At 45.9% G+C, this 557,664-nt stretch overlaps 9 protein-coding genes, 2 long non-coding RNA genes, 1 other non-coding gene and 6 pseudogenes across 49 annotated transcripts; 14 read left to right on the top strand and 4 right to left on the bottom strand.

Annotated features, from left to right (window-relative positions):
• The first annotated feature begins 49,978 nt into the window (after positions 1-49,978).
• Positions 49,979-59,147, top strand: PURB (purine rich element binding protein B). The gene has a single exon (XM_009002143.5). It carries the CDS (start codon positions 50,142-50,144, stop codon positions 51,078-51,080), a length of 939 nt encoding a protein of 312 aa, XP_009000391.1. The 5' UTR covers positions 49,979-50,141; the 3' UTR covers positions 51,081-59,147.
• Positions 59,148-68,566: 9,419 nt separating this feature from the next.
• Positions 68,567-70,517, top strand: LOC100392087 (elongation factor 1-alpha 1 pseudogene; annotated as a pseudogene).
• A 14,194-nt stretch (positions 70,518-84,711) lies between these two features.
• Positions 84,712-127,718, top strand: H2AZ2 (H2A.Z variant histone 2). 6 transcript variants are annotated; one of them, XR_013523859.1, is made up of 6 exons: positions 84,712-84,830; positions 89,018-89,095; positions 92,958-93,071; positions 98,619-98,748; positions 126,829-126,987; positions 127,319-127,718. XR_013523859.1 is itself a non-coding variant. In XM_009002140.5 (5 exons), the coding sequence occupies exons 1-5, from the start codon at positions 84,828-84,830 to the stop codon at positions 126,882-126,884; spliced, it is 381 nt and encodes a 126-aa protein (XP_009000388.1). In that variant the 5' UTR covers positions 84,712-84,827; the 3' UTR covers positions 126,885-127,718. The 6 variants fall into 6 exon arrangements, 5 of the variants coding, with proteins under 5 accessions (XP_009000388.1, XP_009000387.1, XP_054093025.1 ...); XM_009002140.5 differs by having other exon boundaries at positions 126,829-127,718; XM_009002139.4 differs by lacking the exons at positions 126,829-126,987; positions 127,319-127,718 and adding an exon at positions 99,718-107,740.
• A 2,966-nt stretch (positions 127,719-130,684) lies between these two features.
• PPIA (peptidylprolyl isomerase A) lies at positions 130,685-136,128 on the bottom strand. Its single transcript, XM_035253326.3, has 5 exons — positions 136,013-136,128; positions 133,491-133,521; positions 133,290-133,378; positions 132,920-133,092; positions 130,685-132,280 (listed from the first exon to the last, which is right to left on the bottom strand). Exons 1-5 carry the CDS (start codon positions 136,079-136,081, stop codon positions 132,148-132,150), a joined length of 495 nt encoding a protein of 164 aa, XP_035109217.1. The 5' UTR covers positions 136,082-136,128; the 3' UTR covers positions 130,685-132,147.
• Positions 136,129-161,094: 24,966 nt separating this feature from the next.
• ZMIZ2 (zinc finger MIZ-type containing 2) lies at positions 161,095-180,655 on the bottom strand. 11 transcript variants are annotated; one of them, XM_078342352.1, is made up of 20 exons: positions 180,224-180,377; positions 174,541-174,598; positions 172,987-173,098; positions 172,748-172,862; positions 172,150-172,352; positions 171,729-171,912; positions 171,186-171,446; positions 170,209-170,388; positions 169,447-169,524; positions 169,073-169,241; positions 168,114-168,258; positions 167,802-168,012; positions 166,765-166,870; positions 166,344-166,501; positions 165,272-165,339; positions 164,751-164,819; positions 164,178-164,422; positions 163,431-163,600; positions 163,104-163,346; positions 161,095-162,272 (listed from the first exon to the last, which is right to left on the bottom strand). In XM_078342352.1, the coding sequence occupies exons 3-20, from the start codon at positions 173,034-173,036 to the stop codon at positions 162,165-162,167; spliced, it is 2,763 nt and encodes a 920-aa protein (XP_078198478.1). In that variant the 5' UTR covers positions 173,037-173,098; positions 174,541-174,598; positions 180,224-180,377; the 3' UTR covers positions 161,095-162,164. The 11 variants fall into 11 exon arrangements, with proteins under 11 accessions (XP_078198478.1, XP_035109209.1, XP_078198480.1 ...); XM_035253318.3 differs by lacking the exons at positions 174,541-174,598; positions 180,224-180,377 and adding an exon at positions 180,584-180,655; XM_078342354.1 differs by lacking the exons at positions 174,541-174,598; positions 180,224-180,377 and adding an exon at positions 180,584-180,655 and having other exon boundaries at positions 172,150-172,256.
• A 93-nt stretch (positions 180,656-180,748) lies between these two features.
• Positions 180,749-183,923, top strand: LOC128928382 (uncharacterized). The gene is made up of 2 exons (XR_008473292.2): positions 180,749-180,898; positions 182,295-183,923. It is a non-coding gene; the product is annotated as an uncharacterized LOC128928382 (long non-coding RNA).
• A 7,244-nt stretch (positions 183,924-191,167) lies between these two features.
• LOC128928381 (large ribosomal subunit protein eL29 pseudogene) lies at positions 191,168-191,737 on the top strand (annotated as a pseudogene).
• A 15,046-nt stretch (positions 191,738-206,783) lies between these two features.
• Positions 206,784-207,941, top strand: LOC100387505 (heterogeneous nuclear ribonucleoprotein A3 pseudogene; annotated as a pseudogene).
• On the top strand, positions 207,891-208,282 carry LOC118143845 (small ribosomal subunit protein eS27 pseudogene; annotated as a pseudogene).
• An 8,756-nt stretch (positions 208,283-217,038) lies between these two features.
• OGDH (oxoglutarate dehydrogenase) lies at positions 217,039-334,371 on the bottom strand. 17 transcript variants are annotated; one of them, XM_078342349.1, is made up of 24 exons: positions 333,824-334,371; positions 297,169-297,417; positions 275,956-276,147; positions 273,979-274,069; positions 265,944-265,988; positions 255,426-255,541; positions 249,596-249,750; positions 248,971-249,117; positions 248,264-248,354; positions 247,376-247,555; positions 240,013-240,141; positions 229,113-229,292; positions 228,549-228,701; positions 226,619-226,721; positions 226,191-226,319; positions 225,705-225,855; positions 225,279-225,406; positions 224,997-225,175; positions 224,510-224,581; positions 222,804-222,932; positions 221,724-221,796; positions 218,724-218,887; positions 218,376-218,530; positions 217,039-218,235 (listed from the first exon to the last, which is right to left on the bottom strand). In XM_078342349.1, exons 2-24 carry the CDS (start codon positions 297,388-297,390, stop codon positions 218,115-218,117), a joined length of 3,105 nt encoding a protein of 1,034 aa, XP_078198475.1. In that variant the 5' UTR covers positions 297,391-297,417; positions 333,824-334,371; the 3' UTR covers positions 217,039-218,114. The 17 variants fall into 17 exon arrangements, 15 of the variants coding, with proteins under 15 accessions (XP_078198475.1, XP_009000378.1, XP_009000376.1 ...); XM_009002130.5 differs by lacking the exon at positions 333,824-334,371 and adding an exon at positions 313,553-313,579; XM_009002128.5 differs by lacking the exons at positions 273,979-274,069; positions 333,824-334,371 and adding exons at positions 273,753-273,855; positions 313,553-313,579.
• Positions 334,372-334,707: 336 nt separating this feature from the next.
• On the top strand, positions 334,708-341,930 carry TMED4 (transmembrane p24 trafficking protein 4). Of its 3 annotated transcripts, none has more exons than XM_054237047.2 (5): positions 334,708-334,900; positions 335,097-335,197; positions 335,347-335,472; positions 335,683-335,829; positions 341,840-341,930. In XM_054237047.2, exons 1-5 carry the CDS (start codon positions 334,741-334,743, stop codon positions 341,897-341,899), a joined length of 594 nt encoding a protein of 197 aa, XP_054093022.1. In that variant the 5' UTR covers positions 334,708-334,740; the 3' UTR covers positions 341,900-341,930. The 3 variants fall into 3 exon arrangements, with proteins under 3 accessions (XP_054093022.1, XP_002807072.3, XP_035109201.1); XM_002807026.7 differs by lacking the exon at positions 341,840-341,930 and adding an exon at positions 337,606-339,301; XM_035253310.3 differs by lacking the exon at positions 341,840-341,930 and adding an exon at positions 337,606-339,301 and having other exon boundaries at positions 334,708-334,916.
• Positions 334,708-349,492, top strand: DDX56 (DEAD-box helicase 56). The gene is made up of 18 exons (XM_002751387.7): positions 334,708-334,900; positions 335,097-335,197; positions 335,347-335,472; positions 335,683-335,829; positions 341,840-341,930; positions 342,024-342,185; positions 342,669-342,829; positions 342,974-343,144; positions 343,279-343,369; positions 343,960-344,204; positions 344,520-344,639; positions 345,227-345,340; positions 345,460-345,554; positions 346,157-346,230; positions 346,367-346,456; positions 347,096-347,201; positions 348,787-348,863; positions 349,219-349,492. The coding sequence occupies exons 5-18, from the start codon at positions 341,871-341,873 to the stop codon at positions 349,294-349,296; spliced, it is 1,644 nt and encodes a 547-aa protein (XP_002751433.1). The 5' UTR covers positions 334,708-334,900; positions 335,097-335,197; positions 335,347-335,472; positions 335,683-335,829; positions 341,840-341,870; the 3' UTR covers positions 349,297-349,492.
• Positions 349,493-349,542: 50 nt separating this feature from the next.
• Positions 349,543-350,841, top strand: LOC144578325 (uncharacterized). Of its 2 annotated transcripts, none has more exons than XR_013523858.1 (2): positions 349,543-349,669; positions 350,644-350,841. It is a non-coding gene; the product is annotated as an uncharacterized LOC144578325 (long non-coding RNA). The 2 variants fall into 2 exon arrangements; XR_013523857.1 differs by lacking the exon at positions 349,543-349,669 and adding an exon at positions 349,750-349,883.
• Positions 350,842-365,462: 14,621 nt separating this feature from the next.
• On the top strand, positions 365,463-366,493 carry LOC100391360 (transmembrane protein 230 pseudogene; annotated as a pseudogene).
• A 3,041-nt stretch (positions 366,494-369,534) lies between these two features.
• Positions 369,535-369,698, bottom strand: LOC118144029 (U1 spliceosomal RNA). Its single transcript, XR_004728496.1, has one exon. It is a non-coding gene; the product is annotated as a U1 spliceosomal RNA (small nuclear RNA).
• A 2,135-nt stretch (positions 369,699-371,833) lies between these two features.
• Positions 371,834-403,395, top strand: NPC1L1 (NPC1 like intracellular cholesterol transporter 1). Of its 3 annotated transcripts, XM_054237042.2 has the most exons (21): positions 371,834-371,978; positions 372,844-374,366; positions 376,196-376,296; positions 376,711-376,883; positions 377,145-377,273; positions 378,129-378,311; positions 378,878-378,992; positions 379,174-379,301; positions 380,636-380,773; positions 381,009-381,098; positions 392,098-392,288; positions 392,494-392,618; positions 393,209-393,335; positions 393,506-393,561; positions 394,330-394,401; positions 397,374-397,379; positions 397,654-397,804; positions 398,075-398,306; positions 399,283-399,396; positions 399,494-399,656; positions 402,212-403,395. In XM_054237042.2, the coding sequence occupies exons 1-21, from the start codon at positions 371,925-371,927 to the stop codon at positions 402,409-402,411; spliced, it is 4,071 nt and encodes a 1,356-aa protein (XP_054093017.1). In that variant the 5' UTR covers positions 371,834-371,924; the 3' UTR covers positions 402,412-403,395. The 3 variants fall into 3 exon arrangements, with proteins under 3 accessions (XP_054093017.1, XP_035109200.1, XP_054093016.1); XM_035253309.3 differs by lacking the exons at positions 394,330-394,401; positions 397,374-397,379; XM_054237041.2 differs by lacking the exons at positions 378,129-378,311; positions 394,330-394,401; positions 397,374-397,379.
• A 9,607-nt stretch (positions 403,396-413,002) lies between these two features.
• Positions 413,003-414,299, top strand: LOC100385601 (replication protein A 14 kDa subunit pseudogene; annotated as a pseudogene).
• A 13,661-nt stretch (positions 414,300-427,960) lies between these two features.
• Positions 427,961-543,712, top strand: NUDCD3 (NudC domain containing 3). 2 transcript variants are annotated; one of them, XM_035253308.3, is made up of 6 exons: positions 427,961-428,210; positions 433,047-433,372; positions 494,449-494,581; positions 522,931-523,074; positions 534,673-534,861; positions 543,548-543,712. In XM_035253308.3, exons 1-6 carry the CDS (start codon positions 428,019-428,021, stop codon positions 543,590-543,592), a joined length of 1,029 nt encoding a protein of 342 aa, XP_035109199.1. In that variant the 5' UTR covers positions 427,961-428,018; the 3' UTR covers positions 543,593-543,712. The 2 variants fall into 2 exon arrangements, with proteins under 2 accessions (XP_035109199.1, XP_009000368.2); XM_009002120.5 differs by having other exon boundaries at positions 541,178-543,712.
• Positions 543,713-557,664: the final 13,952 nt, after the last annotated feature.

Raw genomic sequence — 557,664 nt, 5'->3', positions numbered from 1 at the left:
AACGTACATACTTTGGTAACCTAACCCATAGCAAGATTTAGAATATCACTCAGAACATGCCCAAGCCAGATGTTCCTGCCCCTTCACCAGGCAACTGCTGTTTTATTTTGTTTCCACCTCAGATTTATTATTTTTGCCCATTCTAGATGTCACACATATGGAATCACAGTAAGTACTCTTTTCTGAGGTTTCTTTCATTCAGCACATTTCTGAGGTTAATTCATGTTACATGTTATAAGTTGTTTATTCCTATTTCATGCTGAGTGATATTTCACTCTAGGGATATAACGCAGAGGGTTTATCTATTCTTTGGATGCACAGATTCCTTCCAGTGTTTGGTGACTATGAATTAAGACCTGCTATGAAAATGCTCATTTTGACCAAGCGCAGTGGCTCATGACTGTAATCCCAGCACTTTGGGAGGCTGAGGCGGGCAGGTCAGGAGGTCAGAAGTTTGAGACTAGCCTGACCAACATGGTGAAGCCCTGTCTCTACCAAAAATATAAAAATTAGCCGGTGTGGTGGCACATACCTGTAATCCCAGCTACTTGGGAGGTTGAGGCAGGAGAATTGCTTGAACCTGGGAGGCAGAAGTTGCAGTGAGCCAAGATTGCACCGTTGCACTCCAGCCTGGGCAACAAGAGTGAAACTCCATTTAAAAAAAAAAAGAAATAAAAGATTCTCCTTTTAATTAAACTTTCTATTTTGTGATAAAAGGAGATTTCCAATCAGTTGTAAGAAATAATATAGCAAGCTCCTGTACTCTTTGTCCAGTTGCCCCCAAGGGTAACATTTTGCAAAACTATTATATAACATCATGACCAGAATATGCTCATGGATAGAATCCATTGATTGTATTCAGATTTTCCCCATCTTACTTCTACTTTGTGTAGAAGTGTGTGTGTGTGTGTGTGTGTGTGTGTAAGTTCTACACAATTTTATCACCTGTATAAGTCCGTATATTCATCACCATGATCAAGATACTGAAAAGTTCCATCACCACAAAGATCCCTCGTGTTGCCCATTTATATGCACACCCACTTCCCTCCCATCCGCATTCCTCCCCCCAGTCCCTATTCCCAGGGAACCACTAATCTGTATCCCGCATCCTGTAGGGGCTATAATTGCCTGGAGAGAGCAATTGTAATTGTCCTTGTGGAAATGGACATTCTGTACCGTGACTGCATCACTGTAGTGTCCTAGTGTGATGCTGTACTTTCACTCTGCACAGTGGCTGATGCCTGTAACCCCAGCGCTTTGGAAGGCTGAGATGGGCGGATCACTTGAGGTCAGGAGTTTGAGACCAGCCTGGCCAACATGATAAAACCCCATCTCTACCAAAAATACAAAAATTAGCTGGCTGTGGTGATACACACCTGTAATCTTAGCTACTCGAGAGGATGAGGCACAAGAATAGCTTAAACCTGGGAGGTGGAGGTTGCAGTGAGCCGAGATCACACTACTGCACTCCAGCCTGGGCAACAGAGTGAGACTCCATCTCAAAAATAAATAAGCAAATAAAGATATTACCATTGGCAGAAATAGAGTAAAGGGGACATAGGATCTCTCTGGGTTATTTATTTTCTTTTTTCTTTTTTTTTTTGAGACAGAGTTTCGCTCTTGTGGCCCAGGCTGGAGTGCAATGGTGCAATCTCAGCTCACCAAAACCTTCGCCTCCCGGGTTCAAGTGATTCTCCTGTCTCAACCTCCCAAGTAGCTGGGATTACAGGTATGCACCACCATGCCTGGCTAATTTTGTATTTTTAGTAGAGATGGGGTTTCTCCATGTTGGTCAGGCTGGTCTTGAACTCCCGACCTCAGGTGATCCATCCGCCTCAGATTCCCAAAGTGCTGGGATTATAGCGTGAGCCACCATGCCCAGCTATTTCTTATAATTACATGTGAATCTATAATTATTTCAAAATAAAAAGTTGAATTTAAAAATGCTTTTTTGAGACAGGGTCTTGCTCCATCACCCAGGCTAGAGTGCAGTGACATGACCACCTAGGCTCAAGAATCCTTCCACTCCTGCCTCTCAAGTAGCTGGGACTCGGACTGCAGGTGCAAGTCCTTGTGCCTGGCTAATTTTTAAATTTTTTTGTAGAGGTGGGGTCTTCCTATGTTGCCCAGGCTGGTCTCAACCTTCTGGGCTCAAATAGTTCTCCCACATTGGCCTCCTAAATTGCTGGATTTACAGACATGAGCCAATATGCCCATCCTTAATTTAAAATTTTATATTTAAAAGGCATGGTAGCTCAGACCTGTAATCTGAGTACTTTGGGAGGCCTAGGAGGGAGGATAGCTTGAGCCCAGGAGTTCAAGATCAGCTTGGGCAACACAGGGAGATCTTGCCTCTACAAAAAATTAAAAATTAGCCAAGTGTGGTGGTGCATGCCTGTGGTCCAAGCTACTCAGGAGGCTGAAGTGGGAGGATTGGTTGAGCCCAGGAGGTTGAGGCTGCAGCAAGTTGTGATCCCACCACTGCACTTCAGCCTGGGCAACAGAGTGAGACCCCGTCTCAAAAGAAAAAAAAATTTAAGAAAAAAGAAGACCAACAATCTGATAGAAAAATGGGCAGAAGCTGTAAACAGACAATTCACAGATACATAAAAAGCCATAAATATGTGAAAAGATGTTCAATGTCACTCAAGATTAAAGAACTGCAAATGAAAACTACCTTCACACATCAGATTAAAAACTGTAAAAGTATGACAGTGTATTCTCTCGGTGAGGGAGTTGGGAAAGAAGCACTCTCCTATGTTGGTGGTGGAAATACAACAATTTTTTTTTTTTTTGAGATAAAGTCTTGCTCTGTCACCCAGGCTGGAGTGCAGTGGTGTCACCATAGGTCACGGCAGCCTCGAACACCTGGACTCAAGCAATCTTCTGGCCTCAGCCTTGGAAAATACTGGGATTACAGGAATGAGCTACAGTGGCAAGCTGATATCTTGTTAATAGATTTTATATTTCAGGTTTATAGAAAAATTGAGCAGGTAGTACAGATTTCCCGTGTATTTCCTCTCCCTTCTGCACACGTGGCTTCCTGTTGTTAACATCTAGCATTAGTGTGCTACATTTGTTACAACTGATAAGCCAGTATTGATACATTATTGACTAAGTTCACAATTTACATTAGGGCTCACTCTGTTGTATGGTTCTATGGGTTTTAACAAACAGGTAATGTCATGTACCTACCATTATGTGGCATACAGAATAGTTTGACTCCCTCAAAATCCCCTGTACTCCAACTATTCATCCCGCCCCTCTTCTTTCCAAATTCCTAGCCATCACTGACTGATCTTTTTACTATGTCTATAATTTTGCCTTTTCCAGAATGCCATATAGTTGGAATCAAACAGTATATAGCCTTTTCAGACTAGTTTCTTTCAATTACCAAAATGCATTTAAGTTCCTCCATGTCTCTTCATGGCTTTGTGGTTTTTGTGTGTGTGTTATTTCTTATAATTACGTGTGAATCTACAATTATTTCAAAATAAAAACAATTTTTTTTTCTTTTGAGATGGAGTCTCACTCTGTCATCAGGCTGGAGTGCAGTGGCGCAATCTTAGCTCACTGCAACCTCTGCCTATCCACCACGTCCAGCTAATTTTTTTGTATTTTTAGTAGAGACGGGATTTTACCATGTTTGCCAGGATAATCTCGATTTCTTGACCTTGTGATCCACCCGTCTCAGCCTCCCAAAGTGCTGGGATTACAGGTGTGAGCACCATGCCTGGCCTTAAATTTTTTTTTTTTTTTTTTTTTTTGAGACAGCATCTGGCTCTGTCACCCAGACTGGAGTGTAGTGGCATAATCAGCCAAGCTCTTGGGTGATCAAGAGCTTCATCACAGATCTTGATTAAGAGCCATTTTGATGGCTCTTTTTTTCCCCCTCCAAGACAGAGTCTTGCTCTCGCTCCCTGGCTGGAGAGCAGTGGCACGATCTCAGCTAACAGCAACCTCTGCCTCCTGGGTTCAAGCAATTCTCCTGTCTTAGCCTCCCGAGTAGCTGGGATTACAGGCCCATGCCTGGCTAATTTTTGTATTTTTAGTAGAGACGGGTTTCATCATGTTGGCCAGGCTGGTCTCAAACTCCTGACCTGGTGATCTGGCTGCCTCTGCCTCCCAAAGTGCTGGGATTACAGGCGTGAGCCACTGTGCCTGGCCTGCTTCTTTTGGTTGTTGTTGTTGAATAATGTTTCATTTTATGGATGTATCACAGTTTGTTTATTCATTTACCTACTGGAGAATAGCTTGGTTACTTGCAGGCTTTGGCAACTATGAATAAAGCTGCCATAAACATTTTTGTGCAGGTTTTTTGAGTCTGTACATAGTTTTCAATTCATTTGGGTAAATACTGAGGAATGCAATTGCTGGAACATATGGTAAAAGTATGTTTCGTTTTTAAAGAAACTGCCAAATTATCTTCCCTGTGGCTGTCCCATTTCACATTCCCACTAGCAATGAATGAGAGTTATTGATGCTACACATCCTCACCATCATTTGATATTGTCAGTGTTTTGGATTTTGGCCATTCTAAAAGGGACATAGTGGTATATCATTGCTGTTTCAATTTGCGTTCTCCCTAATGATATATGATGTGCATCTTTTCATATACTTATTTGGCATCTGTATATCTTCTTGGTGAGGGATCTTTTGCCCCTCCTTTTTTTTTCTGAGACGGAGTTTTGCTCTTGTTGACCAGGCTAGAGTGCAATGGCGCGATCTCAGCTCACCACAACCTCCGCCTCCCAGGTTCAAGTGATTCTCCTGCCTCAGGCTCCTGAGTAGCTGGTATTATAGACATGCACCATCACGCCCGGCTAATTCTGGATTTTTATTTTTTATTTTATTTTATTTTTAAAGACAGGGTTGCACCATATTGGTCAGGCTGGTCTCAAACTCCTAACCTCAGGTGATCCGCTGCCTCAGCCTCCCAAACTGCTGGGATTACAGGTGTGAGCCACCGCACCCGGCTAATTTTGTATTTTTAATAGAGACGGGGTTTCTCCAAGTTGGTCAGGCTGCTCTCGAACTCCTGACCTCAGGTAATCTGTCTGCCTCAGCCTCTCAAAGAGGTGGGATTACAGGCTCAAGCCACAGCGCAGCGAAGGTTGTTTTCTGAATTAGTGTTTCTTCCTTTTCATTGTCCAAAACTAGTTCATCGTATGGATGGATCACAATTCACCTGCTGATGGAAATTTATTTGAGTTGTTACCTGTTTCTGACTACTGTGAATAAAGCCGTGATGAACTCTGAGCTCATCACAGTTGTGTAGCTGAGTTTTCATTTTTCTCAGGAGAGAAATTGTTTGATAAGAAGCTGCCAGACATCTTCCCACGGTGGTCTCCACTGGTCCCACAGCTAGAGTCGGTGGCCCCACTCCCTTGCCACTACTGGTCTCTTGGTTACCCATGTCTTTGTTGTTATTTTTCTGACAGGCTGTGATCAAATCTTTTGCTCAGTTTTCAGTTGGCCTGCTTGGCTTTTTATTATTTAAATGTAGGATTATTTATATACCCTCGATAACAGTCCTTTGTCAGACACATATTCTGCAAATATTTTCCTTTAAGCTGTGGTTCCGTGGAAAGTTTTATTTATTTATTTATTTTTGAGACAGAGTCTCGCTCTGTCACCAGGCTGGAGTGCAGTGGTGTGATCTCAGCCCACTGCAACCTATGCTTCCTGGGTTCAGGCGATTCTCCTGCCTCAGCCTCCTGAGTAGTTAGGACTACAGTTACGCACCACTATGCCCAGCTAACTTTTGTATTTTTAGTAGAGACGATTTTTCACCATGTTGGCCAGAATGGTCTTGGTCTCTTGACCTCGAGATTCACCTGCCTTGGCCTCCCAAAGTGCTGGGATTATAGGCGTGAGCCACGGCGCCCGGCCTAGAGGTTTTAATTTATTATTATTTTGGCAGTGCTGGACTCAGCCCCATGAGGCAGGGGGTTTCTTTTTGGCATCCAAGAGTTTTAAATTTTTTAGTGGGCTCTAATTCATCCCTTTTTTTTTTTGTTTTGAGACAGAGTCCTGCTCACCAGGCTGGAATGCAGGGGCAGGATCTTGACTCACTACAACTTTTGCCTTCCAGGTTCAAGCGATTCTCCTGCCTCAGTCCCCCAGGTAGCTGGGATTACAGATGTGAGCCACCGCACCAGCTAATTTTTGTATTTTTAGTAGAGACAGGGTTTTACCATGTTGGCTAGGCTGGTCTCGAACTCCTGACCTCAGGTGATCCACCCACCTCGACCTCCCAAAGTGCTAGGATTGCAGGCATGAGCTACTGCACGTAGCCTAGCCTAATTCATCACCGTTTATTATTTCATGGGTATTGCTTTCTAAGATCTATCTAGGAAAATTTTGCCACCCTCAACTCATAAAAACACTCTGTTATATTCTAAAAGCATTATGGTTTTAGATTTTATATTTAGATCTATCATCGATCTGAAATTAGTTTTTGCAAATGGTGTGAGGTGAGTATAAATGTCCAATTTTTCCCACGTAAACTTCTAATTATTTCAGCATGATTTGTTTAAAATATCTTCTTTCCTCTATAAATCGCATTCTATTGTTATCTATAGTGTTTTAAGTGTAACTATATCTGTGTATCTATAGATATATGTTTCGTGGTTGGTCTGTATATTAAAACATATGCATGTAACTTCCCACCATTTACTTTTTACAATACTTTGATTAAGATACTAGTGAACTTCTGGTTGATTCTCTTAGGTTTTTCTGGTATAAAGTCTTATCTGATGTAAATAGTTATATTTATCTTCTCCTTCATGATTTTAATACCTCTCGTTTGTTTCTCTCCTGTGTTTTTACACTCAAGATTTTTAGAATACTTCCAGAAGGAAAAACGTAATAACCTGGACAGTGGGAACCATTAATTTCTTCTTGAATTTAAGGGGTTAATGTATAATAGTATTCTAAAACCGTCTGGAGGAAATGAACATATAGTAATCGCCAGGGAACTGCAAAGTCAAAAGACAAATTAGAGGAAAAGCCCTATTGATGTTAACACATCGCTGTATTTGAGGTAGCTTGATACTGAATATGAAGAACAAATCCAAATATGAAGAGCAGATTAATGAAACATGTCTGGAAGCCAACAGGCAGAATTCCATCATAACATCTGACATGATAAATACGGCTACATATGATTGCTGCTTTCTCAGTAAACATTATCGAGCTGAATTGCTAGCCATCTGAGAAAAGGTTTCCGCTTCACACCACATACCAACACTAATCTAGGTAGATTAACATTTTTTATTTAAAAGAAACCAGTTAATAAATTTTAACATCTTTATAAAGGGAAGTCTTTTTAAGCATTAGAGTAGGGCATAAAATAGAAAAATGTGTGTGTGTGTTGTGTGTATATGCATAAACATAAATTAACACAACTACATAAAAAGTCAAACTCTCCTCGGGTGCAGTGGCTCACACTTGTAATCCCAGCACTTTGGGAGGCCAAGACAGGTGGATCACCTGAGGTCAGGAGTTTGAGATCAGCCTGACCAACATGGCAGAACCCTGTCTCTACTAAAAATACAAAAATTAGCTGGGTGTGGTGGCGCAGGCCTGTAATCCCAGCTACTTGGGAGTCTGAGGCAGGAGAATCACTGAACCCAGGAAAAGGAGGTTGCAGTGAGCTGGGATGGCGCTACTCCAGCCTGGGCAATAGAGTGAGACACTGTCTCAAAAAAAAAAAAAAAAAAAAAAATAGAAAAAGTAAAATTCTCTCATTCAAAAAAAAAAAACCACAAATGAAATTATATAGCAAATGACAATATGAAAAATTATAATATATATAGGAAGTTTTAATATTTATAGATAGTGTTGTCACAAATTGTTATCATTGGCAGACCTCTAGAAAACTGAATAAAGAACACATATAGTACATTCACAAAGAAGAAATACGAATGGTCAATAAATTCATAAAAAAATAGTAAATATGTAATAAGACATGAAAATGAAAATGTGAAACACCACTTTAACATGACTTACAGTAAGCACTGACAGTTCCTAGCACATTTAAGTCAGGTGCAGTGGCTCACGCCTGTAATCCCAACACTTTGAGGCCGAGGTAACAGTATCTCTTGAGGCCAGGAGTCCAAGACCTGAGCAACATCATAAGACGCCGTCTCTATAAAAATACATTGAAAAAATTAGCCAGGTGCAATGACACACACACCTGCAGTCCCAGCCACTCAGGAGGCTAAGGTGGAAGGATTGCTTGAGCCCCGGAGGTCAAGGCCAATGACACACACACCTGCAGTCCCAGCCACTCAGGAGGCTAAGGTGGAAGGATTGCTTGAGCCCCGGAGGTCAAGGCGGCAGTGACCTTTGATCCCACCACTGCGCTCCAGCCTGAGCAACGAAGTGAGAACTTGTCTCAAAAAAAGAAAGAAAGAAAAATAATAATAACACATTTATATCAGTATTGACCTAGCAGAAATATCAAGTGCTGTGGTCTAAATGTTCACGTTCCCCTTAAATTCATATGCTGAAGTCTTCGCCCCCAGCATGATAGTATTAGGAGGTGGGTCCTTTGGGAGGTGATTAGGTCATGAGGGTGGAGCCTGCATGAATCAGATTAGTGCTCTTATATGAGAGACCCCAGCGAGACTCCTGGCCCCTTCCACCACATGAGGACACAGTGAGCTGCCATCTATGAAGCAAAGAGCGAGCTCTCACCAGACACCAAATCTGCCAGTGCTTTGATCATGATCTTCCAGCCTCCAGAACTATGAGAGACAGATTTCTACTGTTTGTATGTCACCCAGTTTATGGTCTTATGTTATAGCAGACCAAATAAACCAAGACATCAAAACAATATTGTACAGATGATCCCTGACTTCTAATGGTTTGACTTAATGATTTTTCAACTTTACAATGATACAAACACAGGGTTTCAGATTTTAAGCACCAGTGATTTTCTGACCAAAGACTCTCTTCCTCCCTCCCTTCCTTCCTTTCTAATTTAAGAGATGGGGTCTCATTCTGTCACCCAGAGTCATTCCAGGCTGGAATGCAGTGGCATGATCATAGGTCACTGCAGCCTCAAACTCCTGGGCTCAAGTGATCGTCCCCTGTCAGCTTCCCAAGTAGCTGGGACTACGGGTGCAGACCATCAAACCCTGCTGGGTTGCACTTTCAATTTAATGATATTTCTTTCTTTCTTTCTTTCTTTGAGATAGAGTCTCATAATGTCGCCTGGGCTGGAGTGCAGTGGTGCAATCTTGGCTCACTGCAACCTCCACCTTCTGGGTTCAAGCGATTCTCCTGCTTCAGTCTCTCAAGTAGCTGGGATTACAGGTGCCCACCACCATGCCCAGCTAATTTTTTGTATTTTTAGTAGAGATGGGGTTTCACTATATTGGCCAGGCTGGTCTCGAACTCCTAATGACATGATCCGCCCACCATTGTAAGTTGAGGAGCCATTGTAAGTTGTAAGTATTTAAATTTAAGACCTTGGAAAATTTCAAAATGTTTAAAAATGAATTCAATAAATTATGGTTGATCATGCAAAGCAATATATGCTATCATTAAGACTTGAAATAGGCTGGGCGCAGTGGCTCAAGTCTGTAATCCCAGCACTTTGGGAGGCTGAGGGGGGTGGATCACGAGGTCAAGAGATCGAGACCATTCTGGTCAACATGGTGAAACCCCGTTTCTACTAAAAATACAAAAAAATTAGCTGGGTGTGGTGGCGTGTGCCTGTAATCCCAGCTACTCAAGAGGCTGAGGCAGGAGAATTGCCTGAACCCAGGAGGCGGAGGTTGCGGTGAGCCGAGATCGCGCCATTGCACTCCAGCCTGGGTAACAAGAGCGAAACTCCGTCTCAAAAAAAAAAAAAAGACTTGAAATAATATTTAATGACAGAAATATGTTCACTCAAGCAAAATGAAATGAGTAATTGTTTTAAAATTATAGCTTAATAACAGTCTTGAAAAATGTAAATGTAGATATGTGTATGAGAAAGGAAAGGACGGGGTAGAGATGCTTTCAACTGCAGATAGTGGCTGTCTTTCTGCGTGATGTTATTTGTGTTTATTTCTTTTTCTCTCCTCTATCTTCTGAAGGTTCTACTCTGGAACACACTGTATGTTGCAATAAGAAAAAATCAGTTTGGCTGGGCATGGTGGCTCACACCTGTAATCCCAGCACTTTGGGAGGCCAAGGTGGGCAGATCACAAGGTCAAGAGATGGAGATCAGCCCGGCCAACATGGTGAAACCCCGCCTCTACTACAAAATACAAAAATTAGCTGGGCATGGTGGCACCCACCTGTAGTTCAAGCTACTTGGGAGGCTGAGGCAGAATAGCTTGAACCTGGGAGGCAGAGGTTGCAGTGAGCCGAGATCGTACCACTGCACTCCAGCCTGGCAACAGAGTGAGACTCTGTTTCAAAAAAAAAATTTTTTTTTGTACTCACATGATATCCTTGCTATGAACTACTTGACTGAGGCTGTGGGTCTCTGTGTGGAAAAGCAATCTTCCCTAGCACATGTCTCTGTCACTAAGGAGAGAAGACCGTGTGCTGCAGAGAGTAAGGACAACGTTGGGGTTCCACAGCCCGAGCCAGAATCTGCTCCTTCTGCTGGGGATCCCCCTGTCCAAGTCTCTGCTCTCTGTTGCACAGCTAGCACTTGCTCACAGGGCAACTCTAAGGTTGGTGGGACATCCATAGACAAGGGTCAGCCATGTGTCTTTTACTACTATGCATACAGTGAATATTTTATTATTGTTGTTCCTTTAGTTTCTCAATGTCTTTTCCTCACGGTATCTTCAAATAGCTACCCTCTGTGTTAAGCTCTCTCTGGGAAACTCTTTTTTTTTCTTTTTTTCTGAGACAGAGTCTCGTTCCATAGCCCAGGCTGGAGTGCAGTGGCACCATCTCAGCTCACTGCAATCTCTGCCTCTCAGGTCCCAGTTCAAGAAATTTGCCTGCCTCAGCCTCCTGAGTAGCTGGGATTACAGGCATGCGCCACCATGCCCAGCTAATTTTTTTTTTTTTATTTGTATTTTTAGTAGAGACAGGGTTTCACCATGTTGACCAGGCTGGTCTTGAACTCCTGACCTCGTGATCTGCCCACCTCGGCCTCCCAAAGTGCTAGGATTACAGGGGTGAGCCACAGTGCCCGGCCTCTCTGGAAAACTCTTAACACTGTAGAAAAGCTTCAAATATTATGAGAAAGGAGGAGCACTTGGCCCTCCGTGGTCTATCTGGTTTGATGCCCTTCATGGGAAAGCTGTTTTTTCAAGATCTGCCTTTTCACAGTCCATGGCACAAACGCTAGTCCAGCCTGTCTCAATCTCCCCAGATTTTTGTCCTTTTTTTTCTTTTTCCTTTTTTTAATATTAGGTTTAACAAATAGAATATAGAATTCTTTTTCGGCTTTGTAGTTCTTCCGATCACGCTATTTATATCCTGCCTTTTTGTTACATTGCTTCTTTCTTTTTTTATTTTTGTAAACAGCGTCATCCTTCCAAAAATACCCAAAGAAAGCACTTCTAAAATGTTCATCATTTCAGGCTTGGCATGGTGGCTCATGCCTGTAATCCCAGCACTTTGGGAGGCTGAGGTAGGTGGCTCACCTGAGGTCAGGAGTTTGTGATCAGTTTGACCAATATGGTGAAACCCCATCTCTACCAAAAATACAAAAATTAGCCGGACATGGTGGCATGCACCTGTAGTCCCAGCTACTCGGGAGACTGAGACAGGAGAATCGCTTGAACCTGGGAGGTGGAGGTTGCAGCAAGCTGAGATCGTGCCACTGCACTCCAGCCTAGATCATGCCACTACACTCCAGATCGAGACTTCGTCTCAAAAAAATAAAATAAAGTATTCATCATTTCAGTGGTGAGCCAGAGTACAGAGCCATCTTTACCTTTGGTTATTAAAAAATTAACGTTTCTATGACTAGCAAGGGCTATCTTGCCATGGAGAGAATATAACTGCATCAGATCAATCTGGTTCAACTTTTTTTTTTTTTTTGAGACAAAGTTTCACTCTTGTTGCCCAGGCTGGAGTGCAATGACGTGATCTCGGCTCACCACAACCTCGGCTCACCACAACCTCCACATTCCAGGTTCAAGCAATTCTCCTGCCTCAGCCTCCTAAGTAGCTGGGGTTACAGGTATGTGCAACCACACCTGACTAATTTTGTATTTTTAATTTAATGATGGGGTTTCTCCATGTTGGTCAGGCTGGTCTCAAACTCCCGACCTCAGGTGATCTACCCGCCTCAACCTCCCAAAGTGCTGGGATTACAAGTGTGAGCCACCTCACCCAGCCTGGCTCAACTTTTATGTAACAAAGTTGGAGTTGATTTTTAGCTGCCATGGATCCCCAGGTTGAAGGTCATGTAACCAGAGCACACCTAGAAGAACCAAGTGTGCAACCACAAGGGGAACCTAAATGCTCAGACCGAGAAATAGGGACTAAATGAAGAGCAGACACCACATGACAGGATCCAGGATCCAATCAGATGGAGTGGTGACATCCAGTCAGACCATGTCTTCTGGCATCAGTCTCCAACTTCTGGGCTCAAGCAATCCTTTCACCTCATCCTCCGAAGTATCTGGAACTACAGGTGTGTGCCCCCATGTCCAGCTAATTTTACAATATTTTTAGAGATGGGGTCTCACTATTTAGCCCAAGCTGGTCTTGAACTCCTGGGCTCAAGCTACCTTCCTGCCTTGGTCTCCCAAAGTGCTGGGGTTACAAGTGTGAGCCACTGCACCTGGCCTTGTGTTTTTATTTGCTTCTTCCTGATTGCTGATGAGGTTGAGCACCTTTTCAGGCTTGTTGGCCATCTGGATATTCTCTTCGAGTTTTTTGTTTTGTTTTGTTTGAGATGGAGTTTCACTCTTGTTGCCCAGGCTGGAGTGCAATGGTTCAATCTCAGCTCATTGCAACCTCTGCCTCCCAGGTCCAAACAATTCTCCTGCCTCAGCCTCCCAAGTAGCTGGGATTACAGGCATGTGCCACCACGCCTGGCTAATTTTTTTGTATTTTTAGTAGAGACAGGCTTTCACCATGTCTCTACTGGTTGGCCAGGCTGGTTTCGAATTCCTGACCTCAAGTGATTCGCTCATCTCAGCCTCTGAAAGTGCTGGGACTAAAGGCATGAGCCACTGCCCCTGGCGCTTCTTAATGTTTATATGACCATAACGCTTAATTAAGTTCCCTCCACTAGGCCACACGAGTAACAACATTTGTGTGAGAAAATTAAGTTAACGAGTGCATAAAGGCACCAGAAAGGGGCCAGCTCCAGTCCTCGACAATACGGCATCCCTCACCCCCTTGCCTTTCCCACGTCCACAGTTCTCAGCTTGGTACCTGGCAAGCAGCAGCACACAGCCTGTGTCCACACGGGGCTATCCTGTGGATGATCGCAGGCCATGAAGGGAGAAGCCATCGATGTGGATGCACTCCCAAGAGGCTCCTTAGGGCACTCGAACTTGGGCCTTCTCAAACACTCAATGATTTGTGGAAAATAATCAAAGAGCAACGGGCGAGTTTTTTCATTAAGCTCTACATTCTGACCGTGGTGTCCTGCATTTCTGGTATTAAGATGACCATCCCTTTCATCCTTTCCTGATGTGAGTGTTACTTTCTTTTTTTTTTTTCTTTTTTTTTTTTTGAGATGAAGTCTCACTCTGTCACCCTGGCTGGAGTGCAGTGGCACGATCTCGGCTCCCTGCAACCTCCACCTCACAGGTTCAAGTGATTCTCCTGTCTCAGCCTCCCGAGTAGCTGGGATTACAGGCGTGCGCCACTGTAACCAACTTATTTTTTGTATTTTTAGTAAAGACAGGGTTTCACCATGTTGGCCAGGCTGGTCTTGAACTCTTGACCTCAGGTAATCTGTCCACCTCGGCCTCCCAAAGTGCTAGGATTATAGGCATGAGCCACCGTTCCTGGCCGAGAGTGTTACTTTTTTAAAACAGCATTACTTTATGCAATTATACAGGCAGTAGGAAGAAATACAGGCCAGGCATGGTGGCTGATGTCTGTAATCCCAACACTTTGGGAGGTTGAGGCAGGTGGATCACCTGAGGCCAGGAGTTCAAGACCAGCTTGGCCAACACGGTGAACCCATCTCTACTAAAAATACAAAAACAATTGCTGGGTGACGTAGTGGGTGCCTGTAATCCCAGCTACTCAGGAGGCTGAGGCAGGAGAATCGCTTGAATCCAGGAGGCGGAGGTTCCAGTGAGCCAAGATCATGCCACTGCACTGGAACCTGGGCGACAAGAGCAAAACTCTGTCTCAAAAAAAAAAAGAAGAAGAAGAAATAAATAAATAAATAAATAAATAAGCAATAAATAGACATCACTATTTAAGAAAATAGAAAGTTGGTGGTAAAAATATAGGGGACTTTTACTTGTCCTTGAAATCCCAAAGGATTGGTCTAGAATAGCACTATCCAATAGAAATTGAAATTGACCCACATAAAGAAGTTTAAGCTTTCTTTTTTTTTTAAAGAAGTTTACACTTTCTAGAAGCCACATTATAATAAAAGCAAAAAGAAACAGGTGAAATCGATTTTAATCATATTTTATTTAAGATGGTTGATCCAAAACATTATAATTTCAATGTATTGTCAATATGAAAATGATCAATACCACATTTTACATCGTGTGCACTATTTCTTTAACAGCTAGTGTATGCTTTACACTCACTGTACATCTCCAGGGGACTCGCTGCACTTCAACTGCTCAGAGCCTACGTGGGTGCCAGAGTGGACAGCACAGCTCTAGAGCCTCGGGCCTGCAAGTGCTCCCCAAATATTTCAAGAATGAGTGAATGAATGAACGTAGGCATGAACTAACTGCTGGATTGCCGCAAGTTCTGACTGGGCGGATGTCCTGTGTGTGCCTCATCAGGGGCCGCCACCAGGGGGTGCGAGAGTGCTGGTTGACGGACTCCACGTGGCATCCTTGCTGAGAGTCCAGGGCTGGGGTGGGGTGTCCCTGGGCCACAGGTCTCACAGGACTCAGCAACCGAGGGCATTGAGTCCCCATGGCCTCCATCTGCTGTGAGCCACTTTTCCATGCTTCCCTGCTGAGTAGTGGGAGGAGGACTGGCACTGGCTTACAAGGAGCAGGTCTGAGGATCTCAGAAACGGATCCCTCTGGCTGCTCAAGAAGGCACAGGCCCTCGACTCACCAAGTTTGAGGGCTGATCCCTGCAGAGCCGACATAATAGCTGGGAAGGAAGGACACTCTATGGCTGAGTCAACCCTCCTCGTGGCTCTGGCTCGAAGAGTGGAGAGATACCCTCCTCCCTTTTCTTTTTTTTTTTTTGAGACGGAGTTTCGCTCCTTACCCAGGCTGGAGTGCAATGGCCGATCTCGGCTCACCGCAACCTCTGCCCCCTGGGTTCAGGCAATTCTCCTGCCTCAGCCTCCTGAGTAGCTGGGATTACAGGCACACGCCACCGTGCCCAGCTAATTTTTTGTAATTTTTAGTAGAGACAGGGTTTCACCATGTTGACCAGGATGGTCTCGATCTGCCGACCTCATGATCCACCCGCCTCGGCCTCCCCCTCCTCCCTTGTCAAGGCGGCTCTCCTGCTGGGGCCCCTCGCTCACTGATGCTGTCTCCTCAACAACCACTGGCTCACAGCCAGCCTGTGTCTAGACCCATTCCTCTTCCAGGTTGTCACCTCTTGATCTTCCAGCCCACCCACTCAGTAGGTAAGAACACTGAACCCCCACCAGTCTCTCCCCACACATGCCTTCTGGGCTTCCCAGAGGCTCCTGCAAGTGCCCCTTGAGTTGCTCCTCCAGGTGCTCCTACCAGATGCTCCCCCCATGTGCTCCCCCTAGATGTTACATGCACCTCTTTTTTTTCAGCATCTAGGGAATTATTATTTATTTATTTATTTTTGAGACGGAGTTTCGCTCTTCTTACCCAGGCTGGAGTGCAATGGCGTGATCTCGGCTCACTGCAACCTCCGCCTCCTGGGTTCAGGCAATTCTCCTGCCTCAGCCTCCTGAGTAGCTGGGATTACAGGCACCCGCCACCATGCCCTGCTAATTTTTTGTATTTTTAGTAGAGACGGGGTTTCACCATGTTGACCAGGATGGTCTCGATCTCTTCACCTCGTGATCCACCCGACTCGGCCTCCCAAAGTGCTGGGATTACAGGCTTGAGCCACCACGCCCGGCCTATTTTTTATTTTTTTAGATGGAGTCTTGCTCTGCTGCCCAGGCTGGAGTGCAGTGGCTCAATCTTGTCTGACTGCAACCTCTGTTTCCCAGGTTCAAGTGATTCTCTTGCCTCAGTCTCCCAAGTAGCTGGGATTACAGGTGCGCACTACCATGCGCAGCTAATTGTCTAATATTTTTTTTCCTTTTTAGACAGAGTCTCACACTGTCACCCAGGCAGTAGTGCAGTGGCACAACCTCAGCTCACTGCAATCTCCGCCCCTGGGTTCAAGCAATTCTTCTGCCTCAACCTCTCAAGTAGCTGGGACTACAGGCATGGGCCACCACACCCAGCTATTTTTTTTTTTTTTTTGTATTTTTAGTAGAGACAGGGTTTCACTATGTTGGCAAGGATGGTCTTGATCTCCTGACCTCATGATCCGCCCACCTCAGCCTCCCAAAGTGCTGGGATTACAGGCGTGAGTCACTGCGCCGGGCCCTAATCGGCTAAGTTTTTTGAGAGAGAACTTGAAATGGTCCCAACACATAGAAATGACAAATGCTTTTTAAAAAAGGGGACATGCAATATGTGTATTTTTTATAAAGATGGGGTTTCACCATCTTGGCTGGGCTGGTTTTGAAACTCCTGACCTCAAGTTATCGGCCTGCCTTGGCCCCCCAAAGTGCTGGGATTACAGGTATGAGCCACCACACTCAGCCAGAGTTCTTTATTTAATAATGTCCTAACATGGAAGTTCACATAACTCCTTTTTTTCAGTTCTTCTTATTCTTTTATATAAATCCTCTGGATCATAACTGCTTTTGTCAAAGCATGATACCGAGCTTTGTGACAACTCAGAAGTAAGGACTAAGAGAAGGCAAATATAATGCCTTCTATGCAGTTCAACTGTTAGAAACAGCTCAACATTCACTAGTAGGTAGAATGTGTGTGTCAGTATGCACAGCATACAAGTCCTTCTCAGAGCTGGGAGACATTTTGACTGTCCTTCAAGTGCCTCCAAATGCTGGTCCCATGGAACTTTTTTCTTTCTGAAGCTGGTTTTCTTTCAATGCAGTTTGGGGTCTGACACTCATGTGTTCAGATTTCCAGGAAACGTGACTATCTCCCTGTTGAGTCCTTGCTTCTCCTACTCATCTTAAAATGACACCTTCTGCAATAAAGCCTTCCCTGTTTCTACAAATAACTTGTCTTCATCTGTTTCTTTAAGTTTCTGCAGCTCAATATACTTCACAAAGCATTGACAGGTAGACTTGAAGCTTGGATTGAACAGATCAAAAGCTTTTGACCAGCTCTGTAGGCTGAATAGCATTTTACTCCAATGGGCTGGGCGCAGTGGCTCGTGCCTGTAGTCCCATCACTTTGGGAGGCCGAGGCAGGCGGATCACCTGAGGAGTTCGAGACCAGCAGGGCCAAATGGTGAAATCCTGTCTCTACTAAAAACACAAAAATTAGCCAAGCATGGTGGTGCATGCCTGTAATCCCAGCTCCACGGGAGGCTGATGCAGGAGAATCACTTGAACCCAGAAGATGAAGGTTGCAGTGGGCTGAGATCATGCCTTGCACTCCAGCCTGGACAAAAAGAGCAAAGCCAAAGCTCTCATGGAGGACATCTGGTATCATGAGGATCCCATTGGAGCAAAATTCTAGGTTCTCCTGGGGACGCACCTCCCGTAAAAGGCATCTAGGTGATTTTCCACTCCGGGAATTCTTAGGATGCTTTCCTAACTTCTGGTTTTTCTGTTTTCTACTTAACTTTGCAAGTTCCTGTTAGATCCATCCTTCTAAAGCGGTGGGGGATGCTTCTGCGCAAATGCCTGAAATACCTCCAGTGGCACCTCCATCAGAATAAAACCCAGACATCTGCATAGAACATGAATGATCAAGTCGGAGTATTTAGGATATCCGCTGCCCCAAGCATTTACCATTTCTACGTGTTGGGAACATTTCAAGTTCATTTCAAGTTCGCTCTTCTAACTATGTTGAAATATACAAAATATTGTTAACTATAGTCACCCTACTGTGACTAGAGCTTTTTCCTTCTAACTGTATGTTTGTACCCATTAACCAACCTGTTCTTCCCTCCTCCCACCCACATCCCTTTCCCAGCCTCTAGTATCTATCATTCTACTCTTCCATGAGATGAACTTTTTTTTTTTTCCTTGAGCCAGTCTCACTCTGTCACCCAGGCTACAGTGCAGTGGTGCAATCTCAGCTCACTGCAACCTCCGCCTACCAGGTTCCAGCGATTCATATGCCTCAGCCTCCCAAGTAGCTAGGATTACAGGCATGTGCCACCATGCCTGGCTAATTTTTGTATTTTTAGTAGAAATAGGGTTTCACCATGTTGGCCAGGTTGGTCTCATACTCCCAACCTCGAGTGATCTGCCCACCTCGTCCTCCCAAAGTGCTAGGATTCCAGGCGCGAGCCACTGTGTTTAGCCTGAGACCAACTTTTCTAGCTCCCACCTATGAATAAGAACATGTGATATGTTCAATAATGAGAGGATGAAAAAAAGGCCATGCAATATGTGTCTTTCCATGCCCAGCATATTTCACTTAACATAATGATGTCTAGGGATAGGCGCGGTGGCTCACGCCTGTAATCCCAGCACTTTGGGAGGCCAAGGCAGGTGGATCACAAGGTCAGAGATCGAGACCATCCTGGTCAACATGGTGAAACCCTGTCTCTACTAAAAATACAAAAAATTAACGTGCCTGTAATCCCAGCTACCCAGGAGGCTGAGGCAGGAGAACTGCCTGAACCCAGGAGACGGAGGTTACGGTGAGCCGAGATTGCGCCATTGCACTCAGTCTGGGTAACAAGAGCGAAACTCCGTCTCAAACAAACAAACAAAAAAAAAGAATGATCTTCAGTTCCAACCATGCTGCAAAGGACAGGATTTCATTCTTTTTTATGGCTAAATAATATTCCATTCTATACAGGTAACAAAATATCACATGGACCCTATAAATATGTACAAATATCAATTAAACAAAAGAAATGTTTCCGATAAAGAATGAAGACGCTAGTAACCAGAATTTGGCATATCCTGTTTTTTAGAAACTAGGGCTTACCAGCTTTCTGGAAGATAAATATTCAGCTAGTTATTCTGTATGTGATGGTCTATGTGGGCTGAACCCTTTCCTTACTATTCTTACAGGTATTCTGTAAATATGAAGCCACACAAATTCTATGTTTTCCCCAAGGAAAATACAACCAATTATGTATCAGTGACTATAAATATGGTCTTTTTTTCTTCTGAAACACATCAATACAGTTTAAAAATAAATAGTTTACATAGCTTTAAAAAAAAAAACAGAAATTTGGAAGTGGCCTGCCCACTGAACCCTCAGAATGTTTGTGAATGTGCCTCTGGCCTGGTACAGTCGCTGGTCCCTGTAATCCCAACACATGGGGAGGCTGAGGCAGGAGGATCACTTGAGGCCAGGAGTTAGAGATCAGCCTGGTCAGCATAGCCAGACCCTGTCTCGACAGAAAAAAAAATTTTTTTTTTTTTAATTAGCTGGGCCTGGTGGCCTGTGGCTGTAGTTCCAGCTACTTGGGAGGCTGAGGCAGGAGGATTGCTTGAGACGAGGAGTTCAAGGGTGCAGTGAGCTACAATCATGCCGCTGCACTCCAGCCTAGGTGACAGAGCAAGAGCCCATCTTAAATAATAATAATAATATGATAAATAAATAATTAAAATTAGCTGGATGTGGTGGCACATGCCTATAGTCTCAGCTACTTGGGAGGCTGAGGTGGGAGGATCTCTTGAGCCTAGGAGTTTGAGGCTGCTGTGAGCTGTGAGCTGTGATAGTGTCACTGCACTTCAGCCTGGGCAACACAGTAAGACCCTGTCTCTAAAAAAAAAGGATAGCCTGGATACTTGTTTCTTATCCCCTACCAGAATGCCACACTTAGCAGGAGGGTAATAAATATTGATGAGCTAACAGAATGCCTTACTCAGTGGGAGGCCAAATAAATAATTCTCATGTTGTTCTTTTTCCTGCATGTGGCCCAGTCTTTGTATTTGAACCCAAGGGTAGAACTTGCCCAACACCATACTTAGGAATGACTTCAGACATTTACAATGCACTTTCACACACCCCTCATTTCATCTCACAGCTAACCTTCAAGGTAGGTGTTCATACCTTCATGTCTGAACTGAGGAAACGTAGGCTCAGAGATGTGTAGGGATGGGGCTCTGGTTTTTTCTGTCCAATTTAGTACCCACCTCCACACCTAGGTCCTGAGACCCTGGGGACCCCTGAGATCTTTCTGTTTTTTTGTTTTTGTTTCTTTGGAGATGGATCTCACTCTGTCCCCCAGGCTGGCGTGCAGTGGTGCAATCTCAGCTCACCACAACCTCTGCTTCCTGGGTTCAAGCAGTTCTCCTGCCTCAGCCTCCTGAGTAGCTGGGATTACAGGCATGCATCATGACAGCCAGCAAATTCTTTCTGTATTTTTAGTAGAGACAGGGTTTCACCATATTGACAAGGCTGGTCTCAAACTCCTGACCTCGTGATCCACCCACCTCAGCCTCCCAAAGTGCTGGGATTACAGGTGTGAGCCACCACGTCAGCCGGGACTGTTCTTATTTAGATATTGCTTAGCTGCTACATGAGTGAATTACATTTTTCCAATGGAGTCTTTAAGATTATATGCATTAACTATTGCCAAAAGTATATGAAGCACTAAAATTCCTACTATGAATATAGGTAATTAGCAAATAATTTTTATGATTTTTCAAAAGATATATTAATCATTGAGGTGTTTATATTGCTTGATATTTAAAAAGTCAAACCACTCTTGTAGATATATCCACATCCATTTACTGGTAAAACTTCCCATCTGGAACAGTATGTGTTTATGACAGCCGCAAGCAGCAGTGAGCCTGTGGGGGGCTGGAGAAGGTGCAGACTGCAGCATCGCACAAGGCTGCTTTTCTGTGATTCCGAGAAAAAGAAAGACTACTTGTCTAAACTGCATAATGGCCATAAAAGCCTCAGCTCCGTGTTACTTCCCCAAACCAAATCACTATGACAACACGAGCTACACACACACATGCATGTTCGTGCACACACATGAGCATGCTTCCTGGGAGAGCCCCACATGGGCGCCTGTGTGTCTGGGCTGAAATGTGGGCCAGAAGCCATTTCAATAGCACCGAGATCATCAACTGCGGCATTTCTAAGCAGAAACGTTTTCACTCAGCCTTAAACCCATAAGCTTTCAAAATGTGGACTATTAATTCACTCTACTATTTTTTTATTTTTTTGAAAGGGAGTCTCACTCTGTCACCCAGGCTGGAGTGCAGTGGCGAAATCTTGGCTCACTATAACCTCTGCTTCCCAGGTTCAAGTAATTCTCCTGTCTCAGCTTCACGAATAGCTGGGGCTACAAGTACATGCCACTGTGCCCGGCTAGTTTTCGTATTTTTAATAGAGAAGACAAGGTTTCACCATATTTTGGTCAGGCTGGTCTCGAACTCCTAACCTCAGGTGATCCACCCACCTCAGCCTCCCAAAGTGCTGGGATTACAGGCATGAGCCACCATGCTCAGCCCACTCTACTATTTTTATCAAATAATTAAAAATGGGTACCAGGATTGGCAGGATTGGAGATCTGAAAAAAAAAGAAAAAATTAAAAAATTAAATAAGTAAAAATAAATAAAAATCGTACCAGGAAAGATGAGTGGGCAAAATATGGGATCTCCAGATCCCATGGTTTGAAGCTATTGCATTAGGTGACGTACGTGGAAGTAAAAGGAAATTAGAATTATGTTTTATTTTCTGTCCTTTTAAAGTACAGAAGTCATGCATGCTCACTAGAAGAAACTGAAAGGATGTAAAGAAGGAGGCCCTTTTGTGGCCTACGGTCTGAGCCAGCCTAGTGTGTAGCTAAGGACTATATGGAGATGGAGGCAGCCAGCCGGCAAGTGAGTCAGATGTCAGATGTCCAGCCCCAGCCTTGAGCTGTCCCCTCTGAGTCTTGCCAAACTATAGATTTGTGAGCAAAATCAGTGTGATATTGCTTTTAGCCACCAAGTTTTCAGGCAGATCAGGGGTCCTGGAGTAGGAGTCATTGAAACTGGGTACTGAAGACACCCAGAGGGGAGGGAGGGCAAGGGTTTAGGGAGACCACACAGGTGAAGGCCTGGGGCAGGCACACTGCCAGGAGTGGGAAGAGATAACTCCAGGTGAGAAGGCAGAGCCAGGGCAGGAGTGTGTGGAGGCTGGAAGGCCAGGAGAAGGGGCCAAGCCATCTCACTCGGGGCTTGGGAGCTATGCCTGGGAGAGTTGAAACGGTGATCTACAGGCCGGGCACGGTGGCTCACCACTGTAGTTCCAGCACTTTGGGAGGCCAAGGGGAGCGGATCACCTGAGGTTAAGAGTTCGAGACCAGCCCGGCCAACATGGTGAAACCCTGTGTCTTCTAAAACTACAAAAAAAAAAAATTGGCTGGGCTCAGTGGTGCACCTTGTAATCTCAGCCACTCCACTCACTGGAACCCAGGAAGCGGAGGTTGCAGTGAGCCGAAGGTTGCAGTGAGCCAAGATTGTGTCACTGCACTCCAGTCTGGATGACAAGAGCAAAACTCTGTCTCAAAAAAAAAAAAAGGAAAAGAAAATCTCATCTATACAGTCACTATTTGGAACTCAGAGTGCACTTGGCCAGAGAAGCAATATTTCAATTACAAACTGAGTTACCACCCTGCCCACAGCCCAGTTAGATGGCTGGACACAGGGACTACGGGATTCTGTCAGCCACCCTACTCTCTCTGCCTGTCTACCTCCATCCTGTACGGGTTTTACCGACCCAGAATTCATCAAAAAGTAGGTGCTCAGTGACTGTGGATGATTTTTGAGTGGTTCTAAATCTGAGCGCTCCCATGCTGTCTGAACAGATGACAGCTTGTGTCTGTGTCCCAAAGCGTGCCATCAGGAGCAGGCTCTCGAATGGACCACGTGTATGAAGCAGGCTGCGTAAAGAGAGACACGTGGTGAGCTTGGTGGTGGCCAGAAGTCAGTGACCAGCCAGGGGGAAAGGGATTTCAGGTGGACAGGTGATCTGAGGGTGGGGCTGGGCCTGGGGTTGGGGTGGGAGGGCAGGTAGGAAAGAGGCCTGAGCAGATCCAGGACCTGCCTTCCCTCAGCCTGACCATTCATGGGGCCCATTTCCCACTTTCCTTCCTGAAAGCCCATGGAGGTCCTCCACAGGCCAGGGCCTACATCCTCCAAGGCTGACCGGAGGGCAGCAGGATTCCTGGAACCTCTTTTGCTGAATCTAGCAAAGCCACTTGGAAAAACACACAACTGGTGAGGAGCAGAGACTGAGGCTTCTGGAAATGGGATGGGAGTCGGCCCTTCCCCAGTATCCCTCATTGTCCAGAGCTCAGAAAGTAGAAGACGGCAGAGAAAGCTGACCTTAAGCACAGAACCCCACCTTGTAGGCCTGTACCTCATCAGCATCGGGAATGTGATGAGCCCCTGGCTCTCAATTTTGTTTTGCCATTGAGATATTTTTTAAATTAAAAGAACTGATGTTCCTATGCCTCCCTTTAAACAGTTTCCCAGATATGGCTCAGTCCACAATGCAGTTGGAGAGTTGTTGCCCTGTCCTGAGCAGAGTTGAAACTGCTTTCCCCGGGGTGGGCAGTGAGCATGAGAACCCCAGCTGTTAGAACCCCTGGCTTTTCTATCTCACTCTGCCCCCTGGGACAAGTTATGCCATCTCTCTGGGTGTCAGTCTCTCCCTGTAGTTCCAGAGAGCTGAGTTAGCCTATCTCTGAGACCAACAAAGTCATCATAAAAAGTTCCCATTATTGGGAATGAAGCCATTTCCCAGGTTCATGGGCAGACTCTGGAATTGGGTCACAAGTCACAGATGGAAAGGGACTGGTCACCATGGGGGACTGGGTCCCTTCTTGGCAAGAACCCACCAGGACAGAGTCCCTGCCTGTCCTCATTCTGCCTTGCTGGCTGCAGGCCCAGGACCACCGGCCAGAAGCCATGGGAGATCAGGGCAGGATACGGCAGCTTCCACTGTCACCCCAGACTGAGACACCACACGGATCCGGGCCTCAGCCCCACTCTGTCCCGCTGGAGAGGCCATCTGCCTCCTGGCCTGGTGACTTCCTGCTGGGACTGAGCCCAGCACCCAGCCCTGGCTGTATGCGCTGCAGCCTGGACCCTCTTCCCCCCTGACCGCTGACCCCTGAGCCCTGAACCTCCCTGGGCTTCTGCCAACATCTTTCGTCCAAGGCCAGGCCTGACATTTGGCAATCAAGCCACATGGATTTCTAGGATCCAGAAATTTGGTCAGGCAAATCATTACCATCTAAATTACCTCCCAGGACCCCCATAATACATTTTTAAACTTTTTAATGAAGTATAACTTATCCTAAGTATTCAGTCGTGACTTATGCAGAGTGAGCACTTGATTTGTCTTTTCATGTGCTGTAGGCCATTTCTGTGTCTTTAGAGAAATGCTTTGTCCGGTCCTTTGGCATTTCTGAATTGGGTTATGTGGGGTTTTTATTGTTGAGTTTTTGTTCCTTTTTTTTTTTTTAGAGACAGTATCTTGCTCTGTCACCCAGGCTGGAGTGCAGTGGTGCAATTTTAGCTCACCGTGGCCTCCAACTTCTGGGCTTAAGCGATCGTCCCATCTCAGCCTCTCAAGTAGCTAGGACTATAGGTGTGTGCCACTATGCCCGGCTAATTTCTATTTTTTATTTTTATTTATTTATTTATTTTTGAGACAGAGTCTCACTGTGTCACCCAGGCTGAAGTACAATGGTGAGATCTTGCTCACTGCAACCTCTGCCTCCCGGGTTCAAGCAATTCTCATGCCTAGACTCCCAAGTAGCTGGGACTAGAGGTGGGTGTCACCATGCCTGGCTAACGTTCATATTTTTAGTAGAGATGAGGTTTCTTCATGTTGGCCAAGCTCTTCTCAAACTCATCTGCCCACCTCGGCCTCCCAAAGTCCTGAGATTACAGGTAGAAGTCACCATGCATGGCCTTATTTTTATTTTTATCTTTTGTAGAAAAAGGGTTTCACTATGTTGCTCAGCCTGCTCTTGAACTCCTGACCTCAAGTGATCCTCTCACCTGGGCTGTCTAAAGCACTGACATTACAGGCACAAGCCACCATGCCCAGACTCGGTTTTAATTCTTTTTTTTTTTTTTGAGATGGAGTCTCGCACTTTAACCCAGGCTGGAGTGCAGTGGCGCAATCTCAGCTCACTGCATTATCTGCCTCCTGGGTTCAAGCAATTCTCCTGCCTCAGCCTCCCAAGTAGCTGGGACTACAGGTGTGCGCCACCACATCCAGCTATTTTTTTCTGTATTTTTAGTTTTACTATGTTGGCCAGGATGGTCTTGGTCTCCCAACCTCGTGATCCACCCGCCTCGGCCTCCCAATTTGCTGGTATTACAGGCATGAGCCAATGAGCCCAGCCTAATTCTTTATATAATAGTCTGCATATTAATTCCTTATCAGATGTCTGATTTGAAATTATTTTGTCCCATTCTGTGGTCTTCCTTTTTTTCTCATATTGCCAAGTCTGGACTCATCTTCCTGAGCAGCTCTGCGGGTCCCACCCACAGTGACAAGCCTGAGGTCAGGCCTTTCTGAGCCTCCTTCTCTTGACCTTTTGTCAAGCTGGCTTCTCCAAACTTGTCTTTCGTAGAGGATGTCTTTATTAGTAGTATTTTCACAGTAGTTATACTGGGAAACATGGGAATTTTAAGTAAAAGGAAAAAGTTACCCACAATTCTACCATGCCTATGAATAAAATTATTTTCTGTGCTGCCTTTGAAACCTTGTCTATGTCCATAGATGAACTTTAGTAAACATTGTGGGGGTGCAGCTAAACCACTGAAGTCCTCTGTCTTGCACAAAGATCTTTGCCAGGGTATCTTGTGGGTTTGTTTTGTTTTGTTTTGTTTGAGACAGGGTCTTGCTCTGTCACCCAGGCTGGAGTGCAGTGACACAATCACAGCTCACTGCAGCCTCAAATTTCTAGGCTCAAGTGATCTACCCACCTCAGCCTCCCAAGTAGCTGAGACCACAAGCACACACCACATGCTCAGCCTATTTTTTTGTTTTTAATTTTCATAGAATCAGCATCTCATCACCATGCCCAGGCTGGTCTTGAACTCCTGGGCTCAAGAGATCCTCCTGCCTCAGCCTTCCAAAGTGCTGGGATTGCAGGTGTGAGCCACCTCACCCAGCCTCCCGTGTTTTTTCAAATCTTGATTCATTTTCTCTCTTATTACCCATTCCTGCTGGTTTTAGCTTGTCTGCATATTTTTTTATTTATTTTCTTATTTTATGCTGAGGTTTTTTTTAAGGGGGACAGGTCTCACTCTGTTGTCCAAGCTGATGTACAGTGTTATGGTCATTGCATACTGTAACATCAAACTCCTGGGCTCTAGCCATCCTCCTGCTTCAGCCTCCCAAGTAGTTCAGACTATAGGTGCACGCCATCACTCCTGGATAATTTTTTGTTTTTTGTAGAGATGTGGTCTCACCATATTGTCCAGGCTGGTCTTGAACTCCTGGCCTCAAGTGATCCTCCTGCCTTGGCCTCTCAAAGCGTTTGTATAACAGGCAAAAACTGGGCAGGTGCGGTGGCTCACACCTGTAATCCCAGCACTTTGGGAGGCCTAGGTGGGTGGATCGCCTGAGGTCAAGAGTTCAAGAGCAGCCTGGCCAACATGGTGAAACCCTGTCTCTACTGAAAATACAAAAATTAGCTGGGTATGATGGCATATACCTGTAATCCCAGCTACTCAGGAGGCTGAGGCAAGAGAATTGCTTGAATCCGGGAGGCAGAGGTTGCAGTGAGCCAAGATCTCGCCACTGCACTCCAGCCTGGACAAGTGGGAAATTCTATCTCAAAAGAAAAAAAAAAACCAGGCACAAGCCTCAGCACTCAGCATGTATACTGAGTATTTTATTGTACGCTATAGCCAGTATATGTAAAACAATTACCCTTGTGAAATAGAAATTCATGAAAATTCAGAGAGGTAGATGTTAAGGACTGACAAAAGTAGAAGTTTGTGTATTACGGCACATGTGTGACCGGGATACACTTCTGTACAGGATTGAAATTTAGCTCTCTTTTGAATATTCAATGGTTCGTGAGAAGTGATTTTGGGAAACCTCTGAAAGATTTATTTTACTATGGAAAAGAACACACTTTCTGGATCTGAGGCATTTGTACCTGAAGAAACTCCAGGGAGCAGAAGGTGATGTTGAACATTCTGCGGGCAGTTGCTTTAAGACAGCAGCTGCCTTGGAAACTACACACAGTTGAGCCCGGCCTCCAGCCAGAGTGGTTCAGCTACTTTGGTCATAGATGTGATACTGGAAGAACCAGACATGGAGCAAGCAAGAGCTGGGGCAATTTGTGGATGCACTCCCTTTATATTCGTGTTTTATCCAAGTCTTAACTAGAGATGCTAAGTGGGTTTATACAGGGAGACAAAATGCTGAGGATAAGCCTGCACACTGCAGCAGGACCACTGCGGATGCTGGGCCCAGGTCCCACAGGAGGCAATTCCAGCTTGATCTGGAGAGAATAAGAGAAGTCAGACAGGGAGCCAGGCAGGCAGGAAAGGATGTGTCCACGGCACAGCGTGTGCAGGGACATGGGAGAGCCAATATGGGCTGAGCATCCCTAACCCAAAAACCCAAAATCTGAAATGCTCCAAAATCTGAAGTTTGGGGTCTTTTTTGTTTGTTTTTGAGACTGAGTTTTGCTCTTGTCACCCAGGCTGGAGTGCAATGGCACAATCTCAGCTCATTGCAACCTCTGCCTTCTGGGTTCAAGCGATTCTCCAGCCTCAGCCTCCCGAGTAGCTAGGATGACAGGTGCCTGCCACCATGCCCAGCTAATTTTGATATTTTAGTAGAGATGAGGTTTCACTATGTTGGTCAGGCTGGTCTCGAACCCCTGACCTCAGGTGATCCACCCACCTCGGCCTCCCAAAGTCCTGGGATTACAGGCATGAGCCACTGCACCCAGCCAAATCTGAAGCATTTTGAGCACTGACATGTCACACATGGTGGCTGAGATAATGGTTCAATTTACAGAAACTTTGTTTCAGGCACAAAATTATGAAAAATACTATATAAAATTATCTTCAGGCTATGTGTATAAGGTATACATGAAACATAAATGAATTTGGTGTTTAGACCTTAGTCTCATTCCCAAGGTATCTCATTACGTACATGCAAATCTTCCAAAATCCACAAAAATCTGAAATCCAAAACACTGCTGGCCCTAAGCATCTCAAATAAGGGATATTCAACCTGCAGTACAGATTCTTCTTCCTGCATGTTTCTATTTTCTCCTCAAGTTTCCCATGTAGTTATTCGTTGCTGATCTCTTAAAATCTATATTTGGAGGGAAATGTTGCTGTAGGGGTGGAATCTACAGTTGTGGGAAAACGGATTCAGAGATCAACACTGTTTGCCAGAGGAGGTGGACGACACCATTGTGGAAAGGCTGACTTCCAACGCCTCTGAGCTGGTGGTCAGCCCTGCAGATTGACTGAGTGAAAACAGCTGCCCATATGAGTATTACTTGTAACAAACAAAAACCTGGAAACAACCTAAATTTCCAACCACAGAGCATGCAAATAGATCACATCAGCTCATTTAAATTGGAAATCACTAAGACATTAAACATGGCACCATTTTTTTTCTCAATAGTGTAAAGCAGGGAAAAAAACCAAAAAACAATTTTGTTTTCATTATATTATATATAGCTACATACTATAATTACAATGTAAAAACAGACGTACATGTTAGTAGAAAGCAAAAGGAAACCAGAAAAAACAAAAATGAAAACAACAGGTGTGCTAGGATGGTAGGGTTATGTGTGAAATTTTGTTAACTTAAAATTTTCTGGCCAAGCGCAGTGGCTCACTCCTATAATCTCAGCACTTTGGAATACCAAGGCAGGTGGATCATTTGAGGTCAGGAGTTTGAGACAAGCCTCACCAACATGGTGAAACCCAATCTCTACTAAAAATACAAAAATTAGCCAGGCGTGGTGGTGGGCACCTGTATTCTCAGCTACTTGGGAGGCTGAGGCAGGAGAATCACTTGAACCTGGGAGGTGGAGGTTGCAGTGAGCCGAGATTGCATAGCTGCAATCCAGCCTGGACAAAAGAGTCAGACTCTGCCTCAAAAAAAAAAAAAAAAAAAGGAAAATTTCCATAATATTTTAGTAAGGTTTTAATAAAATATACCTTAAAAATATTTGGCCGAGTGCAGTGGCTCATGCCTGTAAGCCTGTAATCCTAGCACTTTGGGAAGCCAAGGCGGGAGGATTGCTTGAGTCCAGGACTTTGAAACCAGCCTGGGCAACTCCGTCTCTACAAAACAAAAAATAAAAACCTTAGCCAAGCATGGTAGTGTGTGCCTCTAGTCTTAGCACTCAGAATGCTGAGGTGTGAGGATCACTTGAGCCCGGGAGGTAGAAGCCCAGTGAATTGTAGTCATGCCACTGCACTCCAGCCTGGGTGACAAAATGAGACTTTGCCTCAAAAAAAAAATGTTCTACTGCCTAAATTAAAACTTGAATTAAACAAAGAAACAATTCAACCAGAGGAGAACAAAAAGGTGATAGATCTCAGTACTTATCTAACCTGGCAAGCAAGAAAATACTACGCTGCTAATTTATCAAAAACAGAAAAAGTAGAATCCTTGCCTGCAAGGAGTTTACCTTTTTGTACTCTGAAGACAGAAGAGCACCCTGGAAATCATGACATACTCAAGGCTTTTGTCAAGGGACTCTGCCCCTGACTGTTGCACTCCATTTCTGATCAGCCACAGCCTGCAGCTCTGCAGCAGATGGTGTGGCCAGGTCCCTGATGGTGGGGACACCCGGGGTCTGTGGCTGGAGGGAGTCCAGGGGGTTGGTCTCAGACACATGGAGTCTGAGACGGAGGCAGGATGTGCAGCTAGAGCCACTCTGCATCACAAAGTGAGTGGAAGATTCCAATAGTGACAGAAATAGTGACAGAGCTGTCAATATGGAAATGGCCCCATTGCAGAAACAGTGAAAGCCCAAAGAGGTCATCAGATGCTCAAGGGCAAGCATGAAGGGGACATTGGGAAGCCCAGGGGGTGGCAGGACAGAAGCTGCAGTGGGAGGTGATGAAAGCAGGTGCACAGGCTGGCACTGGGGTACGGGAACAGCTCTGCCAGGAACTGAGGCAACGAAAACCCAGGTTGTTGTCAGCCAAGAAGGACCACACTGTCAAGTAGGTGCCTCCTGGGAGGGGCGGGAGTGTGGTGACGTGAGGTGGGCATCCAGGACTAGCCAAGGCGTGACATCCAGAGTGCGTCACATTCTCGTGCTCCTTTGGGTCTTTCCTGTGAGAAAGTCTCCATACACTGCTCATTTAACTGAAAAGATGGCACTCACACCTCAGAGTCTTGCAGGATGAGTGGGAGAAGCACATGAGAGATGCATAAGGGACCTTTGTTGAGAAGCAGGCAGGAGCTGCTCAACTGTAAACTACACCAAAGAGTCACTGCGATCCAGGGCCCACCTCCCCGCTCCCACCTGCAGACCAGTGCTCCTCAGCTTCTACACAGTTGATTCCACGCTGGAAGGTTCCCCACGCTCATGCTCCACTCCCCCTCTGAAACTGACAGCCTGAGTGCTGTCTTAATACATACATGTTTTCTGGGCCGGGCGCAGTGGCTCACGCCTGTAATCCCAGGACTTTGGGAGGCCGAGACGGGTGGATCACGAGATCAAGAGATCGAGACCATCCTGGTCAACATGTTGAAACCCCGTCACTACTAAAAAATACAAAAAATGAGCTGGGCATGGTAGTGCGTGCCTGTAATCCCAGCTACTCAGGAGACTGAGGCAGGAGAATTGCCTGAACCCAGGAGGCGGAGGTTGCGGTGAGCCAAGATCGTGCCATTGCATTCCTGCCTGGGTAACAAGAGTGAAACTCCGTCTCAAAATAAATAAATGAATAAATAAATACATGTTTTATTTATTTCTTATTCAAATTGAGGAGGCTCTCAACAGCTAGAAGTGGTTCATGGTTCTCCACTCCAGCTGCACATTAGACTCAATGGGGCAGCTGTTGCAACATAGCAATGCCCAGGCCTCATCCCAGGTAATTAAATCAGAATGTGTCAGATGCACTGGGTGATTCTGATATGAGAACCAGGAATTCAGTGGTACACTGTACATTCTTTGTGATACACTGGTAAATTAATAGATTAATAGGCTGTCATTAAGAATATCCTGAAGAGCCTCATGCAGTTTCTATACAAACAGTATGGAGATTTGGTTCCTCAAAATAAGAACTTTTTTTTTTTTTTGAAGCAGAGTCTGGCTCTGTCGCCCAGGCTGGAGGGCAATAGCATGATCTCTGCTCACTGCAACCTCTGCTTCCTGGGCTCAAGTGATCCTCCCCCCTCAGCCCCCCAAGTAGCTGGGAATACAAGTGGGCATTTATTTATTTGGACACAAAGTCTTGCTCTGTTGCAAGGCTGGAGTGCAGTGGAGCAAATCTCAGCTCATGGCAACTTCTGCCTCCCAGGTTCAAGTGATTCCCCTGTCTCAGCCTCCTGAGTAGCTAGGACTACAGGCACGCCACCATGCCCGGCTAATTTTTTGTATTTTTAGTAGAGACAGGGTTTCACCATGTTAGCCAGGATGGTCTCGAACTCCTGACCTCGTGATCCACTCGTCTTGCCTTCCCAAAGTGCTGGGATTACAGGTGTAAGTCACTGCACCCGGCCGGAGGGCATGTATTTTTTGTAGAATCATAGTTTTACCATGTTGCCCAGGCTGGTCTTGAACTCCTAGGCTCAACAGATCCACCCTCTTTGACCTCTTTTCACAAAAATTTAAAAAAGAACTACCATATGATCTGGCAATCCCACTGCCGGGTATTTATCCAAAAGAATTGAAATTAGGATCCTGAAGAGATGTCAGCACTCACCATTGAGAGCAATACTATTCACAATCACTACGCTGTGGAAATAACCTGAATGCCCATTGAAGGATGAAAGTAAAAAGGAAATGTGGTGTGTAAATCCAATGAAATGTTAAAAAGAAAGGAAATTCTACAATATGCAGCAACCCGGTTGAACCTGGAGAACGTTATGCTAATTGAAATAACCCATTACAATGGTGGTTACCAGGGGCTGGGGACAGGGGAAAATGGGGAATTGCTCATCAATGCATGTAAAGTCCTAGAGATCTTCTGTACAACGTTTTCCAACACGGTATTATGCACTTAAAAATCTGTTAAGAGGGTAGATATGTTGTGTTCTTACTACAATTAAAAATGTTTAAAGAATTTTTTTAAAGAATAGTCTAAAGGAAATAAAAGATAAGCTACAAATAAGAGAAGACATAATGAACTAATGATTGTACTAATAACAGCTACAGACCCACACCTATAATCCTAGCAGTTTGGGAGGCCAAGGCAGGAGGATTACTTGAGCCCAGGAGTTCAAGACCAGCCTGGGCAATATACCAAGACCCTGTCTCTACAAAAATTTAAAATATAAAAATAAGGCTGGTCATATGGCTCACACCTGTAATCATAGCACTTTGGGAGCCAAGGTGGGTAGATCACCTGAGGTTAGGAATTCCAGACCAGGCTGACTAACATGGTGAAACCCCGTCTCTACTAAAAATTAGCCCGGTATGGTGGTGGGTGCCTGTAATCCAGCTTGGGAGGCTGAGGCAGGAGAATCACTTGAATCGAGGAGGCAGAGGTTACAGTGAACTGAGATCATACCGTTGCACTCCAGCCTGGGCGACAGAGCAAGATTCTGTCTCAAAATAAAATTAAATCTAGTTTAATTTAAAAATAAAAATAAAAATTAGCCAGGCATGTTGACACATACATGTAGTCCCAACTACTCAGGAGACTAAGGCAGGAAGATCATTTGAGCCCAGGAGTGCAAAGCTGCGGTGCTGTAATTATATGAACTCTAGCCTTGGTGACAGAGTGAAACTCTGTCCTTAAAAAATGAAAAATTAGAGGCAGGTGGATCACTTGAGGCCAAGAGTTTGAGACCAGCCTGGTCAACACAGTGGGACCTCATCTCTACTAAAACTACAAAAATTGGCCAGGCACAGTGGCACACGCCTATAACCCCAAATACTTGGGAGGCTGAGGCAAGAGAATCACTTGAACCCAGGAGGCGGAGGTTGCAGTGAGCTGAGATCATACTACTACACTCCAGCCTGAGTGATACAGTGAGACTCTGTCTCAAAAACTAACAAAAAAATTTTGTTTTTTTTCTGAGACAAAGTTTCACTCTTGTTACCCAGGCTGGAGTGCAATGGCGCGATCTCGGCTCACAGCAACCTCCACCTCCTGGGTTCAGGCAATTCTCCTGCCTCAGCCTCCCGAGAAGCTGGGATTACAGGTGTGTGCCACCACGCCCAGCTAATTTTTTGTATTTTTAGTAGAGACGGGGTTTCACCATGTTAACCAGGATGGTCTCGATCTCTTGACCTCATGATCCACCCATCTCAGCCTCCCAAAGTGCTGGGATTACAAGCATGAGCCACCTCACCCAGCCAAAAAAATTTTTAGTTAAAAACATTTTTAAAGAACGTGTACAGAATTCCTAGCCCTATATTTTTTAATGGGCAAAAGACATGAAGAGGCATTTCACCAAAGGGTAAACACATACAGCCAACAGGTGCTCAGAGGGATGCTTGGCCTCTTCAGTAATGAGGGAAATGTGAACCAAGACAACAAGAGACAGTACTTTTCATTCATTCCACTGGCAATAATTAACAATCTGAGAATGTCAAGAGCTGAAGAGGTCTGGATTAAAGACATCTTTTATATACATATATGAGGGGAGTGAACAGATATAATGATATGGGAAAACCAATGGGCATTTTCTCATAAACTCTGAAATTCACTTGCCTGAAAACTCAGGAAACCACTCTCAGGTGAATACCTATGACAAGTCCCACACATCTGCCTCAGGAGACAAGTTCCAGTGAGTGAGAACATCTGTAACCCTAATCCCCATGGGCAGATGATATGGTGGTGATATTTGCTCATGATGAAACAATATACAACCCAGGAGGTGAGGGTTGCAGTGAGCGGAGATCATGCCACTGTACTCAGCCTGAGTAACAGAGTGAGACTGCCTCGGAAAAACAAAGAGGCCAGGCTCTGTGACTCACACCTGTAATCCCAGCACTTTGGGAGGTAAGACGGGCAGATCAAAAGGTCAGGAGATCGAAACCATCCTAACACAGTGAAATCCCGTCACTACTAAAACACAAAAGAAATTAGCCAGGCATGGTGGCATGAATCTGTAGTCCCAGCTACTCAGGAGGCTGAGGCAGGAGAATTGCTTGAACCTGGGAGGCGGAGGTTGCAGTGAGCCAAGATTGTGCCACTGCACTCCAGCCTGGGTGACAGAGCGAGACTCTGTCTCAAAAAAGAAAAGAAGAGAAAAGAAATACTATACAGTGGAGAAAATTAATTAACTCTACCTAAACACAAAAGCATGGGTAAATTTTTATACCATAATGTGGAGCGAAAACATCAAGCCCATCAAGCATAGGTAATGGTTAATTTCATGCATCACCTTGCCTGGGCCATGACACCCACTTTTTGGTCAGACACCAGTCCTGTTATTGTGAAGGTGTTTTTAAGATGAGATTAACATTAAAGTCTAAGGCTTTGAGTAAAACAAATGAGCCTCCATACTGTGGGTGGGCCTCATTCAGTCAATTGTAGGCCTTAAAAAAATAGACTGAAGTCTGCAAAAAGGGAATCCTGCCTCCAGACAGCGTTCAGACTCAAGCTGCAACATCTAATATCAACTTTTCCCTGCATCTCCTGCCTCCCAGTCTGTCCTGCACATTGGATCTGGTCAGCCCATATAATCGTGTGAGCCAATTCTTTTTTTTTTTTTTTTGAGATGGAGTTTGGCTCTTCTTGCCCAGGCTAGTACAATAGTGTGATTGATCTTCGCTCACTGCAACCTCTGCCTCCAGAGTTCAAGCAGTTCCCCTGACTCAGCCTCTCAAGTAGCTGGGATAACCACCACACCCAGCTAATTTTGTATTTTTAATAGAGTTGGGGGTTTCAGTATATTGGTCAGGCTGGTCTCAAACTCCTGACCTCAGGTGATCCACCCACCTTGGCCTCCTAAAATGCTGGGATTACAGGCGTGAGCCACCGGGTCTGGCCTGTGAGCCAATTCTTTACTGAAATCTCTTAGATAGCTAGAGAGATATATAGATAGACAGGCAGATGAAAGCCCAGCTCGGTGGCTCACGCTTGTAATCCCAGCACTTTGGCAGGCCAAGGCTGGAGGTCACCTGACATCAGAAGTTTGAGACCAGCCTGGCCAACATGGTAAAAGCTTGTCTCTACTAAAAATACAAAAATTAGCCAGGCGTGGTGGTACATGCCTGTAATCCCAGCTACTCAGGAGGCTAAGGCAGGAGGATCACTTGAGCCCAGGAGGCAGAGGTTGCCGTGGGCTGAGATCCCACCACTGCACTCCAGCCTGGGTGACAAAGTGAGACTCCGTCTCAAAAAAAAAAAAAAAGGGCAGATGGATAGATATCCTATTGGTTCTTCTTCTCTTGAGAACACTGACTAATACAATATATAATATGATTCTCTTTTTATCACGTTTAAAAATAAAACTAAATGATTTTTAAAAATAATTTAGGATTTTGGCCAACTGAGAGGTGAGGCGAGGATAAAATATGGAAGGAACACATATAGTAGATTTAAATTATTGTCAGTGTTCTAGTTCTTAATTTGGTTGGTAATTCAAGAAGTTTTATTAAAACATTATTAGCAAATGAATGAATGAATAAATGAACTAACAATGAGAGTGCATCAGCGGGGCATGGTGGTTTATGCCTGTAATCCCAGCACTTTGGGAGGCCAAGGCAGGTGGGTGAATCATAAGGTCAGGAGTTCAAGTCCAGGCTGGCCAACTTGGTGAAACCCCGTCTCTATTAAAAATACAACTAGTTGGGGGTGGTGGTGGGTGCCTGTAATCCCAGCTACTCGGGAGGCTGAGACAGGAGAATCGCTTGAACCTAGGAGGCGGAGCTAAGATCGAGCCATAGCACTCTAGCCCAGGCAATAGGGCAAGACTCCATCTCAAAAAAAATAAAATTAAAATAAACAATAAATAACTAAAATGAGAGTGCATCATGAGCCAAAGATTTTGATCAGTCTAATCCTGTGCATAAAATAAAAATTTCATGTTACACATCAGTATGCATGGTTGGATATTAGTTATATAATAAAAATATATATTTATACACGTGTGTAAATTTGCATTTAAAATTTTGCATAGGAAACTCAGAAGAATAGACACTAATATCTCTGTGTAGCAGGCAGCATTCTGAATCATTTACATGTTCTTATTTTGTTTCTTTTCTGAAATTTCAAAATTTTCTACTATAATAGCATATTTTTCAAAGGAGAACACATTTTTAAATAGGAGAAGAAACACAGTGACATCATCAGGATGTTCCGTTGAAACTCAGGTGTGATTGTCTAATGTGGTTCGGTTTTCATGTTTAATGAATGGAAAGTTGAAAGCTGTGTACTTCTTTTCCAGTTAATTCCTTTAAATATTTAGTGAGTGTTTACAACAAAGATAAGAGGTAGTCCCTGCCCCTGAGGAGTAAGTATGTGGAAATGAAGACTTCAGAAATAGCTGCATCCTAAGGCAGAACATGGTAAATGCTTAAGAATATACCAGTGGGCTGTGTGTCTAGAGAGCTCACCACTGTTCAGAGGCCCTCAGAAGATCTTCACAGAGATTCTAGATGGGCAAAGGACCAGTTACAAGGATTTCATGCTAAACTAGATAGTGAAATTGAAAAGGATACACTGAGAAAAAGAGCACTAACAAAATTTTTTTTATTTTTTTATTTTTAGGGAAAACAGGGTTTCACCATGTTGGCCAAGCTGGTCTTGAACTCCTGACCTCATCCGCCTGCCTCAGCCTCCCAAAGTGCTGGGATTATAGGCGTGAGCCACTGTGCCTGGCCCAAAATATTTTAAATCATTTTAAAAACATTTCAAGAAGTTGAAGGTTTTTTTCTTTTTTTTATTTTTACATAATTTCAGACTTTAAGAAAAGTTACAAGAATAGTACAAATAATTTCTGTATATGGACGGGCTCAGTGGCTTATGTCTGTAATCCTAGCACTTTGGGAGGCCGAGGCAAGTGGATCACCTGAGGTCAGGGGTACAAGACCAGCCTGGCCAACATGGCAAAACTCTGTCTCTCCTAAAAATACAAATATTAGCCAGACATGGTGGCACATGCCTGTAATCCCAGCTACTCAGGAGGCTGAGGCAGGAGAATCACTTGAACCTGGGAGACGGCGGTTGCTGTGAGCTGAGATCACACCACTGCACTCCAGCCTGGGTGACAGAGAAAGACTCCATCTTAAAACAAAATTAAAAATATAAAATAAATAAAAGACAAATTTTAAAAAATCAAAAATAAATAAAAAAGAAAAGTAAAAAGAATTTCTGTATGTCTTTGTCAAAATAAAAACTTTGGAAACAATAAGTTTAACAGAGTTTATCTGAGTAAAGAACAATTCATGAATCAATTAGCACTCAGAATCAGAAGAGGTTCAGGGAGCTCTGCCTAGCAGTGAACAGTGAGCTCTGACAGGCTGAACACAAAAGTAAAGAAATCACTTGATTGACTACAGCCAGGCATCTGCCTTATTTGGGCACGTTGATGAGCTGGCAGCCTGTAATTTGCCGAAGCTTGGCTGTTGTGATTGGCTGAAATCTGGCTATTTGTTACAAAAACATACTCTTAAGTTTTGGTTTCTTTATATATTGTTAGGTCGCATTTTATTATGCAGGAATTAAAAAAACAGAGATAGCCTCAGGCTAATGGCCTCCTGCTTATTTAAACTTTCTTTGGAGATGAGGTCTCACTCTGTTACCCAGGCTGGCCTGAGCTCAGGTGATTCTCCTGCCTCAGCCTCCCAAAGTGCTGGGAATTCAGTGAGCCACCACACACAGCCAGCTTATTTAATTAAACACCCTTTACCGTTCTCCAACTGTTAATACTTTCCCACATTTGCTTAATCATTCTCTGCATGTGCATGGCTTTTCCTGAATGAGTGCAAATTGCAGCGCTGATGTCTCTCATTTCTAAATACTTCAGTGTGTATTTCCTGAAAACAAAGGCATTACCTTATATAACCAAAGTACAATTATCAAAATCAGCAAATTAAGATTAACACAGTGTTATTATCTGATTTATAGACCTTAATGTTGGTTACGGCAAAGAAAAGCCCAAACACACACTATCATTACTTCTCTTAATTTTCCTTCAATCTGAAACTATTCTTCAGTTTTGGTCTTTCATGACACTGACATTTTTGTAGTTACTTCGTAGCCTGTGGTTTCTCTGTGTGTGTTTGTCTGCTATTTCCTCCTGATTAGACTCAGGTTTTGCATTTTGTGTGGGAATACGACAGAATGATGATACGATCACCAGGAGGTTCACGATGCCCATGTGTCCCATTCCTGTTGCTGTTAACTGTGGTCACCGGGATAAGGCAGTGAATGCCAGGTTTACCACTGTAGAGTTGCTATGTTTCCTTCTATAATTAGTAAGTACTTCTGGGAAGACTATGTAAATATTCACATTACTCAGCAAACTTTAACCCACTGGTTTCAAATTCCATCATTTTTCCCATATTTATCATTTGGCATTCTATTATAAGGAAGAGCCACTCTTGCTCTCATTTATTTATGTATATATCAGCATGTGTACATGAATCTTCAATTTATTCAGTGGCTGACATTCTGTTGCTGTCATTATTTCATGATTAAATTGTCCCAGATTTAGCCAGCAGGAGTGTCCCTTTGACATGTCCCCTCGTTTTTGTTTTTTGTTTCTTTTTTTGAGACAGAGTGTCACTCTGTTGCCCAGGCTGGAGTACAGTGGCACAATCTTGGCTCACTGCAACCTCCTCCTCCCGGGTTCAAGCAATTCTCCTGCCTCAGCCTCCTGAGTAGCTGGGATTACAGGCGTCAGCCACCATGCCGAGCTAATTTTTTGTATTTTAGTAGAGAGTAGAGACAAGGTTTCACCATATTGCCCAGGCTAGTCTTGAACTCCTGACCTCATGATCTGCCCGCCTCGGCCTCCCAAAGTGCTGGGATTACAGGCATGAGTCACCACACCTGGCCATGTCACCTCATTTTTTAAGGACTTACTTTCTGTTACAAGATATTCCAGACTCAACTTATGTTTCTCTTCTCCAGCCCTGAAATCAGTCATTTCTCGAAGGAGCTCTGGTTCCTTTTAGGGAATGGTATTAACAAACTACGGCCAGGTGTGGTGGCTCACGCCTGTAATCCAAGCACTTTGGGAGGCCGAGGCAGGTGGATCACCTGCGGTCAGGAGTCCGAGACCAGCCTAAAGAACATGGAGAAACTCTGTCTCTACCAAGAATTAAAAATTAGCACCAGGCGTGGTGGCACCTGCCTGTAATCCCAGCTACTCAAGAGACTGAGGCATGAGAATCTCTTGAACCTGGAGGCAGAGGTCGTGGTGAGCCGAGATTGCGCCATTGCACTCCAGCCTGGCAACAAGAGCGAAACTTCGTCTCAAAAAATAGAAATTATAAAACAAAACAAACCTAAGATCTGGATGTCAGGTGTGCTTGTTCCCACTGGGACATCATTGCTTCTAGCAAACATGAATATGTTTAAATATATACAAACCCATACCTATGTGGCTATGTGTATTTCTATATTTGTGTGCATATGAATGTGCATATGTGCGTATTTCTATATTTATCTGCATGTGTGAATTTGCATATGTGTATTTCTATATCTGTGTGTAAATATGCATATGTGTATTTCTTTCTTTCTTTCTTTTTTGAGACAGATCACTCTGTTGCCCAGGCTGGAGTGCAATGACGTGATCTCAGCTCACCACAACCTCTGCTTCCTGGGTTCAAGCAATTCTCCTGCCTCAGCCTCCCAAGTAGCTGGGATTACAGGCATGCACCGTGACACCCAGCATATTCTTTTTGTATTTTTAGTAGAGAAAGGGTTTCACCATGTTGGCCAGGCTGGTCTCTAACTCCTGACCTCAAGTGATCCACTCACCTCGTTCTCCCAAAGTGCTGGGATTACAGGCATAAGTCACCACCCCCGGCCAAATTTCCATATCAGTCTGTGAATGTGTGTGTGCATGTAATGAAATCATGAGCTCCTACCAATATCTCTAAATCTAATCCAACCATAAGGTTTGTCCTAATCTTCCCCCTTTCTGTATTTGTAACTTCCTTCAGTTTAAAATGTCTTTAGAGGTCGTGGCTATAGTTCGGGCCATCATCATTAATGACAGCATTTAGAAAACCTACCCCTCCCTCACACGATCTTGTTTTGTGCTCAGCACAGACTTGGGCATTGTCCAGCCTGTTCGAGACCCTTGCTCTAATCAAGCAGAAAGGCAGACGGAGTAACCAGGCAGGGGTCTGGTTCTGAGCCAGGAGGCCCTTCTGGAAGGTTCAGGAGAGGCAGAAATAGAATCCCCAGGAAATGAGGGGTTCCAGTGGAGCAGGGGGAGCGCTGGGATTTTCTGAGTGAGATGAGAAGCCAGAACAGATGGGCTGTTGGCTGTCTCTACAGAAAGACCACAAGTGACTTATGGGGCACTTGGAAAGGTCAAACCTGTTCCCCACAGCAGCTGGGACCAGAGCCCCTGACTGGAGGCTTTGTCGGCACAACAGCTGGCCCTGGCTAGGGGTCGGGGGCAGCTGGGAGTCTGGGAGGAGGCTTCTCATACTCAGCTGTTGGCTGAAAGACAGTGCATGAGAGGCAGAAGTCGCCCCACAGAAGGCCATGTGTGTATGTCCTTCCCCTGTTGTTTCAGGATATAAATGAGTGGGTTCAAACACCAGCGACCCTAGGTATGACCACCCCATACCTGCTTATTCATCACCAGCTGACATGCTTTCCCTAGGCTTCTTGTTCCCCTGAAGATCACTGCATCTGCAACTCTCTCATCCAAAAAATGTACTTCCCATAGAATGACAAAGTACATCTGTGTTTTATTTGTAGGTTCTCTCCACTGAACATTAGCTGAAACCAGTAGAACCTTATAGAATATGGAGCCAGCCAAAAGATTTATGGAGGAAGCTTAACCACATTCATGAATAACATCAATAACAGCACAACATATGTAAGCATGGATGTACCAAACATGTTCAAAAGTGGCCTGCACACAATACCTTCCCTACTGCTCAGGGCAGCTCTGTGAGGTGCAAGTGCCTGCCTCCATTTTATAGATGGGAAGGAAGGCATGACCCACAGAAGTGAAGTAACTTGTCCCAGGAATGCTAGGCAGTGAAGGTTTGGAATGTTTCAAAGTTCCAGTTCTTTTTTTTCTGCGATGGAGTCTTGCTCTGTCACCCAAGCAGGAGTGCAACGTGCAATCTCTGCTCACTGCAAAACAGCCTCCCGAGCTCAAGCGATTCTCCTGCCTCCGCCTCCCAAATAGCTGAGATTACAGGAGCCCACCATCATGCCTGGCTAATTTTTGTATTTTTAGTAGAGATAGGGTTTCCCCATGTTGGCTAGGCTGGTTTTGAACCCCTGACCTAAAATGATTTGCCTGCCTCTGCCTCCCAAAGTGCTGGGATTACAGGTGTGAGCCACCAAGCACGGTCTCTAGGCTCCAGATATTTAACATATCAATCTTCCAGGGGCTCATGAGGCCCCCAGTCTGAGTACAGACTCCACAGGACATGGCAACTGTGCCTAAAGCAACTTTCCAACTTCTGGGTGTGCCAGGAGAACTACAAATCCTGGAGGGCAGTTGATTTGACTGATAAGCCCTGAGGCTGAGAATTGTGCTACCTGGAACCCAATACTAATGCAAGGAACTGATTTTCTACTTTAGAGAAGACAAAAATCCCCAGAATAATGGCAGGTGTGGGCCTTCTGCCCAGAGCCAGAATTAGGCAATCTCTTCAGATTGTGCAAGAAGCACAAACTTGCTTTCAGCCACAAAAATCCAAAAAAGACATCACTGGAGGCTTCAAAGCAAGCCAGCTGGATACTTGGCCCAGAGTGTCAAGCTGCAATGAATTTGCAGCACGGGATGGCTGGCCTGGGAATCTCAGTGTCAGCACCTGCTAGGATGGTATATCCTGGACACCAGTTTCTCCTAACTGTATCTTGCCTTGTTCCCTCCAGTCCAGTTTCATGCCTGATAGGAAAGGGGGCAGGAAAGGCAAGGAAGACTACAGCTTCTTAGCAGCTCAAAGCAGGGGGTACCCAGGAAGCACACATGCAGTTTCCACCCATTGCAACCTCCTTTTGACCATCCCCAAGCTCTCCTGCCAGCCCGTCCCTGACCTTGGGACTGTCAACGATCTCCTCCTCCTCTCAGCTTCAGGCACAGGCTGGGTCAGGCGCAACAGGCAGCATCTTGCTCACTATAGGGAGATGAGCCAGCCAAGACATAAGGAGTTTTCAGATTGTGGTCAAGAAGCAACCCCCTCCCCCCACCACAAACACAAATGGGACAATCTACAAAATAATCGGCCTTCATATTTCAAAATGTCATTCATGTGAAAGACAAAGAGAGACCTAGGGATGGCTCCAGATTAAAGAGAGCAGGGGGTAGCTGGGCGAGGTGGCTCACATCTGCAATCCCAATACTTTGCAAGGCCGAGGTAGGTGGATCCCCTGAGGTCAGGAGTTTGAGACCAGCCCGGCCAACATACTAAATGCAAAAATTACCCAGGCATGGTGGCACACGCCTGTAATACCCTACTCGGGAGGCTGAAGCAAGAGGGTCACTTGAACCTGGGAGGCGGAGGTTGCAGTGAGCCAAGGTCGTCATTGCACTCCAGCCTGGGTGACAGATTAAGACTCTGTCTCCAAAAAAAAGAAGGTTGGGATATGGCAGCTAAATACTGCAAAATTCTCCATCACATCTTGGAGGAGCTGGGAGGATCAAGACACTCGGTGAAATCTGAATAACAAAGTCTGCAGATTAGATTACAGTGTCAGATCTGTGCTAGTTAGGTGAGAGAATGCCCTTGAATAGACACTGAAGTGTTTAAAAGTAAATGGTCATCATGTCTTCAGTTTATTCTCAAATGGTTCAGGAGAAAAAAAAAGTCAAATAGCATATAGGGGTGCATGTGTGTGTGTCTGTCTGTCTGTCTGCATGTATATAGAGACAGAGATAGAGAGATGAAGAAACAGAAAGATGAAAAGAGTGATGACACAAGCACCATGATGTTAACATTTTGGGGGATCCATGTGAAGAATACTGTTCTTGCAGCTGTTCTGTAAGTTTATATTTTAAGTTTAAAAGGAGGGCTGGGCTCATGCCTGTAATCCCAATTTTGGGAGGCCAAAGCAGGTGGATTGCTGGAGCTCAGGAGTTCAACACCAGCCTGGACAACATGGTGAAACCCCATCTCTACAAAAAAAATATTTTAAAAATTAACTGGGTGTGTTGACACATGTCTGTAGTCCCAGCTACTCCAGAAGCTGAGGTGGGAGGATCACTTGAGTCAGGGAGGCAGAGGCTGCAGTGAGCAGAGATTATGCCATTGTACTATAGCCTGGACAACCAAGTGAGACCATGTCTCATAAACAAATAAATAAATAAAAAGTTTAAAAGGAAAAGTAATGAGGGAAAAAAAGGCATGCCCACCCTACAATGTGCAAACCCTTCCTAATTCTGGCCCGGTTCTCTTGAATGCCCAGCCTTGTCTGCCCAAGGCTGGCCATCTGAGGCTATTGTCCCCAGGACCTGGCACCCCCACAACCAACTCCCAGCCCTGGCAAGGCCCACTTCCATCTGCTGCCTCCAGCCCAGACTCCCAGCTCCTCCAAGATGCAGATCTAGCCCACCCTGCTTCTGCCGTAGACTTGGCCAGGCCGTGGAGCTGCTCAGCAGGCTTAGTCCAGCCCAGGCCTTCACAGGTCTTTGCAGCCTCCTCCTTAGCGCGGCCTCACTCTTAGGCCCTTTCAGCAAGAACTGCTCCAACTTCCCTCCTCTCCACTGGAAGCTCCAATATCTCCTTTTTCCTCCTTAATCTCAGAAGAAAAAAGATGCCTTCTCACGTTCTAGGGCCAATTACTTTCCCGAGTGCCCAACTTCTGTGCCTACTCCAGGCCTCAGTGAGAGGCTTCTGCATGACTCCTCAGCACCCCTCTCCTTTCCTCAGCCTCAGAGCTGGCTCAGGTCTCTCTCAGGTAAAACAGCCTTCATCCTGCCTTCCTTTGCCAGTACCCATCCTTTGTCACCCTCTGCCACAAGAAATACCTCCTTGATCCACACTTCCTGCCCCTGCATTTACTTGTGAGCACTTTGACTTCTGGCTTTCATCCCCTGAGGCCCTAAACTGGCAGTGTCAAAGACACACAATTTAGAACCAGAAGACTTGAGTTCCAGTCTCTGCTCCATCTCCTAAGAGCTGTGATTTGTGATGTGTTTCCAAAACATGTGGGAACCCAAGTACACAGTTCATATACAACTCAGTATGAACTATCATCATCAAAGTCTTCTGACCCCTTGGCCTTCCTCTCTCCTCATCCTCTTCATCTGTCCCTGATTTCCCCCACACAACCCTCTCTGAGCCTGATGTTCACTCCGCCTGTCTGCTGGTGGCTCCCAAACCTGCATCTCTGTTACTTGCCTCTTTCCTGCACTCTGATTCTCTGGGTTCCACAGCCACTTGGAAATATCCTCTCAGGCATTCAGCCAGCTCCTCAAATTTAACACGCCAACAGTGAGATCCGTTCTCACTCATGCGCAAATTGCCAAAAAACAGCAAAGCAGGCACTTAAAGGCCACGAGGAAGTAAAAAACTTCTGGGGGAAGAATTTGATATTCCAAAAATGCATCAAAGCAGCTCATCCTGTTATGTGGCATGTATTGTGAATTACATAGGGGAGAAGTATAACATCTGCAGCAAGGGGGACTGTGAAAGTCTCACTTCAGTGTTGGGTATCATCTTCATCTAAAGAGCTCATCCTCTTAAACAGTGCCATTTTGCCAAGGTTAGCCTCTGTCTCTCATCATCCGAGCAACTACTTCAAAATAATCCTCGTCTGGGCATGGTGGCTCATGCCTATAATCCAGCACTTTGGAAGGCCAAGGCAGGTGGATCACAAGGTCAGAGACCAGTCTGGCCAACATAGTGAAACCCCGTCTCTACTAAAAATACAAAAATTAGCCAGGTGCGGTGGCACATGCCAGTAGTCCCAGTACTTGGGAGGCTGAAGCAGGAGAATCGCTTGAACCCGGAAGGTGAAGTTTGCAGTGAGCCCAGATCACGCCATTGTACTCCAGCCTGGGCAACACAGCAAGACTTCATCTCAAAAATAAATAAATAAATAAATAAATAATCCTCCAACTGGGTGCAGTGGTGAGTGCCTGTAATCCCAGCTACTTGGGAGGCTGAAGTGGGAGGATTACTTGAGCCCAAAAGTTCAAGAAAGCCTGGGCAACATAAAAAGACCTTGTCTCCAAAAAATAAAATAAAATAAAAAATCATCCTCTACTCCTTCTCTCATGTCCCCACATTCAGTTTTCAAATCCTGAGCCAAAGACCCCACATGCTCCCTCCTCTCCCAACAGCACTGCCACCAGCTGCACCCCATCCTTGCTGGCACTTGTCTGCAACACAGTCATTGCCTCCAAACTGAAGGCCCATCCTAGGTCCCACCCTAGCCCACTCATGCTGTCATCTATGGGCCACTTCCTTGAAGCACAAAGCTTGAGGTGTTACACTTCTGTTCACTCCCCCTTGACTCTTAAATCTAGCCCAAGCTCCCTGCCTACAGGTCAAAGGCCTGCCCAGTGGGACCCAGTCTAGCTGCCTCCCAGACCCATTGTTCACCACCCACCCCTCACAGATGCTGGGCTCTGTCCAAACTGAACTTCTCACCATCTGGGGACATATGTTCCCTCTGCCCAAAATAACCTACCCCTGTCTCCACCTGTTGAGATCTATCCCTAAAGGATTATTCAATAAATAGTCCTGGAACAACTGGTTAGTCATTTGAAGGAAATTTTTAAAATTCTTCTCCCATACTATCCACCAAAACATATTCCAGATAGAGTTAAATAGAAAACATAACTATATAGTAAAACCACATATACAAAAACAAAACCACAAAAAGTCTCTAAAAGTGTTCAAAAAACGTGACTACTGAGTATCTGAAATGGGAAAAGACCCTAAGCTTCAAGTAAAGAATGAAATTTCAAAAGAATCAAGCAATGTATGTGACTCATTAAACAGAAGTTGACTTGTTAAAATCACACTGATAAGAAATGAACACAGGAGCACGGTGGCTCCTGCCTGTAATCCCAGCACTTTGGGAGGCCAAGGCAGACGAATCACCTGAGGTTGGTAGTTTGAGACCAGCCTCACCAACATGAAGAAACCCTGTCTCTACTAAAAATACAAAATTAGCTGGGCATGGTAGCACATGCCTGTAATCTCAGCTACTCAGGAGGCTGAGGCTGGAGAATTGCTTGAACCTGGGAGGCAGAGGTTGTGGTGAGCCAAGATTGCACCATTGTCCTCCAGCCCAGGCAACAGGAGCAAAACTCCATCTCAGAGAAAGAAAAAAACAAAAACAAAAAAACGAAATGAACAAAGGGGGCCAGGCGCAGTGGCTCATGCCTGTTATTCCTATAATCCCAGCATTTTGGGAGGTCAAGGCAGGCAGATCACAAGGTCAAGAGATCCAGACCATCCTGGCCAACATGGTAAAACGCTGTTTCTACTAAAAATACAAAAATTAGCTGGGCATGGTGGCATGCACCTGTAATCCCAGCTACTCTGGAGGCCGAGGCAGGAGAATCACTTGAACCTGGGAAGCAAAGGTTGCAGTGAGGCAAGGTCCAGCCACTGCTCTCCAACCTGGTGACAGAGCAAGACTCTGTCTCAAAAAAAAAGAAAGAAATGAACAGAGGGATAGAGAGTCCTTTTCATGAACAGAATGTTGGGGTCCTCCATGTAGGGAAGGTGCATTAGAGAGGAGAAATTAGAAAGTTGTTTGGTTAGGAAGACACTAGAGAAGGACTTGGGTGGACATCTTTCACAAAGATCAAATGATGCCTAACATTGCTTTCCTTCATTAGGGATTTTAAATGTCTCAATTCTCTCCAAGAATTGAATTGTTCAAAGCCAAAAATTTGATATCTTCCTCTGAACCCTCCTTGTCCTAGGAACCTGATGTCAAATCCACCCTACCTGCTGGCAGCTCCCACACCTAATCACTACTGACCCATATGGATGTACCCCATTCACATTTATTGAGCACTCGCTGTAATTTAGGCATTATTGTAAACATTTTTCAAGGATTATTGCCCAAAAACCCTACAAGGTATTCTTTTTAGTGCAGTTGTCTCCTCTTTGTTTAGTGCAAACATCCTCTTTGATTCCTCTTTTCCAAATAATAACTACTTTATTGGGGTCTAATTTCTCTATAATAAACTACATTTCAATGAATTTTGGCAGATCTGTGAAATCACTACCACAAACAAGATACAGAATACATCACCCTTAAAAAGTTTCCTTGTATTACTCTTTCCAGTCTTTCCCTACATGTTCAGGCCCACCAACTACTGATTTGCTCTGTGACACATATACACATACACACACACACACACACTCCTCCTTCATATACATTTATATAAATAGGGTCATACAAACTGTGTGAACATACTTTCACTTCCCTTGGGTAAATACCTAGAAGTGGAGGCTGGGCATGGTGGCTCACGCCTGTACTCCTAACACTTTGGGAGGCCAAGGTGGGTAGACTGCCTGAGCTCAGGATTTTGAGGCCAGCCTAGGCAACATGGTGAAATCCCATCTCTACTAAAATACAAAAAACTAGCCGGGCGTGGTAGCGTATGCCTATAGTCCCAGCCACTGGGGAGGGTGAAGCAGGAGAACCCGGGAGGCAGAGGTTGCAGTGAGCCAAGATCGTGCCACTGCACTCCACTCCAGCCTGGGCGACAGAGTGAGACTGTCTTAAAAAAAAAAAAAGAAGTGGAACTGTTGGGCCTTATGATAGGTATGTTTATAAGAAGTTGCCAAACTGTTTTCCAAAGCATTTATACCATTATATATTCCTACTCAACAGTGTATTAGAGCTTGTTTCTCCCTATCCTTCTCAACACTTGATGTTACAATTTTAATTTTAGCCATTCTAGTTGGTATTTCATTGTGAGTTTTATTTACAATTTCCTAATGATGAATAATGTTGAGCATTGTTTCATGTGCTTACTGGCTTTTTTGGGGAAGTGTCTGTTAACATCTTTTGCCTGACTTTTATATTGGGTTACCTTATTACTGAGTTCTTTACAAGTCCATTGTTGGACTCACTATGTATTAACTCCATTTAGGCTGGGTGTGGCGGTTTATGCCTGTAATCCCACCACTTTGGGAGGCCGAGGTGGGCAGATCACCTAAGGCCAAGAGTTCAAGACCAGCCTGGCCAACATAGCGAAGTGTCATCTCTACTAAAAATACATAAATTAGCCAGGTGTGGTGGCGGATACCTGTAATCCGCAGAACTGCTTGAACCTGGGAGGTGGAGGGTGCAGTGAGCCAAGATCGCGCCACTGCACTCCATAGCCTGGGCGACAGAGCAAGACTAAAAAAAAAAAAAGAAAGAAAGAAGAAAAAAAAAACATTTAAGGATAAGAACATTTTGGCTTGAAAAATTAGTAACTGGTCAAGGTCACAGATTCAAACCTAGTGCAACTGCAGAGCCTACACTTTTTAGCACTATTGCAATACTGCCTCTTGTTACACTTCAATGCTTACAACAAAAAGACCTCATAGGAATTACTCACATTTTATTGATAAAGAAACTAAAGATTGGCAGTCAATTCCCTTAACCACTTTAACATGGCTCATGCGGGGACAGCAAGAGCGTGTTAACTGATCTCTGGCTCCTGAATTTCACCTCATTCTAAACCATCTTCTATATTGTTCCCACAGTGATCTTTCCAAAATGTGAATGCCATCTCATATGGTGGCTCCAGGCTCTGGGGTAGGCACTAACTCTCCCGCATTGCGGATGGCTTTCCTTGATCTAATCCACCTTCCCGTGTCATCTACAACCATTCTTCAGGCATACACACCCTCAGCTGCTCTGAGTTCCCAGTGTCAGGCCCTGGGTGCCTCTGCACTGCCGTCTCCTATGTTGGGAGGCTCTTCAGAGTTGCCAGGCCAACTGCAGCTTGCCCTTCAGAGTCAGCTCATGCCTTCTCTGGTGAACCCCACAGGCCGGTCAGAACCTACAGAACCTACTTCCGAATGCTCCAAAGGATCTCCCTCACACCATACTGTGTAGACTGGAACTCTGTTCCCAGCACACAACCAGGGCTGGGGCCAAAGTATACTCGGCTAACGCCACGAAAACAAGGAGGAGGGACGTGAAAGACACTGAAGTCTAAAATAAAAGTGTCATGAGAAGAGGCGCGTAGACAGATGCAGCGGGAGCTTGAGTCACGCTAACGCTGGCAAGTGCCCAGGAATGGCCAGCGAGCAGCAGCACTACCCGACTCCCAGCTTGCCTCCCGCCCTGCGCGGTCCCTGACGTCATCCCTCTGCGCCACGCCGCCGCGGCGCTTCCGGCCGCGAGGCCGCGGTGGGCAGGGAGGAGTGACTTCACGGGAAGTCGCGCACCGGAAGTGGCTAGGACTGCAAGGAAGTCGCGGGGGCGGGGCGCGGAGGCGATGGGGGGCGGCGGCGGCCGGCGATGAGCGGCGGGAGCGCGTGAGCGAGCCGGGCGGGCGAGGCTGGGGGGCCCCGGAGCGCGAGCCGCAGGGCGGAGGGCGGGGGCGCGAGCGCGGCGGGCGGTGGCGGCGAGGCGGCGGCCTAGAAGATGGCGGACGGCGACAGCGGCAGCGAGCGCGGCGGCGGCGGTGGGCCGGGCGGCTTCCAGCCCGCGTCCCGCGGCGGCGGCGAGCAGGAGACGCAGGAGCTGGCCTCAAAGCGGCTGGACATCCAGAACAAGCGCTTCTACTTAGATGTGAAGCAGAATGCCAAGGGCCGCTTCCTCAAGATCGCCGAGGTGGGCGCGGGCGGTTCCAAGAGCCGCCTCACGCTGTCCATGGCGGTGGCTGCCGAGTTCCGCGACTCTCTGGGCGACTTCATCGAGCACTACGCGCAGCTGGGCCCTAGCAGCCCTGAGCAGCTGGCGGCTGGCGCCGAGGAGGGCGGCGGGCCGCGGCGCGCGCTCAAGAGCGAGTTCCTGGTGCGTGAGAACCGCAAGTACTACCTGGACCTCAAGGAGAACCAGCGCGGCCGCTTCCTGCGCATCCGCCAGACGGTCAACCGCGGCGGTGGCGGCTTCGGCGCGGGTCCCGGGCCCGGCGGCCTGCAGAGCGGCCAGACCATCGCGCTGCCTGCGCAGGGCCTCATCGAGTTCCGCGACGCGCTGGCCAAGCTCATCGACGACTACGGAGGCGAGGACGACGAGCTGGCAGGCGGCCCGGGAGGCGGCGCCGGAGGCCCAGGGGGCGGCCTATATGGAGAGCTCCCGGAGGGCACTTCCATCACGGTGGACTCCAAGCGCTTCTTCTTCGATGTGGGCTGCAACAAATACGGGGTGTTTCTGCGAGTGAGCGAGGTGAAGCCGTCCTACCGCAATGCCATCACCGTGCCCTTCAAAGCCTGGGGCAAGTTCGGAGGCGCCTTTTGCCGGTATGCGGATGAGATGAAAGAAATCCAGGAACGACAGAGGGATAAGCTTTATGAGCGCCGTGGTGGGGGCAGCGGCGGCGGTGAAGAGTCAGAGGGCGAGGAGGTGGATGAGGATTGAAACAGGCAGCTTCCCCTACAGGCCTCCTCCACCCCACCACCATCTCCTTGGCTAGAGAATTCCCCTTCCTGCTCATCCCCAGTGAGCTAGTGGAGAGGGAGCAAGGGAGGCCGCAGAGGGAAAAAAACAAAACATAATATAGTTAAGAGAAATAATCATAAGAGAAAAGTGACGGACAACTTGAGAAAAGCAGTCAAGTTCCAAGGAACTGACAGCAACCTACAAAGAGAGGACAACAGCATCTCTTCACCTGCATAAAATAGTCTCAGCTTCTGTTGTTTCTCAACTGAGGTTCCTAAACCCATCGGGATAATCCCCGGAAGGAATAGATCCTTGCGCATCTGGGGCAAGAAACACGTCCAAGTTACCCAGACCATTGATAACAGTTGCATTTTTTAGGTTGTACCTGGGTAATCTGGCATAAAAGATCTCTGTAGGCCTCATTGTTGCAGTGTCTATCCCTTCACATCCATTGAAATCAGCATTTTTGGATCTAGGTCTTCATGGAATCCTTGAGAGGCCTTTACAGTTACCCAGTTCTGAGGGTTCAGGTTCATGAAAAGAAATGCAACTTGGGATAATCATGAACAGGTTAAAGATAAGAATTCAAGAAGCCATCTAAGAATACAGAACCAAATTGGATCCATTTAAAAAAAAAAAATGGTTTTGCATGGAACCTGGACCAAGGCAAATGTCTTTTCTTTGAAGAATTGTTTTCCGGGATGCCAGTGGATTCAGATACCAGTGCTTGAAGTAGAATCCATTACTAAAATAGTTTCAAAGTTGACAAATTTTCGAAGATAAAAGCAGTTTCACATTGGGGGTTGCTGAGGTAGGCACAAGAAAAAGTCAGGCATAAAGCACAAGGCAGACTGTTTGAGTGGATTGGTTGCTGCTCACTAAAGTTCTTCCCCTGATCTCTTAATACGGAGGTCATTACCAAGAAATGGCTTTGGTATGAATGAGAGCCAGATCTCCACTGTGTGAGCCAGTGCATTATGGCTAATTCGGCTGTTACAGCCACTGGTTGGCTGGATTTTAAACCATAAAACTTGAAGATTACCTACAAAAGGAACAGTGTGGCTATAAGCCTGAGCTTTAATGGAATATACATCCTCATGGAAAAGTTAGGAATAACCAAAACTGAAGTCTTAATTTACCTTCAGTTTATCTGTGGATTTGTTCAAATACTAAAGATCCTCAGGTCCAGAATTCCAGCATCGTTTATTCTTTTGAAATTTTTAAGAACTTGATCCATTGTATCAGTACCTCACAATCAGAGTTGGCAAATGATGGATGAGTGATTCAAGCAGTGCACCCGGTGGAAGCTGAAATCCATCTGTGAATGGAACTGAAGTGAATGTGAATATGCTGACTATATCCTGGAAGCATTTTTATACCATCTTGAAATTTCAACAAACTGGCTTTTGCCAGTTTATCCAGCTGTCTTTCAAGAATAAAAGTTGGGGTTTTCAAGGATCGCCTCTTCTATATTTTAAATGGATTTTCAATAGAAATGATTTTTACTAATCAAGTTAATCCCACCCCATCAAAAGGTATTCCTAGAAATGTCATAGACCTAGGTAACTTTGAATTGAATGGGAGCTAACGTTCTTTCCAAAGTTTTCAGGTATTTGTGTGACACCTTCTCAACCAGGAGGCAAGTAACCCCACCTCCACAATCTTGGTATTTTTTTAACTGCATGCCTGCCCCTTATTTGAGCTGCCTTTTTAATTTATTGCATATCCCTTTTATTATCTTATTTTGGTATTACTCAATCTATACAATCTTTTTGTATTTATTGGGAAATGAGTAATATACAAAAAGGTTTTCATGTATTTGTGGCTGAGAGGGCGGGAAATAATTGTGTACATAAAATTAGGCTTTTTTAAAAAAATAGACTGATGCAGAATATTGTTGATCTTAGATTTAAAAAAAAAGTGGAAGAGCCACAAACATTGGTGCCCTTTTCAGACTATTTCTCTACTCTCATCATCCACAGTAGAATTTTTAAACAGATTTTTTTAAAGCTTTTCTTTTAAATTTTTCTCCGTTGCAAAGAATGTTTCCTAAATTGTATGGGAGCAATAGTATTTTTGATGTTTTAATGACATCCGTATACTTGTACTGTATTTTGTACTACAAGGCAGCTGTTTTCAATAATGTCCTGCTGTATTTACCTATGTGTTTTGAGTGTTTATTTCTTTGCTGCGGAGAACAAATTCCTAAATAGTTTTAGTAAAGGAGCTGAGAAGCTAGCATTAGGTTTGCAGAAACTGTTTAAGTTTCAAACTCCGAGGCAGCAATGAAAATTAAGGTTGCAGCTATTAGTTGATTGCTGTAACTTTTTCATTTTCAAACCATGTACAATTCCTGTATAGACCAACTTGTTTTCTTGCTTCAGTGGTGGTTCTGTTGCTCAGCTGCAGTGAGCCAGTTCAATTTTGCAAAGGTGCAGTACCTCTCCTTTTCAAGGGGTTGGTTTATTCTTTTTCTTTTCTTTTCGTTTGGCTGAATTGCAGTAACTAGCCTTGCCTTTCTATTCTGTAGAAATGACAGGGTCTTCACAATCCTTCACCAGTGGCTACTAAGCTATAATGAGCTGAATAGAAAGAATGTGGAAGTGGTCTGAGGCATATAGAGTATATGCCAAGAACACTACCATATATGGCATCAGCTTTGGTTACCAGAGAAATTTTCTTAGTCATTAGACCATATAACAGTAATATATCATATGTAAATCTTTAGATATCAATTTGAGAATCCTCCAAACAAGGAGCAAAGAATGCATAAGCTATGTGTTGGCAAAAGTAATTTATATTAAAATTTTGACCTGCCTATGTAAGATTAAGTGGTAATGTCATAGTGGTGGGTTTTTAAGTCTTAACCAATCTCTAAGGTTTGTTTCTCCTGCAAGGGATGGTCCATGGCCTCTCTTCCCACTGCAGGAAGATTGCAGAGGCTGTGGACTAATTGTAGCATTTCACTGATCTTCATTCCGGTCACTAGGGACAATAGAAACCTGTACAACACAGAAATTCATTTGTAAATATTATTAATAGCTTATGAAAGGAAATGGTCTTTGTTAATTCCAGTTGGAGAATGGCATTGTACAGACATGGGTAACAACCATTTTTTGTTGGTTTGTTTTTCAGTTGTTGCATAATGATTTTTGAGCCTCTTTTTTAATTTTGGCAGATATCCCAGCTAATCAAAATAATCATATTCCTGAGAAGTAGGAAACTAAAACTTCTCCACATAATTGGTGGAAGGTTCATTTCTCAAAACTACTGTAGTTACAAAGATGAAAAGCCAAATTTAGGAACAGAATCAAAAGAACAAAAATCTGGGAAGAGAATCCTACTACTCTTAACTACTACTCTGTTTTGGTTTCTATTGTCCCTACCTGTCATTTCAGCAAGCGGAACAGCAGCAAGTTTTTCAGTGCATATGCTGCACAGAACAAAATATAAATCTATGGCACCAAAAATCAAAGTGAAAACCAAACCAAAAACCCAGATACCCTATGTAACTATCGGAGGCATGTAGGTGGTATAAATGACTGTAGCTGTGATACACACATGGCTACTTGTCACATCACTTTCCATAATTATTTACTGCAAAATGATTGAGAGGCTTTTGGTGCAGGCAGCCATTAACCTCCTGCTTCCTTTGTTTCCTCTGGATTACTTTGCAGTAAATTGCAGGTCTTTTAAGAGATTCAAGCTTCAGTTTTCTCAAAACAAAACAATTATCCTGTCTTATCTGAAAATGCAGGGTTGTGGGCAAAAGAGGCTGGTTATAATAATGCCCTCATATTGAGTGGTCTGTAAATGGCTGCACACTTCAGGCACTGTAGTTGCTGAAGATGCTTTGTGTTAAATGTGACCTTGACTGGCTTTACAGGAGTGTAGAATGTAATCTACACAAGGTGACTTTGCATCTATCTTGCTCTTGAGGTGGATGAAATTGAGAAGCTGGAGTGTGTAAGCCATGCACATAAGTATTCTTCACTGTAAATTTTGTTTTCATTTTTAACCCAATTATGGTACTTCGTCCAATGCACAACTGATCTCTCAGTAGATATTCATTTGAAAATAGTGTGGCCTTGATCAGTGAGAAAGGGAAGGAGAAAAGTGACTTTTTTGCTTATGTAGAAATGACTCATTTGCGGAGAGTGTGTCTTTCTGCAGCACTCTTGGTATAATGTTAGTGATCGGTCTCCTTTTTGATTGGGGAAAATTAATGTTTTTGACCCTGGAGTTAATTCAATTGAGTTGTCTTCTATTTTTAGGAAGTATCAGAATTGCTCTGATGAATAACAAAGTTGACTGTTTTGATGTCCAATCTCAGGTTTTAGAATATAGTGGTGTAAAGTCCCACTATTTTTAATTCTAAACAGTTTTTAATTTCGTATACCCTAAAAGTCACATGCATAAGGCCTGTTCAGAGAGCAGAGCCTCCATCTTTTTGCTCCTTTTCTACTTTGTACTTCACTTGAAAAAAATGTCAAGTGACTTTACATTGTATATTTCCATTTTAAACCTGACATATTTCTCAAAGATAAAGCACTTTTTGATCATGAAATACATGAAATCTTTGTGTGATGTGGATCATAGTTTCTCAGGCTCCCTTAGATAATTGCTTATGAATATTGTTCTAACTCTGTGTAAGAAGAGTAGAAATCTTTGCTAATGTTAGGTTTGTATTATTGATCCAGAATGCATTTTGCTAGTTTCCAATGTATGGGAGAGTAAACAATGCTGCATTCACAATTTAATAAGTTACTTTCCCTTGAGCCTTAAGGTAACTTTTTCTTTTTTGTCAACAACAGCACTGAAGTTATAGTAAGTGAATGAGATTATCAGTTTTCAGGGTTGGTTTTAGAGTACTGTAAATCAATTAGCTGTCTTCCTAAAGAGTTACAACTCCCATTCAATATACTGGATAATGGGTGTGTGGGTGGGGCACGGGAGGGCGGGAGAGAGTTTGTAGAAAAGAAAAAAGAAAAAAAAAAACCACATTTACCTTAAGAAAATATAAACAAAAAAAGAACAAAGTCTGTGTCATATGCCCCATTTGAAATTCCAAATGTGGCCGGGTGTGGTGGCTCACACCTATAATTCCAGCACTGGGAGGCCAAGGCCGGTGGATCACTTGAGGTCAGGAGTTCAAGACCACTCTGGACAACATGGTGAAACCCCGTCTCTACTAAAAATACAAAAATTAGCTGGGTATGGTGGCGTGTGCCTGTAGTCCTAGCTACTTGAGAGGCTGAGGCAGGAGACTGGCTTGAACCTGGGAGGCATAGGTTGCAGTGAGTGAAGATCACCCCATTGCATTCCAGCCTGGATGGCAAAACAAGACTGTCTCAAAAAAAAGAAAGAAGTTCCAAATGTAAGGTGGAAATGGCAAATTATAACTTCATTTCCCCTATTTTTAACTTAGAAAAAACAAAGTCATTAATTTTCAAGTATTAGCTCCCCAGAAGTTTAAGCAGATAGCTGGACTCTTGAATAACAAGTTCTTTTGATATGTCTGACTTTGCTGTTTAAAGTCACCTTTCCCAGCCCTCAGACTTAAAACTCAGTTTTATTACTGACAGATTTAACAAACTCTTACTTGAACAACTGTGGTCCAATTATCAGTACTGAAAATTAGATTTGGAAAATGAAAAAATAATAAAATTTCATCATGAAAACTTGTTACCCTAGAGATGCCCAATTGTTATCTGTACCCTGATCCAAGTAAGGCCTTCATGAATGTATTTTAGAGTTCCTAAAGAAGTAGTGACTATGCCATCAGTGTAATCACCTGTGTTCACAATCATTTGAAAACCTAACTCAGGCCTCTTGAATTAGACATTCCCACTGCGACAGGTAGAGCCATGTTAAAACAGTAACAACTGCCATATTGGCAGTTTCACTGCTCAATAGGATTTCTAATATAGTAAGAGCAGACCTTTATTGGGAGCTAAAACTCATTTTTCTCCCATAGGTGATTCTAACAGTTTAAAAAGTACAATTTTACTTTTAGGTGTCATCAGATTTTGAGTCGAAGCAAATTTCATTTTCCTTGTGTTATATCTAATATCCATTGACATGGGCAAAAGAACTAATTATATCTTTTTAGTATGATGAAATGTGGGCCCAGAGTATTGGAAAGAAAGCAATAGCCCTATTCAGTGTCTACTAGAATATTGCAGAAGGCATGAGTTTGTCCTTTTCCCCCGTTCCCTTCAATAACTTCAATAGCTTAACTTTTTCCAAAATATCAATTTAGGTTGTCTCTTACTTCTTAAAGCCAAATATTTTGTCCCTAGTCTTAACTCTGAGTTGCAAGATCAGGCTGGTTGGAAAAATCTTTATGTTTGGAAATAGGATGGTGAGTGGTTTCTTTATTCTCTTGTTAAATTCCTTTTTGAGAGACATAACTGCAGGGAGAGTCCCAAGAAAATTGAAGAACTGGATTATATCATTAAACACATTTGTGTTGTAGGAATTTGGGAGTTTCATTTTGAACTGATAAGATACTGGATTTTTTTTTTTTTTAATTGAGATGGAGTTTCGCTCACCCAGGCTGGAGTGAGTGCAGTGGCTCAATCTTAGCTCACTGCAACCTTCGCCTCCCAGGTTCAAGTGATTCTCCTGCCTCAGCTTCCCAAGTAGCTGGAATTAAAAGCATGCAGCACCATACCCAGCTAATTTTTTGTATTTTTAGTACAGACAGGGTTTCACCATGTTGGCCAGGCTGGTCTTGAACTCCTAACCTCAGGTGATCTGCCTGCCTCAGCCTCCCAAAGTGCTGAGATTACGGGTATGAGCCATCATGCCCAGCCCACTCTGAATTTCTTAAAAGTCAATAGGTTGAGCAAAAAGTCTAGAGACTGGCTTGAAGTCAGTATGGGACATACTGATTTTGCATGTTTCGGTAGCAGACAAGTATATTTGAGTTATTTTTTAATGACATCGATATTTGAGTTGTAACTAAGATCGTCAGTGTATTTGGACTTCTTTTTTCTGAAGTTCTAGAACAATTATATTAGGGATTTATTCCTTTTGGGCCTCCATGCAGATGTTTTTCCGAGACCTTTTTTAAAAAATTCATTTGTCTTCGGATATATTTCCAGATAACATACTTTTTGTTCTCTAGGAATCTTCACTGCCAATCATAAATCTACCAGTGGCTTCCTTAGACTAGATTATCACTCCAAAGCTGGGACCGATGTCCTGCCAGTAGAGAATCTACAGAAATAATTTGAATGAATTAAAACCAAATCTTGATAGCAGGAGACAGCTTCCTGATCTAGATGTACAATTAAAGTTTAGGTTGGAAATTACTTTGAAATGTGTTTTTGGGGGATGTCTTCAATCTCTGTGTAAATACCCACATGCTTATGCATTGTAAACCAAGTGTGTGTTCCTATGTATGAATTTGTAGAACTGATTTCTGCTTCAAGAGAAGCTGCACCTTTAATTTTATAAGGTCCCCTCCACCTGTAACCCTATAAATGTTTGTAAATAGAACACTAAAATTTGTAGTGATAGGATCAATTTGGGAATATCTGCTGAGAGACCAAAAAGTTCATTTTTTAAGTACCTTGGTTAAAGAGTAAAGATTATTCCTCTTGCTTATTTTTTAAAGAAGAATGCACTTTAACAAACATAGAGCTGCATGGGCAATTCAAACAAATCTGTGAAGTGCAGTACCCATTCAAAAATCACACTTCCTGAAAACCGTTCAAAAGCAGAATCCAGACGGGCTGTTGATCTCACTGCCTGTAGGTTGAAGCTCAGATTTGATCAATTTTGAGAGGAGCAGGGCTGCTTCAAAAGAGCAATGTGAATACAGTCAGAAGCTTCAGACAGGTCTGTAAAAATGGCGGGTCCCGTATTTACCACTAACTAGCAAAACTGACAGAAAAACTCACAGAGAAAAAAGTTTAAGAATCCTTCCTGCTGGTGTGCACTCCTTACAATAGACTTTTGCAAATGGAGTTTTACAGTCTATATTTAAAAAAATTGTATGTTTGTAACAAATAAAGTATGCAGAAAAGTGAATGACAATCTTGTGCTTGTGTCTCTTAAGTAATTGTGTGGTGATGGGGAGGGAAATACTATCTGTTGGGGCTCATGAATGGATATGGAATCAGAGGAGTTCCCACTTGAAATGACTTAAGTCATTGCACATTTCATTTGAACTATAGCCTGTTCTAGTACTTCTGGGTTCCCATAACCCTTTTCTAGTAAGCAGTTTGTGGAGTAAATCAAAAGTGCAAATTAATTTTATGCTTTGGTTCATAACCTAGACAGGCACTTGCTTCCCTTAATCTCTCCCATTTACAGTATTTGAAAGAAACTGCTAAGTCTTCCTTCATTGTTTATCAACTTTGTAACTGCTTAGGAGGTAAATTAGGCCAGCCTTTTCTTACCCTAAAGTCTAAGAAAACAAAATGAATTGTGTCCATTGATCCTGGCCATAGATCGTCAAACATTTTCGTCTCAGGAACCCCTTTACACTTAAATTAACTGAATATCCCCAAGAAGGTTTTAATCGTTCTAGGCTAAAATCTGTAGATACCTATCATTTTAGAAGCTGGAACATTTTCAAAACAAAAATAACAAGCACATATTCCGTCAGCTATCAGAGCAATTACATCATGTCATTTAGTCTCTGAAAAACTCCACTGTAATCTTGTGAGGGAATGAAAGTGAAAAAAGCTAATGTTCCTTTTTTTTTTGAGATGGAGTCTTGCACTGTTGCCCAGGCTGGAGTGCAATGACGTGATACCAGTTCAATGCAACCTCCGCCTCCCGGGTTCACTCGATTCTCCTCCATCATCCTCTAGAGTAGCTGGAATTACAGGCGCACACCACCATTCCTGGCTATTTTTTGTATTTTTAGTAAAGATGAGGTTTCACTATATTGGCCAGAATAGTCTTGAACTCCTGACCTCGTGATTCACCTGTCTCAGCCTCCCAAAGTGCTGGGATTACAGGCATGAGCCACCGCACCCGGCCAAAAAGCAAATGTCCTTATGAACATAGCTTTGACCTCTTGGACTCCTGAAAGAGTCACAGGTGTCCCTAGGGAATTCTGGATCACACTTTTGAGAACCACTAACTAGACTGATATGTAAATAATGACTTTCTGAAAATTTTTTTATAGAGATAAAGCGTAATCCTTTAGTTCTTGCATGTTTTCTTTACATTAGAAGCTCCTGCTATGAAATGCTCACCCTTCCCCGGTCCCCCGACACACAACATAATTTGCCTGTGATTGTCCACTTCTACAGTCCCTGTAAGTGGTTCTCAATGCTGACTGCAGAGCCACCTGGAAAGCATTGAATGTTGATGCCCAGGCACCACCCCAGACCAACTGAATCAATCTTTGAGACACAGGTACAGAGTTTTTTTTTTTTAGTGCTTTGCCTTTTTGAGCTCCCCCAGTGATTCTAGTCTACAGTCGGGGTGAAACCAGTGGCCTGTGGGATTTTAAGCTACAAAGAAGGGAAAAGGGTTGGGAATTTCTGCCAGAGGAAAACAAGAGTTTAGCAGAACATTCCTTGAATTTCTGGCGTTCTCCTCGCAACCACTATGCCTAAATTACTACTTAAACCTCTAAAATAACTAATCTTGAGAAAAGTTTGCAAATTGAATTATTAAGCATTGATAGTCCCTCACTGGGAAAATCTGGGGTTTTGCTAGCACAGAGAATCACTTAGCATGCATCAGAGTTACCTAGAGGGCTGGCTAAAACATGGATTACTGAGTTTCTGATTTAGCAGTTCTAGAGGGAACTTAAGTTGCATTTCTAACCAGTTCCCAGGTAATGCTGATCCTGCTGATTTAAGGACCATGCTTGGAGACTAACTGCAGAAATCACAAAAGTTAGGGGAAGAATTAGCTTAGTTGCCAACTGACAGAGGTCTCAGGAAGTATTTACCCTGATGAGTTAATGTGCTATGGTGCTGCTGAGGGGGGTTCGGTTCTCTAGAAAGCCTATAGGTGGTTTGAATATTTTAGATTCATATGAAGTTTGTTACCGTACAAGTTTAAAGAATAGATGCAGCCAGGTTACAGTTTGAAGAGCTGCATTAGAGTCAATGCCTGGAGGAATAGGAATATTACCTTCATAGTTTTCATATTTGTTCATGTTGTGAGCTAGGTTCTATCCCTGACTCTGTCGTAAACTAATACTGTGATTCTGGGCAAGTACCTTCTACACTTCAAAATCCTTAAGGTCGTCAAAGAATGTCTAGCTTCCAGAAGCTATTGCGATTTGGGAAAATGAGAGCCGCCTGGTGGTCAGTACCAAAATCTTATAATAACCATTCTTAGCTCAGATCATTTGTAAATTCATTCATTCAGCTAATTATTGGGTAGCTGCTATATATTCCAGGTATTGTACTAGGGTAGAGGATATGGTTGTCATTCATATGGAACTTACAGTTTAGTGGGTCAGGAGAAAGAAGAGAGAAAGCTTTTAGGAAGAGCTCATCTCCCTAGCTAACCAGGCCTCCAAGCAATAGATAATTTGATTTGCAACGTCATTCCTGACCCAGGCCTTTGCTACTTACAAGAGACAGGCCGTTGAAATTTAAAAGAAAATATTCCCTACACAAGACAGATATTTAACTTCTCTTAGATATCCATAGTACCTTATGTAGACACCCTCAGTGGCCCTAATTAAGGTCTCCAAACTAGTTAATGACAAGAGCAAGCATACATCTAAATTAGCTCTCTTATCTAACACCATGCTGTTACAGAAAGGACAGACTTCTTACTCACTCCTATGCTATGTGCCCGAGATGACGCAACAAATCCACTGGTAGTTTGCAGAACAGAGATTGGAGAAAATTGACTTAAGTCTCTCAAGCCTATGGGTAACACAGAGGTTTCCCTAGACTCCACCCTCACACACATTTCCCCATCTTCTCGCATGCAGGACTGTACCAGGAATTCCTCCATGCCCCCCCAAACTGTCCTCCCACCCTCAAATCATCCTATCCTTTTCCTCATTTATTCAGTAGCCCTTATAATTGGTGGCCATTTCTTTTCTTTTTTAGAGTTACAGTCTCCAAACTTTCTTTTATTACAAAATTAATGCAACTCAATTTTACAAAGATGAACAGTATGGAGTCTCTGTAAAAAAAATAAATGAATATGCCTGCTTTCCCCAAACCTACTCCTTAAATATAATTGCTGTTAAACAATTTAGTATGCATCCTTTTGTAATTTTTGATGAAGTATTTTTTAAATCTCAACACAGTTTTAAGTGGCCATCACGTTTATGTATGTATTAATATCTATTGAAAAAAATTGTATTAGCTCAGTAAATTAAATGATGATGAATTTACACTGATGGCTTTTTCCTGAGGTATTTTCTTCTTTCTTTTTTTTTTTTTTTTTTTTTTGAGATGTAGTCTTGCTCTGTCACCCAGGCTGGAGTGCAGTGGTGCAATCTTGGCTCACTGCAAATTCCACCTCCGGGGTTCAAGCAATTCTCCTGCCTCAGCCTCCTGAGTAACTGGGACTATAGGCACCCACCACCATGCCTGGCTAATTTTTGTATTTTTAATAGAGACAGCATTTCACTATGTTGGCCAGGCTGCTCTCGAACTCGTGACCTCGTGACCTCGTGATCTGCCCACCTCGGCCTTCCAAAGTGCTGGGATTACAGGTGTGAGCCACCTCAACCGGCCTCCTGAGATATTTTCTAGCATATGTGTCTTATACTGTGCACAAGGCCCACAAATCTTAGGCAGAAATAAAATTTGGGGGGGCACTATACCATGCCGAGAATTTTTTCTTTTGCAGAAATAAATTGAAAAGTAATTTCATTTTTTCTTCTAGATCCCATTCAATCAGGCTCAGAATAAGTACATCTCATGTAATGGCAAAATGAAAATCCTTACTTTAGGCCAGGCATGCTGGCTCATGCCTGTAATCCCAGCATTTTGGGAGGCTGAGGCAGGTGGATTACGAGGTCAGAAGTTCGAGACCAGCCTGGCCAATATAGTGAAACCCCATCTCTACTAAAAAAAAGAAAAAGAAAAAATTAGCCTGGTGCGCCTGTAGTCCCAGCTACTCTGGAGACTGAGGCAGAAGAATCACTTGAACCCAGGAGGTAGAGGTTGCAGTGAGCCAAGATCATGCCGCTTTATTCCAGCCTGGGCAACAGAGCAAGACTCCATCTCAAAAAAAAGAAAGAAAAAGAAAATTCTTGGTCTTCTGGATTTCAGAAGAAAATGTTATTTCATGAGTTTTTAATAAGTAGAGCATTTGCTAGTTGCATTTCTTAGATCTGTTCTACTCTGTAAAGGTGCATAAAATTAGCCATGGGGGCACACACCTGTAGTCCCAGCTACTCAGGAGGCTAAGATGGGAGAATCACTTCAATCCTGGAGGTGGGGTTGAAGTGAGCCGAGATCACGCCACTGCACTCCAGTCTGGGCGACGGAGCGAGACTCCATTTCAAAGAAAGAAAGGAAAAAAAAAAGGTTAATGTTTCCCTTTGAGGAAAACAACTTATATTTAAAATGAACAAGTTGGCAGGGTGTGGTGACTCACACCTGCAATTCCAACATTTTGGGAGGCTGAGGCAGGAGAATTGCCTGAACCCAGGGGGCGGAGGTTGCGGTGAGCCGAGATGGCGCCATTGCACTCCAGCCTGGGTAAAAAGAGAGAAACTCTGTCTCAAAAAAAAAAAAAAGAAAATGTATTGACTGGGCGCTGTGACTCATGTCTGTAATCCCATCACTTTGGGAGGCTGAGGCATGAGGTCAGGAGATGGAGACCATCCCGGCCAACATGGTAAAACCCTGTCTTTACTAAAAATAAAAATAATTAGCTGGGTGCGGTGACGCGCACCCGTAATCCCAGCTACTTGGGAGGCTGAAGCAGGAGAATAGCTTGAACTCAGGAGGTAGAGATTGCAGTGAGCTGAGATTGCACCACTCCACTCCAGACTGGGTGACAGAGTGAGACTCCATCTCAGGGGGAAAAAAAATGTATTTATTGGTTTGTTTTAAGACTTTAGGTGAGTTGTTTCTCTGCATAAAAAATCACTGCCCTTATTTACATCTAGCTGCTTCTGGCCTTGAAGGTTTGGCTTGGAATTCTGAAAGAGTCTTTTATTTTCATTTGTATTGGCTCCTCTATCACGCATAGTTCACAACATAAAGGCAGGTTCCTCACCTTCTGTATAAATATCATAGAGAAAGCAGGTTAGGTGTTCTGGCAGAATGGCAGAAAACAAACTTCTGAAGGAAGAAGAGCTGTGGTCAGCGATGTGGAATGTTCTACTCCAGCAGCTGCTGATTTTCTGGCAGTGAAAACCCAACTGGTGACATCACTCAGGCAAGTGACTCATCAGGGCAGTGCTCTCATTTGCCTGCCCCTTATCTGGTGGGGACTGCAGACTCTCGTTTGATTACAACTGCTGGACTCTCCCAAACCTTTGTCAACTACAGGTTATGCATCTTGTGGGTAAGACTTAGGGTAGAAGCAAGCATGTGGAATTACTGGGTTCGTTGCAGTGTTTTATACTGTACCTACCATTTTGCCTTCAAAGGTCACATTTTAAGGGAGCCAGGGCCAGGCAGGTGGCTCGTGATCCGATCACTTTGGGAGGTTGAAGTAGGTGGATCACTTGAGCCCAGGAGTTCAAGACCAGCCTGGACAACATGGTAAGATCTCACCTCTATTTAAAAATATAAAAAATTAGCCAGGCATGGTGTCACATGCCTGTAGTCCCAGCTACTTGGAAGGCTGAAGTGGCAGGATCACCCAACCCTGGGAGGTCAAGGCTGCAGTGAGCCATGATGATACCACTGCCCTCCAGCCTCATCAACAGAATGAGACCTTGTCTCAGAAGAAGCAGGGCTCAGGGAGGGGAGCCAGCTCTCTCATTTTCCCTGCAAGCTCCTCCTGTCCACCCTCTGAGGCCAGGCCTGACACCATTGCTAGGGTGTGTTCTAGAGCACCTTCTCTGAATGTCTGTGTGGGTTTCCTCTGGGTGCTCTGGTCTCCTCCCACACCCCAGAGATGCACAGGTTAGGTTCGTTGGTGTGTCTAAAGTGTCCCAGTCTGAGTTCACATGCCCTGTTTGGAATGGCTTCCATCTTGCAACCTCAACTGCCAGGATAGGCTCCAGCCACCCATGACCCTGAGCTGGACTAAATGAATCAGAAAATAAATGAATGGATAAATGAACACAAATTATTATAAAATAAATATTGATAAAGAATATAATTATATATTAAAATTATACACACTTGTACATTATAATGTGAGCTATATATACATTGATTTCAATGTTAAATGTTAGATGTTAGAATAAATTGACATTTATTTCAATGTTAAATGTTAGAAGTTTTTTGGGTCTTTGGAAGTTCGGTGATGTTTTTGTGACCATTTCTGGTCACAAAAATGCTGTAGGAATTTGTTTATATCAATTACCCTGTCAGCCTGAAAAAAAAATGCTAGAAAAAAATTATCTCTAAATGTGTTGGGTGTTGGGTTTACTCTAAAATAGAAATAAGGATTATAATCTGGAGTGCGGCTGGGCATAGTGGCTCATGCCTGTAATCCCACCACTTTAGGAGGCTGAGGTGGGCAGATCACCTGAGGTCAGGAGTTCAAGGCCAGCATGGTCAACACAGTGAAATCTTGTCTCTACTAAAAATACAAAAAAAAAAAAAAATAGCTGGGCATGGTGGCATGCACCTTTATCCCAGCTACTCGGGAGGCTGAAGCATGAGAATCGCTTGAACGTGGGAGGTGGAGGTTGCAGTGAGCCGAGATTGCACCACTGCACTCCAGCCTGAGCAACAGAGTGAAACTCTGTCTCAAAAAAAATCTGGAGTGCATGAAATGGCAAGCTACCAGTGCATTTGGTGAGGGAAGGGTAAGGGGAGCTTTTATTAGCAAAAAGACATTTACATAAGCTGCTTGGAAACAGAGCTCATCAATTCCAGAGGTTCAAAGCCATAGTTGTCAGTTCCTTGGTGGAGATGCAAGTGTTCTTTCTTTCTTTTTTTTGCAAGTGTTCTTTCAAGAACAGCTTTTTTTTTTTGGTGGGGGGGGCAAGTAGCCACTTTCAAGAACATCTTAACTGAATTTCTAAAGTCCTGAAGAATGTCTAGTGATAAACCTTATCAAAGCAGGAGATTTTGTAAAGGATGTGAAAGGATTTTTAGAAAGTCCTTGGAAACAGTTCTTATTTCAGATACGCAAGCATGAGCCTCTTCTCCTTTGGGCCTTTCTGGCCCTATTTTGTCTGGGTCTGAGAAAAGTGATTTCTTCCTGTTATCTCTAACTTTCACAAGCCTGTGGTAAAATTGGTTTTGTTAAAAACTAATTTAATTTAACATTCAGTTTCCAAGAACCTATCAATGACATTAAGTCAGACTTATATTCTAACCCTCTTCATTTATGGCAAGCTAAGAAATTTTTTACATGGAATGACAAAGGCATTTCCTTATTTTTAGATCTTCTCCTCACTGACCACAAGTAAAATATGAAGAGCCTCAGATTGTTGTTTAAAACAGGGCTCCTGGCTAGGCACAGTGGCTCATGCCTGTAATCCCAGCACTTTGGGAGACCAAGGCAGGCAGATCATGAGGTCAAGAGATCAAGACTATCCTGGCCAACACAGTGAAACTCTGTCCCTACTAAAAATACAAAAATTAGCTGGGCGTGGTGATGCATGCCTGTAGTCCCAGCTACTCAGGAGGCTGAGGCAGGAGAATTTTTTGAACCTGGGGGATGGAGGTTACAGCCTCCAAGATCCCACCACTACACTGCAACCTGGTGACAGAGTGAGACTCGTCTCAAAAAACAAAAAACAGGGCTCTCCAATTCTTGGGCCACAGACTGGTACTGGTCCTTGGCCTGTTAGGAACTGGGGCACACAACAGGAGGTAAGCAGCCAACGAGTGACCATTACTGCCTGAGCTCCCACTGGTTCCACCTCCTGTCAGATCAACAGTGGCATCAGATTCTCATAGGAGCAGAAACCCTATTGTGAACGGTGCATTCAATGGATCTAGGTTGTGTGTTCCTTCTGAGAATCTAAGGCCTGATGATCTGTCACTGTCTTCCATCCCCCTGAGATGGGACTGTCTAATTGCAGGAAAGCAAGCTCAGGGCTCCCACTGATTCTATATTATGATGAATTGTATAATTATTTCATTATATATTACAATGTAATACAATAAAGTATACAATAAATATAATGTGCTTGAATCATCCCAAAACCATATTGCCGCCGCACCACTGCCCAGGCTATGGAAAATTTGTCTTCAAATAAATATCGGTCCCTGGTGCCAAGACTATTGGAAACTACTGGTTTAAAAAGAGTGAATTACATCTGTAATCCCAGCACTCTGGGAGGCCGAGGTGGGTGGATCACTTGAGGCCAGGAGTTTGAGACCAACCTGGCCAACATGGTGAGAGCCCATCTCTACTAAAAAAAATTTGTAAGTAGCCAGGCATGGTGGTGGGTGCCTATAATCCCAGCTATTCAGGAGACTGAGGTGGGAGAATTACTTGAACCCAGGAGGTGGAAGTTGCAGTGAGCAGAGATTGCACCACTGCACTCCAACCTGGGCAACAAAGTGAAACTCCATCTCAAAAAAAACAAATAAAATAAAAAATATAAATAAAAGAATAAAAAATAATTAAAATAACATAAAATGGAGATTGAGAAGTTTTGATCCTAAATATGTCTCTATCCACCCTCTTCTTTACCATGAGTAGCACTCACCTTGGACAGCCCCATTTTGTCTGTCTCAGTATGTCATCCAGTTTAGCATTTGTCCCAGATTTTTTACTCTTTACAAGGTAATATGATTTTTACTTTTACTAGAATAAGCAGGGACTAGCTTACTAGACCTCTACTTTATATTCCTAGCTTGTCATGGTCTAGTATTGTGCTCAATGAACAGAGTTCTCACTTGAACACCTGGTTAAATTTGAAAAAAGACCAGCAATGAAAATCCCTGTGCCTGACCATCCCAAACTCAATGTAACACTTTCCTCTCAAGTCAGCATGGACAGTACTTACTGACAAAACAGTGCACTTGGAGTGGCTGGGAACAGCTAACTCCTTCTGTAGTTGCGGTTGGAGAAGTTTTTCAGGCTGATATCTGGGGTCAGTGATAAATGATAGGCTAGTGATCCATGAACCATGTACAGAGAGAACTCTAAATGTTCTTGCTACCACTGTTTTACCACCTACCGTGTGGTAGAAATCTCTATTTGGTATTTGATCATTTTTTATTTTGTAATAAGCCCTTTCTTCCATAATGAACTTGAAAGGTGTCTAAAAAAAACCCTAAGTGAATATTGAATTTCCATTTCTGTGTTTAATCTGCACAAAATTTGTGTTGACATTTACTATCAGTGCCATATCAAGATCAATAACCAGGCCGGGCGTGGTGGCTCACACCTGTAATCTCAGCACGTTAGGAGGCCAACGCTGGTGGATCACTTGAGGTCAAAAGTTTAACAACAGCCTCGCCAACATGGTAAAAAACCATCTCTACTAAAAATAAAAAAAATAGCCAGATGTGGGGCAGGTGCCTGTAATCCCAGCTACTCAGGAGGCTCAGACTGGAGAATTGCTTGAATCCGGGAGGCAGAGGTTGCCGTGAGCTGAGTGCACCATTGCACTCCAGCCTGGACAACAGAGCGAGATTCCATGTCAAAAAATAAAAAGAACAGTTTTTTTGCAACAGATTTGCCACCAGAACATAGGTGTCAGGAAAACTACCCCTAAAAGCCAAAATGGGAAAGGAAAAGATTTGTATCAACATTGTCATCATTGGACACATAGATTTGGGCAAGTCCACCACTACTCACCATCTAATCTACAAATGCAGTGGCATCGACAAACGAACCATTCAAAAATTGGAGAAGGAGCCAGCTGAGATGGGAAAGGGCTCCTTCAAGTATGCCTGGGTCTTTAGATAAACTGAAAGCTGAGCATGAACATGGTATCCCCATTGATATCTCCTTCTGGAAATTCAAGACCAGCAAGTACTACGTGACTATCATTGATGACCCAGGATACAGAGACTTCATCAAAAACATGATTAGAGAGACATCTCAGGCTGACTACGCTGTCCTGATTGTTGCTGCTGGTGTTGGTGAATTTGAAGCTGCTATCTCCAAGAATGGGCAGACCCGAGAGCACGCCCTTCTGGCTTACACACTGGGTGTGAAACAACTAATTGTTGGTGTTAACAAAATGGATTCCACTGAGTCACCCAACAGCCAGAAGAGATATGAGGAACTCGTTAAGGAAGTCAGCACTTACATTAAGAAAATTGGCTACAACCCCAACACAATAGCATTTTGCCAACTTGTGGTTGGAATGGTGACAGCATGCTGGAGCTAAGTGCTAATGTGCCTCGGTTCAAGGGTTGGGAGGTCACCCATAAGGATGGCACTGCCAGTGGAACCCGCTGCTTGAGGCTCTGGACTGCACCCTACCACCAACTCGCCCAACTGACAAGCCCTTGCGCCTGCCTCTCCAGGAGGTCTATAAAATTGGTGGTATTGGTACTGTTCCTGTTGGTCGAGTGGAGACTGGTGTTCTCAAACCTGGTATGGTGGTCACCTTTGCTCCAGTCAACATTATAACTGAAGTAAAATATGTTGAAATGCACAATGAAGCTTTGAGTGAAGCTCTTCCTGGGGACAATGTGGGCGTCAAGGTTAAGAATGTGTCTGTCAAGGATGTTCGTTGTGGCAACGTTGCTGGTGACAGCAAGAACGACCCACCAATGGAAGCAGCTGGCTTCACTGCTCAGGTGATTATCCCGAACCATCCAGGCCAGATCAGCGCTGGCTATGCCCCTGTACTGGATTGTCACACGGCTCACGTTGCATGCAAGTTTGCTGAGCTGAGGGAAAAGACTGATCACTGATCTGGCAAAAAGCTGGAAGATGGCCCTAACTTCTTGAAGGCTGGTGATGCTGCCGTCGTTGATGTGGTTCCTGGCAAGCCCATGTGTGTTGAGAGCTTCTCAGACTATCTACCTCTGGGTCGCTTTGCTGTTTGTGATATGAGACAGACAGTTGCAGTGGGGGTCATCAAAGCAGTGGACAAGAAGGCTGCTGGAGCTGGCAAGATCACCAAGTCTGCCCAGAAAGCTCAGAAGGCTAAGAATATTATCCCTAACAACTGCCACCCCGGTCTTCATCAGTGGTGGAGGAAGAACGATCTCAGAACTCTTTGTTTCAATCGGCCATTTAAGTTTAGTAGTAAAAGACTGGTTAATGATAACAATGCATCATAAAACCCTCAGACAGAAAGGAGAATGTTGTGTGGACCACTTTGGTGTTCTCTTTTGCATGTGGCAGTTTTAAGTTATTAGTTTTTAAAATCAGTATTTTTTAATGGAAACAGCTTGACCAAAAATTTGTCAAGAATTTTGAGACCCATTTAAAAAGTTTAATGAGAAAAAAATAATAATAAAATAAAAATAAAAATATCAGGCTGGACACAGTTTACACCTGTAATCCCAGCACTTTGGGAGGCTGAGGTGGGCGGATCACTTGAGGTCAGGAGTTTGAGACCAGCCTGGCCAACATGGTGAAACCCCGTCTGTACTGAAAACACAAAATTAGCTGGGCATGGTGGGGCATGCCTGTAATTCCAGCTACTCAGGAGACTGAGGCAGGAGAATCACTTGAACCCGGGAGCCAGAGGTTGCAGTGAGCCGAGATCGCACCACTGTACTCCAGGAGCAAGACTCTGTTTAAAAAAAAAAAAAACATTACCCAGAGACAATGATTTAATTAATACAATTAATACAGAAGGTGTACTTACAAATCACTCTGTGAAGCAAGACTTTTCACTTAAATAAATTGACTGTTTTTAATTAATTTCACTCATCTTCTCATCCTCAATTCAGAGTTTTCTTATGCCCATGCAAAAAGTGAACCCATGGCTGTTAATATGTAGACTAGACTAGATATATGTTAACATATAGAACTTCCAGTTATGTGATGCTGATTTTATCAGCAACATCTTCAGATTCAAATAAAAAACTGACTTCACTCATTCTGGTAAGGTTCAAATTGTTCACTCAATTCTTTTTATCAATGTTGAAGTAAAACAATCTGATATTTTAATGTTACTATGAAATTAGCTTAAAAGTTCAACAATTCTATGGCCTGTCGGGGAAGAGTGGGGAGGATGGAAAACATTAGGAAAAAGAGCTAATGCATGCTGGGCTTAATACTTAGGTGATAGGTTGATCTGTGCAGCAAACCAGCATGGCACTCATTTGCCTATGTAACAAACCTGCACATCCTGCAATGTGCTGGGGAACGTAAAATTTGTAAGTTCAACAATTAAGATTAAATTGTTTCTGTGTTAATATAAAGCTGGGTGGAGCATAGCATTGTGGTACACATTTAAAAAATAAAAATTAGGCTGGTCATGGTAGCTCACACCTGTAATCACAGCACTTTGGGAGGTAGATCACCTGAGGTTAGGAATTCCAGACCAGCCTGACCAACATGGTGAAACCCCATCTCTACTAAAAATACAAAAATTAGCCAGGTATGGTGGCGGGCGCCTCTAATCCCAGCTACTGGGGAGGCTGAGGTAGGAGAATTGCTTGAACTCAGGTGGCAGAGGTTGCAGTGAACCGAGATCACACCATTGAACTCCAGCCTGGGAAACAGAGAAAGACTTCGACAAAAGAAACAAAGAGGTGGAGGGAGGGAAGAAGGAAGGGAAGGAAGGAAGGAAGGAAGGGAGGGAGGGAGGGAGGGAAGGAAGGAAGGAGAGAAAGAGGAAGGAAGGAGAAAGAGAATGAGAGGAAGGAAGGAAGACAGGCAGGAAGGAAAGAAAGCAAGAAAAGGAAAAAAGAAAGAAAAGAAAGGAAGAAAGAGAAAGAAAGAAAGAAAGAAAGAAAGAAAGAAAGAAAGAAAGAAAGAAAGAAAGAAAGAAAGAAAGAAAGAAACTAACTAACTTCAGGCTGGGCACAGTGGCTCAGGCTTATAATCCCAGCACTTCAGGAGGCCAAGGGGGGCCGATCACTTGAGATCAGGAGCCCATGACTAGCCTGGCCAACAGAGTGAAATCCCGTCTCTACTAAAAATATAAAAAATTAGCCCGCCACAGTCGCAGGAGCCTGTCATCCCAGATACTTGGGAGGTTGAGGCAGGAGAATGGCTTGAACCCGGGAGGCAGAGGTTACAGTGAGCTGAGACCGTGCCACTGCACTCCAGCCTGGGCAACAGAGTGAGACTCCATTTCAAAAAAGGAAAGAAAGAAGGCCGGGAGCGGTGGCTCAAGCCTATAATCCCAGCATTTTGGAAGGCCGAGGTGGGTGGATCATGAGGTCAAGAGATCAAGACCATCCTGGTCAACATGGTGAAACCCCGCCTCTACTAAAAATACAAAAAATTAGCTGGGCATGGTGGCACGTGCCTGTAATCCCAGCTACTCAGGAGGCTGAGGCAGGAGAATTGCCTGAACCCAGGAGGCGGAGGTTGCAGTGAGCCGAGATCGCGCCATTGCACTCCAGCCTGGGTAACAAGAGCAAAATTCCGTCTCAAAAAAAAAGAAAGAGAGAGAGAGAGAGAGAGAAAAGGAAGGAAGGAAGGAAGGAAGGAAGGAAGGAAGGAAGGAAGGAAGGAAGGAAGATAGATCAGTTTATGAAGTCCTCATTGAGGTGCAAAGTGTTGATAGCAATACTTGCAAACAGGAAAATATTAGACTTGATCCCTACAAAAGGTAGGGAAAGATTGAAAAAAATTAAATAATGATAAATCACCCTGAAATACCTTGGCTTATGAAAAAAATCTTGTAACCGGGCGCGGTGGCTCACGCCTGTAATCCCAGCACTTTGGGAGGCCGAGGCAGGTGGATCACGAGGTCAAGAGATCGAGACCATCCTGGTCAACATGGTGAAACCCCGTCTCTACTAAAAATACAAAAAATTAGCTGGGCATGGTGGCGTGTGCCTGTAATCCCAGCTACTCAGGAGGCTGAGGCAGGAGAATTGCCCGAACCCAGGAGATGGAGGTTGCAGTAAGTCTGCCTCAAAAAAAAAAAAAAAAAGAAAAGAAAAGAAAAAAAATCTTGTAATGAAACTTTTTTTTTTTGAGACAAGTCTCACTCTGTCACCAGGCAAGGGTGCAGTAGCATGATCTCAGCTCACTGCAGCCTCGACCTCCCTGGCTCACGTGATTCTCCCACCTCAGCCTCCAGGATTGCTGAAACTACAGACGGGCACCACCATACCCAGCTAACCTTTTGTATATATGGTAGTGATGGAGTTTCACTATGTCGCCCAGGCTGCTCTTGAACTCTTGGGTTCAAGCAGTCTTCCTACCTCAGCCTCCCAAAGTGCTGAACTTCTGTTTTTAACCAGATAAATGTATATTCTGGCCAGTCATGGTGGCTCATGCCTGTAATCCCAGCACTTTGGGAGGCTGAGGCTGACAGATCACCTGAGTTCAGGAGTTTGAGACTGGCCTGGCCAACATGTTGAAACCCCGTCTCTCCTAAAAGTACAAAAATCAGCTGGATGTGGTGTGCATGCCTGTAATCCCAGCTACTCTGGAGGCTGAGGCAGGAGAATCGCTTGAACCTGAGAGGCAGAGGTGGCAGTGAGCTGAGATGGCAGCTACTGCACTCCAGCCTGGGCAACAGAGTAAGACTCTGTCTAAAAAAAAAGAAAAAGAAAAAGGGGACAGGCTAGCCAGCGCCTTCCAAAAAGGTAGCGCCAGTCCCGGCCCTCATAAATAAATAAATAAAGAGAGCGGAAACACACACACACACACACACACACACACACACACACACACTGTGCTCTATACTGGAATGGAGTGAAATTGAGAGGGTTTACTGTTTTGTAGCATTTAAATTTAATGAAACAGGCCAGGTGTGGTGGCTCATGCCTATAATCCCAGCACTGTGGGAGGCCAAGGCAGGCGGATCACTTGAGGTCAGGAGTTTGAGACCAGCCTGGCCAACATGGCAAAACCCCATCTCTACTAAAAATACAAAAAAAGTAGCTGGGCTTGGTGGCTGGCGCCTGTAGCTCCAGTTAATTGGGAGACTGAGGCAGGAGAATCGCTTGAATGCGGCAGATGGAGGTTGCAGTGAGCCAAGATCTGCCACTGCACTCCAGCCTGGGCGACACAGAGAGACTCTGGCTCAAAAAAAAAAAGGAAAAAAGACCACATACAAGTTACATATCTGCAAGAGAAAAAAATACTTTTATTTCCATTTGTGCACTGCTAGTAGATAAAATAGGTAATGCATGCACATTGTACAAATTCAAGTGACCCAAGGTTTTTTTTAAAGAAACAATTTTCTTGTAAAAACATTTGTTGCCAATTTACTTTGAATTTATTTTAACATACCCAGTTGAAGGTGGGGCAAACGTGAATGAGAATTTAAAATAAAATAAAAGCAGCCGTGAGATGATGATTGTGGCTGTGTGATGCGTGTGCCAGGTTCATTGCACTATCTGCTCTACTTTCATATAAGCTTACAGTTTTTGATAAGAGAAAGTTTAAAAACAAAAACCAAAAAATAATCATATGCTCTATCTGTCAATGTTCATTCAGGTTCCAGAAAATACAACTGTTTTTGTTTCGATACCAGGTCTCATTCTATTGATCAGGCTGGTCTCAAAATCCTGAGCTCAAAGGATCCTCCCACCACCATCTCCACCTCCTTAAGTGCTGGAATTACATGCATGAGCCACCTTCCCTGGACCACCACTTATTTGAACAGACACAACATAAAATTTTATTTTATTTTATTTTATTTTACTTTTGAGACAGAGTCTCTCTCTGTAGCCCAGGCTCGAGTGCAGTGACATGATCTCGGCTCACTGCAACCTCCGCCTCCCAGGTCCCAGTTCAAACAATTCTCCTGCCTCTGCCTCCCAAGTAGCTGGGATTATAGGCACACGCCATCATACCCAGCTAATTTTTGTATTTTTAGTAGAGATGGGGTTTTACTATGTTGGCCAGGCTGGTGTTGAACTCCTGACCTCATGATCCACCTGCCTCGGCCTCCCAAAGTGCTGGGATTACAAGCGTGAGCCATATAAAATATTATTAACTGGGTGTAATATTGTTAACTACTAGGGTGGGTGCAGTGGCTCACACCTGTAATCCCAGCACTTTGGGAAACCGAGGCAGGTGGATCACAAGATCAGGAGTTTGAGACCAGCCTAACCAACATGGTGAAACCTTGTCTCTACTAAAAATACAAAAATTAGCTGGGCTTGGTGGTGGACACCTGTAATCCCAGTTACTCAGGAGGCTGAGGCAGGAGAATCGTTTGAACCTGGGAGGTGGAGGTTACAGTGAGCTAAGATTGCACCACTGCACTCCAGCCTGGGCGACAGGGCAAAACTCCATCTCAAAGAAAGAAAAAACTCTATATATATATATATATATGTGTGTGTGTGTGTGTGTGTGTGTGTGTGTGTGTATACACATATATATCTTTTGTGGACAGACAGATACATAGAGAGAGTTAACTACTAAAGAGTAAAAAGAGAACTCTAAGGTGTCATGGAGGTAGCAGCTACTTTGAAAAAAAATCAAAGCAAAAATCTTAGAAATCTAGAGAAAGGCTCCTCTAGAGCTGCAACTCAAAGCTCTAAGGAAGGAGCTGGCTGATGCTGGTGAGGGGGTTGGAGACACTTAGGCTGGTTTTTCAAGTGTTGTAAAAACTGAGTCAGCTGCTGCTCCTGTTAGAGTGAAATCCTGCATAAGCCATGCTCAGAGAAACAGCAGACTGAAGGGTGCCTGCAATCTTGCCATTTCCCTCTAGTTCCCCCTATTGGCAAAGCCTAGCAGGGAAGCAAAGGAAAAGCAGAAGTGTGTTTTGCAGAGTCCCAGGCATCACAACTGAGTATAGCAGGATGGGTGCATCCTGATTGACCTTATTTAGAATTGGGCAGTTTCTGGTTCATGTGAATAGCTGCCATGCCACTGCAATCTGCCCTAAACCTTTCCAGGAATGTTTACAAAATAATAATAACAATAATAGTCATGTGCCACATAGAACATTTATTTGTGGCCCCATAAGATTACAATGAAATTGAAAAATTCTTAATGCCTAGTGACGTTATCACCATTCAAGCCATCGTAAGCTCTTAGTTTCAGACATTACCCATGTGTTTCTGGTGATGCTGATGTAAGCAAACCTACTGGCTGCCAGTTGTATAAAAGTATAGCACATGCAATTATGCACAAGATGTAATTGCTAATGATAATAAAAAACTATGTTACTAGTTTTTTTTGTTTGTTTTTTTTTTTGAGATGGAGTCTTGCTCTGTCACCCAGGCTGGAGTGCAGTGGCATGATCTTGGCTCACTGCAACCTCTGCCTCCCAGGTTCAAGAGATTCTTCTGCCTCAGCCTCCTGAGTAGCTGGGATTACAGGCACACACCACCAGGCCCGGCTAATATTTGTATTTTTAGTAGAAATAAGGTTTTACCACGTTGGCTAGACTGGTCTCGAACTGGCCTCAAGTGATTTGCTAGCCTTGGCCTTCCAAAGTGTTGGGATTACAGGCATGAGCCAACATGGCTGGCCGTTACTGGTACTTTTTATCATTATTTAATTAATTTATTTATTTAGAGATGGAGTCTCACTCTGTCGTCCAGCCTGGAGTGCAGTGGCTCAATCTTGGCTCACTGCAACCTCCACCCCAGGTTCAAGCGATTCTCCTGTCTCAGCCTCCCAAGTAGCTTGGATTACAGGTGTCTGCCACCACACCCAGCTAATTTTTGTATTTTTAGTAGAAGCAAGGTTTCACCATGTTGGCTAGGCTGAAATCCAGCTCCTGACCTCAAGTGATCCACCCACCTTGGCCTCCCAAAGTGCTGGGATTACAGGCATGAGCCACCGTGCCTGGCCCTTTATCATTAGAGTGTACTCCTTCTACTCATTAGAAAAAAAAAAAAGAACTGTAAAACAGTCTCAGGCAGGTCCTCTGGGAGGTATCCACAAGAAGGCATTGTTATCACAGGATATGACAGCTCCATATGTGTTAATGCCCTTGAAGACATTCCAGTGTGACAAGATGTGGAGGTGGAAGACAGTGATATTGATGACCCTCACCCTGTATAGACCAAGGCTAATAAATGTGTTTGTTTCTTCATTTTTAACATAAAATTTTAAAAAGTGAAAAAACAATTTTTTTAAATTAAAAATAGTCCAGTTGCCATGGTTCATGGGTCTGTAATTCCAGCACTCTGGAGGTTGAGGCAGGAGGATCATTTTAAGTCCAGGAGTTGGAGACCAGCCTGGACAGTATGGTGAACCCTGTCTCTACAAAAAATACAAAAATTTGTTGGGCCTGGTACTATGTGCCCATAGTCCCATCTACACAGGTGTCTGAGGTGGGAGAATCACTTGAGCCCAGGAGACGAAGGTTGCAGTGAGCTGAGATCACAGCATTGCACTACAGCCTGGGTGGCAGAGTAAAATCCTTTCTTGATAAAATAAATAGCAAAAAGCTTACAGAATATGGATATGAAGAAAGAAACATTTTTGTACAGCCATACAAGGTATTTGTTTTAAGCTAAGTGTTTGACAAAAAGTCAAAAAAATTTTTATTGTAAAGGTTTATAAAGTTAAAAAGTTACAGTAAACTAAGGTTAACTTATCACTGAAGAAAAACTTTTTTTTTTTTTTAAATTTTTTTTAGAGATAGGGTTTCTCCATGTTCGTCAGGTTGTTCTTGAACTCCCGACCTCAGGCCTCCTGAAGTGCTGGGATTACAGGTGTGAGCCACCACGCCCAGCCAGAAAAATATTTGAATTAAATGTAGTGGAGCCTATGTACAGTGTTCATAGTCTCCAGTCGTGTACGGTATAAAGTCCTAGGCCTTCACATTCACTCACCACCCACTCACTGAATCATTCAAAGCCACTTCCAGTCCTGCAAGCTCTATTTATAGTAAGTGCCCTATACAGGTGTACTATTTTGTATCTTTTTTTTTTTTTGAGACAGAGTTTCCCTCTTGTTGCCCAGGCTGGAGTGCAATAGCATGATATCGACTCACTGCAATCTCCACCTCCCGGGTTCAAGCAATTCTCCTGCCTCAGCCTCACCAGTAGCTAGGATTACAGGTGTGCCATATGCTCAGATAATTTTTGTATTTTTAGTAGATACGGGGTTTCACCATGTTGGCCAGGCTGGTCTCGAACTCCTGACCTCAGGTGATCTGCCCACCCCAGCCTCCCAAAGTGCTGGGATTACAGGCGTGAGCCACCACATGTAGCCTTGTATCATTTGTACTGTATTTTTATGTTTCTTTTCTATGTTAGCTATACAAATATTTACCATTATGTTACAGTAGTATTCAGCACTATTAACATGCTTAGCAGTAACAGGCTATGCCATAGAGCCAGGTGTCTAGTAGGCTATATGTACAATCTAAGTTTGTGTAAGCAACACTATAATGTGAGCACACTGATCAAATTTCTTATGACACATTTCTCAATGTATCCCCATCAGTAAGCAATGCATGACTATACTTTAAAAAGGAGAATTTGGCTATCCTTTACGAGAGTAGGAAAAAAAATTCTGTCGCTTAAAGGCTTTATGATACATTGAAGAGCACTGCAGCATTAAAATGGAATTTAAAAGTGAAGACAGGGATTAGAAAAAAACTGCAATCGATGTATAGTAATCTTTAAGGCTTGATTCTCTAAAGGCTAACACACTTCACTGTATCAGCTACAGTGGGTGCCTCTGCAGAGGTGAAACTGATGGCTAAGGGCAAGGATGGGAGTTTTTTGTGTGTAAGAGAGTCTTGCTCTCACTCAGGCGAATGCAATGGCACAATCACAGCTTACTGCATCCTTAAACTCCCAGGCTCAAGTGATCCTCCTGCCTCAGCCTACTGAGTAGCTCAGACTACATGCACACACCCCATGCCTGGCTTATTTTTCTTATTTTTCGTGGAGATATGGGTCTCACTATGTCACCCAGGCGGGTCTCGAACTCCTGGACTCAAGCAATCCTCCTGCCTTAACCTCCCAAAGTGCTGGGATTATAGGAACGAGCCACTGCACCCAGAGGAGTCTTTTCACTGTGTACCCTTTGTACCTTTTGGAATTTTGGATGTGTGAATATCTTGCTCACTCAAAAATTGATTACATTTTTGCAGAGAAAAGTCATTGTCTTAGTTCAGGTTTCCCAGGAAACAAATGGGATTTGCTTTCCACAGATAATAGTATGGAATGCTCTTGAGGACATAACTATGAGAAAATGGATGAAGCAAGATTAAGCAGAAGTTGAACTTCAACGCAGTTAGATGAAGTCCATAGTAATCCCACCGGAAACTCTGAAGCTGGAATGGCCCTTCAGAATTGTCTCAGATTAAGGCAAAAGGGCTAGGCACTATATCCTATATCCACCAGTCATTGGAGGTAGGCCCCCTGAAAAGGAGTGTAAACTTGGGCGATACAGCTTCCTTTTGCTAAGTAGAGATCCCTGAGTAATGATCAGTCAACACTTCCAGGAGCTAAATGAATAAGTGCTCCAGCTTTTTGTTTTTTTGTGTGTGCATTTTTTTTTTAAGACAGTCTTGCTTTGTTGCCCAGGCTGGAGTGCAGTGGCACCATCTGGGCTCACTGCAAACTCCACCTCCTGACTTCAAGCAATTCTCCTGCCTCAACCTCCCCAAGTAGCTGGGACTACAAGCCTGCATCACCACAGCTGGCTAATTTTTATTTTAGTAGAGACAGGGTTTTACCATGTTGACCAGGCTGGTCTGGAACTTCTTACCTCAGGTGATCTGCCCACCTCGGCCTCCCAAAGTTCTGGGATTACAGGTGTGAGCTACCACACCTGGCCAAGTGCTCCAGTTTTATAAGGAATATGTAGACTCTGGACTGTGCACCACCGCATATACTATACCAGTGGTTCTTAAATTTCAGTATGCACCAGAATCACCTGCACTTGGGGGCTCCACCCTGTCTGATTCCACAGGTCTGGGGTGGGGATAAGAATGCACTTCTAGGCCGGGCACAGTGGCTCACGCCTGTAATCCCAGCACTTTGGGAGGCCGAGGCAGGTGGATCACGGGGTCAAAAGATCGAGACCATTCTGGTCAACATTGTGAAACCCCATCTCTATTAAAAACACAAAAAAATTAGCTGGGCATGGTGGCACGTGCCTGTAATCCCAGCTACTCAGGAGGCTGAGGCAGGAGAATTGCCTGAACCCAGGAGGCGAAGGTTGTGGTGAGCTGAGATCGAACCATTGCTCTCTCCAGCCTGGGTAACAAGAGCGAAACTCTGACTCAAAAAAAAAAAGAATGCATTTCTAACAAGTTCTAAGTGATGCTGCTGATGATGGTCTAAGGATCACACTTTGAGAACAGTTATACTACATATAACTAGGTTAAATCCAGCAATGTTGAATAATTTTGTTTTAAGAGATATGGTCTGGTTCTGTTGCCTGGTTGGTGAGCAATGACACAATCATAGCACACTGCAGCCTTGAACTCACGGGCTCAAGTTCTCGGCCCACCTCAGCTTCTCAAGTAGCTAGGACCACAGGCATGCACCACACACTCAGCTAATTTGTTTCATTTAATTTTTGGGGTTTTTTTTGTTTTTTTGAGACGGCGTTTCGCTCGTTACCCAGGCTGGAGTGCAATGGTGCGATCTCAGCTCACCGCAACCTCCACCTCCTGGATTCAGTCAATTCTGCTTCCTCAGCCTCCCAAATAGCTGGGACTACAGGCACACGCCACCATGCCCAGCTAATTTTTGTATTTTTAGTAGAGACTGGGTTTCACCATGTTGACCAGGATGGTCTTGATCTCTTGATCTTGTGATCCATCCTCCTCGGCCTCCCAAAGTGCTGGGATTATAGGCATGAGCCACCGCGCCCGGTCAGCATTTAATTTTTGTAGAAGTGGAGTATTGCCACGTTGCCCAGGCTGGTCTCAAACTCCTGCCCTAGTGGCTCATGGCTTGGCCTCCCAAAGCTTTAGGATTACAGGCATGAGCCACCATGTCCAGTCCAAAGTTGAATAATTCATCAATGTTTAGTTTATCATTTATAGACGGTAATACATAAAATTCTCTGGTTAGACTGATGTTCATGAGCTCATCTTTGCCTTTTTTTATTTTTATTATTATTATTTAAGATGAGGTTTCACCATGTTGGTCAGGCTGATCTTGAACTCCTGACTTCAGGTTATCCGCCCACCTCGGCCTCCAAAGTGCATGGATTACAGGCGTGAGCCACCACGCCCAGCCTTCCCCTTTGCCTTTTTTATAACCCTAGTTCACTAGAAACTAGACTACTACCATACTTGCTTTATAAAACTGTTAGTAGTTTGACTTTGCATCTATTTTCTTCAATCTGTATGCCTCAATATATTTCTCTCCTCCCTAAACAAAATATATAAATCAGTAAAAGGATTACTATTGTCTATGATGAAAACCATTTTTCTTCAACCTAATTTCACTTTCATCAAAATCAGAATCAGTGACACGAAGGCTGAGGGGTAGAGAGGTAAGAAAATGATTTTCTTGTTAAAGAAGGAAGTTAACATTTACTGGATACTTATTATGTGCTAGGTAGTTTCTCATACATTATGAACACTTCTTTCAGTCCCTTCACAGGGGCAAGTTTTTTTTTTTTTTTTTTTTGAGATGGAGTCTTGCTCTGTCGCCCAGGCTGAAGTGCAATGGCATGATCTCAGCTCACTGTAGCCTCTGCCTCCCGGGCTCTCCCAGGGTCAGGCAATTCTCCTGTCAGGCTTTAAGTAGCTGGGAATTACAGGCATGCACCACCATGCCCAGCTAATTTTGTATTTTTAGTAGAGACAGGGTTTCATCATGTTGGCCAGGCTGGTCTCAAACTCCTGACCTCAGGTGATCCTCGGCCTCCCAAAGTGCTAGGATTACAGGCATGATCCATCACACCTAGCAAAGGGACAAGTCTTTCTTACTTCAGAAGACTTTATGCATACTCTTTCTTTGTTGTGGAACACTACCCATGCCATCTAAACTACATTCCGTTTCTCTCTTAAAGCACCCTGTTCTTTTTCTTCAGCACACTTGCACTTATTATAATTCACATATGGTATTTGTAGGTTTATTTCTTTAACACCTGACTGCTGCTGCAGAAGACCAGGAGGCCAAGGACAATGTCTATATTGCTAATCACTAAATCCTCAGTACCGAGCACAGTGCCTGCAAACAGGCACTCAGTGATTTGTTAAAGGAATAACAACAGGCTTATGCCTTGATAGACTGGTAATGCCATCCACTGAGGCCAGAAACAGAGGAGCAGGAATTAACAATGGCTATTGCTTACAGAAGTAACTCCAAACTCTTCTACCTAGTTTTGAAGCTTCTATTAATCTGGGCACACAGCTCACTCTCATACTCCTCTTCTTGAATTCAAGTTACTTTTTTTTTTTTTTGAGACGAAGTCTCATTCTGTCCCCCAGGCTGGAGTGCAGTGGTGTTATCTTGGCTCACTGCCACCTCTGCCACCTGGGTTCAAGTGATTCTCCTGCCTCCGGAGTATTTGGGACTACATGCGTGTGCCACCATGCCCAGCTTATTTTTGTATTTTTAGTAGAGACGGGTTTCACCATATTAACCAGGATGGTCTCAAACTCCTAATCTCAGGCAATCCACCAACCTCCGCCTCCCAAAGTGCTGTGATTACAGGCGTGAGCCACCGTGCCCAGCCTAAATTACCTTTTTTTAAAGACTCACTTCCCGGCCAGGCGCGGTGGCTCACGCCTGTAATCACAGCACTTTGGAAGAGAGAGGCCGGTGGATCACGAGGTTAAGACATCAAGACCATTCTGGCCAACATGGTGAAACCCCGTCTCTACTAAAACTACAAAAATTAGCTGGGCATAGTGGTATGCGCCTAGTCCCACTAGGGAGGCTGATGCAGGAGAATCGCTTGAACCAGGGAGGCAGAGGTTGCAGTGAGCCAAAGTCGCGCCACTGCCCCCCATCCAGCCTAGGTAACAGAGCGAGACTTCATCTCAAAAAGTAAATTAATAAATACACAAATAAATAAATTGTGGAAACACTGTGGAAGAAAAACGATCGCTGGAGAGCCTGTGCGCTCACACACATCCTTTAATTTTTACAACAGCTGGGGGAAGGCGATTCCACGTTAGAGCTTTTCCTCCTTTCTAGCTAGGAGTTACCCCCCCAAATTTTAACCTAATGAGTAAGCAAAATAAGCACACTGAAGAGGCTGAGAAAAGAAAAACTGCTCACACCAGTCTGAGCTCTGAGAGGTCTGCAAAATGTATTAGGCCTAAAGGGACATGAGTCCGGGACTTCGGTTATGCCACCCCGTGGCCCCCGCATACACACATACCCAATCCCATGCATACCCAATTGTTTAAAGTCCTTTCATTTCTGACTATCGGCTTCATCCATTAGCTTCTGTTTTTATTTTTTAGACAGGGTATACTCTGTTCCCCAAGCTGGAGTGCAGTGGTGCGATCATGGCTTACTGTAGCCTCGACCTCCAGAGCTCAAGAGATCCTCCTGTCTGTCTTGCCAGTGGCTGAGGCTACAGGTCCGCGCCACCCCGCCGGCCCCATTATCTTCGTGTTCTTAAAATCTGTAATACACGCCAGGCGCAGTGGCTCACGCCTGTAATCCCAGCACGTTGGGAGGCCAAGGCGGGCGGATCACCTGAGGTCAGGAGTTCGAGACCAGACTGGCCAACATGGAGAAACCCCGTCTCTATTAAAAATACAAAAATTAGCTGGGTGTGGGGGCACTTGCCTGCAGTCCCAGGACTCCGTCTCTAAAAATGGAAAAAGAATTTGTAACACAAAGAACAATATGTAGCCAATTGATAGCTTATGGTTTTTTGTCTTTTTTTTTTTGAGACGGAGTCTCCCGGTGTCGCCCAGCTGCAGTGCAGTGGCGCGATCTCAGCTCCTTGCAACCTCCGCCTTCCGGGTTCAAGCGATTCTCCCGCCTCAGCCGGCCGAGGAGCTGGCAGTTTCTTTTTAGAGCGACAAGGACCCCTTGCCAGGGTCCGCGCTTAGAGGACGTCAGGGGAGTCAGTTCGCCGGAATAATGGCTGAGCTAGAGGGCTGCCTAACCTTGAAACCCAGCGCCCTTCTGATTCACACGTCCTAAGACGAATAAATTCTCACAGTCTGTGAAAACCCATTAGAAGAAACAAGTGAAACAGTCTTCACCTCCCCAAACAAGTCTCAGAAGCGGGAAAATCAAGGCCGCCAATGGGCGGGAAAGCCACAGCCGCCTGCCACGGCTTCACCTCATTAGCTAATTTTGCTGTCCTTCCCAGTGACCCGCCTCTCTGCTCGCGGGCAATATTTTCATTGGCTTTCGTCTGCCAGGCCTCCGATATCATTGGTTTGCTTTTCTGTTCGTCAGGCTTGGGGGCCTGGAGAAAAGCAGAGGGCGCGTCCGTTTTGGGGCTGGAGGCCCCGCCTCCGCGTGCCGTGTGCAAAAACAAACAGCCGTTAGGAAGGCGGTGCCGGGGGGCGGGGTCTGGCTAGAAGGAGGCGCGCGATTGAACAGCCGCCGGGGTTCGAAGTAGCAAAGCGAGCGGGTATTGGCCGCGGCGGCGAGAGGCGGGCACAGGGTATTGTCCGGCTCCGGCGGCGGCGGTCGGTGCTGCGAGAGCGGCGGCGGCGGCGCGGGTCGGCAGCGGGAGGGCGCGCGGCCGAGCGGAGGCAGAGTCGGCGCCGAGACCATGGTAAGGGCGGCCGAGTGGGCCGGAGGCGCGGAGCCTGAGGCAGGGCCAGGGGAGCAGAGCGCGGAGGCCCCGGCGTCGGCGCCGCTACCTGTGGAGTCGGGAGTTCGCGGGCGTTAGGGCTGCGTCCAGCCGAGCCCCTCGCCGCCCGCCGGGGGGCGCCACGCCCGGCTGCGGAGCCCCACACGGGTACCCGGGTGAGAGCTGGGCCTGGCCGGATAGAGCGCGAAGTGTGTCCCGAGCCGGACAGGTCTGTCCCGACGCTGGTGACGCTGCACCGCCAGTCCGAGAGGAGGATGCCGCCAGAATCCGGCTTGAAAAATGTAGAAACCAGTGCTGGATCTTAATGTGATCGCTCCTCTGTACGAATGAGGTTAAACAGGCTGCCGCCGTACAAGTTAGAAGTCTTTGGCGATGTTCGGTTACGTAATCTCCCTGGTAGTCAATTTGAGGGTGTCTGCGAAAGGATGCTTGTATTTGTGGTCTTTTGAACTACAAAGAATGGTTTTCTAGACCAGAACCACAGGATTTGTTCTAGGTGATTGCAGAGGTTTGAAATGAACGCCCTTTCTCTTCTGACTCCTTGCAGTTTGTGTTTTTCATTATACAGCAGTGCTTTCCTTTGCCCTTGCTATGTATTTTCAGCCTTAAAAGTATCCACCTTTTAATTCTGAAATTCACATCTAGATAAGAAAAGTGTGGCTTTTAAAAAATGAAAGTGAATAAATCTTCAGCCCCATTTTAAAGTTGAGGGAAAGGAGAAAGTGCTAAAGGATAAGCTCCGAGTTGCATCAAAGATTGTGTAAAAATTAAGACTTATCATGGAATCTTATTTTTACCGGTATTCGTGCTTTTTAAGTCTTCTGTCGAAAGGTTACTTCGACGGGAGCTGCCTGCTTAAAAGTTAACCCCAGGCTGTCATTTCTCATACTGCAGGTAGTATTAGATGATTTGTCTTGTGCTTGATATGACAGGTATGATATTTACTAGACACAACACCTAACTATAAACAGATTGGCCACTCGAGAGGACAAAATGTTATTGTAGAAGTCCCAAATCTTAGAGCTCGAATAGACCTTAGGGATAATTTCATCCAACATGTAATACATATAGTTCATTGTTATTTTAAAGTACTTTATAATACTTTAACAAACTGGGGTACAGCCTACATCTAATCTGTAAAAGGATTTGCTCAGATGATTTTCATGATTCTAGTTTTTAAGATGTTTTCAGTCTCTAGTGATAAGCCATGTATTTTATATTCACTTGCCAGTAGCTAAAAATACGTAAGCATTAACATAAGCTAAAAGCGATATTGAGTTGTCGTTCTTGTTAGATTTTAAACCTGAGAGGAAGTAAGCGGGTGTCTGTTAAAACTAATATGAAAATTTCTTAGTATCCAGTTTGCAAGTTTATCCAAGTGAAATGAACTCCCTGTTCCTCCTCTCCTCTCCCCTCTCCCTCCTCTCTCTTCCCTCCCCCCCTTGTGTGTGTCGGGGTGCGTGTGTGTGTAATTTTTTTTTTAAACTAACGGCCTTAACTCAGGTTAATATGAAGTTAATTCTTGAAATAATAAATTTTATATCTTAATTGGTTTCTCAATCACCAGTTATATTAAAATGAATTTTCAAAGTAGGGAGGCTATGTAAAGTTTGAGGGGATATTGAAAAGAAAATAATTATTCATTTATTGTACAATTTTATATTCAGATAAGTTTGATACCATAAAAGGTTTTTTTTGTTAACTATGATAAATGTATTAGGAGTCTCTAAATGTCGGAAATAGTCATGTAATGTATTGAGGCTTTTAAAACCCGATTGTGTGTCTGCTTCCTTAAAAAGCAAATAGAACAGCAAATATGACATATCCGAAACAGTGAGGATAAAATTGCTTAACAGAGTAGTTACTACATGACCTGGGGAGCCTGGGGAGTTTTGCAGTTGTTGGCTTTTTGTTAATAACTAGTTCTTATTTTTTCCAATGCCGTCATAAGAAGACAGTGATTCTAATTTTAGATGCCGGTTGAAAGGTTTTTAAGTGTTATAATTTAGGGCAAATAGAGATCAAAAAGGTTTTTTAATTTGAGAATTAAGTAATACTATCTTATTAATGGAGCTGACCTGAGAAATCCAAAAGTTATACAATGTCTTTTTCTTATATAACAACATAGTCAAAAAGTATTAAAATATATGAGGCATTCTAGTAGAAATCAAGAGTTCTTCTGGTACACTTAAATCAGTCTCTTGCTGAATTGCCTAATGTCAGAGAGTGAATATGAATTAATTCTTTGATTTTAATTTTTCCTATTTCTAATACCTGCCAAGATTTTACTGTTTTTCTTCCACATTATCTTGGGTGACACGCACTTAATCCACTTAGACATGCAATTAGAGGAAGTATACAGTTTTAATTTTTAGCTTTAAAAAATTTTTAAGGATTCTCTGCACATCTCTTTGGGGAAAAAAAGAAAAAAATGTTTTAAGGAAAGGGTTAGTTACAGAGGGGATATGCCATTTCAAAGCTTACCATCTATGTTGAAAGTATAGCCTTTCAGACAGCCAATTTTATAAACTGATTTCTTTTTTTTTAACAGTAAAGAAATAATCTGTTTAAATGGTAAAAGCAAAATATATGAGAGAAAATTAGTTTTATTCTTAAGTCAGACCCTTTGTATTTCCTCCCTAGAGGCAAATAACATTTCTAATTTATTGTGTGTGTACACACATACTCTATAATGCCCCATATTTACTTAAAAGCTCATTACATTTGCACATACTTAGCCTTTTTCATGCAGAAATAGGTTTTGTTTTTCAAGTGTACAGTTCAGTGGCATTAGGTACATTCATAGTGTGCAACCATCACTGCCATCTGTCTCTAGAACTTTTTCATCTTCCCAAATGGAAACTCTTCCCATTCAACAATAACTCCACCAGGTGCGTTGGCTCACGGCTGTAATTCCAGCACTTTGGGAGGTCGAGGCAGATGGACCACTTGAAGTCAGGAGTTCAAGACCAGCCTGGCTAACATGCTGAAACCCCTTTTCTACTAAAAATACAAAAATTAGCAGGGCTTGGTGGCACCTGTAGTACCAGCTACTTAGGAGGCTGAGGCAGCTACCCTGGCAACCGTAAATCTACTTTCTGACTATGAGCCTTACTACTTTAGGGACCTCATAAGTGGAATTATACAGTATTTGTCCTTTTTGTAACTGGCTTATTTTGCTTAGCATAATGTCTTCAAGGCTCATTCATGTTGTAGCTTGTGACAGAATTTCCTTTTTAAAGCTGAATACTTACTATTCCATTATATGTATACCATGTTGTTCATCCATCAATGGACACTCAGATCGTTTCCACCTTTTGGCCATTCTAAATAATGCTGCTATGAATATGGGTGAACAAGTATTTGTTTGAATACTTGCTTTCAATTTTTGAGTGTATACCTAGAAGTGGAATTGCTAGACTATTTGACAATTCTGTGTTTACTTTTTTGAGGTTTATTTTTCTTGGAACATGCTTTATTTTTCTGAGAGCTAATTCTAAATATTTCTGCGAAAGTAATATATATTACATTGACATTTATAAGAATTGTGAAATATTTCATAAATGCATATAAGTTACACTGACTTGCAAGATTCTTCAGTCTGGAAATTGATAAATATGTTCCTTTTTAGAAATCTCATATTTTTTGGCTGGGCACAGTGGCTCATGCCTGTAATCCCAGCACTTTGGGAGGCAGAGGCGGACAGATCACTTGAGGTCAGGAGTTCAAGACCAGCTTGGCGAACATGGTGAAACCCCGTCGCTACTAAAGACACAAAAATTAGCCAGGTGTGGTAGCACACACCTGTAATCCCAGCTACTTGGGAAGCTGAGGCAGGAGAATCACTTGAGCCTGGCAGGCAGAGTTTACAGTGAGCCAAGATCATGCCACTGCATGCCAGCCTAGGCGACAGAGCGAGACTTCGTCTTGAAAAAAAAAAAAGAAATCTCTTATTTTAAATAAGTGTTTAAGGTTTGACTTATTTAATAGAAATTATAAAAGGTGATGGAATCCCATGTATATTTATAAATGAGGAAGGGGATCACCTAGATATTTTTAACTACCTAAAGTAAAACTAGAAGAAATTTCTTTTGAAGTAGTATTTTTGACTCTTTTCATTGAATTTTTTTTTTTTTTTTTGCATTCAGGCTGGAGGCAAAGCTGGAAAGGACAGTGGGAAGGCCAAGGCTAAGGCAGTATCTCGCTCACAGAGAGCTGGGCTACAGGTAATGAATCCATGATGTTGTTACCTTATTATTTTCTTTACTGTTGTAATTTAATTATTTTATTTACTGTTGTCCCATATAACCTATAAATGTTTTATCAGTCACAAAAATCTGCTTCTATTACTGCAGACTTTTTTAAATTTTTGAGACAGAGTCTCGCTTTGTTGCCAGGCTAGAGTGCAGTGGCACAATCTCGGCTCATTGCAACCTCCACCTCCCGGGTTCTCCTGCCTCAGCCTCCCGAGTAGCTGGGATTACAGGTGCCCACCACCACGCCCAGCCAATTTTTGTATTTTTAGTAGAGATTGGGTTTCACCATGTTGGCCAGGGTGATCTCAATCTCTTGACCTCATGGTCCGACGGCCTTGGCCTCCCAAAGTGCTGGGATTACAGATGTGAGCCATCACACCCAAACAACTACAGACTTTTAGTAATGAGATTGCTTGGTCAATACCTAAGTCATAAAGTTATAAATTTTATTATACTGAAGTAAGTAAGCTGTGGTTTTTCTTTTGAAGATGTTTGTAATGGTTTATTAACTGTCAGGATGAGATACAATTTGAGGGTTCAGTGATGAACTATCTATTCATCCTCTGAATATTTCCCTTAATACCCTCAGTTTTAAACTGAGTAATATACTCAAAGCCACTAAATATTTTCACACTTCATATATTTGAATTATTCTGTCTTTACCCCACAAGTCAAAATGTCCTAGGTGAATTAGGATTACCTATAAGTGGCACCAGGCACAGTGGCTTACACCTGTAATCCCAGCAAGCATTTTGGGAGGCCGAGGGGGGCAGATCACAAGGTCAAGAGTTCAACAATAGCCTAGCCAACATGATGAAACCCCTCTCTCTACTAAAAATACAAAAATTAGCCATGCCTGGTGGCACACACCTCTAATCCCAGCTACTTAGGAGGCTGAGGCAGGAGAATTGCTTGAACCCGGGAGGCGGAGGTTGCAGTGAGCCAAGATCACACCACTGTACTCCAGCCTGGCAACAAGAGGGATACTCCATCTTGAAAAAAAAAATTACCTATAAGAAACTCTTCTTTCTTTTTTGTTGTTGTTGTTGTTTTTAAGACAGAGTCTTGCTTTGTTCAGGCTGGAGTGCAGTGGCTTGATCTCAGCTCACTGCAAACTCCACCTCCCAGGTTCAAGCGATTCTCTTGCCTCAGCCTCCTGAGTAGCTGGGATTACAGGTGTGTGCCACCACGCCTGGTAATTTTTATATTTTTACTAGAGATGAGGTTACAGACGTGAGCCACCACGCCTGGTTGAGAAACACTTTTAATCAGGAAACTTGGAAGGCCAAACTGTAAACTCTTAACCTCTTGGCAGTGGTAAGCCATTGAGAGTTTGAGCAAGAGTAAAACATGATCCAAATGATACCTAAAGAAATGTTGATGGGCACATTATGTATTTTAAGTCACCGTATATATTCCCAATTAGAATTTATTTTGAGACCTACTTAATTTGAAGTAGAAAATGGAAGACCAAGCGAGGTTATTGCAGTGGCTTAGGAATAAAGTAATGTACTTGAATGGGAAAGAGTAGAAAGCATGTGTGTGCAGAAAATAGGTGAAGAGGTATAAAGTTGAGAGGAAGTCAAAGGTTTCTTCAAGGCTTAGAACCTAAGGAACAGAGGAGTTTGTAGTAGGGACAAGTTATAAGGTAAATTTAAATGGAGTCATTTTGAAGTTCACTAAAACATCCATATGAAAATGTCCAGAGATTGGAAACATGAGTTCTTTTTTTTTTTTTTTTTTTTGAGACGGATTTTCGCTGTTGTTACCCAGGCTGGAGTGCAATGGCGCAATCTCGGCTCACCGCAACCTCTGCCTCCTGGGTTCAAGCAATTCTCTTGCCTCAGCCTCCCGAGTAGCTGGGACTTCAGGTGCGCACCACCATGCCCAGCTAATTTTTGTATTTTTAGTAGAGACGGGGTTTCACCTTGTTGACCAGGATGGTCTCGATCTCGACCTGAAGTGATCCACCTGCCTAGTGTGTGAGCAGGAAAGTGCTGGGATTACAGTGTGTGAGCCACCGCGCCCGGCCTTTTTTTTTATTTAGACAGAGTCTCACTCTGTCGCCAGGATGGAGTGCAGTGGCACCATCTTAGCTCACTGCAGCCTTCACATCCTGGGTTCAAGCAGTTCCCTGCTTCAGCCTCCCAAGTAGCTGGGACTACAGACACATGCCACCACACCCAGCTAATTTTTTGTATTTTAGTAGAGAGGGGATTTCACCATGTTGGCCAGGATGGTCTCAATCCCCTGACCTTGTGATCCACCTGCTTTGGCCTCACAAAATATTGGCATTACAGGTGTGAGCCACTGTGCCTGACAAGTTCAGCTTTCTAAGAGAGGTGATAGAATTAGGAATTTGAAATTATTTATGTAAAATTGATGGTTTATGTTACGGATGAGTTTCCTAACCTAAGAGAATGAGAATGGAGCACAAGGACATTGGTGGACCCCTCAAAAACTTTGAGAAAGAAAAGGCTGAGGAGTAGTCAGAGTTGGTATGAGAACTCTGAATTCTAAGAAGAAATGTTTTTGAGGTCCTATTGCGTGCCAGACAACATACTGGTTACTAAGGACGCAAAAGAAAAGAAGACATAAATTTTGCTCTTAAGAAGCTTTTGGTCACTTAGAGACAAAATATAAATCCAAAAAAAAAATTGCTCGTTTTTCTTAAGAAAGTAAAATGTCACTGCTGGCCCTCAGGGTAGTGTTTAACAGAAGCCAGGTTTGGGTTGGAGAAATGGGTGACAAGAAAGTAAGGGTTTCAGGATTTGCTTTTTAAATTCTGTCTTTGGAAAGAAGATATCTAGACTGTAACTATAAACTGTTTTCATAGATTGTGAAGTTTTCAGTAAAGTCTGTAAAAGGAAAGAAACCAGTGAAAAGGACGTGATTGTAGCTGTTGAAATAATGGAGCAGTGAAGGGATGAGGGAGGCCTGTCAGAAAGGGCACAGACAGGTACTGTCTCACATACAGCGGTGGCTCACACACTGTAATCCCAGCACTTTCCTGCTCACACACTAGGCAGGTGGATCACTTCAGGTCGGGAGTTCAAGACCAGCCTGGCCAACATGGAGAAAACCCGTCTCTACTAAAAATACAAAACGGCCGGGCGTCCTGGCGCGTACTCGTAATCCCACCTACTCAGGAGGCCAAGGTAGGAGAATCGCTTAAACCCAGGAGGTGGAGGTTGCAGTGACCCAAGATCACGCCACTGCATTCCAGCCTGGGCGACAGTGAGACTCTGTCTCAATAAAATAATAATAATGATAACAATAAAGTTTTCTTTGTTCTCTAGTGGAAAAAGAAAAATAAGTTATTTAAAAAAAGAAGAAAGGGCACAAATGGGATTAGGATACTTTGAAATGAGAAAGTACCCTCTTTTTCAGAAAGAAGAAAGAATCACAATGAGAATAGTATTGGTTTTTCTTAACTACCAGATTACCTCTTCAAACTGAAGAAAGAACAGTTAAGAGCTGAGGAAGGAAGTGGAGGTTCAAAGTTGCATGTGGCTATGATGTGAAGAAATTAACTAGATAGGAATTTGATCAGTGGGTCATGTTGAATGTATAGTTGATGACAGCACAGCATGGTTTTTCTTTATTTTAGAGTGATAGTCTCCATATTATGCAGAGGTTGAAGATTTGGGACTGATTACCAGAACATAGACACAGGCCCTGGGAATTGTTAATTGCCTAATAGGTTTGGCTTCTGATATCTCTCATCAGGTTTTTTATTATTTCATGCTTACTCATATTGTTCAGCCTTTGATTACACTCAGTGCAATGTTAAGACTCTGCAGTGCTTCCCACTAAGACATCTCTCTTTTAGTTTCCTGTGGGCCGCATCCACAGACACTTGAAGACTCGCACCACAAGCCATGGAAGGGTGGGTGCCACTGCTGCCGTGTACAGTGCTGCGATTCTGGAGTACCTCACTGCTGAGGTTTGTAATAGTAATGTCTTGTATATGGCAGTCCAGAAGGTTCACTAGCCTAAGTGACAGAAACCCATGGAATATATTTGAAAACAGACGTATATGCTCATTGGGGTTTGTTTTGTTTGTTTGTTTATTTTGAGGTGGAGCTTCACTCTTGTTGCCCAGGCTAGAGTGCAGGCCAGTCTCAGCTCACTGCAACCTCTGCCTCCTGGGTTCAAGCAATTCTCCCACCTCAGTGAGGCTCCTGAGGCTAAGTAGCTGGGAATACAGGTGTGCACCACCATGCCCAGCTAATTTTTGTATTTATAATAGAGATGGCATTTCACCATGTTGGCCAGACTGGTCTCAAAAGCCTGACCTCAGGTGATCCACCTGCCTTGGCCTCTCAGTGCTGAGAGGATTATAAGCTTGAGCCACCATGCCCAGCCTCATTGGTTTTTTTTTTAATAGCAGTCTGAGATGAATCTTGTCAGCTATTACCCAGTGCCAATGTAAAAGAACTTTCGTGTACTTGTTTTTAAAGCTGAGCAAGGGGCTGGGTGTGGTGATTCACAACTGTAATGCCAGCACTTTGGGAGGCTGAGGTGGGTAGATCGCACACTTGAGTTCTGGAGTTCCAGACCAGGCTGAGTGACAGAGCGAGACCCTGTCTCAAAATAAAGATTTTTTAAATGTTAAGCAAGGGCCAGCAATCTCTCTTTTATTTTTATTTATTTATTTTGACACTTGGTCTCACTCTGTCATCCAGGCTGGAGAACAGTGGCATGATCATAGCTCACTGTAACCTCAAACCTCCAGGGTTCAAGGGATCCTCCTGCCTTAACCTCCCTAGTACCTGTGACTACCCACCACACCTGGCTAAATTTTTTTTTTTTTTTCCCGGAGACAGAGTCTTGCCCTGTCATGCAGGCTGAAGTGCAGTGGCATAATCTTGGCTCACTGCAGCCTCCACCTCTTGAGTTCAAGCAATTCTCCTGCCTCAGCCTCCTGAGTAGCTGAGATTACAGGCTACTGCCTGGCTAATTTTTGTATTTTTAGTGGAGGTTTCACTGTGTTGGTCAGGTTGGTCTGGAACTCTTGACCTCAGGTGATCCACCCACCTCAGCCTCCCAAGGTGCTGGGATTACAGGCGTGAGCCATCTCGGCCAGTGCTTATTATTTTTTTTTTGTGTGGAGACGGGCTCCCTATGTTGCCCAGGCTGGTCTCCAACTCCTGGCCTCAAGTGGTCCTCCCAAGGTGCTGGGATTACAGGCAAAGCTACCATACCCCGGTGAACTCCGAAGTATGTATATAATCAGTAGACAGTATTTATGAAGTTATAGCATAGTTTTTAATTTATGAAGATTTGGGTCGAGGTAAAGTTTTGCCAGTGTGATGATATATAAAAATCACAAATAAGACATTAGAAGTGAACGACTTCATCTCTCCTCTGGGTTCTCTGCAGGGTTATACATACAAAATTGCTCTGTCTTACACAGTTTGAAATTTCAGGAAGATAAGTTAATTGGGCAAGAGTTTTTAATTCTTGAGTCATACATAGACCACCATTTTCCCCATCCTTACTCCTCTTAAAAAAAAAAAAAAAACACTGAGAAGTTATGAAACTTCAACTACATTCCAGGCTGGGGAAGTAATCTGAGTTAACACGTAGGTCAAGTGGTAGACACATTCATGATTCTGGTAGAAATGGAGGGGTCTTCACTTGGGGAAGATGTGATTGGGAGCTAGACTGGGGAATTTAGCTTTAATCTGTATGTCAGCTATCATTGCTGTCATTTATTTCATGAATCTGACCAAGTCGTCTGTGTCCCATTGGAGATTTAACATTGAATTACGATAGTTTCCGCTTTGCTGTGTCATGATCAAGGGGTGTTTTGGGTTTTTGGGGGTTTTTTTTGTTTTGTTTTGAGACAAGGTCTCTGTCTCCCAGGCTGGAATGCAGTGGCATGATCTCAGCCCATTGCAACCTCCACCTTCTGGGTTCCAGGATTCTCCCACCTCAGCCTCCAGAGTAGCTGGGGCTACCTGTGTGCACTACCACATCTGGCTAATTTTTGCTATTTTCTTTTTTTTTTTTTTCCAAGACAGAGTCTTTCTCTGTCTCCCAGGCTGGGGTGCAAGTGACGCAATCTCAGCTCACTACAGCCTCTGCCTCCTGGTTTCAGGCAGTTCTCCTTTCTCAGCCTCCCGAGTAGCTGGGATTACAGGGGTGCACCACCATGCCTGGCTAATTTTTGTATTTTTTGTAGAGACGGGGTTTCACCATGTTGGCCAGGCTGGTCTCAAACTCCTGACCTTATCCTGATCTGCCCACCTCTGTCCCGCAACGTGCTGGGATTACAGGTATGAGCTACTGTGCCCAGCAATTTTTGTTGTTTTCTTGCAAAGATGGGGTTTTGCAATGTTGGCCAGGCTGGTCTCAAACTCCTGACCTGAAGTGATCTGCCATCCCAGCCTCCCAAAGTGCTGGGATTACAGGCATGAGCCACTGTGCCTGGCCTCTTTTTATTTTTGAAAAATAAAAAAAAAATTTTAAATACATTTAAAAACTTTTGTAAAAGCATTAATAGATTTCAGCTATTAAGGGTTGTACAGAAATAGACTACATGGATATATTAAAATATATGACTTTGGCTGGGTGTGGTGGCTTACATTTAGCATTCAGGTTCACAATGTTCAAGTCCCATCTAAGCTCCCCTGCCTTTTTTTAAATATTTGGGAACTTTGGTTAAAATTTTAAAAGTTGGCTGGGCGTGGTGGCTCAAGCTTGTAATCCCAGCACTTTGGGAGGCCAAGGCGGGTGGATCGCAAGGTCAGGAGTTCAAGACCAACCTAGCCAAGATGGTGAAACCCTGTCTCAATTAAAAAAAAGTTTTTTTGTTAAGTTAATGCAGTGGCTCATGCCTGAATCCCAGCACTGTGGGAGGTTAAGGCAGGCAGATAGTTTGAGTTCAGGAGTTCTAGACCAGTGTGGACAACATGGCAAAACCCCATCTCTCCAAAAAAATTAACCAAATGTGATAGTTTGCACCTGTAGTCCCAACTACTCGGGAGGCTGAGGTGGGAGGATCACCTGAGCCCAGGAGCTTGAGGCCGCAGTGAGCCATGATTGCACCACTGTACTCCAGCCTGCATGACAGTGAGACCATTGTCTAAAAAAAATTTTTTTTTAATTAGGTTAAGATTAGACAGTGAATGTGTGTGTGTGTGTGTGTGTGTGTGTGCAGTCAACTTTTTTTGTTTTTGTTTGTTTTGAGATGGAGTCTTGCTCTGTCACCCAGGCTGGAGTGCAGTGGCGCAATCTCAGCCGAGTAGCTGGGATTACAGGTATGTGCCACCATACCCAGCTGATTTTTGTATTTTTAGTAGAGAAAGGGTTTCATCGTAATGGCAGGCTGGTCTCAAACTCTTGACCTCAGGTGATCCACCCTCCTCGGCCTCCCAAAGTGCTGGGATTGCAGGCATGAGCCACCGAGCTCAACCAATGTATTTTTTCAGATACTTAAATTTGGACTTTTAACCTTTAGTAGAGGTAAAATACTGAAATCTAAGCCAGGACCCTTTAGGTCATGGGTAATCACTTTTCAACCTTTGCTTTGCACTAAAATCCCTTGGGGAAAGCTCTTTAAAAAACGCTGCTGCAGAGCCTTATGCCAGACAATCAGAGACCTAGGAGAGAAGGGGGTAGGATACTGGTGGTTTTAAAATTCAGCAGTTGATTCTGATGTATACCCAGGTTTATCACTGCTCTATTTAAAATGAGGAGGCTACTTGGGAGGCTGAGGCAGGAGGATTGCTTAAGCCCAGGAGGTCAGAGGCTGCAGCAGTGAGATATGATCTTACCACTGCACTCCAGCCTGGGTGGCAGCGCAGGACCCTGTCTCAGTCAATCGAAAATACAAAAATTAAACAAACAAAACAAAAAAACTCTCGAGTTATTTTTGTATTACTTTCATCAAAATTTTAATAGCCAGCCAGGACTTTGAAATTTCTGTAGTTGAAAATCCCTGCTATAGATTAAAAGGCTGCTTCTAACTTGTAAATAGTAAAAATTGTAGTTGTTTTGTTTTGTTTTTGTTTTAAGACCGTCTTGCTCTGTTGCCCAGGCTGGAGTACAGTAGCACAAACACAGCTCACTGCAACCTCCACCTCCTGGGTTCAAGTAATCCTCCCACCTCAGCCCCTCAAATAGCTAGAGACTATAGGCATGTACCCCCATGCATTTTTTTTTTTTTTATAGACTTGGTTTTCCTACGTTACCCAGGCTGGTGTCAAACTCCTGGACTCAAGCAGTCCTCCTGTTTCAGCCCCTCAAAGCGCTGGGATTACAGGTGTGAGCCACTGGGCTCAGCAGAAGTTATTTTAAATTACATTTTAGGCTGGGCTCAGTGGCTCATGCCTGTAATCCCAGCACTTTGGGAGCCCAAAGTGGGCAGATCACTTGAGCTGAAGAGTTCAAGACCAGCCTGGCCAATATCGTGAGACCCCGTCTTTACTAAAAATACAAAAAAAATTAGTCTGGCTATTAGCATGCCCCTGTAGTTCCAGCTACTTGGGAGGCTGAAGCAGGAGAATCGCTTGAACCCAGGAGGTGGAAGTTACAGTGAGCTGAGATCGCAGTACTATAGTCCAGCCTGGGCCACACAGCGAGACTCTGACTAAAAAAAAGAAAACAAGAAATTATTTCAAATTACATTTTAGGCAGAGTGTGATGGTCCACACCTGTAACCCCAGCACTTTGAGAGGCTGAAGTAGGAGTATCACTTGAAGCCAGGGGTTTGACACCAACCCTGGCAATGTAGTGAGATCCTATCTTTTTTACTTTAAAAAAATTTTAAATATATATTTTATAACTTCTTAAAGTATTCAGAAATACATTTCAGCTATTAAGAGTTGTACAAAAATAGACTACAACTATATATTAAAATATGTGACTTTAGCTGGATGTGATGGCTTACACTTGTAATCCCAGCACTTTGGGAGGCCCAGGTGGGCAGATCGTTTCAGCCCAGGAGTCTGAGACCAGCCTGGGCAACGTGGGGGAACCTCGTCTCTAAAAAAAAATTTTTTAAGTTAACCAGGTACACTTGTGGTCCCAGTAACGCAGGAGGTTGAGGCAGGAGAATAACCTTGAACCTGGGAGATCGAGGCTGCAGTAAGCCAAGATCACACCACTGTACTCCAGCCTAGGCAATGGAGTAAGATTTTTGTCTCAAAAAAAAAAAAAAAAGACTTTTCTAAATGTTCACATCTAGCATCTTGACTAAGGGATAATATCTCTTGTCCTTATCCTTATTTCTATATATATATTTCTTGTCTGCTTCTACATAGAAGTAGGTTTTTCCTCAAGTTTCTGTCTCTGTTACAGAGAATGAATAAAAAGAGGTTAAATGAATTAAGAGTTTTATAAAAGCATTGTAGAAATATAAGAAAGAAAAATATATTAACAGTTTATGTATTGTGTGTGTGTTTTCTATGTACAAATGCTAAGTGATCCTTCATTTAGGATACTTGGTCCTTCATTTGATGTGCTAATCATGGATGCTTTGTAGGTACTGGAGCTGGCAGGTAATGCTTCTAAGGATCTCAAAGTAAAGCGTATCACTCCGCGTCACTTGCAGCTTGCAATCCGTGGTGATGAAGAGTTGGATTCTCTTATCAAGGCTACCATAGCTGGGGGTGGTAGGTATTACTACTTAAGCCTTAATTCTTATTGGTCTTTCTGACTAATATATCGTTCAGATCAATGGCACAGCATATTTGATTAGTTAAATAGAAAGCATATAAACTTTAATTTCATAAGTATTAAATCTATAACAATTTTAGGCTTCTTTTTGTAATGATCTGAATGAATATTTCTCCTTATAGCCATATGTAATGCTATTTTTATTTTAGCCAGTTCTTTGTCTAAATTTCATATGATACTTAAAACCTGATGTTTAACATATTTCCCATACCTTTTTAACTGTGTTTGAAAAATGACTTGGAGAAATTGTGTAACATACACTGAAAAGGGTTGAAATAAATACACTTGAAAAGTGGGTCAGGATCAGTGAAAGTGAGAGGTAAGTTGGTGGTTTTTAATCTTTGGATAAACTTCAAAGAACCTCATGAAAGCTGTGGTTATAGCTGGGTATGGTGGCTCACACCTGTAATCTGAGCACTTTGGGAGACTAAGAGGCGGGCGGATGGATCACTTGAGGTAAGGAGTTCAAGACCAGCCTGGCCAACGTGGTGAAACCCCGTCTCTACTAAAAATACAAAAATTACCTGGACATGGTGGCACATGCCTGTAATCTCAGCTACTCAGGAGGCTCAGCCATGAGGATCGTTTGAACCGAGGAGACAGAGGTTGTAGTGAGCCGAGATTGCACCGCTGCACCCCAGCATGGGCAACAGAGCAAGACTTTGTCTCAAAAAAAAAAAAAATGCTGTAGTTACTCTTCTTGAAAAATGCACAGAAAGTCACATAATTTTACATACAGTTTTAAAGGGTTCACAGACCCCTGGGGGGGTAGCCATTTGTATAGTTTAACAGTATCAGAATATGAAAAGGGGCTTAAGTAAATTTCATTTTTTGTATAATTACACTTTTTTACTTGAGGCAAAAACTAAAAATTTTTAATATAACTTTTTTAAATTTCATTCTAGGTGTGATCCCTCACATCCACAAATCTCTGATTGGAAAGAAGGGACAGCAGAAAACTGCTTAGAGGGTTGCTTTAACCACCCCTCTTCCTCCCCGTCATTGTACTGTAACTGGGACAGAAGAAATAATATGTGGAATTTTTAACAACAGTTAAATGAAAAGCATAGACAATTACTGTAGACATGATAAAAGCAACATTTGTATGTTCTTAGACTCGAAGTTTGATAAAAGTACCTTTTCATGTGGTGACAGTGTGTGCGTTGATTGGCTAGGTTTCTCCCATGTGTTTTATACAAAAATGGAATTGATAAACCATTTTTTACAAAATTAATTTGTCTCAAAACTGTTCTGTTCATGATTTATTGGAAATATTTTGCTCAGACTTTAAAATATTTTAAATATCAGATTGGTTATTCGAGTAATCTTAGAGCAGAAATTGGGAATATAGACTCAATTGGGAATATGGTATATTGACTCTTAGATGCTATTGATCTGTAGCACCATTTTTTACAAACCACTAAGAAAAAAACTTGCTGATTAAGTCATGATACACCATCAATTATGAGAGCCCAATTTGAGAGATGTTAGAGTATGGAAAAGTATACATTTATAACTGAAATGGTAGAGGAATTATTTGAATTCTATACCAAGCACTCACCATGTGCCAGGCCCTTTGCTGAGTGCGCTACTGACCAATAAATTTTATTCTCCCCGACATTATAGATGTGGAGCCTAAGGCTCACAGAAATTGTATGACATGCCAAAAAACATTCAACTAGTAGATAAAAAATAACAAGGCTAGGATTCAAACCCAGATCTGGCTGACTCCAGAACCTACCGTTTTACCTGGAATTGATGTTCAGTTTATCAAAGGTTTCTCCTTTTGGTTTAAAATCCCAATTTTTGGCTGAGCACAGTGGCTTACGCCTGTATAATCCCAGCATTTTGGGAGACTGAGGTGGGTGGATCACTTAAGGTCAGGAGTTGAAGACCAGCCTGACCAACATGGTAAGACCCCGCCTCTACTAAAAATACAAAACTTAGCCAGGCGTGGTGGTACACACATGTAGTCCCAGCTACTTGGGATTCAGAGGCACAAGAATCACTTGAACCCAGGAGGTGGAGGTTGCAATAAGCAAAGATCATGTCATTGCACTCCAGCCTGGGTGACAGAGTAAGACTGTTTCAAAAAAAAATAAAATTCCGACTTTTAGTGAGTGGTCTTTTATTGACGATAACATTCAGCAATTTGTATAATCTTTTAAAAATTATTTTTCTCCCAGCACTTTGGGAGGCCGAGGCGGGCGGATCACGAGGTCAAGAGATTGAGACCATCCTCGCCATGATGAAACCCTGTCTCTACTAAAAATACAAAAATTAGCCGGGTGTGGTGGCACGCACCTGTAATCCCAGCTACTCGGGAGGCTGAGGCGGAAGAATCGCTTGAACCCAGGAAGCGGAGGTTGCAGTGAGCCGAGATTGCACCACTGCACTCTAGCCTGGCAACAGAGCAAGACTCCGTTTCAAAAAAAAAAAAAAAAAATTATTTTTCTTTGTCAGTTTCTAAGAAACTGATTTTGTTTTGAGACAGGGTCTTGCCCTGTTGCCCAGGCTTGAGTGCAGTGGCATGATCCTGGCTGACTGTACCCTCCACCTCTCAGACCCAAGCAATCCTCTCATCTCAGCCCTGCAAGTAGCTGGGACCACAGGCACACACTGTGATACCTGGCTAATTTTTTTTATTTATGTAGAAGCGGGTCTCCCTGTGTTGCCCAGGTTGGTATTGAACTCCTGGCTCAAGCCATCCTGCCACCTTGCTGGGATTTCATGTGTGAGCCACTGTGCCCTGCCCTAAGTACTGTTACTTGAGTTAATGTACTAGTTAATTGGCCCTTAGAAAATTATATTTTTCTGCTTGTAAGTCTTCATTAAATAAGGAAATTTTAAAATGTTTTATAATGCTGTCCAAACTAATTTTTTAAAACATTTTATTATGGAAATTTTCACAAATATACAAAAAGAATAGCAGAATGAAGCCCTGTGTACCCATCCAACTTCTGCAGCTGTCCTGTGGTCAGCTGTTTACCTGCATCCCCACCTCTCCCCTGCCCCAACCCACAGGGATCAGTTTAAGTCCTATTACAGGCATAGTATTTTCATGTCTATGTGATCAGAGACATGTACAAATATAACTCTGAAGATAGGGTACTTTTTAGAACATAACCACAATTGCATTATATAAGTCTGCTAGAACTTTTTTTGATGCCAAGTTACCAGTCAATATTCATACTTCTGATTGTCACGTAAGTTTTTTTTATAGTTGGTTTGTTTGAATCAAGATCCAGACAAGATCTAGATCTTGTATTTTGTTATTATAATCTATAGTTTTAACTTTCTTTTTCTTGCAATTTAATTTTTGAAGAAACAAGTTGTTGTCCTATAGAATTGTCCCTCTGGATTTTACTGAATGCATTTTAATGGGAGCATTTACACCTTTTCTGTCCCCTATATGTTCTATAAACTAGCCGGTCAAGAGGGCTTTTGTTGGTCTGTTTTGCTTTTTCACAAAAATAATTCATAGGTGATATCTGCACCCTGTTGTATGACATCACAGCACATAACGTCTCTCATCTTGTAACATTAAGATTGATAGTGGGTTTGGATGCAGCCAGCCCACTCCATTTATTATCAAAATTAGCTATCAGCTTTTCCCCTGATGAATTTAGCCACCATTAATGATATTTGCCCAGATCTGGGATTCCATTAGGTGTCGCCAGCTGGTGATATCTTGTAATTCCTTCTGCATCTATTAGCGAGAATCCCATAAAGAACTTTTGCTCATTAATTCACAAGGCAGGATAAAATAGAAATTTCAAATTTTAATTGAATTAACTAGGCACCCATTTTAAAGTTTCTGTATTGGGAGTCAGGCCTACAGTAAAAGCAGTAGGAAGCTGATTTTTTTTTTTTAAGTTGGGGGTGCACAAAATAGAACATCCTTTGGCTGAATCACTTGTTTCAGGGCCATTTTTACTAGAGTTTTATGCATTATTGCTTCAAACGTTTAATTCATCTTGGTAGTATAGTTACTTGACTACATAATTTCTTCCCAGGGTTATATTTTTGTTTTGTTTTCTAACAACGCAGAAATAGAACGACTAGGCCATTTACCCTGGGCCCAGCTCTCGCAGTTATGATCAATCTTGCTTCATTTGTACCAAACCCCATGAGTTATTTTAAAGTATGTTCCGGCTATCATATCCCTTCATGTATAATACCTTAATACATATCTAAAATACAGCTTTTATTTTAAAGTTGTTTTTTTTTCCAGAGTCTTGCTGTTGCCCAGGCTGGCGCGCAGGGCACAATTTCATCTCACTGCAGCCTCCACCTCCTAGGTTCAAATGATTCTTCTGCCTCAGCCTCCTGAGTAGCTGGGGTTGCAGGCACCTGCCACCATGCCTGCTGGCTAATATTTGTTTGTTTTTGTTTTTGAAACAGGATATTACTCTGTTGCCCAGGCTGGAGTGCGATAGCTTACTGCAGCCTCCTCCTCTCCTGCCTCAGCCTCCCAGGCAGCTGGGACTACAGACATATGCCACCATGCCCAACTAATTTTTTTTTTTTTTTTTTTTGGAGACAGAGTCTTACTCTGTCACCAGGCTGGAGTGCAGTGGTGCAATCTCAGCTCACCGCAACCTCTGCCTCCTGGGTTCAAGCGATTCCCCTGCCTCAGCCTCCCGAATAGCTGAGACTACCGGTGTGCACCACCACGCCTGGCTGATTTTTTTGTATTTTTATTAGAGACGGGGTTTCACCATGTTAGCCAGGCTGGTCTCGAACTCCTCATGTCAGGTGATCCACCCACCTCAGCCTCCCAGAGTGTAGGGTTTACAGGTATGACTCACCACGCCCAGCTTGCCCAGCTAATTTTTGTGGAGTTTTTGTTTGTTTGTTTGTTTGTAGCAATGGGGTTTCACCATGTTGGCCAGGCTGGTCTCAAACTCCTGACCTCAAGTTTTCCACCCACTTCGGCCTCCCAAAGTGCTGGGATTACAGGCATGAGCCACCATGCCCAGCCTAAAAAGTATTTCTTATAATTAAAAACAACCAGTCTAACTAGTGTAGCACCTAAAAATTTTTTCTAAATTATTTCAGATCTTATTTTAGATAGTACAACACAGAGAAGTGCAATGGCACTTAAACAGAGAGAAGTTTTTTGTTTTTTGGTTCTTTTTTTTTTTTTTGATAGAAGGTGTTAGAACCTGAACTAGACCTAGTTTTCATTTGGGAAGAGTCCAGTGGGGAAACAACACAAATAAGATCTTGAGAATGAAGAATGGTGTTTATATTTATATAGGGAGTTGTAACAAATGGCCTGGAGAGTATCTGACTCTTCATGAAATATTGAATGAGAAATGTGACTTGGTGCCTATGGTTGAATTTATTGTGATGCTTCTGACATTTTATTATGAAAATTTTCAAACATGCAAAAAAGTTAAGGAGTTATCCAGTGAATAATTCTGACACTCACCACCTAGATCTACAATTAACATTTTACTTCTGTTTATCACGTAGCTCATCTGTGAGATGGCCCTTAATTGCCTGCTGTTTTTATTCTCAATTTGTCCTGTTATTTCTTGTGAGAGAAAGAGGTGTTCTTAGAGGATGTCATTGTATTAAGTGATGGCAAGGTTTTGGTGATCCTAGTGAAACGATTCTACTGGGATATGCGCTGAGCTGAACCAAGGAACTGCTCAAATGTGCTGAACAAGGACTTTTGCTTCTCAGATACGTGAATTCAGTTTTAAGCAAGATTCTTCATTTGCTTCAGAGCAGCTTTGATTTAAAGTAATTTCTGAGCACTCTTCCGTGCATATGAGTGATTTCTGAATGTGTAAAATGTTTTGTTTATTTTTGGCCCTTTGGATAAACCATGTTGCTACAGTATTGATCCACACTACCACCCCGAGTGAGGACTTAGTGATGTCTGGGTATCTCCATGCAGTGGGAAGGATGAGAACCTGGGAATGGAAGGGTTACAGTTAGTGTCAGCTTCTCGATTTCTGTTTCATAGGGAGTCCTGAGTGGGGTAACCCGAAATGTGTAACAGTTGAAGACCATCCCATTCCTATCCTGAATAAAAATAGGCTTTGCCACAATTTTCTACCAGTTAACTAGCTTTTTTTTTTTTAATGAGACAGAGTCTCACTCTTGTCACCCAGGCTGGAGTGCAATGGCACGAACTTGGCTCACTATAACCTCTGCCTCCCAGGTTCAAGTGATTCTCCTGCCTCAGCCTCCCAAGTAGCTGGGATTACAGGTACATGCCACCACGTCTGGCTAAATTTTGTCTTTTTAATAGTGACGGGTTTTCACCATGTTGGTCAGGCTGGTCTAAAACTCCTGCAGGTGATCCAAAGTGCTAAGCCTCCCAAAGTGCTGGGATTACAGGAATGAGCCACCAGGCCCAGCCAACTAGCGTTTCTTAAGGTGCAAATACATGGTGTTAATTTATATTTTGAGTGGGGCCCAGTCCAGCTGCTATAACTGCTTGGACACTTGGCAGAGAACAGAGTACTGCAAAACTTTTTTTGAAGGGAGAGGGCATTTTGCTGTAGATGTACAAGAGAGGTTCCAGGAGGAGGTGATAGGCAGAATTTTGGTCCTCATCACCTTCCCTGCCCAGTGTTATGCCTGTGCATGTGTTACATTATGTGGCAAAATAGACTTTGCAGATGTAATTAAAATTTCTAAAATAGAGATACTATCCTGGATTACCTGAGGGAGCCCAATGTAATTACATGAACCCTTAAAAATGGAAGAGGATACAGGAGTCAGATTCAAAGGAAGGCCCAAAGTGCCACTGCTGACTTGAAGATAGGGGGCCATGTGGAAATCAAGAGAAGGAAGTGAATCCTGCCAACAGCCAGTGAACTTGGAAGAGCACCTTGAGGCACAGATGGGAATCTTAGCCTTACCTGGTGCCTTGATTTTAGCCTGATAAGACCATGAGCATAGACATTTGTCGTGCTCTGCCACACTTCTCACCTACAGAAGCTTGGTTTAAAGCCACTAAGTTTGTGATGATTTGTTACAGCAGCAATAAACCAATAGAGGAGTACATGCAGGATTTGTGGGCTTTAGGCCTCTGAGGATAGAGATGTTTGACTTGTTAACAAGTAGAGAGCAGTGGAGAGTTGGGCTTTGTAACTCTCAAGGGTGATTATAGTTCTGGAGTCTGATCCACCTGGGTTCAGATCTTTTTTGGCCAGTTCCTGGCTGTGTGACTTCACTGCTTTAAGCCTCTGTCTTCATCCCTAAAGTAGAGATGATAGATAGTACCTACCTCACTCTGATCTCTGAATGAGAACACATGTAAGACACTTAGCACAGTTCCTGGTGCCCAGAGAGCTCCAAGACCTAAAAGTACCATGGCCCCTTTTGTTTTTCAGTCAAGATTTCTAAGAGTCATTATTACCAGAGGTTCAGTGAGAACGTGGACCGGGTAAACTCAAAATGGAGAACATGCAAACTCCAAGGCCAGTCGCTGGGGAAGACCAAGGTCGTTAAGAATCAGTAGTGACAATAATGTGTGAATCCGTTAGAGTGTTGAGAAGTAGACCTGTGACATTTCAGAAAAATGCATATCTCAGACACAGCTGTATATATCCATATTCCCAAGTTGGAAGAGCATCACAGGGCATAGTTTCATGAAAGCTTCAAAAAACATACTAATTGCTGGTAATAGGTAAACAGAAAAAATAGCCATGTTAAAATAAGAGTGCCTGACAATTAGCTCTGTTCACCTTGTCTCCTAGCTAACAGCACCCTAGATTGAAATGATGCACCTAGAAAACTAAATTACTATGTATGTTACAGACTTCTGAAATGGATACATGAAAATTAGTGAAATCAGAATGGGAGCTTTTCACCTGCCAAAGATCTGTCTTTTACAGGTGATACAGGGGCCCCATGAGCTTCATGGCTACATCTGTACAGAGCAGGCCCTCCTTTCAGGAGCTGGTCTCGAGAGAGCAAAGGGGTCAGCTCCCTAAATGGTAGCTGAGACAGTCCTCCCTGGTGGCATGGCCCTGTTTCCTCTTGACGTGGTGACAGTTGGAGAGTCCATTTTTTTTTCTCGCCCACCTGCAACTGTCTTGATCGAGTTACAGGAGAGTCAAATTTTTACCAGAATTTGTGAATATCATCTCTGATTAATGATTACACAAAAGCTTTTAAATTTTTAAAAAATATTTCTAATTCTATAAACAAACTCTGCGGTTGCATATTCTTCAAGGAAGCCCAGTTAAGACAAACAACCAATCCTTACATCGCTGAGAAGATACAGGCCTGCCCACTCGCTTCCATGTACTCTTTATGAGGAGTCCTTTAATCCTGGGTGTTTCCTGTTCTTTGGGCCTTTAGGAGCTGGCCTCCACAGATGCTGATAGTCTACAGAGTCATGAATACTGTGTAACATGTTAAAGTAGACTCCAAAGGTTAGCTCTTGGGCAGTAGCTCGGTCTGAACTTAGTATGTACTTTAGAAAATAAAACTCCTTTTTAAACTCTTTCTGTAATTAGGATCTTCTGCTATTTGAGTTATATTCCTAACTTCAAATGTCTGCATTCATATATAATAGCCAATTTATGCACAGATGAGGTTAGGGTTGATTGCTGATGGTGGTTCCCATACTTTTTTTCACAGATGTTTTGTTACCTGGATGAGTGTATTACATAATAAATCTGAGTAACGGTAGTCTTCTTCCAAATGGCAAAAAGCAAACTAGTTGATTTGTCAATTTTGAGTTTAAATGTTTTGACTGCTTTTCAACAAAAAATTGAAAGAGTAGCATACTAATATTAATGACAATATGGAGTATATTTAATTGGCATGATTTTTTCATGGATATGTGTGCTTCATTTGATCTTCTATTATATGTAGCTTGTGATCATCACATTTTCTGTTGGTTAAAGTTGTTCCTAGCTTATGTGATAGAATTAAATATATTCTGTGTAAAAAGAGGTATGGACTAAATATTTCTGGATGATGGCTTTCAGCTTTAGAAACTCTGAGAAAGGGCTGGGCATGGTGGCACACACCTGTAGTCCTAGCTACTTGGGAGGCTGAGTAGGATTGCTTGAACCTGGGAGGTCAAGGCTGCAGTGAGCCATGACCACACAGTGAAATCCTGTCTTAAAACAGAAAGAAAGTGGGAAAGTGAGTCTTCCCATCTCTGAAGGTGTTGGAGAGGGTGAACCTAACCAAGCCTGGTCACTCGCAGGCCACACTCTGCTGGAGAGCCTCAGGCTCCTCTCAGTTTTCCATCTCCACAGCAAGAAGACAATTCCACTTCATTTTACAGATGAGGAAATTCAGGCAGAGGAAGATGATTCAGCATCCCAGGGCCACATAATCTGAAATGACAGAGTGCTGAGAATCTGGTCTGTTGAGCTCCAAAGCTTAAGTTTTTTCCATGGAAGGAGAAGGTCACTAAATATTTCTTTGAAAACCTACCAGTCTGCCTTATGGGGATTTATCTCATTTAATCCCCTGAACAAATCTGGGAAATAAATACCAGCCCCCCCCCCCCTTTTTTTTGAGATAGAGTCTCGCTCTATTGCCTAGGCTGGAGTGCAGTGATGCGATCTCGGCTCACTGCAACCTCCGTTCAAGTGATTCTCCTGCCTCAGCCTCCCAAGTAGCTGGGACTACAGCCGCCAACCACCATGCCTGGCTAGTTTTTGTATTTTTAATAGAGACGGGATTTCACTATGTTGGCCAGGCTGGTCTCGAACTCCTGACCTCGTGAGCCATCACAACTGGCAATACCAACCTCATTTCACAAGCAAAGAAATTCAGATTCAGAGATGTTTGATAGAGCCAGCGCGGTAGCTCATGCCTGTAATCCCAACACTTAGGGAGGCAGGTGGATCCCTTGAGGTCAGGAGTTCGAGACCAGCCTGGCCAACAAGGTGAAACCCTGTCTCTAGCAAAAAATACAAAAATTAGCCAGGCATGGTGACACGCACCTGTAGTCTCAGCTACTTAGGAGGATGAGGTGGGAGAATTGCTTGAACCTGGGAGGTAGAGGTTACAGTAAGCCAAGACTGTGCCACTGTACTACAGCCTGGGTAGTAGTACAGAGTGAGACCGTCTCAAAAAAAAGATGTTAGCCCAAGCCCAGGGTCATATTGCTCCAGTTGGTGACACAGGAATCCGAACCCAGGTCAATCTGACCACAAATCCAGGTCAATGCAAAGAGCCTCACAAGTCTGCTCAAGGGGTCTGCAGCTGGCCGGTGGACATGCAATAACACAATTCTGGTTTGCTTGAGGTCACATACAGAAAAGTATCTACAAAGCCCTCATGTTAATGTCTCACATGTAGAGCCAGGTGGCCTTTTGAGCTTAGGTACCTTTGTGCCTATTTATCACCTGGGCTTTCAAAAAGAGTTTATGCAATAGGTATACATGAGGTGTACAAGTATTTCCCGGATGGACAGAAGCCATGACTCCCTATTTAGTATGGAGCTAGGCAAGCCTGGCATTCAGTATTCAGTTTAGCACTTCCTGCACACAGGCAGACTCATCTAGTCTCCAGCCGAGCCCTACAAGCCCCTCACGTGCCCAGAATGCCAGTGGGGAACTAACACTCCATAGCCTCTCGCCACGGCTGAATGTGGGACCTTAGTAGCTGAGGAAATCGCCTTCAAGGCTTTGCTTGGTGGAGTTCAGCGGCAAAACTATGTGACAGTCTGTCCTGGCAAAAACTTGCTCCTACTCCCACACATGCTGCAACACAAGCTGCCTTTTTTTCTCACTTCTCATCAGGGGCATCAATTCCTCAATCCCCATTCCACTTTTGCTGCCTCTGCCCACTTCCTGCTATCTTCTTCAGCTCTGAGTACAGCCACGTACTTCTGGAAATTCTCATGAGAGTCTGTTTCAGATACTCTTTCTGGAGCACCTGCGTACTGTAGTCACACATTGCAGAGCGCACATTCTGACCTTCAGTTCTGACCATTCCTTCAGATTTATACACATGCTTTCATTTTCCACTCACTCCCTATGCTCTTGTAGTCACCTCCGAATCACCCAGTTTTTATTTGTTGTTTTTTAGAGACAAAATCTCATTGTGTTGTCCAGGCTGGTCTCGAACTCTTGGGCTCAAGCAATCCTCCTGCCTCATCCCCCCAAAGTACTGGGATTACAGGTATCCACCACCATCCTCAGCCCAGTCGTCCAGTTTTTTTTGTTGTTGTTTTGTTTTGTTTTTGAGACGGAGTTTCGCTCTTGTTACCCAGGCTGGAGTGCAATGGCGCGATCTCGGCTCACCACAACCTCCACCTCCTGGGTTCAGGCAGTTCTCCTGCCTCAGCCTCCTGAGTAGCTGGGATTACAGGCACGCGCCATCATGCCCAGCTAATTTTTTGTATTTTTAGTAGAGACGGGGTTTCACCATGTTGACCAGGATGGTCTCGATCTCTTGACCTTGTGATCCACCCACCTCGGCCTCCCAAAGTGCTGGGATTACAGGCGTGAGCCACCGCGCCCAGCCTTAGTTTTAACCCATTCTGCATATCACTGCCAGACTGTCCACGTACCACATTTTAGACTGCCCATAAAATGTGTCCCTTTGAGTCTGGCAAACCCTGCTCCAGTCGGTGCCTGTCTCATCCAGGAAGGCAAGGCCTTGTGTCTGCATCAGGGGACACATACTGAAGCTGCTTCCTCTACTGGTCCTCTGTCACCAAGTTTGGTTTTCTCCCACCAGTGGGTGTGATTTCCTTTCCTACTCATCCTCTGGTCCTGATGTATTGAAAGTCTGCCATATGCCACTGCAGGGCCTTGTTAGTGATACGCAAGCTGCCACTGACTGGCTGCCACCCTCAAGAAGCTTATAACCTGAGTGAAGGGAGGAGACATGGGCGTATAGACAGATTCCAGGCACAAGGCTGCATATCGTTGTATGACAGGGCGCCAGATATGTGGTACTGGCCCCTTCCCATTGTCCACAGATTTTTTTCTTTTCTTTTTCAGACAGAGGTTTCACTCTTGTTGCCCAGGCTGGAGTGCAGTGGTACAATCCAGCTCACTACAACCTCAGCCTCCCATGTTTGGGCGATTCTCCTGCCTCAGCTTCCCGAGTAGCTGGGATTACAGGCACATGCCGCCATGCCCAGCTAATTTTTTTTGTATTTTTAGTAGAGACAGGGTTTCACCATGTTGGCCAGGCTGGTCTCGTGCTCCTGACCTCAGGTGATCTGCCCACCTTGGCATCCCAAAATACTAGGATTACAGGTGTGAGCCACCCTGCCCTGCCACAGATTGTTTTTTCAGGTAACAACTATTAAGATTTTTTTAAAAGCTCGATGAGGTGGTTCATGCCTATAGTCCTAGCTACTTAGGAAGCTGAAGTGGGAGGAACCCTTGAGCCCAGGAGATTGACAGCAGCCTAGGCAACATAGCAAGACCCTCCCCTACAAAAACTTGTTTTTTTAATTTTAAGGTTCTTTTACAAGGTGTTCTTTTTTTTTTTTGAGATGGAGTCTCACTGTCTCACCAGGCTAGCGTGCAGTGTTGCGGTCTCGACTCACTGCAATCTCTGCCTCCTGGGTTCAAGCGATTCTCCTGCCTCAGCCTCCCAAGTAGCTGGGACTACGGCCTCACACCACCACACCCAGCTAATTTTTGTATTTTTAGTATCAGGGTTTCACCATGTTGGCCAGGATGGTCCCAATCTCTTGATCTCATGATCCTCCTGCCTTGGCCTCCCAAAGTGCTGGGATTACAGGCGTGAGCCACCACACCTGGCCGACAAGGTGTTCTAAGGGAAAAAAAAATGTTTTTAAGTGATCCTAAGTACCCAAATATAAACACCTCAAAGTTCAAAGGAGGAGGTTTCCACTCAGGCGCTGGGAGTGCCCTGGGCATGTGAAAGAGAGGGCCTTGGAGATAGAGAACACCCAGCTAAGGGAAGGGAGGGAAGGAGAGAAGGGAGGGAGATGGAGGAGGGAGGGAGGAAAGGAAAAGGAGAGGAGGGAGGAGATGCAGGGGAAGAAAACTGGAGGGAAGGAGAGATTGAGAGAGGGAGGGAGGGCAGACAGGCAGGCATTTCAGAAGAGAACGAGAGCTGAGGCATGTCAAATTGCAGAGGCAAACTCCCTCCTGGGATCAGTAGGGAGTAGAGACTGACTGAAAGGGAATGCGCTATACGGGGTTAGGGTTTGTAGGGTGATGCTTACTCTGCTTCACGCTGTTCACATGTCCACACCACAGGCTAATGGATCCCCTCACACTGCTTTGAGAGTACAAAGATAAGTCCAGTAGTAGAGTCGAGGATGAGTTTGGGGAGGAAGAGAACTTGGGGTAGACAGTCTGAAAATGAAGATCACTGGATCTTGATGAGATGGGGCTGAGTCTGGATTGGCACATCTTTTTTTTTTTTCTTTGAGACAGAGTTTCTCTGTTGTTACCCAGACTGGAGTGCAATGGCACGATCTCGGCTCACCGCAACCTCCACCTTCTGGGTTCAAGCAATTCTCCTGCCTCAGCCTCAGCTGGGACTACAGGCACGCACCACCATGCCCAGCTAATTTTTGTATTTTTAGTAGAGACGGGGTTTCACCTCATTGGCCAGGATGGTCTCGATCTCTGGACCTCATGATCCACCCGCCTCGGCCTCCCAAAGTGCTGGGATTATAGGCGTGAGCCACCGCGCCCGGCCTTGGCACATCTTATTCTACTCCAAAAATGAGACAGTCCTGCCCCAACATAGCTGAGGAGAAAGAAAAAGAACCTCTCGAAAGCAACAGCATTAGAACCGTTTTTCCAAACTAGGGAGAGTGACAACCAGGACGGGTCAAGGCTTTGAGAGGACCCTGACCCAAGAGTAGGTCCCCAGAATTGTGGCATAATCTAAATTGGTGCTTGCCAGAGGGGAATGGGAGTTCTTTAAAATTCACAAGTAAGTTGTTCTTGGGATAATTCCCAGTTTGTTCCTGTCTTCTGATAACTTCATCCGTCCTTCATAAGGAAGAAAAGAAAACTTCCTGTTTCTCCAGTGCAGTCCAGAGATGAGCAATCACATTTACCCCCACCCCACTTTTTTTTTTAAGACAGCGCCTCAGTCTGTTGCCCAGGCTGGAGTACAGTGGCACTATCTTGGCTCATTGCAACCTCCACCTCCCAGGTTCAAGTGATTCTTGTTTCTCAGCCTCCCAAATGGCTGGGTCTACAAGCACATGCCACTGCCAGACTGTCCACATATCACATTTTAGACTGTCTATAAAATGTGGCCTGGCTAGTTTGTGTATTTTTAGTAGAGATGGGGTTTCACCATGTTAGCCAGGCTGGTCTTGAACTCCTGGGCTCAAGTGATCTGCCCGCCTCGGCCTCCCAAAGTACTGGGATTACAGGTGTGAGCCACCAGCCCGCCCTATCCACTTTTCTACAAAGTCATTGCTGCATCATTATGAGGTCATTAGTCCACCCTTTCTGCATTGCAGCTGGCTACTCCAACCCGGTGGTCAGTCTTCTCACCCATCTGTGCTGGATATGGTGCTACTGTGTGATGGTTCCTTTCCTACTCCATGCATAAAGACACAGTGGGGAAAAAAATCACAAAATTATTGCTGGAATAAGAAAGGAAAAAGCCTCAGGGGTGAATGGTACTAAGGAATCAGCCAGAGGGGTACAGTAGGAACTGAGGAGGACTCAAGGCCCATGAGGAAAGGGAGCTGGCTGGACCCAACTCCCTGACTATGGGACTAGAAAAGACTTTGTAATTCCAACACTTTGGGAGGCCAAGGCAGGAGGATCACTTGTGTCCAGGAGTTCAAGACCAGCCTGGGCAACATAATGAGGCCCTGTCTCTTACAAAAACTCAAATATTAATCAAGTGTGGTGGCATGTGCCCGTAGTCCCAGCTACTCAGGAGGATGAGGTAGGAGGTTCACTTGAGCCTGGGAGGTCGAGGCTTCAGTAAGCCATGATGACACCACTGCACTCCAACCTGGACAACAGAGTGAGATCCTGTCTCCAAAAATAAAGAAGACCTGTGTCTTTGAAATTGACCTAGATAAATGACATAAACACTATCACAGGAAATCGAGGAAGTTTCCATTTGCCCAGTGTCACAGATGCAAAAATAGAGCCCCCATTCTGAGAACCGTGTCCCTACCCGGCAGATTAATGAACACACAATCTGCTTAGCAGACCTGCAGGAAGTGAACTACGCAGACTCAGAACCACGCTGTAAGGATGTTTATATGTCCCAGGACTCACGGGACTTTAATGGAAAACCTCTTTTAAAAAATTACAGGCTGGGCGTGGTGGCTCACACATGTAATCCCAGCACTTTGGGAGGCCTAGGCGGGTGGATCACCTAAAGGTCAGGAGTTCGAGACCAGCCTGGCCAATATGGCGAAACCCTGTCTCTACTAAAAATATAAAAATAACCAGGCCTGGTGGCGGGTGCCTGTAGTCCCAGCTACTCAGGAGGCTGAGGCAGGAGAATCACTTGAACCCAGGAGGCAGAGGTTACAGTGAACCAAGATCATGCCACTGCACTCCAGCCTGGGTGACAGAGCAAGCAAGACTCTGTCTCAAAAATAAATAAATAAAAATAAAATTACAGGTTGAGTATCCCTTCTCTGAAATTCTTGGGACTATCTTATTAAATTTGTGATTTTTTTTTTTTATTTTTTAATATTTGCATATACATTATGAGCTATCTTAGGGATGCAACCCCAGTCTAAACACAGAATTCATTTATGTTTCATATACAACTTATACATGTATCCTGAAGATAATTTTATACAATCTTTTTAAAATGTGCATAAAACAAAGCTTTCGTTACATTTTGACTACAGCCCTCACAGGAGGTCAGGTTGGAATTCTCCACTTGGGGCATCTTAGCAGCAGTCTAAACGTTTTGGATTTTGGAGCATTTTGAATTTTGGATTTTTGATGAGGCCAAAATTAGGCACTACCAGAGGAAGTAGGTACTGTAATTATACCCCTTTTCTAGGTAAGGAAACAGACTTAGCATAAATCACCCCGAGGCTCCCCAGGGGGTGATGATGAAAGAGGACTCAAATCCAGTCTGACGGGAGCTCATTGCAGAGTGGAGAACGGCCTGGAGGCAGCACAACAACCCAGAGGGTGTCAGAATCTCCAGGGAGGCCACTGACTGTGCACCTAAAACCAGGCCCCTGGAGCACAAGTTGGGCCCAAAGTGCTCACCGTCTCCCACCCCTGATGCCACCTGCCTCTGTGGCCTCAGCTAGTGCTCAGGGGTTGACTGGTTAGGGTTAGAAATTTTGAAAGAGTTTTTTTTTTTTTTTTTTTTGAGACAGAGTCTCACTCTGTCATCCAGGCTGGAGTGCAGTGGCTTGATGTCGGCTCAGTGCAACCTCCATCTCTCGGTTTCAAGCCATTCTCCTGCCTCAGTCTCCACAGTAGCTGGGATTACAGGCATGCACCACCACACCCAGCTAATTTTTGTATTTTTAGTAGAGACAGGGTTTCACCATATTGGCCAGGCTGGTCTCAAACTCCTGACCTCGTGATCCACTCTTGGCCTCCCAAAGTGCTGGCATTACAAGCATGAGCCACAGTGCCTAGCCTGAAAATGTTAAAATATTTGCAATGTTTAGGGATATATATTAGTTACTGTTTGCCTAAAGTATTCCCCCAAAATACTGAAATTTAGGAAATGAAGCATGTGGCTGAATAACAGTCATTTTTTTTTTGCGGGGGTTGGGGGTTGTTTTGAGATGGAGTTTTGCTCTTGTCATCCAGGCTGGAGTGCAATGGCACAGTCTCAGCTCACTGCAACCTCCACCTCCTGGGTTCAAGCGATTCTCCCGCCTCAGTCTCCCAAGTTGCTGGGACCACAGGCACCCGCCACCACCACACCCAGCTAATTTTTGTATTTTTAGTAGATATGGGGTTTCACTATGTTGGCCAGACTGGTCTCAAACTGGTGATCCTCCTGCCTCGGCCTCCCAAAGTGCTGTGATTACAGCCATGAGCCACTGCGCCAGCCTGTTTGTTTTCTGAGACAGGGTCTCACTCTGTCACCCAGGCTGGAGTGCAATAACATGATCTTGGTTCACTGCAACCTCCACCTTCTGGGTTCAAGTGATTCTCATGCCTCAGCCTCCTGAGTAGTTGGGATTAGAGTCATGTGCCACCACACCAAGCTAATTTTTGAATTTTTAGTAGAGATAGGGTTTTACTATATTGGTCAGGCTGGTCTTGAACTCCTGGCCTCATGTGATCTGCCTGTCTCAGTCTCCCAAAGTGCTGAGATTATGGGCATGAGCCACCACACCCAGCCTGATATTCATGTTTTTGATGGAAGGCTACAGATTGTAAAATTTCAGACAGATAGAAAAAATATAGTCACCTCAAAGCTGATTGGTCATGACGCAGGCCATGGCCTGAACTGTAAAATCAATTAGTGAGTCCCAACCAGGTGCAATTAGGAGTCACTACCAGTCTCCCTGTCACCTAGGCTGGAGTGCAGTGGGATGATCATGGCTCACTGCAACCTCCATCTCCTGGGCTCAAGCCATCCTTCTGCCTCAGCCTCCGGTGTAGATGGACCGACCACAGGTGTGTGCCGCCACACTCAGCTCATTTTTTGACTTTTTTGTAGAGACAGGGTCTCACTGTGTTGCTCAGGTTGGTCTTGGGCGCAAGCCATGCACCTGCTGTGGCCTCTGAAAGTGCTGGGCTTACAGGCGTGAGTTACCACACCTGGCCCACCAACAGCATTTAGGTGTTTTGTTCTTGGGGTTTGTTGGAAAGAATTGGAATATAAAAAATCACAGTGCGGGGTACAGTGTATTTGGTTAAGAGTCATGATGTCTGTCTCCATTCTTATATGTGTGTGTAGTAGATAACAGTGTATAGAATATATTCCTCTCTAGAGGTCACAGTCAAAAAAATAGTGCCAGCCAGGTGCGGTGGCCCACGCCTGTAATCCCAGCACTTTGGGAGGCCAAGGCGGGTAGATCACCTGAGGTCAGGAGTTCGAGACCAGCCTGGCCAACATGGTGAAACCCCATCACTACTAAAATACAAAAATTAGCTGGGTGTGGTGGTGGGTGCCTGTAATCCCAGGTACTCAGGAGCCTGAGGCAGGAGAATCGCTTGAACCCAGGAGGGGGAGGTCGCAGTGAGCTGACATCACACCATTGCACTCCAGCCTGGGTGACAGAGAGAGACTCCATCTCAAAACAAACTAACAAAACTAGTGCCTACTTCCACAGCATTGTGTGTTCACCAAGAATCCATTTTATTTCTTCCCAGATCTGCATATGTGAATCATATCTATTTTAAATACACAATTCAGTTAGGAATTATGTAAATCTATTATGAAATAAATATGAGAAAAGGGTTTTTTCTATGAAAAGAAGATTTTAAAAGAGTGGATTAACACAAATTGCTTTTTGTGTTTTTAGACAGAATCTCACTCTGGTTGTCCCCTAGGTTGAAGCGCAGTGGAGCAGTCTTGGGTCACTGCAACCTCTACCTCCTGGGCTAGCTTCCTGAATAGCTGGGACTACAGGCACATGCCACCACATCTGGCTAATTTTTGTATTTTAGTAGAGATGGGTTTTCCCTGTGTTGGCCAGGCTAGTCTCGAACTCCTGGCCTCAAGTGACCCACTTACCTTGGCTTCCTAAAGTGCTGAGATTACAGCCTGAGCCACCACACCTGGCCACAAATTGCTTCTTAAAAACTGAGTTGGCCAGGTGTGGCTCATGCCTGTAATCCCAGCACTTTGGGAGGCCGAGGCAGGTGGATCACCTGAGGTCGGGAGTTTAAGACCAGCCTGACCAACATGGTGAAACCCCATCTCTACTAAATACAAAATTAGCCAGGTGTGGCCGTGTGTGCTGGTAATCAGAGCCACTTGGAGAATGGCTTGAATCCAGGAGGCAGAGATTGTGGTGAGCCAAGATGATGCCACTGCACTTTGAAGATTTGTAGGCCTCCAACAGTGGATGGGGAGAGTTTGCACATCTCCAGCCTGGGCCACAAGAGCAAAACTCTGTCTCAAAAAAGAATAATAATAAAAAACAAAAACTGAGTTACGGAGGCTAGACATGCTGGGTCACATCATGGTAGTCCTAGCACTTTGGGAGGTTGAGGTAGGCGGATTACTTGAGTCTACGACAAAAACCAGATACATCTTATTGTAAACATATTATTAGAAATGATTTTTTTTTTTTTTTTTGAGATAGAGTCTTGCTCTGTTGCCAGGCTGGAGTACAATGGCGCAATTTCAGCCTACTACTGCAATTTCTGCCTCCCAGGTTCAAGTGATTCTCCCAGCTCAGCCTCCCAAGTAGCTGGGATTACAGGCACATACCGCCATGCCTGGCTAATTTTTATATTTTTGTAGAGACGGGGTTTTGCCATATTGGCCAGGCTGGTCATGAACTCCTGACCTCGTGATCCGCCCACCTTGGCCTCCACAGTGCTGGGATTACAGGTATGAGCCATCTCGCCTGGACTTACATTGGTCTTTTAACAGTTACTCCTACCTCATCATGTTGGGGTTTCAGCAGGACAGCAATGCCTTCAGGAGGCACTTTGAAGATTTGTAGGCCTCCAACAGTGGATGGGGAGAGTTTGCACATCTTGTAGTGCATGTGACTGTTCACAGGACTTTGAAATGTCCAGCCAGACATTCATGTACATGAAAAATTCATCTATCATTGCCCAAGTCTAGAACTCTATTTTACATGTAAACACAAAGGGGTTTGGTTGTAGTTTTGCTTGTTAAAAGTTTTAACATCCCTGACATTCCCCAAGCCTGCAACTGCAGTGTATCAGAGAGAAGCATGAACTTTATTTACTATCTTACTTATTTATTTTTATAAACTTTTTCTTTAAAGATGGGGTCTCACCATGTTGACCAGGCTGGTCTTGAACTCCTGGCCTCAAGTGATCCTTCCATCTTGGCCTCCCAGAGTGTTGGGACTACAGGCAGGAGCCACCATGCCTGGCCAAAGCATGAACTTCTTTGTTCGGAATTTTGTTGAGTTGTTCATCATTTCTGAAAGTCAGGTGGTGTTACCTGAGATACTGAAAGGCACATAAACTGCATTCCTTGCTACAAACAGTTACAGCACTGTACCCTCTCCAGTGATTTAGAGACCCAGGCATTGATAGAGTGCAACGCATATTATTACAACATCAGGATTTCTCTTTCCTTTCTCCTTATTATCTAGTTAGACATTACTGCCCTTTAAAAATGATGTAAGAAAGTCACACCCATAATTTTAGTTCAGGGCGGTAAAAGGGAGCATTGGATCCATTAAGGCTATTATAAATGAACAGGCCAGGAGCACTGGCTCACGCCTATAATCCTAGCACTGTGGGTGGCTGAGGTGGGCAGAACACCCGAGGTCAGGAGTTCGACACCAGCCTGGTCAAGATGGTGAAACACCGTCCCTACTAAAATGACAAAAATTAGCTGGGCATGGTGGCTCGTGCCTATAATCCCAGCTACCCAGGAGGCTGAGGTAGGAGAATCACTTGAACCCAGGAGGTGGAGATTGCGGTGAGCCGAGATCGTGCCACTGTACTCCAGCCTGGGAAACAGAGCAAGACTCCATCTCGAAAAATAAAATAAAATAAAACAAAACAAAATAAAATAATAAATTAATAGAGAACTGTAATTTGTTTAACCAGTCTCCTATGATGAATATTTATAATATTTCCTAAAATTGCATTCATACACACCATTGATTCAAACAAACCAAGAACATTTTAAACATGAAGTAGAAAAAAGAACTTTCAGAGTTCAAGGTTCTAAAGGTAACTAATCTCATTTCCTTTTGCATTTATTTATATTATATATATGTTATTATTATATGGGGTGTTTTTTTGAGACAGAGTCTTGTTCTCTTGTCCAGTTTGGAGTGCAGTCATGGCTCACTCGACCTCCTGGACTCAACTGATCCTCCTGCCTCAGCTTCCCCAGGAGCTAGGACGACAGGCATGAGCCAGCACATCCAGCCTCTTCTTTCGTTTAAAGTAATCCTGTCATTAACGCGAATTTCCTTTTCACTGGCATTTCTACCCAGCGCCAGCCCTTTCCTCACTCCTGGATGATGCAGTGGTCTACAGATTTCACTTTGCCATGTAGTCGTAGACTTTGCTTAGTCAAATGACCCTTCTAAGAAAGATGGCTTAGGCTGGGCATGGTGGCTCATGCCTATATTCCCCAGCACTTTGGGAGGCCGAGGTGGGCAGATCACCTGAGGTCAGGAGTTCAAGACCAGCCTGGCCAACATAGTGAAACCCCACATCTGAAAAAAAAACACACGCAGACAGACACACACAAATTAGACAGGTGTGGTTGATGGTGGGCACCTGTAATCTCAGCTACTTGGGAGGCCGAGGCAGGGAGAATTGCTTGAACCTGGGAGGCGGAAGTTACAGTGAGCCAAGATGGAGCTCCTGCACTCCAGCCTGGGTTATACAGTGAATCTCTGTCTCGAAAAAAAAAAAATAGAATGGTGATTCTGTTGGGCACTGTGGCTCATACCTGTAATCCCAGCACTTTGGGAGGCCAAGGCAGGTAGATCACCTAAGGTCAGGAGTTCAAGACCAGCATGGCCAACATGGGAAAACCCTATCTCTGCTAAAGATACAAAAATTAGCTGGGTGTGGTGGTGCTCACCTATAATCCCAGCTACTCGGGAGACTAAGATAGGAGAATCACTTGGACCCGGATCACACCATTGCACTCCAGCCTGGGAGACAGAATGAGACTCTGTCTCAAAAAAAAAAAAAATGGTGGCTCATGCCCATAATCCCAGCACTTCGGGAGGTCGAGGCAGGCAGATCGCTTAAGCCCAGGAGTTTGAGACCACCCTGGGTAACATGATGAAAGCTTATCTCTACAAAAAATTTGAAAAGAATTTTTAGGCCAGGAGCGGTGGCACACGCCTGTAATCCCAGCACTTCAGGAGGCCATGGCAAGCAGATCACTTGCGGTCAGGAGTGAGACCTGTATGGCGCACGTGGTGAAGCCTCATCTCTACTAAAAATACACAAATTAGTTAGGCATGGTGGTGCACACCTGTAGTCCCAGCTACTTGGGAGGCTGAGGCACGACAGTCTCTTGAACCTGGGAAGCAGATGTTGCCGTGAGCCGAGATCATGCCAGTACACTCCAGACCGGGCAACCGAGCAAGATTGTCTCAAAGAAAATAAGATTTTTTTTTTTTTCTGAGATGGAGTTTCGCTCTTGCTGCCTAGGCTGGAGTGCAATGGTGCAGTCTTGGCCCACTGCAACCTCCACCTCTTGGGTTCAAGTGATTCTCCTGCCTCAGCCTTCTGAGTAGCTGGGATTACAAGCACATGCCACCGTGCCAGGCTAATTTTTTGTATTTTTTTTTTTTGAGACAGAGTTTCGCTGTTGTTACCCAGACTGGAGTGCAATGGCACAATCTCAGCTCACCACAACCTCCGCCTTCTGGGTTCAAGCAATTCTCCTGCCTCAGCCTCTCAAGTAGCTGGGATTACAGGCACGTGCCACCGTACCCAGGTAATATTTTGTATTTTTCATAGAGACGGGGTTTCACCATGTTGACCAGGATGGTCTTGATCTCTTGACCTCGTGATCCACCCGCCTCGGCCTCCCAAAGTACTGGGATTAGAGGCATGAGCCACTGCGCCCCGCCTTTTTTGTATTTTTAATAGAGATGGGGTTTCACTATGTTGGCCAGGCTGGTCTCAAACTCTTGACCTCAGGCAATCCACCCGCCCTGGCCTCCCAAAGTACTGTGCTTACAGGTGTGAGCCACCTCGCCTGGCCTCAAATGATAATTTTTTTTTTTTTTTTTTTTTTTTTTGAGACGGAGTTTCGCTCTTGTTACCCAGGCTGGAGTGCAATGGCGCGATCTCGGCTCACCGCAACCTCCGCCTCCTGGGTTCAGGCAATTCTCCTGCCTCAGCCTCCCGAGTAGCTGGGATTACAGGCACGCGCCACCATGCCCAGCTAATTTTTTGTATTTTTAGTAGAGACGGGGTTTCACCACGTTGACCAGGATGGTCTCGATCTCTCGACCTCGTGATCCACCCGCCTCGGCCTCCCAAAGTGCTGGGATTACAGGCTTGAGCCACCGCGCCCGGCCAATTTTTTTTTAATTAGCCATGTGTGGTGGGTGGCACGTGCCTGTTGTTCCAACTTCCAGGAGGCTGAGGTAGGAGAATCACCTGAGGCCAGGAAGTCGAGTCTGCACTGAGCTGAGATCACTTCACTCCAGCCTTGGCAACAGAGCAAGACCCTATCTTAAAAAAAAAAAAAAAAAGCAAGGCAAATGCTGTCACTCCTCTGCTCAAACTTCTATAGATATATGGATCCTATTTAGATCCAAATTCAAATAAGACAACTGGGAAAACAATTATTTAACATATTGAATAAAAATACATAAGTCCATAGTGACAGGAGGAGGGAGGGATCAGAATGGTACTTTACAACTACAAAACGGAATAATTGATTCAGACAAATGTAATTAACGCCAAAACACAACAATCAGGTGCAAAGGCTCTTTTCTTTTTTTTATAGAGACAGAGTTTCACCATATTGGTCAGACTGGTCTCCAACTCCTGATCTCAGGTGATCTACCCACCTCAGCCTCCCAAAGTGCTGGGATTACAGGCGTGAGCCACCGCGTCTGGCTAAAAAGGCTCTTTTCTTAGAAGAAGGTCTTTATGCTGTGGTGAAATACACCCCTCAGATTACCTAATTTTCAGAAAAGGTAAAAGATTGCTTTCCAGTGGAGCAGTCTGGCAGGCATTACCTTAACTGCAAGTTCAAATACAGTCTCCCTGATGAGTCAGCCTGAGATTTTGTGCCATCTGATGTGAGGCAAGATTAAGTACGCAAAGCATCACCTATGAAATTTTCCTGCTTCATATGTTGAATTTGAATCCAATTAAGATTTTAGGCCTATTGTGATTTCTAGTTTACAGAAAATACAGGAGCTAAGAGAGAAAAACCGGAAACAATTAGCTCCAGAATAAGGGACATTTCACGAAGTCAATGTCCTGAATTCTTTGTTTCATTTCTTTTATTTTCTTTTTTTTTTGAGATGGAGTTTTGCTCTTGGCCAGGCTGGAGTCTCGGCTCGCTACAACCTCCACCTCTTGGGTTGAAGCAATTTTCCTGTCTCAGCCTCCTGAGTAGCTGGGATTACAGGCATCTGCCTGGCTAATCTTTGTATTTTTCAGTAGAGATAGGGTTTCACCACGTTGGCCAGGCTGGTCCTGAACTCCTGGCCTCAGGTAATCCATCTGCCTCGGCCTCCCAAAGTGCTGGTGTTATAGGCGGGAGCCACGACGCCCAGCTGTTTTCTTTTGGAGACAAGGTCTGGCTCTATCATCCAGGCTAGAGTACAGTGGCACCATCACGGCTTACTGCAAACTCTGCCTCCCAGGCTCAAGCAATTCTCCCACCTCAGCCTCCTGCGTAGCTAACACCACATGCTCACACCAGCACGCTCAGCTAATTTTTATATTTTTTGTAAAGACAGGGTTTTGCCATGTTGTCCAGGCTGGTCTCCAACTCATAAACTCAAGCGATCTGCCCGCCTTGGCCTCACAAAGTGCTGAGATTACAGGCATGAGCCACCGTGCCAGGCTGTCTTGAACTTTTAAAAAATCAACATAAAAGCCAGGCGCGGTGGCTCACGCCTGTAATCCCAGCACTTTGGGAGGCTGAAGTGGGTGGATCACGAGGTCAGGAGTTCGAGACCAGCCTGACCAATATGATGAAACCTCGTCTCAAAAAAAAAAAAGTCAATATCGAGGCCGAGGCAGGAGGATCACCTGAGCTCAAGAGTTCAACACTGGGCCGGATGCGGTGGCTCACGCCTGTATTCCCAGCACTTTGGGAGGCTGAGGAGGGTGGATCACGAGGTCAAGAGATCAAGACCATCCTGGTCAACATGGTGAAACGCCGTCTCTACTAAAAATACAAAAAATTACCTGGGTACGGTGGCGCGTGCCTGTAATCCCAGCTACTCAGGAGGCTGAGGCAGGAGAATTGCCTGAACCCAGGAGGCGGAGGTTGCGGTGAGCCGAGATCGCGCCATTGCACTCCAGCCTGGGTAACAAGAGCGAAACTCCGTCTCAAAAAAAAAAAAAGTGTCCAACACTGGCCTGGACAACATGTCGGAACCCTCTCTCTACTAAAATTACAAAAATTAGCTGGGCGTGGTGTCGGGCGCCTCTAATCCCAGCTACTTGGGAGGCTTCAAAAGGAGAATCGCTACCTGGGAGGCAGGGGTTGCAGTGAGTGAAGATCCTGCCACTGCACTCCAGCCTGGGTAACAGAGTGAGACTCCGTCTTAAAAAAAAAAAAAAGGGTTGGGCACGGTGGCTCACGCCTGTAGTCCCAACACTTTGGGAGGCCGAGGCAGGTGGATGACGAGGTCAGGAGATCGAGACCATCCTGGCCAACATGGTAAAACCTGTCTCTACTAAAAATACAAAAATTAGCTGGGGTGGTGGTGCGTGTCTGTAGTCCTAGCTACCCGAAAGGCTGAGGCAGGAGAATCACTTGAACTGGGGAGACAGAGGTTGCAGTGAGCTGAGATCGCACCACTGGCACTCCAGCCTGGCTATAGAGAGACACTCTCTCAGCAACAACAAAAACAATGTCAATATCACTTAAGGAAAACAATAAAGGGGTTGCCATGCACCTGTAATCCCACCTACTTAAGAGGCTGCAATGTAGCCAGTCTCCTGTGATGAATATTTATATTTCCTAAAGTTGTATTCATACAGAACCATTGATTCAAACAAAGCAAGAACAACGTGGAGTCGAAAAAAATAAGAGTCCAGGAGCCCAGTCCTGCACTTGAGTCCAGGAGTTTGAGGCTGCAGTGAGTTATGATTGCGCCACCGCACTCCAGGTTGAGTGACACAGCAAGACGCCATCTCTAAACAAACAAAAAAAGGGGGAAGTCGCAAAGACCACACTGTATGATTCCAGCCAGGCCCAGTGGCTCACACCTGTAATCCCAGCACTTTGAAAGGCAGCTGTAGGAGGATTGGTTGAGCTCAGAGATCAAGAACAGCCTGGGCAACGTGGCAAGACCTCTTCTCTACAAAAAACTTAAAAAGTACCTGGACATGGTGGCACATACCTGTGGTCCCAGCTATTTGAGAGGCTGAGGCAAGAGGATTGCTTGAGCCCAGGAGGTTGAGGTGGTAGTGAGCCATATTTGTGCCATTGCACATTAGCGTGGGTAACAGAGCAAGACCCTGTCTCAAAACAAAACAAAAAAGAGAAAAGTCTAGAAACAACAAATCTATAGAGACAGAAGGCATTTTTTGCAGTTGCCAGGTGGTGGGGGAACTGCAGTTGAAGCAAGATTGATCACGTGGGAAAAAGGCCTTGTACTGGGGTGATGGTATGTTCCAAAACTAACTAAAAATTACTGAATTGTACTCTTAAAAAGGGTAATTTTGGCCAGGTGCAGTGGCTCCCGCCTGTAATCCCAACACTTTGGGAGGCCAAGGTGGGTGGATCACCTGAGATCATGAGTTCGAGGCCAGCCTGGCCAACATAGCGAAACCCCGTCTCTACTAAAAATGCAAAAATTAACTGGGTGGCAAATGCCCATAATCCCAGCTACTCGAGAGGCTGCGACAGGAGGATCACTTGAACCCAGGAGGTGGAGGTTGCAGTGAGCTGAGATCACGGCCACTGTACTCCAGAGTGGGCACCAGAGCCAGACTTTGTCTCACAAAAAAAAGGGTAATTTTATGTTATATGAGTTATAATCTCAATAAATTTTTGAAAGCTAATAAGCAGAAATTAGTTGTTTTTTTTTTTTTTAAGGTGGAAAGACTGCTCTGGAGCAAAAGAAACTAAAGACACCTAACAGTCAAATGTAATGTGTGAAACTAAATTAGATCCTGGGAGTGGTGGGGAGAGGAGGAACAGCTATAAAAGACATTCTAATTGTATGTAAATTATACTTTAATAAGGATGATTTTAAAAATACATTGTTCCAGAAGGACCAGGATTGAAACAGAATTTTTTTCTTTATTTCTTCTAAAGGGATACATGTGTAGAACATGTAGATTTGTTACATAGGTATACGTGTGCCATGATGGTTTGCTGCACCTACTGACCCTGAAATAGAATTTTATTTTATTTTATTTTATTTTTTGAGACAGTTTCGCTCTTGTTACCCAGGCTGGAGTGCAATGGTGCGATCTCAGCTCACCGCCACCTCCACCTCCCGGGTTCAGGCAATTCTTCTGCCTCAGCCTCCTGAGTAGCTGGGATTACAGGCATGCGCCACCATGCCCAGCTAATTTTTTGTATTTTTAGTAGAGACGGGGTTTCACCATGTTGACTAGGATGGTCTCGATCCGTTGACCTCGTGATCCACCCACCGTGGCCTCCCAAAGTGCTGGGATTACAGGCTTGACCCACCGCGCCCAGCCTAGAATTTTATTTTTTGAGGCGGAGTGTCACTTTGTCACCTAGGCTGGGGTATAGTGGGGCGTCTCGGCTCATTGCAGCTTCCACCTCCCAGGTTCATCCACCTCCCAGGTTCAAGCAATTCTCCTGCCTCAGCCTCCCAAGTAGCTGGGATTACAGGCATGCACCACCACGCCTGGCTAATTTTTGTATTTTTAGTAGAGATGGGGTTTCACCATGTTGGCCAGGCAGGTCTTGAACTCCTAACCTCAAGTGATCTGCCCACCTCGGCCTACCAAAGTGCTGAGATTACAGGCGTGAGCCGCCGTGCCTGGCCTGAAAAATAATTTTAAAAAGCAATAAACATAAAAATTCATTCTAAGAACAAAGGGGGAAATCTGAATATGAACCAGATATTATAGATTTTACAGATTTTCCAAAGTGGAGAAAGGCATTGGCTGACCTTCCCAGAAATGGTTCTTGTCCTCTCAAGACCCTGACACCACACTGTCACCCAGCCTGCTCAACTTACCTTCTCCTGGGGGCCTGCCTCGTAATAGTGGCAATTTTACCCTTTCTTTGCACAATTAGGTTTGTGCTTGCTTCTTACTTCTTCTCAATTATGTTTTTAGGGACACAGATGCTAGAGATTGATGAACACAAAAATTGGAATCATGGTTCCCTCTGAAGAGGAATGAGAGCGTGCAACTGAAGAGGACTCGCAAAGGGCATACTAGTAGACGTGCTGGGCTTCTGATTTCTGGTCTTTACACGGATTTTATAGACTTGTGGTAGGCAACTTTTAAAGATGGTCCCTTGTCCCCACTTCTAGTTATACTATACGTGCCCTTGTGTAACCCCTCCCAACCCCCCACTCCAGCTTAAGTGAGGGCTAAACCTAGTGACTTGCTTCTAACAGATTACAGGAAAAGTGATGGTTTGTAGCCAAGCATGTGGGTGCGCCCTATAGTCACAGCTACTTAGGAGGTTGACGTGAAAGGATCGATTGCGCCCAGGAAGTTGAGGCTGCAATGAGCTACGACCATGCCACTGCACTCCAGCCTGAGTGACATCGAGACCCTGTCTCAAAAAGAAAGTGATGGGTTGTTATTTTTTGACTAGGTTAGAAGACTGTGACTGCCATCTGGCTGACTCTACTGCCTTCCTGTGTGCATACTTCCACAAAGCAAGGTGCCATGTTGGCAGGGCCTTTGTGACAAGGATCTGAGGGTGGCCTCCCATCAGTAGGTCACAAGGAACAGTCTCGTGCCAACAGCCATGAGACTGGCCTAGGAAGTATATCCTTTCCCACCTGAGTCTTGAGACAACTATGGAAACCTTGACTGAGGACCGTGGGAGACCTTGAAGCAGAGGACTCAGTTGAGCCATGCCTGAATTCACAATCCACAGACATTAAGTTGGTTAGTCACTACATTTGGGGGTAATTTGTCACACAGAAATAGAGAGCCAATATAACATACTCTGTACATAAAATTCACAATAAAAAATTTTAAGTTTGTAACTCTAGAAGTACATATATATATTTTTAGCGGTCTTACTCCACGTCCCAGGCTGGAGAGCAGTGTGGTGCAATCTCGGCTCACAGCAACCTCCGCACCAGAGCTCACGTGATCCTCCCACCTCAGCCTCCCAAGTAGCTGGGACTACAGGCACACACCACCAAGACTGGCTAATTTTTCTTTTTTTTTTGAGATGGAGTCGCTCACTGTCGCCCTGGCTGGAGAGCAGTGGTGCCATCTCAGCTCACTGCGACCTCCGCCTCCCGGGTTCAAGAGATTCTCCTGTCTCAGCCTCCCAAGTAGCTGGGATTACAGGCGTGAGCCACTGCACCTGGTCCCCCTGGCTAATTTTTCTATTTTTAATATAGACAGGGTTTCATCATGTTGCCCAGGCTGGTCTTGAACACCTGGGTTCAAGCAGTCTGCCTGCATTGGCTTCCCGGGTGTTGGAATTATAGGCGTGAGCCACCATGCCCAGCCTAGAATATTTGTAAAGGTCTCAGAAAGGGGTCTATCACCAATTACTGTGATATTTCTTCTGAACCTTTTCTGGACTCTGGCCTAGGTACTGGGATATATTGGTGAAAAGCTAGACAAATCCCTGCTGGGATTTTACACATTAACACCCAGTTAACAGAACTGTTCGTGCATGTGCAGAGTATCATTTTTTTTTTTTTTTTTTTTTTTTTTTTTTTGAGACAGAGTCTTGCTGTCGCCCAGTCTGGAGTGCAGTGGTGAAATCTCAGCTCACTACAACCTCCGCCTCTGGGGTTCAAGCAATTCTCGTGTTTCAGCCTCCCAAGTAGCCGGGATTACAGGGGCAGGCCACTATGCTTGGCTAATTTTTGTGTTTTTAGTAGAGGCAGGGTTTCCCCATGTTGGCCAGGGTGGTCTCAACCTCCTGACCTCAGGTGATCCACCCATGGCAAGCCTTTCAAAGTGCTGGGATTACAGGCATGAACCACTGCACCCAGCTGAGTATCTTCTTAATTCATTGTGTAAGGCATGGATATATACAGCAAACCCAGTTCTCAGTGTGGGCTAGGCAAACCCCCCTCAGCTTATAAATTGTTTCCTAAGGGTTTCCATGAGCACCTCCAACCAGCAGAAAAATGATAGGTTTTCCTGGTTACCTTTCATTTCAAGCACTTCTTTCTCAGGGTAGCCATTTGAGACCTTTCCGACCAGTTCCATTCTACACATGCTGATGATGTCACCAACTTGGCATCTGACCTGCCTTCCCTTCAAAGGTCTGTGGAGGGAGGAAATTGTCTACTTTGGCACTTAATTATCTTATCTTCCCAATTGTTGGGCATGGTGGGAAAGAAGAGGGGGAAGGATTGCTTGAGGCCAGTTTTTTTTTTTTTTTGAAACGGAGTTTCGCTCCTTACCCAGGCTGGAGTGCAATGGCGCAATCTCGGCTCACCGCAACCTCCGCCTCCTGGGTTCAGGCAGTTCTCCTGCCTCAGCCTCCTGAGTAGCTGGGATTACAGGCACGTGCCACCATGCCCTAATTTTTTGTATTTTTAGTAGACAGGGTTTCACCATGTAATTTTTTGCATTTTATTAGAGACGGGGTCTCACCATCTTAACCAGGATGGTTTCAATCTCTTGACCTCGTAATTCACCCGCCTCCACCTCCCAAAGTGCTGGGATTACAGGCGTGAGCCACCGCGCCCAGCCCGAGGCGTTTTTAAAACTAACCTGGACAGGGTCTTGCTGTCACCCAGCTCGAGTGTGATCATGGCTCACTGCAGCCTTGACCTCTGGGCTCAAGGGATCCTCCCACCTCAGACACCTGAGTAGCTGGGACCACAGGCACATGCCTCCATACCCAGTTTATTTCTTATTTGCAGAGTCAGGGTACCCTCATAGTACCCAGGCTGGTCTCAAAGTCCTCAGGACATGGCATCCCAAAGTGCTGGGATTAACAGTATGAGCCACCACATCCAGACTTACCTTTTTTGAGACAATCTCTCACTCTACTCTCCCAGGCTAGAGTGCAGTGGCATGATCTTGGCTCACTGCAATCTGTCTCCTGGGTTCAAGCGATTCTCCTGCCTCAGCCTCCCAAGTGGGTGGGATTACAGGCATGCACCACCATGCCCATCTAATTTTTATGTTTTTAGTAGAGGTGGGGTTTCCCTATGTTGGCCAGGCGGGTCTTCCGATCTCAGGTAATCCGCCCACCTTGGTCTCTCAATGCTGGGATTACAAATCACCATAGCCCAGCCCAAGTATTGAACTCTAATACCAGCTGTCAGGGACTATGCTGGGCACTGAAGATGTTTTAAAAATAGAGATGGGACTGGGTGTGGGGCTCACATTTGAAATCTAGCGTGGACAGATTGCCTCAGTCAGGAGTTTGAGACCTGCCTGGTAATTCTGATCAGACCAGCGTAAAATGGTAGACCCCACTCCACTAAACATTCAACAAATTAGCCGGTGTGGTGGCACATGCCTATAATCCCAGCTACTCCAGTTGCTGAGGCAGGAAAATTGGTATAAACCCAAGGCAGAGGTTGCATCACTGCACTCCAGCCTTGGTCAACAAAAGCAAAATTCCATCTCAAAAAATAGTTCAGTATGTGGACAAAAAGCAGTTAATGACTAGATATGGGCTGGGGCGCAGTGGCTCACGCCTGTAATCCCAGCACTTTGGGAGGCCGAGGCGGGTGGATCACAAGGTCAAGAGATCAAGACCATCCTGGTCAACATGGTGAAACCTCATCGCTACTAAAAATACAAAAAATTAGCTGGGCATGGTGGCACGTGCCTGTAATCCCAGCTACTCAGGAGACTGAGACAGGAGAACTGCCTGAACCCAGGAGGCGGAGGTTGCGGTGAGCTGAGATTGCACCATTGCACTCCAGCCTCGGTAACAAGAGCGAAACAGTCTCAAAAAAAAAAAACTAGATATGGTGAGATGACTATTCTGTCACCTAGTGAAATGAGGAAATACTAGGGATAATGAAAAGTTTGATGTTTATTTCCACCTTGCGCTCAGGACTGAGCTTAAAGTACTGACATTGAATGATTTCACTCAGGGAATATGTAACCAGACTATAGGACGGAGACACACAAGTGCTGATGGCGGTAACTGACACAGAAGGAACCAGCCAGACCAATAAAAATTGCAGAATACACCAAGTCATTAAATCTGACACCCTTAGGATAGGCAAATTTGATTGCTGTGTTAAAAACCCGAAGTCAGTTAAGGTGGGCATTCAGGTTTTCTAAGCTTGTCCGGACATACTGTTTACCCTACACATCTAATTGCCAGCACTGTGTATTTAATTTCACGGAGTCAAGTCCTCAATCAAGGAAAGGCTATCCCTTTGACCAGATCACCAGCACTTGAAGCTGAAGCTGTTACAGAAAAAGCCTGGGCACAGTGGCTCAACAACAGTTTGGGAGCTGAGGCAGGAGGATCAGCTGAGGTCAGGAATTTGAAACTAGCCTTGCCAAGATGAAACCCCATCTCTGCTAAAAACACAAAAATCAGCTGGGCATAGTGGTGCATGCCTGTATTCCCAGCTACTCGGGAGGCTAAGAAAAAAGAATCACTTGAACCTGGAGGCAGAGGTTGCAGTGAGCCAAGATAGTGCTACTGCACTCCAGGCTGAGTGACAGAGCTTATCTCCAAAAAAAAAAAAAAAAAAAAAAAAAAGCTATTAACATTTCTCAGTCTGTCACACTAGTCACTTTTCAGATCTCTAAATGCATGAACTCATTGAACACCTGTCCAACCTTCTGGCTCCTTGCTTTTCCTGCCTCTGCCAACTTAAAATTTTGAGATGGGGTCTCACTCTGACACCCAGGCTGGAGTGCAGTGGCATGGTAATAGCTCACCACAGGCTTAACTCTGGGCTCAAGCAATCCTCTCACATCAGCTAGGACTACAGGCATGTACCACCAGGACAGGCTAATTATTTTTTGTAGAGACAGGGTGTCACTATGTTGTGACAGGCTGATCTTGACTCCTGCCCTTCACCGATCTTCTGTCTCAGGTAATACATTACAGGCTGTGAGCCACCACACCCAGCTGCTGCCTACATTTTCAGTATTCCACTCAACAGACATTGAGACTTCCTGGGTCTGGAAAAGTAAAAAAACAAAAACTAAGTACTATGTAGAATTAAGCAAACAAATGATGTTTCAGAAGTAGCCTATTACTGCTTAAAATAAGGCCTACATCAACACCCTAACTCAAACAAGGACAGACAATTGTTATTTCGTCTTTATTTCATAATCATAAACTTAACTCTGCAATCCAGCTAGGCATGGAAGAGAACAAGGAAAACATGGAACCCAAAGGGAACTGCAGCGAGAGCAGATTTTAGGATACTGCGAGCACATGGGGTGGAGGGTGCTCTCCTGAGCTACAGAAGGAATGGTCTGGTGGTTAAGATAAAACACAAGTCAAACTTATTAAAGTTGTCCACAGTCAGCAATGGTGATCTTCTTGCTGGTCTTGCCATTCCTGGACCCAAAGCGCTCCATGGCCTCCACAATATTCATGCCTTCTTTCACCTTGCCAAAGACCACATGCTTGCCATCCAACCTGGAAGGAGAACAATCACTGTGACTGGCAACCACAAACAAGCTGTCTCCATGTGTCATGAATCAAGACAAGGTAGCTTAAAAAGAAAAAAAAAAAGACACCCAGTCACATGCTGTTAATACTGACATGAAAGTAGTACTTACTTGGCCAGAACAGTGCCTCACGCCTGTAATCCCACCACTTTGGGAGGCCAAGGCAGGCACATCTCGAGGTCAGATCGAGACCATCCTAGCAAACATAGTAAAACCCCATATCGCTACAAAATTACAAAAAATTAGCCAGGCACTGTGGCACTAATCTGTATTCTCAGCTTCTCGGGAGGCCAAGGCAGGAGAATCGCTTGAACCCAGCAAGTGGAGGTTGCAGTGTGCTCAGACTGTGCCACTCACTCCAACCTGAGCAACAGAGCAAAACTCTCAAAAAATTAGCACTTAACCACCCAGCTAAGCACCCAGTTTCTATTACAGTATCTGACATTCTGTATCACATTGGCTACATTTGTAGCTATGTATGCTCTTCTGGTACCTTAGAGATGAAAACATCTATGGAAAGAAAGGTTGAAGAAAACTAGTGTTTGCTCCCCCAGGGTTAACTCTTCATTTGGTCAGGTGGTTTGTGAGTGCCTTGTTCTACCCTTACCACTCAGTCTTGACAGTGCAGATGAAAAACTGGGAACCGTTTGTGTTGGGTCCAGCATTTGCCATGGACAAGATGCCAGGACCTGTATGCTTTAGGATGAAGTTCTCATCATCAAATTTCTCCCCGTAGATGGACTTGCCACCAGTGCCATTATGGCGTGTGAAGTCACCACCCTGTGAACATAGAGAAAGCCATCACTTTAAAGTATGCCAAGTCTGCAAGGTTCAAACTTTAAACCCAAGTTCAAACTAAATAGGATTAAATAGAACCAAAATGGCAGAGTAACAGCTCAGATATGTGTATCCTGAGATATTCTGGCTCATTCCCAAATTAAAGGAGAAATGCAAATAAAATTCAGTAAATTTCATACCTGACACATAAACCCTGGAATAATTCTGTGAAAGCAGGAACCCTTATAACCAAATCCTTTCTCTCCAGTGCTCAGAGCACGGAAGTTTTCTGTTAAAAAAAATTAAACATATATATATACACACACACACACACACACACACACACACAAAGCACTGTCAAAAGTTGGAACACCTTTGTTAAACTTAGAAAATGGACCAACCTGCTGTCTTTGGAACCTTGTCTGCAAACAGCTGTAAGAGAAAATTACAGTTAATTAACATCTGCTTAGATATTTTGTTGCTTAGTACCCATGTCTTTAGGGGCTTCTGAGTCATAAATTCATTTTCTCACTACCAGAATACTTCTTCAGTAATTACTTTAAATCCCAAGTAAGAACTGCTCGACAGCCATAAGGCCCTGCTGGCGGTTGGGTTAAGAAACACGAAACCCAAACACATGCCAAAAATCCAGAACGAATCATGACTCAAATAGTGAGACCTCTATAAAGTGTCTCACACTTAGTACATCACACCTGCTAATGAACAGATAAATGGATTCTTAAATGTGCATCACCAACCCCCCAACTTCACCTAGAACCTAAAGGTCAAGTACTGCTGCACGACCAGGGGTAAATAGCTGCTGTTTTAGTCACTGGTAATGAAAATGCTACTACCTCCAATCTGTTAACATAGCTTTATGGATTAGATGAGCAGTCACTTCTTGGTTTCCAGGCCCCTTACCTAGTAGTGAGGTAAAAAATAAAAGATTGGTTTCTAGTACATCTGGCTTTGAACCTTTCTTCACTGTATAATACATTATGGCTAGGCAGGTAGCTTAAATACCTTAAACACTGACAAGCACTTTCATAAAAACAGCTCGTTTAAAAGTACCATTTTTTAAAGATGCAGTCTCCCTGTCTCCCAGGCTGGAGTGCAGTGCCATGATGTTGGTTCACTGCAACCTCTGCCTCCTGGGTTCAAGCAATTCTCTGCCTCAACCTCCGAGGAGGAGCTGGTGAAAGGTAGCATTTTATAAGCTATTAAAGAGATGTGACTCAATTAACTATTAGTATCCGTGTACATTTCTTTTACAGCAATGTACTTTTTTTTAAGATGCTCTGTCGCCAGGCCGGAGTGCAGTGGCAGGATCTTGGTTCACTGCAACCTCCGACTCCCTGGCTCAAGCGATTCTCCTGTCTCAGCCTCCCGAGTAGCTGGGACTACAGGCATGTGCCACTACGCTGACCTCGTTTTTGTACTTTTAGCAGAGACGGGGTTTCACCGTGTTGGCCAGGATGGTCTCGACCTCCTGACCTCGTGATCCACTGCACCGGTCTTTTTTAAACATCAGCTTTTCTCAGAGCTTTGAAGTCAGTATATTTAAGTTACTAAGGTGACTTTCGCTAAAGCCCTCATTGGCACTTCCCCCTCGATTCTCACCAAGACCTACAGAAGTCCTTTCTCATTTTCCTTAAGCTCTCTGGCTAACCTGATGCCCAGCATGATGTCAGGCCAAGTTTCCAAGACAGCCTTTGTCACTTACCAGCTCTGACTACAGCGGTAGGTGGGGTGTGAATTAAGATGTAGTGTTTCAGCTCCTATTATGTGCCAGCCACTGTGGACAGGGCAGGCAACAAGAAAACCTGTCCTCACTGAATGATCAATCTACTTTCAGAATCAGATCCCAAACTAACCACTGGTGGCCTTTTGAGAAATGGTTTAAAAGAATAAAACCACTAACACCCTATTTCACTACTCCTTAAGACCTAACCATGGTAACTGGAATGGAATCGCACTCAATATTTAACTTAAAAAGAAACGCTCCAAGTTTAGATGTTACGCTGTAATTACAACTGATCTGTAAGAACTCATTTAACACTCTCAAAACTAATTAGGTAATCACTAGTAATCCACCTTGGTTGGAAGAGGCCTGCCTAGTGGCCAGTCGCAACTTGCCTGCTAGGCAGAGGGACAATCGGGAGGGGCTCAAGAGCGCCTCCCCCGCCGGCGCCGTCACTGCAGAGGAAGGCGGTCCTTGGGCACCAGGCAAAGGCAAGGCCCATTTTCACATTTCCGCTTAGGGGTGGGGGACAAGAAGGGATGTTTGCAGCTCATTTATAAATATTCCTATTTTATCCAAATGGAAGTTATTTCAAGTGACAATCCATCACATCCTTTTTTATAACATGGCCTCCCAGGATCTACAGGAGGACTGAGTATGGATGGTCTCACACCCCGCCTAGGTCCTTGAGACAAACCCTCAAGCAAGCCGCTTCCCAGGTCAGGATGTAGAGCACCCTAGTGACTGCCGGGGAGCAGCTTCCCAGGAAGGCGGATGGAAGCGCTCGCGAGCGCGCTTCTGGCTCGGGTCAGCGGCGCCCAGGCCGAGCCAGGGCGGAGCCCAACGGCTCTCTAGGCGCGGGCCGGAGCGCGGCCGCCGAGCACGTGCGTCGGGCAGGACAGGGCGCGGCCACACGGGGCGGCGGGCGGACGCGGCCACGGGCCCCCTCCCCCAACGGCCGTGCAGCCGCCCCGCCTGCCTTTGTCCGCCGCCGCCCCGGCCTCCACCCCGCGCCTCGCGGACCTCCCAAAATGGCCCCTCGTCAGGAAATGGCGCCGCCGCCCGCCCGCGCTCGCCCCTCGAGAAAGGTCGGCCAGCGCCCGGGCCCTCAGGGCGCCACCACCCTCCCCGACCCCCGTCCGCTTTCTGGACCCCACTCCCGCACGCCGCCGCCCGCCCGACCTCGAAGGAGACGCGGCCCAAGGGCTCGCCGTCGACGGCAATGTCGAAGAACACGGTGGGGTTGACCATGGCTGCTACGACAAGGCTCCAGGCGGCGGCGGCGGCGTCTGCAAAGCAGCACGAGCCTGGACTCCCGCCCCTTTTATACCAGGTTCGGCCCCGCCCACAACCCTGTCTCGTGCCTCGGCTCTGGCCAATCGCGTCTGCGACTTGGCCAGAGTGACAGCCAGATGGCCCATGGACGGAAGCCGGAGCTGGTGGGGATGGCACTGGAGGCGCGCGTGCGCGCTAACGCGCGGAGGCAGGTTCCCGCCCGCGGGCTCCGTCGCGATGGCTGCGGCATGGGACTCAGGGCGGGGCGGCAGCGCCCGGCGCGGGGCACGGGGGCTGGGTCAGTGCAGAACGGGGGTGGGCAGCATGGCGCGCGCGCGCGCGAGCACGCGGGAGACCGGAGCGCAACGGCTCATCGGCAGTTGTCAAGCGACGAGCCGCGTCTCCCCATTGCACAGAGCGGGCAACTGAGGCGAACGAAGAAGGCCTCAAGGTCGCGCCGCCAGTCAAGGTCGACTGGGGTCCTGTGCCCAGTCCCTGCGGCTCCACAAGCGGAAATGGGAATGGCGCATACCCGAGACCGAGGATAAGCCTTGCGTCCGCATTCCGCTCGGGCGACCACCGCGTCGCGTCCGTCCTGGCCATGTCAGGAAGGAGGTTGCCTTTGAGCATCGCTGTTTCCTCCAACGAGGTGGGACAGGAACAGTCCCCGGTTTTGAGAGATTATGAAATACTTTCAAAATGCCCTACTTTCCGAAAATATCTTACACTCTGCTTGAATCTTTAAGAGGAAGCCATTAAAACAGGAGTCTGCCCAGGATCTTATCTGTGAAGATGCACTGAGCACATTTTGCCCTTTCGTACTCTTTTAAAATCTCTGCTCTTGGTCCTTTCTTACCCCCCGCCTAGCTCCCACCGCCCCCGCCTCCGGCGGCTGAATTGTGCTTTGATTTCTGGGTGAGAGATAAGCTACAATTTAAAAAGCGAATTTCGTCAGGCAAAGACATTAATAATACTTGCATTAAAATGCACTTATAGGCCAGGCGTGGTGGCTCATGCCTGGCGCTTTAGGAGACGGGGAGGCGAAGGCTGGGGAGGATCGTTTCAGCCCAGGAGTTTGACACCAGCCTGGGCATCTTAGAGAGACTCCCGCCTGTACAAAAAAAAAAAAAGTAAAATTAGCTGGTCATGGTGGCGCTTGCTATTCAGGAGAGTAGGCGGAGAGGATTGCTTGAGCCAGGAGATGGAGGCTGCAGTGGGCCGTGATTGCATCACTGCACTCCAGCAGGGAAAACAGAGTGTGAACCTGTCTCAAAAAACAAAATAGGCCAGGCACGGTGGCTCACACCTGTAATCCCAGCACTTTGGGAGGCTGAGGCGGGCGAATCACCTGAGGTCAGGGGTTCAAGACCAGCCTGTCCAACATGGTGAAGCCACATCTCTACTGAAAATAGAAAATTAGCAGGGAAGGGTGGCTCCTGTCTGTAGTCCCAGCTACCCAGGAGGCTGAGGCAGGAGAATCGCTGGAACCCAGGAGGCAGAGGTTGCAGTGAGCCAAAATCTCACCACTGTACTCCAATCTGGGCGACAGAGTGAGATTCCGTCTCAAAATAAATAAATAAATGAATAAACGCACTTGATGTGACTGGTGTTTTGTTCAGAAAGCCTTACAAGGGAATTGATGCATCCTGGGCTGTCACTTAAGTTGCAATATTAAGGATATTATTTAATGTTTCTTTTTGTTTTTTAGAGACAAGGTCTCGCTCTGTCACTTAGGCTGGAGTATAGTGGTATGTTATCAGCTCACGGCAACCTCCACCTCCTGGGCTCAAGTGAGCCTCCCACCTTAGCCTCCTGAGTAGCTGGGACTACTGGGACTACAGGTGTGCACCACCACACCCAGCTGATTTTTTTTTTCCTTGTATTTTTTGTAAAGATGGGGTTTCCGCCACTTTGCCCAGGCTGGTCTCTTACTCCCAGATTCAAGCGATCTGCCTGCCTTAGCCTCCCAAAAGTGCTGAGATTACAGGCATGAGCTGCTGTGCCCAGAGGTTATTTAATGTTTCTAAAACTCAGTTTTTTCGTCTGCACAATTGGGATAGGGTTATGGTGAGACAAAAATGAGAATTCATCGAACAGATGATGTCCAGTTTCTGGCCTCTTGCCATTATTATTAATAACCATGAGCCAATGTGTGTTAGGAATTTATTTGTTTGAGATAGGGTCTCCCTCTGTTGGTTAGTCTGGAGTGCAGTGGTGCCACCCTAGCTCACTGTAGCCTCCAACTCTTGGACTCAAGCAATCCTCCCTCCTCAGCCTCCCAAATGGCTAGGACTACAGTCACAAGACACTGTACCGGATAATTTTAAAATTTTTTACAGAAACTAGATCTTGTTAGGGCTGGTCTCAAACTCCAGGGCTTAAAGAATCCTCACACCTTGGCCTCCCAAAGTGCTGGCATTACAGGCATGAATTGCCATGCCCAGCCTGTGTTAGAAATTTAGAGTATGCTGTTTTGGCCTCACAACCAGCCTGTTATCCCCATTTTACAGATATGTAAAGTACCTGGCTCCTTGTTCAGAGTAATCGCTTGTGAGTATTAGCAAAGCCAAACTGGAAACTGCTTTTTTTTCCCCCCACTCCACATCACTTGATGCTTTGTGATCTTTTTAATTTATTTATTCATTTTTAAGATGAAGTTTCACTCTTGTTTACCCAAGCAGGAGTGCAATGGCGCAAACTCGGCTCACCACAGCCTCTGCCTCCCAGGTTCAAGCTATTCTCCTGCCTCAGCCTGCTGAGTAGCTGGGATTATAGGCACGCACCACCAAGCCTGGCTAATTGCCCATCTAGTTTTGTATTTTTAGTAGAGATGGTGGTCAGGCTGATGAACTCCCAAACTCAGGTGATCTACCCGCCTTGGCTTCCCAAAGTGCCGGGATTCCAGGCATGAGCCACCATGCCCAGCCAGTGCTTTCTGATCTTAAGGAAGCCACTTGTCCTCATCTGACACTGAAAACAATTGCCCAAGGCCTTCAGGCATAAATTCTTCAAATTTCTCTCTCCTCCATCCTAAAACCTAGAGCAGTTAGAAGCTCCTCCTAAGAAGTAAATGAATGAGGCCAGGTGAGGTAGCTCACACCTGTAATCGCAGCACTTTAGGAGGCCGAGGCGGGTGGATCGTTTGAGGTCAGGAGTTCAAAACCCACTTGGCCAACACGATGAAACCCCATCTCTACTAAAAATACAAAAATTAGCCGGGTGGTAGTGGCACGCACCTGTTATCCCGACTACTCAGGAGGCTGAGGCAGGAGAATAGCTTAAGCCTGGGAGGAGGTTGCATGAGTCGAGATCGTACCACCGCACTCCAGCCTAGGGGACAGAGTGAGATGCCATCTGAAAAAAAAAAAAAGTAAATGAATGTATGAATGAATAATAAAATAAATAGTCTGGGCACTGTGGCTCACACCTATAATGCCGGCACTTTGGAATGCTAAGGCAGAAGGATCACTTGAGCCCAGGAGTTCAGCACCAGCCTGGGCAACAGAAGGAAATCCTGCTTCTACCAAAAAAAAAAAAAAAAAAAAAAAAAAAATATATATATATATATATATATATATATATATATATATAGAGAGAGAGAGAGAGAGAGAGAGAGAGATAGATACATAGATATAGGTATAATATTTTATTTTATTATTTATTATTTATTTGAGACGAAGTTTCATTCTTGTTGCCCGGGCTGGAGTGCAATGGCGAGATCTGGGCTCACTGCGACCTCCACCTCCTGGGTTCAAGCAATTCTCCTGCCTCAGCCTCCCAAGTAGTTGGGATTACAGGCATGAGCCACCACACCCGGCTGATTTTGTATTTTTAGTAGAGATGGGGATTCATCATGTTGATCAGGCTGGTTTTGAACTCCTGACCTCAGGGGATCTACCCACCTCAGCCTCCCAAGGTTATGGGATTACATTTGTGAGCCACCACACCCAACCAAAAAAGTTTTATAAATAAAAATTAGCCAAGTACGGTGGTGCACACCTGTAATACAAGCTACTCGGGAGGCTGAGGTGGGAAGATCACTTGAGCCCAGGAGGTTGAGGCTGCAGTGAGCCATGATGGTGCCACTACACTCCAGCCCCAGGTAACAGAGCAAGACCCTGTCTCAAAAATAAAAATAAATACATCCAACCAGGTGTAGTGGCTCAGGCTTATAATCCCACAACTTTGGGATGTTGAGTTGGGTAGATCACTTGAGGTCAGGAGTTCAAGACCAGCCTGGTCAACATGGTGAAACCCCATCTCTACTAAAAATACAAGTGTGGTGGTACACACCTGTAGTCTCAGCTACTCAGGAGGCTGAGCCAGGAGAGTCAGAGAAGGCAGAGGTTGCAGTGAGCTGAGATCACACCACTACACTCTAGCCTGGGTGACAGACTCAGACTTCATCTCAAAATAAATAAACAAATACATCCTTGTGACTTGTCCTCCCTCTTGCTACTGTTTGAAGTCCTGCCTTTTTGTCACCATCAACATTGTCACAGCAAGATCCTAGTTCTTGTCATTTCATCTACACAGGCACAGGGTATGTACACTCAAGAATACAAATGTTCATGTTTTGTTTGTTAAGTGGGGAGCTGATGTTGTGGGAGTTCTTTTTCTGATATTATCTGTTGACCTGGTCTTTCTAACTGTGCAAAATATCAGCAGACATGGAACCTCAGGAATGTGAGGCTGTCCATGCCTTATATGGATGAATCAGGCCAAAAGCAAATCCAGCTGAAGTCAACAGTGCCCTGATCTGGCTAGCTGGAGCTATTCTATGCCAGCAAGTGGAACTCTAAAACTCAGCTGTAGCTTCTGATCATATAGTATCTTATAAACAAATGCTTATCTCAAAAATGTGCCTGAGCAAGGAAGAATGTAACCAAGGGAAAATTAGAGTATTCAAAATTATGAGAACAGACGACTTTAGGGAGTAACTTGTCTTCTCTGTGCCTCTTGCCCAAGGCCTAGCTTGGTGCCTCTGCTCTCCAGGCTGAATGGAAACTGCTTCTGCTGAGACCATCAGTGACCTCTCAGCCCACAAACGGAGGTGCTTTTTGCAGGTCTGACACTGCCTACATTAGACAGGTTTCATCGCCTCCTTGACTGGAAAACTCCTTTCCTTGATGGCTTTGACTTTTCTCTCTCGTTTCCTTTACAATTTCCCCTCTAACTCTTTCACAAATCTCTCCTCTGTCAGAGTTAAGCATCTGATCTTGTTTTGTTTCCTTATACACTCTCCAAGATCAACCTCATCCTTTACCATGGCTCAAATTATCAGATTATTCTATACCAAGTTCTCAGCAGGCAAGGTGGCCCATGCCTGTAATTCCAGTACTTTGGAAAGCCGAGGCAGGTGGATCACCTGAGGTCAGGAGTTCAAGATCAGCCTGGCCAACATGGTGAAACTCCATCTTTACTAAGAATACAAATATTGGCTGGGCATGGTGGTACGCATCTGTAATCCCAGCTATTTGGGATGCTGAGGCACAAGAATCTCTCTCTTTTTTTTTTTAAAGACGTAGTCTTGCACTGTCACCCAGGCTGAATGCAATGGCACAATCTCAGTTCACTGCAATCTCCGCCTCTGGGGTTCAAGTGATGGCCTGAGAATCTCTTGATCCTGGAAGGCGGAGGTTGCAGTGAGCCAAGATCCAGCCACTGCACTCTAGCCTGGGAAACATGGCAAAACTGTCTCACAGAAACAAACAAAAAAACCCAAGTTTTCTAGCAAGCAGTAAATAACTTCATTAATATTGGCTTAGACAGGAGTTTGTCTCATACAATAAAAAATCCAGGGGCGGAGAGCAACTCAAAGGTGCTCTTAGTAGAATGGACCTACTACCTGGTGGCCAGAAGTCAGAAAAGCCATGTGGAGAACATAAATTCAAATAGGTATCACATTACTACCCTTAAGAGTTGTGTGGTCCTTGAAGTATATGAAAGAATCCAAAATGCTTATCAAGCACAGAAATGTGCTTCATGTCAGAGACTTGATTTTTTTTTTTTTTTTTTTGAGAAGAGTCTTCCCCTGTTGCTTAGGCTGGAGTGCAGTTTTTCGATCTGGGCTCACTGTAGCCTCCACTGCCCAGGCTCAAATGATCCTCCCACTTCAACTTCCTGAGTAGCCAAGACCACAGGCATGTACCACCACACTGACTAATTAAAAATCATTTGTAGAGATGGGGTCTGGCTATGTTTCCCAGGCTGGTCTCAAACTCCCAGACTTAAGTAGCCTTCTTGCCTCGGCCTCCCAAAATGTTGGGATTACAGGCATGAGCCACAGCACCTGACCCAGAAAAGACATTCATATTAATATAAATGACGATTTCATCAATTATGAAAGCATTTAAAAAATTTTTTTAAATTAAAAAAAAGCATTTAGAAGAAGCAAAAGAGACCCACACATTTCAGCCAGGGAGCGCATGGAGAAAGAACAATGAGTGGAAGGAAACAGGTCTGTGGCCACCTCAAGCATAGGGGCCTTTCTATGGCAGGCACCCAGGGGTGGCCAAAAGGTCACACAGCCAGGCCAAAATCTCGCTGTTACACACATCAGACAGGTGTGTCGCATACCTCAGGCATGTGTTCAGGAGTTATAATACTTAGGTGAATTTGGTTTTTTACAGCAACAACCTATAATTCTATTTAAAAAGGGATATATAGTTATTTGATTTTAATTAAAACAGATAGTAGTTTTTTCTCACTTTGGTTTATTATGCATTTTCAACAGCTTTTTTGAGGTGTTGTTTACATACCCCCAAATTAACTTGTTTTAAACATACAGTTCAATAATTTTTAGCAAATTCAGAATTGTGCAAATATCACCACAATCTAGTAACAGAAATTTTCTTTCGCTCCAAAAGAAATCTGTGCTCATATTTAGCAACTCCCTGTCCCACCCAGTAAGTTCATATGTGGGTAAAAGTTGATTGAGACTTGTGATTTTCAATTGAAATATCACAAAACTTACTGCATTTTAATTTTTTTTTTTTTTTTTTTTTTTGAGACAGAGTTTCACTCTTGTTGCCCAGGCTGGAGTGCAGTGATCTTGGCTCACTGCAACCTCTGTCTTCTGGGTTCAAGTGATTCTTCTGTTTCAGCCTCCTAAGTAGCTGGGATTACAGGCATAAGCCACCACACCTGGCTAATTTTGTATTTTTTAGTAGGTACAGGGTTTCTCCATGTTGGTCAGGCTGGTCTTGAACTCTCGACCTCAGTGATCCACCCTCCCCGGCCTCCCAAAGTGCTGGGATTACAGGTGTGAGCCACCATGCATTTTAATATCTAAGAGAACTTTAAATTAAACATATTTAAAAGTTTATTAGAGTTATTTAATACTCAGGGAGGTTTTCTTTGTTAATTTGGACAATTAACTATTTTAAAAGGAAATCAAATTTACATTGTCAAATGTAGTTTAAAATGTTTGAAGATACCTGGACACAGTGGCTCATGCCTCTAATTCTAGCACTTTGGGAGGCTGAGGTGGGTGGATCACCTGAGATCAGGAGTTCAAGACCAGCCTGGCCAATGGGGAGAAACGCCGGCTCTACTAAAAATACAAGTGCCAGCTGTGGTGACAGGTGCCTGGAATCCCAGCTACTGAGGAGACTGAGGCAGAAGAATCTCTTGAACCTGGGAGATGGAGGTTGGAGTGAGCCAAGATCTTGTCACTGCGCTCCAGCCTGGGTGAGAAGACAGAGACGCCAACTTAAAAAAAAAAAAGTTTGCAGATATATTCAGAGTTCAAATTTGCTATACTTATAAAAAGACTAATATTATTTCTAAGGAAAACTTAAAGCCCAGGAAAGAAGTAGGTTTCAAAATCGTAGTTTATTTATCAATCTGATGTTTTTTGTTGTTGTTTTTTAAATTTTCTTTGGAGACAGAGTTTCACTCTGTGGCCAGGCGCCAGGCTGGAGTGCAGTGGCGTGATCTCGGCTCACTGCAAACTCCACCTCCTGGGTTCAAGCAATTCTCCTGCCTCAGCCTCCCAAGTAGCTGGGACTATAGGTACTCACCACCACACCCAGTTAATTTTTTTTTTTTTTTTTGTATTTTTAGTAGAGATGGGGTTTCACCATTAGCCAGGATGGTCTCGAACTCTTGACCTCGTGATCCACCCACCTCAGCCTCCCAAAGTGCTGGGACTACAGGTGTGAGCCACCACGCCCGGCCAAACCTGATGTTTTTAAAATAAAATAAAAAATGAAGTTGTAGTTTAGGCTGGGCACAGTGGCTCACACCCATAAACTCAGCACTTTGTGAAGCTGAGGTGGCAGGATGGCTTGAGCCCACGAGTTTGAGACCAGTCTGGGAAACAGAGTAAGACCCCTCCCATCTCTACAAAAATAATTGTTTTAATTAAAAGTATGGCTTTAAAGAATTAAATATCGGTTGTTAACATATAATAACCCCTGAATAGTCTTTCTACATAGGAAAGCCACAGGGCACAGAACTGCCACAACAGGTGCCCTGGAATTAGACAGGAAGACCTGGAAAGAAGGAAGAAGGGCGAAAGTCAAGGGAGGAGCCACCACTGTCTGTCCTGTTTCAAAAATTTCCCAGCTTCCACTCTTGGCTATGTGCATCCAGGAAGATGACTACAGTTGACCCTGAATGACATGGTGTTTCACCATGTTGGCTAGGCTGATCTCAAACTCTTGACCTTAGGTGATCCGCCCAGCTCAGACTCCCAAAGTGTTGGGATTACAGGTGTGAGCCACCGTGCCCGGCTCAAAGTTTATATGTGGATTTTTGACTGAAAAGAGTATCAGCATCCTTAAACCCATGTTGTTCAAAGGTCAACTGTATTTTTTAAGGGACAGGGTCTTGCCATGTTGCCTAAGCTGGAATATAGTAGCTATTCACAGGCGCAATCATAGTACATTATAGCCTTGAACTCCTGGGCTCAGGCAATCCTCCTGCCTCAGCCTCCTGAGTAGCTGAGACTTCAGGCGTGGCCACTATGCCCCGCTAAGGGTCAACTGCATTTTGATTGGGCCTGTGGCTGCCCACACCACTCAAGTTCCTGTTGGTAAGGAAGACAGCAAGAGAGAAGCCTGCTGTGTAGACAATGGGTAGATGTCTGGTGCACCTACGACCTGACTTAGGAGAGAAGGAAGTGACGGGGGAGTCATTGGGCACCTGGGAAGCTGGCGCAAACAGAGCCCAGCAGAGACCAGCATGGGCCTGCGGAGGACTCCACCAACTCTCCAGTGGGCCCAGCCCTGCAGCATCCCCCTGGGGCAGTGCTAAAGTTGAGGTTGGGGGAGGGGTGGATGCACCTGCTGGGTGAATACTTCATCACTGCCTGTACCTTTGGGTCTCAGGGTCTAAGGTCTTCAGATTTTGCCTCCTGCTTGAGCTCAGAAGGTGGGGAATTCCCCTGTCTGGAAGGGGAACAATAACAAAAAAATAAACCCAGAAACAAGGCTTCAGTTAGTAAACACAGAAGTCTAGAAAGTCTTAGTTGCTTTATTAATGGTCATTGTTAAATTCTCACAGCAGTCCTTTGAATATTTACTTATTTATGTATTTTTGAGACAGAGACTCACTCTGTTGCCCAGGCTGGAGTGCAGTGGCATAATCTCGGCTCACTGCAACCTCTGCCTCCCAGGTTCAAGCGATTCTCTTGTCTCAGCCTCCCAAGTAGCTGAGATTACAGGTGCATGCCACCACATCCAGCTAATTTTTGTATTTTTAGCAGAGACGGGGATTCACCATGTTAAAACTTCATTGGCCAGGCTGGTCTTGAACTCCTGACCTCAGGTGATCCACCCACCTTGGCCTCCCCAAAGTGCTGGGATTACAGGCATGAGTCACTGTGCCCAGCCTGGATATTTAATTTTACTATTGTTATTATTATTCTTTTGAAACAATCTCGCTCTGTCACCTAGACTGGAGTGCAGTGGCACAATCTCAGCTCACCACACCTTCCACCTCCAAGGCTCAAGCCATCTTCCCGCCTCAGCCTCCCAAGTAGCTGGGACTACAGATGCACGCACCATGCCCAGCTGATTTTTGTATTTTTTGTGGAGACAGGGTTTCACCATGTTGCACAGGCTTGTCTCAAACTCTTAGGCTCAAGCAATCCACCTGCCTCGGCCTCCCAAAGTGCTGGGATTATAGGCATCAGCCACCACGCCTATCCCGTCCTGAGTTTTTTTGAGTGCACGGGTTGTGTTCATTTGGCCATGTCCTGTATTCAACTGCACAGTAACTCAAATTTAGCTCGGGTACTGGTTTGGGTCCTATGACCAAATGTAAGGTCAGTATTTCCCACAAGGCCCAGTTCTTCAGGCTCCTGGGGTGATTTTGGTCCCTGAGGTGAACATCTTGGCTTCTGATGCCAAAGGCAGAACCGCAGCAGATGAGGATGAAGCAGGAGGGGAAGCAGCAGCAGCAGAAGATGCAACCCTTCGCCCAGGCCCTGAGCAAAAGGCAACGTGGGGCTCCTCCCTCAAAAATTATCAAGAATTGAATTTCAAGACCATAACGGCAAAGCATTAAACCCAGCACCAAGCCCTTCTGAGCACAAGGCCTGTGCAGCTACACACTCACACCCAGGGCACTGGGCCTGCCACTGCAGTCAACCTCTCAGAGCCCCAGATACAAGAGAGTTTGTGCCCGCTTGCTCACTCTTTCCCAAAAGCCATCGCCCAGTGTGCTCAACAGGAAGAGTGGAGACCAGTCCAGAGACCTGAGAAGCCTCCGTGAGGTATAGACGCTCAGAGCATGCTGGAGTCTGAAGGTGGAGAAGGAGTGCTGAGGCTGAGAGGAGCCCTCCTAACACAAGGGGCCTTGCAGTGAGAGCCTGGGAGTGCCCCTGGGGAGGGGCATGAGTGAGACCTGGGGGTGGAGCAGGAGTGTGGCGTGTCCTACACTGGCCACCATGGGGGCTGTGACAAGAGAGCTGAGGCCTCTGGGTGAGTACAGTCTGCAAGCAAGGAACAGTGTGAGAAATACCACGTGTTCCCAGGGGTGGCGCTGATTGCCAGGCAGCAGCCATCTCTCACTGGAGAGGGGAGGGAGAGCAGCAGAGGCTACCCCGCCAGGGTGCAGGTGCACGGGGCAGACTGCAACAAACCCTGCAAACACGGAGATGCCAACCCACTACAGGAAGACGTCTGCCCTTAAATAATGTGAAGTCTGTGGTGAACTGAATTCCACAAAGTCCAGACCCAGCTCCCTGAAGACTAGATGGGCTTGGCCCCAACACTAACAGCCTGTTAGAGGAAGATGTATGCGATTCTCTAAGCAGAATTGCTATTTACTTCAGTCTCTGCTATTCTTTTTTTTTTTTTGAGGTGGACTCTCACTGTGTTGCCTAAGCTGGAGTGCAGTGGTATGATCTTGGCTCACTGCAACCTTGGCCTCCCTGGATCAAGCAATTCTTCTGCCTCAGTCTCCCAAGTAGCTGGGACTACAGGTGTGTGCCACTACACCGGTTAATTTTTGTATTTTTTAGTAGAGACAGGGTTTCACCATGTTTGCCAGGCTGGTCACAAACTCCTGACCTCAAGTGATCTGCCTGCCTTGGCTTCCCAAAGTGCTGGGATTACAGGTGTGAGCCACCAAGCCTGGCCTCTGATATTCTTTTACGATGCCTAGCATTTAATGACAAATTCCTCCAGACTGGCCACCTTCAAACTAGGTCATTGACTTTTTCCTGCCTTCGGATTGAAACTGAAACATCCGCCCTTCCCATGTCTTGAGCTTGCTGGCCTTTAGACTGGAACTCCTGCCTTCTGCTCTCTTGGGTCTCCAGCTTGCCAGCTCACCCTATAGATCCCTGTCTATTCTCTTTCTCTGGAGAACACGAATCCAGACACCCCCAAAAGCAGAATAATGTGATCCATCATCCAGAGAGGCAGCAGTCAATAGAAGCAGACCCAGAGATGGCTTACATTCTCAGACAGACACGCTAGCCATGAGAAATGTTTAACAGGATGCAGTGCAAAGAGTGCACCACATGCATGAAAAGGGGGAGTCTGTTTGCCCGTCTGCCATGTGTGGACACAGTGAGAAGGCACTGCCTCTATGAAGGTACTCACTGATCTACAATGGGCATGATCCTAAGAAAAGCAGAGCTGATAGCCCCCTAGAGCCAAAAATGTTCACCACGGGTTAGGAGTGTGTTTCTGGGTGGTTGGGACAAGTTAGGCTGGCATGTCATCTGATGAAACCTAATTCGGAACCAAGAACCCTCTAAGCCCTATTTGGAATTCCAGAGAGGTGCCCTGGCTCTCAGGGTTGTCCTTCAGGCCTGGCTATCCCTGAAAGGCCAGGGCTGCAGAGTGGTAGCAGTTGCCTCTTGGCCTGTAGCAGTTGCTCTCCCTGCTTGGACCCCTCTGCCACTCGCCCTGGCTGCTTTATTTGATTCATTCATTAGTGTTTGACAGGTGAAGTTCTATGTTACCTGCTATTTCACTGGAGCTCAAGGAAAGCTCCTGAGACAACTTCCTGAGACAAGACTCAAACTCAACAAATGTCTTCCGTTCCTTCCATTGCTTTGGGCTGGGCACATGGTGTTGGCCTCCCAGCTACCACCAGCCCTGTCCAGCCAGGCCCTCAGCTGAATCATCACCAATTCTTGGCTGGGAGAACATGCTGAGCCATGGCTTATGTCTCTCCCAGGGGTACCGAATGTAATCCTTCTCTGCCTTGGGGTAAAGCAAAACCTGAGGTTCCCCACCCCTAAAAGGTTTCTCTCTTCTGGTTTCAGTGGAAATCTCCATGGGTCCCTTACCTTCTTTCTTCGATCCAACTTCCAGTGGAGAGTCACAGCAGGGATGCCATAGATGAATCCCCCAAACCCCATACTACAACAAAACAGTGGTTAGGGGAAATAACCCCGCTTCAGCCAGTTAACCAGAAAGCACCCCTCTGAGACGGCCAGGGTGAGTGGCCTGGTCAGGCTGGGAGAGGAAGGGTGCACAATTTGTTTCCACATTTCCAAGCCTCTGTTCATTTAGTGGATATCTATGAGCCTGGATACACTTTCCTGCTTCCTCCAAAGCCCAGTGCTGTCAGGCTGAGAGAGAGGGGCACTCCTCTCCCAAGTGCCAAGCCTGCTCTGAGATTCAGGCTAGGGGTGTGTAAAAAAACACAGGGCATCTAAGAGTTGTGAAATCATAATGAAGCATCAGTGATCACGTGAACGGGATGCCTGGACCTTCTGTTGGATTGGTAGCACTGCTCTCTCCTTTTGCTAACAACACCCTAATTCCCTTTAGGGAAACCCTTGCCCAGTATATGTGCTCTGGGTGGGGCTGACCTCATTTCTAGCTCCAGAATTGAGCAGTCACTTGGCTTTGGCCTGTAAAAACTTTGGGGTTTGGTTCAGGATGGGCACAAAACCCTAAATTCTGACAAGGGGAACCTTCCCAGGACTTATGCTGAAAATATTGGGAAAGACACCCCCTTTCTCCTGAGATTGCTGGACATGGTCCTCACTCCAAAGTGCTCACAAAGCCTTCTCTCTGGCTGGGTTGGTGTGCCAACCTCCCTTGGTGCTGTGCCACTCTCCCTGGGCTGTGGCATCTCTCTCCAGGGCTGTGGCACCTCTCCCAAGACCTCACTTGTTCAAGTGTTATGAAGAGTTTCACAACAGCAATGGCAGAGCTTAACCTGAGCCCAGCCCTTCTGAGAGAGAGTCCTATGTGACTGCTAGAGTCACCTGTCCCGCATCCCACACACCTGCAATATGAGGTGCAGCCGAGGACCTGAGAGGAACTCAGCCTGAGACCAGGCTGTGTGCCTGCCATAGCCTGTCATGGGAAGGCCAAGCCCCAGTCCTCACACACTGAGGGTACCCATGTGGACAGGGGTCAGGCAGAAGAAGCCTTACATGTGGCAAATGTCTTTCTCGACTTGCATGTGCCCAAAGCATTGCGGAAAGACTAGGCAGGAATCCTTTCACTTGCCACCCATCTAGGCTTTTGTTGTTGTTGTTGAGACAGAGTCTCGTTCTGTCACTCAGGCTGGAGTGCAGTGACACAATCTCAGTTCACTGTAATCTCTGCCTCCCAGATTCAAGCAATTTTTCTGCCTCAGCCTCCCAAGTAGCTGGGATTTCAGGTGTGAGCCACCACGCCCAGCTAATTTTGTATTTTTAGTAGAGATGGTGTTTCTCCATGTTGCCCAGGCTGGTCTCGAACTCCTGACCTCAGGTGATTCACTGCCTCAGCCTCCCAAAATGCTGGGATTACAAGTGTGAGCCACCATGTCTGGTCTTGTTTTTTTTTTGTAATCAATAAAAATAATTATGGATGTTATTTAATATTTACATGTAGTAAATAAGACGTTGTGATGGTTAATATTGAGTATCAACTTGATTAGATTGAAGGATGCAAAGTATTATTCCTGGGTGTGTCTGTGAGGCTGTTGCCAAAGTAGACGAATATTTGAGTCAGTGAACTGGGGGAGGCAGACCCACCCTCAGTCTGGGTGGGCACCATTTAATCAGCTGCCAGCGTGGCTAGAATAAAGCAGGCAGAAGGAGGCAGAAAGAGCAGACTTCTGAGTCTTCCCTCCTTCATGTTTCTCCCGTGCTGGATGCTTCCTGCCCTTGAACATCTTCAGCTTTTGGACTCTTGGACTTACACCAGTGGTTTGCCAGGGGCTCTCAGGGGCTCACAGACTGAGGGCTGCGCTGTCAGCTTCCCTACCTTTGAGGCTTTGGGACTCAGACTGGCTTCCTTGCTCCTCAGCTTTCAGATGGCCTATTGTGGGACTTCACCTTGTGATCATGTGAGTCAATACGCAATAAACTCCCCTTCAAATATACATCTATCCTGTTAGTTCTGTTCCTCTAGAGAACCCTGAAGAATACAGATGCTAATTTGAAAAATTGCCTTTATTTTTTAGAGAGCAGTTTTGAACCTTGTATGTATGATTCCACCATTATAATATCATACTGAGTAGCTTCACTGCCCTAAACAACCTCTGTGCTCCACCTCTCCCTCCCTCCCTCCCCACTAACCCCTGGCAACCACTGATCTTTCTACTGTCTCCAAAGTTTTGCCTTTTCCAGTATGCAGAGAGTTGGAATCACACAGTATGTATCCTGTTCAGATGGGCTTCTTCCACTTAGTAAAATGCATTTAACATTCCTCCTCCATGTCTTTCCACAGCTTGGTAGCTCATTTCTTTTTGGTGCTGCGTAGTACTCCATTGTCTAGAGCTACCACAGCTGATTTATCTGTTCACCTGCTGAAGGGCATCTTGGTTATTCCAAGTTTCAGCTATTATGAATACATCTGCTATAAACATCTTTGTACAGGCTTTTGTGTGAACATAAGTTTCAAACTTATTTGGGTAAATATAAGAAGCATGATTGCTGGATCATATGCTTAGTTTTATGAGAAACTGCCAAACTGTTTTCCAAAGTGGCTGTACCATGTTGCATTCCCACCAGCAGTGAAGGAGATTTCTTGTTGCTCTGCTGTATTTATTTATTTATTTAGTGTGTGTGCATGTGTGTGCGTGTGTGTGAGAGAGAGAGAGAGAGGAGAGAGAGAGAGGAGAGGGAGAGAGAGAGAGAGAGAGAGAGAGAGAGAGAGAGAGTCTTGCTTTGCTGCCCAGGCCAGAGTGTAGAGGTGCAAACACGCTCACTACAGCCTCGACCTCCTAGGCTCAAGGGATTCTCCTGCCTTAGCCTCCTGAGCTGGGACTACAGGCGTGTGCCCACCATGTCTGACTAATTTTTAATTTTAGTTTTAATTTATTTATTTATTTTTGAGACAGACTCTCACTCTTTTGGCCAGGCTGGAGTGCAGTGGCACGATCTCAGCTCACGACAACCTCTGTCTCCTGGGGTCAAGCAATTCTTCTGCCTCAGCCTCCTGACTAGCTGGGATGACAGGCATGTTCTACCATGGGGTTTCACCATGTTGGCCAGGCTGATCTCAAACTCCTGATCTTAGGTAATCCTTCTGTCTCGACTTCCCAAAGTGTTGGGATTACAGGCGTGAGCCACCGAGCCTGGCCCAATTTTTTTTCTTTGTACAGATGAGGTCTCACTGTTTTCACTTTCTGGGTTCAAGCAATCCTCCCGCCTCAGCCTCTCAAATGCTGGGATTAAAGGCATGAGCAACCGTGCCTGGCCTATTTTAAATGTTTTGTGTTTTCTTTGTTTATTTTTACCATGAGTATGTATTTACTATATAGAAGCAGCATTTTCCCCCAGGTCGCAAGCAAATGAAGGTTGATGGCCTGCATGTCCTGGCTAACTCCACTGCTAATGAGGTGGTCTTTCTGTTCTTACTTTGGGCTTTTGTGGGGACAGCTGGGAAAAACTCCAAGGGAGAACACAAAAGAGCAGGCCACAATCCAGATCTCTCTGCAAAGAGAAACTGGAAGAGCAGGTTGACTTAGGGGCCAGGAGCCAGGAGCCCAAAAGACCCTTCTGTTTCACCTCCAAGGCTCTGTGTTCCTGTGCAGCTTCTGTCAGGATGACGTTTGGCTTTGAGACAGAAAACACCAAATGCCATGGGCTGGAACAGTGTGGACACCTATTTCTCTTCCTCCAGTCTCAGCCAAGGTCAGTGTTACGGCTTCACAAGCACTGAAACCCAGGCTTTGCCATCTTTTCCCTTCACCACTCAGCGTTTGGTGTCTGGAGGTCAGTGCTGAGTGGCACATCCACATTCCAGCAGCAGGAAGGAAAGGCAGCGCAGAGGGGGCACATCCCACCCTCTAAGGAGATGTCCTTCCATGTTCCACTGCCAGGCCACAGGCGGTGGCCTCACAGAGCTGCAAAGCATGTGGGGAGGAAGTCTGTTCTCCTGGTCAGCCAAGTATCCAGCTAAAAATGAGGGCTCTTGCCACCAAGGCAGAGGGAGCAGGCAGGTGTCTGGGTGGTGCCTGGCGCTCCTTGCTATGCTGTGATTGAGGGTTCTTTCAACAGTGGCCCCCTGACCCCGAGCTGTGATTACTGGGCCACCCATCAGTCCCACTCAGTTACCAATCCTATCACAGTAGACTGGCAAACACTTCCTTAATCAAACCAGGACGTGTTCACTGGATACCTTCAAGTCCCATTCCACGCTGCAGGGTGCACTTCCTTAGCCAGGACATTCACAGGCTGAATGGACATGATAACACCCAGACAAGACAAGCAGGAGGTATGTTTGTTCCCTTCATTCCAGGGTTAACTTCTTGGACAAATATTGCTAGCTCCAGAGCATGGCAGGATGACACTGCCCTCATGGAGCTTACAGTCTAGCTGGGAAAACAGGTGAAAAATGAATCTCCTCAGGCCAAAAATGTGTAATCAGGCTCCACACTTATCTTTCAAGGGACAGGAAATATGGTAGTAAGGGAAAGACCCCAGGAAGGAACCCTTGGGGGACATTCTATAAGAAGAATCTCGACCAGGTGTGGTGGCTCACGCCTGTAATCCCAGCACTTTGGGAGGCCGAGGAGGGTGGATCACAAGGGCAAGAGATCGAGACCATCCTGGTCAACATGGTGAAACCCTGTCTCTACTAAAAATACAAAAAATCAGCTGGGCATGGTGGTGCGTGCCTGTAATCCCAGCTACTCAGGAGGCTGAGGCAGGAGAATTGCCTGAACCCAGGAGGCGGAGGTTGAGGTGAGCCGAGATCGCGCCATTGCACTCCAGCCTGGGCAACAAGAGCGAAACTCCGTCTCAAAAAAAAAAAAAGAATCTCCTGAACTGTTCGAAAATATCAATGTAATAAAAACAAGGACTGTTCTAGATTAAAAGAGACTAAAGCTATACAACAACCAGATGCAAAATGTGAATGTTGATTGGGTTCTGTTGAAAAAAGAAGTTATAGGCCGGGTGCGGTGGCTCAAGCCTGTAATCCCAGCACTTTGGGAGGCCGAGGCGGGTGGATCACAAGGTCAAGAGATCGAGACCATCCCGGTCAACATGGTGAAACCCCGTCTCTACTAAAAATACAAAAAATTAGCTGGGCATGGTGGTGCGTGCCTGTAATCCCAGCTACTCAGGAGGCTGAGGCAGGAGAATTGCCTGAACCCAGGAGGCGGAGGTTGAGGTGAGCCGAGATCGCGCCATTGCACTCCAGCCTGGGTAACAAAAGCGAAACTCCGTCTCAAAAAAAAAAAAGAAAAAAGAAGTTATAATTAGAACATACGAATATAATAAGTGATGCTATGGCGTTACTTTCAGTATCCATAGATGCTGCATCCGAAGATTCAACCAACTTCAGATCTAAAATATTTTAGAGGAAAAATAAAAATAATCCAACAATAAAGGTAATACAAATATAAACAATATAGTATAGCAACTATTTACATTGTCTTAGGCATTGTAAGTAATCTAGAGATTATATTAATGTTACTGTTTTTTAAAACTTTACTTTTTTTTGAGCCAACATCACACCACTGTAATCCAGCCTGTAATCCTGACAGAGCAAGACTCCGTCTCAAAAATTAGATTAATTAATTAATTAAAGCATAGAGGAAGATATGGAAATACTATGCCACTTTCTATTCAGGACTTGAGCATTCATGTATTTTGGTATCCACCGGATCCTCCCTTCTCAGCCTCCCAAATAGCTGGAACTAATGCCCAGTGGGCACCAAGGGATGACAGTATTGTTAATTTTCTTAGCTGCGACAATGGTAAAGTGGTTTTATATGAAAACTTGCCGGCTGGATGTGGTGGTTCACATCTGTGATCTCAGCACTTTGGGAGGCTGAGGTGGGCAGATCGCTTGAGCACAGAAGTTTGAGACCAGCCTGAGCAACAGGGTGAAACCCTGCCTTTCCACAAAAAAAAAAAAAAAGCCAGGTGCAGGGGCCAGTGCCTGTAGTCCCAGCAGCTACTTGGGAGGCTGAGGTAGGAGGATTGCTTGAACCCAGGAGGTGGAGGCTTCAGTGAGCAGTGACTGCACCACTGCACTCCATCCTGGGTGACAGAGCAAGCAAGACCTTGTCTCAAGAAAAAGGAAAAGTAAAACTTTAAAAGTTTTTCCAAAATGCATACTGAAGTATTTAGAGATGAAGTATTTATTTTGCCTGCAACTTACTTTCCAAAGTTGGCAACAAAAAAAAAAAGTAGACAAAAAAATAGATACAGGGAGAGAGTGGGAGCATGTGAGCAAATGTGGCAGATGTTAAGGACCGTGGGTGCTCACTGCACTATTCTTTCACATTTATTTTTATTATTTGTTTTTTACAGACAGCGTCTTGCTGTGTCACCCAGGCTAGAGTGCAGTGGCACCTAGATAGTTCCCTGCAGCCTCAAACTCCAGGGTTTAAGCAATCCTCCCTTCTCAGCCTCCCAAATAACTGGAACTACACAGGTGTGTTCCACCACATCTGGTTAATTAAAAGCAAATTGTAGAGGCAGGGTCTCACTTTGTTGGCCAGGTTGGTCTTGAACTTCTGGGCTTAGGTGATCCTCCTGCCCTGACTTCACAAAGCGCTGGGATTACAGGTGTGAGCAAATGCACTTGCCATTGCATTACTCTTTTTTTTTTTTTTTTGAGACACAGTCTGATTCTGTCACCCAGGATGGAGTGCAATGGTGTTATCTTGGCTCACTGCAACCTCTGCCTCCTGGATTCAAGCGATTCTCCAGCCTCAGCCTCCTAGGTAGTAGGGATTATAGGCATGTGCCACGACACCCAGCTAATTTTTGTATTTTTAGTAGAGCTGGGGTTTTGCCGTGTTGGTCAGGCTGGTCTTGACCTCAGGTGATCCACCCACCTCAGCCTCCCAAAGTGTTGGGATTACAGCCTGCATTACTTTTTAACTTTATTAAAATAAAAAGTTGGGGCTGGGGCAGGGTGTGGTGGCTCACACCTGTAATCCTAATACTTCGGGAAGCTGAGGCGGGCAGATTACTTGAGGTCAGGAGTTCATGACCAGCCAGACCAACATGGTGAAACCCCATCTCTATTAAAAATACAAAAATTAGCCAGGCTTGGTGGCGTGCACCTGTAATCCCAGTTACTCTGGAGGCTGAGGCAGGAGAATCACTTGAATCCAGGAGGCTGAGGTTGCAGTGAGCTGAGATTGCATCACTACACGCCAGCCTGGGTGACAGAGTGACACTCCGCTTAAAAAAAAAAAAAAAATTAGCCAGGCATGATGGTGTAAGCCTGTGGCCTCAGCCTTGGGAGGCTGAGATGAGAGGAGTGCTTAAGCCCTGGAGGTCGAGGCTGCAGTGAGCTGTGATTGCATCACTGCACTCCACTTGGTAACAGAGTGTGAGCCCCGTCTTTAAAAAATTAAAATTAAAAAAAGTGGGAAGAACAATCACACCACCGTTTAACTGATCGACTGCGATGGAAACTGTGAGAGACAGTCCAAAGAGTGAATGGAGGCTTCAGGAGGAGACCCTGACTTGTCCTGGGGTTCCCCCAGGAATGGCGTCTCAGCCAAAGGCTGACTCAGAAGGTAGACGGGCAGGAACAGGGTAACCTGGAGACTGCCGGGAGCAGGCAAGGGCCAGGAATTCTGACTTCATGCCAAGGCAAAGGGAGGCCCTCTGTACTCCCTCTTATGATAACTGCTTCCCTTCTTTTGGGCAGTTCTCCTGACCTGAGTCTAGCTGTGTGGGTGGGCCCCTACCTGGCTGAGTCAACCAGAGCCCATCCCTGGGATTTTAAACTTGGAAGCAGAACGAGAGTGATCATCACCTCTTTTCAGGGGTGAATCAGTGAGAAGCGAGGCTCAGGAGCTTGAATCTCAAGTTCACAGAAGCAGCTGGCCGAGGGTGAAGCTCGCACACAGAGGCAAACAGGTCATCCTGGAAGGACCTACCCATGTCCAACTGCCCCTGGAGCCCTTTCAGGACTGCTATTTTGAGCCTCTTCCTTCCTTAGCTGGTTTGAATTGGTCAACGTCATGTGCAACCTATCTGGTTAATGTACCATGAAAGGGTTCAAGGCTTGGTCAGAGAAGAGCTGGGGTATAGGAGCCTGGGGAAGGATACCCATTCCTCCCTTCTAGGTGGTAAGAAGGGAGAGAATAAACAGGAACAACTTACAGTTAAATAAAAATAAACATGGAAGCTTTAAGGATCTGTTAACAACAAGGAACAGACCCTAATATTCACTGACGTAAAGTTTTAGAAAGGGCAGTCGGGCGCGGTGGCTCATGCCTATAATCCCAGCACTTTGGGAGGCTGAGGCGGGTGGAACAGAAGGTCCAGAGATTGAGACCATCCTGGTCAACATGGTGAAACCCTGTCTCTACTAAAAATACAAAAATTAGCTGGGCATGGTGGCGCATGCCTGTAGTCCCAGCTACTCCAGAGGCTGAGGCAGGAGAATTGCTTGAACCCAGGAGATGGAGGTTGCAGTGAGCCGAGATCACGCCATTGCTCTCCAGCCTGGGTAACAAGAGCGAAACTCCATCTTAAAAACAAAAAAAAGAGCAAAATTAACCTCTGGTGATGGACTGGAACAAAGATGGCCTGGGGTGGCGTGTGGGCTGGTGTCTCCTGTCAGGTGTGGAATGACAAGTACACAGGCGTGTGCACCTTCCAAGACCTACTGCACTGCGCATCCGACTGCACTGATGTCCCTGGCTTCTCTCTTTGAAGCAACCTGGGTAACGGGCCATCCTGAACCAGTCATGTCCTGCCCTCCCATCCAGGGCAGGCAGGATGGACTGTCTCAATGGCCAGCCACCAAAGCCTGGAAGGTTGGCAAGGAGGAGACCCATAGTGGGTAGAGTTACAGGGGGCAGAGGTGGGGGCCACTGTTTGCTGGGGAGGGCCACTGGAGGGAGCTGGGGCAGAGTGGGAGGGAAGCGGGCCCCCCACATGGGTAGGGGTAGTTAAGAAGTGTTTTATCCTCCGCAATGTTTGGTGGGAGAATTTGGAGATCTATGTCCATTCTTTAGTGTTTGGTAGAATTCACCATCTGGTTCTGGGCTTTTCTTTGTTGGGAAACTTTCGGTGGTTGGTTCTACCTATGTGTTTTAGGTTGGTTCAGATTTTTTCATTTTTATTCTTTTTTTTGAGGTAGGGTCTCTGTTTCTGTCTCACTCCTGGCTGGAGTGCAGTGGTGCCGTCATAGGTCATTGCAGCTTTGAACTCCTGGGCCTTAGCTATCCTCCTGCTTCAGCCTTCCAAGTAGCTGGGGTTATAGGCACATGCCATGACACCCAGATACTTTTTGAAGTTTTTGTAGAGGCAGGGTCTCTTGCCCTGGCTGGTCTCAAACTCCTGGCCTCAGGCCATTCTTCTACCTAACTAGTTCTCCCCAAGTGCTGGAATCACAGGTGTGAGCCACTGTGCCTGGCCCTGTTCAGATTTTCTATTTTTCCTGGGACAGTTTTGGTCATTTGTATCTTTCTAGGAATTTTTTTTTTTTTTTTGTCTTGCACTGTCGCCTGGGCTGGAGTGCAGTGGCGCAATCTTGGCTCACTGCAACCTCTACCTCCCAGGTTCAAGCAATTCTCCTGCCTCAGCCTCCTGAGTAGATGGGATTACAGGTGCCTGCCACCCCGCTCGGCTGATTTTTTGTATTTTTAGTAAAGATGGAGTTTCACTAGGTTGGCCAGGCTGGTCTTGAACTACTGACCTGGTGATCTACCCGCCTCGGCCTCCCAAAGTGCTGGGATTATAGGCATTAGCCACTGTGCCTTTTTTTTTTTTTTTTTTTGAGACAGAGTCTTGCTCTGTCACCCATACTGGAGTGCAATTGCATCTTGGCTTACTGCAACCTCTGCCTCCTGCGTTCAAGTGATTTTCCTGCCTCAGCCTCCTGAGTAGCTGGGATTACAGTTGTGATCCACCAGGCCTGGCTAATTTTTTTGTTGTTTTCTTGAGACAGAGTCTTGCTCTGTCGCCCAGGCTGGAGTGCAGTAGCACGACCTTGGCTCACTGTTCAAGTGATCTCCTGCCTCAGTCTCCCAAGTAGCTGGGACCTCAGGTGCATGCCACCGACCCGGCTAATTTTTTGTATTTTTAGTAGAGACGGGGTTTCACCATGTTAGCCAGATGGTCTTGACCTCCTGATCCACCTGCTTCAGCCTCCCAAAGTGCTAGGACTACAGGCTTGAGCCACTGTGCCTGGCCAATTTTCTTATTTTTAATAGAGGCGGGATTTAGATATGTTGGCCAGGCTGGTCTCGAACTCCTGACCTCAGGAGAGCTGCCTGATCAGCCTCCCAAAGTGTTGAGATTATATGTGTAAGCCACCACACACAGCCAAGATCTCACCTTTTTAAACGTTGGCATTTGAGCTACAAATTTCCCTCAGAGCAGTTTTTCCTGCATTCCTTTAGTTCTGGTACGTTGTTTTTGTTTTTATCCATCTCTCAACATTTTCTAATTTCCCTTGTGATTTCTTTGACCCTTTGGTTGTTAAAAAGTGTGTTTATTTTATGGATACATAAAGGAAAAAAAAGGTGTTTAATTTCTATGCATGTGTGAATTTTCATTTTCCTTCTGGTATGGATTTCCGGTTTTATTCCATTGTGACTGGAGAAGGTAGTTTGCAGAATTCCGGCCTCTAATTTACTGGGACTTGTTTTGTACACGAACATGTAGTCCATCCTGGAGGATGCTCCCTGTGCACTTAGGAACGTGTGTTCTGTTGCTGTTGGGTGGAGTGTTCGGTTAGGTCTGGTCAGCCTTTCAGTTTTTATGTAATACTTGGCACATACACAAGAATATTTGTGACACAGAAAGCACAATAAAGTGAAACCCACGAAGCCAACACTGACCCTGAGGTTCAGAACCTCCAGCATCTCTGCTCTTCCCTGAGCTCAGCCCTGTCCCCTCCCCATGGGTGAGCACTGTGTTGTGCTGACTCCCTGTCCTCCTTGATGACTTTAGCACCTGGGTATGAATCCCATACCTATTTGGTTTTGAGCTTTATAAAAATGGCACCATATTGTATGAACTGTCTTGCTTTTTCATCCCATGGTGTTTCTGAGATGTGTTCGTGATGGGGCCTCCCTCAATCATTTCTCCAGCCTTCTGAGGATTGGTTTCTGGGTCGTTTTCAGCTTTTTGCTTGTCCCAGTCTCCTGGTCTCTCTACGCCATCCAGGAGCATCCGCCTTTGCAACAGGTGGGGAAGGTGGTGCATCGGATGTCCAGCACGCAGTCAGATGACACCCAAGAGAGGACCTGGTTCAGGCCATGGCCAGGTGGGACTCTGCCGGGCTGCCTCTGCACCCAGCACCAGGAGTGTACACGCCACTGCTCCTTTTTGTTGTTTCCTCCACATCTGTTCCCTCTTCCAGAGAGGGCAGAAGAGCAGGAAACAGAGGCCTTGTCAGCAAACAAGGAAGCCCACCTGTGCTCCCAAGTATCGATTATTCAGAGGCACTGCTCACACCAGACACCTCCCTCTCTCCCCCCTGCAGCCTCCGGGCTCACACAGACAGATGCCCTCCTCCAGTGCCTCGAGGGGCAGGCCTTGGCCACGAGCCTGAGAATGCCCAGCACTGCCCTCCTCCCCTAGGTTCCTATGTTCCCCCAGCAGTTCTTGCCTCTCCTGCTGGTGGCTGGGAAGGCCCTCGAGGATGGGGCCCAGGACAGGAGGAAAGGGTGACTCCGACCTCTACCAAGCTGGACAGGCAGATGGTAGGCAGGACACACCTCCGCAATCTCTGGGGAGTGACAAGCAGATAGAGGCCTCCCAGGGACAAGAGCTGAGCTGGAGGAGCCCCTGGCTGGGCTGGGGCTGCCAAACAGTTGGCTCAGTGCCCCAGGGCAACCCCAGATAAGGTGACATAGTGGCAAATGTCTCCCCTGGGCAAGCTTGGGACACTCCACAAAATAGCTCTTTAGTTGAAGCCAACTTGGAAAATTCCAGGGAAAAGGAAATTTACTATGGGGCAGGAATAGCTAAGCCTTGGCTTGGAACATCCAGAGCTCAACCTGGGGCCCTACGAGCCACTGAGAGGTTGGCCTGGTCCCTAAAGCCAGCACAGGCTTTGCAGGTGCAGAGGCCCAAGCTTCAGGCAGGTCGCTGGCTTGAGACCACAGTCCCTGGGAACACGAAGGAGGGACTCAGCCAGGCCCACCAAGAGGGAGTCCTTTAATAGAGATCGGCACAGACAGGAGACACAACAACCCGGGCACCCTGCTCACACAGGCACAGGCGCAGCCCTGAGCCAACAGATGCAGTGGCTCCCTCTTCCCCCACCTGGGTGTGGACCCATTGGGTGGAGACAGAGAGGTGGCTTTAGAAAACACAGCTGTACTAATTCTTCACTTTCACAGAGAAGGGGAACTTGGGAGAACAGCCTGCTAGAGAATTTTTACACAGAGCTGAATCTGAGAGCCCACCCACCCACCTCGGCCAGGCTGAAGCTCGCTGTCCCCTACCCACTGGAGGTTCCTCCCTGATCTGTCTGCACACAGGAAGGAGCAGAGCACACAGGGAGACCGGGCTGTACAACAGGAACATGCTGGCTGGACAGCTGGCTCCCCTCTCCCAGCTGTTAGTGTTTCTACACTATGTACATTGTTGTGCTTTGTAGCTCCCCCACCCTGAGGCCTCTGCCTGAAGCCAGGGTGGGGAGGGGAACCCGACACCACACACGGCTGGGCTGCCAGAGCTCCAGGCCCCCAAGAGGCTGCCATTCAGCCAGGTTCCAAGAGCTGGACTGCTGGGCACAGGGGCCATTGGAATCAGAGGCCCAGGGGACACAGTCAGCACTGCCAGATGCCCAGCTCTGCCCAGCCAGATGCCCAGCTCTGCCCAGTAGAGGAGTTGAAACAGAAGGATCAACACTGGACAAGCAGCAGGCTGGGCGGGGGCAGGCAGAGGTGGAAGGACAAGATGTGAGGCAGTGAGACCAGGGGTGTGAGGTGTGTGTGGACAGGGCTGAGCAGGGGCACCTCAGCAAAAACCGTTCTGCAGCAGCAGGCTTGGTAGAGGGAGGTGGTGAGGGCTGCCCCTCCAACTGAGCACAGGGCTGCTTCCAATTCAGGGCAGGGCTGGCAGCAGAAGGCTCTGGCTCCAGGTGTGTTTTGGGGGAGGTTTGGGGAAGACCACCGGGTGTCCCATGGGGCTGGGCTCTAAGGGCAGGGCTGTGGTGACATCTGTGAGTGTGTCCCCCCTGGGCCTGGGGCAAACACAGGATCAGTTGTTCTCAAACAGGGACAGCAGGTCGTCGTTGCTGTTCGTAGGGAGGTCGGGCGGGCCCAAGTAGGACAGCAGCTCATCAGGGCTGGTCAGTTCTGGGAGCAGCTGAGGACAAAGTCAACTACGTTAGCAGCTTTGGTCTCTGACTGGCCACACCTGAGTGATCATCCTGTCACCGCATCCTGGCCCTGTCCCCAGGTACAGTGGGGTTACCGAGCAGGCCCTCCCCACACACAGGCCGGGTGCAGGGCCCCATCATAGGCCTGCAAGTGCTCAAAGGGGCACACGCCACCCCCGGGGCCTCCCTGCAAGGCTGCGCTCTGAGGCTAGTACAGCTCGCAACACGCTGTTCACCACCACCACCAAAAAACGGATGTGAGGCAGCGCAGCCACTCCGTGCCCTTTGTGCACCAGCCTGCGTGGGGATCGCCACCGGGATTCAAGCTGAACGCTGGTGGTGGAATTCCAAGCCCCTAGGATTTTCTGCTTGGAGCTGTTCTTCCTAACTTTTTTCATGCTGAACTTCAATGAGTTTCTATTATGGTCCAGGGACAGTCTGTTCCGTCTTTCATGTACTGAGTCTGCACTCCCATTCCACCTGTGAGTCAAGACCCAGAACTACTGAGCAAATGGACAGATGAAATCTGATTCTAAGGACCACGCATCAGCTTCCAGCGCAGTCTCCTCTGAGACTCTGTGTCTACCGGTACGGCATCCCGGCCCCTCATGAGCACACATGTGGTACATCGCAGCCCACCCACAGCTACTCCAGGTACCTAACTTGAGAACTAAAGTTGCATTTAGTTGACCTTATCTGACCAGCTCTCTGAGGGATCAGTCTTCCCTTCCACAAAGCACACAGAACCCAGGGACAACAGACACACCACCTCTAGCCCTGGCTCCCATGTACTCCCTGGCATGGGACCTGGTACTCACATCCAGAGCTGGTTCCGGGGCTTCCCCAGCTCCAGACATGCTGGGGGGCCCCATCACACCTGCGGCAGGACTGAAGGCCAGTTCGCCCGTGGGCCCTAAGCTCGCTTGGCCCAAGGGCTGCCGGGACACTGGGGGAGGGTTTGAATGGTGCAGCTGGGGACCTGGAGGGGCCCCAAGGTTGGAGGTGTGCAGTCCTGGTGTCCCAGGATTGTGAGTGGGGTCCAGGTGACCTGCTGGTGCCACCTGCGGACAGAGAAAATTTGTTAAAACAGCTCAGGGGCTCCCCTGGGGAGACAGGCCCCCTTGGCCTCTCGGCATGGCACTGACCTGGCCTGGGAGGCAGGCAGCAGACTTCTCTGGAGTCAGGAGACTGCTGGGAATGTCAGACTGGTAGGAGATGGGGGGTGGCCCCGGGGTGAACTCAGCAAGGGTTGGGGTGCTGGGCGTGGTAGGTGGGAAGGACTCAGGGAAAGTTCCAGGCCCCAGGAAGCTGGAACCTGCGAGAGGAGAGTTGGGCCCTGGGTGAGGGCTGGGGAAGGCTACTGCTGGCAGAGGGGCCAGGAGAGAAGCTGGCTGTAGCATGGGTGGGACTTGCAGTGCTCACCCACAAACAAGAGCGGGTTTTGCAGAAGTCGCTATTTGGAAAAGGGCATTTCTTCTCATTGCTGCCAAGGGAATTGGCCTTGGGACGTTCCTAGGAGCGAAGGTCTCGGAGGTTATAGGAATGGCAGCAGCCACAAACAAATGCACCAAGCGTGTGAGGTGGGTCCCCGAAGGGGGCCCCAGATGGGGCCAGTCTGTGGAGGAGTTCTAGCCAAGAGCCCCTTACTCCATATAGGGGGAAGGAAGGGTAGGGGCCCCACTGTCTGTTTCCTTGGACCACAGCCGAGACTGTGCCTTCACTGCCACGTCCCTGAGATGGGAGGTGCCCTGTGGCATGTTTTTTGTGGAAATATTGATAACCTAGGTACATGATCTGCACAGCCACATTCCTGCAGGTGAGGAGACTGATCTGGGGAGAGGGGCCATTTGCCTAGGGTCATCTGAGGTTCGAGGCTGGCCTGCTGTACTTACCCTGGCCAGGGTAGTCGCTGGGGGCAGGGACTGAAGGGGGCTGCAGGGGGGCAAAGGGGGCAGCGCCGGGGCCCAGGGCGGCGATCATCTCCATCACGCTGGGCATGAGCACGTGGGCGGGGCTCACGGTACGGCAGCGCTTCAGGGCCGGCCCGTCTGGCTCCTCCTTGATGTGCATGTCAGGCTTCACGGGCACTGGCTTCCAGCTGCACGTGGGGTCAATGGTGATCTCCTCATAGTCAGAGCTGAGCAGGGAGATGTGGGGAATGGTTACCTCCTGCCCTGCTGCCTGCCCAGCATGCACAGCCCTTCCCAGCCCTAGGCTAAGTTTCCAGGCAGGGCCCCCACTCAAATGCTTGCTGCCACCTAGCACCTTCCACGCCCAGCAGGATGTTGGGCCCAGCACCAATACTCAGGTAGGACACACATGCTATCCCTGGCCTGGAATCCAGCCTGCTCCATGCCAGAAAGAGGCTCGAAGGCTGCACTCGGCAAGGGACATCCGCCCCCACCACATCCTGGGCTGCCCTCCGGTGGCCACAGATGCGGAGGTCATGGGAAGAGGACACTTACTTCTGAATGTAAATCAGGATACCCAGCATGTACTGGTCCACCTCCAGGCCCTCCAGCAAAGCTGTCTTGCTGTGGGGAAAAAAAGGGACACAGCTCAGAGGCCTTGCACAACCTTGTCCTGGGCACGGGCCCTGTCATTTCTCAGCCCTGTCAGCTGTGACCCTACATGAGGCAATCCTGTGTGAGGCAACTGTACAGGGTGACCGTGCGAGCTGACCCTGTGTGAGGTGACAGTATAAGGTAACCCTGTGTGAGCTGACCCTTGTGTAAGGTGATAATATGAAGTGATCCTGCACATGCAGTGACCCTGGGTGAAGTGACTCCGTACAAGGTGACTGCATGAGATGACCCTGCATAAGGCCACCCTGTATGAGCTCTCTGTGCTGAGCTGCACAATCTCGGTCCATACAGTGACTTCTCCCACCAGGCTTGTGTCTCTGATGCTGCTGCTGGAGGTTTCACCCATGAAAGCCTCTAAAGCACCAGCCCCTCCCGCATCACACGCCGCATCCGAGACTCACTTGCACACCGGGCACCTCCAGGTCCCCCGCTCACAGTTGAGCTGCAGGTATGACTCCAGGTCAAAGCACTATAGAGAGATGAGGAGAAAGGCAGTTTCTCATTGTGGGCAGGACAGGGAAGACCTGGTCACTGTGCGATCCATTTTTGGGAATGTGTGACTTATTTCTATGCATATCTGAGACATTTCATGTACCAGGTTTTCACTGCACCATCATTCCAATGGCTCAAGGTTGGGAACGGCCCAAACAGCTCTCACTGGGACTGGAATGCCATGTTGTCAAAGCAAGATTCGGCCAGCTGTGCTGACTGGGACCCATTTCCAGAACATAGTGTGTCTTTGTTTTGTTTTTGTTTTGAGACAAAGTCTCACTCTATTGCCCAGGTTGAAGTGCAGTGGTGTGATCTCAGCTCACTGCACCTCTGCCTCCCGGGGTAAAGCAATCCTCCTACCTCAGCCTTCTGAACAGCTGGGACTAGAGGTGCGCACCACCATGCCCGGCTAATTTTTGCATTTTTAGTAGACGTGGGGTTTCACCATGCTGGCCAGGCTGGCCTGGAACTCCAGGCCTCGTGATCCGTAATCCTCGGCCTCCCAAAGTGCTGGGTTTACAGGCATGAGCCACTGCGCCCAGCCTCAGAAAATGGTATTAAAAGAAGAAAAACCACAGCACAGAGCAGTGTGTGCAGCAGGAACCACTATGTAACGACAGAGACAGTGGCCTATGTGTCTACTGGTCCATACCCAAAGACAGATACGCTAACAATGGTCACCTTTGGGGTAGGGCAGGAAGAAGACTGGACCCTGCAACATTATGCCTTTCAAAACTTGAACCCCATGAATGAAGCAGGCAGTAAAAAATTTAGTAAAACCGTAATTAAATTTGGAAGAAAAAATAGTATAGTTTCAGAGGAGCCTGGCCCACCTGCCTCCTTGGTGGGGGAGGCCTGTCCTATCAGCCTGACAGCCAAGGCACTCGGAGTTCACGCCTGTCCGGAAGTTGAGACTGATGTATTGGCTCAGGATATTTTAGCAGCAGCAAATTCTGGCAAGGTTCTGCAGTGATCACCCACCTGTATGTGGCGACAGTCATGACCTCGGGCAGGGAGCTGGATCCTGCGGAAGGTGATAGGGCACTTCAGGGACACCTTGATAGCTGTCTGCTCTACCCCGTCCTCTCCGTTGGGCCCAGGGGTGCCGGGGATGGTGCCGCTGCTGAAGTTCCGCTTTACTGACATCAACAAAGTAAAGGACTTGAGTAAAGGGTCCCCAAGATGGGGAGGTGTGAATGGGGACGGCAACTAGGCAGAGACCCAGTCGCTGACCCACTGACAGCTCTGAGGGGCCACTTGGAGCTAACCACTGCCCCTACTGCGGAGCCACCTGTCCAAGGAGATGGCCTTATATGACACGGGGAGGTGCCTGCAAGGAGCAATGTTCGGCTTGGGCGAGGGCGCATGGCTGCTCGGCGGCTTTGGGGCTGGGGCCACTCACTCTTGGTGATGCAGTGCTCGGCAGGCAGGAGGCGCTTCTTGAGGAGGCCCTGCAGCACCGAGCGGACCGATGGGCGGTGCACCAGCTGCAGCACGAAGAGGTGGGACTGCAACACAACAGGAGGATGTCACCGGGGGAACTCAAGCCAGGGGCCACCTTGGTCAGGGAAAGGCTGTGCTGGGGTGTGTGTGTCAGGGTCTGCCAGGTGGGAAGGGATGAGGCTGAGGGCAGCATGGGCTGGGGGTGGGGGCTTAAGGTTAGCCTGCCACACTCCTCAGTTGGCCCCATCTGGCTGTCTTTCCTGGGGAGCTCCGGTGCCCCTGGCCTCGGTGCCCCTGCCCACATTTGTATCTGTCTCTACAGCTGTACTGAGCATCCTGCCTGCTGTCTAACATCACCCAGTCACCCCCTCTCCATCAGGAGAATCGCCTCAAGTCCCCTTGAACGTCCCCCTGCTTGCACATCCACAGTCACAGGCACTGGGTCTATGTTGACATCTGCCATATCCCAGAGAATGTGATGTGTGGCCGCCCTGTCCCCAAGGCCCTCACGTGCAAGCTGAGGAGTGCACTCATAAGCTGTGTCTTTCTTCTCTAGCCCAAGGGTGACCCTGATGCTTGCTAGAACCCAGTAATGCTTGATCAGTTGGGGACTCCGAGCTCCGTGAGCTTTCTGCACAGCCTGGTTTCTCTTACATAATTAATGTGTGCATCATATCTAGTCAATTTATTCTAACTGGAAAACAGCTAGGGTGTATTACTGGATCCCTTAAGGGGCAAGGATGACAGATTAAAATGGAAATACAAGGCAGTAACAAGAAGCAACGTATTTTTCTGAAAAAATAAAGCCCCCACGGCCTCCTCTCCACCCACAAAGCGGGGGGCACACGCTACAGCTGGCGGCCGCAGGATCTGTTGGTACTGCAGCCGATCTGGCCCAGGTCCTGGCTCCGGTCCCACGGTGTGGCTGGCCCAGGCCCCGCCCATACCCTGCCCCGCCCCACAGCTTCACCCCCAAGGCGCCGCAGGGGCACGCACGCAGCAGCAGGCGGTGACCGTGATCTGGATGGTGTTACGGCCTGGCTGGCACACGTGCTTCAGGTAGAGCGGCTTGTGCGAGGTCTTGTTGTCGCCACGCTCGATGGTGAGCGGTGTGGCGTTGACGCTGACCTGCACTGAGGCTGGCCAGTTGGTGTTCATCTGCCGGTCCTCGTGGTGGTAGCACTTGAACTGCAGCTCCAGGTCAGGCCTGCTCAGAAAGATGGGTGGACACCCAGAAAAGGGGCCCTGAAAGTGTGGGAGGAGGAACAGGGCCACGTAGGGGTCAGATGGGGGCCAGGCGGAGCTCACCTCAGCATCAGGGTCTTGTAGACAGAGTCTCGCAGCTGGAAGACGTGGTTGCTCACAGCCAGGTTGTGCTGCAGGCGGAAGGGCTCCAGGACCACCCCATCGCGCACAGGGAAGGTCAGCCGCAGCTCATCACAAGGCCCGCTTCCTGGAAGCAGAGGCCACTAGCTGTGAGCTGGGCTGCCCCAGCGGGTGCGTCTTGTGCCACTCAAGGAGGACAGTGGCTCCCTAGCCACATTCACTGCAGGGACCTTGGCGAAGGGAGTTCCTCCTGTCAGGCACTGTTTGGTAGGCCTGAGTAGTACCCTGGGGCTAGGGCCATGGGCAGTATCTCTCCTGAGGCCTGGACACTGCCTCTTGCCTCGGCAACCTGGCCAGTGTCCCCTAAACCATAATAGGGGAACGTGTCTCAAACCCAGACAAAAGGTGTTTCCAGTGCTTTCAGAGAGACTGGGAGGCCAAGATGTGTGAGGGCCACCTGCAGTTGCCCTATAGCTTCATTTAGAGTTCTACAATCCCAGCTTTTGCTGCTGTGGTCTCCCTGGAATGACTTTTGGGGGTTCATAAATCCCCTGAAATTATATACAAAATTTTGTGCACAGGGGTATTTTTGTAGTGAGAAGACCCACAGCCTCCAACAGTTTGCAAAGAAAGCCACAAACAGAAAAAAAAAGGTGAAGGCTTGGCACTAAGTGACTTATCTTTAAGAAGATGGAATCCTTGGCTTTTTTTTAAGACAGGGTGTCGGTTTGTCACCCAGGTTGAAGTGCAGTGGCAAGATATACCTTGAACTCTTGTGCTCAGCCTCCCAAGATGCTGGGATATACAAGTGTGAGCCACCACACCCAGCCCTTTTCTTAGGGATATGGCAGCCACCCCCTGTGGCTCTTTGGAGTCCTGTGATTCCCTCATGCCCACCCTGGCCTTGTCACCCCTGATGTCCCAAGAGTGCGCAGACTCACCAGAGGGTGATGAATGCAAGGAGTTGAGGCTGGGCTTGAGATCAGGCAAGAAGGGAGACTTGACCTCTTGGCTTGGTGACATGTAAGGGACGCTGCTGCTTGGGGTCATGGGTGGTGTAGGGTTCCCTGGCAGTGGGGAACTGGGATAGCCCGGGATAGAACGGGCAGGCTGTAGGGTTGAGCACAAACAGTCAAGGCAGAATGCCGGGGGTGGGGGTGGGGGGAGGGGTAAAGTCTGTTCACGGAGCACCCACTGGGAACCATGAAAACAGAGGTGGGCAGGAGGCAGCCCCAGGGATGCCTGCCCAATCACCCTCTCTCCATTTGCCCACCCTGTGAGCCTCCCGGCCCATCCGCCCAGCCAGGACCCCTACCCCACTCAGGCCAGGCTGGCTGTAGCCGACGCTGCCCCCGTTGAAGCTGGTGCCCTGCCCGTTGAACTGCTCTGTGGGCTGCGGGAGAGAAAACCGCATGCACCTGGGGCTCCAGCCTGACTCCCCCCCCCACCCCCAGCTGGGGCCCCTGGACCTGATTCTAGCAGCCCGCCATACACAGTCTTCTTTACACTTTCTTGTATTTTCAAATAATCTACAAGTAACACTACTTAAAGCAATCATGGCCACAGAGGAAAGTGATCACACAGGTCAGAGGGGCTGAAAAGACAAAGGCACACTAAGCTGCACTACCCAGCGTACCCAGGCTTCAAGGGAGGTGCGCTCTGCCCATGCACCCAGAAAGGGTGCATGGCCAGCAGCAAGGGCCTGTCTTCTCACTGGATTTCTCCGCAGCAAGCAGAAGAAATGAGGACACTTTTCCATAAAGGACATTCAAATGTCTTGGGTACCTGCCTGCTGCTCCCTGCACTGGATACCCCTGAGACATAGAAATCTTGTAGAGGGTACTTTTGGAACTAGATCCCAAACCCCTGGAGCTGCTCCTGCACTGGTCAGGATCCCCCAACCCCCACCCCCATCTCCCATAGAGCTGTGTGGTACATTAGCACACATGGACCCACATACCCTGCTGCCCGCTTTAGTCACCCTGTCACTCTTGAGGACAGGACTGCCCCAAGGTCCCCTGTGTCCCACAGCACTCAGCAAGGAGCCCGGCACAGGGCCTGGAAGAGCCTGCCCTACCTTGTAATGCAGTCCCGTGGGGCCGGGCACAGACAGGGACTGGCTCATGCCCTGCTGCAGGGGCAGCCTGTGCCCAGGGTAGGAGGGGGAGGGGGCAGGGGGCTGCCCGGGACTGGGCGCAAACTGGGCAGTGCTGGGTGCGTACTGGCCTCCTTGCAGATACTGCTGCCCTGGATACACCTGAACAAGAGGCAAAATGCCCGAGGGGAGAAAAGAGGCATTAGGGGAGCTGGGTCCAGAAGGAAAGCAGAGTCTCATGTTGTGGCAGGGTTGGGGGAATGAAGATTTCTTGGTCCCCTTGAAGATTCTGCTGTGACACTGTCTGGCATAGGCAGTTCTCACACGCAGAAGCCTTTTTTTTTTTTTGAAACAGTCTCATTTTGTCACCTAGGCTGAAGTACAGTGGCATGATCTTGGCTCACTGCAGCCTCCACCTCCCAGGTTCGAGTGATTCTCCTGCCTCAGCCTCCCAAGTAGCTGGGATTACAGGTGAGCACCACCACGCCCAGCTAATTTTTTGTATTATTAGTAGAGATGGGGTTTCACCACGTTGGCCAGGCTGGTCTCGAACTCCTGACCTCAAGTAATCCACCTGCCAAAGTGCTGGGGTTACAGGTGTGAACCACTGCACCTGGCCTTTACTCTTGTTTTTGAAACAGGGTCTAACTCCCGTTGCCCAGCCTGGAGTGCAGGGGAGCAATCACATCTCTCTGCACCCTCGACTTTTTGGGCTCAGGCGCTCCACGTGCCACCACCCCAGGCTAATTTTTGTAGAGACAGGGTTTCACCCTGTTGCCCAGGCTAGTCTCAAACTCCTGAGCTCAAGGGCTCCACCCTCCTCAGCCTCCCAAAGTATAGGGACTACAGGAATGAGCCACTGCACCCGGCAGAAGCCCGTTCTTTACCACAGCTCTAAAGGGTGCCTGGGTGAGGGAGTTGGTACCCAAGGCCCCAAACTAGGTGATCTGGACACTCACCTCAGAGTAAGTTCTCTTGACCCCCTGTCGGGGCAGTGGCTGGGCCTGGGGAGGCCCAGGATACCCATGTTGAGGCAGGCGCTGCCCTGCATACAAGGGTGCCATTCCTGCTGCCCGGGTGGGGTTCATAGCCATGGGGGAGAGGCCGGAGGGGCCCATCACCCCTCCCATGCCAGTAGGGTTCATGCCAGTGGGGACACTAGGCCCCCGGGGACCTCCATGCTGCAGAAACTGGCTGTTAAAAGACTGTCCGGCCCCCATCTAGGAAGAGAATAAAGAAGAATGGTCTAGGCCCCACCCACAAAGGGCTCCACAAGGTAGAGACACCACCCACCCACCCACCAGGGTGGGCACCATACCGTTTCACAGGACAGCCCAGAAACCTCCCCTCAGACCCTCACTTCTTCCCACACATCTCTTTTCCTGGCCTCGTGAGCCCTGGCGTATTCCATGCTTGTCCCTGGAGCCCGCTGCCGGGAGGAATACCTCCTCCCAGGCCCTCAGGCTGGCTGCCATGTGGGAGGAGCTGCTGAGGGGGCTCACCGCTCCATACTGGCTCAGCTCCTGGCTCTGCTTCTCCTGGAGAGCAGCCACGGTGGCTGTGGCCGTGGCCGTGGCCGTGGCTGCAGCAGCAGCCACTGCGGCAGCAGCTGCCGCTTGTGTGAAGTCAGTGGAGGGTCTTGCAGCGTGTGAGGGGAGGCCCAGGCCCCCCGGTCCGCCGGCATACCTGCAGGAGACACAGGATTGCCACGCTCTCTGCATGGGCTCATGAGGGCCAGGACCATGCTCACCCCAGAGGCATGCAGCACCCAGGGGGAGCCCATTCTTTCTAGACCCTCCATGACAGCTGTCGGAGCTGGCGGAAAGCAGAGAGGCAACGTCCAGCTGATCAGTGCCACAGTCCTGAGGTGCCTGCCAGGTTGATGGCTCCTAGCACACCTGCCAGGTGAGGGGACCTGCTTACCCGGTGGCGAAGCCGGGGGCCCCAGGGTAGCCCCCGCGACTGTACACGCCTTGCTGCACGTAGCCCTTGTTGGCACCACCTTCAGCAAACGCCTGCTGTCCCAGGCACTGTGGGGAGGTCAAGGCGGAGCTGCCCCCTGCCACACCAGGCATCATGGAGCCGCCAGAGGGACTCCCTGCAGGGCCCATGGGGTTCCCCAAAACCTATGAGGAAGCAGGAATCACCAAAGGCAACCAGCCAAACAACATGCTTCATGCAGCAGCTCCAAAGTGCTAGAAACCAAGAGTCCTGCCAAGCGGGTTGGGGGATTGGTGGAGGGGACGGGGTATCACACAGAAGCAGGGAAAGCAGCTGTCCACAGGTAGGTCGGGGCATCCTGTGAAGGCTAGGTGAAGACCGGAGAAGAAAATCTCACAGCAGGTGTGGAAAGAGAACCAGTGTCCTAAGATTTAGGGGACTCAGGAGGCCCCATCCTCATGTAAGCCTCAGCCTCTCCATCCTCACCTCTCAGCCTCTCAGAGCTTTAAGGAGGCACTAAGCACTGCCAAGTGCTGGGAGGCTCTGTCTACTTGGGGATGGGGTCCCAGTGGGTGCTTACCTGGCTCTGCGTTGCGTTGCCAACTCCCCACACAGTAGTGACCACGGACAGTGATCCAGCCGGCTGAGTGGCGCTTTGTTGCCAAGGCACAGACTCGTACGCAAATGAACCATCACTGCAGGGAGAGAGGCTGCTGAGGCCTGGGTCCGGAAGCCATCGGTGTCCAGAGTCCAGGACCTTCCGGAAATGCCACCCCCAACCCCAGGACCTGAGGGGTGGGTAGAGGGGTCCACACTCACCCGTGTGGCGCGGGGGGCAGGGCAGGTTTCATGGGGTTCATGGAGTTCATTGGCAATGGAGCAGCCTACAGGCCGGGTCTGACAGTGTTTATCTGGAACTCAGCTGCTTTGGCTGCCCAACAGGAGGGAAGGGATGTTAGCTGAGATGCAGCCAGGAGACCCTTTCAGCAGGGTGGAAGGACCCCAGTACCACCAGGCCCCACCCCTTTCTCAATAAAGGACACCTGGGCACCGACGGCAGGCAAGGCAGTGGAGGAGGCTGGCACTGGCCCACCCCACCCACTCTGGTGATGCTCTGCCCCCACAAACCCAGCCTGGCAGCCAGCATGAACCCTTTCTGATCCAGGCCCTGCCACCCAGATTCACTGGATCAACCTTAGAGACGGCCTTCCTGATTCCAAATACTTTCCCCACTCTCCTACTCACACCAAAGGCTGGATATCCATATAAAGTCAAGGACAATCTTAGCCACCCTGTAGAAAATGGGATTTAGAGAGGAGCCAGTAGCCAGGAACCCCCCAGAAGGCCCTGGGGTGAAGGACTGAAGGCCAGTGGGGGTGGGCAGACTCCCTGCTCAAGGTCTTACCTACCCTGAGTAGCCCAGGTAGGGGCACAGGCACTTCTGGAGGCCAGGGGCTGGGAAAGCCAAGGAGGAGAGTGCAGTGGTCAACCAATAAACCTCCATCCTGGCCGTGGGAGGGAAGTGCAGGATACCTCCTGAAATGGGGTGTTGGGCCGATAACCCGGGACCTGGCTGGCAGCCCCTCCCACCAAGAGGGCCCTCCTCAGGGCAGCAGAAAGGCTCCAGGCAAGGGGACCTCAGAACTGACCCAGATTCCACCAAGTGGGGGCTGCCTGAAGCTGGTATGATCATAGGGGCCAGGCAGGCAGACACCCCCAGGGAGTGCTCAACAAGAGAAGGCAGGGACACACACAATAGATGGAGGGTGGGCATTCACAGACCTGGCAGGGACTATGACTTGGCCAGTGTTTCTAAGCAGGAGGCTTGGGGGATGCTGAAGTGACTCTGCAAGATGGGGCTGAGTCGACTCTGGGTACCTGGTGCTCAGGAAAGGGCAGCAGAGGGGGTGTGTCAGGGAAGAATGCAGCAGGTGGACACTCACAGGACCATAGTGCTGGCACCATGGGACTTCTATGTGCTATGCTAAGTTTGCTCTCCCCATTGAGTAAACAAGCCATGGAAGTGACCACACCTCAGGTTGCCTCCAAGTGCCACACCTTCCCACGCTGCCACAAGCAAGCCCCTTACCAAAGTGGGCCCAGACATCCCCTGGGGCCCTGTCCCTGGATTGTCCCCAAAGGACCCTCACCGGCACTACCTTGGGTCCTGACACTCCCAAGACCACCTGCCACATCCACTTCTGCCTGCCTGGGCTGTCCACAGAGGCACACTGGCTGTGGCACAGCCCAAGGAGTGGGTGTGTGAGAGGCCATTTCAGCTGTTTCTCAGGATTCCCCAGGGAAGGAAGGGGCATGCTCGCCTTGGATATCACTGCCTTTTAGGGGCTGCAAGGCTGACACACACACACAAACCTGAGGTGTGCTGACTGTTGGTGCCATCTTGCCATCGCAGCACTCACAAGGCTTCTCCCTGCCCCAGGAGAGGGTGGGGCACGTTCATCTAGGCTGCCATTTCTTGTGCTAACCGAGGGCCTCAACAATGGAGGTAGCAACAGCTTCACCCTCAAAATACAAACCTGGAGTTTCTGAGGGCGACCTGTATGCCCAGGGCCCCAGAGCAGGTGAGACGTAGAGCTGAGCTCTGCTTGGGGAGCCTGAGCATGTGGCTTTTCACTGGATCTTCCCACCAGCAAGCACTGAGACTGGGGAGGTACCAATTAGGGAAGAGGGAGAGGGCAGTGGTCTAACTTCCTCACACCCTCAGGGGAGGCAAGACGTGATTCCCAAGGGCTCCTCCCTTGCCCCGCCCCCCACCAAGTCCTGCTCTGGAAGCAGGCGTAAGAAAAAAACAGGGGCTGATGGCTCCAGAAGGCTCCAGGCACCTGGACTCTGGGCCAGGACAGGCCTGGGAGCTGAGATGGCCCAGCTAGGCAGGTCAGGGCTAGCAATTCCAGTCCCACAGCCTGACTCAGGTACAGTGAGGTTGGGGGACAGAGCAACCTACCAATAGCCAGAATCTCCTCCCCAGATCTGCTGGGTGGGGCCTTGAGCAGCCACACACACATTTTAGAACTCAGAATATAGATATGGTAATCAAAACTGTGTGGTACCAATAGGGAAACAGAACCATGGACCAACAGGCGAGACCAGAGAATTCGAAACCGATCTGCATAAATAGGCCACCATGACGTGTGACAAAGGTGCAAGAGCATTTCAAAGGAGGAAGGGCAGCCTTTCCAGCCAGTGGTGCTGGACAGTGGGGCAACCGGGCATCAAAACAAACAAAAAAACACCTACACTTCACACCTTACACAGAAAGTAATTCAAAGTGGTTTATAGATTTAACTATAAAACATAAATCTATAAAATGTTCAGGAAAATACATAGAAGAAAATCTCTGCAGTCTAGGCGACAGAGTTCTTAGACCTGATACCAAAAGCATGATCCAAAAAACAAAAAAACTGAAAAACTGGACTTCATCAAAATTAAATTTTTCCTCTGTGAAAGGCCCTGCCAAGAGGATGAAAAGATAAGTTACCAGCCAGGAGAAATATGTGCAAGCTTCATGTCCAACAAAGAACTAGGATCTAGAACATATAAAGAATTTTCAGCCAGGCACAGTGGCTCACACTTACAATCCTAGCACTTTGGGAGGCCGACGCAGGAGGACTGCTTGATCCCAGGAGTTCAAGAACAGCCTGGGCAACATAGTGAGATGCCGTCTCCTCAAGAAATTTAAAAATGAGCCGGGTGTGGTGGCATGTACCTGTGGTCCCAGCTTCTCAGGAGGCTGCAGTGGGGGGATCACTTGACTCCAGAAGGTAGAGTCTGGACTGAGACATGATCCTGCCACTATACTCCAGCCGGGATGACAGAGTGAACCATTATTTAAAATAAAAATAAAATACAGAATTCTCAAAACTAAAAAAAAAAAACTTACAATAAAAATCTCCAATTAGCAAATAAGCAAAAAACATAGAGACACTTTGCCAGAGAGAATATACAGATGGCAAATAAGCATATGAAAAGATGCTCAGCATCACTAGTCAGTGGGGAAATGCAAATTAAAACCACAGTGAGATATCACTATACATCCATCAGAATGGCTAAAATAAAAAATAGTGACATCACTAAATGCTGGCAAGGAGAAACTGGATCTCTCACACATTACTAGTGGGAATATAAAATGTACAGCCACTCTGGAAAACAGTCTGGCCATATCATATGGAACTCAGCACACAGCTCCCCTACTAGGACCCAGCAACTGCACTTATAGGCATTTATCTGAGAAATAAAAACTTATGTTCACATAAAAACCTGTACACAAATGTTTACAACTGCTTTATTTGTAATAGCCATGGCATGGAAACAGCCCAGATGTCCTTCAATGGATAAATAGTTAAACCAACTGTGGTACATCCACAGCCCGGATGCAGTATAAAGGATGAACCGCTGACACACGTAACAACCTGGATGAATCTCCAGAGAATTATGCTGCGTGGAAAAAGCCAATCCCAAGAGGCTACAGGGTGTATGATTCCTTTATTTAGCATTCTTGACACAAAATTAAAGAAATGGAGAACAGATTAGTGATTGCCAGGAGTTAAATGTGGGGGTAAGGGAGAAAAGTACTAATCTCTTCTCCATTTCTATAATTTTGGCAGGAGAAAAGTGGGTGTGAATGTAAGAAGGCAACAGGCTGAGCAATAGGCTCACGCCTGTAATCTCAGCACTTTGGGAGGCCGAGGTGGGCGGATCATTTGAGGTCAGAAGTTGGAGATCAGCCTGGCCAACATGGTGAAACTCTGTCTCTACTAAAAGCATAAAAATTAGCCGGGTGTGGTAATCCCAGCAATCTGAGAGACTGAGGCAGGGGAATCGTTTGAAGCCAGGAGGCAGAGGTTGCAGTGAGCTGAGATCTCACCACTGCACTATAGTTTGGGCAACAGAGCAAGACTCTGGCTAAAAAAATAAATAAATAAAAAGAAAAGGCAATAGGCTGTAACCTGTTTACTGTATCAATGTAGTGTCCTGGTGCAATGTTGCACTAGAGCTTTCCAAGATGTTTCCATTGACGGAAACTGAGTAAAGGATAGAATGAATCTGTGTCATTTCTTTTTTTTTTTTTTTGAGATGGAGTTTCGCTCTTGTTACCCAGGCTGGAGTTCAATGGTGTGATCTTGGCTCACCGCAACCTCCGCCTCCTGGGATCAGGCAATTCTCCTGCCTCAGCCTCCTGAGTAGCTGGGACTACAAGCATGCGCCACCATGCCCAGCTAATTTTTTGTATTTTTAGTAGAGACGGGGTTTCACCATGTTGACCAGGATGGTCTTGATCTCTTGACCTCGTGATCCACCCACCTTGGCCTCCCAAAGTGCTGGGATTACAGGCGTGAGCCACCGTGCCCGGCCTGAGCCAATAATTTCAAAATAAAAAGTTTAATTACAATGCAACTGCTACCACCAGCCTTCTGTCTCCACAGAACTGCTGTGACCATCTTTCCCCGATGGAGAGTTGGTTGGGTTGGCCTGGCCACTTTGCTGTCCCAAGAAGCACAGGGAGGGTATCTGCCAGGCAAGCAGATGTGCCCCCTTCCCTGCCCCTGGTCAAAGGCCCCAGAGGGCAGGCAGTACTTGATGCAGAACTCCCTCATTTTAGGTCACCTAGGGTAGCAGTTCCCCAATGGCAGCATGTCAAAGCCAGTTTGCAGCTGGTGATGAGAGGCTGCCCAGCTCCACCTAAAAGCAGTAGGATGGGCTGGGGCCTAAGTCCAAAATTTCTAACAATTTACAGCTAGTGCTGCTGCTGGTCCAGGGACTAGCTTGAGAGCCTCAGTTCCAGGAAATGCAGAGAGCTGGGGAGAAGGGGCACAGGCCAGGTACAGGGAGGGGAGGAGCCCACAGCAGGCTCCTATGTCACATCGGCTTGGGGAATTCCACCCTTGATGCTTCTCTGGTGTGGACAGAGACCACAAAGATTTCCAGTTCCCTCTGAGCTTATTCTTCACTACACAGGGGGATTTCCTGCCGACCCGAACTCATACCTCTGGTCTCCTCTCTGAGGACAGTCTCCCTGGGAAGACTCCCTGTCTCCAGGTCTGGTATCGTTGACCCTCTGCTCCTGACCATAGGGAAGCATTCTGTGTTGTGTGTGTGCAGATCTTCCTCCTATCCCCTGGCTCTGAGTCTGGGCTGGGAACAAGCCTGGAGCCTGGAACCTGGATCCCAGATCATGCAAGGCCCATGCCCACAGAGGGGCTTATCACCTGGGGCTTTCCTTGTACACTAACTCCAGCTTGAAGCTAGGACCCCTTGACAGATGGACGAGGTCAGTCTAGAAGGCCACAAGGCTTTCTGGGGGTCAGATCACACCTTCCTCTAAACATGGAGCTACAGGACTCACTACCCAAACCTTTCTTTCCCAAGTGTCCCAGAGCAACTGCACCCCTAAGTCTCCTAGTGAACCTCCTAAGCCTTGTTCCATGCCACCTCTCTGCCTGCCTAGTAAGCTAGGAGCAGGACCAGCGAGTAGACCCTGTGGCAGGCCAACCCTTCTCAATAGGTCACAAATCGGGACTCACTGTCTCCAAAGTTGCAGGGTCAGGTTCTGGATCCAACCTAAGTGACAGTGGAGTCAAAGGGTCTTGAAGAAATGGGGCAGGAGCAGGGTCCTTGGTAGCAAAAGGTAGGGTGCTCACATGTACAGGTACCTGGAAGTCCTACCCCTCTATCTGTAAGGCCACAATACTAAACTGCCTCAGCGTGGGGCTAAGTCAAGATGCAGAGTTAATCAAAAAGTCCAGGAACGAGCAATGGCCCAGGCATGAGACATTTCAGTGAACAGCTGAAGGAACAACCTTAACCTGGCATCAGTTTACCATGTGTACGATGGGTATCTGCTGGCATCCAAGGCCTGAGGACACATGACCACCTTCATGTCATCAGCCCTTGGGAGCTCAATCCCAATCATCAGGATGCTCCGCAAACATCTTAGGCCTGTCCTTCAGAAATCTAAACTGGCAACTGTCACCTGCTTGTTCTCATTTACACTTGCAGCTTGTAACTACCCCCTAGGTGTGACAAGGGCTAGAGGTCAGTACCCCCGGAAGTTAAGATTCCTTCACTTCTGTTTCCACACTAAGCATCCAGGGATGCCCTCTGGTTCTAGCTTGCCAGAACTTGGTGGTGATGCTGTGTCCATCCTATCTGTAATCACCACGGTCTCAGACCAAGTCACATGTTCTGTGTGTGTCCCTGTGAAATCTGTGATGACACAAATTAAAGACCACCATGGATGTCCTGTAATACTGGAAAGAGGGTACCCTAGGGAGAAGGGGAAGCAGAGCACTGCAGGCTAGAGGGTCCAGGGAATGGGGGAAAAGACAGGGTAGGTGGAGGGGTAAATAAGGCACCGGGTGTGTGTAGGGGGGTCGCGGTGAAGGACACCTGCCGGGAATAGGGCGCTAGGGAAGACAAGGTACCTCAGGGGAGGAGGGCATCCTCACACCTGAGCTTCAGTATGTCCAGTTTGGAAAGGGGTGTCCCCATCAAAACTGCCAGCTGGGGGCTGGCAGGTCAGCGTTATTCAGCTCAGGAGCGGAACAGCTCCTCCTCGGGCTGGTGACTGCCTCGGAGGGCCCCCACATCGCCCTGCTGGTGGGCACGTAAGTGGAAGCGGAGGGGCGTATCATGAAGGTGAGACTGCCTGGCCCGAGCCATGAACGATCATGTTTGAGTGAAGGCCCGGCCAGCCTTCACCGCTCAGGACAACCTCAAGCGCCGCTTACATCCCTCGGCCAGCCTCCAACAAAGACTCAGGGGAGGGCTGGACGACCCTGACGCCCACGGGGCCGCGCCTGACCAAGACCACGACGCACGCGTGGCAGGTGCCGGCAGGTGGGCGGCAGAGCCTCCAGCCCCAGCCCGGCTGGGTACCCTACGGTGGCGCCGCAGCGGGACCGGGGCACCCCGGGGTACCGGCTACACCTGCCCGCCCGCACCTGCCGGCCCGCACCTGCCGCACCTGCCCGCCCCCGCCGGCCCGCACCTGCACGCGGGCGGCGTTGCCAGGGGCCACCCCCAGGGCCCCGCTCACCTCCGCCCGGCCTGGCCTGGCCCCTCGCCGTGGCGGCCCCCGGCCCGCGCCGCTCCATGCGCTCAGCCCGCCCTCCGCGCCGCCTGCCGCCCCGGGGCCGCCGCCACCCGCGCCATCGCGCCGCCGCCCGCTCCGAGGGCACAATGGAGCCGCCGCCGCGCCGCTCATGCATATGCATGACGCCGCGCAGCCGGCCCCGCCTCCCAGGCCAGAGCAGCGGAGCCCCGAGCCAGCGCTCGGAGCGGGGGCGGCCGCGAGCCTGAGCGGCCCAAAGCGGCGGGGTGGGGCCAGGGCCGCAGGTGGCTGGGCGGGTAGGAGACGCAGCCTGACCACGACCTGCGCCCCCAGCCCCCTCCACACCTTTCCGAACGCGGCGTCGGCGGAGACACCGCGCGCTTCCTGCTCTCAGTCCGCCGGGAGCGGGGCGGGGCCGGGTGGCGGAGGCGGGGCCAGGACCCCGGGGAGGGGCCGAGTGGGTGGTGGGGCCAATGTACCGGGGCGGGGTCGTGAGGAGGAGGCGGAGCCAGAGGGCCGGGGCGGGGCCAGGGCTGGGGCGGGCCCCGGCCGAGGGGAAAAGGAAGAGTGAGTCCTGGCCCTTCCCCCACCCGCCTCGCCCGCGCCGCCTCTGCCTCTTGGGAGTCCATTGCTGTGGCCCGGAGGGCGGGGACAAGACAGGTAGGCGGAGAGACCTGGAGTGCCTCTTGTGGGAGGGGATCTTAAGGGACTCGGGAAGCCTCTCGTTAAAGCAGAAAATCAAACTTAACCGAACAAGTTCGCTTTCCTCACTGCTCAGTTCTCTCTCCAGCGGTTCTCCTCTTGGAAAAAGTCACTATTCAGCTAGTCTGGCCTGATGAAATAGCCTCTCTGATCAGTTGCGACCTTTGAAATGCTATTGTCAGCCTTTAAGTTATTTTTAACTTTTCCTACGGTAAGTTTAGGAAGACCACATTCTCATAGCAAGTACTTGGAAAAACAAAACGAAGCAAAAAAACAAAAGGAAGACCACATTCTCTCTACTACCCATAATTAATTTTTTGTTTGTTTGTTTGAGACGGGGTCTCGCTCAGTCGCCAGGTGCCAGGCTGGAGTGCAGTGGCACAATCTCGATTCACTGCAACCTCCGCCTCCCGGGTTCAAGCAATTCTCCTGCCTCAGCCTCCCAAGTAGCTGGGACTACAGGCGCGGGCCACCACGCCCGGCTAATTTTTGTATTTATTTATTTATTTTTTTAGTAGAGACGTGGTTTCACCATGTTGGCCAGGATGGTCTCGATCTCTTGACCTCATGATCCGCCCGCCTCGGCCTCCCAAAGTGCTGGGAGTAAAGGCATGAGCCACGGTGCCCAGCCAAATTTCCTTCTTTCTTATGGCCAAATAGTAATATTCCATTGTACGTATATTCCACATTTAGCTTACCCATTCATCCATTGATGGATACTCCACAATTAATTTTTGACATTGTAGAAATTTTTTGCCCAAGGCCGCCTCTGAACTCTGTGCTCTGTTTCTTTTGGGAATCATTCGTCCATCGAACAAATATGGTAGGCCTGCTGCACAGCAGTCACTGGTCTGGGATCTGTGAACACTGGTCTGCCCCAGGGACCAGGACAGTAAGACCCTTCCATCCTTACATCAAGCATGTTCGAGGGGACAAACAGAAGGAAATGAGTTAACAGGTAACAATGTGTCCCTCAGGAAGAGCGTTAGGAAGAAAACTAAAGCAGGACCAGAGAATGGGGAGGGAGTGATGAGGTATGGGGATGAATTCTCTGGGGAGCTGGCCCTGAAGAAAAGACCTGAATATGGGGGCTGACAGGTAAGAGGAGACCCTGACCATTCCTCTGTCTCGGAAGAGGCTACATTTCTTGGGGGGGGTTGGTTGCAGGCAGGTTCGTGGAGGATGCTGGAAGTGGCCACACCAAACATCTCACACGCATCTCTGTTACCTCCTGCTTCAACAACTCCTGCCCTGTGCCCCTGTGAGAGGCCACCTGGTGCCCACTCCTTTCTAGGGAATGTTCTCATTTTCTACTATACGATGAATCGTTAAGAAAGTGTTCCTTCTTTGGCAGACTCACGCCTGGAATCCCAGCCCTTTGGAAGGCTGAGGCAGACAGATCATCTGAGGTCGAGAGTTTGAGACCAACCTGACCAACATGGAGAAACCCAGTCTCTACTAAAAAATACAAGAATTAGCCACGCATAGTGGTTTATGCTGTAATCCCAGCTACTCAGGAGGCTGAGACAGGGGAATCACTTGAACCTGGGAGGTGGAGGTTGCGGTGAGCCAAAATCACCCTGTTGTACTCCAGCCTGGGCAACAAGAATGAGACTCTGCCTCAAAAAAAAAAAAAAAAAAAAAGTCTTGCTTGCGGGGCCAGGCACAGTGGCTCACACCTCTAATCCCAGCACTTTGGGAGGCCAAGGAGGGTGGATCACCTGAGGTCAGGAGTTCAACACCAGCCTGGCCAACATAGTGAAACCTTGTCTCTACTAAAAATACAGAAATTAGCCAGGGGAGGTGGCAGGTGTCTGTAATCCCAGCTACTCAGGAGGCTGAGGCAGGAGAATTGCTTGAACCCAGAGCGGGGTGGGGGGTAGAGGGATGGAGGTTGCAGTGAGCTAAGATCAAGCCTCTGTATTCCAGCCTGGGTGACAAGAATGAAAATCTGTCTTGAAAAAAAAAAAAGTCACTGGGCACGGTGGCTCACGTCTGTAATCCCAGCACTTTGGGAGGCTGAAGCAGGTGGATCACCTGAGGTCAGGAGTTCAAGACCAGCTTGATCAATATGGTGAAACCCCCATCTTTACTAAAATTACAGAAATTAGCTGGGTGTGGTGATGTGCGCTTGTAGTCCCAGCTATTTGGGAGGTTGAGGCAGGTGAATCACTTGAACCCGGGAGGCAGAGGTTGCAGTGAGCTGAGATCATGCCACTGCACTCCAGCCTGGGTGACAGAATGAGACTCCGTCTCAAAAAAAAAAGTCTTTATCATTTACTAGAATAAAACAGCTGCCTTCTTGAGGCCTTTCTTCTAAAACTGCATAAAATAAAAATCTTCACTTTGCTATTTGATGACTCGTTAAAAATTAAAAGAAACTTTTCATTCCCCCAGTCTTCTGTTGGAGGAGAAATGCTCCCAGTTCCTTAAATGTTAACAGTAACACAATTTCCAGATGCCATACCAACTGGCCACTGTCCTTTAGACAGTCAGCAGTTAGACAATATTGCTTTTAAAATGTGACACCAGGAAGGGAAACTGATATCTTAAATGTAATCAGCCTAGCCAAGCATCCAGGGGCTCCTGCAAGTGCGCAGACTCCCACAGTCAGTGTGCCCTAAACCTGAATTTGGTTTTTAACCAGTTTTGGTACCCCCAGTTATTATGACTCTTGACTTGCAAAACTAACTTTAAAAAGAAAAAGGTACTGCTTCTTCTTTTCATGCAAGCAACATGTTCTCATTGTGGAAAATACAGATAAATGTTCGAAATACATTAAAACTCTTCAGAGATAATTCCTGTCAATTGTTTACTCTGTTTTTTCCCAGATGGTTCTCTTTGCATATCTTGATGTTGTGGAGATTATGGCATATGTACAATTTTTGCATTCTTATTTTTTCACATTATCAACATAAATGTTTCCCTTCTTATAAGCATTATCTGTGTTTCTCCCAAAATAAATACTTCAGAGATTTATTTACAAGGATGTTTGCTGTGACAGTAGTATATTGAAAAATTACACAGAAACTGTATTCATTCATTCAGCAAACTTCTGTTGAGCTTCTGTATGCCAGACACCACTCTCAGTGCCGGAAACATGGCGTGAGCAAAGCAGATGAAAATCTGCAGTGCTGTGGAGCTTACGTTAGTAAGCTAATAGTTACATCCTAGCAGGTAATAAGTAGAATGCACATACATACAGGTTGGAATATAGGCAGCACCAAAAATCGTGTTTTTGAAGAATATTTAATGGTATGAGAAGACAGTCACAATTTGCTAACTGGAAACATAATACAAAGTTGCACGATTCCAAGATTTTCATTTCTCAAAAAGCCTTTACTGGGCACACAGTCTTCCCACAGGCCTATAATTCATCACATGGGGAGAAAGGAATCTTTATAATAACATTGGTCAGATACCACCTTAACAAAATGACCAAGGTTCACATCACCAACAGTGGGACCAGCTGACATCCTGAGTACCTGATGTGATGCTCAGAGAAAAGACACAGACTCCCTCAAGAAGAATTTCCAGCCAGAAATGTTAACCTGAATCTGATCATGAAAACACAAGACAGATCCACACAGAGGCTCAGTCTCCAGCACTGGCTGCGACTCTCAGAGAACATCAGGCCTGGGGAAATGATCTTGTTTCTCTCTAAGCTGAGCAAGCCTGACCCCAAAGTCCAAGAGGATGAGAGGTTGAAGAAAGAGGATCACAAATACAGTTTCTCCCAAAAAAAAAAAAATTCAACAGGGACTCATGAGCAGAAGCCAAGTCTGTATCAAGCGTCGGCAATACCAGGGCTTATATGTGATAGAGAAAGGGTGACTCTGAAGGGATGGATAGGATCATTGAAGTACAGTAACATCAGGACCGTTTTGACCTAAGGGCAGGAATTACAATAAGGCCTCTTACACAGGGAACAATAGATAAACTGGAAATCTTAGAGGCCTTTCCAGAACAGGGGTTAATCAGAGGTCATCCTGGCAGATCGGTATCGAAGATGGACTTGCTTTAGCCTCCACAGGTCTGGATTAGGGGAGACTAGAGACAGGCGAAGTAGATGCCATGCTCCTTAACTAGACTAGGGCAGGGACACTATTGGGACAATTGGTAATCCCAGCACTCTGGGAGGCCTAGGCAGGCAGATCACTTCAGTTCAGGAGTTCAAGACCAGCCTGGCCACATGGTGAAACTCCATGTCTACTAAAAATACAAAAATTAGCTGGGCATGGTGGTGGGCACCAGTAATTCCAGCTATTCAGGAGGCTTAGGCAGGAAAATTTCTTGAACCGGGGAGATGGAGGTTGCAGTGAGCTGAGATCACAGCACTGCACTCCAGCCTGGGCACAGAGTGAGACTCTGCCCCCAAAATAATAATAATAATAAACAAATAAATAAATTGAATGGATGTTGAATAGCCCATGGGAGTCACAGGTCAGCAAGTAAGCTCACAAGGTTAAAACAAAACAACGAAGTGTGTGTGTGTGTGTGTGTGTGTGTGTTTGTGTGCGCGCGCGTGCGTGTGTGTAGACAGAAATAAGGAAACGTGGCACAGTGTTTGTAGGGGCACTAAAATCTAGACAGAAAAAAGGAGGCCAGGTGCGGTGGCTCACGCCCGTAATCCCAGCACTCTGGGAAGCTGAGGCGGGTGGATCACGAGGTCAAGAGATCGAGACCATCCTGGCCAACATGGTGAAACCCTGTCTCTACTAAAAATACAAAAATTAGCCGGGCGTTTGGCACGCGCCTGTAGTCCCAGCTACTTGGGAGGCTGAGGCGGAAGAATCGCTTGAACCCGGGAGGCAGAGGTTGCAGTGAGCCGAGACTGTGACACTGTGCTCCAGCCTGGCAACAGAGCAAGACTCCATCTCAAAAAAAAAGAAGAAAAAAAAAATAAACAGAGAAAAGGAAGGGGCTGGACACGGTGGTTGATACCTGTAATCCCAGTACTTTGGGAGGCCAAGGCAGATGGATCCCTGAGCTCAGGAGTTCGAGACCACCTTGGGCAACATGGTGAAACCCTGTCTCTACTAAAATACTAAAAATTAGCCAGGTGTGGTGACACGCGCCTATAGTCCCAGTTACTTAGGAGGCTGAGGCACAAGAATCGCTGGAACCTAGAAGGCAGAGGATGCAGCGAGCCGAGATCACACCACTGCACTCTAGCTTGGGCTACTGAGTGAGACTCCATCTCAAAAAATAAAAAAGACAGGAAGGAAATGTGCCAAACCATGAACAAGAATGCATTCTCTCTAGATTCAGGAACTGGCACGGTGGCTTATACCTACAATCCAGCACTTTGGGAGGCTGAGGCTGTAGGGTCGGTCAAGCCCATGATTTTGAGACCAGCCTAGACAACATAGTGAGACTCCATCTCTACAAAATATTTTTTAAAAATAGGCCGGGCGCGGTGGCTCAAGCCTGTAATCCCAGCACTTTGGGAGGCCGAGGCAGGTGGATCACAAGGTCAAGAGATCAAGACCGTCCTGGTCAACATGGTGAAACCCCGTCTCTACTAAAAATACAAAAAATTAGCTGGGCATGGTGGCGCATGCCTGTAATACCAGCTACTCAGGAGGCTGAGGCAGGAGAATTGCCTGAACCCAGGAGGTGGAGGTTGGGGTGAGCTGAGATCACACCATTGCACTCCAGCCTGGTAACAAGAGCGAAACTCTGTCTCGAAAAAAAATAGCAGGGCATGGTGGCTTGCACCTGTAGTCCCAGCTACTTGGGAGGCTGAGGTGGGGGTATCGCCTGAGTCTGAGAGGTTAAGGCTGCAGTGAGTTGTGATTGCAGGCATGAGCCATGCCACTGCACTCCAGCCTGGGTAACAGAGTCTCAAATTAAACAAAACAAAACAAAACAAGAATACGTTATTTGTAGAATCAGAGAAAAAAAAAAACTATTTAAAAATCTTAAAATTTTTTTTCTCTGTCACCCAGGGGGTTGCATGGCTCATTGCAACCTCAAATTCCTGTGCTCAAGGGATCCTCCCACCTCCCAGCACATACCTCCACACCTGGCTAATTTTTATTTTTGTTTTTTAATTCTATTTTATTTTTGAGACGGAGTCTCGCTCTGTTGCCCAGGCTGGAGTGCAGTGGTGCAATCTTGGTTCACTGCAACTTCCACCTCCTGGATTCAAGCGATTCTCCTGCCTCAGCCTCCTCAGTAGCTGGGATTATAAGTGCCTACCACCACTCCCGGCTATTTTTTTTATTTTTAGTAGAGACAGGGTTTCACCATGTTGGTCAGGCTGGTCTTGAACTCTTGATCTTGTGATCCCCCAGCCTCAGCCTCCCAATGTGCTGGGATTATAGGTATAAGCCACTGTGCCTGGCTGTTTTTATTTTTAGTAGACAGGGTTTTGTAATGCTGCCCAGGCTGGCCTCAAACTCCTGGCCTCAAGCTATCCTCCAGCTTGGTCTCCCAAAGTTCTGAGATTACAGGTGTGAGCCACCAAGCCCAGCCTAAAATAGTCTTCATGACTGCTTGTTTTATAGATGTATCATGATTTACACTGTAGGCAACAGGGAACTGTTATAACTGAGCGAGCTGTAAGGAAAGTGCCACACTCTGGAGTTTCAATTTCGAGTCCTTTATTGCCAGCAACCGAGAGACGGCTAACGCTCAAAATTCTCTCTGTCCCACGAAGGGGTTTGATTCCTTTTTATATCTTGCTTAGAGAAGGGGGGTGGCAAAGCGGAATTTTACAGAAGCAGAACAAGCAAGTTAGGTAAGGAGGCTGGTAACCAGGAGGCAGGAGGTTCCCAAGATTGTTGGTTACCTAGGCAGGTAGCAGAGGGTACTTTCCATACAATCAATCACCAAGGGGGGTAAGTTATTCACAGTAGCAGGTAGACTCACAAGCAGGATGCAGTTACAATGGTTACAAGGTACTGGGTACAGCGTGAGGCAGCTGTGTACCGGAAGGAGAAATGGCGGGGAGGGAGAGGCTAAAATGGAGTTTGTCAGGCTTATAGCTAAGATGGAGTCTGTTAGGCTGTCACAGAAAAACAACAAAAATCAAGCAGGGTGGGATGGGCTTGTTGCATTTTAGGGAGATGAATCTGAGAGGTGAGTATGGGACCCATTGGACTGAGGGGGACCAAAGACAGGAGATATTGTTAGATGCACAAAGTGAGCTGCTGAATGGGGTGGAGTTCAGTGAAATGGAAGGAGACCATTGTTTTGGAGTAAGCGCCTGGACTAGGCCCCAGCGGACCAGACCAAATAAGAGTGGCAATCACTTGCCAGGTGTGGTGGCTCACACCTGTAATCCCAGCACTTCGGGAGGCTAAGACGGGATCAGATCCCCAACCTGAGATCAGGAGTTGGAGACCAGCCTGACCAACATGGAGAAACCCTGTTTCTACTAAAAATACAAAATTAGCTGGGCATGACGGCTCATGCCTCTAATCCCAGCCACTCAGGAGGCTGAAGCAGGAGAATCATTTGAACTGGGGAGGCAGAGGTTGCTGTGAGCCAAGATTGTGCCATTGCACTCCAGCCTGGGCAACAAGAGTGAAACTCAGTCTGAAAAAAAAAAAAAGAAAAGAATGGAATCACTCATGCTAGGTACCATGTCGCCCAGCTAAACTATGAAACAGGCCAATTTTCCAAAAAAATGGAAATTCACAGCAACCAATCAGAAGGGTCCCTGTTTTCCAGAGCTGAGCTGGCTTGACGAGGAAGTTCCCTTTGTTTTAATTCTATAAAGTAATTTAAAATGACCCACCCCCTTTTATTCTCTGTTTTTTTTCTTCGGCCCTTCTCAACAAACCAACCATCTCTGCTCCTTTCATTAGAGTGTTTTTCTAAATCCTTAGATGATACGCTGCCCAATACATGAACCACTAATAAAAACCAATTTGAGGCTGGCACAGTGGCTCGCCTGTAATTCCAGCACTTTGAGAGGCAGAGGCAGTGGCTCACTTGAGGTCAGGAGTTCAAGACCAGCCTGACCAACATGGTGAAACCCCATCTCTACTAAAAATACAAAATTAGCTGGGTGTGGTGGCTCATGCCTGTAATCCCAGCACTTTGGGAGGTCGAGATGGGCAGATCACTTGAGGCCAGGAGTTTGAGACCAGCCTGGGCAACATAGTGAAATCCTGTCTCTACCAAAAATACAAAAATTAGCCAGGCATGGTGAGTGCCCTGTAATCCCAGCTGCTTGGGAGGCTGAGGCAGGAGAATCACTTGAACCCAGGAGGTGGAGGTTGCAGTGAGCCAAAATTGTGCCACCACACTCCAGCCTGGGCAACAGAGCAAAGCTCTGTCTCAAAAACAAATATTTTTAATCTTTATATTTATTTATTTATTTATTTATTTTTGAGACAGAGTTTCGCTCTTGTTGCCTATGTTATAGTGCAATGGCACAATCTCAGCTCACTGCAACCTCCACCTCCCGGGTTCAAGTGATTCTCCTGCCTCAGCCTCCCAAGTAGCTAGGACGACAGACGTGCACCATCACGTCTGGCTAATTTGTACTTTTAGTAGAGATGGGGTTTCACCATGTTGGCCAGGCTGGTCTCAAACTCCTGACCCCAAGTGATCCACCCACCTCATCCTCCCAAAGTGTTGGGATTATAGGCGTGAGCCACTTGGCCCGGACAAATTTGATCTTTAACTAAACTGAAGGTGTTGAATTTTTTTTAAACAGTGGGCTGTGGGTAGAGGCTGCAAATGTCTAAAATCACATCGTTGAAATGGTGTCTTGAGCAGATGTGGCGGAAGAGAGAGCTGGAAACTGGCTGGGTGGCTACAGCCATTCTCCCTGAGGTCTTACTGGGCAACTGAGCAGAGGTGGGGGGTAGGTCAGGAGCTGGGGTGAGTCGCCAACAGGTGTCTCTTCACAAGGGTCTACTTGGTCATGCCTGAGGTCTGGAGGGAAAGGGGCAGGGCTGGGCTAATAGTGCTGGTACCTTCCCAGCAGGGTGACTTGCCGTGGAGCAGACAGCAGAGCCGGGTGGGACAGGATGGTCACTTCACATCCGGTTTCCTGCCATAGTTTTGTCTTCTTTGCTGCAAGGATCATGGAGCTCTTCTCAGAATTGTGTGTGAAAAAGCCTTTCTCTCTGCTTCCTCCTATCTGCTCAGACAGCCCCACCCTCTGAGAGCTTCTGCTATCTTGGAGCTTTGGCTCTAGGTGGCCCACCTGGTCCCACTGGTCAAGTTCACGTCCTTATTCAACTTTCTTACCTTCACTCTCCCACTAACTGGCTCAACCTTTTCATATTTCTTAAAGTTCTAGGAGAATCAGGGGCTGGTCAGCTGATTGGGTTCAGCCAGGCCACCCTGGGAGTTGAGATCCCGACACTGAGTAGTGAAGAGGGGAGGTCAAGGAGCAGGCACAGGACATGGGGAGCAGGGGTTACTGTGCACACCCACGGTGCAGGTCAGAGGTCAGGAGGGGTGAAGTGAACATGGCACCAGACAGCTCTGTCCTGTCACCCAGACCTGGGACCAGAGCTGTGGCTCCAGCCAAGCTCCTGCCCCCTCTCCGGCCCATCTTCACCTCCCAGGGCAGATGCTGAAAGCCTGGCCACCCTGCCTTCCTCACTCAGAGTACAGCAGAGGCCAGAGCTCACTGAGCCAGACGTAGCCTCACAAGGTCCCCCAGGACCCTGGGCTCCTCCTAAGATCTGCCCCAGGCCGCACCCTCACCGAAGATCTGCCCCAGGCCTCACCCAGGCTCTACCACAGGCCCCACTTGAAGCCCACCTCAGGCCCCACCCATGCCCCACTCCAGGACTCATCTAGCCTTCACCCAGATTCCACCACAGGCCTGCCCCAGTCTTTGTCACAAAAGCAATACCTATTTACTGTAAAACATAAAAATAAGTAAGGCTGGCTGGGCGTGGTGGCTCACGTCTGTCATCCCAGCACTTTGGGAGGCTGAGGTGGGCAGATCACCTAAGGTCAGGAGTTTGAGACCAACCTGGCTAACATGGTGACACCCCGTTTCTAATAAAAATATAAAAAATACCGAGGCGTGGTGGCACATGCTTGTAATCCCAGCTGCATGGTGGCACGTGCTTGTAATCCCAGCTACTTGGGAGGCTGAGGCAGGAAAACTTGGGAGGCGGGGGTTGCCGTGAGCTGAGATTGTGCCATTGCACTCCAGCCTGGGCAACAAGAGTGAGACTCCATCTCAAAAAAAAAAAAAATCTTCTTGTTCTAGGTGCTTCAGGAGCCACCGTATAAGGTGCAGAAATGACCAAGTCCAAGAACCACACCACATGGAACGGAAGTGGTATCAAGAAGCCCTGATCACAAAGATACGAATCTCTTAAGGGGGTGGAACCCAGGTTCCTGAGGAACATGCGCTTTGCCAAGAAGCAGAACAAGAAGGGCCTAAAGAAGATGCAGGCCAACAAGGCCAAGGCCATGAGTGCACGTGCCGAGGCCATCAAGGCCCTTAGAAAGCCCAAGGAGGTTAAGCCCAAGATCCCACAGGGTGTCAGCCGCAAGCTCCATCCACCTGCCTACACTGCCCACCTCAAGCTTGGGAAGCGTGCTCATGCCCACATTGCCAAGGGGCTCAGGCTGTGCCACCCAAAGCCCAAGGCCAGGAATCAAACCAAGGTCAAGGCTGCAGCTTCAGCTTCAGTTCCAGCTCAGGCTCCCAAAGCTGCCCAGGCCCCTACAAAGGCTTCAGAGTAGAAATCTCTATCTGCCAACGTGAGGACAGAAGGACTGGTGCGGCCACCCCGGGCTGCCTTCTGCATGGGGCTGGGGTCCTTCTGTCCTATTTGTAGAAATAAACCTGAGGCAGGAAGCAAAATAATAATAAATAAGTCCAGGTGCTGTGGCTCATTCCTATAATCTCAGCACTTTGGGAGGCTAAGGTAAGTAGCCTAGGAGTTCAAGACCAGCCTGGACAATATAGAGAGACCCCACTTCTAAAAAAAAGTTAAAAATTAGCCACCACAAACATGGTGCCACATGCCTGTGGTCCCAGCTACTCAGGAGGCTGAGTTGGGAGGATTGCTTGAGCCCAGGAGGTCATCTGCTGTGAGCTGTGATCACACCACTGCACCACTGCCTGGGAGACAGAGTGAGACCCTCTCTCTTAAAAACAAAACAAAATACTAAAGTAAAGAGAATTAAAAAACATTTACTGTAATCCTGCCTCTCAGAAAAACAAACAAACTACGTTTAGCTATTGATGTTCTTCTGCTATTTCACCTGCGACATTCACACAGCACTGGCACCACTGCATTTGTTGATACAGATGGAAGTGGGTCAGCTCTATCACCCATGCTTCCTCCACCCAGGGCCACCACGCCACCTCCCCCTGGCTCCCAGCATTCTTAGGGAGCCTGCAGGACTGCTGGATCAGCCTGACAGGCACAGTCTTGTGAGGGACCCTCCGCACTTCTCTCTCCGCCTCTGTCTCCCCATGACCAGTGGGCCCCTGGCCGTGACCCCAGCTGACATGCCCATGCCATGGGCACCATATTCAGACACTTCTGAGTTTCTGAACCCCAAGTCAGGCAGGGTGCCAGCACCTGCAGAATGAGGACAAAAGTCACCTATACCCCAAATCCTGCTGGCTGGTTACAGGACGGATGAATTTCAATCCACGCTCCTCCAGCTACCTTTGGGCCCATCTAGCCACTGGGCTCCCATGTCCAAGACCTGACACAGTTTGCCCCAGGCCTTCCTGGGGGCCAGCAGCTCTCATGGGCTAAGTTGGCACAGGTGGTCAGGGAGGAGAGAAGGGGCAGTGTCCAGAGGAACTCAGTCCCCAAAAACACCCAATAATAATGCTCTACAGAGGCGAGATTCTAAGGGGGAAGTTGTGCTGCCTGTTTTCATGTAACATTTGTATTATGTTTTAAGTGTCTGCTTCCAAGCCCTGTTAACCCCCACCCCCTCCATACCCAGACACCAGCAGCCCACGGTTGTGTAGGCCCTGCTGCCTGGTTTCAGTTGACCTTCCTGACCCCTGACCTTGGGTGGACCGTGGGTGCTGGCAGGTTGGACTGATTCCTTCCCAGTCAATGCGCCCTGTGCTTCCAGACACAGACCACAATTTCTCACCTCCTTAGCTCACTCTTCACAGATGACCTTCCTGCTGAGTCCACTGAGCCCATAAAAGTGATGGGAGATGGCCTGGCGCGGTGGCTCACGCCTGTAATCCCTGCACTTTGGGAGGCCAAGGCGGGTGGATCACGAGGTCAAGAGATCGAGACCATCCTGGTCAAAATGGTGAAACCCCGTCTCTACTAAAGATACAAAAAATTAGCTGGGTATGGTGGTGCGTGCCTGTAATCCCAGCCACTCGGGAGGCTGAGGCAGGAGAATTGCCTGAACCCAGGAGGCGGAGGTTGTAGTGAGCCAAGATCTCGCCATTGCACTCCAGCCTGGGTAACAAGAGTGAAACTCTGTCTCAAACAAACAAAAAAAAGTGATGGGAGAGAGCCTCAACAGGCTCCTCGTCCCACGACCCCCCCCCCCCGCAGCTGCCTCTGGCTCCGGCTCAGCCTGCTCTGATGATCCTCTCTGCTACAGGACCCTGATCACCTTCTTTTCCTCCTCCTTCTTCTTCCTCTTCCTCCTCCTCCTCCTCGTCTTCTTCTTCTTTTTTTTTTTGATAGAGTTTCACTCTTGTTGTCCAGGCTGGAGTGCAGTGGCATGATCTCGGCTCACTGCAACCTCCGTCTTCCAGGTTCAAGCGATTCTCCTGCCTCAGCCTCCTGAGTAGCTGGGATTACAGGCATGCGCCACTACATCTGGCTAATTTTGTATTTTTAGCAGAGATGGAGTTTCTCCATATTGGTGAGGCTGGTCTTGAACTCCTGACCTCAGGTGATCTGCCCACCTTGGCCTCCCAAAGTGCTGGGATTACAGGGATGAGCCACCACGCCCGGCAGGACCTCTGATCTTCTGCACCCACTGCTGAGCCACGTCCAAGCACTTTGCAGCACCCAATCACTGTTGCCCTCGCCCCAGCCCTTGCCAGCTCTCTCTTTTTGCTCTCTCTTTTATAATAATAATTATTATTATTTTGAGACAGGGTCTCTTTGTAGCCCAAACCGGAGTGCAGTGGCATGAACACAGCCCTCTGCAGCCTCAATCTCCCTGGCTGAAGTGATCCTCTCACCTCAGCCTTCAGAATAGCTGGGACTACAGACACATGTCACCATGCCCAGCTAATTTTTGTACCTTTCACGAAGAGAGGGTCTCCCTATGTGTCTCCAGGCTGGGCTCAACTGATCTTCCCATCTCTGCTTTCCAGAGTGCTGGAATTATAGGTGTGAACCACTATGCTCAGTCTCTTTTTTGCTCTTAGTAACAGCTTAATTGAACTCTAAATTCACATTTATACAGTTCATCTGGGCCGGGGGTGGTGGCTCATGCCTGTAATCCCAGCACTTTGGGAGGCCGAAGCGGGTAGATCACAAAGTCAAGAGTTCGAGACCAGCCTGGCCAACATGGTGAAACCCTGTTTCTACAAAGAATACAAAAAATTAGCCAGGTGTAGTGGCATGAGCCTGTAATTCTCCAGCTCCTCAGAAGGCTGAGGCAGGAGAATCACTTGAACCCAGGAGGCAGAGGTTGCAGTGAGTTGAGGCTGCGCCACTGCACTCCAGCCTGGCGACAGAGCAAGACTTGGTCTCAAAAAACGAACAAACAAAAACAAAAAATGATTCACTCATATAAAGTATACAATTCAACAGTATTATAGATATGAACATCGTCAATTTTAGAGCATTTTTATCACTGCCAGAAGAGCTCCCATATCCATTAGAAGTCATTCCCCGTTACCTCCTCCCCAGTCCCTGGCAACTGATAATCTATTTTTTATTCCCATGGCTTGCCTATTCTGGACATTTCATATATATATATGTGTGTGTGTGTGTGTGTGTGTGTGTCTGATCATACAATATGTGATCTTTGTTTCTGGCTTCCTTCACTGAGCATAATGCTTTCGTGGTTTAGCCATGTTGTAGTATGTACCAGTGCTGCATGCCTTTTTATTGCTGAATAATATTCCATGATAGGGATATACTACATTCTGTTTATCTGTTCATGAGTTGATGGACATTTTGGTTATTTCAGCTTTTTGGCTATTGTGAATAATGTTGCTATGAACATTCGTGTACAAGTCTCTGTGTGGAGATGCATCCACTTCTCTGGGTACATACTTGTAAGTGGAATTAATGGGTTTAATCGTAACTCTTTGTTTATCCTCAAAGAAACTACCAGATGACTTTCCTCTTCTCCAAAACAGCTGTATTATTTGACATCCCCACCAGCAGTGCATGAGGGTTCCAGCTTCTCTACATCCTGTGTCTTTTTATTAGTCATTTCAGTAGGTGTGACAGTGGCATCTCATTGTGGTTTTCGCTGGCATTTCCCTAATGACTCATAATGTTGAGAACTCTTCACATACTTTCTGCCATTTGTATCTCTTCCTTGGAGAAATGACTATTCAGATCCTTTTCCTGTTTTTAAATTGATTTCTTTTCAAGGAGATGAGTGTCTCCTCAGGCTGGTCTCTAACACCTGGGCTCTAGTGATCCTCCTGCCTCAGCCTCCTGAGTGGCTGGGACAAGAGACACCTGCCACTGCTCCTAGCTTGGAATTCTTTGTATATTCTAGACACAAGTCCCTTATCATATATATAATTTGTAAACATTTTCTCCTATTCTGTAGACTATCCTTTCACTTTCTTGTTCTTTCTTTTTTCTTTTCTTTTTCTTTTTTTTTTTTGGAGAAAGAGTCTCGCTCTATCACCCAGGCTGGAGTGCAGTGGTGCAATCTTGGCTCACCCTCCACCTCCTGGGTTCAAGCTATTCTTCTGTCTCAGCCTCCTGAGTAGTTGGGATTACAGGTGCACACCACCACACCCGGGTAATTTTTGTATTTTTTGTAGAGACAGGATTTTACCATATTGGTCAGGCTGCTCTAGAGCTCCTGACCTCATGATCCACCTGTCTTGGCCTCCCAAAGTACTGGGATTACAGGCATGAGCCATCATGTCTAGCCACCTTTTTTTCTTTTCTTTTTCTTTTTATAATTATTATTTTTTAGAGACGGGGTTTCTCCATGTTGGCCAGGCTGGTCTTGAACTCTTGACCTCAGGTGATCTGCCCTCCTTGGCCTCCCAAAGTGCTGGGATTACAGGTGTGAGCCACCATGCCTGGACTTTTTTTTTTTTTTTTTCTTGAGATGGAGTCTCACTCTGTTGCCCAGGCTGGAGTGCAGTGGTGCTATTTCGGCTCACTGCAACCTCCGCCTCCTGGGTTCAAGCAATTCTTCTGCCTCAGCCTCCCAAGTAGCTGGGACTACAGATGTCTGCCATCATGCTGGCTAATTTTCATATCTTTAGTAGAGATGGGTTTTCACCTTATTGGTCAGGCTGGTCTCAAACTTCTGACCTCATGATCCTCCTGCCTCAGGCTTCCAAAGTGCTGGGATTACAGGCATGAGCCACTGTACCTGGTTGTTCTTTCACTTTCTTGATGGTGACTAAAATTAAATTAAAAACTTACAATTTTAATTTTCATGAAGTACACTTTATTGTTTCTTTTATTGCTTGTGCTTTTAGTGACATATGTAAAAAACTATGGCTTAATCCAAGGTCACAAAGATTTATACCTATGTTTTCTTCTAAAAGTTTTATAGTTTTAGCTCTTACATTTAAGTCTTTCATTCATTTGAGTTAATTTTTGTATATAGTGTAAGGTATGGGTTCAACTTTATTCTTTTGCATGTAGATATCCTGTTGTCCCAGCATGATTTCCTCTTCCTTCCTCCTTCCCTCTCTCCCTCTCTTTTTCTCTCCTTCCTGCTTTCCTTCCTTCCTTTTCTTTCTTTCCTTCCTTCTCTTTTTCTCTTTCTCCTTTCTTTCCTTCCCTTTCTCTTTTTCTTTCTTTCCTTCCTTTTTTCTTTTTCATTCTTTCTCTCCTTCCTTCCTTCTTTCTTTCTCTCCTTTTTCTTCATTCCCTCCCTCCCTCCCTCCCTCCCTCCCTCCCTCCCTCCCTCCCTTCCTTCCTTCCTTCCTTCCTTCCTTCCTTCCTTCCTTCCTTCCCTTCTTGTCTTGCTCTGTTGCCCAGCCTGGAAGTCAGTGGCGTGATCTCTGCTCACTACAACTTCCTCCTCCCAGGTTCAAGTGATCCTCCTACCTCAATCTCCCAAGTAGCTGGAGGCGTAAGCCATGGTGCCCGGCTAGTTTTTGTATTTTTAGGAGACACGGGGTTTCACCATGTTGATCAGGCTGGTCTAGAACTCTTGACCTCATGATCCACCTGCTTTGGCCTCCCAAACTGCTGGGATTACAGGCATCACACCTGGTCTGTGTCTCGACTTTGAATTCTATTCCATTGATTTATGTATCTCTTTATGACAGTACCTTACTGATCTAATTACTGTAGCTTTGTAGTAAGTTAAAATTGGGGCCCAGGTTCCATGGTTCACACCTATAATCCCAGTGCTGTAGGAGACCGAAGCCTGAGGATCCCTTGAGGCCAGGAGTTCAAGACCAGCCTGGGCAACTCATCTAGACCCTGTCTATACAAAAGGGCATTTTCTAATTTTTTAAGACGAAGTTTCGCTCTTGTCATCCAAGGTGGAGTGCAGTGGCACAATCTCAGCTCATTGCAACCTCTGCCTCCTGGGTTCAAAAGAGTCTCCTGACTTAGCCTCCTGAGTAGCTGGAATTATAGGCACCTGCCACCATGCCTGGTTAATTTTTGTATTTTTAGTAGAGACAGGCTTTCACCATGTTGGCCAGGCTGGCCTTGAACTCATGAACTCAGGTGATCTGCCCACCTCGGCCTCCCAAAGTGTTGGGATTACAGGTGTGAGCCACCATATCCAGCCAAAATATATTTTCTGCTTTTTTTTTTTTTTGAGTTGCGGTTTCGTTTTTGTTGCCCAGGCTGGAGAGCAATGGTGCGATCTCGGCTCACTGCAGCCTCCGCCTCTTGGGTTCAAGTGATCCTCCTGCCTCACCCCCTGAGTAGCTGAGATTACAGGTGCATGTCACCATGCCTGGCTAATTTTTGTATTTTTAGTAAAGACAGTGTTTCACCATATTGTCCAGGCTGGTCTCGAACTCCTGACCTCAGGTTATCTGCCTGCCTTGGCTTTTCAACATGCTGGGAATACAGGCGTGAGACACTGCACCCGGCCTAAAAACATTTTTTAAAATTAGCTGGGCTTGGTGGCATGCACCTACAGACCTAGCTTCTCAGGAGGCTGAGATGGGAGGATTGCTTGAGCTCAGGAGTTCAAGGTTGCAGTGAGCTAAAATTGCACCACTGCACTCCAGCCTGGGAGAGAGACCCTGTCTGTAAAAACAAAACAAAACAAAACAAAAGGTATTGTTATATGTATACACTGTGGAATGATTAAATCAGGTAAACTAGGCTGGGAGCAGTGGCTCATGCCTGTAGTCCCAGCACTTTGGAAGGCCAAGACGGACAAATCACTTGAGTCCAGGAGTTAAGCCCAGCCTGGCCAGCATGGCAAAACTCTGTTTGTACTAAAAATACAAAAATTAGCCAGGTGCCATGGCTCACGCCTGAAATCCTAGCACTTTGAGAGGCTGAGGCAGGTGCATCACCTGAGGTCAGGAATTCAAGATCAGCCTGGCCAACATGGTGAAACCCCTCAATCTCTACTAAAAATACAGAAATTAGCAGGGCATAGTGGCACATGCCTGTCATCCCAGTTACTCAGGAAGCTGAGGCATAAGAATCACTCAAACCTGGGAGGCAGAGACTGCAGTGAGCCATGACTAGGCCCCTGACTCCAGCCTGGGTGACAGAGCGAGTCTGTCTCAGAAAAAAAAAAAAGGTTAACTTATATGCCTATCTATCTGTCACCTCATATACTTATTTCTTTGTGGCAAGAACATCTAAAATCGACTCTGTAAGCAATTTTGGACTATGTCCTCCATTACTATTAACTGTAGTCACCACGCTGTGCAGCAGATGACTAGAACTTATTTCTTCTAACTGAAACTTTGCATGTACCCTTAGACCAACATCTCTCTTTCCCATCCGTTACCTCCTGCCTCCTCCTGCATCTGGTAACCACCATTCTACTCTCCACTTCTATAATTCTGTTTTTTGAGACGTAGTCTCTGTTGCCCAGGCTGCAGTGGCAAGATCTCGTCTCACTGCAGCCTCCACCTCCTGGGTTCAAGCAATTCTCCTGCCTCAGCCTTCCCAGTAACTGTGATTACAGGAGTCCACCACTACGCCCGGCTAATTTTTGTATTTTTAGTCGAGACAGGGTTTTACCATGTTGGCCAGGCTGGTCCCAAACTCCTGACCTTAAGTGATCCACCCACCTCGGCCTCCCAAAGTGCTGGGATTACAGGTGTGAGCCACCATGCCTGGCCAGTATCCTGCAAACTTCAAACATTACTAAATATATCAGTTCTAACAGGGTTTTTTTTGAAGACTTTAGGTTATCTGTATATAGTGTCGTGTTACCAGCAAATAGACATGTTCCCGTCTTCTTTTCCTATTATGATAGTTTTGCTTTTTTTTCTCCCCTACTTGCTCTGGTAGGACTTCCAGTGCTATATTGAATAGAAGTGGTGAGATTGGGCATCCTTGTCTTTTTCCCGATCTTAGGTGACAAACTTTCAACTTTTCACTGTTGAATATGATTTTAGCTGCTATGGGCTTGTGACACATGGCCTTTATTGTGTTGAGGAAGATTACTTCTGTATCTAATTTGTTGAGAGATTTTATCATAGAAGGAGGTTGAGTTTTGTCAAACCTTGACTTTTATTGTATTATTATTTTTTTGGGAGAGGGACAGAGTTTCACACTTGTTGGAGTGCAGTGGTGTGATCTAGGCTCACTGCAACCTCCGCCTCCCAGGTTCAAGTGATTCTGCTGCCTCAGCCTCCCAAGTAGCTGGAATGACAGGCACGCACCACCACGCCTGGCTAATTTTTGCATTTGTAGTAGAGACGGGGTTTCACCACATTGGCCAGGCTGATGTCGAACTCCTGACCTTGTGATCTGCCTGTCTCAGCCTACAAAAGTACTGGGATTACAGGCGTGAGCCACCATGCCTGGTGGAAACCTTGAATTTTCATATGAATTTTAACGTCAGCTTGTCAATTTCCACAAAAAAACAAAATCTGGGATTTTGACAGGGATTGTGTTAACGCTGTAGATCTGGGAAGTCATGTCATCTTATTTATATTAAGTCTTCCAATCCATGGACATAGGACATCTTGCCATTTATTTAGATATTCTTTATTTTTTATTTTCTTTTTCTTTTTTTTTAAGATGGAGTCTCACACTGTACTGGCACAATCTCAGCTCACTGCAACCTCCACCTCCCAGGTTCAAGCGATTCTCCTTGCCTGAGCCTCCCAAGTAGCTGGGATTACAGGCGCCTGCCACCATGCTCAGCTAATTTTTTTTTTTGTATTTTTAGTAGAGATAGGGTTTCACTATGTTAGCCAGTCTGGTCTCGAAATCCTGACCTCATGATCCGCCTCCCTCGGCCTCCCAAAGTGCTGGAATTATAGGCGTGAGCCAACATGCCTGGCCTATTTTTTCAATAATAGTTTATAGTTTTCAGAGTATAAGTTTTGCACTTTTTGGATAAACTTATTCCTAAGGATTTAATTCATTTTGATCCTATTAAAAGTGGAATGTTGGCCAGGCATGGTGGCTCACACCTATAATCCTAGCACTTTAGGAGGCTGAGGTGGGCAGATCATGAGGTCAAGAGATGGAGACCATCCTGGCCAACATGGTGAAACCCCGTCTCTACCAAAAATACAAAAATTAGCCGGGCATGGTGGTGGGCACCTGTAATCTCAGCTATTCAGGAGGCTGAGGCAGGAGAATTGCGTGAACTTGGGAGGCAGAGATTGCAGTGAGCCGAGATCATGCCACGGCACTCCAGCCCGGCAACAGAGCAAAACTCCGTTTCAAAAAAAAAATTAAAATAAATAAAAATGGAATGTTTTCCCTCCCTCCCTCCCTCCCTCCCTCCTTCCCTCCTTTCTTCCTTCCTTCCTTCCCTCCTTCCTCTTTCTTTCTCCTTTCCTTCCTTCCTTCCTTTTTTTCTTTCTCCTTCTTTCGACAGTGTCTCCCTTTGCCACCCAGCTGGAATACAGTGGTGTGACCGCAGCCCTCTACAGCCTTGACCTCCCAGATTCAAGTGACCTCCCACCTCAGTCTCCCGAGTAGCTGGAACAGGAACAGACAACTACACCCAGCTAATTTTTTGTATTTTTGGTGGAGTTGGGGTTTCACCATGTTGCCCAGACTGGTCTTGAACTCCTGACCTCAGGCAATCTGCCCACCTCAGCCTCTCAAAGTGCTGGTGATGCAGGGTTCTTTTTTCTTTTTGGTGCTGCTTCGCCAACTGAAGACCTCCGTGACTGGCAACCTCCTTGCCACGGCCTTGCTTGGCTCTGGGCTTGCCTCCGGAGGTACCCCACCCACTCGGTCAGGGGCTGCCCTTGGCTTGCACTCAGCCCGCAGGTGAGCCAAGGGTGCTCCAACCTGCTTCTGCCTTGGGCACCAGTGCCTGGGCAAGGGGAATGCAGTGGCGCCTGAGAAGATAGAGACATCAGCGATTCCAAAGCCCCAAAGGGGGTTACAATGTGCTGCAGCTTTGGCTCAGGGATCCCCGAGGTCTCGGCCCCCAGAAGGGTCATAGCTCTTCTCTCCTTCCCATTGCTCACAGTATTTGAAACACGGGGTTGGGGGGCGTGTTTAAGCCAGTTTGTGTTACAGTTTGTTGAGTCCTGCTGCCCCACTCTGGCCCAGGGCTCCAAGGCTGACCCGGCCTCACTGTGGCTTCCTGCCACGTGGGGCAGCTGCCTGGAGCCGGTGGAGGCCAGAGGGCGACGGTGTTAGAACAGCTCCTTTGGCACCCACTATTCAGTGGGTCCCGAGTTCTTGTTCAGCATCCAAGAAGAATAAGGTTACCTCGACAACCAGAGGGTGGGAAGGGCAGAGAAGAGTTTTATTGGGCAATGGAACAGCTCTCCACTGAGAGGGGACTCAGAAGGGTGGTCCCCCACCCACACGTGTGGCTGAGTCTGGGGTTTTTTTTTTGGTTTTTTTTTTTTTGAGACGGAGTTTCGCTCTTGTTACCCAGGCTAGAGTGCAATGGCACGATCTTGGCTCACCGCAACCTCCGCCTCCTGGGTTCAGGCAATTCTCCTGGGTTCAGGCAATTCTCCTGAGTAACTGGGATTACAGGCACGCGCCACCATGCCCAGCTAATTTTTTGTGTTTTAGTAGAGACGGGGTTTCACCATGTTGACCAGGTTGGTCTCGATCTCTCGACCTCGTGATCCACCCGCCTCGGCCTCCCAAAGTGCTGGGATTACAGGCTTGAGCCACCGCGCCCGGCCCAGAGTCTGGGGCTTTTTTATGGGCTCAGAATGGGGATTGCGTGTTGACTGGTTTGTGAGTATGCAAAAAAGGCTAAAAAAAGGCACCACTCAGAGATGAACTTGACTGCAAAAAACCAATTAGGGAAGGGCAGGTATACATACAACAGGTGAAGGGTGGGACTCAGTCAGGAAAGTGCACCAGATGGGAACAGAGGTCTTTTATCCAAGACTCATAGCTTGGTATTCAGGCTTTAAACTGTCTTCGACTTGAAGGATGGGTTTCACCGGGAACCTGCCCCTGTCTGCCAAGCGATTTGTCTGCCTCCTGCTGCTGTCACTGGGATTACAGGCGTGTGCCACCTCACCCAGCCAAAACGGAATATTTTCTTTAAAAAAATGTTTTAGAGTAGAAATGGTGTCTTACTATGTCAACTAGGCTAGACTCAAACTGCTGGGCTCAAGTAATTCTCCAGCCTCAGCCTCACAGAGTGTTGGGATTATAGGTGTGAGCCACCATGCCCTGCCAAAAATGGAATATTTTTTATTGTTTTTGGAGTCGGAGTCTCACTCTGTCTCCCAGGCTGGAGTGCAGTGGCACAATCCTGGCTCACTGCAATCTCTGCCTCCCAGGTTCAAGCGATTCTCTTGCCTCAGTCTCCCGAGTAGCTGAGATTACAGGCAAGCATCACCATGCCCAGCTAATTTTGTATATTTAGTAGAGATGGGTTTCACCATGTTAGCCAGGCTCATCTCAAACTCCTGACCTCAGGTGATCTGCCCACCTCAGTCTCCAAAGTACTGGGATTACAGGCGTGAGCCACCACGCCTGGCCCAAATGGAATCTTTTTAAAAGTTTATTTTCAGTTTGTTCATTGCCATTATATAGAAATACAATTGATTTTTGTATTTGAGACAGAGTTTCCTTCTTGTTGCCCAGGCTGGAGTGCAATGGTGCGATCGCGGCTCACCACAACCTCCACCTCAGCCTCCCGAGTAGGTGGGATTATAGGCACCACACCAGGCTAATTTAGTATTTTTGGTAGAGACGGAATTTTTCCATGTTGGTCAGGCTAGTCTTGAACTCTTGACCTCAGGTGAACTGCCTGCCTCTGCCTCCCAAAGTGCTGGGATTATAGGTGAGAGCCGCTGAGGCCAGCTGGCCAGAATGGTCTAGAACTTCTGACCTCAGATGATCCACTTGCTTCTGCCTCCCAAAGTTCTGGGATTACAGGCATGAACCACTGCGCCTGTCCAGTATTCTCTGTATAAAATATAAAGTCATGTGCAAATAGAGAAAATTTCACTACTTTTCCAATTGGAGGCCTTCATAGGATCTTGCTCTGTTGTCCTACAGTCTGCACTCTACAGGCTGGAGCCTCAGCTTCCTGGGCTCAAGCTATCCTCCTGAGTAGTTGGGACTACAGGTGCACACCACCATGCCTGGCTAATTTTTTTGTAGAGACGGGGTTTCACCATGTTGCCCAGGCTGGTCTCGAATTCCTGGCTGGTCTCGTATTCCTGAGCTCACGTGATTCACCCACCTCAGCTTCCCAAAGTGCTGAGATTACAGGCATGAGCCACTGTTCTTGGCCATATTTCATTTTCTTGCCTAATTGCCCTGGGTAGAATCTCCAGCGCAATACTGAACAGAAGTGATGAAAAGTGATTGGTCTCCCTGCCTCTGCCCTTCCCTGAAAGAAAGCAGCCAAAGGGGGCCTTGTAAAGCATAAGCCAGCACATGACACTCTTCTCAGAACCCTGTAGTGGTTTCCCATTGCACTCGTGGTCAAAGGAGACCCATTCCCTTTAAGGTTTGACACACCCGGGCCAAGCTGTCTCCCTGCCTTCATCTCCTGTTACTTCCTCTCCTTGCTCACTGTGCTCCAGCCACACTGGCTGACTTGCTGACTCCCGGACTTCTCCAAGTTCCTTTTCTTTCCACTTCCTGTACCCTTTCCTGTGCTGTTCCTTTCCCAGACTTCCATATGGCTCATCCTCTCATTTGTACTCATGTTATTTTAAGTTACAGAGGTGACTAAGTGACAACATGAGGAGACCAATGCCATTGAAAGGGAAATTTAATGTAACTCATGGTTTTTCTTTTTTCTTTTCTTTCTTTCTTTTTTTTTTTTTGAAGATGGGGTTTCACCATGACGGCCAGGATGGTCTTGGACTCCTGACCTTAGGTGATCCACCCAACTTGGCCTCCCAAAGTGCTAGGATTACAGGCGTGAGTCACCGCGCCCGGCCAGCTCACGGTTTTTCTAGAAACAAGAGGCATGCCATGGCATGTCACATGGGGAAGCACAAAGTTTGGTCAGGAGACAGAAGCAAAATCTGGGGAAAGCCTAAGCCAGATTTTTTTTTTTTTAGACAGTGTCTCGCTCTGTTGCCCAGGCTGGAGTGCAACAGCGTGATCTCCGCTCCCTGCAACCTCCGCCTCCCAGGTTCAAGCAATTCTCCTGCCTCAGCTTCCCAAGTAGCTGGGATTACAGGCACTTGCCACCATGCCCAGCTAATTTTTGTATTTTTCATATAGAAGGGGTTTCACCATGTTGGTCAGGCTGGTCTTGAACTCCTGACCTCAGGTAAATCGACCCAACCACCTTGGTCTCCCTAAGTGCTGGAATAACAGGTAGAAGCCACTGTGCCTGCCCTCAGATTCTTTATTGGGTTTTTGTGGGACCGGTATGAAAAGAACATAAATTCTGGGACCCCAAAAGGAAATTCCTTATGGACAAAGGTCAGACAGAACTCAGTCACCCCTCTGAGGCTCAGTGGAGACAAATGCATATCCGATTGATTCCTCTACCCTATTGTGTATATAAAAAAGCAGATCCGCCAGGCACGGTGGCTCATGCCTGTAATCCCAGCACTTTGGGAGGCCGAGGCGGGTGGATCACGAGGTCGAGAGATCGAGACCATCCTGATCAACATGGTGAAACCCCGTCTCTACTAAAAATACAAAAAAATTAGCTGGGCATGGTGGCACGTGCCTGTAATTCCAGCTACTCAGGAGGCTGAGGCAGGAGAATTGCCTGAACCCAGGAGGCGGAGGTTGCGGTGAGCCGAGATCGCGCCATTGCACTCCAGCCTGGGTAACAAGAGCGAAAAACTCCATCTCAAAAAAAAAAAAAAAAAAAAAAAAAAAAAAGCAGATCCATTGAGCCAGTCTAAATTGTGTATTCAGTGGAAGGCTGATTGAGGACTCAAAAGATGCAACCTTTTGTTTCTTATCCACTTATGACCTGGAAGCCCCCATCTCCAGTTGTCCCACCTTACTGGATCAAACCAATGTACAGCTTACACATATTGATTGACATCTCATGTGTCCCTGAAATGTATAAAAGCAAGCTGTACCCGGACCATCTTGGGCACATGTCCTCAGGACCTCCTGAGGCTGCGTCATGGATGTGTCCTTAACCTTGGCCAAATAAACTTTTGAAATTGACAGACCTGTCTCAGATATTTTGGGTTCACACAGGCAAGGCAGAACAAGGTGAACAGGTTAGGGTTTGCGTACCTGAATCATTTTAGTGGGCTTTGGAATACTGGGGCTTTCAAGTTTTCTGGAACTTGGCTGTATGTTTATTTCAGGCAGGGGAAATATTCACTTGGTATGTGAGTGTTTGATAAAGAACATGGTTGGGCATATAGGCTCTAAATTGATTAGTTTGCAGGTAAAAAGTATATTGTCAGGAGGGACTTTGCTGAGAATTGACTAGCCCTAGGAAGGGCAATCTTTCTCCAGCCAGCAAGGCCACACATGCTAGACCATTAAGAATACAGAAAATAGGCCAGGCACAGTGGCTTAAACCTGTAATCTCAGCACTTTGGGAGGCCGAGGTGGGTGGATAACTTGAGGTCAGGAGTTCAAGACCAGCCTGACCAACCTGGTGAATCCCTACTAAACATACAAAAATTAGCTGGGCATGGTGGCGCACACCTGTAATCCTAGCTATTTGGGAGGCTGAGGCACAAAAATCACTTGAACCTGGGAGGTGGAGGATTGCAGTGAGCTGAGATTGCACCACTGGACTCTAGCCTGGGTGACAAAGAGAGACTCCACCTAAAAAAAAGATACAGAAAATAAAGCTGGGCACAGTGGCTCATGCCTGTAATCCCAGCACTTTGGGAGGTGGGCCTGGGCTTGAACCCAGGGGTTTGAGAGCAGCCTGGGCAACATGAGGCAAAACTCTGTGTCTACAAAAATATATATAGACAGAAATTAGCCAGGCATGGTGGCAAGTGACTGTAGTCCCAGCTACTTGGCAGGGGAGGTGGAGGTTGCAGAGATCACACCACTGCACTTCACCCTGGGTGACAGAGTGAGACTCTGTCTCAAAAAAAGAAAGCAGAAGCCTGGCGCAGTGTCTCACGCATGTAATACCAGCACTTTGGGAGGCTGAGGCAGGTAGGTCAGGAGTTCAAGACCAGCTGATTAACATGGAGAAACCCCGTCTCTACTAAAAATACAAAATTAGCGATATTGAACTCAAGTTGGAAGAGGCGAGTCTGGTCTCAAAATGGAGGTAAAACCGCCACCCGGTCGCCCCCAGCCCCACTGCAGCTGTCGCCATCGCTGCGCAGGGAAGGAGGGCCTTGATCCAAAGGAACCACAGCAGCTGAGATAACTGTTTGTTGGTTGTCTGAGCTTTGAAACGACAGATGACAGTTTAAGAGAACGTCTTGAGAAATGGGGCACACTCCGATTGTGTGGTAATGAGAGATCCCCAAACCAAACGTTCCAGGGGCTTTGGTGTTGTGACTTATCTTGTGTTGAAGAGGTGGATGTGACAATGTGTGCTCCACCACACAAGGTTGATGGGCGTGCAGTGGAACCTCAGAGAGCTGTTTCTAGAGCGGATTCTGTAAAGCCTGGCCCCATCTAACAGTGAAGAGAATTTTTGTTGATGGTATTAAAGAAGATACGGAAGAGTATAATTTGAGAGACGACTTTGAAAAGTATGGCGAGATTGAAACCATAGAAGTTATGGAAGACAGGCAGAGTGGAAAAAAGAGAGGATTTGCTTTTGTAACTTTCGATGATCATGATACAGTTGATAACGTTGTTCAGAAACATCACACTATCAATGGGCATGATTGTGAAATGAACAAGGCCCTTTCTAAACAAGAGATGCGGTCTGCTGGATCACAGAGAGGCCGTGGAGGTGGATCTGGCAATTTTATGGGTCGCGGAGGAAACTTTGGAGGCGGTGGAGGTAATTTTGGCCGTGGTGGAAACTTTGGTGGAAGAGGAGGTTATGCTGGAGGTGGTGGCAGCAGAGGGAGTTATGGAGGAGGCGATGGTGGATATAATGGACTTGGAGGTGATGGTGGCAACTATGGCGGGGGTCCCAGTTACAGTAGTAGAGGGGGCTATGGTGGTGGTGGACCAGGATATGGAAACCAAGGTGGTGGATATGGTGGCGGTGGTGGAGGATACGATGGTTACAGTAAAGGAGGGGTGGTAACCATGGTGGTGGTGGGAACTATGATTTAGGAAATTATAGTGGACAATAGCAATCAAATTATGGACCCATGAAAGGGAGCAGTTTTGGTGGAAGAAGCTTGGGCAGTCCCTATGGCGGTGGTTATGGATCTGGTGGTGGAAGTGGTGGATATGGTAGCAGAAGGTTCTAAAAACAGCAGAGCCTTTCTGGCGGTGATGACCTACCCATGAGAACATGCCTCTCGCAAAGGATCTCCTTCATCCCTCTCCAGAAGAGAAGAGGAAACACAAGAAGAAAGGCCTGGTGCAGAGCCCCAGTTCCTACTCCATGGATGTGAAATGCCCAGGATGCTATAGAATCACCCCGGTCTTCAGCCATGCACAAACGGTAGTTCTGTGTGTGGGCTGCTCCACTGTCCTCTGCCAGCTACAGGAGGAAAAGCAAGGCTTACAGAAGGATGTTCTTTCAGGAGGAAGCAGCACTAAAAGCACTCTGAATCAAGATGAGTGGGAAACCATCCCAATAAATACATCTTGGATAAAAAAATAAAAAATAAAAACAGCAGAAAAAGGCTACAGTCCTTAGCAGGAGAGAGAGCGAGGAGTTGTCAGGAAAGCTGAGGTTACTTTGAGACAGTCGTCCCAAATGCATTAGAAGAACTGTAAATATCTGCCCCAGAAGGAGCCATGATCCAGTCAGAAAAGTTACTGCAGCTTAAACAGGAAACACTTCTTGTTCAGGACTGTCATAGCCACAGTTTGCAAAAAGTGCAGCTATTGATTAATGCAATCCAGTGTCAATTAGATGAACATTCTTGATGTCTTTTATCTGTTGTGGCTTTGTCTTTTTTTCTTTTCATTACATCAGGTGTATTGCCCTGTAAATTGTGGTAGTGGTACCAGGAATAAAAAATTAAGGAATTTTTAAACTTTTTTTAAAAAAAATACAAAATTAGCTGGGCATGGTGACACATGCCTGTAATCCCAGCTACTCAGGCAGGAGAATCGCTTGAACCCAGGAGACAGAGGTTGCGGTGCCAAGATTGCACCACTGCACTTCAGCCTGGGTGGCAGAGTGAGACTCCGTCTCAAAAAAAAAAAAAGAGAATATGGTTAATCCAATTGGCCCTGTGATTAATGGATGCCAAATAGACAAATTCACAATCTGAAAACTGGTGTCCAGAGGTGAAAGTATCCTACAACGCCTAGGAAGGACAGAAGCTGTTTCGTGGATGGGGTTGGGGTTTGGGAAATTATCTGGATACAGTTGGCAGGGAGAACGCATCTCCAAAAAGGAAAGAAAAAAGATTCAGTTTTTTTTAGGACGCAGGCTAGAGGCAAAGACAGAGGAATAGAGGGCAGAATAGTGCTCCTGGCGAAGGAGGTAAGTTTTAAGGAAAAGAGTAGAGTAGAGACAAGGAGAAGGAGCAAGCAGCTGCCAGGGATTTCAGTAGGCCTCCCTGACTGAGTCCTGGGCTGTAACGTGGCTGAGTGATCAAGGCAGGTGTCCCCGTGACTGTCTGTCTCCGGAGTCCATGACTGATGTTGAAGTTTTTGAGCGAGAGGGAGAGTTGTCTCCTCTGACTCTACATGGATAAAGAGTGTCTCCTTTGTCTCTACTAGAAGGATAAAGATTTAAAGAAAAAGAGAGAGAGAGGGAGAGACTTGTCTCCTTTTCTCTACCTTGGAGAAGGATTTAAAGTAAGAGAGAGAGAGATAGAGATGAGAGAGAGAGAGAGACTTGTCTCCTTTTCTCTAAAGGAAAAGATAGAGAGAGAGAGAGGGAGAGACTTGTCTCCTTTTCTCCACCTAGGAGAAGGATTTAAAGGGAGAGAGAGACAGAGAGAGAGAGAGAGAGACAGAGAGAGAGAGAGAGAGAGAGAGAGAGAGAGAGAGAGAGAGAAAGACAGACAGACTTGTTTCCTTTTCTCTAAAGGAAAAGATAGAGAAAGAGGGAGAGTTGCCGGGCATGGTGGTGTGTGCCTGTAGTCCCAGCTACTCGGGAGGCTGAGGTGGGAGGATAGCCTGAGCCAAGGAGTTCTGGACTGTAGTGCACTATGCCAATTGGGTGTCCATACTACGTTCGGCATCAATATGGTTACTTCCCAGGAGCGGGGAACCACCAGGTTGCCTAGGGAGGGATGAACTGGCTCAGGTTGTTAACAGAGCAGGTCAAAACTCCCAGGCTGATCAGTAGTGGGATCGCGCCTGTGAAGAGCCACTGCACTCCAGCCTGGGCAACATAGTGAGACCCAGTCTCTAATAAATAAATAAATAAAATAAAAAAAGAGGGAGAGTCTGCTCACCCAATCTAACAGTGGTGGGAGAGCTGTTTGGCACACTAAGTGTGAGCTGCTGGTCTGGTCTGATGTGTTGAGGTCTCAGGTGGGTCTCTTCCCAGAGCGGGAGCAGGGACAGGGGCTGGTCTCCCCAAAGAAGTACCCCTGTCCTGGGTTTCAGCACCAAATGTTAAAATGCAGGCTCTAAATGAAGAGGACCCCCCCCCCAAAACAGGCTTTGTGTGAGGAACATGGCTCTTTATTCACCCAGGTGATGGTGAGCTGAGTCTGAAAAGAGAGTCAGTGGAGGGTGGTGGGATAGGAGCTGGTTTTAAAGGTTTGGGGTAGGCAGTGGAGAGTTACAGAAGTAGGGCAGTTTTTGCAAGCTGGGAGTGGGTCATAGGGTCTGGAGTCATGAGGTTGACCAAGGTTGGTTACAAAGTCCAGTTGCCTTATCAATTGAGGCAGGAATAAGGAACAACAGAGAATCTCTCAAAATTAATTAGGCACCACAGGGGTTGATCATTTCTTCTCCTTTTGTGGTTTTCCAGTTACTTCAGACTTTTGGGTTTTGGGAGGCCATCCAGAGGTGTATGTGCAGGTCACGGGGCTTGCCATGGCTAGACTTAAGGTATGGCTTATGGTGCAGCCAGTTAGCCTAAAATATCTTACAAAAACAAAGTTAGAAAACTTTTTCTTTTCTTTTTTTTGAGACAGAGTTTCATTCTGTCACCCAGGCTGGAGTACAGTAGTGCAATCTTGGCCCACTGCAACCCCTGCTTCCTGGGTTCAAGAGATTCTCCTACCTCAGCCTCCCAAGTAGCTAGGATTACAGCCACGTACCCCCACACCTGGCTAATTTTTGTATTTTTTATAAAGACAGAGTTTCACCATGTTGGCCAGGCTGGTCTCAAACTCCTGACCTCGTGATGTGCCCACCTCAGCCTCCCAAAGTGCTGGGATTACAGGTGTGAGCCACCATGCCTGGCTGAAAACCAATTCTTGTTGCACTTATGCCAATAACTACATTGCCATAACTTAAGAATACTCACAACAAATAGGCTCCAAATTTTGTGCACAGGAGTATACTCAGTTGTTAAAAACTAGAAATAGCTAAAAGGAAAACTTTTCTTAACTCTGAAAAACAAAGCAAAGGATTAGCAACATTTTAAGCAAAACTTTGGGAGGCCAAGGCGGGTGGATCACCCAAATTCAGGAGTTCAAGACCACCTTGACCAACATGGTGAAACCTCATCTCTACTAAAAATACAAAAATTAGTCAGGCATGGTGGCAGACTCCTGTACGTCATCCCAGTTACTCAGGAGGCTGAGGTGGCAGAAGCATTTGAACCTGAGAGTCAGAGGTTGCAGTATGCTGAGATTGAGCCATTGCACTACACCCTGGGTTACAAGAGCAAAACCGTCTTTTTAAAAATGTTTATTTTTGCAACAAGACACAATTTGAGAAATTGGTTATTTTAGGCTGAGCTTGGTGGCTCATGCTGTAATCCCAGTATTTTGGGAGGCCAAGGTGGGTGGATCACAAGGTCAGGAGTTCAAGACCAGCCTGGCCAAGATGGTGAAACCCTGTTTCTATCAAAAATACAAAATAATTCGCTGGGCATGATGGCGGGCACCTGTAATCCCAGCTACTTGGGAGACTGAAGCAGAGAATTGCTTGAACCCAGGAGGCAGAGGTTGCACCTGGCTGGGAATCAGAGTTTTTAAGGGTGGTTTGGTGGGTGGGGGAGGCAGCCAGTGAGTCAGGAGTGTTGGCTGGTTGGGTTGGACATGAAATCATAGGGAGCTGAAGGTGTCCTCTTCTGCTGGGTCAGTTCTTGGGTGGGGGCCACAAGATCACATGAGCCAGTTTATCAATCTAGATGGTGCCAGCTGATCCATCTAGTGCAGGGTCTGCAAAATATCTGAAGCACTGATCTCAGGTTTTATGACAGTGATGCTATCGCCAGGACTGACTTGGGGAGCATCAGAATCTTGTAGTATCCAGGGGCATGACTCCTAAACCAAAATTTCTAACTTGTTGACTAATTTATTAGTCCTACAAAAGCAGTCTAGTCCCAGGCAAGAAGGGGGATTGTTTTGGGCAAAGGCTGTTATCTTTATCTTTGTTTCAAACTATAATCTGTAAATTAAATTCCTCTTAAGGTTAGTTCAGCCTATGCCTGGGAATGAACAAAAACAGCTTGGAGGTCAGAAACAGGATGGAGCTGGCCAGGTCAGACCTGTGTCACTGTCTCAGTTACAATTCTGCATTGACAGTTGCAGGAGGTCCCTCTGGGGAAGTAGAAGTGACCAGCATTGGGCAGGAGTTAGAAAGCTCTTACAACACAGAATGAACACGTTTGTGGTGACTTGAACCCTAAAAGCAAGTGCCAACCACTCAGTAAATAAACCCTAGATGAAGGGTGGGGAGGGGCTGAGGGAGCCCTATCCCAACTGGAAAATCTAGGCAGGACCTGGCCCACTGTGGCTTAAGGGGCTCTGGTGTCGAGTCTTGGAAAGAAAGAGCTATAGTAGCTTCCCGACATGATGGCCAAAGTCCTCTTCCACTTTCCTATTACCAGCCTTTCTGTTCAGCCTTTAGTTACCACCTCTCTAATGGAGGGAAAGTTTAATAGACAAACAAGTATCCCTTCATCCTGGAAGCCCAAGGGAGTCCCTGACATGTGCCAGGCACTGCAGCCAACGTGGGGGACAGCAAACAAGCCAGGGACAGGATGGTGACACACACAGCTCCTGAGTGACGGGCTGGGCTGGGAGGGAGTGGGCTCCACAGACAAGGCAGGGAAAGGGACTCCAGGGAGAGGGAGCAAGAAGATGAGGAGGGGGCACCTAGTTCCTCTCTAGGTCCTCTTTGGGCAGCCTGGAGCGCCAGTGGGGAGGGAGGACAGTCCCTAAGCAACCAGACTGCTGGGGAAGGCGAGCTATTGGTTTCCTGCAGAGGACAGACAGCATCAAACCTAAGTTTGAAGATCATTCTGCAGTAAGAAGGCAGTCCATACAGCCCTCAAGAGACAAGCAGGTGGCTCCTGGCACAGCCCCAGCAGGGGAAGGGAATAAGGGGTACAGGATGCCCAGTGGCACTGCCAGGTTGCTGGCATGGCTGATTTAAAAAACTTAGGGAGGGACAAGATCTGGGGCTGGGTGGAGAAGAAAAGAAGACTCCCCTTGGACATCTAGACTCAGCCCCTGATCTGCAGAGGAACATGGTCAGCTGCCGGGGCCCTGCTCCCCCCACCTCCTTTTTCTCCACTGTCTGATCCTGTGCCTCAGGGACCAGGACGCCCACCCACAGATGACTCATAGGACCCAGCAAGTCTCCAGGAAGCCAATGGCTTCCCTGACATTTCCACCAGGATGTCACAAAGCCAATGGCCTCCCTGACATTTCCACCTGGATGTCACAAAGCTTTCAAATTCAGCCTCCTCCCCTGCCACACCCCTCTGACCTACTTTCTCTCAGTTCCACGTTGTGGTTGGCCAGGCAAGCCTTCCTGACATCTGTCTGCCTTCCACCCCTGTTTCTTTCTCACCCGGATCTCTAAGCTCCATCCATTTCTTTTCAACACCTCTGGGTGCCAGTAACATCTGCTCCCACAGACCACTAGGGCCTCTGTACATACTCATCTGGTCACCAATCTGTTTACATTCCTTTCCTGGTCTCTGGCTATAATTAAGCAAAACTGTTCCTTGATCCACAGCCCAGACCCTTCATTAAACTTAGGCGCTAAACTCTGTTAAGCCTGAGCTTCAGGACCAAAGTGAGCAGAGGAAATGAGAGAGGCCTGGCACAGAGGGGACAGCTCCTATCCTCGGGGCCTGTTCAGCATCGAGTTTTCCCACTAGGTTTGGTTCCCTAGACAGGACAGAGATCTGGGCAGGAAGGGACTCTGCCCAGGGTGTCCAGGTCAAGAGTCCCAGAGGCAAAGCAGAACACAGCTCTGCACTGGGGAGGGCTGGAAATGAGACAGGGTCTTGGCAGGTCTCAAGGCTGACGAACCACACCCAACACCAGTGGAGAGCACTGGAGGGGGAGACCCTCTGGCAGGGGGCCTGGGGGGACTTGGGCACTTGGAAGTTAACAGAAGTTCCCATGGCAATCTGGGGCCCTGAGCCCATGAGCCAGGTTGGGGGCTGGTGAGGCCCTAGGGAGGAGGTCTGGGAGGATGGGTGAGGCTGGTTGGGGGAATGAGGCCATAGGAGGTGGGTAATGTGGCCCCTTTGGGTATCCTGAAGAAAAACCCCAGCTCTGGCCCTCATTCAGGAAAGTCTTTAATGATTTGTTTTGGGGATTGAGAGAGCCAGGTGTGCACTGGAGTGGGCAGAGCAGGAGTCCCTGAGCAGAGACCCGCTGGCAGAAGATCACGGAATGCTACACGGGGACATTTCTACCATCTCTGCAGTGAAATCCCAGTTGAATACTACCCCAACAGGGAGCTCACTACCCCACCAGTTAGGCCTGAAGTACCATTGGGCATCCAATTCTCTGTTTCTGCTGGAGGAAAAGGAGGGAATCTGGGTGTAGGGTTCCTCATCATTCCAGTGGGGCTGGCAGCCTCTTCTGACTTCTCAGGTGTGGACCTTTGCAGAAACACACGGATGGGTGACGCCTCAGCCGGTCATTCTCCCATCCCCACCCCCAGAAAGCACTAGCTCTCAGTCCATAGTGAGTTCATGGTCTGGTGATGTCCTTCTTTCACCCTCACCCACCCCACCAGTCACTAACCATGGTATTTGGGTGAGGGGGGCTGGCTCTGAAGCTCCCTCCCCAGTGGAGTGAGCTGACATTCTCACATCTAGCTCAGCTATTTTGAATCCAGAAGGACCTTTTCTATATCCAGAAAAGCACAAGGACGTTGACAGTGATGTTGGGTAGGTTATGTCCCTGTCTGCAGTGCTCAACTGGCAACAATTCAGGAGCTTCAGCGATGAGTCACAGGGCCAAGCTGCTCACCAGTGACCAGGACAAGGCCTCTTTGTCCTAAAAATGGTTTGCATTTCCCTTCAGCTCACCCACACCACACGATGCCTACTAAAGATCCGTGACACTAACCCAAGGCTGTCACCTGATGTCACTCTGCTGTTCGGTACACATACACACACACACACTAACCCAAGGCTGTCACCTGATGTCACTCTGCTGTTCAGCACACACACACACACACACACACACTAACCCAAGGCTGTCACCTGATGTCACTCTGCTGTTCGGTACACATACACACACACACACACTAACCCAAGGCTGTCACCTGATGTCACTCTGCTGTTCGGTACACATACACACACACACACACTAACCCAAGGCTGTCACCTGATGTCACTCTGCTGTTCAGCACACACACACACACACTAACCCAAGGCTGTCACCTGTCATTCTGCTATTCGGTACACATACACACACACACACACACACACACACACTAACCCAAGGCTGTCACCTGATGTCACGCTGCTGTTCGGTACACACACACACACACTCTCTCTCCAGTCCTGGCCCACAAAGTCTCGTCTAAACACACAAGATGCTGCCTAGACGGTGTGGAGCCTCTTCCTTTTAACAACTGTTTTCCAATTTCAGGAAATGGGACAATTAACTGAAACAGAAGAAAACTAGGGAACCATCTGCATGACATCATGTGTGAGTGCCTGGTCCAGCCGGTTCTGACTATCCTTGATCTTTCCAGAGCCTTTACAAAGCCCTGTTCTCCTTGCAGGGTGTTAAGGGTCACAGACCTGCACTGAGAACTTATGAAGACCACTAACACCCCTTACTTCAAGATTCCAGGGTAGCTTTGTCCGTTACTGTGGTCACAACTACCGCCAGGACGACCTACGGGTCACCATGCTGAGCTGCTTCAGGAGCCAACTCAAGCCCCACTCTCTGGGGAGTGTTCCCAGACCCTCAGAACCAGTTTGGGAGTTTGGGCTCTGCTCACGGATGTTCTGCTTCCCTGGCCAGCTGGGAAGCAGAGGCGAGTCCCAGCTTCCCTTGCTGCAGCATACCCTGCGGCCATTTTTCCAGGGTCTTGCTCTGTCACCCAGCCAGGAGTGCTCTAACAGCTCCCTGCAGCCCTGACCTGCCAGGCTTGGGCGATTCTCCCACCTCAGCCTCCTGAGTAGCTGGGACTACAGGTATTTGCCATCACACCCTGCTGACTTTTAAATTTTTTTGTAGGGTTATGGGGGTGGTCTATGTTGCCCAGGCTGGCCTTGAACTCCTGGCCTGAAGCAATCCTCCTACCCTGGCCCCCCATAGTACTGAGATGACAGGTGTGAGCCACCTTGTCCAGCCAGAACTTTGGGTAGGTGGTGAGGCACAGGGAGGTGGCACTGGCCACCAGCAGACACATGCAGGAGCGTCTGTCTATAGCAGTGGGGGTGGTGGCGGCAGCTCTTCAAACCCACCCCAGGACCCACCCCACCTGGCACTGGCTGGTGGTCACGCTTCCAATTGGAAGAACCCTGAGCCATGCTGTAAAGGGACAACAGAATAAATCATGGGACCCAGGCAGGTGCTCCCTAGAGAACAGGGTGGTGAGTCAGAGGCTTGACCCCACCTAAGCTCTTCCTCAGGGTAAGATTGGTTCAGTGTTCAGGAAGCCAATACCTGGCTTGTTGGGGGATGAAGCTCTTGGCCAGAGGGGACCCCAGGGTGTGCTGGTAAGGGGCCCCATCTCCAGGTTGGAAGCGCTGCTTGGTCTCTAGGACACACTAATTAACAAACGTGTGATTAGAGTGAACCCGCAGGCACGCTGGCTCAAACGCAGAGGCACAGAGCACAGAGTACTTTTTTCAAGGTGGCATGTGGGAAAAGACCCAGAACAGGGAAAACTCAGGCCATGGGATGAGGGCCTGCAGGCCGTGGTCATGGCTCCCCCTGTCCAATGAGGAGGGCTGTTTCCCAGGCGGGTTAGGAGGGGCCTGGCCTAGCCCCATCCCCTCAGGGGAGAAGGCAGAACAGACAGAAAGACAGAGCAAGGCGGGCCTGCGGATAACTTAGTTTATGAGTCAAGCCAATGCAATGCAAAATTGTTTCTGTTCCTTTTTGTTTTTTTAACCAAAATAAATAAATCAGATCTGTCCCTGTGAAGGTCAGAGTGATGAATGGGGGGGAGCTGGCCCCTTGGCCATGGCCTGCCCCTCATCCCCGGCCCCTCCTCTCCCTCTTCTGACCTGCTTTGGCACAGCAAAGAAAATGATGCATCTGAAAGTCTCCACTGGGTTAAAGGAGAAAGAAAGAGTGGTGGGGTGGGCAGGAGGCCGAGGGAGGAGGTGGGGGAGGTGGAGGGTTAACAGGACCAAGACAGCACAGCCAGTTCCCCTGCGGTGGCAACCTGAGCGGGCCTTCCTGGCCATGCACAGACTCAGTAGGCTCCAGGTCCTGTCTGAGCCCAGGCGGGGTGGGTGGGGCATGCTTGGGCCCCACACACAGCCTGAAACCCTTGAAAAAACAGCAGAGAATGGATACTGCAGAGACCAAAGCTGCCCTCTGTGCCAGGTCACACCAAGGCTCTCTGCCAGCTGCCCTGTGTCATCCTCAGTTCATACCACAGCTGGGGCCCAGCCTAGAAACCTCTGCCAGCCATGGCTAGATCTCACTCTAGGCTCCTCTACAGATTCTAAAGCTCAGCCTTAAGACGAAGCTATCCTAGTCCCAAATACAGGGGCCTGTGCCTTGCTGGGTGGCAGGGGTTGCCAGCAAACTAGGAAGCCACAAGAGGCCCAGTCCCTACCCGAGGGGGTGACACTGGTGGGGAGGGTTGGGGCCAGAGCTGACCCCTCCCCAAGGACATCCCTCAGGGGCTACCTTTCTCCTCCTGCTCCCCCACGGCCTCCTGGAAAACTGCTCAGAAGTCAGCGAAGCCTGGGCAGCGTGTGGCCTGTGGGGCAGCCAAGCACTGGAGGGGACGATAGCCTAACTCCTACGAGAGCAGAGGGAGGGGTGTGGCACAGCGAGGAAGGCGGCGGTGTGGGCTGCGCGGAGGCACTATTCTTTAGTTGAGAAGCAAGGGGCAGTCATGGGTGTGGAGAGGGCAGTGGCCCAAGCAACCCTAGGCAGCATCTATGACAAGTTCTTGAAGACATCCAGGTCGAAGGCCGTGTCCAGGAGGCGCTGCAGCTCTGTCAGGTGGGTCTTCTTGTTGCCGGTGGCTGGAGCAGCTGCTGGGTCCCGGCCGGCATACCTGAGAGATGGAGGGAAGGGACAGTGAGGGCAGTGACCACTGAGTGGGCCCAGCCCATCTCTGCTTCGTGTGCCTGGCTAACTGCCCACTGGCCTGAGGGGAGAGTCCCACAGCCTTCCTGGCAGGGACCGAGGCCTTACCAGACGGGCTTGGCGCGGCTGATGGTGGTCCGAAGTCTCGGCTTCACGTAGTCGTAGTAGCCTTGGTTCTTGTGCTCCTCCTGGCACCAGGCCAGCTCAGCATTGGGGTACTTCTGCACCTCCTTCAGCAGGAGGTCAAAGGGGAATGGCGACAGCTAGAAGACAGCAGGGGTCACATCAAAAAGGGGAAACTTGGAGGGCGGGCAATATCCAGCAAAGGGAAACTGGTGTTCTGAGCAGGGGAGGTCAGGAATCTGAGGGCTGCACCCCCAGCAAGGCTGTTCAGTGAAGGCACCAGAGCCCTGACCTCTGCAGGGGGGACAGCCTGACGGCACCATCCATCCTCACCTGCTCGATCCTTGTGATGGCCACCTGCCCCACCATGTCACGTGCTTTGCGCTCCCGGGTGAGGTCATAGTACACCTTGCCAGTGCAGAAGAGAAGCCTTCTGACGTTCTCCGGGTTCTGGGCTGCAGGGCCATCCTCTGGGATCACCCGCTGGAAGTGGGTTCCTACAAGAGAATTCCCGTGGCTGGGCTGCTTCTCTCAGGGGTGCGGCTGAGAGCTCTCCTGGAGCCAGGGCTGTGCCATAGACTGCTGCCAGGACAGGCAGCTTTCAAGGGTTAGAGATGCTTCCCATTCGCCAGCCTCTCCCTGTATTTGCTCAGACCAAGCGCGCTTTGAAAAGCACATAATGTGTAACAAACACACAGCAGACATGGCCAGTTCAGGGTATCCTTCAAAACAACTCGTCTTAGACTTCAGGAACAAGTAGGTTAAAACAGCCCATGTTCACTCCATTTCTACCGCTCAGGATTTTACAAATATAAACACTTGCAACACAATCTGAGAAAATATTTAGATAGAGAACAGTGGGTTGGCTGGGTGTGGTGGCTCAGGCCACCACAGTACTTTGGGAGGCTGAGGCAAGAGGATCCCCTGAGCTCAGGAATTCAAGACCAGCTTGAGCAATATGGTAGTACTCTGCTTCAACAAAATAGAAAAAAACTTAGGCCAGGTGCAGTGGCTCATGCCTGTAATCTCAGCACGTGGGGAGGCTAAGGCGGATGGGTCACGAGGTCAGGCGTTTGAGACCAGCCTGACCAACATGGTGAAGCCCCGTCTCTACTAAAACTACAAAAAAATGAGTTGAGCATGGTGACGTGCACCAGCTACTCAGGAGGCTGAGGCAGGAGAACTGCTAGAACCTGGGAGGTGAAGGTTGCAGTGAGCCGAGATCGTGCCACTACACTTCAGCCTGGGCAACAAAGTGAGACTCTGTCTCAAAAAGAAAAAAAAAGTGGGTGGAAGGGTACAAACATACAGTTAGATAGAAGGAATAGATTCAATATTTGATAAACGAGTAAGGTTAACATACATTGTACTAGGGTGATGGACACCCTAATCCCCTGACCTAAGCACTACACATCATATACACGTAACTAAAACCCGTTGTGTTTTTATATACTAACAGTGAACAATAAGAAAAGGAAATTAGGACAACAATTCCATTTATGATAGCATCAAAAAGAATACCATAATGTGGTCACAGTGGCTCACATATGTAATCCCAGTACCCCGGGAGACCGAAGTAGGAGGATCACTTTAGCTGGGAGCTGAGGCTGCAGTAAGTGATGATCACATCGTGCACTCTGGCTTGCGCAACAGAGTGAGACTGTCTCAAAAATACACAAACAAAAAATAAAAAACAAAACAAAAAATTAGCTCAAAGTAGGCCAAAGATCTAAACACAAGAGCAAAAACCATAAAACTCAGAAGAAAACATAGGGAGAAAGTTTTACAACAATGAATTTGGCAATGATTTCTCAGATATGACACCAGAGTCAGAGACAACTGAAGAAGAAATAAGACAAATCCAACTTCATGAAAATTAAAAACTTGTGTACATCAGAAGATACTAACAACAGCCCAGGTTCAGTGGCTCAGGCCTGTAATCCCAGCACTCTGGAAGGCCAAAGTGGGCAGATCACCTGAGGTCAGGAGTTCAAGACCACCCTGGCCAACGTGGTGAAACCCCATCTATACTAAAAATACAAAAATTAGCCAGGTGTGGTGGTGTGTGCCGGTAATCCCAGCTACTTGGGAGGCCAAGGCAGGAGAATCATTTGAACCAGGGAAATGAGGTTGCAGTGAGCCAAGATCATGCCAATGCACTCCAGCCTGGGTAATAGAGTAAGACTCCAACTCAAAAAACAAAAACAAAAACAAAACAACAACAAACCCAAAAACAAAACAAAAGATACTAACAACAGAATAAAAGAACAACCCCTAGAATTCTCCCTAGAATGGGAGAAAATATTTGAAAATTGTATTTCTGATAAGGAATTAATATTTAGAATATACAGATAACTCTTAAGACTTAAAAACAAGCAACCAGATTCAAAAATGGGCAAATGACTTGAATAGGCTGGGTGCTGTGACTCATGCCTGTAATCTCAATACTTGAAGAGGCTGAAGGAGGAGGATTCCTTGAGCCCAGGAGTTCAAGACTAGCCTGGGCAACCTAGTGAGACCCTGTCTCTTAAAAAAAAAAAAACACTTAAAAAGGATTTGAATAGACAGTTCTCCAAAGAAGATATACAAATGGCCAATAATATAAAAAGATGCTCAACATCACTTAATTATTAGAGAAATGTATATCAAAACCACAATGCAATATCATCTCACACCCATTAAGATGGCTACTATGAAAAAAACCCCAGAAAATAGTAGGTGCGGAGAGGCTGTAGAGATGGTGGGATCCTCATATACTGTTGGGATGTAAAATGCAGCCACTGTGGAAAATGTGGCAGTTCCTCAAAAAATTAAAAATAGAATTACCATATGGTCCAGCAATTCCCCTTCTGGGTATATATTCAAAAGAACTGAAAGCAAGGACTCAAAGAAATATTTGTACACCCGATGTTCATAGCAGCTCCTCTAATCACAATAGCTGAAACATGGAAGCAACCCAAGTGCCCATTGACAGATGAATGGATGAGCAAAATGCGGCATACACATATAATGGAGTATTATTCAGTCTTTTTGTTTTGTTTGGAGACAGAGTCTCACTCTATCGCCCAGGCTGGAGTGCAGTGGTGCCATCTTGGCTAACTGCAACCTCCACCTTCCAGGTTCAAGCAATAGTCCTGCCTCAGCCTCCCCAGTAGCTGGGATTACAAGAGTGAGCTACCACACCCAGCCATGTATCATGAGCCTTTGCAACCAAAAATCTGGCAAGAGCCAGTAAGAATCCCAAATGTCAGCCCCACGAGCTACAAAAGAGCAGCAGCAAAGAAGCCCCAAACATATCTTCCCCTAGGAAATGCCCGTCTCCCTCACACCCACCTGGTAGCATCTCATCAAAGCTCGATCTGGCCTCAGGGTGGCGCAACAGGGATTTAGGGGTGAAGATAATTAACTGAAATACAGAACAACAGGCTTGTGAAGGATCAGATCCTGGAGATTCCAGAAGGAAGGTCAAAGGAAAGGCTGCCCAAGCCTTGACCTTCAGGCCATGAAACACAATGACCTGCCCAGGTTCAGGGGTCATATTTCCTTTTACCTCCTCCTCTGCCTCAATGGGAGCCTCAGGTCAGAAGAGGCAGAGGAGGAGGTAAAAGGAAATATGACCAATTTCCCTGACGTTTACCTCCCTTAGCCAGGCATCCACTCATGGCAGGGCCCATCCCAGCCTGCACAGACTCCCAATCCTCCTCTCCCTGCTTCTCTGTACCTAGGAAAGAACTCTGACCCTCTTCCTGACAGCTGCAGAGCAAACGCACTCAAAAGATACCCAAAGTCCATCTAAGGCTGTGACATGGCCCAGCACCAAGAAGCACCAGGGCTGTTCTGCCCTGTGGGCCCTTGGGCTGCTGGGGACACTCTGAGCTGCGAGCCTTAGCCCTAGCATCCCAGGGCAGCAGGGCACTCTCCCTGGGCTGTTCCCCACACTCCTTCCTTCCTAGGAATCAGTTCTCCCACTTATCCCTCCACTTAGCTTCTATTCACCCTTCAACACCCAGCTCAGGAGCCGTTCTCTCTGGCTCCTGAGCTGGACCCTGCACTCCCTTGGCCTCTGCCAGGGCTCACCTTTCTTCCAGAGCTCAGCACACCCCCTACGACCACCAGTTCAAACATCCGTCCTCCCCACCAGGCTGGAGCCTGCAGCCTGTGTGATTGCTCTGCACGTGGTGCTCAGCAGCATGCAGGGGCCCAGCTGGGGAAGAGGACTCGCAGAACATGCAGTTCCCTCATGGCAGTGATGAGGAGGAGGGGCCAGGCTCCCTGAGGCTAGGTCCTGCCCATAGCCCCCACTGCAGGTGCCCACCTAGCCAACCCCAAGCAAGAGGCTCTCTGAGGAGCCCTTTCCTGCACCAACAGGGCAGGGCCAGGCCTTGTTTGAGCAAAGGAGGCCCTGCCACTGACCGGCTTCCGGAAGGGCAGCAGGATCTGGCGTCGCAGCACGTGGAAGAAGTTGCCAGGGGTGGAGCAGTTGACAACAACCCAATTGCAGTCATACAGCTGATTGATGTCGAAGTTGGCTTCCTGAAGGTCCTGCAGCAAGGAAGGAAATGGCCAGAGGCCAGGATGCAGCACTGAGTCTTCTGGGGCATCCAGGGGCCCTCAGGGGATCTAGTTTGGATATTTGTCCCTGCCCAAATCTCATGTTGAATTGAAATCCCCAGTGCTGGAGGTGGGGCCTGTTGGGAGGTGTTCAGATCATAGCTTGGGTTATGTGATAAGTGAGTTCTCACTCTGAGTTCACATGAGATCTGGTTGTTTAAAGTGTGTGGCACCTCTCTCCCACTCTCTCTTGCTCCTGCTCTGGCTATGTGACATGCCTACTCCCCGACTTCATCTTCCGCCATGATTATAAGCTTCCTGAGGCCTCCCAAGAAGCTGAGCAGATGCCAGCATCATGCTTCCTGTACAGCCTGCAGAAATGTGAGCCAATTAAACCTTTTTCTTTATAAGTTACCCAGTTTCAGGTTTTTCTTTACAGCAACACAAGAATGGCCTAACACACTGACTTACCAGGAGACGTACCCCGACACTAAGAAGTGAGTCCAGCAAGCTCTGCCGGCCAGCCTCACACCCTGGAGGAGAACCTCAGTCCCACTCAATCCCTCCTATTTCTCTGAAAGCAATTGCCCAGCACGAAACAGATACTACTTTAAAGACACAAGTTCTACCTAAAACCTATTCTAATTTTCTTTAGACACTGACTCTTAATCATTTTCTTTGGGTTCTTTTTTTTTAAGACAGCGTATTGTTCTGTCACCCAGGCTGGCGTGCAGTGGCAGAATCTTGGTTTATTTTAGCCTTGACTTCCCAAGCTCAAGCAATCATCCCACCTCAGTATCCCAAGTAGGTGGGAATGCAGGTGTGTGCCACGATGCCCAGCTAATTTTTTACATTTTTTGTAGAGACGGGGTCTCACCGTGTTGCCTGGGCTGGTTCTTTGAGTTCTTAAAGTTTCACTAGAATCACCCCAAAGTTCTCTCCTCTTGTTTTTTGAGATGTAGTCTCGCTTTGTTACCCAGGCTGGAGTGCAATGGCATGATCTCGGCTCACTGCAATCTGTCTCCTGGATTTGAGAGATTCTCCTGCCTCAGCCTCCCAAGTAGCTGGGAATACAGGCGCGTGCCACCATACCCAGCTAATTTTTGTATTTTTAGTAGAGACAGGGTTTCACCATATTGGCCAGGCTAGTCTCTAACTTTTGACCTTGTGATCTGCCCACCTTGGCCTCCCAAAGTGCTGGGAGCACCATATGAGCCACAGCACGCGGCCAAGTTCTCTCCTCTTAAATATGTACCTGAATCAGGGTCTGGGAGCATCTCCCAGGAGTCTGTGCTGAGGAGCTCGCATGGCGTTTCTGTGCTTGCAGCAATAGCAGGAAGCCAATGGAGGCAGTCCCTGCACCTTCCTTTGTGCTCTGAGGAAGTCTCCCATCCCAGGGAGCCCAGAGGTATGGGGCCACACCTGTCCACCCATGCGTGCTCCCCAGGATAGAGGGAAGGACAGAGCCATGGTCTGCCACCTCAGGATGTCCACATAGCATGTCCTTCCCCAGGGTTCCTATGAGACACCCTGAGAACAACTAGGCTGACGGGGCCCGTATTACTCACCGGCAGGACGTCTGGGTCATCATTGCACATCTGCAGGAACCGCTCTGGGCGGGCTGAGGAATGTTCTGGACCCTGGAACCAGACACACGAGTTACAGTTTAGGAGCTCCTGCATACTGACATTTGCTGCATTTGCCGTTCCTCCTCCTTAACCAACTAGCTCATTTCTGGTTATCTTTTTTCTTGATGGCAGTGTTTGGTTCCTTCCCCCTCCCACCGGCAAAGCACTTGGTTCCTCATCATTTCCACACTTGGATGCCTGCACGTCTAGGGAGTCTGCACCAGCAGGGATGGGGCATGCTAGCCATATCCAGATGGGCTACTCTGGCCTTCTGAAGTGACATCCCATCTGAGATGGATGAAAAGCACCAGCAGAGCCCTTAGGAGGCTGGTGTGAGCCACTGGATCTCATGCCGGTCTTTGGGGTCGGGGTCCTACCTAGGCCCTTCCCAAGTGCTAGGTCTGGCAGGGAAGGGCCAGAGGCTCACCATGCCCTCCATGCCATGTGGCAGCAGTAACACGATGCCATTCTGCCGCACCCACTTGGCTTGTCCAGGGCAGATAAACTGGTCGATGATGCACTGAGCCGTGTTGTGGAAGTCACCAAACTGGGCTTCCCAGAGAACCAGGGCATTAGGACTGGCCATGGCGAAGCCCAGCTCAAAGCCTAAAAAGGACAAAGGAAGGAGAAAACCATGTCCAGGACACCAGTCAGTGGGCTGGGGGCTGGGTCGGGAAGAGGCCCCGGTGAGGTGGCTCCAGGCACTCACCCAGCACGCCGTACTCAGACAGTGAACTGTTGCACACGGTGTAGGGGGCCTGGTTGGGCCAGAGGTGGTTCATGGGGATGCAGGTTCTCTTGTCCACGTTTTGGTCATGGAGCACATGGTGGCGGTGGCTGAGACAGGACAACAGAGGTAATAACCAGGAGCTCTGACTTGACAAGCAAATATGCTGGGGACCCTCACAAAGCATCAGCAGATGCCACGCTCTGTGACCTGGACTTCTGACTAGGCAGCTGCAGAGTGCAGCCCCACCCAGGTCTTAACAGAAGCATCCACAGCAAATGAGGGATAGAGGCTTTCAGCCTGAGAGCAATGGGACTCAATAGTGGTCTTCTGGAAAAGAAACACCAGAACCCCTCCCTTTGCATCTCCTACTCTTTGGCGGGCAAACAAGACCGCCCAGAACATTACCTGAATGTGCCCCGCTCCACGTCCTGGCCGCTCAGCCGGATGTGGATGCCCTCCTTCAGGAGCGAGCCAAATGCCATGTACTCCGCCAAAGCCCAGTCCACAGTCCGGTTCTTCACCATTTCCCCACGAGTTTTCAAGATCCGGCTCAGCCCTGCAGAGACACAGCTCTCACCAGCTGCTGCAGGCCCTGCCTGCACATGCCTGCCTTGCTTCTCAGCAGAGCCTTTTCACTCATATAGTTTCTGGGTTCCTGACTCGTTGGAAAAGCTGTGACCTCAGTCTCTCCTTTACCACTGAGGAAGTGTAGGATCGTGCTAAGGGCAGGGAGTGAGAGAAGTGGCTCCATCCAACCAACCCAGAGGCCTCGAGCAGGGCAAGAAGGGAGTCTCTGTAGGACACATGATGGGGGCCAAGGTCACAGTCCTGGACAGTCGGCGCCACTGGCCTGGGCGCAACATTTCCACAGGTCAGCACAGAGCTTGTTACCTCCATGAATAGTGAAGTTTTCCACAGGCACAGAGCTAGCCACGTTCCCGATGTGTGTCAGAATATCCTCTGTCAGACCCGTGGAGGGACAGGACATGCTCCTGGGCTGCCCGTCCAGGGTGAAGAAGCCTAGGAGACAAAGGATAACTGAGGCATAACATCTGCTCTACTTTCCAGGGACCACACCTTGGCAGACGCATGATTTTGGGGAGAAGCATGATGAGAGACAGCATAGCTCGCACTGTGTTCCCCAGAAAACATTAGTGCAGGGGTCTCAGTCTAGGGTCTGCAGGGAGGTTTGCTGAAAGGGTGCACACAACTGTGTATTGTGAGTACAAAGTGGGGAGCATGAATTTTTCCGGGAAGAGGATGCCTCGTTACATCAGATCCTCAAAGGAGCTTCTTTGTGGCACTGTTTCATCACTCACCAGGCCAGGGGGAGTCCAGCCAGTGCTTAATGTGCAAGATCTTCTCATCTTTAGATCTGGCAAAAGCTTCCTCACAGATCTTATCATACTTGGAAATTTCCTCCTGGAGGGTTGGGCACAACACAGCAGTGACTGGCACAGGGCATGACTATTGCATGTGCCCACCCGTACCCCCACACTTTCTGATGGCCACCATGCAAGCCCAACCATACCCCTGGCACAATCCCATGCATGCCCATCCATACTCCCACATTTCCTGGGTGCAAAACATCTCAGACTCGGCCAGCCTCTAGGCCTGCTCCTTCTCAACATGTACAATGCTTTTCTAAGATTTTATTCTTTTCACTCCCAAAAGTTTCTTCCCCACATTTGCTGGTAGAGATCCTGCTCGGAGTTTGAACCCCTAATCCTTCACCACATTTTTTCTTAAGAACTGGTCCCAGGCAGCTGAGCGTGGTGGCTCACGCCTATAATCCCAGCACTTTGGAAAGCCGAGGCGGGTGGATCACCTGAGGTCAGGTGTTTGAGACCAGCATGACCAACGTGAAGAAACCCTGTCTCTACTAAATATATAAAATTAGCCAGGCTTGGTGGCGCATGCCTGTAAGCCTAGCTACTTAGGAGGCTCAGGCAGCAGAATCGCTTGAACCTGGGAGGCAGAGGTTGTGGTGAGCCGAGATTGAGCCATTGCACTCCAGCCTGGGCAACAAGAGTGAAAATTCCATCTCGAAAAACAAAAAACAAAAAACAAAAAAAAGAACTGGTCCAGGCAGGGTGCGGTGGCTCATGCCTGTAATCCCAGCACACTTTGGGAGCTCAAACAGGCGGATCACTTGAGGTCAGGAGTTTGAAACCAGCCTGGCCAATATGGGGAAACTCTGTTCCTACTAAAAATACAAAAATTAGCTGGGTATGGTGGCTCGTGCCTGTAATCTCAGCTACTTGGGAGGCTAAGGCATAAGAATCGCTTGAACCCAGGAGGTTGCAGTGAGCTGAGATCACGCCACTGCACTCTAGCCTGGATGATGGAGCTAGACTCCATCTCAAATAAATAAATAAATAGGGCCGGGCACAGTGGCTCAAGCCTGTAATCCCAGCACTTTGGGAGGCCGAGGCGGGTGGATCACGAGGTCAAGAGATTGAGACCATCCTGGTCAACATGGTGAAACCCCGTCTCTACTAAAAATAAAAAAAAAAAATTAGCTGGGCATGGTGGCGCGTGCCTGTAATCCCAGCTACTCGGGAGGCCGAGGCAGGAGAATTGCCTGAACCCGGGGGGCGGAGGTTGCAGTGAGCTGAGATCGCGCCATTGCACTCCAGCCTGGGTAACAAGAGCGAAACTCCGTCTCAAAATAAATAAATAAATAGATAGATAGAAAAGAACTGATCTAGCTCTCATGGTTCCTGGTACAGTCCCAAGAAGGCGTGGGCCTCAAAGCTCCATCTCCAGCATAGGCTATAGGCTATCAGGCTGTTCTGATCCGGGACCTGTCCTGTTCCCATGCTCAGACACAACTCCTCACACCCACCCTCTCCCTCTCTGGGGCAGGTGCTTGGCCTTCCCATTCACAACCAACCAGCACTTACTATCCGGATTACAACAAGCCCCTTACCAAGCTGGACCCACCACCTACCTCTCACCCCTGCACGATTTGTGAAATCTGAGAAAACCTCCTGGGCCACTACTACCTCAACCTGGAAACATCCCCTTCTTGTCCTCAAAACACTGTTTAAGGTCCACTTCCTTCACAAAGCATCTCGGTGGCCTAGATTCTTTGAAAAGTTATGCATTGAAATGCTATAGTTGTGAGTATTTCACATGCTCCCATATGTATCCTCACTACTTGCAAAAGTGAGAACTGGCCCTGTGGCCTGCCTTTTCTAGTCCTCCCCGGCTCTGGAAAGGCGGGATAGAACCGCAGGGACGCACCTCATACTCGGGCTGGTTGACCACGCCCTGCGACACCAGCAGCTCGGCGTACTTCTGCAGCACGGGCTTCTGCTTGCGGATCTGCTTGTACATGAGTGGCTGCGTGAACATGGGCTCGTCCATCTCGTTGTGGCCGTTGCGCCGGTAACACACCTGCTCAGAGCGGTGATAGGGTGTCAGAGACTAGGGCTGGCTCCTTGGGAAGAAGTGCTGTTGGGGCACCTGCTTCATCTCTCCTAAGGGATGGCCACATTGCTCATGCCTCATGCCTGCCCTGGAGTTTACCTTCTCTAGAATTAGGATCCTTCGCACAGTAGAGCTGCTCTGCCCGTCAATGAGTGGCCCACCTCACCACCACAGCTCCCGCCTGGGAAGCATTCCTTGGTGCTCCTAGGCCTGAACACTTTGGAGCTCAAAGGATCCTGCATGAGGCCTGGCAGTAGAGAGCCCTAAAGTGACTCATCAAGACAAGCTCCTCTCCTTGGGACACAGGAGTGCCGAGGGCAAGAGGGGTGGGTGGGTCAGATGCTCTACCCAGGACGTGCTGTCCCTGGGGTCACTCACCAAATCGACAACCACATCCTTGTGGAAGGTGCTCCTCCACTCGGCCGCCACTTTGCACACATACATGACAGCTTCGGGGTCATCTGAGTTCACGTGGAAAATGGGGGCATTCACCACTCGGGCCACGTCGGTGGGGTAGGGGGAGGAGCGGGCCATCCGAGGGTCGGTGGTGAAGCCGATCTGCAAGGAACATGTAGTATAGCAAGAGGGCACCTGGCACAGCGGCACAGGACCAGAGGGCAGGGCCGAGGCCGGGCATGGCATGCACCTGCCACCTGGCTCCTCTGAGTAAGTGCCCCCAAATGGCTGTTTACATTTCTTTTCCTTTAAGTTTTGTTTTTTTCCTATTGTGATAACAAAATCCACACATATTTAACAGATAATTATTTATTTATTTAATTTTAGAGACCGGGTTTCTCCATGTTGGTCAGGCTGATCTCAAACTCCTGACCTCAGGTGATCTGCCCACCTCAGCCTCTCAGAATGCTGGGATTACAGGTGGGAGCTACAGTACTCAGCCAGAAAAGAAAATGTAAAGGCTTCATAACATTCCCTACCACCCAGATGTACTAAAATTTAATGACATATTCATACTTCTAGGATCTGCATTTGAAGTTTTATCTTATGACATATTTCAAACATGAAGTATGGTAATACTACACTCTCACCCAAGAGCCCGTCACCTAACAGGAACACATCTCAACAGTTCTGCCATGTTTGTTTGTGGACCTGAATGTTTCTGTCACAGAGGCTCAAGCCCACAGGCCTCCTGACCCTGAAATCAGAGGTTTCTAATGATACCACATGTGTCTGTAACAGCATATAGTATCTTCTGAGGCTTCTGGGTAACTTTTATTTTTTATGTTTTTGAGACAGAGTCTTGCTCTGTCACTCAGGCTGGAGTGCAATGGCACAATTTTGGCTCACTGCAGCCTCTGCCTCCCGGCTCAAGTGATTCTCCTGCTTCAGCCTCCTAAGTAGCTGGGATTACAGGTGTGTGCCACCATGCCCTGCTAATTTTTAAAAATATTTTTGGTAGAGACGGGGTTTCACTATGTTGGCCAGGCTGGTCTCGGACTCCTGACCTCAAGTGATCTACCCGCCTCAGCCTCCCAAAGTGCTAGGAGTACAGGTGTGAGCCACCGCACCTAGCTGACTTAAATTTTGATGTAATTTCAAATTCATGAGAAAGCTGAAAGAGTACTACAAAAAACTCCCATACGATCTTCACTTAAAGTAACCACATGTTTACATTTTGCCCCCTCTGCTTTAATTATTCATGCTCTACCATTACACACATACACCTTTCCCCTGAACCATTTAGGAGACAGTTGTGGACCATTCCTATTTTCTAGGGAAAGTCTAGACATTCCCCTACCTCACCAAAGTGCAGCACTCAGCTTCATGCAATTTACACTATGTATCTGATCCACAGCCCCCAGACATCATGAGACAGCACTGTATGATCCACTCCATACTCACTCCATCGACTGTCCTAACAATGTCTACACGGTACTTCTTTCTCCCAGTATCCAGGCCAGACACCACACCGGACTTACTTGTCATGTCTCTCTAGTTCCTGCTATTCTGGAAGGCTTTCCTTGGTTTCTCATGGCATTGACATTTTTTAGAGTATTTCCATGTTTTCAAACTATACTGATATATACTCTATGTACCTTATATATGGCAGCATATTCTAAACACTGTACAATTCCCTTGCAGTCTGCCCTTTAACATTTGCTTTTATGATACATCCAGGCTGAAACATGTAGCTATACTTCCTTTATTCTCTGCTTCCTAGTAAAACTTATCTAGACACAGTATACACCACGCTGTATTTATCCACTCCTGTTGGTGGACATTACGTTTGTTTCCAATTTGTGGTAATCACAATGTTGCTGTACACATGCTTATACAAGTTTTCTCCTGCAAAGCTGAGTTTATCTGTGGTCTAATCCTAGGAAGGGAAAACTGAGCCACAGGCACGAGCATTTTCAATTTTTCTAAATGCTATCAGATGGCTCTCCTGAGTGGCTGTTCCAATCACACTCCTACTAGCAGCATGTGAACATCCTGCATTTTCCATTTACCACTGTGACCATTTCCCCAGGACATTAAACTTTTTAATGGTTAGTATCCCTTCCTATGGCTTTGCCAAATTTTATGCAACACTTCTGCTACTGAACATAAGCTCGATCAGGAGGAGTATCTAAACGGGTGGGTGTGCACACACATGATGGAGGTGCACTCTACCAGCAGGGGTATCTACACGGGTGGGTGTGCACACACATGATGGAGGTGCACTCTACCAGCAGGGGTATCTAAACAGGTGGGTGTGCACACACATGATGGAGGTGCACTCTACCAGCAGGGGTATCTAAACAGGTGAGTGTGCACACACATGATGGAGGTGCACTCTACCAGCAGGGGTATCTACACGGGTGAGTGTGCACACACATGATGGAGGTGCACTCTACCAGCAGGGGTATCTACACGGGTGGGTGTGCACACACATGATGGAGGTGCACTCTACCAGCAGGGGTATCTACACGGGTGAGTGTGCACACACATGATGGAGGTGCACTCTACCAGCAGGGGTATCTAAACGGGTGGGTGTGCACACACATGATGGAGGTGCACTCTACCAGCAGGGGTATCTACACGGGTGGGTGTGCACACACATGATGGAGGTGCACTCTACCAGCAGGGGTATCTACACGGGTGGGTGTGCACACACATGATGGAGGTGCACTCTACCAGCAGGGGTATCTAAACGGGTGGGTGTGCACACACATGATGGAGGTGCACTCTACCAGCAGGGGTATCTACACGGGTGAGTGTGCACACACATGATGGAGGTGCACTCTACCAGCAGGGGTATCTACACGGGTGAGTGTGCACACACATGATGGAGGTGCACTCTACCAGCAGGGGTATCTAAACGGGTGGGTGTGCACACACATGATGGAGGTGCACTCTACCAGCAGGGGTATCTACACGGGTGAGTGTGCACACACATGATGGAGGTGCACTCTACCAGCAGGGGTATCTAAACGGGTGGGTGTGCACACACATGATGGAGGTGCACTCTACCAGCAGGGGTATCTAAACGGGTGGGTGTGCACACACATGATGGAGGTGCACTCTACCAGCAGGGGTATCTAAACGGGTGGGTGTGCACACACATGATGGAGGTGCACTCTACCAGCAGAGGTATCTACACGGGTGAATGTGCACACACATGATGGAGGTGCACTCTACCAGCAGGGGTATTCTATCCTAGTGGGTGTACATGCACATATATGACAGGCATACTCCAAATATACCCTGTAGTTTTCTCCACTATGGGTGTATTAATAATACCTCTTCGTATACTATTGGAGGCAGCTATACTTACTACTATACCACCAATGCACTCTCTAAGTTTACTTTTGGGAGTGAGTGTGTTAGCAGGAAAATCTCGCTAAGAGGAAAAGCTGGTCTGGGAGTCAAAGGGACCGTAAGGCCAAATGGTTTCTCCTCTCACCCCTGACCCTTCTCACCCCTCCCATCTATTTCAGCCCTAACAACTCGTTCACTAGATGTGCCGTTACTTCCAAGGAGGAGGAATCCAAAACTTCTGGAGGAGCCAGTTCCCCTGTTGGAACAGGTCTCACTGTTGGAAGTTTTCCTTTCATTCAATTAAAATCTGCTTCTTGGTAATTGGAGCCACCCATTGGAGCTAACTTTGTCTATTAGATGCTTTGCTACATAAATCATTTATATTTGAAAACAGTATCCACATGTAAAAGAAGGAAGCGGGACTCCTTCCTTGCACCATACACAAAAATTAACTCAAAACAGATCATAAATGTAAGGGACAAAACAATAAAACTCAGAAGAAAACAGAGGAGGTACATTTTTGTGACCTTGGGTTAGGCAAAGCCTTCTTAGATATGATACCAAAACTCACAAGCAACGAAAGAAAAAAGCAAACTATGCTGGATAAAAAATAAAACTTTCGTGCTTCCAAGGACACCAAAATTGTCCCACAAAATAGGAGGAAAGGCTGGGCATGGTGGCTAATGCCTGTAACCCCAGCATTTTGGGAGGCTGAGGCAAGCGAATCACCTGAGGTCGGGAGTTCGAGACCAACCTGATCAACATGGAAAAACCCCATCTCTGCTAAAAAAAATACAAAAATTAGCAGAGCGTGGTGGCACATGCCTGTAATCCCAGCTATTCAGGAGGCTGAGGCAGGAGAATCGCTTGAATCTGGGAGGCAGAGGTTGCGGTGAGCTGAGATCGCACTATTGCACTCCAGCCTGGGCAACAAGAGTGAAACTGTCTCAAAAAAAAAGAATGAGAGGAAATATTTGCAAATAATTAGATACATGGCTCATATCCAGAATATATAAAGAAATCTTACAATTCAACTTTAAAAAGACAATTTGGTCAAAAAATGGGCAAAGGATCTGAATAGAAATTTCCCCAAAGACATACGAAAGCCAATTTAAGCAAATGAAAAGACACACATCATTAGTCATTAGGGAAATGCTAATGAAAACCACAACGAGCTAACCTACACCTAGATGGCTAGAGTAAAGCAGACGATAACAAGTGGTGGTGAGGATGAGAGAAAAACTGGAATCCTAGCCGGGCATGGTGGCTCATGCCATTAATCCCAACATTCTGGGAGGCTGAGGCAGGCGGATCACTTGAGGTCAGGAGTTCAAGACCAGCCTGGGCAACATGACAATACCCTGTTGCTACCAAAAAAAAAAAAATTGGCTAGAGTGGTGGTGCGTACCTGTAATCCCAGCTGCTCGGGAGGCTGAGGCAAAAGAATCCCTAGAACCTGGGAGGCAAAAGTTGCAGTGAACTGAAACTGCACCACTGAACTCCAGCCTGGGTGACAGAGTAAGACCTTGTCTCAAAAAAAAAAAAAAAGAAAAAGTGCTGGGCGAGGTGGCTCACGCTTGTAATCCTGGCGCACTTTGGAAGGCCGAGATGGGTGGATCACTAGGTCAGGAGTTCCAAACCAACCTGACCAACATGGTGAAACCTCATCTCTAAATGAATGAATGAATGAATGAATGAATGAATGAACAAATAAACCTGCTATATTTCCAGTGGGAATGTAAAAATGGCACAGCCACTTTGAAATAGTCTGAGATTTCCACACAAAGTTGAACACACAGCTACCAAATGATCTAGCAATTCCACTCCTAGATATATACCCAAAAAGAAATTCAAACATATACATACACGGGCTGGGCACCGTGGTGCATGCCTGTAATACCAGCATTTGGGAAGCGGAGGTGGGGGATCACCTGAGGCCAGGAGTTCAGACTAACCTGGCCAACAAGGTGAAACCCCGTCTCTATTAAAAACACAAAAATTAGCCAGGAGTGGTGGCACATGCCTGTAGTCCCAGCTACTCGGGAGGTTGAGACACTTAAGAGTAATTTGAACCCAGGAAGCAGAGGTTACAGTGAGTCAAGATTGTGCCACTGAAGTCCAGCCTGGGCCACAGAGCGAGACTCTGTCTCAAAAACAAAACAAAACAAAAGTATATATAATCACTTGTACATAAATGTTCACAGCAGCATTATTTTATTTATTTTTTGAGACAGAGTCTTGCTCTGTTGCCCAGGCTATAGTGCAATGGCGTGATCTCAGCTCATAACACTCTCTGCCTCCAGGTTCAAGTGATTCTCCTGCCTCGGCCTCAAGAGTAGCTAAGATTACAGGCACACATATATCACCATGCCTGGCTAATTTTGTGTTTTGAGTAGGGACAGGGTTTCATCATGTTGGCCAGGCTGGTCTGGAACACCTGACCTCAGATGATCCACCTGCCTCAGCCTCCCAAAGTGCTGGGATGTCCAGCCCACAGCAGCATCATTTATCATAGCCCAGAAGCAGAAACAATCTAAATGTTTACTGACTGATATAGACCACATATTATATGATTTAATTAATATGAACATTTCAGAATGAATACATCTAGAGAGACAGGAAGCAGATTAGTGGTTGCTAAGGGCTTGGGAGGATGCAGGGGTAGGAGTATGATAACTAAGTGATGAAAAGTTTCTCCTCGAGGCGATGAATGCTCTGAAATCAACTGAGAGTTGCACACATTTATAAATATACTAAAACCCACTTAATTACAGCCTTGCTAAATGGATAAATTATATGACACGTGAACTATATCTCAATCAAGCTGTTAAAAAATACAATGTTTAAAGTTGAGCAGGCTGGGTGTGGTGACTCATGCCTGTAATCCCAAGTAGTTTGGGAGGCTGAGGAGGGTGGATCATTTGAAGTAGGAGTTCAAGACCAGTAAACATGGCGAAACCCTGTCTCTACAAAATATACAAAAATTAGCCAGGTGTGATGGTGCATGCCTGCAGTCCCAGTTACTGAGGGGGCCAAGGTGAGAGGATCACTTCAGCCTCGGAGGTGGAGGCTGCAGTGAGTCTAGATTGTGCCACTGCACACCAGCCAGGGCAACAGGGTGAGACCCTGTCTAAAAATTAAAAAAAAAAACTGTTTTTTTTTTTTTGGCTCAGCATGGTGGCTCATGCCTGTAATCCTAGCACTTCGGGAGGCTGAGGTAGGCAGATCACTTGAGCTCGGGAGTTGGAGACCAATCTGGCCAACATGATGAAACCTTGTCTGTACTAAACACACAAAAATTAGCCAGGCATGGTGCCTGTAGTCTCAGCTACTCAAGAGGCTAAAGTAGGAGAATCACTTGAACCCAGGAGGCGGAGGCTGCAGCGAGCCGAGGTCATTACACTGCACTCCAGCCTGGGCGACAGAGCTAGACTCCATCTCAAAAAAAAAAAAAAAATTAAAAAAACCTGTGCATATCCCAAACAAGAAATCCCAAAGAAATCCATGCCAAGATGGCTGGGCACAGTGGCTCAGGGCTCACACCTGTAATCCAAGCACTTTAGGAGGCCGAGGCAGGTGGATCATGAGGTCAAGAGATCAAGACCATCCTGGCTAACATGGTGAAACCCCGTCTCTACTAAAAATACAAAAATTAACTGGGCATGGTGGCACGCATCTGTAGTCCCAGCTGCTTGGGAGGCTGAGGCAGGAGAATCACTTGAACCCGGGAGGTGGAGGTTGCAGTGAGCCAAAGTCGCACCACTGCACTCCAGCCTGGCGCCTGGTGAAGAAACAAGACTGTCTCAAAAAAAGAAAAAACAAAGAGAAATCCATGCCAAGATACATCAAACTTCTTAAAACTACACAAAGAAAATATGGCTGGGCACAGTGGCTCACGCCTGTAATCCCAGCACTTTGGGAGGATGCAGCAGGGGGATCACCTAAGGTCAGGAGTTTGAGACTAGCCTAGCCAACATGGTGAAACCCCGTCTCTACTAAAAATACAAAAATTAGCCAGGCGTGGTGGTGGGCACCTGTAGTCCCAGCTACTTAGGAGGCTGAGGCAGGAGAAATGCTTGAACCCAGGAAGTGAGGTTGCAGAGAGCCAAGATTGTGCCACTGCACTCCAGCCTGGGTGACAGAGCAAGACTACATTCCCCCACCAAAAAAAAAAAAAAAAAAAAAAAGAAAAATCTTCCCACAAAGAAAACTGTAAGCCCCCAAAAGTCTTTCAGTGTTGGATTCTACCAGTCATTTAGGAAGGGAATAACATTAATTTTACAGAAACTCATTCAGAATATAGAACAGGAACCTTCTCAACATTTCATGAGGCCAGCATTACCCTGATACCAAAATCAGACAAAGGCATTACAGCAAAAGATCAATATCCCTCATGAACACGGACAAAAATTCCACATTTGAAAATCAATGTACTTCATCATTAGCAAAGTATATGGTCATCTCAAGGAGTGCAGAAGAACACTGACAAAAATAAGCATCCATTCATTATAACATTTACTGTCCACAGAATTAGAGACATAAAGGAACTCCCTTAGCCATGGTAAGGGACATCTATAAAAAAATCTATAGCTGACATCATATTTAATGATCATATACTGAACACTTTCCTCCAAAAGCAGGAAACAAGGAAAGGATGGCCACTCTTATCCACTTCAACAATGTGTTGAGGTCCTAGCCAGTGCAATAGGAAACAAAACAAAACAAAACAAAGGATAGATACATATGGATTAGAAAGGAAGAAAAATAACTTTCTCTATTTGAAGCCACAGGACTATCCAAACAGAAAGAATCCTCCAAAAAAAAAAAAAAAAAAAGAAAGAAAGAAGAAAGAAAAAGAAAAGAAAATTAGAACTAATAAGCAGTTACTCAAAAGTTAAAAATAAAACTATCAGATGATGTAGCAATTCCACTCCCCTTCTGAAAGCAGGGTTTCAGTCAGGCACAGTGGCTCATGCCTGTAATCCCAGCACTTTCAGAGGCCAACAGGAAGGAACTGCTCGAGTCCAAAAGTTAGAGTGGCCTGGGCAACACAGAGAGACCCTATCTGTACAAGAAAATTAAAAATAAATTAGCCGAGTGTGGTGGTGCAGACCTGTAATCCCAGCTATTTGGGAGGCTGAGGTGGGAGGATTGCATAAGCCCGAGTTGGAGGCTGCAGTGAGCTATGATCACACCAGTGCAATTCAGCCTGGTCGACAGAGCAAGACCCCGTCTCAAAGGGGGAAAAAAAAGCAGGTGTCAAAGAGATATACGGACATACATGTTCACAGCATCATAGCAGCATTATTCATAATAGGTAAAATGTGGAAGACTCTAGTGTCCACTGATGAATGAATAAGCAAAATGTGATATATTTTACTTATAGAGTGGGATAGTCTTTGCCTTAAAAAGGCAGGAAATTCTAACACATGCTCTAACATGGATGGACCTTGAGGACATTCTGCTAAGTGAAATAACCCAGGCACAAAGAGACAAATACTACGATTCCACTTTTATGAGGTCCTCAGAGTAGTCACAATGACAGAGACAGAAAGCTGAGTGGGTGGCTGCCAGGGGCTGGGGGTGGGGAAGCAGGGACTGGGAGTTCATGTTGATTGGGTGTGCAGTTTCTGCTGTAGGTGAAACAGTTGTGGAGATGGATGGTGGTGATGGCTGCACATATTGTGAATGTATTTACCACACAGACCGTACACTGAAAAATAGTTAAGATGGTAAATTTTATGTATATTTTACCACAGTAAAACAAATAGAAAAAAACTCGGTTCAGTAGTGAGGTTGGTTGTTTTTTAGACTTCTCTGTTCCCTTGGTATTTTTCAGGTCTTCTAGCACTATTCTTTGAAAGAAAGCAGGTCAAATACTGACTCTATCATTTCCTCTAGTAAGCTATTCAATGTCTCTGCTCCTCACTTTTCACTTCTGTAAAGTGGGAATAATACCACTCACTGCATGGGTAACTACCCTACAAATTAAGTTAATGTACATAAAGTACCTAATTCAGTATCTGGGACACAGTAGACAGTAAGTGGTAGCTTTTACCATATTGTGTGTTATATTTACACTGGATAATGTTCTCACCGTCTCTTAGTATTTGACCTCTTAAATTTTGAGCTCTTTAGTGTTTGCTACTTAGTGACCATATTTACTTATTTAAATTTTTCCCTTTCTCTCTCTACTTTTTGCTGAGATAGCTGCATCTGTTTCTCTGTCCTCCTCTAATCCATTCTGCACTATAACCAATCATTTTATAGCCAACCAGTATCTCGTTACTTCCTTGCATCAATCTCTCCAATGGCCTCCCAATGCGACTGGACTGAGCTTTCCTCAGGAGTTGGCTGATGGCAGTTCTCTCTTGCACTAACCATGAGCTGTGATGGCCTTGCCCACTCCCTCGGACACTTAGGATCTCTCCCTTGACTTGATCCGATGCTCCCCAAATTTGCCTACCTGACCTTGAAGTTTCCACTTAAATGTCAAATCCTCAGAGAATCGTCAGCTGACTAACTCTGCATCTTGCAGAACATCTCCCACACCCACTTCATGGCATTGTCTATGAGCCCCCTGACCCTGCACTAAACTAGAAGGTCTGTGATGATAGGGAGCACCTGTGCTCTGTCTAGTACCTAGTAGAGTACCTAGAGTTAAAAGGCACTAGAATGTCTGTTACAGAAATTTCACATGCATTGGTGAGAGGAACATTTAGCTATGGCTTAGCGGGAGGACCTAACAGGTACAAAAGGTGATACATATCAGGCCTGGGCAGAAATACTCACAAGAATGTTCATCACAGCATTATTGGAAATAAAAAATGAGAATCCTAAGAGTCCATTTTATGAAACAACTTGTATTTCCATTAAAATTATTTTAAAAGGATATGTAATGATATGGGCAAATATGTGGTAAATAAAAGTGGATATAAAGCTGTGTACATGGATACATGGAATCCAGTTTCTTCTTTTTCCTTTTTTTTTGAGATGGAGTCTTGCTCTATCGCCCAGGCTGGAGTGCAGTGGCGCAATCTCGGCTCACTGCAACATCCTTCTCCCAGGTCAAGCATTTCTCCTGTCTCAGCCTCCTGAGTAGCTGGGATTACGATCACTTGCCATCATGCCCGGCTAATTTTCGTATTTTTAGCAGAGACAGGGTTTCACCATGTTGGCCGGGTTGGTCTCGAACTCCTGACCTCAGGTAATCCACCCACCTTGGCCTCCCGAAGTGCTGGGATTACAGGCGTGAGCCACCACGCCCAGCCGCCCAGTGCTAATTTTTCAATTTTTTAATAGAGATATTGCCCAGACTGGTCTCAAACTTGTGGGATGAAGCAATCCTCCTTCCTTAGCCTCCTAAAATGCTAGGATTACTGGCGTGAGCCACTGCACCCGGTGTTTAATAACAGATGTATTTTTATAATCAGAAAACAGTAATGTCCTAAATAACTCAGAGATGTCATTCTAAGTAAGACTGATGTGAGCAGCAAAGCCTGAGGCTGGTGTGAGGTACCTGGTTGTTGACGACCACGTGCACGGTGCCATGAGTTGTGTAGGATGGCAGATCGCTGAGGTGGAAGGTCTCGTACACGATGCCCTGGCCAGCAAATGCAGCATCCCCATGCAACAGGATGGACATGACCTGCAGACATCAAAGGAGATCCCAAATCCAAAATGTTCTGATTGTCAAGTCCACAGGGCAAACAGTGAAAACACATCATGTTTTTCAAAAATTAACACTTTGAGATAATTTCAAACATAGAAAGTAGTAGGAAAGTCCACAAGACCCCAGGTCCCCGATATGCTAGCACCTTGGTGTGTCTGCTCAACACCTACACACCCTGCCATTCTGCCATCATCATCTGCTCTGAGCACTGAGAGAGCTATAGACCCAATGCACTGCTAGGCCACTCTCCAACATGGCCACCTGGATCCTTTTCCAGAAGGGCAGCGCTAGCTCAGCCATCCGCCCCAGACCACACATGGGAGGGCAGCATCGCTTGCCAGGTCTCTTATTCTCCTTCAACCTGGAGTAGCTCCTCATGCTTTCTGCCTTTGCACCCTTGACAGGCCTTGGGTCCCCACTTAGGAAGGACACACTGCATCAGGTCAAGTTAACTCTGCTCACCTGGGAGGCTGCTGTCTGCCATCCTCCCCTTCACTCATCATTGTTTTCCTTGGCAATGAGTACAGTGATAGTGTTCTGGGAGAAGAAACTTTATATCCTGTTCTTCCTCAAGCCTCCACTCCAGCCTCAGCAATATTGACAACCACACCTAAACCAGTCCCTTGGGTGGGGCTGGTTTGATGGCAAATACCAGTTTCTGTTACTCCTACATTTATTCGTTGGCATTTTCTGCAAGGAAGAGCCTTCGCTTCTCCTTTGTTTATTGACTGTGTTAAGAGGTACTCACGGTTCCTATTTTATTCGACAGGTTATATGATTAATATTGTTAGTTATTTCAGTGCTCTCACTGTTTCAGGTTGATGTGAAGAGCAGCTCCTCCCAGCTGCCTCCCCTTCCTGTCAACAGGGACAGGTCCCTTTCATTCATGAGCACTTCCTTGCTTCCTGGAAAACAGAGCATTGCAGCTTCATGTTGTACTGTCCCTGTGCAGCCTTGTACGGTATGAGCTGTTTCTCTAAGAAGCCAGGTTCCTCCAGTAGCGGATGGGACTTAAGACCAGTATTTGTGTGCTCATCGCTGCCAGGATAGCATCATTTTTAGCCCCATTCAGCACAGACCTAAAAAATATATGTGCATATGCATGTATTTCTCTGTGTGTGTGTGTGTGTGTGTGTGTGTGTGTGTGTGTGTGTATGTAATAAAGCTATGAGCTTGTATTGATACCTACAATTTTTAATCCAATACTTTCCTAGGCCACCTCCTTCCACACCTGTAAATATCTCATACAGCTGCAAGACACTCCATTCCCTCTGCCTTCGATATGTTGTTACTGGTTTGCTTGGTGTCCCCAATGCCATAATCATGTAAGCCCACCACCTCTACTCCTTGGATATACAGCCTACACCTCTCCAAAACCCTTGCATTAGTCAGGGCTCTCCAGAGAGAGAACCGATAGGGTGAAGAGGAGAAGGGAGAGAGAATTTTTCTTTCTTTCTTCTTTCTTCCTTTCGAGGCAGGGTCTTGCTCTGCCAGGCTAGAGTGCAATGGCACGATCTCAGCTCACTGCAACCTCTGCCTCCCAAGCTCAAGTGATTTTCACACCTCAGCCCCCCACATAGCAGGGAATACAAGTGCATGCCACCAAGCCTGGCTAATTTTGGCATTTTTCTGTAGAGATGGGGTTTCACCATGTTGCTCAGGCTGGTCTTGGAACTCCTGGGTTTGAGCAATCCTCTTGCCTCAGCCTCCCAAAGCGCTGGCATCACAGGCATAAGTCACCATGCGTGGCTGAGAATGATGGATTTTTAAGGAACCAGGCTGGCAAGTGCAAAGTCTGTAGGGTGGGCTGGCAGGCTGGAGACCCACGGCAGTGCTGATGTTGCAGCTTAAGTGTGAAGACTGTCTGGAGGCAGAATTCCTTCTTTTCTGGGAACCTCAGTCTTTTCTCAAAGGCTCCGAACTGACTGGATGAAGCCCACTCACATCGTGTAACATCATCTGCTTTACTCAAAATCTACTGGTTTAAATGTTAATCTTTTTTTTTTTTTTTTTTTTGTGGGAGGGAAGGAGGAAGGGAGGAAGGTAGGAAGGGAGGGAAGGAGGAAGGAAGGGAGGAAGGAAGGAAGGAAGGGAGGAAGGGGGGGAGGGAGGGAGGGAGGGAGGGAAGGAGGGAAGGGAAAGAAGGAATTCAAGCAATGAGAGAGACATTGCTGACCTGGATCTAGAGGTTTACAAGTTGATTTCTTTTTTTGAGAGAAGGAAAGAAAAAAAATGAGTAAAGGAGAGAAAGAAAGAGGAAGAGAGAGAGGGAAGGTGAACGGAAATATTGCTTTATTCTGAAAAAAAAATGGGTATTAATAATGGCCAATAAATGTTTCATTTAAACCTATGAGTAGGTGTGATGTGGTATTGACAAGAATGTATATTTTATGTATTTGAAGTGGAGAGCTCTATAAATATTTATTAAGTTTACTTGTTCCGGATCTGAGTTCGAGTCCTTGATATCCTTATTAATTTTCTGTCTCGTTGAATCTAAGTCTCTATGTTATCTGGGTGTTAGGATCGTTAGCTCTTGTTGTTGTATTGATCCTTTTACCACTATATCTTTGTTGCTTTAAAATCTCTTTTATCCTCTACGGGAATTGCAACTCCTGCTTATTTATTTATTTATTTAATTATTTATTTTTGCTCTCCATTTGGTTGGTAAATCTTTCTCCATTCCTTTGTTTTGAGTCTTTGTGTATCCTTGCATGTGAAACAGGTCTGGATGTAACATGCCATTGGGTTTGGGCTGTGTCTTTTGATTGGGGGATTTAGTCGATTTAAATTTAGGGTTACTGCCATTTGATGTTGACTGGCTGTTTGATCCATTCGTTGATGTAAATTCTTCTTTATGTTGGTGCTCTTTACTTTTTGGTATATTTTTAGTAAGGCTAATACTGGTTGTTTCTTTCTGTGTGTAATGCCTCTTTCAGAAGCTCTTGTAAAGCAGGCCTGGTGGTAATAAAATCTCTGAGTACTTGCTTGTTCATAAAAGATTTTATTTTTCCTTCAGTTGTGAAGCTTAGTTTGGCTGGATATGAAATTCTGGGCTGAAGGTTCTGTTCTTTGAGGATGTTGAATATTGGCCCCCACTCTCTTCTGGCTTGTAGAGTTTCTGCTGAGAGATCTGCTGTAAGTCTGATACGCTTGCCTTTGTGGGTAACCTGACCTTTCTCTCTGGCTGCCCTTAGTATTTTCTCCTTCGTTTCAACCCTGGTGAATCTAATGATTATGTGCCTTGGGGTTGCTCTTCTTGAGGAATACCTTTGTGGTGTTCTCTGTATTACCTGGGGTTGAATATTGACCTGCTTTGCTAGTTTAGGAAAATTTTCCTGAATAATATCCTGAAGGGTATTTTCCAGCTTGGATTCATTCTCTCCGTCGCATTCAGGTACACCTATCAAACGTAAATTAGGTCTTTTCACATAGTCCCACATTTCTTGGAGACTTTGCTCATCCTTTTTATCCTTTTATCTCAATCTTGTTTTCTTTCATTAAGTTGGACTTTGACCTCTGTTATCCTTTCTTCTGCTTGAACAATCGAGTGTTTAAACCTGTGCATACTTCTCGGAGTTCCTGTATTGTATTCTTCAGTTCCATTAATTCACTTATATTCCTCTCTAAGTTGTCTATTCTCAATAGGATTTCATCAAACCTTTTTTCAAAGTTCTTAGTTTCTTTACGTTGGGCTACTACATGTTCTTTTGACTCACAGAAGTTTCTTATTATCCATTCCTTGAAGAGTGATTCTGTAATTGGGATGCGCTCATCCTCCGTCAAGCCTTGTTCCATTGTTGATGTGGAACTGTGATCATCTTTAGAGGGAGAGGCATTCTGATTTTGAGTATTCTCAGCCTTTTTACGCTGGTTTCTTCCCATCATTCTAAATTTATCCTCCTGTCTTCTTTGAAATTTCCAACTTTCAGATTAGGTCTCTTGAGTGGGCGTCTAGGTTGTTAGTTCCCAGGGCCAGAATGGCAGCGTTAAGACTGATGGTGCTTTTCTGCCCAGGATTCTCCTGTCAGGCTTCCTTCTTGTGTCCGTAATGGGCGACTCTGCCTTCCCCGGGCTCCAAACCTCGGTCAGAAGGGGAACCAGTCTCGTTTACTCTGCGCCGAGAGCTGCCGCGCCGAAGTGCCGTCACAGCCGCTGCGCCGGCCACAGGAGTCCCGCTGGTGGCCCGTGTGGGTCCTCCAAACCTCGGTCAGAAGGGGAGCCGGCCCTGTTTACTCTGCTCCGAAAGCTGCCGCGCCAAGGTGCCAGCGAAGCCGCTGCGCCGCCCAGAAGAGTCGCGCTGGTGACCCGTGTGGTTCCTCCACTGGGGATCTTCTGCTCTGTGAGCGACCAGAATTTGTCTGAAAGTGTGGCGTCCTCTAGTTCTCTGCGCTTTGACTGGGAGCTGCAATCCCAAGCTGTTATCGATTGGCCATCTTGGATTGTTCCAATCTTATCTTTACAAAATGCCATCGAGATGGGTGTTTGGCAAAAAATCTGGACACTGGCTAGCTGAGGTGATATATAACACTCTCTCCTGCTGTGTCCTCAGCCTACAGGCCTACTGACCTGCACCTCCCTGCATTCTTGTGACCACCCTTGTCCTCAGCACTGTGCTGAGTCACCCTTGGTAGGAAGGGAAGACCCATGATTTGCATGTCAGAAAAAAAAGCCAGAATTTTAAAAAACAGAACTGCAGGTGTCCTGCCTTTTAGGGGATGTGGCAGATGCTCACTAGGATAGCGGCGTGTAGACGTAAGGGTCTGGTTTGCTTAGGGGCCCCCTTGGAGGTGTGCAGCTTTGCCATGATGCCGTGGCTGCTTGCGTGTAAAAGCCACTGGTTTTGAGTCACTGACATTTCATGTATTCCTGATCCCCACAGTGTGCTGCTTCTTCCTGCAGATACTTCGTGGTACAGTCTGTCTTGTGCTGACAGGGCACCTGTGGTTAGTCTTCCTCTTGTCATGGTATTTTTTCTTGATCACCTTGGTGATGTTGTATTGCAACCGCCATGTCACACTGGACTGTGGTAACTGGCTGCTGATATCACAGCCAGCACACAAGGGGAATCTCCTTGTGTCTGGCAGCCTGAGCTGTACCTCTGGCAGCAGTGCATTCTCCCTTTGCAGCAGGTTGCATAGCTGCACTGAGGAAATGCTTTCATGAACAAAGATCCCAAAGGCCATATTAGCCCTGAGCCAGATTAGGTGTGTTTCACAACCATGCACAAGGTTATGGGACCACCTCAGCTGCACTTACAGAAAGTATGTAATTTTTCACAAATGCTGAGAGTTACATAACACATCCTTTAGCTCCCTGAGTTCTGGATTTAACAGAAATCAAATCATGTTCTATGGGTGTCAAGAGGAGTAAGAAGAACAGGCAGACGGCTGAGCCTGCACACCCCACACTGACCCTGCTGGGGACATGTGAGGGCTTGAGACAAGGTGACGAAGAGCCTCAGAAAGGGAACTGGCGACTATCCACACTGGGGCAAGGGCAAACTTGTGACAACATGGTTTGTGTAGACTGGAAAACAAAGGGACTGACAATTCCGACTCAGCTACATGCAGCCTCTCCTGTCCTGGCATCTCATGAAGGGACCAATCAGTATGACCATCTGTGGCAGTTTAAAATATATTCTAATACTTTTATTCGAATTATTTCATTCCTTTTTGGGAAATTTCCAGCATTCTGAGCTGAATACTGCTAGAATGTATTTTTGTCCAAAATCTACAAATGCAGGAGTCACCTAAGTTTTTGGTAATCTCATTCCAATCCTCAGCCCAAATGCCTGGGTGAGTGTCCTAGCCAAGGAGGGTAGAAATACCAGAGGCACTGGTCACCCCAATGCTGGTCTCCCCCTGCCAATCTCACCTCAGGCCAGCCCATCCCAGACACCAAGTGTTGTTACTGCCTGCAGGGGCTGCAGGTTCCCCAAACAGAGCTGAGGCCTCTCTGCATCTAGTTGAAGTTTCTGACACTGTCCTGGCCCCATGAGCTTGAAGCCATGGAATGACCTCTGCGTCCCTGTGGCTCACGCTCGTTCTTTACAGCGAGCATTGATCGACGGGGGGATCACTTCCCCAGCCCAGACTCCATTACCTATGATGGCAGTTTCTCTTCCTCTAACCCTCTAAGCATGACAGTAGTAAAATTACAGAACCCAGTAAACTAATAATTGGTTCCACTTCTAATATAGATCTGACCTCTTTCCAGGGGCACAACTAGGAGGCTGGCCCCTCCCTGCTTTGTGTCCCCAAGTCACCCTGCGTCTCTGCTCTTAACCTTTCATCTCCAGAAAACATTCTTACCTTCCCACCTACCTAAATCCTGCCACTTCTCAAATAAAATGACGACTACCTGCTCTGCTGATAAGGGGGTCTGCTTTCTATCCTTGGTCCAACTCTAGCCCACACCCCTGCATACCTCTTCCAAAGCTCTTGGCGGCTAACTCCACAGTTTCCTATCATGCTCTGTATGTGCTATTTGCTTCCTTACACATGATCCTTTTTCTAAAAAGAATAGGAGGCTCTAGAAAGGTGATGATGTCTTCTTTGTTTGTTTCCCAGACCCCATATACGAGACCTTACAAATATTTGATTTTTTTCTAATTATTTAAGTCATCATTAATGAGAACTATAAAATTTGTTAGACAAGATTGGATCTTGAGGTTAAATAAGGGCAAACAGTTACAATCTGTTGAGACTATTTCTACACAAGCAGGCTGGCAAGCAACCCCCAGCACTCAGATGGTGAAGTAGGCCACCTAGGTGCAGCCTATGCCCTGGTCTGTCTCCTACCAGCCCTGTGAACTCCTGCCTCTGATCAGAGCAAGCCTGACTTTCCTGACAAGTCTCAGTTCTACAATTTCTCCTTCAGGCTAACCTGCACTTTCTCCTTAGAGACTCTCCAACTCTCCTCCTTTTCAGTGAAAACATCTCTTCGTCCATTCAGAATAACTGTAAACCTGACTCCTTCACAGATATGAAGACAAAAGCACACTCCCCACATAGTTCTGATGATTACAACTTCAGGAGAAGGCACGTTGTAAGCAGGACGATTTTACTATTGCTATTCTTTTAAAGTTGACTTTAAATTTTTTTTAAAGTCCAGATGTACCCAGGACTCTGGGTTATGTTGGTGAGCAGAACTGCGTGCTAGAACATGGGGCCTCGACGATCTGCCTTGCACGCCTCTCTCTGGGCCTTACCTTTTTCCCTTCAGTGTCCCCACAGTAAAACTGCTCAGCTTTGGTCTTGCCCATTACCACAGGGTCAGCGGCTTCAAGGTGGGAAGGGTTGGCCACCAGGGACAGGGTAATGTTCCTGTCGGTCACACGGTTGATCCTGCGGTGATACATACCCAGGTGGTACTTCACATCTCCAGAGCCCTGATGGAGTAAACAGTGAATTTGCACCCTGGACAAAAAGACACTCAGTCTCCAAAAGAGCCATTTTATATGGAATTTAAAAAAATATATACATATTTTTGAGACAGAGTTTCATTCTTGTTGCCCAGGTAGAGTGCAATGGCGCAATCTTGGCTCACCGCAACCTCCGCCTCCCAGGTTCAAGCAATTCTCCTACCTCAGTCTCCGAAGTAGCTGAGATTACAGGCATGTGCCACCATGCTGATTAATTTTGTGTTTTAGTAGAGACAGGGTTTCTCCACGTTGGTCAGGCTGGTCTGGAACTCACAACCTTAGGTGATCAGCCTGCCTCAGCCTCCCAAAGTGCTGGGATTACAGGCGTGAGCCACTGTGCCTAGCCTTATATGTGATTTCTAACCCCAGGAACCCAACGTAGAAGAATATGGAGGCTTTTTCCCAGGATCATTCCTACCCAGGGCACAGGGAGAAGGTCCCTCAGCCAGAGGGGATATACCCCTGCACTCAGCGTGGCGCTGCTAGACCTCCAACCAGAAGGTGGAACAGTGGCCCCCTCCTTTGTTCCAACACTAAAATTCTTCCAACAAGGAAGGCAAACCACAATGGTACAGAAGAATCAACCCCTCATAAGTTATTCTGAGAAAGAAGTGGAGCCGGGGGTCTCGTGTAAGTTGGGGCTCTGCTGGATGTGTCTCTACACAGGTGCCTCACCTCATCAGCTGCCTCCAGCTTTGAATCAAATTGACAGAAGATCTGTTCCAGCTCCTTCCTGATGACATTTGCAAGCACGTTAAGCCGCCCTCTGAAACGTATGGGCGAGTAGAGTGAGCAGAGCCCGAGGTCACGGCTTCCAGATGACGGGGAGGCTGTTATAATCCCTACCCTCTTCCCCTCCTCCAGGACACAGCACCTCCTCGGTTTGCAGCCCAAGAATGCTGTGAACTGGAGCTAATGTGGGCACTGAGCCTCTCTGTGCTAGACAATCAAGGCCACAGTGGACAACAGAAAGGCAGAAGATGTGGAAATGCCATGGGCCTGAGGCTTCCTTACCCTCCTCCCTCCCCACACTATCTCCGATTTTTGAAGTCTTGGCCTCCCCTCCAATGTCAGGAAGCAGCCTTTCCTCCAGCTTAACCCTCAAGGGAACCTGGGTTTAACTTTCATAAAAATGTAATGTAAGGCCAAATGCCAGTCTGAAACTACACGTGGCTCTGGCTGTGACAGTGACTTTGCAGTCTTCCAGAGGTAGGGAATGTGAGAATCCCCTGCAAAACAAGGCACCCGCAGGTATCAGATGAGCCCAGGCTCACAACTGGCACTTGAGAAGGAAACAGCTGTTCTCTCAGTTCTTTACCTGGTGCCTCCTACACACCCTGCAGGGATGGTGAGAAGGAGGTGGGGCACGCCCTCAGCCATACCTGTGTGGCATGCCCATGATCACGTAGTCCACACCGTTCTCACTTGACTTGTCAATGATGGTCTTGAGGGCAGGAATCAGCACCTCACAGCCTTCTAGACCAAAGCGCTTCTCAGAGGACCACTTCCGCTGTAGGAACTCCTCAAACCTGGACATGGAATAAAGTCACCTTGAAGAACAATGTCACTCTTCCTGACCAAAAAGAGGGGGCTCTGGGCCAGGCACAGTGGCTCACTGCACTTTGGGAGTAATGCTAGCACTTTGGGAGGCCAAGGTGGACAGATCACATGAGGTCAGGAATTTGAGACCAGCCTGGCCAACATAGAGAAACCTGATCTCTACTTAAATGGATAAAAATTAGCTGGCCGTAGTGGCATGTGCCTACAATCACTGCTACTGGGAGGCTGAGGCAAGAGAATCGCTTGAACTCAGGAGACGGAGGTTGCTCTGAAGGCTGACTCTACCTGCCTGGTGTCTCTTCAGACACGTGCAGCTGCAGCTTTGCCTATACCTCCCCAAAGCCCCTCTCACCTCGACCAACAGGCTGCACACAGGCCCAAACAACACACACAGGGCTGCTGCTTCCCTGGGGATGTGTGCCCCATGGCCCAGGGCCAGACCCATACCTGGTGGACCGCACAAGCCTGGCCAGCAGGGTCCGCTTCTCCTCATTTGTGAACTGCATGATCCCGGGGGTCTCAAACTTCTGCCGGATCCACTGGCACTGCTCCAGGTCATTGATGAACATGAACTCCACCCCAATGTGCTGGCAGTAGGCCATCTATTCCATACAGAAACACACAGGCAAGGGAGTTTCTAACCAGGCCTGGCTGAATCAAGAGTACCGACTGCCTGTTCAGCCAGAAGGTGGGAGGGGGAGCAGGAGGCTTGTTCTGAAAGGTACCCCAGTCAGGTATGACTGAGGGGGAGACGGAGTGGGTACCAGGCAGAGGTCCTCCTCTTCAAGTGCTTCCTTCAGGGACCTGGGTCACTTGCACACAAGAACCTCCTAGCCCTCCAAGGGCCAGGACAAGGAACAACCCCAGTTCTACTCTGGTACCTTTGTGGCAAGAAGCATAGACCGCAACAGTTGTGGAACTGTGTCCTTCCCCAGGGAGGACAGACTGTCATCAAGGTCAGACCTGTGCCAGCATCCATAACAGGAAATGCCCATAGGCTGTCATAGGCTCAATAGCTGTTTACGATTCGCAGTCTTTTTGTTTGTTTGTTTGTTTGAGGGAGGGTCTCTCTGTCACTGAGGCAGGAGTGCAGTAGCGCTATCTGGGCCCAATGCAGCCTCAACCTCTTGCACTCAAGTGATCGTCCCGCCTTATGTTTTGGAGAGATGAGGTCTCACCATGATGCCCAGGCTGGTCTTGAACTCCTCGGCTAAAATGATCCTTCTGCCTCAGGAAGCAAGACTGCCCATAAGACAAAAGTCAGGATCCTGAGCAGATCAAGATGTCCTGCACCATGTTCATACCCCACAGCTCAGGCAAGGAGGCAGCACCCAATCTGCAGAGCTCAGGAGGGAAGAAGCCAGGAAGAGAGGGCCAGGAGCAAGAGGAGGCACTGGGCTCTTAGAAATCCACCTCGGGAGAGGAGGAAAGACTGCCAAAAAAAAAAAAAAAAATCCATCTCAGGCTGCCCTCAGCCTGGTGCTCCTGTAGAGGCCCACAGCTCAACCTGCACAGCTGCCCTAGAGGACCAGAATGAAAGGATGAGAGCAAACTGCAAGTCAGCATGGAGTAAAAAGGCGACAGGCCCTGATGTGGGCCAACAGACACTCTGCAGACCCCAAAGCCGCGTCTAACTATCTTTATAGCAGGGACTGCTGCCAGCGTACTCAGAGTGTCAGGTCCTGCTCAGCAGCTCTCGTTTATGACCACATTTGGTTTTCACAACAGACAATGAGACCAGCTGGCATGAGCAGTTAAAAGATGTGCTGAATCTGAGACCAGCCCTGTGCTTTGCAGAGGGTGGGCTAACCCTGCATACATGCTCCATGATCATGAAACAAAGCAAACTTTGCCTGAATTCAAAATTAACCAACTGCAACACTCTAGTTATTATCCAAGTCAACAAAAGAACAATCTTGCCTAGAAACTAGAAGAGAAAGTGCTGCTAGAAAAGACCCTAGTAGGCCGGGCGCGGTGGCTCAAGCCTGTAATCCCAGCACTTTGGGAGGCCGAGGCGGGTGGATCACAAGGTCAAGAGATCAAGACCATCCTGGTCAACATGTGAAACCCCGTCTCTACTAAAAGTACAAAAAATTAGCTGGGCATGGTGGCGTGTGCGTGTAATCCCAGCTACTCGGGAGGCTGAGGCAGGAGAATTGCCTGAACCCAGGAGGTGGAGGTTGCAGTGAGCCAAGATTGCGCCATTGCACTCCAACCTGGGTAACAAGAGCGAAACTCCGTCTCAAAAAAAAAGAAAAGACCCTAGTAGTTAAGGTATTTTTATTAACCCCTGTTTGTCCCCCCACAAACCTCATGCTGAAATTTGGTCCCCAATGTTGGAAGTGGGCCCACATGGATGATGTTTTGGTTCTGGGGTGGATCCCTCATGAATACATTAATGCCCTCCTTCAGAGGTGAGTAAGTTTTTGCTCTATTAGTTCCTAGGAGAGCTGGCTGCTAAAAAGAGCCTGGCACCTCCCGGCTCACTCTCTTGCTTCCCCTCCCACCATGTGACCTCTGCACAAGCAGGCTCCCCTTTGCCTTCTGCTGGGAGTGGAAGTAGCCTGAGGCCCTCACCAAATGCAGATGCCCAATTAGACTGTGAGCCAAATAAACCCTTTTTCTTTATAAACTATAAATTATCCAACCTCAGGTATTCCTTTATAGCAATACAAAATGGACTAAGACAATCCCAAACCATATTTTCTAATCACATCTAAGATAAAACTAAGATAAACTTCTACATTAGATGCACAAAAAAACCAAGAAGAGGGTGTAGTGGGCACCCCCAATCCCTAACTTCAGAGTTGACATCAGTCCACTGTCCCATGTCACCTTTACAGACACTTGGTGATCCACAGTGCCCAATCTACTGAACAGGAGAAGAAACTACATTTCTGCAGAAACCCATTCAAGAAGACAAGGTCAGCTCCAGAGTGGCTGTTAATGAGAACCTTCAAAGAGGACCCACCCTCTTTGGATGGGGTCCATGCTTGTGGTGCAAACCCAGCAACTGGCTGTCTGCCCACTCCTCATCATCCCGACCCCAAATGCCAACGGGTGAAGGGTGCTGTGAGGGAAGAACTCTTCCCTTCATCACTACTGCTGTCTCCAATTACAGAGCTGGTAGAACTGTGCTACGCCCAGGCTCTGCCCATGCCTTTCCTCTCCCTTTTACACCTGACAGCAGCAGAGTTTCCATTATTGAACAAAAGAAACTATTGGGTTAAAAACTCTAGAAATCAGTATCTCTCCAACATCAGTATTACTTTAGCAAGTAACTTGGAGATGTAGTTACTGGGCCACAGAATCGTGTTGTGTTTTCTTTGTTCTTGGCTCTGTCTCCAGGAGAAAAGGGCAGCAAGTTTCAGGGGCTGATTCTTTGCTTTTCCCGCTTATGAGAAAAATTTTAGGAAGCCAAGAAGTTGAATCTCCTCTAATTTTTAAAAACAGCTACAAATTGACCACCATGTCACATGATCAACAGCTTAAGATCTGTCTGATTATACCACCAATCTAACATACACACACATTCAATGTAAGTAAAGCATCACCATCAGGCAGGGAGATGAGGAGTTTATGCAAATGTCTGTAAACTGTTGTGGAAATGGAGTCTTCCAAGTTGGGGCCACTCTGAGGCCAGGAGGGTGTATGGCCTGAGACTCCTAAGGTACAGGTCCAACTGTCCCAGACAATGAGAGCCAACTCCAGGGCTCTGGCATCAAGTGGACTGAAAGGGAGACAGGCCTTCAACATGCTTCAGGCCCTCCACCCCTTCATATGATGAAATCGGAACTACCTGGGATTCAAGATTCAGAGAGGAAGTTGGCCATAGGGACATCAATGCCTCTGCCCCTCATTCTGCTCTTTGAGAAGGAAGGTACTGAAGAGGCCCCCGAGAGGTGACACCATGGCATGATATGGAGACAGTGACCCCATGGAAACTTTCCATTGTGAGACCATGTTTAAGAATAAGCTTCTGGGGCCAGGCATAGTGGCTCATGCCTGTAATCCCTGCACTTTGAGAGGCTGAGGAAAGAGGATCACTTGAGTCCAGGAGTTCAAGACTAGCCTGGGCAACATGGTGAGATCCCGGCTTTACAAAAAATAGAAAAATTAGCCAGGCATGGTAGTGCTCTCCTATAGTCCCAGCTACTCGGGAGGCTTAGGTAGGGGGACTGCTTTATACCAGGAGGTTGAGACTTCAGTGAGCCGTGATTGTGTCACTGCGCTCCAGCCTGGGCAACAGAGAGTGAGAACCGGTCTTAAAAAAAAAAAAAAAAAGGCTGAGCTGCCTGCTGCTGGACTCCCCACAAGAGGACCCCTCTGAGGTAAAAGGTGCTAATGCTGAGTCCGCTCGCAGTGCAGACTATATTCACCAGACGGCTGCTGTATCAGGAAATACACTGAGAGAACTGAGTGGAACACACCAACAGTGAGATAATTTGGGGCAGGGCTACTTGGAGAGGCTATATAGGGTGCCATTTGTGGGGGTCCAGGCAACACAAAAACTTCTATAGATTGGCAACATTCAATAGAAATATAATGTGAGCCACATATGTAATTTGTTTTTCTAGAAGACCCACATGAAATTTTCCCATTTTATTTGACCCAATATATCAAACATTATTTTTTCAACATTTAGAAGTCAAATATTTTGTACATTTCAAGTGCTCAATAGTTAACATGTGGCCAGCAGGCAGAATAGAGACTAGGGTCAGTGTGATGATGTGGTGCAGATAAAGGTGACAGGAAGGACACAAAGTTCATTCTCCTTGGATTAACACTTATCACTCCCTCCTGGTGCCCAGTATGTCCCATTAGCCAACAACCTTCTGATGCTGGCACAGAGGTCTGGTTTCCACCCCTTTCTTCCCTGTAAGTGAGGAAGGCAAGCAGTGGAGCAGCTCCAAGCTGAGATGCTGACAATACTTCAGGATGCTCATCACAAACTACAGAAAATGCCAGCACAGGACACTGAGATCATTTTAAGTCACCGTGCAGCCAACTGTGAAACAACTGACAATAGGATTTTAAATTAAAATTCACTTGCTGCAGAGCAAGGGTTAATTCCTGGGGTGCTACGGGGATTCTGACTTAGGGCACCTGGGCTATGGCCTGGGTATGAGTTCTGCAAGCTCTCTGGGTAGTTCTAACATCCAGCCATGAGAGGAACAGCCTCAGAGAGCCCTGATGACCAGTGTGGTTCAACCTGGGTTAGTTAGGGATGTCAAGATTCAGACTCTGTATGATAGGCAGGACTCCAGGTGATCTATATACTCAATTCTGAAGGGCCCCATTCCAAGGTATCTCCTCAGTCTATTTTAACCTCGATCCGTTAGCTCTAACACCAGGAACACCATTAAGTTAACAGTAATAGCCAACTCTTGGCATATACCTCTCATCCAATCCATTTTCCCCTCTGCAATGGGCTGGAAGTCACCCTGTACTGAGGGAGGCTATGATTTGTCCAGGATGGAGGAACTAGACACAGTTGGCTTAAAAGCAGAGCCATGACTCTTAGCCACTGTCTACAATGCGTGTATGTGAAAGAATTCCCTGGCAGGCTGAGTACTAACAGAGTTCAGAGAGAAGGAAAAAAAATGAAACAAAACAGAAGGATGAGAGGAACAGGGAGAGAGGGAAGGAGAGTGGCCACCACCCAGCAGCCCTGGCACTCAGCTGTGCAAGAAGCCACCCCTAACTTGAGGCCTGTCCCTCAGGGTTGAGGTGACTCTCCCACCATCTGTAATAAACTCCCAGTGGGATCTGAAAGCAGAGTTTATTTCCCTTCTCTGGCTGATCACAAAACCACTGGTTTCTATCTACAAAATGGCAACAACAACAACAACAGAAGTCTTCCTTCCCTTATAACTTTTAAAAAGACAGAACTGATTCATGCCTGTAATCCCAGCACTTTGAGAGGCTGAGGTGGGAGGACGACCTGAGCCCAGGAGTTTGAGACCAGCCTGGGGAACACAGCAAGACCTCATATCTACAACAAAAGATAAAAAAATAAATTAGCCTGGCATGGTGGTGTGCACCAGTAGTCCCAGCTGCGAGAGGTTGGGGTGGGAGGATGGTGTGAGACTAGGAGGTCGAGGCTGTGGTAACCGAACTGTGTCACTGCACTCTAGGGTGACAGTAACCCTGTCTCAGAGAAAAAGTAAAATAAAAAGATAGGACAAAGAAAAAAAAAATACAACTAGTCTCAAAGCCATCCTGCCAATACAAGTTCTTAACAAGTCCATTAGACCTTTCCAGAAATTGTTCTTACCTCCAGACGACGGATGATCTCCCGCAGAGGAAGCGCTGACTCCTGCCCCCCAATGAAAGTGGTGGTGGGCAAGTGGAAGACCTTGTCGAGGTCAGACTCGTCCAGGCCGTAGAACCCTGCAGGGCGATGTGGGCAGGACAAGCCAGATGAGGAGGGGCAGGACACGGCCATGCAGGGACCACAGTTTATGGAAAGGGGAAGGAACTCCCCAGGGGAGCAAAAAGAGAAGAAAAAAATCATATAAAAAGCTCCTGAAATATGTAAAAATAAGCAATATTTTACAGCCAGAAACACAAACTTTAGCAATAAACAGAAGCTGAGGATATTAGAGTATCATAGGTGAGCCACAATACGATTCATATTATGCATGTGGGAGTTAGGTACACCAATTATTCACAATTTAGAGACAAATTTATTTCAAGCTCCCAAAGACAGCCAATGTTGAAGGTGGGAAGACAGGGCCATAAAAAGGCACTGGGTTAGTCAATCAACAATCAATAAAACAGTTAAGGAGGAATTAAAGTAGAAAATGTAAAATTGATACAGAAGAACAGATCATAGGTATATCATATGACAATAGTATATGTATGTGGTGAATGTCAAAAAGCTGAGGGAGGGGGACTGGGAAGTGAGGGAGAAATAGTCACCAGAAGTCAATTGGTCTGTGGGAGCTCCAGGCAGGGGTGCAACATGGGGCAGCAGAGCAGCAGGCAAACAGCCCCTGCCCTTGGATTAAGGACAATCCTCTTCTGAAATTCCCGACTTCGCGTTCTGAGCCCATTCTGCAGGCGGTACTCAGTCACAGGTGCAACCCTCCCTTCCCCCGACTCCTGTAGGAACCAACTGAGTAAGCACTAATATTCGCTGAAGCACTGTGGGGAAGACACCACCTGGAAACGTGTCTCAGTGTGAGAAAGAGTAATGCTGGAAGAGCTCTTTCTGGCATCATGCTTGTTTCATCTTGCTGTACCAAAGGGGAAGACTGTCAAATGAGGAGGAGGTCGAGGCTGCGGTGCCGAACTGTGTCACTGCACTCTAGCCAGGGTGACAGCAACCCTGTCTCAGAGAAAAAGTAAAATAAAAAGATAGGACAAAGAAAAAAAAATACAACTAGTCTCAAAGCCATCCTGCCAATACAAGTTCTTAACAACTTGTATATATTCTTTTGGGGACACTATATATATATATATATTGAATATATATTCTTTTATCCAGTTTGGCACCTATCCTGACATAATTTATCAGCTGGAGTAGGGCAAAAAGCATAGCTCAGGAGTCACCAGCACTTGAATACCTTATACCAGCATTCTCTCAGGCTCCAGGAGTGCAAAGTGAACTGGTATTCTGCAAAGTCTCCTACATCTGACTAGAACTGATGAAATATTCTCATTGTTTCCTGGCCAAATTAAGACTAAAAGGAGCCACTGGGAGACATAAGCGTGGCGGACAATTAACAACTGTGTATTTGGATCTCTTTGGAGATGTATGAGAAGGCTTGTTTCTAGGATCCAACCCTGGTGCTGACTCAGTGAGTTTTAGGGTGGGTCCACGAACCTCCCAAGGTGATTCTGATTCAAGCATGGTTTGGGAACTACAGCCTTTATTTATCTAATGCTTTAGCTTTAGGAGAGGTTTGTTTGGATTTGGTTTTTAAGTCTTAAAAGCAAACTCTACATTTTCCAAGCCCTGTTTGTTTCATTAAAACAAAGCAAATCTGGCTTTTTTTTTTAACCTGGAGGGTGGTGACAGGAGTAGTGGCTTAGTTAAGCCTGCCCACCCATTCCCTCCTATTAGTCTGTCAACACTGAGGGCACAGCAACCACTTGGGCCTAGGTGAAGCTCATGGCTCTTGACATTATGGCCTGGCTTTTGGGCAATTGCCCTATAGCATTTATGGAGAAAAACAGAATCATCTTTGAGAAATTTTTCCTGACTTAAAATCTCAGGCCAGGTGCAGCTAATCAAGAACCAGAGTAACAGTGCATATTTTGTTGGGAAAATATTTTGATGGTGAAACGAATCAGTCCAGTGTATGCCCCTAGATGAGGACTGTGTATTGGCTGCAATCTTTCAGCATGAAGACCCTATGAAGCAGGGGCCTACAGATATTCCTTGACCTCACCATGTGATGGTCCTTCACTTCTATCATTGGGCTGTAATGCTGAGCCTCAGAATGGCTGGTACACTTCTAGTTCTTTAGCTGTTTGAGAAATTAAATCTATAGATGAGTGCTTTGTGAAAGTGGAATAGACATATTCTTCCCTATTCCCCCAATAAGTACAACTAAAAATCCTAGACATTACATGCAAAACAGTCATAAGACAACTCTGACAGGTGGAGAGAATACGGCAGACCAGCTACGAAGTCTCAGGTAAAACAAAGCAGGGAGTTCCCTGGGTTTCTTTTTTTGCTTCAAATACCGCAGACTTGGAGCAGAAGAACCAGCAACCTCAAAACTTTAAGGGGTGAGTTTGATAACAAAAGCCTGACAAAAGCTGCTCTCTACCAAAAGACCAGGAAAGAGGTAGCCTATCAAGATAAAAAAGACAAAAACTGCTCTACTACAGCCAAACACCAGAGAAAACACTGTGGCCCCACCCTCACCCTCACCAGGCTGTAATGAGCCCTAGAATCCAACCCCATCCCAGAGGTTTCAGCAAAGGCCCCAGAGGGAATCCAAAATGTCCTCCTCTCTGGAAGGTAATGCATCAGTCCCTTCCCCTAATCCCAGTCATAGTGGACACCTGAGTGAGAAAAGGAATTCCACCTCCGCCAGCAATAACAAGGTGGTGCCCTCCCCTTCCCTCACCAGAACAATGTCTACAAAAGGTCTGCTATAACAGAAGATTTAAATAAGATCCTGGCTCTCACAATACCCAAAATGTCCTGGGAACAATAAAATATAATTCATAACAAGAACCAGGAATATCTCACAGTGAATGAGAAAAGACAGGCAACAGACGTCAACACCATGATGACCAAGATGTTAGAATCACCTACGATTTGAACAGAGTCATCATCAAACAATTTCTTTTTTTTTTTTTCTTTCACTCTGTTGCCCAGGCTGGAGTGCAGTGGCGCGATCTCAGCTCACTGCAACCTCCACCTCCCGGGTTCAAGCAATTCTCCTGGCTCAGCTTTCCGAGTAGAGTAGCTAGGACTACAGGCATGCGTCACCATGCCCGGCTAATTTTTATATTTTGAGTAGAGATGGGGTTTCACCATGTTGGCCAGGCTGGTCTCAAACTCCTGACCTCAAATGATCCGTCTGCCTTGGCCTCCCAAAGTACTGGGATTAAAGGTGTAAGCAACCACACCCAGCCTAGTTTTTGTATTTTTAATAGAGATGGGGTTTCACCATGTTGGCTGGGCTGGTCTTGATTGAACTCCTGAGCTCAAGGAATCTGCCCACCTTGGTCTTCCAAAGTGCTGGGATTATAGGCATGAGCCACCACACCTGGCCCAAACAATTTCAACGAACAACTAAGAACATGATAGAGACAAATTTTAAAAAGTAAATCACAAAATACAATGTCTCAGCCAAAAACTAAAGATGTAAAGAAGTACCAAATAGAAATTTTTTAAAAAATCAAAAAACGTTCAATGGATAGTCCCAATGGCAGAATGGAGGGGCAGAGAATCAGTATATTTAAAGACAGAACAACAAAAATTAATCAATTGGAAGAATAGAAAGAAAATAAAAAATGAACAGGGACTCAGGGGACAAGTGATAATTATAATCAAAGATTTCACTTACATATGGATGCAATCAAAGAAGCAGAGAACAAAGAGGGTGGCTGAAAAGATGCTTAGCTAAAAACTTCCCAAATACGGTAAAAGACAAAACCCCTTTGGGTTCATTCATTCAAGAAGCTGAGCGAATCCACAGGATATTCCCAAAGAAATCCATGCCAAAACATATAATTAAACTTCTAAAAAATAAAATCAAAGAAAAAATCTTAAAACCAGCCATTGCAAAGTGACACTTTACCTATAGGGAAAACAATTCAAATGATAGGATTTCTCATTAGAAAACTTGGAGGCTAGAAAGAAGTGGCAAAACACTTTTCAAGAGCTGAAAGAGAAGGATTCTGTCTAATCAGAATCTTCTATCCACCAAAAATGTCCTGCAGGAATGAAGGGGAAATAGAGATTCCCAGGTAAAGGAAAACTAAGTTTGTCACCAGCAGACATGCCCGAAAAAATTGGCCAAAGAAAGTAGTTTAAACAGAAAGGAAACAAGAAAAGACGGAATCTTAGAACACCAAGATGGAAGAAAGAACGCAGAAAGCAAGAATCTGGGTTTCACATCAGACTCCACTCCTCTTGGGTCTTCTAAATTATATTTGATGGTTGAAGCAAACTTATAACTCTGCTGACGCAGTTCTACATGTATGTAGAGAAAATATCTAAGATAATTATATTATAAATGAAGGAGAAGAGATATGAAAGGAGGTAAGGTTTCCACACTTAATATTTACTGAAAAGTGATGACACTAGTAGACTAGGACAGGTTAAGTCTACATAAAGTAGTAATACCTAGAACAACTACTAAAAATGCTATGGAAGAGGATACACTCAAAACCATGCCAGGTGCGGTGGCTCACGCCTGTAATCCCAGTATTTTGGGAGGCTGAGGCGGGCAGATCATGAGGTCAGGAGTTTGAGACCAATCTGGCCAACATTGTGAAACCCCGTTTCTACTAAAAATACAAAAAAATTAGCCAGGCATGGTGGTGGGTGCCTATAATCCCAGCTACTCAGGAGGCTGAGTCAGGAGGATCGTTTGAAACTGGAAGGCGGAGGTTGCAGTGAGCTTAGATCACGCCACTGCACTCTAGCCTGAGCGAAAGAGCGAAACTCCATCTAAAAAAAAAACTATATATAATTAAGAATACAAATGTTAAATGTGGGTTTAAAAATCCACAGCATAGGAAAATGAAAGCAAAGCAATGAAAAGAAGAACAAAAAATAAAATATAAAATCGCAGACTTGAGCCCTAACATAGCAATAATTACATTAAATATACATGACCAGTAGTAGCTCACGCCTGTAATCCAAGCACTTTGGAGACCAAGGCAGGTGGATCACCTGAGGTCAGGAGTTCAAGACCAGCCTGACCAACATGGTGAAACCCCGCCTTTAAAAAAAAAATGACCTAAATATATTAAATAGCAGACAGAGATTATATGAAGAGTGGATAAATACAAAACAAAATGCACCTATATGCTAATCCATAAGAAACTCACTTGAAATGTGATACAGACAGGCTGAAATAAAAGGAGGAAAAAATGTATCATGTAAACATTAATCGAATATAAGTAGGAGTGGCTTGTATTAATATGAGATAAAGTGACTTCAGAGCAAACAAAATTACCAGAGACAAAGACGGACATTCCATCATGATTAGAGGGTCAATCGACTGAGAAGACCTAGCAATCTGAAATGTGTATACACTGAAGAACAGAGGTGTGAAATATGTAACCCCAAATCTGATAGGACTAAAAGAAGAAACAAACGCACATTCATAAGCTGAGACTTTAATACCCCTCTCTCTAAAACTAACTAAAAAACTAGACAGAAATTCGGCAAAAATATATAACTCAATAGCCATCAACTAACTGGAGCTAACAGACGTGTGTGTGTGTGTGTGGTTTAGAGACAGGGTTACCCAGGCCAGAGTATAGTAGTGCAGCCATAGATTACTGCAGGCCTAAACCTCTGCAGTAATTTGGTAGGGCTCAAATTATCCTACCACCTTACCCTCCCAAGTGGCTAGGACTACAGGCATGCTCCATCATGCTTGGCTAATTTTGTTGTTGGTGGTGGTGGAGAAAGGGTCTTGCTATGTTGCCCAGGCAACAAACTCCTGGCTTCAAGTGATCCTCCCATCTCAGTCTCTCAAAGTGCCGGGTTTATAGTCATGAGCCACATGCCTGGCCCCAGCAGACATTTAGAGAATACTCCACCCAGCAATAGCATTTCAACAGTAGCATTCTTTTCAAGTACCCATGGAATATATGCAAAGAGACAATATGGTGGGCCATTTTTAAAAAACTCAACAAATTTAGAACAATTGAAATCATATAGTATGCATTCTCCAACCACAATAAAATCGAACTAGAAAGCAATAATAAGGAAGTTATCAAGAAAATCTCCAAACACGTGGAAACTAAATAACACCCTTCTAAATAAGCCATAGGCAAAAGACAAAAAATCAAGGGATATACAAAGAATACAATAATGACCAGCCTGGGCAATCTAGTAAATTCCATCTCTATAAAAACTTTAAAAAATAGCCGGGCATGGCAGCACACATCCGTAGTCTCCGCAGCCTGGGAGGCTGAGGTGGGAGGATAACTTAAACCAGGAATTAGAGGTTGCAGTGAGTTGTGACCATGCCACTGCACTACAGCCTGAACGACACAGCAAGACCTTGTCTCAAAAACAACAGAAAGAAAACAAAAATATAACATAACAAACTTTGTTGGAGAGCTAAACCAGTACTGAGAGGGACATTTACAGTAGTAAATGCATCAGAGAAGACGGAAAGTCTAATCAATAATCTAAGTTCCCATCTGTAGAAAAGAGGGAAAAACAACAAACAAGCCAAAAGCCAGTAAGCAGAAGTAAGGAAATACAAAGAGCAGAAATCAATGAAATTGAAAACAGCAAAACGACAGAGAAAAACCAATGAAACAAAGAACTGGTTATTTGAAAAGATCAGTAACATTGACAAAATCTCTTACGAGACTGATAAATAAAAAGAGAACACTGAATTACCAGTATCAGGAATGAAATAGGATATCAATACAGACCCTTCAAATATCAAGGAGATTCTGTTCCTTTTCTTGAAGTTGAAAAAGAAAAAAAAAAGAATGACTCAGATAATAAGGGAATACTATGAATAACTCTACAAACATTTGACGACTTAGATGAAATACACCACTTCTAGAAGAACACAAACCACTATTATTCACCCAGTATGAAACAGGTAATTTGAAAAGCCCATGACAAATAAGGAAATCTAATTAATAAATAAAAACCGTGTGAAAAATTAACCTCTAGACCCAAATAATTTTGCTAGAAAATTCTATCAAATATTTGAAGAAGAGTTAATACCAATTCTATTCAATATCTTTCAGAAAATAGGAGAAATACTTTTCAATTCATTTTATGAAGCCAGAATTACTCTGATACCAAAAACAGACAAAGATAGTACAGAAAAAGAAAATGACCAATATCCCTTATCAATATGGATGCAAAATATATAGAGATACAGAGACATATAAAAATAATTATATACCATGATCAAATGGTGTTTATTCCACTGATTCAAGGCTGGTTGAATAATCAAAAATCAATCAATATAATCTACTATATTATCATTAAATATTCTACATTAAAGAATAAAAATCAGCTGGGTGTGGTGGCTCATGCCTGTAATCCCAGCATTTTGGGAGGCCAAGGTGAGCAGATTGCCTGAGATCAGGAGTTTGAAACCAGCCTGGCCAACATGGTGAACCCGTCTCTACTAAAAGTACAAAAATTAGCCAAGCATGGTGGTGTACACTGGTAGCCCCAGCTACTTCAGAGGCTGAGGTAGGAGAATCAATTGAACCTGGGAGGCGGACGTTGCAGTGAGCCAAGATCATGCCACTGCACTCCAGCCTGTGCAACAGAGCAAAACTAAGTCTCAAAAAAATAAATAAATAAATAAATAAAATAAAAATGACAAGATCATATTGATGCAGGAAAAATATCTGACAAAGTTTAATATACATTTACAATTAAAAGTATCAGAAAAAATATGAACACAGAGAAACTTCCTCAGCTTGATAAAGAGCATTTACAAAAAAATCTACAGTTAACAACATTATACTTAATGATGAAAGACTTAACTGCTTTTACCCTAAGATCAGGAACAGGGCATTAAGGCTGTCCACTGTTACCTCTCTTACTCAATACGGTGCCAAGAGCTACTGTAATAAGGCAAGAAAAGGAAATAAAAGGCACATAGATTGAAAAGAACAAAATAACTTGCTATTTTCAGATGGCATGATTGTCTATATAGAAAATCCTAAGGAAGCTACAAAAAAGCCCTAGAAGGCCAGGTGCGGTGGCTCATGCCTGTAATCCCAGCACTTTGGGAGGCCGAGGTGGGTGGATCACAAGGTCAAGTGATCGAGACCAACCGGGTCAACATGGTGAAACCCAGTCTCTACTAAAAATACAAAAAATTAGCTGGGCATGGTGGCAGGTGCCTATAATCCCAGCTACTCAGGAGGCTGAGGCAGGAGAATTGCCTGAACCCAGGAGGCGGAGGTTGCGGTGAGCTGAGATCACGCCATTGCACTCCAGCCTGGGTAACAAGAGTGAAACTCTGTCACACACACACAAAAAGCCCTAGAATAAGTGAGTTCATCAAGATCTCAGAATGCAATATAGACACTAAAATCAATTATATTTCTATATACTACCAATGAATATGTGGACATAAACATTAAAAAGAAAATAATAGTTAAGTGTAAATATAATTAAACATGTATATAATTTATATGCTGAAAACTACAAAAAGCTGATTTAAAAAAATCAAAGATCCATATAAATGAAAGACATACTATGTTCATGGATTGGAAAACAACATAGTGAATTCTCCCTAAATGGATCTATAGGTTTAAGCCAATTCCTATCAAAATGGCAGCAAGGTATATGTAGATATAGATATGCTTATCCTCAAATTTATATGGAGAAGGAAAAGGTCCATGAATAGCCAAAATAATTTTGAAAATGAAAAATAAAGTTTAGTAGCTACAGTAATCGAGACACTGTGGTACTTTGTGTATAGAAAAACAGACACACAAAGGAAAATAACTGAAAATCCAGATATAGACCCACACAAATAAGTCCAACTGATTTCTGGCAAAAGTACAAAAGCAGTTCAATGACGGAAGGACAGACTTTTCAACTAATGGACAGAACAACTGGACATCTACACACAAAAATATAAAATGAACAAAAAAGAATCTTGATCTAAACTTAATACCATATACAGAAATTTACTCAAAATGGAGCATAGAGTTAAATGTAAAACACAAAACTACAAAATCTTTAGAAAAATACATAGAAGAACATTTTGGGGATCTGGGGCTAAGGAAAGAGTTTTTAGACTTCATACCAAAAGCACAATCCATAAAAGGAAAACTGATAAACTGGATGTCATCAAGCTTAAAAACTCTGGGGATGGAAGCTGAGCTAGGAAAAGAGGGGGGGAAAAAGGTTAAAAGGTAAAAAAGGCGAAAGACCCTATTAGCCAAAGAATGGAAACAATCCATTCCAATGAACAGGTCCTTCAACAGGTGAATGATTAAAAACAACTGTAGTACATACATACCATGAAATACTACTTAGCAATAAAAAGGTACAAACTATTGATTCATACCAACGACCTGCATGAATCTCTAAAAATATTATACTGATTGAAAAATGCCAATCTCAAAGTTTATGGCAGCAAGGTATATGTACATACTGTGATTCCCCATGTATAACATTTCCTAAAATGACAAAATTACAAAAACAGAGAACAGAATAGTGGTTGCCAGGGAATACAAGTGGTAGCTGGAATGGGAGGAAAGTTGATGTGGTCAGAAAAAAAGCAACAGGAGGAATCCTTGTGGTGATGGATGTCTAAAGTCTTACTTTATAAATTTAGTGTAGTGGTGTGATGTACTATAGCTTTTCAAGATGTTACCATTGGGGAAGCAGGCCAAAGGGCACAGAACTGTTACCTCTCACAAGTGCACAGGAATCTATGATGATCTCAAAATAAAAAGTGTAATTAAAAAGTGGAGTCTCATAGACATGAGGAGTAAGAAGGAGAAAAAAGTAACTGCATAAAGAAGCCAGAGTGTAAAGAAGAGACTGGCTACCAGTGTGGATGACCACAGGCAGATGTCCCCCCAGCACTGCAACTCTGGATTCCTCAAATACGTTTTGCCCAAACGAGCGTCGCTAAGACTTCCCGGTAAGTTTGTGCTACTACTTCAGTTGGCCTTCCAGCGTAAAACATTTTGGAAATCTCGTCCAAAATAACCAGGAAGCAGAATCTGGAAGAATCCAGAGTCCAGTCAAACAAAGCCTTAGCACAGAATGTGGAGGACAGGACAAGCCACCATGCAGAGCTGAACGTGGCTTCACATCCCCAGCTGGCTCTGGCAGCAGCTAAAGGTGAACTATGCTGAAGATGGAAGCTCACGGTGAAGCATGAAGCACACGTGAAGATGAAAAATGCTCTTCCAAACACAAAATGAACAGAAACAAAACAATACCATGTAAGTAGCTCCACTTATTGGTTAATAACTAAATGAAGGGAAAAACATATTTCAGAACAATTAACAAACTTAAAAACACTCAACAGAAGTTGTGTCAACTTTCCCTGTATTGCATGCTAGGAAAAGTTGCACATCCTATTCAAACGAAGTCCTCAACTCTGAAAAGGTGAAAGGCTCATTTTCATACCTCCTACTGTTAGCATTCGAAGTCGTTCCTTGAAAACTGCAAGATCTGAGAGGCAGAGTGGGGTATCATGGGTGAGCGCAGAAGGAAAAAGACAGGTGAGAGTTAGTTTAAAAAAGACCCAAACACCAAAACCCTACACCATTACTGCAGTAACAGGTAGCACAGACACCATCACAGGGACACACACACACCAAGGGAGAAGTGGGTGGGATACATGGTAAGGGGATCAATTTCGTTAAACATGGAAATGATTCATAGAACAGCTGGAATAAGGTGAATCAGAAGGGGGGGGTTGGCACCCTGACAATGGAAAGCCATCAGGCAGCGTCGTTTGAGAGCTCCTCGTCTCCCTAGCTTCAAGAAGTGGCTGGTAACAGCACTTTCCTGAGAAGTCACACAGACCCAAGGAACACTACTTTGAGATGAAAATCAAGGAAAAGAAAATGAAAAAGGCTAATTTTTAGAGTAGTCCTCTCTCAGAACTAGATTCAGGCAGCAGACTACACCGTAATATTTTGAAGAATTCTAAAGAATGGAAGGAGTCCTTGACCTCCCATTTCAAGAAGACAAACTAGAAGAGAGTCACAGCTACGTCTGCACAGCTATACAGTTCCTTCTACCTGAAAACTTTGCATCGGATTTCTACTATACATAAAAGCTTTCTGAGCTGCTGGCGAAATCAAGATGTTGATTTGGATACACAAAACACACTCCTGACCCTCGTTGTCTGCATGTGCGCCTGGGGAACAGGGTCAGGAAGGTAGGCGGTAACACGACAAACAGAAAGGCTGATGGCTGAGCACTCAGAGCACTGTCACTGAGGATGGTCCCTGTGCTGGGACTAGAGAGAAAGAAGCGCACGTTCTCTGAAGTCAGACTCAGAACCCAAGAAACAGGCCTGTTTCCTGGGGCTATGGCAGGTGCTGCAGATCTCCAGTCCTGGGCAAGCCACACAGGGTAACTGCCACCTTCCCCCAGGAAACAACCACTAAAGAACTCAGAGCCAGGTGGCCATTAAGACAACAGAATATCTAAGTGTTGCCATTTTCCTTAAGGCAAGGATGAAAAATCTTAAATTTTCTCCTTCAATCTTCAAAATCAAGACATGAGACCATGTCCAGATGCCATAAATGCTCCTGATGAGCTCTGAGGTGTATGTCAATCACTCTGGAGACTCCAGGTAAGGATCCATACAAGGGAGGGCCTCAAAAGGAACCTTAAATACTCATTCCCATTCTAAAAAATCTAAAGGCAACATGGCATGTTTACATTCTCGGTATTGAGTATATGAATGAGCTTACTTTTACCCGTACTTTTTTGTATTTTTTAAATAAAAGGCAAATAAAAGACACAAACCAAAGAAGAGGAGAGTGAAGAGAACAGAAGATATTCTGGTTGTCACAATTTACAGAAAGCACATAAATTTTCCAACACACTAGTGCTTTGAAGCATTATTAATTACTTCTTGAAGAGTACAGGTGCTGTGCAGGAGAGACAGAGGGGATGGATATCTGGCCACAGTACTTCCAAGTGAAGCACAGAGGCAGGAATGTTGACGCTGGGAGCTAGGTGACTTGGTTTACCAGCTCCTGGGTATCTCCAGTCAAAGTATCTTCTCAAATGTCAGATGTCTGCTTGGCCAGGCTTCTTTCTCCTTGAAGGTGACCATGTTGCCCATGGCTTAAACTGCCCTGGGTATGTACTTAGCTTGGCCCCGCCCTCCCGAGTCACTCAGGAAACCTCATCTCCAGCTCCTCAGTTATCTGTGGCACAGCGTGCTGCACACAGCCATCAATGTTGACTAAATGAACTGCTCTGTATCACTCTGAAATTCTAAAAGCTAATTAAACATCAACTCTATTTTTAGCTTATTTTTCTCAGCCATCAAAGGAACAAACTGGAGAGCCCTGGAAGGTCAGGATAACGTGTGGGAACGCTGTCATAACTGACTGTGCTGTTAATGACAGCAGGTTGTCAGAGAAAGGCAAGAGCTAAGTAGTTGACGTTCTGCCACATTTTTGAACTTCTAAATTGACTTTTTAACTATTTAACTCAAGTTCATTTCCGAAAACGGTATTAGCAATTTGCAAACATCAATGGTAAATGGGAGAGAAGTTTCACACTTTCTTCCCATTTATTTATGTTTTGTTTCTAATTCTCCTTTCATTATGTTTAGATCTCACATTAAAATACAGCTCACTGAGTGTGGTGGCTCATGCCTGTAATTCCAGCACTTTGGGAGGCCAAGGCAGGCAGATTACTTGAGCTCAAGAGTTTGAGACCAGGCTGGACAACATGGTGAAACCTTGTCTCTACTAAAAATACAAAAATCAGCCTAGCATGGTGGCATGCACCTGTAGTCCCAACTACTCAGGAGGTTGAGGCAGGAGAATCGCTTAAATCTAGGAGGCAGAGGTTGCAGTGAGTGGAGATCGTGCACTCCAGCCAGGGCAACAGAACGAGACTCTCTCAAAAAAAAAAAAAAAAAAACAATCCCAAAAAACCCAGTAAAGTACATCTCTCGATCACTTTCGTCACTGTGAAAAGTTATTCTATAAAATTTACAGACAATGGCATTTTTAAGTGGGAATCAAATGCTACACTTGAAAGATAAAATTGGGCTAGGGCAGTGGCTCTTGTCTGTAATCACAACACTTTGGGAGGATGAAGTGGGAGGATCACTAGAGGCCAGGAGTTCAAGACCAGCCTGACCAACAAGTGAAACCCCATCTCTACTAAAAATGCAAAAATTAACCGGGCATAGTGGTATACACCTGCAATCCCAGCTACGTGAGAGGCTGAGGCATGAGAATCACTTGAACCTGGGAGGTGGAGGTTACAGTGAGCTGAGATTGCACCACTGCACTCCAGCCTGGATGACAGTAAGACTCTGTCTCAAAAAATAAAAATAATAATTTAAAAAACCAAACGACAGCAACAAAAAAATTGAGGGCAAGAATTTCTCATTAAGCAAGAATTTCTAATTGTTTCTAATTAGGCAAATGAGTGGGCCTCACTGTTGGGACACACTGTCCTTTCCAAACCCTGGTTCTAGTGTTTTGCAATATACACCCATAACTACCTTGCCACCCCAACCTATGACTTTTCTTCAAGAGTCAGTGTAAAAAGCCTCCCTAGGAGCCCTCTTACTAGAAGATGTTGGGCTGTCACTACCTCTTACCCTGACTGGATCCATTCAGGAATATTATAACATGAGGTTGGTGCCTCATTCTACAGGTCTGCAGATTTAGTGTCAAAGAACCTCACTGTAGAATGTGAGTGAAGAGAAACGTGTATTCAATCCATCTCATCCGGGCATGGTGGCTCACTGTTGTAATCCCAGCACTCTGGAAGGCCAAGGCAAGAGGACTGCATGAGTCCAGGAGTCTGAGACCAGCCTTGTCAACATAAGAAGATCCTGTCTCTGTTTTTAAAGTAAAATAAAATAATAAATAAGTACAATAAACTATCTCATGTTAGAACTCTCAACCCTCTTTCCCAAGAGAAATAGGGTCTATAGTACAGCCTGGCACAAATTAAGATGAGCATCTGGGGATTTACCTGGAACCTGGCCCCTAATTAAAAGGTTATCTCTGGCCGGGCACAGTGGTTCATGCCTGTAATCCCAGCACTTCGGGAGGCTGAGGTGGGCGGATCACCTGAAGTCAGAAGTTTGAGATGAGCCTGGCCAACATGGTGAACCTCGTCTCTACTAAAAATATAAAAAACTAGCTGGGCATGGTGGCAGGTGCCTGTTAATCCCAGCTACTCGGGAGGCTGAAGCAGGAGAATCGCTTGAACCTAGGAGGCAGAGGTTGCAGTGAGCCAAGATTGTGCCACTTCACTCTAGCCTGGACAAAAGAGCAAGACTCTGTCTCAAAAAAAAAAAAAAAAAAAAAAAAGACTGTTCCCTGCCCCCCCAAATTAATTAATTAAAATAAAAAATCACTAGCCCCTTCATCTCAACAATATTTCTATTGTAGTCATAACAAGTTCTGTCATGCTGCACTTGAAAGATAAAACTGAGGGCAACAGTGTGTCCATAACATCTGATGGTAAATCCTGACACTCGAGGGCTGTTGAAGAGTTTTGTGTCTGTAGAGTCTCTCTTAACTGGCAAGAGTCTACTTGTTAATTATCTTTCCCTATTATTTCAGGGACCAGGAGAATTTCTGAGAAGTGAGGATATAGGTGCCCTAAGCCAGAATTTCCCAAACTTTTAAAAAACGGTCATAAAAGGCCAACTCAGTGCAAACTATAGCAATATACTCCACTTTATTAAAAACTCAGAGCAGACAAAACCCCCTGCTTGCACTGCAGACCAAACTGGCTGACCACCCAGGTGATCAGCTGGCAGTGTTTTCAGGGTGGCATCACAAGTGCCCTCTGAGAATGAATGGCTTTGCCAATGGCTCCTGCCCTCCATCGCTGCCCCCTACCTGAAGCTTTTCCAACAAGAGGCAGAACAAGTTCTGACAGAAGCACCAAGGGCTATGTTCAAACAAGGGTATGATCACTGCTCTGAGCCTGTTTCCCCTAGGAGAGGGAGAAACTGTCCAAATGCACAGGGAGGTGGGAAGGGCAGCTAAGCCGAGGCATGCGAAGAATCCTAGCTCCGGGGAAAAATGTCATGTGACACAGAACATCACCATACAATGCGTCCCTGAGCCCAGTCTACACACTGGTTGGTCGAGTCACCAGGTGGCCACTCAGCCTGTCCCCTTCTACTGCCTTATTCCTAAGCTGGCAAACAGTTCTTGCGGACCCAAACATCCCCCCATACAGAGTTCTCACTTCTTAGTTTGCAAATTCCTGCACTAGATGCTACTCTGGTTCCTCAGGGCAGTCTTCACCACTAACTCCTGTGTGTTCCTGGTCTTCTTGCTTGACCTCTCAGTTTCTGAATTTATCTTATAACTAGAGAGTTTGGCAGCTACTCATCTCAAAAGAATGCTCATAAGCCCACTCGGAGCATAGTAAGGTCCAGGCACTACTTTAAGGAGTTCATTCAGTTTTGAAACCACCTGAGGAGGTAGGTAACATCACCCCTGCCTCACATGAGGTGACTGAGGATAGAGAGGTTAAGCAAGTAGCCCAAGGTCACACAGCCAGTAATAGCGAGCTGCGATTCCAATCCAGGGACTATGGCTCCAGAGTCCAGGCTCTCTGAAGTTTGAATGAGATGACGGATCTTGAAGTATTCTATAAACTGTCTAGCAGTCACATTTGACCTGCTGTTTTCCTGAAGACCTGCATACATCAAGGGTGAGAGTTCAAGACCAATTTTCCTACAGATCCAAATGTTTAACAAGTTTACACCATTTCCATTTTTTTGCACCTGAAGATGTTATTGTGATTTTTAGGTCACACTATTTCAAATCCACAGGATTAAAATGCACCTTCCTCCTGAAAAGTGGAGACTACTCCCTGACTCTCTCTCAGTGGTTCCAAAGGGCTCCTGGCCAGAAAGGCCAGAAGTTTTCCTTCCTCAAAGGATTTCAGGAAGCTTTAAGGTCACTTCTGTATGTTTTGGTTTCTTGGTTTATAAAGTCCTTCTGTCCTCTTACCCACACCATGAGGTTGCTGAATCTGGAACCACAAACCTCACCGAGTGAAATACACAATGAGACCTTGTGATGGCCTGGGAAGAACTATGGAGGTAGGATTCCCAGATTCTGGCTCTGCCTTAGCCTTTAATTAGATGGGAAATTACTGGGTATGTTGACAATGCTTAGGGTTTCTCACCCTTCAAAGACTATGCTGGGTTGGGATCACCTAGGTATGGCCCCTCTTGATACTAGTCTGAAGAGGGAGAGGAGAGCTTTAGAGCTCCCTGGTTATACTAATGTGTAGAGTGGGGACGAGGAGCTGGGACAATGCAGGTTCTGGCAGGAGAGGGAGAACTGGTCACTTCACTTGCTCCTCTCCTGTTCAAATGTTTTGCTGCTTGTAGAAAATGAGCACTCCAGCCAGGCCCAGTGGCTCATGGCTGTAATCCCAGCACTTTGGGAGGCCAAGGTGGGAGGGATCACAAAATCAGGAGTTTGAGACCAGCCTGGCTGACATGGTGAAACCCTGTCTCTACTAAGAATACAAAAATTAGCCAGGCGTGGTAGTGCACGCCTGTAGTCTCAGCTACTTGGGAGGCTGAGGCAAGAGAATTGCTTGAATCTAGGAGGTAAAGGTTGTGGTAAGTCGAGATCGCGCCACTGCACTCCAGCCTGGGTGACAGAGCAAGATTCCATCTCACACACACAGGAAAAAAAAAAGAAGAAAAAAGAAAAAAAAAAAAAGAGCATTCCACAGCTCCCCTACCCTGCCTAAATGCAGAGGGAAGTTTTCCTCTGAAGAGGTGGCTTCCAGTTGCAGGTCCCTGCACTCTTTATCAGGACGTAGCAAGTCTACCAGCTGAAGAGTTTGGCCTAATCAGAGCACCTGAAGGGGCCCCACAGGTCTAGAAGTCTCTGGGGGCAGTGAGCACAGGGGGCTGGAGAGGCTCAGGGCAGACAGACTGTGATAGGACTGAGGGTGACAGCGGGGAGGATCTCTATACTAAGGGGTGGGCAGTAGGGAAGAAGCTCTAAGACCTCCTGGGGACACTGCAAAGAGAGGCCACTTCTTGGGAGCACAACGTTGTCATCATTGAATGAAAAAACAGGGTTCAATTAATGCCCAGTCTACAATCCAAACTGGCCCTAATCAATAAAATTCAAGAGGATTTTTCTAAATTCCCTTCCAAAATCTGATAAAGGGCTGGTACAATGTAAAGGAAACCCTATACTATCTAGGAGTGTTTTTGAAATCAAGACAAAAAACAATTACAGACCATCAATGCCAATTCCAAAGCCGACGATGTTTGACGTTTACTTGATTAATGCTTCATTTCCTAGACATAACTTGGCAATGCCTATAAAGACTGCACCATTCCCCAAAAGTGCCTGTGAGGAGGCTAATTCTATATCCACCCCAACAGCAGTGTTAGGCAGGTAAGTGATCATCAATTTCATAAGCATGCACAGTGTCTGTTGTGAACACCCTGGCCATGTAAAAATTAGTCACATCATCATTTCTTTAGTACAGGTTAGCAGCACAGTGACGTAAAGCAGATTAACTCTGCAAAGCAACTACAGGTGAGAGCCCAGCCACAACACCTGCCTCACTTCAGAAGGAGGAGGGGGTGCAGGTGGGACTACCTCTTGGCATCAGTGACAAAACCCCAATTGTGCTCCATACATGCACCTCCCAAAGGCCCTGACCTCCTGACGCTGTGGGAATGCCTTCCAAAGTTTCCTCAGTGTGATCACCAGCAATTACAAATCAGGAGACCCAAACTGCACAGCTAGCTCTGGAATTCATCCCCTACGGGACACGGCCGGCAGTCAAGGGCAGGCCACACCGGGCTTCAGAAAAGGGCAGCTGTGTCAGCAGTTCCTGAGCAAGGCGTTATGGATGTGCCTCACTGAAGGCAATGCTGCAATGAGATTTGGAAACCTGAAGCCAAAAGAGCTATACTCTGAAGTGCTTCTGATCCACCTGCCCCAGGTGGACAAGCTTTTTCCCTGTGCCACAAACCTTTCTGTCCAAAATTTTCTTTTCAAATTTTGAGACTTAAGACAATCTGGCTGAAAATGTAAGATAAAAATAACTTGCCCAAAACACACTAAGGCTGCAATACCGATAAATTTCAAGTGATCAGAACGAAAGGAAACTTAAGAGCCTTTCCCTCCTGCCTGGACATCCTGGCTACCACAGGTCGTGGCACAGCGAGAGGAGCTCAAGCAACGCAGCTGACTGCTCTCAGACCCTCACCAAGTTTGTCTGTGGATGAGATAATGTCAGCGGGCACGGAGGAGTCCAGATCAGCATCCAAAATCCCCAGGGGGTCCAGCTGTGCTACATGGTGCCCTCGTATCTATGAGTGGGCCAACGATGAGAGGGAAGGACACACACAAAAGGACAGGAGAAAAAAAAGAGGGAAGGGGTAAAAAAAAAAAGTAAAATTACATTAAATTAGCATTTACAGCTTAATTCTCACCCACGTTTGAAGAAACAGTTACTGGCGCATCATCAAAATTTACACAACTAATTCCGAGAGGATCAAGTTTTGCAATGTGGTGACCCCTGACCTGGAAGCAATAACACAAGTAAGTCGTTAAGCAGATCCAGTGAGCTGTGGGGAGGGTTAAGAGTCAACGTTATGCAAACCTTTCCCAAAGAGGAACACGTGCCAATAAACCCATATAAAAAAATTAGTTTTTAAAAGCCTTGGAATAACTTATTTCAAAAGCACTACTGTGCATAAATGTACTTCTATGAAAAAGAGATTAACTCAGGTTATGATAAACTTGGGAGTCTGAAAGGATCAGTGTCTTGGGATCTTTATACAGTTTCCATGGATAAACAGAAATGAGATATGCTAAGCAATTCTTACTCCAATGTGAAGCCTGCCTTAGCTCAGAACACAAATGTTTTGCTAATGTGCCAGGCAGTCCCAGCTACTTAGGAGGCTGAGGCAGGAGATCTCTTGAGCCTAGGGGTTGAGGTGAGACTGGGTAACACAGTGAGACTCCATCTCAAGTTAGAATAAATAAATACATTTTAAAGAAAAATTTTCCTGAGGAGGAAAATGAAGGCTTAAGTGTTGGCCTTAACTGGGGAGGTGTGCAGATAAGATATCAGATTACTAAGAAGGTTTGCCTTTATTATATAGCCGTGAGGAGTGAGGGCTCTGGTCCTGCTGCTGCTGAGTAGGTCAGCACACAGTAGTCAGAACAAAAATCGCTGCTACCCCACAGACTTAAAACATCTGATCTGAACTATTTAAAAACCAAAAGGAGAAAGAAAATCCCTTCCAATTTAAGAGTCTTTCACAATTTCTTGCTAGCAATTCGAGAAGGGAGCAGCTGCTGGTAAGTCACTGCAAGATCAAGCTGAAGTTGTTACTGAGGCCAACTATGTGCAGGCAGTGATACAGAAACACCACTGGGCCTCCTCCTTATGCAAATATCCACGTGGATAGCATTTTAGAGTAAAAGATTATGGCATTTACAAAACACCATACACCTCCTTTCTAAGGCAGAATACACTTGCCCCAGGGAGAGTCTTACTTGCCAGGCCATGGCATGAAGGGCCAGAGACCCAGGGCCTCCCCTGATGTTGCCCCATTACAACATCTGCACTGCTGCCCTGCTGGCAGAGGAAATGGCCCATGCCACCAGAAACCAAAGCATGAGAGAGAAAAGATAGCCCAGGGACATGAGTCCCCTTGTTGCCACCAAAGCAGCGACACAAGAACAGGTGGCAGGGTACTGGACGCCCATGGGAGCTTCCAGAAGGGAGGCACTGGGCTCACCTGTCTCTACCTGTCCTCCTTAGACTATTACAGATGAAGTCTTAAGGTCTGAACTCTGAGGTCTCCCCATGTATCAGGTGGACATCCTAGAAAAATTTTGGTTATTGTACTCTGGGAAAGGATAGGGAGGAAAAGCCCTGTCCTGCTTGACACTTGCCTAATGAGACTGGCCACCAACTGCAATGCTTTTGGAGAGTTCTCCTGCCCCTCATTGCTCTCTGTAGAGAGCTGCCTCTACCCGCCTCCATGTCCCCAAACTCTATAGGTTTTCTTCTCTTACAGAATTCAGCTGTTAGCAACTGAGAAGGGTGCATCAACCACCCACCCTTCCCAGCCACTGCTCACTGGTGGATGGGCACTTCTCCTTGATGCGCCGGTAATAACTTGGTTTCCCTGCCCACAAATATTTCTTGCCAACTTAGGAAAAGAAATAAGGAGCCCTTTATGGGGCAGGCATTAGTGGTGCCAGATTTGCTCAAATAGGGCTAGCCTGGTTCCTCTTCTCCTGTGTATCTGCTTTTTTAGCCTCCCAAAGCACCTTGTGTTTAAAGAGGTATAAGTAATATAACAACGTACACTCAGAAAGGCCAGAGGGCCCATGAGGTACAACCTAAGGAACACTGCACCCTTTCTTGTGTGGACAGTCAGCGCCCGGCTTACCTGATACGCCCTGATGAGAGACTGCACCGCCAGGTGGTCCTCCACGAGCTTGTCCACATTGGGCTGTGCTTCCACCAGGGACTGTGCATGGGCCACAGCAGCCAGGGAGCCTCGGCTCAGGGGAAGGGGACTCTGGTAGGCAGTGCCCGGTGGGGCTCCGGCATTCGTGTTGCGAAAAAAAATGTCCCATGACTAAAGACAAAGAAGGTACAGGGTTACCTCACTGCTCCCCTAAGTCCAGGATGCATCTGTGGCCACAGAACACTCTTTGTGAAGGCAAGGCAAGTCTATCACAGGCTGGCTGAGCCAGCTTCCTCCTGTTCTGGACAGTGCAGTCTCTGTTCCCAAATGGTAGGTTTCTCTCAGAGTTCGGGCCCCCTACTTTCCACTCCTTTTGTCTTTGGAATGTACTTTGTGACCCCCACACCTATAACACAAATGCCCTGTGGCCGCCTTCCATCAACAAACACACCCCAAAGGCCCAATGCCAAACAGCTCTCCTCAGCTCCCATACACTGGGCCTGGAGACAGACTCAGGAAGTAGGTCAATGGAGACATTTACTGTCTCAGCCTTCTCCGCAGGCTCCAGCACCTGGGAGGTGAGGCTCTTAACCTTCTGTCTATAGGTCTGCAAATTCTACTGGTTCTTCTGTGGGATGCCAGATGCTCACACCGCATCAGGCACCTCCCTCAAGACCCCAGAGGCTCAGCACAGCCTGTGAAGAGCCCAGGGTCACCTTGCTCACATCCTTTCACTTCCTTGGACACAAAGCAGAACATGATCCTTTGTAAGAGGCAGCACTAACCCCATAGAGAAATAATCTCTTTGCTACTTCAGGGGGCACTCAGGAGCTAACAGCTCAAGGTGTGGGGTCAGATATCAAAATTCAAATCTGATCTCTGTATTGGGGATTGAAATTCAAATTCAAGATGTAACCTCTTAGCGAGTTACCTTTCTGTGTTGTTTTCTCATCTATGAAAATAGAAATATATACGTTCTTCATAGGTATGCTGTAAAGACTCAAGAGCATAAAGGCATTAGCACACAGTTTAGCAGGTAGCAAGTACTTCACAAAAGTCAGGTGTTAGTATCAGTCTGAAATTCCTTAGTGCTACTATAAATTAATTTACTTATATTCCTACTATTCTTGGTTATTTCATGTCTAAATTATTTGATTTACAGTTTGCAGAGATACTGTGAACTCTAATAGTTTATTCATCTCATAGAAAGATGCAAGATTTTTAAATATTTAAGAGATCAGACACACTAAGATTTCACAAAAGTTCATTGTAAAAAGAAAAGAAAAGCACAAACACCCAGTTTATTTATTTTTATTTATTTATTTTTTGAGATGAAGTCTCACTCTGTTGCCCAGACTGGAGTACAGTGGCATGATCTTGGCTCACTGCAATTTCCATTTACCAGGTTCAAGTAATTCTCCTCTCTCAGCCTCCTAAGTAGCTGGGATTACAGATGCATGCCACCATGTTTGGTTAATTTTTGTATTTTTAGTAGAGATGGGGTTTCACCAAGTTGGCCAGGCTGGTCTCAAACTCCTGACCGCAAGTGATCCACTCACCTTGGCCTCCCAAATTGCTGGGATTACAGGCATGAGCCACTCTGTACAGCAAAACACCAGTTTAAAAAAAAAGAAAAAGTTTTTTCTTTTCTGCAATACATTCTCCAGTTTCCAAAATTCTTCCATCAATAAACTCTGATTAGACTGTCTAGAAAAACTTGGAAAGGCAAAGGCAAAACTTTGAGACTTTTGCATTCTCCTTCTAACAAGATGCCACCCAAATGTGCTTCTTGTCTGGGATACGGGTGGATACCAAATGGGTCTGTCTGGGATACCAAATGGAGACCAGAGGGTAGAGATGGCTACAGAAACCATAATATTGGTCCTTAAGGTCTTCTGTTTTTTTCGGACAGGTTCTTTTATAATGCGGACTAGGGCATGGATATATGTCACTCGGATGGTCCCACTACCATGAGCACGGCTGTGTACTGCTGCTAGGTACAAGCTAGAAAACACACTATGATAACGCACAGGCCTGGACCATCTGCTAATGCAGGGGAGTCTGCTCTCTCAGTGAAAACTGTTTTGTGGAATATATTTTTTTCCCTTTCCTTTTTTTAATAGAATATTTAAAACATTCTATAATAAGCATTTTTTTTTTTTTTTTAGTATTCAGAAAAAATAAAGAAAACCACCATGTGACTGCACAGTATTGTGAATACACTAAAAACCATTGTAGCCGGGTGCAGTGGCATGTGCCTGTAGTCCCAGCCACTTGGGAAGCTGAGGCAGAAAGATCACTTAAGCCTAGGAATTCAAGGCCAGCCTGGGCAATACAGCAAGATCCCACCTGTTAAAAACAAAACTCAGCTGAATAGTACGCTTAAAAATGACTTACTTTTTTTTTTTTTTTTTTTTTTTTAAGAAACAGGGTCTTGTTGCCCAGGCTGGTCTCAAACTCCCAGTCTCAAGCAGTTCTCTTGCCTCAGTCTCCCAAAGTGCTGGGAATCCAGTGTGAGTTACCAGGACTCAGCCAAATGATGACATTTATGTTAAGTGAATTATATTTTAAAATGTTTTTACAAGTCAAACTATTTGAGGTTTTACTGTTTTTGCCTTTCTGGTTAACTTCTGGTGTGCTGACTGATGTAGAAGAGAGATTTGGGGTTCTCTTCTGGCACCTTCCATAAAACCTACTGTAGAAGTATCTTATGCAAATGTAACCCAACAATCAGGAACGTGAAAAAAGAAGACTGCAAACTTGCCTTTTCTTCCTTTTTTCTGTTTTGAGACAGGGTCTGGCTCTGTTGACCAGGCTGGAGTAGAGTGGCATGATCTCGGCTCACTGTAACCTCCACCTCCAGGGCTCAAGTGATTCTCCTGCTTCAGCCTCCTGACTAGCTGGGACCACAGGCACGTACCACCACACATGCTAATGTTTTTATTAAATATTTTTGGTGGGGATGAGGTTTCACATGTTGCCCAGGCTGTTCTTGAACTCCTGAGCTCAAGTGATCTGCCCATCTCAGCCTCCCAAAGTGCTAGGGTTCTAGGTATAAGCCACCACGCGGGGCCTAAACTTTCCTCTTCAGCAGATGCTATCAAATGTTTGCTAAAGACACCCACAGTTTGGAATCTCCAAAGAGATTCTCTCAATCTTCTTCTATTAAATTGGTTCTCACGAAAAATTAGTGTTTTCCTGTTACATGAAAAATGCAGTATTTCCACCAGAGGAAAAAACTGACTTACTCTTACGAGAGAAAAGAGGATGCCTCAGCATCAACTCCCTAGGCAAAGTAAAGGCTGTCTCCCACTCAGTCCATGACTGGTTCTGTCAAGGACACAGGGATCTCAAAGGTGGCTGTGCACAAACACACTGGACACTCTCAGTTACTTCTGACATCACAGAGCTTTTCCAGCAGGCCTGAGAGCTCCCTCCATTCTAGAAGCAGAGATGACTGGGGGCCACACGCATTGGCCATCCATCCTCATTCTGAAAGCAGAGATGACAATGACGAACTCCTTGGCCTCTACCCAGGCCTCCAATAATGAGGACCTGACCTAAAAGGAGAAGCCCCTCTAATAGGGCAGGAAAGTGGGCAGGAGTCCGTCTGGCTGTATCCCACCCCCGCAGAGCAAGAACTAACAGCAAGCTGCCACTGTCACATAAAATCTAATCAGGCCAGGTGCCGTGGCTCACACCTGTAATCCCAGCACTTTGGGAGGCTGAGGTGGGCAGATCACCTGAGGTCCGGAGTTCAAGACCAGCCTGGACAACATGGTGAAATCTTGTCTCTGCTAAAAATACAAAAATTAGCTGGGTGTGGTGGCACAGGCCAATAGTTCCAGCTACTTGGGAGGCTGGGACATGAGAATCGCTTGAATCTGAGGCGGAGGTTGCAGTGTGCTGAAATCAAGCCTTTGTATTCCAGCCTGGGCGACAGAGTGAGACCCTGTCTCAAAAAAAAAACACCAAAAACCTAATCAAAGTTATTCTTTACCTCAAACTTGCACCAGTGCTAGAATCTCTACCCTCAAACCATGTGAACCACACCCCAAGTCTAGCTGTGCACACTTAGGTAGGTCCCTGGGGCCACAATAAAGTTCATGGATAGGGCATGATCCTTAAACCCAGTAAGCACCGGAGAGCAGCACAACCCAAACTTTATTAAAACCTTAAAACATACTGTCTTTCAGAAACACAGGGCAAAGTCACCTGAGCAAGACCTTGCATTGAGTCTCTCCAGCTGTACAGACAGCCTCCTTTATCCTAGGAGACAACAGCCACTTCTCGTTCCAGAGCTAAAAGTCACAGAAAATCACAAGTTTATTTCTTTTCAATAAAATTAGCTTTGAATAACAATTAAAACAGTAAAAAAAAATAGTAATAGCAGCTGTGATAGGAATAGCTAACTTTTACTGAGGCTCTCTGTGGGCTTTTCTGACTTACTTGAAGCACCTGGAATGTCAATCATGTTCCCACTGGAGAGATGTGGGCTCAGGCAGAATTTATACACAGCAGTCACCAGGCAGGGTATTAATAAGGTTAACTGAGTAATAGCAGAGCAATGCTTACATAAAGAACTCTGGTCACTCTAGTAATAGTGCCTCTTACCCTTGCTTAACCTTGCCAAAGAGAGCTGGGAGCTTCTGGGCTCAACAATAAAATGAAAGGAATTTCTACCCACTGATGCTCGGGATCATGAGGTCAAGGTGAAGGTCAGCTCTCTAGTCCTGAGAGCACAAAGGCTGCAGGACTCCTTCCAGCCTAGGCCCTGGAGAGAGGGCGATCACGATCATCGGGCCTCCTCTCTCTGACCTTCTTTTGTGCTTGGAATAAAACTCCAGGTGATTTTCAATTGGCTGAGGACAACTGCACAGACGGAAATTCAGCTCATGCTGGAGACAGTCAGAAAAAACTGGTTCATACCGGTACTGCTGAGCTGCCGGGAATCCCCAGGAAGGAAAATGCCCGGAATGCAACTTGGCATCCTTTCCCTTAAACGTCTTATCCCATGCATCCACTTCACTCTCCAGTCAGCTCAGCTCCCCGACCCTGCCCCACAGAGCCCACTCCTGTCTCCAGGACTGGGTGAGCCTGCACACCGAACAACAGCAAGCAAGTTAAGAATAAATATTTGTTGAAAGTCTCACGAACTGGAGTGCTCTTTGCACCAAGGCCTGGAGGTATACTAAAAGGTTTTTGAATTTGAGTGATAGAATGTTTTGTATTGAGTGTAGTGACTGCATACATTTGGCAAAACCTACTGCATAAACACTTAAAACAAGTGAATTTTAATGTATTTAAGTTAAACCTCAATAGAGTTTATTCAAAAAGGCTTTCAAAATGAAGATCATTATTTTGGCCTGCAGGCTTCACCTCCCAACAGATGTGGCAGCAGGAAGCAAGGCCTGCCCAAGTGCCAGAGCTCCTATCCACCCACTGACCCCACCCCTCCCTGTATGAGTCACTAAGGGGCCACTTCCTTCCTGGCGGGGCCCAGATGCCACAGTCCATCCCCCACTCTTTCTACCTCCCTGTTGTCCTGCAACCCTGCATCTCTCTAACATCTGCCACTCCCCAAGCAGATACCTCTTCTCCAGCTCTTTGAACTACCCACCCCTGCCTCATCCTCTGAACAGCTGAATCTGGATCTGCCTTCCATGAATCCTGGGTTTAGGTTCCAGGAAACCTGCAGAGGCCTCCCTGCCCACCTGCTCCCATGCCCCCATACCACACTCCTTCCTTTCCTTGGGCCTGGCAGCTACCTTTCTTCCTCATGGGATGTCTGTCCTTTCCCTTCACATGGTCACTTACCTTTGTCACTATCTGGGAGAGGGTTTTCCCTACTGATAATCCCAGCCCTTACTGTACACTCAACTCAACCTGAGATCCCTCCCTTGCTGTCTGTCCCCATTCTGGGGGATAAATTAAGATGAGGTTGAGTCGTAGACAAACCAGCGCAAGGGGAAGCCCCTCCCAAATGAAGTGAAAGCTTCTGGAAGAGAGAGCCAGAGCATGTCCCATCTAATTCCTATGGAGCATGAAGAGACACCTGGATGGGACAGAAGGCCACTCACTGGAAAGTGGCACCCGGTGGCTGATGGCTCACTGAGAACCTGAGCTGAGTTAGGCAACCCCTGCTCTTTTTTTTTTGGAGACAGAGTCTTGTTCTGTCGCCCAGGCTGGAGTGCAGTGGCTCACTGCAACCTCCACCTCCCGGGTTCAAGCAATTCTCCTGCCTCAGCCTCCTGAGTACCTGGGATTACAGGCAATCACCACCATGTCTAATTTTTTTTTGTATTTTTAGTAGAGATGGGCTTTCACCATCTTGGCCAGGCTGCCTTGAAGTCCTGACCTTGTGATCCACCAGCCTCAGCCTCCTAAAGGGTTGGGATTATAGGCGTGAGCCACTGCGCCCGAACCCCAGCTCTCTTAATGAGTGAGAAAAATAAGCCTGTTGGTTTAAGCTACCTAAGCTGTGTTTTCTCTTTCTTCCGGCCAAATTTATTCCTATGTATCCCGTGCTGCTGCCTCGATATCATGAAACTGCAGTCTGATGTGGGCAGGGGCAGTGACTTCTACTTCTGGGAATGTTCCAAGTGACAAAGCAGAAGTGAAAAGGAGAAAACACAGCAACTGGCCAATGGAGAAAATCAGACTTAAGAATACCACAATCTAGTAATTAGCAAGATACCATCAGAAACGCTGAAGACACAAGTCTCCTGTAATCGTTTTTCACTCACGAGAAATGGAGGCAAAGTCAGACTTTGACCTCTTTATGAAGTAAGTGTGGTATTTGGCCCTGACTTTAGAACCTGGCTCAGGGTGGTGACACGGACTTCTGAGTCACAATGACATACTGGGTGTGCCCTATTCCACCCCAAGCTGCAGGCCATTACTAGTGTCATTCACCTCTCCAATCTCTTAATTGGCTTCTGTTGCACAACTAATAATGTAAGGAAAATGTCTGTCCCTTTACCTTGCCTCAAATGTACAGTCACACACAGTCAATTCTCTGACCACCAATGATAACATTACTGGTAAGAGGAAAAAGGTGAAAATGTTAACGTAGGTTGGCAAGGCTGTAAATGACATTCAAGGGGCAGGAAGCTGCCAGAAAAGGTGAGCCAGAAGGAGTAAGGGGTCCTGGGCCAGGGGAGGGTATGGGAAAGTACTGCTCCCGAAGGCCAACGTCTGAGCCCTGCAAAGAGCTAAGGAATTCCGATGACGTTCTTACCACACATAAGCACTTTCCTAAGAGTGTCAGATGTGTGCAGGATGTACCATGTGAAAAAATGAATACTATTTTTTTTTTGAGACAGAGTCTGGCTCTATTGCCTAGGCTGGAGTGCAGTGACATGATCTCGGCTCACTGCAACTACCACCACCCTCCGCCCCCCATCCCCCACCCCCAGCCTGGTTTCAAGCAACTTTCCAGCCTCAGCCTCCCCAGTAGCTGGGATTACAGGCACCTGCCACCACAGCTGGCTACTTTTTTATTTTTAGTAGAGATGGTTAAGAAACCAGGCTGGGCAGGTGGGCTGGGACCAGGCTGCAGGTGAGTGAAAAAGAATACGGGAGATTAAGGAGAAAACCATGTTGGCCAGGCTGGTCTCAAACTCCTGACCTCAGGGGATCCACCTGCCTCAGCCTCCCAAAAAATGCTGGGATTACAGGTGTGAGCCACCGTGCCTGGCCAGTGAATACCACTATTTCTAAAAATCCAGTAATTCTCATTCAATTCAACAAATATCTGTTCACTGTATGTGGCATACTATAAGGTTTGTGAACAAGAAGATTACTAAGATGAGCTTCTTACTCTCAGTAAGAATGAGAAAAACAAGGAAACATGTAAATTCACAGAATGAGTCAAGTGCTGAGAAACCAAGAGTAAGACGAGTGGGGTGGGAGAGGAAAGCAAGGCTGCTCGGAGGAGGGGGCCACGGTCTGAGCCCTAAACGTCACGGAAGCCCTGTGGAGCCTGAGGAGCAGAGAGAAGACAGTTGGCCAAAGAGAACAGACAGTGGGAGCACCTGGCCAATACCTGTCCACCATGTGTGAGATCCACGGTACTGCCACATGCAGAGGGTACAGAGGGTTAAGAAAGCAGGCTGGGCAGGTGGGCTGGGACCAGGCTGCAGGTGAGTGAAAAAGAACACAGGAGATTCAAGAGAAAACCATGAACCACCCCGAGGGGAGCAAGCACCTCACCAGGGTAGTGGCTGACCTTTGCCACCAAATGGCATCAGAGGGAGGGGTGGTTTGCAGGCAGGGAGCTTGTGTGCTCCCCCACCCCACCCACCACCAACTTCCCATGAGTGGGTTTATGATCATCAACTTGTTGCTGAGATGACTTAAACATGATAGACTTCAGGGGTAAATAATTTTTACATTCTGGATGAAATGAAACCAGACCTCCTACTTAATTTCAGGTAACTAAAAGCACTTAGCTGTAATAAATGAAGCTGTTTTCCAGGCCAAAAGTCATGTTCCCGTCTCCCACAAACTCAGAATTCTATGCAACCACAATGAGCTTTCCACAGTGACCTTCAAAGGCTAGAAACACCTCGGTGCTCTCTATATGTGGCAGGTGGTCACCTAATCTTTATTGAATTAAATTCAGATGGTATTCAGCCTCCTTTCTGGGGGAACAGCCTGACAAGTACAGGGTTCCACCCTGGGAGAGTCCAAGTCCAGGGCTGCCCCTCACTGCAGCAGAGTCACTGACCTCAGCAGGTGCCACTCTCCCAACCCAGGAGCACTTGTCTGTTCCCACATGTCAGCAGCTACAGGCAGCAGACCCTGCCCTTCCTGAGTCAGCAGTTGCATCTGGGAGTCTCGAGGGCCAAGTTCCCTGCAAGTCCCTGGTTGTGAGGTTTCCAATATGTAGGGCTTCCTATTTCTGAGGGCAGCAAATATACCATCTGACATCCCTTTCTCCAGCAGTAGCTGACACCCATCGTCATGTAGGATGGTGCTCTACAGCCCCCCAGTGCCCACTCACAAACCAGAAGGACTGACTGTGGCCACGTCCGGGGTCCCCAGGTCCTACATATGCCTCCCATGGGCTGCATGAGGATTCAGGAAGTCGCTTCAGCTCTCTGGTCTGTTTTCTTGTCCATAAAGTCTCAAACACAGGCTACTTAGGATGATGACCCTGCATTTGCACAGCTTTTTAAAATTTAGAAAGTCCCTGCACATATACTTGCATTTGTTCCAGAAGTTGATGAGTGACATGAGGAGAGTGTTACAACTCAGCCCAAGCTCTGGGACGATGGGTGGCTCAGGCCTGACCAGACCGCTTCCTCTCATCTATCTATAGCCCCTACAGATGGCACTCCTACAGCTGCCCTCCCTACTCCACCTCAGCCACAGAACAAGCCGAGCCCAGCCCACCCCCGTAGCCACCCTTGGTCGCCACATTAGTGCCATCTTGTCTAAATGATCTGGGGAGCAGGTGTGGCAGGCTCTGGTCTCCTTGCTACATGGCCACACCCAGGCTCAAAGGCCATCACGCAGCTGATACAGCTGATAAGTTGATGAGGCCCAGCACTACCCACACAACCTCACTTATTAAGTTCTGACACTAACAATGCTTTTTAATTGCTACAAATATGAACTACAGGGCACCACGTGACCAATGAACACTGGCTTATGGCTCTCCTTTCAGCTCATTCTAATGAGCTTTTTATCTAGCCAAGCTGATAAAAAGTCAGCTGCCCCGTGAGCATCCCGGGCACCATATGACCGGCCAGCCTAGAGTTCAGCTGGCGCTGCTCTGAGGGGCAGGCCTCCCATCCCGGCCTCAGTGTACAAACCAACAACTCATTTCTTCCCTGCACACAAGACAGGGTAGGCCTGCATGACCTTTACCACTCCTTCCAAAGCTGCCCATGAAATGGCCCTGAACTTGTGGAAAAGAGCCTTTCCTGACAATATCCTAAGAACAAGATTTAAAACCCATATGTGTGACTGCCCTGAATGTCCAAACAGGGCACTCCCTTCTGGGGAGACCTGTGGATGGAATACCCACCTCCTGACCTGCTGTTGGGCTAAGGACAAGTCTTCAAAGAAAATATGCAGATGGTAGCACTGGACTCTGGACCCTCCAACCATGCAGGCTTTGCTGAGATCTTGCCCAGGCCAGAGGACCACCTACTATCATTCTGCCTATGAAGCAAAAACAAAATGGGGTACTGAAATCCAGGCCTGCTGACCTGCCACTACAAACTGTATAATACTGAAGCCGGTTTAAGAATGGGCTTCTAGGCCAGGCGCGGTGGCTCACGCCTGTAATTCTAGCACTTTGGGAGTCCGAGAGCAGCCTGACCGACATGGAGAAACCCAGTCTCTACTAAAAATACAAAATTAGCTGGAAGTGGTGGCACATGCCCGTAATACAGCTACTCGGGAGATGGAGGCAGGAGAATCGCTTGAACCCAGGAGGCGGAGGTTGTGGTGAGCCAAGATCATGCCATTGCACTCCAGCCTGGGCAACAAGACTAAAACTCCATTTCAAAAAAAAAAAAAAAAAAAAAGAATGGGCTTCTATTTAGGTATTCTTCAATTAAGAAAACCACATGAACACATGCTCCACTATAGCAATGCTTAGTCATGATAGGTGACATGACAGAATATTTCTTTTTTTTTTTTTTGAGATGAAGTTTTGCTCGTTACCCAGGCTGGAGTGCAATGGCGCGATCTCGGCTCACCGCAACCTCCACCTCCCGGGTTCAGGCAATTCTCCTGCCTCAGCCTCCTGAGTAGCTGGGATTCAGGCACAAGCCACCATACCCAGCTAATTTTTTGTATTTTTAGTAGAGACAGAGTTTCACCATGTTGACCAGGATGGTCTCGATCGCTTGACCTCGTGATCCACCTGCCTTGGCCTCCCCAAGTGCTGGGATTACAGGCGTGAGCCACCGCGCCCGGCCCCAGAATGTTTCTTAACAATCTCTATTATCTTCTCTCTGTACAGGTATGTAAATAAAATATCAATAAACTTCCAGGATTAGCAAAGAACAGCTGCTTCAGCCGTGTCCTATGGAATCTACTGATATCGGAATGCTGTTCGATGGACTCTGCACCAGACTGAAGGTGGCTGCTCCATCAGATCTTTATGGAAAGGGCTGTGGAGGGCTGTCCGGTGGCCACGCCTGCTCCTCTCCCCATATGGATGTGCAAGAAGCTGTCTGTGACTTGCTCTGACCCAGGTAATGGGGTAGGGAGCAGCAGGGAGTGGTCTGGACCTGCATCTCAGAGGCCCCGCGGCCTCTCCTTTCCCTGTCCGGAGCTGGAGACCCTTTGTGCAGGAGTCACTCCGGCCTAGCAGACGACGGCAGGGCCCAGTAAACAGCCAGCACAAACTCCCAGACACATCAGAGGCCTCAGCTCTAAGGGAGCTGGCAGTGGGAGGAATAGCGAAACCCAGCCAGCCCACGGAGTCACGAGGAATGCTACGCTGGTGCCAAGTTTTGAGGTGGTTTGTTATACAAACATTCACGGAAATCAGACTTTTTACGGCATGAAAAGATGACATCCAAGATACTGTGGCCACTTTCTTACGGTCTTTCGGAATTCCCTCAGGAAATGACAACACTTAAAACTCTACCCAGATCTGCACACAATGGCAATTTTATCAGCTCTCAGAATTGCGACAGTGGTTGTCTGGGGTCACCTGTGGTCGTCTGGTTGAGGCCTCACCTGAGGTCAACTATCGATCTCCTCTGTCTTCAATAACTATGCAACCCTATTTGGGGGAACCTCAGCCCAGCTACGTGAAGCATCTGTTACAGGGTTTCAGACCAAATACTGCACGACTGACCACTCAAAGAGAGGGTTCTAAAGACTATCTCCTCACCTCACGGACATGAAGAGATAGGAGAATCACAAAGGCCTCAGACCTCCCTCCAAGGGAGTCTTGGATGGGGAGGGGAGCCAGAGAACAGTAACCTAGAGACTAAAAGGACTATATTTTATAACATGATGACTTCATCTAAAAAAACCGATGTAACTTCTCATTACCACCCAGCTTTAGACTGCGCGGGGAAGCTGAGCTGCCTCTGACTTATAAAGCACGACTCTTCCATTTCCTCAAAGGCAAGCACCTATGGCCATCTGTGCTACAGGAAGGAACTCACTGGAACAATGTACTCCTTTTCACTCTTGGAGTCTACTTTCCCTTTAAGGCATTTTTGATCTCTCTTCCCTTTCCTTTAATTTCTGACATTAAACAATTTTTTTTGGCTTAAAGTACAATACAAAAGGATAATAATTAAAAACATCTACCTGGCACAGTGGCTCATGCCTGTAATCCCAGCACTTTGGGAGGCCAAGGCAGGAAAATAGTTTAAAGCCAGGAGTTTGAGACCAGCCTGGGCAAAAAAAATGAGACCCTGTCTCTACAAAAAACTTAAAATGTTAGTCAGGCATGGGGGTGTGTACTGGTAGTCCCAGCTACTCAGGAAGCTGAGGTGTGCAGGGGTGGCAGGGAGTTGGATCACTTGAGCCCAGAAGTTTGAGGCTGCTATCATGGCACCACTGTACTCCAGCCTGGGTAATGGAGACCCTATCTCAAAAAGAAAAGCTCCAAAAGATGCAACGATCCTCATTTAGAGTAAGCCTCTCTCCTCCCATCAGCCTCGGCGACCTCTTATGCCTGCTGGCCTGGCCTCAGTCCCTCCTGCTCTTGGTGATCCCAACTGCTCCTGCACCACATCCTCAAACCTGCTCTCCTTCTACCTGCTGAGGGGGTCCACGCTCCTACAGCACGTAACAAAATAAACACACACTCCTTGGTTTAATCTTGGAACCTCTCAATTTACTCCACAACCCAAACTTTCGGTCTTTTCTTGGTGCATCTGGCTCCTGGCCTTGAACCCTGCATCCATCATCCTGAGGGACTGTGAGCCCCTGTTGGGCTCCTTCACAGCACAGGCACCTGCCCTGGCCAGCACCTTCCTCACCTCACAACTCAGCATAATGTACTTCTCTTCAGAAGCTCAGTGGGTTTTTTTTTCTTTTTGAGAAGGAGTTTTGCTTTTGTTACCCAGACTGGAGTGCAGTGGCATGATCTCAGCTCACCGCAACCTCTGCCTTCAGGGTTCAAGCAATTCTCCTGCCTCAGCCTCCCGAGTAGCTGGGACTACAGGTGTGCACCACCATGCCCACCTAATTTTTGTATTTTTAGTAGAGACGGGGTTTCACCTCGTTGACCAGGATGGTCTCGATCTCTTGACCTCGTGATCCACCCACCTCGGCCTCCCAAAGTGCTGGATTATAGGCGTGAGCCACTGTGCCCGGCCTTTTTTTTTTTTTTTTTTTTTAAAGACGGGGTTTCACCATGTTGGTCAGGCTGGTCTTGAACTCCCGACCTCAGGTGATCTGCCCGCCTTGGCCTTCAAGGTGTTTGGATTACAGGCATGAGCCACCACACTCGACCTCAGTGGGTTCTATTAGAACTGAAACTGTTTTAATTAATTAATTTATTTTTCTTTTTAAGGGTGGGGGAAGAGAGACAGAGGAGAGGAGAGATGGGTGAGGAAAGAGACAGAGAGAGGAGAGAGCGAGTGAGCTAGAACGTTAACTTGTTTAAACTTATTTAGTCATCCTGCTAGGATGACAGGGCAGGACTGCTTTTCCTCTTGCAGCTGCCAGTCAGCACAGGCTTTGAACACAGCTGTCATGAGCTGCAAACTACCATACGAGTGAAGGTGGTGCTTCATGTTTCCTGTTGTTTCAAAGAGGTTAATTTTATCATGCTAAATAAACCATAAATGCAAACTGTTTAAGAATAAAATACTCCGCTAAAGTTGGAAGGGTGCACTCAGTCACTTTAACCGATTTAATGCAAAAAGCCGCAAGTCCTGAGATTACTCTTAACATGTGAAGTTAAAGATCACCAGTGGGGTGGGGGGGAGTGAGAGGGGAGTGAGGGTTAAAAAATTACCTATTGGGTACAATGTTCGCTATCTGGGTGATGGGTACACTAGAAGCCCAATTCCCACTGTTACTTAATGTCCCCATGTTACAAACCCACACATGTTCCTCCTGAATCTTCAAAAACAAAAAATCATCAAGGGGTAACTTCAAAGCTCATCGCTGAAACCCTTTACGTAGACAGTTTACGTACAGTCAGCACTCCGTATCTGTGTGTTCTGTAGCCATTGATTCAACCAAACGTGGACTGAAAACAGTTGGGAAAAAACTGTCTGTGCTGAACATGTACATTTTTTTTCCTGTTATTATTCTCTAAACCAGGGATCCCCAACCCCTGAGGCATGGACCAGTACTGGTCAGTGGCCTGTTAGGAACGGGCTGCACAGCAGGAGATGAGCAGTGAGCGAGAATTATTACCACCTGAGCTCTGCCTCCTGTCACATCAGCGAAGGCATTAGATTCTCGTAGGAGTGCCAACTGTTTTGTGATCTGTGCACATGAGGGATCTAGGTTGCTCGCTCCTTCTGCGAATCTAACTAATGCCTGACGATGTGAGGTGGAACAGTTAGTTTCACTGTGAAACCATCCTCCTCTGATCCCTCAATCCATGGAAAAAGAGTCTTCCATGCAACTGGTCCCTGGTGCCAAAAAGTTGAGGACTGCTACCCTAAACAATGAAGCATAAAAACTATTTGCATAGCATTTACCTTGTGTTAGGTATGATAAGTAATCCAGAGATGATGTAGGGTATATAGGAGAATGTGCATAGTTTGTATTTCATTTTGTACAAGGTACATGAGTATCCTTCGATTTTAGTATCCTCAGTGTGCCCTGGAACCAATCCCCCCACCAGATGCTGAGGAATGACTACATGTATTTTTAATAAGTCATTCATAAATCAATTACCTAAAAGATTAAAATACTCAAAATGTATTCTAACCACCCAACTGGCATTGCCTAAAATGTTTTGTGAATTATTCCCAGAAATAAATAACTTGAGCGGCACCAAAGTGTTCTGAAGATTTTTCAACACAGCTATTCCTTGTCACGTGAACACAGCAGACCTCCTTATGAGCTCATCAGACTTCCATGTACCCCCTGTGGGGAAGCCCCTTCACCGCACATGAAGCGGCTAGGGGGGTAACTTGGAGCAGGGCTCCTGCCATGGGAGGAGCCTCAGGCCAGGACAGAACCATGTGTACCACAGCCCTATTTTTCAAAGTGCAGCCAAAGCAGTTTCAACAGTGCAGAGTGAAAAGGCCCATATAACCCCATAATGGGACAGTGGGTCTATCTGTGCCTTTCCTCCACTTAGTTTCACTCATAGAAAATACCAGCACTGTGTTCATAAGCATAGAAGGGGGAAGCAGAACAATCTGGACAGAAGAGCAATAAGGCCAGACTTAGTTTCGGGCCAACAGCCTGCACCCATAACTTGAACGCACAGAGCCCTCCTGCAGTGACCATATGTATACACTTTAGGGGCTGACAGGTGAAAAGTACAAGAAAAAACCATCAAGAAATGGGCATCAGGCCAGGCATGGTAGCTCATAGCTGTAGTCCCAGCACTTTGGGAGGCCAAGGTGGGCAGATCACCTGAGGTCAAGAGTTCAAGACCAGACCGGCCAAGATGGTGAAACCCCGTATTTACTATAAATACAACAACTAGCCAGATGTGGTGGCGCACATCTGTAATCCCACTACCTGGCAGGCTAAGGCATGAGAATTGCTTGAACCTGGGAGGTGGAGGTTGCAGTGAGCCTAGATTTCACCACTACTCCAGACTGGGTGGGTGACAAAGTGAGACTCTGTCTCAAAAAAAAGAAAAGAAATGGGCATCAGTTAACAAAAACAGAGAGGCATGTTTTAGGGAGGTGGGCAGAGCAGAGGAAGACACAGAGCAGAGGAAGAGCCCTGAGGTACAAAGCAAGCTGTGGGAAATCCAAATGGCCAGGAGGGTCTAAAAGAAAAGCAGGGCCAATGATGGCACCTTCAAGGCAGCCGCTGGAGGCACTGTTGGGAGGAGAACAGGCCCCAGCTCCTTCCACTCCTGCAAGACTGAATCCTGGCTCTTCCTCAGCAGGGCCAGAACCTGGCAGATGCATCACACACCACACTGCAACTTTCGGTGGGCACCTGTCCCTAAGAAACAAAATGAGATCAACACCCAGAATCACAGGGGCTTAGCAGTTCTCAATTACCTGTTTGTCTTAATTAGGATAACTTAGTTTTTGCTGTTACTGTGTTTTAAAGACATAAATAAAAGTAAGATGTCATCATTTGACATGATCTCAAACATGCTGAGACCCTAATGAGGGCTTCATATGCTGACAGCCCAGGCTACTGCTGACGGCTCTTAAGAGGGGTTAGTGAGGTGCGCAGAACAGAGACCAAAGTCTAGGACAGGACCAAAAGTAGAAACAAAAGGAGGCTGGCAGATGGGCCCAACACAGAGACAGACCCAGGTCAGCCAGTTAACCGGATACTGCTCTGGAAGTGGGCTGAGGGTAAAAAAAGGTACTTGCAGCTCTGATTTGCTCAAATATTTTAGCACGTAACATTTTAAGAATAAAAGGTTTTTTTTTAAGAGGCTGGGCATGGTGGCTCACGTCTATAATCCCAGCACTTTGGGAGGCCGAGGTGGGAGGATTGCTTGAGTCTGGGAGTTCAAGACCAGTCTGGTCAACGTAAAAAGACTCTGGCTCTATTTACATATTTTTAATTTTTTTTTAAGTTGTTTTTTTTTTTTAAATAGAGACAAGGTCTCACCGTGTTGCCCAGGCTGGTCTTGAACTCCTAGGCTCAAGCAATCCTTCCGCCTCAGCCTCCCAAAGTGTCAGGATTACAGGCACGGCCCCTACCTATATTAAATCTTTTTTTAATTAAAAAATAAATAAAATTGAAAATAAAAATAAAGAATACAACAACCAATTATAAAGTAGAGGCCAGGCGCGGTGGCTCATGCCTGTAATCCCAGCACATTGGGAGGCTGTGGTGGGCAGATCATGAGGTCAGGAGTTAGAGGCTAGTCTGGCCAACATGGTGAAACACTTTCTACTAAAAATACAAAAACAAAATTAGCCGGGCATGGTGGTACGTGCCTGTAATCCCAGCTACTCAGGAGGCTGAGGCAGGAGAATCACTTAAACCCAGGAGGCAGAGGTTGCAGTGAGCCAAGATCACGCCCTGTACTCCAGTCTGGGTGACAGAGCAAGACTTTGTCTGAAAAAAAATAAAAATAAAGTATAAAACCAAATGTAAAAGAGCAGCTTTAAGAGTAAATATTTAAATATAGGCTGAGAATTAGATTCTATTAGAGAATCAGCCTGTTAATTTTGTTGGGCGTGGTTATGAAAACATTTACTTATCAGTTTGTTACACTGACGCATTTATGCCAGAAATAACACAGGTCTGAAATTTGCCTTAAAATACTCGTGTCTACTCCTCAAACCCCAAACAAACCAACAAATAAAAAAGTTAGTGGGGCAGGAAATAGATTTTTAAAAGACTGGCAAAAGGTAGACAGCTGTTGAAGCTGTGTGACCAGTCTCCTCATAGGGTTTATCATCTACTCTTCTCTCTGTTATGTATGCTTGGAAACACTATAAAACACACCTTTAAAAATAACAGTGGGGGCCAGGCACCGTGTCTCACACCTGTAATCCCAGCACTTTGGGAGGTCTAGGTGGGCAGAGTTCTTGAGGTCAGGAGTTCAAGACCAGCCTGACCAACATGGTAGAACCCTGTCTCTATCAAAATTACAAAAATTAGGCCGGGCGCAATGGCTCGAGCCTGTAATCCCAGCACTTTGGGAGGCCGAGGCGGGTGGATCACGAGGTCAAGAAATCGAGACCATCCTGATCAACACGGTGAAACCCGTCTCTACTAAAAATACAAAAAACTTAGCTGGGCATGGTGGTGTTTGCCTGTAATCCCAGCTACTCAGGAGGCTGAGGCAGGAGAATTGCCTGAACCCAGGAGGCGGAAGTTGCAGTGAGCCGAGATCGCGCCATTGCACTCCAGCCTGGGTAACAAGAGTGAAACTCCGTCTCAAAAAAAAAATAGTAAAATAAAATTACAAAAATTAGCTGGGCATGGTGGCGCATGCCTGTAATCCAGTGACTCAAGAGGCTGAGCACAAGAATTGCTTGAATCAGGAGGTAGAGGCTGCAGTGAGCCGAGATCACATCACTGCACTCCAACCTGGGCAACAGAGTAAGACGCAGTCTCAAAAAAATAAATTAATAAAAATGACAGTAACAATGGGAAAGTAGTGCTGAAGGGCAGGAGAGGAAGATGTTGAGTTCGTTCCTTTTCTGCTGTATATGAGTTTAGTCCTTGCAGCCCCCCATAAGCTCTCTGAAAACAACTACAGAATCTGGCCTCAGGGCATTTCTGATGTTTAAGTGGAAGGTGATAGATGATCTATCTAAATCCTACAGCACTTCTAATTTTATTATCTCTATTTAAACTGTGTGTTCTCAAATAAGAGCACAAATAAAGTGAAATAGCTCCAAGGCTATGAATCCTAACCTTTCATGGGTGACAAATGCTTTGAAAACCATACAGAAGTTATGGATTATCTCCCTTGAAAATACGCACACACGATATATTGGCCCTAATTCAACTTAAAGAGGACCCACCTTGCCATCTGGGATGGCAGAGGAGCGATGACAACCAGGATTGCTGAAGGGCACGCCCACTGATTTAACCATCCTGTCCCCTCCCCTCTACAAGCAGGAAGGGGCAGAGCATGCATGTGATTCCTACACTGTGCCCCCTGGAGACTCCTGGCAACAGAAACAGGCATAAAGACATAAAGCCAGCATGCCTCCACAAAAACCATCTTCAAAAGCTTCCAGCAGGAGCAGCTATGATGGCAGCAGTCCCAGTGTCCATAGCACTATGGCCACACTGCTCAGAGTACACCTCTTACCCACGGAACCACTCAAAGGACTAAACCTTCACAAGTACATGCAGTCTCAGCCAGGTGCCCTTCACCTTTCAGGCACAAGGCACTGTCATTTGGGAGCTACTGACTCCAAATCCTAACATTGCTGAAAACACTTGGTTGGTTCCACAGAAAGGTTACGTTTGAGAAAAGGAAAGCAAAAGAATAGGCATGGGTACAGAACAGTCCTTGATTCTGAAACCTCTGGGCTCAGTTTTATTCTAGTTATAATCTGCAGCTGTAGTCGTGTGTGTGTGCGTGTGTGTGTGTGTAAGTGAAATCTGCCACAGTCTGCAACCACCGTCTTCAGTAACATCCATGACATCAAAAGCAGGGGCCAGTTTTACAGAGCACTTCTTTTGGGCAATTTGTTTACAGATTAGGGAACTAAACTACAAATTTCTTACAGAAAATCAGGTCTCACCTTGCCCAGGAAGCAATGCTGCTCCTAGGCTGTCATGGAAACAGGAAAAGACTGGGCTAGATCCCCACCAATGCTGGGCAACAGGCTGGGCAAAAGTGGCATTCCTGAAAAAATGGGACCTGGTGGCTCAGCATCACATTTTTTTTTTTTAATTTTAAAAAACATTTCTGGCTGGAGGGCACTTTGGGAGGTCAAGGTGGGCGAATCATCTGAGTTCAGGAGTTGAAGACCAACCTGACCAACATAGAGAAACCCCATCTCTCCTAAAAAAAAAAATAAATAACAAAATTAGCCAGGCGTGGTGGCGCATGCCTATAATCCCAGCTACTCAGGAAATGGAGGCAGCAGAATCACTTGAACCCGGGAGGTGGAGGTTGCAGTGAGCCAAGACTGAGCCATTGCACTCCAGCCTGGCTGGAGCAAAACTCCCTCTCAAAAAAAAAAAAAAATTCCCTTTTTAAAAAAAATAAATTTAGAGACAGGGTCTCCCTCTGTTGCCCAGGATGGAGCACAGTGGCATGATCACAGCTCACTGTAACCTCGAATTCCTGGGCTTCAGTGATCCTCCTACCTCAGCCTGTGGAGCAGCTGGAACTATAGACATGTGCCACCACAACTGGTTAAATTTTAAAAAAACAATTCCTAAGTGTCACTAATACTTAAAGGGAAAGCTTGTTTACAGGAGCCCAGTGGAAACAGACTACCTTTTGGTAATAAGCACCCAAGATTCAAGATTAGGAACAAAGCCAAATTCATAGTGAGGAAAAGCAATGTTGGCTGGGAACTGCCTTCGAGCTGAATGCCTTGCTCATGCCATCTCCTTTCAATTTCCCAACCACCTACAGATGAGGCACAGGAGCTTAGAAACACTGGGACCCACTTTTTTATTACTATACTATAAACTACACTGCCTTCCCAATTCCTTCAGGAGGCTGGCTGCTGTCCTTGAAAATCAAGGAATGGTTATCAAACCTATGAATATTCAGTGGCCCAAAATAGGATAAAGAAATTCTTTCACAAGGCATGACTTGGCCGGGCACGGTGGCTCATGCCTGTAATCCCAGCACTTCAGGAGGACAAGATGGGTGGATTATTTGAGGCCAGGGGTTTTCAAGACCAGCCTGGCCAATAAGGTAAAATCCCATCTCTACTAAAACTACAAAAATTAGTCAGGCGTGGTGACATGCACCTGTAGCCCCAGCTATTCAGGAGGCTGAGGCATGAGAATTGCTTGAACCCAGGAGGCAGAGGTTGCAATGATTTGAGATCCTGCCTCTGCACTCCAGTCTGGGTGACAGAAGGACTCTGTCTCAAACAAAACTAAACAAACGAACAAAACCAAGGCATGACTTACATCAGCAATCAGGTGGAGGAAAGTTTAGAAAATGCCCTCATATGTAATACAGAGAAGTTAGAAACAAACAGGGAAAAAAATAGGAACATAATGATCTAACAGGCCATTCATACAGAAATTACATGACGTGACTTTAAGGCATGTTACATATGAAATATCCTCTCTGGACAGTTGGATGGAGGAGCTTCCTGAGGTCCTGCTCTTCTCCACACATGCTCTTTCTTTCTTCTTTCTTCAGAGGATTCATCCTGAAGCAGCCTTTGGGGAGATGCTGGAGAGTCACACACATGATTTCTCACATCCTTGTAGGGTTAAGCGTGGTGTCTACTGCTGAACGCCAATCCAGGGACCATGGCTTCTGCTGGGGCCATGCTGAATCCGATGCAGATGTGGTGGTTGGTGCAGCGCTCCAGCTGCCTGCCTGCCTGCTGACTCCTCAGGACGCACACACTTACCTGGTGACCAGTCAGGAACAGGCCAGCACACCAAGATGAGGCAGACCCACGGCCCTGGGAGCCTTACCTTATGTACACTTTTGGGGTTTTCCAGCCAAGCACAGTACATCTCCTCCACATAGTTTGAACTAGTCCCACTGAGAAAGGGCTCAGCAGCAACCGGTGCAGAATAGCACCGAATCTGTTGAAATGTCCTAGCTGCTGCTGGTCTGTTTTGTGAAAATGTCTTAACAGTCTGGGAGGCCGTCAATGGCCTCAGCTTAGTAGCACAAGTCCTTAAATGAAACATTTTTGTCCTGAAGTTTTTCACAACTGCCTGTGTAAAAAAACACAAGAAAGAAAGGTTTTAAAAAAGAGCATTTAGGAGATAAGGCTACTAGATCCTGATACCCTAGAGAAAGTATAATTTTTTTAAAAAGCTACTGAGAAAAAACAAAAACAAAACAAAACAAAACGTGTTCAACTCTAATTGCTGAGGAAAGACCCTGGCCTGTAAATGCATTCCCAACAGTGCTACCTGCTCAGTGCCGCCAGTTCATGTGCCTGGGAGCACAGCAGAGTCGTGACTGCGTGAAACTGACATACACTCTTGGACCTACTAACGAAGGATACCTGTGCTAGCCCAGGGAACGTTCGTGCAGTTAGATACTACCATCTTCACCTAAAAATTAAAATCTGCCGAAGCGGGTGGATCACGAGGTCAAGGGATCAAGACCATTCTGGCCAACACGGTGAAACCTCATCTCTACTAAAAATACAAAAATTAGCTGGGCCATGGGTGGCCCACATGTGTAGTCCCAGCTACTCAGGAGGCTGTGGCAGGAGAATCGCTTGAACCCGGAAGGCAGAGGTTGCAGTGAACTGAGATTGTGCCACTGCACTCCGGCCTGGCGACAGAGCAAGACTCTGGCTTAAAATAAAATAAAATAAAATAAATCTAGTTTAAGAGCTAAGACAATGATAAACAAGTAATGTTCTTTAAATGTAAGTATTTTATATATAAAACAATTAGAAAAAAGGCAACAAGGATTAATTAATTTAGAATTATGATTAGGATTAATTGCAGAATAAGAAAAACATTTTCTTTTTCTTTTTTTTTTTTTTAGACGGAGTTTCGCTCTTGTTACCCAGACTGCAGTGCAATGACACGATCTCGGCTCACCGCAACCTCTGCCTCCTGGGTTCAGGCAATTCTCCTGCCTCAGTCTCCTGAGCAGCTGGGATTACAGGCACGCACCACTGTGCCCAGCTAATTATTGTATTTTTAGTAGAGACGGGGTTTCACCTTGTTGACCAGAATGGTCTCGATATCTTGACCTCGTGAACCACCTGCCTCGGCCTCCCAAAGTGCTGGGATTATAAGCGTGAAGAAATACATTTTCTAACCCATCCAGAAACTGAGTACCTGCTATACTTGAGATATTATGGAAAACACAAAGAAATTAGAAAAATAATTTCCTTACTCTCAATTTACCCTTGAGCAGAGGAAAAACAATATTAAAAATATTGCAGAGAGGCCGGGCGCGGTGGCTCAAGCCTGAAATCCCAGCACTTTGGGAGGCCGAGGCGGGTGGATCACGAGATCAAGAGATCGAGACCATCCTGGTCAACATGGTGAAACCCCGTCTCTACTAAACATACAAAAAATTAGCTGGGCATGGTGGCACGTGCCTGTAATCCCAGCTACTCAGGAGGCTGGGGCAGGAGAATTGCTTGAACCCGGGAGGCGGAGGTTGCGGTGAGCCGAGATTGCGCCATTGCACTCCAGCCTGGGTAACAAAAGCGAAACTCCGTCTCAAAAAAAAAAAAAAATAATTGCAGAGGAAACACTGAATACTTGAGAGGTGCAGAATATGCCAGCAGACCCTCTGAGAGGACTGGCTCCTTCCAGGTGGGTGTGTCTCAGGGCAGAAGAACATGGATGGGAAGGAGGGAAGAGGAGGCACTACATGTGGAAGAACCCATAGGAGGAAACACAGAGACGGGAAGGGCCAGAATCTCACAGTACTAGGAAGAATAAGAAGAAGCCACAGAGGGGCCTTGTACAGTGTCCTGCCCGCCACCTCCTGCACTCAGCCCCCTTTCATAAGCCATGGGGAGCCAGATGTGAGCAAAGGAGACATGGGTGGGCTCCGCAAAGATTGAAAAGAGCACACAGAACAGCTGTTGAATAATGCCTGCCTACCCTGGACCCTTCATGGTGAGTAACTCCACACATCTGACTCATGTATAAACCCACAGGCTCCCTATAAAGCAGGCACCAGCTCTTTCACTTCACAGATAGCTTCAGTTTCCATTCCCTTACATGTTATCCAAGGTCACAGGCTACTAGCAGCAGAGTCAGGATCCAAGGGGAAAGTTCCACAAGGACACTGCCTGTGGGAAAAAAAAGGTGCTTGCTGGCCTATATGGTTGCTCATGAATTTGTCTCAAAGCAGGTGCCCTGCTTGTAAAATTGGTACTATACCCCATGTCCACACCTACTCAAAGGAAATCCAAGCTCTAAAACATAGTGTGAATTACCCAGAAACAAATGTTACATAAAAATATCTTCTATATTATTTACTGGAACTTCTTCTTGGTCCAAATATGCTCAGAATACACCTAAGGGACACATTCACCTCTGGCCTGCTCCACTGAGAAGAGATAGGTCAGCAAGAGGAAACAGCAGAACAGGTTCTTTAAAAACAAACTGAACAACAAACAAAAATCTGCTGCTTACAAATGCAAGGCAAACAAGCAATATATTCTGGATGTAGTTAGGGACGCAATCTTTATCTCTGGGTTTTCTTTTACTTCAGAAATCAGAAGTTTTAAGTTAATTCAGTCGTTCTTCCTACCTCCAACTACAATCCAAGTTTTTCTACCGATATATTTAAGGCAGGCAAAGAGCCCCAACAATGAGAGCAAAAATACTACTTTTGCTTTGTTTTATGCTACTTTTAAAAAAAAATTCTCAGGCTGAAAGGAAAATGTTCATTTTTTCCCTTTAATGTCATTATTTAAGCAGCATTAAATACCCTATTGCCTCTGAGTTGGCTTTTCTTCCAGAAAACTATTACATCACCTCATTAATTATCAGTATTCAGTTGCTGCAACAGCCCAATTAACAGGCACTGAACTGACAACCGTAAAATATCAATTTCATCTGTTCTTCCCAAAGTGGCCCCTTCAATATGACCCTGCTGAAGTAAGTCACGACATTTTGCTATATGCAGTCACTGAATCTGACAAATAGTTAAGTGCTGCTCAGCAGAGCTGCCAGGACAGCTAGAGACTTTTTTTTTTTTTTGAGATGGAGTTATCACTCTGTTGCCCAGGCTGGAGGGCGGTGGTTTGATTTCGGCTCACTGCAACCCCTGCCTCCCAGGTTCAAGCAATTCCCCTGCCTCAGCCTCCTGAGTAGCTGGGATTACAGGCACGCGCCACCACACCCAGCTAATTTTTACATTTTTAGTAGAGATAGGGTTTCACTATGTTGGCCAGGCTGGTTTCAAACTCCTGACCTCGTGATCTGCCCACCTCAGCCTCCCAAAGTGCTGGGATTACAGGCGTGAGCCACCATGCCCTGCCCGGCTGAGATTTTTAAACTTCCCTTAAGATGACTCATGGGAAGAGCTGCCCTTCAGCAGATGGCTCAACATCCCCAACTCCACCCAGCTGTTTGCTGTCCACACTCTGACAGACCCACAGAGCCAACACTAACGCACATTTCCAATTCTGGTAAATACCCGTTCTTCACCTTTCTCTCTTATATAAAAATCACATAAGAAGATACTAAAGGCTAAGCACAGTGGCTCATGCCTGTAATGCCAGCACTTTGGGGTGCCAAGGCTTAAGGATTGCCTGAGGCCAGGAATTTGAGACCAGGCTGGGCAATACAGTGAAACGCCATCTCCACAAAAAATTTACAAGCTATCAGGGTGTGGTGGCACATATTTGTAGTTCCAGCTACCTAGGATGCTGAGGTGGGAGTATCGCCTGAGCCCACGAGGCCAAGGTTTAGGGAGCTATGATCGTGCCACTTCACTCCAGCCTGGGTGACAGAGCGAGTCCCTACCTCCGAAAAAACAAAAAACAAACAATATATTAAATACAAAAAGAAGGAAAACTGCCAGCCAGTCAACATTAGATCTTCAAATCAACCTAGAATTCTGTAACTGATACGAAATCAACTTTAAGAATAGTATGTTATTTGACTGAGACAGACAATTGTTTAAACACTTTGTGAAAGCTCTGGGTTGTTTGAAATATCCAAGTGTTTTGATTTTTGGTTTAAAACAGGGATGTCCAATCTTTTGGCTTCCCTGGGCCACACTGGAAGAATTGTCTTGGGCCACACATAAAATACACTAACACTAATGACAGCTGATGAGCTTTAAAAAAGAAAAAATTGCGTCTGGGCGCAGTGGCTCATGCCTGTAATCCCAGCACTTTGGGAGGCCAAGGCGGGTGGATCACCTGAGGTTGGGAGTTCGAGACCAGCCTGACCAACATGGAGAAACCTCGTCTCTACTAAAAATACAAAATTAGCCGGGTGTGGTGGCGTATACCTATAATCCCAGCTACTTGGGAGGCTGAGGCAGAATCACTGGAACCCGGGAGACAGAGGTTGCAGTGAGCTGAGATCGTGCCATTGTACTCCAGCCTGAGCAACAAGAGCAAAACTCCATTTCAAAAAAAAAACAAAACAAACTTTTGTGCTTCAAAGAACTTATTAAGAAAGAAATGATATAGATGGGAGAAAATATTTGCAATTATCTGATAATTTTTTATATATTCAAACTGAATATATAAAGAACTCTTATAACTCAACAGTAAAAAGACAATCCAATCAAAAAAACAGGCAAAGGATTTGAATAATTTCTCCAAAGATAATATATAAATAGCCAATAAACACATAAAGTTACCATATGACTCAGCAATTCCACTCCTAGAGGTATAATCAAGAGAGCTGGGTGAGTTAGCTCTCGCCTGTAATCCCAGCACTTTGGGAGACCCAGATGGGTGGATCAGGAGGTCAGGAGATCAAGACCATCCTGGCTAACACGGTGAAACTTGTCTCTACTAAAAAAATTTTTTAAATTAGCCAGGTGTGCTGGCATGCTCCTGTAGTCCCAACTACTCAGTAGGCTGAGGCAGGAGAATCACTTGAACCCAGGAATTGAAGGTTGTGGTGAGCTGAGATTACGCCACTGCACTCCTTGCACTCCAGCCTGGGCAAAAGAGCAAGACTCCGTCTCAAAAAAAAGAAAGAAAAAGAAATAATATAAATGGGAGAAAATATCTGTAATTATCTGATAAGGAACTTAAATACAGAATATATACAGAACTCTTATAACTCAACAGTAAAAAGACAACCCAATCAAAAAAAGGCAAAGGATCTGAATAGACATGTCTCCAAAGAATACATACAAATAGCCAATAAACACATAAAGTTACCATATGACTCATCAATTCCACTCCTAGATGTATCATCAAGAGAAATGAAAACATATGTCTACAAAAAAACTTGTACACAAAAAAAACATAAAAATGCTCACAGCAGCATTATTGATAAAAGCCAAACAGTACAAATAACTCAAATGTCCATCCCTGAAGAACGGATAAGCAAAATGTGGTATAACTACAGAATGTAACAGCATTCTGCAATGAAAACTATAAAGTGCTGATGCATGTTCCAACCTGGAGGAATCTTGAAAACATTATGCTCAGTAAAAAAAGCAGATGCAAAAGACCACATAGTATGGACCTATTCCTCTGCTCTCACATAACAATCAACACAGAAGATTTCTGTGGGGGGAGTTCCCCACACATTTAGTCACAGAAGAATAAGTAATTCAATTACTTACCCCACACAAGAATAAGTAATTCAATTCTGATGCTATCTACCTGGAGACAGCATCAGATACCACAGGTCAAGGGCTCAATCCCACAAAGCTGTCCCCTACTTCCGATGTCAATCACAAGTTGTCATACTTGTGCTTCTGGCCAACCAGCTAGAAACTGGAGATCCGACGACCCCCTCCTTTGGTTCAATCAATTTCTAAGAACTCAGGGGAACACTTACTTACATCTACTGTTTTTTCCAAAGAATATTACACAGAATATGGCTTAAAAGCTGCATAGGTCAAGGTGCAGGAAGGGGTACAGAGCTTCCATAGTCTTCCCAGGCATGCCGTCCTCTGGGACTCTCCACATGTTCAGCTATCCAGAAGCTCTCCAAACCCCAACCCCTTGAGCCTTTTATGGAGACTTCATTGGATATGCATGACTGAAGCATAGATAACCATGTAGACATGTGATCAGACGAAAAGGGTATAATCTAATACCAACAGACCGCGTGGGGAAACCCAGCCAGGCCTGCTTGTTCAGATGCTTCTCGGTCTCTCTGTGCGGGAATTCCTTCCTGCCGGCGTGAGGCAGTACTCTAGAAGTGGGCATCTAATGACCTACAATCAGACAAGGTAGGTCAGAGAATTGCTTTATGGCCTGCTCCAAGACAGTATTCTCAGTGGAGAATACTAGAGTACATTTTTAGTGTACTGACCTGCTTCTGGGGCCTAAAGCACCCCAACTTTATAAAGAAAGACTGTCTTTCACCGTTATCACTCTGAAGCTGTTTGGAAGCTACTTCAGGAACCAAGGAGAAATACTTTAACAAAATATATGCTTACCCTTTTAGTCACTTAGGAAATAACAAGAGCTATGGGAGCTATAACCAGAAATCATAGACAAAAACCTACATAATAATATCACATTCCAGAGTAGACAAATCTATACAGAGAGAAAGTAGATCAGTGGTAGCCTGGGGCTGGGGCAGAGGAATGAGGGGAGGATAAGGAGTGACTCAATGGATACAGGGCTTTCTTTTTGGGAGGGGAGGATGAAAAGGCTCTAAAACTAGATTGTGCTGATGATGTCACAACCCTCTAACATACTGAAAAACATTCACCTTACAATTTAAATGAGTGAACTGTATGGCATTTGAATTACATCTCAATGAAGTTATTTTTTTAATGTGTAAGAAAAAATTTAAGTGAACTTATCACTGTAAACAAAAATGATACAAGTTGTAATCCATTTTCAAGATGCAAGAATAAACACATACTTTTGGGAAAAATAAGACGTAAAGAGAAAACAATTAAAAACCAAAGGAAAATTTGTTTTTAAGTGTTAAATGCCCTGCCCTTAGGAAATGATATACTTAAATAGGATTCTGTCTGAAATATGAAGCCTTTGAGGTCTGTGTCTCCAATGTCCCCAGATGGGCAGGAGGCACCCTATCCCAGGGCACACAGAATGAGAGAAATAAACCGACTACTGACACCTATCAATATATGTTGGCTAGGCAGAGAGGTAATTAAAAAGGCAAGACCTAGCAAAAACAGTCTGCTGTTTCGCAGCAAATGAGTCTTTGAGGGAAAAAACCATGCATCATTACCTAATCCTTACACCCTATGTGTGCTATCTGGCAACCATTTTAAAGGACAACTCATCCACTTTCTTTTTTTCAATTTCAGACTTAATTCTTCTGATGAATCATGAGCACAATGCTTGCTACAGGCCAATGGCTGTTATCTCATGCCTGCAATTATTTTTGTTTTAGTAGTAATACAAAAAAACTGATGTACAAAAGAAAAAAAAAAACTGATGTACAGACAGAGTACAGATATCACTTCTCCCTTATTGGCTGAGAATCTCAAAGAATTTAATATCTTTCACTAGTGACATACCATTACACATAAGCTGAGGGACAGGGACGTAGTGAGGATTACTTTCAAACTGCAAAGCTTTTTTTTCATTGCTAGATGGAAACAAGTGTGGAGCATGCAGGTACGGAGCCTGCGTGACACCAAGTCACTGTGTGAGCTTTCCGGGCCATCAAGTGGAGACAGTAATTACTCCTAACTTCCTCATAATGTCTTTTTGTAATTATAACACAAATATGAAAGCACTTTGAAAACTTGAAGGTGTATTTATGACTAAAGAAATGGCCGGGCATGGTGGCTCACGCCTGAAATCCCAACACTTTGGGAGGCTGAGGTGGGCAGATCACCTGAGATCAGGAGTTTGAGACCAGCCTGGCCAACATGGTGAAACCCCGCCTCTACTAAAAACACAAAAAATTAGCTGTGCCTGTAGTCCCAGCTACTTGGGAGGCTGATGTGGGAGAATTGCTTGAACTGGGGGAGGTGGAGGCTATAGTGACCCAAGATTGTGCCAGTGCACTCCTGCCTGGGCAACAGAGTGAGACTCCAACTAAAAAAAAAAAAAAAAAAAAAAAAAAAAGCAAAGAAAATTATCACTAGCCAGGAAAAAAAAGCCAAACTAGTGATATAAAAAGTTCAAGTTCCCAAGATATTTAAACCTAAACATAGCTAATTTGGAGTGGCGGTCAACTGGTAACTTCCAAAACATTAGTAGGCTGTCTGAATTGTTTAGCGCAGAAGCCTATTTAGCTCACCAATCATGGGCTGTCACTACCGGTAGGGACTGTCACCTCCCTGGTCAGATCTCTGAATACGCTTCAGTATGCAGGGCTGAAGACTGTTCTGTTCCTTCCCTCAGATGTGGCCCCACAGCATTAGAGGTGCCCATGCCTGACGTGGTATAAACAGGTTGCCTGCGGAGAGTGTAGATAGTCACTTTTAAAAGGTATTGATAGGCTGGGCGCAGTGGCTCACGCCTCTAACCTCAGCACTTTGGGTGGCTAAGGCAGGAGGATCATGAGGTCAGAAGTTCGAGACCAGCCTGGACAACATGGTGAAACCCCATCTCTACTAAAAACACAAAAAATTAGCCGGTGTGGTAGTGCGTGCCTATAATCCCATCTACTTGGTAGGCTGAGGCAGGAGCATCACTTGAACCCAGGAGGCAGAAGTTGTGGTGAGTGGAGACTACACCACTGCACTCCAGCCTGGACGACAGAGCAAGACTCTGTCTCAAAAAAATAAACATAAAAATAAAAATAAAAGGTATTGATAGAGCGCAAATTATTAAATCTTAATGGAAAGCAGGGCAATTTTTCAACATTTCATTAAAGCATATATAAGAAATCTGTTTCCTGATACATATAGCTAAAAACAGGAGGCATTACATTTAAGACAAAACAAGATTCTGAAAGGTGGACGGAAGGAAGCAGACTGGCTAGGAACCACAGGACCCAAAGAAAGAGCACTGAGTTCTCTTTTTTTGTTTTCAGTCAGGATCTCCCTGTGTTGCCCTGGCTGGAGTGCAGTGGCATGATTTCAACTTACTGCAGCCTCAACCTCCTGGGCTCAAGTGATTCTCCCATCTCAGTCCCCCAGGTAGCTGAGACTACTACAGGCACATATCACTACGCCTGGCTAATTTTTGTAGAGACAGTTTCACCATGTTGGCCAGGCTGGCCTCAAACTACTGTCCTCAAGCGACTCTCGGACTCTCAGGTGCTGGGATTATAGGTATGAGGCACCACATCTGGCCAAGCACTGAGTTCTTGATTTTCTTTTGCTTCATATGTCTCAGACACCAGGTACTGCAGAAGCCTATAACCCAGAAACGCCAACAGGTACAGACAAAGAAAACTACAAAGAGAAACCTGTTCTCTCTAGCCAAAGGACCAGGAAAAGAGCAGCAAGATGGAAAATGTTTAAAGTTTTAAACAACAATTGCTCTACTGCAGCCAAACTCCACAGGAAACATACTTACTCCACTCAGTTGATAGAGAATAGAGCCAGGGACTTTCATCCCCACCTGGTGAATAATGACCCCTCCTCAACTCACTTCCTGATAAATCAGTGGAGACCAGGTAGGGAGTCTGGATTTTAATCCCATCCAGCTGTAATGAAGCAGCACCCCTCCCTTCCCAGGCAGGGTGATATCACCAAGGCTTAATGGGGAACTCTTACACCCATTAGGTGCAATAACAAGGAGCCCCTCCCCTCCAGGCACCCCACCCAGCAACAGTGAGGCGGCAACCCCTCCCTGCCCCAGCAGAGGAAGCTTGCATTGCTCAGAGATTTAAACAAGATCAAGAGTCTCATAACACAACACCCAGAATGTCCAGGTTGCAAATCAAAGATCACTCTTTATATCAAGGACCAGGACAATCTTGGCCGGGAGTGGTGACTCACACATGTAATCCCAGCACTTTGAGAGGCTGAGGCGGGAGGCTCACTTGAGGTCAGGAATTCAAGACCAGCCTGGCCAACATGGTGAAACCTCGTCTCTATAAAAATACAAAAACTAGCCGGGCATGGTGACACATGCCTGGAATCCCAGCTACTTGGGAGGCTGAGGCAGGAGAACTGCTTGAACCCGGAAGGTTGCAATGAGCCGAGACTGCACCACTGCACTCTAGCCTGGGCGACAGAGTGAGACTTCCATCTTAAAAAAAAAAGTTTCAGCAAAGATACAGAGAATAGACATTTCAGAACTGAAAAATGCACTAAGCAAAACAAAAAAACTTAAAGCATGCATTAAATGGCAGAATAAGGAAGACAGAGGAAATCAGTGAACTTGAAGACAGAACAGGGCCTCAGGGAAATGTGGGACTATAAGAAAAAATCTAATATTGATGTCACTGGAGTACCAGATGAAGGCAGAGGGAGGGGCTAGAAAAGCATTCAAAGAAATAATGGCTACAAATCTCCCAAATTTGGCAAAAGGCATAAATTTACAGATTTACGCAGCTGAGAGAGAACCCCATACAGCATGAACTCAAATAAATGCACAAGACACATCATAAACAAATTTTGAAAACTGAATACAAAGAAAAAATCTTGAAGGCAGCCAGAGACAGAAACGGTGCATTATATACAAGAAAAAAGGCCTGTAATCCCAGCACTTTGGGAGGCTGAAGTGAAAAAAATCACTTGTGCCTAGGAGTTTGAGACCAGCCTGGGGAACATAGCAAGACCCTATCTCTACAAAATTAAAATTTTAAAAACATAGACAGGGCCGGGCACACCCAGCACTTTTGGAGGCCAAGATGGGCGGATCACCTGAGGTCAGGAGCTCAACACCAGCCTGACCAATATGGAGAAACCCCATTTCTACTAAAAGTACAAAATTAGCTGGGCACGGTGGCGCACGCCTGTAATTCCAGCTACTCAGGAGGCTAAGGCAGGAAAATTGCTTGAACCCAGGAGGCGGAGGTTGTGCTGAGCCGAGATTGTGCCATTGCACTCCAGCCTGGGCAACAAGAGCAAAACTCTGTCTCAAAACAAACAAAAACAAAAAACAAAAACATAGCCAGGTGGCCTGGCCCAGTGGCTCACCCCTGTTATCCCAGCACTTTGGGAAGCTGATGCGGACAGATCACTTGAGGTCAGGAGTTCGAGACCAGCCTGGCCAACATGGTGAAACTCTATCTCTATTAAAAATTTTTAAAAATTAGCCAGGTGTGGTGGTGGGCACCTGTAGTTGCAGTTACTCAGGAGGCTGAGGTGGGAAAATGATGTGAATCTGGGAGGTGGAGGTTGCAATGAGTCAAGATCACAACACTGCATTCCAGCCTGGGTGACAGAGTGAGGCTCTATCTCAAAAAACAAAAACAAAACAAAACAAATAGCCAGGTATGGTGGCATGTGCCTGTAGTCCCAGCTACTCAGGAGGCTGAGGTGGGAGTATTGCTTGAACCTGGGAGGTAGAGGCTGCAGTGAGCTGTGATCATGCAATGGTACTCTAGCCTGGGTGACAGAGGAAGACCCTGTCCCCAAAATAATAAATAAATATAATAAAGAAAGGCAAAAGAACTAGATTAGCTAAAACAATTTTGAAAAAGAAGTGGGAGAAATCAATCTATCTGATTTTGAGGCTTCTTATGAGCTACAATAATAAAAACTCTGGGCATTGGTGATGGGATAGACACAAACATCAGTGCAGTGTAACAGAGAACTCAGAAACAGTCACACAAGTACAGCCAAGTGATTTTTGACAAAAGTGCAAAAGCAATTCAATGGAGGAAAAACAGTCCTGCAACCAAACGGTGTTGGTTAGATATCCCCACAAAAAACAAAAAACACTCAAATTTCATAGCACATACAGGAATTAACTCCAAATAAATCATAGATTTAAATGTAAAACTTAAAAATTTTAGAGAAATTCCTGGGCGAAGTGGCTCACCTAACACTTTGGGAAGCCAAGGTGGGAGGACTGCTTGACCCCAGGAGTTTGAAACCACTCTGTGCAACATGGCAAAACCCGTCTCTATAAAAAATACAAAAATTAGCCAGGCAGGGTACAGGCATCTGTAGCCTTCGCTACTGTGAGGATCACCTGAACCCAGGAGGCTGAGACTGGGGTTAGCTGTGATCGTGCCGCTGCATTCCAGCCTGGGGTGATAATAAGATCATGTCTCAAAAAAAAAAAAAAAAAAAAAAAATGTAGAAAAGTACATAGGATAAAATCTTCAGAAATTTGGACTAGGCAAATAGTTCTTAGACGTGACACCAAAAGCAATCTAATAAAAGACAAAATTGGTAAACCAGATCTGATCAAAATTATAAACTTTGGGGCTACAAAAAACTTGTTATGATGAAAAGGGCGGGGAGAAGTGGCTCATGCCTGTAATCCTAGCACTTTGGGAGGCAGAGGTGGGCGGATCTCCTGATGTCAGGAGTTTGAGACCAGCCTAGCCAACATGTCAAAAACCCCATCTCTACTAAGAATACAAAAAATATCTGGGTGTGGTGGCACATGCCTGTAATCCCAGCTGCTCTGGAAGCTGAAGCAGAATTGCCTGAGCCAGGAGACAAGGTTGCAGTGAGCCGAGATCCACTGCATTTCAGCCTGGGTGACAGTGGGAAACTCTGTCTCTAGGAGAAAATATCTGCAAACTACGTATCTCCAACAAATCACTGGTATCTAGAATACATTGGGAATTCTCAGAACTCAACAGTTAACAAAAACCGAACAATCTAATTAGAAAATAGACAAAAGATATAAACAGACATTTCACCCAAGAGAATACAGGGGCCTGGTGGCTCATGCCTGTAATCCTAGCACTTTGGGAGGCCAAGACAGGAGGATCACTTGATCCCAGGAGTTCCAGACCAGCCTGGGCAACATAGCAAGATCCCATCTCTATCAAAAAAAAAAGAGAACAGACAGATGGCAAATAAGCACCTGAAAAGATGTTCAACATCATTAGCCATCAGAAAGATGCAAATTACAACCACAAAGAGACATTACTACACATCTATTAGTACAGTCACTCTAGAAAACAGTTTGGCTATTTGTTTAATAACTAAGCATGTGCTACGACTTAGTGATTGTATTCCTGGGCATTTATCTTGGAGGAATGTCAATTTTTTTTTGAGACGGAGTTTCGCTCTTGTTACCCAGGCTGGAGTGCAATCTCGGCTCCCCGCAACCTCCGCCTCCTGGGTTCAGGCAATTCTCCTGCCTCAGCCTCCCGAGTAGCTGGGATTACAGGCATGCTAATTTTTTGTATCTTTAGTAGAGACGGGGTTTCACCATGTTGACCAGGATGATCTCGATCTCTTGACCTCGTGATCCACCCGCCTCGGCCTCCCAAAGTGCCGGGATTACAGGCATGAGCCACCGTGCCCGGCCCGAGAAATGTCAATTTATGTTCACATAAAAACCTGTACATGAGGCCGGGCGCAGTGGCTCACGCCTGTAATCCCGGATTCAATAAGAAGGAATAAAGTACTTTTTCTTTTTGAGACCCGTTCTTACTCTATCACTCAGGCTGGAGTGCAGTGGCGCGATCTCGGCAGCCTCCACAGCCCAGGCTCAAATGATCCTCCCACCTCAGCTTCCTGAGTAGCTGGGATTACAGCAACTCACCACTGCACCTGACTAAGTTTTTTTTTGGTAGAGACAAGGTCTCACTATGTTCCTCAGACTGGTCTCAAACTCCTGGGCTCAACCACTCTGCCCACCTCAGCCTCCCATAGCACTGGGATTACAGGCATGAGTACCAGGCCAAGGAATCAAATACTGATATACACAACAACCTGGATGATTCTCCGGAAAAGTAAGCTGAGTGGAAAATGCCAAAAGGCTCCTTCTATTTGGCATGATTTCCTGTATTTGGCATTCTTGACTTGCCAAAATTAGGGAAATGGAGAACAGATTCGTGGCTGCCAGGAGTTCAGGGATTGGGGGTGGGAGGAATGTGGGTGTGGCTTTTCTTATAAAAGCAACAGAAAGGATCTTTGTGATAATGGAAATATTTTGTATCTTGAGTTTTATTAATGTCAACATCTGGTTGTGATATTTACTACAGTTTTGCACAAGGTTAGAGAAGTGGGTAATGGAACACAGGATCGCTGTACTATTTATGACTGCATAGAATAAAATGTTATGTATAATTTCTTAAAATTTTACAATTCTCCAAACGAATTTCTCAATAATTTGGACAATGATCTCAAAATAAAAATTACTTAAAAATCTAAAAAGTAGATGATACTGTATTTTTTTCCTTTTTTTGAGGCGGAGTCTCGCTGTCACCCAGGCTGGAGTGTAGTGGCATGATCTCTGCTCATTGCAACCTCCACCTCCTGGGTTCAAGAGCTTCTCCCTCCTCAGCCTCCCAAGTAGCTGGTACAGGTTTCTACCATGTTGGCCAGGCTGGTCTCAAACTCCTAACCTCAGGTGATCGACCTGCCTCAGCCTCCCAATGTGCTGGGATTACAGGCATGAGCTATCGCGCCTGGCCCTTTTTTTTTTTGGAGGCAGTGTCTCACTGTGTCACCCAGGCTGGAGTGCAGAGGTGCAACAGTGGCTCACTGCAGCCTGAACTTCCCCTGGCTCAGGCAATCCTCTCACCTCAGCCTCCTGAATAGTTGGGACTACAGGTATATGTAGTATAAGCCATCATACCCAGAGAATTTTATTTTTTTGTAGACGCAGGGTCTCACTTTGGTTGCTCAAGCTGGTCTCCTTGAACTCCTGAGCTCAAGGGATCCTCCTTCCACACCCTTCCAAAGCGCTGGGATTACAAACGTAAGCCATCATGACTGGATGAAATTGTACACGTCAAATGGGTGAATTGTATAATATGTGAATCATATCTCAATAAAGCTGTTATTTAAAGGGAAAGAGTAATTGAAATGTGAAAAGTGCACTTAAAAATAAATGAGGGGCCGGGCTCGGTGGCTCACGCCTGTAATCCCAGCACTTTGGGAGGCAGAGACAGGCGGATCACGAGTTTGAGAATAGCCCGGTCAACATGGTTAAACCCCGTCTCTACTAAAAATACAAAAATTAGCCGGGGTGGGTGGGGTGGGGGGTGGTGGTGCCTGTAATCCCAGCTACTCTGGTGGCTGAGGCAGAATCACTTGAACCCAGCAGAGGTTGCAGTGAGCCGAGATAGCCCCACAGCACTCCAGCCTTGGCGACAAATGGAGACTCAATCTCAAACAAAACAACAAAAAATGAACATACGCTGATCTTTATTCAACTTTCCAAGATCCAATGCTGATCTTTATTCAACTTTCCAAGATCTAGTCTTCAGCTAAATTACAAAACTACAACAGTGTTATATACTCTCCTTTCAGGCAGGTCTACATGGCAAGTAAGGTTTGACTGTCGCAACTAGTAATGCCTTACAATAAAAGGCTTTATCCCATGCTACCCATGCTAAAGCCAGCTGTTCAGAGCAGTGTACCTGGAAATCAGCCTCAAAGTACGGACTGCAAGACAAGGCACAAAGAAACCCTAACACGGAGTCCTCTGTTCAAAGGGACGGCAGGTGGGACGCACCCTGGTCGGGGCGAAGGCACTGCAAGTTTTCCATTAAATCTCAGTAGATTACAATTCATATTCACGTCTAATACATTTTCGAGGCAAAACGGTGTTTCTACGGGAAATACGCTCCATCTCGGTCAATCTGCTCGACCCAACTTTGGGGAGCAGGTGTGGGGAGGACGCCAAGGTCTTCCCAGTAATCCAAACAGGCAGTCCCACCCCCGGCCACCCGGTGGCTAGACGCTCCGACGCGACTCGAGCAGGCCACACTGTCTTTCGGACAAAGCGACGCGGTCCTCACAGGCGGGAAGGAGAGTGCGTCCCGGTCGGGAAGGACGCCGCCGAAGAGCAGCCTACCCACGTGACACCCGCGGCGACCTTGGGGTCACCCTTGCGGACGCACCGCCCTCTCCCTCACATCCGCCGCCGCGCCCGCCCCCCGCTCGCCCACCGCCAATGGAGCGTCGCTCCGCGCCCCGCGCGACCTCGGAGCGCGCCCCTACCCGCCAATCTCCGCCCGCCGGGCGGGACCCGCGGCACCATTGACTGCCACGGCCGTCCATCAGGTTCCGTCCCTCCCACTACCCTCCGCAGCCCCACTCCATCCAGCTCCACTCCCCTGTCACCGCGGCGCCCGCAGAAGCAAGGGCGCGGCGGCCTCGCCCTTTACCGCGATCTCCAACCCCGGGCCACCAAGCACCGCGCCTCCCGGCATTGAGCAGGGCGCGGCGACAGCGCATGGTTACCTGTCTGCAGCTCAGCTCCACCCGAATGAGGCGCCGACACCCCACTCCGGGGCTCCAAACTCTCGGCCCCGCCCCGGCGTATGGCGTCAACACGTAGCCCTCCCCTGGAGAAGAAGGCCCTCCTCTCCCGCAGTGGACAGATTGGTGACGTCACAGAGCGGCGCCCGGTGTCAAGGCGCCGACCGCGCAATTGCAGAAGCCAGGGCCGGTCCACTGGAGAGATAAGATTGAGTCTGTGGACTTCCGGCGGCTTCTACGATCCTAAGTAATTTCGATAAGTAAGATATCTCTAGCGCCTAGTAGGAACCTATCAAGAGATAGTTGGGTTGATGTGAAACTTATCAGCGTACAAAAATAAACAATTTGATTACAGAATCTCCCATTTTTGAGCTTGCCCTGTGTCAGGCTTTGTGACAAGCGCTTCACCGGCACTATCGTGTAACAACCTGTGAGATAGGTGTTCCTATACCCAGTCTAGAAATGACAGTAGGCAGTGCTGAGGTCTTGCCCGGGTTCTCCTGACTCCAGAGCCACCTATCAAAAATAAAGGGCAGCTAATTAACCTGTCACAACCTGTTGATTGTAAGATGCTCCTATTTTAAAGAGAATTTGGGGAAAGGCCGGGCGCAGTGGCTGACGCTTGTAATCCCAGCACTTTGGGAGGCCAAAGCGGGCAGATCACTTGAGGTCAGAAGTTCGAGAACAGCCTGGCCAACAGGGCGAAACCTTGTCTCAACCAAAAGTTTTAAAAAGCCAGGCGTGGTGGTGGACGCCTGTCATCCCAGCTACTCGGGCGGCTGAGGCAGGAGAATCGCTTGAACCCGGGAGGCAGAGTTTGAGCCGAGATCGTGCCACTGCATTCCAGCCTGGGTGACAAAGTGAGAATCAGTATCAAAAAAAAAAAAAAAAAAAAGAAAGAAAAAAAATCGGGAAAAATTATCTTAGAATTAATTAAATATGGCAAATTAGATTCAATAACACATTGAGAAAGTCCTTTGCACTTCTTCACCCTTCATTACAGCCAGGCGAAAACCTCATTTCATATCATGTCTTTAACTTCACTTTTTCTTCTTTCCTTTTTTGACAGAGAGAGATCAGACCTTAGGCTCAAAGCTTTCAGTGGGCAGTAATAGTATATAAAGCTAGACCTTAAACTGCTTTGTATTCATGATTTTGGACAGTTTTATCTTTGTTGTTTGTGGCAAGTAGTACTGATTTTCTTTACGTTAAAAAAGGTTTTCTAATAAATGGTTCTGTTTAAAGAAAATGTTAACTGTTATAGATACTGTATATATAGGAAGGTGGCATCCAAATGACTGACATTAGGGAAACACTGTTCCAGACTGTCTTGAAATGTGGTAGAACAGCAGATATTGGAGTGACAAGGGATGGCAATCCATCAAGCACAATAGTTCCATGTAGGACACAAATATCTCAATCTGGGCCAGTATTCAGACCAAGGCAATGCCACCCACAGGCGGGTATGATATAGACTTAGAGCAATTATGAAAGGGAAAAAGCAAAGAGGTGTTTTTTTCATTGTTTTTTAAAGGTGGAAGTATAAGTGCTTATTAGAGAACAAAGTTAGGCTAATGTATGCAACAGGATTTAGAGACTGGAAGAAGGTGAAGAGATCAAGGAACAAACTTCAGTATTCTTTTTCCTTTTTTAAAAATAAATTATGGTGAAAATGTATGTATTAAAAATTTGCAGTTGGCTCCAGTGGCTCACACCTGTAATCCCAGCACTTTGGGAGGTGGAGGCGGGAGGATCGCTTGAGCTCAGGAGTTCCAGATCAGCCTGGGCAACAGGACAAGATCTCATCTCTATGAAAAATCAAGAAAATTAGCTGGGTAAGCCAGACTCAGTGGCTCACGCCTGTAATCCTAGCACTTTGGGAGGCTGAGGCAGGCGGATCACCTGAGGTCAGGAGTTTGAGACCAGCCTGACCAATATGGTGAAATCGTCTTTAAAAAATTAAAAAAAAGAAAATTAGCTGGGTATAGTGGCACTCACCTGTAGTCTCAGCTAATTGGGAGGCTGAGGCAGGAGGATCTCTTGAGCCTGAGAGATCAAGGCTGCAGTGAGCTATGATTGTGCCACTGTACTCCAGCATGGGCCAGGGAGCAAGATGCTGTCTTTATTATTATTATTTAAAATGCCATTTTAACCATTTTTAAGTGTATAATTTAGTGGGATTAATTGCATTCACAATATTATACAACCATCACCACTCTATTTCCAAAACGTTTTCATCACCCGAAACAGAAACTCTGTAACCGTTAAGCAGTAACTTCCTATTTCCCCCTCTTCTCCTGTCCTTCCCCTCTCCTTTGGTAACCTCTATTATGCTATCTCTATAACTTTGACTACTCAGTTACATTATGTGAGTGGAATCATACTGTATTTGTCCTTTCGTGTCTGCCTTATTTCATTTAGCATGATGTTGTCAAGGTTTACCCATGTTGTAGCATGGGTCAGAACTTAAATTCTTTCCTTTTCATTCTTTTGAAACAGGATCTTGCTCGGATTCAGGTTGGAGTGCAGTGGCACGATCTCAGCTCACTGCACCCTCCACCTCCTGGGTTCAAGTGATTCTCATGCCTTAGCCTCCTAAGTAGCTGGGACTACAGGCATGCTTTACCACTCCTGGCTAATTTTTTTTCTTTTTCTTTTTTTGTTTGAGTCGGTGTTTCACTCTTGTTGCCCAGGCTGGAGTACAGTGGCACCATATTGGCTCATTGCAACCTCCGTCTTCCAGGTACAAGCAGTTCTCCTGCCTCAGCCTCCCAAGTAGCTGGGATTACAGGCGCCTGCCACTACGCCCAGCTAATTTTTTGTATTTTTAGTAGAGACGGGGTTTCATCATGTTGGCCAGGCTGGTCTTGAACTCCTGACCTCAAGTGATCTGCCGACCTCAAGTGATCTGCCCACCTCAACCTCCCAAAGTGCTAGGATTACAGGGGTGAGCCACCATGCCTGACCAGAGCTTCATTTCTTTTCATGGCTGGATAATATTTCATCGTATGTATATACCACATTTTGTTTGTTCGTTCATCTATTGATGGACACTTGGGTGTTTTCTGCTTTTTTGCTATTTTGAATAATGTTGCAGTGAACATTGGCTTATAAATATTTGAGCCCATCGTGTTACCAAGCAATGGACTTACTGCTAGACACACATAGAAGCCAATACTATGTCATGAGTTTTTGAGAAAAGGCTTCATTGTAAGATTGACCAGCAGGGAAACCAGAGGCAACACTCAAATTTGTCTTCCCAAGATGGATCTGGGGACAGGTTTTATAGGCAGAAAGCAATTATGAGGGACATGGGAAAATACAACAAGGCATGATCTGTTTGGGTCATGCAAAGAGGCAATGCTGGATCTTTGGCTTTTAAGTTCATACTGCAGCAAAACAGGGTGCCCCTTGCTTCCTAATTTGGTGTCCATTCCTCCATTTGAGTGCTTAAGTCCTGCCTGTGGTTGCCTTTTGTGTTCCCACCAACACCAGGGTCAGCGATCAGGCACACTTGGTTCATCTGAGCATGCTCAGGTTACATGACTTACTACCTGGGGATCTATTGTAACTGAAAACCAACTTATCATTTTGTTACTGATAAAAGCTGAAACAGGCTGTGCGAGGTGGCTCACGCCTGAAATCCCAGCACTTCGGGAGGCTGAGGCAGGTGGATCGCCTGAGGTCAGGAGTTGAAGACCAACCTGGCTAACATGGTGAAACCCTGTCTCTACTAAAAATACAAAAAAATTAGCCAGGCATGGTGGCAGGTGCCTGTAATCCCAGCTACTAGGAAGGCTGAGGGAGACAAATCGCTTGAACCCGGGAGCCGGAGGTTGCAGTGAGCCAAGACTGTGCCATTGCACTCCAGCCTGGGCAACAATAACGAAACTCCATCTCAAAAAAAAAAAAAGTTGAACCAGATTGAACTGGTTCTATGGTTACTACACCTGTTTATAATTATGTTGCCTGTTTACCTGGGAGTGTAATTGCTGGGTTATATGGGAATTCTGTCTGGCTTTTCAGGAAGTGATAAACTCCCACAGTGACTGCATCTTTTTTTTTTTTTTTTTTTTTTTTGACACAAGGTGTCAGGTTGGAGTGCAGTGGTGCAATCACAGCTCACTGCAGCCTCAACCTCTGGGGCTCAAGTGATCCTCTCAGCTTACCCTCCTAAGTAGTTGGGACAATGGGCATGCACCACCATGCTAGGCTAATTTTTTATATTTTTTGTAGAGACAGGCTCTTGCTGTGTTGCCAGGCTGGTCTAGAATTCCTGGCCTCAAGTGATCCTTCTGCTTCAGCCTCCCATAGCGTTGAGATTATAGGTGTGTCTCTATTTTTTTTTAATGTCTCTATTTTTTTAAAAAATTATTATTGGTCAGCCGTGCTGCCTCACTTCTGTAATCCCAGCACTTTCAAAGGCCAAAGTGAAAGGATTGTCAGCCTGAACAACATAGCAAGACTTTGTCTCTACCAAAAAAAAAAAAAAAATTAGGAGTGGTGACACATGCTTGTAGTCTTCCCTGTTTGGAACACTGGGTCCGTAGGATTGCTTGAGCCTAGGAGCTTGAAGTTGCAGTGAGCTATGATCATGCCACAGTACTCCAGCCTGGGCACAGAGCAAGACCCTATTCCCCCACCTCCCCACTTTCCCCCAAAAAAACATTTGGCAAGGCATAGTGGCTCATGCCTGTAATCCCACGACTTTGGGAGGCTGAGTCAGAAGGATTGCTTGAGGCTAGGAGTTCAAGATCATCTGGGCAACATAGCAAGACCCTGTCTCTAAAAAAAATCATTACAGCCAGCTATAATAAATAGGTATGAGGTGGCATCTCATTGTGGTTTAGAAATTATTTATTTTTGGAGAATGATCCGAGTTGGCTGATCTATAACAGCTCGGGATTGCAGCTCTCAGTCAAAGCGCAGAGAACTAGAGGACGCCATACCTTTAGACAAATTCTGGTCGCTCATGGAGCAGAAGATCCAAAGGGGAGGAACCACACGGGTCCCCAGCACGACTCCTGAGACTGGCACAGCGGCTGTGATGGCACCTCAGTGCGGCAGCTCTCGGCGCAGAGTGCCCCTTTTGACTGAGGTTTGGAGCCCGGGGAAGGCAGAGTCGCCCATTACGGACACAAGAAGGAAGCCAGACAGGAGAATCCTGGGCAGAAAAGCACCATCAGTCTTAACGCCGCCGTTCTGGCCCTGGGAACTAACAACTTGGACGTCCACTCAAGAGACCTAATCTGAAAGTTGGAAATTTCAAAGACGACAGGAGGATAAATTTAGAATGATGGGAAGAAACCAGCGTAAAAAGGCTGAGAATACTCAAAATCAGAATGCCTCTCCCTCTAAAGATGATCACAGTTTCACATCAACAATGGAACAAGGCTTGATGGAGGACGAGCACATCCCAATGACAGAATCACTCTTCAAGGAATGGATAATAAGAAACTTCTGTGAGTCAAAAGAACATGTTGTAGCCCAACGTAAAGAAACTAGGAACTTTGAAAAAAGGTTTGATGAAATCCTATTGAGAATAGACAACTTAGAGAGGAGTATGAGTGAATTAATGGAACTGAAGAATACAATACAGGAACTCCGAGAAGTATGCACAGGTTTAAACACTCGAATTGTTCAAGCAGAAGAAAGGATAACAGAGGTCAAAGTTCAACTTAATGAAAGAAAACAAGAAGACAAGATTAGAGATAAAAGGATAAAAAGGATGAGCAAAGTCTCCAAGAAATGTGGGACTATGTGAAAAGACCAAATTTACATTTGATAGGTGTACCTGAATGTGATGGAGAGAATGAATCCAAGCTGGAAAATACTCTTCAGGATACTATTCAGGAAAATTTTCCTAAACTAGCGAAGCAGGTCAATATTCAACCCCAGGTAATACAGAGAACACCACAAAGATATTCCTCAAGAAGAGCAACCCCAAGGCACATAATAGTTAGATTCACCAGGGTTGAAACGAAGGAGAAAATACTAAGGGCAGCCAGAGAGAAAGGTCAGGTTACCCACAAAGGCAAGCATATCAGACTTACAGCAGATCTCTCAGCAGAAACTCTACAAGCCAGAAGAGAGTGGGGGCCAATATTCAACATCCTCAAAGAACAGAACCTTCAGCCCAGAATTTCATATCCAGCCAAACTAAGCTTCACAACTGAAGGAAAAATAAAATCTTTTATGAACAAGCAAGTACTCAGAGATTTTATTACCACCAGGCCTGCTTTACAAGAGCTTCTGAAAGAGGCATTACACACAGAAAGAAACAACCAGTATTAGCCTTACTAAAAATACACCAAAAAGTAAAGAGCACCAACATAAAGAAGAATTTTCATCAACGAATGGATAAAACAGCCAGATAACATCAAATGGCAGTAACCCTAAATTTAAATCGACTAAATCCCTCAATCAAAAGACACAGCCCAAACCCAATGGCATGTTACATCCAGACCTGTTTCACATGCAAGGATACACAAAGACTCAAAACAAAGGAATGGAGAAAGATTTACCAACCAAATGGAGAGCAAAAATAAATAAATAAATAAATAAAAAGCAGGAGTTGCAATTCCCGTAGAGGATAAAATAGATTTTAAAGCAACAAAGATATAGTGGTAAAAGGATCAATACAACAACAAGAGCTAACGATCCTAACACCCAGATACACAGAGACTTAGATTCAACGAGACAGAAAATTAATAAGGATATCAAGGACTCGAACTCAGATCCGGAACAAGTAAACTTAATAAATATTTATAGAGCTCTCCACTTCAAATACATAAAATATACATTCTTGTCAATACCACATCACACCTACTCATAGGTTTAAATGAAACATTGATTGGCCATTATTAATACCCATTTTTTTTTCAGAATAAAGCAATATTTCCGTTCACCCTCCCTCTCTCTCTTCCTCTTTCTTTCTCTCCTTTACTCATTTTTTTTTTCTTTCCTTCTCTCAAAAAAAGAAATCAACTTGTAAACCTCTAGATCCAGGTCGGCAATGTCTCTCTCATTGCTTGAATTCCTTCCTTCCCTTCCTTCCCTCCCTCCCTCCCTCCCTCCCTCCCTCCCTCCCTCCCTCCCTCCCTCCCTTCCTCCCTTCCTTCCTTCATCCCTTCCTTCCTCCCTCCCTTCCTCCTTCCCTCCCTTCCTGCCTTCCTCCATTCCTCCTTCCCTCCCTTAAAAAAAAAATTATTTATTTTTTAGAGATGGGGTCTCAGTTTGTCACCCAGTCTGGAGTGCATGAGCACAATCAGGGATCAGTACAACCTTGAACTCCTGGGCTGGGACTGCAAGTGTGGGCCTTCGTGCATAGCTCATTGTGGTTTTGACTTGCATTTCCCTAATGGCTAATGATGTTGAGCATATTTTCATGTGCTTCTTGTCCATTTGTATATTTTCTTTTTTGGGGGGGGGCAGGGAATCAAAGACACGCTAATCCTCTTATCCATTTGTATATTTTCTTTAGAGAACTGTCTAATTGAGTCATTTGCCCATTTTTAAGTTGGGTTGTTTTCTTGTTGAGTTATAGGAGTTCTTTTTTTTTTTTTTTTAAAGACGGGGTCTCACCATGTTGGTCAGGCTGGTCTTGAACTCCCGACCTCAGGTGATCTGCCCACTTTGGCCTCCAAAGTGCTTGGATTACAGGCAGGAGCCACGGTGCCTGGCGAGTTCTTTACATATTCTGGATATTAAATCTAATCAGATATATGATTTGTAGATTTTTCTTCCATTTTGTAGGTTTTCATTTCTCTTTTTGTTTGTTTGCTTGCTCGTTTTGAGACGGGGTCTTTCTCTGTTACCTAGGCTGGAGTGCAGCGGCACACGATCCTGGCTCACTACAGACCTGACCTCCTAGGCTCAAGTAATCCTCTTGCCTCAGTCTCTTGAGTAGCTGGGACCATACCACAGATGCACACTACCACACCCAACTAATATTATTATTTTTTTTAGAGACAGGGTCTTGCTTTGTTGCCCTAGCTGGTCTTGAACTCCTGGCCTCAAGAGATCTTCCCACCTCAGCCTCTCAAATGTGCCGGGGCCTCGCTTTTTATCTCTTGACGATGTCCTTTGATGTACAAAAGTTTCTAATTTTTTGTTGTTGTTCCTGAGGAGTTTATCTGGGTTGTCTTGGGGGTGGAGAGGACTCCACACCTAGAGAAGGTGTTGGGTCTCTTAGCAAAGCATGGCTCCTGCTGTTATGGCAGGGCTAGTGGGGCAGAAGGAAATTGACAGTGAAGTGGTGAAATTGATCACTGACTGGGGGCACTTTCTGATGCAGTCTCCTCCATCTTCCTCATCTGGATGGAATGTGCTTGGCATTCTGTCAACAGGTGGTGGTGTCCACCAGGTTAGGGCCCATGTTCCCAGGTTTTGGTTGCCACTTGGAGGATAGTGCAGCCAGATGTCCAAATTCTTCACCCGAAGAGGAAGAGTTCTCCAACACCTGCCCACTGGAGACAGTTTCCGCTGAAACTGTCTTCAGCTAAGATACAAAGTACCAGAGGCTCAAAGATTCACATGAGGTATAGGGTTGGCTTGTGGCTTCTGGAGATGGTCAGGCAGCACTCCACCAGCTTGTGTTCTTACCGTGTGCCCCAGGCCTTCCTTGCTTCTCTTAGTGCTAGCCACCACTCACAAAAGGTTGAAAGTTTTTATTTTTATTTATTTTTGATACGGAGTTTTGCTCGTTACCCAGGCTGGAGTGCAATGGCGCGATCTCAGCTCACCGCAACCTCCGCCTCTTGGGTTCAGGTAATTCTCCTGCCTCAGCCTCCTGAGTAGCTGGGATTACAGGCGAACGCCACCAGGCCCAGCTCATTTTTTGTATTTTTAGTAGAGACGGGGTTTCACCATGTTGACCAGGATGGTCTCGATCTTTTGACCTTGACCTCGTGATCTACCCGCCTCAGCCTCCCAAAGTGCTGGGATTACAGGTATGAGCCACCGTACCCGGCCAAAAGTTTTTAATTTGATGTTGCTTATGTCATATCTAAGAATCCATTGCCAAATCTAAGGTTATGAAGATTTACCCCTATGTTTCTTCTATGAGGTTATGGTTTTAGTTTATATTTAGATTGTTTACTCATTTTGAGTTAATTTTGATATGTGACTGTGCAGTAGGGATGCAACTTCATTTTTTTTTTTTCAAAGACAGTGTCTTATCCAAGCGTTGGTGGTATAGTGGTGAGCACAGCTGCCATCCAAAGACAGGGTCTTTCCTTGTCATCCAGGCTGGAGGGCAGTGGCATGATCATAACTCACTGTAGCCTTGAACTGGTCTCAGGTGATCCACCTCAGCCTCCCAAGCAGCTAGTAATACAGATGTGTGCCACCATGCCTGGCTATTTTATTTTATTTTATATTCTACCATTTCATTTTATTTTAATTTTATTTTGAGACAAGGGTCTCATTATGTTGCCCAGACTGGTCTCAAACTTCTGTGTTCAAGCAGTCCTCCTACCTTAGCCTCCCAAAGCACTGGATTTATAGGTGTGAACCACCACACCCAGACCAACTGGCTAATTTTTGGTATTTTTTAGTAGAAACAGGTTTTCGCCATGTTGGGCAGGCTGGTTTCGACCTCCTGACCTCAGGTGATCTGCTTGCCTCAGCCTCCCAAAGTGCTGGGATTATAGGCATCAGCCACCATACTCAGCCTCTTTCTTTCTGAGACAGGGTCTCACTCTGTCACCCAGTCTAGAGTGCAGCAGTGCAATCTTGGCTAACTGCAACCTCTGCCTCCCAAGCTTAAATGATCCTCCCACTTCAGCCTCCTCAGTAGCTGGGACTACAGACGTGTGTTACCATACCTGGGTAATTTTTTGTATTTTTGGTAGAGACAGGGTTTTGCCATGTTGCCCAGGCTGGTCTCAAACTCCTAAGCTTAGGCCATCCACCTTCCTTGGCCTCCCAAAGTGCTGGGATTACAGCTGTGAGGCACTGCACCTGGTTTCTAGCACTTCTTTAATTTCTAATTTTTATTTTGTTAAATAAGCCACACATTCATATATATATATATATATATATATATATATATATATATATATGCAACACATTCTTTTCCCTTCAAATTCCTTTTGACTTTGATTTTTAATTTTATTTTTTTTCTATATATTTTTTAAAGATGGGGTTTCACCATGTTGGTCAGGCTGGTCTTGAACTCCCGACCTCAGGTGATCCGCCCGCCTTGGCCTCCAAAGTGCTTGGATTACAGGTGTGAGCCACCACGCCCAGCCGAATTTTAATTTAATTATTATTTTTTTAGAGACAAGGTCTCATTCTGTTATCCAGGTTGGAGTGCAGCGGCATGATCATAGCTCATTACAGCTCAAACTCCTGGCCTCAAGCAGTCCTCCTGCCTCAGCCTCCAGAAGTGCTGGGGTTATAGGCATGAGTCACTTCACCTTAAATTCCTTTTTACCAAGTGACATATTCATATGGCTCAGAAATAAAAAGTATATTTAAAAGTTTTGTTTGGCCAGGCGCGGTGGCTCAAGCCTGTAATCCCAGCACTTTGGGAGGCCGAGGCAGGTGGATCACAAGGTCAACAGATTGAGACCATCCTGGTCAACATGGTGAAACCCCGTCTCTACTAAAAATACAAAAAATTAGCTGGGCATGGTGGCGCGTGCCTGTAATCCCAGCTACTCAGGAGGCTGAGGCAGGAGAATTGGCTGAACCCAGGAGGCGGAGGTTGCAGTGAGCCGAGATTGCGCCATTGCACTCCAGCCTGGGTAACAAGAGTGAAACTCCGTCTCAAAAAAAAAAAAAAGTTTTGTTTGTAAAGTCTCCTGTCCCAGGAGCATCCACCTCATTCTTTGTTGGCCTGCCAGACCCCTTCCCTGCTGGGGTTAACTCTTGTTGGATTTTGGGGCCATCATTTATCCTGGGGTGAGAGAAAGGGGTGGAGGGAATTCAGGGGTTTGGTAATGGCCATTTACTGACCAGGACAAGAATATTTCTATATTTTAACCAGTACAACCCTACTGGTGTATATGAGCTCAATCTTAGGTTACTTATAACCACTTATATTAGTTTCTCAAATATTCTTCCAGTGTTTTGTCATGCAAATACAAATACCAAAGAGAGTTTACTATGTATTCCCTTCCACATCTGCTTTTCAAATTGATGTCCAGGCACAGTGGCTCATGCTTATAATCCCAGCACTTTGGGAGGTCGAGGTGGGTGGATTACCTGAGGCTGGGAGTTTGAGACCAGCCTAGCCAACATGGTGAAACCCCATCTCTACTAAATATACAAAAATTAGCCAGGTGTGGTGGTGCACACCTGTAATCCCGGCTACTTGGGAGATTGAGGTATGAGAATTGCTTGAACCCAGGAGGCAGAAGTTGTAGTGAGCTAAGGTGGTGCCACTGCACTACAGCCTGGGTGACAGAGCAAGACTCTTGTCTCAAAAAAAAAAAAAAAAAAAAGTTGAACAGTATATACTGGAAATCTTTCTATTCATATAAAGCTTTTCAGTTCACAGAGAGCTTTCTGACTTTTGTCCAGTTGCATAACTGCATTGTGTGGTTTCAGTAGGGATAGCTCATCAGTGTTCCATTTGGTATTGGCTGGGGCAGCCCCACTGGGATTGCATGATCCAAAAAGGTTTCATTCCAATGACTGGTCCAGTTGGGTGGGCTGGACCTCCTGTCAGCTGCGTTCCAAGGGAATGAAAATGGAAGCTGCAAGGTCTCTTTGGCCTAGGCCCCAGAAGTCATATAGCTTCCCTTCCACTCCATTGAATTGGTCAGAGCAAACCACAGGGCCAGCCTAAATTCAAGTTGAGGGAAAATAGACTCCACCCCTCAATGGAAGGAGTTGTACGTGTTTACAGGGATTGGAGGAATTGTCAGCAGTGGTCTTTGCAGACAGTGTAAGATTCTTATCTTCTTTGGTGTGAGACCCTATCTAAAAAAAAAATTATGCTTTTTTTGTTTGTTTTTAAGATAGGGTCTCACTCTGTCACCCCGGCTGGGTGCAGTGGTGTGATTTTGGCTCACTGCAACCTCTGCCTCTTGGACTTAGGCGATCCTCCCACCTCAGCCTCTCCAGTAGCTGGCACACACCACCACGCCTGGCTAACTTTTGTATTTTTCGTAGAGATGGGGTTTAGCCATCTTGCTCAGGTTGGTCTTTAACTCCTGAGCTCAAGCAATCCACCTGCCTGGGCCTCCCAAAGTGTTGGGATTACAAGTGTGAGCCACTGTGCCCAGCCTTGGTCTCTTTTAAACTAGTGCATTTCCCTCACTTTATCTTCTCTCTCTTCTTGACTTTAGTTTTTGAAAGGTTGAGGCAAACTTTTCATATACTCTGGATTTGCCTTATTGTTTCCTCTAAGTTTGCCCTCTATCATCTAAGTGTCCTGTAAACTGCAAGATAGGATAAAAGACCTGCTTAGATCAGGTTAAATGCTATTAAATGCTATTAAGGCCAGGTGCAGTGGCTTGCACCTGTAATCCCAGAGAGGCCAAAGTGGGCCAAGGTGGGCGGATCACTCGAGCCCAGGAGTTTGAGATCAGCCTGGGCAACATAGCGAAATCCCGTCTTTACAAAACATACAAACATTAGCTGGGCATGGTGGCATGCACCTGTAGCTCCAGCTACTTGAGATGCTCAGGTGGGAGGATCGCTTGAGAGGCCAAGTCTGCGGTGAGTGGAGATCACACCACTGCTTTGCAGCCTGGGCAACTGAGTGAGACTCCATCTAAAAAAAACACCCAAATTGGCCAGGTGCGGTGGCTCAAGCCTGTAATCCCAGCACTTTGGGAGGCTGAGGAGGGTGGATCACGAGGCCAAGAGATCAAGACCATCCTGGTCAACATGGTGAAACCCTGTCTCTACTAAAAATACAAAAAATTAGCTGGGCATGGTGGCACATGCCTGTAATCCCAGCTACTCAGGAGGCTGAGGCAGGAGAATTGCCTGAACCCAGGAGGCGGAGGTTGCAGTGAGCCGAGATTGCGCCATTGCACTCCAGCCTGGGTAACAAGAGCGAAACTCCGTCTCAAAAAAAAAACCCAAACTGGGCAGGTGCGGTGGTTTATGCCTGTAATCCCAGCAGTTTGGGAGGCTCAGGTAGGAAGATCACTTGAGGTCAGGAGTTTGAGACCAGCCCGGCCAACATGTACTAAAAATACAAGTTAGTGGAGCATGGTGGTGCTCTCCTGAAGCAGGAGAATTGCTTGAACCTCAGAGGCCGAGGTTGCAGTGAATCGAGATCATGCCACTACACTTCAGCCTGGGCAACAGATCAAGACTCCGTCTCAAAAAACAAAACAAGACAAAAAAACCAAACCAACCAAACAAAAAGATGAAATGCTATTTGCAGAAATTGTCTGTACCCACTGATGATCCTTACCTTAGGATGATCATCTCTTGCCTGGACAGGATAATTCTAAAACGTACTTCAGATTGTCACTCTTCACTCGAAACCCCCTAAAGAGTTCTCACTCAGGGTACGAGCCAAAGTCCTTAAATGTCTAAAAGGCCAGCTAACCTTCCCACCCCATCTATGACCCTTTTCCTCTGATGTTCTCCCACACTCCTCCTGCCCTGCTGGAGGGGTATGCATTAGCCTCCTGACTCACCAGACATGCAGTAGCCTCCAGCCTCACTCTTTCCCTAGGCATACACATGACTGTCCCTCCTGAGAGGCCTTTCATCTGGCACCTTCTCTGTGAGCCTTACTGCCACTCTGTCTAAAAGTGTACTCACCCCTACCTCCAACCAAACACTCCCTACATTTGTTTCCTGTGGCTGCCATAACAAATTGCCAGAAACATGATCGATTAAAACAACAGACATGTATTCTTTCTCAGTCACAGAGGGCAGAAGTCCAAAGCCAGGAGAGGGCTGAGCTGCACTTCTCTAGAGGCCCTCGGGGAGATTGTTTTCCTGTCTCTTCCAGTTTCTGGTGGCTCCAGGCATTCCTTGACTTATGGCAGCATTATTTTTCCAGTGTCTGCCTCTGTGATCACAAGGCCTCTTTCTTTTCTTTTCTTCTTTTAGGTTTTTTTTTTTTTTTTGAGAATAAAACACATAACATAAAATTTACCATCTTAACTTTGCTTTTTTTTTTTTTTTGAGACTCAATCTGTTGCCCAGTGTCTTGCTCAGGCTAGAGTGCAGTGTTAGGATCATAGCTCACCGTACCCTCAACCTCTTGGGCTCATACTGTCCTTCCGAGTCTCCCAAGTAACTGGGACCACAGGAATACGCCACCATGCTTGGCTAATGGTTTTGTTTTGTTTTGTTTTTGAGACAGAGTCCCACACTGTCACCCGGGCTGGAATGCAAGGGCATGGTCTCAGCTCACTGCAACCTCTGCCTCCTGGGTTCAAGCGATTCTCCCGCCTCAGCCTCCCGAGTAGCTGGGATTACAGGCATGTGCCACCACACCCGGCTAATTTTTGTATTTTTAGTAGAGATGGGGTTTCACTATATTGGCCAGGCTGGTCTCAAACTTCTGACCTCGTGATCTGCTCGCCTCGGCTTCCCAAAGTGCTGGGATTACAGGCGTGAGCCACCATGCCTGGACATCTTAATCATTTTCAGGTGTGCGGTTCAGTCTGTTAAATATATTCACATTGTTATGAAACAGATCTCCAGAACTTTTTCATTTTGCCAATCTAAAACTCTACCCATTAGACAACAGCTCCCCCCATAGGTAACCATTCTATTTTTTGCTTCTGTGATTTTGACTACTTCAGACACTTTATTGAAATGGTATCATATGGTAATTGTCTTTCTGTGATTGACTTATACCACTTAGCATAATGTTAAGTTTCATCCATGTTGTAGCATGGATCAGAATTTCATCCCTTCTGATGGCTTGTAATACTCCATTGTATGTATATACCACAATTTTTGTGGTAGGTACAATGTACATATTTACATTGATTCTACCTTTTGGCTATTGTGAATAATGCTGCTATGAAAATTGGAGTGTAGGTATCTTGTCTAGATCCTGACTTCCTTTGGATAAATACTTAAAGGTGGGACTGCTGAATTATAAGATTGTTTTCCTTTTTTTTTTTTTTTTTTGAGACGGAGTTTCGCTCTTCTTGCCCAGGCTAGAGTGCAATGGTGTGATCTCAGTTCACTGCAACCTCTGCCTCCTGGGTTCAAGTGATTCTCCTGCCTCATCCTCCTGAGTAGCTGGGATCACAGGCATATACCACCATGCCCAGCTAATTTTATATTTTTAGTAGAGACAGGGTTTCTCCATGTTGGTCAGGCTGGTTTCAAACTCCCAACCTCAGGTGATCCTCCCGCCTCAGACTCCCAAAGTGCTGGGATTGCAGGCAGGAACCGCCTGATTGTTTTACTTTTAATTATTTAACACTTTTTTTTTCTTGAGATGGAGTTTTGTTCTATCACTCAAGCTGAAGTGTAGTGGGGCGATCTCTGCTCCTGCAACCTCCACCTCCTGGGTTCAAGCAATTCTCCTGCCTCAGCCTCCTGAGTAGCTGGGACTATAGCTGCACACCACCATGCCCAGCTAATATTTGCATTTTTTTGTAGAGACAGGGTTTTATCATGTTGGTCAAGCTGGTCTCAAACTCCTGACCTCGTGATCCACTGGCTTTGGGCTCCTAAAGTACTGATATAGGCGTGAGCCACCGCGCCCTGCCTATTTACCACTCTTTTAACATTTATTTTCTGTTTTTGTTTTTTTAATAGTAGCCATTATTAGGTAAGGTATTTCTGTGTCTCTTATAAGGACACCTGTCATTGGATTTAGGGCCCACCTGGTTAATCCAGGATTATCAAGTCTCAAAATCCTTAATTACATCTGTAGAGACTCTTTTTCCACATAAGGTCACATTCACAGGTTCCAGTGATTCAAACACGGACATATCTTCTGGGGTCCACCATTAAGTCTACTATACTTAATTCTGCTGTACCTTAGTTTTCTTCTTGACACTTATCTCCATCTGACATGCTCTGTATTTCTTTCTTTATCTTGTTGGGCAGACAACAATCAAGATAAAGCCACAAGACAAGGATTTACTGTTGTTGTTGTTGGTTGGTTTGTTGCTTTTTGAGACAGGGCCTCACTCTGTCACCCAGGCCTGGAGTGCTGTGGCACAGTCTCAGCTCACTGCAACCTCTGCCTCCCAGGCTCAAGTGACACCCCCCCACCTCAGTCTCCCAAGAAGCTGGGGCTACAGGTACATGTCACCATGCCTGGCTAATTTTTTGTATTTTTGGTAGCGACAGGGTTTTACCATGTTGTCCAGGATGGTCTCGACTTCTGAGTTCAGATGATCCACCCGCCTTGGCCTCCCAAAGTTCTGGGATTACAGGCATGAGCCACTGTGCCTGGCCTCCTAAGTTAAATTTCCTACTGTGGAGAATACAGTCTCTTTAATATTATCTTTCAATTAAGACAAATTTCAGGATCCTTTTTTTAAAAAAAGAAGAAAATAAAAAGTTTGCCAATACAAATATCATTTCTCACTAAAGTGAATTAGGGTTCCTTGAAGAAATGGTTGATTTTGTTTCTATGGCAGTAAATAGATAAAACAGAAAGCAAGGAAGCCCAGGGTGTCCAATCTTTTGGCTTCCCTGGGCCACATTGGAAGAAGAATTGTCTTGGGCCACACATAAAGTGCTCTAACAACAGCCAACGAGCTAAAAACAAAACAAAACAACAACAACCAAAAAACCTCACACACACAAAAAAGTCCTTGAAAACAGATTAATACAGAAAAAAAAATCTAATGTTTTTAGCAAGTTTCTGAATTTGTGTTGAGCTGCATGGGACAAGCTTGACCTAAAGACTTCTAGGATTGTGGACTACTAGGATTGTGCCACAAGGACACAAGCAACTCAATATTTGATGAGACAATCTGAACATTTAAAAAAGGACAATGACTATAATGGATTAAAGTACATCAAATATCCAAACATCCATCAGTTCATGAGAGCACTGCTCCTTCTCCCCAAGAAACCCAAATTGGTCACAGTTAGAGGTTGCTGGGGCATCCATCCATCATTATTATGATTACTATTATTATTTGAGACAAAGTCTCACTCAGTTCCCAGGCTAGAGTGATGTGGTACCATCAACGGCTCACTGTATCCTTAACCTCCTGGGCTCCAGCCACCTCCCTGCCTCAGTCTCCCAAGTAGCTGGAATTATAGGCATGCATCTCCATGCCCGTCTAATTTTTTAGTATTTTGTAAAGGGAGATCTTGCCATTTCCTGGACTCAAGCAGTCCTCCTGTCTTGGCCTCCCAAAGTGCTGGTATTGTAGCCATAGCCACTGTGCCTAGGAAAGCATCAAGCACACATCCTGGCCATCCTGAATGGATTGTATTTCACAGTAACCAGAGAGATGAGGGAATGCTCATCTTTGTGGAAGAATCTCATCTTAAAAATGCAGGAGGAATGAGAGCATTCGATTCACCACTTTGCACCCCTAAGGAACATCATAAATCTACACTAGGGTTTCTCAACCTGGTACTACTGACATTTTGAACTGGATAATTCTTTGCTATGAAGTGGGCGGGGCAGGTTGTGTTCTGTGAATTACACAATGTTTAGCAGTACTTCTTGCCTTCACTTTCTAGATAACAGCAGTAACACCCCCCAGCCCCCACCCAGTTGCAACAATCCAAAATATCTCCTGACATTGCCAAACTTCCCCTTGGTAGGACAGGGCAAAATCAACCCTGGTTGAGAACCACTAGTCTAATGATCGTCAACATTGGCTAGACTATTACAAGAAAGACTGATAGTAAACTTTATGATGGATAATCAGAATGACGACCCCTGAACTGAGAGATAAATTACAATTATTACTAAAAGTCAACCCCACCTTGTGCCTCAATAGAAGTACACAGTGCTAGCCATGAAGTATTCTTGCAAATAAAACAAACAAACCCAAACCTCAACATTAAACCTGAACCTAGTGAAGCCTCTAGCCAGGGTTAAATCCAAGCTTTGTGGGGCCTTAAACTACACAAATTTCGGCTGGGAGCATTGGCTTATGCCTGTAATCCCAGCACTTTGGGAGGCCAAGGCAGGTGGATCACCTCAGGTCAGGAGTTCGAAACCAGCCTGGCCAATATGGTGAAACTCTATTTCTACTAAAAACACAAAAAATTAGTGAGGCATGGTGGCACATGCCTGTAATCCCAGCTACTCAGGAGGCTGAAGCATGAGAATTGCTTGAACCTGGGATGTGGAGGTTGTAGTGAGCTGAGATAGCCCTATCCAGCCTGGGCAACAATGAAACTCCATCTCAAAAAAAAAAAAAAAAAAAAAAAGAAAAGAAAAGAAAACCAACAACAGAAAGCTATACAGGCCGGGCGTGGTGGCTCACGCCTGTAATCCCAGCACTTTGGGAGTCCGAGGCGGGTGGATCATGAGGTCAAGAGATCGAAACCATTCTGGTCAACATGGTGAAACCCCGCCTCTACCAAAAATACAAAAAATTAGCTGGGCATGGTGGCACGTGCCTGTAATCCCACCTACTCGGGAGGCTGAGGCAGGAGAATTGCCTGAACCCAGGAGGTGGAGGTTGCGGTGAGCCGAGATTGCGCCATTGCACTCCAGCCTGGGTAACAAGAGCGAAACTCTGTCTCAAAAAAAAAAAAAAAAAGGTAAATGACACATGAAGATACAATCAGCAAAACCCAGACAGTGGAAAATTCTGTTGGGCAAATGACCCAGTTTCTTTAATTAGTAAATGGCATGAATAACAACAAAAAGAGAAGGGGAATTTATATATATTTGTTTTTGTTTGTTTTGAGACAGAATCTCACTCTATCACCCAGGCTGGAGTGCAGTGGTGGGATCCTGACTCACTGCAACCTCTGCTTCCTGCATTCTAGCGATTCTCCTGCCTCAGCCTCTCAAGTAGCTGGGATTACAGGTGTGTGCCACCACACATGGCTAATTTTTGTATTTTCAGTAGAGATGGGGTTTCACCATGTTGGCCAGGCTGGTCCCAAACTCCTGACCTCAAGTGATCCTCCCACCTTAGCCTCCCAAAGTGCTGGGATTACAGGCATGAGCCACCATGACCAGCTGGAATTGTTATATATTAAGAGACATATATTTCAGTGAAATTCAGTAAGTAAACCTTGCTTGGACCCTAATTAAACAATCTAATGTACAAAGTTGTTTTGAGGTAATGTGGGGAATTAAACACATACTAGGTATTAAGTGATGTTAAATAATTTTAAAATTTTGGTGGTTGTGATAATAGTATAAAGTCCTTATCTGTTAGAGACACACACTGATATATTTATAGGTGAAATGACATGATGTTCAGGATTTGCTCTAATATACAGCACTTTTTAAAAAAATGCAGAAAGGAAGGCCAGGCGCGGTGGCTCACGCCTATAATCCCAGCACTTTGGGAGGCTGAGGCGGGTGGATCACGAGGTCAAGAGATCGAGACCATCCTGGTCCACAAGGGGAAACCCAGTCTCTACTAAAAATACAAAAAAATAGCTGGGTATGGTGGTGCACGCCTGTAGTCCCAGCTACTCAGGAGGCTGAGGCAGGAGAATTGCTTGAACCCAGGAGGCAGAGGTTGTGGTGAGCCCAGATTGTGCCATTGCACTCCAGTCTGGGTAACAACAGTGAAACTCTGTCTCAAAAAAAAAAAAAAAAAAAAAAAAAAAAAAGCAGAAAGGGATAGATAAAATGAAAAAGGCAGAAAACCAACTGTTGTTGAAGTTGGATGATAAGTAAAGTCCTCCCTTACTACCCAAGGGGATTGGTTCCTGGACCCCCATGGATACCAAAATCCAGGTTATGTGCAAGTCCTTTATAAAAGTTCATTGTAACTATTCTACTTTTATGTGTTTGTAAATTCTGTTGCTAAAATATATATTTTTTTTGTAGAGAAGGGGTTTCACCTGTTGGCTAGGCTGGTCTCGAACTCCTGACCTCAGGTGATCCACCAGCCTTGGCCTCCCAAAGTGCTGGCATTACAGGCGTGAGCCACCGCGCCCACCCGGCCTTAATAAAAACAGTTTCAACCTTTCTTTGCTCTGATTCCATGCCCACTAAGTAACATTCTAGTTTGTTTTTCACTTTCAAAGGGGTATGCTGTAACTAGGGGATGTAAGCCAGCTCCTTGACCCTACTTATTACAAGTTTTCGTTCCACCCCCACTTTTTTTTAAAGACAGAGTCGCGCTATCACTGCTTAATGCATCCTCGACCTCATGAGTTCAAGCGATTCTCCTGCCTCAGCCTCCCAGGTACCTGGGACTACAGGCGCACACCACCACGCCGGTCAGTTCTTTGTATTTTTTGTAGAGACGGGGTTTCACCATGTTGTCGAGGCTGGTCTCGAGCTCCTGGGCTCAAGCGATCCGCCCGCTTCAGCCTCCCAGAGTGCTGGTGTCAGCCATCGCGCCGGGCCCCAGCTTCTTAAAAGAATGATCCGACATGAAAAAAAAAAAAAAAAAGAAAGGAATGATCCGAAACTATGGTAGCACTGGGCTTTTTGGTCCCCACCCAAGAAACGCCGTCTCGCAGAGGCTCGCCGCAGCAGGCTCTCCCGACGTGACAGTGTGTGGGTCTGGATTCTGCCTCGGTTCTCACGAATCAGATAGGTAAACATTCAGAGAAGAAAAATCATAGGACTTTTTCTTTGTTTTTAGTACAGAAAGCACTAGAGAGCCCGCGTTGAGAACCCAAAGGAACGCTTCAGGCCATCGTAGCCACCAAGCCTAGCCAGATTCCGTCCAACGTTTCCCTCGGTGCTTGGAGACCCAAATCTAACGGGGGCTGCAGGCGGTCGTGACTGCGCAGGCGCCTCTCCCCAGCGGCGCTGCTGGGGACAGCGAGCAGGCGCCCTTTCTCTGAGTGGCGTCGCTGGGGCAGCGCGCAGGCGCAGAGCAGCAGCGGTGTGGGAGGTACTCAGACGAAACCGGGTGAGAAATGGAGGGCGGGGGTCATTGCGCATGCGCCCTCTACCCTTGTTGCGGCGGGGTGCGGGCGCCAGACTGCGTGAGTGGGCGGGGCGCGGGGCGGGGCAGTGTTCGGTGGGGAGCTGCAGACGGCAGGCGGACATCACTGCGCAGGCGCCTTCTTCCCTTACAGCCTCGCTAGGCTGACGCGCAGGCGCAGAGCGGCGCGCACCTGTGCGCAGGCGCTTGGGGTGGGGGAGAGGCGCGATGGCAGGTGTCGGGGCTGGGCCTTCGCGGGCGATGTGGCAGCAGGTACTGCTGCTTCTCGCGCTATGCGCCACAGGCGCCCGAGGACTCTACTTTCACATCGGCGAGACAGAGAAGCGCTGTTTCATCGAGGAAATCCCCGACGAGACCATGGTCATCGGTCAGGCGGGCTGAGGGTGGGGAGGAAGCCCTTTGTACCCCGCTCGGCCCTCGGCGAGCTCCCTCCCAAGCCCAGCCGGGTCTCTGGCACCCCCATACCTAGCCTTAGGGTGCCCCGAGGACGCCAGGCCCCCTGCCTAGAGGCCCGGGTCGCACGTCGGAGGGGGCCGGGTCATGATTATGTGTCTGCCCCGCAGGCAACTATCGTACCCAGATGTGGGATAAGCAGAAGGAGGTCTTCCTGCCCTCGACCCCTGGCCTGGGCATGCACGTGGAAGTGAAGGACCCCGACGGCAAGGTAAGGCTGGCTCTAGCCGACGCAGCCGTTCTTCAGTGGAGCTCCCATGGGGTATAAAGCCCTGCCTGCTCGAGGCCTCAAGAGACAGGAGCTTGCACTTGGAGAGGCTGCGGTATAAAGGTGGGGACTTCCACTGACCCATGTTGTAGGTGGTGCTGTCCCGACAGTACGGTTCAGAGGGCCGATTCACGTTCACCTCTCACACGCCTGGTGACCATCAAATCTGTCTGCACTCCAACTCTACCAGGATGGCTCTCTTCGCTGGTGGCAAACTGGTAAAAGGATTTTCTCTTTGGCTTCAGCTTAGAATCTCTCACTTGTTTCCAAATTTTGATTTATCATTTTTGTGAAACTTTGTAGCACAGTCAGAATTAGGGAGAGAGATTGTTGCCCTCTGCTCCACAGCCAGGGACAAGAATGGGTTCTATATCCTGGAACAGACAATTGGAGGCCTCACCATTCAGACACTTCATGTTTTCTTGTAGCGTGTGCACCTTGACATCCAGGTTGGGGAGCATGCCAACAACTACCCTGAGATTGCTGCAAAAGATAAGCTGACGGAGCTACAGCTCCGTGCCCGCCAGTTGCTTGATCAGGTGGAACAGATTCAGAAGGAGCAGGATTACCAAAGGGTAAGGCCATATCTCCTTGTAATTGGAGAGGGCAGTTGACCTTTATACCCACTATACCTACTCAAGTTTCTGCTTGGACAGCTCTGCAGAGAATGGAATGAAAGGTATTGGTCTGGATATTTTTGTTTTTTTGTTTGTTTTTTGAGATGGAGTTTCGTTCTTGTTGCCCAGGCTGGAGTGCAATGGCATGATCTTGACCACCGCCTCCTAGGTTCAAACAATTCTCCTGCCTCAGTCTTCTAAGTAGCTGGGTTTACAGGCATGCACTACCACACCTGGCTAATTTTGTATTTTAAGTAGAGACGATATTTCTCCATGTCGGCCAGGCTGGTTTGGAACTCCCGACCTCAGGTGATCCGCCCACCTTGGCCTCCCAAAGTGCTGGGATTACAGGCGTGAGCCACCTCGCCCAACTTGTTTTTTAAATCAAAACTTTTTATTGTGAAATACACATAACACAAAATGTGACATTTTAACTGTTTCTAAGTGTATACTTCAGTGGTATCAAGTGCATTCCTAATGTTGTGCTACCAGCACCATCATCCAGCTCCAGAACTTTTTCATCTTCTCAAACTAAAAATCTGTATTTATTTATTTAGAGACAGAGTCTTGCTCTGTTGCCCAGGCTGGAGTGTAGTGGTGCGATCTCCGCTCAGTGCAACCCGGGTTCTGCCTCCCGGGTTCAAGCAATTCTCCTGCCTCAGCCTCCCGAGTAACTGGGATCACAGGCATACGCCACCACACCTGGCTAAGTTTTGTGTTTTTAGTAGAGACAGAATTTCACCATGTTGGCCAGTCTGGTCTTGAACTCCTGACCTCAGGCGATCTACCTAATTCCAGCCTCCCAAAGTGCTGGGATTACAGGTGTGACCTACTGCACCCAGCAAATCTGTACTTAATATAAACAATAACTCCCCATTTCCCTTTCTCCTGACACCCACCATTTTATTTTCTGTCTCTATGATCTGGATTACCCTGCCTCATTTAAGTGGAATCATTCAGTATTTGTCCTTTCTATGACTGGCTTACTTCACTGAGCATAATGCTCTCAAAGTTCATCCATGTTATAGCATGTGTCAGAATTTATTTATTTATTTTTTTTTGAGACGGAGGTTTGCTGTTGTTACCCAGACTGGAGTGTAATGGCACGATCTCGGCTCACCGCAACCTCCGCCTCCTGGGTTCAAGCAATTCTCCTGCCTCAGCCTCCCGAGTAGCTGGGACTACAGGCGCGCACCACCACGCCCAGCTAATTTTTTGTATTTTTAGTAGATACGGGGTTTCACCATGTTGACCAGGATGGTCTCGATCTCTTGACCTCGTGATCCACCCACCTCGGCCTCCCAAAGTGCTGGGATTATAGGCGTGAGCCACTGTGCCCGGCCAGAATTTCTTTCCTTAAGGCTAATATTCCATTGTATGCATGTGCCACATTTTGCTTTCAGTAGTCATTTTTAAGCTCTATAAAATAAAGTGAGAAAAGGGCAGTTTACAATCTAGTAACAGGCATTGCCTGTTTTTTTTTTTTTTGGGATCTTGTCGGAAATGGTAGGATCATGATTTCAGTCCCAACAGAGATGCTTATGGAGGGACAGCCCATCCCTTTCTTGGGGCAGCCTCAGTGGGGAGACCGTAGCACTCCTAATGGAGTCACAGGTAGTATTCCAAAAGGAGTTTGGTCCTGTGATTGAGTAGTTACATGCAGGGAGGGTCCTCACAACAGCCAGGGACTAGACTGTTTCTCTTGCTCATTTAATCCTGTGTTGCCCCACACAGTATCGTGAAGAGCGCTTTCGACTGACCAGCGAGAGCACCAACCAGAGGGTCCTATGGTGGTCCATTGCTCAGACTGTCATCCTCATCCTCACTGGCATCTGGCAGATGCGTCACCTCAAGAGCTTCTTTGAGGCCAAGAAGCTGGTGTAGTGCTCTCTTTGTATGACTCTTCCTTTTTACCTCATTTATTTGGTACTTTCCCGATACAGTCCTTTATCCACCTGGATTTTTAGGGAAAAAAATGAAAAATAATAAGTCACATTGGTCCCATGGCCACAAACCATTCAGATGAGCCACTTGCCAACCCTGGTTCTCAAAGACACAGGACATTAGTCCAGTCTTGCAACATCCATCTTAGGGCATGTAAGGAATCAAAGCTAACCCAGGACTCAGTCTTGCTGCTTTTGCCTCGAGTGATTTCCCTCTGTTTTTCACTAAATGAGCAAATGAAAAATCTCTCCATTACCTTCTGCTTTCCCTTTGTCTGCTTATGCAGTAGGTGACTGGCATGCGCCACAGAGCAGGCCTTGCCTCACTGTCTGCTGGGTTCACTCAGTGGCTTTGTGAATGTAAATAAGGGCAGGTCTTGACCCTAGAGAAGTGAGATGTTTTTCTATATCTTAGAACTATTTTTTGATAAATTATATATTTTCCTTCCTAGTAGAAGTTTTACTGCCTGTAACTGGCTTAGAACACCAATGCAATCCTTCTGCATTCTGTTTTTTTTTTCTTCCTTTTTTTGAGTCAGAGTTTTGCTCTTTTCGCGCAGGCTGGAGTGCAATGGCGTGATCTTGGCTCACTGGCAACCACTGCCTCTCGGGTTCAGGTGATTCTCCCACCTCGGCCTCCCGAGTAGCTGGGATTACAGGTGCCCACCACCATGACCAGCTAATTTTTGTATTTTTAGTAGAGATGGGGTTTCACCATATTGGCCAGGCTGGTCTTGAACTCTTGACCTCAGGTGATCCACATGCCTCAGCCTCTGCATTCTGTTTATTCACACATGTTTGGTAACTCCCATGGCAGCTTCTAGGATTTCAGCGGCCTGTGGGGCAGAAAGCCGGCATTGGGGCTACTCTCAAGGCCGTATCAGAGGGCCAAGCAGCGTTCTCTTGGATACCTGCTTTTCATCCCACAGGGCCTCAGAGTCAGAGGTAAGGTGACAACAGAAGTAGCATGGAGCATGCACTCTTATCCTCCCTTTCAACTTTTATTTAAGCTGTGCTAAATGTTTTCTTCAATGGTTCTTTACAGAATTTTCCAGTGAAATAAAACATGTTGTAATAGCTGTGTTTGAAATAAGAGGTTGTGGGCAGAGGGGAGGCACCTAAAGGAAAAGAGGAAAGGTGCCTGGACTGCCTATGCAGATGACCTGGAGTGCACTTCAGTGTGGACTGGTGGTGCTAAGGCTTGGCCTGGACCCGCAGTCCAGGGATATGGGAATACATGGGGTGGTTGCTCAACCATTCGCAAAAGTCAACCAAATAGACCACATATCTGCAAGGAATCTGAGGAAATTAAGTACCTTGTTTCTCAGTCCTCTTAATCATAAATCTGAACAAATTTTAAGATATTTCCCTCATGCCCTTCTATATAAAACTTAATGCCATTAGTTCCCCATTCTTGACATTTTATTTCAATTTTATTATATATTTATTTAAAATATTTATTAAATTATCTGACCTACAGAACTAAATTATTCTCCTTTTGTTATTTCTCCTTATGTCCTATACTATATAGGGATATGTACCTCTTTTATATGTAAACATATATATATATATATATATATATATATATATTTTTTTTTTTTTGAGTCTTGCTCTGTTGCCCAGGCTGGAGTGCAGTGGCATGATCTTGGCTCACTGCAACCTCTGCCTCCCAGGTTCAAGCAGTTCTTCTGCCTCAGCTTCCTGAGTAGCTGGGATTACAGCCACCCACCACCACGCCTGGATAATTTTTGTATTTTTATTTATTTGTTTTTGAGATGGAGTCTCACTCTGTTGCCCAGGCTGGAGTGCAGCAGTGCAATCTTGGCTCATTGCAACCTCTACTTCCTGAGTTCAAGAGATTCTCCTGCCTCAGATTCCCAAGTAGCTGGTATTACAGGCACCTGCCACCATGCCCAGCTAATTTTTATATTTTTAGTAGAGATGGGGTTTTGCCGTGTTGACCAGACTGGTCTTGAACTCTTGACCTCAGGTGATCTGCCCGCTTTGGCCTCCCAAAGTGCTGGGATTAAAGGTATGAGCCACCGTGTCTCACCATGTTGGCCAGGCTGGTCCTTCCTCAGCCTCCCAAAGTGCTAGGATTACAAGTGTGAGTCACTGTGCCTGGCATATATATATGATATATATATCTATACATATATTTATATGTATATATCATATATATATAAGTGATGGGTTCTTGCTCTGTCCCCAAGGCTAGAGTGCAGTAGTGCCATCATAGCTGAAAGCAACCTGAGCTCCCAGGTTCAAGTGATCCTTTTACCTTACCCTCCCAAGTAGCTGGTACTACAGGTGTACCCCACTGTGCCCGGCTATTTTTACTCATAAAAATACATGTGGGCTGGGCACAGTGTCTCACACCTGTATTCCTAGCAATTTGGGAAGCCAAAAACTCCTGTAGCCCAGGAGTTCAAGACTAGCCTGAGCAACATGGCAAAATCTTGTCTCTACAAAAGGTACAAAAAAATTAGCAGGTGGCACATGCCTGTAGTCCCAGCTACTTGAGAGGCTGAGGTGGGATGATCACGAGCCCAGGGAGGTCAAGGCTGCAGTGAGCCATGATTGCCACTGCACTCCAGGCTGGGCAACAGAATGATCCCATCTCCAAAAAACAAAATGCAATTTAGGGTCAGGCACAGTGGCTCATGCCTATAATCCCAGCACTTTGGGAGGCCAAGGCAGGTGGATCACCTCAGGTCAGGAGTTTGAGACCAGCCTGGCCCACATGGTGAAACCCCATCTTTACTAAACATATAAAAATAAGCCAGTCGTGGTGGTGCGTGCCTGTAATCCCAGCTACTCAGGAGGCTGAGGTAGGAGAATTGCTTGAACCTGGGAGGAGGAGGTTGCAGTGAGCAGAAATTGAGCCACTGCACTCCAGCCTGGGCGACAGAGTGAAACTCCGTCTCAAAATAAATAAAAACAATTTCGTTCTCTAGGCTTTTCCTTTTCCATTTAATATTTTTATATCCTCATATTTCTAAATCTGGATGACAGTATCAACAGTTCAGTAAGGTGAATTGCTAAACGTCTCAGTATTCCTATTAGAATTAACAGAAAAATCTTAAGTCCTTTGAACTAGTTACGTGTTTTGGACTTTTGACCTGAGGCTCTTGGGAATGAAGTGAAATGTTGGGAAGGGACACATTTCTGCTCTGTGGCTGTTGTTAGAAATATAGCTGTCAAATCAGACCGTGCCTGTGAGAAGACAGGAAGGCAGAGATTAGGGCTGGGCCGGCCTTCAACAGGTTTGGCTGGCAGTAGGCACAATGGAGCACATCTTAACTATTCTGGTAGGTTTCTCTCGGTAGTTTTTGATAGGAAGGGTAATGGTGTGAGGAAAAACTGAGCATAGATTTCACCTTTCCGCTGATGAGGCAGATGCAATTGGGATAGCCAGTGGATGGGCCAACAGCTAGTGGCTGTGAGGAGAATAATAGTTTCCACACTGGTGTGTCATATCTGCAGATAGGTTGCCACCTAAAAAGATTTTTTAAAACACAGCAGTTGGCCCGACGCTATGGCTCACGCCAGTAATCCAGCACTTTGGGAGGCCGAGGCGGGCGTTTCACGAGGTCAAGAGATCGAGACCATCCTGGCCAACATGGTGAAATCCTCGTCTCTACTAAAAAGTACAAAAATTAGCTGGGCGTGGTGGCGCGCGCCTGTAGTCCCAGCTACTTGGGAGGCTGAGGCAGGAGCATTGCTTGAACCCGGGTGGCGGAGGTGGCAGTGAGCCGAGCTCGCGCCGCTGCACTCCAGCCTGGCGACAGAGCGAGACTCTGTCTCAAAACAAACAGAAAAAATGAGCAGTTAGGGTATACACGCGCTGATCGGAGCACAACCGCTCCACGGCCTCCTAGACCGAGTCAGGCTCTGCGCAGCCGCAGAGCTTCGCCAGAACACCGGAAGCCTAGGCGCCAGGACTTCCGGGAAGTAACGGCGTCTCCGAAGCTGATTGGTTGTTGCTTTGCGCCAACCCCGCGTCAGTGGTATTCTTTTCGCAGGGCGTGCGTGCTGCCGCTACTGAGCAGCGCCATGGCGGACTCGGAAGCACTGGGCTTTGAACACATGGGCCTCGATCCCCGGCTCCTGCAGGTACACGGGGGGGCTGGGGAGCCGGCTTACCGGCTCCACGGGACACACCATCACTCTTCGCACCGCTTGAGCCGCACTCCTGGTCTCTCCTAGGCTGTCACTGACCTGGGCTGGTCGCGACCTACGCTGATCCAGGAAAAGGCCATCCCACTGGCCCTAGAGGGGAAGGACCTCCTGGCTCGGGCCCGCACGGGCTCCGGGAAGACGGCCGCTTATGCTATTCCGATGCTGCAGCTGTTGCTCCACAGGAAGGCGGTGGGTAACGAGAGAGCTGAGGGGAGGAAGGAGGCGAGCCCCCAAAGCCTGGGAAGAGCGGTTCCCGTTTGTCTGAGGTTCTCTCTTGGCCCTGTACCCATGCAGGCTGGCCTGGAGTTCAGGTTACCTGGATCCTTGTCTAGGCCCTGCTATGATCAACTTTTGTGTAATCTTCAACAGAGCACTTTCTTTTCTTTATTACATAAAAAGGGCAATTTCTCTTCTACTTATAGAATTATTGTGACAATTTAGCTCCATAAATTTAAAGTAGCTTCATAAACATAGAGTACATTATTCTTTTGAGGGTCAGTGCTTGGGGAAAATGCTCTGCATTTTGAGGCGGGCAGAGTGATGGATGATCAAAATACAGCTGAGCAGTGTGGCAGCAGATGGGTCAGATAGGCTGGAACGGGTAGAGAAAAGGATCAGGTGGACACAGTGACATGCACTGGTGGCTAAAGTTTTTAATTCATATTCTTACAGACAGGTCCGGTGGTAGAACAGGCAGTGAGAGGCCTTGTTCTTGTTCCTACCAAGGAACTGGCACGACAAGCACAGTGCATGATTCAGCAGCTGGCTACCTACTGTGCTCGGGATGTCCGAGTGGCCAATGTCTCAGCTGCTGAAGACTTAGCCTCTCAGAGGTGGGTAAAAGCAGCAAAGCTGCACCTGAATGAAGCTACACAGAGTTGTGGGGTTGGGTTTATGTGTGGCAAAAAAGAGAGCAAGTCCAGGCTGAGATCCAGCTGCTACGTTCTCCCTGATACTGATGTCTTGCCCACCTTCAGAGCTGTGCTGATGGAGAAGCCAGATGTGATAGTGGGGACCCCATCTCGCATATTAAGCCACTTGCAACAAGACAGCTTGAAACTTCGTGACTCCTTGGAGCTTCTGGTGGTGGACGAGGCTGATCTTCTTTTTTCCTTTGGCTTTGAGGAAGAGCTCAAGAGTCTCCTCTGGTAAGGCAGAGGTGGGTGTGATTCCTAATGGAAACATCTGTGAGTAGGATTTGGGACTACAGTGGGATGGCGGGAAGCCAGTTACCACAGTTAGAGGCTCTTGGAGCTGGAATCTCATTGGACTCTCATTTCAGTCACTTGCCCCGGATTTACCAGGCTTTTCTCATGTCAGCTACTTTTAATGAGGATGTGCAAGCACTCAAGGAGCTGGTATTACATAACCCGGTAAGGGACACCATGGAAGTGGCTGGAGCTGCAGGCATGGGGGTACTCGAAGATCTTGACACTCCTTCTTAGAGGAGCCTTTGGTGTTTTGGGTGGGATAGTTGTCAGTGTCTCATCCCTGGTTCTGAGGCACTAAAAGCCAGTGGTCTAAAATCACTATATATTTCCACGTCTCCATAAGGGATGTCTCCCATTTCAGGCCATACTTGGCCTAAAATCCTGAGCAAGGACATAATGGGTGGCTTTGAGCAGCAGAGCCAAAATTCTAAGGCCAATGTTCTCATCTTAAGTAAACTTTACCTTTCAGAAGGCTGGTTGCTGTAGGCCTTCCCCACTTGATGTAATTCTTTATTGATGTGTTTCTCTTCGTTCTGTGCCTGGAAGTATTTTATATATGGTTCCTGTGGTATACTCGATATACCACAGCAGTTAGGGCATTTTGGGTTTATGTTACAAAACTGGAGGAGACTTAGGGTGCCAGGAATCCTGAAATGCCTGCACTGAAATGTTGATATTTTGGTTGGTGAGTAAGTGGCCATACCATCTCTGTGTTCTCTTCCTTTCTGACCACAGACCTGTCTTCTCCCCAGGTTACCCTTAAGCTACAGGAATCCCAGCTGCCTGGGCCAGACCAGTTACAGCAGTTTCAAGTGGTCTGTGAGACTGAGGAAGACAAATTCCTGTTGCTGTATACGCTGCTCAAGCTGTCATTGATTCGGGGCAAGTCTCTGCTCTTTGTCAACACCCTAGAGAGGAGTTACCGGCTACGCCTGTTCCTGGAGCAGTTCAGCATCCCCACCTGTGTGCTCAATGGAGAACTTCCACTGCGCTCCAGGTCTGCCACAGCCAACATCTTGGTTGAGATCAGTTGAAGATAGAGACAGAAAGAGGACCCAGTTAATGTTCTGTTTCTTAAACATTTAGTAGGGGCCAGGTTCTAGATGTGACTGATACTGACTGACTTCTTCAAACTCCGATATACCTATCGTTATCTTATTTTCAGTTGAGGAAACTGAGGCACAATGATTAAGTAGGGAAAGAGATTAAGAAGAGGAAAAAGAAAGGGTGATAGTTACTATAATACTAGGGATGGCAGAGGGGCCTCACGCTTGCTCTGCCAAGCTGATCCTCTGTCTACTCTTGGCTGCAGGTGCCACATCATCTCACAGTTCAACCAAGGCTTCTACGACTGTGTCATAGCAACTGATGCTGAAGTCCTGGGGGCCCCGGTCAAGGGCAAACGTCGGGGCCGAGGGCCCAAAGGGGATAAGTGAGTCCATGCTGCTTTTCCCATCCCTCCTCAGAAAAACGTGGGTTTTTGTTTTTGTTTTGTTTTGTTTTTTAGCTTTTTGGAAGACTAAAAGCAGAGTGCACAGAGCAGGGAGCCAAACCTTCCAGGCCTGGCTGGTAGTGTGGTGCAGAAAGCCCCACTTGGCTGCCTGGATATGGAGAAGGGAGTGAATGGTGCACACTGCACATGCCTCATGAAGGGCAAGACTGCTGGGGTTGTTGACCTGCAGACCCCTGCAGGGAAGATGGTCCGTCCTGCATTGGGGGTGTGGCTGTGACTTGCAGGGAGCATATTTCTGAAGGGAAAAGGAACTCCCTCCACCCTCCAGTCTCTGTCTGCCTGAAGGCTTGACTGGCTCAGGGTTGGTTCTCAGATCACCCTGTAGGGCAGTGAGTTCTGCTCTTGTCCCAGAACAGAGGTCAGGCCAGGATTTGCCTACACATCAAAGCTCCAGGCTGCCCCAGGAAATCTACAGGCTTTGTTTAGAGGAAGTTTTGCTGGTTCAGCTCATGAATACCTGCCCAGGGGAAAGGAAGGGTCCAGCTGACATTGAGTAATATCTGCAGGGCTTCTGATCTGGAGGCAGGTGTGGCCCGGGGCATAGACTTCCACCATGTGTCTGCTGTGCTCAACTTTGATCTTCCCCCAACCCCCGAGGCCTACATCCATCGAGCCGGCAGGTAGGAGGGCTAGGAGTTTGATGGGCCAGGCACCTGCGTGGTGGGCATGCCAGTGGACTCAGGTGGGCTGGACAGAGCCTGCGGGTCAGAGATGCAAGCTGTACTGTCTCCCCTTGCAGGACAGCACGCGCCAACAACCCCGGCATAGTCTTAACCTTTGTGCTGCCCACAGAGCAGTCCCACTTAGGCAAGATTGAGGAGCTTCTCAGTGGAGGTAAGAGCCTGGCTCTCTTGTGGACCTGGACTAGGGTCAGGCTTCTCCCACGATGCCTTAAAACTCCGTGATTATGATGACAGTCACAATTTAGTGTGACAGGCCACTTCCACCATCCATCCTTGTTCTGCCCTGAGTGGCAGGCATTGTCCTCCTTGAAAGATAAACAAATTGAGGTCATTTATCCAAAGTTGTGTTTACTGTCTGCCTCCTGAGCATTTAGTGACCTGACATGTTGCTGTGACAGCTTAGGACAGCACCTGACCCTAGCTGTCCTGGACTGCTCTCTATGGCCATCGTTATGGGGTGCCTTGACTCCCAAGGAGTACCATGAGGTACTCCTTGGGAGAGAAGAGAGTGAGTGATGGTTTCTTGGGCTTGGGGCTGCACAGGCCACCCCCATCCACACACAGGGACAGATGGGTCATCACTTGTAAGAGCCCCAGGTACATACAGCTAAGCCCCAGGTACAGCATGTTCGGCATCCCAGGAAGGTGGTGGGTCCCTTGCTTTGCCCCAAGAAACAGGTGCAGGAGGCCTCCAATGAAGACCCTGTACTAAGGCCTCAGCCTGTGGGACCCTTGCTGCTCTCTTCTCTACAGAGAACAGGGGCCCCATTCTGCTCCCCTACCAGTTCCGGATGGAGGAGATTGAGGGCTTCCGCTATCGCTGCAGGGTGAGCTGCTGTGGTGGGGAGAGGAGTGGGGGCGGAGGGGCTGTGGCCCAGGGATCATACCCTGTTATTGAGCATCCAGGTGTGAGGGAGGATTTGGGGCAGCCTCACTGTCTTGACCTCCAGTGTCCACCCTCAGGATGCCATGCGTTCAGTGACTAAGCAGGCCATTCGGGAGGCAAGATTGAAGGAGATCAAGGAGGAGCTTCTGCACTCTGAGAAGCTCAAGGTGAGGGGATGGGAAGTGAAGAGGGGGCAAATCTTAGGTGGCTGCCTCTTTGGAGACTGGCTGAGCTCTGAGTGGTGAGAAGCAGAGAACTGGGCAGTGGACCCAGAATCATAGAAGGAAGCTAGTCTGTTCTGCTTGGTGGTAAATTGGCACAACGCCCTATGGTGGTCATTCAATGTCCAGCAGAATTACGAGCTCATGTGTCCTTTCATCCAAAATTCCACTTCTGGAACTTAATCTTGGTCACACTTGTGAATGTGCATGGCCAAGCGTGTGCCTGGGTTCATCATGGCATTATCAAGGAAGCAGAAGATGGAAACAGCCTGGTGCCACCATAGGGGGTTTGCTAGGTAAACTAAGGTGCATCCAGAGCTAAAATTACATGGAAAGGAAAGAGGTTGAATGTGTGTCCCTATGAAACAGTCTGTAAGATGATGCCCAGCAAAAAGGGGTTCAGGGTGCTGCCGTGTGTGTCATGGGGAAGGAAGAATGGAAACATCCACTCCAGGAGGTGTGAGAAATGCACATAGGCAGCTGCCTCGTGACTTTTAAAACACATGACTGTTATCCTTTGGAAAGTTCAGCCTCTGGAGTCACACAAGAAAGGTGCTGACTGTGCTCTCACTCTTTCCCCGGTAGACATACTTTGAAGACAACCCCAGGGACCTCCAGCTGCTGCGGCACGACCTGCCCTTGCACCCCGCAGTGGTGAAGCCCCACCTGGGCCATGTTCCTGACTACCTGGGTGAGTGCAGCCTGACGGGGCAGGAAGCAGCAGGCTGGGGAAGTGGCATTAATTTCTCCGCTGCTGCGTTAGCGCCTGTGCTTGGTGCTGGGATTGGTCAGGCAGAATAGGACCTGGAGACCTGGGCAGCACGCGAGCACATAAATAGGCACACCCTGTGTTTCTAAACCTGTTTCACTGGTCCCACAGGTTAGCTGTTGCAGTCTCCATTTTGGAGATGAGGAAGCTGAGGTAGTGCCAAGTGGGTGGCAGACTCAGGATTTCAGGCCAGGTGGTCTCCAGGGCTGGGCTGAATGGCTATCCATGGGTGGAAGGGAATGAACAGGTTTGGGAAAGAGTCACAGGCAGGAGGCAGAGACAGCTACCTGTGCTGCAAAAGACTCAGGATTAGCAGCCACTAAAGTCAAGGCCAAGGTATCTGTGGAGTCTCTAGGTAAGAACAGTCAACAGGGAGACAGACACTAGAAAGGCAAAACAGACGAGGTGGCAAGAGAAGAGCCAATGGTGGTGCGAGGGGTACGGGGGTTGGCAGGCGTGAGGTCAGGACCCTGGGATTGGTTTCTGTGGTGCAGCCCAGGCGAGAGCTTTACGTGACCATTAAACCTGGGCACCACTCCTCATCTTAGGCAGACTCTAGGTGATGACTTTCAGTGTCTCATAGGAAGTGTGTTTGGTGATGAGTATGTGTGACTTTTATGCCTAAATGGGTTAAAGGAGAAGAGTGGTGGAGAGGAGGCTCTGGGCAGCAAGTGCAGGAACCTTCCCAGTGCCACAGGGTCTGGTCAGTCTGGACCTGCAGCCAGCTGGTGACTGCTGTTGCTGCTCTGGAGGTGACAGAGGGTGGAGATGGAATGTTCCAGGGCAGGAAAAGCCTGGGCACTGGGAAAGGAAGGATCTAGAAGAAATGGGAATGTGAAAATGCCGGAGAGAAAGTACTGGGAGCCATGTTCCCACAGGACAGTGAGCTGGAGACTAGTCTAGGTCCTGGCCTGAGATGTGAGGAGGGTGATAGGGAGGGTGGGTAGAGAGGGAGGGAGGGGGTGAGGCTGGAGCTTTGGCCTAGCCTGCTCCTACAGTGGAGTCACTTGCCAAGGTGTGGCCAGGAGGTTCAGAAGAGCCAGGAGAAGGTGGAAAGGTGTCAGGATGTGGGATGTTTGACACTTGAAAGGGAGGGCCCAGGTGTGGTTGGCCTGGGGGAGTCCATGGGGTAGGCAAGGTGAAGATACAGCCAAGATCAGGTGCAGCTGGGATGGGGCCTGCCGAATCTGTAGTAATGGGCCACAGGTGAAGAAACTACCAGTTGATTTTTATTTCAGCTACATTTTCTTTCTATAAGGATGTCTGACTTTTTCTTTCCTGTTAACATGTTTATTGAAACAAGTCTAAACAATACAGGAAAGCTATTGAGATAGTGGAAGTCTAATATGCTCACATTCTCCTGGCCCTGTGCAGATGTGATAATAATAGTTGTATGTCATAAGCTGCCAGTTGGGTTAGAATTCAAGAATTTGCTGCAGAATCAGTGGGAGGGCAGGGGTGGGAACAGCAGCCGTGCGCCCACTGCTCAGGCAAGCGTCTCTTCCAGTTCCTCCTGCTCTTCGTGGCCTGGTGCGCCCTCACAAGAAGCGGAAGAAGCTGTCTTCCTCTTGTAGGAAGGCCAAGGTATTGCCCCTGGGGCCTTGGGGCAGCTGCACGACTCCTCCCCACCTGCTGTTTTGTCATCACCAGAATGTGTAGGCACCTTGCCCTAGGGAGTGGGAGAGAGGGCACCCAAGAACTGCTTCCCAAAAATCTGGTGGCTGGGACAAAATCTGGTGTGGGCTAGGGATCCTTCTGCAACCACCTGCAGGCCCTGCTTTGCTTTCCCCAGCTGCCCTTCCCCTTTCATTGTCTGCAGCACCTTCTGGTCTTGTTGGCCAGGTGCTGGCATGGCTCCCTTTGTCTTTTTCAGTTTGGTTGGGTGGGTGGATAGTCTGTCAGCCTGATTCCCCCAACTGACGTTCGATTACCTCCATAGAGAGTGAAGTCCCAGAACCCACTGCACAGCTTCAAGCACAAAGGAAAGAAATTCAGACCTGCAGCCAAGTCCTCCTGAGGTTGCTGGGCCTCTCAAGCTGAGCACAGTGTGGAGCAGAGGCTTCCCTCCTGCATGGACAGGCGAGGCTCTGGTGCTCGCTGCACAGACTCAACAGACAGTTCTGGGGCCGCCAGTGCTGGGCCCTTCAACTCCTTGGCACTGCCAGGCTGGCATCTTGCCCCTTGACAACAGAATAAAAATTTTGGCTGCCCCAGTTTGTGCCTCCGGCATATGAAAAGGACTGTCCCCCAAAACATCAGGAGTCAGGAAACATCCAGAAGACGGAAGCGCCTGGCTCTACGGCTGCATGCAGTGCCTCACTTGGCCAGAAGAGGTCAGCCGTGCCAGGCTGCCCCCAGCCATGAGAAGAGAAGCCTTCCCTCGCTGGCAGGTGGCTATGGCCGTCCCGCCTGGCTTCTGCAATCCTGCTGCCTGGGATCAGGCAGACAGATGGGCCTGCACCCCTGGGAGATGGGCCTTCCCGACCGCCAGCCTTCCTCTCCTCCAGCACACGCACATGTAGATTTCTGGGGGAAGCTGCCTGCCCTTCCTTAGAGGAGCCAGGGCAGCTATCTGCTGGTCCCTTTCTGAACATCTGTTAGTGTGTGAGTTGTGTCTGTGTTATATGCATAAGTGGCAGTATCACATGTACACCCACATACAGTTCCTTGTGCCCTGGCCTACCTCTCAGCTGCCTTCTCAGCCTGAAGGCTGGGCCTGTCTGCTGGCTCAGGGCCCTAGTTTGCATGTTACCTGCTTACCAGGCATCACAAGGCCAGGCTGGGGGCATGAGGTTGCGCAGGGGGAGGAGGAGTAGAAACTAGGGGTTTTTAGAAGAAGCCAAGTTTTTTCTTTGCAAAAGTTTGTACAGAGACGAGGGAGGCTGGACCTTTGGTCATGATAGGACTGAAGGTAGCAGGACCCAAGATTTGGGATCTCCATGATCCCTGCTCCCCTTCTGTTGACTCCTGAGGATTTCCACGAAGCCAGCGTATGTGCTGAGGGTGGGATGGTGGTATTTTCTGGGCAGAGCTGCCAGGGAGCAGCAGACAGTATTCTTGCAGTCTGCGGTGGTTAGGAATATTCAGAAAGAAAGAGTTAATGGAACTGGAGAAAAAGCAACAACTGCACAGACCCCATCAGCGGGCAGCCCTCCCACCTTTGGAAGATGAGATAGGGCAGATTGTGCCTGCAGGTCTGAGGCCTGGTCCTTGTCCCAGGTTGGCCTTCCCACCTTGCTTCATGGAGTGCTGAGGCTGGCCCTGGGCACAGTGAGTGCTCTGGATGTTACAGCCAAGCTGTATTCTAAAGTGTTACATACCCTGTCTCCAGGATGGCTTGTCTCTCTGACCTTGTCACTTCCAGGAACACCCTACCAAGAGAGCTTGTATCCCAGAGCCACCCTGGATGGAGAAGAGATTGGGTTTCCCCAGTGATTTCTTTTTGGGGGATGAGGTAGAGGAGCATGGAGCCAGCCTGATGCTGTATTCCTGCCTGGGGACAGCAGGGTCTGGGCCCGGAGCAGAGGAGTTTGGGTAAAGGTATGGTGGCTATTTGTTCAAAGTGTATGTTCCTTCCTCCTAATGGCCTCCCTGGGGGAAGCTGTTTCTATGTTTTAGGTCGGGGAGATGAGGCTCTGTGCAGGGTTTGGGCTCTGGCTTGTCCACCCCAGTGGAATAGCTGCTACTACGGGACTTTTGCTTTGGGGTTAGGTACCCTTGTGGGCACTCTGAGGCCAGGGCATTGGAAAGAATGGGAGGATTGCTTGAGCCCAGAAGTTCAAGAGTTTGAGGCTGTATGTATGATCACGCCACTGCATTCCATGCTGGGCAACACCATAACACAAACTCTCTTTCTCTATTTTTAGACGTAGTGTTGCTCTGTTGCCCAGGCTGGAGTGCATAGCGCAAGCTTGGCTTACTACCACCTCTACCTCCTGGGTTCAAGCAATTCTCTCTCCCCCAGCCTCTTGAGTAGCTGGGATTACAGGTGGCCACCACCATACCTGGCTGAGTTTTTGTATTTTTAGTAGGGACAGGTTTCATCATGTTGGTCAGGCTGGTCTTGAACTCCTGACCTCAGGTAGTCCACCCACCTTGGCCTCCCAGAGTGGTGGGATTATAGGCATGAGCCACCATGCTTGGCCATGAGACCCTGTCTTTAAAAAGTAGAGAATGGGAAGGTCCGTCTTCATGTTCTGAGACTACAGAGAGAGTATACAGGGCTCGTTCAACACCTCACCTGGGAGGCAGATACCATGTGCCCATTTACATGTGAACAAACAGGCACTCAGGGTTGGCCTCTTGGACTCAGTCTCTGTCCAAAGCCTGTGCCCTTTGCACAAACGTGCGAATCAGACTGGGCAGGCCTTGGTTGAGGGTATGTGTGCTATGGGTAAATGAACCTAGGGCTCTCTGGAAGCCTAGGCTTCCCTCAACAGCAGAGAGGCTTGGATGGTTTCCAGGCTGGTGACGCCCAGGGCTCAAGCAGGAAGGTCAGAAGAGTGCAGTGGCATCTCTGCTCTGGGCTGGCACAGTCTTGCCCACACCTACATCTGAGTGGGTGCCTGGGTGTCTGGACTGTGCTAGGGTTTGCAATGAGATGGATGAGGCACAGTCTTTTAGGAAGGAGCAGAGATGGTCAACTAAGGCAGACTGCTCGATAGTCATATGGAGAGTTCAGGCTATTGGAGGGCTGTAAGGGGTCCTGAGAAAGTGAGGTTTGTGCCGAGATGGAAAGGGTGGGAGGGAACAGCAGTCCTAGCAGGGGGAACAGTGTGTATAAATTCTCTGGGGTGGGAGGGATCCCTGCACATTTGAGGGTGAAAAGACCAGAGTGTTGTCACCAAAATACACAACGGGGGCTGAAAAATTGATTTATTTTTGAAAATATAATAGTCATGTCTTAAAAAGTCAAAAGATACAGAAGACAGAGGTGTTTTTTTGTTTTCTTTTGTTTTTGAGATGGAATCTTGCTCTGTCACCCAGGCTGCAGTGCAATGGTGCAATCTCAGCTCACTGCAACCTCCGTCTCCTGGGTTCAAGTGATTCTCCGGCCTCAGCCTCCCGAGTAGCTGGGATTACAGGCACGTACCACCACGCCCAGCTAATTTTTTCCTATTTTTAGTTGAGAGGGTGTTAGCCAGGATGGTCTCCATCTCCTGACCTCATGATCTGCCCATCTCGGCCTCCCAAAGTGCTGGGATTACAGGGGTGAGCCACTGTACCCGGCCTTGACAGAGTGTTTTTGAAAGCAAAGGTATTCTGATGATACAGCTGGTGATAGTGGATGGGACGACAGTGGTGTGCCCAGAAACCTCTGGACCTAGAGCGCAAAAGCCTTGGTACGTTTGCAGCCCAGCTGATTCTCTGCATCTGCCGAGGATGAATGACTCAGCTTTTGGGGAATTTCGAGACTTTGGACTTTAGGGGCAGGGGCCCCAAGAGGCAATGGTGATAAAGTCGAATTTGAGCAGAGAAGCTTCCCCTGTCAACTGTCACCTTTTTCCCCAGGAACATCATTATGTAAGACGCCTGCCTGTGGAACAGGCTGTGAGTGGCTGCTCTTCCATTCCTCACAGCCATTTTTTACGAGGGTAAAGATGGAAAGGAGTGGTTCATCATGGCAGTGTGCCAGGCATGATGCTGGGTAAATGCACATTATTTAGTTTACCTTGAAATGCTTTTGGAACTCAACGCATCCAGCACCTGTGTAGTCCTCCAGCCTACCTATAAACCTGCTTGGAAGCTGTAGGATTGGCGCAGAATGCACCAAGGGTATCTGGTACCAGTGAGCTAGAGAACAAGGCACATCAAGGGGGTCTTCAGACGAATACACCAAGAGCTGCCTCTACCACGTAGCATCCTGCTGTGGCTCACCTCAATGTCCCAGGTTCTCTGTGGGCACAGTGACCAGGTCAGACCACAGTGGCCACTTTCTGACTGGTCTCATTTGGGGAAGGCATGTCGCTTTTCTTGGCCCTCTCTAGGTGCTCACCTGTAGTGGGGGTAAAAGGCCCCCTCCAAGGGTTCCTGTAGGGGCTGGCTCAGGCACCCTACATACCTGTCACAGCCCAGCTCTGTGCTAGCACCTCCCAATACCTGTTGAATCCGCCATTGCCTTTGGGACGTGTCTCCGTATTTCCATGCGAACACATCTAGGGTACAGGCTGGGGTTCTGCATTTGGGTACTCACCTCTATCCCAGGTGAGGCCAAAGGTGCTGGTCTCCAGTTCACAGTTTGAGAGGCAAGGTTTTAATATCCGTCACACACATTTATTTTGCAGATTGGCAAGAGCTCAGATTGACTAGCCAACCCAGTGTCACCTGACCAAGTGGTCGAGGGGAGGTGCTCTGTCTTTCAGACTCTAGTCTGGAATTGGAGGTGGGATACCTAAATTCAGGTCTTGGATATGAAACTCCCCTGTCACATCCCTTCTCTGAGCCCAACACTTCATCCAAAAGTCATGGTGACCTGGGAGGCCAGGTAAAGTAGATGTTTAGCTAGATTGGAATTTCAAATAAACTGAAGAATTTTACAGCATAACTGTGTCCTGTCCGATATTTGGGACATAACGCTAAAACGAATATTCACTGTTTCTCTGAAATTCCAATATAGCTGGGCATCCTGTTTTTTTGTTTTTTTTTTTTGAGACAGAGTCTCACTGTTGCGCAGGCTAGAGTGCATTGGTGTGATCTTGGCTCACTGCAACCTCTGCCTCCCAGGTTCAAGCGGTGCTCCTGCCTCAGTACCCTAAGTAGCTGAGACTACAGGCTTGTGCTGTCACACCCAGCTAATTTTTGTATTTTTAGTAAAGATGGGGTTTCACCATATTGGCCAGGCTGATCTCAAACTCCTGACCTTGTGATCCACCTGCCTCGGCCTCCCAAAGTGCTGGGATTACAGACATGAGCCACTGCACCCAGCCAGCATCCTGCTTTTTATTTGCTAAATCTGCAACCCTAGGGTGTGAAACCTCTCTGACCCATGCACAGCCTCCTCCAGGAAGTCTTCCTGAGCCCCATCCTGGGCTGGGCATCCTCCTATGTGTGTCTGATACTGCTCTGACCTCATGAAGCTTCATTGCTGGGGGCCCTGTCCCCATCTTGGTGTAGGAGCTCTTTGGAGGCAAGGACCATGCCAAGTTTTGCATGTGTGTGTTCCTTCTGAGAGTATCCCTAATGCCCTGAAGGCAATTCTCTTTTCACAACCTTTGTACTGCCTGAGGCTTTTGAGGACTAATTCCAGTTAAAAGTGGAGGGAAAGGATATGGTAGGAATCATGGAGCTGGACTCTGCACCCACCCATGCAGCAGGCAGGACCCCTCCCTCTGTGTCACCTCCATGACTCAGGAAGCCCTCATCCTCATCCTCATCCTCCTAGAGGCTCCAGTTGTGCCCCACCTAAGCCCAGGGATGCTCCACAGGTCTCATGTTTGTCAAGGCCAGGGGTATCAGGTGTAGGCAGGGGCCCATGCCTGCTCCCGTCTGGGAGACCCTGCTTCAGGTCCCTCTCATGGCCCCTTTTGTTTCCCATGGCTCACTGTATGACTTGTTGGCTCAACTTGTTGGTTCTGTGTCAAGGGGGGCCATCACAAAAGACAAGGGGCCTAGAATGAGGGGTACCCATCAGCTTGCAGGGCTGGGATGAATGTGAGAAGAAATTGATGCTTGTACAGTAGAGACTAAGCATGTAGGGCCAGACCCCAGACCTTGTCTCCCCTCAGCCTTGAGGTGTGCTCTCCATTTTTGGTGGCTAACCCTACGTAGCGGTCTGGCTTCACCATCTTTGCCTTGCCTAGGCTAAGACCCTCTTCGGTCAGCACCTGCAACTGGGATGCTGGGAGCAACAGTCAGGGCAGAACTGCCCATCCTCCCTCCAGGGAGCCCTCAGGAAGTACTTGGGACCTCCCAGCCATTTACAAGTTCAGCCTGCCTCATGCTCTCCGTGGACCTGCAAGCCCTTTTCCTCAGCAGTGGGCTGGGGGACCAGGCTCCCCAACTGCTTATGCCTGTTCTAGTGGTGGGGAGATGGACGGTCGCACAGCCCTGAGTCTATGGGTTTGACAGCGATGGGTCCTGACTGCAACTGTATTCCTGAAGCGAAGTATCTAATACAGTCACTGAAATGTACAAATCGGACCCCTATAGGTGCAAGGATCCTTGGTGTAGGAGGTATGGCCCCTGCCCCAGGAACTAAGACCTCAGCCTCCAGAAGCAAAATGCATGAATGCAGTGATAGTTAGGCCAAGTGCCAAGGGAGACAGCCAGCCCCTGCTATCATGGCCAGAGCAGGGAGAGACCACTCAGGCTTGGGTGGTGGTGGGAATCCCCACTGCCAAGGAGATTCTATGCGCAGACCTTGGGAAGGCCCAGAGGAGCTTGAGAGCCCAGCTTGGCTTGGTTATAGCAGAGCTGAGTGGTGGGAGTGGATTAGTTGGCTTAGCACAGGCTTCCTGCAGGGTGGTGCTTCTCAGCCAGATTTGCCCCAGTGGGACTTTTAGGAAAGTACGGAAACATTTTACGTGGTTTTTTTTTTTTTTTTGAGATGGAATCTTACTCCATTGCCCAGGCTGGAGTGCGGTGATGCTGTCTCGGCTCACTGCACGCTTCGCCTCCTGAGTTCAAGAGATTCCCCTGCCTCCGCCTCCTGAGTAGTTGGGACTACAGGCATGTGCCACCATATCCAGCTAATGTTTGCATTTATAGTAGATAAGGGGTTTCACCATGTTGGCCAGGCTGGTCATGAACTCCTGACCTTAAGTGATTTGCCCTCCTCAGTCTCCCAAAGTGCTGGGATTACACGTGTGAGCCACCGTGCCTGGCCAAGACACACTTTAGGTTATCATATCTGGGGAGTGGATGCTACTGGCATTAGGGTTGCTGTCAAAGTCCTACAATGCACAGGGCAGCCCCCACAAGAAATTCTGAGGTTGAAAATGTCTATAGTGCTGAGGCTGAGAACTCTGCAGTAGAGCAACAGTAGGAGGGGGGGTGCTCATAGTCAGGTGGTGGGCAGCAGGGAATTACAGGCACACCAGCCAGGAGTGTATGCAGCTGCAAGTAAGAGACCACCAGGTGGCAGGAGTGGGAACAGAATGGCTTCTTTCTCATGTGTCAAGTGGTACTAGAGTCAGGCATGGTGGCCCTCACTTATAGTCCCAGCGAATCATTTGAGGCCAGGAGTTTAAGACCAGCCTGGGCAACACAGTGAAATGCTGTCTCTAAAAATTAAAATTAAAACAAAAATTATCCAGGGTCTGGGCACAGTGGCTCACGCTGTAATCCCAGCAGTTTGGGAGGCCAAGGCAGGTGGATCACCTGAGGTCAGGAGTTCCAGACCTTCCTGGCCAACATAGTGAAACCCTGTCTCTACTAAAAATACAAAATTAACCAGGCATGGTGACACACCCCTGTAATCCAAGTTACTCAGGAGGCTGAGGCAGGAAAATCGCTTAGAACTGGGGAGGTGGTGGTTGCAGTGAGCTGAGATCATGCCATTACACTCCAGCCTGGGCAATAGAGAACGAGCCTCTGTCAGATTAGATGGATGGATGGATAGATAGATAGATAGATAGATGATAGCCAGGCATGGTGGTGAGCACTTGTAGTCCCAGATACTCAAAAAGAAGAAAAGAAAGAGAAAAAGGAAGGAAGGAGGGAGGGAGGAATACATCTGATTTTTGTGTATTGATTTTGTATCCTTCGGTTTTGCCAAATTCATTTATTAGTTCTAATTTTTTTTATTAAAAAATGTTTTTGAGACAGGGTCTCACTCTGTTTTCTAGGCTGGAGCGCAGTGGCACAGTTATGGCTCACTTGTAGCCTCCATTGCCCGGGCTCTAGCAATCCTGCCTCAGCCTCCTGAGTAGCTGGGACTGTGGGTACATGCCAGCATGCCCAGCTAATTATTTTATTTTTTTGTAGAGGTAGGGTCTCTTTTTTTTCTTCTTATTTTTTAAAATTTTTGTTTTTTGGTTTTTTTTAGAGATGGGGTCTCGCTATGTTGCCCAGGCTGGAGTGCAGTGGCTATTCACAGGCACGATCCTACTACTGATCAGCACAGGAGTTTCGACCTGCTCCATTTCTGACCTGGGCCGGTTCACCCCTCCTTAGGCAACCTAGTGGTCCCCCGCTCCCGGGAGGTCACCATATTGATGCCGAACTTAGTGTTTTAGATTTTCTGCTTCATGAATCACTTTTGGTAGTTGAATTTGAGCAATTTGTCCATTTCTTCTAGATTTTCCAGTTTGTTGTCATACAGTTATTAATAGTATTATCTTATATTTTTTATTTCTGTAAAATTGTGAAGTTCCCACTTTCATTTGTGATTTTGGTAATATGAGTCTTCTCTCTTTTTTTCTTCGTCACTTTACCTAAAGATTTGTCAATTTTATTAATTTTTTCTTTTAAAATTTATTTTTCTGTATTATTTGCATTATTTTAGATTACTCCTTCAGAAGACTTTTTTAAGAAGCCAAATTTTTGTTGCATAGCTATTCTCTATAGTTTTCTATTCTCTATTTCATTTATCTCAGTTTTAGTCTTTATTATTATTTATTTATTTATTTTTATTTTATTTTATTTTTAAGTAGAGACGGGGTTTCACCCTGTTGGCCAGTCTGGTCTTGAACTCCTGACCTCATGATCCGCCCACCTTGGCCTCCCAAAGTTCTGGGATTACAGGTGTGAGCCACCACACCCACCCTATTATTTTTTAAAATTCTAGCTTTGGGTTTAGTTTTTCATTTTCTAGCTCCTTAAGGTGCGCAGTTAGAAAATTTCAAATCTTTCTTCTTCTCTTCTTCTTCCCCTCCTCCTCCTTTCCCCTCCCCTCCTCTTCCCCTCCTCCTCCTCCTCTTCCTCCTCCTGCTCCTCCTTCTTCTTCTTCTTCCTCTTTGTCTTTCCTCTTCCTCTCTTTTTTTTTCCTAGAGATGGGCTTTTGCTATGTTACCCAGGTTGGTCTCAAACTCCTGGCCTAATGTGATTCCCCTGCCATGGCCTCCCAAAGTGCTGAGATTACAGGCATGAGGCACCACACCTGGCCCTTTCTTCCTTTTTAAAAAATTAAAAAAAAATTTTTTTTTTGAGACAAGATCTTGTTCTGTCGCCCAGGCTAGAGTGCAGTGGTGTGATCTCAGCTCCCTGTAGCCTTGACCTCCTGGGCTCAAGTGATTCTCCTCCTTCAGCCTCCCAAGCAACTGGGACTCCAGGCACGTGCCACCATGTCTGGCTAACTTTTTATATCTCTCTTGTAGAGACAGGGTTTTGCCATGTTGCCCAGGCTGGTCTCACTCAATCCTGCCCCCTTGGCCTCCAAAGGGCTGGGACTACAGGCGTGAGCCACCGCGCCAGGCTGCTTTCTTCTTTGATTGTGCTTTTGGGTAAAAATTTTTCTCTTAGCACAGCTTTGTTGCATCCCATAAGTTTTGGTATGTTGTGTTTTCATTTTCATTTGTCTCAAGGTATTTCTAAATTTCCTTTTTGATTTCTGTTTCGATCCATTGGTTATTAAACATGTGGTGTTTAATTTCCAAATATTGTGAATTTTCAGTTTTCCCTCTGTAATTTATTTACTTATTTCTTTTGAGACAGGATCTTACTCTGTTTACTGAGGATGGAGAGCAGTGATGCAATCATGGTTCGCTGAAGCATTTATCTCCTGGGCTCAAGCAGTTCTCTCGCCTCAGCCTTCTGAGTAGCTGGTAGCTCAGGTGTGTGCCATCATGCCTGGCTAACTTTTTTTTTTTTTGAAACAAGGCCTCACTCTGTGGCCCAGGCTGGAGTACAGTGGTGCAATTATGGCTCATTGCAGCCTTGATCTTCTGGGTTCAAGTAATCCTCCCACCTCAGCCTCCTGGGAAGCTGGGACTACAGGTGCATACCACCACACCTGGCTAATTTTTTTGTATTTTTAATGGGGATGGATTTCACCATGTTGCCTAGGAAGTTCTGAACTCCTGCACTCAAGCAGTTCGTTTCCCTCAGCTCACAAGTGTGAGCCACCGCACCTAGCTTATTTTTATTTTTAGAGATGGGGTTTCTCTATGTTGCCCAGGCTGATCTTGAACTCCTGGGCTCAAGAGATCCTCCCAACTTGGCCTCCCAAAGTGCTGAGATTACAGGTGTGAGCCACCGTACTCAGCCCCTTCTGTTATTAAGTTCTAGTTTCATTCCATTGTGAATGGAAAATATTTTCTATGATTTTAATTATTTAAAATATAACAAGGGTTGTTTTGTGGTCTAACATACTGTCTATTCTGAGGAATATTCCATGTGCACTTGAAAGAAATGTGTATCCTGCTGTTGTGGAGTGGAATGTTGTATATATACTGTAGGTCCAAGTGTTTTGTAAATGTTCAAGACTTCTATTCATGGCTGGTCTTCTGTCTAGTTGTTCACCCATTATTGAAAACGGAGTATTGAAGTCTCTAACTACTTATTGTTGTCTGTTTCTCCTTTCAATTATGTAATGTTTACTTCATATATTTTAAGGTCACATTGTTTGGTGCATATATATTATTACATATTCTTGATGAATTGACCGTTTTAGTAATGTATAATGTCATTTTTGTCTCTTGCAATAATGCTTTTTTTTCCCTGGTGTGTGTGTGTGTGTGGTTTTTTTTTTTTTTCCTGAGACAGAGTCTTGCTCGTGTTGCCCAGGCTGGAGTGCAATGGCACGATCTTGGCTTATCACAACCTCTGCCTCCTGGGTTCAAGCAATTCTCCTGCCTCAGCCTCTAGAGTACCTGAGATTATACGCACCCGCCACCATGCCCAGCTAATTTTTTTATTTAGTAGAGATTGTATTTCGCCATGTTGGCCAGGCTGGTCTTGAACTCCTGACCTTGTGATTCACCCACCTTGGCCTCCCAAAGTGCTGGAATTACAATAAAACAAAATAAATAAAATAAAATATAGAAGAGATAATTTTATCTGTTACCATTCCATTCACCAGTTTTCCATGTTGGCATAGTCAGCATTCGTGCTACATGTATGCTTTAAAATGTAGGAATTTTCTGTTCATCCGCCATTCATGAGTGCTCTTTCTCTCTCTCTCTCTTCCATCTAGCTAGCTCTACCTATTGACTCTTTCTAACTAAAATAATTTTAAAAGTGATTTTAATATATGTAAAATATAAATATTTCCTAGAGTTAAAAAAATCTAATTTGCATTGATACCAGTTTAACAGCATACAAACTCTACTTCTGTACAGCTTTGTCCCCACTTTAGGTTGGTAATTGATGTCAAAAATTTCATTTTATACATTGTTTGCTCAAAAATGTGGAATTATGTTTTTTGGCTGAGTGTGGTGGTTCATACCTGCAATCCCAGTGCTTTGGAAGGTTGAGGTGGGAGAATTGCTTGAGGCCAGGAGTTTGAGACCAGCCTAGGCAACATAACAAGATTCTAGCTTTACAAAAAAGGAAAAAAGAAAGAGTAAGTTGGCAGGCATGGTGGCTCAGGCCTTTCATGACAGCACTTTAAGAAGCTGAGGTGGGAGAATCACCTGCCTCCCAGGAGTTTGAGACCAGCCTGGGCAACACAGTGAGACCCCATCTCTACAAAAAATACAAAAATTCGCCAAGCTTGGTGGCATGTGCCTATAATTGGGATTCCAGCTACTTGGGAGCTGAAATGGGAGGATTGACTGAGCCGAGGATGTCGGAGGTCGAGGATGCAGTGAGCTATGAGTGCACCAATGCATTCCAGCCTGGACCAAAGAGAGACCCTGTCTCAAAACAAATAAACAAAACACCCAAGAAAAACCCCCAAAGCTATAATAATTCTGGCTTTTATATTTATCCATGTAAATATCTTTATTGGGGATTTTTATTTCTTCGAACATCTTTGAGCTACTGTCTAGCATCCTTTCATTTCTTTCTTTTTTTTTAGGTTACTCGTAACAATTGGCTGACCTCAGCATCCTTTCATTTCAACCTGAAAGAGTCCCCTTAGCATTTCTTGCAAGGTAGGTCTAGTGGTAATGAACTTTCTCAGCTGTTATGTATCTGAAAATGTCTTAATTTCTCACTTATTTTGAAGGAAAGTTTTGCTGGAAATAGAATTTTTGGTGGACAATTTTGTTTGTTTCAACACTTTAAATATATCAAGCTCACTATCTTTTGACCTTCAATGTTTCTTATGAGTAATCAGCTGATAATCTTATTGAGGACATCATGTATGTGATGAGTCGCTTTTCTCTTGATTTCAATATTCTCTTAGTATTTGTCTTTCAACTATTTGATTATAACATGTCTCAATGAAAGTCTCTGCATTTGTACTCCTTGGAGTTTACTGGACTTTTTAGATATTTTATATTCATGTCTCTCATCAAATTTGGAAAGTTTTAGGCCATTATTTCTTCAGATAATCTGTCTATTCTCTGTTTCTTCTCCTTATTGAACTTCCGTAACACCCATGTTATTTCGTTTCATGATGTGTCGTAAGTAACTTAGTCTCTGTTCACTTTTCCTCACTCTTTTTCATGTCTGTTCCTCTGAACTGATGATTTCAATTGTCCTACCTTCAAGTTCACAGATTTTTTTTTCTGCTTTTTCTCTTTTTTTTTTTCTTTTGAGACGGAGTTTTGCTCTTGTTACCCAGGCTGGTGTGCAATGGCGCGATCTCGGCTCACCACAACCTCCGCCTCCTGGGTTCAGGCAATTCTCCTGCCTCAGCCTCCCGAGTAGCTGGGATTACAGGCACGCGCCACCATACCCAGCTAATTTTTTGTATCTTTAGTAGAGACGGGGTTTCACCATGTTGACCAGGATGGTCTCGATTTCTTGACCTTGCGATCCACCTGCCTCGGCCTCCCAAAGTGCTGGGATTACAGGCGTGAGCCCCTGTGCCCAGCTCTGCTTTCTCAAATCTGCTCTCGAGCCCCTCTGGTGAAGTTTTTATTTCAGGTATTGTCCTTTTCAGGTCCAGAATTTCTGTGTGGTTCTTTTTTGTGATTTATGGATAACCTCAGTTCATTCATGCATAGTTTTCCTAATTTTCTTTAGTCTTCATCTGTTTTTGCTCTTAGCTCTTTAAGACAGCTGTTTGAAAGTTTTTTGTCTAATAAGTCTAATGTTGGGCTGCCTTCGACACAGTTTTTTCAGCTTGTTTTTGTTCCTTTGACGAGGCCATCTTTTCCCGTTTGTTTGCCTTGTAATTTTGCTGTTGCTGTTGAAAACTGAACATTTAACGATTATAATGTGAGAAGTCTGGAAATCAGGTTATATCTCTTCCTCAGCATTTTTTTTTAATTGCTAAAGGCTGTAGTAATCTGTTTTTATACTTTCCCAAACTATTTTTGCAAAGACTATTCATTGTTTTTTGTGGTCACCAAAGTGTCTGTTTCTTTAGCTTGTGTTTAGCCAGTGTTTTGACAGAGATGCCAGGAGCTAAAAAATGATGACACCACCAACACACACACACACACACACACACACACACACACACACACAGAGCACACCTCTTACACCTTTTTTTTTTTTTAATGGAGTCTCGCTCTGTCTCCAGGCTGGGGTGGAGTGGTGGGATCTGCTCACTGCAACCTCTGCCTCCTGGGTTCAAGCAATTCTCCTGCCTCAGCCTCCTGAGTAGCTGGGGACTACAGCCTCGAGCCACCACACCCAGCTAATTGCCTCTTCCATCTTCTGCAAATTGGTTGGAACTCTTTTAACACTTAGCTAGACTTGTTCTGAACCTAAGGATCAGCTTTTCTGAACATGCATTTTGCCCTGGGCATCCGTGTGGCATTCTAAATTTCCTGTATACAGAGCTGTTCTATTTTTCTTGAATTGGATCTCGCTCTGTCATCTAGGCTGGTGTGCAGTGATGATCATGGCTCACTGCAGCCTCAAACTCCAGGCTCAGGTGATCTTTTTGTTTCTGTTCCCCAAGTGGCTGGGACTACAAGAATGTACCACCGTGCCCGACTAAGCTTTCCCTTCCCTCCCTTCCCCATCCCTTCCTCCTTCTTTCTTTTCTTTTTCTCCTTCCTTCCTTCCCTCCCTCCCTCCTTTCTTTCATTCCTTTCTTCCTTCCCTCCCTCCTTCTTTCCTTTCCTTTTCTTTCTGTCTCTCTTTTTCTTTCTTTCTTTCCTTCCTTCCTTCTCTTTCTTTTTTTCTTTCTTTCCTTCCTTCCTTCTTTCTCTCTCTTTCTTTCCTTCCTTCTTTCTTTCTCTCTCTCTTTCTTTCTCTTTTTCTTTCTTTCCTTCCTTCCTTCTTTCTCTCTCTCTCTCTCTCTCTCTTTCCTTTTTCTTTCTCTTCGCTTCTTCTTTCCTGTCTCATTTTTACTTGAGTCAACATCCAGGCCTGGAGTGCAGTGGTGTGATCATGGCTCACTACAGCCTCTAACCCCTGAGCTCAAATGATCCTCCCATCTCAGCCTCCCAAATAGCTGACACTACAGTTACATGCCACCATGCCAGTTAACTTCTTAAAATTTTTATTTTTTGTAAAGATGGGGTCTTGCCATATTGCCCAGGCTATTCTCAAACTCCTGGCCTCAAGTGATCCTCCCACCTTGGCCTCCAAAGCATTGGGATTATAGGCATGAGCCACTGTGCTTGGCTTATAGCTGCTTTAAAAATTTACATAAAAATTTTTTTTGCCACAGGGACTTGCTCTGTTGCACTGGCTAGAGTGCAGTGGCACAATCATGGCTCACTGCAGCCTCAAACTTCTGGGCTCAAGCGATCCTCCCCCCTCAGTCTTCCAAGTACCTGGGACTACAGGTGCATGCCACCATGCTCAGCTATTTAAAAATTATTTTTTGTAGATACAGGGTCTTGCTATGTTGTCCAGACTGGTCTCAAACTCCTGGGCTCAAGCAATCTGCCTGCCTCAGCCTCTCAAAGTGTTGGGATTACAAATGTGAGCTGGGAGTTGCTTTTGAATATCCAGATTATCCAAGCTTCTCCTCTGGGTTTAAAGTGGTCTATTGCATGTCTCTACCTATAACCTCCTGCCCCAGGCATCTTTTCTGAGCAGTGGCCTGATTTTAGGCAAGAGATACAGCATCTCACATCAGTTCTTCAGGTATCCCCCAGACAAGAACAGATGCACATGGTAGTTTGCAAGTAAAGTAGCCTGCTCTCTTTGGAGGGTGGGAACTGAGAACTGTGCTACTATTGTCTCAAGTCCAAAACTGCTGGCTGGGTACAGTGGCTCATGCCTGTAATCCCAACATTGTGGGAGGCCAAGGCAGGAGGATCACTTGAGGCCAGGAGTTTGAGACCAGCCCTGACAACATAGTGAGACCCTATTTCTACAAACACTTTAAAAAACTAGCTGGGCTGGGCGCGGTGGCTCACGCCTGTAATCCCAGCACTTTGGGAGGCTGAGGCGGGTAGATCACAAGGTCAGGAGATCGAGACCATCCTGGCCAACATGGTGAAACCCCGTCTCTACTTAAAGTACAAAAATTAGCTGGGTATGGTGGCATGTGCCTATAATCCCAGCTACCTAGGAGGCTGAGGAAGGAGAATTGCTTGAACCAGGGAGTCAGAGGTTGCAGTGAGCTGAGATCGCACCACTGTGCTCCAGCCTGGTGACAGAGTGAGACTCCATCTCAAAAAAAAAAAAAACCTAGTTGGGTATGGTGGCACATACCTGTAATTCTAGTTACTCAGGAGGCTGATGTGGGAGAGTGCAGTAAGCAATGATTGTACCAATACACTTCAGCCTGGGCTGTTTTTTGAGAACCTGTTTCAAAAAAAAAAAAAAAGACTAAGACTGCTGCCATCTGGGGAAGGGGTAGGGCAAGACTAAGTAAAAACACCACAAAAGGGCCAGGCATGGTGGCTTTCGCCTGTAATCCCAGCACTTTGGGAGGCCGAGGCGGGTGGATCACGAGGTCAGAAGTTCAAGACCAGCATGGCTAACACGGTGAAAACCCGTCTCTACTAAAAATACAAAAAAATTAGCTGGGCATGGTGACTCATGCCTGTAATCCCAGCTACTCAGGAGGCTGAGGGAGGAGAGTTGCTTGAACTGGGACCCAAACGGGGGAGGCTGTGATGAGCCGAGATCGCGCCACTGCACTCTAACCTGGGCTGTAGAACGAGACTTGAGACTCTGTCTCAAAAAAAAAAAAAAAAAAAATAGTTGACTGATCCTCCTTGGGGCAGGCTGGGTAGCACTTAGGTGGGCCAGAGTGCCATGTGACCTCTGGTGCTGCCAACCATGTATGAGCTCTGGGCATGTGCGCAGCCTGGCGCGGCACTCCTCTCTGCCAGCGTGTTAGGATGCTGTCCGCACCAACTTGGCTACTGGAAGCCCCAGTAGTAAAGTGAAATATTCAAGGCTCTCCAGCAGAGACGATGGCTACATTGACCTTCAGTTTAAGAAGAGCCCTCCAAAGATCCCTTACAAGGCCATTGCACTTGCCACTGTGCTGTTTTTGATTAGCACCTTTCTCATTATTATAGGCTCCCTCCTGCTCTCAGGCTACGTCAGCAAAGTGGGGGCAGGCCAGGCCGTTCCAGTCCTGATCATTGGCATTCTGGTGTTCCTACCCGGATTTTACCACCTGTGCATCGCTTTCTGTGCAGCCAAAGCCTACCACGGTTACTCCTATGATGACATTCCAGACTTTGCTGACTGGCACCCACCTCATATCTGAGAAGAGTCACAGTGGGACTGCCCCAGCTTTAAGACACCGAGCAGAAACTCTAGATAAGGGCTAAGGAATTCTGCAGCTTGTGGATGTTTAAGAAAACAATGGCCTTGATTTTATGGGTTCTTCCCAAAGATGTAAACTGAGCCTACAGTTAGCTAGTTAGGACGTGACCTGCTCTGTTTTTCATCCCTTGGCCCTGGCAAGAGCTCCTGACAAGTTTTTCCACAGGAATATGTATCATGGAAGAATAGAGCTTATTCTGTAGTGGAAAGTGTTGCCTGCCACCACCCTCTGTAGAGCTGAGCATTTCTTTTAAATAGTCTTCACTGCCAGTTTGTAACAAATGAAAGAATGTAGTATGGCTAATTGCTTACTACTAAGTAATTTATTTTAAAAATATTTGAGTATCTTGGCTGGGCACCGTAGCTCATGCCTGTAATCCCAGCACTTTGGGAGGCTAAGATGGGCGGATCACTAAATCAGGAGTTCGAGACCAGCCTGACCAACATGGTGAAACCCCATCTCTACTAAAAATACAAAAAAAAATAGCTGGGCATGGTGGCATGCATCTGTAATCCCAGCTACTCAGGAGGCTGAGGCAGGAGAATTGTTTGAACCCAGGAGGTGGAGGTTGCAGTCAGCTGAGATCACACCACTGCACTCCAGCCTGGGCAACAGAGCATGACTCCATCTCAAAAAAAAAAAAAAAACAAACAATTGGCCCAAAACCTAGAATGCAATAAAAAAATAAATAAAGCAGAAAACACACACACACACACACACACACACACACACACACACAACCTGGAATATCTTATCCTCTACACTTAACCCTACCTTCATGTTCCTTAGGAAGACCTTGGTAAAAATCAAAGATCAGTGAGTTTATCTGTAATATTTCTTTTTACTTGCTTTCTTATTGATAGCAGCCAGGAATAAACTAGCCTGCATGGCAAGTTTTCAAAATGTAAATACTTTCTCCGGTTAACAATCCTTGGCCCATTCTGATCCAGTTCACCAGTAGATTGGACAGCATATAATTAGGGTCATTTTGTCCCTTCTAAATCAAGATGTTCTGTAGATTATTCCTTTAAGGGCAGGACTTTTGGCTGTCCCTAATGAAACATGTAGATAAATGTTTATTAGTTAGAGTTTATAGCCCTGTTGCTAGCACCTTGTATTATGTCATTATTCTGCTTATGATTGCAAGGCTCAGCCTGGATGCCTGGAGCACTAGATTACCTTACTTTGATTCTATTTTTTAGCTTGCAAAAAATGACTTATATTCCAAAGAAATTAAAATGTTGAAATCCAAAACAAACAAACAAACAAATAAATAAAGTCCGGGCGTGATGGCTCACGCCTGCAATCCCAGCACTTTGGGAGGATGAGGTGGGTGGATCACCTGAGGTCGGGAGTTCGAGACCAGCCTGACCAACATGGAGAAACTCTGTCTGTACTAAAAATATAAAAAATTATCTGGGCATGGTGGCACATGCCTGTAATCCCAGCTACTTGGGAGGCCAAGGCAGGAGAATGGCTTGAACCTGGGAGGCAGAGGTTGCCGTGAGCCCAGATCACACCATTGCACTCCAGCCTGGGCAACAAGAGCAAAACTCTGTCTCAAAAAAAAAAAATACCACCACAAAACTTTGCTACTGTTTTGAAGATGGCCTTTTTAAAACTGAGTGTTTGCCTGGTTGCTGTAGACCCTTGTTTTCTGGAGCGCCAACAAAGTTGGTTCTGACAGTTCTCTGCTTGTTTATTCAGTATTTCAGCTTGGAAATGAGAGCTTGGAACTTCCTAGTCGGCCATTTTGCTGTCATTTCCAATGGCATTTTTTGCATCTTGACTTTTTCCTCATGTTCAATGCTTCAGGACCACAAGATGGTTGCTATAGCTCCAGACTTTCCATCTGTCTAGGGCAGCGAAAAGTGGGGAAGGCTAGAATATCATGCCAGCTGCATACATCTCTTTTAATGAGGAAAGGAAAAGCCTTCCCATGGGCCAGGACTGGATTACATGGCCACTGCCAGCTGCAAAGGGGGCTGGGAGAATAGAGAGAGCCTCTCTCCCTGAGTAGTGGACACAGTCCTTCACCAAATAGAGTCCGGGTTCTGATGGCAAGAAAGATGAAGGGGCCACCAGCAGGCTGGTTACCCCAAAGAGCCAGAAGTTGTGGATGTGATTACTCACATCTGTACTGGTCAGAGTGTCATACACATATCCAGCCAAGGTGCCTGTGGTCCAGGTCAGGGGACCGGCTTAGCAATGTCACCTGCCTTCCTCTCAGCCCAGATCCCCAGACTCTTTAAATGCTGTCTCGATGCAGAACAGCATGTTGGCAAGTGATTTTGATTTATTTTTTATGGGTACACAGATTATATATTTATGGGGTACATATTTTGATACAAACATACAGTGTGTCATCATCGCATCAGGTTGTAAATGGGGTGTCCATCACCTCAAACATTTGTCACTTCTCTGTTACAAACATTCCAATTACACCCTTTAAGTTATTTTAAATGTACTCTGACTGTAATTACCCTGTTGTGCTTTCAAATACCAGCTCTCATTCATTCTATCTAATCATATTTTTGAACCCATTAACCATCTCTGCTTCCCCCCCGCCACCCCACTACCCTTCCCAGCCTCTGGGAGCATCATTCTACCCACTCTCTATTGCCATGAGTTAGTTTTGATTTTTAGCATGTGAAGTTTGTCTTTCTGTGCCTGGTTTATTTCAGTGAGTGACCCTGAAGTCTCCAGGGATTGTCTGCACATGACTCACCTGGGGCAGCCTCTGCCAGGCGTCACCCCAGAGGCGACCACAGAGGGCTGCTCTGCTGATGGCTGGCTCACCCCTGGCTGCTCTCTTAGTGAACTGGCACAGCTCTGGGCCCCTCTCTGGACCTGCTCAGAGTAGCCATATTTCAGGCGTGTCTTATGATTTCAATATCAAGCTTATAATATCAATCTTACTAATACCAAAGAAAGTGGAAAATGAGGTATTATCTGGCAGTCTAATTAGTAAGGTCTAATGACAAACATAATACATGATGAAGGTGACTGCAGGGAGATGGTGCCTTTGCAAGTTGCTTTTGTCAGTGGCAAGAGTCATGGCCTTCGGGAAATCACCGCGTTTTCATTACCCAAGACTGGCATCAACCCTTCACCAGATTCTAATTACTGAGAATTTGATAATTACCCGATAAATCCTAGATTAGCGTGAGGAAAGAATGAACTGTCCACGTAAGAACTGTAAACATTGGGCCGGGCGCAGTGCCTCATGCCTGTAATCCCAGTACTTTGGGAAGCTGAGGTGGGTGGATCATGAGGTCAGGAGTTCAAGACCAGTCTGGCCAACATCGTGAAACTCCATCTCTACTAAAAATACAAAAATTAACTGAGAGTGGCGGTGGACGCCTGTAGTTCTAGCTACTTGGGAGGCTGAGGCAAGAGAATCGCTTGAACCCAGGAGGCGGAGGTTGCAGTAAGCCGAGATTGCGCCACTGCACTCCAGCCTCGCGACAGAGTGAGACTCTGTCTCAAAAATAAAAAAAAAAGAATTGTAAACATTGTACTCTCACGAATCTCATCTGGGGGAACTTGTTTTAAGGAAATAAAACTTTTTTTCAGGGGAAAGTGCGAACGCAGTCCCCCACTACCACAAATTATGCAGTTGAGTTTCCCACATTTAGGGAAATCGCAGGGGTCAGCACATCCGGAGTGCAATGGATAAGCCTCGCCCTAGGAAAACCACCTTCTTGATCACAGTATCTCCCCTGACAGGTAAGTATAAGTAAATAAATTTTTAAAAAGAGGAAACATTGTTAGGCCTAAAGAAGTCAACCAGAAACTTATTTATCAAAAATGAACTATTGGGAATTAGCCAGACAGTCAGCGCCAGAAGAGGAGAAGATCCATGCATTCTGTGGACCATAACCTAGTCACAGACACGCTGATCAGAGATCGAAGGCAATGGGGAGGATTTATGTGAAAAGTCCAGAGAAAAAGCAGGATGCATGTGTACATATCATATGGTCACAACTCAGCACGTGTGCCCAGAGGCACTGACAGCTGGGTTGGGAGATCCAGTGCGTGAAATTTTCACTGTTTTGGGTGTGAAATTTTCGCTGTTACTCTGAGCAGGACTGTGCTGCTGTCACACTGTTTGTGTTTCACAAAAGACCCCAGGAGATCACATAGCTGGACTCCATCTCTCTGTGGTGCTGGGATGGGCACAGCTGGGCTCCAGGGGCTCAGCCTAGACAGCCCCCACAGGAACATACGAAAGGCAGGAGGGCCTTGAGTCCACTGCAGCAGGTGCTGGTGCTGGGCCCTTTCTGTGCTGACACTCACAGCCTCGTGTGTGCCAACAGTGACTTCTTGCAGCAAGTGCTCACAGCCCTGCCTAAGACCCTTTGACACTGAGTGCACCTGCCATGTACTGGGGCTAAAGCTCCCAAGTGTGTCCTCAACCAGTGACAGATGAATGTGGTAGAAAGTGTCCATGTCCTTATTCCTTGGAGGAGACCCTCTTGGGCATGTCTCCACCAGCTCCTGGAGGTCCCTGGGGGCAGGAGGTCCCTTGGATGCACTCTGGGCAGCTTCCTGCCATCCCCTGGCTCATTCCCCACTCCCCTACTGCTGTCATCTGGAGTTACCTCCCCAGTAAATTCTTTGCACTGGGATCCTTGTTTCAGGATCTGGTTCTGGAGGAAATGGATGACAACACCAGGAACAGAGGACATAGAGAGGCAGCTTCATGGACGGTGGAGTCTCTGCCTCTGCTGACCAGGGAATTGGGAGCAGTGCTGGGAAGTTGCTGGACGGAGCTGTCACTGCACAGGGGCAGGCCCTGGGCTGCTGACTGTCTTTCCTCTCCACGATGGCTGTCTCAAGGGCTTAGGGTTCAGCCTGACCCTGCCCTGGCCCCCTTCCTCTCAGCCTCTGTCTTCTCCCACGAGCCTGGGTGGTTCCCCTGTGAATCAGGCCGGGGTCCACAGAACGCAAGAGACAGGTCCCTCCCTGCTGGTGTCTCCAGTAGGTGGCCATGCAGGAGATATTCCCAACAAGCTGCCCTTATCTGCAACTCAGCTTTGGTAATAAGGGCCAAGGTCATGGCCCATCCTAGTGATAGTGAGAGCCCAAGGCAAGCCTCGAAGATTCCTATCAGGAGAAAGCAGAAGTTGTGGACCATGCCCCTGGGCCAAGCTGGAAAGGTCTGCTGCTCAAGGCTCCCAGACACTCTCTTTCCCTTGCCGGGGGTGACTGGTGGGGCAGGCTTCAACAAGGGACAAGAGGGAGAAGGTTGGCGGGGGAAGGGGGATGAAGAGCAAAGTGAGCAAAGGAGAGTCTGCCACTATCTGGGGTCTCTGTCAACTGTCGCCTTGGAGTGAGCTGTTCTCTCCCTTTGCTTCCTGGAGGAGGGGACTTTAGTGACTGCGTCACTCCACCTTGACTACTCTGTTATCAGGCTGTTAATATTAATTAACAACAGTTGCTAGGGATGACAGAGCAGAGGGTGCCTCTGAGCCCACTGCTGGCCCTGGTCCCAAGAGGGGGTGGGGCAGAGCGGGGGTCTGAGGCTGAGCCAGGGAGGGTGCGGAAGTTCCTCGGCTGGGCTCAGTTCCTGAAGCCGGAGCCCAGCCAGTGCCTGGTCCCACCTGTGCCTCCATGCGCTGGCACCAACTCCAGCCAAGGCTGAGTTGGGGGCTCATAGCGAGGTGTCTCCCCTAGTTGGCTCAGCTCTCTGGCTTCAGTTGCTTTGGGAAGTGAGTGGAGACCCTGGCACCTTCATGATGAGGCTCGTCTTAAAGCGGGGGGCCTGGGACTGGGGCCAAACAGTGGGAATGGGGAGATCCTGGTGGATCATTAACCAGCAGGGTTCAGCCCCATTGGTCCCTAACCCAGTCAGGCCAGGGTTGTCATCATAGGGGAGGAGGCAGCCTTAATGTGTGTTTGGCCCTTGCCTATCCCTGAGGCCTGGCCCAGTTCTCCGCTACCCACTTCCCAGATCCGGGATGGCAGAAGCCGGCCTGAGGGGCTGGCTGCTGTGGGCCCTGCTCCTGCACTTGGTGAGTCCCAGGGCCCAGCCTTACCTCCCCTGCAGCCTCCAGTTAGGGACCCTGGGGCCAGCTGTGTACCAGGTGAGGGTTATGGTGACAGCAAGGGCCTCAGGGTCTGTGAGCAGGGCCAGTCTCTAGACACATGAGGGATGCCAGACCCCACAGAGGAGGGGTGCAGGTGGAGGGTTTCCAGGTCACAGGGTTGAATGTACACAGGGGTGGGAGAAGCCAATGGACTGGCGTGCTTCAGGCCCCTCCCATCACTGGCCCTGCCGTGGGGTCTGGCCTGCGGCTGAGGGAGGTCTGAGGCAAGGAGGTGCCGGGGTGGGGTTACCTGGTGAGCATCACCCGGGGAGGACTGGGCACTCTGGAGGCTGGGAGAAGGTCCAGGGCTGGCACCTCTTAAGTTCCTTGCTCTCCATGTCTGGGAGGTGGGTGATGGTTTTTGGCCTCAAGCAGGTGGCGGTTGTAGTGTTGGTGCTAGGCGGGAGGGGACTCCCGCACAGACTCTCCGTGAGGGACTGTGGCCTCTGGATGTGGCGTGTAGTGTGGGGACTGAGGCTGACTTCGACATGGGCAGAGCCTGGCACCTTGGAGTCACCTTTGCCTCCTTACCCACCCTCGGCCTCTCCAGCATGACCTTCCTAAGCTGCAGGTCTGTCAGGCCATCCCCAGGAAGTCCTGGCTGCACCATCCACTTGTCACTCCAACACTGGCTGGCAGATGCCTCGAGGAGGCTTCCTGATCCCCACATTAACCACTTCCCTGCCCCTGCTCCATGTCCTTCTTACCCCCGTACCATCCCTGGTGGCCTGCTGCCTGGATGATCCCCAGCTGTGTCGGGGTCCATGAGTGATGTTGCTGTGCTCTGCAGGCCCAGAGCACCTATACACCCATCCACCAGCCTGGCTACTGCGCCTTCTACGATGACTGTGGGAAGAACCCAGAGCTGTCTGGAGGCCTCACAACACTCTCCAACGTGTCTTGCCTGTCCAACACGCCAGCCCGCAACATCACAGGTGATCACCTGACCCTATTACAGAAAATCTGCCCCCGGTTCTACACTGGCCCCAACACTCAAGCCTGCTGCTCCGCCAAGCAGCTGGTGTCACTGGAAGCAAGTATGTCAATCACCAAGGCCCTCCTCACCCGCTGCCCAGCCTGCTCTGACAATTTCGTGAACCTGTACTGCCACAACACGTGCAGCCCCAACCAGAGCCTCTTCATCAATGTGACCCGCGTGGCCCAGCGAGGGAGTGGACAGCTCCCCGCTGTGGTGGCCTATGAGGCTTTCTACCAGCACAGCTTTGCCGAGCAGACCTACGACTCCTGCAGCCACGTGCGCATCCCCGCAGCCGCCACGCTGGCTGTGGGTACCATGTGTGGCGTGTATGGCTCTGCCCTTTGCAATGCCCAGCGCTGGCTCAACTTCCAGGGAGACACAGGGAATGGTCTAGCCCCACTGGACATCAACTTCCACCTCCTGGAGCCCGGCCAGGCTGTGGGGAGTGGGATTCAGCCTCTGAATGAGGAGGTTGCACGTTGCAATGAGTCCCAAGGTGATGACGTGGGGGCCTGCTCCTGCCAGGACTGTGCTGCGTCCTGTCCTGTCATAGCCCGCCCCCAGGCCCTGGACTCCACCTTCCGCCTGGGCCGGATGCCAGGTGGGCTTGTCCTCATCATCATCCTCTGCTCTGTCTTCACTGTGCTCACCATCCTGCTTATAAGACTCCGTGTGGCCCCCGCCAGGGACAAAAGCAAGACAGTGGACCCCAAGGAAGGCACCAGCCTCTCTGACAAGCTCAGCTTCTCCACCCACACCCTCCTTGGCCAGTTCTTCCAGGGCTGGGGCACGTGGGTGGCTTCGTGGCCTCTGACCATCCTGGTGCTGTCTGTCATGCTGGCGGTGGCCTTGGCAGCAGGCCTGGTGTTTACAGAACTAACTACAGACCCTGTGGAGCTGTGGTCGGCCCCCAACAGCCAAGCCCGACGTGAGAAGGCTTTCCATGACCAGCATTTCGGCCCCTTCTTCCGAACCAACCAGGTGATCCTGACGGCTCCTAACCGGTCAAGCTACAGGTATGACTCCCTGCTGCTGGGGCCGAAGAACTTCAGCGGGATCCTGGACCTGGACTTGCTGCTGGAGCTGCTGGAGCTGCAGGAGAGGCTGCGGCACCTCCAGGTGTGGTCGCCCGAGGCACAACGCAACATCTCCCTGCAGGACATCTGCTACGCCCCACTCAGTCCAGACAATGCCAGTCTTTCCGACTGCTGCATCAACAGCCTCCTGCAGTATTTCCAGAGCAATCGCACGCTCCTGCTGCTCACGGCCAACCAGACGCTGAGCGGGAAGACCTCCCAAGTAGACTGGAAGGACCATTTTCTATACTGTGCCAAGTGAGTCCATGGTGGGGGCCAAGCAGAAGAGTGGGCTGGGGCTGGGCTGCCATGGCCTCCTGGGAATCAGGCCAGGCATACAGCTGGTCCTGAAGGACCAGGGGCAGCTATTCCTATGGCTCTGGCCAGGGGCCATCCAGATGGTTATCTTTGCCCCTTGTCCGGCCGACACTTCCTTTGGTGAGAATTCCTGCTCACGGCTGCAGGTTCGTGTGTGGCCATCACTGACCCTTCAATCCCTAGTCCACTCTGTCTTTCTGCGGAGCTCCTGACATGTAGGAGTGCCCTGCCGTGCTCTCGGTTTGAGTGTGACAGAGGAATCTGATTGGCACAGCTCATGTTTACATTTGCTTTGTTTTGCTTCTTGTGTCTGTGCCAGGCACTGTAAGGCCCCTTGGTAGCCCATGAAGTATGCATTGGAAAAGGTGCCCTTTGGCCAGGGGCCGTGGCTCGTCTCAGGCACCTGGGCTGGGTGTCCCGGAGCAGGCCACAGCCACACACACTTCTACTGCTTGGGGTCCAGTCCTTGGCTCTGTCCACTCTGGTGTGCTGCCAACAAGATGCCAACAAGGCTGCTGGGACAAGGGGGCCAAGAGCCAAGGGCAGCAGCAGGGCAGTGCCAGTGAAGGCCCATGAGATTGGACTAGAGCTGAGGTCCTCAAAATGAACGTTTAGTGCTCCACACTCCAGAGCAAATGAGAGCTAAAAGGGGCAAATGGCATCTTAGCATTATGATGAAAACCGTTCTGACTTACAGACCCTGGAAAGGGTTTCCAGGACTCCCAGGGGCCTCAGGACACACTTTCAGAACCACTGGATTGGAAGAGGGTGCCGATACTTTCTGTCCCCTGCTGCCTGGCTCTGCATCCTGTGACTGGTCCCCAGGTTCGGGCTGCTTCCCAGAGTGTCTGTGCCAGGAACCCAAGGTCTGTCCCTTGAAAAAGCAGGAATGAGAGGAGTCATTGGTTGCTCTGGGGAGGCATCATGGTCTGACCTCAGACTCACGTCTGATGGCAGCTTTATATTAGTACTTTCTGTTTGTTTTGACTTTGGATGCTCATAACAACTCATGGGTGGTCCAGTTGTCCCCATTTTACAGACAGGACAACCGAGGCTCAGAGGAGTGTGGTAAACTGCTCAGGGTCACACAGCAACCAGCACTTGCTTGCTGAGAGCTAAGAGAGGGGCTTAGAGAGCTTTGCACAGGTGTCCCACCGTGTCTTCACAACAACCAGCTTTGCAGAAAGGGTTAAGCTAAAGGACCTTCGGACTTGCCTGAGGGCACCAGGCTGGTAAACGGTGAAAATATTGGCTCCTGGGCTCTAGGGCTTCAAATCAGACCTCAATGCCTAGAGGGATTTTGGGGTCCCCAGGCAGAAGAAGGAGGCTGAGAGGGCAACATTTGAGAAAGCCCATGCCAGACCTCACAGCTCAAATCCCAGCTCTTCCACCCTATGGGACTTCAGGTGTGATACTCAATCCAGAACCAGATAATGTCAGAGCTGGGACAGTCAAGCTGGTGTGCAGATACATGAGAGACACAGAGGGACAGGGCCCAGAGCAGCCCCTGCCTGGCACAGAGGCGGCCCTCAGGGCAGCTCTAGCTCACTCTGTGGGTGGGGGCCTGCAGGAGATTTTGTTGGATGAGAGCCATTTAGGATCCACTGGGCTGGGCTGTCTGCAACCATCTGCAGCCTGTGTCCCCACCCTGGCAGCTCACCCTCCGTAGTGCTGTGAGTCTGGAGTGGGAGCGGAAGGGAGGGGCTATAGGGACTGGGCAGGGCCAGGTCCCTCTGTGATTGTCTCCCTCTGTGGTTGTCTCCCTCCAGTGCCCCGCTCACCTTCAAGGATGGCACAACCCTGGCCCTGAGCTGCATGGCTGACTACGGGGCCCCTGTCTTCCCCTTCCTTGCCGTTGGGGGGTACAAAGGTAGGCTGAGCAGGCCCCGAGAGGAGGCCAAGGAAGATGCAGTGCTGGGGCAGGAACCCCAGATGGGAGGGTGGGAGTGGCACTGGGGGTTCTTGAAGCCTGGGGGTGACCTGGCTTCCGGAAGCTGCAGGCTGACCCTGCTCTGACTCCTCTCTCCACCGTTTCTTTCATCTTCTCGTAGTGCTGCTCAGGTACTCTGTTTTTTTGCCTGGATCCAAGGGTCTTTCTTGCCTTTGCATGAGAGAATAGGGGTGTAGGGGGTAAGGCCATGACTCAGATGTGGAAGGAGTGGGGGAGAAAGAGCAAGGGGTGGTGGGAGGGGTACAGCTAGATGGGGAGGGAATATAGGGACACAGCTGAATGGGGAGGGAGGCAGGGTTGCAGCAAGAAGTGGCTGAGCATTTCTTATCCCAGGGAAGGACTATTCTGAAGCGGAGGCCTTGATCATGACGTTCTCCCTCAACAATTACCCTGCCGGGGACCCCCGTCTGGCCCAGGCCAAGCTCTGGGAGGAAGCCTTTTTGGAGGAAATGCGAGCCTTCCAGCGTCGGACGGCTGGCACATTCCAGGTCACGTTCATGGCTGAGGTAGGGGCTGAGGGTCCCTGGCTCTTGGGGTGCAACCCAGGTGTCCCCACCCTGGCCCTGTCCCTTCCTAAGTGACCCTGGGCAGTGGCTGCCTGCTCAGAACCGGGCGATTGTGCTGGCTGTTTTTGTAGCCTCACCAGGGATTATAGGGGGCCATTAGGCACTGTGACACAGCAGTTAGTACCCAGGGCTGAGCTATTGAGAGCTGGCCTGGCTGGAGCAGGCATGGTCAGTGGGGGCTGGTCGGGTGTGTGTCCACAGCGCTCTCTGGAAGACGAGATCAATCGCACCACAGCCGAGGACCTGCCCATCTTTGCAATCAGCTACATTGTCATTTTCCTGTACATCTCCCTGGCCCTGGGCACCTATTCCAGCTGGAGCCGAGTGATGGTGAGAAGCGGGAGGCACACAGCTAGGTGGGCTAGCCCAGGACCCTCTGCTCCTAACTAGAGCACCTCAGAACAGCAAAGTGGACACACCAGGTGCCACCCCAAAGGGTGATGATACCTCTTGCAGGTGTTCTATGCCGAAAGGTCAAGAGCAGTTTCATTTTCTTTTCCTTCTCTTCTCTCTCTCCCTCCCTTTCTCTTTTATTTTTCTCTCCTTTCTCTCTCTGCCTTTCTTTTTTTTTCTTTTTCTCTCTCTCTCTTTTTCTTTTCTTTTGAGACAGGGTCTTGCTCTGTTGCCCAGGCTGGAGTGCAGCGGCATGATCTTAGCTTGCTGGAACCTCAAACTCCTGGGCACAAGTGATCCTCCTGCTTCAGCCTCCCAAGTAGTCAGGACTACAGGCACAGGCCACTGTGCCCAGCTGATTTTTTTGTTTTTTATTTTTTGTAGGGATGGTGTTGTGCTTTGTTACCTAGGCTGGTCTCAAGCCCCTGGGCTCAAGCCGCCCTTCCTCATTAGCCTCCCAAAGTGTTGAGGTTAGAGGTGTGAGCCACCACACCTGGCCTAAAAGCAGTTTTCTTTCTATTAACATGCTATACTCTCATTTGTCCAAATGCAAAGCTAATATTTAAAATCTCTTGCAATGCGTGCTCGAGGAAGATGGGCCAGGGTGACCTATGCCTTTGGTGATAGGAGGATGTCCCAGGGAGGATGGCTCTGCAGAGGCACTTTAATGTGAGATGTGAGCTCTGCACCACTGGGGGTGCCTGCCTGCTGCCGTGTCTCACCTAGCTGAGGCTGGTGGGCATATTGGGTAGGTGCTGGGTGGCTAGGGGGCTGAGCCTGGTTGCCTTGCAGGTGGACTCTAAGGCTACACTGGGCCTTGGCGGGGTGGCTGTGGTCCTGGGAGCAGTCATGGCTGCCATGGGCTTCTTGTCCTACCTGGGAGTCCGCTCCTCCCTGATCATCCTGCAAGTGGTGCCTTTCCTGGTGCTGTCCATGGGGGCCGATAACATCTTCATCTTTGTTCTCGAGTACCAGGTAAGAAGGGAGGAGCTCTCCACACCCCACTTCTCCACTCTTCTCCCAACCTCACCTCCTGGCCACATGGAACTCTGGCGTGAATTTGCTGAGTCTCCCTGTAGACTCTTCCTGTTCATTGACACTCATGTTTATAATATCTGTAGAAACTAGAGTGTGTTAACATAAATGACGTCATCTTGTCACTACCATCCGGAATTAGCTCTCTGTTAACCCCTTGCAATGTCTGGTAAAAGGTCTCCCTGTTGGTACATTACAGCCTCCTCCTGCCTTTATGCTGCTATGCAGCCTTACACAGTAAGGATAAATCAGAGTCGATTTCACCTCTCCCTGTTGCTGAACAATTAGGGTTCCAACGATGCTTGGAACAGGGATGCTACAGACATCTCGAATGCACCAAGCATCTCTCCTGCCCAGACCCTGGAGCAAAACGTTTGCTGATTCAGGAAGGTCGGAGCAGTTCCTCAGGTCCAGCTGAGCTCTGGGCACTTGCCAGCTTCCTACTGGCCTTTGAGGGACAGTGCCCTTGGAGGGCCTTGGCTCTTATCCCTGCTGTTCACACACAGAGGCTGCCCCGGAGGCCTGGGGAGCTGCGAGAAGTCCACATTGGCCGAGCCCTGGGCAGGGTGGCCCCCAGCATGCTGCTGTGCAGCCTCTCTGAGGCCATCTGCTTCTTCCTAGGTGAGCCTGGGGCAGACCCTCCCCACTTGGCATTAGGCCTGCTGAGTTAGCGCCAGGGCCCAGGAGTTCCCAGAGGGCAGTGGACACAGTGCAGGCCCCCTTCCCCTTGCACCCTGTCAATGCCAGCTTCCACTCTGCCCTTGAAGCCAGGGTATCCTGACAGCCCTCTGCTCCCTCACAGGGGCCCTGACCCCCATGCCAGCTGTGCGGACCTTCGCCCTGACCTCTGGCCTTGCTGTGATTCTTGACTTCCTCCTGCAGATGTCAGCCTTCGTGGCCCTGCTCTCCCTGGATAGCAAGAGGCAGGAGGTAGGGGCAGCTGGGCCAGCACTGAGGCACCTGCCCCTGAGTCCCCACCTTGGCAGGGAGATGGGATAGCTTCACCACCACAGAGATGGCCCAGAGAATGGGGTGGGGGACAGGGGCATTGTGCCAGGAGGGTAATATTTGGGCCATGTATTCTCCAATTTCCTATAGAAAAATAATTTCATTTTGACAATTTTTGAAATATAATCAAACCTCCTAAAGTACATGAGGTTGAGAAATAAAATACCTTTTATTTTATTTGACCCTTGAGCAATGTGGAGATTAGGGCACTGACTGTCTGAGCAATTGAAAATCTGCATCTAACTTTTTTTTTTTTTTTTGAGAGGGAGTTTCGCTCTGTCACCCAGGCTGGAGTGCAATGGCGTGATCTCAGCTCACTGCAAGCTTTACCTCCCGGGTTCAAGTGATTCTCCTGCCTCAGCCTCCCGAATACTGGGATTACAGGAGCCTGCCAGCATGCCCAGCTAATTTTTGTATTTTTAGTAGAGATGGGGTGTCACCATGTTGGCCAGGCTGTCTTGAACTCCTGACCTCAAGTGATCTGCTCGCCTTGGCCTTCCAAAGTACTGGGAGTACAGGTGTGAGCCACCTTGCCCAGCTTGTGAGTCACTTTTGACCCCTCCAAACTTAATTCCTATTAGCCTACTGCTGACTGCAGGCCTTAGTGATAAACAGTCAATGAACACATCTTTGAATGTGATATGTATCATAAACTATATTTTTACAGTAAAGGAAGCAAGAACAAAGAAAATGTTAGTAAGAAAATAAGAAGGAAGAGAAAAATGTCATGATGGTCTTTATCCTTGTCGTCTTCACATGTTGAGTAGGCTGAGGAAGAGGAGGAAGCGGGGGGTCTTGCTGTTTCAGGGGTGGCAGAAGTGGAAGAAAATTGGGGATAAGTGGCCGCAAACTGTTCAAGCTCGTGTTGCTCAAGGGTCAACTGTATAAGTGAAAAGTCCACAGGAGTTGATCTGTTGGTTCCCATGATGGTGTAAAATTTAAAGATATTTTACCAGCTGGGTGCAGTGGCTCACACCTGTAATCCCAGCACTTTGGGAGGCGGAGGTGGGTGGATCACGAGGTCAAGAGATCGAGACCATCCTGGCCAACATGGTGAAACCTAGTCTCTATTAAAAAAAAAAAAGAAATTTTACCAAGATGAAAAAAAAAAAAAAGAAAATAGCATACTGGTATGTCTCCATGAGCGTCACTAGCATGGGCCACCCACAGAAGGTGACAGTCCCAGGGGGAAGGGAGGTGGTCCCTGGGGTCTGGTTTGCTCTGGGACTACCTCGAGGGGCTGCCTCCCATCCCAGGCCTCCCGGTTGGATGTCTGCTGCTGCGTCAAGCCCCGGGAGCTGCTCCCACCTGGCCAGAGAGAGGGGTTCCTGCTCTGGTTCTTCCGCAAGGCCTATGCCCCCCTCCTGCTGCACTGGATCACCCGAGGGGTCGTGGTGAGTGGGCCTCGAACCACACGAGGGCAGGGGGACTAGGAGGCAGACCTCGCCTCAGGGAGAGCAGGCTTGAGGGTAGAAATGTTGCCTAGGCCCAAGTGCTAATCCTTGGGGCTGGCACGCGGGTCTGTTAACTCCAGAATGTTGCCCATGACACCCTGACTGACTTAAATTTGCGGGGAGATTAGGGGTAGCTGTTGGGCATGGTGGTCTCATGCAGCAGGTCCCTTCCCAGCTGTTGCTGTCACTCGCCCTGTTCGGAGTGAGTCTCTACTACATGTGCCACATCAGCGTGGGACTGGATCAGGAGCTGGCCCTACCCAAGGTGAGCCCAGGCCCTTCTCAATCCTTCGGTCCCTGGGATTTGGGGAGCGGCAGTTGCAACCAGCAGAGATGGGTAGGGGGAGTCTCCTGCCAGGGGCTTAGCCAGAGGTGCACAATTGCTTACTGCTTCAGAGGCATTTCCAGCAGTCCTGGGGAGCGAAGCCACATCCCTGTATGAACAGCACAAGAGCCAGGTACCAGTCCCAGGCCGCAGTAAGAGAGATGGCCCAGGCATCCGAGGGCTGTCTACGTGAGAAGGCAGACCACAAGGAATGACTGCCACTTTGCTGAGTGTCTGCCCTATATCTAGCCCTGCGAATCCTCTGGGCTCAAAGCCAGGGAGGGGAGAGGTTCAGGGGAAGGAAGGCCCCATGGTTGGAAGATCACAAAAGATTTGTAGAGGAAGGTGATGACAGACTCATCAATGGGAGGCTGGAGTGAGCCCAGATGTGTTTCCTGGGTGTGTGAGCAACTGTGGGGGTGGGATAGGAGTGAGATGAGCTGGAGGCCAAGGGCATGGTGGGAGACAGTGCTGACTGCCTAGCCTGGACCAGTAAGTGTGTGGGCTGACAGGCACAATGCATCAGCCAAGGCCGGGGACCCAGCTCATCTGGATGTGCACCCGTGGTGACCGTGGGCTGGTGGCCCTGAGGAAGCAGCCACAGACAGCAAAGTCTGAGACACATGGTCAGACTGCATGACCAAGCTCAGGAGAGGGAGGGCATCATGGGGGGATCGATGTCTAGGACCCATCTGGGGAACTGTGATGGAGGTTTGGGCAAGGGTCTGGGTACTGGCAGGAGTTCCAGCAGAAGCAGCCAGGCCCGAGCCCAAGGCAGGGCTGAGTGGGGTGCAGCGGCTGGGGTAGACGTGTTAGGCAGTATTGGCCTGGGGTCCTGGAAGCCAGGTGAGGGAGGACAAGAGCAGATGGCTTAGGTGTGTACTTTGAGTGACCCTATGGAGGGAGAGGAGGTGGGGAAGCCAGCAAGGGTCACAGAATGACCCTGCCACCTGTGGAAGCCCTGGGGGTTATGTCATGGGGCTGAGGTGATGAGGGTCTCTAGTACCTCAAGAGCAAGAAGGAAGGAGGCAATGGGCTGCCAGACCCTGCTGAGGTTTCATGTTGGTGTCTTTAATTTTCTGTTGGGGACATTTGTTTCTTACTGCTTTTAAAAATATTATAGTTTTTTCCCAGTTTTTTTATTGTGGTAAAATATACATAATACAAAATTACCATTGTAACCATTTTTTAGTGTACAGTTCAGTGATATTAAGCACGCTCATACTATTCAACTATCACCACCAAAACTCTTTCCTTTTTGCAAAATCGAAATTTTACCAATACCCTGTGACTCCCCATTCTCCCTCCCCTCAGCCTGACACAAACCACATTACTTTTTTTTTTTTTTTGAGAGGGAGTTTCACTCTGTCACCCAGGCTGAAGTACAATGGCATGGTATTGGCTGATTGCAACCTCTGCCTCCCAGATTCAAGCGATTCTCCTGCCTCAGCCTCCCAAGTAGCTGGGACTATAGGTGCGTGCCACCAAACCTGGCTAATTTTTCTATTTTTAGTAGAGCTGGGGTTTCGCCATATTGGTCAGGCTGGTCTTGAACTCCTTGGCCTCATGATCTGCCTGCCTCAGCCTCCCAAAGTGTTGGGATTACAGGTGTGAGCCACCTTGCCTGGCCCATTTACTTTCTGTTCTATGAGTCTGACCACTCTAGGCACCTCATGTACGTGAACTTATGTACAATATTTGTCTTTTTGTGACTGGCTTATTTCACGTAGAATGATGTCTTCAAGGTTCATCCATGTTGTGGCATGTGTCAGAATTTCCTCCTTTTTTGAGGCTGAATAATATTCCATTGAACCAACAACTCATCTGTTACTGGGTTGCTTCCATCTTTTGGCTATTGTGAATAATGCTCTATAAATATGAGCAAGTCTCTGCTTTCAATTCTTTTGGTTACATGCCCAGAAGTTGAATTGCTGGCTCATATGGTAATTCTATTAAAAAAAACTTTTTTTCTGAGACAGAATCTCGCTATGTCCCAGGCTAGAGTGCAGTGACATAGTCTTGGCTCACTGCAACCTCCACCTCCCAGGTTCAAGTGATTCTTCTGCCTGTCTCCTGAGCAGCTGAGATTACAGGCACGTGCCACCACGTCCACCTAATTTTTGTATTTTTAGTTAAGATGGGGTTTCAACATGTTCCAGGATGGTCTTGATCTCCTGACCTTGTGATCTGCTGGACTTGGCCTCCCAACATGCTGGGATTACTGGTGTCAGCCACCATGCCTTGCCTTATTTAAAATTTTAAGGAACCTTTATACTGCTTTCCACAATTGCACCATTTTGAATTCCCACCAGCAGTGCACAAGGGCTCACCCACATTCGTTATTTTCTTCTTCTTGTTTTTAATGGTTATCTTAGTGGCCATGAAGTGGGATCTCAATGGTTTTGATTTGCATGTCTCTAATGATTAGTGATGCTGAGCAGCCTTTCATTTGCTTGTTGGCAATTTATATATCGGGGAAATGTCTATTCAAGTCCTTTGCCCATTTTCGGATTAGACTGTTTTTTTGTTGTTGAGTTTTAAGAATTCTGTCTATAATTTGGATACTACCTTATTGGACATGTGATTTGCAAATATTTTCTTCCTTTTTTTTTTTTTTTTAAAAGGGGGTTTCTCCATGATGGCCAGGCTGGTCTTGAACTCCTGACCTCAGGTGATCCACCCACCTCAGCCTCCCAAAGTGCTAGGATTACAGGTGTGAGCCACCACGCCCAGCTATTTTCTTCCTTTGTATGGGTTGCCTTTTTACTCTGTTGAGAGTGTCCTTTAATGCACAATTTAAAATATTCATGAAGTTCAATTTATTTATTTTTTCTTTTGCTGCTTGTGCCTTTGGGTCACATCCAAGAAATCACTGCCAATGCCAATGTTGTCATGTTTTCTCTTAAGTTTCTTCTAAGAGTTTTATAGCTTCATGTCTTACATTTAGGTCTTTCATCCATTTTGAGTTGATTTTCGTATATGGTGTTAGGTAAGGTGCCAACTGCATTCTTTGGCACGTGGATATCCAGTTTCCTTAGCACCATTTGTCAAAAAGTCTTTTTCCCGTTAAATGAGTTTTGGCACTCTTGTTAAGAAATCATTTGACCGTATATGTGAGGGCTTATATCTGAGCTCTCTGTTTGTTCTCTTGTTAAGAAATCATTTGACCGTATATGTGAGGGCTTATATCTGAGCTCTCTGTTTGTTCCATTGGTTAATGTGTCAGTACTTATGCCAGTGCCATACTGTTTTGATTACTGTAGCTTTCTGGTAAATTTTGAAATCAGGAAGTATGAGTCTCACGACTTTGTTATTCTCTGTCAAGACTGTTTTGGTTATTTTGTTTCCGTTGAGATTCTAGATGAATTTTTCTATTCTGTGATGCAGATTGTACTGAATCTGTAGACTGCTTTGGTAGTATTGACGTCTTAACAATATTGTCTTCCAATCAATGAACACAGGATGTCGTTCCACTCGTTTGTGTCTTGTTTAGTTTCTTTCAGCAATATTTTGTAGTTTTCAGTGTTCAAGTCTTTAATTTCTTTGGTGAAGGCAATTCCTAAGTATCTTATTCTTTTTGATGCAACTGTAAATAGAACTGTTTTTTAATTTTTCTTTTCACATTATTCTTTGTTGGTGTTTAGTAATGCAACTGATTTTTATGTGCTGATTTTGTATTCGGCAACTTTGCTGAATTTGTTAGTTCTTTTTTTTCATTTGTTTCATCCAGCCCAAAACATCATGAATTTGTTATTTGTTAGTTCTAATAGTTTTTCTTTATTATTATTACCATTTTTAAGAATGGGTTTCACCATGATGGCCAGGCTGGTTTTGAACTCCTGACCTCAGGTGAGCCACCGCCCCCAGCCTAGTTCTAACAGTTTTTTTAAAGTAGAGTCTTTATATTGTACTTTAGATAATTTTACTTCCTTTCCAATTTGGTTGCCTTTAATGTCTTCTTTTTGCCTGATTTCTCTGACTAGAATTTTCAATACTATGTTGAAGAGAAAAGGTGAAAGTGGGCATCCTTGTCTTGTTCCTGATCTTAGAGAAAAAGCTTTCAGGCTTTCATCACTGAGTATTACATTTCCTGTGAGTTTTCATATATGGCCTTTAACATTTTGAGGAAGATCCTTCTATCTTTGTATTCTGAATGTTTTTATTATGAAAAGATGTTGGATTTTTGTTAAATGGATTCCAGGAATAAAGCCCAGTGATCATGGTGTGTCATCCTTTTAATATGCTGTTGAAGTCAGTTTGGTGGTATTTTGTTGAGGACTTTTGCATCAGTGTTTTTTTTTTTTGAGACAGAGTTTCGCTCCTTACCCAGGCTGGAGTGCAATCAATGGCGCGATCTTGGCTCACAGCAACCTCCGCCTCCTGGGTTCAGGCAATTCTCCACCATGCCCAGCTAATTTTTTGTATTTTTAGTAGAGATGGGGTTTCACCATGTTGACCAGGATGGTCTCGATCTCTTGACCTCGTGATCCACCTGCCTCGGCCTCCCAAAGTGCTGGGATTACAGGCGTGAGCCACCACACCCGGCCAGTTTTCATTTTCTTGTAGTGTCTTTGGCTTGGTATTAGGGCAATGCCAGCCTCATAGAATAAGTTAGGAAGTGTTCCTTCCTTTTCTTTTTCTTTTTTTGGAAGTTTGAGGAGGATTGATGTTAATTCTTCTTTAAACGTTTGGTAGAATTCACAAGTGAAGCCATTGAGTTCAGGGTTTTTCTATGTTGGGACCGGTTTTAATGAATGATGCAATCTCTTTATTAGTTATGGTTCTATTCAGATTTTTTATTTCTTCATGACTCAGTCTTGGTAGGTTTTGTGTTTCTAAGAATTTGTCTGTGTCCATTTCATCTAGTTTATATAACTTTAGGTATGCAATTGTCCACAGTACTTTCTTCTTTGTCTTTATGCTATTATTATTATTTTTTATAGAGGCAGGATCTTGCTGTGTCACTAGGCTGGAGTGCAGAGGCACAATTAGAGCTCATTGCAGCCTCAACTTACTGGCTCAAATGATCCTCCCACCTCAGCCTCCCAAGTAGCTGGGCCTATAGGCATGTGCCACCATACCTAGCTAATGTTTTGTTTTTTATTTTCTTTTTTAGTAGAGATGAGGTCTTGCTACATTGCCCAGGCTGGTCTCAGGCTCCTGGCCTTTAGCAATCTTTCTGCCTCAGTCTTGCAAAGAGCTGGGATTACAGGTTTAAGCCACTATACCCAGTCCCATAATATTTTCTTATAATCCTTTTTATTTCTGTAGAATCAGTATGAATGTCCTCACTTTCAATTCTGATTTTAATAATTTGAGTCTTTTTCCCCCTTAGCTAATCTACCTAAAGAGTTGTCAATTTTGTTAATCTTTCTGAAGAAACAATGTCCTTTTGGATTTTCTCTATTGTTTCCTTATTGTCCAGGCTGGAGTGCAATGAGTGTGATCTTGGCTCACTACAACCTCTGCCTCCCGGTTGAAGCGATTCTCCTGCCTCAGCCTCCTGAGTGGCTGGGATTACAGACATGTGCCACCATGTCTGGCTAATTTTGTATTTTTAGTAGAGATGGGTTTTCTCCAGGTTGATCAGGCTGGTCTTGAACTCAGATGATCCACCTGCTCGGCATCCCAAAGTGCTGGGATTACAGGCGTGAGCCACACCCGGCCTGTTTAATGTCTTTTTATTTCAACCTACAGGATTCCTTTTAGCATTTCTTTCAGGGCAAGTCTAGTGGTAACTAACTCCTTCAGCTTTTGTTGAATTTCTCCCTCATTTTTATTTAAAAAAAAATTTTTTTTTTCGAGATGGAGTTTCATTCTTGTTGCCCAGGCTAGAGTGCAATGGTGTGATCTCAGCTCATTGCAACCTCCGCCTCCGAGGTTCAAGCGATTCTCCTGCCTCAGTCTCCTGAGTGGCTGAGATTACAGGTGCATACCACCATGTTTGGCTAATTTTTGTATTTTTAATAGAGACAGGGTTTTATCATGTTGGCCAGACTGGTCATCAACTCCTGACCTCAGGGATCCCAAAGTGCTGCGATTACAGTCATGACCACCATGCCTGGCCCATTTTTATTTTTTAATTAAAAATTTTTTTGAAATGAGGTCTCACTATGTTACCCAGGCTGGCCTTGTACTTTTGGGCTCAAGTGATCCTCCTGTCTCAGCCTCCCAAAGTATTCAGATTATAGGATGAATCACCTCACCTGGCTTCTCCCTCATTTTTATTTATTTTATTTTCATTTTTGTTTTTTTTGGGATGGAGTCTCACTCTGTCACCCAGACTTAAGTGCAGTGGTGCGATCTTAGCTCACTGCAACCTCCACCTCCTGAATTCAAGAGATTCTATTACCTCAGCCTCCCCAGCAGCTGGGATTACAGGTGCATGCCTCCACACCTGGCTAATTTATGCATTTTTTAGCAGAGACAGGGTCTCACCACGTTAGCCAAGCTGATCTCAAACTCCTGGCCCCAAATGATCCAACTGCCTCTGCCTCCCAAAAGTGCTAGTACTATAGGCATGAGCTACCATGCTCTGTCACCAGGCTGGAGTGCAGTGGCACAATCTCAGCTCACTGCAACCCCTGCCTCCCGGGTTCACGTGATTCTTCCACCTCAGCCTCCTGAGTAGCTGGGACCACAGGTGTGTGCCACCATGCCTGGCTAATTTTTGTATTTTTAGTAGAGACAGGGTTTCACCATGTTGGCCAGGAGGATGGTCTTGACCTCTTGACCTCATGATCCGCCCACCTTGGCCTCCCAAAGTCTCCCTCGGTTTTAAGTGACAGTCTTGCTGGAAGTAGAATTCTTGATTGACAATTGTTTAGTCTTCAGCACTTTTTTTTTTTTTTTTGAGACAGAGTGTCACTCTGTCGCCCAGGCTGGAGTGCACTGGTGTGATCTTGGATCACTGCAGCCTCTGCCTCCCAGGTTCAAGTGATTCAGCCTCCTGAGAAGCTGGGATTACAGGTATGTGCCATCACACCCAGATAAGTTTTATATTTTCAGTAGAGATGGGGTTTTGCCATGTCGGTCAGGTTGGTCTTGAACTCTTGACCTCAGGTGATCCACTCATCTCAGCCTCTTAAAGTGCTGGGATTACAGGCGTAAGCCACCATTCCCAGCATTCTTCAGCAGTTTCCATTTACAAACCCACTGCCATCTGGGCTTCAAGGTTTCTGATGAGAAATATGCTGATGATCTTTTTGAGGATCCCTTGTATATGCCAACTCACTTCTCTCTTTTTTTTTTTTTTCAATAAATTCTCTTTTAGAAAAACTTTAATTTAAATTTTTTAGAGACAGGGTCTTGCTATGTTGCCTAGAACACACATAAAATTCTAGGCTCAAGCGATCCTCCCGCCTCAGCCTCTTGAGGAGCTGGGACTACAGACATATGCCACCATGCCTGGTTTGTCTTTGATTTTTGACAGTTAAATTGTAATATCCTTTGGTGTGGGTTTTTTTAGTTTATCCTACTGGAGTTTGTTGAGTTTCTTGAATGTTTATATTCAAGTCTTTCATCAAATTTGGGGAGTTTTGGCCATAATTTTTTCAAATAATCTCTTTCCCTTTCTCTTTGCTTCTAGAATTCTTACAATGCATATTTTGGTCTGTTTGATGATCACGATGTCTCCCAGGCCCCTTAGGCTCTGTTAACTTTTTTTTCCTTTCTGTTCATCAGACTCAATAATTTCAATGGTCTTATCTTCAATTTGCTAATACTTTCCTCTGACTGCTTTTGAATCCCTCTAGTGAATTTTTCATTTAAGTTACTGTACTTTTTAGCTCCAGAGTTTTTGCTCCTTTTTATGTTTCCTCCTTATTGATATTTCCATTTTGTTAATAAATCATTTCCTTGACTTTGTTTTCTTTTAGCGCTTCGAGCAACTTTAAGGCTATTGTTTTATTATTATTATTATTTACTTAGTTTTTGAGTCAGGGTCTTGCTCTGTCACCCAGGCTGGAGTGCAGTGGTGTGTTCTCGGCTCACTGCAACCTCTGCCTCCTGGTGTCAAGCCTCAGCCACCCAAATAGCTGGGATTACAGATGTCTGCCATCATGCCTGGCTAATTTTTGTATTTTTAGCAGAGACAGGGGTTTCACCATGTTGGCCAGGCTGGTCTTGAACTCCTGGCCTCATGTGATCTGCCTGCCTTGGCCTTCTAAAGTTCTGGGATTACAGGCATAAGCCATTGCACCCAGCTGAGACAATTGTTTTGGAGTCTTTGTCAAGTAAGTCTGCTGTCTAGTCTTCCCAGGGACAGTTTCTGTTGGTTAATATTTTCCGTTTGAATGGGCCATGTTTTTCTTTTTCTTGGTATGTTTCGTGATTGTTTCTCGTTGAAAAATGGTATTTGATTCTTACAATGTAGTAACTCTGTAGATCAGGTTCTCCTTCTTTCCCAGGGCTTGCTTTATTTTCATTATTGCTATTGGGTGTTTCTGTGCTGGGGATCAGCCTAAGGCACGGAGTTAATGTATCAGGTATTTTATGAGCCTGCATATTTCTCTGGGCATTTAGGCAGTGTGGTGACTGTCTAAATAGCCCTTATTTATGGTTGCTTTTGAATGTCCTTGTCCTTACATGTATGGTTCCCAGAAGGAGAAAAAGGGAAAGATGAAGGGGTGGGTGAGAAGTGCTTACTCGTTAAATCTCCTGGAAGTCACTTTAGTAGGAGGTGGGAAGGGGTTGCAACAATGGTGGTGGGAGTTGCAATAGTGGCTGCCTGCCTCTATCTGTACCACCAATATCAGAAGTAACGATCATGGTCAGAACTCAGATCCTTGATATTTGGATTTATTTATTTATTTATTTTTGAGACAGAGTTTTGCTCTTGCTGTCCAGGCTGGAGTGCAATGGCATTCTCTCAGCTCACTGCAACCCCTGCCTCCCGGGTTCAAGTGATTCTCCTGCCTCAGCCTCCCACGTAGCTGGGATTACAGACACCTGCCACCACACCCAGCTAATTTTTTGTATTTTAGTAGAGACAGGGTTTTACCAGGTTAGCCAGGCTGGTCTCGAGCTCCTCACTTCAGATGATCAACCCACCTCAGCCTCCCAAAGTGCTGGGGTTACAGGATTGAGCCACTGCACCCAGCCTATTTATTACCTCCAGGCTCGAATGATTCTCCTGCCTCAGCCTCCTGAGTAGCTAGGACTACAGGCATGTGCCACCACACCCAGCTAACTTTTTTTTTTTTTCAGACAGAGTTTCACTCTTGTCGCCCAAGCTGGAGTGAGATGGTGTGATTTTGGCTCACTGGAACCTCCACCTCCTGGGTTCAAGTGATTCTCCTGCCTCAGCCTCCCAAGTAGCTGGTATTACAGGCATGTCCCACCACACCTGGCTAATTTTGTATTTTTTAATAGAGAGGGGGTTTCTTCATATTGGTCAGGCTGGTCTCGAAATCCCTATCTCAGGTGATCCGCCTGCCTTCGCCTCCCAAACTGCTGGGATTACAGGCATGAGCCACTGCCCCTAGCCTGTATTTTTTTTTTTGTAGAGACAGGGTCACTATGTGCCCAGATTGGTCTCCCACTCCTGGACTCAAGTGATCCTCTGGCCTTGCCCTCCCAAAGTTCTGAAATTACAAGCGTAAGACACCATGCTCAGCTGGTATTTGGTGGACAGTGTCTTTCTTGCCCACCCTGGCTCCTGCAAGCTGTGTACAAGCTGCTTCTGGAAAGCATGCGTGGCTCTGTGCCTTGAGCCTGGGAGTGGCAAATGGGTAGTTGCTACTGTGCTAAAAGCAGAGGTTGCCTGATACTAACTACAATTTACTGTCCAAGCCATATCCTGGAAGCTTCTAGCCCTCTAGAGACTCCAGAGTTTCAAAACAGTTACACCAGGGCTGGCGTGGTGGCTCACGCCTGTAACCCCAGCACTTTGGGAGGCCGAGGCAGGAGGATCGTTTGAGGTCAGGAGTTTGAGACAACATTGTGAGACCCCATCTCTATTAAAACTGTAAAAATCAGCCAGGTTTACAGGTGGCGGGTGCCTGTAATCCCAGCTACTCAGGAGGCTGAGGCACGAGAATCGCTTGAACCCAGGAGGTGGGGGTTGCAGTGAGCCAAGATCATGCCACTACACTCCAGCCTGGGAGATTCTGTCTGAAAGGAAAAAAAAAAAAAAAAAAAAACAAGAAAACATACAAAAAAAAGTTACAACAGATAAATTGTGGTCTAGGTGGGGAGAGAGACACTTCCTACTCTGCCATTTTCCCTAATTTCACTCTGAGCCTTGTGTTGTAAAAGAATCGAACAGACCATGAGGACGCCTGGTGCATGGCTCTGAGGGTGTACACCCTGATACTTACATGTGCACACAAATATAGGCTGTCATCACAGGCCAGCTTGTTAGACTGTGGCTGTGCCAAACTGGGGGTGATAGGAAGGGGTACAATTATCTGGATGTGGATGTTTGGGTGTCAGTGTGTGTTCATGTGAGGTGATATGTGTTGCTCTGTGCCTGTGCCCCCATAAATGTACTTGTTTGTACCCATGATTATCCCTATTCTGTGAACCTTGGATTATGTTCATCTGTGGGTACACCTACAACTATGATCTGGAGGAAGTGCACAGTGCACATACATCTTGAGGGTACCTCTGAGTGTGTCTGTGCATGTCCTTCTTTATATGTACCTTGTGTGTGACCTCTGAGCACACACCTCTGTGTATATTTTGTGTATGTATGTGCATGTACCTCTGTGTACCTCTAAGCATGTTCCTGCGTGTATACCTCTGAGTGTCCCACTGAGCACATGCCTTTGAATGTGTAACTGCATGTGTAACTCTGAACATGTTCCTCTGATCATGGACCTCTAAGCATGTGCCTTTTATCGTGTACCTCTGTATGTGCCTTTGAGAGTGAGCTGGAGTGAGCCATTTAGGGGTGTGCACGGCAAACCGAAGCTCACTGACTCTCCCCCACTTCCAGGACTCCTACCTGCTTGACTATTTCCTCTTTCTGAACCGCTACTTTGAGGCGGGGGCCCCGGTGTACTTTGTTACCACCTCGGGCTACAACTTCTCCAGCGAGGCTGGCATGAATGCCATCTGCTCCAGTGCTGGCTGCAACAACTTCTCCCTCACCCAGAAGATCCAGTATGCCACTGAGTTCCCTGAGCAGTGAGTGCCTGGCCCACCCCGACCCCAGCCTGCTCCCTGCTCGAGTCCCCCAGTCCTCTCCACTCCCCTCTTCCTGCCTATTCTACTCCTGTCCTGCTGCCCTGCTGCCATATGCCTGGGGACGGCTGCGTGGGTGTTGGCCACAGGAAGGACCCACCACCCTGCCCAGCTGGCCTTGTCATCCTTCCTCCCACCTGTCCCTCAGGTCTTACCTGGCCATCCCCGCCTCCTCCTGGGTGGATGACTTCATTGACTGGCTGACGCCGTCCTCCTGCTGCCGCCTTTATATAGCTGGCCCCAATAAGGACAAGTTCTGCCCCTCGACCGTCAGTAAGTGTGGGGCCAGAGGGGCTCACTGCCTACCACAGCTCGGGCAAACTGAGGCAACAGAAAGGAGAGGGCTGGCGAGGCTCCCTCAACCCCTTCCACCTGTCCTGCGAGGTCCGTCCGGGGCATGGGTGCAAGTGTGGCCTCAGGGATAGGCACTCTACGAGGAGCACCTGTGTGTGGGTGTCTGTGCTGGCCCACGGCCATCATGCACATATGCTGCTGTGTGCTGTGCCCCCTTTTTCAGAGCACATGGCACTCCATGGTGGCAAGGCAGTGGAGAGTCAGGAGTGGAGAGCTGAGGTTGGCACATGGCCCTGCCCCACCCTAAGCAGTGGCATTTGTAGGTGGAGAGGCCATTGTGGGGCCTGTTTTTCTGCCCAAACTTCCTTCCCCTCTTTGCCTGTAAGTGCCCACAGTTGCTATAGCCAAGAGGAGAACTTCTCCCACAAATGACAAATGCTTATCCACCTAGAAGTGACTCTTTGAGGCTGGCGTGCCCAGGACCTTTGATGGGACTAGGGGAAGGAGGGGCACAGAGTAGGGGCTGCCAGCCCTGGGTGCCACTGCCCAGACTGCTGCTTTCTCTGCAGACTCCCTGAACTGCTTAAAGAACTGCATGAGCATCACGATGGGCTCTGTGAGGCCCTCAGTGGAGCAGTTCCATAAGTATCTTCCCTGGTTCCTGAACGACCAGCCCAACATCAAATGTCCCAAAGGGTAAGCTTGGGAGGGCCTTCTGCTGGGGCAGACAGATGTGTGGGACCCAAGATGGGGGTGAATATAGAGAGGCAGGAGGAGGCTATCGGGGCCTCTCGACGGTTGCTGTGGGCTGGGCAGGTGAAAGGAGCTTTGTCCCTGGCTAAGCTTTTGCCCTGACTTTCTCACAGTGGCCTGGGAGCATACAGCACCTCTGTGAACTTAACTTCAGATGGCCAGGTTTTAGGTAAGCATGGCCTTTCCTGGAGGGGAGGACATAAATCGGTGGCTCTGGAGGGTCCCTGAGGACCCCAGGGAACAGCTCCTCACATATTCTCTCCCTCCTTTGTCAGGGGCTTCCAACTGCCCTAGCCTGTCAGCAGGGGTCTTGTTTCCCAACTCCACATCCTCAGACTCCACTCCTCCTCTCACTCCCAAGTCCATGGTCAGCGTTAAATATGTGGAATTCATTCAGCAGTTGATACCATACTTGGGAGTCCTCCACACCCTGGCTAAGCACCCATCTTACCAGCACAAATTACACCCTAAGGGCAGCTGGCTAAATGAATTAGGGTGCTTGGCACGGCACAGTCCTAGTAGCCATTAAAAGTAACAACAGGCAGCCGGGCACAGTGGCTCACACCTGTAATCCCAGCACTTTGGGAGGAGGAGGTGGGCATGTCACCTGAGGTTGGGAGTTCAGGACCAGCATGACCAATATGGAGAAACCCCATCTCTACTAAAAATACAAAAAAAAAAAAAAATTAGCTGGGCGTGGTGGCACATGCCTGTAATCCCAGCTACTCAGGAGGCTGAGGTGGGAGAATTGCTTGAACCTGGGAGGCAGAGGTTGCAGTCAGCCCAGATTGCACCATTGTACTCCAGCCTGGGAAACTCCAGCTCAAAAACAAAAACAAAAAACAAGTAACAAAAGGCTGGGTGCAGTGGCTCATGCCTGTAATCCTCGCACCCCAGGAGTTTGAGACCAGCCGAGGCTTGTCTTTCTTTTTTTGAGATGGAGTCACTCTGTCGGCCAGGCTGGAGTACAGTGGTGCAATCTCAGCTCACTGCAACCTCTGCCTCCCAGGTTGAAGCGATTCTCCTGCCTCAGCCTCCTGAGTAGCTGGGACTACAGGAGCATGCCACCAGGTGTGGGTAATTTTTGTATTTTCAGTAAAGATGGGAGTTTCACCATGTTGGCCAGGCTGGTCTCGAACTCCTGACCTCAGGTGATCCACCCACTTGGCCTTCCAAAATGCTGGTATTACAGGTGTGAGGCACTGCGCCTAACCTCCTCTACAAAGTAAAAATTTAAAAAAATTTAAAAAGGTGTGGTGCCATGTATCTGTAGTCCCAGCTATTCAGGAGGCTGGGTGGGAGGAATGGTTGAGTTTGGGAGGTTGGGGCTACAGTGAGCCGTGATCACAGCACTGCACTCCAGCCTGGGCAGCAAAGTGAGACCCTCTCTCAAAAATAAGAAAAAAAGAAAAAAGTAACAAGGGAGCTGCAGTTGGACTGATAGGAAAAGGACCCACAACATGTTGGCATGTTCATACAGCAGATAGCAGAATGAGACGGCCACCTGTGTAAAGGAGCTGGCCACAGCTCTGTGCAGATATGTTCGGTGTAGGGGCCCTAAGGGAGCTTGTGCTGGAGATGGATGTGGGGGTCGGTAGTGGGTGGGGGAGCCTTTGAAGGATTCTCTCACTTTGTACTGAAATAATGTGTAGTTTGAACTGCTAGGTGAAAGCTGCCTGAAGTTCCCTCACCCCACCCTTCCAGCTATGAAGTTCTTATCTTCCCAGAAGGGCAACTTACCCTGCCCAGCCCTGGTCCCTGAGCATCACAGGCTCTGTGAGGCCAGTGTGGTGGGGCTGGTGTGGACAGATGGGAGTGGGTATGTCAGTCAGGGAAAGAGGCGCAGGCCTCGGAAGGAGCAGAGAGGAGAGCCAAGGCCCCATATCTTAGGGCAAGCCTGCACCACCTCCAACCTTAGTCTCCTTGTGTGTGCCCTAGGTTAGTCTAGAGCGGCACTTCCCACAAGTGAGGTTTCTCCAGCCAGCAGCATCAGCATAACCTGGAAATTGTTAGAAATGCAAGTTCCAGCCAGGTCCTGCAGCTCATGCCGATAATCCCAGCACGTTAGGAGGCCAAGACGGGAGGATCACTTGAGCCCAGGAGTCTAGTCTAAGACCAGTCTGGGCAAAAAAGCCAGATCTTGTCTCTCTCAAGAAAGAAAGAAAGAAAGAAAGAGAGAGAGAGAGAGAAAGAAAGGAGGGAGGGAGGGAGGGAGGGAGGGAAGGAAGGAAGGGAAAGAAAGAAAAGGAAAGAAGAAAGAAAGAAAGGAAAAAAGAAAAAAAGAAATGCAAATTCTCAGGCCTCACCCAAGACTTTAGACCCAGAATTGCTGGGCTAGGGTGGCCATTTATGTGTGAACCACCCTCCAGGTGGTCAGAGGCCTGGTGGGAAGTTCTCCAGGCACCTCCCCAGCTCTGAGATTCTATGTATGTAAGAACATTTTTCTTCTTTTTTCTCCACACCTACATAGCACTATTGTTTCTTTTTCAGATACACATGCTCACTGTACACAATTAAGAAATAATAGGTTTTTTGGGGGCCAGGCACGGTGGCTCACACCTGTAATCCTAGCATTTTGGGAGGCCAAGGAAGGCAAATCACTTGAGGTCAGGAGTTCAAGACCAGCCTGGCCAATATGGTGAAACCCGTCTCTAATAAAAATACAAAAATTAGCTGCGCATGGTGGCACATGCCTGTAATCCCAGCTACTTGGGAGGCTGAGGCAGGACAATCATTTGAACCCGGAAGCAGAAGTTGCAGTGAGCCTAGATGCTACAACTGCACTCCATCTGTGCCAACAGAATGAGACTCTGTCTCAAAAACAAAAACAAAAACCCCTTTAGTGTATAATGGTCTTAATAACCTTCATTTATTTTTTTGAGATGAGATCTTGCTCTGTTGCCCAGGCTGGAGTGCAAAACCAAGATCTCAGCTCACTGCAGCCTCCAACTCCTGGGTTCAAGTGATTCTCCCACCTCAGCCTCTCAAGTACCTGGGATTACAGGGGTGCACCACCACACCTAGCTAATTTTTGCATTTGTAGTAGAGACAGGATTTCACCATGTTGGGCAGGCTGATCTTGAACTGCTGACCTCAGGTGATCTGCCCACATTAGCCTCCCAGAGTGCTGGGATTACAGGCATGAGCCACTGTACCCAGCCAATAACCTTAATTTCTTTTTTTTCTTCTTTTTTTTTAAATTTTTTATTGCATTTTAGGTTTTGGGGTAAATGTGCAGAACATGCAAGACAGTTGCATAGGTACACACATGGCAGTGTGTTTTTCTTCCTTTCTCCCCTTCACCCACATTTGGCATTTCTCCCCAGGCTATCCCTCCCCAGCTCCCCCCACTGGCCCTCCCCTTTTCCCCCCCAATAGACCCCAGTGTTTACTACTCCCCTCCCTGTGTCCATGTGTTCTCATTTTTCATCACCAGCCTATGAGTGAGAATATGCGGTATTTCATTTTCTGTTCTTGTGTCAGTTTGCTGAGAATGATGTTCTCCAGATTCATCCATGTCCCTACAAACGACACGAACTCATCATTTCTGATTGCTGCATAATATTCCACGGTGTATATGTGCCGCATTTTCCCAATCCAGTCTATCATCGATGGGCATTTGGGTTGGTTCCAGGTCTTTGCTATTGTAAACAGTTCTGCAATGAACATTCGTGTGCATGTGTCCTTATAGTAGAATGATTTATAGTCCCTTGGATATATACCCAGTAATGGGATTGCTGGGTCAAATGGAATTTCTATTTCTAAGGCCTTGAGGAATCGCCACACTGTCTTCCAACCTTAATTTCTTAAAAGTTATTAAGAAATAACCTTTATCTGGCAGGAGCCCTAAGCCACAGCTCTAATAATCCAACAACTGTTCTCATTTTTCCTGCCTTCCTTTTTAGTCCTTTCCTATAGGAATATGCAAATTTTAAGTTACTTTAAAAAATCCAGTGCATATCTTGAAACCACACAGAGAAGAATCTGGTTCACTAGGGAGGTCTCTGTAGGCTTCATCCATCAAAGGTCAGGCCTGGGTCTCCTACAGCAGTGGGGCCAGCTGTGGAGTTCGCAGGGCTGGTGCAAAACAAAAATGTGAGCCTCTTGGACAAAATTTACTAAGAATTTCAAATGGTGGTGGCAGAACCCTGTACCCAGGTTGATCACACGCCTGTGCTACTGCGTCTGGGGTGTTGTGAGGGTGTCCTGGAAAGGGCTCTGACCTTTGCCCTTCCATCTTCCATGTGCCGTGGCTGCCCAGCCTCCAGGTTCATGGCCTATCACAAGCCCCTGAAAAACTCACAGGATTACACAGAAGCTCTGCGGGCAGCTCGGGAGCTGGCAACCAACATCACTGCTGACCTGCAGAAGGTGCCTGGGACAGACCCGGCTTTTGAGGTCTTCCCCTACACGTGAGGACCGGAGGGGCTGGGCTGGAGGAAGGTGGGGGATGCCTGCTGGAGACTGGAGGTTACGGTGGAGGGCTTGCAAGGAATTACATGGGATGAGGACCAGTTTTCGGTCAGGAGGCTCTGGCTGCGGCCTTAGGCCCATTTCTCCTGCTGGTTTGTACCCCACTATATGCCTGCCTGACCCTCAGCATTCTCCTCTGAAGTGGGGTGTCCTGTCCACCTTGAGGGCCCAGAGGCCTGAACTTGGGACCATGCTCTGCGCTCTGGCAGGATCACCAACGTGTTTTATGAGCAGTACCTGACCATCCTCCCTGAGGGGCTCTTCATGCTCAGCCTCTGCCTTGTGCCCACCTTTGCCGTCTGCTGCCTCCTGCTGGGCCTGGACCTGCGCTCCGGCCTCCTCAACCTGCTCTCCATCATCATGATCCTCGTGGACACCGTCGGCTTCATGGCCCTGTGGGGCATCAGCTACAACGCTGTGTCCCTCATCAACCTAGTCTCGGTAACCCAGTACACACAGGCAGTAGGGGGCCCCTGGAGGGGTGATTGGGGATCCAGCATCATAGAATACTCCTGTTTTTTTTTTTTTTTTTAACAGAGTCTCACTCTGCGGCCAGGCTGGAGTGCAGTGGTGTGATCTCAGCTCACTGCAACCTCTGTCTCCTTGGTTCAAGCGACTCTCCGGCCTCAGCCTCCTGAGTAGCTGGGACTACAGGCACGCACCACCATGCCCAGCTAACTTTTTTTTTTTTGAGAGGGAGTTTCACTCTTGTTACCCAGGCTGGAGTGCAATGGTGCAATCTCGGCTCACCGCAACCTCTGCCTCCTGGGTTCAGGCAATTCTCCTGCCTCAGCCTCCTGAGTAGCTGGGATTACAGGCATGCGCCACCATGCCCAGCTAATTTTTTGTATTTTTAGTAGAGATGGGGTTTCACCATATTGACATTGACCAGGATGGTCTTGATCTCTTGACCTCCTGATCTGCCCAGGAGGGATCCGGAGGCCTCCCAAAGTACTAGGATAACAGGCATGAGTCACTGTGTCTGGCCTTTTTTTTTTTTTTTTTTTTTTAGAGACAAGGTCTTGCTCTGTTGCCCAGGCTGGAGTGCGGTGGCATGATCACAGCTAACTGTAGCTTCGAAATTCTGGGCTCAAGCGATCCTCCCACCTTAGTCTCCCAAGTAGCTGGGATTACAGGCACATGCCACTGTATCTAGCTAATATTTTTATTTTTGTTGTAGAGACAGGGATCTCACTTTGTTGCCCAAGCTGGCCTCAAACTTCTGGACTCAAGTGACCCTCTCACTTCGGCCTCCCAAAGAGTTGGGATTATAGGCATGAGCCACTGCATCCGGCCAAATACTCTCAGTTCTGTCTAGAGTCTAGATGCCTGCCCCGCTGGTCCTGGTGGAGGCCTCATCTCCCTAGTTCCTCCCCACCTCTGCCTTTCTTGGCTGATGCCCCCTTTCTATCCATAGGCGGTGGGCATGTCTGTGGAGTTTGTGTCCCACATTACCCGCTCCTTTGCCATCAGCACCAAGCCTACCCGGTTGGAAAGGGCCAAAGAGGCCACCATCTCTATGGGCAGTGCGGTGAGTAGGGAGGATTGGACCACCCTGTGCCTACTTGACACCCTGTGCCCTGCCTGGTGCCCTGTGCCCTGCCTGACACCTGTCTCTGACCCTCCAGGTGTTTGCAGGTGTGGCCATGACCAACCTGCCTGGCATCCTTGTCCTGGGCCTCGCCAAGGCCCAGCTCATTCAGATCTTCTTCTTCCGCCTCAACCTCCTGATCACCCTGCTGGGTCTGCTGCATGGCTTAGTCTTCCTGCCAGTCATCCTCAGCTACCTGGGTGAGTGCCCATGACTGTTCCTACCAGGCTGTCATGATTATGTTGACGACAACAGCAACAGTGCATGCTCACCATGAAAGCTCAGGAAGTGCACAGAAGCCATAGGCAGATGGCAGAAGCCAGGACCGTGAGCATGTGGCACTTCTAGTCTTGGAAGCTACTGTTGTTCATTGAATGTGCTGTGAACATCTTTTTTTGTCAGCAGATGTATGTCTCAAACAATGTTTCCGTGGCCCTGTAGACTGTGGATCTCCACCGCACTCCTGTTGGACTTTTAAGCATGTCCTTCAGAAAGAAATATATTTCACACTGAGAGGCGACACGCACGAGGACACATAGACATGCCTGCCTAAAACAAATGCTTCACTAAATAATATTAATACTTGCAATTATACATGTGAAACATTCTGATATTGCTGGTTGCATTCTAGTAGTTTATTATTAATTTTTTTTGGAGACAGAGTCTTGCTGTGACACCCAGGCTGGAGTGCAGTAGCATGATCACAGCTCACTGCAGCCTTGACTTCCCAAGCTCAAATGATCCTCCTGCCTCAGCTTCCCGAGTAGCTGGGACTACAGCACCATGCCCAGCTAATTTTTAATTTTTTGTAGAGATGGGGTCTCCCTATGTTGCCCAGGCTTGTCCAAACTCCTGAGCTCAAGTGATCTGCCTTGGCCTTCCATAGTGCTAGGATTACAGGTGTGAGCCACTGCACTTGGGTTTTATTTTATTATAAGTTTATTATTTTAATTTTTTGAGACAGAGTCTCACTCTGTCACCCAAGTTGAAGTGCAGTGGTGTGATCTCAGCTCCCTGCAACCTCCACCTCTCAGGTTCAAGTGATTCTCTGGTTTCAGCCTCCTGAGTAGCTGGGATTACAGACGCCCATCACCACACTGAGCTAATTTTTTTTTTTTTTTTTTTTTTTTGTAGTTTTAGTAGAGACAGGGTTTCACCATGTTGGCCAGACTGGTCTCGAACTCCTGACCAGGTGATTCTCACCGCCAAGGGCTCCCAAAGTGCTGGGATTATAGGCATGAGCCACTGTGCCTGACCCCATCATTATTATTATCTTTTGAGACAGAGTCTCACTCTGTTGCCCAGGTTGGAATGCAGTGGTGTGATCTCAGCTCACTGCAGCCTTTGCCTCCCAGGTTCAAGCGATTCTCCTGTCTCAGCCTCCCGAGTAGCTGGGGTTATAGGTGCATGCCACCATGCCCAGTTTATTTTTGTATTTTTATTAGAGATGGGGTTTCACCATGTTGGTCAGGCTAGTCTTGAACTCCTGACCTCAAGTAATCTGCCCACCTTGGCCTCTCAAAGTGCAGGGATTACAGGTGTGGGCCACTGCACTGGCCTCATTAATTTTTTTGAATGCTGGCCAGGAGCAGTGGCTCATGCCTGTAATCCTAGCATTTTGGGAGGCCGAGGGGTATGGATCACCTGAGGTCAGGAGTTCGAGAAAAGCCTGGCCAACGTGGTGAAACCTTGTCTCTACCTAAAATACAAAAATTAGCCGGGCATGATGGCGGGCACCTGTAGTCCCAGCTACTTGGGAGGCTGTGGCAGGGGAATCACTTGAACCTGGGAGATGGAGGTTGCAGTGAGCCAAGATCATGCCACTGTGCTCCAGCCTGGGCAACAGGGCGAGATTCCGTCTGAAAAAACAATTTTTTAAGCTGATGTTAATCTACTAATTGATTTCATGACTCATTAATGGGTGGCAACTCTTAGTTTGAAAACACCATCCTATCATATGGTTTCAGCTCGATTTACTGAACCAGCTCCCAACTGTTGGACATTAGGTCATTTCTGACTTTCTGCTACCACTGCCATGCTGCAGTGAGGGACCCTATGGGTGAATATTTGATCTCATCCTCCAATATTTCCTTAGAGAAGGGCTGTGAACATCAATTTTAATGCCAATTGTGAGTACCCTCCAGAAAGTTGTACCATTTAAACTTGTACCTGAAGCTTGTGTGTGTGTCCATTTTCCTGTGTCCTCATTGTTGAACTTGGTCATTAAAAACTGCCCCTCACAGAGATTTAATTTGAGCCTCCCAAGATGAGGGTGTTTCTGACTCTCAGGGTGGGCAAACTGGGAGGAGTTCAATTTTACCCTCCACCAAATGGTAATAATAGTATATTACTAGGGCCAGGTACGGTGGCTCGCACCTCTAATCCCAACACTTTGGGAGGCCAAGGCAGGTGGATCACCTGAGGTCAGGGGTTCAACACCAGCCTGACCAACATGGAGAAACCTCATCTCCATTAAAAATACAGAATAAGCTGGGCATGGTAATGCACACCTGTAATCCCAGCTGCTCAGGAGGCTGAGGCAGGAGAATCACTTGAACCTGGAAGGTGGAGGTTGTGGTGAGCTGAGATCGTGCCATTGCACTCCAGCCTGGGCAACAAGATCAAAACTCTGTCTCAAAACCAAAAATTAGCAGAGGACATTTATAGAAGGGTGTGTTTGTGCATTGACATATGTGTCTGTAATTCTCTTATTACCCACCTCTCTAACTGTGGTCCTCTGTCTCTGTCTCTGTAGGGCCTGACATCAACCCAGGTCTGGCACTGGAGCAGAAGCGGGCTGAGGAGAAAGCAGCAGGCATAGCGGCCTCCTGCCAAGGTCACCCCTCCCAAGTCTCTGCAACTGACAACATCTATGTCAACCATAGCTTTGAAGATTCTATCAAGGGTGCTGGAGCTGTCAGCAACGACTTGCCCAACAATGGGCGGCAGTTCTGATACAGCCAGAGCCCCTGTCCAGGCTCTGTGGTCCTGAACTGAGGGGTGATGAGGGTCTTCCTTGTGACTGCCCCTTGACATGTCCCTTCCTCAAAGCCTAGGGGAGGCATTTCCCATGAGGCTGCCTGTCACTGGAGGATGGCCTGTCCTTGAGGCATCCAGGCAGCACCACTGATGGCTCCTCTGCTCCCATAACAGGTCCCCAGTTTCCAAGTCACCTAGGTCTTGGGCAGCGCCTCCTCCTTCTGGGCCTGGGTCTGCGAGTTGGCAGGAACAGACACACTCCATGTTTGTTTGTCCCATACTCACCCTCTTTCCTAGGGGCCCAGCTCTCCTCCGACTTTTCACTCCTCAGTTCCTCTGTCAAAAGTCTCAATTCTGTGTCAGTAAGTCTTTAAGATGTAGCCGTGTCCCTGAGGACAGAGAGTGACCGCTACCCTGGGTTGTGATACCACAGGAGGCCAGGGAGAAGCAAAGGCTCAGGCCAAGAGCTAAGGCTGCAGGAGGACGGCAGGCAGTCACCTGCTCCAAGGCACACCTACGGGTCTGCCATCCACAGCCCTTTCTATCAAGATAAGGGCCCAGGAAGGATGTTCTCATAAGCACCTTGGTCATGGATTAGCCCCTCCTGGAAAATGGTGTTGGTTTTGGTCTCAAGCTCCAACTCTTATTAAGGCTGTTGCTGCCAGTCAAGGCCACCCAGGAGTCTGAAGGCTGGGAGCTCTTGGGGCTGGTCTGGTCCTCCCACCTTCATCTTGGGCCTGGAGCCCAGGCCTTAAACCAGCCCAACCTGAGCTCTTAGCTCTCCAGAAGCATGAACTGCAGTGGAGATGAAGATCCCGGCTCTGTGCTGTGTGCACATGGGTGTTTAATTAATATTTGCTGGTAGAAATGGTATTTTATGTCGCATGTCCTACTCTGGCTGCCTCTCAGTTTAAGGTAATTTTTGTGAATGACGCAAATAATACATGTGTGGGAGAGTGATCTGTGGAGATACTAGTCTGTGTTTTGTTCTCTCTCTCCTCCCTCTTTTCAAGAAAGGAGCCAGGCCATTGTGTGTTCATGCCTTACAAGGGCCTTTGAGGAGTGGGAGTAATTTCCCTTTAAATTGGGAGGGCACAGAGCCTGAGAGTCAGCCAGGAGTAGCATGTGCAGCCCCTCCTTTTCTGGAACAGCGGTGAAGCTGCAGGAGAACCCATGGTGCATTCAGGGAGGGAAGAACCCACTGTGCAAACGACCAGCTCCCCGGAGGGCCCCATGTCAGGGCAGTGGGTGGAAATGTCAAGGAACGTTCCAGATCTCCTCAAGCCTTTCTGCTCCCTGCTGGGTCCAGCCCTTGTTTGGCTGAGGAACTGCTGTTGCGTCCAGGTTCAGAGGGACTGTTGGCATGTAAAGGCAGACGAGTAGAAAGGTGGAAGGGAGCTGGCATTTCTGGAGCCTACTGTCTACTCTCAGGTCATCATAAAAGCCCCATGTGCTAGCATCATTTGCCCACCTTTGGGAGGGTTGCTGGCTGCACATGATGGACAGAGGGTCTGGTGAAGGGACAGTTACTGGGGAATAGAGGCTAAGGAGAAATTGCACAAGTCACCCTGTTAAAAATTCCACAGGTGCAGAATAGACAAATAGATCCGAGGAACAAAAATAGCTCCTGAACAGCAGACGTTTCAAATCAGAGGAAAGGGCAGACCCTCCAGTAAATGGTGTGGGAGTAGTGAGCAAATTATTTGGATCAAAATAAAGTAACATCTCACCTCACACCACACACACAAATAAAAGTACACATAAAGAGCTAAACACAAACATTATCAGAAGGAAGTGCACAAGAGTATGTTACAATCTTGGGGTGGGAAAAGTTTCCTAAGCATAAAGTCCAGGAGCCTTAAAGGTAAACACTAAAGGTATGGCCATATAATAATGGAAGACATCTGTAAACACACAAAAAATTAAAGAAAGTTGAAAGACACATATGAGCTCAGAAAAATAGTTGCAACATATCTAACAGCAAATAATTGAAATCAAGAACACACACAGAGTGTCAATAGCACACCCACAAACATGGTGAACATTCTAAAACCCACTGGACTTTTTGTAGGAAGTGTGGCAAGCACCAGCCCCACAGAGTGAGTGACACAGGACACATTTCCTGTATGCCTAGGGAAAGCCGTGTGATGATAGGAAGCAGAGGGGCTATGGTGGAAAGACTAAGCCAATTTTCCAGAAAAAGGCTAAAACTACAAAGAAGACTGTGCTGAGGCTTGAGTGTGTGGAGCCCCACTGCAGATCTAAGAGAATGCTGGCCAGGCTGTTAAGAGTTACAAGCATTTCCAACCGGGAGGAGATAAGAAGAGGAAGGGCCAAGTGATCCCCTTCCAGCTGTCATCTTTTGTTTTATTATGAAGACAATAAAACCTTGAGTTTATGTTTAAAAAAAGAAAGAATACACAAAGAGAGTCCAGATGCAGTGGCTCATGCCTGTAATCCCAGCACTTCGGGAGGCTGAGGCAGGAGAATTGCTTAAGGCCAGGAGTTCAAGACCAGCCTAGGCAACAGCGAGATGCTGTCTCTACAAAAAGTTTAAAAGTTAGCCAGGCCATCTACTTGGGAGGCTGAGGTGGGAGAACTGGTTGGCTTGAGCCCAAGCAGTAAGCTATGATGGCACCACTGAACTCCAGCCTGAGTGAAAGAGTGAGCTGCTGTCTCTTAAAAAAAAATACATTAGCTGGGCACGGTGGCGCGTGCCTGTAGTCCCAGCTACTCAGGAGGCTGAGGCAGGAGAATTGCCTGAACCCAGGAGGCGGAGGTTGCGGTGAGCCGAGATTGCACCATTGCACTCCAGCCTGGGTAACAAGAGCAAAACTCTGTCTCAAAAAAAAAAATACAAAGAGAGGAAGGAGTGGGGGGGTCTGAGTTATGTGACTAACCCTCCCATTAGAAACAACAGAAATTCTAGCTAAAATACGTTTTAGCCATGTGTATGTGTGTGTCTGTCTCTGTGTGTGTAATGCACACAAGTTTAGAGTGTTTCAACTTTCTTAATAAATTGAGACTTTGATAGTTTGAAATGACCAGAACAATATCCCTCTCTATGTCTAGGATTTATTTTTGTCTGTTGTTTAAATAGATAGGGGGTCTCACTTTGTTGCCCAGGCTGGTCTTGAACACTTGGCCTCAAGGGATGCTCCTACCTCAGCCTCCCAAGTTGCTGGCATTACAGGGTATGAGGCGCCATGCCCAGTCCTATCTGTAGTATTTGTTCAACTGAATAACATTATTATATATATATATATATATACATATATATATATATATCTGTATACACACACACACACAAACTTATACAGTTGAACAAATTTTATACTTAATAGTCAAATATTGAAACCCCTTTCCCTGAGATTGGAAATGAGACGAAGTTGCCCAACTTTACCCAACATTGTATTGGCGGTCTTAGCCATTGTAATAAGGCAAGGAAAAGAAATTAAGGTTATAAAGATTAGAAATAAATAAAATTGACATCACAGATCTCATAAAAGTTTACAAAAAAGACATAGCAAGACCCCATCTCTACCCCCCCAAAAAATCCAGAATAATCTATGTATAAACTATTGAATCAATCGAACAAAAGGTGGTCAAGAAAACTATGAAAAACAACACATTTGTAGTTTAATTTGCATAATATTGAGTGAAATTAACTGTCAAAATAAATGGATGAATAAACCATGAATTGAGGGCTCTACACTACAGAGACATCAATTCTCTTCAAATTAATTTCTAGATTCACTGTAATTTCAATCATAACCCCAGAAAATTTTTTGCAAAAATGGATAAGCTGATTCAAAAATTCATATGGAACCACAAAAGATGGACATTCACCAAGGCAATCTTGAAGAAAAACAAAGAGAATGTACACTACCAGAAATCAAAATAGTATAAATGTACAGAAATAAAGATAGTGGGATTTTGGCACAAGGAAAAACAAACAGAAAAATGGAAAGAATAGGAAGTCCAGAAACAGATGATATCCACAAGGACACATGATTTTTATTTTTTAATTTTTTTTTGAGACGGAGTTTCACCCTTGTTACCCAGGCTGGAGTGCAATGGCGTGACCTCGACTCACTGCAACCTCCGCCTCCTGGGTTCAGGCAATTCTCCTGCCTCAGCCTCCTGAGTAGCTGGGACCACCATGCCCAGCTAATTTTTTGTATTTTCAGTAGAGACAAGGTTTCACCATGTTGACAGGATGGTCTCGATCTCTTGACCTGGTGATTCACCCGCCTCGGCCTCCCAAAGTGCTGGGATTACAGGCTTGAGCCACCGCGACCGGCCAGGACACATGATTTATGATGAAGAAGGCATGTAGAACATTGGGTAAAGGCGGTTTCTCAGTGTATGATGCTGACCTAGTTGGGTATCCATAAAGAAATGAATCATGACTCTTTTTTTTTTTCTTTTTGAGACAGAGTCTCACTCTGTCGCCAGACACCAGGCTGGAGTGCAGTGGCATTATCTCAGCTCACTGCAACCTCTGCCTCCGGGGTTCAAGCAATTCTCCTGCCTCAGCCTCCTGAGTAGCTGGGACTATAGATGCACACCACCACTCCCAGCTAATTTTTATATTTTAATAGAGACGGGGTTTCACTATGTTGGCCAGGATGGTCTTGATCTCTTGCCCTCGTGATCTGCCCACCTTGGCCTCCCATAGTGCTAGGATTACAGATGTGAGCCACGGCAACCGGCCTGACTCTCTTTCTTAAGATACGCAAAAATCAGTTCCTGATAGATTATCTAAATGTGAAGCATAAAACGATAGAGTTCTAGAAGACAACAAAAGAGAGTAACTCCAAGACTGAAATAGGAAGCACTTTTCTTAATCAAGAAACAAAAGCTTTACTTATAGAGAAAAAGATGGATTGTACTGCATTGAAAAGACATCCTTAGGAGAGAGAAAATTCAACCCATAGAGAGGAAAAAATATTTGTATATATCTGAGATACACGCATTTGAAAGAGGGCTTATATTTAGAATGTGTAAAAAAACTCTGCTGGGTACGGTGGCTCACGTCTGTAATCCTAGCACTTTGGGAGGCCGAGGTGGACGCATTGATTGAACTCAGGAGTTTGAGACCAGCCTAGGCAACACAGTGAAACCCTATCTCTACTAAAATACAAAAAACATCAGCCAGGCTTGGCAGTGTGCACCTGAAGTCCCAGCTACTCAGGAGGCTGAGGCAGGAGAATTGCTTGAACCCGGGAGGTGGAGGTTGCAGTGAGCTGAGATCACGCCACTGCACTCCAGCCTGGGTGACAGAGCAAGACTCTGTCTCTAAACAAAACAAAAACAGAACCAAAAAAACAAAGAAAATCCCTCCTACAACTCAATAAGAAAAAGACACCACAAGAAAAGCTAGGCTGGATACTTGAACAAGCATATGGCCAATACAAGTTCCTCAACTTTGTCAATCACGAGAGCAAGGCTGAGTAAAAGCACAGTGCGGGTTCTTCCTCGTCCCTTCCCTCACAATTGGGTCTACAGGCCATGGGGTAAGGTGGGACCAGGCAGCCCATGTGGGGTGTCAGGATCCAGGTGGTGTAGGAGGGTTTCCACATTAGATCTGAGGGAGAAGAGGAGAGCATCCCACACAGAATAGGAGCTACACAGGTCCAGTATGGGGCTGAGATACCAGAAGTGAGCTCTGATGTGCCTTTCTCCATGAGCAGAGTGGCTGGATGTGGGAGAGGGAGGGCAGAGGAAAGGTTCAGAGCCATCTAGAGATGGCAATTCAGAGGAAATGGGAGGGCAGATAATCTCACTCCTTACAGTGAGGCGGAGTTTCTAAGCTGGGTTGTCACTCCTCTGCTGGGCCCCTTTGGGTAATATATTTGACTTATCTGGGCTTTAGTTTCTTTTTTCCTTTTATTTATTTGCTTTTTTGAGTTGAAGTCTCACTCTGTTGCCCAGGCTGGAGTGCATTGGTGCCATCTTGGCTCACTGCAACCTCTGCCTTCCTGGTTCAAGTGATTCTCCTGCCTCACCCTCCCAAGTAGCTGGGACTACAGGTGCCCACCACCACGCCCAGCTAGTTTTTGTATTTTTTTGTAGAGACAAGGTTTTACCATGTTGACCAGGCTGGTCTTGAACTCCTGATCTCAGGTGATCTGCCTGCCTCGGCCTCCCAAAGTGCTAGGATTACAGGCATGAGCCACCAGGCCCAGTGTGCTCTCTGCCAGGATGTAAAGCTCTGGGAACAAGTGAGGAAAAATCATGCACAAAGGCAATAGGTCCCAGTAACATCTCTAACATTACCTAAAAAGGGGGAGGAGGGGGAACCCTCATCTACCTTACCGGCTCTTTCTCTCTCAGTGCCACCATTAACGAGTAAAAGTGTCACAGAGGAGACAGAAATTCTCCCTGAGCCGTCTCCTCCAATGAATAGGAAAAAAGACAAAGACGCTACAGCTATAGGTCCTTGTCTTAAGCAAGCAGCATCAGAGTAGGAACTCTTAGTCTGCCCAGGAATGGACGATCAGCAAGGCAATCAGGTGTATGTTTACACAACGGTAAGAAAAAAGGAATTAGAGGCTCAGGCAGGAAAGCTCTGCCCAAGCCGGCAGCTATTGCCTGGGCCCGGGCAGCGAGCAGCTTCAGAAAAGACTCGGTGCCAGCAAATGCTCCCAGGAAGTCAACCTGCCCAGCTAGGGGCCAAGCCCGGCGCACCAGAGATAGCAGCTAAGTAGGGGCAGGAGGTCGCGGGCAGAAAGGCCCGCCCCGTCGCAGCCCAGGGCAGGAAGAAGGAGCAGGGCAAGCAAGGACTGTCCCTGCAGCCAAACCGGCAAAAGAAAAGGGAAAAAAAGTGGGCGTGGGCGACAGTGGGGGTGGGGTGGGGGTGGGGGAAGCTCAGCAGCAGAAAAAGCTGGAGGTGATGCAGACGACAGGCTCTGCCCAGGCGGGGTGGTGGCGGGAGGAAGCAGCGGAAGCGGCTGCCATCCTGGACAGCACCACTGACTCTGGCTCCGCCGATGTCCCACAGTGAAATTTCTTGTGTTCTTTGTATACAAGCAACATCCCAAATTGTTATTCTCTGCTAAAATTCAAGTTAAGTTTAAAATTCTGATAATGGCCATTGTTACTTCTCTCTTACCCTTAATGTGCCTCTTTTAAAATCCAAGTTAAGTGAAACAGTAACCTCTGAAAGGGGAGAAATGACAGAAGGCCCACAAATCAGTTAAAAAGCAATTAAAAACAAAGCATGTAAAACCACACATTACCCTTTAAAACAGAACTTTAAACCAAATTAAATAGTATATGTTGAATTAAGAAGTAAAAATGTTGTGTCCATTCTCAGAAATTGAAAGAAATTCGTATGTACGTGTAGTAGAAACATACGCATAAAGGACTGTCTTGCCTCACTGACTAAAGATAGTCTTTGCCCTGCTAGTAAGCCACTGTTTTCAGAACTGTTTGCAAGTTAAGGTCCATAATTTTAGCCTGAAAACTCAATTGCAAGATTTAAGCTATTCTGTCTGTGGCTTTAAGCACATGGTTAAGGTATATTATTTAAGTCTCTGCTTCAAGAGATATTTTCAGATTTCCTTTTCAGTTTCATGTTACTAATTTCAGCTTGCCATCCTAATGAATTTACAGTTAGTTGCTAGGTTACGATCCTAATATCAAGATTCCTTTAAGAGTAATTCAAAGCAATACAGCACTTCTCCATACCTAATGCTTTAATACTATTTATTGATAGATCAGGTAAACAAGGAAAAGCTGCAGTCTGGTAGAGACCACATAGTTCAATCACCCAATCTAAGTTTACTAGCAGTCAGAGAGCTGAGATTAAAGCTGTGATGCTGGCCTTAACAACTTGTTCCACTCAGCCCATAAATACAGTAAGTGACGGCTTACTCAGTTTATCTACTACAAAGCCTTGAAACAGCTTTAATGAAGTCTAATCTCCAGCCCACAGCCCACTGCCTGGCCCATTAGCTTATGGCAATGAACAAGCAGAGTTACAAGTGATGACATCACTGCTTGACCAAGACAGGCAGAAGCAGAAAGATTAGAGAGAAAAATAGAAAGAAAGAATAAGTAAGAAAAAAGACTAGAACAGACAGAGATCAACGAGAGATACAGCAAGTGAGACTAATGAAAGAGATAGTGTAAAAAAAGAGAGACAGGAGGCAAAGAAAGAAAGAGAAGCACAGAAAGCAAGGCAGAGAAGATAGAGTAGGAAGTAGAGAAAGAAAGATAAAGAAAGTTAAAGCTATAAGAATGTACCTTTAGTAAGGAAGTTTCTAAAACAAAGAAAGTTAAGGCATGTCTGAGTTTGTCGGTGAAAGCCGTGAAAAATGTTATAGAAAGGAATTTATGCAAATAGGTTGTATGAATTTTGTTTTGAAGGTCTAACCAAGTTTTAAAATCTTAATTACAAAAGGAATTCTGTGTGTAAACATATTGGTTAAAAGTTAAAGAAGTATCACCTGGTTTTTCTGTAAACTAGACATTAAGATAAAGTACAACAGGTTTTTGAAAAAGCACTAACCTGCTCTTTTACAAAGATAATAAAAGATCTCTTAGCACATGCATCACTTCTGGAATTTCCAGTACACCAGCACCTGCCAAGAGACCGTATCCTCATCAAAAGATGGAAAGTAGAAAAAACTTGAGCCAGCCTAGGAAAGACCCCACAGGATGACACAAGCCTGGACATCACCTGAGGAATGCTGAAGAAGACAACTCAGAAGGCTAAGCGAACCCTGCTTAGGATTTGTTTCTTTTTAATTCTCACTTTGCCTGCAACCTGTACCTGCTACACTCTACTGAGCACATCTTCTGAATCCACATTTTTCTGCCCTGTAACTTAAACTAACACCCCCTTCACAGCTTCTAACAACGCGACTGTTTAGCTAAAAAATTAACTTGCCCCCAATAAAGTTCCTCATTAATGGCATACAGTAAACTGAGATGTCAAGTAACACTTCAGGTCAGACACAAAAGGTTCATCGTTACACTTAAAGCCTGTATAGTCTCAGCCAGAGTCATCCTGGCAACTGCCAGCACTGCTGTAACATCTGTTACTGAGTCGGTACATAGCTGGGATGAGGTGAAACAACACGTGTAGAGAATTTTTCAAGACCATTTAACCGCAGACGTAACTAAAATTTTAGAATCCCTTCACACTGTGGATCTACACAGCCAACAAACAGTCATATGGCAAGGTGCGCAAGATCATCTCCTCTGGTTAGACCGTGCTCCTGGGAGTCACTCTTTGACTGGAAAATAATGCTGCTAATTGTTCTCATAATAGTCTTGTTGTATGGGACCGAGCATAGAAAGTCAGCACCAGGAAAAAGTATGCCAAATTGCGGGGTTTATTGCGGCGACCATGGAGGACTCACATCTCTCCAACCCATGGCAGAGAAAGAAGGGTGACAAGACCTTTTTATACCCGCAAAACCACCTTGGGAGTGGGAGTGAAGAGTGGAGATGGGAATGAAAGCTGTCAATCACCTCCTAGGCTAAGACGAGGGTGAGGGGACTCGGGACATTCCAAGGGCCAGGGGACTTTTGTCATTCCAATTGCCACTTAAGAGGTTTACAGAAGTTAAGATAAACATTAGTTTATACATTATTTGGGCAGGTGTGGGGTCCACATAATTTTTTAGTTGCTTGGCGCCAGGATGGAATTATCTGGGGGTGCTTACTCTGGTCAGTACCAGTAAACAAAGGCCAGCAATTCTGGCAGTTACAGATAAGAGAAGGTATGCAGCTTTCCCTCTCTGCATTCTGCAAAGTAAACTTGGCAGTTTACAGAGGCCATGGCTAGCAGTCATTGTGAGGAGAATGGAAACAGTTTTGTCTCTTTATCAAATGGCATTGTACAGGTTCTAACTCTAGGCCAGCTATATCACAGTCTTCTGTTATTTGTTCATTCAAGGATGCAAAGCCCGACTAAGAGCAATGACCACCTTGCCTGACAGACACATGGCTGAATGCATCAGTGGCAATCACACGACAGAGCCTGATATCAATAACCGAAGAGGGGGAAATGTTGAGATTCACTCAGGGTGGTAGGCAAAATATTAAGAGAAATATTAGGGAAAGTTGTAAGATTATAGTCTCAACCTTCTGGAAGGCCAAAAGCTTTCAATAGCACAGGCTGAAGGCAGCCAGTCCTTACGTTAGAGCATTAGGTCATAGGGTGAAGATTAGGCATAACAGAAGCTTCACCAGTTAAGTCTGTTTATCCCACATTCCTTTAACTTTATTCTCTATTTAACTGCTTGTTTACTCATGTAAACTTTGTGCTGGATGATTCTCTCAGGGGGAGGTGAAGGGGGATACCCATTAGTGGTGTTTGCTCTAGGCCTTGGAACCGAAAGGGTTTATCATTTGTAAAACCACTCGTTTAATCATGATAATTATCCACAAGCGTGTTGACTTACAACCTTTGTCATTAAATCTATACTGAATAAATGCAAGGCAGAATAGCTAGTAAGGGGTCGGGTAGCTGCAATTGTCTTCTGAGAGCAGCTGACGACCTCCTTAGCCCACTGTAGTCTGGTATGACAGTGTATTTTATTCATCCGCTATGGAGTCAGGGTTTGCAGTACAGACCCCCGCAGGTCGTGATCAACATTTTAGGTGGCGACCTCGACGTGAACACCACAATTGACAACACCAAATGCTGTAGAGATGTGGAGAAGCAGCAACTCTCCTTCCTTACTGATAGGTACAGCCACTTTGGAAGACAGTTCTGCAGTTTCTTCTAAAACTAAATATATCTTACCCATGATTCAGCAATCACATTTCTTGGTATGTACCCAATGAAGTTGAAAATTTATATCTACACAAAAACCAGCACATGGATGTTTATGGCATCTTTATTCATAATTGTCAAAACTTGGAAGCAACCAAGATGTCCTTCAGTAGGTGAATGGGTTAATCTATACAATGGAATATTATTCAGCATTAGAAAGAAATGAGCCATCAAGCTAAGCTATGAAAAGACATGGAGGAACTCCAGATATATATTACAAAGTGAAAAAAGCTAATCTAAAAAGTCTGCATCTGTCTGATTCCAACTATATGACACTCTATAAAGGCAAAGCTATAAAGACAATAAAATGATCAGTGGTTGCTAGGGGTTGGGGTTTGGGGAGTTGAATAGGCACATCACAAAAGATTTTTAGGGCAGGGAAACTACTCTATACGATATTATAATCATGGATACATGTCCTTATATGATTGTCCATACCCATAGAATGTACAATACTAGAGTGAACCCTAATGTAAACTAAGGATTCTGGGTGCTATTGTAACAAATGTACCATTTTGTACATTCTGGTGGGGAATGTTGAGAATGAGAGAGGCTATGTATGTGCAGAGGCAGGTGTGGGCATATGGGATATCTCTGTACCTTCCTCTCACTTTTGCTGTGAACCTATAACTACTCTTAAAAAAGTCTTTTAGTTCAGTCATCTGTGGGTTTCCCACCCACCGCAGTCTTGGACCATATAATCGCGGTGGACATGATGGAGGCGCCCAGGTTGCGCCTCAACACCGGCAGCTGACTCAGTTCATCGACAAGCCTGTCTGCTTCATAGGGAAGCTGGAAAAGATTCATCCCACCAGAAAAACGTTTATTCTTTCAGATGAGGAAGGAAAATATGGAACCATTGAGTTGATGGAACCCCTTGATGAAGAAATATCTGGAATTATGGAAGTGGTTGGAAAAGTAACTGCCAAGATGACCATCATGGGTACATCTTATGTCCAGTTTAAAGAAGATAACCAACCTTTTGACCTTGGACTTTACAATGAAGCTGTGAAAATGAACCATCAGTTCCCTCAGTTTTATCCTTTAGGGATTATGCAACATGATTGATCCTGATGGATTTTCATATGATTGCAAATGAGCTATATTAAAGACTAGTAAAGGAGGCCCCCTTTGTTTGAGGGAGAGATTTCTATGCTTTCTCATATTTAATTTGCTCTTTTTAAGATACCCAACCTAGAGTTTTTGATGGAACTGTTATATTGATAATTCTCACCTAAGTCCTTTTATAAAGAATTGCTACTCCCATATATGGTCAGATTAGATGCAAGAATAAAGCAGTTGTCTGAGTTTGGGTTTCTATTTTATTTAATTTAATTTATTTTTTTTTTTAGAGATGGGGTTTCACCATGTTGGTCAGGATGGTCTTGATCTCTTGACCTTGTGATCCGCCCACCTCGGCCTCCCAAAGTGCTGGGGGTTTCTATTTTATTAATAAAAACTAAAATAGTAAAAAAAAAAAAAGTCTTTTAAAAAGCCCAGTAGTCTTTAGCTTCTTTTTATGGGTTGATTTCCTTCTATCAAGTAAAAAATGGGCTTCCTCCATGTAGCAGAAGATACAGCTTCTCTCTTCCCAGAGAAGAGAGTTCTTTTTTGTCAACTCCAGCTAGAAAAACCTCTGGGAAGGATTTAGATGGTCCTAGTTTGCTTCCTCCCATCCCTCTTCCTTTGGATCTCAGATCAGAAGTGACTTCTGGGATACTGCCCTGTTACCCCAGTCTTGGTCACGTCCCTGTTATATGCTCCCACTATACCATATCCTTCTCCTTTCTAGTCCCCATCACAGTTTAAAAATGAAAATTCAGCCGGGCGTGGTGGCTCACGCCTCTAATCCCAGCACTTTGGGAGGCCAAGGCGGGTGGATCACAAGGTCAAGAGATGGAGACCATTCTGGTCAACAAGGTGAAACCCCGTCTCTACTAAAAATACAAAAATTAGCTGGGCATGGTGGTGTGTGCCTATAGTCCCAGCTACTCGGGAGGCTGAGGCAGGAGAATTGCTTGAACCCAGGAGGCGGAGGTTGCGATGAGCCGAGATCATGCCATTGCATTCCAGTCTGGGTAACAACAGTGAAACTCCATCTCAAAAAAAAAAAAAAAAAAAGAAAATTCACTAGTGGGGTTATATGGCTTCCCCACGTCTGATTCTCCCTCTAAACTGTAAGCTATAGGAGGCAATGACTTTATCTTTTTGCTTACCATTGTGTTTCTAGCACCTAGCACCTGGCACATAGGCACACAATAAATATCCATTAAATAAATGAAATAAAGAGAGGGATCTTTTGCCTTCATTACTCTAAAGAGCAATTATGACATAGCAGTGACAGCTTAGTATATTCTCAGAAAATATTCTTCTGTTTTAAAAGCATTTATTTTTCTGATACTAAACACAACAGGCTGGGCACAGTGGCTCATACCTGTAATCCCGATAATTTGGGAGGCCAAAATGGGAGGATCACTTTATCCAGGAGTTTGAGAGCAACATTGTGAGACCTCATCTCTATTTAAAAACAAACGCTCCTCCAATCCCCATAAACTTATGACGGAATAATTGGAAGACAAAGAACAGTACACTTAAGAAAACAAAAAACGAAAGTTACTTATATCTGTAACCCAGAGATAATCACTGGGAGTGTGTATACAATCTTTTAGACCTTTCAAAATATATATTCTGTCACTTATAGTTAACATTTTATTTTGATTGGTTTAAACATAGTATATCTTTTGCCACACTTTTAGTTTTCTTTTTCTTGAAGATAGGGTCATGCTATTTTGACCAGGGTGGTCTTGAACTCCTGGCCTCAAGAGATCCTCTAGAGCCTTGGCCTCCCAAAGTGCTGGGATTACAGGGTGAACCACTGTGCCCAGGCTAGTTTTAATGTTTTTCACTTTACATTTAACGTGGGTTTCCACAAGCAACATACACTTGTGTCTTACTTTTTTAGTCAATCAGGCTATCTCTTCCTTCTAATTGAAAATTTTATTTACATTTAATGTTATTGTTATTTTAAATATATTTTCCATATTCAGAAGCAGCACTGTCATAATTTGGCTTCCATTAAAAACAGGTTTTCAGGTATTTCTCTGCTTTGACAAGGTGCTCCAGCCCCTTGTTTGTCTTCTGAGCCACCATCTCCACAGTCCAGTTTGTGACGTGGAGGGTCAGAATGCCTTTTCCTTTTCATCCCAACAGAGCTTTGCTAAGTAGGCTATGATTATCAATACGACTTTAAATCTGTAAATGGGTTATTTTTCTGCTTTTTCTGGCTGCTTTTGAATTTACTGAATGGTTTGTATCATTCTACTTTATCTCCCTCGTTGCTTGTGTGACCACGCTGTTGTTTACATTTTTACTTCTAGAGCTTTTTGTACAGTTTATAGATATTCGCTAGCTTTCCACAGTCTACCTTCAAATAAATTATACAACTTCATGTGTAGTATAAAAATCTTACAACGTTGGCCGGGCGCGGTGGCTCAAGCCTGTAATCCCAGCACTTTGGGAGGCCGAGGCGGGTGGATCACGAGGTCAAGAGATCGAGACCATCCTGGTCAACATGGTGAAACCCCGTCTCTACTAAAAATACAAAAACTTAGCTGGGCATGGTGGTGCGTGCCTGTAATCCCAGCTACTCGGGAGGCTGAGGCAGGAGAATTGCCTGAACCCAGGAGGCGGAGGTTGCAGTGAGCTGAGATCGCGCCATTGCACTCCAGCCTGGGTAACAAGAGCGAAATTCCGTCTCAAAAAAAAAAAAAAAAAAATCTTACAACGTATCCTTTCACTTTGTCCCTCTTGGCCTTTGTACTATGGCTTTAATACACTTTACTTCCACACATTATAAACCTTGGGATGCCAAGTTATTATTTCTTTTGCTTTAAGCAGTAAAATATATTTTCAAGAGATTTTTAAATTAATAAAAAGAGTATTTTATATTTACTCACTTAAAAAAATTTTGGCTCTTTATTTCTTCGTGTAGATCAGAATTTTTATCTGATGTCATTTTCCCTCTCCCTGGAGGACTACCTTTAACCTCTCCCTGGAGGACACTACCTTTAACCTCTCCCTGGAGGACTACCTTTAACTTCTCCCTGGAGGACACCACCTTTAACCTCTCCCTGGAGGACACTACCTTTAACCTCTCCCTGGAGGACACTACCTTTAACCTCTCCCTGGAGGACTACCTTTAACCTCTCCCTGGAGGACACTACCTTTAACTTCTCCCTGGAGGACTACCTTTAACCTCTCCCTGGAGGACACTACCTTTAACCTCTCCCTGGAGGACTACCTTTAACCTCTCCCTGGAGGACTACCTTTAACCTCTCCCTGGAGGACACTACCTTTAACCTCTCCCTGGAGGACACTACCTTTAACCTCTCCCTGGAGGACTACCTTTAACCTCTCCCTGGAGGACTACCTTTAACCTCTCCCTGGAGGACTACCTTTAACCTCTCCCTGGAGGACACTACCTTTAACCTCTCCCTGGAGGACACTACCTTTAACCTCTCCCTGGAGGACACTACCTTTAACCTCTCCCTGGAGGACACTACCTTTAACCTCTCCCTGGAGGACACTACCTTTAACCTCTCCCTGGAGGACACTACCTTTAACCTCTCCCTGGAGGACACTACCTTTAACCTCTCCCTGGAGGACACTACCTTTAACCTCTCCCTGGAGGACACTACCTTTAACCTCTCCCTGGAGGACACTACCTTTAACCTCTCCCTGAAGGACTACCTTTAACCTCTCCCTGGAGGACACTACCTTTAACCTCTCCCTGGAGGACACTACCTTTAACCTCTCCCTGGAGGACACTACCTTTAACCTCTCCCTGGAGGACACTACCTTTAACCTCTCCCTGAAGGACACTACCTTTAACCTCTCCCTGGAGGACACTACCTTTAACCTCTCCCTGGAGGACACTACCTTTAACCTCTCCCTGGAGGACTACCTTTAACCTCTCCCTGGAGGACACTACCTTTAACCTCTCCCTGGAGGACACTACCTTTAACCTCTCCCTGGAGGACTACCTTTAACCTCTCCCTGGAGGACTACCTTTAACCTCTCCCTGGAGGACTACCTTTAACCTCTCCCTGGAGGACTACCTTTAACCTCTCCCTGGAGGACTACCTTTAACCTCTCCCTGGAGGACTACCTTTAACCTCTCCCTGGAGGACTACCTTTAACCTCTCCCTGGAGGACACTACCTTTAACCTCTCCCTGGAGGACTACCTTTAACCTCTCCCTGGAGGACTACCTTTAACCTCTCCCTGGAGGACTACTTTTAACCTCTCCCTGGAGGACACTACCTTTAACCTCTCCCTGGAGGACACTACCTTTAACCTCTCCCTGGAGGACACTACCTTTAACCTCTCCCTGGAGGACACTACCTTTAACCTCTCCCTGGAGGACTACCTTTAACCTCTCCCTGGAGGACTACCTTTAACCTCTCCCTGGAGGACTACCTTTAACCTCTCCCTGGAGGACTACCTTTAACCTCTCCCTGGAGGACTACCTTTAACCTCTCCCTGGAGGACTACCTTTAACCTCTCCCTGGAGGACTACCTTTAACCTTTTTTGTGTGTGCTTCAGATCTACTAGTGATGTCTTATTTCAACTTTTTTATAAAGTCTCTTTTCATTCATTTGGTAATATGTTTCTGCTCAGGGCAGAATTCTAGATTGACATTTTCTTTCAACATTTTACAGATATTTCTACATTATCATTTGACTCACACTGGTTTGAGAGGTCTGCTCTTATTCTTAAATAATCCTTTGTACATAATTTATCTTTTTTCTCTGGCTACTTTTGAGATTTCTCTTTATCACTGCTTTTAAACAATTTGACTATTATGTTCCTTGATGTAGTTTATGTTTTTTATTATTGGGTGTTCACTGAGATTCTTGGCTCATGGGTTTTAGTTTTAATACATTTGGAAAATGTTCAGCCATTGTTTCTTCAAATACCTTTTTGTCCCCAACTCCAGCCTTTAGGAACTCAACTACATGTCTATTAGACCAGATAAAGTTGTCCCATAACTCACTGATGCTCTATGTTTTTTTTCATCTTTTTTTTAATTTAGGTGGTTTCTGTTGCTATTTCTTCAAGTTCAATAATATTTTATCTATTTCTCTCTTTCTCTTTTTTTAATATGGAGTTTTGCTTTTGTTGCCCAGGCTGGATTGCAATGGTGTGATCTTGGCTCACTGCAACCTCCGCCTCCCAGGTTCAAGTGCCTGGCTAACTGTTGTATTTTTAGTAGAGACAAAGTTTCACCATGTTGGTCAGGCTGGTCTTGAACTCCTGACCTCAAATGATCTGCCCACCTTGGCCTCCCTAAGTGCTGGTATTATAGGTGTGAGCCACCGCTCCTAGCTGTATCTATTTATTTCTAATCTGGTGTATTTTTCATCTCATACATCATATTTTCACTACTATATAACTGACTTTGTTTTTTTTTAATGTCTTCTCTCTAGTTAATGTACTTGCTATGGTTGAAATGTGTCCCCCAAATTCATGTGCTGGAAACATAATCCCCGATGCAAGAATGTTGGGAGGTAGGGCCTAATAAAAGGTGATTGGATCATGAGGGTAGAGTCCTCATGAATGAGTTAATGTCGTTATTACTAGAGCGAATTAGTTACCATAAAAGTGGGTTGTTATAAAGTGATGCTGGCCCCTGGTGGCTCTATCTTGTGTACTCACTTGCCTTTCTGCCATTTGCTTTCTGCCCAGGGATGACTAAACAAGAAGGCCCTCAGCAGATGCTGGCATCAAGTTCCTGAGCTTTCCAGCCTCCAGAACCGTGAGCTAAATAAAGTTCTGTTATTTATAGAGGGTCTGGACTGTGGTATTGTTATGGCAGCAGCAAACAAACTGAGATAGAAAATTGGCGCGGAGAAGTGGGTCTGTTGCCATTACAAATATCTGCAAATGTAAAAGTAGCTATGGAATTGGATAATGGGCAGAGACTGGAAGAACACTGAGGAGCATGCTAGAAAGAGCCAGTACTGCCATGAATGGAGCTTAAAGGGTGAAGTCTCGGAAGAGAAGAGATACAGGGAAAGTCTGAATCTTCTTAAAGATTACTTAAGTTGTCATGACTGTGGATAGAGATCTGGACACAGTCCAGTCTCTGATGTGGACAGTAAATGGCCTTTACTATCTTATATCTCTACCAACATTATATTTAATGTTAATGTATTTAATGTCAGTTTACATATATATATATATATATATATAATGTTGGTTAATATATAATGTAAATATATTACATTTAATGTTGGTAGAGATATAGACAGTAAATGAGAAACGAGAAACGAGGTATTGGAAACTTGACTAAAGGGCATCTTTTTTACAAAGCAGCAATGGTGGAACTGTGTCCATGCCTGAGAGCTTTACGGAAAGTGGAATTTGAGTGACAAACGAGGATATCTGATAGAAGAAATACTTAAGCAGTAAAGCATTCAGGCTGCTGCACGGCTATTTTTAACCACAAACAGTGAGCTACACTAGCAAAGGAACCACTTAAAGACAGAATTTATAATTTAAGAAGAAGCAGAGTGAAAGATCTGGAAAATTTATAGCTTGGCCATGTAAAGTATAAAAAGGCACATTTAGGAGAGTGAACTCAGGGTGTGGCCCAGAGACTGCTTGCTGAAGAGATTAGCAGGAATAGAAGGGAGCCAGATGCTATTCACCAAGGCAGTGGGACAGTAACCTCAAAGCCATTTCAGAGATTTTTGAGGCTGCCCCTCCCATCACAGGTCCAGAGCTCTAGGAATGCAGAATGATTCTGGAGGACAGGCCTGGGATACCCTTACAGGCTCACTTCCCAGAGCTGCCTTGGGACTCTGCTTGCTGCATTCCAGTGCAGCATTCCTCAGCTGCCCCAGCCACAGCTCAAATGGGCCCAGGTTGGTTTGGGCTGCTGTTGTGGAGGGCACAAGCAGTAAGCCCTGGCAATGTCTACATGGTGCTAACTCGGCATGCATGGATGCATGGGTGGTGGGGTGATGGCAGCATCCACTTAGTTTTCAAAAGATATATCGAAGAGCTTGAGGCCCATGAAGAGACTTATTGCAGGGGAGGAGCCACCACAGAGAGTCCCTAAGGCAATGCTTAGCAGAAACAGATGGTCAGAGCTGTAGCAGAGCGTTCCCACTAGGGCGTTACCTAGTAGAGCCCGTAAGTGTAGAGTTACCCTGTGTAACCCCAGCCTAGAAGAGCTGTAGTCATGAGACTCCAAACCAAGAGAAGGCCATGGAGGCCTCGCTGCCTGAGGCCCCAAACCAGTGTGCCCAGCATGTGGAACATGGAGTCAAAGGAGATTATTCTCCAGCTTTAGGACTGAATGTGGGTTTTTCTCTGCTGGGTTTTGGACTTGCTTGGGGCCTGTTACTGCCATATATTCCATTCTGCAATGTGTTGTGTTCACTTCATAAATTCATACCCATGGATTTTCAGTAAATATGTGTTGAGTGAATACATAATGCTGTAATGAATGTCCTCATATAAATAAATCCAACAGTCACTTGAATATAGTTATATGGTAAATTTCTAGTGGTGAAATTGCTTGGCCAATATCTATGTACATTTTGATTTTCAATAGTGTACTGGATTTCTTTTTCTCTTTTTCTTGCCTTTTGTGATCTGCCTTCCACCTTTTTCCAACCTACTCTCTTCCCTGGAAGGCTGATTCAGTTGAAGAGGGTTAGCTTGTTCATCTTAACTTCTGGCTTCAAAATGGATGTGACCATTAGTCACTATGAGCAGGAAGTCAGAGGGCAAGGAGTTAGAGGTCAGGCAGGCTTCTCCACCAGCAACTATTTATCCTGATTATAGAGGCCACTTTCTTCCAGGCCCTCCAGGCCCAGGGGTGGGAACAGCTCCCTGCTGTTGCTAGTCCCATGGTCCCATTCTATCTCATGTGAAGTTCCGAAACCTTGCCCCACCTTTGTAAATAGTCCCTTTTAAAAACTCCCTTCAAACTACCCAGTTTGGGAGGGCCATCTGTTGCCTACCAGGATTCTGACTGATGAAGCTAGATTTTGCCAAACTTCCTTAAAAAAGGTTTGTATAATCTTGCTCTTCCACCAGCAGTGTCTACAAGTGTCTTTTTATTATAAGTGTCTTTATAAGTGTCTCCCCCACATCTTTTTATTATAGTGTATAATGAATCTTCTTAAAACATTGTATTTTGGGCTGGGCACGGTGGCTCATGGCTGTAATACCAGCACTTTGGGAGGCTGAAGCGGGTGGATCGTGAGGTCAAGAGATAGAGACCATCTTGGCCAACATGGTGAAATCCCATCTCTACTAAAAATACAAAAAAGTAGCCGGGTGTGGTGGCATGCAACTGTAGTCCCAGCTACTCTGGAGGCTGAAGCAGGAGACTCACTTGAACCCAGGGGGTGGAGGCTGCAGTAAGCTGAGATTGCGCCACTGCACTCCAGCCTGGCAATAGAGCAAGACTCCATCTCAAAAAAAATTAAATTTTAATTGTAAAATATTTAATAATAAAATGCAGAAACTCTCTTGATTTACAGAGGGTAATATCGGACATCCCCAACTTCGATCTCCTTTATTCTTTATTCTTATTTTTAACTGAGGTATTTTATTTCATCAAACCATAATTTAGTTTCTCTTCTTTTTTTTTTTTTTTTTTTGAGACAGAGTCTCACTCTGTCACTCAGGCTGGAGTGCAGTGGCGCAAACTAGGCTCACTGCAACCGCCACCTCCCAGATTCAAGTGATTCTCCCGCCTCAGCCTCCTGAGTAGCTGGGAGTAAAGGTGTGTGCCACCATGCCTGGATAATTTTTGTATTTTTAGTAGAGATGGGTTTTTACCATGTTGGCCAGGCTAGTCTTGAAGTCCTGACCTCAGGTGATCTGCCTGCCTCAGCCTCCCAAAGTGCTGGGATTATGGGCATGAGCCACTGTACCCAGCCTAGTTTTAAATATTTTTCTCTTTTAAAAATAATGTTCACAAAAAACAAACAAACAAAAAATAATGTTCAGATATTTTTATAACACTTATTCTTATGAGTACTTTAAAATTAATCAGGAAATTATAAAATTAACTCAAACACACAGACCAGACATACATAGGAGCCCACACTAAGATTAAACACACACTAACATTTACCAGATTTGCACCAGGTCTCTTTTACTAACTTTCTATTTTGAAAACAGTCACGTATATGGGAAAAAGTTGTTCAGCAAAACCTGGTATAGTATATGCTCCAGCTGAGATTCAACAACTCGTCACCATTTGCATTATCACTGACTATATGTACTCCTTTCTTTGACACTTGAAAGTAAGTTTGTCAGGTGCAGTGGTTCACACTTGTAATTCTAGCACTTTGGGAGGCCCTAGCTGGTGGATTGCTTAGGCTCAGGAGTTCAAGTTCAGCCTGGGCAAAATAGTGAGACTTCATGTCTATTAAAAAAAAAAAAGATAAGCTAGTGAGTGTGCCCCGGGCACCTTTGCCATCAGTATGACCAACCTGCTGCTGCCCTGGGCACCCTAGCTATTAGAGGAGAGCCACAGCTACTTTCAGAAGAGTTTGGTGGTTGGATGAGGGATGGCATAACCAGGAAGGAGTGAGAAACGCAGAGAAAACGTCTTTGCTGGAGAAACAGCTAAAAGCATCTGTCCTCCTGCAGCCCATGTGAGCACTATCTCCTCTCACTCAGTTTTACGTCTGACCTGTACATCTCAAGCATGCACTTTGCCTTAACATGTCCACTTACTTTTTAGGGAAGGGAACAGGTGTGGGTGATTACCACTTTTTATAAAATACATTTTTAAGAGTACATTTTTAAAAAAAGTTTTAGATTTCCAAAATAAATTGCAAAGATAGTATAGAGTTCCTGTATAGCTCACATCCAGTTTACCCTATTATTAACATATTACATTAGTATGGTTCATTTTTCACAAGTAATACATATTGATAATTACTACTAACTCAAGTGGATATTTTATTTTGGCTACCTTAATTTTTCCCTAATATCCTTGTTCTGTCTGGGATCCCACCCCAGGGTCCCACATGGTATTTATTTGTCAGGTTGCCTTAGGCTCTTCTTGGTTGTGACAGTTTCTCAGGCTTTCATTATTGTTTTTGATGACCTTGACAGTTTTGAAGAGCACTTGTTAGGTATTTTGTAGAATGTTCCTCAAATGGGGCTTGTCCACGTTCTTCTCATGATTAGACTAGAGTTATGGGTTTTTGAGAGGAAGACCACAGAGGTAAAGTGTTATTCATAGCATATTAAAGGTGTATATATCAACATGACTTATCACTGTTGATGTTAACCTCAGTCACCTAGCTGAGGTCATCCTTGTGAGGTGTCTCTCCTTTTCATGCTCTACTATTAGGAAGAGTCACTACACGCATCCTAGACATAAGAAGTAGGGAGTTATGCTCCACCTCCTTCAAGGCAGAATTTCTACACAAATTATTGGAAATTCTTCCAAACAGGAAATGTCTATTTTCTTCCATTTCTTTATTCAGTATGATAAATATCTCCATATATCATATAGGTATGTATATTTTAATATATTTATATGTGTATCAGTTTGGACTCGCAGATAGATATTTGTTTTGTATTTTGGGTTCTAATATAATAGTACCTTATTTTGCTGCTCAAATTGTTCCAGGTTTGGCCATATGGCTTTCCTTTGTCATACCCCCATCATTGTGGGTTTTTATTTTTTTTTTAGCACTTCCTTACTTTGAGGTACCACAAGATGCTTCAGGCACATCTTGTATATTTTCTGTGCCAGTCCTAGAATCAGCTACTTCTCCAAAGAACCCTGGTTCCTTCTATTGGAGAATATCAGAAACCAAGATCTGAGTGGAAGGTATGCTCATTGCTACTGGGGCATTGTTGCTTCTAGACCTTCTCAGCTGAGAGCAAGTAAATATATGTATGTACATTCACCTGCATATATACACATTTCTATAAATATTTCTACACATAGCCATCTGTATCTATAGTAAGTATGAATTTCTAACTCTGATCTATTACCATATGGATCACTCTAGCCTCCTTCCACTGCTTATCCATAACCCTCTCACTCCACCAAAGAGAAACTTGGCTTCCACCACCCTCAACCATTAGCTTAATTGTTCATTTCCACTATACATATCTAGTGGTTTCAGAATTGATAACCCATACCCCTGTTGGGAATAATTTTATTAACTAGCGTTCAGTGTTTATATACAGTTCCTTTCATCTTTAATCTTACAGGCTCTGCTCATTTCCAAAGTTACTTAGGACAGCATTTCTATCATCCCTTCAGTGAGGTTGTTTCATAAATCTGTAATACAGTTAGATTGTTTTGTTATTCTGCAGCCCATTCTGGGATCCCCCAATCTCCTAAGTGATTTTTTTAAAAGACTGCATATATTAAGGTTTACTCTTCGTGCCATAAATTTCTATGGGTTTTGACAAATGTGTAGTGTCATGTATCCATCATTATTATCATACAGAATGATTTTACATCCTAAAAATTCCCTGTGCATCATTCAACCTTTTCTCACATCCAAATCCTGGCATCCATGGATCTTCTACTGTTTCTACGTTTTGCCCTTTTCAGAATGTCATAGAATTGGGTGGTAGCATTTTTTTGACTGGTTTCTATCTCTTAGCAATATGCATTTAAGATTAACCCATATTTTTTGTTGATTGACAGTTTATTCCTTCTTATTGCTGAAAACAGTACTTTATTCTATGAATGTACCACCGTTTGTTTATGCAGTCACCTGTTGAGGGCACCTTGGTTGCTTCCAGCTTTTGGCAATTATGAGTAAAGCTGCAATAAACATTTGCATGCAGATTTTTGTGTGGACATAGTTTTCAAATAAGCTGAGTAAATACATAAGAGCATGATTGCTGACTGTGTTATGAGATTATGTTTAGCTTTCCATTCAATTTGAAAAATATTTTATTTAATTTCCGAATAGGTAATGCATGTACATGGTATCAGATATAAAAGTAAGTTTTTCTCCTGTTTTATAGTGTTTCCCTCAATTCCCCCTCTCCAGATACAGTGTCTGTTCCATTTTTTGTGATACTTTTAGGTGCTAAAGAAAATTATTCAAAACTCTGAATATAGAAAGAAGACGAGTGCAGGTCCTTTCAGTCATACTGAGGAATTATATAACAGGCTCACCTGAGATTCATTAATACTCTAGGGCAGTGATTCTCAGAGTGTAGTATGTGGTCCTGGGGGGTCTCCAAGGTAAAAATAACAATACTATGGTGTTATTTGCTTTTTTGCTTTGTTGACATTTGCAATGATGGTGCAAAATCAATGGCAGGTAAAACTGTAAGTGTCTTAGCAGGAATCGAGGCAGGACACTGTCCTAGTTTGCTAGGGCTGCTGTCACAAAGTACGATAGACTGTGTGGCTTAAACAACACATGTTTATTCTCTCACAGTCTTGGAGGCCAGAAATACAAGACCAAGGGGTTGGTATCTGGTGAGGGCTCTCTTCCTGCCTTGGAGTAATCTCACTGTGTTCTCACATGGCCTTTCTACTGCGTGTGTGCAGAGTGAGATCACTAGTGTCTCCTTCTCTTCTTATAAGGATACCAGTTTCATTGGGTTAGGGCCACACCCTTATGACCTCATTTGACCTTTAAGTATCTTTTAAAGGCCCTTCTAATCACCAGTGTGACTCCAAATTTAGTCCCCTTGAGGACTGGAGCTTCAGCATATGAATCTGGCCAGGGGCAGGCACATTCAGTCCATAACAGGCACCAAATTCTACTAGTATGCAGTGCCTTACATTTATAGATTAAAAATGTTCAGTTTCACTTAAGAATGCTCCTGATAGCATTTAATGATTAATTTTATTAAAAGCTGTTTTATAAAAGGTTCTCCACTTGAAAACAAGTCTTAATATGTTACATCATATTAATATATTATTTATATATTACAATTATACATTAAGTATGTAGACATATATATAATGCATGTATATATTATACATTATATATACACATATGATGCATATATATATTATACAATATACACATATATGATGTATATATGCATATACATATTATACACAGACATATGTACATATTTCACAACGAAGGCATACAGATTCTCTATTCTGAATCTAGCTCTTTCCACTTAACATATGTGAATGCGCTCACTCTTTCTTTTCTTCGTTAACGTGACTTTCTTCTGATGCAACCCCGAGTTTAACTCAAAGCTCTGTTATTAATAAGAAATCCATACATTCCATATATACGCATTTTCCCATATATGGCTTACTAACAAAAACCTCACCGCATCCCTAGCTTTAACCGCAGGTTCCGAATACCCAGGCGGGAATTCAACCCAGGAATGAGAAAGGCTCCACAGACAACGTGACCAAAAAAAAAAAAAAAAAAAAAAAAAAAAAAAAAAAAAAATCCGAGCAGTCACGTGACACTGCACGCACCATAATTTTTTTCCGCCCGCTTCAAATATGGCGGCCAAGACCCCGCAGCGCAGCAGCCTCGGGCCTCTTTGCGTGTAGCAACTTCACTGCTGCCCTTGTTGGGTTCTTTTGTGGAGCACCACCTCAGGGCAAAGCCCGTGGGGCAGCTGGGTCCGGGGAAAACAGCCCGGGGCCGAGGGGGCCGAACGAGCACGGACCGGAAGTTCCGCGGCTGCGCTGTCCGGCGGAGCTGTTGGCCGCGGACGCCGGAAGTGGCCAGTCGGCAGGTCTGAGGCGGCGCCCTGAGTGTGGAGCGTCCCTAGAGCGGGAGGAGACATGGATCCCGGGGCGGCCGAGCTGTATGACCAGGCCCTTCTGGGCATCCTGCAGCACGTTGGCAACGTCCAGGACTTCCTGCGCGTTCTCTTTGGCTTCCTCTACCGCAAGACAGACTTCTATCGCTTGCTGCGCCACCCGTCGGACCGCATGGGCTTCCCGCCCGGCGCCGCGCAGGCCCTGGTGCTGCAGGTGAGGAGGGCGGGCCTGCGGTCTGGGGAACCGCCGCCCCTGACCTGCCCTGACTCCTGGCGACCGCTCCTCCAAGCTCTCCCAGTCTGTTTCCTCCTTTTCTTGGTGTCCTGGGGTTGAGCTTGCGAGAATGGTTTGAGTAATTTGAAGCTCGGCTTGGATGTCGGCTTACTCGGCTGAGGGAGCAGCCGGGGTTCGCTCCGGACGTCCTGAGGTTTCAGAAGTAGTAAGCCGGCTCTTAGGAGCCCTGCTCAGCAGCCGGCAGCGCGTACCCCTCAGACTGGTGGGGGCTGCTGGTCAGGGAGTGAAATCTATGCAGGCCAGGCAGAAGGAAGGACATTGACAGCAACAGAAACGTGCACGCCCCAGAACTACGAAAGCACTTGAGTTGGCGGGGATGACGGAGGCCCTGTGTTGATCGGTGGGTGTGGCCGTGGTCAAAAACGGTCACTGTAGTGGTTATTAAAATTTCATTTGAATTTAATTCCGTACCTTCCAGGTTAAGTTTATTGTATGTTGGAAGCGCTGTCAGTACTCATTCAGTGACTGTAATGGTAAGCAGCTGTTGGCCGAATGTAGTTTACACTTAGTTGCCACAGGTATGGGTGATACGGGTGTTTAAGCAATGGTTTCTCTCTCCTTGTGACACTTGCAGTTAAAGAGAGAAAACCCAGAAAGTAACAGAAAACTCTGTAAGGGAAATTATTTGATAGAGCCCATTGTAAAGAAAGGAAATAGAAATGATAGTTGGGAAGTGAAGAAGGTTTTATAAGAGAGGCGGGACTTCTGATGAGATTGAAAGACACTGTTCAGCCGAGCATCAAACCTGTTTGTAGAAACCCGAGAAGATAGAAATGTTGATGATTCCTCCCCAAGTTCTCTAGCATGTTACAGTTTATAAAGTGCTTCAGATATGTCCTCCTCAAGTCTTAATGCATGCCGCAAGTTGATCAGATGTTACTTTCCTCAGTAGAAGCCAGAGTTTGAATGTCTTGGTAACTACCAGGGTAATAGGGCCAAATGAGGGATGGGGTTGCACTAGGATTCAATTTCAGAACTTACGGCTATTTCTCATCCTTCTCAGTTGGCATAAGTGCCATCTTAGTGATCAGAGAGCTGTTGGAAGTGGCCTTTAGCAGGACCTTATTGCAGTTTAATGAAGTCTTGCCGTTTGATCTTCAGTGTCTCTGTGAAATAGGTTAAGTTTCAAGTTTACGTACCAGTTCAGCAAGGTTATTTGACCAAGAACACAGCCAGTGTAACATAGAGCTGAAACGAAAAATTTCATTTTGTGGATTCCACATCTTTGTGTTCTATTATTTAACCATTCCATAGTAGGGTGAAGTCACTTGTCTAGGATGATTGTAGGTTACAGGAAGGTATGCGGGAGAACTGTATACTGAGCACCTAATATGTACTAATATCAGATGTTTTATATTCTGGGTTTGTTATCATCTTATTTAACACTTAACATAACCAGAGAGGTTGGTCTTTGTTTCACAGATGAACTGACAGAGATAGTGCACTCATTTTACCTGGTAACTCATTTACCTGATACCACCTCTTATAAGACACTTCTATAGGTTAAGGTTTGGTGACCAGTCTAATGAAGTAGTGGAGATGGGGAGCAGGGATGGAGAAAGGGGAGGGATGGGTTAAAGATGATCCAAAATTTCAACTTGGGTGACCGGAATAGTGATAATGTATTAACTGAGCTGTCAGCTGGGTTTCGGGGACACCTGAACCCCAATCTTGGTGGAGAGCAGCAAGTTTCACAGAAGCCAAGGGGGCAGTCGCCAGCAGATGGCTAAGAGAGGTGTCATGTTTTCTGGAAGTGGTTCTCAACCATCAGCATTGCTTAAGAAACTTTTTTTTTTCTCAAGACAGAGTCTGACTCTTTCGTCCAGGCTGTAGTGCAGTGGCACAATCTCAGCTCACTGCAACCTCCGCCTCTCGGGTTCAAGCAGTTCTCCTGCTTCAGCTTCCCAAGTAGCTGGGATTGCAGGCATGTGCCACCACACCCAGCTAATTTTTATATTTTTAGAAGAGACGGGGTTTCATCATGTTGGCCAGGCTGGTCTCCACCTCCTGACCTCATGATCTGCCAACCTTGGCCTTCCAAAGTGCTAGGATTACAGGTGTGAGCCACTGTGCCTGGCCAAGGAACTTTTAAAAACACATCTACCCTGGATATTTTGTTTGGGTAGATTAGGGTGATTCCTGGGAACCTGGTTTTTTTTTTTTTTTTTTTTTTTTTTGAGATGGAGTCTCGCTCTGTTGCCCAGGCTGGGAGTGCAGTGTCGCAACCTTGGCTCACTGTCACCTCCGTCTCCCAGGTTCAAGCTATTCTCCTGCCTCAGTCTCCCCAGTAGCTGGGATTACAGGCATGTGCCACCATGCCTGGCAGATTTTTGTATTTTTAGTTGTAGGGATGGGGTTTCACTATGTGGGCGATGCCGGTCTTGAACTCCTAACCTCAGGTGATCTACCCACTTTGGCCTCCCAAAGTGCTGGGATTATAGGCGTGAGCCACTGTACCCAGCCAGAACCTGTTCTTTTATCCACAAAAACTCATTTGGCAGGAGGCTTGTAAAGGTAGATTTCAGTATTGACAAGGGTTTTGTTGTGGGGTAGGACAACACTGAATGAGATTGAGTGACTTGGTACCAGCATAACATTTCTCCACGGTAGTAGGTGATCTCCTGACCTAGCCACTCCTACTCATCTGCCTCTTAGGGATTTTCTTTTTCTGTCCCTAACTTGATGGCATGAGACTCCTTCCTGTGGTCTGCCCTCCACCCCCATGAGAAGTGGGATGCTTGGTGTCTCTGCTGAACACAGGTAGAGAAGAATTTGGATGAGAGTGCTGGGCTGCACAACTGTGGAACTTCAAAGTGTTTCCTTAATATTTTGGGAAGTAGACTGTTGGTGTAGAGTTAGGCTACTCATACATTTCCTCCTAAGAGTTTGCACAGTGTGGATACAGAGCTTGAAGAACCTCAGCAGGAATGATGTACGTGAAAATTGCATTCCACTTTCTAATGGTGGTTTTTTTTTTGGAGTCCACTTTAAGAAGTGCTCCTTAGGAGAGTCCTTGAAACTAGAATTAGGAAAGCTAGCTACATCTTGTTCTTCATGTAACTTGTTGGGATATCTTGGGAGAGTCACCTCTTGACAGCTGAGAAGATTGGTTGGAGGTCACAGATTGGAGTATCAGCTCCATGTTCTGTGACTCTTGAATGAGTACTGAGAACATGTGATGATTGGGAGGTTGGTAGTGATAGCACTTCCTGGTGGTGTGAATGGGCAGGTCAGAGAAGACTGAATGTACTGAGTGAGCAGGGGCAGTGGCATGGTGAGGACTATCAAGTCTGGGGGTTCTGTGTTAGAAGTCTCCGGTGTTAGGAGAGAGGGTTCTTGTTGCTTTGCTTTTGTGGAGTTAAGATGAAGATCTGGAATATTAGGAGGATGAGAAGCTTTGAGAGCAAAGGACTCAAAGGGGTGGAAACACGAATGTTAGAATCAAGTCAGGGCTTCAGGTTATCTGCAGAAGTAAAAGTGGTTCTGGTGTTGTTTCCAGTTTTTCACTGGATTTTATTAATTTTTTTCTCCTCTGTCTACATCATCATCTCCTTACGCTGTTTGGTGCGTGCTGCGTAATTTTTTACTTCTTTTGCCAGCAGGAGCTGGGGCAAGTTACTTAACCTCTCCGAGCCTTATTTTTTTCTCATTTTTGAAATGTTATGCTGTCGTCTTCATAGGATTTTTGTGAGCGTTTTGAGAAATGTTTATAGAATCCTTTGACACAGTTAGTCTGTTAGCATCCTTCGGACTGCCTGTGCAGTGCACAGAACATTGTTATTTAATACCTGTGGGCATTCTAGCCCTCTGGAATCTGACTCCAACCCATTTCTCAGGTTGCTCTCTCAGCCTTTCCTCCCTCCAGTTGTTGTAAGAGCTTTTGCCATTCCTTGACAAGCCTGTTCTTGGAGCTATGGCATTTCCTCCAATTCCTATGGAAAATGTGCCTCTCATTCAAGGTCTAACTGGGATAATCCTTGTTCCAGGAAGTCTCCCTAGATTTCTTTTGCCAGACATGCTCACTCCTACCCATTCTGACAGGGAATCAAGGGCTCTGTCATGCCCTCTCTTGTATCAGAGTTTTCGTGTGTGGATATGTCTTGGCTGTACTTTTTTGGTAAAGAGATCCCAGCACCTTCATGGATGTGACTGTGTCCCAGAGAAGGTTAGGAACTTGTTTACACACCAGAATTTTGAGTTCTTAGGAGGCAGCAGAAATCATTTTGATGTTTTGTGTGTGTGTGTGTTTCTTGCACCCTGTAGGCATGTAGTGGATGTTTGTTGAATTGAATGTCCCCGAAGTGTGGTGAAAAATAGCAGCAGTCCAGTAAACTGGTTGCATTTTGGGAATTGAAGTTCAGCCATGTTTTCATGCTTCATTTGTGAGTCTGAATTTTGGTGCCTTTATAACCCACAGTTGTACCAGGACTGTGTTTTCTTTGCATTGTGAACAAGACTGAGGTCTATAAAAATAATGACAGCAAAGACCATCTAACTGTGCATCTTTTAGGTATGTAAATATTGTTAGCTTGGCTTGTAAGTTTTTGATTTTGTTGATTTTGGAACCTTCCTGTTAAATACTGTTTACCTGTCAGCTTTTGGTGAAGTGGCAAGGCATTTCCATTTTGCCAATGGGAAAACTTGTCAGTTTATGGCTTTTAGTTCTCTCCTTACCAGATTTTACCACATTTCTACAACATATATGGTACATTACTGGGCAGATGAACTGATTGCTGGATTGCTGTTTGATTTTAGGTATTCAAAACCTTTGACCACATGGCCCGTCAGGATGATGAGAAGAGAAGGCAGGAACTTGAAGAGAAAATCAGAAGAAAGGAAGAAGAAGAGGCCAAGATTGTGTCAGCTGCTGCTGCTGAGAAGGAGCCAGTCCCAGTACCAGTCCAGGAAATAGAGATTGACTCCACCACAGAATTGGGTGGGCCTCAGGAAGTAGAGAAAGTGCAGCCTTCAGGCCCACAGGCCCCTGTGAAGGAAATGGCTCATGGCTCAGAGGAGGCAGAAGCTCCAGGAGCAGTTGCTGGTGCTGCTGAAATCCCTAGGGAACCACCAGCTCTTCCCAGGTAGGAATTTCTACTTTGCAGCTTCCTTCTTTCTCGCTTAACATCTGGTGTTAAGGTTTGTCCATAATTCATTCTTACTTTGTAACACACCAATTCTTGATCTCAGTATTTATTTAGCTTTTCATATTTGCAAACTGCGCATTTACAGTCTTTCAGTTACATAGGATGGGAGGTCAGTTGGCTTAAGATCAGCTTCCTCCTTATTAGGTAAGGTGGATAGTCATACAACCATTTGAAATTCAGAGCCAAAATTAGAGCACTTGACTCCTCTCACAAAGACCTAACTTTATCTGTGTTTAGAGGCTTAGCCTCAGCCTCAAATGTGTTTTTCTCTGCAGGAGCACTGCTAGGATGTGCTCACAGTGTAATGGACACCTGAAATGACAGTCTGTTTGAGGTGACTGCATTCACATCCTGGCTATGCCGCTTCCTGAATGTATTACCTTGAGCAAGCAGTATAACCTTTCTGTGAATCGATTTTCTCCTCTGAAATGTAGGTGATAATAATAGTACTTGTCTCATAGAAGCTGTTGTGAATTTTAAATGAGCCGATAGTCAAGCAGCTAATGAGCAGTAGAGCTTGAATATGACATAAGGTTTCTCTGAATCAAGCCTCATGCTGTCCTGGTGCTCACTTTTTAGGAGTTATGTTTCGTGGGTGCTCTAAACTTAGTTATACAGTCCTTCCTTGCAGTCTAAGTGAGAGGAGCTGATTCCTTCTTGTGTGGGAGTTGTAGCAGTGTCTGCAAGACAGCCACGATCCTTCTGGCCTGCTTTGTTTTTTGAAAATTCACTCTCCCCTCCTTGATAGGATGGGTCACCTGTGTCCCCTTGAATCTCCGCTACCTTGAGTTCTCTTCTGTTTTTCTCACTCCTGTGCTCTCTTTCTGACCTGTTTTGGGGGAGATTGGTGCGTGTGTGTGTGTGTGTGTGTGTGTGTGCGCGCGCACGCGCACACTTTTTAACAGAGACAAGGTCTTACTCTGTTGCCCAGGCTGGAGTGCAGTGGTATGATCATAGCTCAATAGAATATTGAACCCCTGAGCTTCAGCAATCCTCTAGCCTCAGCCTCCTCAGTAGCTGGGACCACAGGCATGCACCACCGTATCTAGTTAATTTTGTAATTTTTTGTAGAGATGTCTGCCACTATACCTGGCTAAATTTTAAAAAGATTTTTTTCACTATATCGCCTGGACTGTGGGGGAGTTTTTGAATTTTGTTTTTAGTTAATGAAGCAAAGTGAACAACTTGGAATGGCTTATAAAATATGGAGTAAGAGAAAATAAGTTTTGTGAAGGGGAGCAGCTCTTGAATACAAAGCTCTAGATGAGAAGGGATGAAATAAGGCTTTAGAGATTGGAAGTGGGGAGTGTTGGGTGGAAGGCAGAGATCTGATATTTCCTTGCAGATTTTCTTGAATATTTCTTGTGCAGATCTGCTGTTAGTGAATTCTTTCAGATTTTTTTGGCTGAAAATGCCTTTATTTCATCTTCCATTTCTGAGGATATTTTTGCTGTATGTAGAATTGCAGGTTGATGCCTTTTTTGTTTTTGTTTTTCTTTACACATTTTAAAGACACATTTTTATCTTTACAGTTATCATTCCATTGTCTTCTGGCTTGCATTGTTTCTGATGAGAAGTGAGTAGACATTCTTTGTTCCCTGCATGCGAGATATCCCATTCTCTTGCTATATATGAGCTGCTTTTAAGTTACTATCATTAGTTTGAGCAATTTGATTAAGATTTACTGTGGTGTGATTTTCCTGTGTTTATACTATTTGGGGACTTTTGAGCCCACACCTCACCTCCAGCAGAAACACACACTTAGATCTGTTTTCTCTTTGCCGTTCTTTTGGAATAGTTTCTGTTGACCTGTCTTCAACTTTACTGTCTTTTCTCCTTTAGTGTTTAATCTTTAGTGAAACTCATCTAGTAACTTTTAAATTTCAGATAGTTTATTTTTTTTTTCAGCCCTGCAGGTTCCTTTAGATTGTTTTTTATGGCTTTGATTCCTACCTTGGTTTTTCTTTAAATCCTCTAATATAATAGTTTAAAGTCTTTATCTGCTAATTCCATTGTCTCTGTCATTTCTTGGTTTATTTCTATGGATTGAGTTTTCTCCTGATTTTGGGTCACATTTTCTTTTTCCTTCAAATGTCTGATAATTTTGATTGGATGTTGGACATTAATGAATGTTATATTGTCAAGTCTCTGGGTTTTGGTTTCTTCTGTTGAGTGTTGAGTTTTGTCTTGCAGGCAATTAATTTATTTGCTGATCAGAATGATATTTTTGATGCTTGTTTTTTATTTTTATTGGTTGATCAATTGATAGTAGAGATGGAGTCTTAATATGTTGCCTACGCTGGTCTCGAACTCCTGGTCCCAAATTATCTTTCCACCTTGGCTTCTCAAAGTGCTGGGATGATAGGTGTGCACCACTGTGCTTGGCCTTGTTTTTCTGCTTTGTTAAGATGTGTCTAGAGTACTTTTATTTTAGAACCAGATTAGTCTTCTAAGACATGGCCTTTGTTGGTCTTCTGAGTGCTCCAGCTCTTTAGTGAGCACTTTACATTCAGGCTGGTTGAGGCTTGAACATCTCCCACCTCTCGGGATTGTCCATGTCTGTTAGTTTCCTGCTTGTCTCATAGAGTTGCATTTCACATATGTGCAGTTTTGTATTTGACCAAAGACTCAGGGAATCCTATGAGGTTTTCTGGAGTTCTTTCTATGTGTAGCTCCTCCTTACCAGTAGTCTTTCAGTAAAATAATCAGATATGAGAATGAAGATTGGCTATACAAAGTTGTTTGTCATAGTCCACTCAGGCTGCTATAACAAAATAATATAGCCTGGGTGGCTTATAGACAACAGAAATTTATTGCTCACAGTTCTGGAAACTGGAAGTCTAAGATCAAGGTACTGGCAGATTCAATGTCTGGTGAGGGCCCACTTTCTGATTCATAACCTCTGTTACCTTGCCGTGTCCTCAAATGGTGGAAGAGGTGAGAGAAGTCTCTGAAGTCTCTTTTGTAAGGGCACTAATTGCAGTCATGAAGGCAGAGCCGTAATCACCATTATCATGGGATTAAGATTTAGCATAGGAATTTTGGGGCACAAACATTCAGTTTATAGCATTGTTCACTTCAGTTTTATTTATTCCAACATTACTTATATTAGCAAAATATTGGAAGGATGCTGAATTTCTGTAGTAAGAGAGTTGATAAGTAAATTTATAAAATGCTTTTAAAGAGTACTGACATGGATATTGTGTTGGTCAGTTTTGTTTGTCAGTTTGGCTAAGCTACAGTCCTGGTTATTCAAACACTCACCTTGGCATTGCCGTCAAGCTATTTTGTGGATGTGATAAAAATTAATAATTGGTTGACTTTAAGTAAGGGTGATTGTCCTAGGTGATCTGAGTGGGACTGATCTATCAGCTGAAAGCCTGAAGAGCACAGCAGAGCTTCCCTGAAGTAGAAGAAATTTCTCCGATGGACAGCAGCTGCACTCAATTTCTGGAGAGTTCCACATTGGCCTGCCATGTGGATTTCAGACTGGCCTAGCCAGCCCCCACGATCATGTAAGCCAATTTCTTGTAGTAACTCTCTTAATAAATCTTTTCCCTTGGTATCTGCAGGGGCTTGGTTCCAGGACCCTTGTGGATACCAAAATTCATGGATGCTTAGGTCTCTTATATAAAACAGTATAATATTTGTGTATAACCTCTGCACATTCTCCCATATACTTTATTTTTTATTTTATTATTACTATTTTCTTTTTTAGAAGGATGCGGTTTCACTGTGTTGGTCAGGATGGTCTTGATCGCCTGACATTGTGATCTACCCACCTTGGCCTCCCAAAGTGCTGGGATTACAGGTGTGAGCCACTGCACCCGGCACTCCCATATATTTTAAATCATCTCTATTTTACTTATAATCCCTAATATGATTTAAATGCTATGTAAATAGTTGTTACGCTGTATTATTTAGGGAATAATAACAAGATGTTTGTATATGTTCACTACAAACAAAACCATTTAAAAAAAATTTTTGGATATATGTATTTTTTGAAATAGCGTCTTGCTCTGTTGCCCAGACTGGAGTGCAGTGGCATGATCTTGGCCCACTGCAGCCTCTACCTCCTGAGCTCAAGCAGTCCTCCCACCCCAGCCTCCCAAGTAGCTGAGATACAGATGTGCATCACTTTGCCCAACTGATTTTTGTATTTTTGTAGAGATAAGGTCTTGCCATGTTGCCCAGGCTGGTGTTGAACTCCTGAGCTCAAGTGATCTACTCGCCTCAGCCTCCTAAAGTGCTGGAATTATAGGTGTGAGCCACCATGTCCAGCCTTTTTTGGGGGATATTTTTTATCTGCATCAAATATTTTTTTTTGTTGAGACAGAGACTTGCTCTGTCACCAGGTGCCAGGCTGGAGTGCAGTGGCGCGATCTCGGTGTACTGTAACCTCTGCCTCCTGGGTTCAAGCAGTTCTCCTGCCTCAGCCTCCTGAGTAGCTGAGACTACAGGCTCGCGCCACCATGCCCAGCTAATTTTTGTATTTTTTAATAGAGATGGAGTTTGACCATGTTGGCCAGGATGGTCTCGATCTCTTGACCTTGTAATCCACCTGCCTTGGCCTCCCAAAGTGCTGGGATTACAGGTGTGAGCCACCGCGCCCAGCTTGATCAATGTTTTTTAGGGAATATTTTGATTTCGGTTATGGAACTCATGGATAGTGAGGGTTGCTTCTTTGGTGGAACCTTGAGTTATACAGGTATATTCATGATATAATGTTAAGTGAGAAGGGGAGAATTTAAACTATATAGTCTAGTATCACATTTGAAAACTTTAAAAATTACATATACGTACAAAAAAAGACTGGAAGAAAATAATAGTAGTAATCACAATGGTGAAATTATGAGTGTTCTTCATTTTATCTTTGTCTCTTACTGTATTTTCTAATTTTTCTGTAATGACCATTTATTTTGTTGTATTAATTTTTATGTATTCCTTTTATAATCTAAAAAATGAAAAGAAGGGATTTGGTTTTGATTTCTGAGTAATAGGCTAGAATAGCTACTTTGTTGTTTTGTAGAGACCCTATTTTAAAATTCTTGAACCAATAAATTATGTTCTGGGTTAGAACTAGAGCTAGTTTTGTGAGTTGTACCTTAAAAATAAGTATAGAGTGGGCCGGGTGCGGTGGCTTAAGCCTGTAATCCCAGCACTTTGGGAGGCCGAGGCAGGTGGATCATGAGGTAAAGAGATCAAGACCATCCTGGTCAACATGGTGCAACCCCGTCTCTATTAAAAATACAAAACATTAGCTGGGCACAGCGGCGCGTGCCTGTAATCCCAGCTACTTAGGAGGCTGAGGCAGGAGAATTGCCTGAATCCAGGAGGCGGAGGTTGCGGTGAGCCGAGATGGTGCCATGGCACTCCAGCGTGGGTAACAAGAGCGAAACTCCGTCAAAAAAAAAAAAAGCATAGAGTGAAGACTTGGATATGTTTCAGGAAAGCTAACCTTTCTATTTGGTAGCCTTCACTCTGTTCAGAATAGACTAATACTGCAAGAATCCTAATCAAACGTTTCCAAGGACTAGAACATTCTCAGCCTTCAGTTACTTATTTTCCTTGAACAAAACAGGAAGTTGTGGCACTAATCTCTAGTTATAAATGAAATGTAGTGTTTTAGCAGTTCTGAAAATAGAATGTGAAAGACCATCCTTTTCCTTTTTCTACCTTTATTGGTACCCCAAGTCCTCCCATCAGTGTTCAGCATGGTTTATCCTATAAACTGTAGATCTGCAGTTCTTTTAATTGAGTAATTTAAGGTTCTTATTCTTTAGAAGACCACACAGAAGCACTGTCTGTTGTGGGAACTCTGTCTAAAATCAGTTACCTGGAATCTAGGTCTTAGATTGCTGATTTCTACTGACTCCTGCTTGACACGTTTGTTGGTTCTAGGCAGTATTAGGCAAAAACTCTCTTTTCATATGCTACAGTAAAGTCACATCACATGCTTATTTAACTTAAATTCAATATATGTGCTGGGAAAAAATGGTACAAGATTAAAAATAATGTATTTATATTTTGTATATAAGTTTTTTAAATTTTATTTTTTTAGAGACAGGATCTTGCTGTGTTGTCCAGGCTGAACTCAAACTTCTGGGCTCAAGTAATCTTTCTGCCTCTGTATATACATTATTACTATAAGTCTTTCATTACTGTATACAGATAAGTGTTTTGTAGTTTAGTAAAGTGTTATTTATATAAAATACAATATATTTTTTTTAGAATACAGTTTATGACTTTGGACAAATACAGTCTTATAACAACCACAGTCAAGATAAATGACCAGTATGGTTTGACTGTATCCTCACCCACATCTCATCTTGAATTGCAGTTCCCATAATCCTCACATGTCATGGGAGGGACCCGGTGGAAGGCAGTGAATCATGGGGGCGGTTACACCCATGCAGTTCTTGTGATATTGAGTGAGTTCTCATGAGATGGTTTTGTAAGGGGCTTTCCCCGCTTTGCTTGGCACTTCTTCCTGCTGCCATGTGAAAAAAGATATGTTTACTTTCCCTTCCGCCATGATTTTAAGTTTCCTGAGGCTTCTCCATACATGCTGAACTGTGTCAATTAAATCTCTTTTCTTTATAAATTACCCAGTCTTGGGTATGTCCTTATAGCAGTGTGAGAACAGACTAATACAATGACATTTCCATTGGTTCCAGACTCCCAGGTCCTGGCAACCCTGGGCCTGTGTTCTGCCCTAAAGCTGTTGCAGCATACATTGTTATTTATACATAATAATGTACAGATTTCATTTATAGTGTTTTTGGGGTGATTTGGGGAAAATTTGAGGGAAATTTTATTTTGACTTGATTTTACCATCACTCTGATTTTAGCATCTCCCTGCCTAATAACCTATAACTGCTCTGAATTTCATTCTTGCTCCTGCCCTCCTGTTGCTGTCAGGACGCGCCAAGTGAAGATCAGAAGTGCTCCCATCCCAGTGCTTAAAGTAAGCTTTTTTTCTGTTTTGCTCTTGTCTCTCAGGCTGGAGTGCAGTGGCGTGATCTCAGCTCACTACAACCTTCACCTCCTGGGTTCAAGTGATTCTCCTGTCTTGCCCCAGCCTCCCAAGTAGCTGGAAATTTAGGTGCCCGCCACCACACCTGGCTAATTTTTGAAATTTTTTTTGGTAGAGATGGGGTTTCACCATGTTGGCCAGGCTGGTCTCTAATTCCTGACCTTGGGTGATCCACCCACTTCGGCCTCCCAAAGTGCTGAGATTACTGGCATGAGCCACTGTGCCTGGCCCAGTGCTCAGTTTTAGGAGTTGTTCAGGCTGGGTGTGGTGGCTCATGCCTGCTGTCACAGCATTGTGAGAAGCTGAGGTGGACTGATTATTTGAAGTCAGGAGTTTGAGACTAGCCTCACCAACATGGTGAAACTCTGTTTCTACGAAAAAGACAAAAAAATTAGTCAAATGTGGTACGTGCCTGTAATCCCAGCTACACAGGAGGCTGAGGCAGCAGAATTGCTTGAACCCGGGAGGTGGAGGTTGCAGTGAGTCGAAATCGTGCCACTGCACTCCAGCCTGGGCAACAGAGCAGAGCAAGACTCCATCTTAAAAAAAAAGAAAGTTTATAGTAAAGACTTTATAAAAAGTGAAAAGTGCCATTTGAGTCTCAGGGTTTATGTAATATTAGACTGGGTAACCAGTGCCTGTAGACATGATTAGGACTGTGGAAGTGAGGGGTGCAAAGTCTGCAGCATCTTATGACATAAGTCACTAATCAGGCACTTCTCAAGAGCTGCCTGTTAGGGTTTGCCTCTTGGATGACATCACAGTAGGGTCTGGTGTGGGTTTCCTGGGATGGGCTGTCAGGTGTGAACTTTCATAGCACCTGCAGTTCAGGCTCTTGACCTGCAGGTGTTGCTGTAGGCAGAGGGATGGTAACTTTGACTTTGCTGGTGCTGGGATGCTGACAAAAATCTCTGAAAGGCTGTGTCAGTTCTGGGCTTTGCCCTTTGAAAATCACTACCAGAATTCTTTAAAAAAGGAAAAGGAAAATACGATAGCACTAAGAATTTCAGTTACTGCTTAGAAAGAGTTGTCTTTGTCCTGTGTGCTTGGATTGGGTGTCTTTTTGGCCTTTGGATGAGGAACAGAGTGCTCCAACACTGTTAGTGTGGATTGGGCAGTGACAGGACCCTGGGTCCAACCAGGCCATTCCTCCTGCCCTGGACAGGGAAGCAGAGTAGTGGCAGTGTGTAAAGAGGGTATCATGGAACAATTTGACATTAACCACTTCTAGGACAAGCGCATTAGAACATAATACCTGAGAAAACTGTTCAGTACTTTCTCTTGCTTTGGGTCGTGTGCGCCGCTGTGTCCAGTTACAGGGACCTCGGTGCTTCTTGGAATGGGAATGGCATCATTTGGAAATAACACTACATTTGGAAGAGGAATTTCAGGTTTCCTAATAGTGTCCTTGACAGATTTGCTCCCTCCAGACTTGGTCTTCATAGGTATGGGTGCTCTTCAGTCTTATCAGCAGAGTCTTCCCAGTAGTCAATTCCTCCTCTTTCCCCAGCAGGTAACCCTGCCTCCTTGGAGTTTGCACTTCATTTTACCTTATTTCTTTGTGGCTGGCTGTGCCCACATTTTCAGTGATTGGGGCAGAGACTTACTCAGCCTTTCTCGCTTCTTGGCCCCGTGTGAGGTGACCACCCCAGTGCATGCCGAGTTCCATTTCTTAGTACCTCTTTTTTGGCTTTTCTTACTGTTTTTGCTCAGTCTGTTATAACAAAAATACTGTAGCCTGGGTGGCTTATAAGCAACAGACATTTATTGCTGACAGCTCTAAAGGGGGCTAGAAGTCCAAGATCAAGGTGCCAGCAGGTTCAATGATGAGGGCCCACTTCTTGATTCGTAGACCTGTGTCTGTTCATTGAGTTGTCACGTGGTGAAGGGGGCAAATGAGCTCCCTTAGGCCTCTTTTATAAGACCACTACTCACATTGAGGAGGGCTCTGCCCTTGTGACCTAATCGCCTGCCAAAGGCCCCACCTCCAAATAACATTACTTTGGTGGTTAGGTCTTTAACATGAATTTTGAAGGGACACAAACATTCATTCTATAGCATTCACCCACCTATCAGGACATCTGTGGCTCTTGATGTCCCTCGGGTGGGCTGTCAGGAGAATAAAAAGGTGCCTGCACTCTGGGCCTGGGACTTCCTCTCCATCTGTAGGCTCACACTGCCTGAGACAGTTGGGTTCCTTGTTTTGTCTTTAAACAGCTTCTTCCTTTAATAGTCAAGGCTTTTTCAGGTGCCCATTGCAGGAGGCTCCTTTGTAGAATCACAGGGGCTTAATCAGAATCCCCTTCCCTCCATAAACTCCATAGGCTATGGTGAGGATTGAATGAGACCTGCTTAACAGGATTCCTGACAGAGTGAGCACTCAAGTAGATAATAGCTATTATTGTTACTGTTATTTCTCTTAAAAAAGAAAATGCTTTTTCTTTTTTTTTTTGAGACGGAGTCTTGCTCTGTCACCCAACTGGAGTGCAGTGGTGCAAACTCGGCTCACTGCAACCTCCGTCTTCCGGGCAAGCAATTCTCCTGCCTCAGCCTCCCGAGCAGCTGGGACTACCAGCATGTACCACCATGCCCAGCTAATTTTTGTATTTTTAGTAGAGACAGGGTTTCACCATGTTGGCCAGGGTGGCCTCAATCTCTTGACCTCGTGATCTGCCTGTCTCCGTCTCCCAAAGTGTTGGGATTACATAGGCATGAGCCACTGCACCCCGCCAGCTTTTCATTCTTCTTTCTGCTTATATTCAGTGTACAATTTTTGGAAAATACAGATAAGTATATAAAGAAAACCTTCACTTCCTATCAACTTCATGGGATATTTTCTATGGCTTTCCTTCCTTTTTCTTTCGTTTCCTCTTCTCTTTCCTTTTTTGAGGCAGAATCTTACTCTGTTGTCCAGGTTTGAATACAGTGGAGCATGGCGCAGCTGTTGCTCAGTGCAACCTCAACTTCCTGGGCTCTAGCTATCTTCCTGCCTCAGCCTCCTGAGTAGCTGGGATCACATGTGTACCACCAGGCTTGGCTAATTTTTAAAAACTTTTTTGTAGAGATGAGACTCCCTGTGTTGCCCAGGCTGGTCTCAAACTCCTGGCTCAAGTGATCCTCTTGCCTTAGCCTCTCAAAGTGCTGGAATTACAGCTTGAGAGTCTGTGTCCAGCCTATTTTTTTCTTATGCATGTAAACATATACATAAATACATGTATGTATATACAGTTTTATTACACTTTATCTTCTTTTCTGCTGAACAGTTTATCCTGAACATTTCCTGCATTCCTTTTGCTGATTTTGAATTTGTGATGTACATTGTTGAGTGCTGTCTTCCTGAAGTGGCTCTTGTCCTTGGATGAGGGTGTATGCTGCATGGTATGCACTGAGAGAGAACAGTGAATAGAAATCCAGGGGTTGAGGGATGTCTTGTCTGTTTCCCCTCAGATTCAGCTATCTGTGGACCCCAGCTGGGGATTAAGCCTTGAGCCGCCTGGCTTGGTCTCATCTTGTGTCTGGCTGCTATTTCACCTTTACAGTGATTCGTCTTGAAACTACTCCTTTTTTGAGAAAGCTCAGGTGTAAGAAGCCTCCAAGGGATTTGACTTAAATCACAAGTCAGGAAAACCTGATTTAAGTTGTTAGGAGGACTTTAAAAAAATTCTTACAAGAAACATTGCATTTTTATTTTTTAATTTATTTCATTTTTATTTTGCAGTGAAGGTCATATGCTTCATTTTTAGAAAGCAGTGTTGCATTTGCTGGATACTGAAGTTCTATCAGAAAATAACTTGGTATCTTAACCTTTCAGAGTTGGATGAGTTCAGGGAGGATGTGGGTCAGGGAAGAAGAGTGTTGGAATCATCTGGAGTTTTTCCCCTGGAAAAATTTGTATTTCCCAAAATTGAGAACCAGTGATCTGCTTCCTTTTTGCAGATGAAGAAATTGAGATGTACGATGGTCAAGGGCTTTGCTTAAAATCATGCATTTAGAAGGTAGAGCCAGAGTTATTGGGAGTTGAAGCAGAACTACCTCATGGACTAACTGAGGATTTATTTGCTTTGCTGTGTTAAGAAAAAAAACAACCAATTACTATATTGGTATATCTGAGAGATACTTTTTAAAAACTAGCCAGTTTCTTTTAAAATAACCTCCTATTTGAATATTTTTCTATAATCACTTTTTTATACTAGCTTTTTTTTTTTTTTGATATTGGAAAGGTAATATATGTACTTCATAAAATGTTTATTAGGTAAAATTTGAAAAACAAAAGACAGTAGACAGAAGAACATGACTCCTCATGTGCTCATTGCCCAGTTCCAACAGCAGCCCGCTCTTCTCCCTCCTGGGTTCTTTTGAAACACATTCTCCCTCATATCATCTGTTAATATTTTCAGTCACTATTTACACTTCCAGTTTTCTTATAGTGTCCTAATTAAAAGAAAGTTTTGTTTGAATCAGGCTACTAATAGGGCTCCAAACACCAGTGCCTCATAGTTGACCCTCCATTTTTCTATTTACTATTGCCTGGATTTTGTTGATTGTTACCCAGGGTGGTTTAGCATGCCCTCTGTCCTATTTCCTGTAAGTTGGAGTTGGATTTAAGGTAACATTTTAAAGTTATGAGAGTATATAATGGAAGCAGGTTCTTCCTAGAGGTGACTATTTTTATTTAATAGCTTTTTTTTTGCAAAATTTAAATGTGTTTGTGTGTGTGTGTGTGTGTGTGTGTGTGTGTGTGTATTCCCAATTATACATCATACAGACACGCACACACAAAAGCACATTTATGAGTGTTGACTTTGTCACATCCCTGGAATGTGCTGTGAACCCTTGCACCAGATAAGCAGACACTGACTAACTTCCTGTTGCCTCCTTAGTGTACACTTAGGTGTTTCACTGTCCTCACAACTCTTTGAGGCAGATCTGTTGCCTTCCCATTTTGTAGTTTAGGAAACTGACCCAGGCTCATGTTGTTGAGCTGTGGAACCTGGTTTGCCTTCAGGTGGTTTGCCCTGAGAGTCTCCACTGTTTTAAAATGCTGATTCCCTATGTTCATACTATTCAGTCCATAAAACATGAAATAACATAAAATGCTTTGGCCCTTGCTTTAGAGATCTGATTTAATTGGTCTGAGTGTGGCATCTTCTGTGTCATGTCTGGATTTTCAGAAGCTTTCCAGGTGACTCTGATGTGTGGCCAAGATGTTTATTAACTGCCATGTAGTATTCTGCTATGTAGATCTTAACATCATTATTTAATGAGTCCCCAAGGGGTGTGTACTTAAATTGTTTCTGATCTGCCAGCATCACAAATGATGTTGCAGTGAATGTGCTTTTTCAGTGTTTCTTGGAACATGTTTTTTAATATCAGCTAGATGAATTCCCCTGGGTCAAAGGGTATGGCCTTTGTAATTTTGCTGAATGTTGCTAAATTGGCCTCAGGGAGTTTGTGTCAGTTTGTTCTCTCACTGCTAGGTTGTCTGAGGGTACCTGACCCCATCCTAGAGAGGCCCTAACTTCTTTCTGGGCTACTGTTACCTTTTCTTCTTTAGTTTTCTTTGAAATGTTATTCACTTTTGAAACAAATTGAAATCTGATTTAACTTTGTATATGCTTCTGTGTTTTTTTCCATTCTATGTATTTACAAGTACTAAACCATTTATTCAATTTGTTAGTACCAAACTACCTTAGTTATCATAGTTTTCTAATACATTTTAGCTCTTGGTAGAACGAGTATTTAATCTTTTATCCCCAGGCTTTTCTCAAATATTTCCTTAAATTAAATTTTGCATATGAAAATTCTATTGAAAATTTCATTGCAAATACATTAAATTTATGTTTTGGATTAGGGAGAATTGACATATTTACATGATTGAGTCTTCTGTTCCAAGAACAGGTTATGACTCAAGTCTTGCTTTGTGTTCTTTGTAGAATTTTGATCTTTTTATGCAGCAAGTCCTATACACCAATCTTGAATTCTCTTACTGGTTTCTAATAGTTTCTCAGTTGATTTTCTTGGATTGTCTAGGAGTGCAGACTGTTTTTTATTTAGTGTAGTATTTTAGTAGCAACTGTATTTAGTAATAAATCATATATGTATTTGTCACATTTAGAATTCTAAAATTAATTTAATTTTTTTCCTTACTCTCAAAATTTGTTGCTGAGCAACTGGAAGAATGGAACTGGCAGTCACTAAAGCACTGGAGGGGAAGTGTCTCAGGGGTAATGGGGCTGCTCAAGGCCGCCATCAATCTGAGAAGCTGCCCAGTGGTCAAGGTGGTGTTACTGAGTAGGCAATAAACACATGGATCTGGAGTTCTGGGAAGAGTGGGGACTGGGATGGGCATTTGGAAAGCATTAGCATTTAGATGCATTTAATCATAGACTGGGTAAGATCATTGAGGCAGTGAGGGTGGATGGAGGAGGCCAACCTGAGAGCATTCCAGGAGCCCTTGTGACAGGTGCAGTACCCCCTTGATCAGACCTGTTACTCCATCTCTCGGATTTGTTCCTGGAGTCCGGATGAGCACCTAAAATCCCGTGTCACTTTTGTGAGTCTTTGTCTCCTCTTGCTTCTAAGAGGTATATCTGATATCTGTTTGTCACCTCTACTTTGTAGTGGCCTCAGGTGTTCCTGGGTTGGTGATTATCTGTTCTCTGTCCTGTGAGTGGTGGTTGTAGATACTCCTGCCTCTCTCTGCCTTTCCTGTGCCGACTGTCCTTTGTGTGTCTTTTCTTGTGGCTACTCATGCTTGCCCTGCTTATTCTGTCAGCAGAGAAGTCAGGAGGACGGATGTGGGGCTGACCTAGAACACCTGACCCTGAGCTGGTTGTTATCTACAGTCAGCCCTCTGTATCCCTCGGTTCCACATCTGCAGATCCAACCAACCTTGGATTGAAAATACTAAAAAAGCCCAAAACCATAAAAAAAAAAACCAATAAAAATAATACAAATAAAAAAATAACCATTTATATAGCAGTTACATTGTACTGACTATTATAAAGCTAAAGATGATTTAAAGTATGTATGAGGATGTGCATATGGAAATACTACATTATTTGATATCAGGATATCAGGTACTTGAGCATCCTTGGATTTTGATATCCTCAGGGCTCTTGGAACCAGTGCTCTGTGAATACCAGGGGACAGCTGCATATCAACTTGCTGGGTATTGTTTGTCATCACCATGCAAGGTAGGGACTTCGTTCATTGTGGATTCTACTGCCTGGCACATAGTTGGCACTCAGTAAATAGCTGAACAAATAATGATGGAAGTTAAAAGTCACGTTGAAGATAAAACCTTTGAATTTTAACATATTTCGAATGCCACTGTTCAGTAGCATTTAGTTTTTCTCATATTTTCACATTTGCCTGTGTTCCTTGTTTTCTTCTTAGGGCAACTCAGAGTTGTGCTTTAAACTTGCTAGTAGTTTGAACTCTTGCTTTGGTTTGGTCAAAGTAAAGATAAATAAAAAATAGTTAAAAGGGTAAACTTGATAGTAGAGTCCTGAGGCTATTTCTCTGTCTTCTAGCCATTGGGCTGAGCTGTCAGGCTGTCAGCTGCCCCTTCTGGTTTGTTGTTTGTGCTTTTGCCCTTCTTTCCCTTCCTTGTTGGGCTGCTTCCCTTGCAGCCCATAAGTCACAGATGCCCAAGACTATGCAGAGCCTGGTCCACACAGGCCTTGCGCTCTGAGCCATACTGTGTGGGAGTTGGAGTAACTGCATTTTGATATCTCCTTTAAGCCAAGGAATTTGCTGTGGAAGCAGCATCCTAGTGACAGGCTGACACTGGGGGGACCTCAAGCCGAGCCTGGGCACGTGGGCAGCTCTGTCCTATAGAATTTGCTTTGAGACTGTCTGGAATAAATAATCTCAAATGACTTGGCTCTGGGTTCTGTGAGCTCAGATATCAGATTTGGATCATGATCTGGTCTTTGAAATAGCAGCTGTGGGATTCTGAAGAGTGAGGGTCAGGTCTGTGGCCTGGCTGCTGGCTGCTGTGGTGTGAAGTCTGTTCTTAGCTAACCAAAGACTAGCACATTCTCTTATGTAACTGTTAATGTCTGCTTATTTTTTGGTCTTTTTATTGAATTTTATATAATTCATATTAAAATTGCAGAAGTCATGCAAAGAATTCTCCAGTATGCTTTTCACCCAGCTTCACCAAATGTTATGAGTCTTTTATAGTGAGGTGTTACCATTAGTTTGTTTAGACCTTGTTTAGATTCTGCCTGTTGAATCATGTCCCTTATTCTTGGCTCAGGGTTCAATTTGTTATTGTCATTGTATTTGTGGTTGTGTCTCTCTTTAGTCTCCCTTATCTGGGACAGTGACAGTTTCTTAGTCTTTTCATGACCTTGACACTTTTAAAGAGAGCTGCTCTTTTCTTTTTTTCCTTCATTGCAACTTTTTTTTGGTGCAATGTCCCTCGTTATAGTTTTGTCTGATGCTTCCTTACAACTTTATTCATGTTAAATATTTTTGGCAAGAATACCACAGGATACCACAGTTTGCCCTTGGTGTGTCATATCAGGATCTGTCCCATTCCTTCTCATGTTAATTGTGATCATAACTGTGATCATTGACTACACATTTCTTCCACTCTGGAGTTATTGTGTTCCTTTTTGTAATTAGTAAGTATCTCTCGGGGAGATACTTTGAGACTAAATACATGTCTTGTTTCTCAGCATACTTTTACCACTAATCTTAGCAACCACTGATTATTCTTGCCTGAAACAATGACTACTGTACTGTTTGCTAAATTATTTTCTATTTTTATCACTTTCTACAATTATTATTTAGAATTATACTTGTCAAAAGACAAAATTATAACACATTTCGTTTAAAGATCTAGTTGGCTTTTGTGTTTCTACAATTGGGCAACATCTCATTCTATAAAATAGAATAAGTATTCCCATGAGCTGACCAAGGGAGGTAGGTTTTATAGGCAGAAAAGGACTAAGAAAAGCAGACACGGAGAACAAAAAGCAGATGGGTTGTTTCAAAGTCACTTCCTCATAGGATTGAAACAGAGGGATCTTCCTTACCTGCTGACTCAGGTTGACTGAAATCTCCTGTTTTTGTTTATTTGTTTGAAAACTGGCCCTTTTTAAGTTTATTTTGATTATCTCCATTCTGGTGTGGTCTGGCATGCTGGGGCCTTGTGCAGGAGCTCAGTCCAAAACAAATGGACTGTAGGGACTGTAAGTTTGATATGCTGTAAGGAAGAGCTTTTCTTTCTCCTCTACTTACTTATTTATTAGTTATTGGTGTATATCAGTGTATATTCATGGATAGTTATTCCATAGGTTATGGTCCATTACTATTTCATTGCTCAAGTGGCTTCTTCCAGTTGACTTTTCGAGCATCATTTTTCAAGCATTTCTTTACTTTCTGGCACTACGGCATGTTCCAGGTTTAAGTTCTTTTCCTGTCCTGGCTGTGGAATGAACCTCCTCTCCAAGGAGACCTTGGGTTTTGATAAGAGATTGGGATTATAAGCCAAGAGCTGGGTTTGCTGTGTTAGTTGGTGCTGTGGTGTCAGGCTTCAAGACCCTCTCAGCGAAGAGCAAGGAAGACATCTGTCTCTTGCCCAGTGGTGTGCTTCTTTAACCTCTGAAACTATTACATTTATCTTTTAACTTCCCGACTAGTCTTTTTCCCCCTTTAAAAAAATTCTGGTATGGAATAAGAGTGTGAATCTTGGGAGTCTAGAAACTGCATTCAGTTGCTAACTCTGACGCTGATAAGCTCTCTGGTATTGAGTAAATTTTTTCATCTCACTGGGCCTTAGTTTTCTTTTCTTTTTTTCTCCTTTTTTTTGAGGCCTTTTTTTCCTTATATATAATAGGGTGATAACAATTAGAGGGTTGTTGTAAGGGTTAAATGTGATAGTATAATTAAAGCTTTCAGTATAAGCTAAGTATTAGGTTTGGTTCTTGGATTCAGCAATTATTTATGGAATAATTTTTTTTTTCAGGGTCTTGGGGAAGATGGGGTTTAAGATTGCCAGCCTGCCCCAATCTTCTGCTCTGTCCCTGCTGGGCCTGACTGGGGACTTTGATCTCTGACCTGCCCCTTGATCAAGGAGCTCCACCTCTAACTTGCCCTTTTATCTGGGAGCTTGGGCTCTAACTTGGCAGCCCTGATCAGAGGGCTCAGTCTCTGACTGATGCAGAGGAACTTCTTCCCTTGAGCAGTTGTACAATTTGAGTCAGGAAGGGGAGAGTCAGGAAGGCTCCTTTCTGGCCACCCACTAGCAGAAGTTTTGGAGTGGGCGCTTCGCCGTTCCCATGTTAAATGAGCAGTCCTGATTCTGTCTGGGCACATTCTGCTTCTGAAAGCAGAATTTCACACTGATCTCTGTGGGTGGTATTATTGTGAGGACCATTGGAAGGGACTCCTCCTTTCTCCCTCCTTTTCTGTCATAACTTTTGTATCTTTATTGACCCATTCTTAAGTAGGGGTGAGATACTGGCTCAGCAGGCCCTGTAATAGCAGCACACTCTGCCCTGCAGGGGCTGCAGGAAGTGACAGGTGACCTTCTTCACCACAAGGGGCCAGTGAGGGTGAATGTGGGAAAAGAAACCAGCCAGTGCCCCTCAGTCTTCACTGCTGGTAGCTGAGCCACACCATAGATTTGGACCAGAATCTTCTCTCAAGGAAGGCCAGTGCTGTCTTCCTGTGACCTGCATGGCAGAGTCTGAAGCACAAATCTGAGCTGGTCACATGTTCCCCCACCTGGTGGGGCTTTGTGACGTGGCAGTTCATGAGAAGCAGAGGTGTTTGCACACTTTCTCCCTCTCGCCCACCAGCATGCCTCCTGCTTTGCGGGCTCACCCAGAGCTTTCTGCTCTGCTGCTGCTAGAGCTTCCCAATAAGTGGGTAGGTAGGACTAGCTGTGACCTAGAAAACACTTAGCATTATCCAAGTGTCCCTAGTGAAAAGCTGAATAAAGCAGGAGAAATGTCACTTTGGATGCTCAAGTTCTCCTAGGAGAACAAACTTCTAGACCTTTTGTTTCCCCTAATTTTTGAAGGCAGCATGGCTGAGCCTGGAACCACATGGCTGAGCCTGATACCAGAGTAGATGGCAGGATGAACACTGTACAGATTGGTGTGGTGACTGGCAGCCTCCTTCCTGACTGTACTGGGTCTTAAGTAAGAAAAACAGAAAACTTTCTTACTCCAAGGAAAACAAGCAATAAATGACATGTACACACCTCCCAGAGCTCTGAATAAGAAAGGAAACCAGGCATGGTGTCCCCAGAAGTGTTCAGGGTATATGGGTATTATCCCTTGCCCCAGTGGGTTGGCAGTGCCCTCTTGAGGGGCTTTTTGTGCCTGCTGAGTGTTTTCCAATTTAGGGTGGCTTGGGATGGGATGAGGATTCTTCAACTTTTTCCTTGTTTTTTAGCTTTTTCCTTCCCAAGTTGGCCTTGGGTTGCTGTCCCTGCTTCTAGGGGGCATTGCGAGCTTTACCTTGGTGCAGTGCTGGCTCCTGGCAGCATGTGTCTGGCTTATACCACTGAAATGTCTCAATGTGGAGTGGCTATGCCACCCAGGCTTTCGTGGTCCCGAGTTCACTGGTCATTTCTTTCCTAAAAGTATGCATTATGAAGTCAGCTTTGTGTCTCTGGGGCCAAGCATCTGTGATTTTGCGGCTCCGGCCTTTGTTTAGATTTGACTCTCTTATATGCCTCTTACCCTGGAACTTCCAATTTTTCCTTAAAAGCTTTTCTGTTTTTCTTTTAAACTGGTATTTTGAAAAATGCTGTATGCATATATCAAAAGCAATTTGAGTAGTACGGGAGGGTGTGTAGTGGGACTTTGGTGGTCTTCTCACTCATAGTCCTGTTTGTGGCCCCATTCTACTCTACACAGAGAGGTGACTGTGTTTGTCCGCTCTGTCCTAAGTGGCTTCTGTTACCAGCGTCTCTGGTGTACTGGTCAGGAGATATTCTGTGAAAATACAAGCATACTTTTCTATGCCTGTCTTTTTACTTTTTTCTTTTTTAGTTAATACAGTTTATTTTTTGAGTGACTTTAGGTTCAGAGCAAAATTGAGCAGGAAGTGCAGAGAGTTCTCCCTGCCCCCATGGCCTTCACGATTAATGTCACACATTCTCAGCTTTTCTGATTTTAACCTTTCCACAGATGATAGTGGCTGTATACACTGCTCATCCACATCAGCCTCAGTGGGTGTCTGCTTTGTTCTCTCATGACTGTTCAGCAGTTTCCTACTTCATGTGGACAGGCCTTAAGGTGTTGATGATGTTTTACTATGTGAACTGTGTTCTGGCTGTCTGTGTATTCTCTCAGCCTCATTTTTGGTGGAATTACAGGAGAATGGTGTGAGAGGACTATGAGATTTTAAAAATTGCTAAAGGTTTCTTTATGGTAATATAGAGCAAAATTAGAAAAATACATGTAAAAAAACATGAGGATTAAGGGAATTTAAAATGCCCCTGGAAATGTCCTGGGGATGTCCCACACTGATGTGGAGTCTAGGGCATAGGGCGGAGAGCAAAGGGTATGTGTTTGAACTGGTGCTGCTGAGGTAGAGCAGAGCACAGGTGTCAGCTTCTCCTTCCACCTTCATTTGGGCCCTTTTGCTCTCCTGCCACTTCCCTGAGCCTTGTCCTGGGCTTGGGCCCCCGGATGGGTGTGGGTTATTGCTTTTGGCACTGTAAGAGCAGGGAATTTAGAATAAGGAAAAGAGGATTGAGATTCTTTATTAAGTGCCAGTGTTCTTGGGTGTCTTAATCTGAAAGCTGGAATGGGGGTAACTCTCCTTCTAAAAGGGTATTGGTCCATAGAATAAGAAACAAATTAAAGCTTATGTAAAGATTTAGGCCTGGCACGGTGACTGAGGCCTGTAATTCTAGCCCTTTGGGAGGCCAAAGTGGGCAGATTACTTGAGGCCAAGAGCTTGAGACTAGAACCCTGTCTCTACTAAAAATACAAAAATTAGCTGTGTGTGGTGGTGCAGGCCTGTAATTCCAGGGAGGCAGAGGTGGGAGGATTGCTTGAGCCTGAGAGGCGGAGGTTGCAATGAGCTGAGATTGTGCCACTGAACTGGGTAACACAGCGAGACTCCATCTCAAAAAAAAAAAAAAAATTGGTGATCTAGTCAAGGTACATTTCTCTGTGCCTTATGGTCTCTGAGACATGGGTATATGTATGATATGTCTGGGCTGATTTGTCCTAACCCAGAGGCTCTGAAATGAAAAAAAATGTGTAGTTTAAGCCAAATTAATGAGACTGTGGAGCTCTTTTCCTTTCTAGTTGGCCTGTTGTCACTTTCAGAGACTGTGATTTAGAGAAGCTTAATTTGGGAAATGATTCTTGTTTTGTTTTCTTTTTCTTTTCTTTTTTTTTTTTTTTGAGATGTAGTCTTGCTCTGTTGCCCACGCTGGAGTGCAGTGGCGCGATCTCGGCTCACTGCGACCTCCACCTTACAGGGTTCAAACAGTTCTCCTGTCCCAGCCTTCCAAGTAGCTGGGACTACAGGCGTGTGCCACCATGCCTAGCTAATTTTTGTATTTTTAGTAGAGACGGGGTTCACTATATTGGTCAGGCTACTGTCGAACTCCTGACCTCAGATGATTCACCTGCCTCAGCCTCCCAAAGTGCTGGAATTATAAGCGTGAGCCACCACGTCTGGCTGGGTTATGATTCTTTTGGTTCTTCATACTGCCTGAGAGGTTGTAGAAGTACTAAATTCCCATTTCATCCAGAAAACATATTTCTTTGAAAATATCTGTTCATGTTTTTACTTAGTAAAAATACATTCCTTTTGTAAATAGATAAAACTCAAGACCTCTTTGATCAACCCTCAAGCCCAGTAGATAACCATTGTTCTTGGGCTCACCTTTTGAGTTTCTATTTATTTATTTGAATTTAGTGATCCCAGTTTTTAATCTTTAAGATTGTTGGTTGAGTCTTGTGAGTGTAGTATCTTCTCACAGCACTTGGAGGCTGTTGATTGTGCCTGTTTTGAAGTCCTGTGTCTTAACTAGCTTTGCTCTGCAGCATCACTTCTTTAGGTGTGGATTTGGTGCCCTTTTCTCAGGGTTTGGGGATACTCAGCTGTGTATTAACTTTTAAATTTGAGGTTCCTGTTAGCCTGTCTGGATGCTGCATCAATTTTCCAAACTTGGTCTGTAGACATTCTTGGGGGCTTGGCTGCACATGGACTATGCCAACTGCTAGTTCTCAGGGAAGGCAGGCTCCCTGCCCTCTGTGAGTGTTACCAGCTTGTCCTCCCAAACCAAGTGTCCAACTCTTCTCTCTAGGTTCGGTGCCACTTAGGTTCAAGTAAGTGGAGTTACATGTGTGTTTTGGGGGAGGGGCAGGAGGTCATTCCATTGTTATACCCTAACCACATTGTCCCTTAATATTCACAATGACAAACTGGAGCTGGCTAGGATTTCTGGGCATCTCTGCCTCCTGACCCTGTCTGGGATGTGTCTTCCTCTTGGCCTAGATCTTGGATGTTGGAGCCCCCAGCTCCAGCTGGTCTCTGTCTCCTTATCATCGTGTTTTTCCTTCTCTAGTTGTTTTTCCTTGTAGCTTGAGATGTGGTTTGAATGTGTCCTCCAGAGTTCATATATGGGAAACTTAATCTCCAGTGCAACAGTATTGAGAGATAGGATTTTTGAGATGTGATTGGGTCATGAGGACCCTGCCCTTACCAGTGGAGTAATGCTGATGTTGCCGGGGTGGGGAGTGAGTTCCTAATAAAAGGATGAATTCAGCCATCTCTCTTCCCTCTCTCTTGTGCATGCTCACTCTCACACCCTCTTGCCCTTCTAACTTCCACCATGGGATGGTGCAGCAAGAAGGCCCTCACCAGGTAAATCCCCTTGAACTTGGACTTTCCAGCCTCAAGAACTGGAAGAAATAGGTCTTTGTTCTTTACAAATTACTCAGTCTGGTATTATGTTATAATAGCATGAAATGGACTAATAGCTTATAACAGGTTGAAGTTTCACATGTACACATACATGCACTAAAATATCTCCAGGAAAACCAGCTCACTCCTCCCTCAACTCATAAGTTGTCTTGTTAGCCTGTCCTTCCTGTCATAGTGAGCTTGTCGAAGTTGTATTCTGTCTTTCCTTTCATACTCCTTCTATTGTCATTCCTATCCCTTCCATCCCAGTCCTATTCTTTGATCTCTTTGTGGGGTTTTCAACGCTGAACTTTTCTTTTTTTTTGAGATGGAGTTTTGCTGTTGTTACCCAGACTGGAGTGCAATGGCACGATTTGGGCTCACCATAACCTCCGCCAACTAGGTTCAAGCAATTCTCCTGCCTCAGCCTCCCGAGTAGCTGGGACTACCACCATGCCCAGCTAATTTTTGTATTTTTAGTAGAGACGGGGTTCCATCTTGTTGACCAGAATGCTCTTGATCTCTTGACCTCGTGATCCACCTGCCTCGGCCTCCCAAAGTGCTGGGATTATAGGCGTGAGCCACCCCGCCCGGCCTGAACTTTTCTTCTTTAATGTTCTCTCCTTTCTCAGCTTCAAGGACACCCCTGTCCTCAGCCCCTTGTTCCTCTCCTGTTTCCCTCTCCTTCTCCTGTCCTGCTCTTTGGACACATATGTTCCCATTCTACCCTAGCCTGTGCTGCCCCCCACTGAAGTCCTCAGTGTCTGACTCCAGTTCATAACACTTTTCTACATTTCAGACTTTCTTGTGAATAATTATGACCTGAGGCTTGAGGACTGCAGTTCGTTATACAGTAACGCTTTATTTTTTGTTTCAAAATATAAATTAGAAACTGAAGATATCATCCTAATTGGACCATCCTTGTTTTTCTTGCTGTAGTCCCATCTGTTTTCCTGATTGGTGGGAGACACAAACATTGACCATCCTTTTCACCTACTGTGTCCTCCCCAGCACTGGGGGCCTCCTTTCGGAGGGCAGGAGTGCATGGGGCTGCTGGCCCCTTTTATAAGTGAACTCTGCTCCCTCCTCCCTCTGTTGGCAATAAATCTAGAGAGAAAACAGAGATTTCTGCTGATGGCATATGGTTACCCCTGTATACTACTGAGGTCTTGCTAACTCTGCGAGCCTTGGGCATCCCCAGGTCACTGCATCCAGTCACTCTGCCTGCCTTCACTGGCTCACCTGGGTTTGTCCTTGTAGGGCCAAACCTATAGGGTCCTGGCTCACTTCATGTCTTGGCAGGAGTCTGTGTGTGTGGGCGAGGGTAGGGGTGCTGCTCATACTTGGTAAATTAGGCCCTGTCTGCTTTGCAGTGTTAGCGGGGGTTCCTTTAGGTCTGATAGCATTCAGGGCTGTGTCAACCTCATCTACAGGAGTCCTAGTCAGATACGGAAGATAAAGCTTCACTGTTGAGTCACTGCTAGAGAACTAGTTAAAGTGATGGGGTAGAACATGCTGCGGTAAGACCCTTGCTGAACTCCAAGAGCGTCTGACTATGACAGTCTTCAGATAGTTGTGGCTACTGCTTCTCTTGAACCTCTCAAATCTTTTACAAGGTCTTCTTCAGAGGCACCAAGGGACTAGGGTTCAAGAAGACAGCTCTCTGCTTCTTCAGGTTGACAACAATCACACATATGTTTATGTGTGCAGTTAGTATGTACAGTTTTTTACAAATATAGTTTGATGAATTTTTACAAGGCAAACATTGTCATCGAATCACCACCCAGCATGAGATAGTAACAAAACTAACAATAATTGAAAGTATCCTCCATGCTCCCTACTAGTCACTAATCTCTACCCTCGGTTACCCACCTTTTCTGATTTCTGGGGATACTGTAACAAAGCACCACAAACTTGGTGACTGAAAACAACAGATGTTTATTCTCTAATAGTTCTGGAGGCCAGGAGTCCAAACTCAAGGTGTCATCAGGGCCCCACTCCCTTCGAAGGCTCTAGGAGAGGATCCTTCCTTGCTTCTTCCAGCACTTGGTGGCTCCAGGTATTCCTTGGCTTTTTGGCAGCATGGCTCCGCTCTGTGTCTCTATTGTCACTTGGCCTTTTGCCTCGTGTGTCTCTCTTTTGTGTGTCTCTTACAAGGAACCTTATCACTGGATTTTAGGGCCCACCCATATAATCCAGGGTGATCTCATCTCAAGATCCTTAACTTAATCATAAAAGAGCCTTTTTCCAAATAAGGTTACATTTAGATTCTCGAGATTAGGTTGTGGACATTTCTTGGGAGGTATCATTCAATTCACTTTAGCCATAGATTACCTGATTTGAACTTTCTGTTTAGAATCATACTGTTGTCTGTACTCCTTTCTTGTCTGACTTCTTTTATTCCCATGTTTATGAGACTCATTCACAAACAGAATCATTAGTTCTTTTTCATATGATACTTAATTCTGTGACTATAAACAATCCATTCTACCATTTTTTTTTAATTTTTAAAATCTTTTCGTTTGAAGACACAGCAAAAAGGTCATCATTCTACCGTTGTTAAACTTGTTTTTTTCTCTCCAAGATCCAAAGTCCATACATGTTGCATTTGGTTATCCTTTGTCTCTAGTCTCCTAATATGGAGTAGTCATTGCTTTGTCTGTTCTTTCTAACCTTGGCTTTTTGTAGGGTTGAGGTTATTTGTTTTGTAGGATGCCTTATAATCTGGGTCGGCCTGATTGCTCCCCATGATTAGGTTCAAAGGAGACATTTTTGTCTAACCCTCCATCTCATTGTGCTAAGGAAGTATGTGAGGGCAGAGTGCCCGCTGTCACTGGCTCACTCTGGATTGGCTCCCTTGGGATGTCTACAAGCGGCTCCCCTGCAGAGGTAGCTTTTTTCATCATAATTGTTAATAAGTTGTAGGGAGACAATTTGAGGCCACCAGAGCCTTTTGTATCTATTGCAGTTCCTGCCTAGTATCAGTTATGGCCTTTGTGGTTACAAAACAGTGATTGAAAAGATTCTGTTATTCCCTGTACATGTATTAGCTGGCATTCCTTCCCCTATGCAGTATTTTTTGAGGACTACTATGGACTTAAGGATTTTAATTTTGTGTTATAATTCACTACTGTTTTTACTCCTTTTGATTTTCAGGTTGTCCCTGGTTTGGCTAGTTGGAGCCTCCCAGACTGGCTTCTCTGTCAGGCGTATCCCATTGTGCTTTGAGCACTTCCTTGCTTTGGCACAGAATGTACCAGGGTAACCTGTGTTTTCTCTGCCTTACCTCTGGAACAAGCTGTTTCCCCAAGAACCTCTGGTTCTGTTCTAGTGGGATGGTATTTAGAATATGGATAATAGGTATGCTCATGGCTGGTGGCTAAGTGCTTTCAGACCCTTTTGGAAGACCAAGGTAGGTCTTATAAAAACCACAAGTTCCTGTTGACACATCAGTTCATTTCCAGCATCACAATGTTCTCTCTCTTCTCTTTTGAATTTTGTGCTTCCTTCTCTCACAATGAGAGCCCTAGGTCTCTGGATCAATATTTTACTTATATCTTCTGTTTTATAGTACCTGCAGACTAGTTTAGAGTTACTGCATGAACACCAATATCATTAGCAGCAAGTCTACCAGGTAAAGCTGAAGGTTTCTCTGTAGTTCTTTTTGTCATTAGAATATATCCCACTTTGAGTTGGGTGTGGTGGCTCATGCCTGTTATCCCAGCACTTTGGGAGGCCAAGGTGGGCAGATCATGATGTCAGGAGTTTGAGACCATCTTGGCCAACATGGTGAAACCCTGTCTCTACTAAAAATACAAAAATTAGCCGGGCATGGTGGTGCACACCTGTAATCCTAGCTACTTGGGATGCTAGGGCAGGAGAATCACTTGAACCCGGGAGGTGGAGTATCGTGCCACTGCACTGCAGCCTGGGCAACAGAGTGAGACTCCATCTAAAAAAAAAAATGTATGTATATATGTATGTGAGGATATATATATATATATGTGTATGTCCCACTTTGATATGGTCAGAGTGCTGTCCAGAAGTTACTTGAATTAATTTTTTTTCTAGTAGTTATCAGTTTAATACCCAGATTCATTTGTGTTCATTTATATTCAGTTTTAGGGTTTGCTTTTCATTCTTTTTAATTTTTGAATATGTAAAACATTTTCAGAGTTTACAAGCCAAAACTTTATGAAAAGATACCCTCAGAGAAAGTTCACTCTTATCCCTTCTCCCTGCTTCTCCCCGCAGAGTAACAACTTTCATTAGTTTCTAGTATATTCTTCCTGTTTTTTTTAAAACTAAAATAAAGTTACATACACATATACATGTTTTTTTTCTTAATTTCCCTTCTTTCTTACACAGAAGGTGGCATACTCTTTATATTTTTGCATTTTGATTTTTTCCACTAACAGTGTGTCCTGGAAAATCCTGCCCTAGTGGCTCACTGAGACGTGTACTGGTTTTGTGACTGCAGCATCAGCCTCGCTGGCGCTGTGTACCATTTATTGATTAGCCACCCTTCTGTGGAGTAGCATTCAGGCAGTGTTCAATGTTTTTCTGGTACAAGTGATAATATTGTGATATATATTGTTGATATCACATATATATGTGATATAATATGATATAGTGATAACCTTGTGATATATATTGTTATAATTTGGAGGGGTGTTATCTTCAGGACAGACTCCTAGAAGTGGGATTTATATGGCAAACGGCTGTGTAGTTTTGTTAGATAATGGCAATCAAATCCCCCCTTGAAGTCTGTACCATTTTGCATTTCACCACAGTGTAAGAGAGGTCCTATTCTCCACGGCTGGCCAATGGGTGTTTGCATAAGATTTGAATTTTACTCTTTGAAAGGTGGTAGGCACTGATGTTTTAATGTTTATCTCTTTTATTGTGTGTGAAGTTGCACATAGTTTCATGTATTTGAGGGACAGTTTTGTGTATCTTTTTCTGAGACTACTTTTTTTTATGCCCTTTGCCCATTTTTCTGTGGGGGTTTTGTCATTTTTTTACTTCAGTTTTTAGGAGCTCATGATATATTATGGAGATTAGAGCTTCATCTGTAATATGTATTATAAATATTTTCCCCCAGTTTATCTTTTGACTTTATGACAGGCTTTTGTTTGTTTGTTTTTTGGCTGCTTATAAAAAGTTTTAGAATGCTTGTTAAAAAATTTTTCAATTTTTTTTTGTTTTGCATCTGAATTTTGAGTTAGAAGCTATATTGACATTTTGAAAAATTTCAGCCATTTTTCCCGTAGTACTTGTTTTCTGTAGTTCTTTTCTTTCTTTTTTTTTGAGATGGAATCTTGCTCTGTTGCCAGACCGGAGTGCAGTGGTGTGATCTAGGCTCACTGCAACCTTTGCCTCCTGGGTTCAAGCGATTCTTCTGCCTCAGCCTCCCGAGTAGCCGGGATTACAGGCATGCGCCACCATGCCTGGCTAATTTTGTATTTTTAGTAGAGATGGGGTTTCTTCATGTTGGTCAGGCTGGTCTTGAACTCCCAACCTCAGGTGATATGCCTACCTTGGCCCCGCAAAGTGCTGGGATTACAGATGTGAGCCACTGTGCCTGGCCAGGTTTCTTTATTTACAGAAAGATTTTATTTTCTACACAGTGATTTGCTGTTGGTATTTCCGACTTTATTAACTCAGTAAGTCCACTTCCTCATTAATGGGAGTCTGGGTATTATCCTTCTGTAGAGTTTTACAGCTCCTCACATTTTCTTATTCACTGCTTTTCTTCTATCAATTGATTCACTGAATTTAGTGTGGGGATTTTCCTGTATTGATACTGCCTTCAGTGATTTTCTTTATGTTAGATTTTGTAAACTTCTCTCTGCTTTAATGCTGTAGGCTAAATATACCATTCCGTTGTCTACTAAAGGGCTCAAGACTATTCTTTAATATTGTTTGATTTCTTTAAAATGAATTTCACTGTGACTTGATCAAGTTTTGTATTATACCCCTTGGGGGCTTTACTTGATACTATGTTAAAACTGCATATTAACTTGAAGAACATGGTCAGTTTTATTCTCATTAAATTTGTGTTAAAAGCAGGAACATCATTCTGTTGTTGGTGGCTTCCTTTTTTTCCCCCATTAAATTCAGTTATAGAACGTTACGCTGGAGAATTACATACAAATCTCATGTGTCCTGAGTTCCATTAATAGCCATATAGTTACTGCTTGTGTTGCTTTTAGGAATGCTGTTTTCTTCTCCACCATGTGTTATAGTTGTGTGATGGTTAGGAAAGCAGTTGTCTGTAATCCCAGCACTTTGGGAGGCCAAGGCGGGTGGATCACGAGGTCGAGAGATCGAGACCATCCTGGTCAACATGGTGAAACCCTGTCTCTATTAAAAATACAAAAAAAATTAGCTTGGCATGGTGGTGCGTGCCTGTAATCCCAGCTACTCAGGAGGCTGAGGCAGGAGAATTGCCTGAACCCAGGAGGCGGAGGTTGCGGTGAGCCGAGATCACGCCATTGCACTCCAGCCTGGGTAACGAGCAAAACTCCGTCTCAAAAAAAAAAAAAAAAAAAGGAAAGCAGTTGTTTAATTAATTACAAAAGTAATTTGGAAAATAGAGATAATTTTTTGATACAATTCTGTCACTACTGTTATCTTGTTCAATTTTCTTCTAATTAAAAAAATTATATTTGCTAGTTCTTTATTAATTTTAATATTAGAAAACACATGGTTACAGGGCTGGGCATGTTGGCTTATTCGTGTAATCCCAGCATTTTGAGAGGCCAAGGCAGAACGATTACATGAGCTGAGGAGTTCAAGACCAACCTGGGCAACATAGTGAGATCCTTTCTTTACAAAAAGTGAAAACTTAGCCAGGCGTGGTGGTGCATGCCAGTAATCCCAGCTATTCAGGAGGCTGAGGTGGGAGAATCACTTGAGCCTTGGAGGTTGAGGATGCAGTGACCCATGACTGCACCACTGCACTCAGCCTGGGCAACAAAGTGAGGCCCTGTCTCAAAAAAAAAAGGAAATTAAGAAAAATCCATCTGCAATAGAATATATATAAAAAATACTTAGAAATAAATTTTAAAAACCTCAAAACTAATAATACTCCGAAAACAACACAACATTGTTGAAAGGAATTTCTCCTTTCTAATCCTGTAGCCAGTGTCAATATACTGTGCGATGTCCTTGCATACCTTTCACCAGGCTCATACACATGCTGTATGTGTGCACACACATCACACCACCCACATAGAGTACTCCCCCTTTCTAATCCTGCAGCCAGCGTCAATATACTGTGCGATGTCCTTGCATACCTTTCACCAGGCTCATACACATGCTGTATGTGTGCACACACATCACACCACCCACATAGAGCACTCCCCCTTTCTAATCCTGCAGCCAGCGTCTGTATACTGAGATGTGTCCTTGCACATCTTTCTCCAGGCTCATACACATGTTTGTATGCCTGCACACACATCACACCACATATGCATGGCACGTTATACCAGACACATGTACAGTTTTAAAAACTTGAGATATAGTTCATGTATATTAAAATTTGTACTTTATCATGTACAATTGAGTGTTTTTCATATATTTACAAAGTTGTGTGACTACCACTATTATCTACTTCCAGAACATTTTTGTTTTGAGACGGAGTTTCACTCTTGTTATGCAGGCTGGAGTGCATTGTACAATTTCGGCTCATTGCAACCTCTGACTCTCAGATTCAAGTGATTCTAGTGCCTCAGCCTCCCAAGTACCTGGGATTACAGACATGTGCCACCAGACCTGGCTAAGTTTTTGTATTTAGTAGAGATGGAGTTTGACCATGTTGGTCAGGCTAGTCTCAAACTTGTGACCTTAGATGATCACCCACCTTGGCCTCCCAAAGTGCTAAGATTACAGGTGTGAGCCACTGTACCTGTCCCCAGAACATTTTTATTACCTGAAAAAGAACTTCGTATGCATTAGCATTCACTCCTTGTTTTCTCTTAAGCTCTCAGCTCTAAGAAATGACCAGTCTACTTTGCCTTTATAGATTTGCCAATTCTGACATTTCATACAAATGGAATCGTACATTATATGACCTTTGTCTCTGGCTTTTCTCACTTAATACAGTGTTTTCAGGATTCATCCGTGTTGTAGCATGTATCAGTACTTCATTCCTTTTATTGGCTGAATAATATTTTATTGTATGGACATACTTCATTTTGTTTATTTGTTGGTTGGTGGACAGTTGGATTGCTATTATAAATAATAGTACTAGGAACATTTGTGCACAAGCTTTTGTGTAGACATATATTTTCATTCGTCTTAAGTATATACCTAGGAGTATAATTGCTGGGTCTTTTTTTTTTTTTTTTTTTTTTTGAGACGGAGTTTTGCTCTTGTTACCCAGGCTGGAGTGCAATGGCACGATCTCGGCTCACCGCAACCTCCGCCTCCTGGGTTCAGGCAATTCTCCTGCCTCAGCCTCCTGAGTAGCTGGGATTACAGGCATGTGCTACCATGCCCAGCTAATTTTTTTGTGTTTTTAGTAGTGACGGGGTTTCACAATGTTGACCAGGATGGTCTCGATCTTTTGACCTTGTGATCCACCTGCCTCGGCCTCCCAAAGTGCTGGGATTACAGGCGTGAGCCACCGCTCCCGGCCTGCTGGGTCTTGTTAAACTGTATGTTTAACCTTTTGAGGAACTACCAGGCTGTTTTCCAAAGCAGTTCCACCATTGTACACCAGTAATCTATGGGGGTTCCAGTTCCTTCACATTCTTGCCAAAACTTGTTATCATCTATTTTTTTGATTATGGCTATTCTAATGGTTAGGAAGTGATATCTTCTTGTAGCTTTCATTTGCATTTTCTAGTAACTAAAATGTGTATTTTTTTTCATGTGCTTCATTGGCTGTTTGTGTATCTTTGGAGGAATAACTATTCAAACTCTTCATCCATCTTTATATAGTCTAGATACAAGTCCCATATTACATAAATAATTTACAATTTTTTTTCCGATTTTGTTGGTTGTCTTTTCACTTTCTTGAAAATGTCCTTTGAAGTACAAAAGTTGTTTTTTTTTTTTCTTTTTTCTTTCTTTTTTTTTTTTTTTTTTTGAGACAGAGTATTGCTCTGTCACCCTGGCTGGAGTGCAGTGGTGCCATCTCAGCTCACTGCAACCTCTGCCTCCTGAATTCGAGCAATTCTCCTGCTTCAGCCTCTCGAGTAGCTGGGATTACAGGTACCCACTGCCACACCCAGCTATTTTTGTGTTTTTTCTAGAGACGGAGTTTCACCATGTTGGCCAGGCTTGTCTTGAACTCTTGACCTCCGGTGCCTTGGCCTCCCAGGGTGCTGGGATTACAGGCGTGAGCCACTGCTCCTGGCCATTATTGTTGTTCTTTAATTAATATTCTTTAATTGTTTTAAGGCTGCAATGTCATGTTATTGTTCTGAGCAGGAAGACACATGCTCTCATGTGCTCTTACACTCCATATTTACCTGCACTAATGCACACTCACATGCACTCTCACATGCTCTCTTGCACACTTAGCGCATACTCACATGAGCTGTTACACATATATACACACACACACAGTTTCTCACACACATGCGAGAAGGATTGGGCGTGGAGGGAAAGAGGGAAAGGTTGGATGCGAGGAGCTTGCAGGAGAGGTAGTGGTCCTGGGCCAGACTGTCTAGCTGGATGCGTGAGCTGGGAGATGTGCAGTGATGGGAAGGAAGAAGCAAGGACTACAGGTCTTGCGGGAAAACAAGCCTGATCCCCAGTAAGAAGTGGTGACAGGTGAACCTGTGAAATGTGGGTGAAAAAGGACCCTGTGCAGTATCATACACATGCCAAGTATTGCTGCTGTTTATGCACATAAGAAACAGGCGATTGACTTCAGCTAAGAGATAACTGAGATGTAAGTGGAGATGAACAGCAGACAGTTGGAAATGGAGGCTGAAGTTTGGAAAGAGAAGCAGAAGTTGGAACTTGATTTGGGGATCAGCATCTTATAAGTGGTAATTGCTGTCTCTGAAGGAAGTGGGAAGGATAGAGGTTAATGCTCAGATGGGAGAAGTCCATAATTAGGGGACAGTTGAGAAGAGGCGCTTGTAAAGAAGGATAAGATAAAGGAAAAAGCAAGTCTGAGTATTCCATATAAAAGATTTAAAAGAAGGGGTGTGTGTGTGTGTTTTGAGACAGGGTCCTCTTCTGTCACCCAGGCTAGAGTACAATGGCATGATCTTGGCTCACTGCAGCCTCGACCCCCGGGGCTTAAGCAGTCCTCCCACCTCAGCCTCCTCTGTAATTGGGATCACAGGTGTGTGCCAGTGTGCCTGCGTAATTAAAAAAAAATTTTTTTTTGTAGAGATAGGGTCTCATTATGTTGCCCAGGCTGGTCTTGAACTCCTGGGCTCAGCTGATCCTCCCGCCTTGGTCTCCCAAAGGGCTGGGATTATAGGCTTGAACCACTGTGCCCAGCCTAAAAGAAAGTTTTGAGAAGGACTCAGTCATTAACCTGAGCTGAAAAGGAGTTGAAAGGATGGACACTGGGTGTGGCCCAGAGGACCAGGTCACAGAGGCAGCTGGCATAGCTCATGGAGGTGGTTGAGGTTGGCCTTAGTAGTTATATACTGTGAATGAAGAGTAGGTGAAAGGAGTTTAATTCACTCATTTAACAATAATTTGACTGAACTTGAGATTGATAGGAAGGTAGACCATTCTATTCTTGTGCTCTTTGCAAACTGTTTTGACATGGGAGTTTTTATTTTTTAATTTTTTTGAAACAAGGTCTTGCTTTGTCGCCCAGGTTGGAGTGCAGTGATGCAACCACAGCTCACTGCAGCCTTGACCTCCCGGGCTCAAGCAGTCCTCCCATCTTAGCTTCCCAAGTAGCTGGAAGCACAGGCATGCACCACCACACCCAGCTAATGTTTTTATTTTTTTCAAGGTGGGGCCTCCCTATGGTGCTCAGGCTGGTCTTGAACTCCTGGATTCAAGCAATCCTACTGCCTTGGCCTCCCAAAGTGCTGGGATTACAGGTGTGAGCCACCACTCCCGGCCAAGTTTTAATTATTTACATTTAAAGACATTTTAAAATTCCAGCATCTTGGCTTATGACATTCACCCTTCCTGCATGCCTGCCTTTCCTGCAGCTTACAGTATTGTTTGTGTCACACATTGCCTGGATCTGTGATTGCTGAATAGATAAACTGCTTTTCAAAGCCATGGAAGTCCCGCCGAGTCTTAGCTCCATTTTAACCTTCATCTTGGGTTAGATGTACAGAGTTATAGAAGCAGAAAATTAAAGTCCAGAAAAAAATTCTTTTTTTTTTTTATTGCATTTTAGGTTTTGGGGTACATGTGCAGAGCATGCAATACAGTTGCATAGGTACACACATGGCAGTGTGTTTTGTTTGCTTTCTCCCCTTCACCCACATTTGGTATTTCTCCCCTGGCAATCCCTTCCCACCTCCCCCTCCCACTGGCCCTCCCCTTTCTCCCCTATAGACCCCAGTGTTTAGTACTCCCCTCTCTGTGTCCATGTGTTCTCATTTTTCATCACCCGCTTATGAGTGAGAATATGCGGTGTTTCATTTTCTGTTCTTGTGTCAGTTTGCTGAGAATGATGTTCTCCAGATTCATCCATGTCCCTACAAACGACACGAATTCATCATTTCTGATTGCTGCATAATATTCCATGGTGTATATGTGCCACATTTTCCCAATCCAGTCTATCATCGATAGGCATTTGGGTTGATTCCAGGTCTTTGCTATTGTAAACAGTGCTGCAATGAACATTCGTGTGCATGTGTCCTTGTAGTAGAACGATTTATAGTCCTTTGGATATATACCCAGTAATGGGATTGCTGGGTCAAATGGGATTTCTATTTTTAAGGCTTGGAGGAATCGCCACACCGTCTTCCACAATGGTTGGACTAATTTACACTCCCACCAACAGTGTAAAAGTGTTCCTTTTTCTCCACATCCTCTCCAGCATCTGTTGTCTCCAGATTTTTTAATGATCGCCATTCTAACTGGCGTGAGATGGTATCTCAATGTGGTTTTGATTTGCATCTCTCTGATGACCAGTGACGATGAGCATTTTTTCATATGATTGTTGGCTTCATATATGTCTTCTTTCGTAAAGTGTCTGTTCATATCCTTTGCCCACTTTTGAATGGGCTTGTTTGTTTTTTTCCTGTAAGTCTGTTTGAGTTCTTTGTAAATTCTGGATATCAGCCCTTTGTCAGATGGGTAAACTGCAAAAATTTTTTCCCATTCTGTTGGTTGCCGATCCACTCTAGTGACTGTTTCTTTTGCCGTGCAGAAGCTGTGGAGTTTCATTAGGTCCCATTTGTCTATTTTGGCTTTTGTTGCCAATGCTTTTGGTGTTTTGTTCATAAAGTCCTTGCCTACTCCTATGTCCTGGATAGTTTTGCCTAGATGTCCTTCTAGGGTTTTTATCGTGCCAGGTCTTATGTTTAAGTCTTTAATCCATCTGGAGTTGATTTTGGTGTAAGGTGTCAGGAAGGGGTCCAGTTTCTGCTTTCTACACATGGCTAGCCAGTTTTCCCAGCACCATTTGTTGAACGGGGAATCCTTTCCCCATTGCTTGTTTTTGTCAGGTTTATCAAAGATTGTATGGTTGTAGATATGTTGTGTTGCCTCTGATGCCTCTGTTCTGTTCCATTGATCTATATCTCTGTTTTGGTACCAGTGCCACGCTGTTTTGATTACTGTAGCCTCAGAAAAAAATTCTTAAAAATGACTTAGTGTTTTCTCCTTTGGGTTGGAATCCCGTTTCTAGCAGCAGTGAGCTTATCTTCCAAAGAAACCACTGTGGGATTCTATGGACATTGTGTATTTATTATTATTATTTTTTGAGATGAAGTCTCACTCTGTTGCCTAGGCTAGAGTGTGGTGGCGCAGTCTCAGCTCACTACAACCTCTGCCTCCCAAGTTCAAGTGAGTCTCTTGCCTCAGTCTTCTGAGTAGCTGGGATTACAGGTATGTGCCACCATGCCCTGCTAATTTTTATATTTTTAGTAGAGATAGGGTTTCATCATATTGGCCAGACTGGTCTCAAGGTCCTGACCTCAGGTGGTCCACCCACCTCAGCCTCCCAAAGTGCTAAGATTACAGGCATGAGCCACCGCACCTGGCCAACATTGTTTATTTTTAAAGTCACTTCTTCCCAGCTGTTAGAGCTGTTATGTGGAACCATGCTGTGCCTCCATAACAGTAATTGGGTTTTTGGGCTTGGGAACAGAATGTCCCTGAAACCCAACAGCTGACTTTTCCTCAGAATTGCCCAGAGCAGCAAAGATGGATGAAGTAAATGTGCAAAGGACTTTTAAACATAACATCAAAGGAGCTACAGTTTAGTGAATTTACATTGATGGCCCAAGTGACATTAACCCTTTGTGTGTGTGAGTTCTCTCTTAATTGAGTCACAGAGCAGCCACATGGCTGGTTCTTGTCACCTGGCCAAGCCAGCCCTTCACTCTGATGGCCTTTCCTGGCTTCTGACTTGACTATATTTTAAATCAAACCACTTATCACAAATGAGCGATCTTATGACCGTATCTGCTCTATCCCAAAAACATTTAGAAGGAGTTATGGAGGCAGAATACTGAGCTTCTCTCGGGCTGCTGTCAGCTCCTGTGCTTTGTTGGCTTCCTGGGTTTCATGCCCATCCCAGGAAGAAGTTCCTGTGAGATAGTCCTGGTGGTGTGCCTGTGTCTTCAGCATGTCCACACCCTGGCCTTGCCTGCCTTACTGTGTAAAGGAGTCCCTTCTCTTTTGTCTCTCAGACTCTTCGGCTCTGTTGTCCAGGCTAGACAGTAACAGCATGATCTCAGCTCACTGAAGCCTCCTGGCCTCAAGCAATCCTCCTACCTTCAGCCTCCTGAGTAGCTGGGATCACAGGCATATGCCACCATAGCCGGCTAACTTTTATATTTTTGTAGAGACAGTTTTCACTATGTTGGCTAGGCTGGTTTTGAACTTCTGAGCTCAAGCGATCATCCTGCCTTGGACTTCCAAAGTGCTGGGATTAGAGGTATGAGCCACCATGCCTGGTCATCCCTGGGACTCCTGTTCCTGTTTGCTTGTCCCAGGGACTTGGGGTGTGCTATCTCCCTCCTGAGCTGCCCCTGACTCTGGTTTGTATTTAGATTTGAATCAACGTGGCCACCATCCTCTTGCACAGGGAGGACATTTTTGCCCTCATCAGTGATACTTTTTCTTGACTGTGCTTTTTTTCTTTCTCTACAGATGAGTTTTCTTTACAAATGGCCTTTGATTGTATTCATGAGATCATTCCAAACACAATGAATACTTTGTTTTGTTTTTTCTCTCAGGATGATGCTGTCAACCACCAAATACTAACTCTGGCTCCCTTTTCTCTTTTAATCCTTCCTCTTTGCACACCTTCTTTTTAATTTAGTCCATTTTTGTTTTCTTGTGTGCCAAACTGCATTTATTTAAAGTATACAATTTGATAAGTTTTGATGTATATACACCCCTATGAAACCATCACCATAGTCAAGCTAATGAACAGTCGTCGCCCCCAGAAGTTTGAAGTTTCTTTGGACCCCCTCCTGCTTCCCATCCTTTCACCTCCATTCCCATCCTTAGGCAACCACATCTCTGTTTTCTGTCACGATAGATTGGTTTACATTTCCTAGAATTACGCAAATGGAATCATACAGTATATACTTTAAAAACTTATTTGGTTTCTGAAAATTGCAGTAAGATATACAGAATTTACCATTGCAACCATTTTCAATCATGGAGCTATGTGACATTAAGTACATTCACATTGTCATGTAACCGTCATCACCATTGAAGTCCAGGACTTCTAAAAGTCTGTTCTCAAACTGAAACTCTGTATCCATGAAGCAGTGACTCCCCTTCCCTGTGCTCCCAGTCCCTGGAAACCACCATTCTACTTTCTGTCTCTGTGCATCTGACTCTTTGGGTACCTCATGTAAGTGGAATCATATAATAATTTTTGTGTGTTTGACTGGCTTATTTTACTTAGCATAAGGTCTTCAAGGCTCATCCATGTTGTAGCATGTGTCAGAATGTCCTTCCTTTTTAAGTCTGAATAATCCATCGTATGGGTATATTACTTTTTGTTTATCCATTCATCCATTGATGGACTTTTGAGTTCTTTCCACCTTTCAGCTATTGTAAACTGTGCTGCTATGAACATGAAAGTACAGATATTCAAAGTATATACTCTTTTTTGGTCTGATTTCTTTCAGGATAATTATTTTTAGGTTCAATCATGTTATGTATATGATTAATTCATTTCTTTTTTATTGTTTATTGTCTATTCATCTATTGATGAATATTGGGTTTCTGCCTTTTGGTGGAACACAGATGGTCAACAAATATGACCATTTGTGTAAAAGTCTTTGTGTGGATGGACACTTCATTTCTCTGGGTGAATAACCTAGGAGTAGAATAGCTATTCCATATGACAGGTGCCAGATTGTTTTCCAGAGTACTGTATGCTTTACATCCCTACTAGCATATATATCAGTTCCACTTGCTCTTCATCCTAACATTTAGTGTTTTGTTTATTTTTGTAATTTAAAGATGAGGTCTTGCTATGTTGCCCAGGCTGGTCTCAAACCCCTGGGCTCAAGTGATCCTTCTGCCTCAGCCTCCCAAAGTGCTGGGATTACAGGCATGAGCCAGTGTGCCTGGCTGGCATTTGGTGTTTTAGATTTAGGCATTCTTGGCCAGGTACAGTGGCTCACGCCTGTAATCCCAGCACTTTGGGAGGCCAAGTTAGGCAGATCACATGAGGTCAGGAGTTTGAGACCAGCCTGGCCAACGTGGTGAAACCCCATCTCTACTAAAAATGCAAAAATTAGCCTGGTGTGGTGGCACATGCCTATAAGCCTAGCTACTAGGGAGGCTGAGGCATGAGAATTGCTGGACCTCAGGGGGTAGAGATTGCAGTGGGCCAAGATCACTGTACTGTACTCTAGCCTGGGCGACAGAGTGAGATCAGGCACCAGGCTGGAGTGCAGTGGTGCGATCTTGGCTCACTGCAGCGTCCGCCTCCCAGGTTCAAGCAATTCTCCTGCCTCAGCCTCCCAAGTAGCTGGGACTATAGGTGTGCACCACCACATCCAGCTAATTTTTGTATTTTTTAGTAGAGATGGAGTTTCACCATGTTGGCCAGGATGGTCTCGATCTCTTGAGCTCGTAATCTGCCCGCCTCGGCCTCCCAAAGTGCTGGGATTACAGGCATGAGCTGCCACACCCGGCTGTCCTTTATATTTTCTTTGATGAAGTGTCAGTTCAGATCTTTTGTCCATTTTAAAAAATTGGACAATTAAAATCAGTTCCAGTTGCTTTGTTTGGGTTGCTTTTTTTATTATTGAGTTTTGAGAGCTTTCTGCATATTCTGGATCTGAGTACTTTTATCAGATATGTAATTTGCAAATATTTTCTCCCAGTCTTTGGACTGCCTTTTCACTTTCTTAACGTTGCCTTTTGAAGAACAGAAGTTCTTAATTTTGATGATGTGCAGTGTGTCAGTTTTTTTTTCTTTTTTGGATCATGGTTTTGGTGTCATATTTAGGAAATCTTGGCCTAACTCAGTCACATAGATTTTCTCCTATGTTTTCTATTAAAAGTTTTATAGTTTTGGGTTTTATATTTAGGTCCATGATTCATTTTGAGTTATTTTTAGTATATGATGCAAGGTATAGGTTGAAGTTTCTTTTTTGTGTCTGTATGGATGTTTGGTTATACCAGCATCATTTGTTGAAAGTACTATACTTTCTTCACTAAACTTCTGTATGTTTTTTCCCCTTTCTTTTGTCTTCGGCCTCTTTGCATGGTAAGCCTCCCGTATCCAATAATCTTCTCCTGCTTTGTTACTGTCAAGCGCATGATTCCCTTTCATTTTGCCCTGTGCCTTCCTTCTTTGTCCTCAGTTCCACCCAGTCCCTGTCTTCTACTCTTGTGCTGACATCAGCAGTTTGATTTCTGCTTTTATTAATATTGCGGCTCTCTCACAAGCTATGGACAGCTTCCTTGGGGTTAAAGTGAGTGGTCTGTCTTTATGCTTCCCTTTATTGATCTCCTCTGTTAATTGATGCTGTCAACTGTCCCTTTTCCTTGAAACACGTTTTTGACTTCTGTACTTTCCTGACTCTCTTCCTCCCCAATGATTAGTCTTTCAGTCTCTTTCTTAGGCTTGTCTGGTTTCCGCCCCTTAAATGTGGGTGTTCTCAAGATTATATCTATAATCAGTCCTTTTCTTCTTTCTGCAGTCTTCTTCCTTGGAGAGCTCATCCATTCCCAGAGCCTGAAGCCATACATCTGTGGTTCATGCTGACCTCAGTTCCCTGCTCTCTGCCTCTCTTTGTGTTTGGTCCTGGTTTAATTGTCCTGATGTCCTGCAGATCTACAGGGGGACCGCATCAGTTTCCTGACTTCTTTCTCTAGGAAGAGTCCTAGCATTCACCTCATTGCCCAAGCTCAGGCCACCTTCTTCCCTCCTTGCTTGTCCAACATGCATTGAATCACACTATCACTGTGATTTCACTTGATATCTGAACGAAATGAGCACATTCTTAGGAAGAAAGACCTATGAAGTAGTTTTTTTTCTTCCTCTTTCTGTATTCTTTTGGAGTGGGAGTAGGAGAGTGGAGGTGGCAGGTGGTCCATGTCTAGCTTCCTGCCTAAGCTGGAGCAGGGGTCAGGAGGTAGGTTCTTGTAGCTACCAATGCAGAACATGGTCTCAGGAATGTGTCACCCAGATTATACTAAATCATACTATGGGGATAGTTCTCACATCTAAGTGGAGTTTTATTTCATCTTGATGTTAACATTAACTGTGGTTCTGGGTGGTGAGTGCTAGGAAGCTGAAGAAGCTTCTCTTAGTGCCAGCAACATTGAGAAGTATACCATCATTATTTGTGAATTAAGTGTAAGACAGAATTACATCACACTATTACTCCAGTGTCTTGGGCAGGTGTTCTTGGGGCTGTGTGGAAAGCCTCTGGTTGGGTCAGTAGTCATTCTTCACATCTCCTCTGGGGCAACTAGGGCCACTCATCCTCAGGAGTGACCACAGATAGACTGATGAAAAGGCTGCCCTGGCTCTTAGAGGACTTACTGCTGTTCATGTTCACTGTGCGCTGCACAGACCAGGAATTAATTCCACTTTCTGCCTGCTAGACTCTTGAAATTGGGACAGGCAGGCAGGCGTGCAGCAGAGGAAATGAGAGAAGCGTATTAAGGCCAAGGAGAGTGGAGGCTGAAGGCACATGGGAGTAGACCACAGCCATGCCAGTGAGTATCAGGAAGCTCAGTACTCTGTGGGGAAGCATGTGTTCAGGTACCAAATGTGGTGGATGCAGGCAGGGTGCGTTACAGCCTGAAGAACTGAACTGGGGTGAGGCTAGAATTTGGCTCAGCCACTTAGTGTATGTGACTATGGACCATTCCTTTAGCCTCTGGGAGCCTCTGTTTCCCAGTGATGAGAGCCTCCCAGAGTGTGGTCAATTCTGTGTGCAACCCTGTGTGGCTAGGCAGAGGTGCCCCTTGATGGCCTGTCCCTTTTATTCCCTTCTAATTGATGTTCTGTGTCTCTTGTCTTCCATGTGACTTGGTATCACTTAGGATCCATGGCTTTGAGGATGGCTAATGTAAGGATGGTGTCTCAGCTCATTTGTGCTGCTATAACAGAATATCTGAGACCAGGTGTTTATACAAAATTTTATTTTCCTATAGTTCTGGAGGCGGGGAAATCTAAGATGAAGGCTCTGGCAAGTTCACTTGTGTGGTGAGGGCTGCTCTCTGCTTCTAAGATGGCTCCTGATGCTGTATCCTTTGGAGGGGTAGAATGCTATGTCCTCACATGGTGACAGGGACAGAAGGGAAAGAGAGCTGGATGCCACGTGAAGCCTTTTTAATAAACGCCTTAATCTACTCACGGGGTAGGAGCCCTCGTAACCCAGTCACTTCTTAATACCATCACATTGGCCATTAAGTTTCCACAGCTGAATTTTGGAGGGGACATATTCAAACCATAGTAGATGGCAAACATACAGACACTTTCTACAGAAGACCCTCGTTACAGTGTTTGTTGATATGGGGCAGGCTACTCAGGCTCATCACTTAAGTATTTTTAATGTCTTTGTCTGGAGACAGTTGGTTTTGTCAGGTGAACCTTGTGGCTGTCAAACTTGCATGGACCATCCCATGCTGAGATGGGACTTCAGTAAGTGTGTTAACAGATAGGTATCAGGTCTTCTTTTCCTACCAGGCCTGCTCCTAGGGAATGGAATGGCCTTATGGTCAAGTATCTTCTTGTTAAGCCTCTTCTAAGACAAGAACTAACTGCTTTTCCTTGGCAGCCCAAGTAAATGTACTCTATGACAAATGGCTTTCTGACATTTGTTTCGTTGTGGCTGTACTTACTGAAAGACCTTTATATAATTCACTACAAAGAATTATCAAATGAATGTAATGAACATTGTCAGAAACTTGGCTGGATTTCTGAAGTATTTTTCTATTTATTTTTTGGATTTTCAGTCAAATCATATAATTATGTTTGATTAAATATCTAGTTCTGCCAGTCAAAAGGGTAATAGTATGGGGATTGCTAATTTACACACGAGTCAAAAATACTCCTCTGAAACACTTTTTAAGGGAGGCAACACAAAGTGACTATTATGGCTTGAAGCGAGATAGGCAGATAGCCCCCTACCCAAATGTCAGATGTAAACTTACAAAGTGTGGTTACCCTGGGCATTGGAAGGAGCTGGTTGGCCAGCCTGGGGCCTAGATCTTGGGGCACTCCCTGCCAGCCATCCAGCCATCCTCAGAGCAGGCGTGCCTGGAGGATCTTGGCCCATTTATATGCCGAAGAAGATCAAATTGGCTAACACCAAGGCTTTATAAATAGTAGGACTGTTTCTCCAGCCTGTCTTCATTCTGTTCACAGCTAAAATATCCTGGCAGCCTGCAACTAATGAGAACGGAAAAGTACTGTTTGCAAAGACTTTAGCTAGCTGACTTGAATGCTCCCGTGATGCTTTGTCACTGATTATTGTACTTAACTGCTCTCTGGGGTGGCCATTCCTTCCCTTCCAAGTTGAGCTGCGTCTCAGGTAATGAAAACATCAACACTCTGACCAAGACCCCAAGATGGTCACGAGGAAAGTCCATTTTGTCCTCATGAGAGTATGACAACACACACGCTCACTGGCTGAGAGCTGTGACACCCAGAGGTCATAGGCCTGGCCAAGTCTATAGGACTTGAATAGTTCACCCTCATGTGTCAATTGGGGATAATGATTGGACTGGTATAGACCCCGTAGGTACGTGTGCAGTAATGTCAAATACAGCTAAATGTTTTCTCACCTGAGCTCTGTACTACTTCTGCAATGGAAGTGTTGTTTCCCTGACTTTACTGATGAGCAGAGTGGAGACTTAGAAAGCCAAGGTTGTATCACCAACCAGTGGGTGGGCAGGGATTTTTGACTGCAGGGTCTGTGTCCTTAAGTACTGGTTTCTGTTCTCCTTTATCTGGAATTCTTGAAGGATGTACCTTGCATTAAACAAATTAGACATGTAAAAACCTCTTTGCCTTGGCTTTGCACTTTCTCATTAGAGAACTCATTGCTTCATAGAACTTTACATCAGCTGAAAGTTGTCATAACGGATTTCCATGCAGTGTGTGTGACTGTTTGTGTTATGTTCATTTCTGTCTAGATATACCTTCCACTGAGCACACCTGTGTGCACATACACAACCACCCCTCCTCCCTTCCAAAAACAAAACAGGAAGAGACCAGAAGCAGTCATTGTTGAAGTGGAGAACCCTGCAGAGACCTTATGAGGCAGATGATATTGGAGGTCAGCAGTTGAGAAGGGGCAAGCACCTGGTCAGGAGGAATAACCCGTGCAAAGAAGTGATACCATTGAAGGGATCCTGATACTCCTGTGTTCCTGGGGGAAGGGAGTAACAGGGATGGGGCTGGGCAGGTACCATACTGTGCATGTGTCTGCCCTGCCAAGACCCTGATTCATGCTAAAGAATTGGGGCCTATCTTTAGAAATTCGGGCAGCTTATCTAACTCAAGAGTGTTTGCTCAGATTTGTCAGAAAGGTAACAGGCAGCAGTCAGGGTGGCCAAGGTAGGGGATGCAGAAAGGATACATAGTAGGCAGCTGATGCAGTTCAGGGGTGTATGTAGTTCAGGGAAGATACAGAGATAGTGCTGTGTTCTTTGGAGTGTAAGGGGCAGGCAGCAAGAAGGGTCAGCCTAAGGAAACCAGTGAGATGGAGGAGAGGGACAACAGGTGGGGGTGGAGGGGTGGAGGAGAGGGAGAGCCTGAGGAGTCTAAGGGTGGGACATTCATGTCCGTTGTTGTGGAGGTATCAGATGGGCAGAAACTCAGAAAAGCAAGTTTGGTTATGATACTTGGAAGTCACTTGCGATTGGTAGAGATTTCACAGTGCGGCATATTGGAAGATAAGGTGGAAAGAAAATGACTCAAAATGTTTTGCTGGGAATAAAAGGAAGAAGGCAGCAGCCTGAACAGAAGGCTGGTTGAAAGAAGATCTTGGAGATCCAAGAGACCAAGTGATACAGGGTCCCACAGAGGGGAGTGGGAGCTTTTCCCAGGCCCGTAGGACTCAGCATTACTGATAGTCAGTGTTGGTAATTAATGTCAAAGTTGGGTGTTATATAGTCTTCAATTAGTAGAGGAGTTTTGCTCTGCCAAAGTAACTATTTGCTTTATCAGAAGGACTTACTGTAAGATTCTGTTAAATAGCGAATTTGAGTATGTTGAGGTTTTCTCTTTGTAAGTATATATAAATGCTGCATTTGTGTGTGGCTCCTCAGGGATGGGGCCCTGTCTCCCAGCCAGAAAAGCTTTCTGTTCTTTACATCCACGTTCCCCAGTCCCTAGGCCTGGGACACCCAGGGTGGAGTGGACAAGTCTTGAAGGGAATGAACATTTGTGTTTATCTGGGTGCTTTCTCAGAAAGAAGAGGGGCAGAGGGGCTGCTTTACTTTTTCTGGCTTTCTCTTTTTAGATTTAGAGGCCCAGGAACAGGTGATAGGAGACAGTGAGATGAAAAGGTAAAAGTGATGGGCAGGGACCCTGAGTCTGTAGCCTTCCTTGTGCTGGCCTGAGCCTTCCTCATTCCAGAAATTCTGTTCTCAATACAGCAAACTTTCTGGTTTTGCTAATGGAAAAATCTCTAGGCTTTTCACATGATAGCTTATTTTGAAGCCGAGAGGTATCCAAATGCATTAGTCTTAGATTAACACACCTAGAATCTCACTTTTATGAGAATCTCATAGATTATTCTCTTGAATTCCAGCTGTACATTTTTGCTTGCAAACACAGGCATTTCAGAGTATAATGAGAGGAGGCTGGTGCTCATAAAGAAGGCTGACTTTACAGTAAACCACCTCCCAGGGGAACTGAAGATGGGAATTGATCTGAGGTGGGGTCTTCTCTTCACCATCCTGAGCAGCAGCCAGGCCCGAGGTCTTCACCCAGACAGTCAAGGACCTTGGCCTAAGCAGCATCCAGCTCTTAGAAGTCTTGTGAAATTGAGCCAGGCGTGGTGTCTCATGCCTGTAATCCCAGCTTTTAGAAGGAAGCTTGAGGCAGGCAGATCACTTGAGGCCAGGAGATCGAGATTAGCCTGGCCAACATGGTGAAATGCCATCTCTACTAAAAATACAAAAATTAGCTGGGTGTGGTGGTGCATGCCTGTAATCCTAGCTATTCAGGAGACTGAGGCAGGAGAATTGCTTGAACCCAGGAGGCAGAGGTAGAGGTTGCAGTGAGCCAAGATCACGTCACTGAACTCCAGCCTGGGCGACAGAGTGAGACCCCATCTCAAAAAAAAAGAAAAAGAGTTCTTGTAACATTGAAAACAAAATTCAGACTTTGGCTACCTGAATCTTGTTTAATGTACTAGGAAAGCTGGTAATTTAAAGGTAGCAAATGTGGAATGTCTTTTTTAAGATTAGTGTGCAGTCTCATTGTACCTGTTTTGTGTTCTCTTTTTTTGTGTTGAATGTGTTCAAAGCTCATCCCACCTGTGTCCAGAGTGTGTTAGAAACTATGTTGGATGTGGTTGTTCTCTTTCTGGAAGGTAGGGCTCCCATGACAGCCTTATAGACTCTCTTAAGCATAAAATAAATCAGTAAACAAAATACCTACTTTCTGTATGAATGCATTGTCATTTGATGTCATGGTATAAAGTGTGAAGGTGCTATAAAGAAAAGGGGAGAGTTTGCCCCTCTTGTAGTTAGGGAGGAAGTTCAGTTTTGGTAAAGACTTGAGAGTAAGAGGGAAGTGATTGAATGAGTCAGCTGAGACAGGAGAAAATGGGTGAGGTGAGGTGAGCCTCCACTTTGTCACCTTGGCCCCTCCTACCTGCAGCCCTCCTTGGGTCGAAGTGGTTCAGTCTGAGTGTCCCTGGACACTCTGGCTCTGCCCTGGGTCCCCCGGGTGCATACTCTCTTGCATGCGCTTACACCTTCAGGCTGGCTGGCAGTCTCTGTGCTGGTGCCCCCAAACAGCCTCTGGATCTACTCCCTTTGGCATTCTGCAGTTACTCTCCATGTGGCAGCTGTGCCTTGACCTTTTAAAACAACCAAATAACATTGGTCCCCGTTCCAACCTTGCAGTGGTTTGCAATTACTTTTGAAATTAAATTCTGAACTCTGTTTTAAAAAGCCCTGTGCTGATCTTGGCTAGTAAGATAGCTTCTCTTTGTTGATAACAATATTATTTGTATTAGTAGTCTACATCAGTAAAAATATTAATGATGGTGACAGTGATGACTGCAGCTAACACTTATTCTGAGCCTTCTCTGACCAAAGGCTCTGAGTGCCACTTAATCACTTTTGATTAACTCCAAGTTTGTAAGTCCCATGTTGTTCCCATGTTTTCCTACTTAATAGAATAGACTAATAGTCCCTGGCACCTACAATCGTAAGGGAACCTGGGCCAGTATTCTCTGAGTGGCAGGTGGGGCAGACTGTGATGTGTGGGCTAGCTGTGGAGCCCTGCCCTGAAGCCTGGGATCCAAGTCTGTGTAATCCTAGCTGTGAAGGTGGCACAGAGAAGCCAGAGACTGGGCAGAGGCTGGGCAGGGCAGGTGGACATGGTGAGTCCTTGGCTGGGCTGTATGTGGTGTTTCTGATGCTTTCATACTCCAGGCAGAGTAAATTGGTGATGTTGTTGGTTGGATGAAAATTGGACAATATGGAATTCATTTCTCCCTAGAAGATTGGGTGGTTCTTGGTACTGATAGTCCTCCTATATACGAGATCTTCAAGAAAACAAAAGACAACCTCACTAGTTATATCAAAGTACTTTAGTCTAAGAATCCCTCAAAATCTAGTGTTGCCATGCTGTGAGTAAAGCTAAGAAACCAACATGACAGTGCCCTCCACATACTGACTGTTGTGAAAACATGCCTTGTTATTTTTGGAAAGTCCTCTTGGTAGATCACTAACATCTTCGCCCCCAAAACAGCAGGAGCAGTAAATAACAACCTTCTAGATAAAGCAAATGGGAAGGGATTGCCAGAATTTGCTATATCAAGTGCTGTGAACAGTGGCAGCCAGCAGGGAAATTATGCAGAGGGAGAAAAGTGCTTTTATTTGTCTTTCAAAGTTAGTGGGACTGGAGGAATATGGGAAATGGGAAGAAAAAGAGGAAAAAATGAGAAAAATACAGTCATCTTCAGTTGAAAATGGTGTAAACCTTTTTGCTTACGACTGTAATTCAGTATCAAGGGTAGGAAACTTAACTGAGGTATTACTAATAACCTTATGTTGGTGGAGAGAGAGCTCACTATGTATGAAGACTGGTAAGAGCTTGTAAGTCTCACAACAGCCTAAGAGTTGGGATCATTATTGTTCCCATTTTCTAGATGAGGAAATTGAGGCTTTAATGAGATTAAGGAATTTGCTCAGATTACACAGCTGGTATGAGCTGAAGCCCACGATTCAAACTATGGGCTGGTTTGAACTACATGGTCTGAATTGCCACAGCTGCAGATTTAAACCTCTCCCATTTTCCCCTCTTTGAATGTTAGTTGGCATGGTGTAATTGTGAAAACTAAAACCAGAAACATCGGAAAAAAAAAAAAGCCTGTGGTCAAGTTAATAATCATAATGTATGTTAATATTTATAATTAATATAATATAATTATATTATATGGTTAATATATTATGATTAATAACTTGACCACAGGATTTTTTTTTTTTCCTTCCCTGAGTTTTTCTGGTTTTCTCACTACCTAGTGTCCCCTTTCTCTTCCAGAGTTAGGTTCAGGATTCACCTTGCATTTAGACATACGTTCTCAGATATAAAGACAGTCCTTGGCGGTTTCTGTCTCTTTTTGATTTTCATGACCTCCACACTTTTGAAGAGGTTAGGTATGTTGTAGAATCTTCCCAGTTTGGGTCTGTGTGGTGTTTTCTCATGATTAGACTCAGGGCTATGGATTTGGAGGGGAATACCACAGAGGCATCTTGTCCTTCTCATCATGTCATGTCAGAGGTACATGATGTTAACACAAATTATTACTCTGATGTTTGCTTGGATCACGTGGCTGAGGCTGGTCGGCCAGGTTCCTCCACGGTCATGATACCATTGTACCCTTTCTGTACACTCTTCGTTAGAGCCACTACGTCCAGCTCTACTCAAGGGCTGGGGATTAATTCCGCTTCCTAGGAGGATAGAGGAGTTTCAAAGAATTTGTTAAATTCTTAGCATATGTTAAAACCACTGCAAGGAATTGATAAATATTTTGGGTAAGATACTGACTTAAGAGGTTATGCAAACATCCTGTTTCTCCTTGAGGTCCTACTGATGTTGTTAGCATCATCAGTGGCTCTTGGTAATTATCATGTTTTAATGGCAATTTCTTATTTCCCTCGTTCCTTCTACATTTTTAATTGGACTTCTATTAGGAAGATTTGTCCCCTTCCCTCATTCATTTATTATAATTTATTCAGTTACTTATATCAATATGGACTCACAGATAGTTCTTTTATTCGTTGCTACTATATTATTTATTTTGCTCCCACACTGTTCCAGCTCTGGCCATTGTGGGCTCCCTCAGATTGACTTCTGAGTCCTTTGACATCTTCACATTGCCCCATGCGCCCCCCCATCCCCCGCTTTTTTTTTTTTTTTTTTTAGCACTTCCTTACTTTGTGGCACTACAAGATTCTCTGGGTTAATCTTGTATTTTCTCTATTCCAGTCCTAGAATCAGCCATAGTCCAAGGCGTCTAGTTTCCTTTATTGAATGGTATTTAGAAACCAAGATCTGGGCACTCAGAGGGCATGTGGCTCCTGCTTCTAGGCCCTGTCAGGAGACCAAGCCAGGACATGGCTGTGTGTTTACTATCCAACTGTGACACATGCCTCTTTATTTTTTACATCTCTATCTGGATATATAGGAACTAAACATGAGCTGTCACCTGCACTTAGCAGATCTCTTTTAATAGGTGAGTTCTTTGTCATGGAGTAGATGTGTCCCTGACAAGTTGTTGGCCAGCAGGATCCTATGTCCTCACTTCTGTGGTTGCTGTGGTTATAAGCCCCCAGTTTCTTTTTCACCTTCTTCCAATGATAATGGATGTGTCCTTCTTTTCCCCAGCCCATCCCCCTCACTACTCAGTGCTCACTTGCTCCTCCTCCTCCTGCTGTCTGTATGTTTTTGAGTTAGTCATCCTCATGGACTGCTTTTAATTGCTGTTGTGGGCCCCTCTGTTATTCCCTCACTGGCCTCCTCTTCACCGAAATGCAGCAAGAACTTCTCTTCTTACCTCCTTTTCTATGAATGTGAGAGGTTTTCATGGGCAGTGGCTTTTAAACTTTGGCTGCAACCTGTAGTTATAGTGAGAAATACATGTTAACAAGGCTTTCAGGTATGCACATACCTGCATAGTGGCAATTTCACAAAGCAGAGCTTGCTCTTTTTCTGTATAGTGTGTCTTGCATATTTCATTCAATTTTGCCCTGATCTACTCTGCTAAGGAGATTTTATACCTACCCTTGAAAAATACTGTTCTGGGGTATAAATCCTCCATCTATGTATAAAAGTCTACAGTCCCCTTCTTAGCACTGTTTTGATATGAGGATAGGGTGTGGATTAGCCCTGGGTATAGGGTGGGGTCAGTATTAGCACTGGGTGTGGGGTGGAGTGGGGAATCTTGATCAGCACTGGTTGAAGACAGTCCAGGATTGGTGCATTGTCTACAAGGTTATGCTTTTGAGGAGAGGGATTCAGAATCTAGGGTGTAAGTTGTGGATGAATTAGAAAGTTGTTTTCTCTGTTCCTGAGAAATAATTGTGTCATTGGTATGCATCCTTTTTGATATTATTGGTACTGTAGGCTTGAGTGTTAGTTTTCTTTGGCCTAATTTTTTCTCAAATAGGAAGTCTTTTGAAAATTTAATAGTAAAGCCGGTCTTAATTTTTCTGATTTTGAATGAACAGGAAAATAAAATTGAGTAAAAACTAATGTAAGATACTTACATAATTATGATTTTTTTTAAGAGGGGGTCTCATTATGTTGCTTAGGCTGATCTCAAACTCCTGCCCTCAAGCAGTTCTACTGCCTAAGCTTCCTGAGTACCTGGGATTGCAGTTGTAAGTCACTGCACCCAGCTTAGTTCAGAATTCTTACATCAACATATTTATGGAGTAGATTATCTAATTTTGTTTTAAAACATATATTTCACACTTAAACACTGCTAAAAAATGAGGAAGCCTCTTTCCCTCGTGAAAATAACACAATTTAGGAAAAAACTCACTGTATAAACTTCCATTTTTAGTAAGTTAAAATAGTTTTATATGAGATACTGATTTTTGTTGATATTGGCCGACTCTCTGACATAGATTGTCAAAAGTATTGCCTAAATTTGTATTTAAACCTATCAGAGTTTTAGTGGGCATACTATCAGTGACTCCAAGTACCTTGCCTAATTTATTTTCAGTAAATATAGAAGCATTTAGTATTTTTTAACTGTAGCTACAAAGTTAATTTTAAAATGTAAAACACATTTTAAATTATACTTCTTATAAGAATTTTTTATTAAAGTGAACCTTCCTGACCAATCTAACGGTATCAGTGAGGCTGCCCCAGCCCCTGTGGCCCCTGCACTGGCCAGAGCCAGGTCAGTGACAGGGTAGTCCCTGGGGTCTCTTTTCTCTGTGTTCCTCAGCTGGACTTTAAAAGGCAAATACAGAAGATCAATGAAAGGCAAAAGTTGGTTCTTTGAAATCAAAATAGGCTTCTGGTACAGCTTCTTAAGAGAAGAAAAGAGAATCTACAAAGAAAGGTTGAATGAAAAGGGGGTAATAACATTTAGAGAATAGTTAGAGAGCATATTGGTAGAAAATTGATGTGACTCTCTATTAGACTTTAAGGAAGGAAGGAGTTCTGAGTATATAAAAATGTTAATGTTAAAAAAGATTGGTGCATCTGACTATATTAAAATGAAGAATCTGTGTTAACCAGATAGATATCTTTAAAGTACAAAGACAACTTATAACTAGAACGTGTTTGTAAACTATATACCAACAAATAATTCTTATCCAAATATATAAAGAACTTGTACAAATCAAAGAAATTATGAACAAAAATAGTGAAAGACATGAACTGGAATTTCACAGGTGATGAGATGTATATGACCAATAAGCATATGAAGAGCTGTTCAGCGCATTAATAAGCAAAGAAATGTGAGTTAAAACTGTACTGAAAACTATTTTTATGTATATATAATCGGCAAGATTTTACAAAGTCTGACAGTACAAAGCATGGATCCTGTGGTTCTGTAGCATCACCTACTTTGCTGGTGAGAATAAATTGGGGAAACCCCTTTCGAAAACAGTTTGGCATTATCTCTTAAAGTTGAACATGTATATATCTTTTGACCCAGAAGTTCTACTAGTTGTATAGCCAAGACAAACTCTTCAGAATTTTAGAAGTACACAAAAAGGAGGGACTAGCATAATGAACGCCCACGAAACTTTCACCCTGCTTCATCACTTAGCAACATGTCATGGTCCTTGTTTCATCTTTCTCCCTACCTCAGACTATTTTTTGGCTTTGTTTTTGATAGAACAAATCCTAGACATCATATAATTTCATAAATACTTCAATAAGAAATAAGGGCTTAAATTTAATATAGTTATCTTACCTTACAAATTTATAATTCCTTAAAACCATCTAATACCCAGTCTGTATTCACTTTCTCCTAATTGTCTAAAATTTTTTTTCTTCAAATTAGCATCCCAGCAAAGGTCCAAATATTGAATTTCATTGATCTTATGACTCTTAATTTAGAGTAATTCTCCTTCTCTCTTTTTGTCCCATGCCATTTATTTGTCTGAAAAACTTAGAATTTAGTCTGTTGTAATTTCCCTGATTCGGAATCTGGCTGACTTTGTGCTCTTGGTTTTGATGGCTGTGCTTCTCTACCCCTCGTCTTTACTGTAAACTGGTATTCAGGCATCGAGGTCCTGTGTTGGGGCCAGGGGTACCCTATGGGCAGTCCCTCTCAGGAGGTACATGGGATGTGTGTCACAGATATTTGGGGTGTTTTAGATCCTTTTGTTACAGGTTCCTCCTCAGCTTTTCACCTGGTGCTCACCAGGAATGGAGGAAAGTTGCCAGACTCATTGTCTTCATTACAGAAGATGGTGGAAGATAGTGATGTTCTCATTCTGTTTTACTTTCTCTGCTTATTATCTGGAATTCTTATGTAGGGGCATGGCCTTTCTGAAATTATAGTTCTTGTGGAACTATTTTATTGATGACTTTTCAGATTAAGGTGTTCTCTGATCACCAAAGGTGACCCCTGGAGATTTTGTTTTATAGACTCATGGATTTTTAATATGCCATGTACTTCAGTCCATTGTGGACTTCCTTCCTCCCTCCCTCCCTCTCTCTCTTCTCTCTCTCTTTCCCTCCTTCCTTCCCCTTCCCCTTCCTTTTCCCCTTCCCCTTCCCCTTCCCCTTCCCCTTCCCCTTCCCCTTCCCCTTCCCCTTCCCCTTCCCCTTCCCCTTCCCCTTCCCCTTCCCCTTTCCCTTCCCATCTTTGGCCAGCTGGGAGCCTTCTGAAATTGGCTCATGTGTCCTTTCAGCATAACCCTCCAGGTCTTTGACAGTTCCCCACTTGGTGTAAGGAAGACAGCTAGGCTCATCCTGTGCATTTTGGCCCCAGTTTGGGGACTAACCACATCTCCAGGAACTCTGGCTCTCTCGTTGGTAAGTTAGCATTGTCTTTGAAGTAGGCAGGCTACTGTCACTGGAAGACCAATGTGTGGTAGATGCTAAACAGGTAATAATCAGGTATAGATAAAATTATTGGCCGGGCGCGGTGGCTCAAGCCTGTAATCCCAGCACTTTGGGAGGCCGAGGCGGGTGGATCACGAGGTCAACAGATCGAGACCATCCTGGTCAACATGGTGAAACCCCGTCTCTACTAAAAATTACAAAAAATTAGCTGGGCACGGTGGCGCGTGCCTGTAATCCCAGGTACTCAGGAGGCTGAGGCAGGAGAATTGCCTGAACCCAGCGGGTGGAGGTTGCGGTGCGCCGAGATTGCGCCATTGCACTCCAGCCTGGGTAACGAGCGAAACTCTGTCTCAAAAAAAAATTATTGATACTAGATTTTTAGAAAAAGCAGCTTACAGATAAAAGTGTCAAATTATTAGGCAGAAGACTTAACGTCTCTCTCTAAATGTCTGAGAAGGTTCAAGAATCATCCCATAGTCATAAAAGCTGCTCAACGAGTCTTCTTTCCATAGCCGAAGACTTTCTAAAGGGAAAGCACTGAGTAAGAAAACAATACTGAATGTCACGAGACTTTGTTTTAGTCATTTTAAATGGTTTGTTCCTCATAGCTACCTTTTGGAAGAGATGCTGTTAATGTTCTCATTTTATAGGTCAGGGGACCAAGGTGCTGAGAGGCTGAGTGACCTACTCACCATTACTTGGCTGGTGTGCAGGGAAGCTGGGCTTGACCTCAGGTTGGATACACAGAGGATTCAGGGAAACTGCTTGACTGCTGGGGGACTGTCTTGGAGACATTGATTTATAGGACATACTGAGACCAGAGCCCGTGGCCTGGGGTGGCTTCTGCATTTGCACCGAGCCTTCTGTGTGGCTGGCTGAGGTGGCATGTTATCTACAGTTGGCCTGATGTGTTGGGGTCACATCCATGCTAGTGAAGAAGTATGAACTTAGAAATAACACATGTTCAGCAATGAACGGAGCCTGGTGGGTAGGGGAACCTCAGTGGGAGCTGGGCAGCAGGCAGGAAGGCACTGCCTTCTAGGCAGAAGAACCCCGCAAGATTTGCAGGAAGGCTAGTTTGTGTGAGATGCTTGTCTGTGTGGAAGCCTGGGAATGGTGACTGGCTCCAGCCTGTCCCTTTGTAAGTGAGAAGGTTGAAGGCTGCAGAGGTGAAGGCCAAGGCCTAGGCTATGTCTGGGTTGCTGGAGTTGGGGCAGACCTGGCAGCTGGGGGCTCAGAGGTGGGGTCCAGGCATGGAGTTGTTTTTGGGCACTGAGATCCGCATGAGTGACTGCGCTCTGAGGAGTGAACACTCCTAGGAAAATACAACTGAGAAGTAGGAAGTAGACTGGCAGACCATGAGTTTTAGGCTTCAGAAGTAGGGCCGGGGGCCTCAAGGATGGGTCATTTTTATACTAAAGCTCATTTTATTAAGCTTTGAAAATGGAGAAACCCAGAAGAAAATGCACCATATTTCCACCAGGTGGAAGGGATTTTGGTAAATCTTGAGTTGAGACTGAGCATAGGCAGGAAAGAGTTGACAGATGAGGAGGAGGATTCACTTGTGGGAGCAGGAGGAAAAAGGGAAGAAGGAGTCATGATGACTCAATCATGGGCTACCTTGAGTGCCTTGCTTAGGCCCTGGCTTTGTCTCCTGGGCCATGGGGAGCCATACGAGGTTGTCGAGAGTAATATAGTCACAGTGGCATGTGAAGAGACTGAGAGGAGATGCTGCTGTGGCATCCGTCCAGGTGTGGGATGTGCAAGGTCAATGAGATGAGAAAAAAATTGATAAGAGGCAGGTGAGAATGTCAAGGGAGAGTGTGAGCCATGTCTCCTGGTTGCCTCATACCCAGAGCACATACATTGCACACATACACACTGTATGCCCATACCACATATATATACCTTATGCACATGTGCATACCACACGTGCACATGTACACATCATACACAGGCACACTGCATGCATACATGTATATCACACACACGCACATATGCACCACACATACATTGCATGCACATCTGTACCACACACATGCACCACACACACCATACACAAACTGTACACACAATACACATGCCCACATGCACATGCAGGTACACATGCACCAGATACATGCATGTGGCACACACGTACACCTTGCACACACATGTACCCCCCACATATATAGTTCACACATACCTGTATCACATAGTGAACTGCACACATGCCACATGCGTGTACCACACACACACACACACACATGCTGCCTTAGTCTATTTGGGTTGCTATAACAAAATACCATAGCCTGGATGGCTTGTAGACCACAGAAATTTATTTCTCACTGTTCTGGAGGCTGGAAGTCCAAGATCAAGGCATCAGTAGATTCAGTGTCTGGGGAGGCCCTGCTTTCTGATTCATGGATCTCTGTTTTCTTGTGTGTCCTCCCATGGTGGAAGGGATGAGGAAGCTCCTTGAGGCCTCTGTATAAGGGCACTAATCCCACTCAGAGTCACCACCCTCATGACCTAATCACCTCCTACTGCCATCACCTTTGGAGTTAGGATCTTAAGATAACACATTTTAGGGGAACACAAGTATTTTCAGACTCTAGCACATATATGTACATTGCACCCAAACATTGTGGGAGATCTCCTGAGGGGACAGTGAGGTCAACAGGTGGTGAGGTGTGATGACAGCTCTTATAACTGGGATAATGGAAGGAGATGAGGGTGACAAGATGTTGTCATCTTCATACAGAGGTGGTGGCTTTTGTGCAATGTACTTAAGAGTGTGAACATTTAAAGGGTAGACAGGATTGATTGCAAAAGACATGTATTTGGGGTGAGGGAGTGGGGGTTGACAAACCGAGCCTCAATCACTGAGCCCCAGGAGGCGGGTGGTGGGGAGCAGCAAGCTTGACATTTCTGTGCAGACACCTCCGCTTTGGAATCACTGGCGGTGACTTGGGGAGCCAAATCTCGTCTTCACTCAGTCAGTCAGTGCCTATCATAGGCATTCTCTCTCTGGAGAAGAGCTTTGAGGTTAGCCCTTCTCTCATTGAGTTATAAATCTATTACAGATTTAGGGCTCTAGCTTCCTAGACAAAACTCTTTAGGTTAGGGCTTTGACCTCCTTTTACTCTTCATTTCTCATACTTGCCACTAGCTGTTTTATAATCAGGATTGTCTGATCTTGTTTTGTTTTGGTGATGGTCTCACTCTGTCACCAAAGCCTGAGTGTAGTGGCACAATCATAGCTCACTATAACCTTGAACTCCTGGGCTCAAGCCATTCTCCCACCTCAACTTCCCAAGTAGCCATCATTACAGGTGCGTGCCACTATACCTAGCTCATTTTTAATTTTTTTGTAGAGTCTTCCTGTGCTGCCCAGGCTGGTCTCAAACTCCTAGCCTCAGGTAATCCTCCTGCTTTGGCCTCCCAAAGCACTGAGATTACAAGCATGAGCCAACATGCCTAACCTAATCTTGTGGTTTTTAAAAACAAACGGAAGGAGGCTGGGTGTGGTGGCCCACGCCTGTAATCCCAGCACTTTGGGAGGCTGAGGCAGGTGGATCATTTGAGGTCAGGAATTCGAGACAAGCCTGGCCAACATGGTGAAACCCTGTCTCTACTAAAATACAAAAATTAGCTGGGAGTGGTGATATGTGCCTGTAATCCCAGCTACTTGGGAGGCTGAGGCAGGAGAATTGCGTGAACATGGGAGATGGAGGTTGCCATGAGCCAAGATTGTGGTACTGCACTCCAGCCTGGGTGATAGAGCGAGACTCCATATCAAAAAAAAAAAAGGAAGGTTAGAGAACCTTTTTGTTTCTAGTGGCAGCACTCAAACAGGCAAACTGGGTAGGTCAGGTTTCTGACCAGGAACCTGACCTACCCACTCAGGAACTGATTACCTGCATGACAATGACTCCTGGTGACAGTGCTGCCAATTCTCCCTGTGCAGGTGACCCTGGTATCTGGCTCACTGCACTCAGCAGTGCCTAGGCCTGGAATCTGCCAGGAAAGGTCTGGCCTATCCCCAGGGAGACAGAGGGCCCTGCTGCCCACAGCACCCGACAGGCAGCAGAGCCTGTTCTGTCTTTTTCCTTTAACACATTTAGAACCTTGTTATTCCAGCTCATCAGGAGTGGGAGCTGCAGGGAGACCTACTCCATAATCTTCAACCTGACTGCTGACTCACTTTCCTACTCCTACCCTTGGTGCTGAAGCATGGATGCTCCCTCCCCTGCCTCCTACCGTGTTCTCCGGCCTGCAGCTGCAGGGGTGACCAACAGTGGCACAGTAGGGGCCAGAGACACCTGCACTTGACAGGACACTTATTTTTACATACCGTTGGCTAGAAATAATCAACCTTATTTAAGTAGAATGTGCCTTCAGAGCACTATAAAAAGCACCCAACAACTTCCAAGGGCTGTTTTAGGAGTGATTCTCCTGCTTCTTTTGGAGGGAAGCTGCAGGTTCCATGCAAGAGGAGCCAGGCTGGGGCTGCTGAGTACATGGCAGGAGAATGGGGTGAGGCAGGTTCTGTGTGACCAGAGCCCTCTCCACCAGCATACAGCGTTGGCTGCAGTGTGTAGTGGCAGGGGTGGCAGATGTCTCCCCTCACCCCGAGGCATAGACTGACAGTGTTTTGCTCTGGATGAGGCAGAACCTATGTGGGCATCACTGGTGGGATAGTCTGAGTAACTGCCCTGTTGTTGGCAGCAGCGTCCCCAATGTATCCCCAGCATTATCCTCGTTCTCCGTTTTTGAGAGAATCATTTCTTTTTCCCAACTTTTGAGGAGTCTTCATGTTTATTCCCTGATCTCTGCCAAGTGCTGGGTTCGTATTGGTCTTTATTTTGTGTGTGTGAGTGTGTGTTTGTGTGTGGGGGGGGTATTTTATTAATATGTTTTCATAATTTTGACTTTTTTCAAATGGTAATATATGTACAAAAGTGTCAATGAAAAGGAAGTCACCATTTTCCAGCCATAAAGGTAGCTGCTGCTCCCCTCTAGTTCTTTTGGAGATATTCTTTGCATGTCGAAGCATTTTCATGTCAGATGTGAGTCTTGAAGCTGCTGTTGGTGCTTACCTAGAAGGATCCTGTGGAAACTTGGGGGCTGAGTGAGTCCCCCTCACCGTGTCTGGCACTGTGTCTGAAGGGTCATGGTAGTGCTGCTGCCATGGCACATGGGACGGCACCTGGGTACAGGGGCTGTAGGGTATATCACTGTCTCCTGTTAGCATTTTTTAAAGAAAACCATTTTTCTCTTGGTTATAAAAATGTCTGCATGTTCTAGGGAGTTTGGATAATACCTAGATACAAAGCAGAAAGTCAGATTCCTTGTTACTCTGCTACCAGAGATAATCACAGAGATTTAATATGCTTCCTTTCGGTGTTTTTCATACACACACATACACACACACACGTATGTGTATATTATATATTTCTTCTTAGAAATTAAAATCATACCATACTTAAAAGTAATATATCCCCTTTTCAGTTTTATGGTATGTTGAAAGCTTTCTTCATATCACTAGTCTTTGAAAATATGTTTATTGGATTAATCTAAATCTTTCTTTTCCTGCTCATTTTCAACATATCGAGCATTTTTAGTTTGATTCCTTCCACCCTGTTTTCTCATGTCATTGAGTTGGGCATCCTGTGTGACTCCTGGTTTCCATATGTCATCTCTCTGTCCCACAATGGCCCGCCTGTATGAGTAGTTTAAGGCTGACATCTCTTCTGATTGGTTAGTGCCTAGTCCTGCCAAAATTCAGTGCTGAATTTTGAGTATCACTTCTGATTGAAATTAGTTTCCTTAACTGCTATGTTTGCTCAGGCTGCCACAATAACCTACCACAGAATAGGTGGCTTAAACAAAAGATGTTGATTCTCTCACAGTTCGTAGTGGGGAAGTCTCAGATCAAGGTGTCAACGGGGCCTTGTTCCCTCTGAAGGCAGTAGGGGAAGATCTTTCCTCTCCTCTTCCAGCTTAGGTGGTGGCCTGTGATCCTTGGTGTTCCTTGGCCTATAGGCACATCACTCCATTGTCTTCACATGGCCTTCATACTGTCCAAAGTCTCCCTTTTAAGGATGTCAGTCATAATGGATTAGGGCCCACCCTAATGACCTTGTTGTAATGCATCACCTCTGTAAAGACACTGTTTATTAAGTAAGGTCACATTCTGAGGTCCTGGGGATTCAGATTCCAACATAGCATTTTGGGGGACACAATTCAGTTGTTAACAGCTATCAGTTGCCAGTCCAGAGAACTCAGGCTGTGGTGGAGGCACAGCTTTATGCATAGATGGTGTGCAGGGCATACCCACAGTAGGTAAATATGTTCTTGCCTTAGAACTCTGGCCAGAGAAAGCCAGCTCTCTTGAACCACGCCTTCCCAACCCTTGTCTTTTATGTGCATCTGCACAGACATTGATACATTTTGTGTTTTCCTGTATGAACAGGATCATAGTACACACATTGTTTACAAGCCCGTGAGGCCGTCTCCCTGGCAGGTTTTGTCTGTTGGTCTCTGAGCAGGCTCTCGAGAAGCTGACAGAGCTGCACCTACTGTTAGAATGTTCTGCATTCATAGCTGCTGCCTCCTCCATGACTAGGCTATTGTCTGTAATTTAGATCTTCAATTCACTATAATGGACTTGTGAGTCTACACTTATTTTTACATAGCGTTTATATTATTAGCATTGTTACATTTTATGGAAAATATTAAATTTTATTTTTAACATCAGCTTCTTAGTAGGCCTATCTGTATCTGTGCTCTGCTTATAACAGGCCTATACAATAAGATTTGCTTGATTGAGGTTTTTAGGCTGTCTCATTAAACATATTGCTTAAATCTTAACAATGATGCATACAATTTTAATGCTGTCCTTTCAGCTTTGATTTATTTACTAGGAGAAAATATAGGCTGGGGATTGGATTAGGATTGAAATTTAACAGCTACAGGATGAAATGGTTTTGCCTTTTTTTTTTGTTTTTTTTTTTGAGATGGAGTTTTGCTCTTGTTGCCCAGGCCAGAGTGCCATGGTGCAATCTCAGCTCACTACAACCTGCAACCTTTGCCTCTCAGGTTCAAGCGATTCTCTTGCCTCAGCCTCTCAAGTAGCTGGGATTACAGGCGTGAGCTACCACGCTTGGCTAATTTTTGTTTTTTTTGTAGAGACAGGATTTCACTGTGTTGGCCGCTGGTTTTGAACTCCTGACCTCAGGTGATCCACCTGCCTTGGCCTCCCAAAGTGCTGGGATTACAAGTGTGAGCCACTGTGTCTGCCCCCCCACCTTTTTTTTTTTTAAATTTAAAGATAGGCCCTGCCAAGCAGTTTATAAGAAACCAAGCACACTCATGAGCCTAAGGATTTTATTAATAAGTGCCCTCTGGTTAATTAACAGGCCTGGATCTCAGTACTGTGAAGGCTGGCAGGAACAGCTAGACTTTGACTATGGCCACAGATACATTTCCTAAACTGTAGGATGCTGCACTGGGGTTTCTTTTTTTTTCTTTTTTTAATTGCATTTTAGGTTTTGGGGTACATGTGAAGAACATGCAAGATAGTTGCATAGGTACACACGTGGCAGTGTGATTTGCTGCCTTCCTCTCCTTTACCTATATCTGGCATTTCTCCCCATGCTCTCTCTCCCCTACTCCCCACCCCCTTCTGTCCCTCCCCTATTCCCCCCAACAGACCCCAGTGTGTAGTGCTCCCCTTTCTGTGTCCTTGTGTTCCCATTGTTCATCACCCACCTATGAGTGAGAACATGTGGTATTTCATTTTCTGTTCTTGTGTCAGTTTGCTGAGAATGATGGTCTCCAGGTTCATCCATGTCCCTACAAAGGACACGAACTCATCGTTTTTGATGGCTGCATAATATTCCATGGTGTATATGTGCCACATTTTCCCTGTCCAGTCTATCATCGATGGGCATTTGGGTTGGTTCCAGGTCTTTGCTATTGTAAACAGTGCTGCAGTGAACATTTGTGTGCATGTGTCCTTATAGTAGAACGATTTATAATCCTTTGGATATATACCCAGTAATGGGAGTGCTGGGTCAAATGGAATTTCTATTTCTAGGTCCTTGAGGAATCGCCACACTGTCTTCCACAATGGTTGAACTAATTTACATTCCCACCAGCAGTGTAAAAGTGTTCCTGTTTCTCCATATCCTCTCCAGCATCTGTTGTCTCCAGATTTTTTAATGATCGCCATTCTAACTGGCGTGAGATGGTATCTCAATATAGTTTTGATTTGCATTTCTCTAATGACCAGCGATGATGAGCATTTTTTTATATGTTTGTTGGCCTCATGTATGTCTTCTTTTGTAAAGTGTCTGTTCATAACCTTTGCCCACTTTTGAATGGGCTTGTTTGTTTTTTTCTTGTAAATCTGTTTGAGTTCTTTGTAAATTCTGGATATCAGCCCTTTGTCAGATGGGTAGACTGCAAAACATTTTTCCCGTTCTGTTGGTTGCCGATTCACTCTAATGACTTTCTTTTGCCATGCAGAAGCTGTGGACTGGGGTTTCTTTTCCCTTTTCCTGCGATTTCCAGGGAGACCATGTAGGAAGGTCAGAAAGGAAATCACCCAAAAAGAGGAGGGGTTTGCAGATGCCAAAGCAAGTGAGCTTGGGATGAAACTTGAGTTGATCATGTCTTCAGGATGTAGGAGTGGCTTCTGCCCATGGGGTCCTCTGCTCAGGCATGGCCGACTGGCATCTTACCTTTTTTATTCTTTCTCAGGATTCAGGAGCAGTTCCAGAAAAATCCCGACAGTTACAATGGTGCTGTCCGAGAGAACTATACCTGGTCACAGGACTATACTGACCTGGAGGTCAGGGTGCCAGTACCCAAGCACGTGGTGAAGGGAAAGCAGGTAATGGTCTTGGTGGGTGGGGGTGGGCGGCTTCACCTACAGCTTCTTCAGAGCTGTTGCGGGAAAGACCCAGCATCCTTGAGGAAGTGTTGGGATCAGCTTTAGGATGTGAGGCATGTTCCTTCTCCTGCCCTAGGATGAGCTGAGCACACCATCCTTGTTCCCCTCATCCTGTTCATGAGGTTCTCCCAGCTGGTCCACAGAAATCTTCTTCTGGGGATGGTGAGCCCTTTTTACACTCTGAGTGACACCTAGCACTGAGCTGTGCATGAAGCTGCCTGGGAGAGAAGCCCACGCATCTGATGTCCTCGCCTCTTTTATAAACAAAGTCATAGACACTCTTGGGGTTCTCATGATAGATGCCCAGCCTCTCAGTTTTCAAGGGAATACTCAAATATTACCTTGGTGAATTCTCCTTTTTCCTAAAGATTAAATCTGCCTTCAGTTTCCCTAATAAAAGTCCAGTCAACTAAATGCACAGTAATAGCTAAGGTGCATTCACATAGCATCTATCATGTGAGTTTCCTGACTTTGTCAGCCCAGGGTCTAATAAACTCAGATTACACAAAGTGACACAGTGGGTAGCACCTCCCCGTTTATGGTGATGAACCATGCATCACAGAGATGAAAGGTTTATGATTTAATTCTCCATGACCTTTAATCACAGGAGAAAGAGAGCTCTCAGACTCTGCAGTTCTCCTGGGGCATGGCTGCACAGGAGGGAGGGAGGGACAGGCCATCCTATCCCATTGTTCCCACTTGCTTTCCTTTCTATTTTTTAATTTCCTCTTCACATATGTGGCATGCATGTGCTGAGGATAAGCATCCTGGTTCCCATACTCTCTTTTCTAAGGTTGACTTGTAGTTCTCAAAGGGCATCCCATCCCTGCTGGGGCCAGCCACCTGCTATCATTTCCTGTGCCTCTCTTACTGCTTAGCAGCATGATGGCTAGGCCTGTAGTTTGTGCACTGAGACCAACCATTCTGCTTTTCCCAGGTTTCTTTTATGCTTCCTCAGGGAATAGGTGACAGGCTGTGGGCCTTTTAAACTTATTTTTCTTCAGCTACAAACACCCAGTCACCCCCATTTAAGCCACATCATGTCATGGGTGACACCCATTGAAGCCCCATCCAGTCCTGAGAGGCAAAGCAAAGAACCCAGGTCACAGCAATGAAGTGGACGCCCAGGCCTGTGTGCTATGGGGCTCTTCCATGGAGCAGGGAGCCATGTCATGGTGTAGCTGTAATATTCACAACTTGAGTTTCAGAAACTAGAGTTTCTGAAACCTCCATCTGATGAGTTTAAGTGAGAAATTTAATCTTTTTTTTTTTTCAATAGAGTTGACCTCTGTTACACTCTGAGTAGCACTCAGCACTGAGATGTGCACGAAGCTGCCTGAGAGAGAAGCCCACGCATCTGTTAAACAAATTCATAGACACTCTTGGGGTTCTCATTATAGATGGCCAGCCTCTCAGTTTTCAAGGGAATACTCAATCAAACATTACCTTGATAAATTCTCCTTTTTCCTAAAGATTAAATCTGCCTTCAGTTTCCCTAAGAAAAGTCCATCTGTTACTCAGGCTGGAGTGCAGTGGCATGATCGTGGCTCACTATAGCCTTAAACTCCTGGGTTCAAGCTATTCTTCCACCTTAGCCTCCTGAGTAACTGGGACTTCAGGTACTTGCTATCATGCCTGGTTCAGTTTTAAAAAAATTTTTGTGCAGATAGGGTCCTGCTATCTTTCCCAGGCTGGTTTTGAACTCTTGGTCTCAAGTGATCCTGCCATTTAGCTTCCTTAGTAGCTGGAATTGCAGGTGTGAACACCATTCCCAGTGGAAGTTAAATCTTTTAGTGGAAGAGAGATGCCTACTCAAGGAATTGTGATAAGAATAACATTATGATAGGTTGTTGTAAATAGATAATTTTCACTTAAAAAAATCTCAAGTAACAATGCAAAATGGGACATTACATAATTTAAATCGACAATATAAAAAAATTTTATGTACATCAGAAACTATCCATATTTCCTTTTTATGAGTACCTGCAACCTGTGAAGTAAGTAACTTCATTCTATTTTTTAAAATTTCTTTTAAAAAAATTTTACTTTACTTTAAAATAAAGTAGGGGATATATGTGCTGAAAATGCAGGTTTGTTACATAGGTATACATGTGCCATGGTGGTTTGCTGTATTTCTTCAGTCAACCTGTCATCTAGGTTTTAAGCCCCACATGCATTAGGTATTTGTCCTAATGCTCTCCCTCCCCTTTCCCCCTACCCCGCAATGGGCTCGAGTGTGTGATGTTCCCCTCCCTGTGTCCATGTGTTCTCATTGTTCAACTCCCACTTATGAGTGAGAACATGCAGTGTTTTGTTTTCTGTTCCTGTGTTAGTTTGCTTAGGATGATGGTTTCCAGCTTCATCCATGTCCCTGAGAAGGACATGAACTCATTCTTTTTTATGGCTGCGTAGTATTCCATGGTGTATATATGCCACGTTTTCTTTATCCAGTCATTGATGGGCATTGGGTTGGTTCTGAGACTTTGCTATTGTAAATAGTGTTGTGGTAAACATAGGTGTGCATGTGTCTTTATAGTAGAATGATTTATAATCCTTTGGGTATATACCCAGTAATGGGATTGATGGGTCAAATGGTATTTTTAGATCCTTGAGGAATCGCCACGCTGTCTTCTACCATGGTTGAACTAATTTACACTCCCACTAACTGTGTAAAAGTGTTCCTATTTCTCCACATCCTCACCAGCATCTGTTGTTTCCTGACTTTTTAATGATTGCTATTCTAGCTGGCATGAGATGGTATCTCATTGTGGTTTTTATTGTATTTCTCTAATGACCAGTGATGAACTTTTTTTCATGTTTCTTGGCCACATAAATGTCTTCTTTTGAGAAGTTTCTGTTCATATCCTTTACCCACTTTTTGATGGGGTTGTTTTTTTCTTGTAAATTTGTTTAAGTTCCTTGCAGATTCAGGATATTAGACCTTTGTCAGGTGGGTAGATTGCAAAATTTTTCTCCCATTCTGCAGTTGCCTGTTCACTCTGACAACAGTTTCTTTTGCTGAGCAGAAGCTCTTTAGTTTAATTCGATTCCATTTGTCAACTTTGGCTTTTGTTGCCATTACTTTTGGTGTTTTAGTCATGAAGTCTTTGCCCATGCCTATGTCCTGAATGGTATGGCCTTGGTTTTCTTTTAGGGTTTTTATGGTTTTATGTTTTATGTTTAGGTCTTTAATCCATCTCGAGTTAATTTTTGTATAAGGTATAAGGAAGGGGCCCAGTTTCTGTTTTCTGCATATGGCTAGCCAGTTTTCCCACCACCATTTATTAAATAGGGAATCCTTTCCTCATTACTTGCTTTTGTTAGGTTTGTCAAAGATCAGATGGTTGTAGATGTGTGGTGTTATTTATGAGACCTCTGTTCTGTTTTATTGCTCTATATACCTGTTTTGGCACCAGTACTATGCTGTTTTGGTTACTGTAGCTTGTAGTATAGTTTGAAGTCAGGTAGCGTGATGCCTCCAGCTTTGTTCTTTTTGCTTATCATTGTCTTTTGGTTCCATATGAAATTTAAAATAGTTTTTTTCTGCTTCTGTGAAGAAAGTCAGTGGTAACTTGATGGGGTTAGCATTGCATCTATAAATTACTTTGGGCAGTGTGGCCATTTTCACGATATTGATTCTTCCTATCCATGCGCATGGAATTTTTTTCTCTTCGTTTGTGTCCTCTCTTATTTCCTTGAACAGTGGTTTGTAGTTCTCCTTGAAGAGGTCCTTCATGTCCCTTGTAAGTTGTATTCCTAGGTATTTTATTTTCTTTGTAGCAGGTGTGAATGGGAGTTTGCTCAGGATTTGTCTCTCTGCTTGTATATTATTGGTGTATAGGAAGGCATGTGATTTCTGCACATTGATTTTGTATTCTGAGACTTTGCTGAAGTTGCTTAAACTCTTAAAGAGTTTTTGGACTGAGACGGTGGGGTTTACTAAATATACAATCATGTCATCGGCGGTGGGGTTTACTAAATATACAATCATGTCATGGGCAGAGACAATTTGACTTCCTCTCTTCCTATTTGAATACCCTTTATTTCTTTCTCTTGCTGATTGCCCTGGCCAGAACTTCCAACACTGTGTTGAATAGAAGTGGTGAGAGAGGGCCTCCTTATCTTATGCAAGTTTTCAAAAGGAATGCTTTTAGCTTTTGCCCATTCAGTATGATACTGGCCATGGGTTTGTCATAAATAGCTCTTATTATTTTGAGATATGTTCCATCAGTACCTAGTTTATTGAGAGTTTTTAGCATGAAGCGCTGTTGAATTTTATTGAAGCCCTTTTCTGCATCTATTGAGATAATGGTGGTTTTTGTCATTGGTTCTGTTTATGTGATGGATTACATTTATTGATTTGCACATGTTGAGCCAGCCTTTCATCCCAGGGATGAAGCCAACTTGATTGTGGTGGATAAGCTTTTTGATGTGCTGCTGGATTTGATTTGCCAGTATTTTATTGAGGATTTTCACATCGATGTTCATCAGGGATATTGGCCTGAAATTTTCTTTTTTTATGTGTCTCTGCTGGGTTTTGGAATCAGGATGATGCTGGCCTCATAAAATGAGTTAGGGAGGAGTCCCTCTTTTCCTGTTGTTTGGAATAATTTCAGAAGGAATGGTACCAGCTCCTCTTTGTACCTCTGGTAGAATTTGTGAATCGTCTGGCCTTGGGCTTTTTTTTTAAAACTAATTATTTATCTATTTGTTTTCAGATGGAGTCTTGCTCTGTTGCCAGGCTGGAGTGCAGTGGTGCAATCTTAGCTCACTGCAACCTCTAACTACTGGGTTCAAGCGATTCTTCCACCTCAGCCTTCCGAGTAGCTGGGACCACAGGCATGTGCCACCATGCCTGGCTAATTTTTTTTGTATTTTTAGTAGAGATGGGGTTTCACCATGTTGACCAGGATGGTCTCGATCTCTTGACCTCGTGATCCACCTGCCTTGGCCTCCCAAAGTGCTGGGATTACAGGTGTGAACCACCGTGCCTGGCCGGTCCTGGGCATTTTTTGGTTGGTAGGCTATTAATTATTGCCTCAATTTAAGAGCTTATTATTGGTCTATTCAGGGATTTGACTTCTTCCTGGATTAGTCTGGAAGGGTATCTGTGTCCAGGAATTTATCCATTTCTTCTAGATTTTCTAGTGTATTTGCATAGAGGTGTTTATAGTATTCTCTGATGGTAGTTTGTATTTCTGTGGGATCAGTGGTGATATCTCCTTTATCATTTTTTGTTGTGTCTATTTGATTCTTCTCTCTTTTCTTCTTTATTATTCTGGCTAGTGGTCTATTTTGTTAATCTTTTCAAAAAACCAGTTCCTGGATTCGATTGTTTTTGAAGCGTTTTTTGTGTCTCTCCTTCATTTCTGCTCTGATCTTAGTTGTTTCTTATCTTCTGCTAGCTTTTGAATTTGTTTGCTCTTGCTTCTCCAGTTCTTTTAATTGTGATGCTAGGGTGTTGATTTTAGATCTTTCCTGCTTCTTGATGTGGGCATTTAGTGCTATAAATTTCCCTCTTAACACTGCTTTAGCAGTGTCCCAGAAATTCTGGTATGTTATCTCTTTGTTCTAATTGGTTTCAGAAAACTTTGTTTTTTCTGCCTTAATTTTGTTGTTTACCCAGTAGTCATTTAGGAGCAGATTGTTCAATTTCCATGTAGTTGTGTGATTTTGAGTGAGTTTCTTAATCCTGCATTCTAATTTGATTGCACTGTAGTCTGAGAGACTAGTTGTTTTGATTTCCATTTTTTTTGCATTTGCTGAGAAGTGTTTTACTTCCAATTATGTGGTCAGTTTTAGAATAAGTGCTATGTGGTGCTGAGAAGAATACATATTCTGTTGATTTGGGGTGGAGAGTTCTGTAGATGTCTATTAGTTCCGCTTGGTCCAGAGCTGAGTTCAAGTCCTGAATAACCTTGTTAATTTTCTGTCTCATTGATCTGTCTAATATTGACAGTGGGGTGTTAAAGTCTCCCATTATTATTGGGTGGGAGTCTAAGCCTCTTTGTAAGTCTCTAAGAACTTGTCTTATGAATCTGGGTGCTCCTGTATTGGGTGCATATATATTTAGGATAGTTAGCTCTTCTAGTTGCATTGATCCCTTTACCATTATGTCATGCCCTTTGTATTTTTTGATCTTTGTTGATTTAAAGTCTGTTTTATCAGAGACTAGGATTGCAACCCCTCCTTTTTTTTTTTTTTTTTTGCCTTCTATTTGCTTGGTAAATATTCCTCCATCCCTTTATTTTGAGCCTATGTGTGTCTTTGCATGGGAGACAGGTCTCCTGAATACAGCACACTGCTGGGTCTTAACTCTTTATGCAATTTGTCAGTCTGTGTCTTTTTTTTTTTTTAATTGCATTTTAGGTTTTGGGGTACATGTGCAGAAAATGCAAGATAGTTGCATAGGTACACACATGGCAGTATGTTTTGCTGCCTTCCTCCCCTTCACCCACATTTGGCATTTCTCCCCAGGCTATCCCTCCCCAGCTCCCCCCACCCCCACTGTCCCTCCCCTATTTCCCCCAATAGATCCCAGTGTGTAGTACTCCCTTCCCTGTGTCCATGTGTTCTCATTTTTCATTACCCGCCTATGAGTGAGAATATGTGGTATTTCATTTTCTGTTCTTGTGTCAGTTTGCTGAGAATGATGTTTTCCAGATTCATCCATGTCCCTGCAAAGGACATGAACTCATCATTTTTGATTGCTGCATAATATTCCATGGTGTATATGTGCCACATTTTCCCTGTCCAGTCTATCATCGATGGGCATTTGGGTTGCTTCCAGGTCTTTGCTATTGTGAACAGTGCTACAGTGAACATTTGTGTGCATGTGTCCTTATAGTAGAACGATTTATAGTCCTTTGGATATATACCAAGTAATGGGATTGCTGGGTCAAATGGAATTTCTATTTCTAAGGCCTTGAGGAATCGCCACACTGTCTTCCACAATGGTTGAACTAATTTACACTCCTACCAACAGTGTAAAAGTGTTCCTGTTTCTCCACATCCTCTCCAGCATCTGTTGTCTCCAGATATTTTAATGATCGCCATTCTAACTGGCGTGAGATGGTATCTCAATGTAGTTTTGATTTGCATCTCTCTAATGACCAGTGATGATGAGCATTTTTTCATATGTTTGTTGGCCTCATGTATGTCTTCTTTTGTAAAGTGTCTGTTCATATCCTTTGCCCATTTTTGAACGGGCTTGTTTGTTTTTTTCCTGTAAATCTGTTTGAGTTCTTTGTAAATTCTGGATATCAGCCCTTTGTCAGATGGGTAAACTACAAAACCTTTTTTCCCATTCTGTTGGTTGCCGATTCACTCTAGTGACTGTTTCTTTTGCTGTGCAGAAGCTGTGGAGTTTGATTAGGTCCCATTTGTCTATTTTGTCTTTTGTTGCCAATGCTTTTGGTATTTTGGTCATGAAGTCCTTGCCTACTCCTGTGTCCTGAATGGTTTTGCCTAGATTTTCTTCTAGGGTTTTTATGGTGCCAGGTCTTATGCTTAAGTCTTTAATCCATCTGGAGTTAATTTTAGTGTAAGGTGTCAGGAAGGGGTCCAGTTTCTGCTTTCTGCACATGGCTAGCCAGTTTTCGCAACACCATCTATTAAACAGGGAATCCTTTCCCCATTGTTTGTTTTTGTCAGGTTTATCAAAGATTGTATGGTTGTAGATATGTTGTGTTGCCTCCGATGCCTCTGTTCTGTTCCATTGGTCTATATCTCCGTTTTGGTACCAGTACCATGCTGTTTTGATTACTGTAGCCTTGTGGTATAGTTTGAAATCCGGTAGTGTAATGCCCCCCGCTGTGCTCTTTTTGCTTAGAATTGACTTGGCTATGCAGGCTCTCTTTTGGTTCCATGTGAAGTTCATGGTGGTTTTTTCCAGTTCTGTGAAGAAAGTCAATGGTAGCTTGATGGGGATAACGTTGATTCTGTAAATTACTTTGGGCAGTATAGCCATTTTCACGACACTGATTTTTCCTAACCATGAACATGGAATGTTTCTCCATCTGTTTGTGTCCTCTCTGATTTCGTTGAGCAGTGGTTTGTAGTTTTCCTTGAAGAGGTCCCTTACGTTCCTTGTGAGTTGTATTCCTAGGTATTTTATTCTTTTTGTAGCAATTGTGAATGGCAGTTTGTTCTTGATTTGGCTTTCTTTAAGTCTGTTATTGGTGTAGAGGAATGCTTGTGATTTTTGCACATTGATTTTATATCCTGAGACTTTGCTGAAGTTGCTTATCAGTTTCAGGAGTTTTTGGGCTGAGGCGATGGGGTCTTCTAGGTATACTATCTTGTCATCTGCAAATAGAGACAATTTGGCTTCCACCTTTCCTATTTCAATACCCTTTATTTCTTTTTCTTGCCTGATTGTTCTGGCTAGAACTTCCAGTACTATATTGAATAGGAGTGGTGAGAGAGGGCATCCTTGTCTAGTGCCGGATTTCAAAGGGAATGCTTCCAGTTTTTGCCCATTCAGTATGATATTGGCTGTTGGTTTGTTGTAAATAGCTTTTATTACTTTGAGATACGTTCCGTCAATACCGAGTTTATTGAGGGTTTTTATCATAAAGGGCTGTTGAATTTTGTCAAATGCTTTATCTGCGTCAACTGAGATAATCATGTGGTTTTCGTTTTTGGTTCTGTTTATGTGGTGAATTACATTGATAGACTTGCGTATGTTGAACCAGCCTTGCATCCCCTGGATGAATCCTACTTGATCATGATGGATAAGTTTTTTGATGTGCTGTTGCAATCGGCTTGCCAGTATTTTATTGAAGATTTTTGCTTCTATGTTCATCCTGGATATTGGCCTGAAGTTTTCTTTTCTTACTGAGTCTCTGCCGGGTTTTGGTATCAGGATGATGTTGGTCTCATAAAATGATTTGGGAAGGATTCCCTCTTTTTGGATTATTTGGAATAGTTTCAGAAGGACTGGTACCAGCTCCTCTTTGTGTGTCTGGTAGAATTCGGCTGTGAACCCATCTGGACCTGGGCTTTTTTTGTGTGGTAGGCTCTTAATTGCTGCCTCGACTTCTGACCTTGTTTTGGTCTATTTATAGTTTCGCCTTTCTCCTGGTTTAGGCTTGGGAGGACACAGGTGTCCAGGAATTTATCCATTTCTTCCAGGTTTACTAGTTTATGTGCATAGAGTTGTTTGTAATATTCTCTGATGATGGTTTGAATTTCTGTGGAATCTGTGGTGATTTCCCCTTTATTGTTTTTTATTGCATCTATTTGGTTGTTCTCTCTTTTCTTTTTTATCAGTCTGGCTAGTGGTCTGTCTATTTTGTTGATCTTTTCAAAAAACCAGCTCTTGGATTTATTGATTTTTTTTGAAGGGTTTTTCATGTCTCTTTCTCCTTCAGTTCAGCTCTGATCTTAGTTATTTCTTGTCTTCTGCTAGGTTTTGAGTTTTTTTGATCTTGCTCCTCTAGCTCTTTCAATTTTGACGATAGGGTGTCAATTTTGGATTTCTCCACTCTTCTCATGTTGGTACTTATTGCTGTATATTTTCCTCTGGAGACTGCTTTAAATGTGTCCCAGAGATTCTGGCATGTTGTGTCTTCGTTCTCATTGGTTTCGAAGAACTTTTTTATTTCTGCCTTCATTTCATTGTTTATCCAGTCAACACTCAAGAGCCAGTTGTTCAGTTTCCAAGAAGCTGTGCGGTTCTGAGTTAGTTTCTGAATTCTGAGTTCTAACTTGATTGCACTATGGTCTGAGAGACTGTTATTATGTCAGTTGTTTTGCATTTGCTGAGGAGTGCTTTACTTCCAATTATGTGGTGAATTTTAGAGTAGGTGTGATGTGGTACTGAGAAGAATGTATATTCTGTGGATTTGGGGTGGAGAGTTCTGTAAATGTCTATCAGGTTTGCTTGTTCCAGGTCTGAGTTCAAGCCCTGGATATCCTTGTTAATTTTGTGTCTGGTTGATCTGTCTAATATTGACAGTGGAGTGTTAAAGTCTCCCACTATTATTGTGTGGGAGTCTATGTCTCTTTGTAAGTCTTATATATCTGGGTGTTCCTGTATTGGGTCCATATATATTTAGGATCGTTAACTCTTCTTGTTGTATCGATCCTTTTACCCTTATGTAATGACCTTGACCTTCTTTGTCTCTTTTGATCTTCGTTGCTTTAAAGTCTATTTTATCAGAGACGAGAATTGCAACTCCTGCTTTTTTTTTGCTCTCCATTTGCTTGGTAAATCTTCCTCCATCCTTTTATTTTGAGCCTTTGTGTATCCTTGCATGTGAGATGGGTTTCCTGGATACAGCACACCGATGGGTTTTGGCTTTTTATCTAATTTGCCAGTCTGTCTTTTGATTGGTGCATTTAGCCCATTTACATTTAGGGTTAATATTGTTATGTGTGAATTTGATACTGCCATTTTGATGCTAGCTGGCTGTTTTGCCCATTAGTTGATGCAGATTCTTCATTTTATTGGTGCTCTTTAGCATTTGGTATGTTTTTGGAATGGCTGGTACTGGTTGTTCCTTTCTATGTGTGGCGCCTCTTTCAGGAGCTCTTGTAAAGAAGGCCTGGTGGTGACAAAATCTCTGAGTACTTGCTTGTTTGCAAAGGCTTTTATTTTTTCTTCACTTATGAAGCTCAGTTTGGCTGGATATGAAATTCTGGGTTGAAAGTTCTTTTCTTTAAGGATGTTGAATATTGGCCCCCACTCTCTTCTGGCTTGTAGAGTTTCTGCTGAGAGATCTGCTGTGAGTCTGATGGCCTTCTCTTTGTGGGTGACCCGACCTTTCTCTCTGGCTGCCCTTAGCATTTTCTCCTTCATTTCAACCCTGGTGAATCTGACGATTATGTGCCTTGGGGTTGCTCTTCTTGTGGAATATCTTTGTGGTGTTCTCTGTATTTCCTGGACTTGAATATTGGCCTGCCTTGCTAGGTTGGGGAAATTTTCCTGGATAATATCCTTAAGAGTATTTTCCAGCTTGGATTCATTCTCTTCGTCACATTCAGGTACACCTATCAAACGTAGGTTAGGTCTCTTCACATAGTCCCACATTTCTTGGAGACTTTGTTCATTCCTTTTTGTGCTTTTTCTCTAATCTTGGTTTCTCGTTTTCTTTCATTGAGTTGATCTTCGACTTCTGATATTCTTTCTTCTGCCTGGTCAATTCGGCTGTTGAAACTTGTGCATGCTTTGCGAAGTTCTTGTGTTGTGTTTTTCAGCTCCTTCAATTCATTCATATTCCTCTCTAAGTTGTCCATTCTTGTTATCGTTTCCTCGAATCTTTTTTCAAGGTTCTTAGTTTCTTTGCCTTGATTTAGAACATGTTCTTTTAGCTCACGGAAGTTTCTCATTACCCACCTTCTGAAGTCTGATTCCATCATTTCATCACACTCATTCTCCGTCCAGCTTTGTTCCCTTACTGGTGAGGAGTTTTGGTCCTTTGTAGGAGGCAAGGTGTTTTGGTTTCGGGTGTTTTCCTCCTTTTTGTGCTGGTTTCTTCCCATCTTTGTGGGTTTATCCACCTGTCGTCTGAGTAGTTGCTGACTTTTTGATTGGGTCTCTGAGTGGACGCCCAGATTGTTGATGATGAAGTATTTCTGTTACTTAGTTTTCCTTCTAACAGTCTAGCCCCTCTGCTGTATGACTGCTGAGGTCCACTCCAGGCCCTGCTTGTCTGAGGTACACCTGTAGCAGCTGTGGAACAGTGAGGGATGCTACCAGTTTCTTCTCCTGCTATCTTTGTCCCAGAATGATGCCCGCCAAATGTCAGTCTGATCAGTCCTTTTGAGGTGACTCTTTGGAAATACTGGGGTCAGGGTGCTGCTTGAGGAGGCAGTCTGTACTTTATAGGAGCTCAAGTCCTCAGCTGTGAGCTCCGTTGATCATTCAGGGCTGTTAGGCAGGAATGTTTAAGTCTGCTGCAGCAGAACTCATAAAACCCCTTTTTTCCCTCAGATGCTCTGTCTCAGGGAGTTAGGGCTTTCTTTATGAGTATCCGTTGCACTGTCCTGCCCAGCTAGAAGGCTGTCTAGTCACTATTTGCCTGCCGAGGCTCTGCCCTGCTGCCGTGGGGTCTGCCCTGTTGCCATGGGCTCCGCCCTGCTGTCGTGGGCTCTGCCCTGTTGGCGGAGTCTCTCTGTTATGGCGGGTTGCCTCGGCAACAGCAGGCTGCGTCAGCAATGGGAGTGTACCTCAGTAGGGGCGGAATGCCTCGGTAATGGCAGACGCCCCTCCCCCACTGAGCTGCACCGTCCTGGGTTCAGCTGTGTCCACAGTGAAACTCTCAACCCCAAGCGTTTCGAATCACCGTTTTGTTTGTCCTCGTGTGGGTAGGACCCGCCGAGCCTGACCACGTGGCTCCCTGCCTCAGAGCCCTTTTTTTCTCTTTTTAAGTTGAACAGTTGATTCTCTCCCAGGTGTTTCAGTCGCCTGCTGGTAGGGCACCAAGATCTATGTGATTTCCTGTGCAGCGACCCACTGCACCAGCTCAAACGTCACCCCCCGGGAATCTCCTGGTCTGGCTCACTGTCCAAGTCCCGTTCAATCAGATGGATATGCTAATCTGCCCTCCCAAATCTCAGATTGCTGGTTTAACAGGGTACCCAGACCAGTGCGTTTTGTGCGGAGTGCTGCTGTGCTGCAGCGCCAGCCAAAACGGCTGCGCCAGCCGAAGCAGCTGCGCTGGTGTCCCGTGTCTCTCCTACACCTGGGAACCTCCCCGTTCTGTGGGTAACAAATATCCGTCTGGAAATGCGGCCTGCATTCACCCTCTGAGTCTTCTCTGAGAGCTGCAATCCCGAGTTGCCCCTACCGCACCATCTTCCTTTTTACAACCTTCACCTCCCAGATTTAAGCAATTCTCCTGCCTCAGCCTCCCTAGTAGCTAGGACTACAGGATGTGCCACCATGCTCGGCTAATTTTTGTATTTTTAGTAGAGATGGGGTTTCACCATATTCGCCAGGCTGGTCTTGAACTCCTGACCTTGTGATCTATCCACCTTGGTCTCCCAGAATGCTGGGATTACAGGTGTAAGCCACCATGCCCAGCCCATCTTTGTCTTTTAATTGGGGCATTTAGCCCATTTATATTTAAGGTTAATATTATGCAAAAATTTGATCCTGCATCATGATGCTAGCTGGTTATTTTGTACATTACATGATGCGATTTCTTCATAGTGTGGTCTTTACATTTAGGTATGTTTTTTTGCAGTTGCTGGTACCAGTTTTTCCTTTCCATATTTAGTGCTTTCTGACGTCAGGACCTCTTGTAAGCCAGGCCTGGTGATGACAGAATCTCTCAACATTTGCTTGTCTGTAAAGGATTTTATTTCTCCTTATTTATGAAGCTTAGTTTGGCTGGATATGAAATTCTGGATTGAAAATTATTTTATTTAAGAATGTTGAATATTGGCCTCCACTCTCTTCTGGCTTATAGGGTTTCTGCAGAGATATCTGCTGTTAGTCTGATGGGCTTCCCTTTGTAGGTAACCTGACCTTTCTTTCTGGCTGCCCTTAACATTTTTTTTTTTTGTTTCAATTTTGGAGAATCTGATGATTATGTGTCTTGGGTTGCTCTTCTTGAGGAATATCTTAGTGGTGTTTTCCGTGTTTCCTGAATTTGCATGTTGGCCTGTCTTGCTAGGTTGGGAAGTTCTCCTCGATAATATCCTGAAGTCTGTTTTCCAACTTGGTTCCATTCTCCCCATCACTTGCAGGGATGCCCCAATCAATAGTAGGTTTGGTCTTTTCACATAGTCCCATATTTCTCCGAGGCTTTGTTTGTTCTTTTTCATTCTTTTTTCTCTAATTTTGTCTTTATGACTTATTTCAGTAAGTGGATCTTCAGTCTGCTATCCTTTCTTCCACTTGATTGGTTTGACTATTGATATTTGTGTATGCTTCATGAAGTTCCTTAGCTGTGTTTTTCAGCTCTGTCAGGTCATTTATGTTCTTCTCTAAACTGGTTTTTCTAGTTCCTGCAACCTTTTTTCAAGGTTGTTAGTTTCCTTGCCTTGGGTTAGAACATGCTTCTTTAGCCCAGAGGAGTTTGTTATTATCCACCTTCTGAGGCCTACTTCTGTAAATTTGTCAAACTCATTCTCTGTCCAGTTTTGTGCTTCTGCTGAAGAGGAGTTGCAGTCATTTGGAAGAGAAGCATTCTGGTTTTTGGAATTTTCAACATTTTCGTGCTGGTTTTTCCTCGTCTTCGTGGATTTATCTACCTTCGATTTTTGAGGCTGATGGGGTTTTTGTGCGGGCATCCTTTTTGTTGATGTAATTGCTTTCTATTTGTTAGTTTTTCTTTTAACAGTCAGGCCCCTTATCTGCAGCTCTGCTGAGGTTTGCTGAGGTCCACTCAAGGCCCTGTTTGCCTGGCTATCTCCAGTGCAGGCTGCAGAACAGCAAAGATTGCTGCCTGCTTCTTTTTGTCACAGAGGGACACTGGCCTGATGCCAGCTGGAGCTCTCCTGTATGAGGTGTCTGTCATCCCCTGTTGGGAAGTCTCTCCCAGTCAGGAGGCATGGGGTTTAGGGACCCACTTGAAGAAGAAGTCTGTCCCTTAGCAGAACTTGAGCGCTGTGCTGAGAGAATGTTTGTCAGAATCCAGTGCTTTCTTCAGAGCTGGCAGACAGGAACGTTTAAGTCTACTGAAGCTGTGTCCACAGATGCCCCTTCTCCCAGATGCTCTGTCCCAGGGAGATGGGAGTTTTATCTATGAGTCCCTGACTGGGGCTGCTGCCTTTCAGAGATGCCCTGCCCAGTAAAGAGGAATCTAGAGAGGCAGTCTGGCCACAGCCACTTTGCCACACTGTGTTGAGTTCCGTCTAGTCCGAACTTCCAGGCCTCTTTAGTACTGTCAGGGAAAACCGCCTACTCAAGTCTCAGTAATGGCAGATGCCCCTTCACCCACCAAGCTCAGTCATTCCAGGTCAGCTTCAGACTGCTGTGCTGGCAGTGAAACTTGCAAGCCAGTGGTTCTTAGCTTACTCAGTGGGAGTGGTACCCGCTGAGCAAGACCACTTTGGCTCCCTGGCTTCAGCCTCCTTTCCAGGGGAGTGAATGGTTCTGTCTCACTGGGGTTCCAGGCGCCACTGGAGTATGAAAAACAACAACAGCAACAATAACAACAAAACAACAAAAAAACTCCTACAGCTAGCTTGGTGTCTGAGGCAAACATGGGAATCTCATGGTCTGCAGATTGGAAATACTTTTGGAAAAGCATAGTATCTGGGCCAGATACACAGTCCCTCATAGGCTTTCCTTGCCTGAGAAAGAGAGGCCCCCAGCTCCTTGCATTTCTCAGGTAAGGTGATGCCCCACAGTGCTTCTGCTCACCCTCCATGGGCTGCACTCACTGCCTACCCATTCCCAATGAGATCAACAGCCTACCTCAGTTGGAAATGCAGAAATCACTGCCTTCTGTGTTGCTCTTTCTGGGAGCTGCAGACTGGAGCTGTTCCTATTCGGCCATCTTGCCAGATCCCCGCATATCATTCTATTTTATAGATGAGAAATTGAGGCTGCAAGAAGTTACTGAATCATCCAAGTTAACAGGGAAAATCCACAGTGTCATCTCCCTTGTTATGTCTGGAATAGTGATCACTCTGGATACATTTTTGAATAAATGAATAGCTGAATGAATGAAGTGGCAAAGCTGTTGTTTGAATCAGGGTGTCTGCTTCTAAAGCTTATGCTTTACCCTCTGGGCCATACTCCTTACTCTATACGTACAATTGGTGCTGGCTTCTTAGGAAGAGAGACTGTCCTCGAACATGTCATTTATGCATTTTAAGGAAATGAACATCTGCACAGTGGGGGCAGCTTGGCTTGCACCCCACATCCTAGATGGTGACAGTAAGGTGACCAAGCTTAGTCCCATTCCTCCCTGATCTGGGTAGGTGTGAAGTCCAGGCTGGCCTAGAGCTGAATCCCTCTGGCCCTCCTGTCCTGTGCCTTCCAACTCCATAACTACTCCCTCTGCAGTCTCTCCATTATGCTCTAGGGAGACATGTCCTAAACCTGCCCTGTGTGTAGGAGTTTGGGTGGGGTTCATGGCATCCTTAAGAAGACTGAGACTTCTGCAAGTGCCCTGTGCCTTTAAGATAGCACAGGCACAGATCAGGGAGTTGTGAGTGGCCTGGCTTCAGCAGGAAGTAGCTGTGTGGTTAATTTCCCTTCTTCCCACCTCACATCCCCAGTATATTCCTTACCAGCAACTGGTGACCTCTAGAATCATAGACTTTAGTATAATTTTAAGATCGAAGTCAGATTAGATCACTAGGGATCATCCACATAGAATTCTAGCTTCAAATGACTACTTCCTGGTTGTTTTTAATAGGCCAGGAGCCGGAGCTAACAGGCCTTCCCAAGTGGTTTATCTAGAATTTTGGGGTTTTAGTGGGTCAGGTGTTGATTTCCATTTCATTTTTTTGTTATTATTGGCATGTATGTGGTTGAATAAATTATGAAAAGCATTGATTGCCATGCTTCATTCACTTGATTAAAAAAAAATACAGTTTTCTGATTTTTTATCTGTCTTCTGAACTGCTCTGTGAACCTCTGGGGATTTCTCTGAAAGGGTTTGTATTAGGCCCAAGCTAAAACTGGTTATTTTCTCTTTCTTTGACTCCAGAGACACAGGTTAGCTAACAACTTTCACCATACATTGCACAGCTACCTGGGACAGCTCTCCACTGGAAATGGTGTCTCAGATGTGCTTGTTGACTATCTGGGATGTTGATGCCATAATTCTGCTCAATGATAGGCACTGTGTTACAAGGATCCTGCCCTGTGTCTTATCTCAAGTTCAGATTTGCACCTCTCTCAGATGCACTTGTCATGACCTCTAGTATCATGTGGCTCTACTTTCACCAAAGATAACCCTGGATTTGGCTCATTCTGCATTAGATATTTTCTAACACGGGGGCTGAGCTTTGTCTCAGGAGCTGGGCATGTGGGGGTCACCAAGACAGACAAGATTGCTAGTTTGGAGCTTATATCCCAGTGGTGTGTAGGCAGTAGAAGTCAGCAAATAAATGAACAAGAGAATTATAGGTAGAGGCAGCTGCTATACAGAACCTAAAACTGGGTGGTTATGTATTTAACCGGCACTTGTGTAGTGTCCTTTCTGTGCCTTGAAATAGTGACTTGCCCCCTCCAGTTCTCCTGATTATCATGCAGGCAGTCACTGTGCACCCATGAGGGCTGCTGAGAGCCATGTGTGCATGGCCTCAGCCAATAAGAGCCAGGCCACAGTCGAGGCTTGCTCTGGAGCTAGTGCTCTCTCTTACCTCAGAGAAGGGTCAAAGGTGAAGTTTGGTTATAAATACCAGGATAGAAGGGCGAAAGGAAGGGACTTCTTTTTCCAGTGGCTAATTTATTTGGTAGCAGCTTGTGTTATTTATTTATTTGTTTATTTATTAACGTTGTATATCCATGTGACAATAGCATTGGCTTTTTGCGACACCTGCTGACCTAATTTGTACTGGTGATCTGCCTTGGTTGCATGCTTCATCTCCTATGTGGTTGGAAAATTTCTTTTTTCTCCTTCAATAGTATTTTTTTTCCCCATGTCATTCTTACAACACTGCAGAATTTAAAAAAAAATTCTTTTCTGGGCATGGTGGCTCAAGACTGTAATCCCAGCACTTTGTGAGGCTGAGGTGGCCAGATCGCTTGAGCCCAGAAATTTGAGACCAACCTGGGCATCATGGTGAAATCCTATCTCTACAAAAAAATACCAAAAAAAAAAAAAAAAAAAAAAAATTAGCTGGGTGTGGTGGCAAATGCCTGTAGTCCTAGCTGCTTGGGAGGCAGAGGTGGGAGGATTACCTGAGCCCAGGAGATTAAGGCTTCTCTGAGCTGTGATTGAGCCACTGCACCCCATCCTGGGCAATAGAGTGGTACTCTATTTAAAAAAAAAAAAAGTATAAAATAAATTAAAATTCATGGTCTCTTAATAGCTGAATGATTTTTTTTTTTTAAGTCATGCCTCACTTAAAACTTTGGAAAAAGTATATTTTGTATCTCTTGGATTTTGCTTGTCTAATGGTTTTCTTCAGAGCTGCACTTTCTTTCTGGCCTGGTTCCAGTAATTCCCTAAGTGTACCTGTCACAGTTGCCTGTCAGCAGTATTTATTTTTGTCTGTGGGACTTATTGGGCATTGTCAAGATGGTAACCCCGGCTGCAACAACTCAACTGATAAAATCAGAATCTGTTTTGGGTTGGTGATTCAGGGGCTTTGCTCAGGCAGCCCAGTGTTTGTGTTGGGGCTTGGATAGCGCTTCACAGGAGAGCTGGATCCTGTAACTCTCCAGCTGTAGCTTGATGCAGGCTTTATTGGAGCTTTGCCTCTCCTGGACTTTCTCATTGATCCCTTTTCTGTAGAAATGGATATGATGAGTTAACACTTGACTCTCAAGGGTAGCAGGAGACAAATGAGAGTATGTGCATAATGCTTTACATTCTTTAGAAGAAAAATAGAAAGTGTTCCTATTTTACATCATAACGTTTAAAAAAATCATCTTGCTAGTGAATCTGAAGGAAAACTCAAAATGAAGCTTACAATTTTATACATTAGTAAAATGTGGTTAGGTCTTTTCCTTCACATGTATTTTGCTCAATCTACTCTGCTCTGTTTAGGAAAAGCAGCTGACTTACTCTTTCTCTCCAGTGTACCCACAGAATAGAGACGTGGAACACTGAGCTAATGACAGATAGTTTTCTGATTGCTCTTGTCAGACCCAGGTGGTTATAAACCTAGCATCTCATTTAATCGCAGAATTGCAATGCTTTTGAAGATTGAACTCCAGAGCTTTTGAGTTTAACTTCTCATTTTGCAGATGAGAAAACTCTCGTGGTGGGATGATGGTAGATCATAGACCAGAACCAAGATCCCCTCACCCCCACCCTGTTTTATGGTCTTATTGCAAATGAAGTCATAATTGGATGTTATTGAGTGACAAGTGAATCTGTTTCCCTTGAGTCTTCTTCCTCTCCTAGATTGTGAGTGGTCCTGCAGGCTGGTGCAGTCACTGCCCTGCTGCTGTCATCTTTGTCCTCACCCTGGGAACCTTTTGTAACACACATTAGCCACCAGGTGTGTCATGTATGGCTCTAACTGATCCCAGGGCTTAGATTCCTGGTGAGGCCTTGCCTCTGACTTGATGCAGATGCTGGAATTTGTGTTAAAAAGCTCCTTAACATGTTCTTAGAAGTTGCTTAGGAAAAAATGCAGGGAGATACTTTATTATGGGAAACTTCGTAACAGAAAAGACTAAAAGACTGCATTATTTTTGTATTTACTTAATTTCTGAGTGCATAACACATTTTTATATTCAAAAGCAAAAACATGTATAACAACAACAAAAAATCCCTGTCCTGTCTCTGTGCCTCTTCTGTCTTGTTCTGAACCCTCTCCTGCCAGCCGTAACATGAGTCATCACATAACTGGTTTTGGGGATATTTCAGCAGATATTTTTATGCATGTGTAATAAAATATGAACATGTATTGCTCTCTTCCCACCTTTAGCACAGATGGTGCATTCCACTTTTTAAAATCTTACTGACCCTGGCCAGTGTCATCCTGGCCCTACCAGGACAGCTCCCGTCTCTTTTTACCTCCTTGTGCCCAAATGCATGATAGGGGTCCAGTAAATTCTAGGTAGACCTTGCTTTCCCTGGTCATCTGGCTCAAGTCCCCCAAGCCCACCGTCCCTCACACCTGGAACTCCTGTTCTTTGCTTTTGCTCCTTTCAAACACCAGGCTGATTATTAAACCAGTCCCTTGCTAATGGACATTTAGGTTGTTTCCAGTCTTTCCCATTGTAAACAATAAAGCAATTAATGCCCTTTAATAAACTTCATTTTGCATATATGTGTTTTAATATAGAACAAATTCTGTGAAGTGCAGTTGCTAGATTGAAAGGTATATGTATTTCTAATTTCTTTTTCTTTTTTTTTGATACAGGGTCTTGCTCTGTCACTCATTATGGCTTGCTGCAGCCTTGTCCTTTCTGGGCTTAAGCAGTCCTTCCATCTCAGCCTCCGGAGCAGCTGGGACTACGGGCGTGTGCTACCAAGCCCAGCTGACTTTTTATATTTTGTAGAGATGGGATTTTCCTGTGTTCCTCAAGTTGGTCTTTAAACTCCTGAGCACAAGCAGTCTACCTACCTTGGTCTCCCAAAGTGTTAGGATTATAGACGTGAGCCACTGTGCCTGGCCCGTATTTCTGATTTCTTTAAGTGTTACTAAATTGCCTTCCATAGGGGTTATACTAACTTACATACCCATTAACAGTGTACAAGAGCCCTTGGTTTTTCACAAATTTTCTGACAATAGTATGTTATCAAACTTTGGGTTTCGTAAGTTGAATAGATGAAAAATAGAATCTATGTATAGTATGAATTTGTATTTCTCTTAGAGTGAGTGAGGTGGAGCATCTTTCTACATGTGCCTTTTCTTTGAACTAGTTATATCTTTTGCCCATTTTCTATTAGGTTGCTGTACTTTTTCTTATTGATTTCTAGGAGCTCTGTATATATTAGAGAGATCGGTCCTCGGTAATTGATATGTATTGCAGATCTGTTGTCCCATTTTGTTATTAACCCTTTGAGTTGGTTTATATTGATTCTCCCGTCTCAGCCTCCCAGGTAGCTGGGACCACAGGCACAGACTGCCGTGTCCAATTAATTTATAAAAATTTTTTGTAGAGCTGGAGTCTCCCTGTGTTGCTCAGGCTTGTCTTGAGCTCCTAGGCTCAAGTGATCCCCCTGCCTCAGTCTCCCAAAGTGCTGGGATTACAGACATGAGTTACCATGCCCAGCCTCACTTTACTAATTTTTATGTAGTCAAGTTCATTGGTTCTTTGTTTTTTCATGGCCTCTGAAATTTTAATCAGGATTAGAAATGAGTAGATTGCATTTGGCAGAGTTTTTTTGATGGTCACTTATTTGAACTTTTCCTGCCTTATAATCTACTTTGATCTTATTACCCAATTAGTTTTGTCTAAGTCTGCCAATCGTTTCTAATTTAATTGTTCTAGAAATGAAGTGATTTGTTTCCCTCAGAGAAGACTTCTACATGGCAATTTGGGCCCCATCTCATTTGTTTGTAGCAAACAGCCTAACATAGTATGAATCACTTTTTATCACTTACAGTTGCTCTTCAGATTGTATTTGATTAGATAAAGGCATTCTAAAATGCACATGTTTAAAAAATACAGATAGAATTTGAACAAATTAGAGAGATAAAACTGAAGCTGAAAATGGACACTTGATTTTTAAAAATTGTAATAAAATGATCTAGATTGTATACACCATCAGTTACAAGTTGTTGTATGTGAATAAGGATTTTGTGCCATGTTGGTTATGAGAACTCTGGGTTTTAAACCAGTTTTTGCATTGAATATAACTTTAATTATGCTCAATACACGTGGATGTGTTTTTTGGATATATCCACACACAGTGCACTTGCATGTGTATCTTCATCTTATTTATTGTTTGGTAAGGGACACATTGCTCAGCTTCCTGGATATCTTCATAGTCTTGGGGGGGTCCTCAGTGGTAGGTTTCTCATCAGAATCTAAGCAGGGAGACCTCTGTCCTGTAACATGGCATCTGTCTGAACATGAGTGTGCCACCAGATTGTTTCTAAGGTGGTCTCAATCTCTATTCTTCCTTCAGACCGCCTTGCTTGTCCTTTGCTGACTTCTGAGGATTTGTCCTGTGGAATGAGGCTAGAGAGAAAGAGGTGTCTCTGTATTTCCCCATTCTGCATCTACTTGTATTCCCAGTCTTTCCCTCTACCAACCATACATGCACATGTGCTTCCAGTTCTCTGGACATGTTTTCTGTCTCCACCACTAGCGTGTATATCTATGGGTGGAATTGCTGGGTCATGTGGTATCTCTATAATTAACTTTTTTGAGGAACTGCCAAACAGTTTTCCAAAGTGGTTGTACCATTTTATATTTTACAGATCCACCAGAAATGTATGAGGGTTCATATTTCTCCATATCCTCATCAACCCTTGTTATTGTCTGTTTTGGTTTTGTTTTTTACTTGTAGCTATCCTTTTAGGTATAAAGTAAGATCTCATTGTTTTGATGTGCATTTCCTCATGACTAATAATGTTGAGCATCTTTTTATGTCCTTATTTTCCACTCATGTATCTTCTTTGGAGAAATCCCTATTCAAGTCTATATGCATCTTTTAATTGGGTTGTCTTTTTATTCTTGAGTTGTAAGAGTTCTTTACATATTCTAGATTCTACACCCTTGTCAGATACATTATTTGCAGTTATTTTCTCCCATTCTATGGAATGTCTTCACTTTCTTGATAGTACTCTTTGAAGCACAAAAGTTTTCAATTTTGATGAAGTCTATTTTTTTTTTTTTTTTTGGCTTTAGTTGCTTGTGGTGGCATATCTAAAACACCATTGCCTAACCCAAGATCACAAATCTTAGCTCTTGCATTTAGGTATTTGATCCCTTTTGAGTTTAAAAATGTTGTTAAATGCTATGAAATAGATGTCCAACTTCATTTTGAATTAGTAGGCCAGTTTCATTCTTTTCCATGTGGATACTCAGTTCTTTTCCATGTGGATTTCAAGTAAATGGTACAATTATTTGAAAATACTATTCTTTTCCCATTGAATTGTCTTGGTACTCTTATCTAAAATCAATTGATCATAAATGTATGAATTTGTTACTAGATTTTTAATTCTGTTCCTTTGATTGTATAGATGCCTGTCCTTAGGCCACTACCACACTGTTTTGATTACTGTAGCTTTCTGGTAAATTCTGAAGATTTCATTCCTTGTTTTTGTTCTTTTCCTTCATTACTTACTTGGCTTTTTTGACAGTTTGATTATGCTATCTAAGTGAGGCTGGCTCCCTTTTAGTTTATTCTACTTGGAATTCATTGAGCTTTTTGGGTATAGATTAATTCTTTTCATGTCAAATTTGGAAAGTTTTTAGCCATTCTTTCAAATATTCTTTCTTCTTTTCTCTTCTGTATGTTGGTATGCTTAATGATGCCCCTCAGGTTTCTATGGCTCTATTAATTTTTCTTCACTCTCCCACCACCCCACCATTTCTCAGTTTGGGTAATCTCAACTGACCTGTCTTCAAGTTTTCTTGTTCTTTCTTCTAAATGCTAAAATTTGGTTTTGAGCCCCTTTTGAGAATTTTTATTTTTTTTTAATTTTTATTTTTTGAGACTCTGTTGCCTAGGCTGGAGTGCAGTGGCACGATCTGCTCACTGCAACCTCCGTCTCCTGTGTTCAAGCAATTCCCTGCCTCAGCCTTCAGTAGCTGGGATTGCAGGTGCCTGCCACCATGCCCAGCTAATTTTTGTATTTAGTAGAGATGGGGTTTCACCATCTTGCCCAGGCTGGTCTTGAACTCCTGACCTCGTAATCTACCTGCCTTGGCCTCCCAAAGTTCTGGGATTACAGGTGTGAGCCACCGTGCCCGGCCTGTATTTGGTTCTATAAAAATAATAATTTCCATCTTGCTACCAGTATCAATAGTGATACTGATATTTACTGATATTCTCTACTTATGAGACTTTATTCTCATACTTTCCTTTAGTAATTTTTGCATAGTTTTCTTAGCTCTTTGAGCATATTTAAAATAACAACTGATTTAGACACTATGTTCTGCTAAGTTCATGTGTGGGCTTCCTCAGGGATAGATTTTATTGATGGCTTTCTTTTTCCCATGTATGGGCCATACTTTGTTCTTTTTAAGTTTCTTTTCTTTTTTTGCTGTTATTGAAAAATGGATATTTGAAATAACAGAGTGGGTTGACTCAGGAAATCAGATGCTCCTTTATTCCTGTGGTTGTTACTGGTATATAATATAGTTGTTCTTGTTTAATGACTTTTCTGAACTAATTCTGTAAAGTTTGTATTGTTTTTTGAGAGACCAGTGAAATCTCTACTTGGTGAACTTAGTGGCCAACTAATTATTGGATAGAGATTTCCTTAAACCCCTGGGATTAGTAAATACCTGTTTTTGCCGAGGGGTTCCATGTAACTATTGGAGCATACCTTCATTGCTTGGCCTAACAGTTGAAAACTGCCTTAGCCTTTATTTCCTGCTGACTGTCGAGTCAAAGTCAGCCAGAGGTGAGAGCTTAGAGCCTTCTTAAGTTTTTCCTGAGCATGTACTGAAGCTCTATACGTTCATGTGCCCTATACTCCTGGGTATGTGGAGTGAGGAGGCTTTTCTGAATTTAGCCAGAAACAGTCAGTCAGTCTTGCAAATGAGGTCTTCCAAGGAACCATCAGGTCAAATAATGACAGTTCTTTGAGAAATGAAACTTTGAAAGAGCTTTGAGAGCACTGTTTTGCTTCTCCAGATGACTGCTAGGCTGTACCAGGAATGTGGCCTGGTGAGGGCCTGGAGAGTGGGGATGGGTCTAAGGCAAGTTAAAATGTTACAGAGCTCGCTGTTCTTACTGAGATATGGTTGTTTTCCTTGAATTAATGCTCCCTGGGTTCCTGCAAACCGTTGGTTAGTTTACAGAATCCACAAGAAGTTGGTATTGACAATTTTTGTAAACTTTTTGGTTGCTTTTATGGAGGAGAGCTTTTTTGGAGGCCTGTAGTAACTACCATTTCACTGACATCTTTTTGGATCAGGAATCTGTTAAGTTGTTTTTGTTTTCCTGGGGGGTTCTTCATGCCCTTTTTTAAAAATCTTATTGTCAAAAGTAATATACTTTCATCATAACTTCAGAATTACCCAGATTCATTACTACTGTGTATTGTCTAGAAATCTTTTTCTTCCTGAGCTCTGTTCTAGACTGGTTATTTTTTATTCTACTATATAGCTACACTCCTGGTATTTTCTTCCTGCACTTCTAGATTAAATGCACTGTTTTTTGGACTTGAGTTGGATGTTCCTCTTTTTCAGTTTTCATCTTCATTTTGTTTTTCTCAAAGTGATACATAATAAATGTAGAATTCTTGTATATCTTAAAATGTATTTATTTTAACTTTTCATTTATTTCTCAGTTTGGCTGTATGTAGAATTCTAGCTTAAAAATAATTTCCCCTTATTAAGATTGAAAGGGATGTCTCTTCTTACACTCAGTGTTAATTGATTCTGGAAGTCTATTCCATCTCTTTGTGAGTGAGCTTTTTCTCCTTTTTGGTACTTTTAGGACCTTTTTAAAAACACTCAGTGTTATAAAATTGCGTGAGTCTTTCATTCATTCTGCTTAGCTCTTGGTGGGACTTTTCAATCTGAAGGCATATTTTTCTTCGGCTCTGAAAATTCTTTTATTGCTGTCATAATTTCTGGAATGCCAAATTGATTGCCTGAATTGATCTCTGTTTCTACCTTGATTTCTTTGACTTTATCTTCCAGCCTTTTTGTTGAAGTTTTAATTTTAGCTACTATATTTTAAATTTTTGTGTTCTTTCTTTTTGGCCTAATTGTTCTATTTTCATATTTTATTCTGGTTATATGGATATAGTATCATCTCAGATCTCTCCGAAGATATAGCATAGAAATATTTTTGGATATCTTTTTTCCTAATTAGCTCTGTAATCTTTTTTTTTTTTTTTTTAATCTGGCTGTTTTTTCTCATAAGATGCAGTCTTTAGTTCTCTAGTATTTTTTTTAATAAAAAAATTTTTTTCTCCCATTCTCTTGAGTGTGAGACAGTACTGATGGGTTTGTCCACTGTGTGTCTGAAGTCTGCTCTTCCCACCACCATCAGAGCTGAGTGGATTGACCAGTCAGCTTTGCTTTACAGGCCATGGGGTCTTGGCCATCCCAGTGCTTGAGTGAGTAGGACTTCACTTGACACACAGGCATCCGCGCTCGGCTCCTCAGACTGCTGGTTAATATCTTTGGAGCAATATCCTTCATTCTTTTGTAGCAAACAGGGATTCCTGTCCCTTTCAGTGGTGCTTCCAGGGCCACAGCAGTTACTACATGTGCCCCTGGCCTTGCTCCTGCCCTGCATACCTGCTTTCTCCCAGCTGGAGCCCATGTAGCTGTGGCTTCTGGATGTCTCCTGCCCTACGTGCCTCTCCTCCTTTTGTCTTCTGTTCCTGGCCTCCCTCTTCCCCCATTTTCACTGTCTGGGATTTTTCTCTTCATGCCTGTTGTGCCTGCAGGTCACAAGAGGTGAGAGAGATGGCTGTCTATTCCAGTGTGACTCTTCCACTGGGGCCTCTGGAAGCATTTCTTGTTTGGTTTTCTCTCTTGATGATTTGCTTCATTCCCCTGGGTAGGCAGCATGAGAAGCCTGCCCAAATTTGGAAATTATTGTGTTATATAGAGCTGGGTGGAGAATTGTATTTGTTAAGTGAGCTTGTTCTTGTGAAGGCAGGACTGAGGAGCTCTGGGCCTTCTGTGTCATGTTTTCATTGCATGCAAGTTCATGTTTAGACATGATTTGACCCAACATGTGTCTGGATCATTTCAAGAGTGAGTGGATCTGATGTTCCATTTGCTCATGTTCCTTATGCTGTTAGAAGGTAGGGAGTGAAGCTCAGTTGCCCATTGTTCAATAGGACTAGTCAAGTAAATACACCTTTCCACGATATATTCCCCTATGAAAGGTCATGCAGGTGGAACTGCATTCTCATGGGAAGATGCTTCCTTGGAGTCTGCATCTGAACCTGGAAGAGCTGCCCGTAGCCAGCAGAATATCTTCACTGTGTCCCCGTAGTGGGCAGCCTTCTGCCACCTTCTCCCCTCACTGCATGACTCAGGAACTATCTTTCATTTAAAAACTACCTGATGGGCTGGATATAGTGACTCACATGTGTCATCCCAGCACTTTGGGAGGCTGAGGCAGTAGGATTTCTTGGGGTCAGACGTTCAAGACCAGCTTGGGCAACAGTGAGACCCTGTCTCTACAAAAAATAAAATTAGCCAGGCATGGTGACACATGCTTGTAGTCCCAGCTACTCAGGAGGTCGAGATGGAGACATTGCTTCAGCCTAAGAGTTCGATGCTGCAATGAGCTGTAATCACGCCACTGCACTCCAGCCTGGGCAGTGAAGTAAGGCCCTGTCTTTTAAAGAAAAAGAAGAAAAACTGTCTGACAGCAGTGACTCCTGCACATCATTTCTCCCATTTCCACTTTTTAATTTATGATATTTAAACTACAGTTAGGTTACAGTATTGTATTTCATTGGCAAATACTAAACTCCAGTTTGGAAAATCTTATCAGTTTGTGTTTTTTTCCCCCAATCATTTTATAAGCATTTAATGAGCCACCTACCAGATGACATGGAGACTAGCTTCCAAATTGTTTTTATTCCACACACCTATTAGAAAAAAGTTTTCAGTACTTAATTCCAGTGTCTTCTTAATGCATACTTCATACAGATACAAAATGTAAATGGAAGTTCAGTTTTCTTTCCTCTTCTGATTACTGACCTGTGAACCCCCTGGGGTATGCATATTCTGCTTTAGAGACTGCTGGCTCCAATACATGATATGAAGTGAAAGGAGCCCTGCTCTCAGCAGCTGCCAGTCCAGTTCTGGAGACAGACGAGTGGTGGAGCAGGGAGAGGTGTTCCTAGGACAGTGGGGAGGGCCATGGGGCCAGTCTCTGCCTAGGATAGGCTCAGAAGGAGAAGGGCGAGCTGAGGCTTTTAGAGGTTTTGTAAAGAACCAAGACAAAATGCAAAACCATGTGCAGGCATTGGTGGTATAATGGTGAGCATAACTGCTTTCCAAAACCAAAGGAATTGGTATCATACTTTTGGATGAAGACCAGGCTGTAGTCACCAGGCAGTTCAGTGGCTCACAGAAGGAAGAGGCAGTGCTTGTCTCTTGTACAGCAGTCCTGGGTGAGCAGTTCAGGATGTGCAGCTGCTTCAGCTCTCTTGGTTTCTGTGGTCCAGGGCTGGCTCCTGCATCTTCCAGGTAGTAGGATAGGCAAGGATACCTGCATCTTCCAGGTAGCAGGATCAAGGGTAGGCAAGGGAGAAATACTACTTGTCTCCTCTGCTCAGTTTTTGCTGCGATTATTGGTCTCTAACTGGAGAAGGGAGAAGATTGGGTCACAGCAGCTTTCACATAGCACTTTATGTTACCAGTTATGCTGAGAAAGATTTTCTGGTGGATTTACTTAAATGAGCTGACATCTGTAGGTTGCTCTAAGTATAAATTAAGCTGGTATAGTTTTCTTCACTGAGGTGCCTGGTGAGCCTGATGACAGTGCTGCAGTGTGCAGTTAAGTACCTCGGAAACCGTTACCCCTCCCACTATTGAGCACACCAGTGGTCACCCTGAGAGGAGAGATGACTTTCTTTTGCTGTGTTCCCAGGTCTCAGTGGCTCTGAGTAGCTGCTCCATACGTGTGGCCATGCTGGAGGAAAATGGGGAGCGCGTCCTCATGGAAGGGAAGCTAACCCATAAGATCAACACTGAGAGTTCTCTCTGGAGTCTTGAGCCTGGGAAGTGTGTTTTGGTAAGTTTGGGCACCTTTGTGCAGGGCTCCCAGGTAGACTTCAAACCTGCAGTGATGCCCCTTTTGACCAACAAGCCTGTTTACATTTAAGCAGTGAGGTTATTAATTTCAGCTGCTGGAGCAGATGGGTTTTCCTGAGCTGGGGGCATGGCAAAACAGATAAAGGTGAAAAGAAAAATATTAAGTCTGGACAAAAACCTTCAGAATTTTTTACAGATATATTCTTCATATGTGCAAAGTATGCAATAAAGATACCTGTTTTGGTTTCTATAAGACATGCTTGGCAGGCTTCTGCCTGGGCTACCCTGGCTAGTACTGGCAGGGACAAACTGTCTCTGGGGCCCACAGTGACTCTGTCCTGGCTGCCCCCATGCTTGGAGGGATGTGCAGGCCAGGTACTGAAAGCAGGGTGTTCTGTCGGTGCTGCAGGAACCTGGACCAATCCTAACTCCAGTCTTGCTATCAAGCCTGGATGATAGAGCTCACTCTGGGCTATAAGGAGGGGGGGCCAACCTGGGCACAGACAACATGCTTCTTGGTGTTTGCCATGGCCTCAACTGCTTGCTCTCCTAGTGAGCATTTCATCCTAAACAGGGCCTCCGGTTTAGGCCCTACATGAGGCCCTATGTGTGGTGTGTAGGGTTTCCAGCAATGGGGCTAGGACCGGCCCATCCCAGTTCTGACTCACCTGGGCACCCAGGGCCTACCTCTGCTGATGGCCAGCAGCAGATGGCAGTGGTTCTTGTTTTGAATCTCACTTGATTATACTTCCCTGCCCATGGCATTCAGCAGCCAAAGACCAGAGAAGTGCTCTTCTCCTGCCTGCAAATACTGTGATGATCGTCCCATTACAAAGCAGCTCAGTTCCTCATCCCCTGACCCCTGACATATAAAGCCTGTGCATTAATTACACAGCCTGGAGCCTTTTCCTAAGCCATGGGCTCCTGTGAGTACTACCAATTCCTTTCCTTTATGTCATACTTTATGTCGTCAAACACCTGCTACTCAGTTCACAGATGCCCTTATGGCTTCTCCCTCACTTGAGCTTCACATGGTTGTGGAGGTACTGTAGTACTGGGGCCGGCTAGCTTGCCCTCTGAAGTGCAGCCCTGGCTGCCTGGACTGCACTAATGGGCCTGTGATCCTGGGGCTGCTGTCTCCATCGACTGAGAGGTCAGTGACAGCCCTGCCTTAAAACACTGGCCTTGACTCTCCTGCCGTCCTTCCTTTGGGTGAACTCAGTGCAGAGCATGGAGCAGGTCATGATGCTCTCGTGTTGGTTTCCTCTGAGCAGGAAGCTCTTGGTGAGCCTTCCCCATGTGGTCCAGTTGCACTTTGTAGGTGCTTTGTGCAGAAGCCTGTAGCCTTAGTCACTGGTCTCTGAGCCCATAGCCCACCGTATTTGAAATCTGTTGGGTTCATAATTAGGGTACCAGTGATTACTTTCACTTTACATTATTTGCATAAATATGTGATTATTACTACATAGCTCAACTCTTAAGGGTTTTGTTGACAGAAGTGACTGTTAATTTCTTCGTGTATATATCAACACCATGTTGCTTTTTTGTGTATTTTGTATACTTGTATATATAATACAAGTGGAATAGGAATGAGGTTAGTGGCCAAAGCATTAACTTCTTTTAATAATGGCCACTTTCCATTGCACACAGTCTTTGTGCCAGGCTCTTTGTGAGGTTCCTTACAGTGCTGTTTAATTCTCTGTAAACTCATTTTACAAATTGGGACATTGAGGCTCTGAGAAGGTTGGTAGCTTGCAAAGGGGGTAGAGCTACACCTTAAACCCATGCCTACCTTATCCCAGAGGGCTCTTCCCAGTGCTGTGAGAAACAGTGAGAAATGGGAGTCTGTGGAGAAGGCTCAGCCCTGTTGGGGCGGGGAAGCATGGCTTCTTTTCAACTGAAAGGCTCCGTGGAGCAGAACATGAGTAGGGAGGAGTGTGGGTCCCCAGTGTGGGTTTCAGAGGCTTCTCTGTGTTAGGTAAATGTGAGATGCAGCCACCAGGCAGGAGGTTGGGGGAGCTTTGCCTTAAGAGGGTAACTCGATGTTCAACTTTTATGCCAGGGCTGCCTGGGCCATAGCACAACCCCTGCAGGCCTGTCTCCACCTGTGTTCTACTTGAGTCCAGGCTTCACTTGTGTCTTGGCTGCCTTTAGTTTTTGTAGTTAGCTTTCATCAAACACCTGCTACACAAAGAGCTTATGGAAATTCAGCAGAACCAGTACAGACTGAGGGGTACCTGTCACTGCTCGAGAACAGAGCTCCTAAATATTCTCTGCTAAAAATCCCTCTACAATTCAAACACTGCATGAGTTATTTCTCGTGGTCCTTAGAGTGCCTTTATTATCAGTAGATGGCATTGCATTCCTAATGCACCTTCACCTCTGAGAAATCAAATACCTGAATAAAGGGAGTTATGGAGAGCATTGCAACTCTTCCTGTAGTGCTCCCGCGTGGGGCTCTGCCTGCCTCCACCTCTTTCTGGACCATGTAGCCTCTAGTGCAGTAAACACAGAGTGTATCATAGAAAGTTTGCTGTTTACAGGAGCTAAGGGGTTTGTTATCTTCTTGATTTAATTATTTATTTATGTGTGACCTTTTGGGGCCATATTGTTTCCTTTGATTACATATCTGAAATAATATTGTGAATCAGTGAACCTATTGCTTTGATTCACAAAGATCCTGTTTGCCTCCTGCTTGCTGCATTGTGTCTCTTGTGTGGAGCTTGGCACTTTGCTTGGAGTATATGGATGCAGAAAGGGACTGCAGATGAATCAGGGAGCCTGGCTTTGGGTTGCAGCCCCCTGTCAAGCAGCTGCCTAGTTTTGGGTCATCTCTTTAGCCTTGCTGGATTTCATTTGTCACCCTTCAACAAGGTTGAGCACTGTAGTCTGGTTGATCGGCAATGTTTGTTGGTTTCTTATTAAGTACCCAATCCTGTTCAGGCACTGGAGATGGCTAAAGAAAGTAAGATGAGGGCTTTGCTGTAAAGGGTTGGAGATGTCCTGTGAATGAGGCCTTATTTGGGAAAAGGGTTTTTGTAAATGTGATTAAGTTAAAGATCTCTCAAGATGGAATCATCCTGGATTATCCAGGTGGGCCCTAAATCCAGTGACACCTGTTTTTATAAGAAACAGATGAGGAGAAGATAGAGGTAGACACAGAGGAGAGAATGCCACGTGAATATGAGGCAGAGACTGGAATGATATAGCCACCGAGCCCAGAAACACCTGGAACCAACAGAAACTGGAAATGACGGGAAGGATCCTCCCCTAGAGTCTGCGGGAGCATGGCCCTACTGACACCTTGATTTCAGAGTTCTGGCTCTCAGGGCTGGGAGATACTAAATTTGTATTGCCTTAAGTCGCCTGGTCTGTTCTTCCCTGTTAGGGCAGCCCCAGGACAGCAATGCAGGTCTCCCATCCAGCACTTCTGTGAGGCTGCATGAGCTGAGAAGGATGCAAAGGGATGGCATCCAGAGCTGTGCTGCTGCCACCACCCCCAGTCTCCATGGTTACAGATTCTGACCTTCTGACCTCCCGGCAGGCCAGTGCAGACATGGCCTTCACTTCCCAGCTGCCTTCCACATAACCTGCTCCTCACTGTGCTGTGGATCCCACATCAGCCAGCCAGGGCAGGCAGGGGTGGCTGCTAAAACCGTATGACAGTTCTTGCCTCCCTCCTCCCTCCCACACTTCAGAATGTTAAATGAGACTTCTTGACTCAGGCAAGCTCCTTTCTTGGTTACAAAGATGTAAAATCAGCCGTGGCAACGGCACCAGCTCTTTTTCCTGATAGCTCCTCAGTCCCCAAAGCTAGGCAGTTGGCATGCGCACCGTCCTCCTTTCTTCCTGCAATTGGGGGAGTTGACAGGCTGTCCTCCACGCTGCTGTGGGCGGCTGCTCTGCTGCGGGGGCTCTTGGACATGGCTATGCTTGAGATGGTCGTTGTAGCTGTATGTGAGGTGAATGCCATTCCACATAGACCTCTTCATGTATTAACGCAGTGCACACACAAGTCATTTAAAATTACTGAAATTGCTCTGGAGTATTCTTTGAGGGATTAGACCTTGAAGCTGAGGGTTTAAAACTCATCATAATATATTTGTTTATGATATTTGAACCCTGTGAGTGTTTTTATGCAAGCTGTATCCACCGTCTCCCCTCTAATTTAGATTATTTCTCAAAAGTGGAATTATAGTGTAATTGCAGCCTATGAGATGTTGCTGTGGCTCTCCCTGGTGGATGAGTTATTTCTGGAATGTTGCCAATGACATGGGCACCTGTATTCCCACATCCCCACCAGCAGTGGGGTTTTCATCTTCACTTATCTTTGCTGGTTTACCCAGGTACTTCCAGTGTCACTCCCTAGAACAATTGTGAGGTTGAAACGAAGATGGGTGTTTTATTGTCTACCTGTTGTCATTGGTGAGCCATCTTCCTGAGTCCCCGCAACCTTTCCTGCCCCAGATGCCATCCCATGGATTGCTTAACATACTTCTTGATAAATTCAGAGTGGCAACAACAGATTAAATTACTTCAGCATTTTGGCAAGAGCCCAAAGCCTAGAAATTAGTATGTGAATGAAATGTGAGCCCTTAAGCCTTCAGTGCAAATGATGTCTCTAGGGAGAGCCCTCAGTATTTTTCACAGGAAATCAGAATCCTTCATCAATTCCAGTAGGGAAGAGCTGAAGCTTATGGATTCAACAGAAGGCATTAGCCCAAGGAAACCTGTTCCAATGTGAGTGGAAGGAATGTACTGAGCATAGCCGGCTAAAGGTGCCTCTTTGTGGATAGGGTGCTGGCCTTCCTAATTTCATGGGGGTGGAAGGAGAGGAAGGGAACACAGCTCGACATTGCTTTGTTGGCACCATCCCTCTAGAATACGTGGGCCTTCCAGACACACTCAGACCACAGTGGGTCCTTTCTGGCCTATTTAAGTGTCTTAATTTTGTTTCTAATTTTCAAGCTTAAAAAAATAGTTGACAGCATTGAAAACCAGGAGACTGCCCATAACAATGCTGACTTGTGGCATGTCCTGAGAAGCCGGATCTACTCCAGTGTGGCCCACATTCCCCTAGGAGCAGGTGCTGAGCAGGTGCCCTGGACCTCCACCACACTGTCGTCTCACCCCGTTATCTGCCCTCATTCTGAAGTGCCTTCCCGGAAGAAACGTCCCACAGCGTTCCCATAAGTCTCATTGGCCCAGTCTCGATCACACGGGCAGCTGTGAGGAGTAAAGTCGTCCTCACTGGGCACATTGCTTCCCTGAATAGAAATGAGGTTCCGTTACTAAGGAAGGAAAGGGATATAAATGCTGGTGAGTCATCAGCGCAGATTCGGGGATGCTGAGGTAAGTTTATTCATGTTGAGGTAGAAGTTTCTGTGAGGACATTTTGGGAACACTGTTCAGCCTGCAGTCTGGGGTCCCTCAGAGAAATGGACTGATTATAGGTCTGGGACCCAGTATATAAAAGAGGAACCTGGAGCGTCTTGTTATGCTGGAAAATGAGAACGTACCAGGGAAATCATGCGGCACCACCAAAGTCAAGCAACCGCCACCAACCTTGTCTGGGATTATTTGACATCAATGTAATTAAGGATGGTGTAATGAGTTATAAGCCATTGAGAGGCCAGAGAGGCCAGGAATCCAGGGGTCAGTACTGACAGCAATAGATAACTTCATTGAAGAAGAGAAGGTGGTTGCTTCAATAAGACGCCTAAGCCACCAGTCAGTGTGGAGGGACTGGGGCAAGAACTATCAGCATTTCCCAGCTTTAAGGGAGAGATGGGACCAGGCAGACACTGTGTGGGGCAGGGTGGAGCAGGGGTACAGGAACTCTGGAGAGGGGAATTTGCAAGTCAATAACTACAGTGGAGCAGTCAGAACTCCCTTTGGCCAGGTAACCTGAGTGACACCCCAAACACTGAGGGCTGTGGATGTCATGTGCCTACAGGTGGAACATGTGTATATCCAGCTGAGTGTGCACACATGAGTTAACCAGGAGACATCAGGGAAGGAAAAAGGCTGTGGAAATGTCAGAGTAAAGAGGACTGGACCCCTAAGATGCAGTAGGGGACTCTGGACTGGAGTCCAAAATCATCCTAAGTTATTTCCTTATTCTTAGGAAATAACTGAGGACAAAGGGCTAAGATTAATGCAACCTATTCTTAAATGATTCAGAGAAAATATTATGTCATTATATATTATACATACAGCATACATACAGAATGAGGGAGCCGTGTGCAGACACACAGCTGCTAAACACTTGTATGGATCTTTGTACTTGTCTTATTCTAGTAACTTTAAGTTTAAAATTCTTTCCAAATAAAATATTTTTAAAAATGAGATGGTGGCCGGGCAAGGTGGCTCACGCCTGTAATCCCAGCACTTTTGGAGGCCGAGGCAGGTGGATCACGAGTTCAGGAGTTTGAGACCAGCCTGGCCAAGGTGGTGAAACCCCATCTCTACTAGAAATATAAAAATTAGCTAGGCATGCTAGTACGTACCTGTAGTCCCAGCTACTTGGGAGGCTGAGGCAGGAGAATCGCTTGAACCTGGGAGGTGGAGGTTGTGGTGAGCCAAGATCATGCCACTGCACTCCAGCCTGGGCGATAGAGCAAGACTCCACATCAAAAAAAAAAGCGAGATGACCAATAAGCACATGAGAAGCCAATGTCAGGAGTCATTAGGGGAATGCAAGGCAAAACCATGATGAGATGCCCCTTGACATCACTTAGAAGAGGTGCTAGGAAGGCAGATAGCACCAAGTGCTAGATGAGACAAGGTGCTCTTCTGTGCTACTGGTAGGGATGCAGCGGAGTGGTCAGTCTGGACAGTAGCTAACACCACATGACCCAATACACGCATTCCTGGCTACTTAGCAAGGAGAACTGAAAGCATGCAGATCTCCATAGCAGCTCTCTACCTGATTGTGAAACACTGGAAATGCCCACACATCCACAAACAGGTGTGTGGTCTGCCTGTGCCAGGAGGCACAGTGCGGCTGAGCATCAGAGTCCCCACACTCAGAGGAAGCAGTACACTTTGTGATTCCACACATGTGACATTCTGGGCATGGACATGCTGGATGGTAAAATGAGCATCATGGGCTTAGAGGACTGCTGAGAAGAGGAACGGGGCTTCTGGGATGTGGGTTGATTGTAGCAGCAGCTCATGGAGATGTGACCTCAAAAGAGTGAGTTTTACTATGTGTATACACCTCCACAAACCCGACTTGAAAAAAATATTCACAGAAAAAAAAAAAAAAACAAATGTAAAACCATCAGACTACTTTATCACAGGTGTTATTTTTAGATAGGGGCCTTTGAACTCCATCCTAGGAATGTTGTACCCATGTCCTCTTAGGACTGGATTTTGCACTGGGTGTCAGAAGACAACCCTGCAAGACTTGTATCCTCTGTACCATTCAGTGGTGTTGAGGGTTAACTACCTGAAGTCATATCTGAGGCCTCCCAGAAGCATTACTCTAAATGTGGACAGTGACAGCAGAAACAATTACAAATCAAACCAGTTTATAGAATATGAGAACGTTCCAAGCATAAAGAAGCTTGTCAGATAGATGACTTAAGGGGCACGGGCCACTAAAAAAATAAAATTGAGTTTGGGAAGGAGAAAGGAATGGGGATCTGCAGGTTGGGGTTATGAACTCAGAGTGAGAGATGGAATTCTATAAAGGAACATATGGAGAGGGACTCGAGGCAAGCCATGAACAATGTTAGAATGCCGTTGTTTAGGATAATTATCATGTTAATCATGTTGATATTATTTTTACTAACATGCTCATCCTTAGAAGATATTCTAAGGGTACTAAATAAATACTAACTAAAGATTTGCAACTGAGACTTTGGTCTTCCAGAGCCTTTACAAGGAGCTTTATAGACAATACCTCAAGTCCTGTTTGCTGCCCCAGTATGGAGGACAGCCCACATGGTGACAGTGATGCCAGATGGAAACTTGACTGGAGCAGGTCTGAAAGGCAGAGAAGGCAGGCCTGTGTGTTTGCGGTCAAGATAAAGGATCGGTGGTGCTAGCCACACTTGTGGGGGTGGCTGTAATCAACAAACAGAAGATAGCAAGTATCGGTGAAGGTATGAAGAAACTGGAGCCCTGGTACACTGTTGTTGGGAGTGTAAAGTGGTGTAGCTGCTGTGGAAAGTAGTATGGTAGTTCCTCAAAAAGTTAACTGGAGAATTACCATATGACCCAGCACTTCTAGGTAAATATGCAAAAGAATTGAAACAGGGACTCAAACAGATGTTTGTACACTAGTGTTCATAGCAGTATTCGCAACAACCAAACAGTGGGGGCACCTGAATATGTCCATCAGTGGATGAATAAACAAAATGTGGTTTATCTATACAGTGGAATATTATTCAGCCTTAAAAAGGAATAGAGTTCTGATTCATGCTACAACATGAATCAGCATTGAGGAGGACATTATGCAAAGTGAAATAAACCAGGCAAAAACACAAATAACCGTGTGATTCCATTTGTGTGAAATGTCCAGAACAGGCAAGTCTGTAGAGGCAAAATCATTAGTAGTTGCCAGGGGCATGGTGGGGTTGAGGGAACAGTTGGAGGAAGGATTAGAGAAACGAGTGACTGCTAATGGGCACAGGGCTTCTTTGTGAGGTAGTGAAAGTGTTTTGGAACTAGATAGAGGTGATGGTTGTATACCATTTTGGATACGCTAAATGTCATTGAGTTTGCTTTTGAATGGTAAGTTTTGTGTCGAGTGGATTTTGTCTCAATTAAAAATTGTTTAATATAAAGTGGGCTCACATCTCCTCCTAAAATACCTCACTGATGCACGTGCATGATGTCTGTGAGTGAGGATGGCTCCCTTGGAGAGCTGCAGTGCCCAGCACAGTAGCCGCTAGCCACGTGCAGCAGATGAGTAAGCACTTGACACACCTGACTCACGTGACTGAAGAAATGAATTATTTTAATTAACTTAAATTTAAAACCTACTTGATTTAGTTACTGGAAAATCTTGAATATTTTTGGAACAACTTGGGCCTGTCAATGTACTCTTTCAATTATAAATATTATGAAATCTAAATACAGAGCAAATATTTCTGATGAAAAAATACAGTGCTCTTCTCAGTTTTTGTTGGGTTCAAATGTACTTCTGTGTCCAGAGTACACATGTGGACACAGAAGATTTAGGGATATTCCCTTTTTCCTGCTGGGCAGGTGGCTCATTGTCTTCAGGTCTGTCATCCACTGTGCCCAGGAGCCCTCCACTCTGGGTGTGTGTTTGGACCTGGCTGGTGAAACCCTGTGTTGGGTCTGTAGAGTGCAGAAAGGCCTGAGAGCACCAGCACCGTCCCCTGGATGGTGTGTAGGCTGACCCCCTGCCCACATGGTGCTGGCAGTGGACCGTCACCCCCAGTGTAGCTCTGCTTTGCCTGTTCATGCTGGGCAATCTAGAAAGGGCCCTTACTTCCAAGGGTTTGTCCTTAGTTTTAAATACAAAAAAATGGTATACATGGTAAATGGTAATGGTATGTATTTTACAGGACTTGTGAACACTAATAAAATAAGTTACATAGATCACAGTAATAACTACTGGTGAAGATAAAAAATCCTTAAAGGGTCTCTTCTTTCCAGAAATTTACAGTTCTGTAAGTTTCTCTGAAGTCTTTCCTGGAATAGAGAAAACAATGTACCATCTTCGAAGGTTTTTCATTGTATCGGTTTGGTAAAGATGGGGTAGAGTTCTTAGTATTGGGGTCTCTGAGGGTAAGTCAGGTCCCATCACACAAACTGTAAAGTCAGCGACAAACCAGCTGAGCAGAGTATCTGGAAATGGAAGATTCATCCCAAATTTAAATTGGGCACTGGCAGAGCAGCGTCATTTACTCGGTAGAGCTGGCGTGTAGGGAGGGGAACCACCCACTCCCCCTGTTCACCACTCCCCCTATCTGCACTGGGAATGTCAGACAGGATTTCTGGGATGCTGGCATCAGATTATGATTGCAAGTTTTTGTCTTGCTGTTCCCAGTCCTGGAACATCTTCACTGTGTGCTCTTCTGTGCTTCATCAGTGCCCACCCTCTTCACTAGTAGAGCACATTCTCGGGCAGGATCCCTGGGCTCTGCAAGGTCTGGTGCTAAGTACCATCTGTGGTGTGGGTAGGTTTTGGCAGCAGGGGCTTGGAGGTAGGGAGGTGGAAAGTGCAGCATTAGGACACTGCTCTTTCAAGCCTGTGTATGCTGATGAGTCTCCAGTGCTCCCTCTCAGGATATATGATGTCCTGTGTACTCACTGTGCCCTCCTGGGTATCACAGTTACCCTGAGTGTGGTTTGGTAGGTTTTGCCCACCTGGTTAGTAAGTGTCCTGGTGGCTGTACCTCCATGGATGAAAGCTGCTTTCACTTGCTGGCCCTTTGCTGCCTTTTTGCCCTTTCTGTGAGCACCTTAGTAGTTTAATCCCATCAGAGTGGACAAACCCACTCTGTTGCTTCTTGGCCACTCTGATAAGAATTTCAAGCCCAGCCACTGACCACAGCAGATGCAGCCAGTTTTCTTGTTTTCTGTGTCCCCATGCCCACTGATAACGGGGCATGGAGTGGCCGGGGCCCTCCCCTGTGTCCTTGTGATAGGCCAAGCTGCCAGGGTCACCTAGGTACATACAGGACCCCTCATGCTTGCTCTCACACTGTAGTTCCAGTTATCTTTGAGGTTTTGTGGTAATGACATGAGTCTCATAGACCCCCAACACTGAGGGCTGCATCATGAGTGCTGGGTGCTGCTTCCTTTGACCAAGGTGTGTCTGTGCCATCCTCACAGAGGTACCTGAGCAGGCTGGGACCGATTTTGGGGTTGGTTCTTGATGGTGGTTCCTCCTTCCTGAGCCATCAGAGCTTTAGGGAATGGGGCTGGAGGACCCACACATGCAGCAAGCTTGGCCCCAGGGAGGAAGAAGTAGGGACAGGTCATGGTGTCCTGTCATGGGGTGAGGAGTCCCCAGGAGATTCTGTCTTCCATTAAGCTGAGCTCTAAGTCTCGCAGGTCCCTAGCAGAATGCTGGGTGTTGTTCTTGGAAGCAAGAGAGATCACTGGAGAGGTAGTTGGTTGGTAAGAGCTAGGCAGGACCTTCCATGGCAAGCGTGGGGGCAGGCTGGATGGCCCAGGACAGTTCCTGCCATGGAGGGGGGTGGTGTCAGGGGTCTTAGAAAACAGCCTTTCTTGATGAGAGTGGGCAAGGTAAGCATATGGGACAGGCACTGTCCTGAGTATGCATGACCTGGTGAAGAAGGACAAAGTTATCTTCCAGAATGTCATTTCCCTCAGGTATTTCCCTCCTAGCTCTCCCCTGGGATGTGTTAGCATAGGCAGCAAATGCATTCCCAAGAGCGGAGGGTCCTGCCTTGGGTTCTGGCACCCCCTCTTGTCTGTCACCTCCCTTTGTGTAGCTGGTCCTGAGGTCATCCTCGATGCCCATCCCTCAATGGGCTCTCCTCTGTCCCCAGCCCTGGACACCTGTCCCTCAGCGGACTCTGCTATGTCTTCTGACCCTGACTCAAGTCTCTGTCCTGCTCGTCCCCAGGTGAACCTGAGCAAGGTGGGCGAGTATTGGTGGAATGCTATCCTGGAGGGAGAGGAGCCCATCGACATTGACAAGATCAACAAGGAGCGCTCCATGGCCACTGTGGATGAGGAGGAACAGGCGGTGCTGGACAGGCTTACCTTTGACTACCACCAGAAGCTGCAGGGCAAGCCACAGAGCCATGAGCTGGTACGAGCACAGCAGTCCTGGAGAGCCCACCCTCTAGGCCCTCGTCCTAGTGACAAGGCCGATAGTGGCAGAGGGGTTGGTGATGATGGTGGGGAAGAAGGATGTGTGGATGGGCTGCCTGCCATGTCCTAGCCTAGCAAGCAACCTGTCTCACCTCCTCTTGTCCCTGATCACTGCCTGATCACAGGTACACTCTGGTCTTTCAGCTGTGTTCTCACACCCGGGTTGAGAGCCCAGATAACAGGACCTCTAAGGGTGTCATGAGATGTGCCCTACCTGCACCAGAGCCTGGTAACATCAAGTGTGTTCATGGCTCTTGTTTGTGCCTCATCTGCACATGTCTTCCCTTGAAGAGTCCCTTGGTGGGACCTTTGGTAGAGGAGGAGAGGGAGCCAGGCCGCGGAGCCAGTTTCTGGATGTCGGAGGCCAGTGTGTGAAAACTGTGATGTTAGCAGTGGGTTAGGGAGGAGAAAGAAAAAGGTTCCTGTTTGACCAGCGTAGTGCCCAGTGTAGAGTTTGCTCATGGCCAAAGAGAATGATTAATTAGATGTATACATTCTTTCTTCCTATTTTAATAGTCCCAAGAGTAGCTATTTAGGGAAAAAAGGGTTGCTTTCCTTAGATTATTTTTAACTTTCTGTGTCCCATATACCCGGTATGGCAGGATACATGGACCCAGTGCACCCTTGAGTCAGTGGAGAGGGGTCAGCTGCTGGGCACAGTCTCCTTATTTTTGTTCTCTAAACACAGACCACCTCTTCCCCCTGAAGACCACTGATTCCTATTTTCTTCTCATTTGTCTCTTGGAAGAGCCTTACCTTGTGGTGTACTGGATTACCTTAGTCTTGCCTTCAGTTACAACACACATTAATACATTGCAGGTGGTTCTGCAAGCCCTCCTGCTGTGTGTTGTCCATTCCTGCCTGTCTTCACAGGCAAGCCTATCCTGCTGTTGTGAGGTCAAGGAGCCTGTGGAGAGGAGTGTCAGCGTGTTCTCCTCACCTGGCCCTGCCACATCAGGAGCATGCCTGAGCACTTAGTACACATAGATAAGGTGGGGTTGACTGGCTGCACAGTACCCCTGAAAAGACAGTTTTTTGTTTTCACAATAAAGAGATTGAATTTCTGAGGTTGTGACTCAGTAGCTTAAGCAGCAGGGATGGGGTTTGACCTCTGATCTGATTTCAGACCTTTCTTTCCTCACAGCCCTGCCCACCCTGGCCCTTGTCTCTATGCAAGAGACCATTCCTCTAGGTTTGGCCCCCTTTTCCACCTGGGGCATGACAAACTTAAAGGATATCTCTGCTTGGCCCACGTCCCTGCAGTTTGAAGTGGCCTCATGTAGTACTGCAGCATGTGCTCAGCTGAGCTCAGCTCAGCTGCTTAGACAGTCAGACCTGCCTGGTTATGGTTCATTCCAGTTATACTGTATTTGCCTGTGGCCACCAGATGAAAGGCCAGCCTTTGAACCTTTGCCTTATGAACGGGCTTCTCATGGTAGTGTTTGGGGATAGGTATATGAGGGGCCTGCCCACTCTGTGCCCATGTTCAGCGTTGGGTCCAGAGAAGGGCTGAGATGTGTTCATGAGTTGACCTTTGGGAGAAAGAGTCTGTTTTAACTATAAAACATGAACCCAGATGCCCTTTGTCCCAGGCAGGTAAGAAGGCAGTCTTACTACATGCCCTTTAGAAGTGTCTTTTTGTGCCACAAGATGGAGGGCCTAAGGTCAGGTGGTTCCTAGCATCTTCCCCAGACACTGACACTGAGTCTTTGTTACAAAGAGATGATAAAAATTTATTGTAGTTTGAATGATATCTGTGCATTTGTCAAAGGCTTGAAGTTTTTTATAGCCTTTCTTTTATTATTTTTATTTTTTATTTTTTTATTTTTTGAGGCAGAGTCTTGCTCTGTTGCCCAGGCTAGAGTGCAGTGGTGCAATCTCGTCTCACTGCAACCTCTGCCTCCTGGGTTCAAGCGATTCTCCTGCCTCAGCCTTCCAGGTAGCTAGGATTATAAGCACGTGCCGCCACACCTGGCTAATTTTTTTGTTTTTTTGTTTTTTTTTTTAAGTAGAGGAAGGGTTTCACTGTGTTAGCCAGGACGGTCTCGATCTCCTCACCTTGGCTTCCCAAAGTGCTGCGATTACAGGTATGAGCCACCGAACCCAGACAAGCTTTATTTACATTTTGAGACAATCTCGCTTTGTCACCCAGGCTGAACTGTAGTGGTGTGATCTCGGCTCACTGAAACCTCGGCCTCCCGGGTTCAAGAAATTTTCCTGCGCCCACACCCCGCCCCCACCCCCACAGCTGGGACTACAGTCACATGACACCACGCCCTGCTAATTTTTGTATTTTTAGTAGAGATGGGATTTCACCATGTTGGCCAGGCTGGTCTCGAACTCCTGACCTCAGGTGATTCACCTGCTTCAGCTTCCCAAAGTGCTGGGATTATAGGCATGAGCTGTGATGCTCTGCCAGTTTTCTGTAGACTTTAGCGGTTGAGACATGAGAGAGGCTAGGATGCTCTGGCTGTTTTTATCTCTTAAGCCTTCATTTTTCCTGTGATTATATCTCTTACAGAACCTACATTCAAAAACAAAATAGTAGTAATACCTACTCATCATTGGAGTGGCCAGTAGTGCCAAGGACATGCATGGAGGTGTCAGGGGCTCCACCAGCCTTCCCATCTTCTTCTCTACATCCTTGCCCCTCCCCTGCCCTCCATTCTTTCTGTTTCCCCTTTTCTTTCCCTTATATCTTTCCCTTTCCTTGACGTTCCTCTCAGTCTCTTTCCCCCATCCTATATGTTCTGTGCCAACACCTTGTAACGTTGTGCAGTCTCACCCCCCTATGGGGCATGTCAGTGAGGAAGACAGACACAGATTTGCCTTTGTGGTGCTAGGATTCCAGCCATTTTAATCTTACCTTCTCCAAAGAGTATTTCAGTCTTGCTTTGCAGTCTCATTGATAATCCTTGCCAGGAAGCAGCTGCTCTTGTCTCTCCATTTCTGGAGGCCTAAGGCCTCCTCATTCTGGTGGCTTGTTGCCCAGCCCACTACCCAGGAGCAGGAAAGGGGTGGTCTGTTCATTCCAGGCAAGCTGAGGCAGCTTCCAGGCAGTTCTCGACCTCAAACTCCTACCTGGATTCTCACTGTCAGCCTCAAGGGGTGAAAGATGACAGCACTGCACATTGTATGGATGCACCATGCATAGGCATGCTTGCACACATGCAGCATCACAGGGTGCAACTGGCATCCCCTTCGTGCCCTGCTGCCCTGCTCTGAGGGCAATTCAGTGGGGTTATCCTGTTCGTATCTTCTTGGCAAGCTGTTTTTCTGGCCCCTAGGGCACTGCACAGCTCAGGTGTGGAGCAGAAGGTCTCCATGTCTGACAAACAGCTTCTTGTGACCTAGCCCTGGGGAGCCCATAGACTGGGCAGCAGCGACCCAGTTAGGAAGTATTCAAAGAACCTTGAAGATGCTGTGGTCCAGTGAAAAGATCTCTCTGTGTTGAATCTAAATCTATTCTCCTGTAGACTTGCCATGGGCCAGGCAGCATGCTGACCCTTGAGAGGATATGTGTCCCTCCCCAAAGTGCCCTGGGAGATTCTCAGCAACATACAGGAGCCTAGGGCTGGTGGCACAGTGGTAGGACGCAGGGTGACTCCCTCCCTGGGGTTGACCTGCTCCTTAATAGCCAGGGAGCCTCCAGGTCTCAGGCCACAGCTGTAGACAGTAATGAACTGACCTCTCAGGTCTATGGTCGTTCAAAATGTGTGCCCAAGCACCTGCGTGGCGCTGATGCTAAAGTCTCAACTCCTTCCTGGGCATGACAGGATCTGGGGAAGGGTCTTCAGCATATGGAGGCTTGCAACACACAGAGATTTCATGTAAAATGTCTTTAGTGACTGTAGTCTTCTTTTTAAAAAATCAAATCAGGAAACAGACCTAGAAGGTAGGCCCATTCCCTTATGTGGCCTCATGTAGCAGTTTAGCCACATTTTATTCACGTGTCGTGAGGGATACCTCACAGGCAGAGGGACCGTCGTGAGAATTACGGTGCCGGAGTTGCTTCACTGGGATCACCAGGCTTAACTAAGGAGAGAGAATGGAAACAGGGCCAGTTTCTCCTGTCAGCCTCCATCTGCCGTTCACGTCGGCATAGTCACAGTTACCAGCGTGCTCTGGCATTGATGCCCATTTATGGTGTGAACTTGGAGTTTTCTAAATTTGCCAAGATTTCAAATTGTGCTTCTAATGCCACAGATGCTGTGTATTTTGAAGCAATTTTATTTTGAAATGACAATACTTTTCTCTTACTGTTCTAAATTCTTTGGTGTCACTATGTGATAACCTCTTTCCAAAGTCAACAAATTTAATACCCTTCATCTTTTCCCTAATTTAATTTCTTTCAAGCAGGATTCCCCCATCTAGAAAGGGAATGTGGAATGTACAGGTGCCATTGCTCTGTCTGCTCAGATGTGTCTGTGTCTAGGATGTCTTCAGCCTGATAGGATTCACCCTAACAGTTAGTAATTGTGACCTCTCATAGGCAGAAAGCATTAGCATGGTCTCTGGTCATAAGAATGAATTTGGTGACACACAGGAATGCCTGCAGTCCACTTTTGTCTCAGGAAAGGTCTGAGTGCTGATCTTGACACCCTGTGCTCCTTCTGTTGTAAGATCAAGTCTACTAATCTGCCCTTTGCACTCTGGGCATCCTACATCGGGCCCCCATTCAGCCACCCAGTTCCCAGGGTACGAGTGTGGTGGCTGCAGGGTTCTACAGCTGTCATTTGCCCTACAGCTGGCCAGGATTCTTTTGAAAGGTTCAGAGGCTTTGTGCAGCTGCCTGCTGAAGTCATCCGTTCTTGTGTTTGGTTGAGGCTGTCCAGCCTCATACCTCCAGTGGGCAGAGGAGGGGGCTTCATGTAGTCTTCTCTGTACCCCTAGCCACTCCATGTGTGCTGCAGGACCTTGTTCTCAAAATGGTCTTTCTAAAGTCTCTGATGTGAATTGCCCACAAGAAATTGATAGTAATGTCAATTAATCTGTAGTATATAGTACACATCTTTGATATGCTTGTTGCTGCATCACTTCGATTTTAAAAAAAGAAAAAGAAGCCAAGTATGGTGGACTGCACCCGTAGTCTTAAGTACTCAGGAGGCTGAGGTGGGAGAATCGCTTAAGCCAAGGAGTTTGAGGCTGCACTGAGCTGTGACCACACCACTGCACTCTAGCCTAGGAAACAGTGAGACCCCATCTCTAAAAATTAAAACAGCAAAGAGAAAACTCTCTTGTCAGGAAGACTGTGTTTTATGTAAGGAGAAGCCCTGGCGTTGAGAGCCCCACAGCCTCATCTTCTGGGCCTAGGCTACAGGGTTTTCTGCAACAGGGACCATGGATCATATTGGTAGAGTAACTACTGGCCCTGCACAGTCTCTTTTGTCCCTGGTCAGAATGTCAGAAGGAAGGAGAGATCATCCCCAGCCCTCAGTATACTCATGGTGGCCACATGAGGAGGGCAGATACGGAGTCCCTATGAGGAGAGAGGGCCTGCTAGCTCAGGTACCGATGCTTCCCTCAGGATCCAATATTCCTAATGTCCCTTGCCATGGCCACACACTCAGGCTTGCTTCTGACCCTCGGAGGCTTGATAGTTCCAGAATAGCCAGATGTTGGCAACAGCTTAGTTAACCAACTCTGACTGCATCTGCAAGGATGCAGTGGGGAATTCCTGACTGGGGGGGTCTACCACTGGACATTCCGAAGTCTCTTCCTCCATGCCACATCCTGGGTCAACCCTGGATTGTCTGATGATCTAGTTCTTGATGTTGATAACTGGGGTGCTAGGGTATCCTCTCTGCACACCTTCATCAGATGGGGCTTGAACATTTTACGCACCTTCTCTATGACCCCAGTGGGGCTGGGACACTTCCTCTTCATGTCATAGTCAGTGCCTAGTGGGACCATAGACGTTGCAGGCTGTTTGGAATTTGTTGATTCCAAACAGATTGAAAAGGGACAAGATGAACCATGAAGAGCAGCCAGAGCTTTGCTGGGGACAGAAGATGGGGGGTTAGAAACTCAGTCTGTGGAGCACAGTCTTGCAGAGAAGTTGTTAGTCACACAGTGCCTCCCTTGGTCGAAGGCTGCTCCAGGGCAGTACGGTTCTCTGGCCAGTCAGTTTTGCCAGGTGAGTGCCTGAGCCCTGAGGAAGCAGGAAGGCTCTTTGCCTGCAGTCAGAGTCTGCTCTGGGAGAAAGTGCACAGTGCCTTGTGATCTTGTTTAATCTCTTTATTTTCTGTTTGTAGAAAGTCCATGAGATGCTGAAGAAGGGGTGGGATGCTGAAGGTTCTCCCTTCCGAGGCCAGCGATTTGACCCTGCCATGTTCAACATCTCCCCAGGGGCTGTGCAGTTTTAATGACCAGAAGGAAAGGAAACCCTCACCGGTGGGGAGGCAGAGGCCTTGTCCTCAGCCGCCCTCCTCGGCTCCCCCTGTGTTCTAGGGACTTGTTCGTCTTGTTTACCCCTAGCCATCCTTTCAATGGTGAACCAGGCCTTCCACCCTGACCTTGCATCTCCAGACTGTTCCAGAGAAGGTGCAGTGACAGCTGCTGTGTGGTGGCCGCTGTGGCTGACACTGAGTGAAGGTGTTTGAAATGCAAGAGAGGATATCCCAACAAATTGGGATCATGTGCTTCTGTCTCCACAGCAACCAGCCACTGCAGGCAGCATGTCTTTCCCCTGCTCTCTGCTTGCTGTTGTTTTGACGCTGTTCTGCTTGCATGTGTTCTGGTTGGGGTGTAGAGTTGTTGCTGGGCTCTCAGGCGAAGCTGAAGTCATTGAAGTGTGTGAAGCTCAGTGCTTGCATGAGGGCAAGCAAGGAATGACTGTGCAACTGTGCCTGGGGCTGCTTTGGGAAGCTCCTTGCCCCTTGACCTCTTTCGGGAGCACTGATGTGGTCTTCTTGCTTATCCCCTTATAAATGTGCTCTGCCTGCCTCAGCGTCATGGTCAGAGCAGTGGAAGCTGGAGCCCTGTTTGCACATTCTAGATGTTGGGAGACAGCCTAGGTTCTGGGCTCAGGTCCACATGCAATGGGGATTCTGTCTGTTCTCTGTGGCGACCATGCTTTGGTTCTTGTTGAAGTGAACCAAGCCTGGCCACCACGGCATGGCATGCCCTGCTTGGCTCCCTGTAAGATGTCCTCTTTGGGTTCACGGTGTCAAAGCGTGGGCAGGAGTGGAGAGCTAGCGCCCTCAGGAGGAGACTACAGCATGTTCATCAGCTCATCAGCAGAGCACGCCAGCCACAAGTCCTGACAAGCCTTGACCTTGAGGGGCTTCTGGGAGAAGAGGAATTTCTGCATGGGGCATGAAGGCATACTGTCCCACCACAACTGAACCAGAAGACAGTGAAGGCCCCCATCCTCTGTGCCAGGTGCCAGACTGCGCTCCCTGGAGCTTATGGCCCCATCTTACCTGTTCTCCAGGGACTGGCCACCACCTCCAAGGTGGTCGACCTCCAAGGACCTCCAAGCCCAGGCCCATGGCTGCTGACTGACTCCAGCCAAGATGCAAAGACAAGATCATGGGACAGGGCCCCAGGCCTATGCCCTGAGTACTCACAGGGGCTCTGGGTGCCTGTCACTGGGAGTATGGTTCAGCTGCCACTGGCACTGTCCATTTGCCTGTCCATCAAGCTCGGGGCATGGATAAGCCACACAGCAGGGCAGTGCACCCTGGCACCATGCACAGCCAGCAAGAATCAAGGCCCGCAGATGCTAAGAGAGCCTACCATCAGGGGAAGGACCCTGCCCCTGCATGCTCTCTCTGTGTATACTTGGGTTGCGGGGGCTGTCTAGGAGAGTAAGTTGGTGGTTGGTTTCTGATTTACAGTGGTGGCTGACAGCCCTTGTGAGAAAGCATTCCTGGAAAGTCTTCTGTAGGTCCAGACTGTTGCTCTGATCATCATGGGAGAACAGAAGACCCCATGTACCCGCTTTGGAATGTGAGAGCCTTGTCTGATATTTGCCACTGAACTGGTGAAGCCCTGCTTAAGAGCTCTTGACCCTGGGGAGCAGAACTCTTGTCATCTATGAGAGGTCCTGAGACAGGCTTTGTCATTTTTTTTCCTGGAGTTCCCATTGAGGTCCTAGGATTTGTATACCACTGTTTCACAAGAGCTTTCCTGCCTAATGAAAGGAGGTCTCGTGGTGTGTGTCTCCTCTGTTCTCTGTAGTTCCTGTGTTGGCCCCCATTGCAGCCCCCACCCTGTGGGCAGTCTTCCAGAAGTGATAAATTGGTGTGAGATGCCCTACACCTTGTTATTTGGGACACTTTGAGAGTCATTCACTTCCACGGTGACTAGTGTTCGTTTTGCCTGATTTTATATTCTGTGTTGCATTTCTCCCCACTCTCTGCCCTGCTTTAATAAATGGTAAACGAGTGTCTAGGAAGAACAGCTGAGGAGCAGTATTGGGCATTGGCCCTATGGCAGGAGCAGCCACCGCGTCTGGTCCCGGTGCACACTGTGGTGCTTGGTGTGGTTGTGGAGCCTGTCCCTGTACGCCTTGCTCCCGTGAGCCATGCTGTCTGGTGGGTGATTCTCTGCCCTGAGCCACCACCCTGGACTGGCCCAGCCTCCAGAGCTGGCACACCCTGCCTGTTTTCTCTTTTTAGACACAACAGCCGCAGTTTGGCCAGCCACTAAGTCCTACCAGCTGAGGTCCGATGAAAGCGGGGTGACTCATTCCCCTTGTCCAGGGCCTCAGGAGAGGAGGCGTCCAGCCTGCAAAACTGTTCCAGTTCCTCAGTGTTGGTTTGCAATAAATTGGTATTTAAGCAGTTCTGGGTCTGTGTGTGACATTTGCTGCTGAGACAGTTCTGTCTGTGCATGGTCATTATTGTTATATTCTAGCCTCAAGGTCCCTGGCCAATGTACACAGCAAACACCAGCATGGGGACTTCTTCAGGGTTGTCTTCTGTGTGATCTGAATGCACTGGGCAAGATCTTACATAGCTTTAGAAATCCTGTAAGATTTTGATCTGAGGGGTAAAAAAGAATTTAACTATGGATCTTACATCCTTTCAAATGGGTTCTGGAATTCTGTAGTTACCGGAAAGGTTAGGGTGAGTGCAGAGTTGGGAATGATTCCACTGGAGGGTCACCTTTGCCCACCAGCCTCCAAGGTTCTCCATGGTCTCCCGGTGCATACCTGCCATTACCTGTGCTGAGCCCTCGCAATGTTTCCTCCAGGACGTAACCCGGTGTCTGACACAGAACCCTCCCAGGTGGCCGGCCACCTGCTTCTTCCTCAGTCAGGTAGTCGACTCTCCCTCTCTGTGCCCCGCTCCATTCCATGAGTATCTATCTCCTGCCTCCTCCGACCCTGCTCACCCCAAGGACAGGACCTAGGGGTGTGAGAAGTACTTCTTGACTGAATGAAGACTTTCAAAGGCAGGCTTTGGAATTGCTTAGCATACTCCCAGGGCCCGAAATAACCTGCCAGAAAGGAGAGGCGTATTTGCCCCTGAAGAGTGCAGGAGGGAGAACAGTTGAGAAGTGTTTTGTGTGGAAATGTGTCCAAGAGGCATCAGCTGCTGCACAGAGAACTCACTGCCCAGAACACTGTGCTTGGGGAACAGACCTCACCCCCACCTCAAATCTGCTCCCCACTGGGTCTGTTGGCAGCCAGCTCAGCTGGGGAAGAGACAGCATGGCTCGCTTTGTGAATGAAAAGTACAAAGTTGTCAGTCCAGAACCTGGCCAGTCCTTGAAAAACTCCCTCTTTGGTGGTCAGAGGCCCAGCAGCCCATATAGGCCAAGGTCCTGAAGAACTTGGGCTATGTCCCTGGAACATGGGAACTCCCATGGCCCTGAGGCTCCTGTCTGCCATCTGACTTCAGGGTCTGGGGAACAGGCATCCAAACCAGGCTGCTCCCCTGGGAAGTGCTTACTGGATGTCAGGGTGCCACACAGGGACAGGGTCACAAAGCCCAGGGGCTTCCCCTGCCAGTCCTGGTGAGGATAGTGTGGTCACTATCTCAAAGAGAAGAAAAATTAATATTCTGTCGTTTCAGACTAAACTACACAGCCAGCTCACACTACTATGGATGTGTTGATTTTACCTTATTTTCAATTTGTTTTTTCTTTACCACTTTTATTTTAGGTTCAAGGTTTCTTACCTGGGCAAATTGGATCATAGGGGTTTGGTGTACAGATAGTTTTGTCACCCAGGTAATCAGCATGATACCTGATAATGTAGTTTTTCAGTCCTTACCCTCCTCCCACTCGGTTTTATTTTTTAGTACTGAAAGTTTAACAGACTGGTCTTACCTCAGAGGGAGGGAAGAAACCCCCCATCACTGGGCTCCTTGATGTGGCAGGGGCCTGGTAGGGGTTTTTGATCCACCATCCATTCCTCTGCACCAAGTGCCTGAAGTCCCCACTTTGCAAATGGAGACAGCGTCGTGCCAGGGAAGACAGGTCAAGCCGGGCTACCCCTCAGAACTTCTTGCTTCCCCCTTGGAGGGTGATGGAGAGACCAGATCCCATGGCAGGGCCAACTGTCATTGAACCCAGCTGGCGCAGGTCTGCCAGGACGCTCTGGGGTGTATGTGCTGGGCTTGCTGGGTAAACCCCTGGCATGCTGGCGTTCACTGTTTTTTCAGTGCTGATGGAGATAGGCACACATGGGGTGTGAAAACATGGCCACCCTCAGGCAGGTTCATGAGGGCACTGGTAGGCACTCAGGTGTATGCTGTCTCCTGCTGGGCAGGGCCGAGGCTGTTTTCTATGAAGGGCAGCTTGGGAAGCACTTGCAAGAAAGGTGCCTAGACCTGGGATGTGACCCTGGTCAGCCTCCCTGTTGCCTCTCTCAGTCCTAGGCCTTCTTCCCCAAGCTGGTCAGGACCTCAGGGACTTTGTCATCTAACCCCTTATTGTGCTACAGTCACAGGAGTAAGTGACACTCCCAAGGCCATGTGGCTGGTGACTTGGGGGGCCCAGACCCAGGATCCTGTCCCATCTGCAGGCCAGTAGTTCCTTGGTTTCCTGCTTGCTTCTTAGGGTAGCCATCTCTCAAGCCAACAGCTCCTCTACCTGATCCCAGTCACCTTGCCCTCCTCCTCCCCAGAACCAAAGAGCAAGACCAGCTGCCCCAGGTACAGTCCTGGCCATGCCACATTCTCTGTGGCACCATGACCAAGATGAGTGGCAGAGACTGAAAATTGTCCAGGGGCCCCTGCAGACCCCATCCCAGTGAACTGTTCATCAAAGGACCCTGTCTCAGGCCATCTTTGCCATCCTTGTTGCCCAGCACAGGCCTGGCACATTCCAGATGATCTGTGTCGGATGAGGAAGGTAGAGGGAGGATCCGCCAGCATTAATCACCTGCCAGGACCCTCAACAATCCAGACATTGCCACTGCATTGACCCCATGCCAATAAAAGGGCACTGAGGCTGTTAGGAGCCTGCTTTCTCCAGCATTGAGCTGGGGTCTGCCTGCCTGCCTGCCTGCGGAGCACTGCCCCAAGTCCCTCTCACTGCAGAGACATCGTCTTGCCTCCCGGTGTGCACTTTGTGCTAGACGTGGGCAGGTAAGGGTCTGCCAGAGGACAGAGTTGTTGAGGCACTGGAGTTCTTGGAGGAGGCCCCTCTGGCAGGGAAAGGGAGCCCTCACCTCTATTGGACCAGAGAGGTTAGGAAGCTGCTCTGATCACAGATCCTGAGAACTGGGAGTCAGGGCCATCTTGTGACCCCAGTGGTGGTCCCTAGTGGGACTACTAAGCTCCAGTCTGAGAGTTCAGGAACTCACCAGTGATTGCTTATTGGGATTAATGACCCAGTGTGTGGAGACCTCATTTACCAGGTATGCCTAGACTGCAGGCAAATCCCATAGATTCTGGACACCTCTACACTTAGGGAAGAGGCAGGGTTTGGGATCATCAGAGGCCGAGAGCCCAAGTACCTGTCAGGGAATAGGCTGCAGACTGGAGCTCAGCCTTAAGGTGGGGAAGACTCCAGCACCCCTGAGTGACCACTTTTCTTATAATGCAGAGAAGGGATTTTGTGACTCCAGGGTGACATTTCTAAGCTTGGCATCATGCAAGGTGGACTTAAGCTCAATGTGGGTGGCCGTTAGTCTAGGGCTGTCTGAGTCAGGCTGTCCAGACAGAAAGGCTCACGCACCTGGCAGGCAGAGGGTCTAGAGAGGAAGAGGCAACAGCCCCGAGAAGGTGACAGCCAGGCAAGGTAGCAGTATAGGCCTTATCTGGACAGTGGTCACATGTTAGGTCCATAGCTTGTCCTCCAAACAGCCCAACCAGCCAGGTGAGGAGAGAGAGCCAAACCATCCACCTGAAAGCATTCAGGGTGCCTGGTGACAAGACCCCAACCAGGGCTGTTGTGTCCTGGGAGGAGGGTGTACCCCAGCAGATGGTGTGGTGGTAGACACTGCCTCCCTGGGCTGGTCTGTTCATGTCCGACCATTTTCCAGTTTGCTTCCACCTCCAGAGAGGAATCACCTTCATACTTTCACATCTCTGCTGAAACTAACCCAGCTCTGCACCCACCATTCGCCTCCTCCGTGCAGCACCTGCTACTGGAGATACACATCACCCTCAGGGCCCTGAGATGTGCTCTGCTCTCCCTACCAACATTCACGGGCCAGGTCCAGCCTGTCTTTCCTGGCACAAAGTTCTCTATGCGGTGGGGGAAACGGGCACCCCTAAACTGTTCTTCACAGAGGTGGTCAGCCATGTGGTGACAGGAGTCACTTCTTAAGCTTTTGATATCCCCAGAAACTTAAGGCAACACCAACCACACCCAAAAGTCATATCAAGAAACAGGAGCACTTTTGTCCTCTCTGGTCTTCCTAGGGGAGGCCTCTGCATTTGCAGTGACATCTTTGTCACCTGCTGTTTCTGGGATGTGAATGTGTAGCTCACGAAGGTATGCAACAGTAGGTGCTTTTTCTTCACGTGAACTTGGCCTTCCTGCCCCTCACCCCAAGGTGGATGTGCCTTGGGTCCCGTCCTCCAAGTTCCTCTTCCCTCTGTCTCCCTGGGTCCACTTGTGCAATTCTTTGTGTCCAGACCACTGGGACTTGGACTTCTGAAGGCACTTCACACTGACCCTGCTGAGCAAGTGATGGTCTGCACCCCTACCTGACCACCTGGAGTGGAGAGGTGGCCACAAACTGCTGTCTTGGGCTGTCTGCAGAGTGCCCAGGGGACGTGGGGTTGGAGCCTCAGTGGGGCCCGGAGCTGAATGATGATCCTGGGAGATGTGAGTGGACTAGCAGGATACTATTTGGAAAATACACTTGGAAGCTTTAACAGATATTTGTCTAGACCTTTGGGGTGAACTCTATCTCATAAAAGCAGGTTAGGTTTAGAGGGTCTTGCGTGGACTCCTCCAATGTGACAGATTTTAGAAATCATTCGGGAAAGAGTAGTGTTTGGGTAGCAGTATATAAAGACCCCGGTGGCAGAATTGATTGATTCTCTTATATAGAAGATTCATAATCCAATTTAAAAAAAAATTGTTCCTAATAAAGAGTCCTTTTACCAAACTGCCATTTAAGAGCTCCTGCCCCAGCCCAACGCTGGAGTTTGCAGACACTCCTGTCTCTAAGATAGACCCCTTTGAGACCCACTGTGTCCCCTCCCAGGGCCCTCCTCAACCCCTGCTGCATCTGGGAGCTCCTCATTTGCGATGACACTCTGGGTTTGGTGTTGGAGCCCAGGACAGGGAGGGACAGAGGCCTCCAAGCAGGCCCAGCCCCAGTCCATCCTCAGGCTCCTCCCCAGCATCTGCTGCACACCCTTTGGAAGCTTATGTTAACCAGAAATTCACATTAGTCCCCCACAGGCCATATACAGAAATTGGCTTAGTGTAAAATGGGATTGTGGGTCCGTTCAAAAATTATTAAGATTTCAAGACAGCAACAGTAGAGCATTAACTGAGCACAGGGCCCTGGTGACTACCCCACAGGGGTCTCCTCAACATCTCAGGCTCTTCTGCTGGTAACCCCTTATGGCAGAGCCAGGCACTCTGCAAAGCCCTGGACAGTCAGCAGCCTTCTGAGCTGGCTCTGCTGTCCCCACTCACAACTTTAGAGAAGCTAAGACTCCTGTGACCAACCTCCCCATCCCCCAGCTGCTTTATCTCTGTCCCAAGATAACAGCTCTCCAGAATTTTCCATGATAATGGTCATTTTTAAAGTTTTTTTTTTTTTAAGAGACAGTTTTCCCTGTGTTGCCCAGACTGGACTCAAACTCCTGGGATCAAGCGATCCTTCTGCTTCAGCCTCCCAAAGACCTGGGACTGTAAGTGCACACCACTGTGCCTGGCTTGATAGTGTCATTTTTCACTGTATGCATATTTGTAAACTGTATAAACCAATATCTTTGTCACTTGCTTTTCTTTCTTCCTTACCTTCATGGGCTGTCTGTGTCCATACATACTCTCCTCCACTCCCAGGTAGGGTGTGATATTCCATTGAGTGAATATCATGGTTTATTTAACCACATCCTGTCCGTGAGTACTTAGGTTGGTCCCAGTTTCTCAGTACTGCAACAATGCAGCAGTTGTTCTCAAGTGTTAGAGATTCCCTAGGCATTTCCTGTGAATGGAGTTGCAGGGTCACAGGGTACCACATGCACCCCTCCTGTGAGTGGGTCTTGTTGCTCAGCTACCATTTTAATGGACTCTGTCATGTTTGCAGTCCTGCTGAGTGTAAAGTTGGATTGCCTGCGCATTTTCCTTGTCATGGTGAGGATGAACATCCATTTATATTTTTATTAGGCATTCAGGTTCCTTCTGTGAATTTTGTTTGTATCTTTTGCCATTTATTCTACTATGCTGTTGGTCTTTTATTGGTGACTTGTAGGAATGTTCTGAATACAACCCTTGGCAAGTTGTATTCCAGAATTCCCAGCCTGGAGCCTGTCTTTGCACTTTAAGCTCCCCTTCCACCCTCCTGGTCCCCCAAGGTGGGGGGTGTTCTTAGGGATCACCCCTTACTCTGTCCTCAGGCCACCGAGAGTCACTAGACACAGACTGCATTTCCCTCACATTTCCCATCTGGATGGGACTGTAGGGCAGGCACATTTCCCAGAGGCAGGGCAGGGCTGTAGGGCATGCATTTGGGATAGAAGCTGACTCTACTCCAGGATGGAGCCCAAATTCCCCAGTAAGCCTGCCTGTGCCCAAGGCTGTTCGCTCAGGTTTAGTAACCTGCTTTCCTGGCTGTGGCTGGTGGCAGCACCCAAGCCGTCTGTGTTGCAGATGGGCCTGTTCATGACCTGTCGGACAACCAGATGAGCAGTCTATCCCACTGCTCACTTCCTCATTGCAGGACTTTAGGGGAAGAAAGCACTAAGCAGTTGAGATGGTCTGAGTTTCTTGTCTCACATCCAGCTTGTGTGGAGAATAGAAAGTGAGTCCCGTGAGCAAGCCTGGGCCTGCAGCCCTGGGAGAGAAGCCCAGCACCACAGGCCCAGCAGGAAGGACTGATCCCACTAAAAGCATCTCTGGCCCCTCCTGTCTCTCAGCCAGGAACCTTCAGGACAAGAGCCTGAAGTCACCCAAGTCCAGAGCCTGGAGTCCCTGGCTGCTTCCCCAGCCTCCACCACAGTTTGGGAGAAGCCCCTGACAGTCAGTCAGGGGAGCATGGAAGGGAATCCCATCTGAACAACAAGGAAACCGCCGAGCAAAGAGAATCCACATTTCTCAGATCCATCAGAAAATCACAGTCACATACCCATGCTGCCCCCAAACCAGAGAGACAGACAGGTGGACACTGAGAACCACAGCTCACTGGAGCAGAGGCTGCTGTTGGAGCTCAGTGGGAAGGAACGTGGAAAGGGGAATGAACTGGAGACAGAAACTCATTTTCACCCAGCTATGGAATCCTCCACTGAAGTCCTGAGAACACGCACTCAACTCTCTGAGAAAGACACCTGCTGGGGGTTGGCTAGGTCCATCTCTTCTCCAAGAATTGACCCTCTCACAGGGGTTGCCCTGCCTTTTACCTCAAGGAATCAGAGCATTGGTCTTGGGATGTAAGACCAGCACTAAAAGCTGCCCCAGGGCTAAGTGGGAACCTAGGGAGCAGGGTGGGGACAGAGTGGACAGACAAAACACTGGCTGCAGTGTGAGAGGCCAGTGAAGATGCAAAGAGATCAGAGACAGGGAGGGAGAGGGGCATGGAGGGAGGGGGACACTCAGAGATGGACAGAGGAGGGACTCAGATGGATGCAGGAGGGACATGGAGGGAGAGGGACAGGGAAGGAGAGGAACACTCAGATGGACACAGGAGGGACATGAAGGGAGAGGGACACTAAGAGATGGACACAAAAGTGACAAGAAAAGGAACATTCAGAGATGGACACAGGGACATGGAGGGAGGGGTACACGGACACAGGAGGGACAGGGAGGAAGATGAACTGAGAGGTGCAGTCGGGGAGGACGTGGAGGGAGTGTGTTTTGGGTGCTGGAGGCAGCCCTGCAGGGTTTCAGGGTCCTCTCTGTGTTCAGGGTGAACACCCTGTTTCTAAAGGTTAGTCGTTTTTGTGTCTTGGAGAAAAAGGAGCCCTTGCTTGAGACCATGACATGTTTGCTTTGCAGGGCTTTGCTGAGTCCCTGGGAATGTCACCTGCCACTGGCACTTTTGGAGCATGTGGCAGTGGGTTTAGTCCTCAGAGGTGGTCTCACGGTGGGGTTCCAGTGGAAGTCACCAACACCTGAGTGGATCAGAGGTGGAATTTTCTGCCTTCCCCTCCCCCACAGGATCAGAACCCACCAGTGGGTAGGGGGGTGGTGTTGGGGGCAAGTTTGAGAAACACTGTCCTGAACAATGCCTGAGGTGCATCCCACCCATCCCCCGCATGACAGCTGAGGAAACTAAGGCAGGTGGAAGGTGCCTGAACCTAGGTGGAAGGTGAGCATCTCCCTAGCGCCATGTCTGACTTTTGGTTAGTGATGGGTTCGGCGCTTACAGAAATGTGGGCTGATGGGTCCACACATGAAGAAGGAGGCAACAGACCCACTCTCTGCAGGAAGACGGGGCCGTAGGTTCACCCCAGGACACGGAGCCCTGCTGAGCGAGTGGGCAGGACAGTGCAGAGCCCATGTGATCTACACCAGGGCAGCTGGTGTGGGAGAGTCCTCGCTCCCTCAAAAGAGGAGGACGTGAGGAGCATCCTGCAGATGCTGGGAATTTCAGCATTAGAGACCTCGGGTTCTGGTCTGGGGTAAGGAAGGAAAAAGGGAAACAGGACCCCCAGCCGTTGGGGCTCAGTTCAAGGAGTTGTCTCTCTTCCTGCCAAGAGGTGGGGCACAGGGGTCCCTGGGGGTGTGGTCAGAGACCCCCTGCCCCTGCCTTGTGGGGAGGGCCCCCTCATAGCACCCCTCACCCCATCCCATCTTGCTCCACCTGCCATAAAGCCCTCCCAGGCCCCTGTCCTTCCTCTGGGCTCAGAGCCTGAGCTCAGCCTCCTCAAAGGGATGCCTGCCTAGAGGGCACCACCCAGCAGTGGGCACAGTAATGCAGGCCCCAGACCCCAGGCCTGGTCAACACGCCACTTCTGTTGCCAAACGCCTGCCTGTGGATTCAGAGGTGGTGATGGACACGTGTTGAACCTCTGCTAAGCGGGAGGCAGACAGTGTGTCTGGTGGCCGGGAGGCATCAGGATGGAAAGTGGATGGCCGCCTCTGCTTCAGCTTGGATCCACCTGCCACAGGCAGCCACACCCATGTTCAAGACCTTTGTGAGCAACACTGGCCACCGATACCCCACATTTCCCATGTAGTGACAAAAGATAAAAACAAAGGACTCTGCCGTCATGACTCAGGGAGGACTGGGCTCTGGTGGACTCCACAGGGCCTAGGGAGCAGGCTGGGCTTAGGTTGGATCCTGGGGGGGCTGGGACCCCTCAGAGGGGGTAGGGCCCTGGAGACATGGATGAGAAAGGAGAGTGGGGACCCTGCATGCTATATCTTAAAGGCCATGTTGTGCTGTTTGGAGTTTATCCCAAATGTCTGAAGGCAGAAGAGGAGAGCAAGGCAGGAGCCAGACCCCAAGGGAGGGCAATGGGAGATAGGGACACCCCAACCCTATTTGGCCCCTGAGAGTAGTCCCACCACTCCAGGTCTGTGCAGGCCGAGGCCGCCTTTCCCCTCCCCGACCCTAACCCCCTTCTCCCCTGCTCTTCTCCCATCCTTCCTTTTCTCCTCTTCATAAGCCCGTGGCTCAGCTCACTAGGTGTGGTCCCCAAGGATCCCCAGGCAGGATCTCCTGCTCCACCAGGACATGGGAAGGCAGGTGCCAGAGGCAAGGTGGAGGCCTGGGCCTCAGGTGTACGTGGGGTGGCAGGCCCCACAAAAGTACCCTTTGGCCACTAGATGAAGGGGTTGTGACCCTAAAAGCTAAGAACTTCCTCAGGGTCTGCTCTCAAAGGGGGGTGTGTGACCCTCGCCATCACCTCCAAACTGAGCAAGGTGGAACACAGCTGGGCTCTCCCTGACTGCTTGCCCAGACCCAAGGCTACCACAGGAAGGTTAGGGAGGGGGCCTGGCCTCCCCATGCCCTAGTTTTTTCAGCTGCAAAATGACCAACATCCAGTGGGAAGATGCCCAGCATTGAGCATCCAAAGGCACTGGCAAGCTCTGTGGGGGTCCCACCCCATGAGGGCATCAGTGCCCTTGGGAGCACCACCTGCCTCTGGCCTCCAGTGAAAGGCCTCCTGCCACCTGGGGCCTGCTGATCCAGGATGAATGATGCCTGCTGAACCCAGCGTCACCTGCCCTCAATCCCCACCCCTCTGACTACCCCCTGGCCCACCTCCACTGAACGATCACACTCTCCTTTTCCCTCACACAATGCAGCACCCTGGACACATGTCAATGGTCCCTCCTTTGGGACCCCTGCTGCCCATGGGCAAGACCTGTTCTGGTCCCCAGCCCAACCCCTCTCTTTTCTTGCCTTTTCTGATCCCCTGCCCTACCCATTACTGTTTACTACGATGCCCTCACCTGAGGAGGGGTGTTGGGGAATCCACACACACTTTAAATTGTTTGAAGTGTGATAAAATACACATAACATAAAATTTACCATTTTATGTTTTTATTTAACATTTAACCATTTAACAATTGCAAGTATGCAGGCTCTGTGACATTAAGTACATTCACGTAGTTGTGCAACCATCACCGTCATCCGGCTCCAGAACTTTTTCATCTTCCCAAACAAACTCCATAGCCATTAGAATTTTGATTTGTTGCTAGCATTGAAAAAACGAGATTTTACATAAAGACCCTAGAGGCAGCATCCCCTGGCAGATTGGTTGTCAGCCTGGTCAGCCTGGCTGCAACACTGCACTGGGAAGAACTGGAGGCTGAGCAAGGGATGCTACCAGGGTCCAGAGGGAGAATGGAGTCAGACTGTCTTGGCAGAGGGAACAGCCAGGTGGAATCCACGAGCAGGTATGTGCATGGGGAGGATGGGGGCTATAGGGTCTTGAATGGCAAACTAAGGGATGTGGATAAGTTTGTGGTCAGTGGAAGGTGTGGAGAGCCATCACAGGGCAGGCAGGGTCTTGGATTTAGCACGATGGCAGAGCAAGGGGGCTAGGTCAGAGGCAGAAAGGGAGGGTGGCCTGAGTGCTCCTCACCTTTAGCTGCTTTCTCTCCTAACCCTCTTATTTACCCAGAAATGCCGAAGGGATGCCCAGGATGAAGGACCTGTCTAAGCTCTGCCTTCGCAGATCACCCAGGTTATCTTCCACACATGAGCAAAGATAATCCTAGAGAGATTTCTGGGATTAAGTTTTAACTTCTTATTTTTCAGAAGAAATTTTAACATATAGAGTACATTTTGATGTACAAACATCATAAAAGATGAAAAAATACTATCACACAATACTGTCCTTTTAGCAAAATGGGATGATCCAGGATCTTGTGAAATATTGCGTGATGAAGTCCTTCATGCGGAATGATTTAGTGAATGAGAATGTCATATTTCCTTTTTGAAATTAGAAATATATTGTTCATAGTTGCTTCTTGAGTTCAAGAAAATTTATCTGGGATGTTATCATTTGAAGAATCATTCTAAGATTTCCCTTGTACTTTCATTTTCATCATTATCATTATCATTAGAGAGTGCTGCTGTCTCACTGTCATCTTCTGAATTGCCTAATAATAGTGAATGTCATTCTCTGCAAATTTTCTAATCTTTGCTGATATAGGCAGCAAATGAAAAATTCTGATCCTCAACTGTATTCAATGAAAGCTAAATGAAGCCATCAACAGTATTCTTTTCTATCTTCTCCTTCTCCTTTTATAAATACAGAAGGTAAACTTTCAAAATCCACATAGAACATAATAATAATGTACCTAGAAAATAGTAAGAAATCTACCCAGTGTGATTATATGTATTATTATCACACATTAATATAGATTATGTTAATGTATATTATTATCTGTTATAGATATATAAAACATAAAACTTACCATTACAAGCTCTGTGGCATTAAATACATTCACATGGTTGTGTGACCATCATCACAACCATTCAGCTCCAGAACTTTTTCGTCTTCCCAAACTGAAACTCCATTAAAATTTTACTATTACATTAATAAGTGAATTTTGTAAGTTTGAAGAAAACAAGATCAATATACAAAATCAATTGCATTTCTGTCTACTAGCAACAAACAAGTGGAAAATAAAAATTTTAATGCCACCTACCATAGAATAAAAAGTGAAAGATACTTAGGAATTAATTTAACCAAGCATGTATAGGATCTGTATACTAAAAACCACAAAAATGACCTACCTAAGGAAATTAAATAAGACTTTCTTAAAATAAAGAGATATATCATATTTGTGAATTGGAAGACTGAATGTTGTTAAGCTGTCAATTCTCCCCAAACTGATACATAGATTCAATGTAATCCCAATGAAATTCTCAGGAGGGTTTTTCCCCGCTTTGATGGAAACTTTTATTATGGATACAATCTCACTGCTCATAATTGGTTTATTCAGATTTTCTATTTCATCTTGGGTTGTATGTGTCCAGTAATTTATCTGTTTCTGGTAGATTTTCTAATGTGTTGGCTTACAGCTGTTTGTAATAGCATCTGATAATCCATTGTATTTTTGTGGTATCAGTTGCAATGTCTCTTTTTTTCTTGATTAGTCTAGCTAATGGTTTGTCAATTTTGTTTAGCTTTTCAAAACACAAATTTTTCATTTTGTTGATCTTTTGTACTTTTAGTCCCAATTTCAATTATTTCTGCTCTGACATTTATTTCTTTTCTTCTACTAATTTGGGGTTTGGTTTGTTCTTGCTTTTCTAGTTCCTTGAGATGCACCAATAGATTGTTTTTTGAAATCTTTCTACTCTTTTGATGTAGGCATTTATTGTATAAGCTTTCCTTTTAATACTGCTTTTGCTATATTCCATAGATTTTGGTTATGTTGTGTTTCTCTTTTCATTTGTTTCAAGAACATTTTTTATTTCATTAATTTCTTCACTGATCCATTGGTCATTCAGGAGCCTGTTGTTTAATTTCCATGTATTTGTACAATTTTGAAACTTCTTGTTATTGATTTCTAGTTTTATTTTATTGTAGTCAGAAAAGATACTTGATGTAATTTCAATTCCTTTAAAATGGTTGAGACTTGTTTTGTGACCTAACATGTGGTCTGTCCTGACGAATGTTCCATGTGCTGATGAAAAGAATGCATATTCTGCAACACTTGGACAAAATGTTCTGTGTCAGGTTCATTTGGTCTAAAGGGCAATTTAAATCCAGAGTTTCTTTGTTGATTTTCTGTCTAGATGATCTATCCAATGCTTACAGTAGGGTGTTGAAATCCCTAACTATTATTATATTGGATTATAATAATATATTAAATTTTATTAATTTTATATTATATTAAATTTTAGGTCTAATATCTGCTTTATATATCTGGGTGTTCTGGTGTTGGGTGCATATATATTTACAATTGTTATATCTTCTTGCTGAACTGATCCCTTTATCATTATATAGTGACCTTCTTTGTCTCTTTTTACAGTTTTTGACTTAAAGTCTATTTAATCTATGTATAGCTACTCCTGCTGACATTTGGTTTCCATTTGCATGGATTTTTTTTTTCTTTTACCCCTTCACTTTCAGTCTATATATATCTTTACAGAGGAAGTGAGTTTCTTGTTGGCAGCATATAACTGAATCACTTAAAATCTATTCAGCTAGTCTATATCTTTTAAGTAAGGAATTTAATTATTTATATTCAAGTTTATAATTGATAGGAGAGGACTTCTATCATTCTGTTAGTTGTTTGGTGGTTGTTTTGCATATCCTTTGTTCCTTTATTCCTCTCTTACTCTGTTTCATTGTGGTTTGGTGGTTTTCTGTAGTGATAAGGTTTGATCTTTTTTCTCTTTCTCCTTTGTATATCTGCTCTACCAATGAGTTTTATGCTTTTGCATGTTTTCTTTATAGTAGTTATTGCCTTTTTACATCCAGATGTAGAACTCCTGAGCATTTCTTGTAAGGCTGGTTTACTGGTGAATTTTTTGTTTTTACTTATCTGGGAGACTTTATTTCTCCCTCATTTCTAAAGTGTTGCTTTGCTGAGTTAATATTCCTGGCTGGTCTTTTTTTTTACTTTCAGCACTTTGAATATAACATTTTATATATTCTGACCTCTAAGGTTTCTGCAGAGAAATCACCCATTTGTCTAATGAGTAATCCTCTATATGTGACTTGGTGCTTTTCTCTTACTGTTTTTG

Source organism: Callithrix jacchus, chromosome 11, assembly GCF_049354715.1.
Source record: "Callithrix jacchus isolate 240 chromosome 11, calJac240_pri, whole genome shotgun sequence".
Lineage (NCBI taxonomy): Eukaryota > Metazoa > Chordata > Mammalia > Primates > Cebidae > Callithrix > Callithrix jacchus.
The sequence above is the reverse complement of the archived record's forward strand: the minus strand, read 5'-3'. Positions and strand labels throughout refer to the sequence as shown.

Coding starts and splice junctions, on each gene's coding strand:
- NPC1L1 (XM_054237042.2), top strand. CDS start 371,925: ATGGCAGAAGCCGGCCTGAGGGGCTGGCTGCTGTGGGCCCTGCTCCTG. Junction 371,979..372,843: donor GGGCCCTGCTCCTGCACTTG/GTGAGTCCCAGG, acceptor TGTGCTCTGCAG/GCCCAGAGCACCTATACACC. Junction 392,619..393,208: donor GTTCTGCCCCTCGACCGTCA/GTAAGTGTGGGG, acceptor CTTTCTCTGCAG/ACTCCCTGAACTGCTTAAAG.
- OGDH (XM_054237043.2), bottom strand. CDS start 306,833: ATGAAAGTCCCTGGCTCTATTCTCTATCAACTGAGTGGA. Junction 249,118..249,595: donor AGGCTTGTGCGGTCCACCAG/GTATGGGTCTGG, acceptor TTCCATGTCCAG/GTTTGAGGAGTTCCTACAGC. Junction 247,556..248,263: donor AGCTGGAGGCAGCTGATGAG/GTGAGGCACCTG, acceptor TTACTCCATCAG/GGCTCTGGAGATGTGAAGTA.
- PURB (XM_009002143.5), top strand. CDS start 50,142: ATGGCGGACGGCGACAGCGGCAGCGAGCGCGGCGGCGGCGGTGGGCCG.
- TMED4 (XM_002807026.7), top strand. CDS start 334,741: ATGGCAGGTGTCGGGGCTGGGCCTTCGCGGGCGATGTGGCAGCAGGTA. Junction 334,901..335,096: donor CGACGAGACCATGGTCATCG/GTCAGGCGGGCT, acceptor TCTGCCCCGCAG/GCAACTATCGTACCCAGATG. Junction 335,830..337,605: donor AGGAGCAGGATTACCAAAGG/GTAAGGCCATAT, acceptor TGCCCCACACAG/TATCGTGAAGAGCGCTTTCG.
- PPIA (XM_035253326.3), bottom strand. CDS start 136,081: ATGGTCAACCCCACCGTGTTCTTCGACATTGCCGTCGACGGCGAGCCC. Junction 133,522..136,012: donor TGGGCCGCGTCTCCTTCGAG/GTCGGGCGGGCG, acceptor TTTCTCTTACAG/CTGTTTGCAGACAAGGTTCC. Junction 133,379..133,490: donor CAAGGTTCCAAAGACAGCAG/GTTGGTCCATTT, acceptor TTTTTTTAACAG/AAAACTTCCGTGCTCTGAGC.
- NUDCD3 (XM_009002120.5), top strand. CDS start 428,019: ATGGATCCCGGGGCGGCCGAGCTGTATGACCAGGCCCTTCTGGGCATC. Junction 428,211..433,046: donor CGCAGGCCCTGGTGCTGCAG/GTGAGGAGGGCG, acceptor GTTTGATTTTAG/GTATTCAAAACCTTTGACCA. Junction 523,075..534,672: donor AGCCTGGGAAGTGTGTTTTG/GTAAGTTTGGGC, acceptor GCTCGTCCCCAG/GTGAACCTGAGCAAGGTGGG.
- ZMIZ2 (XM_035253318.3), bottom strand. CDS start 173,036: ATGAACTCCATGAACCCCATGAAACCTGCCCTGCCCCCCGCGCCACAC. Junction 166,502..166,764: donor CGAGCACTGCATCACCAAGA/GTGAGTGGCCCC, acceptor TGTTGATGTCAG/TAAAGCGGAACTTCAGCAGC. Junction 164,423..164,750: donor ATCCTGATTTACATTCAGAA/GTAAGTGTCCTC, acceptor CTCCCTGCTCAG/CTCTGACTATGAGGAGATCA.
- DDX56 (XM_002751387.7), top strand. CDS start 341,871: ATGGCGGACTCGGAAGCACTGGGCTTTGAACACATGGGCCTCGATCCC. Junction 342,830..342,973: donor GAAGACTTAGCCTCTCAGAG/GTGGGTAAAAGC, acceptor GCCCACCTTCAG/AGCTGTGCTGATGGAGAAGC. Junction 345,555..346,156: donor TGAGGAGCTTCTCAGTGGAG/GTAAGAGCCTGG, acceptor TCTTCTCTACAG/AGAACAGGGGCCCCATTCTG.
- H2AZ2 (XM_009002139.4), top strand. Junction 93,072..98,618: donor TGGAGTACCTCACTGCTGAG/GTTTGTAATAGT, acceptor GATGCTTTGTAG/GTACTGGAGCTGGCAGGTAA. Junction 98,749..99,717: donor GGCTACCATAGCTGGGGGTG/GTAGGTATTACT, acceptor ATTTCATTCTAG/GTGTGATCCCTCACATCCAC.